The sequence below is a fragment of the Anabrus simplex genome, chromosome 2, assembly GCF_040414725.1.
Source record: "Anabrus simplex isolate iqAnaSimp1 chromosome 2, ASM4041472v1, whole genome shotgun sequence".
Taxonomy (NCBI): domain Eukaryota; kingdom Metazoa; phylum Arthropoda; class Insecta; order Orthoptera; family Tettigoniidae; genus Anabrus; species Anabrus simplex.
This window is the reverse complement of record NC_090266.1, coordinates 624,534,005-624,941,032: the sequence shown is the minus strand read 5'-3', so window position 1 is coordinate 624,941,032 and position 407,028 is coordinate 624,534,005. Positions and strand designations below refer to the sequence as shown.

The 407,028-nt window shown below is 38.9% G+C and overlaps 1 protein-coding gene across 1 annotated transcript; it reads left to right on the top strand.

The window, feature by feature from the left end:
* The first annotated feature begins 80,009 nt into the window (after positions 1–80,009).
* Pgant1 (Polypeptide N-Acetylgalactosaminyltransferase 1) lies at positions 80,010–325,314 on the top strand. The gene is made up of 10 exons (XM_067139267.2): positions 80,010–80,532; positions 171,618–171,784; positions 190,761–190,935; positions 220,833–221,048; positions 237,994–238,111; positions 261,598–261,783; positions 294,533–294,667; positions 319,008–319,115; positions 324,754–324,894; positions 324,974–325,314. The coding sequence occupies exons 1-10, from the start codon at positions 80,087–80,089 to the stop codon at positions 325,121–325,123; spliced, it is 1,842 nt and encodes a 613-aa protein (XP_066995368.2). The 5' UTR covers positions 80,010–80,086; the 3' UTR covers positions 325,124–325,314.
* The last annotated feature ends 81,714 nt before the right edge of the window (positions 325,315–407,028 follow it).

The window sequence follows — 407,028 nt, the reverse complement described above, 5'->3', positions numbered from 1 at the left end:
TGGTGGGAGAACTTTTTGGAGACTGACAAGACGAGAAATAAAAGCCGGACGAAAAGAATCATACATCGGGCATTGGAAAAATAAATGATTTATATCAGCAATCGGAGTACCGCGTATACAGTAGGAAAGGAGGGGGGAGAGGTTAAATCGATGTTTATACAGAGGAGAAAGGACATGATTAAAGCGAAGGCGAATAATGTTTGTAATGTGACGGCGAGTATAGTTACCCTTCAGATACCAAGGATAGGGAGGAATGCAAGGCTGGATATTGTAATTTATACGAGGCAGAACGAGTCCAATCTTCTTGCCACTGACGATAAGCAGAATGTTTAAGAAGAGGGTAAAAACCGGGTAAAGGAATGGCAAGTTGAAGTAGGGATTTCCCATCACGAGCAGCTCGCTTAGTGAACAAATCAGCTCGTTCATTCCCGTAGACACCCATATGGCTAGGGACCCAGACGAAGGTGTGAACAACCCCAGATTGATGCAAGGTATAAACGAGACTTTTAACATGATACAAATACCAGTCGAAAGAAAGATGAGAGGACATTAACGATTGGACGGCGCTGATAGAATCCGTATAAATAGCTGCTTTAGGTATAGAATGATGCTTGATGTACATGAGAGCTTGACGAATAGCAAAGAGTTCCGCAGTATAAATAGAAAATTCACTGCGTAAACGATAGAGTTCATCAACATTGGTATTGGCAATAAAGAACCCTGCTCCAATGCCGGGAGCGATTTTTGCGCCTTCTGTATATATATACTGAAGCCGGAATCGGTTAAAACAACGCGTACTTTTTTAAGAGGAGGGCCAATCAACGAGGAACTAGAAATAGAGGAAGAGAAACAAGATGTAGGGGATATAATGAAAGAAGTGACAAAAAATGAACAGTCAAAATGAACGTAATAAAATGGGGAAAAAGAGTGCGTAAGATATATGAGAGAAGAAATTGATACGCATACAAAAAGCAGACATCTTAAACAGAATTAAGGGCCGGTTCTACCACCTACTGGTAAAGTAGCGCGTAACTTGTCCTCCTCGTAAAAGGATGTTTCCGTCAAGTTTCCGTTCGACCACTCCCAGGTAGCGCTATCGGCAGCATAAATCGTCGTTACCCGGCGCGTAATTTATCGGCCACTTCGACGGCCCGATAAGACTTTACCTGACGGGCAAGTTTTGAGAGTTGAAACAGCGGTGACGACACACATCGACATTACTGTGAGAATAATAAAAGACAAAAACATCAGAATTGACTAGGAGTTCGAGGAATACAACATTGCTACAACATCCGATAAATACGAAAACAATCGCCAACGCCGGTTTTAACTCCATTTTAAAAGGTAATACTTGTACAGGTACAAAACTGAGTAGCCGAAGGTCACATCACTTGTCTCCCACAATTTGGTTAAGTCATTCTCCGAAGATAACACCTCCCGGCACTTCAAATCTTGGAACAATCATATTAATCGGTTACGTAATTCCACCATATACATCAGCTAATGGAGCAAGTCATTACGTGGCTTACTTTCCATGGTCTTTAACTTTATTAGCTGTATTTCTGGTGACATAGAACTTAAATTAGCTTAGTATACAGAAAAAGTATGATACTGTAACAGTGATCGATATTGTATTGCAGGATTTTGAACATTAATCCTTCCCTTGAGGGCCGGTTCTACCACCTACTGGTAAAGTAGCCCACCTCCGCATAAAAGATGTTTCGTTTCGACCATTCCCAGGTAGCGCTATCGGCAGCATTAATAGTAGTTACCCGGCGCGTAATGTATCGGCCACTTCGAGTGTCCGATAAGACTTTACCTGCCGGGAAAGTTTTGAGAGCTGAACATTATTAGCTCTACTTCTGGCGGCACACAATTTAAATTAGCTTAGTATACTGAAAAAAGCATGATACCGTAAGAGTGATCGGTACTGTATTGCAGGATTTTGAATATTAATGCTTTCCTTGAGTTACTATTTGCTTTACGTCGCACCGACACAGATATGTATTATGGCGACGATGGGATAGGAAAGGCCTAGGAATGGGAAGGAAGCGGCCGTGGCCTTAATTAAGGTACAGCCCCAGCATTTGCCTGGTGTGAAAATGGGAAACCACGGAAAACCATTTTCAGGGCTGCCGACAGTGGGGCTCGAACCCACGATCTCCCGATTACTGGATACTACCCTTGAGTTGCAACGGTCACACCAACCTCTCGCATCGGTAGCGTAGGGAACACATTTTATATGTCAAGCTTTCGCAAAGAAACTCTAAAGGGATATATAATCAAAACCTATTTGGAAATTATTTCAAATTGGCATTAATTTTGTACTTTTTCAGTTTTGAGACACCGGGTATAACTTATTGTATGTATCATCAATATCCCCCAAGCGTCTTCGTAGCGTAATGACTAACGCGGCCGCTGTGTAATACGAAGTGTGCTGGTTCGAGTCTCCGTTATGGCGAATCTTTCTTATTTTCATTATTAGCGTTGTACTGATCTGTATGCCTCTTTTCATACGTTCATTTGTTAATAATTTCATTGAAATGTTTAATCACAACGGACCTATTATGTCTAGTAGGAAAATGCTTTATATGTCTGCTACTTATAGAAAGTGATGTAATGACTAATATAGCACATGGGACTGTCGCCCAGTTAGCAGATTCCCTCAGTTGTTTACATAGTCTTCTCGTAAATTATTTCAAAGAAATTGGAAACTACAGTATTCCATTCTTGAATTCCTCTTTCCGATTAGTTCTTTACATTTACAGTACCTTCAAACTTTATTTTCATAAAGTTAAACATTAGAATGTCCGCCTCTGTGGTGTAGTGGTTAGCGTGATTAGCTGCCACCCCCGAAATTTGACAAGTGGTACGAGGGCTGGAACGGGGTCCACTCAGCCTCGGGAGGTCAACTGAGTAGAGGTGGGTTCGATTCCCACCTCAGCCATCCTGGAAGTGGTTTTCCGTGGTTTCCCACTTCTCCTCCAGGCGAATGCCGGGATGGTACCTAACTTAAGGCCACGGCCGTTTCCTTCCCTCTTCCTTGCCTATCCCTTCCAATCTTCCCATCCCTCCACAAGGCTCCTGTTCAGCATAGCAGGTGAGGCAGCCTGGGCGAGGTACTGGTCATTCTCCCCAGTTGTATCCCCCGACCAAGAGTCTGAAGCTCCGGGACACTGCCCTTGAGGCGGTAGAGGTGGGATCCCTCGCTGAGTCCGAGGGAAAAGCCGAACCTGGAGGGTAAACAGATGATGATGATGATGATGATAAACATTAGAATGAAATGCATTATCAATAAATGGAAGCATATGGAAACTAAACGAGGTCACAGAGCTAGTTGCAAATAGAGGATCGTGGAGATAATTAATCAATTCACAGAAGCCTGCAGATAGAATGCTTAAAGGCAATGAGTCCGCAAGGAAGATGTGTGTGTGTGTGTACGCATATGGAAGCGCGTAAAAGAGAGTTAAGAGCAACGGCAGGGAACGAAAATAAATTTTTAGATGTAAATTAAAAAGACGAAGAAAACCTGCGTATCTTCTATTAAGGAGCGAGCGACTTGACCAACCTACTACGAGAATAGTTTCCAAAAACGCAGCCTAACATGACAGGTTATAACTGATGTAAGAAAATATAATCTCAAGATTTTGTTGTTGTTGCTATTTGCTTTACGTCGCACCGACCCAGATAGGTCTTATGGCGACGATGGGATAGGAAAGGCCTAGGAATGGGAAAGAAGCGCCCGAGGCCTTAACTAAGGTACAGCCTGGTGTGAAAATGGAAAACCATGTTCAGGGCTGCAGACAGTAGGGTTCGAACCCACTATCTCGCGATTACTGGATACTAGCTGCACTAAGCGACTGCAGCGATCGAGCTCGGTACCTCTCGAGATTTTAATCCAAATTAGGTATTGAGCTTGTAGCTCATAGATTAAAATCAAGAAAGCTTGACATAAATCGTTGTCCATAACTCTTAAGGCTCCCCTCATTAGGCTTTTTCGTGATAATCAGCAGATGCAAGCACAGGAAAATAAGACAATCGAGATGAGCTTCATACATCTAACGTTAGATAGCACCACATCCGAAACGAGAAGTCGCTGAAAATCAGTCTTGCCAACTCCGTATATCGGTGTCTAGCTCCGGGTGGCTACCTGGCGCTTTCACGAGGTGGTTGCGCGCAAGTCAGAGTACCAGCTGATTTACACACCCTGGTAGTTTACCTCCCGGGCAGCTGCCAGCCACTTTACCAGCAGATGGTCGAACCGGCCCCGAGTTGCAACGGTCACACCAGTCTCTCGCATCGGTAACGTACGGAACGCATTTTATAGGTCAAGCTTTCGTAAAGAAACTTTAAAAGAATATGAAATCAAAATATATTTGGAAATCATTTCAAATGGACTTTAATTTTCTACTGTTTCAGTTTTCAGACACGAAGTATAACTTATTGTATGTATCCCAACTGCCGCAAGTGTCCTCGTAACGTTATGCCCAACACGCTCCCTTCGTAATACGAGGTATGCAGGTTCGAATCTTCATTGTTACGAATTTATTTGATTTCCTTTGTTAGCGTTGTGTTAATCTGTATGCCTCTTTTCATACGTTCTTTTGTTAATAATATATTTCATTGAAATGTTTAATCACAATATTATGTCCAGTAGGAAATTGCTTTATATGTGTGCTACTTATAGAAAGTGATGTTATGATTAATAGCATATAGGGCTGTCGCCCAGCTAGCTGACTCCCTATCAGTTGTTCACATAGTCTTCTTGTAAATGATTTCGAAGAAATTGGAAACTATATCATTTCCGAATTCCTCTTCCTATGAAGGTATATTTACCCCAATTACTCCTTTACATTTACAGTACCTTCAAACTTCATCTTCATATAGTTAAAAATTTGAATGAAATGCGGGTATCAATAAATGGAAGCATGTGGAACTTAACGAAGTCACAGAGCTAGTTGCAAATAGAGCTTCGTGGAGATACTTCATCAGTTCACAGAAACCTGCAGATAGAATGCTCAAAGGCAATAAGTCCTTAAGGAAGATGTGTGTGTATACGTATATGGAAGCGCGTAAAAGAGAGTTTAGAACAACGGCAGGGAACAAAAATAAATTTTTAATGTAAATTAGAAATACGATGAAAACCTGCGTACCTTCTATTACGGAGCGAGGGACTTGACCAATCTACTACGAGAATACTTCTCAAAAACGTGCTTTATATGACAGGTTATAACCGGCGTAAAAAATGTAATCTCGAGATTTTAATACCAATTAGTTATTGATATTGAAGCTCATAGATTAAAATCACGAAAGCTTGACACAAATCGTAGTCCATAACTCTTACGACTCCCCTTATTAGGCTTTTTGGTGATAATCAGTAGATGCAAGCACAGGAAAATAAGACAATCGAAATGAGTTACATACGTCTGACGATAGATAGCACCACACTCGAAAGCGAGAAGTCGCTGAAAATCAGTCTAGCCAACTTCGTATATCGCTGTCTAGCCCCGGGTAGCTACTTAGCGCTTGCGCGGAGGCGGTTGCACGCAAGCCGAAGCACCGGCTGATTTACACCCACAGGTAGTTTACCTCCCGGGCAGCTGCCAGCCACTTCACCAGCAGATGGCAGAACCGGCCCTTAGCGTTGTTAAAATGGTAGACAATTTCGCAAGTGGCTCTCCTAGTGCCGCGACCTGAAAATTCGCGCTAAATTCAAATATAAATGGAGATGTATATACGGATGGATAAATAAATAACGCCTAGAAAGAAAGTGTAGCTAAACTATTAATTTCAAAGTTGCCAAAGCAATTCCGGATTCATGAATGAAGAATTATTTAACAGGTTATTATTTAAAGACTGAAATTGGACATATAATCAAGATGTGAAATGGACTGCTGTGAAAGGGCTTGATCTTTCATTTATGCATTACATTTTAAGCTTTAGCATACCTGCCTGAACTTTCACGGCTAGATTTGTCTTTTTTCTCATTTAAAAGCATTGTACATCACATTAGGAGATTTGTCAATAAAAATATTGGCACACTCCTTACACACATGATTCAATGAATTTACATTGAATTGTGATGTCTGACTATTGCTATGTCCCAATGTCCCTAAATCAAGGTCGACCGTATTCATACCATCAATTTCCTATGCAGGATACTTCCCGTAAAAAGTGGTTGCATGCGATTCGTAAGCTCATCGTTGTCGTATGTACAACACTGGGTTGAGGTATAAAAAGAGAAGTGAGGGAAGTGTATCTAATGGAAAAAATAGGAAGAGCTCACTATAGAGTATTACATTGAAAGTCGGAGAGAGGGAAACCTACCTAGCCGAGTTTCTATAGACACAGGAAGAACACAAGGACACAGTGTGCAAATCTTCACGCTTGGGTGACCCTCCACGGGGAATTATTACTTGACAAACATGACCGGATAAACATTTAGGGGTAGTTGTTTGACTTCGTAATAAAGGCGGAAACACACCTCTGTCACTTCACGCGAATTCTTGTTCCTTTACTTCTGTAACGTGTGGTTGGCCCGAGTTGTTATCGTCCAATCACAAAATACACTTTACGTGAATTCTCGCTAAGCTGAGTCAGCGTCGAGGGGAGGTTGATTATGTCACTGCATGTAACGTGAGGACGGGAAACCAACGAGCTATAAAGAAGACTATAGAGCGGCTAACATGGCTGTTACAGCGCTCTTGGTGGTGCGAAGGCGAAATAGTGAAGCCATAATATAACCGTCATCCATATATTTTCCTCAGCTGAGAGTGCGTTACATTTCATAAATTAGATCGAACAAATTAACTGCATAAATTATGCTCTCTTCGTGTGTGGCTCGCAATTGCATAAACCGTAGAGAAAACACAAAGGATATATTGTATTTAAAATAAGTTTCTTCTTTAGTAAAATAGGCTTATACCGCTAGCGATTACCAGAATTACATAGCTTGTGCTTGTGACACAATCCAGCACGTGAACAGTAGGCATACTTTTATTTTCGTGTAGGAACAGACCAAATAGCGAAACACAATAAATGATTTCCTGCCTGACTGAGTGGCTCAGGCGGTAGAGCGCTGACTTTCTGTTCAGAAGTTGGCAGAGTTGGTATTTGAAGGTGCTCGACTACGTCACTCTTGTTTCAGTAGATTTACCGGCCCGTAAAGTAACACCGGAGGAACAATATTCCGGCACCTCAGCTTCTCCGAAAACCGTAAAAAGTAGTTGGTAGGGCGAACAACCAATAACCACGATTTACTATCAAATGGTATCCTAAGGAGCACAGTACGCGGCATTTTGAATATATAAATAATACTGAACAACGCTTGCTATCGAACGCCACACATACAACGTTTTGAATTTAGTAGTCACTTCATTCGCTCTGCCTACGTTACGGAGTAATGTGAGAACTTTCAGTCCTATATCACCACTACTGCTGAGAGAATCGGCTACGTTGTTCGCGGCGTATAGTTTACCTTGTGTTCGGAATATAGTGCGTTTAATCCCACTGTCGAAAGTCCTGATATCTGGTTTTACGTTGTTCCCATTTTCACATCAAGCATATGCGGGGCCTGCTGTGCCGCAAGGCCACTGCCACTTCCTTCGCACTCCTAGACTTGTCCTATCCCACACTAGACGTAAGACGTTGCTGAGTGGGTGCAACATAAGGCAAATAAAAAAATCGGCATTTCCAGGATCTTCATAAAAAATGTGGAAGTGAATTATCAGGTAAATGTTATAATTTAAGATCATTAACCTAATAAGGGCTGTCCCCATTTTAAACAATTGTTTTGCTATTGTTTTACGGCGCACCGACAGAGATAGGTCTTATGGCGACGATGGGATAAGAAAGGCCTAGGAATGGGAAGGAAGCGGCCGTGGCCTTAATTAAGATACAGCCGCAGCATTTTCCTGGTGTGGAAATGAGAAACCACGGAAAACCATCTGAAGGGCTGCCGACAGTGGGGTTCGAAACCACAATCTCTCGGATGCAAATTCACAACTGTACGCTCCTAGCCACATGGCCAACTCGCCCGGTTTTAAAATTATTTATCGTACAACTTCTTGTTCTGATGATTATTATTATTATTATTATTATTATTATTATTATTATTATTATTATTATTATTATTATTATTGTTGTTGTACTGGGAGGTACAACGCTACTCCGCTCATTCAAAATCAGCGCCTTAGTAACTCCTCTATCGATCAAAAGGTGAAACTGATACTACACGTACTTGGAAATTTAATCAGAAGATGTAACTACTAAAGTATTGAGGAATTGTGTTATTGTGAAATTTCCTAAACTGATTGAATTTCTCTTTGTTTTGTTTGCTATACATCGAGAAGTTTGGACATTTTTCCACAGATGTCACTACCCAAAAAAACTCTGATCATGCACTCTGGTGCAAGGTGGAAGAACTTATAACTTAAAGAATTTTCATATTCCTAGGTTTTCCATAACTGAATCTATGTTCATTTATTTTGGGGATGGCAACACTTTTTTTTCCATCAGTTTTGAATCTAGCCAATGAAAAATTTCTGTAAATAATTTTCAACCAATCACAGTCTTCTTGTACGATTTTGAGTGTAACTTTTGAACTTAACCAATAAAATTGAGAGGGTGTGTATGGATTAGCCCAGAATCCTCTCGAACCTTTCCTGAGGGTATGTAAACTGCGGCTTTTCATGTTTCCTTGCCAATTGATCGTCGTTTTTCTAAGTGTGTGTGTTAAGGCAGGATGCGGGGCGCCTCTTTCGTCGGCAGCCAGAACATCTACAAGGTAATGGCCACATAAATTCTCTTTTCTGTAGCTAACTCCGCAGCTTTTTTCGAGGGGAAGGCCAAAATCGTTAACTATGAAACATTATTTTCTAAAATGTAAATGTTCTTTCGGCTAATGTAAAACATAAAATTTCATAAAATCTTTAACTGGAAATCGGGGATAGAGAGTGAGTTACACTCTCGACCACCCCTTCATCTTGATTTGAGGTGTCTGCGATTTAGCAACCTTTTTTTTTGGTAATGTATTACAGTCTTGTGTCAAGATTGCTAATTGTACCTGTTATGTTGTTATTTGTTAAATTTTGAAATTCTAAAGAAATATAATCTCTGTTAAAATTTTAATTCAATTTTGATGTGGTAATTAGATCCATTCAACACCCGCACCTTCTTTAACATCTTTCTGCTCCACGGGTAACCCCGTAACAATTATTATTCTTATTCTTATTATTATTACTCACTGCTATTTTGTTTTACGTCGCACTGACACAGATAGGTCTTATGGCGACGATGCGATAGGAAAGGCCTAGGAATGGGAAGGAAGCGGCCGTGGCCTTAATTAAGGTACAGCCCCAGCATTGTCCTGGTGTGAAAATGGGAAACCACGGACAGGGCTGCAGACAGTGGGATTCGAACCCACTATCTCCCGATTACTGGATACTGGCCGCACTTAAGCGACTGCAGCTATCGAGCTCGGTCTTATTATTATTATTATTATTATTATTATTATTATTATTATTATTATTATTATTATTATTATTATGGGATACTTTATTAAACCATTGTTCACTTCAAACCTACGACTCTAGAATAGTAATTCTTCGTAAATTTTATTATTATTGGTTTTACATTCCACTGACTACTTTTTCGGTGACGGCGAGGTACTCGAATGTTGTCCCGCAGGAGTTCTCTTACGTGTCAGGAAATCTACCGACACAAGGCTGACGAATTTGAGAACCTTCAAATACCACAAATCGGAGTCGGATCGAACTTGCCAAGTTGGAGCGAGAAGACCAGGGCCTCAACCGTCTGAGCAACTCAACCCGTGATATTATTATTATTATTATTATTATTATTATTATTATTATTATTATTATTATTATTCAAGTGATAGGCTATGAATAATTTCTCTATGTTGTATGATTTTGTTCAAGGTTTCTGTTCTATATTTTCACTCTCAGTAAATAGGGCTAAATTAGTTTAATGGCAATGTATTGTTATTTCATTTGTAATTACTGGAAATGTGTTAATTTTCCTTCTATATACAATAAATCTAAGTATATAGTCTGTATTTTGTATTTTAATGCCCTTTACAAAAGGCATTATGCATCTTTGAGTGCTTTCCTAATTTAGAAAACTGTGAAACAGTATTCATTCCTGCAGCCTGTGTACTTGCTTTATCACCACGCCCACTTGTTTATATCGCTTAGAATATGGCTGACGTGGCGTTCAAGTAGATTCAAATATGGCGGTCTAATAGCCACACTATAGACCTCTTTCTAGCTCGTTACTTGGAAACACACTGTCTTCACGTTCACAGATCACAGTATACTTCGTCTGATGGCAAGCTATGACTATATGTCCAGTTCATCGGATTCTGATCTTTTGATTGCCTATGCTGTTTCTGTTGCCATGAGCACTGTCTGTGGCAAACGACAATGGATACATGAAACTAAATTGCGGAGGGAAGAAAAGGGTGAATACCACAATTTAGTAACCGAGCTAAATGGGCATCCCGAAAGATTTCACATGTACTTCAGGCTGAAAAAAATGAATCCAAGTACTTACATATTCTCATTAAGGAAGAAATTGCATTTGCAACTGAACTGGAGGAATCCTATACAGGAGGCTTTTCATATACGAGAAAATTTCAAAAATCATTTCAACTCACCTGAAGGCTCCGTGCCCTGGCAATTACCAATCGTTCGTCGTGGAAGAACAAATTGAACAAAATAGAAAAGTACTGTGCAGTAGTGAAAAGATCAAACAATAAACGCTTATTCACAGATCTCTAATCCAACAGGCTAATTAAATTATTATTTGTAATTTTTGTAGTATTTAAATTATTACTTTATTATTATTATTATTATTATTATTATTATTATTATTATTATTATTATTATTATTATTATTATTATTATTATTATTATTATTGCGATAATAATCACAAGTACAAGTAAGGACTGTTTTCTACGATTGAATTCCTATTAAAATCAGTACATTTTAGATCTCACTTGTGATTTTTAATTCCTTTCCTATTTCATCCTATGCCTCGTGCCGCATGTACCAGTTCCTATAGTTAATCGAACTATTATCATACAGAATCTCATGCATCCGCACCAATTCAATTAACATTTCTTCCATATCGCTAAGAGAAACTGCTTCTAATCACACCTCACGTCACCAGATATATGTTAGAGCAGAAAAAGTGTGCTCCGCGTGTGGAGAGGTGACACCAGGTTCTACGTCAAAATGACGTCGGCCGACGTGAACATCCGTGACATGAGTGCAGTGTGATCACTCTACATTTCGTACAGTGTGGAAAAGGCATATCACACCTTTCTTGACTAGTTCGATTACATCACGATAGGCACGAACTGAAGTGAAGTGACAGTAGTGGGTTTCCGCATTAAAACGCTACGTCCAGTCACAGGTTGACGGATTGAGTAGTATCAAATACAGTAGAGACAATACACGACACTTACGGATTTCACCTTGCTAAAATGGGAGACAATTCGACGGTGGCGCTCCTAGTGACTTGACCTGAACAAATCGCGCTAAATTCAAATATCAATGGAAATGTATATACGGAAATGGATACATAAATTACGTCTAGAAAGAAAGTGGTATTGAGATATTAACTTTGAAGTTGCTAAAGCAATTCTGGATAAATGAATGAGAATTATTTAAAAGGTTATTATTTAAAGACTGAAATTAGACATATAAACAAGGTGTGAAATGGACTGCTGTGAAATGGCTTGATCCTTCATTTATGCATTACTTCTTTTAGCTTTAGCATACCTGCCTGAAATCTTACGGTTGGATTTGTCTTTTTCCTCATTTAAAAACATTGTTTCATCACATTAAGACATTTGTCAATAAAAATATCGGCACATTCCTTACACACATGATGCAATGAATTAATATTTAATAGCAGGACAATTTTCCTCTTAACATGAAGCCTACTAACAGAAAGAAAATCTATAAAATCCCGGCTTTAATCTGAGAAGTGGGATAAAAGAAAGAAAAGTTTGAAAATGTTGTCGATAGTGATGCTTTGAGGAATATTTACGTACAATTAGAGTAAAAATGTAACATGCCCTTGGCTGTATAGTCGAGGATTTTTAAAGTCGCTGGCCTCGAAATGATCTGAACAGATCTTATAATTCTTATATAAGCGTAACGTCCCTTCTTTCTTGTACACCTTATCCAAATCGCTTCTGTGACATTTCAAAACCCACAGATCACACCTACAACAACACATCGGTATTGAAGGTTAACTGCTGCACTATACAATAAAATATGCATATTATATTTTAAGCCCGTTAAAACATGGGTCGAGCAGGTCAGAAGATTATGAAGTACTATAAAAATCTCTGTCAGTGGAAGAATATATATGCGAACACAATATTACTTACATGTTCTTGTCACGAGGGAACCTGAAGAACGAACGCGCATTTTTCTCTACTACGTAATTACTGCAGCCAAACACAGCACATACCTTTCCCCTCATGTTGAGAGGAGATATCAAGGAATGACACACGCTACTATTTAATTATGTCAACTCACTGAGAATGCATATATAACACCAAAAACTTCACACAAAAATGCACGTGCTCTTATGACAGAATCAGTACCGTTCAGGTCTATCCGCTAGAGTGAGCTCCAATAGCTGTCCCTCGATATCTCGCTCAGTGTCGTGTATTGTCTCTACTGTATTTGGTAGTATATGCTATTAGAGGTGCCAACTTAGATAAAATAGGTGCACAAAAAAGAGAAAGAGAGGCCTTTTAATGGGACTATTTCACATCGAGAAATGATTAAATTATTGACTTACTTTGTTAATAGGAATATCTTATCCGGACATGACACAAAACACTGGGACCCAAGGTTCTAAATTTTCACGTCTGTGTGATCCGTCACGACGGCTTACTACAAACGAACTAGACCGGACCACAACTAAGGAGTTAGGATGTTAATTTACATACTGGGGTGGAAGAAAAGTGTTATAATTGGATGTTACAGGCAATTAAAACATTGGTTATAAATTCTGCAATGTGAACTGTCGGATGGTATACCAAACACAAAACATTTAACGGCAGTTAGTAGCCCGCATTAAGAATGTTAGAGATGAACTCGTGTCGTTGATGTTGATATTTCTGACATTGAAAGAAGTTGTGATTTATGCAGCCGGGTACCTGTCCACATGGACATATATTACCTTTAAAAATATTGAGGCGATAGAAATGTTCAGGCGTACATACAGTACGCGCACCTTTTAGTGATACATGCACACCCTAGTGCTGAATCGGTCGATCTCGCTTATCTTCGAAATTCGTATGGGCAACCTTTGAAACAAAAACTATGAATCGCTTACGCATCGCTCTGCGACATCTGTCGTACACTTTACGCACTAGTACTATTGTTGTTTACACAGCAAAGCCAAACTATAGAATTCATGCTAGGATCAAGATTCGCGTCGAGAAATGTTATATAACTTTAAATAATGTATGTGTGACAGTTGTTGGCGTAAGATAATAAATGTTTAGAAAATTCGCATTGATCGATCATATTATCGATTCAATTCAGATTTCATTTCCATTCAGTTGGCAATATTACTGGAACCGGGAGATCTCTCTCCTTACTCCTCAACCCCGTACAAAGAAATATCGCTAAAAGGAGCGCAGACTATACATGATTCAAACGGATCCCGTATAATTGTAGTAATATGACGGCGATTGCATGTTCCAAAAGCAAACCATGGTTTGTTAAGAATGTTATTCGTAAGAGTGAATAGGTGTTTACATTTTCTCTGTGGCGGTGGACGCCATTCTGCATTCCAATGGTCTTCGAGGAATCGTCGACAGTGTTCCCATAAATCTGTGCGGAACTGCTATGTAATAGGATAATCCGGTACCCATCGCTGCATCGTTTGTTAGTGATCTACTTTGATGTTGTCCTGGATTCCAGAATGCCCTGGAATCAAAGTGAAGATTAACTTAACATTACGGAGGAGCAATTCATAGCTTAATTGGCTAAATTCTGAAAATAACCGTTATTTGTTTGTTCGGGGTTATCTAATAACACCAGAGTGCTTAATGAATCGGTGAATATTAGAGCTTTTAATATTCCGGAATATTTTATATACAATAAGAACTGACGGATTGCAAATATTTCGGCTTAAAGGAAGAAGCTAGGTGTGGTAGAGTGTATTTTATTCCACAGCTAGTTGTGGCGAGTAAAATGCTGCGCCGACGCCGGGTGGAGATAGGTGTTTTGAACCAACCGTGTAGAAAGTAATATACTGCTCGTGATTGCTTAAAACTAGCTGAATGAGGCTTGTAGTAACATGAATATTTTTTTTAGTAGTGAAGTACTGTCTTCGAAGATAGTGTGAAGAATGTCGCGTTTAAATCTACTAGCTCAGAAAGGTATAGATGGTATGGCATGGTTTAAGGGTTGGACCATACTAGTAAGAAAATGGCCAAATTGGTTAAATGCCCATAATAGAGCCGGTTGATGTTCTTCATTAACATTCGATTTTTATATTATTCGTGTAGAAGCTGTAATTTAGGGAGAATGGGATGGTGATATTTATTTAATTCGATTAGAAGCCATTTGATTGTGAATAGTCGTCGTCTAAACTTTAATGGCGGTTCCGTTGCTTCAGCTAAAAGCGCATTCGTTGGGATGAAGATAGAGTCCCCATAATGAAACGGATTGTTTTAAAATAAAATGTTTCTCGTTTGCGTATGTGGCTAGTACAGGGTGATTAATTTGAAAGTACAAAGCGGAGTGCCGAGGATTAGGCGCGCTGGGAAGCGGAGACAGCGAGCGCAGTGCCCGCCAGACAAGTCGGCTCAAAGAAGTGGCATGATTACGCCTATAGAAACTAAACGAAACTGAACTCGCCGGCTACACAGATGCTCTGGACAAATAAGTAAATGAATAAACAAATAAATCAACTAGGAAATTAAACTGAATTCGCCAGTAATAAATAAATAAATAAATAAATAAATAAATAAATAAATAAATAAATAAATAAATAAATAAATAAATAAATAAATCAACTAGGTAATTAAACTGAACTCACCAGTATTTACAGACGATGCTGAAAGTGATCTTCCTCAGCTGTAATGCAAGCTTCACATCTTGTAATGAGATTTCGAAACACAGTTTGTAGTTCATGGACACCGATAGAACTCACAATGTTCCTAATTTCAGTTTTTAATTCTTCTGCAGTTCGAGGATTATTCCTGTAAACTTTTCCTTTAAGATTTCCCCATAGATAAAAATCACATGTGCTTAAATCAGGCGAACGAGGGGGCCATAAGCCTTTACTGATGATCTGATCATCATCGATCATTTCCCGTAACCGTCGCATAGAGCTACGCGCCGTATGGCACCTTGCACTATCCTGCTGGAAATGGTTCCAGAATGTTGTGAATATAACGGTCAGAAGTAATCGTGTCCTGAAAAAATATCGGACCGATAATTCGTCGGGCACTGATAGCGCACCACACACCCACCTTCACATCGTGCAGAGGTCTCGGTTGTAAAATGTGCGGGTTGTCTGTATCCCAGATTCTATTGTTCTGTGAATTGACATATCCACTCAAATGAAATCAGGCTTCGTCGCTCATAAAAAGAAAGTTCGGAACCACAACACCGTCGTGGACACTATTCATTAGCCAATTGCAAAATCGTAATCTTGCATTGAAATCTGTAGGCAGTATGTTATGGACTGAATGAGTCCGATAAGATCGTAAACGTAACAATTTTGTTGTATTACGTGCTGAAGAAGGTGAAATACCACTTTCCTGAGCTAATCTCCGAAGCGACTTATGTGGACTGACCTGGCGTTTTGCCTGTATATCTTCTAACCTCTCTTGTGTGAGAGCTGTTCTCTTTCGCTTCTTTTTCTTATTGCTTACGGAACCAGTACTATGACACTTGTAAACGAGCTGATGCACGTAGCGTTTTGATGGTACTGTCGCACCGGGAAATTGTCTACGGAATTTTCGAAGGCACCTTTTTAACTGGTTTCTTCTTCTTGTGCACATAACACTCGACCAAAATATTCTTAGCTCTATAGTGTATTTAACCATCGTGATAATAACCTCACAACACACCATAAAAAGTCCAATATTTACTAACTGACTGAGGGACAGAGTGCTAAACAGCTGCGCATTGCAGTGAACACTTCTTATCTCGCCGTGTTGACAGAAGCCATATGGCGATCGTTCGGGACTTCCCACGGCATGCGAGAAGAAGTCGGAACACTTAAATTATTCTCCCTGTAGAAGCTACATCAAGAAAGTGGCAACCATATTCAAATACTGACTGGATTATACTTTATATACCGTAAGAAGTACATATGGATCCGATCCCTATGTGCGTTTAGTGAGAGTTTTAATAATATTATATTTAGTTTCTAATGTGGAAATAACAGACTCGATATGTTCATTCCAGAGTAATTTATTATCAATTTCAATTCCTAGATATTTGGTCGAAGTTTTTAGACTAATCTCATGGGGGCCTGATTTGATTGGAGTATTTTCATAATTACGAACCCGCGTAAAAATCATTACAATGGATTTTTACGTTCTATTTCTAAACCTTGATGTAGAATCTATCTATGGAGAATCATTAATGTAGTTTCAAGGTAGTGCGGGATTCTATTACCGATTCTTTAATGGAATAAATAACGATGTCGACGGCGCATTGTGTGATTCTAGCGTGTTGAGTGATCACCTGCTCTAATTCGAAGGTATGTAACAGACACAAGATCGGGGTAAAAATGTCGCCTTGTGGAAGTCCTTTAGAAGTGTATCTAGAATCGAAAAGCTGTCCGTTGTTCTTTACAAAAATGTGACGGTTAGTTAATAATTGACGATATTAATAAACTGGATATGAAATTGGCACTTATGTAATTTGACGAGGAGTACTCCGATATCCACATTATCATATGCTCCTTTGATATCAAGAAACAGAGCTGTCAAAACGCCACCTCGTTTTCTAGCGAGTAATTAGTCAGTAGAGAATATGTTAAGGGCGTCTGCCGTACTTCTGTCTTTCAAAAGAACAAACTGATAGATTGGAAGTATTGTTACATGTTGGCGAGGTAAATAAATGAGTACATAACATGGTAGGGTCCTATTTCTAAGATTTATTAACTAAGCACTACAATTACTCATTTACACAAGCACACATACGATTGCCGAGCTTACAACTTACACAAGTACACGGATACACATTTACTCACTTAGCGCTCTCTCTCTGAGTTTCTCATGTTCCATCTATAATGAGAGGCTTCGATTATTTACACTACACTCACTCAGACGCTAAGTCACACTCATTAGCGTTGTCACAGCCCACAGCCTACACGTCAGTCTCGCAGCTCGGGATAGTATCCGCTGTTCACTCAATCCGTCGAACTCCGTTCGCAGTCTGCACAAGTCGGCGCCCAGTGATCCATTCGCGCTGTTCCAGAACACCCAAGGTTCTTCTACAGCAGCCGGCCCCAAGAGAGTCAGGGAAACAGGAACGAGTCCTCGGCTCCAAGAGGCATATACTCCACCAGGATGACACCTCATCCCAGGTTATCACTGACTGCACTCTTCGCTAACTCACACCAGCAAACTCAATCTCACTCTCACTAACTCCACGCAAGTCATTCCTCTCTTATATACCAGCGCCAGCACTTCTAGATTAGTCTGGATGCCAGATGTATCCAGGAACCTCGCGAGATGGAAGACTCCAGATTAATCGTCTGGTTATTTCCATCGTCCCATGCCGAGCGACCACGGACAGAAGAGAGAAGGGTCCGGTCTAGCACTTAAGTCTTGTTAGTGATTGGCGCGGTCGAAGCGTAAGCGGATGGGCTGATAGGGTGACGAGCCCGGCCCATAGCAAGTTGGCATGGCGGACGCTATATCCATTACAGTATATTATAATATTCTAAACACCACATGAGACGGAGCAATAGAATTCGTTGTAATGTTTTACGAAGACAGGATCCCAACGCGATCCTTCTATACCCATTTGCATCTTGGGGCTTTACCTTTTTAAATATTGATAAGTTTTGAAAATCATTCCAATCTACAGGAATTGTATTGCTATCGAGTATGTCGCTAAATTTATTTCATAGCATATACATAGCGTGGGACTAGATTCTTCAACATTTTATAAGTTATGTAATCTCTACCCGGACTAGTATCTTTTCGATGGTCGAGTGCCATATCGAGTTCAGTTAGGGAGACGTTTTGAAAGAGGCTGGAGAATTTCGCTGAGGAGTGTATGAAACTATATTCGTAGGAGGGTTCCACGTAAGTCGGTGTCAGTTGGTGATAAAGTTGAGCAATTCCTATAGGGTCTGATTTGTTGATAAGATTTGTGTGACCATGACTTAGATGTTAGATGGTCGCCCATATATCGTGGATAGGAGTGTGTCTGTTGAGAGATGTGACAATAACCTTCCACGCATTTCCTCTTTTTCATTAAAAATGTACTGTACAGTATAGAAGCTACTATTTTTATACCGAATATTGTAATTTTATGTCCCATGTTGTCGATATGCGTATAAGGCGGCTTGTCATCGTTGGTCTGAGGAAGCGCATTCGGAATCCCATCATCGAATCGAAATGTTCTGCTTTTAAACAACTGCTTGTTTTCTATGAGCTGATAGTTATCTAAATAGGAATTAACGTAATAAAAGATTACAGTCGAGAATATGTTTATTTTGATGTGTAAAGCGTAGTTCATCTGATATAAATGTCGTGAATAAGTCATCAAAAGAACGGAGATAACGGGATGAAGTAAAATTACAGACATTCCTGTTAACTTGTGGGCCTATATCTACTATTATTGGGAAATGGTCACTTTGATGTCTGTACCGGGAGGTACACCTCAACGCCGCGCATTCAAAATTAGCGCCTAAATGAACTCCTCTATTGGTCAGACAGTGAAACTGATAACACGACAAGTTGGAATTTTCAATAAGATATCACCACTGAAAAATTTAGTAATTGTTTACTTATGAAGTTTCCTAAACAGACTGAAGTTCTCCTTCTTTTGTTTTGCTATGCATCAAGAGTTTGCACACTTTTCTACAGATGACACTACTAAAAACTATGATCATGCACTCTGGTGCAAAGTGAAGGAACTTATAAATTAAAGAAGTATTGTATTTCGAGGTTTCCCATAACTGATCTATGCTCATTTATTTTTCAGTTGGCAACCCTCCTTTTTTCTTTCCGCCAGTTTTGAATCTGGCCAATCAAAAATTTCTGTAATGAATTTTCAACCTATCACAGGCTTCTTGTTCGATTCTGAGTGTAACTTTGAGATTAACCAATTAAATTGAGAGGGTGTGGCTGGTTTAGTCTTGAATTCTCTCGAACCTCCCCTGAGGGTATATAAGTTGCGGCTTTTTGTGTTTCCTGGCCAATTGATCGTCGTCTTTCTGAGAGTGTGTGTTCAAGCAGGAGGCGGGCGGCCTCTCTCGTCGGCAGGTAGAACGTCTACAATGTAATGGCCACATAATTCCATCTTTCTCGCTGTATCCGCAAATTATTCCGAGGGGAAGGTCCGAATCTTTACCTATGTAACATACTTTTCTAAAATGTAACTTTTCTTTCGGCTAATGTAAACGAATTTCATAGCATCTTTAACTGTAAACCGGGGATAGAGAGTGAGTTACCCTCTCGAGTTCCCCTTCATCTTGGTTTGAGGTGACCTACGTTTTGTAACTTTCTTCTTCCCTACCGTAATGCATTAATTGAGCCTTTATTCGTGTCACCTCAGTAGCTTGGGATTAGCCCCTGTATCTCTGGGCCAAGAGCCCTGTTGATTCTTCATTATCTAGGAGTGCAAGTGTACGCCTCCATTCATTTTGTGTTCGGGCCGTTTATTTAACCTGTTCTTTTCTGTAAAGGCCCTATAGGTTGGGTACTAGATAACCGGGCGAGTTGGCCGTGCGCGTAGAGGCGCGCGGCTGTGAGCTTGCATCCGGGAGATAGTAGGTTCGAATCCCACTATCGGCAGCCCCGAAAATGGTTTTCCGTGGTTTCCCATTTTCACACGAGGCAAATGCTGGGGCTGTACTTTAATTAAGGCCACGGCCGCTTCCTTCCAACTCCTAAGCCTTTCCTATGCCATCGTCGCCATAAGACCTATCTGTGTCGGTGCGACGTAAAGCCCCTAGCAAGAAGGTACTAGATACCCCTGTATTAAACTTTGCTATTTGTAATTCTGAGAGTGTAACCTTTTGAGATAACACTGCCTTGAGCGGGCTGTAAGAAACGGAGAGCCTGTTTACTCTTTTCATAGTTTGTAATTATTAAGGGTGCCGCTGGAAGACTTGACATTTGTAATTGAGGGAGAAAGTGCTCTTGATTTAGGGTATTTCTGCCCTTGACTTAATGGTCCCAAATTTTTAACTTAAATTGTGTAAACGAGATCCGGTATCTCTGGAATTGTAAAACTACGGGCTTGAAGCCCATAATCTGTAAAAGTTCACTAATCTTGAATTTTCCTAGTCTTGTTTCAAGATTGCTTTTGTACCCGATGTTCCATTGTCATGTACATTCAGTGAAAAAGTTTGTTAAGTTTGTTTTCGGAAAATAAATATAACCTTTTAAAGTTTTAATTCAATTTTTGACGTTGTAGTTAGACCCATTCAAGCCCGCACCTTCTTTCACTATCTCTGCGTTCCACACAAACCCCGGAACAATGTGTATCGTGAATTACACTCCAATTTGTTTTATGTGCTAAATCATCAGTGCAAATCGTTAGGTCTACAGCAATTTTATTAATGTACGGGGCTGTTAGTCGAGTAGGAGAGCCGTTGTTTACGATAACCAGTTCCCGTTTGACGGTGATCTTTTCGATATTCCTCCCGTTTAGGCAGCTAGATATGCTCCCACCAATCTTTAATTTGAACTTCAATGGCTTGAATGCCGGATATAATATAATTTAATGGAATTTCCAGAAAATAGATGTCTTGTTTGATTAAAATGCATATTCCTCTGGAATGGTTGCATCATGCTTTATCGACGAAAAACCTTTCATATGAAAATGAAAATGATACTTGGGCCAAGTTTCACTCAATAAAATTAACTCGGGAGCAAAGTAATTTAACAGACTCCCTAATTCGTGTTTCTTATTTAGGATACTCCGACCGTTCCATTGCAATACCCGCATGTTTTACTTTGAGATAGCGGAATTTCCCAATAATAGAAGAACCTCGTCATGTAAAGCTTTTAAAAGAATTGTCCGTTGAAAGTGTTGTCCCATGTGGTCCAGTAACACTTCAAATTTCTTAGACGCGAGTCGACATTTGTCATTAGAATTAACTCTTGGATTACAATTTAGGGCCTCCGCAGAGGAGATGGGTGCTGAAACATGTGCACCCCGGTCTGAAGTTTGCCCCTGTTGACTGGGTCTCCATGAGATAAATGCCGCCTTGTTGGTATTAGCAGTTATCTATCTTACTACTGGAGTGCAAGCATTTTCTGTAACTACCTTAGGATTACATAAAAGATTAAGATACGCTGTCCTGCCATATCCTGGTTTGACGGGTGAGCGGGAAGGATTGCTAAACACCGTAGTCTATTTCCGCTTTCCAGGGAGGGTTACTTCAGATTGTTGTGAATTTCTGTTTGTTAACGAGGGGAAACGTTGAGGCATCATGAGTGGATTGGATATGGACTCTAACGGGGCAACATAATATTTTTCTTCTAAATATGATTAGTTTTCAACACTCATAATCTTCTTGATTTCTTTTTGTTGTTTGTGAATTTCACGTCGTGCAGCCCCCACTGGATGATTTCTTTCACGATTAGTGCATTTAAAGAGTTGTTGAGTGCAGTCTTCGGAAGTGTGATTGGGGGAACATTTACCGCACCTAGGCTCCCTTGAGCGACAATTTGTAGCAGTATGTCCATACCGGTGACAGCATTTTCATATTAGGTGGGTGGGATAAATGCCTGAAACTCTAAAATGCCATTAAAGATGGAAAAACTTTACGGGATATTTTGGCTTTCAAAGATGACATTCACGGTACCGGTAGTGAAATATTCAGTTTTGACAACTTTCGATGATCGTCTATTGAGACGTTGAACTTTCACAACAGGATATGGAGATTGTAAATAGGTTAGAATATCTGATTCTGAAGGAGTAGTATCTATCCCGTACTACCCCTACACGATGAATATTAGGGGACGGAATAAACGCTTTCAAGTTTTTTCCTTAAGAACAGGATGAGTAAGAAAAGCGTTTTCAGCCTTACTAGACAGGAAGGTAATCTGTATCCTGTTTCTTCCCTTTCTATGGGTGGACTTTACTTCACCTGTTTGACGCTGATAGCACAGCCGGCCCAGAGCCAACGGATGAATATGTCCTATTTTATTGTTAGATTCGTTCTATTCTACGTATACTATGTAGGGACCAAGATGAGTTATATAGTATTTAGGTAACGGAACTTGCTGACTTTTATCCTGGTTACGTACTGGATCTTGTGGAGTGTCTCTTTGAGAATCAATATTATGATCGTCCATTCGTAAGTCCTCAATCATGGAATCAGTTCCAAGATCGGGAGGTCTCCCTAAAGTGCCGCCTCCACTATCTATAGACATTATTCACCGAAAGGTTATGACACAAAGTTGTAGCCGTAACAACTACAAGGGAGTTATTACGAAGGTACAAACACAAAACACTCTACTTATCTACAGATGTAAACACCAAAATCCACTGCACCAGTGACCATGCAGAACAACAGCCTAACACCGAATGACTTCAAATACTCGACTTACCATAACATACCATGTCATGTTGTCGATTCATCGCGATTAACGAAGATAACTATCGATAGCAAAAGAACTCGCGGACAGAGAGAAATAAATAATTAAAGGAACATGACAATCTACAAAAATAATACTTTTTTGCTAGTTGCTCTACGTCGCACCGACACAGATAGGTCTTATGGCGACGATAGGACAGGAAAGGGCTAGGAGTTGGAAGGAAGTGGCCGTGGCCTTAATTAAGGTACAGCCCCAGCATTTGCCTGGTGTGAAAATGGGAAACCACGGAAAACCATTTTCAGGGCTGCCTACAGTGGGATTCGAACCTACTATTTCCCGAATACTGGATTCTGGCCGCACTTAAGCGACTGCAGCTATCGAGCTCGGTACAAAAATAATAGGGGAAACAATAAGGATGTACTGAAACACTACCGAAAGATGTCTCACCAGTGGTAAACGGTATGCGTTTGTCGATCGATATTTTTCGTCTATGTTGTTAATGGAAGTTGCCTAGTTAATTGATAAAGTTTAAGTGTTAATATATCGCAATGGCAGAAAACAAAACAATAAAACTCTTTTGCCTGACTATTGCACTATTTCAATGTTCAAAATCAAAGTCGATCGTATTCATACCATCCATTCCGTAAGGAGGAACCCTTCCGAAAAAAAGTGATTGCATACGCTTCGTAGAAAGGACTTAAGAAATAAAATTGTGATTCATAATATCAATATCTGCTAGAAGCATTTTGCAGCTGAAGCAGTGGCGGTTCGTGACACTTTACTCTGGCAGGGCTGTGCCGCTATTACTTCCCCTCCGCAATAGGTCGAGTTTCCACTGACCAGCACCACGATAGTGTTAGATGAATAATAATAATAATAATAATAATAATAATAATAATAATAATAATAATAATAATAATAATAATAATAATAATAATAATCCGATGGCACTAGCTGAATAGAAATCTGCTTGCATTACAACATTAATTAATTAACAATCTAGGGGGACACTACAATGGCATTTATACACACACTTTAACAGGCAAAGATCTAATGAAAGCCCGACTATTATGGAACTGCATTATTTCACTGATCACAATCACAAGTGATAATAACTTCATTCATGGAAACAAATAAACAGTGCACTCCCGAAGTTCTCCCTCCTTGCTCAAATTTCAAAGCATGACAATGCATTTAACAATTTGATCACACTACAAATAGTGCGGTCACTTCATGGTTACATTTTGAAATTTTTTTGCTTCTTTATAGAACTAAATTGTTTAAATAATTACTAAAATGGAATTCATTGTTTTGTAAAATTTTTTGGAATTAATCTCTAACAACAATTAATATAAGACGTGGGGTTAAAGACTAGGTACTTTTGTAAAGTGGTTGGCGATGTGCTGAGGGTTCCGCCATTCAGCACTTACACCTGCCGGAGCTCTAGCTTCAACTGACAAGCAGATATCATCCTTCCAGGCTCCTCCCGCATGCAGCACTCCGCGACATTGCTAAACTCTAGGAACCTACCAAGGGATCTGCCGGACAAAAATACGAACCTTGCAGACCATACACCCGCCTGCACTATTCATTTGCCTGAGAAGCCCACATCTTCTTTCCAGGCTCTTCCCGCACCCCGCACACTTGAAAAGTGTGAGAAATACTCAGGTCACTGCTGCCACAGTAAGAACACCTCACGACTAAAGAGAAAAGCAAACTATTTAAATATATAATAAATATAACATTGTATAACTGAACAGCACACAACTATAAATTCGACTACGCTACATTTCCCATCTCTTTATGTAATCAATTTCAGAGTGAAATAACATTAAATGTTTTGAAAAGGCGATGGAGCGGCGCCAAAAACCCTCCATGCACGAACCGCCACTGAGTTGAAGATGTTGTCATTACTGAAAGGAGTCAATGAGATAATTCATTCTATTTAAGAAATAATTTGATAAGAAGTTAGTGACGTCCTGATTAGTTAATATGACCTATTTCAATCATTTTAGTCGGGCTGAGTAGCTCGGGAGTAGTAGAGCAAGGGAGATTTAGAGCCACATCGTCAGCATTTTTTGTGCTGAGTCAGCACCAGCTAACCTCCCAGACGCCATCCTTGGGGGGCCTAACCTCACTTTTACGGCCAGTACCCTCCCGACTAGGATTTTGTTTAAGAGGGCAACGGGGATTCTCGCGACGCCATCCTGAGTAGTAGGGCAATGGGGATTCGCATAAGAGAGCACACCTAACCACATGGAGGGGTCGATCCTCACATTTACGGTTAGATGCACTACCCGACGCCATATTGAGTAGTACGCCAATGGGGATTCGCGGATTCCGCCGAAGCCGTCTTGAGTAGTAGACATGGGAATTCTTGAAACAATTATCACCACCACGACTAGTATTCAAAATATCCATATCACTATTTAAACGAACGTGTTATTCGTCGTTGTAGAAATAAACTGTATGCCAAATGACTTGGTTGGAAGGCTGTGTGGCTAGGAATCGAACCCGGCTCCAGAGAACTAGCTCATAGCAGCGGTCGCTCCTGTTCTCAAAGTTCATCACCAGAAAAAATTCACAAATACATGGAATCGAACACAGTTCTAACTGATTAATGATAGAATAAAAATACATCACTTCTTATATCGTAATTCGCTTGGTAGTCAAAGTCCTCCGTCGTTTCACATTTTTACTCTACCCAAATAGAAGCTAGGTATGATCTATCCGCAGCACACACCTTGGCTTTCGGCGAATTCACATTCTTAAAAAATCACCACCACTACTACTTTTCAAAATATCCTGATCACTAGTTAAACGAACGTGTTATTCGTCATTGTAGAAATAAACTGTACGAGAATGGCTTGGTTGGAGGGCTGTGTGGCTAGGAATCGAACCCGACCCCCATGAACTAGCCCATAGTATAAGTGCCAAACAAATGCTAAGACGGCATGCAACGTCATGGATATAAACTGTATGTCAAATGACTTCGTTGGTAAGCTGTGTGGCTAGGAATCGAACCCGGCCCGCGCGAAGTAGCCCATAATAAAAATACCAAGCAAATGCTAGGACTGTATAACACATCACCCTAACAATATTGTTTGCCGCACGGCCAACTCGCCCGGTACTACAAAATTAATAGTCAATCGGCGAGCAAGATATGCCGCGAGGTTTCGTAATGCGCACGGTGGGCAAAGTCCTCCGTGGTTTCACATTTTGCCTTACGCAAGTAGAAGCTAGAAATGATCTATCCGCAGCACACACAATGGTTTTCTGCGGTTATTGATAAAGAAAGATATGTTCAGTACTGACGATATCGCATGGGTTTTGATCATTTTATATGCATCAACACAGAGGTACAGTCACTATTTGATCAAAAACCATCATGATGTCAACACCAAGCAAAGAGGTTACAAAAAATATAATCCATGCTCGAAACAATATCACTAGCCAACATGATTTTGCGGTAAAATAGAAAATATGTAATTTTTATGGAAATCGCTGCCCTGATTCCGAAAATGATGCTATTTTTTCCTATCAGGTCTAGTTTTGACGCAATTCGGTGTTTTAGTATCTGCATGAATTCGTAAGACGTAATGTTGAGAGATGTTCTCGCGCAACGTTTTTTAGAATACAATTATGTGATTTGATTTATTATTGTTTGCATTTTATTATAGGTTTATTGGTGTCTAAATTTTCATTTTGTAATTGGGGATTTCCTGGTAAATTCATAACAAACTCCCCCAGATACGCAATAGACCTTGAGGTATGTAGGATTGAAGATAAGACAGTTGAGAGTTTGTCTTTCATCTTAGACCACTTGAATAATCAGACGTGTTAAAAGCCCCAGCCTTATGCAGTATTTATGATGGACTGATACAGCAGTTTCCTTTCAAAGATAACAGTCCGAAAGTATTATACTCAAGAAGATGAACTTGTATTTTGTACGGATGTTTCAAATCTTCTACGTCGATTGGGAGAGAAAGAGTATGATCCTAATAACTGGCGTGTTTTTATTGACTCTTCCAAAATAACTTTAAAGGCTGTTTTGCTTCATTATACAAATGTTCTGGCATCCGTCCACTTCCACACTCCACCAAAATGTCTGAAACATACGAGAACTTAAAGTTGGTGCTTGAAAAATTAATTATCATGCGTATGGGTGGCAAATTTGCGGTGATTTGAAGATCAATGGATTGTTGCTGGGACAACAAAAAGGCTATACACAATTTCCCTGTTTCCTATGCGAATAGGATAGGAGGGTACGGGATAAACACTGGAATACAGTGAATGAATGGCGTACGGCCTTTAGTGCCGGGAGTATCCGAAGACACGTTCGGCTCACCAGGTGCAGGTCTTTCGAGTTGACGCCCGTAGGCGACCTACGCGTCGTGATGAGGATGAAATGATGATGAAGACAACACATACACCCAGCCCCCGTGCCATTGGAATTAACCAATTAAGGTTAAAATCCCCGACCCGGCCGGGAATCGAACCCGGGACCCTCTGAACCGAAGACCAGTACGCTGACCGTTCAGCCAACGAGTCGGACAATACAGTGAATTGGACAGATAGAAAACAACTACAACCAGAATCCAAAAATGTCTTGAATGTAAATCTTATTGACCGTGAACAATTCTACTTCCACCCTTGCACATCAAATTTGGATTGATGAAACTGTATGTCGAGGCATTAGATAAAAGTAGCCTATGCTTCCAATATTTATCCACTAAATTTCCCTCATTATTAGCTGCAAAAATCAAAGAAGGCCTATTAGATGGACCACAAATTCGTAAACAGATGAAGGATAAAATTTTCACAGACATGGTGACCAAAATTGAGAAAGAAGCATGGAACACATCCAAAGATGTAGTGACTAAATTCTTTGGCAACATCAAGGACCCTCAATACAAAGAAATTGTAAGGAAAATGTTGGTAAAGTTTAAGGAACTCGATTGCAATATGAGCCTTAAGCTTCATTTCTTAGCTTCGCATCTGGATTATTTCCCTATAAATTTAGGAGCTGTCAGTGAAGAACAAAGTGAAAGGTTTCACCAGGATCTCAAAGATGCAGGACGACGCTATCAGGGACGTTGGGTTGTGAATATGATGGCCGATTACTGTTGGTCGATTGCAAGAGACGACCCTTCTAGAGATCATTCAAGAACTTCAAAAACTCGGAAATTCCACGGAAAACGGGAAAAGACGGAGGTGTGAATCTAACCTGCACATAATGTAATTAACAACACTATGTATGTTTAACCATTTAATTTTTATTCAAGGTACGGTTATATTAATTTAAAGCAACTGTACAGTCGAAACTGAATAGGCGCTTTATGCTTCAGTTTCACGAATTTCAATATACATTAAAAATATAATACATGCTATCTACTTGCTTACAAAGCAGCATTTATGTGTATTCAATGCATGAAAAATATGATTGCGTTATGCAAGCTGAAACTTACATTAATACATCAAATTTAATCAATACTAAGTATCAACAATTTTACGTAAGAACAAAATAATATTTTGTAAAATTGCCACCAAACCAGACGTGATTCGCCAAAACTATTTTTTTCTCGAATTCTGCGTTAAGAAATTCATAAAACCCACCTAGTTTCGTTTTTACCGCACAAAAATTGTTTTATTATGCAGGCTAGTGTATTCGACGGAAATTTTAAAAACTTAAATGTATTCAAGCAGCACTGATTTATTTTTGAAAACGCAACTAGGTACACCACTGAAAGAAATGTTTAATTCTACTTCATTGCCACAGTCTACTACAAGTTTTGTTTCTATGCAAACATCGTATGATAAAGAGGAGCATGAGCAAGAAAAGCATGAGGAAGACGAAGAAGGGAAGCACAAGCAAGAAAAGCATAAATAAGAAGGAAAGTAGGATGAGGAACTGGACAAGCAGAATAGGGATGAAGATGATGATGAGGAAGAAGAACTTAAAGATACTTCACCATCTAAGCGTGTTAAGTTTTTAACTAGAGTTGTTATTGCTGAAACACTTACTACATCAACGCAAGATCTACCTACTTTGTCTGAGGTTATGGTCACGCCAGAGTATCGTAATCAGTTTAGGACTTTCATTCGAAATACCTATGATTCTCTCTTTGCTCCTTATATAGAAAAATCTTTAGAGGTCAAAATGAAAGAGGCTACGGTATTCGCTATGAAGACGACTGTTTCTGGATAGGTAATACAAATGTTAAGATTAATAGCAACAGACTTATCATAAAAGGTATTAACTATAAACCAACTAAAGGTCTCTTAGAACATATTTTCCCACGAATACCTGACAAGGATCTAATTTTACATAATAATAATAATAATTATAATTTCGTGTGGCTATTTCTAGCCGAGTGCAGCCCTTGTAAGGCAGACCCTCCGATGAGGGTGGGCGGCATCTGCCATGTGTAGGTAACTGCGTGTTATTGTGGTGGAGGATAGTGTTATGTGTGGTGTGTGAGTTGCAGGTATGTTGGGAACAGCACAAACACCCAGCCCCCGGGCCGTTGGAATTAACCAATGAAGGTGAAAATCCCCGAACCATCCGGCAATCGAACCCGGGACCCTCTGAACCGAAGACCAGTACGCTGACCATTCGGCCAACGAGTCGGACATCTAATTTTACAAGATGATCTTAAAAATATGAAGCAATACGTTTGCTACTGACGCAACACGACGTAATAACAAGAGGGCAGAAGCTGTAGATGCAAATAAGAGACGCAAGTGTCGAGACTATTTCTAAGCTGTTTCCGTCACATCCACCAATTGCACGTGGTCCTAATGTGTTCTACAAGCCTCTGTTGCTGTATGAAAAAAGTAAGAAATTTTGAATGACCCTGAATTACTCGTTGAACGACTACAACTTCTAAGAGCTTCGCAAGATGCTGGTCACACAGGTCACGAATCAGAAATTCTAGAAATAGGGAGAGAAATACGACATGCGGGTATTATTCAGTAATGGCTCGTCAAGATAAGTTCTCACCTGTAAAAATAAGCATTGCAAACGACTTACATAAACCAGCACGTCGTTCCTTCTGTCGCAGACGCGTTATTACACGCGGAAAATATGATATCTGGGAAACAGCCTTTGTAGAAATGATTCCATATGCCTCTAGCGATAAGGGGTATAAGTATCTACTTACTGTCATCGATGTGTACACTAAGTTTGCTTTTGCTCAGCCTGTGCGTTCTAAGACAGCAGCTCAAGTCAAAACGCATTTAAACATATTGTTGAACAATCGAAATGCTGCCCAAGGCTTCTTTTGACCGATCAAGATAAAGAGTTTTAAACAATATTTTTTCTTCTTACCTCAAGTAATTTGGCATTCACCACTACACTACGTTCAGCAATCTCAAGGCAAGTCTTGTAGAACGCTTAAATCGTATACTCAAAACAATGATGTGGCGAGAATTTACAGCACAGTGTTCTTATCGTTGGTTTGATGTGCTATCTGGACTCGTGTCTACCTACAACGATACACCTCACCGCAATATCGGGAGAAAGCCACGTCTTGATACAAGGAGTACACAACGCTTAGATGCCATTCATCTTATAATAAAAACAGCGATACGCGCCGCCATCGCTTTAAATAAGGTGATTACGTTCGCATCAGCAAACACAAGTCAACCTTTGCAAATGGATATACCCCTAAATGGAGCACTATTTTTTTCAAATCAGGAGTGTTAATCTTACTAATTCAGTTACGTATTTATTTCACGATCTCAGAGGACAGCGTATTGAAGGTGGATTCTACATCGAAGAACTGCAGAAAACAAAATATCTTGATCAATATTTAGTCGAAAGTGTTATTCCACGTTGTGGAAATAAACTGTATGTCAAATTGCTTGGCTTTAATAACAACTTCAATTCATGGATTAATAAAGAGAATGTACTTTACATCTTGTGTTTTTCGTTCTCGAACCTCTACGTCACATTTCTTCTACGTCATAAGACAAGAATAAACTTGCAAGTCAACATTATTACTACTGAATAATTTAGGACATGTCGTAGGGTAGGATTAATATTAATAATTCCTGCAATATGTTTTACAATTCGTATTTATTTTAGAATATGTACATTTTCTTTCTTCATCCTAATCTGCTTTGCCCTTCCTTCTATAGATTATTTCACTGTCTCCTTCGTTTAATGCCACTACCTAGTTCCAGTTTTCCTTTTATTGGACCGGCAATGACAAGTGCTGCTATCTTTTTAGCAACTGAAGCATTAGGTTACGACACACTCTGCATAGCTTTACGAAACAGATTTTCATCAGCTAAACGTCTTAGTTCAGGATTGTTTTGTCGACAAGCAATGTCATACACTTTGCAGGCAGAATCTAACGTATTAATACCAGGATCACCACGTGCCAAGCGGACTGGTAAATAGGAAGATGAAGCTCAATGGGAAGAAGATCAATCACTTTATTCATGAGACCATGCCCAGCACGCTTCCTCACCTTTCTCCCAGCACGTTTCTTCACCTTTTCTGACAAAACTTGTTTACACTTTTCGCAGCCATGATAAGTGTTTATAAGCGAAGACAGCTCGTTAGTTGTAGGTCCGTAATACAGTTTAATTAGTTGACATGTACGGCACAGTCTCACTGAAAGTCTTGTAGCTAAACTCACTTGTTCATGATGTAAAGTACACGTTCGTAGCTCTGACTGAACAGGATCTTGAGTCCAGTCACGAATCACCTTATCTCTGATCTTCTTTTCAGCATTCGTAGCTTCATTAACCAAAAATGCCTTTGGTAATGTATTCAACTCTACTCCAGTAAAAGTGTTTAATCCTTTTTTGCATGCATAAAACTTCACGATTGCATTTTCAACTGAAATACACTTAGTATCAGATAGAAATGACATGATGTCTTTACTCTACAAAATTTTCTTTCACAATGACGTCATTTCGACACTGCAATTTACATATGTTGTTCATCTTCCGATATGCACTTCAACACAATCATTAAAAGAGCATGCACACATGTCGTAAAGACTGTTTAATTGTTTCTCCACTATGCTCCTTGTAAAGAGTTTTAAATGATGGAAATCCTAATCCATGCATGTCGATAATTTCACACGTTGGTTGTAGATACTCACCCAAGCATTCCCTCTTTTCACAACCCTTTAAAAAGATTTGCTCTTGGTAAATAAGCGTTCATGATCAAACATAGAAGCGATAAGGTATTCCTTTTCACTTTCACTGCAGACCTAAATTTTTTCTATCCATTGAGTCTGCTTTTTGTCTTCATCTGTTTGAAACAGGAAGGGAAAGTTGGGCTAAATAACAAACTGACGAGATTTGCGCCCACAACACAGTGCAATCAACACAGCTACGTCTTTGAACACAGATTTTTCGTTTGTTTTGAAGCCTTGTACATCAATTATTAATGTTCTTGTCACCATGGAATAAAGCGCTCTACACTCTATCACAGTACCTCAGAGACTAAAGAAAAATTCTCTCTCATATCATCTATAAAGGTTTGAGTTTACCAGAGAGTAACGTTGATAAGGAACAAGCTTAAACATGCATAACCATGTCGACGTCATCGCTGCATGCATGGCACGTGTTCAGTCAGCGTCGGAGACAGACTGTCGGATGGAGGAGTAAAGCCTTATGCATAAGATCACGTCGCCATAGTTATGCATGTTTAGACTTGTCCGTCAAAGTCGGATGGAGGAATAAAGCTATTTGACCCCTCTAGTAGGAGGATCAAAATGGCAACGGGAAGGTCATCTGACAGTAAAACAATGCCTTATGTGGTTAAACCCCTCCAAGATGAAGACAGGAAGGGCGTGTGACCATAAATCTAAGTTAGGTCATATGTGCCTCCTCTGGTGTGATGATCAAAATGGCGATGGGAAGGTCATCGTTCCGTAAAACTGTGCCCTGTGTAGTTAGGCTCCTCTAAAATGGCGAGAGGAAGGGAATCTGACCATAAAAATGGCTCTGTGTAGTTAGGCTTCTCCATGTGGTTGGCTGTCCTTTCTTATGCGAATCCCCATTGCTCTACTATACAAGATGGCGTCGGGAAGGGCATCTAGACGTAAATGTGAGGTTAGGCGTGCTCTCTTATGCGAATCCGCATTCCCCTACTACTCAAGATGGCGTCGCGAGAATCCCCATTGACCTACTACACAAGTTTGCATCGGAAAGGTCATCTGACCGTGAAACAAGGCTCTGCGCCGTTAGGCTCCTCCATGTGGTTAAGTGTGCTCTCTAATGCGAATCCCCGTTGCCCTGTGCTCAAGATATCGTCGTGCGAATCCCCATTGCCCTACTACACAAGATGGCGTCGGGAAGGGTAGGCGTAAAAGTGAGGTTAGGTTCCTCCATGAGGTTTGGCTTGATCTCTTCCACGAACCCATATTGCCCTACTACTTGAGATGCTGTGGCGAGAATACTCATTGCCCTACTAATCAGAATGGCGTCAGGAAGGGCATCTAGCCGTTATAGTAAGGTAAAGCCCATCCATGAGGTTAGTCCCCTCCATGGGATTAGGCTTCCACTCTTACGCGGGTCCAAATTGCCCTACTACTCAAAATGGCGTCGCAAGAATTGACGTCGGGAAGGGCTTCTATCCGTTAAAGTAATGTTAGGCCCATCCAGGATGGAGGCAGTTGACGTCGGGCTGGTCATCTGACCGTAAAACTTTACCCTGTGAGGTTAGGCCTCTCCAAGATGGTGACTGTCCATTTCGGGAAGGGCTTCATCCCGTAAAACTGAAGTTAGATCAGACCAAAACTGCGACTGTGAGGTTAGGCTTGCTTTCTTAAGCATAATCCGTGAAGGGAAGGGCAAATGGCCTTAGAAGCAAGTTTAGGCCCCTCCAAGGTGGCGTCTGTGTTTAGGCTCGATCTCTTATGCAAAATCCGTGAATCGCCATAGCCCAACTACTATACTAGGGGTCAATGACCTCGTGTCAGAACACGCATAGGTACACTACTAGGGGTCAATAACCCCGTGGGAAAATGCTGACGCAGCACTCATTGTCCTAAAATATATATTGTCTTACTTTTCTCAGGTGGTAGAGCTCTGGAGTTATATGACCAACTTGGCAGCTTCGATTCTGGCTCAGACCGGTTGTATTTGAAGTTGCTCAAGTAAGTCAGCCTATTACCATTAGTTTTACTGGCACGTATAAGATTTCCTGCGGGACAAAGTACTGGTAACTTGGTGTCTCCTTAACCGTAGAAGTCGTAAGTAGGACGTATAAACAATAACATTCTTCATTCAATAACATTCTTCATTATATTCGGTAAGCCTCCGTGGCATATACGGCAGCGCGCAGGCCTCTCACCGCAGGGTTCCAAGGTTGAAATCACAGTCACCATGTGAGATTAGTGCTGGAGAATGCGGTGGCGGGGCAGGTTTTTCTCCGAGTACTCGTGTTTTCCCTGCCATCGTTCATTCCACCAACACCCTTCAATTTCATATCAACTGCGAGCCATTAATCATTGCCCAGAGGAGTGTGACAGTCTTCGGCACTTGGCACAATGTCTATACTCACCGCTAGATGGGGGCTTTATTCATTATATTCCTGACCCGGTCTATTGACTAGAAACAGGCTCAGAATTTTCATTTTCAGTATTACTGAATAATTTTAGATGCAAGGCTAAGACTTAAGGAGAACGATGTAGTTTCGTTATTTTCATGGAGGGGCACCGGCACCTTGAAAATAATCCCGAGACCAAGAAGATTTAGAAGTAGGGAAGCAGCCATAACACCGTGTTCGGTGGTATACCCTGAATAACAGAGTGACCTATAATTTGACAGTGGAGCACCATCAATTCCGGACTGCCCGATCACGAAATAATTCATCAATTCCAAATTTGAAATATTTATATCTATCTTATGACCTGAAACAAGGTCTTGAAACTCGTGCATTGAAGGGAAATTCAATTCAGTAGTACTGGATGTACACTCTGGTACTATAGTCGTACATATATCGTGTTTATGAAAGCCTCTGACCGAATATATACAGTATTAGGCATGTTCCCAGAAGGCTATTTGCACTTACAGAATTCAACCTTAACATAAACACTAAAAGAAAAGGTTGCTACTTTTGGTCCTTCCCTTTCAGTCAACTCGCTGCTTTCCGGATAATTTTCCGTCCTTTTCCTTCAGTTCCGCTTTCAATTCCGCTATCGTCATTGCACCTACATCATTTCCAATCTCTTTCAAAACACCAACAGAATGTGGTAACTTCATTTTCATGCTTTTAAGGTAATAGTTTCTGTCCGATTATCATACATTTAGAAATACACCCTATTAAGTCTCACGTAAAAAAACCGAGAAGCGGAAAGCGCATACCGTGCATTACCATTAAGCTGCCTAGTGGACAAGTTTTGCGTCATACATCCCTATAGAAGTGATCCAGTTTACAGAAAAATGGAAAATGGCATACACGTATCCCTGTAAAAAAAGACACTTCCTTGAGTGTACTGAAAGAAAAGGAAGCAAATATCTAACTGATTGCGTTCATTATGATCCCAGATTAATAAACAGATAGAATCTTTAAACACAATGGAGGATGTTAATAATGGCACATAATACAGATGACACTACTTAAATAATATTTCACTTTTCAAATTTTGTACTTATTTATTGTATATCAAAATTAAGAGTTGTCAAACAAGGTAATGCTATACCCTATAAACAAAAACACATATTGTCTAATTTATATACAAAAGAAAAACACATATTCTGACTTGCAGTTCATTTATAGAATACAGGCACTTGTAAATATTAAGTAAAGTTGTACTGTAACGACATTTGAATTTTTTACCGGTCAGATTTGTGTAAACCTACCCAATTTTTTATAGAATACGTATCCTCCACCTATGGTTACCAGAGGTATTCTACAAGTTGAGGCAATTAGCCTGCTTCCATTTAAGATAATTAATGAATTCGAAGAGAAAATCACTCTACATGCCTATGAAGATGCCATGGTCCTTGGCTCTCTCAATGTAGATGATTTGAAGAAATGCTGAGTTATATTGGTATCATGGCAAAAAAATCTCGCCAACTTAACATGGACAAAACGGCTCACATAATATTCAGCGTGGGTGGTAGAGTTAGCGCAACAGACCAACCGACATATGAACAAGACTCCCTGAAAATTGCTAATGATTTCAACCAGCTTCGTGTAATCAAATACACTATACATAATACGTGACATTTTGCGACATATTGCAAGGCATTGAATGCAAAGGCACCTAGCGGAACGGCCTTGAAACTGAGTGTAGTAGTAATAACGATAAGATGATGCAGTGTGAAATTTATTTTGGATTTGCGTTAATTAAGAAGAATATTTTAACGAAAATTTAATTTTTCCGATGACAAAGGATTTTGGAATTACAATCATACAAGTACTGAAAAATGTTTCATGAGGTTTGTGCTGTTTATGACTGAAATTACCATGAACTTGTTCAACTATCGAAACATTTCTTCCGCTTTCCGCGATACAATCAGTGTAAGTAAATTCAAATATTTTAAAAAATTCTTGTTCACATCACATTAGGTGTAACATTTAGATGTCAACAAGTATTCTTATCTTAGATTAATTACGTGAGAAAATTAAAACATGATGAATAAAATTCAAATTCCTCTTTTTCTACGTCATCCGCTTTTACAACATCTTTGGGGCCGGGGGTGCGAGCTGTGTCACACATGAGAATTTGGCAATGTTTGACGACAGGATGCCCTTCCTGACGCCAACCTGACATAGTGGGATGTAATAACTGAACCTGGGATTGTAGGGAAAGGCATGTTTTATTCTGGAGAGAAAAATTAAAATTAAGTAGTATTTACACACGTAATGTATTTATAAATTTTAAACGGTGGTCCTATAGGCTTAGTGTGTATAGCAATGTGCTGCAGCCCGTGGTTACTACGACAGTTAATTAGAGGCATGTTCATCAACTGACAGGAGCTGGGGTACGTGCGATATTTAAACGCATTTATTCAAACTTTTTATAGTGCTATCTTCGAATTATTTTTTGTAATGCCATAACGTTCCAGCAGTACTTACGGTTGGCTGCATTAATAGATACTGCACTACAGAGCTTTCTTTTAGGATCTAGAGAAATTGATTTCAAAAGACAGTGGATTTTAGTAGTAAATCGCAATAAGTACCTCGGTTTTAATAACTTATTTTAATTAATACAAAATAACTCATTACGAAACTAATTTTAATGTTTTACAGATGTATTGTATTGAAATTAATAGAATTAAGTAATTTAATAGATATGTACTTACCGGATGTTATCAGAGGAGTTGATTCAAGGCTGAGAAATAATGGATGCAGAAATTTTCTCGCGGAAATGGAGTGTGTTTCGTACAGATAGGAGGGGGACTATTAATTCTGGCGAAAGAAGAATTTGTATGTTACTAAGAAGTTAAAGCTGACAAACATGAAATTCTAGGTGTAAGGCTCATTTCTAAAGATAACAGGCAACTTTATGTCATGGAGTTTGCAGACCAGGAAATGGTAGCTGTGATCCTGACTCAGAATTATTTGATAAGATAATCAGGTGTATGGGAAACGACATGGAAGGAAATGTGATTGCAGCGGGAGACCTGAATTTATCAAGTGTCAATTGGGAAGTAATACGAACTACAGGAAGCATGGTCAACAAATGGCAAATAAGCTAATATCGGAATGACAGCTCATTCAGAAAGTGATGGAACCAACTACAGGGAGAAATATCCCGGTAGTGTTGCGGATAAAAACAGATCAGCTCTATAGAGAATGCAAGATAACAGATAGTGTGAGTGATCATTAAGCTGTTTTTTTGGAAGTTAAAAATAAATGTGATAGAGAGGAAGGCGTTAAATGTAGGACTATTAGGCAGTACCATATGGCTGATAAAGCAGGCATGAGGGAGGTTTTGAAAAGTAACTATGATCGGTGGAAAACGGTAAATAAAAATATAAACAGACTCTGGGATGGTTTTAATGCTATTGTTGAGGAATATGAACTTGGGTTTGTATCTTTAAAGGTGGTAAGGAATGGTACAGGCTCGCGTTATTATAATAGAGAAATCTAGAGTCAAAGAAGGAGGTGCAGATTGGAAAGAAATAGAGGTAGGAATGGCTGTGGAAATAAAGAGATTTTGAAGGAACTTACTCGGAAATTGAATATAGCAAAGAATTCAGCTAAGGATAACATGATGGCAAGCATAATTGGCAGTCACACACTTTTTATTGAAAACTGGAAGGGTACTTTAAGGCAGAAACAGGTGCCAAGAAGGATATTCCAGAAATAATTAATGCACAAGTGTAGTGTGTACGTGAGGATCTTTAAAAAGCAGAAGTATTCAGTCAGCAGTATGTAAATATTGCTGTTTACAAGGATAATGTCCGGATAGAGGAGGTGACTAATGCTAAAGAAGTATTAAAATTGACATATGATGACAATGGCATTTACAATAAGATACAAAATTTGAAAACTAAAAAGCGGCTGGAATTGATAAGATTTATGATGATATACTAACATCTCAGCGTGGGACGAATTTCACTACCTGGCTACCCTGTTCTGACGGCGGATTATAGCACCAAGCTTGCTATGAGTGCAGGCTTTTAGTTAGTCGGGCGTAAATGACAAGCGAGTTCAATGGATTTTACCAGAATGTTCAGTTTGTTATTAGTCCATACACACAAACAGTATAACTTAAATGGAATTATCCAAGGTCTATGAAGTGCAGGAATCTTCTGAGCTTTATAATCCAACTAGACATATGGCTGAACCAAATATAGAAGTAGCTAGTACTCGGATTTTTTAGAAATATGATCTCACTACAGGTTTCTATACTATGCTCATTAACATACACCATGCAAAAACTACATACATTTCCACCAGAGTAACCGGTACACATTCATTTACCCTCGATAGGAACGGAAAAAGCATACCATGTGATCGCATGCGATGTTGAAGATAGATATCTGCCTATACTTCTATCATCTTTACGAACTCGGCAGTAGAAAACAACTGAACATTTGCACGCAGGATATAAGCAATTATTTGCAGCATACTGAGAACAATAATTTGCCGTAAATGTTTCCCTTTACCCTCTATAATTATCCATGTCTTCACACAAAATCATCATGAATAACATTAGGGCCGATATTTTCCCATGTATCAAAAGCAACATCAATGTCTCGATCATTACTTTCACCCTCAAATTCTATATCCTAGTCTTTGCTTAACGAAACTAAATTTTCCGTATCATCATTCGGTAACACGTAGTTAATTGTCGAATTCGCGGTCACAAGAAAACGTTTAGCTGCCATGATGTCAACAACATAACTTGTTGGTTTTTCAGACGTGATATATCGCATGTAATTGATAAAACTCGATAGATTTACGTATCAAATGGAAGATCGATGCTTCCTCCGTAGACATATCTTACTACATTTGTAACAGTTCAAATGCTAGATAGAAGCACAAATCACAAGCTGCTACGCGCGTGCAATGCACGTCACTCGGCGACAGAGAGCGTTGGGGAGTCGACGTGTAGTGTACGGCACTCCACGTTGATTGGCTAAAGATAATGGGTTGGGATATATTACCATATCTGAAGTGCCTAGTAGATTATTATTTGCATGAAGGAGCTATACCAAATGAATGGAGAGTTGCTATAGTAGTGTCTGTCCATAAAGGAAAGGGTGATACACATAAAGGTGAAAATTACAGGCCAGTAATTTTGACATGCCATTCATTTATGATTTGGGAAAGCATTCTTTCTGATTATATTAGACATGTTTGCGAAATTAATAATTGGTTCGATAGAAGGCAGTTCGGTTTTAGGAAATGTTCTTCCACTGAAGCTCAACTTGTAGGATTCCAGCAAGATAACCTGGATCAGGAGGCCAAATGGTCTGTATCACGATTGACCCGTCTAAAACATTTGATAAGGTGGATCATGGGAGGCCACTGGCAAAAATGAGTGCAGTTGGACTTGACAAAGGGTGACTGAATGGGTTGCTATATTTCTAGAGTAGATTAGGAAATGTATGTTCTGGTTCATCAATCAGCGTTTTTTCTGCAGTCAGCACATGAGGTCATTGACACCGGCCAAGATCATTGACCCCATGACGTCATGACCACGTGACCGACCACGTGATATTGTTTACAAACAATGTCACGTGTTTTTGACAGCTGTCGGAATGACAGCTGTCATCTTGACGGACCCTAACCTCACTATTTTGTCAAGTGATCGTCGCTAAACTCTCAGCTGCCATCTTAACAGGCCCTAAATTCACTGCTGCCAACTTAAGCATGTAGACTGAGCGGAATTTAAACAGCTGCCAAGATGACAGCTGCAAAATTGAGAGGTCCTAACCACGTGCACTTGTTGAACAAGTGAACATTACTAACCTCACAGCTGTCATCTTGACAGTTCCTAACTTCACTGCTGCCACCATAACGACGTAGGGGTGCGGAATTTAAAATCCACGCCCTTTTAACAGCTGCCATCTTGACAGATCCTAACCACGTGTAATTGTGAACAAGTAAACGCAGCTAAATTTACTGCTGCCATCTTAACCGGGGCTAACGTTACTGCTGCCGTATTAACCACGTAGTAGCGTGGAATTAAAAATGGAGAATTCTAAACTCATAGATGGGACAGCTGAGGCGCGCAAGAGTGCAAGTCTAACCTCAGAGAATTTTTATGCTTTGTTGAATTCGGGGGAGAGGTGTCCTCTTTTCCCAGTTCCCTTAACAAAATACGGGATGGGTGAGTGAGAGATGTGCTCTCTCCCTCTTTCTCTCTTTCTCGCTAGAGGATCACCGCCGTAGCGATGAGTCCTCTACAAAGAAAATTGCCTCGGCTAAGATGCCAGGGCACGGCCACCTCTCACGAGGCAAGCGAGCAAAAGTGCGACTTGTAGTTGAATTTATACCAACGCTGAGCAGGTGGGGGATGCGCAGGTATACATGAAGTGCGCGTGCATTATGAGGCGATTGTTTCGCACTCTGGTGAAAATAATTATAAACTATCTCGAAATTTGCGATTGTCGATGCATGCACAAAGACTGACGATAGTTGCGCACTGCGGTAAAAGAAAATATAAACTCATCTCGAATTTTTTCTGTCGTCGTGCATCAACTGACGATAGTTGGGTGCTCTGGTAAAAAAAGTTCGTCTCGAATTTTTTTCGGTTTTCGTACATCGACTAACGGTAGTTGCGCTCTCTGGTAAAAAAGAATGTAAGGTTATCTCGTATTTTTTTCGAATGTCGATGCGTACGCACCTTGACGGGACTTAGCCACTCATTACATGCTTTTAACAGGTATGTGACGCGGAATTTTGAAAAATGATTATTTATTCGTGTCAGAGGTACCAAATATACAAGAAAGAGATATAGAATATATGCACTGATTATGAAAAATATACATGACCAAGTTAATTGAATACAGTTATATTTGAATCACTTGAAAAAATGTGCATATGAAGTGTAACAAATGGAAGAACATACATAAAAATCAAAAAGGAGAAATCAGGTATTACATGAATTTTGAAAAAGAGAACGTATCTACCCTTACTGCTGTCATCCTGACGGGACTTTGCTACGTGCTTTATGTGGCGCGGAATTTTGAACGTTCCCTAACCTCACCGCTGTCATCTTGACGGGACTTAGGCACGTGCGGGCGCGGAATTTTGAACGTGGCTAACATCACTCCTGTTATCTTGACAGGTCCTACCCTAACTGCTGCCATCTTAACTGCGTAGGGGGCGCAGAATTTGAACAGCTGTGAAGACGACAGCTGCTATCTTGACAGGTCCTAACCACGTGCACATGTTGAACAAGAGAACGTGGTTAACCTCACTGCTGTTATCATAACTACGCAGGGGCGCGGAAATTCAAATTTAAAATTTGTCATATTCACGGGAGTTATCCACGTGCTTTTGACAAGCGGAATTTTTGAACGGCCTTAACCCCACAGCTGTTACCTTAACGGGGACTTTAACCATGTGCATCACCATCTTAGAGGGTCTAACTTCAGAGGAACTAGATTTAAGTCTAGCTGCCCTTCTCGACATGCCCTTCCCGATAATATCTTGGAGGGGTCTAACCTTAGCGGATTATAGTTTTAAGGCTAGCTGCCTTTACCGACATGCACCTTCCCGACGCTATCTTGGAGGGGTCTAACCTCACTGGGCCATATTTTAAGGCAAGATGCTCTTCTCAACACTATCATAGAATAGGGGCATAAGGACTCTAGTTTATGGCTAGCTGCCCTTCTCGACAGCGATACGTTGCAAGGTTGGCATAAGGCTTTACGCTCCCATCCGACAAACAAATGACTATGAACAGCGTCTTCTCGCTGCGGAGAGGATTCGTTTTACACATGATGGTATATAGTATACTTACCATGTTGCGCTGAATGGCTTCGAAGGCGCTGTCCTTCTTGTCGAAAAACTGGTTCAATCCTGTTTTCAGCTGTGTGGGTAGAGGGAGAGGTGGAAGTGGGACTGTCAATGTATTTATATTTTGTCTGTTGTTAACTTACCTTGTTTATAAAATGATTTTAGTAACTACTTAGGTCGGGCAGGGGGATACCGCATAAATACACCGTGTAGCCAATTCGCTCGGTATAGATGTGTTGCAATGGCATTATCACATAGTGATTCTAGAACTTAACAGTATAAAATTATGTTTATTAGTACACTAAATGAAAATCTTATAGCTGCACATCCCTAACGGTGTGGTCAATTCGCTCGGTATAGGTGTGTTGGAATGCCATTAACACATAACGCTACTAGAACTTTACAATATAAAATATGATTATTATTACTCTACAGCTACGCATCCCCCAACCACGTAGTCAATTCGTTCGGAATATGTGTGTTGGAATGGCATTAACACAAAATGCTTCTAGAAATTTACAGTATAAAATATGATTATTATTACTCTAATTGCAAAGCTTACAGCTACGCATCCCCTAACCGCGTGGTCAATTCGCTCGGTATAGGTGTGTTGGTATGGCATTAACACATAATGCTACTAGAACTTTACAGTATAATTTTTTTATCATTACTCTACACCTATGCATCCCTAATAGCGTAGCCAATTCGCTGGGTACAGTTGACTTGCTATGGCCTTAACGCATAATGCTACTATCACTTATACAGTAGAAAAATATTTGTATTACACTAAATGAAAAGCTTACAGCTGCACATCTCTAACCGCGTGGCCGATTCGCTCGGGGTACCATAAAAATCTCTGACCTGGCTGTAAATCGAAAATCACACACCATCTTTCGACTACACAATTTCAAAGCCGCTGAGCTTGAATAAAAATTCTCAATCACACAAAATTGAAGAAAACAACGGGTAACTATCTTACTGGATTTTTCTTTGTTTGCCGCTTCTGTGTCGCTTACACAATGAAAAAGCATTCTACTTACACAGCTTAGAACCGCGAGCTTTTACAACAATCACAGTCGTGTGAAATAAACAATGGGTCAGCATGTTCACCTTTATTCGTAGAAATCTTAGGTTTGATAGCGGATAGTGTCTAGATTCTAATCGGAGTTTAAATTGAAGAAAAATACATACACTTACATTTGTAGAAAACAATAATCACTACTAGTATTAATAGTGGATAGATGTAAGATCAAAGGATTTGCTTCCGGTAACCTGGCTAGGAATCGAATCCAGCGTCACGAGCTAGCTCATAGTAAATATCTCGGAGATGCTAAGACTGTATCCATTATTATTTTCGCCATTGCAATGTAGTAGTTAATGTGAATACCTATTATCGCTATCTATAGTACACACAACGGCTTTCTGCGGTTTTACAATCCTAAAACAATAATCACCACCACTACTAGTGGTCAGCGTACTGGCCTTCGGTTCAGAGGGCCCTGGGTTCGATTCCTGGCCGGGTCGGGGATTTTAACCTTCATTGGTTAATTCCAATGTCCCGGGGGCTGGGTGTTAGTGCTTTCCCAACATCCCTGCAACTCACACACCACACATAACACTATCCTCCACCACAATAACACGCATTTACCTACACATGGCAGATGCCGCCCACCCTCATGGGAGGGTCTGCCTTACAAGGGCTGCACTCGGCTACAAATAGCCACACGAAATTGTTACCACTACTAGTATTCAAAATATCCTGATCCCTACTTAAACGAACGTGTTATTCGTCGTTGTAGAAATAAACTGTATGCCAAATTGGTTGGTTGGAGGGCTGTGTGTCTAGGAATCGAACCCGGCCACCGAGGACTAGACCATAGAATAGGTCGCCCCAGTTTTCTTAGTTCATCGCCTGAAAAAATTCACAAATACATGGAATCGAACCCTGTTCTAACTGATTGATGATAGAATAAAATACATCACTCCATATTTCGTAAGTCGCTTGGTAGGCAAAGACCTCCGTGGTTTCACATTTTTACTCTACGCAAATTGAAGCTAGGAATGATATATCCACAGCACACCAATGGCTTTCTGCGGTTTCACAATGTTAAAACAATAATCACCACCACTACTACTCTTCAAAATATCCTGATCACTATTTTAACGAACGTGTTATTCAACGTTGTAGAAATAAACTGTATGAGAATTGCTTGGATGGAGGGCTATGTGGCTAGGAATCGAACCCCGCCATCGCGAACTAGCCCATAGTAAAAGTACCAAGCAAATGCTAGGACTGTATGCAACGTCTTGGAAATAAACTATGCCAAAGGACTTGGCTCGTAGGCTGTATGCCTAGGAATCGGATCCGGCCCCCGCGACCAGCCCATAGTAAAAATACCAGGAAATGCTAGGACTGAATAACACATCACCCCAACAATATTGTTCCCCGCACGGCCAACTCGCCCGCTACTACAAAATTAATAGTCAATCGGCAAGCAAGATGTCCCGTGCGGTTCCGTAAGTCGCATGGTAGGCAAAGTCCTCCGTGGAACCAAATTTTTACTCTACGCAAATAGAAGCTAGGAATGATCTATCCGCAGCACACACAATGGCTCTCTGCTGTTTTACGTTCTTAAAACATTAATCACCACCACTACTATTCAAAGTGTCCTGATCACTATTTAAACGAACGTGTTATTCGTCGCTGTAGAAATAAACTGTATGTCAAATGACTTGGTTGGTGGGTTGTGTTGCGAGGAATCGAACCCGGCCCTCCCCAGCACATGCAAAATTTTTCATCACTCTGCACAGTAACAACATAGATATTGTAATCACACAGACCCACACACATTATTTACATTTATTAGCTTACCTGAGATTATCAATACTTATATATAAAAAAAGGGAATTAAAATTGAATTGCATTCACTGCAAGACGGGGAGAGAGCTCTGCTCTTAGCGCGAGGTTCATCAGAAGTGGGCTGCTAGCAGGAAAAAGGAATGGAATAGAACAAAGACTGCTTTTTTTGCAGCGGGGACCGGATGTAGACTCAGCGTTTACATGTACAATGTCCTTCAATTACTTCTACTATATGCGTTAAATCTTGCAATTTGTTAATCATATAACATTCACTTTTATAATGTTGAAGTGGATTATAAAATTAAGTTATGATTTTAAAATGGTGCACCGGCTATGTAGTGTAGGGAATGAGATTTTTACCTAGAGCGCTCGGGGGTCGATTCTCGGTCAGGTTAGAATTTTTCAAAACTGCATCCAATGATTATTCGTAGTCGAGGGTCCGATTCCCCGATCAGGTTATGCATTTTTCTTAGTAGTCTTCTCCTCTAGGCAAATGCTCTGTTGTGGTTAGCTGGTGTAACTTCCTAGTACTAGGGGCCTAGATAGTGATTATACATAGTCTCTTATGAGGCGGCCTAGGGGCGATTGCGCAAGATGGCGTCTGTGTGGAACGTCTTACTGGTTATTAATTTTTCTGAGTAGTCTTTTCCTCTTGGCAAATGCTGTTAACAATTCCGTCTGCTAGGGCCTAGATACCGTCTATACATAGGCTCTTATTAGGCGGCATAGGGGCGATTGCGCAAGATAGCGTCTATATGCAACTTCCTATTGCTACGAACTTCGAGGCAAGATTGCGGCCATACATAGGCTCTTATGGAGAAAGCTGGCCCCCTAGGGGGAGACATAGGACTTAACGAGAGGGCCTAGAGGCAATTGCGCAAGATAGGGACCATATGCACCCGCGGTCGTAACCGCAAGGCTAACCCGCCCGGTGCGACATTATGTTATGTATAATATTATTGGGAGACATATTAAACGTTGAGAGAACCTCCGTGGCTCAGGCGGCAGCGCACCGCCCTCTTCCGTGGTTCAAATCCCGGCTACTCTATGTGAGATTTTTTAGTAAACAAAGCAAAGGAGGGAGAGGTTTTCTCCGGAAACAATAATCACCACCCCTACCATTTGATGAGATAGCACGACGTAGTTTGTGTAGACCTCAAACCAGCTTACAGATCAAAGAAAAATCCGTAAGCCTATCCGGGAATCGAACCTACGGATTTACATTGAAGTAACACCTGATTGGCATCATACAATTAGGTAACCACCTCTATATAACAATAATGAGAGAGAAAAAACGTAAGCTTTCATTCTGGAGGTTGTAAGTTTGTCGGCAGCCCCAGAATAATAGTTTCCTGTAGTTTCCTTCATGCATATGCTGTGTTCTTTGTTGTGCAATTTTTCAAGACATGACAATCTTCAACGACACCCAGCGACATAAAACTGTAAATCACAATTTCGGAATATTGTCATGCAAATAATGTACTGCTACATTTAACAGGCATAATAATCTCACACGACATGTAAATTCTAAACATATTAGTTTAAGTAATCTACCAGTAGAACCGTTAAAAACATTGAATTATATTTGATCATTTTTAGATACTACCGGACTGTGCCAGGATCGAACATGCTTAGGCCGCTCCAAGATAGTAGCAGGAAGGGACTTGCTGCTATGCGGTCCACTGACGTGTGCAACAAAAAATGTGTTAGAATGCTGACCTTTATTCATAGAAGTCCCAGGTTCAATTCCCGACAGTGTCTAGACTTTAATCGCAGATTATATTGAAGAAAATATACATACATTTACCTTCGAAGAAAGCAATAATCACTACTATTACTAATAGTGGATAGATGTAAGCTCGAAGGTTCCATTTCCGGTAACCTGGCTAGGAATCGAATCCAGCCTCACGAACTAGCACATAGTAAATATCAAGGAAATGATAGGACTATATCGATTATTATTTTCGCCACTTTATTGTAATAGTTAATGTGAATATCTATTATCGATCTCTACAGCTCCCATAATGGCTTTCTGCGGATTTACGTTCTTAAAACAGTAATCACCACCACTACTAGTATTCAAAAGAACATGCCTCATAAGAGACTATGTATAATCACTATCTAGGCCCCTAGTACTAGGAAGTTACACCAGCTAACCACAACACAGCATTTGCCTAGAGGAGAAGACTACTAAGAAAAATGCATAACCTGATCGGGGAATCGGACCCTCGACTACTACAATTTCTGTTACTATACTCACACCACTAGATAAGGAGCAGATGTATGAGAAAGGAGAAGAAGAAGAATTTACAATTTTTTTACGATCGGAGCTTTTTCATTCTATTTTATTTTCTAAGCCGACTACACGTTTCGTTGCTGTGCAAACAACTCCAGACGTAGAAGATAATGAAAAAGAAGAAGATTTTACCGCTTCTTTTCAGTCAAACCGTGTTAAGTATTTATCCACTGATAACATTGCAGAAAGCATATACTACATGAAAACAAGTTCTGCTGTTTCCTACGCATCAACTGTCTACACGTATTTACAATGTTGTTAGCAAAACTCTGTTACCCTATGAAGATGTTAGTTACTGTAAGACCTGCGTGACGTTACGCTGTCGGATACAGAACTGTAAGGAGGGGGAGGAGGAGACAATACCATAAATAATGATAGCCCTTTATTATGAGCATCAGTTGTGTGCTTCTACATCGTACACTACGGAATAAAAAGGAGAAAAAGGCTACACGGTTACAGACATTCGTGTTGATAACCAACAAAACTGTGAATGTACATGCTGTTCGCATGTTAATACGCAACATCTTATTTATCTCACACAAGTAAGTGGGGCTATTAAGATGTTCTATAAACATGGAACCTTATATCAGATGCCAAAACATCTGATTCAATGTATACTACCACGATTTTTATCTACGAACGGTGCTCCTTTCGTACATGAATTTTAGGATATCCTTACTCTTCACAGTAAGATGTCAATCGATGTAGCTTTATGCAGACCCTGTCGAAGTCATTACAAGCATCGAGGTAAAAATGGTCATGATGATTGGGAAAGACCTAATCCGAAGGTTGATAACTGTACACAGTGTACGGATGAACTTTTTCCCTTCACTGCAGTACCTGATAATAAGTCAGAAAAGAACAAAACACATGAATAACAACTAGGTAAGAACTACATTAATTCTTTGTAAAGAATAACAAACAGTGTATAATATATTTAAAAATAATAAATGCTTTGTTTAATTTGAATATTGCAGGGGGCATTTCAATTTTGGAAGCATGCTACCTTTTCGAATTAAGCTGTTAAGGAGTACAACAACCTTGTCGATAGCATAACCAAGACTGATGTATAACCGGTAGTGGTTTGTTAATTTTTTAAAATAATTATACAATAAATGTTTTATTAAATTTTTAAAGTCTGCTTATTCCATTCCCTTTGCCTCCTATTAACTATTAAATATATTTACAATCACACTATTTACAAAGGCGTGAGTTTACTACAGTCTAGCCATGATAACGAACAAATCTAAACATGCATAGCCACAACGACGACATCGCTGCATGATATAAACCGAACAATCTTAGTATAGCAAGTGCTCAGTCCCGTCGTAGACAGTATGTCGGATGTGGGCGTAAAGCCTTAAGCATAACATTACGTCGTCATAGTTATGCAAGTTTAGACTTGTTCGTTTCTGTTGGTAGAGACATCACGCGATGAGCTGACCTCTTAGACACCCTCCAAGATGGTGACGGGAAGGGGCATGTCGCGAAGAGCTGCTAGCCTTAAAAGTAGGGTCCTTAGGCCCCTCTAAGATGGGTCTGGGAAGTAGAGATGTCGAGAAGGACATCTAGCCTTAATATTCTTCTGTAGTTAAGTCCCTGGCTATAACCCGTCAAGATGAAAGCAGTAAGAGATGTTGTCCATTAAGCGGTATATCGAGAAGGGCAGCTAGCCTGAAAACTAGGCCCCTCTAATGTAGTGTCAGGAAGGGCACCTTGCCATAAACAAGGTTCTGTGTAGTTAGGCACCCTAGTCGTTCCACACTTGCACATGGTTAAGTCCTGTCAAAATTAAAAATCGTTCCCTTTTAAATAATCCGCGCCCCACGTACTTAAGATGGCAGCAGTGAGGTTAGGCCCTGTTAAAATGGTAGCAGTGTGGTACAGCCACGTTAACTTGTTCAACAAGTGCACGTGGTTTGGACCTCTAAAGATGACAGCTGTCATCTTAACAGCTGTTTGAATTCTGCGCACAGCACTTAGTTAAGATTGCAGCAGTGAGGTTATGGCATGTCAAGATGGTAGCACTGAGGTTAGCAACGTTCAGTTGTTCAAAATCCGCGCCCGTGTTGGTTAGGACCTGACAAGATGACAGCTGTCATCTTAACAGTTGTTATTTATTTCAAATTCCGCACCCACGTAGTTAGTTAAGATGGCAGCTGTGAGGTTTTAACCTGTTGGGATGGTAACAGTGAGGTTATCCGCGTTCACTTGTTCACAACCCGCGCCAAAACAAGTGCACGTGGTTAGGACGTGTCAAGATGGCAGCTGTCATCTTAACAACTGTTGCGTATTTCAAATTCCGCGCCCCTACGTCGTTAAGATGGCAGCAGTGAGGTTAGGCCCTATTAGGATGGTAGCAGGGAGTTTGTCCACGTTCACTCGTTCAAACTCCGTGCCAAAATATGTGCACGTGGTTAGAACTTGTCAAGATGGCAGCTGTCATCTTAACAGCTGTTACTTATTTCAAATACCGCGACCCTCCGTGGTTAAGACGGCAGCAGTGAGGTTAGGTCCTGTTAAAATGGTAGCAGTGATGTTGGCGACATTCATTTGTTCAAAAATCCCCGCCCACGTGGTTAGGACCTGTCAAAATTGATGCTGTCATCTTGAGAGCTGAGAAAAAAAGCACGCGAATTTTTAAATTCTGCGCCCTCTGCGTCGTTAAGTTATCAGTAGGAAGGTTAGGCGCTGTTAAGATAGCAGAAGTGAGGTTAGCGACGTTCAAATGTCGAAAAATTCCGGTTAGGTTTCGCCAAAAAGACAGCTGTCAAAAGCACATGGCCAAGCACGTGGCTTTGTTTACAAACAATAGCACGTGATCGTAACGTCGCGTTCACGTCGTCATGACGTCATGGGGTCAATGACCTTTGGCCGGGGTCAGTGACATTGGGTGCTGACCCAGCAGAATAGATGCTGACGACAGTGATTTATTACCCCCATACCTCTTACTAGTTTCTAGAAAGTAAATTTCAGAGAATTAGATTGGGCGAGGCTTTATCTGACACTGTAATAATTAAGAGGGTAATTCCTCAAAGCAGTATTATTGGACCTTTATCTTTTCCTATATATGTAAATGATATGCGTAAATGAATGGAATCAGAGGTAAGGCATTTTGCCGATGATGCTATTCTGTATAGAGTAGGAAATAAGTTACAAAATTGTGAGCAACTGCAAAATGACCTCGATAATGATGTTTACTGCAAGTTGTTTTACGTCGCACCGACACAGACGGGTTTTATGGCGACGGTGGTACTGGAAAAGCCTAGGAATGGGAAGGAAGCGGCAGTGGCCTTAATTAAAGTACAGCCCCAGCATTTGCCTGGTGTGAAAATGGGAAAGCACGGAAAGCCATCTTCAGGGCTGACGACAGTGGGGTTCGAACCCACTATCTCCCGGATGCGAGCGCACAACTGTGCGTTCCGAACCGCATGACCAACTTGCCCGGCCGTTGATGATGTGAGATGGACAGCAGGCAATGTTATGATGATAAACGGGGTTAAAAGTCAATTTGTGAGTTTCACAAACATGAAAATTCCTCTCAGTTTTAATTACCGCTTTGATGAGGTGAACGTTCTTTGTGGGGTTTATTGTAAGTGTTCCGGGGTTATCTGCGGAACGCACAGGTGAAAGAAGGTGCTGGTCGGAATGGGTGAGGGAAAAGAGCGTCACTACTCAATACAATTATACCCTCGGGGTACCTAGATACAACCCGCAATTTACAATACCATATGAATTACCTTTTAGTTTACACAGGGGTATATAGTACCCATTCTACTGGGCCTTCGTGAAAAAGAACCGGTTAAATTATTGGCCCAAACTCAAAAATGTATGGGGGCGTACACTTGCACTTCCAGAAAACCAAGGTTAAAATCCCTACTTGGGCTTGCAGCCCGATGATGCAGAGGCTAATCCCAAACTACTGAGTTGACTAGAAGGAGAAGTTAATTTACGATGTACAAGAAAAAAAGCAGTTACGAAGTCTTAGTCACCTCAAGATTAATTGAAGGTGGAATTCAAGATGTTAATACACTCTCTATCCCCGATTTACCGTTTAAGTCCTTAGGACTTCCAAGAAATTTTACATCAGAAGAAAAATTTACATTTTAGGAATTGGCTGTTACATAGTTATAGATTGGAACCTTCCCCTCGACTTAGACTTGCGGAGATAACTACAGAGAGAGAAAACTGGTGGCCCTTACCTGGGCCGTTGTTCTGCCTGTCGAAGAATGATTACCCCTCGTCTCTTCTCTTAGCACACACACTCAAAAACTTGACGATCAGCAAGACAAGTTAAGGCGGAAAAGCGACAGCTTTTATACCCGAGAGGAAGCTTCGAGGAGGCTCTGGACTAAATACGGACACACCCTCTCATTTTATAGGATAGACAAAAAGTTACAAGAAGCCTATGATTGGCTGAAAAATAAATACACAAAATTTCTGATTGGTCAGAAACCAAAGCCGGCGGTATGAGAATAAAGTGTTGCAAACCTTGAAGTATCAAAAATAATGAAAGCTAATTCAGTTGAGAAAACCTCTAAACACAAAACTTCTTTAAATATCTAGTTATTACACTTTGCACCAGAGTGCACGACCACAGTTAATAGAGGCACCTATGGAGAAATGTGCGAACTTCCTGTGATACACCAAAACAGAACAAAGAAATCCAGTCAGTTTAGGAAACATTGAACAATATATTACTCCAACATTTAGTAGTGACTTCATTTGAACAACTAGATGCAACTAGGTGTTTCAAATTTTGTATGTTAGACAGCGTTCTTCTAAGCACTTCATTTAAATGCACGGGGACGAGGTGTACCTCCCGGTACAGTAAGTATCTAGGTGTTAATATAAGGGAAGATCTTCATTGAGGCAATCACAAAAATGGGATTGTAAATAAAGTGTACAGATCTCTGCACATGGAAATGAGGGAGTTTAGGGGTTGTAGTAAGTATGTAAAGAAGCGGGCATATAAGTCTATGGTAAGAACCCAACTAGAGTATGGTTTCAGTGTATGGGACCGTCACCTTGATTCATGAACTGTAGAAAATACAAAGAAAACAACTTGATTCTTTGGGTTATATACGGCAAAACAATAACGTTACAAAAATGTTTTAAAGTTTGGGCGGCTAAGACTTGGAAGAATGAACACGTGCTGCACGACTAGGTGGTATGTTCAGAGCTGTCAGCGGAGAGATGGCTTGGAATTATATTAGTAGACGAATAAATTTGAGTGGTGTCTTTAAAAGTAGGAAAGATCACAATATGAAGATAAAGTTGGAATTCTAGAGGTCACATTGGGACAAATATTCGTGTATAGGAAGGGGAGTCAGGGGTTGGATTAACTTACCTTGCAAGATGTTCAATGAATTTCCAATTTCTTTGAAATTATTTAATAAAATGCTAGGAAACAACTGATAGTTAATCTGAAATCTGGGCGACTGCCCTAAATGCAGATGAGTATTGATTGATTGATTTTCTCCCAAATAAAGAGCACTGTTGACACATGTATATACATATAAGGAAAACATGAAAATTTAATAATACTGACTTGCGAGGTAACACTCTCAAACATTACAGCATTAAAAATGCTTCACCTACACTAATTTTCTACGGCCATGTAATATTAATAAAATATCTAACGTACTGTTGAGCGCTAATTGTAATATTCCACTAATTACTGCCGCACTGTTGGGTGGAAACTACAATAAGTATAAAATAACATATGAATAAGTAAAATGATCACCTCACCCGCAATCCGCCTCTCATTCACTTATCTCCTGATTACTCTCTTTTTATTCAGTTCTTCCATTCTAATAAGTAATAAGTTCTCCAAAACACGCAAAATGAGGTCTGATGGTGGCTGCAGTTTTGTTATGTATGAAGCCGTACTTTTCAAAGTCGACTTAGTTAATGTAACTTAAAAGCATCTTAGTCCGTCGAAAACACTACCGTACTTGATAATTATTTTCTGTAGCCTCTTGAATTGTTCCATTTCTCCTTCCAGCCCCTTCATTTCCCAGAGTTCTCCACGACCTTTTCTGTTATAATACTACGCTCTTATTTTACACATTCCTTAATTTTCCCTCATTTAATTTTTCTGCTCACGAATTAGCTCCCTCACGTATTCAGCCTAACAGGCCTCTCTAACTATTTCCATAATCATTTCCATGTCTTCCCAACTCATTGCTACAGCTGGTGCACACCTTATATTATCAGAAGAATTGCCACTAATGCTGCCACCGTCATAATTTCATCCAGGCCAGATTGTTGTAGTTGGACCATCCCGCTTGCCATTCACACACACTTCACTCGCCCGTACCACCGACCTATGGCCGCGTTATACTGTTCGACAGCAATATTCATTCTTTTCACTCATCACACATTATATAACACACACCTCTCGCTTCACTAGCTCGATTACAACTGTACAACCAATATTGTAGCCGCGATCCACTGGCTTCATCTCAAACAGCGTATTTCCCACTCTATGTTATTCTGTGCTCGTTGGTTTAACGATGACTTCTAACGGCGATAATATCAAGGATTGAAAGTGAGACTGTTCGAAGCGAGGGATGAAATGACTGTTTCAGCACCGGATTTCTTTGAAAGGGATAGGGGCTGTTTCCATTACTCTGCAGTAAGTGCTTACATTATTATGACGAGTTTAAATTCGGGTCAATTTTAGTGAATTCCATTAGGTCTGCATGTTTTATTAAACACTCAGCCTGTATTACGGGACAGTAGCGTAACTAAGAAAGGACGCTCTCTACTCGCAAAGTGCAATATTGGCCCCCTTTCCCAAATACTGACATAGTGCCAGAATCAGATTTGTCACAATACGTAACACTATTGTAACTGGTATCTGTTCAAGAATCCGCACTTCCACTTTTTAAAAACATCCATTTTTGCAACAATTTAACAGATTCTTCTTTTCTCAATTCTGCCTTCTAGTTTTGGAAATCACTTAAATACTGAACTTTCATGCTTCCTACATAAATCATACACACTAGAGATATATTATTGCCCGCACCGTGGTGTAGAGGTAGCGTGTCTGCCTCATAGGGATTTTTACCAGGATCTGAGGGCTGGTTCGAGATCCACTCAGCCTACGTGATTAGATTTGAGGGGCTATCTGACGGTGAGATAACGGCCCCTATCTAGAAAGCCAAGAATAACGGCTGAGAAGATTCGTCGTGCTGACCACACGACATCTCATATTCTGCAGGCCTTCGGGCGGAGCGGCGGTCGCTTGGTAGGCCAAGGACCTTCATGGGCTGTAGTGCCATGGGGGGAGATATATATTATAATTAACTAAAACTCACCGGAACTATCATGTATCAAAAATTTGCAGAAACTTCGTTGTATCAATCAATCAATCAATCAATCAATCAATCAATCAATCAATCAATCAATCAATCAATCAATCAATCAATCAATCAATCAATCAATCGATCAATCAATACTGAACTACATTTAGGGCAGTTGCCCCGGTGGCCACTTTTCTTTCCTTTTCTTAAATTATTGCAAAGAAATTGAAAATTTATTGAACATCTCCCTTGGTAAGTTATACCAATCTCTAATTCCCCTTCCTATAAACGAATATTTACCCCAATTTGTCCTCTTGAATTCCTTTGACACAACGTCGTTAACTCACTTTCCACATTAATACTGAGTAGAATCGTGGTTGAGAGAAGGTGTGGGTAATAGAGAAGTATTTCCAGAAGGGTATACAGTCTATCGTAGAGACCAAGGAGATAAAAAGGGAGGGGGATGTTTATTCTGGTGAAGGAAACTTATTGTTCACATGAATGGTTTACCGATGAAATGGATGAAATATTAGGGATAACATTAATTTGTGATAATATGAAGGAGGTGTGAATTATAGGAACATATAGGCCTGGAAGAAAGGAAAGTGACATGGGAATATTTGAGGAAATAATAGATTATACTCCTAAAAACAACAATAATGATATTGTAATAATTGGGGGAGATCTAAACTTGCCTGAAAATGAATGGAATGGAGCTGCAAGTGAAGACTATGAACAGAAACTTGAAAATAAGTTAATTTGGGAGGGAGGATTTACACAAGTAGTACAAGAACCGACTCTTCTCAATAACTTGCTAGATGTATTCTTGGTTAAACCATGGGAAATTGTTGGTAAAAGTGAGGTAATTGAAGGAATAAGTGACCATAAGGCTGCAATAATGGATGTAGGACTCGTACCAAAAATGCTTAATAAGAGGGTCACACAAGACAAGAAATTATACAGAAAAACAAAAGTTGATGAATTTGGGACTTACCTTAAATCAAAATTCAGTTGTTGGATAAGTGAAGGGAGTCATGTGGATACACTTTGTGCTATATTTAAAGGAATCATTTGGGAAGGAGAAAAGAGATTTGTACCTGTTAAGAAGGGTAAAATGACCTCAGACCCTGTTTATTATACAAGGAAAATAAGCCAAAATTAAAAAGAAAATGTAGAATAGTAAACAGGAAAATCAAGGGGGGTAGGGAGAATAGAGAAAGTAGAAAACAGATATTGAGGGAACTGAATAGAGTGAAAAAGGAAGCAAAAGAGAAATATATGAATGGCATACTTCAAGGGGGTAATGACCACAAAGGGAAATGGAAAATGTTGTATTCATACATCAGGAATCAAAAAGGAAAAGGTATCGAAATTCCTACTATGGTGGGAGAAGAGGGTGAACACTATTTAACAGATGCTGAGAAAGCAAATCTATTTAGTAGGGAATTCAGAGATTCAGTAGAACATTGTCAGGAGTTGGAAACCGTAACAGAAGATGGAGAGGGAGAGACACAGAGGGAAACAAGAAGCTTCTCATTCACAAATGAAGATATTTTAAGAGAAATCCAACTGCTTCAGCAAGGAAAAGCAGCAGGAAATGATCAAATTACTGGGGAGGTATTAAAGACAATGGGGTGGTACATAATGCCTTATTTAAGATTTCTCTTTGCCTATGTCATAAATAATAGTGTAATACCAAAAGAATGGAAGGAATCAATAATAATACCAATTTATAAAGGAAAGGGTGATAAAAGGAAACCAGAGAACTACAGGCCAATCAGCCTGGCCAGTATAGTTCGTAAAATACTGGATAGTTTAATATCAAAGTACATCAGAGGGATATGTGATGACAAAAATTGGTTTATGAGGAGCCAGTATGGATTTAGAAAGAAATTTTCTTGTGAGGCACAACTGGTGGAATTTCAGCGGGACATATCAGTTCAGTTGGATTCAGGAGGCCAGTTAGATTGCATAGCCATAGATCTGTCCAAAGCCTTTGATAGAGTGGAACAAGGAATATTATTAAAGAAATTGGAGGTAATAGGATTGGACGTAAGGGTTATACGTTGGATAAGAACATTTCTAAATCCAAGGGTTCAGAAAGTCAAAGTAGGGGATAATATATCACAGGAAGAGAAAGAGTGGAAGGGAATTTCACAGGGTAGTATAATTGGTCCGTTGCTTTTCTTAATATACACAAATGATTTAGGGAACAATATACTGTAATATCCAAAATAAGATTGTATGCAGTTGACATAATTGTTTATAGGGAAATAAAGAACATTGAGGATTGTTCAGAATTACAAAGGGACCTTGAGAGTATCCAACAATGGGTTGAGGAAAATAATATGAAGGTTAATGGAGGCAAAACAATTCTTACAACATTTACAAACAGAAGCTTTAAAACTGAATTTGAATATACTTTGGATGAGGTAATTATCCCAAAGGATGGCAAGTGCAAATACTTAGATGTGAGATTTGAAAGTAATTTGCACTGGAAGGGTCATGTTGATGACATTGTTGGGAAAGCATACAGATCGTTACATGTCATAATGAGGCTACTTAATGTATGCAACAAAGAATTAAAAGAGAAAAATTACTTAAGTATGGTTCGTCCATTATTGGAATATGCAAACAGTGTTTGGGATCCTCACCAAGAATACCTAATAAAAGAAATAGATGGTGTGCAGAGGAAAGCAGCAAGATTTGTAACAGGGGATTCCAGGAGAAAAAGTAGTGTATCAGAAATATTGCAGGAACTTGGGTGGGAAACTTTAAATAAGAGAAGGGAGAAAACTAGACTTATAGGTTTATATGGAGCCTATACAGGAGAAGAAGAATGCGGAGAAATCCGTGAGACGCTTCAGTTGGAAAATAATTATAACGGCAAAACTGACCACAAGTATAAAATTAGAAGGAATTTTAGCAGAAGCGATTGGGGTAAATTTTCATTCATTGGGAAGGGCCTGAAGGAGTGGAAAAGTTTACCAGGGGGTAGTGTTTGATCCCTTTCCAAAATCTGTACAGATATTCAAGAAGAGAATAAACAGCAACAGAGAAAATAAATGAAATGTTAGAGGGCATTCGACCAGGGCAGGCCATTGTAAATAAAAAATGTGTGTGAAAAAAATTAATTCCATCCCCTGGTCCATGGAGTTTGGACAGCCAAAGTAGGGGACTGCCTGTAGGGGTGAAGTACAGCGGGGACTTCGAGGGTCCTGAGATCGCTACGGTGCTGTGAAGGCCCTTCAGGAACTCTGAAAAGTGGTGGCAAAAGGGGCTCTGGTTAAGACGCAGCAGGTCGTTTTGCTACTTAGGTTCCAAAATGGGTAGAAATATAAAATAAAAATAAGTAAATAAATGCAATGTAAATTTTAATCTTATACCAGTTGTATAGTATTATTTGAAATAATTCCACATACTGTATATGAGTTGATTATGTTTGTGAGTATAGGAGATATTGTAAGTAGAATTTTGTAAACAATATAAATTCATTAAAGATGAGCTGTTTGTTTAATTGAAAAATTGTTAGGATAAATTGTATATTATTATAGTCTAGAAAAAAGTTCTTCTCCTCTTGTTAATTTAATATTTAGTGCTTGACAATAATGTATTTTAATGTACCATTTGCCACCGAGGTAGACACCTCATTTTCAAATAAATAGATTTTGATTTTTTGATTTAATCACTCCTAATGGAGGCAATGAGCATAACATCCTCTGTGACATGGTATTGCGCATGTATGTTTTCATACGTGTTAGTTTGCTGAACGATAGCTCGTCTGATGCTGCTTTGACCGGTAAAGTGAGATAAACTTGCAGCACTGTACACAAATCAGGGACACAGGACACTACTACCAATGGCCGAGTTTTCTCGTACCAGAAGTTCGGCCAGTTCTTTTAATGTTGACATGTCACAAACTTTTATTTCCAAATCTTTATCCAACTCACCACTGTACCGGCCACGATGTGTGTCAATTACATTTTTCTCTCCAGCAGTTTCAAAATCACTCTGTTGTGCTGAAATGTCACTAACATAAATTTCAAAATCGCTCCGTACTGAAATGTTACTAATGCAAACAATGCATTCCCTAGAGTTTTGTGCTGCATTCTCACTTACATTTTCAACCGGATCAGATTAGTTACAATACGTAACACTATCGTTACTGGAATATGTTCAAGAATCTTCACCTCCACTTTTAAAGAAATGATCAGTTTTTGCAACTTTTTGACAGTTTCTTCTTTTTCCAGTACTCTCTTACGGATTTAGAAACCACGTAAAGGCTTAATTGTACCGGTACGTACCTGATAATGTAAACTTGTACACATGTAACCAAGTGTCCAATTGAACTGTGAATATGAATGGCCATCCTGGTAGTTATGGGTCAGGAATTTCCCATCTAATGACGCAAAAAATGCAATATTATTTTCGACTTCTCCTGGAGGGGTGATGTAATCTTATCTGAGCCTTCAAGGTACACTGATTGCGGGGAAGTACCTCGGAAGTCCTGGCAACACTGACTGACAATCAGGTTGACGTACCTGAGCGTGCACGTCTCATCCCAGCCCAGCCCAACTGCCAGTTAATATACGACCCGGCGATTCACCAAACGTCATGTACCCCTTGTCGCATCAATATTGCAACGTTCTAACAGAGAGTTGCATTTTCATGTGAAACGTACATCACATCTTTACGTAGGCGATGTTTCATGTTAAACCAGTACAAAGAGGAAGAATATAATTTTTGCATGTCATAATTTAATTTAGCATGGAATACGCATGGAATACGTAGTTTCTGTTAAGCCCCATTCACAATGCAAACGTAACATAACGTAAACTTAAAATTAACGTTAACTTAGAAGTTAGCGGCCATCTTATCTAATGGATCCATTCACAATGCGCCGACGTAAACTTAACTGCGAGTCCGTAAAATTAAGGGAATGCAAACTCCAAGCTCTTGCGGTTAATTTTACGTTAACTTTAAGAACCAGCCAATCAGAGCAGAGGTAAACATTGTGTGTTGTGCACGATATAATGACTTCTTTCGACGAAACACTTGTAATTCTCTTTCAAAATAGTCTTTGTGTATAGGCTATGTATGATAGAAGGAAAAAGAATTACAAATACGCTGTACCGAAAAATAATAGGTGGAAATTAATATCCTGTAGTAATGAAATCTGACAATAAATGGCGGGGGACAAGCTCGCAGCGCTGGCAAACGGACGAGAGACAATCCCTGTCATAAATAAAACAGTGTCCCTGTAGTTGACGGACTACTAGTTTACGAAAACGATATCATCCAAACAAATAGATCCAAATAGACAGGGTCATAGATGTCGGTAAAGGAGGCCTTACATTTATTTTTATTACAAACGGGGAAGCAAATCGTAAGAAAGGCAAACACTTCAAGTTTCATCCGCATGTCCAAAGCGAACTGATGAGGGTCATTTCTTACAGTAGATTACCTAAATCGCCCTGAGTTAACCTTCTTTGATTCAAGGGATGAACCCATTTTCTGCACCGTTGTTTAGATCGCTTTTTCAGGTACCGTAGGCCTACACAGCTCCCAGGAGCAAAGCAATAGGTGTTTGAAGTAATAGGAATTTCACTACCACGTTGTTTGATTCCATCGAGGTATTGAAATATAAAACTGCGAGATAGCCCAAAACCTGACTTCCGTACTAAATAACATGGCAGTGTTTTGATTGGCTGTTGTGTACTCTTTACGTTAATGTTACGTTCCTCCATTGTGAATACCACAAATTTTACGTTAATTTTACGGTTACGTTACGTCGTTAAGTTTACGGTTACGTTTGCATTGTGAATGGGGCCTTATGCACGTAAATGAGCTAATTTAATGTTTTAATTTCGTGTGGCTATTTCTAGCCGAGTGCAGCCCTTGTAAGGCAGACCCACCGATGAGGGTGGGCGGCATCTGCCGTGTGTAGGTAACTGCGTGTTATTGTGGTGGAGGATAGTGTTATGCGTGGTGTGTGAGTTGCAATGATGTTGGGGACAGCACAAACACCCAGCCCTCGGGCCACTGGAATTAACCAATGAAGGTTAAATTCCCCGACCCGGCCGGGAATCGAACCCGGGACCCTCTGAACCGAAGGCCAGTACGCTGACCATTCAGCCAACGATTCGGACAATCAGCGAATGATGTGGGCAGATTTGTCAGTTGGAGGAATTAGGTCTAGAATTGTGTCCGTGTATTCACCATGTGAGGGTGCAGACGAGGATGAAGTTGACAAGTTTTATGAAGCATTGAGTGACATCGTGGTCAGGTTCAACAGCAAGGATAGAATAGTGCTAATGGGCGATTTCAATGCGAGAGTTGGGAATAGAACTGAAGGATACGAAAGGGTGATTGGTAAATGTGGGGAAGATATGGAAGCTAATAGGAAATGGGAATCGTTTGCTGGACTTCTGTGGTAGTATGTGTTTAGCTGTTACGAATACATTCTTCAAGCATAAGGCTATTCACCGCTACACATGGGAGGCTATTGGTACCAGATCCATAATAGACTATATCTTAACAGAGAAATTAAATAAACATGGAATCTGTGATGAGTGTGGGGTAATGTTACATCTAATGATGAAATGCAGGTGGTATGTGATAGGGACATACTTCTCAGAACTAAATCGAGGGGGGCTGAACTGTCCCACGCCTTTCTTGATTACCTTGTGTTCAAATATTTATGCACTGTTTCAAATTTCGATAAGCTGTGCATATGAACATGTATTTATAAAATTACGTAATCAGCACGATGCAGTTACAACATTAGATATTCAGATTTGTGAACTGAATATCAATCACCTGGAAAAACTATGCAGATGTGGTGTGCCTCTGAAAGTGATTGTTAAAAAGTGCGTGAACGTTTTAAGCAATATCTTCATTAACAATTACACTAAAGCGATAAATGAGAAGAACACCTCACTAGAATTAGCTAAAAAGTTCGCGGGGAAGAGAAATGACGGCATCTGTAGTCATGAACTTGGTGAGAAAGTGAGAACGCGTAAGCAGTTGAAACTCAGCAACTAACAGCTCCTTAGGTCATCTATCAAGTAGGCGTCTTGGGTATATAATTACTTGGTTTTTAATTTCTAGTTTTCTGTGTGTGTTTTTCAAAATAATGTAAACAGTTTAATAACACAGTATGTGCAACATTTAGTGGTTACAGTGTCCATTAAAGCAAGTACATTTTAGTTCATTACATTCTTTCGAGTATCATACTGTGATTTATATGTAAATGTTCTGTTTTACAGTTACAGTCCAAAGATGAAATGCAAGTAGTATGTAATAGAGACCTTTCTTCATACTTCTCAGAACTAAGTCGAGGGGTACCGGTATACAAGGAGAGCTGAGTAATAACACATACACTACTATGGCTCACACACTTAGTTCACTGGTCGATTTATGCAAATATCTGTTTGAAACATATAATTGGGCCGACGTTCTGACTGCTAAATTACAAACAGACTGTTTTGAAGCAAGGTTTGGTGCCTGAAGACAATTAAGTGGCTGTAGCTATAATGTGTCTGTGGAACACGTTCTGGAATCTGAAAGGAAACAAAGTATTAAGTGTGTTGAAGCTCCAGTCTGCTAAATATGGAGAATTGAACTTTAGTGATTTTACTATGACAGTTCAAAAAGGTAGTAAAGGAAGTGTACCTGATAATCTAGAATAACCGAAACCTGTAATAAATGAATTATCGCATGTTCCAATCTTCTCTGAAACACAGACAATTCTTATATGTGTTGCAAGTTACACTAGCAAGATAGTCATTGAGAAATTAAATAAACATGGAAACTGTGATGAGTGTCGGGTAATGTTACATCCAATGATGAAATGCAGGTGGTATGTGATAGGGACATACTTCTCAGAACTAAATCGAGGGGGACTGAAATGTCCCTCGCTTTTCTTGATTACCTTGTGTTCAAATGTCTGTGCACTGTTTCTAATTTTGATAAGCATTGCATATGAATCTGTACTTATAAAATTTACTAATCAGCAAAATGCAGTTACAACATAAGGGATTAAGATTTGTGAACTGAATATCAGTCACCTGGATAAACTGTGCAGGTGTGATGTGCCTCTGGAAGTGATTGTTAAAAAGTGTGTGAAAATTTAAAGCAATATTTTCATTAACATTTACACCAAAGCGATAAATGAGAAGAACATCTCACTTGAATTAGCTGAAAAGCTTGCGGGGAAGAGAAAGTGCAGCGTCTGTGATCATGAACTTGGTGAGAAAGTGAGAACGCGTAAGCAGTAGAATCTCAGCAACCAACAGCTCCTTCGGTCATTTATCAGGTAGGCCCCTTGGGAATATAATTACTTTTTTAAATTTTTTATGAATAAGCGTAACTAGTATTCTCGGTGTGTTTATCAAAATAATGTAATTTTTTATGTGCAACATTTAAAGGTAACGGTGTCCATTAAAGCAGGCAAATTTTAATTAATAACATTCGCTCGTGTATCATACTGTTATTATATGTGAATGTTCTGCTTTACAGTTAATGATGAATAAATGTTAACGTAATTAGCGCAAAAACATCGTGCTTGCATTCTAGGTTATGCACGTCGAAGTTTTATATTTAGTTATAAAAGCGCGTTAAATTTTCGTTTTACTTCCAGAAAGTTTTTAGTATTTCATTATTTTCATTGTAGAAAACATGCTTTGATTGAACATCATTCTGTGGAGCACAGTACTTACAGATCTTATACAAGATGCTGTGATAATACCACCGACCACAGAATAACATAGAGATGGCAATGCCTACCTCAACGCATTGGCTCGCTGAAGCCGAGTTTTGCGCGCATCGCCATGTTGGTATTACCCGCAGTGTTAGTTAATTCTTATCCGAGTCACGTTAATTCCTATCAGAGTCTGTCATTTTAAAAGATTTCTGTAACATTATTTCATTGGTTAACATATCTAACGCAGTAGAAAAGCGCCTTAGTCATAATTATAAGCACGGGACAATCCAGAACACTGTTTTAATCGCAGTAATGGTAGTTAAAAATTCGGAAATATGAGCACAAATAGCCTGTTATTATATCAGATTGTATTCAGCTCAAACGAATCGCCGATTTGCAAGGTGCAGCTAAAAATAATGGAACATTTTCATAAAGACCTATTTTAGAGATACTATATACAGTATACATCCACACATAATATCATACCCAATAAAAATATACACAGTCTGTAGGCCTATAAACAAAATAATACACGGTCAGTAATAAAGATATCCTGGAAGACCAGAAGTATGAGGTAAATAGGCCTAATCATTATAGAATTGCTGAGCCAAGTAAATCATATCAAAAACAGGGAAATATTTCTCATTAGTACACTTGATGAAATTAATTCATTCATCTCAAGGATTGAAATGGAATTGGCGTATGGCTTTTAGTACCAAGAGTGTCCGAGGACAAGTTCGGCTAGCCAGGTGCAGGTCTTTTGAATTGACTCCTATAGGCGACCTGCACGTCGTGATGAGGATGAAATTATGAAATTATGATGAAGACAGATACACCCATCTCCCGTGCCAGCGGAATTAACCAATTATGGTTAAAATTCCCGACCCTGCCGGGAATCGAACCCGGGACCCCTGTGACCAAAGGCCAGCACGCTAACCATTTAGCCATGGAGCCGGTCATCTCAAGGATTATTTTGTAATGTATACACACATACATTATCATTATAGACTTATGCCTTTCAGCGTTCAGTCTGCAAGCCTCTGTGAATGTACTAAACGTCGCGACAATCCTCTATTTGCAACTAGTACTGTGGCCTCGTTTAGTTCTATACCTCTTATCTTTAAATCGTTAGAAACCGAGTCTAACCATCGTCGTCTTGGTCTCCCTCTACTTCTCTTACCCTCCATACCAGAGTCCATTAATCTCCTAGGTAACCTATCCTCCTCCATTCGCCTCGCATGACCCCAACACCGAAGCCGGTTTATACGTACAGCTTCGAGTTCATTCCTAAATTAACCTTTATCTCCTCATTCCGAGTACCCTCCTGCCATTGTTCCCACCGGTTAGTACCAGCCATCATTCTCTCTACTTTCATGTCTGTTACGTCTAACTTATGAATAAGATATCCTGAGTCCACCCAGCTTTCGCTCCCGTAAAGGAAAGTTGGTCTGAAAACAGACCAATGTAAAGATAGTTTCATCTGGGAGCTGACTTCCTTCTTACAGAATACTATCGATCACAACTGCGAGCTCACTGCATTAGTTTTACTACACCTTGATTCAATCTCACTATATTACCATCCTGGGAGAAAACACAGTCTAAATATTTGAAATTATTGACCTGTTCTACTTTTGTATCACCAATCTGACATTCAATTCTGTTGAATTTCTTACCTACTGACATCAATTTAGTCAAGAAGTTAATATAAAGAACCACCTAATCGATATTCACTTCTTGATTATACTCATTGATACGGTCATGAAATGGACGACTTGTAAATCAATTTAGTCTTCGCAAGGATAATTTTCATACCATACTGGAGGCTTTCGGCACTATCTGCCATTAAGACCAAGTCATCAGCATAGGCTAGACTGCTTAGGCCTACTAAATTTCCACCTAACTGAATCCCTCCCTGCAATTTTATACCTTTCAGCAGATGATCCATGTAAACTACGAACAGCAAAGGTGAAAGATTACAGCCTTGTCTAACCCCTGTATGTACCCCGAACCAAGAACTAATTCTACCATCAATTCTCACTGAAGCCCAATTGTCAACATAAATGCCTTTGATTGATTTGAATAATCTACCTTTAATTCCATAGTCCTCCAGTATGGCGAACATCTTTTCACTCGGTACCCAGTCATGTGCTTTCTGTAGATCTATGAAATATAAACAAAACTGCCTATTCCTCTCGTAGCATTTTTCAAGTAACTGGCACATACTGAAAAACTGATCCTGACAGCCCATCTGTGGTCTGAAACCACACTGGTTTTCATCCAACTTCCTCTCAACAACTGATCGCACCCTCCCTTCCAAGATGCCAGTGAATACTTTGCCTGGTATACGAATCAATGAGATACCTCGATAGTTGTTTTGATGTAATGAAATAAAATAACCATACCTTAAATAACTATATAACTATATGGACTTCAAGTGAGATAAAATAAGGTACATACAACACTCACAAATATTACACTTTCAATGACATTTACATCATATAAAATAATGTACACATGACTAGGCCTAATATTTTACTGGTCAGAACATACAAAATACATTTAATTAAATATATTTCACTATGTGTGTCGCATACCAGTAGACAAAGAATTCATTTTTCCCTATTGTCCAGAAAACAATACCAGTTGGGTAAAATGTTGGCAAATTTGAGAGGGATGCATTTGATCATTGTAGTTTCTACAAAAGTTGTGAAACCTTATGGTCAAATATTTGTTGGCAATTGCTTCAATTAGCAATGGGAAATGATTAGTTTCAAGTTCCTGGTCAAGAAAATGGCTTTTAATATCCTCAAAAATGTCAGTTCCTATGCACTCTTGTAACACTTTACAAACCAGATGCTTAACCTTAAATGAACTCTGAGCAGAAGGAACTTTAACATCCCTAATACTCATACTTTGCCTGAATGCAATTTCACAAAATTTACAAATTTTGTAAAACTTTCTTGATGGTTTCACTAAACCATCCCTAAATTTGACTGAAATAAGGCCATTTAACTTGTCACTAGTGTCTATAAGGATGCTGAGACATTCTGGACATAGAATTTTACTTTCTAAACTCCTGACTACAAGCCCTTCAATGTACTCAGAGATGTCCCATCTTATGTCATTGTAGTTTGTTTTTCCAGGTAATACAATATAGTCATGATCCAGAAGGCAATGTTGAAGAGATGTTTGGGACAATACCTCAGATGAATACCCTAGCATTCTTGCTTTAGGGAATGATGCATTTTTCACATCCTCAGGTGACTTGCTCTGAGCAGTCAAAATACTGATTTTTGTCCAGTGGGAGAGCGTTGCATTTCTGGATTCATGTAACTCAGAACGAATTAATATTTTCTTCAATGCAGCAGTGAATTGCCTAACAGCGGGTTTATTATTATGTGCACCCTGAGATCTAAACTAAGCAGTCTCTCAAGATGGTCTTGACTTACTTTATACAAAGGAAAATTCTTCAGTGGAAAGTTTTCTGATGAGTACCCTACAAAGGTATCGTACATTGAATGGTGCTCTCAATATCAATTAGAAACCCCAAAAATCCTGTCTTTCTGGTAGATAAGTACACGGGCTTGTCACTGAATCCCTCCTGTAGCTGCATAATGTACTGTTTGGCCCTCAAAAGGAAATCTTTGATTTCAGAAATATTCTGTAAATTCAGAGCTTTCTTAAAGTATTTACCCCTTATACTCCTAGAATTTAGAACATCAAAGAGAATGTTAAATATCTGTATAAATTCTGCTGTAGCCTCACAACCCTGGAAACCTTCAATATGTTTACTTGAACAATACAGTACAGCATCACTAAGAGACTGACTTAAAACTTGTGCAGCTAATTTGACCTTCATTTTCATTTTCCTATAATGTATGTGTGAATTCCTGACTTTGTTCTCTAGATGCATACCTTCCTTTTGATGCAACTCGTCCATCTTAATAAAATTCCACTCTATTACCTCACCTGACCCATTACATAAGTATTTCCTGTCACCTAAAGTATTCCTAACCAATTTCAACATGTGGCAGTATCCAGAAAAAAATAAACTGGCTGTTTGGTAACTGGGTGGAGGAAATGAGTAACCATGTTACTTACATCTAAGTTGCAACCCAGGTTTTCAGCTGAAGCAATATTTGTTGCAGCACCATCACAAGTCAATGAAGTCACTGTCACACCAGAATCATGCAGCAATGTCAAACACTGTTCTGTAAGAGCACTTATTTGTGCAGCTTTTATGCCATGCACAAAGGATACTTTGGATAAAGTATGGATTAGGTGGTTTTTAAGTTAATTTGTTGATTGCAAGGTGCAGCTAAAAATAATGTAGCATTTTCATAAAGACCCATTTTAGAGAAAGAATATTTATATACCGTAGATACCATATACAGTACACATCCACAAAGAATATCACACACAATAAAAATATACAAAGTCTGTAGGCCTATAAATAAATACACAGTCAATAATAAAAATATCTTGGAAGAGCAGTATGAGGTAAATAGGCCTAATTATTACAGAATTGTTAAGCCAAGTAAATCATATCAAAAAATAGATAAATATTTTTACATTAGTACATTTGATGAAATTAATTCATCTCAAGGAGTAGGCTATTTTGTAATGTAATGGAATAACCATACCTTAAATAACTATATAGCTATATGGACAACAAGTGCGATAAAATAAGGTACATAAAACACCCACAAAAATAACACTTTGAATGACATTCACATTATATAAAATAATGTGCACATGACTAGGCCTAATCTTTTAGTAGTCAGAACACACAAAATACATTCTGATTAAGTATATTTCAGTATGTGTGTCGCATACCAGTAGACAAGGAATTCATTTTTTTCCTATTGTCCAGAAAACAATATCAGTTTCGTGAAATGTTGGCGAATTTGAGAGGGATGCATTTGATCATTGTAGTTTCTACAAAAGTGGTGAAACCTTATGGTCAAATATTTGTTGGCAATTGCTTCAATTAACAATGGGAAATGATTAGTTTCAAGTTCCTGGTCAAGAAAATGGCTTTTAATATCCTCAAAAATGTTAGTTCCTATGCACTCTTGTAACACTTTACAAACCAGATGCTTGACCTTAAATGAACTCTGAGCAGAAGGAACTTTAATATCCCTAATACTCATACTTTGCCTGAACGCAATTTCACAAAATTTACAAATTTTGCAAACATCTCGTGATGGTTTCATTAAACCACCCCTATCTTTGACTGAAATAAGGCCATTTAACTTGTCACTAGTGTCTATAAGGATGCTGAGACATTCTGGACATAGAATCTTACTTTCTAAACTCCTGACTACAAACCCTGCAATGTACTCAGAGATGTCCCATGTCATGTCATTGTAGTTTGTTTTTCCAGGTAACGCAATATAGTCATGATCCAGAAGGCAATGTTGAAGAGATGTTTGGGACAATACCTCAGATGAATACTCTAGCATTCTTGCTATAGGGAATGATGCATTTATCACATCCTCAGGTGACTTGTTCTGAGCAGTCAAAATACTGATTTTGTCCAGTGGGAGAGCGTTGCCATTTCTGGATTCATGTAACTCAGAACTAATTAATATTTTCTTCAATGCAGCAGTGAATTGCCTGGCAGTGGGGTTATTATTATGTCCACCCTGAGATCTAATATAACTAAACAGTCTCTCAAGATGGTCTTGACTTACTTTATACAAAGGAAAATACTTCAGTGGAAAGTTTTCTGATGAGTACCCTACAAAGAAATCATACATTGAAATGGTGCTCTCAATATCAATTAGAAACCCCAAAAATCCTGTCTTTCTGGTGGATAAGTACATGGGCTTGTTACTGAATCCCTCCTGTAGCTGCATAATATACTGTTTGGCCCTCAAAAGGAAATCTTTGATTTCAGAAATATTCTGTAAATTCAGAGCTTTCTTAAAGTATTTACCCCTTATACTCCTAGAATTTAGAACATCAAAGAGAATGTTAAATATCTGTACAAATTCTGCTGTAGCCTCACAACCCTTGAAACCTACAATGTGTTTACTTGAACAATACAGCAGAGCATCACAAACAGACTGACTTAAAACTTGTGCAGCTAATTTGACCTTCATTTTCATTTTCCTATAATGTATGTGTGAATTCCTGACTTTGTTCCCTAGATGCATACCTTCCTTTTGTTGCAACTCGTTCAACATCTCAATAAAATTCCACTCTATTACCTCACCTGACCCATTACCGGTACGTAAGTATTTCTTGTCACCTAAAGTATTCCTAACCAATTTCAACATGTGACAAGCATCCAGAAAGAAATAAACTGGCTGTTTGGTAACTGGGTGGAGGAAATGAGTAACCATGTTATTTACATCGAAGTTACAACCCAGGTGTTCAGCTGAAGCAATATTTGTTGCAGCACCATCACAAGTCAATGAAGTCACTGTCACACCAGAATCATGCAGCAATGTCAAACACTGTTCTGTAAGAGCACTTATTTGTGCAGCTTTTATGCCGTGCACAAAAAAGTATCCTAAAGGAATCTTCCAGGAATTGTTCACAAATACTAAGTGAAAAACTAAGGCTTCTGAAGCTAATGGTGCTGTGTCATCTTCATTATTAATCCCAACATTTACAGACCCATGAAATTTATTGCCATCCCATTCCAAATGTTTCCTTATAGCCATGGAATCAAATAAAAGGGCACAAATCTTAGTGCCTGTGTATGATTTAAGTACCTGAAAAGCTTCAGCACAGAACCCAGGATTAGCATCTACACTTTGATACCATCGAGATAATGTTCTAGGGTGTGGAAGACAAGTGTCAAAAGTGTTTCTCACAAATGAATATGCCTTTGGAGAAAGAAAGTGAAGAGTAATGGCAAATGCTTTTAACTTCTCATCATACAACTTTTGCACTTTGTTACATGAAGCCTTATTTTGTTGTCAGTCTAGCTTAAGCCAGTGAGGAGGACGGACGTGTCTTGTGGCGTGCGCCTGCTGAGTGGAGTGGATTAAGAGTGAGGAAGCGGTAAGGTCAAGCGGTCGGCAAGGAGATAGATACGATGAATTGGGTAGACGTAGAGGTTATGAGAAAAGTAGTAAGAGAAGTAATACAGGAGGTATGTCCGTTTGAACAATTAAAGAAAATGCTTCAAGAACAAGGCCAGGAGCAAGAAAAGACGAGACAGTGGATCCAGGATTATATGAAGAATACGAAGGCGATGATAGAAGGCAGCGAGAAAGAACTGGTGTCACTAAGAGAGAAAATAAAAAATATGGATGAAGAGATGGTAAACCTGAAGAAAGAAATCGAATTTTGCAGACAGGAGCGCAAGAAGAAATCCATATTTATTTATGGGGTGGAGGAAGACAAGGCAGAATCTAAAGTGGACATTATTTACAAAGTGGTAGATGTTATACAAAAAAAATGAAAATAAATTTCAGTGAGGTAGATATAGACAATGTGGAGAGAGTTGGCAAGGTGGGAGGGCACAGGCCCATAAAAGTGTCGCTGCTATCTTCATTGATGGCAGACATAGTGATAAGGAACGCTGGTAATCTACAGTGTGAGAACATTAGAATTAAGAGAGATTTCGGAAGAGAAGAGAGTAGAAATTTTAAAATTCTTAAAAAACATCTTGTGAAAGCAAAAATTCAGGGATTGAAAGCGTATATTAGTGGTCAGATACTCGTGGTGAGCGACAGGAATTGGACCCGTAAGTGGACAATATCGAAACTGAAATTAATGGATGAGAGTTTGAGGCAAGAAGAAACTAGCAGGGCTGACAGTTCGAGGCAAGAAGAAACTACCAGGGCTGATGTACATACTGTAAATGAAGGAACACTGAGTAGATGGGGTTCCTGGGAAGAGATCATGAAAAGAGCTGAAGAAAAAGTAAATGCAAGAAGGATGGAAGTAGTCAGGAATTTAATGGACGAATTAGTGTCGGAAGTCTGCGCGAGGGAAGAAAAAGAACCACAGGGGAAGACAAGCGGACAGAATCGGAGCGAGAATAATGGTTTGAGGGAGGAAGCAGAAGTAAGAAGTGCCGTGATCAAAGGGAGAAGCTTGAGTTTGAAGGACCTATGGGACAAAAAAGGAAAAATGGAAGGAATAATTACGAGAAGTAAAAAGTCAAGTAACAGTAGTAAGTAACATATTTTGCCTATGATGGAGGACAGAAGCGTAGTTATGGTGGTGTTTGTATGTGTGTATTTACTCAAGTAATGGTGCCTGTATGTGTAGTATAATTGTAATTGAAGTGATGGTGTCTTTAGGTAGAAGATGGATAGACCAAGTGTATGGTATTTATTCAAGTGATGGCATGACGGAGATCGTGTTGGTGAGTGATTTATTAGTTAATGATAAGAGGTATATATGTAAGGATATGTGGTATGGAATTGAAGAGAATGATTGTGGAGTGCGATGGATGGATGATAAGAGAGGTAGTGAAGCTTAGAGGGTATTTATTCAAGTGAAGAATGATAAGAGGTAGATATGTATTGATGTTTAGAAGTTGGATCAGAGTTTAGACGGATGGATGATAAGAGAGGTAGCGAAGTTTAGATGGTACTTACTCAAGTAATGATGTCTATATGTGTAGTGTAATTGTTACGAGTTTGGAGATATAAAGGAGGTTGGATGGTATCTACTGGAATTGAAGTGTTAAATATGAAAGGTGATGATAATAGATATATGATGGATGAATGATAAGAGAGGTAGCGAGGTGATAAGGTGTTTTTAAGTGTACTGTAATTGTATGGCACTTATTCATATAATGGTGTCTTGAGATATAAGATGGATGGATTGTTGAGTTCGAAGGGCATTGTAATGGTTAAAGTACGTATTAGCAGAATGTGAGTGTAACGGAAGTATGGAATCAGCAACCACGAGGGAGTCAAGTAGAGGAAATGTAGTAGGAATGGAATGTGCTAAGGTTAGCGTGTATGGGGTCTGTGACATTCATAATACCGCTGAAGCATGGAATCAGCAACCCTGAGAGAGACAAGTAGAGGAAATGTAGGAGGAATGGAATGTGCAAAGGTTTGTGTGTATGTTCAGCAGGGGCATGGTGGCGAATGGATGATAAGAAAGATAGCGAAGTTTAGTGGGTATTTATTCTAGTAAAGGTGTCTTTATGATAAGAGGTAGATATGTAATGATATGTGGCATGGAAATGAAGTGAATGATTGTTGAGTTCGATGGATGGATATTAAAAGAGATAGCGAAGTTTAGAGGGTATTTTTTCAAGTGAAGGTGTATTTATGGATATTAGGAAAGATAGCGAAGTTTAGAGGGTATTTATGCAAGTGAAGGTGTATTTATGTGTATTGAGACAGTATTGGTTTTGATTTATTAGTTAATGATAAGAGGTACTAGGATAGAATTAGTATAGATTTAATGTTTTAATTAGTTACAGGCTTAATTCAGATGTAGGGGGTGCCCTAGCATGTGAGCTGGTCATCCGTCCATGTTAGAGGCAGCTTAGGATAGATTAGTATAGATTTAGAACTAGTACAGATTTAATGTTGTAATTAGTTATAGGCTTAATTTAGACGTAGGGGGTGCCCTAGCATGTGAGCTGGTCATCCGTCCATGTTAGAGGCAGCTTAAGATAGATTAGTATAGATTTAATGTTGTAATTAGTTATAGGCTTAATTTAGAGATAGGGGGTGCCCTAGCATGTGAGCCGGTCATCCGTCCATGTTAGAGGCAGCTTAACAGATTTAGCTAGGGGTGGAACCTTGCATGGTTGCCCGGTATTCCGCCTGTGTAGGGTCCACCAAGTTAGTAGTATGTAATTTGGCTTAGGCTGGACATTGTTATTTTTCTTTATAACGGATCAAATGGGTATTACTACTGTAGATCTAAAGAAAAATAATAAATCTAAATCTAAATCTAAATCTTATTTTGTTGTCGTTTATACAAACACAATGAGGTATCTGACAAACCACTTAACATTTCACAGTACTCATTACCGTATCTATCAGAGCCTTCTTTTTAAGACTATCTACAACAGTACTTAATTCAGCCACCTTTTTCTTCATTCGCCTCTTTTTCTGGTACAATAATTTTATTTTCTTTCTGTACGCAATTTCTTTGGTTTTCATATGATCTATTTGAGCACTAAAACACGTTTCTGCACTTTTATTACAGATAGATTTTTCCACAACAGGTACTTCCTGGACAGCTGTAGAGGAGTCTAATGAAGGCATTTCCACAGTCTTTATGATTTTAAGGACCCTTCTCTCCTGTAAAATAAATTTAAGAAATAGTAGGCTTACTCTATAAATATGTATTTCGACATATTTCTCAATCAAATGCTAAAATGAAGAGAAACTAACCTTTGATTGTATTTGTAGGTACTTTGGGAAAGCAGCAAACACAGATGGCACTGCCCATTCCCTCAGTCTTACGACACACAATGAAGTACGATCAAAATCACGTTCAGTAAAGTGAGCTGAACATATAGTGCTGAAAGGTGTGGGGGACCAATTTTCCCTTCGTATAGCTCTTATCCATTTCTTCCGTCGTTCATTATCTTTAGGAAAACTGTAAATGATAAAGGGGATTCTTAACCTATACTGCATGTGCAAGGGGAAAACAATTCGGCACTGAATATTCGCAAAAACATATTGCTTACCTGTGAAAAGTTATCCCTGGTATTTTCTTTGAAGCTCTGTTTGCACATCCATACGCTACACAAGTCGGCATTTTAAAACTATAACACAAACTTCCTTTATTTACTTCACACGTGGTGCACTGTTCACTTAGTTACACTAACTGGTCTCCAATGTTTTGGTACAAACAACATGGCGGCCGCTTTTGTCCACTGACTTCAACTCAGACGTCACATTGCCATCTCTATGTTATTCTGTGCTCGGTGGATAATACAGCACAGATCTGTATACGTCTATCCGATACGGTGGCCATTTTTATTTTGCATTAAGGTCTGAGTATCGTAGTTATGTTGGTCAGACTGCAACTCTCGTTGTCAGAGTAGGTTAGTACCGTATAGAGTCCGTTCGTGTGTCTCGTACGGTGCGGATCGTTCTTTGGTTGCAGTCTGGTGTTTGCCTGCGGTGACAAGTAGTGTGTGACCGTTTGGCGAGTGTGTGTCTGTGTACGCTTTGGTGATGGATACTGATAGTGGAGGAGATGAGGCACCGGATCCCTCATCTAATGCCAATGTTGGTCGTGAAGAAACTGTGCCGATGCAAACCGATTTGATTAATCTCACTTCAAATACGACTTCATTACAGCAGCCTTTACAACCTCAACAGTCTAATGCCGCTCAGCCGCCTCCTCCACCTCCCCCACCTCCTGAAGAGTTGGAGGTTTATCAACAGGCTCATTTTGGCCCATTTATTGTATTTGTTGAATCAACTAAGTCGAAAAATATTGGTGGGCTACATCCCATGGCGCTTGGGCGCTTGTTTTACGATCATGATATTTTTGTGAAAGGTATAACGCCCAAAGGACGCAATAGATTATTGGTGGAATTTAGTTCCGCGATCCAAGCTAATTCCTTTCTACGTCATTCAATACTTGCAACTCACTCCTTGAAAGCATATATTCCCAGTTCTAATATCTTTCGTGTTGGACTTATACGCGGTGTGGAAAAGGATGTTTCTGATGCTGACATTCTTAAATACCTCAAATCTGATGTTCGGGTCAAATCGGTCAAGCGGCTTAACCGCAAGGTTGTGGAGCCCAGTGGAGTGAACTATGTTCCTACTGGCACAGTTAAGATTGTTTTTCGTTCTCAGACTCTTCCTCAATATGTCTCTTTGTTTCAAGTGCATTTAGAGGTTTCCCCTTTCATATTTTCCCCGATTATCTGTTCAAAATGTCAGCGATATGGACACACGATTAAAAACTGCCAGGCTAAGTCACCCCGATGTGGACATTGCGCGTTACATCACCTTACATCAGAGTGTCAGGAAAATATTCGCCGCTGTGTTCACTGTCATCAGGAACATTATACTGGCTCATCAAACTGCCCTACTCATCAACAGCAAACTGCCCTTAAAAAGCTTATGTGTGCCGAAAATCTATCCTTTTCCGAGGCGTCTGCTAGAATACCCTCGACCCAATTTGACATGTCCAATAATACCCATCTTTTTCCACCTCTTCCTTCTACTAGTTCCACTTCACCTGTGGAAACCCCGAGGAAACGTAAATTTACTCAGGTGGTTATGACAGAGCCCCGTCCCATTCCAACACCTGGTTTCGATAAGTCTGGGTATCTTAATCTCATCCGACCCCCTCCAGTGTCTTCACATACCTCGGTCCTTCCATCCACTTCATCTTCATCCTCCCCGTCCCCGATTCCGTCTACGTCCCGTAATTCTCAGTGTTTACCTTCAGCTCCTTCTCAATCATCTAGTTCCCCTGTACTACGCCAAAAGGCGTATCTCCAAAGTGGTATTCATCAACTATTTCTACAACTTATTCAATTATTAGGGGACCAGCCGCATGTCGCACATACACTTTATAAGCTTCGTGACTGTGTGCACACTATGTTCTCTTTAGATGCTACGTATCCTGCAGTGGAATGCTAGGAGTATTTCTTCTAAACGGTATGAGTTACAATTTTTGATAAATGAAATTTCCCCATTCATTATAGCATTACAGGAGACTTAGTTTTCCCCCTCCTCTGAGTTTTATTTAAATGGCTTTAATGTTGAACGCTGTGATGGTGTTGGTTACGGTGGTGTTGCTTTATTTATTCACCATAGTTTATCCTATCAACGTCTTCATATCTCGTATTGTCTACCCCATACATTTGTTATTGGTATCTCATATAATCGCTGTTCCATTATTAACCTTTATTGCCCTCCAGATCTTTCTATTTCTCACATTCAATGGTGTCGCTTCTTGCAGCAATTTTCTTCTCATAACGAGCTTCTCCTCTTAGGGGACTTCAATCTTCATCATTCTATGTGGGGAAGCAGTAGTGATACTTCTCTGGGTTCTTATTTCCTCACCGCCTCCCAATTGCATGACTTTGTCATTTTAAACGATGGTTCTCCCACGCGCCTCACTCCCCCTGGCTCTCCTCCCAGCGCTGTGGATTTATCATTATGTCGTCCTGCAATGGCTTCGATTGTAACTTGGCACCGTCTTACTGATACACATTCTAGCGACCATTTCCCTATTATTCTTACGTATGGTCTTGGTAGGTTTCCTAGTTCTTCTTCTGCTCCTACATGTCTCAGTAATGTTCGCTCCTTCCGTCACTTTGATAGAGTATCTTTTATTTCTTATGTTACCCATCGTATTGAGCTTATTTCGGATAATATTTTGTCCTTTTCTACTCTCTTTCAATTTATACAAGATTATCTCGATCTTTATCATCCCTATCAACCTATTTCTTCCCACTCTGCTCGCCCCTCTTCCTTTTTACGATGGTGGGACTCGGAGTGCCATAATCTGGTTCTTAAACGACGCCGTTTATTCCGGATATATAGGAAAACATTAGCCCCCCACCATTATTTCCGTCTTAAACAACATATTGCTCATACTAGACGAGTTTTTCTTTCTAAACGCCGTGCTGCATGGCGATCTTTTATTTCCTCCCTAAACGCTCATACTTCGTCTTCTCACTTATGGAGTGCAATTCGTTCCCTTACCCGAGCTTCTCAATACATTCCACCCTCTGTCACCCCTCCTCAGATTCTATCAATTTTTCTCAACTCCCTCACTCCTGATTATGTCGTGCCTGACTTTACTATCCCCCTGTCTCCATGCTCTTCCCGCTTTTCTGTATTACTCCAACCTATACACCTTTCTGAACTTGAGGCCACCTTGTGTAATGCAAAGAGTTCGTCTCCGGGCCCTGATTATATATCATATGATATGCTTCGGATTCTCCCTCTACGTGCTAAACAAGCTTTATTAGCTCTCTATAATAATATACTTCTCACTACTTCTGTCCCTACTTCTTGGAATGATTTTTTTTTAGTGCCTATCCCCAAACCTGGTCTCCTTCAAACTGACGCTAACGGCTTTCGAGGGATTGTCCTTGGTTCGTGTATCCGCAAGACGTTTTTAAAAATTCTCCTTCAACGAATCCTGTGGTCTCTTGAATATTATAATTTGGTTCCCAAATATCAATTCGCCTACTTTAAAGGTCGTTGTGCTCAAGATGCTATTAACATTTTACTTATCGATATTTTATTAGCGCAAATTCGTAAGGATTGTCTTATTGCTATTTTTTTGGACATACGAGGAGCTTTTGACTCCATACCACTTCATCTTCTCTGGACTAATCTTGCACAGAAAGGTTTTCCTGCTCATTTTCTCCACATCTTGAGTAATTTGTTTACGTATCGGAAACTTTCACTTAAATCTGCTTATTCTTCTCTTCCTTGTCGTCTGTCATCTGTCGGTGTTCCTCAGGGAGACATTTTAAGTGGTCTGCTTTTCGCCCTGTATATGAGTAATCTTGAACAATTGGTTACCCAAAAAGCTCGCATTCTCTTTTATGCTGATGATATAGTTCTTTATTACTCTCATAGTAATGTCGATGTGTGTCGTCACCATATATATCAGCTAATGGAGCAAGTCATTACATGGCTTACTTTCCATGGTCTTCAACTTTCTACCTCCAAATGCTGTGCAATGTTTTTTACCTCTAAGCGTAGGTTTAACTCTGAGCCACTTGTTTTCGATTCACATGTCATTCCTTTTTGTTCCTCCCATAAATACCTTGGTGTTATGCTAGACCGCTCATTATCTTGGAAACATCATATTACTCAGTTACGTCATTCTTCTGATATGTATATTAAAATTCTCCAAGTGGTTACTAGACGATCATGGGGTGCTGACCCTGGCACAGCTCAGTTGTTATATTCCGCTACTATTCGCTCTAGACTCGACTACTGTGCGCATGTTATAGATACTGCGTCGGATTCTGTTCTTAACCACTTAAATACTTTACAATTTAAAGCCCTGAGAACTTGTGTTGGAGCATTGTTGTCTACCCCTACTAATGCTCTCCTTGTCGAGACCGGTGAACTCCCTCTTCCCATTCGCCGTAAAATGATCACATCTAAATATTTACTTAAAAGATTTGCTCTGGCTCAACACCCATTGCTTCCTAAATTGCAGTTATTAGATGAATATTCTCTTCTTTCACAGGCCCGCCGTCGTAAGATGCCTGCTTTGTTGTATGCATATCAATTTCTCCTTTCCTATAAAAACACTATCTTACGCGCTGCTTCTTCCCCCGTTTATTCAGTAAATTTTGATTGTTTATTTTTTGTTCCTTCTATCATTATCTCCCCTACATCTTCTTTTTCCTCTTCTCTTCCTGGTTCTTCGTTGACGGGCCCTCCTTTTAAGAAGCTACGTTTTGCTCCAAGTGATTCTGGCGTCCACATATATACAGACGGCTCAAAAAACTCTTCTGGCGTTGGAGCAGCGTTCTATATTGTCAATACCAATGTTGCTGAACTCTATCGTTTACCCAGTGACTTTTCTATCTACACTGCGGAAATTTTTGCTATTCGTCAAGCTCTCATGTACATTAAGCATCATTCTATACCTAACGCAGCTATTTATACGGATTCCCTCAGTGCGGTTCAGTCGCTCAAGTCATCTCATCTTTCTTTTAACTGGTATTTGTATCATGTTAAAAGTCTCATTTATACTTTGCATCAATCTGGGGTGGTTCTCACTTTTGTCTGGGTCCCTAGTCATATAGGTATCTATGGGAATGAACAGGCAGATTTATTCGCTAAGCGAGCTGTTCGTGATGGCAAATCCCTACTTAAACTTGCAGTTCCTCTACCCGATTTTTATCCAATTCTTAAACATTATGCTTATGGTCAGTGGCAAGAAGATTGGACTAGATCAGCTTCTTATAAAGGTCGCTATTATTACAATATTCAGCCTTTTATTCCTCCCTATCCTTGGTATTTGAAGGGTAACTATTCTCGCCGTCACATTACCAACATTATTCGTCTTCGCTTTAACCATGCTCTTACTCCTCTGTATAAACATCGTTTTAACCTCTCCCCCCACTCCTCCTGTTTATGTGGTACTCTGAGTGCTGATGTAAATCATTTATTATTCCAATGCCCTGTGTATGATTCTTTTCGTCCGGCTTTTATTTCTCGTCTTCTCAGTCTTCAGAAAGCTCTCCCCACCAATGTCTCCTGCTTGCTTACCGATATGTCTCCTGCTCTAATACATGCTATCAATCAATATTTGGATGACTCTCATATTCATTTGTAAATTACTGTCTGTTTCTTGTTTGCACCGTTACATACTCCTGCTTCCACTGTTTTTTTTTTTTTTTTTTTTTTCTTCTACGCACTTCCTTTGTTCTGTTTCGCGTTACGTAAGATGTGCATATAGACCTGATGCTCAACTGTTCTTGAGACCTTCGTAGTGAAATTCATTGCGTGTGACCTTCGTTGTGGACTAATTGCGTGTGATTTCACATTATAAGTGTAATATCACGATAATAAGTGTAGTGGCTGGGTGAAATAATAGAGCCCATAACCTCTCTGACAACAACAACAACAAATAGTACCGTATCCCGCTATCGCTGAGCATCTTTCCGCCAGGGGCGTTCTGTTTCCTCATAGATTATCTTATACTCCCTATAAAACCCCTGGTGGAGATATATGAAACAAAGTTTGACATTTCGAGTGTATTTCCTATCTAAGATTTGTGTTAGTTTATCTTTGTCTTCATGTTGAGGGAGTTTTGTAATGGCTAGGTTAAAGTGTCCTTCTGGTCGGAAGAGGTGGATATGGAAGAGAATTATAATGTGCGGATTATTAGTGGGATTTTTTGTTACTATATGGAAGTATTATATTTCACGAAAATACAGTGGTATGCTTGTGGAAAAAAAATTTGAAAGTGGAGGTGTGCCAGTGCTGAACTTTCGAATTGACAAGACTGTTAACAGGACTGCATTTGTCTTGGCTAGATATTTTGAACACTCCGAAAGCGAGGGTGAGCGTAACTATGAAGCTCTGATTAAAGAAGACGAGGACTTTATGATCCCAGGCCTTGGTGACGATGGTGTGCCAAGTTTAGTGTCTTCTGACATTGGTGCTTACGCCAAGGCCCTAATCAAGAAAGAGGCCTTTAACATAATTTTAAGTGACATGATGCCGTATACGAGAAAACTTCATGATGCACGAAATCCCAAGTAAGAGTGATTTTCGTCCATGATTGTGTACATTTGGTTGTAGTATAATGGTTATTATACAGTGTTATTCACCTCAGATGTTACACGGAAATAACGTCTAAACCGTTAAAGATATCGGTATTCTGTTTTCATATTCGTAAATGATACCCAGGGGCTTGTAAAATAATGTGCTACTTGTTTTCATGGGGTGAGTAATAACTGAGATATTGATACTAACTCCGTATTTTAAAATGGGATGGCACAAATGCATACAGCTGGCCTAAAAGTTCAACTGCGTACAAGTTCAAATATGTAAGTATTTTCAAAATCGCATAGTTACATTTTGAGATATCAATAAGAACACCATGCGCGATTTTGCATGCCGCATCAGGCGGTGTGCAGTTGGTCAAGGATATATTGACACGCAAGCAGTTTCCTGGGTGTGATTCTAGCCATGAATAGATACTAGGCATGTAAGCGTATCGTATACAGGTGTCAGACGAACTCATGACAGGACAGGGAGGGTTGGTGTTTTTATTAGGAATAAAATAAATACTCTGATACCTTTGAGATAGGCCACAGCTGTCGTCCTTTCCAAATCCTTCGCATTCCCATCCATGGGAAAAAACGCCAAACTGAGCACAGCCTGTTGCACATGAATTTCAAAGCAAAACAAATAAAAACTTTAATCTCCCTTCCCCATTGTGTGTTCGCCAGTCATACAATAACGTTACATATCCAGGGTATGTGACGGTACATCACATTATGTGTATGATAGTTTTTACAATACATGCCTGGTATCCGTTCTCTGGCTGGAATCAATGCCAGGAAACAACTCGCGTGCCAATACATCCTTGGTCGATCATACACTGTCTGATGCGGCACGCAAAAGCCCAAATACGGTTTTTATTGAGATCTCAAAAAGTAACTGTCCGATTTTGAAAATACACATTTGAACTTGTACACGGTTGAACTTTTAGGTCAGCTGTATGTATTTATGCCCTTCCATTTAAAAATATGGAATTAGTATCAATATCTCGGTTATTAATCACTCCATGAGAATAAGTAGCACATTATTTTACAAGCCCCTGGGTATCATTTACGAATATGAAAACAGAATACTGATATCTTTAATTGTTAAGACGTTATTTCCGTGTAACATCTTAGGTGAATAACCCTATATGTCGAGACATGCATATTAATTTATCATGTAAATAGGTTTGGAAAAGTTGTTAACCTATATAGGTCTAATATTTAGTATGAAATATATCACGTGGGTAATATTTTTAATACTATTGAACTTTGAGTGGGAAAATCGTAAGGTTTTTTAATACCAGCTAGTCTCAGATGTTGCATTTTGACCATCTGATTTACATTGGTGGGTATGTGTACCTCATACTGGCAATATCATAATTGTAAACTATTTGCCTTTAATACTTAAATTTATCGTTGCATGGGAACAATAGATCCAGTTTTCGGTAAGTTTTGGTAATGGTAGTGAAAACAATTAGGCTAATACAGGGTTCTAAGGTAGATGTTTTTGAAATAATCTGGGCCTAGATTTTATTACTAATTGGCAGACATGTAGATTTAATTTCAATACTCAGTTTGATTTTCCTTTCACTATTGATCACTGTTTGTTATAAGTTAAAACTCTTGAATGGTGGGTGCCACTTGGATTTACCAGAAGCTTCCTATCTCGACCAGTGGTGAGTTTAAATGCATATAACCAAGCTCGATAGCTGCAGTCACTTAAGTGCGGCCAGTATCCAGTATTCGGGAGATAGTAGGTTCGAACCCCACTGTTGGCAGCCCTGAAAATGGTTTTCCGTGGTTTCCCATTTTCACTCCAGGCAAATGCTGGGGCTGTACCTTAATTAAGGCCACGGCCGCTTTCTTCCCACTCCTAGCCCTTTCCTGTCCCATCGTCGCCATAAGACCTATCTGTGTCGGTGCGACGTTAAGCAACTAGCAAAAAAAAAAAAAAATGCATATAGGCTACATACACCTGAATAAAATCTGAGCTCTTTTAATGATTGAATGGTAATTAATTATATTAATACACACACATATATTATCGGCCCACTTTTTAGCGACAGATTTACACCCTAGTGCTGAATCGGTAGACCTTGGCTATCTTCAAGATTCGTATTGGCAACCTTTGAACAAAACTATGCATCGCTGTGCGACATCTGGCGTACACTTTACGTACTAGTACTGTTGTTGTTTACACCGCAAAGCCAAACTGTAGAATTCATGCTAGGAACAAGATTCACATCGAGAAATGTTATATAACGTGTGTGTGACACAGTTGTTGGCTTGAGATAATAAAGGTTTAGAAAATTCATATCGATTGATCATATTATCTATTCAATTCAGATTTATTTTCCATTCAATTGGCAGTACTACCGGAACCGGGAGAGCTCCCTCCTTACTCCTTAACCCCGTACACAAATCTATCGCTAAAATGTGTGCCGATAACACACACACACACACCTAAACAAAGTCTAAGCACTATGCTTTGTTTCACTTGGCTTTCATACTGGAAAGAGGCTAGTAATTTGAAATTTCACTCCAATGGTTTTGATGGCTGCGTTACCCAGCAGTCATCACAACATATTGCATTCACACCCACTGACCTTTGTTACTGCTATAGGCCTCTCTCTAATTTTACATGATCAAAAATACGTTAAATTTAGATTTTGATTAACCTTACTCAAGTTGTGCTAATACTCTGACCCATTTGGTTGGTGCAGACTGTCACTCAACAAGAACAAACAAAGCTCATATCTAACAACATTTATGTTTAATTACAATACATTATTCAAATGCGATTAATTCTTCTTGATTATAGACAGATATTCATAATATATTACTTGAAATAATGTTTTCGACTCAAATTACATTAAATTAAAATTAAAGGACCATCTCATATTATGGTAGAGTAACTTATGATACAAGAAAATTTAATCATAATTCTCAAATAATAATAAATGTAATATTCAGGCTTCATCCTACAGTAAATATCACCTTGTAAACTGATAAATGCTATTGGAAAATCTCACTTTCTAACAAGAAGTCTCTGAGTGAGTTGGCTATGCTGTTTGAAGCGTAGGCCTATAGCTGTTAGCTTGCATTTGGAAGATAGTGCGCTCAAACCCCACTGTTGGGAGTCCGGAAGAGTTTTTTTCGGTGGTTTCCCATTTTCACACCAGTCAAATGCTGGGGCAGTGCACCTTAAGGCCATGAATACTTTTTACCCATTCCCAGCCCTTCATTATCCCATTGACGCCATCAGACTTATTTCAATCAGTGGAATGTAAAATAAACAACAAATGGTCCTTTCATATTTTATTACGGTACTTAGCAGCATTAATTCAGAATCACTGTTCTAAGAATTCTGTCATTTAGGCAAACTTCATTTCGCCCAAGATGCATCTTCATAACAGACTATGCAATTTTTGATCTGTTCTTTCTGTTGGACCTGCTTCATCTTCCTGTTTAATCATCGGATGTTTCACCTGTCTCTCCAAGGACTTCTGCTCGAAGAAACTTGTGAATGTGTTCTTTGTGGTTTGGGATATATTTCCTAATGCCGTCCTGCTTCTTAGGTTGTCTTATGTCAGTACATATGACAGCTCTTCGTGAAAATTTTTGGCAGTTTATATTCATACCGGGGTTTTTGGCATTAATAAATTAGTGTATTTGTCCAGTAAGTTCTTGGGTAGGGAATAATACACAACCATTGTCCGCCTTCACATGTTTCGGGCCAGCCTGAGTGGCTCAGATGGTTGAGGTGCTGGCCTTCTGACCCCAATTTGACAGGTTCGATCCTGGCTCAGTCCAGTAGTATATGATGGTGCTCAAATACATCAGCCGTGTGTTGATAGATTTACTGACACATAAAAGAACTCCTGTTGAACTAAATTTTGGCACCTCTGTGTCTCTGAAAACTGTAAAGGTGGTTAGTGGGACATAAAAACAAATAATATTATTATTATTATTATTATTATTATTATTATTATTATTATTAACATATTTTTGGTGTCCGACTCGTTGGCTGAATGGTCAGCGTACTGGCCTTCGGTTCAGAGGGTCCCGGGTTCGATTCCCGGCCGGGTCGGGGATTTTAATCGCTTCTGATTAATTCTTCTGGCTCGGGGACTGGGTGTATATGTCCGTCCCAACACTCTCCTCATCATATTCAGACAACACACTACACTACCAACCACTACAGAAACACGCAATAGTGCTTACATCCCTCCATAGAGGGTTGGCGTCAGGAAGGGCATCCGGCCGTAAAAACAGGGCCAAATCCACATGTGCGATGCAGTTCGCACCCGCGACCCCACAGGTGTGGGAAAAAGCGGCAGGAAAAGAAGAAGATTAACATATTTTTGGCACAGTCCTACACAAAGTTAAGTTTATCTACTGCTCCTTTTAGTTTATTTATATATTGTTATATTAGCTTTACGTACAGTAGTAGAACACTGTAATACTAGCCCTGCAAGAGCGCACTATGGCAGATTTATAGGATGATGCTCTGGGTGTTCAGTGTAAGTGGTTGGATTTTGTTTAGTTGTGTTTGCATTAATTTTTCACCATTGGTTTAGTTTTAGCTTTGCTCAGCATAAGGGGTTAAAAAACGTACCACAATTGGATTATCTTTAACATAAGTGGTTAGACAATTTTGACCGTTAGTTTATTTTCAGCATAAAGAATTAGGTATGTCTGTGTATATTGATTTATCACCAATGGTTAAGGAATTTTTGTTGCAGTGTAATTGGTAATGTCATCTGCCTATATGAGTATCTGTGTTAATTACAGGAGTGACGGGATCTTGAATGAAAATGAAAATCCACAGCCTGTTTCCAGTCATTCGACCGGGTCAGGAATGGAATGAATGAAGTTCCCATCTGGCGGCGAGGATAGGAATATTGCCAGCTGCCAATGCCTGTCGCACTCCTCTGGGGCAATGATTAATGAATGACAGATGAAATGGAATGATATTGGAGAGTGTTGCCGGAATTAAGGATAACAGGGAAAACTGGAGTACCCGGAGAAAAACCCTGTCCCGCCTCTGCATTGTCCAGCACAAATCTCATAGAGTAGACCACGGTACCCAGCGGTGAGAGGGAGGTGCGCTGTCACCTGAGCCATGCAGGCTACACATGGGATATGCATAATTTCATTCATTAACAAAATTCCTTCACGTGGGTACTTTGCAAAATGTCCTTTGTTTGGCGATGTTTTACCGTGAAGGTAATGATATTATTTACTATGAAGATATTAGGCGACAGGAATGCAAACCCAGCCAAGATCTGCCCCATCCCTCAGCTGTCCGATGTGTGGACGTATGTTCTACGCAAGAATTGGCCTGTACAGTCACCAGAAGTTTAAACACAAACTGATGTGAATTGAAGTGAGCTATTAGTCAGGAAATTTGTGAACTCGGAAACAAGTAACTGCCGCCGCCGACGCTGAATGATACTATTTAGGGTGGGTTGGTGTGTCCCCAGTAGTGGCATCAAACACTTCTATATTCCTACTTATAATGCGACGAAAGATTTATAAGATTCCACTTCTTAATTTATGTACTTATGTCTTGAACCATTACTGAAGTTATATCCATAATAGTCCTTCCTCTTCTCTGGGGAGAATATACAATAACAATGTACAGTTTTCCTGAAAAGGCAAGCACTGATGATTTTTTCAGGATATTTTGCTGATTTTATATATTCGTTGGGTAGAACTCAACAGGAAAACGCATGTAGCATGTATTGACTTGAAAAAAGCCTTTGATAATGTTGAGTGGAAATTGCTTTTCAAGTAATGAGGAATATGGGACTTGACTGGAAAGACGGGCGCCTTATTCCGAATCTATATAAAGCTGAAACCACAGAAGTTAATATTAATGGTACTACAAGAGAAGCAAAATTTAGAAGAGGATTGCGACAAGGCTGCCCACTGTCACCATATCTCTAACCTGTTTATAGAAAATGGAGTTAGAGAAATGAAATAGCACACACTAAAGGGGTGAATTTTAATGGTATTCAGGTGCACAGTATCTGCTTTACAGATGATATTGCTCTCTTAGCTAATTCTGAAAAGGACATGAGTAAGATGCTAAGCACATTCAACAAATCCTTGGAAAAATTTAAACTAAAAGTAAACACAAAGAAAACAAAATTCATGATAGTAGACAAAAAGAAGCCTACAAGCAGAAAAGACTTAAAATTAAATGACACACCGATAGAACAAGTCACAGAATCCTCCTATTTGGGTAGTGTAATTACCTCTGATAACAGATCCTTTCAGAAATCAAGAAAAGAATAGTGGTAGCAAAACAAGCCTTCCAAAATAAGAAAAAATTATTGCTAAACGACCATCTCAGTTTGGAGACCAGAAAATAATTTCTCAAGACATTTGTTTGGAGTGTGCTACTGTATGGGTGCAAAACCTGGACATTAGGGAACCAGGAAGAAACAAAACATGAGGCTGCTGAAGTGTGGTTTTGGAGATGAATTACAAAAACAAGTTGGACAGATAAAAAATAAGACTTTGTTTTAAAGAATGTAAAAGAGAATCGTTGTTTATTAAATACTAGCACAATGCCTGTGCTTCACTACGGCTTTAAAATGAAAGTTATCATTCAGAGTTTTACATTTTGGAGAGTCCACTGTCAGCTGAGCCTGTAAAATACGTCCTCAATTCATACGTCAAACGGTTTTGGGGAAAATGATTATTTATTTTACAATCTACCACTCATTTGAACCTCGGACGGAAGAATTTTAATGTTTTAAACCATATCTGATTTAACTTCTACTACATAAAAGCGACCAACCTGTGAATTTATTTTTTACGTCAAACAGTAATGAATACTTTTTTAAGGGTGAATGTTTTGAAGTATTTATTAACATTTAGGATATAGGAGACAATCCTTCACAGGAAAAAAAAAAAAAAAAAAAAATCTTGCCTGAAACGGTTTCGGAAGAATGGATATTGTGTTTTTGAGAGTCAACTACCATCTAAACCTCTTAGGGAGAGAAGTGTTTTGAAGTATAAAGTATTTTACACCTAGAACATAAAAGAAGACCATTCTCATAAAAATACAACTTTGTACGCCAAACGGTTTTGGAGGGATGAATAATTTAGTTTACACTTTAGCGGTGGAATGTTAAAAAATATTTCCTATTTCACACCTAGGACTTAAAATATATACCGCTATTTGGAATTTTGTCTTCGTACGTTAAACCATTTTGGAGGAAGGAATTAATATATTTGTTTTCGGATCTTAACCCCCATTTAACTCTCTGAGGGGTTAAATTTGCTTCAAACCTTCTGTTATTTAACACCTAAGATATCATTTGACATTTTAACTTCGTAATTCAAACAGTTTCATATAAATGTATATTTCTGTCATCATTCCTCATCCCCCAGTCAAAACCCCATAGTGGTGTATTGTTTTAAGTCCACTTCCTATTTACATCCTCATAAAAAGAACTCAACTCCTTTTACATCCCCTTAAGTTGATCTCCCCACCCCCACCAAAAGCGTGTATCTTTATTTTTAAAGGAGATTTCAAATGCCAATTTTCACGTCTGTAACATCCTTTGTTTTTGTGATATAAATATCCTCATACAAAGAATTAAACTCATTTTTCAATTCATTTACCCACCCTTAATTTGATTTTTCAGAAACAAAAGAATGCATGTTTCTTTATTTTTAAAGAAGATTCCAAATACAAATTTTCATGTCTGTAACATCTTCAGTTTTTGAGATATAAATATCCTCATAAAAAGAATTCAACCACTTAGCAGTCCTTTTTACACTCCCTTTAAGTGGATTTTACGAAAACAAAAAAATACGTGTTCCTTTATTTTTAAGGGGGATTCCAAATACCAATTTTCACATCTGTAATATCTTCAGATTTTCAGATACCAGTATTCTAATAAAGATTATTGAACTCCTTTTTCATTTCTTTCTACCCCCCTCCCAAGTGATTTTTCCAAAAACAAAGAAGTATGTGTTACTTTATATTTAAAAGAGATTAAAATATCAATTTTCTCATGTGTAACATGTTACGTTTTTGAGATATACTCATTTTAAAAATTCACCCACTTTGCCAATCCTGTTTACCCCCCCCCGTTAAGTAAATTTGCCAAAAACAAAATATGTGTTTCTTTATTTTAAAGGAGATTGCAAATAAAACTTTTCATGACTGTAAAATCTTTAATTTTTGAGGTATAAGTATCCTCAAAAAGGTATTCAACCACATTCTCTCTTTTTTTCACCCCTTTAAGAGGATATTCAACTAAGTTCTCTTCAAACACCTCACTCCATTAAGTGGATTTTCCGAAAGCTAAAAAGTACGTGTTTTTTTTTTTTTTTTTTGTTAGTGGCTTTACATCGCACGACACAGATAGGTTGACGATGGGATAGGAAAGGCCTAGGAGTTGGTTTCCCATTTTCACACCAGGCAAATGCTGGGGCTGTACCTTAATTAAGGCCACAGCCGCTTCCTTTCCTGTCCCATCGTCGCCATAAGACGTATCTGTGTCAGTGCGTTGTAAAGCAAATAGCAAACAAACTAAAACTATGTTTGTGGTATTACTTTTGGGGCTAAAACGGCCATGCGACATAGAAGTAACTGTACATGTGAGAAACGGTCTTCTCTCAGGTCGAAAAAATTAACACGTTTCTTTATTTTTAAAGGAGATTCCATATACCTGTTCCCACATCTGTAATATCTTCAATATTTGAGATACGTAAGTATCCCCATAAAAAGAATTCAACCCCTTGATCAGTCCTTCCCCTACCCCCATCTAAGTGTATTTTACAAAAACAAAAATACCCTTTTTCACGTCTGTAACATCTTCAGTTTTTAAGATATAAGTATCCTCATAAAAAATAATTCAACTATTTTTCAGTTCTTTTCACCCCCGTTAAGTGTCGTCTCCGAAAACAAAAAGGTACATGTTTCTGTATTTTTAAAGGACTTTCCAAATACTGCATTTCTTGTCTCTAACATGTTAAGTTTTTGACATATAATGTAGATATACCGGTACTCATTAAAAAAATTCACCCGCTTTTCCAATTCTTTTCAGCCCCTTAACTGGATTTTCCGAAAACAAAAAAAAGTGCATGTTTCATTATTTTTAAAGGAGATTCCAAATACCAGATTTCATGTCTGTATGTATTACCTTCAGTTTTTGAGATAAATGTATACTCATGAAAATATATTCTTCTTCTTCTTCTTCTTTACTTATTTTCACCCTTCTCCTGCCTTAAGTGGACTTTATAGATGTTGATTCCCATAGGCAACCTGAAATATTTGTCCCGAATGAGTAAATTTATAATACCAATATAAATGGTCTGTTATTGGACATTATAAATTTTCCAGGTAACTCATTCCTTGTTGCCAGCGTTTTTCCCTAGTGTGCTAAGTAGGGCTCATCAGTTGGTACATAGCACACCCACCAAGACGCATGGCTAGTGCATACCATGGAGGCCACTGCGTAGGCTACTTGGAGCTACTGGCTGTGCCAATGCAATATGAGAGGTTTTGTCTCATTACAAAAAATTGATGTCTGCCTGACCATCAGATGATATAGATGTTGATTCCCATAGGGAACCTGGAATATTTGTCCCGAATGAGTAAATTTATAATACCAATATAAATGATCCGTTATTGGACATTATAAGTTTTCCAGGTAACTCATTCCTTGTTGCCAGCGTTTCGCCCCAGTGTGCTAAGTTGGGCTCATGGCTAGTGCATACCGTGGAGGCTACTGCGTAGGCTACTTGGAGCCATCGGCAGTGCCAGTGCACTATGAAAGACTTTGTCTCATGACCCAAAATTAATGCCTGCCTAGCCATCAGATGATATTTGTCCAATAACAGACCATTTATATTGGTATTAAGTAGACTTTCCAAAAGCAAAAAATGCGTGTTTCTTTATTTTGAAAGGAAATTCAAAGTACCAACTTTCACGTCTGTAACAGCTTCAGTTTTTAAGAAAGTATCCTCATAAACATACTTCAACGCCTTATTTGCTTATTTTCAACACTAGACCCCTTACCTTGATTTTCTGAAAAAAAAACAAATGCATGTTAATTTATTTGAGGTGACCTACTTAGATAACGTCTGTAAGTTAGACCAAGTTGGGTTCGATAATTTGTGAATGTTTAATTGGATCTTTAATGTAAATTATTTTCTGATGTCTGGATTCAGAGATAATGATAATGAACTTATTCTGTCAAAATGTTTTTGTCAATGTCTTCCCTCGTTTGGCAATTCCTAGCTGAATTTGAAGGTTTAAATCTATCCTCCTTCCTTCTTTGACAAGTCTGTCTCCCTCTGTCTTGCGTGACTGGTGACTATACCCCCCCCTGCGCGAGGGCATGCAAATCCATTTTGGCTCTTAAACTGCCTCTCTAGTGAGCAGTCTGTTCGAATCCTGACTCTGTGGAAAAATGAAGAATTGGCCCAAAATCCCTAAAGTCCTGTGTTCATGCACCGGCCAGGTACAATACATACATACATGACACCAGTCACTTTCCAGGAATCCTCACCACGTTCCCTGATATTCCCTATTCCAAGTGTCTTGCCTCCATTACCTTGTTCATCAAAATTTTGAACACTGATGGATTAAGAACCATTCAGATCTTGCCCAACAGCAGAAAAATGCTACACTACAACATTTATTTAACTTGTATAATCTTCAGACACCAAGAAGTTCTGCACTCCATTTCCCAATCACTTGTGGAATATGAGATAGACTGCTGTATGCACAAAAGCATTCTCTTCAAGCTCATCTTTTCTAATTGAAATGTGCTGGGCGCACATTGTGTTGCAAGTCTACCATCACACAGATAGATAACGTCTCACTAAATTCACTAGACCACAGAAACTAGTATTGAAAAAATTGTGTTTATTATTTTCAGATACTAATGACTACACTACAAACGCAATTATCAGTCAATCAGTCATGGCTGAAAAATTATATAATGGATGCAGAAATTTTCTCACAGAACTGGAGTGTGTATCGTAGAGATAGGATAGAAATGGTGGGAGGGGGAGTATTCATTCTGGTGAAAGAAGAATTTGTAAGTTACGAAAAAGTTAAAGATGAGAAACATGAAATTCTAGGTGTAAGGCTCATTTCTAAAGATAATAGGCAACTTGGTGTCTTTGGAGTCTACAGACTGGGAAAGGGTAGCGCTGACACGGATTCAGATTTATTTTATAAGATAATCAACTATGTGGGAAACGACATGGAAAGGAATGTGATTGTAGCGGGAGATCTGAATTTACCAAATGTCAATTGGGAAGGAAATGCGAACGACAGAAAGCATGACCAACAAATGGCAAATAAGCTAATATGGGAAGGACAGCTGATTCATAAAGTGACTGAACCAACTGCAGGGAAAAATATCTTGGACGTGGTGCTGATAAAACCAAATGAGCTCTATAGAGAAACCAAAGTAATAGATGGTATTAGTAATCATAAAGCTGCTTTTGTCGTAGTTAAAAATATATGTGATAGAAAGGAAGGTTTTAAAAGTAGGAGGCATGAGGCAGTTTTTAAAAAGTAATTATGATCTGTGGAAAATGGTAAATAAGAATGTAAACAAACTCTTGGATGGGTTTAAAGAAATTGTTGAGGAATGTGAAAACAGGTTTGTACCTTTAAAGGTGGTAAGGAATGGTAAAGACCCACCTTATTACAACAGAGAAATAAGACTAAGAAGGAGGTGTAGATTGGAAAGAAAAGAGTTAGAAATGACTGTGGAAGTAAGGAGAAATTAAAGGAACTTACTAGGAAATTGAATCTAGCAAAGAAGGCAGCTAAGGACAACATGATGGCAAGCATAATTGGCTGTCATACAAATTTTATTGAAAAATAGAAGGGTATATATAGGTTACTTTAAGGCAGAAACAGGTTCTGAGAAGGTCATTCCAGGAATAATTAATGAATAAGGAGAGTATGTATGTGAGAATCTTCAAAAGGCAGAGGTATTCGGTCAGTAGTATGTAAAGATTGTTGGTTACAAGGATAATGTCCAGGTAGAGGAGGTGACTAATGCTAAAGAAGTATTAAAATTTACATATGAAAACTAGAAAAGCGGCTGGAATTGATAAGATTTCTGGGGATGTACTAAAGATAGTGGGTTGGGATATAGTACCATATCTGAAGTACTTATCTGATTATTGTTTGGTTGAAGGAGCTATACCAAATGTATAAAGGAAAAGGTGATAGACATAAAGCTGAAAATTACAGGCCAGTAAGTTTGACATGCATTGCATGTACGCTTTGGGAAGGCATTCTTTCTGATTATATTAGACATGTTTGCAAAATTAATAACTGGTTCGATAGAAGGCAGTTCGGTTTTAGGAAAGGTTATTCCACTGAAGCTCAACTTGTAGAATTCCAGCAAGATATAGCAGATATCTTGCAGTCAGGAGGTCAAATGGACTGTATCGCAATTGAGCTGTCTAAAGCATTTGATAGGGTGGATCATGGGAGACTACTGGCAAAAATGAGTGCAATTGGACTAGACAAGAGAGTGACTGAATGGGTTGCTATATTTCTAGAAAATAGATATCAGAGAATTAGAGTAGGTGAAGCTTTATCCGACCCTGTAATAATTAAGAGGGGAATTCCTCAAGGCAGTATTATTGGACCTTTATGTTTTCTTATATATATAAATTATATGAGTAAAGGAGTGGAATCAGAAGTAAGGATTTTTGCGGATGATGTTATTCTGTATAGAGTAATAAATAAGTTACAAGATTGTGAGCAACTGCAAAATGACCTCGATAATGTTGTGAGATGGACAGTAGGAAATGGTATGTTGATAAATGGGGTTAAAAGTCAGGTTGTGAGTTTCACAAATAGGAAAAGTCCTCTCACTTGTAATTACTGTGTTGATGGGGGTGAAAGTTCCTTTTGGGGATCATTGTAAGTATCTGGGTGTTAATATAAGGAAAGATCTTCATTGGGGTAATCACATAAATGGGATTGTAAATAAAGGATACATATCTCTGCACATGGTTATGAGGGTGTTTAGGGGTTGTAGTAAGAATGTAAAGGAGAGGGCATATAAGTCTCCGGTAAGACACAAACTAGAGTATGGTTCCATTGTATAGGACCCTCACCAGGATTACTTGATTCAAGAACTGGAAAAAATCTAAAGAAATGCAGCTAGATTTGTTCTGGGTGATTTCCGACAAAAGAGTAGCATTACAAAAATGTTGCAAAGTTTGGGCTGGGAAGAATTGGGAGAAAGAAGACGAGCTGCTCGACTAAGTTGTATGTTACAAGTCATTAATCTCATATTTGGTCCGTATTGACGACAGTGATTACATATAATTAAAAAAAAAAAAAAATTGTTTAATGTCAACCTAGTCAATACTTACAATTACCACTATTGTGGTTAAATGATCATAAATAATTGAAAAATCGTGAACATGTTTCGCCCTTCTTAACGGGCATCATCAGCACTATGAACAACTTTAAAAATAATAGTTACATTTAAGACTGTCTTACAATAATCAATCATATAAGATTGGAATAAAATGTGACATTAAAAGTTGTTTTTGATACCATTATTAAAAAGTAATAAGTAAATCTTATAAACAACAAGTTAAAACAATTGTAGGTCAATCACATAATCTAGTCTAAAAAATATATATGTTAATGTTGGTAGGAAGATTGTCAAACGGCATTCGTCTGAAATTGAAATGGATCCATTTTCTTTAACATTTGGTGAAGGTCCATATTAAGCTGTATTCACCAGCAAGTAGAAATTCGAAGAACAAAATATATACAAAACAAGGGCTCTAATTAATCATGTAGTAGAAGATTAGGTCAGGGATGATCATGGTAATTCTTCTTGAGTTAAATTGGTTATGTAACCAGTCGAATAAGAATACGTTGAATTAAAAATACACGTCGTAAAATCACGACAATGCACTGGAACATGCTACATCCTGGAACACAAAAACAGACATCTTTTTACAGCCTAATATATCGAGCCTTAAGAATCCCCTTATCTTCCAAAAATTTGAGAACTGAATTGAATTACATAAGAAACCTTGTAGTGACCAATGGATACAAAATTGAAATGATAAACCGTCTGATATATAAGATAAAAAACAAATTGTCCACTAACCTCAAACCGGATAAACCTAGCAAAAATAAATATGTCGTTTTCACTTATAATAGCCCAATGATCCACCAAATTACCAATAATTCCAACAAACATAATGTAAACATAGCTTACAGAACAACCAGTACTACGCAGAACATATTTTTAAATTATAATAAAATAAATAATAATAATAACAGCAAATATCAGAACTCAGGAGTTTATAGGTTGACTTGTTCACAGTGTGGTTATTCATACGTTGGTCAAACTGGGCGAAGTTTTATTACAAGGTATTTGGAACATTTCAATGCCGAAAAACATAACAAATATTCTGCTATGAGTACACACATGAAGGAAACAGGCCACCATTTTCCACAATAGAAAAAGATATAACAATAATAAAGAATACTAACAAGGGAAAACTGCTAAACGAATTTGAAAATATCTATATTTATTTGGACAAAACGTTTAATAAGGATTATAACCTTAATGACGACATGGAAATTAAGAGTCCTTTGTACACATTAATACCTAAGTTGTTGAAAACAGTTATCCCAAATCAAAAGAGAATCCCGCATATTTTAAAAATTACCAATACAACAACTCCAAACACGCCCCCAGATACCATACCTATAATTCCCCCTCCCATATCGACACCTGTATGTAACAATCCGCCCAGTTCCTCCCTCCCTCAACTCGTCCCCCTCCCTCCGCCACACCCATACAATACATGTAGTAGAAACGCCAGTCAGATTACCGCTAGCAACAGAACAAGTTAGACACTCTACGGCATTCGAGTAAGTACGCATTTTTACGTAACCCATAACCGTATACAACCACAAGTGTTATTTTTGTACATACACTTTAAATGCATTTTTTTATATATTTCTTTACAGTCTATCCAACATTCTAATCATTGAAAATTTACACAACGGAAGGGATACTACAATTATATTGATAAATATCTTCAATCCAGTGCATTGTCGTGATTTTACGACATGTATTTTTAATTCAACGTATTCTTATTCGACTGGTTACATAACCAATTTAACTCAAGAAGAATTACCATGATCATCCCTGACCTAATCTTCTACTACATGATTAATTAGAGCCCCTGTTTTGTATATATTTTGTTCTTCGAATTTCTACTTGCTGATGAATACAGCTTAATATGGACCTTCACCAAATGTTAAAGAAAATGGATCCATTTCAATTTCAGACGAATGCCGTTTGACAATCTTCCTACCAACATTAACATATATGTTTCTTAGACTAGATTATGAGATTGACCTACAATTGTTTTAACTTGTTGTTTATAAGATTTACTTATTACTTTTTAATAATGGTATCAAAAACAACTTTTAATGTCACATTTTATTCCAATCTTATATGATTGATTATTGTAAGACAGTCTTAAATGTAACTATTATTTTTAAAGTTGTTCATAGTGCTGATGATGCCCGTTAAGAAGGGCGAAACATGTTCACGGTTTTTCAATTATTTATGATCATTTAACCACAATAGTGGTAATTGTAAGTATTGACTAGGTTGACATTAAACAAATATTTTTTTTTAAATTGTATGTACACTGACTGACAGAGCAAATGCAACACCAAGAAGGAGTGGTTCGAAAGGGATGAATGTTGGGGAAAAAACAGAGACGGCACGGACGAATAATTGATGTTTATTTCAAACCGGTATGCAGGTTACACAATGCGCACGGCATCGACTCAGTAGGATGTAGGACCACCGCGAGCGGCGATGCACGCAGAAACACGTCGAGGTACAGAGTCAATAAGAGTGCGGATGGTGTCCTGAGGGATGGTTCTCCATTCTCTGTCAACCATTTGCCACAGTTGGTCGTCCGTACGAGGCTGGGGCAGAGTTTGCAAACGGCGTCCAATGAGATCCCACACGTGTTCGATTGGTGAGAGATCCGGAGAGTACGCTGGCCACGGAAGCATCTGTACACCTCGTAGAGCCTGTTGGGAGATGCGAGCAGTGTGTGGGCGGGCATTATCCTGCTGAAACAGAGCATTGGGCAGCCCCTGAAGGTACGGGAGTGCCACCGGCCGCAGCACATGCTGCACGTAGCGGTGGGCATTTAACGTGCCTTGAATATGCAGTAGAGGTGACTTGGAATCATACGCAATAGCGCCCCAAACCATGATGCCGCGTTGTCTAGCGGTAGGGCGCTCCACAGTTACTGCCGGATTTGACCTTTCTCCACGCTGACGCCACACTCGTCTGCGGTGACTATCACTGACAGAACAGAAGCGTGACTCATCGGAGAACACGACGTTCCGCCATTCCCTCATCCAAGTCGCTCTAGCCCGGCACCATGCCAGGCGTGCACGTCTATGCTGTGGTGTCAATGGTAGTCTTCTGAGCGGACGCCGGGAGTGCAGGCCTCCTTCAACCAATCGACGGGAAATTGTTCTGGTCGATATTGGAACAGCCAGGATGTCTTGCACATGCTGAAGAATGGCGGTTGACGTGGCGTGCGGGGCTGCCACCGCTTGGCGGCGGATGCGCCGATCCTCGCGTGCTGACGTCACTCGGGCTGCGCCTGGACCCCTCGCACGTGCCACATGTCCCTGCGCCAACCATCTTCGCCACAGGCGCTGCACCGTGGACACATCCCTATGGGTATCGGCTGCGATTTGACGAAGCGACCAACCTGCCCTTCTCAGCCCGATCACCATACCCCTCGTAAAGTCGTCTGTCTGCTGGAAATGCCTCCGTTGACGGCGGCCTGGCATTCTTAGCTATACACGTGTCCTGTGGCACACGACAACACGTTCTACAATGACTGTCGGCTGAGAAATCACGGTACGAAGTGGGCCATTCGCCAACGCCGTGTCCCATTTATCGTTCGCTACGTGCGCAGCACAGCGGTGCATTTCACATCATGAGCATACCTCAGTGACGTCAGTCTATCCTGCAATTGGCATAAAGTTCTGACCACTCCTTCTTGGTGTTGCATTTGCTCTGTCAGTCAGTGTAATAAGTTGTATGTTACAAACCATCACTCTCAAGTGGTATGTTCTGAGTTGTCAGCGGAGAGATGGCGTGGAGTGACATTAGTAGTTGAATAAATTTGACTGGCATCTTAAAAAGTAGGAAAGATCACAATATGACGATAAAGTTGGAATTCAAGAGGACAAATATGGGCAAATATTCATTTATAGCAAGGGGAGTTAGGGATTGGAATAACTTACCAAGAGAGATGTTCAATAAATTTCCGATGTCATTGAAAACATTTAAGAATAGGCTAGGAAAACAACAGATAGGGAATCTGCCACCTGGGTGACTGCTGTAAATGCAGTTCAGTATTGATTGATATTGATTGACTGATTTTTAAACGAGATTCCAAATACTAATGTTTACGTCTGTAACATCTTCAGTTTTTTAGATATAAGTATCCTCATAAAAAGAATTCAACTCCTTTTTGTCTGGCTCCATGTCTAAATGGTTAGCATTTGTTTAAATAAACAAAGTAAAAATATAAAGAAACACGCATCTTGTGGGGATCAACTTGGTAAGTGGGATGTTTATTTGTTCACAGGGGTCCCGGGTTTGATTCCCGGCAGGGTTGGGATTTTTAACCATAATTGGTTAATTCCCCTGGCACAGGGACTGGGTGTATGTGTCATCTTCATCATTATTTGTTCCTCACCACAACATGCAGGTCGCCTACGGGAGTCGAATCAAAAGATCTGCACCTGGCGAGCCGAAGTCATCGAACATATCCCGGCACTAAAAGCCATATGCCATTTCATTCAACTCCTTTTTCACCCCAGCCCGTTAAGTTGATCCTACCCCCCTCCCCCCCCCCCCCAAATTGTATTTTTCTTTATTTTTAAAGGAGATTCCAAATACAAATTTCCACGTCTGTAACCTTCAGTTTTGAGATATACAGATCTGTTCAAATTATTAGACTCAACAGATAAATTCATGCTATTTTGAAATACATTTAAGATACCTCTTGATAAAAGGGACTTTTCTTGTCAGATTGTTGGTGAACATGTGCAACATCAATTCCCACACAGTTTATGAATGCATCAAGCTGTTGGCAGCTCTGTTTTGACCTTCAGCAGTTTTGTTTTGGAGGGAGAGTCATTGCCTGCTCTATGACTGCAAGTAGCAGTTGGATTCTTGCTTCCGACAACAGTGAAAAAGTGTAGTTATGGCCATTGTTGGTGGATTGTACTGTTGCTAGGGCAGTGTAGCTATCTCTAACCATTAATTTTAAAGTGATCTCATGCAGTTTTATTCAGTCAGTTGTTTCTTTCCAACTTCTAGTGCTGTGTACCGTATAATCGGATTGTTTTCTGATAATGGGGAAAGGCAAAGACATTTCCCCACGTAAAATTGCAGTTGTCAATACTCTGCTGAGTGAAGGAAGGTATTCGCAGAGGCAAATTGCACGTAAAGTGTCTTTAAGTCAAAAATCAGTGAGTAGAATTAGTGCAGAATTGAGGCAGAATACAACTTATCATCAAAATAGAGTGGGAAAGTGTAGGCAAAAATCAAATCTTTCTCCCCGAGGCATTAGAACACTAAAAAATTTGGCTCTTCTCAATAGCAAATGCACTTCTAAGGACTTGAGCATTAAAATGGCAGGTTATAGAGCAGTTGTTCCTCCTGGAAGTGTCCGGAGGATCTTGTGTAGCGAGGGCATTAAATCGTGCAGACCAAGGAAGGAAGCATAGGGCACCCCATCAATGGCACATTCACGTTTGGAATGGGCAAACGAACTTCAGCACTGGTCTGATGAATGGGAGAAAGTGTGTTTTAGTGATGAGTCGTATTTCAGCATTTCTGAAGAATGTTCAAGATATGTACATCGTCGACGTGGAGAGGAATACAAGTTGGAGTGCATACAACAGACTGTGAAACACCCAACTGCAACGATGGTGTGGGGTGTGATGTCCATCTATGGGCCTGGATGAATTGAAATTTTGGAGGGGACAATGAAACAGGACAATTACAAACGGGTTCTTGAAGAACAACTCCTTCCTCAGGCCGAAGAATGGTTTGACAATGGTTCTTATTCATGCATGATAGTGCACCCTGTCATAAGGCCAAAAGTGTCACAAAATTTTTAAAGGAGAAGGATATCGGCGTTCTTCCATGGCCGGGCAACAGTCCGGACATGAATCCAATAGAAAATGTATGGACCTTCATGAAACACAAGATGATGAAAAAGAACATAACCAACAAACATCAGCTCATTGCAGAAATAAACAATCTGTGGTATACAGATGTGGAACTGAAGGATATGTGCGTAAATCTTGAGAAAAGCATGCCAAAATGGCTAAAGAGTGTCATTCAATACAAAGGGTACCACACAAAGTACTAAACTGTTCAGTTGTATTCAGGGATTTCACTGTAATGTTGTAGTAATTTTGCAGGTTGATTAAGTTTTAGTATGAAGTTAAGAAGTTGGTGTGATGAATGACAAAAGTGGGCTAGATTAACTGGAGATACCTCCAAACAGCAAACAACTTATGCAAGGGACTGATGTTATGCTAAAATACTAGTTTTGTTAATATAAATATGTTTCTCAACATGATTTTGCGAAGAGAATTAAAAAAGGGCTTGATCTGCCTGTTGAGTCTAATAATTTGAACAGATCTGTAAGTTTCTCGAGAAAAGACTTCATTTTTTTTCACTTCCTTTCACACTGCACGCTCAAGTGAATTTTCCAAAAACAAACAGTACCCATTTCTTTAAAAGAGCTTCCAAATACCAATTATAACCACTGTAAGGTCTTCAGTTTTTGAGATATATGTATCCTCGTAAAAGAAATTCTTTTCAATTTTCATCTCCCCTACCAAGTTGATCCTCACAAGATGTGTGTGTTTCTTTATTTTTAAATGAGATTTCAAATACCAGTTTTCACGTTTGTAACATTACTAAGTTTTCAGTTCTTCCCCTCCCCTGCCCCCCCCCCCCCCCAATTAGGTGTTTCTTCTGAAAACAAAAGAAAACGTGTTTCCTTATTTTTAAAGGAGATTCCAAATACCAATTTTCACATCTGCAACATGTTAAGTTTTTGAGATATACTGTAGATATGCTAATTTTAATAATTCACCCCCTTTTTCAGTTCCCCTTAATTGGATATGTTTCTTTACTTTTACAGAAAATTCCAAATACCAGTTTTCAAAATCTGTAATATGTTACATGTCTGAGATAATTTGCGGATTTGGTCTTTTTAAAAATTCACCCCGCATGTCACTCCTGTTCACCCCCTATTCATTGGATTTTCCACAAACACAAAAATAGGTGTTTCTTTATTTTCAAAGGAGATTCCAAATACCAATTTTCATGTCTGTAACATCTTCAGTTTTTGAGATATAAGTCTCCACATAAAAGGTGTTCAACCCCTTTTCCCCCTTTTTTACCTCCCTTAATGGGATTTTCCAAAAACAAAAAAATATGTGTTTCTTTATTTTTAAAGGAGATTCCAAATACCAATTTTACGTCTGCAAACTTTTAAGTTTTTGAGATATAGATATCCTCATTTTAAAAATTCACCCCTTTAGCGAATGAATATTCAAAAATCCTCCCTTAGTGAGCACTTACACCCTAATATAAATGTATCCCCAAAATTTCATTTCTTTACATCCAGTAGTTTTGCCTCGGCAGTGATGAATCAGTCAGTCAGGGCATGTTATTTTATATAGGTATATGCCAATTTTAAAAATTTACCCCCTTTAACACTTGCCTTTAAAAGGATTTCCAGAAAACAAATTATGCATGTTCCTTTACTTTTACAGGAGATTCCAAATACCAATATCAGTGTTACATCTGTAACATGTTACGTATATGAGATATTCCCCTTGTCACTCCTGTTCACCACCCCTTAAGTAGTTTTCCAAAAACAAAATAAACAAACACGTGTTTCTTTATTTTTAAAGGAGATTCCAAATACCAATTTTCATGACTGTAACATCTTCAGTTTCTGAGATGTAAGTATCCGTATAAAAAGAATTTAACCCCTTTTTCAGTCCTTTTTACACCCCTCTCCTCTGAAGTGTTTTTTTTCTTCTGAAAAACAAATATGTGTTATTTTTATTTTTAAAAGAGATTAAAATACCAATTTTCATGTCTGTAACATGTTAAGTTTTTGACATATACTGTATAAATGCTCATTTTAAAAATTTACCCCCTTTAACACTTTCCCTTAAGTGGATTTCCAGAAAATAAATTATGCACATTCCTTTACTTTTACAGGAGATTCACCGAGCTTGATAGCTGCAGTCGCTTAAGTGCGGCCAGTATTCAGTAATCGGGAGATAGTGGGTTCGAGCCCCACTGTCGGCAGCCCTGAAGATGGTTTTCTGTGGTTTCCCATTTTCACACCAGGCAAATGCCGGGGCTGTACCTTAATTAAGGCCACGACCGCTTCCTTCCACTGCCTAGGCCTTTCCTCTCCCATCGTCGCCATAAGACCTATCTGTGTCGGTGCGATGTAAAGCAAAATAGCAACAAAAAAATTACAGGAGATTCCAAATACCAGTTTTCACGTCTGTAACATGTTACTTTTTTGAGATATACTCATTTTAAGAATTCACCCCATTTTTCACTCATGTTCACCACCTCTTAAGTAGATTTTCCAAAAAAAAAAAAAAATATGCGTGTTTCCTTATTTTTAAATGAGATTCCAAATACCAAATTTCATGACTGTAACATCTTCAATTTTTGAGGTATAAGTATCTACATAAAAGGTATTCAACCTGCTTTTCACCTTTCTTCACCCTCCTTAACAGGATTTTTTGGAAACAAAAAAAATATGTTGTTTCTTTATTTTTAAACCAGATTCCAAATACCAATTTTCAGGTCTTTAAACTGTTCAGTTTTCAAAATATAGTTACTCTGATTTTAAAAATTCATCCCCCTTTTCACCCCCTTAGCGACGGAATATCCGAAAATCCTCCCTTAATATACACCTACATTGTAATATGAATGTATCCGCAAAATTAATTTCTTTATGTCCAGTAGTTTAGGCTTGGCAATGATGAATCAGTCAGGACAAATTATTTTATATACAGTATGTATATTATAAAGAAGAGGAAAACAAAGTTCCTTGGGCATGTAATGAGACATGACTCACTTCTCCAAACCAAAGTACTGGGAAAGGGACCCAGGGGGACAACCAAGGATGCCATACATCAAGAATTCCGTTGGTGAACTGGCATGTGGTTCATAAAGCAACATAAAGAGGCTAGCAGAAGATCGTCAGATGTGGCTAAAGCGACAAGGAATTGCCTTTAGTAGATAATGTGGTAATTATTTTTTTTTCTCTTGCTGTGGAACAGCAACTGAGAATCTTTTTCACTAAAACAGCCGTGACCCGAAGCAATTGTAATTTTCTGGGGTGTAGTGTATTTCATACTCTGATTGAACTAACGCGAATTTTCACAAGGGTTTACAAAAAGGTAATGATCCATTATCCAGTCTGTCTCAGATATCGTTCTAACACAATACCTCACCACCAACAGTCTGTCTATGAGCAAGTTGTAGCACTTGTAGAGGAGAATATTTCACCATAGTGATTTTCAGATCTTGTTTGTAAGTTTTTTCATGGCAGTCTTACTCCAATTGGTTGTTTGTACTCTTCCTCCTATGTTGAATGAATTATTTATTTATTGAATTGAATATCTTAACATTTGGAACCTCATTTTACTGGAGTACTGTATATTAGTTTAACAGTTGGTTAATAAATTACTTGTCCTTGACGTGAAAGTTAGGCAACCAAATTACTAAAGATGTGATGAATGAATTTTAGGAACTGTTTGTAATAGCAGGATTTTCTGAATAGATGGCGCATAGGTGGCACCATGGAGTGTGGCAAGTGTGCCTTTCAGTACCTTAATCAAAAAGAGAGAATGAAAGAGAGCAGTATGTGAGAAAAGAAAAGAGAGGAATTACGTTTCCAATAGCAAATGTTCCCATGGTTCCTGAAAATCAACAGCATCTTTGTTACCATGACAACAATGAGGAGGTTAGTTCCCTCCCACTATGTGCTTTTCATAGTCGCATGTGGTGTTCTGAATAAGTTTTGCTCTACAATATTTCTAATGAGAGATTTATGATTACCCTTCCATTCAGTAGTGATAATGCCTGTTCAGATGATCATTCTTATCTGAAATTTTATTCTTTTATAAATATTGTTTCTTCATAATTCATTCCCATAATTTTTGTAATTTGTACTTTAGTTTTTGATGTTTGCTGCTATTTTGATAGCTTTTCTTTTTGTAGCTGAATAGAAAATATGAAAGGACGAAAAATGGAACTGGGATATTAAGAAATTTCATCTTTACACTAAGAATGTACCACTAAAAAGGCTGTAGTTTGTTGATACTTAGTGATAAGTGGTAATGTCATGTGCAATGCTTTTGTTGTGTGTATCTAGTATGACAGTTTTTAAGACATGGTAGACATTTATTTATTATTTTATGTGTTTATCAGGAAGCTGCTTCTTTTTTTCTTTCTTGAACATTCAACTGCACAAAATATGACCACTACCTAGCAAAAATCTAAATCTGTCACATTAGAGATCCAATAATCAAGGTAAATCTGTACAGTACTGGCCATGAAATGGAAGCATACATAGTATCTAGCATATAGACATCACTGAGATACGATTTTTAGAACGGCTCAAAACACATAAACAGCAAATAGCAGAGGAAATTGTTTCTAGAAGGTAAAGGAACAACTTCCTCTCCGATAAACCTGTAAATAATATTCCTCATTGCTAAGTGGATGTTATGAGACCTGTTCTGACAGTGGGATGTAGTAGCTTTGGTTAGGCACTAGGGCAGTGCTCGCTACCTTTTTTTAAAAAATTGCTAACTGGAACACTATGGAAGCATGGTCTCGTTTTGGAATACACCTGGGAACCTGGCTCATTGCTAATAACATGTTAGTTCCTTGTTATGTTAAGCATAACATAAATGGCCTCGTCTTTGATTCCTGTGATTGAGGATTGTTGTATTTCATTAGGAGTACACTTAAGAAAATGGAAATTGCAACACCATGAAGGCATTGGTCGTTTGTGTTGATTTTCAAGATATGGAACGATGCCATGTAGGTATGTAAACGATCAAAGTTTCAGACCCATTGGATTGTTGCTAAAGTTCTCCCTACGTGATTGGTCGCGGAGGAATCAACTCCAGTATACGGATTCTGGTGCAGTGTAGTTGACTTGCAGTCTGTGCAGTGAAGTGTTCCCCGTCAAACATGCCTCGACGACAGAGAAGAGCACGCTGTCAACAACTGTCGCCGTTTGAGAGGGCTGTGTGAGGCTGGATTATCGCTAAGGACTGTTGCTGCACATGTTGGCCGACGGGCATCTACGGTACAACGTGTATGGCAGCAGTGGTCAAATGAAGGTACCCACACTCGTAGACCTGGCACAGGCCCAGCGCGACGGACAACTGTGAGAGAGGATCGCCGCATCATTCGGATGGCCCGGATGGAACCCCATGCAACAGCAGCGCAAATTCGAGCAGCTGTGGCACCCCACGTTACACAACAAACAGTTGGTAATCGCCTGCGTGCAGCTGGCTTACGAGCCCGTGTCCCTGCAGAAGGTGTTCCATTGACCCCACAACAGCGACGTGTAAGGCTGGCCTGGTGTCGAGAAAGATCGACGTGGGTCGATGAATGGCGTAGGGTCGTCTTTGGTGATGAATCGTGCTTCTGTCTTGCCTGCATTGATCGCCGGAATCGTGTGCGCCGACGTACCGGGAAGAGGGGCCGCCCAGATCTTATTGTCGAGAGGCACACAGGGCCAACACCAAGCATTATGGTCTGGGGAGCTATTGGCTTTATTGTGAAATGACAATTAGTGCCAGTTGAGGTCACTATGACTGCTCGACAGTACGTTGATAGGGTACTCAATTCAGTGGTTGTCCCTATAATGGCGAACATTGCTAATGGGATGTTTGAGCAGGACAATGCCCGGGTTCACACTTCACGCATCTCCAGAGAAGCTCTCCACGACATCACAATCTTAGAATGGCCTGCCAGATCCCCGGACCTCAGTCCTATTGAGCATGTGTGGGACATGATGGGTCGACAACTGGCCAACCGTCCTCAGCCATCCACAACTCTGGAACATCTGACCCATGCAGTGCAGCAAGCATGGGCCAGAATTTCTCAGGAAGTGATCCGGGGCCTTATTGACTCCATGCTTCGACGAATTCATCAATGTATTGCAGCTCGTGGTGGGCACATCCTGTATTGATTGTTGTCCAAACTTGCGGTCAGAGGGACCTGAAAGTGTAATCATCAAATCACAACCGAACACTCGTCCTGCATGTTCATTTGCAACAATGTAGCACCACTACTTCTGGGTATTGCAATTTCCATTTCCTTCAGTGTATCTTGATTTATCTGTGCGCTGGCCAGTGAATTAATAGCTGCACCTATAAAACTGTTGGATAGTGTTGGGTACTGTAGTTGACAGTTGATGTTCAAACCCAAGTCTTTACCCTTTTTGTGTGTTCAGCGAAATTGTTATATATCCCTTTCAGACCTAAAAGAAAACTGGGAGTGTGATTTTTTGTTTGTACATCAAAAACGAACTAAAATGCTCTTAAATACATATTTTTTTAGTTTATTCTACAAAATAAAAATTAACATCTGAGAAAAAACACCCACACAATTGTGCATGTCAGGACTTCATTCACTACTTACAAGAAATGAAAAATAAAAATTCAGCTCAGTACATGTGAATATACACATGTACATGATCAAGTGTTCTATTTTACAGTGTGGAACAATGTATTTTAAACAATTACAGTCTTATACATGTACATTACATTTCTCACGTGGTGTGCGAGTTCTGATTTCACAGTCCTTTTCGTGGCAGCACCCAGCACTCTTGCATGCATTGCCTGTAGGGAAACCTAGCCCGTACACTTGTACGTATCAACATTCAAAACCTCATGGTATTACGTACGATGTTGAAAGTTCACAATTTACGTTCGCTAAACAATTTATACACTTCATGATATTCAGTAGAGCTTCTAGATTAATATGAATGCAATAAATAAATACTTATTTTAGGCATTACTGCTTCCCGCCAACGTGCCGATTTACTGTATTTTTAAATTCTTCTTCCTGCCCCCTGGTGGTCAAGTGCTAAATAAAAAAACTGAAGTGCATGCTACGTATCCCGCACAAGCTCTAAGTTCAGACATAAATAAAATACGAACCCGCACAATTGTGTGTACACGGTCTGAAAGGGGTATGGCGTTACTAGCTATTGCCCGGTCCCATGGAGGAGGTGGCTATTTGACCCCTAGTGGAATAAGAATATCTCACCATAGTGAGTTAAGACTGCTGCTGATATTTTTAATACAGCCAGAACATATTTTTTCACATGGAATCTGAACCCCCCCCCATCACACAAGCTTGCCTAATAACCTGTATGGATTTTCTGTTTTAATTACCGTTTGAGGTCTCGAAGAATGGAAGTCGTTAGAGATATTGATTGCTCTCGGCAATCTCCTTCCAAGCATATGTAATGAATTATGAAGCAATATGTAATGACAGTTGCACTGTTTCACTCAAGTGCACAAAATTTGGCTGTCGATGAAGGTGATGGTTCAAGATAAGTATAGCAGTACCCAGAAACTGTAACTACAACATGGACAAGTTTTTTTTTAAACAGATCCAGGGTACTGTGGAACAGCAACTGAGAAAATCTTTTTCATGAAAACAGTCATGACCTGAAGCAGTTTGAATTTGCTGGGGTGTAGTGCATCTCACTACTCAAACGAAATAATTCTAATATTCACAAGGGTTTACAAAAGGGTACTGATCCAGTATTGAGTCGGTCTCAGATATCATTCTAACACAATGCCTCACCACCAACAGTCTGTCTACGAGCGAAATGTAGCACTTGTAGAGGAGGGTCAAAAGACTGCGACCGAGGTAGGTGAGTGCTCTTTCTATCCGGACATCTAGAAGATAGTCTTCAGTATCACAAAACAGGAAATTCCAGTAGATTGTGGTGTTTCAACACCAGCCCAGGATAATGAGCTGGTGAGTGCATCTCGTCAGAATCCGTTTCTGAATGTGGTGCAATTGAAGCACGATGCTGGGTTTTCTCAGTGTGCGGGGTACCATTCAGCGGCAACTCCGTTCCACTGCTGGCTTGCGAAGTGGAGGTGTAGAAGCACTGCTATTAAGCCGAAGCTCTCTGGCGAACATCGGATCTACCGTCTAGTATTTGCTGAGGAAAATATTGATTGCAAATGAGAAAATGTTTTTTTTCTTGAACGGTCTTTGATTTTCCTTAAACAATTGTTTGGTATGAGTTGTTCCAGTTACCAAAGAACGGTAGTGAGCACTGGGTGGATTCGAACTACTGTAATTTATACCCTGTCACTCATATACAGTGCCTCTACAAACTAAACCACTACATCCCACTGTGCTGTGAGCTTGCATTCGGGAGATGGTGGGTTCAAACCCCACTGTTGGCAACCATGAAGATGGTTTCCCATTTTCACACCAGGCAAATGCTGGGGCTGTACCTTACTTAAGGCCACGTTCGCTTCCTTCCTGCTCCTAGCCCTTTCTTGTTCCCCCCTGTGGGTGGGGTACTCAGACGAAGAATACACCCACGGTATCCCCTGCCTGTCGTAAGAAGCAACTAAAAGGGGTGACCAAGGGATGATTGTATTAGAACCATGAAACTACTTGTGATTAATACCACCACGTGGGGAACACCATGGGTCGCTTTTACTTGCACGTAGTACCACTATATTCGGTACCATATAGGTTTGTGATTAGTAGCAAAAGAGTACGTTGCCGGCTTTTACAGTACTTGTGATTGTTAGCACTATATGAGCGATACCATGGGATGAGCGACACCATGGTTCTGGCTTGCCTATGATTAGTACCCACTATATGAGGAACACCAAGGGATGGCGCGAGTCCCTGTGGTTAGTACACTTACGTGATGAACACTATAGGTTTGTGTTGCCTGTAAATGGCGCCGCAACGTGCGAAACCCCATAGGTCTGTATTACATGCGTGAATTTCATTACCTGTGAGTAGTACCATAATGTGAGGAATACCGCGAGTCTACACTACTTTTGATTAGTGCCACAGTATGACAAATACCATGGTTCCTAGCGATAAGTACCATTATGAGGGGCTGATGACTTGGATTTTGGACCCCTTTGGACTAAAAGCATCATCGATCAGTATTATGCTATAGATGCAGTCCCTTGATCAGTAATACTATTATTTCACGTCAGTTTCTGTGAAAAGGAGAACAATAAATCTTTGATTTCCACCTATTCAAAACCTTACTTAATGCCACGGCCGCTTCCTTCCCGCTCCTAGCCTTTTCCTATCCCCCCTCCCCTGTGGGTGGGGGACTCAGACGAAAAATACACCCACGGTATCCCCTGCCTGTCGTAAGAGGCGACAATGTAATGTATTGAATAGGTGGAAATCAAAGTTTTATTGTGCTCCTTTTAACAGACTTTCAATACGGAAAAAAATGAGGATAGCCTCTTGCAAAGTTTCTGTGAAATCGAGACATTGCGTGTCGGATCCACTGATTGTTTTAAATTCATATCCATTCATTCTTCATCCTCACGTTTGGAATTCTGGTCAGTGGAGGATTTTGGACTTTTAATTTGTCATTCCATTTCGTCTCATTTCGTACCATTTGGGGTCGATGACCTAGATGTTAGGCCCTTTTAAATAACAAGCATCATCATCTTTCCTGTCCCATGGTCGCCATAAGACCAATCTGTGTTGGGGCGACGTAAAGCCAATTGTAAAAAACAAAACGCATCCCACTGTCCACTTTGTAGATCTGGAGGGTTCTATTCAGAACGTGTTTCTCTGAAAACAGCATTTGATGGCTGTTTTCTTCTATTTAGAAAAGGGCTGTGACACCACATGGTGATATGGCATTCTTTCACTCCTGCATAATTGAAATCCCAAGGTTACTTGCCGGTTTATATTGCAAACTTTTTGTCCCTCTGTCTATTCTGTTTCCGAGTAGGGAGGGCATATTCACAGTATGATATTCAGGAATCTGGAGTCCCACAAGCATTGGTTCTCAGTGTCACTCTCTTCGTGATTGCCATAAACGGTGTTGTCCTGCTTCAGCAGTAGTACCGTTGCCATATGTGAATGATTTTGCCCACAAAATATGGCTTGGATAGCATTTACAGTTTGTTTGATGTACTGTACCTTCAGTTCCTTGTCCTGTCAGATGACCAGGTGAGATTCCTCAGTGGTTAATATGACGATGTGAAATTCTCCTGGATCTGCACACCGGCCCAAATGTGAACCCGGTCCCCTCCATTTATCGGAGGCTCTTTCTGTCTGTTGTTTACTGGTGCCCAGGTTCAGTAGATTTTTACTTGAATGGTTTGAGGAGAGAAGCAAAAGTAGGCTTTGTGGTCATTGTAGATGATAAGAGGTTTCTTTTTCCACTTCTGGAAACCTGTAGTGTGTACACAGCAGAGTTCTATGTTATCCTTGAAGCTGTACGATACATGGTGTACTGTAAACGTCCTCACTTTTTGCGGTATACTGAATCCTTGAGTTTGTTACAGTCTGTTGATGCATTATATCTTAATCTTTTAAAAAATAATTTTATAAGAAAGTAAGGCATTGCAAATTAGATCCACTGATTATTTTAATCATCATCATAATTCTGTTTCAAATCCTAGTCAGTGGGTACATTTTTTAATTTTTATTATTATTTCATTTTGTTTCATCTCGTACTGTTAAAGGCCAATGACCTAGATAATAGGCCCCTTTAAAACGCATCATCATTTCATCATCACATCCCTCTGTTGGAGCAGGTCACGTAACCTCCACTTAGCTATGAGGTATGTTCTTCTTATTCTTATTCTCTTTTCTTTTTTGGGCCTCTAAATATTAGTTCCTAATTAGCGTCGACCTCTAAGATCTTTTGCTACCATGCTTTTCCTTCATTCCCATCTACATATACCTGCTCCCTTCACAAAGCTGTAGGTTGATTCTTATTGGGTCTTCTTGGATTTTTTCTCTCTCTTCACCTGGTAGTCCTAGAGTGGAGAGTCTGATTGTACCCAGCGCCTCACATTCAAAAAGTATTTGTTCAGCTGATTCCTCTGCTTCATTGCATTTCCTACATATATTGTCTCTTATTACTCCAATTCTTTGTAGGTATTTTTTTCAGATGGCAGTGTCCTGTCAACAGTCCTACTACCTATCTTATATTTTTTCTGCTGAGTTTCAACAGCTCTTTAGTATGCTTCTTGTTCGGTCCTTTTATCAGTTCCTTTGCAAGCCTGCATCCTGGAGTATTTTTCTAATTCTCCACTTGTTTCTTTTATACCAATTTTCCTATGTAGTGTCCGGCTTGTCCATAGGAAATCCTGCTTACAGGTTCTGGGCCTACAAGATGTGTTTCTGCCCCTTTCCTCGCCAGTTTATCTGCCTTTTCATTCTTTCTATACCTGCATGTCCTGGTACCCATATTATTTTGAGAGCTTCAGGAGAAGTGAATGGCAATGCCAGACAATTCTGGATATTATCCGGACTGCTTCTAGTGCATTAATGGCCACTTGGCTGTCCGTTAAAATGAAAAGGTTCTTATTCCTATAGTTCATTTTCAGATTTTCTTCAAGACATGTTGTGATAGCTATCACTTCCGCTTGAAAGACTGTAGTGTGTTTGCCCAGGCTCATCTGGATTGATCTCTCAGGTCTTCCCCCGTTGATCCCTCCTGCTGTGCCATCCCCAGTCTTTGAGCCATCAGTCTTCTAATAGTTCTAATAGTTCCACTGCCTCATCCAATTCTTTCTGTCCTCTCTCCTTCAGACCATGATTTCGGCATGTACCCTAAAGCTAGACTAGCTCTGAAAAGGTTCGTCCGTCAGGGCATTGACTGCTCTTCGATACCAGTTTTCCACAAGGTTAAGTGATCTTTGCATGAGGTCCTGGGTAACACTCCTCACCTTACCTCATACCACAATCACTAGGTCATCTGCATATCCTTGTGTATATAAACCTTGTTCGTTGAGCATAGCTATGATTTTGTTCACCACGAGGTTCCACAGCAGAGGAGAAAGAACTCCTCCCTGAGCACAGCCTCGGGTGGCCCTAACTGTCAGCGTTTCTTCAAAAGGGTTACTTTTATCTTTCTTCCGTCTAACATGGATTTAATCCATTTGACGACAGTGTTACCCACCTTGCTCTTTTCCAGTGCTTTGATCCGAGAGGCACAGGTTGTATTGCTGAAGGCTCCTATATCTAGAAATGCACCAGTGCTATTTCTTTATATTCTAGGCTTTCCTCTAGTTTACAAACCAACTGGTGGAGTGCTACTTCAGTGGATCTGCCAGGTCTATATGCGAAGTGATTTTCATGTAACGTTGAGTTCACTTGCACTGTTCTACTGATATATTTATCCAGAATTTTCTCCATTGTTTTCAGCATGAAGGAGGTTAAACATAATAGTCTGTATGCTTTGGCATGGGCATAATTTGCCCTTCCAGGCTTAGGTATCAATACTGCTTTAGCTTCAGACCATACTTTCGGCACGTACCCTAAAGCTAGACTAGCTCTGAAAAGGTCCGTCCATCAGGGCATTGACGAGTATCTCCCGTACTTCCTGTAGGTGTATTGGAAGTATCTCATCTGACCCCGGAGCCTTTATAGGATGAGACATGTCGATTGCCCATTTTATATGGCTATGTTTTATTATTCTTTTGGCACAGTTCCAGTCTGCTCTTCGAGCTCCGGTCTCTGTTCCAACCGTTTCTTCTTCCGTCATCTCATCAGCCTCAGGTAAGTGAAACACCATTAGTATCTCCAGCGTGTCCCTCCCCGCCTGAGTAAATGACCCATCTGCTTTCTCTAGTGTCCCCACTTGATTTATATGGTTGCTTTCAGAACCTTCTGGAGCCTTGCTGTTTCAGTGTGAGATTCCACTTTCTCACAGAACAGTCCCCAAGATTTTCTTTTTGCTTTCCGTATCTCTAGGTTATACTCAATGAGTTTCCTATGATATACGTCCCACATACCATTTCTAGATGATATTCTATACAACATCCTAACCTCTTTTTTCATTTTGGCTAGTGTGTTGTTCCACCACCTTAATTTTTTGGTGTTTTTTCCTTCTTTGAGAGGACAGTTTTCATGGAATGAGTCTATAATGGCCTCTTCTAATAATTCCACTGCCTCATCCAATTCTTTCTGTCCTCTCACGTCAGTTGGAATTTTTTGTGCAGCCTTCCCTAGAACTTCTCTGTATCTGTCCCAGTTAGTTCTTTTTTGGGTCTCTGTATATCTCAATCCCACATAGTCTCACATCTTTTGCGAATTGGATGTGCTGGTGGTCTGCCAATGATGGTTCCTCTAGCACCTTCCAGTCTTTAATAAAGTTTGCAATATGCGTAGTGCTTAGTGTAATGTCTGTTACCTCCCTACGATTTTTATTTATAAATGTTGGCTTGTTTCCTAGGTTTAGTATCGTCAACTCAGTTCCAATAATAAACTCAAGTAAAGACTCACCTCTTGCATTGCAGTTTGTGCTGCCCCATGCCATGTGGTGTGAATTTGCATCTACTCCAAGGACTAGGTGTTTGCCTTTCCTCTTTGCGTTGCAAATTAGGTTCTCAGCTTCTTCTGAAGGGGGCATATTAGTTGAGTCATATGGGAGGTACGCAGGGCCTATGGTTATTTCTCTGGGTCCCTCCAAATTTCCAAGTATAATCTTGGCCACGGTTAAGTCCCATGAACAGTGTTCTTGCAACATAAGATATTTTAATTTCCTGGTCACAAGAAGCCATGTTCTGGGTATTTCCGATGTTGTATCATACATCAGCTTACCTCCAGATTCCGCCAGTCCTGCTACTCTGCCCTTGACTACCCGTGGCTTTTGAATAAGGGCCACGTCAGTAGCCTCGGACTTGAACTTCCTGGCGAAATTGGCTAGAGTTGCTTTTTTTTATGCTGAAGATTGGGCTGAAGGACCTTCAGCTCCATCTTTATCAACATTGGGTTTTGTTTTTCCCCTGATGACTTGAAACTTGATCTGCCCAAGTCTGAGCTTAGCCTTAAGGCTTCTCTTTTTGAGCTCTTCAAAGTCTCTTTCACCAAGGCTGAAACGACTGTCCTTCCTGTCTTGTCGATTGAAGTGGCATTCAGCACTCCCCACTCTTGTGTTAGAAGTTTGGTATAGTGCTAATTGATTCTGACAGCAGTCTGCTCTACTGGAGCTTCTGCTGCTATTTCTTGTTTTGAGTCGGAGACAGCCTGTCCAACTGGGACTTCTGTCTCCACATTTTCATCTTGGGCTTGTTCCCGGATCTGCCTACTGGAGCTTCCTTGGCTTCTCTTGATGTAGAAGTTTTTGAAATTGGTTCTTCATAAGCATCCATATTTCAATCAATCATAGGGTTTTTGCCCCTTCTAGGGTCCTGAGCGTCATTCTCACCATCCGTGGTGAGGCATACAGCCAGACATTGTCCTCCCGCAACTCAGCTCTCCATAGCAGAGACCACGCCCCTCAGTTGTCCATCCAGCGGTCCGCCCGTCCTGAACCTAGCCAGGTTTGTTCCCCCTTCAGTAGGCCTACTCACTTGGTCTCCACTTGGCATTGTCATGACTGAGTTCACAGCCATGACTTCCCCTCTAGGTTGGGATCACCCCTTTCCCAACCCGTGTCTCGTCCAGGCTACATAGAGCAAAGTGATGTGTTGGTTCGAGCACCCCGCAGTGAGCCTTCACCTCAATCACCAGCCCCACTTCACCTGAACCACCATATCACCCATTTGGAGGAATCGTGGATGCCTCTCTAGCATGTGTGGGCAAGGCCTCCACTTCCAAGCCTTGACTTGGGCTAGTAACAAATATGAGGTATGCTATTAATGGGCTTATTGGAAAGATAGCTGCTCCTTTACCTTCTAGAAACCGTTTCCTATGCTGTGTGTTGTTCATCTGTTTTGAGTCGCTCTAGAAATCGGAACTCGATGATGTCTACAAGCCAAAGCAGCGATTCCAGGACCTGCTGGCCGGGTGTTGGCGTGCTAGCAACAGAATCACGCTTTTATGGCTCCCAAGTCATATGGGTGTCGCAGGAAATGAGTTAGCTGGCTGCAAAAGGGGCGGTTACATTGCTCCCCATTGCCTTACAAGGTTCCATGCAGTGATATTCGTTCTCAACTGAAACTATTGGTCATGTCCCATTGGGAGATGGAGTGGCAGTGCATTCTTCTTTCAAATAAGCTGAGAACGATTAAAGGAACTACGAAGGTGTGGAAGACTTCCCCTCTGGTTTCTCGGAGAGAAGCAGTGGTATTATGTTGTCTGAATTGGCCGTGGTATAGCAACGCACTCCTATTTCCTGAAGGGAGAAGCCACCCGGTGTGTACTTGCAGCGTTCATCTGACCATAGTGCACGTAGTGCGTGGGCCTGGCTGATCTATGCTTTAGTCTAAAACTTCCGAGCACCCTCTCCCTCATTTTACGAGATGACGAGCAATCAGTAGACCTCGTCTTCTGTGTTATGAGGGATAGTGGCCTGTTTGACTGTCTTTAAAAGTGAATTTTTAATTTGTTTATTGCTATTTTATTGTTAACTGTGTTTTTATTCCATTGACTCTGTTTTAGTCCGTCTTTGTGTATTTTTAATGTTTTTAAAATTTTTAATTTTAATGAAATATATAATTTCACTTAAATGGCAATGCCTTATGCCATTTTATTACGTCTTAAAAAAATAATTTTATAAGAAAATAAGGCATTGCAGATTAGATCCACTGATTATTTTCATCATCATTCTTTTTTAATCCTAGTCTTTGGGTTAATTTTGAATTTGAATTTTTTCTTCATTTTGTTTTATCTCATACCATTAGGGGCGTATGGCCTAGATAATAGGCAACTTTAAAAGGGCATCATCATTTCATCATCACATCCCACTGTTGTAACAGGTCACCTAATATCCACTTAGCTATGAGGTATGTTATTAACAAGCTTATCGGAAAGATAGCTGCTCCTGTACTTTCTGGAAACTGTTTCCTGTGCTATTTGTTGTTCATGTGTTTGGAGTCTATCTAGAAATTGGAACTCAGTTATGTCTACAAGCCAGATACTAAGTATGCTTCAATTTCATGACCAGTACTGTACAGGTTTGCTGTGATTTTTGGGCCTCTAATGTGGCGGATTCTTCAGTTTTAGCTAGCAGCCAACTTCATGTAGTTCAGTACACATTGTGAAATGCTTTAATTCACTCCTGTGTATAATTAAATTGTCTCTCACAATCTTTATTAAACAATATCAACTTTCATTGTTGCTCTTAAGAATTTTTGTTTATTGCCTAATTGGTTAATCTGAAAGGGTTCTAGTTATATATTGGTTATACTAAATCAGACTGTTTATTTTCTGTTGTTCTTTAAGATGTGTTTTTGTATTATTTATCCTGTGCCATTATTAATAGGGTGAATGTTTAGTAAAAGTATGGAGCATCGACTGCAGTGTAAAAGATTGAGCCGATGCAATTACTTTGGAAACAGCTGTGGCTGTTTTTAAAAATTGATTCATTTAATATTTTTATTTGGACAGTGTGACAATGGATAGATTTGTAGTCTGAACTAAAAAGAAAATACCGAGAACATACTTCCTTCTAGCAGCTGTGCTGGGACATCAAATGAAGATTCCTCAGTTTACCCAGCTGACGAAATTTAGACTTTTTTTAAAGTAAATGAAAATCATGTGTCCATTTCAACTTGGTGTGAAGTCAAGAAAATAACCGAGGATACCAAATTAATCAAGTGACTAATTTTAGTGGAACCAGTGACTGCTCTGTTTACCAGCTCTGTAAATGTCATTCCTCTGATGTCCTCTCAATGAATTTCCAGTGAATAGACTGGAACAAAGAGAACAAATTCGAAAAGTACCGTACAGGGCTATAACTAATACTTTATCTCCGTAAGAAAATCAGTACCGAGCTCGATAGCTGCAGTCACTTAACTGCGGCCAGTATCCAGTAATCGGGAGATAGTGGGTTCGAGCCCCACTGTTAGCAGCCCTGAAGATGGTTTTCCGTGGTTTCCCATTTTCACACCAGGCAAATGCCGGGGCTGTACCTTAATTAAGGCCACGGCCGCTTCCTTCCACTTCCTAGGCCTTTCCTATCCCATCGTCGCCATAAGACATATCTGTGTCGGTGCGACATAAAGCAAATAGCAAATAAATAAAAAAGAAAATCAGTAATTAATTCAGATTGTTCAGTCTTTATGGTACAGTAAATTTAAATGGCTGGAATATAGTACTGCTGCAGATTCTGTGTTTTGTTTCTGTTGCCGATTCTTCAGTTCTGAGGGTTGCGAATAAATGTCACAATAATTGTCCATTCACGAAAACAAGCTCCAAGAACTGGCATAGAACAAATGAGTGCTTTGAAAACCACTGCTGGTCGTCATATGATGACATATTGTATTGAACTGAAGGATCAGTTGAACATTTATAGTATATAATTGAGACCATCAATGCAAAAGCTATGTAGCTAGTGTTTCTGCATGATTGGTATATCACATATGGATCCCCTTGATGAACAGCTGCTACTAGATGAATGGAGATAGGCTTTTGTATCCCAGTTAGAGAAACAAACACAGAGAAATCATGACATGAAAAGACTGATAAACATATTAACTAGTCTAACAAAACGAGTTACACGATATAAACTTCATTCCGTATTGACGGTTTCAATTATACAATGTTAATGTTTAATGGATCCTCTTGTTCAATACAATATGATGAGGTATGTTATTAACAAGCTTATCGGAAAGATAGCTGCTCCTGTACTTTCTGGAAACTGTTTCCTGTGCTATTTGTTGTTCATGTGTTTGGAGCCTATCTAGAAATTGTGCCATGCTCATCGGGTTAGTCAGCCTGTTAATAAAATAATACCATAATGAGAACAAAACTGTCCAGCTGCATAGCTGAATGGGTAAGCTAACTAGCCTTTCATCCTTGAGGTCCTGGGTTCGATTCCCGTCCGGGCCAGGAATTATTACATTAACAAGTGCATTCCTATTGTAACCATACAAGAGTATGAACCTCGAGATTTGACAAATATGAAGACTTCACTAATTAATTATTTCTGTGTAAATTTATATTAATTTAAGTTGTTATATAAGACTATGACATTTTGAGCATGTCATATTATTTAGAGTAAGGGATTTGTAAAAATATCATAATTTTGTAAAATATTGTGGAAGCCTGAATATATAAGTATTGCCCAAGATGTTGAAACTTGGAAAGTTGCGAGGTATATTTGGAACGGCCGTTGGCCAGGTTGGGTTTTTCATGGAGAGTGAGTCATTTTCCATAGCAACAACTGAAAATGTCCTAGTGTTGAGGTTACAGATGTGTATTCATCCATGTAAACCAAATGAATAATGCCTAGCGCATTCTATGTTGACGTCCTAGTAGCCAATCGGAGCGCTAGGGATTCAAAAGTTTAAACTCAACTTCATAGATTTTAAGATGCTGGTAGCGCTGAACATATAAATGCTATCTATCGCATGTGGTGTACTTGCTTCATAAGGCCTTGTGTCGTTATGATGTGGATATTATTGACAGGTTGACGGTTGAGTTGACTAGGATAATGTTTTTTATTATTTTTTATTGACAAGGAAGAATGACTGTGGATGTTGTGGGAGGCTTTCTATCATTGAAGGAATATTGGAAACATTATCAGTAAGTAAGGAACTTTGATGAAGAACATTGTCTTCTATGACTTAGGTGATGTAGTGATGTGAAGAGAATTTGTTCTAATTACTGCTATCCAGACTCTTGACTTGGACGCTTCTTAACTGTTACTTACGTCTATACATATTCATCTGTTTCATGGTGAGTGATGGTTTGTACTCAAATGTAAGAGTGACTTGTTTGCCGTGATATATTCAGCGGCACAGTGATAAGTGTTTTAAAACAATAATTTGTACATTCTTACATCTATATTGTCTTCTAACCTCTCATGATTGTGTTCTTGTGTATCAGCTCAAAGTTTGTGAATCTGTTTGAAACGAGTATTGTGATTGATAATTCCAAGATAGGCCTAAGTGGTCCGTTATTGGACATTAGAATTTTTCCACCTAACTCATTCTTGGTTGCCAGCGTTTCGCCCCAGCGTGCCATTTTGGCCTAATCAGTTGGTAACTAGCACGCCTACCAAGATTTATGGTTAGTGCATATAATTGAGGCCACTGTGTAGGCTACTTGGAGCCACAGGCAGTGCCAGTGCACTATGAGAGACTTGGTCTCTCTTACAAAAATTGATGCCTACTAGGCCATCAGATGATATAGATATTGATTCCCATAGGGAACCTGAAATGTTTGTCCTGAATGAGTAAATTCATAATTCCAACACAAATGGTAAAGGAAAAGTGCTGCCTTACCTCGGGATGAGGATACAAGTTTATTTTACCTTTAATTTTTAAAAAAAATCGACTTTTTGCTGTGGTTGCCTTATAAGTAGGGGCCTTATTTTTTGGTGAAATAAAACTGTTGATTTCGGTGTTAAAACTGACACTATTTCGGTAGGTATTTCGTGAAATAAATTGTTATACTTATCGATGTTTCCTGCGAAATCTTCCTTGTAGTAGCGTATGGAGTAAATGTAACTAACTTTGTGATAAGGTGTTTTAAAGTAAACTATTGTAATGTATCAGTGTTATTAAATCTTAGAAAAACCAACTGTGCAAATTGTTATAGAAATATATATATATATATATATATATATAAATCACTAATGCTTTGAAATGAAATTAGGTGTCACTGGTTTACTGGCATGTAAAAGAACTCCCGCGGGACAACATTCCAGTATCTCGGCGTCTCCGGAAAACGTAAAAGTGGTAGTGGGACATAAAAACAATAACATTATTACTACTCAAACAGGCGATTTATTTACAATAGGCCTACCAATACCGTCATATTTTACAGTAAAGACAGTATTATTTAGTCTTTCCTTTTATATTCATTCTCTTCCTCATGCCAGGATTATCCTATTTTTCTAGAGGAATGTTGGCTTGCGGGAATGCTTTTTTTGTGTCCATTACAAATTGCTCTCTATAATTTTTCAACACCTTTACGATCTGTAAAGTATCGCCGATTGTTATTTGTCGCTTAGAATTATATTAATTAGCTTCATTCTGATTCTCTGCAGTGTATATCGCACGTTTCAACTTTACGAATATTACCGGTACACTATTGATACATTAGAATCTTTGTTGCAGCATCAAATACATAGAACCCCTCACTGTTGTATTCTTCGGCCCTCGAAAAACCAGTTATGACTTCAGTTTTTGACATTTTTATACTTAAATGTTGCACATTTGCCGATAAATTCGTAAGTAACGAACTCTCATTGCGCACTGCTGTATCTACGACCGGTCTTGTATGTTGTTACGACCACAACGCTATTTGCTGTAATCGATAACATATTGATTTTTATCGACTGCCTTAGAGATCGCGGAACTGAACACACATACTTTTGATACACAGTGCGTACTGCTTTGTGTGCATTTGTGTGGAGAATATACAGCGCTATCAAGCAAATGAGAAGGAAACTACGATAGTCAAGTTCTCAGAAGCATTTAAACGTTTATTGGAGAGCTCTTCCGGTGCCATTTCGCATTTTTCACGCCAAGTGGTGCATATTTCGTGATTATTTGCGCAATTCATGCAATAAATCAAATTTCACGATATTTCGCGAGTTCATTTAGCTAAAATACGGTGTTTTTAGTACCTGGGAAGTCATATATAGACAAGAAAGAAGATGTCAAAAAAACTCATGCATATCGTTATTACCAAAAAATACGGCCCCTACTTATAAGCAATGAGAATAGGTTCCTTAGTTCAATTCTTATTAACAGCACATAAGCTGCCCATGCTTTATGTTGTAAGTACATCCTGCAATTTTTGTAGAACTCAGTATGTATTGATCAAGCAGTTTTCTTTTCCATGAACATAAAACCAGACTTTGTCATGAACAGTTGTATTTTAGGGATATATTTTCCCGTCATGAGTTTGGGATGACATCCGCTTGTATACTACCTACATTAATTTTATATGATTTCAGTTTTCAAACCTTTATCACTTTTCTTGCACTTTGCTCTTATGTTTATTAAGAGATGAGCCCAGATCGCCTAATTGCTTTTGTAGTGGAGTCATTAGTATCTGAAAATAATAAACACAATTTTTTCAATACTAGTTTCAGTGGTCTAGTGAATTCAGTGAGACGTTATCTGTCTTTGTGATGGTAGACTTGCAACTAAGGAACACAGTGTGTGCCCAGAACCTACTCAGACATTTCAATTAGAAAAGATGACCTTGAAGAGAATGCTTTTGTGCATACAGCAGTCTATCTCATATATTCCACAAGTGATTGGGGAATGGAGTGCAGAACTTCTTGGTGTCTGAAGATTATACAAGTTAAATAAATGTTGTAGTGTAGCATTTTTCTGCTGTTGGGCAAGATCTGAATGGTTCTTAATCCATCAGTGTTCAAAGTTTTGATGAACAAGATAATGGAGGCAAGACACTTGGAACAGGGAATATCAGGGAACATGGTGAGGATTCCTGGAAAGTGACTGGTGACATGTATGTATGTAATGTATGTATGTATGTATGTATGTATGTATGTATGTATGTATTATACCTGGCCGGTGCATGAACACAGGACTTTAGGGATTTTGGGCCAATTCTTCATTTTTCTGCAGAGCCAGGATTCGAACAGACTGCTCACTAGAGAGGCAGTTTAAGAGCCAAGATGGATTTGCACGCCCTTGTGCAGGGAGGTACAGTCACTAGTCATGCATGACAGAGGGAGACAGACTGGCAAGAGAAGGAAGGAGGATAGATTTAAACCTTCAAATTCAGCTAGGAATTGCCAAACGAAGGAAGGCAGTGACAATATTATGAACTTCAGAACAACATTTTGACAGAATAACTTCATTATCATTATCTCTGAATCCAGACATCAGAAATTTAAATTAAAGATCCAATTAAACATTCACAAATTATCGAACCCAACTTGGTCTAACTTACAGACGTTACCTAAGTAGGTCACCTCAGCAGCTACTGCGGTGAAAGTTAAACCGTCGTCCATACAAGGCACAGTGAGGAAGTCAGTGACCCCAGTAGAGAGAAGTAGTTGTGTTTCCAAACATATTTATAAATGAATTAATTGTAGAGAATTGTTTGATCGGATTTCAGGCACGACTGGATATCTAATCTTTGTAATCCAAGACCTAAGATTTGAGACACTCTGCATGACATTCAGACCACATAGAGAGGATCAACCCTTTGTAAGCAGCCCCACTTTGAGTCATCTGCGGCCATGGCATCAGGAATGAATAAATTGGCGGAAGATGATGCCACAACCTCCTATCTCAAGTTATTCTTTGGTCATAGAACTGCGTATTCAAGAATATTGCATGTCGACCAGTCGAGTTTGTAATTGAAGACTATGCGAAAGAATATCTATTTCGGTATCCGAAAGACTTGGTCAATGAAATAAATTTTTAAAGATGCAGAAATTATTATTATTGTTATCATTTTCTGTATTTGATTTCATGGACATTTAAAATGTCCGCCACTTGAGCTATGAATCAGGCTTAAATGAATTCATATATGGGAGAGGTACTGAACGGACTTTGTTGTATAGTAAACATTATACTAATAATCACACTAGACAAAATGGATATTTCAGGCTCTTCGAACAGCTTCGATGAACTAAAAGAGCTGAATAATTAGCATTCAACCTTAGAGTGGTAACGCCTGTGTTGCCAGTCAACTACCTTAGTGAGTATATAAAGGGGATGTCTAATCACTGTGTTCTAGCAGTGCCCACAGACTTTGCCACCGATTGTGGTCAGTCTTCCAATGTAACCAGTGATGCAGTTGTGTGCTAATTGGTATAATGCGGGACCCGTGATGGTAACATGTCATCGCCCTATCCCTTTTATACTTCAGCGTGTGATCACTGAAAAACTCGTTAATGTAAATAGTAGGAATACCCGCAGTGTTACTTAGGAATGGGACTAGTGTTTGCTTTCACATTTCTTTATTATAAGTTAAAAACTTCATTTTTCCGTATTCTTTACGAGTTTCATAATAAATTTAGTGCCTCATGATGGGAATGCCTTTATGGAATAGAATATCCCAAAAGGTTTATCTAGGGGGATACGATTTGTACTTGTGTGCCAATAGTGTCTTCAACAATGTGATAGATAGATAAAGAACGCGTGAGGTCTGTGAAGACCCTTTGTGTCCCTTAAACGGGTTTGCCTAGTCCAGCCCTAGTGCTCCTATTAAGGGTACCAGCGTCCGGATGTTGGCATTCTTGATGTCTTCCAAGATATCGATGTCTAGTGCTTGCAAGAGCCTCGCACTGACACAACACATGCGCGGAGGTCTCTTCCTCACTACCGCATCTTCTACACAACGGATCCTGACTGATTTTCATGATGTGTAGGTGTCTCTGTAAGGTATTGTGTCCCATCAGCAGTCCAACTTATAATTCAGATTAAAGCTAGGCTTCATCAGGTCCCCGATCATCATTGTCATAGGGCAGGTCTGGTGAAGCGTTGTAAGAATAGAAGCATGACCTCTATTCGGATTCTTGAAGGACCATCCTCCGAATGACCAGAGGCGGTAAGCACTCATTCCCACTATTTCCTTAACATGATGTACCAGGAAAGCCTATGTCCTGGCCCATATCAATCGAAAGAAACGTTATTCCAGCATAAAATATCCGTCCGACGTACGAACATTTAAATAAAGGAATGTTCCAGCAGGTACCAGACTTCACGAGTGCACTAGGCGAAGTCAAGTGACGTCACCTGTCGCTCGAAGCTCACCTCCCCTAGAGATATTTCTCGAAAAGAATTTTCTTTTCGCAAGTTTTCAACGCCTTAACCAATTTCAACGGGACAAACGCTGAATCGTAGCGGACGTCATAAAAGTTAATCCCTGTGAATTTCGAATTAATCCATCCCATGGTTGTTGAGTTATAATAATTTAAAGTCTAAGAGAATTATACACTCACGGTCACATGGCCAAGAAAAACCACCCCTCCCAGCGCCAGCATATATATGTCAAGGCTAACAAGCAGAGCAGCGCAGTACAAGGACGAGTACACAGATGTGTCGTACAGTATGTTCGTGCAGTCACGGTGAAAGTACTTGCCGTCGCGTTTCTGGAACACGAAGTTATATCGCCGACAAAATTATAAAAGACGTCGCACTGTATTTAGTACATCGCGTCGCGACTACAGTCTAATTCTAAAGACATTTGAGAATATAATACGAGTGAACTTATTGAAGTGCAAATACCAAATATTTAACATTCACAGAATATATCATTATGTGTAGACTTAGTTTACTTCACATGATATTGAACTTCTACAGAAACTGATGTGTAGAATCACCAGAACTCATTTCTTTTCAAGTATTGAACTGTATTTCTTTATTCACGCCATATTAGTATACGACTTACAGTAGTAATCTGGGTGAATACTAAGAACTTTTTCTGAGGTAATATGACGTTATAATAACAAGATAATCAGAAAATAATCCTTAGTGACTTAATGACCGTGTTCAAAGACTGTGATTATAGATTATGATTTGCCTTTTCAAGTGTGAACTGTGTAATTATGGACATTTCAGTAACGACTTTAAATAGTATTTCATACAGGAAGGACTGTGATTATTCATTTAACGTTTTAAAGTTCAATTACGCCATAAACTGTGTTCAACAGTAAATGACAGTGTCAGTGATAACTACTCGCACTAAGTGAATTTTTTGTGTGTGAAAAATCACCTTAACAAGCTGCAATTCTACACGATCCAGTTCCAGCCGTCATCACCTCATCGGGGGACGTCAACATGGTGTATAAAGGGAACACCGTCGATCCTGATTCTCCACGGAACATTTCAGATGTCCATCTTTCAACATTTGTAGCAACATTTCTTTCATTAAGTGAGTAGTAACAAACTGACTAAAATTTTCTCATTAATTTTGAACAGTGGAAACTTCAGTGCTGCGTGTGAACAAATATTTCAGAGTTCTCATAGTTTCTCAGAAGTGATTAATTTAATTTCAAATTTAATTTTCATATCTCATAGAAAGACTTTAGGCTTTTCAAGTGTGCTATACATCAAGGTTTACAAACTGAAAAACTGAAAACTTTTAACAGAAATTTAATTTCTCATGTCAATTTGCAATTACAAGTGTGTGCTCATATTTAGAAAGACTTTAGGTGGAAATCTAATACCTCGTCTTCTCACATATGAAAGACTTCGGAATCAGTGATATTCATTTAATTTTCATGAACAGAATTCAGGAAGATTACGTTCAAAATTTTAATTTCAATGCCAGATTTGAGTCCAATAATCATATTGCAGGGTGAAGAATTAATAAATTGTTAAGAAAATGTTTAACCATCTATTATTCGCTCTGCAAGTCTATCCTACTCTGTATCGGCTCCAAAACCAAGTTCCACTCCCTGAGGTCCTACTCATGCCCTTTCCCCAAAAACTTTTCCTGGTACAATATAAATGTAAGGGGGAAGACCTAGGATGGCCTCCATTGCACATAATGGTGTGGTATCCAGTGCCCCTGTTATTCCTAGATACGCAAGTCTTTGGACACTGTTTAAGTTGGTGGTCACAGTTTTACTCTCCGAACCTGGCCACCGGACTAAAGATGCAAAGGTGATCGTGGGCCGTACAATAGAAATATAGAGCCACAGTACCACCTTAGGTCCTAGGTCCCAAGTCTTTCCGACGGCCCTGCGACAGGCCCACACAATCTTGCGAGTCTTATCCACCTTATAGTCTATATGTTTCTTCCAACTCAGTCTTGCCTCAAGGATTATCCCAAGGTACTTAACTGAGGTTGTCTTAACTAATTTTTTCCCAAATAGGAAAGGCTCTGACAGTCCGTCTAGCCTCCTCCTCCTGGTAAATACCACGAGCTCCGTCTTGTGGGGATTAACCGACAAGTCCGTGTCGTGGCACCATCTTTCCACCCTACGTAGGGAGCTCTGTAAAAGCTCTGACACCGTACTGGGGAAATTTCCCACCGCCATCAGACTAATGTCATCTGCATAGCCTTGGGCTTAAATTCCTCCAACATTTAACCTGGTAAGTCGTTCATCCACTACCAGACACCATAATGTTGGTGATAATACTCCTCCCTGTGGACACCCACTGTCTATATTAGCTCTCAACATTACTGCGTTGAGGGTAAACAGAACTTGACAGCCCTGCAGTGAGGCTATAATCCATTTTATGAGCATCCTGCTCACTCCTCTTCTCTCTAGACTAAGTTATATGTTAGATGTGTAGTTGAAGGCCCCTTCTATATCTAGGAATACCACCATAGCAAGTTGTTGCTGATCCAAGGTGCTCTCCAGCCCAGAAACTAGCTGGTGTAGTGCCGTGTCAACCGATTTCCCTGGTTGGTATGCATGTTGATGAGGATGCAGGGGCAGTCTCGTAATACTTTCTCCCTGATATGTCTATCCACCAGTCTTTCCCAAGTCTTAAGAGGAAAAGACGTTAGACTAATGGGTCTATAATCCTTAGGTCTAGTATATGAAGACCTTCCGGGTTTAGGTATATACACTACCTTCGCCTGACGCCACAAGGAGTACACGTACCTCATAGTGAGACAGGCTCTAAAAATTCTGACCAGGTATGGTATAAGGACCGCGCCCGCTTCCTGGAGAAGTGCTGGGAGGATCCCATCCATTCCTGGGCTTTTATAAGGGGCAAAAGATTCTAATGCCCACTTCACCCTTCTTGGGGTACGGTAACAATCTCTGTGGCTTCCTTCCAGCCACTTCTATCGGGTCTGAAGGATCCGCTCGATTCTACTTCACGATTTGTGACTACTGAACCTGGAAAGTGGGCATCAAGCAATAAGCTCAGGGTCTCCCCCTCTGTGGATGTATATCCACCCGAAGGTGACTCCAATGAGCCCAACCTTGCCCTTCCATCCAAGGATAGAATTTTATGAAGCCTTGCCGCTTCATGTTGACTCTCGATGGAGTCACAAAACTGTCTCCAAGATTTCTTAGAAGCCTTTTTGACTTCTGACTTGTACTTTCTTTGTGATTCTTCATAAGAATCTAGACTTTCTTGATCCTGAAGTTCCCTGTATTTATTCCAGAGCCTTCGTGTGTTTCTCCTCAGGTGTTCAAGATAACTGTTCCACTTGAAGCTTCCTGTTACTCTTTTTGCCTTAACGACTGGGCAGTTTAATTCTTAAGAGGTAACTAGTGTCTGTGTGAGAAAGCTCACACTGAGCTCCAGCTCCTCTTTGTTCTTAACTATATTTGAGGGTCCACCTTCCAGTCCCCTCCTCACGTCCTCCCTAAAAGACGTCGAATTGGTTCGTCTAGGGTTTCTGTAAGATGGGATCTCGAAGGAGCCCTCTGTATAAAACACAATGTGTCTGTGATCTGACAAGGAAGGCTCCAACGAAACTTCCCAGTCTTTAAATTCCTGTATGATTCCCATGGAACCCAGGGTAAGATCTATGATCCCCTCACTCCTGTTATTGATGAAGGTAGGGGTATCACCTATGTTCATGATCTCAAGATCAGTTGTATATAGATATTCTATGAAATGCTCTCCTCTTCGGTTTGTGTATTTACTTCCCCAAATGCTGTAATGAGCATTGGTGTCACAACCTACTATGAGGTTAAGTCCTTGTTTCCTACAGTATATCACCAGTCTCTTGAACTCCTCCAGCGGGGATGGAGATTCAGAGTCTCCTGGGAAATATGCAGAACAGACAACCAGGTCTCTTGGCTGTCCGTCCTCTTCATATCTCACTAGAACTGCTACATGATCTCTAGTAATGAAGCCCGGTATAGCCCAGGCGTTATGATCCTTAACTAGTATGCATGCTCTAGGCTTCTCCTCTGCCACTCCACTGAATAGAGTGAAGCCTGCACATTTTAGTCCCATGATATGCCCCTGTCTAAGCCAGGGTTCTAATATCAGGGCGACAAAAACCTGCCTTTCTGGATACTTCTTATAAGTACCCTAGAGGCCGCTATACAATGTTGTATGTTTGCTTGTATGAAAGTAATCATTCCTTACTTTCATGCAATACTTTACCTTATGCGGTCTCCGGAACTTGCAGCTCCGTCTCCCGCGATGAATCCTGAGGCTTGGCTGGCCCCGGCTCCTGTCCAGGCTCCTGCTCTTCGCCCCTGCTGGTCTCAATGTTGTCTGTGGTGGGGTTGGTCCTCTGCTTGTCGTGTGTGCCCTCCACCAGGGTGAAGGTAGCAACATGCACCCTGCTGAAGATCTTCTTCCCCACCACTTTTTCCACACCTCTGGAGTCCATGCTGACCACAAGTCGGACACCTCTCTTCTCCTCCTTGGGGTCGTAGATTCTCCAGCTGTTGGGATTTAAGCCAGGGTTCTGGCGTGCCATTCTTCCCAAACGGACGTTGTTGTCCTGGTATCCAGACCATGACTCTCTTATAGGAAAGGAGTTTATCCATGCCCACAATTGTGATCCTGGCTCCTTCCCACGGTTGCATGTCTGTAACAAGATTAGAAAGCCATGCTACAGTCTCGTCGTTCTCTGCGATAATGATGGCCGCACTTCTCGACAGATAGCAATCCAGGAACTGAGGCTTAATGGGCCCCTGCTCTGGAAGCTCATCTGTCAGATTGATGATAGCCTCCTCCACAGACTCCACCTGTTTCTCAGTTAGCTGCTGGTCAGGATATCCTACAGGCACTATAGCCATCCTTATTCCAGCTTTAGCTATCCTGGCATACTCCACCTTGGGTTTTTTGTGGGCCTACCGATCTTCTTCTGGGATTCGGTTGCCCCCGACAGAAGTCGTTTCCCCACTGGCGTCTTAGTGGGTGGAGTCCTCTGTGCCCTAGAAGCAGAGCCCTTTTCAGGGTCCTGCCTCTTGTGCCCATTGAATTCCCCCACAGTCGTCGCTGTTGTGGCAGTAGAAGGCCTCTCAGCTCCAGGAGTTAAGCCCTCTTTTGCCTGCTCCCAGGCCTTTAAAGCCTTCTTATACCTCCTCTTCTCAGCGCCGGAGCGCTGTTTCTTCTTCTTCTTCTTCTTGACTAGAAGATTGCCCACCTCTAGAGTGAGCTCTCTTATTGTCGAGGTCATACTATCCGAGGGTATCTTCGAAGAGTCCCCATCGGTTATTGTTGAACTGGTGATTCTCTCGGAGGCCCCAAGGGAGATCTCTGGTTCTTGGGTGGCTATGGTACTCATGTAGGTCCCACGAGTAGGTAGGGAAATATAATGTCCACCCAGGCAGAGCCCCGCATACCCGGGTAAGGCTACTTACTTCGAGAGGGCGCCAAGTATCTCAAAGGCTCCGTTCAAGACACATCTCCCATGCACCCCATCGGCACGGGTCGTGTTACACCTTAGGGTTGGGTGGTGCTTTAGCTTCCTCGTCCTTGTATACCAAATGGTTACCCAATAGGGCTCCATTCGGCATCGCAAGAAAGGAGCTACTAGTCCCCCTCACCACGCAGAGAATCTTCAATTGAAGAGGGTAACCAAGGTTATCCCCCTACAATTGTAGAAGCACACACGAGGGGGTTCTACAATGTGATAAGGATAGGGAATTGAACCCAGGACAGTGTTAGTGAGGCACTCCAGTTATCTTTTTTTTAATCTCTTAATTAATGCATGCGCAAGTGTAGTGCAGTAGAAATAGTATTAGAGGTGAAACTAATTGCAACAAAGATGATTCTTGTTGTAAATGGTAGGTGATGCATTCCTAATCAATGTACTAAAAATATACATCCATACTGTCACACATAATGCGTGTTTTCACCGCCATTTTAAAGAACATCAAAAATGAAGGAAAAATGTAAAAATCATATGTGGTATCAGATTACAGGAAATTTCATGTTGAAAATGAATATGTTATTGGTTTTTAAAAGTAAAATTTTACAAAGATGAAGTAGGGCAAAAATTATGAAAAAAATACCTACATGACCCGGAGCAGTCAGGATATTTTGAAATGCACTTGCAGGCGATTGAGCATAAGCTGCCCTTTTTTTTTTTTTTTTTTTGTGAGTTCAGGTCTTTCTTCTTCATCCACTCCCTTTTCCAGATTCTTGCCTGGTAGGGTAGTGTACCAAAGCCCTCCACCTTACTCGATCTCTCCACCACTCGTCTTCTAGTACTGTATTGCTATAGACTCCTCTATTTGCAATACAGTCCATAACAGAGCTCCTCCATCTCATCTTAGGCCGTCTCCTAAGCCTCTTTGCAGTCTCTGTATCCATGAATGTTCTCTTTGGTATTCTTTCCCCTGGCATTCTCACTGCGTGTCCAAACCATTTCAGCTTTGCTATATCAATCTCTTCTTGAAGTTTACACACTCCCACACTTCTCCTTATTTCCTCATTTCATATTATATCTCGTCTTTCCCTGTATGCTCCTCAAGAACCTAATTTCGGCTGCTTGTATCTTACTTTGGTTCTGCTTAATCAACGTCCAGGCTGCGGAAGCATAGGTCAGTATAGGTTTATAATAGGACAAGTATACAATCTTCTTGCACTTCATTGGCACATCTTTGTTCCATACAATGTCTCTCACACCCTGGTGGAAACTTCCAGCCTGCTGTGTTCTTAAATCAATTTTTCCATCCAAATTTCCATCTTGTGACAACATGCTACCTAAATATTTAAAAATTTTCACTACTTCAAGAGGTTAATTTCGTATTCTTATCACTCCCCTGGATTTTCTGTTATCTCTCGTCATGTTCAAAGTCTTGCTTTTTGCAGTACTAATCTTCACATATAAAATAAATACAAAGCTTAATCCACCTACTTAATACTTTACATAAATTGCGATATTTACAAAAACATTACAATAAGTCACGAGGTACTAGTTTCGACCCTGTATGGGTCATCATCAGCCTAGCCAAGATACATATGTATATGCCAAAGTCTTAAAACAGAATTACTCGGTGGAATGAAATATAAAAGAATGAATTGAGTATATGATGGAATGATTCACATAAAATGGTGAATCTATGAACTGTTATAGATGTAACAATGTTATGTTTATCAGTGACAAATAAGATCTTTAGAGTTATATCACGTATAATTAAACTATATGAATATTTATCATACAATTATTGTAAAATTGAATAAAATGAGCTCTGTTGATGAATATTCTAAAATTGCACATTTAAAAACGTAATACGCCGGTTTCAAAGTGAAATCCAAATGCTTCTATTGAGTTCTAGAAGATATCAAGTTCAACATTGGCGCAGAGGGAGTCTTTCTTGCATGATGTCCAGTAAATCCACAACAGAGGTTAAATGTTGATAGAAATGTTCAACATTATTGTAATATAATAAAATCTTGCTGTGCTATACGGAGTACTCCCAATTCAAGTAGGACCCATTAGAACCTGATGAAGAATGTTGAACAGTTCTATCAGTATTTAACCTCTGTTGTGGATTTATTGGACATCATGCAAGAAAGATTCCCTCTGCACCAATGTTGAACTTGATATCTTCTAGAACTCAATAGAAGCATTTGGATTTCACTTTAAAACCGGCATATTACGTTTTTAAATGTGTAATTTTAGAATATTCGTCAACAGAGCTCATTTTATTCAATTTTACAATAATTGTGTGATAAATATTCATATAGTTTAATTATACGTGACATAACTCTAAAGATTTTATTTGTAACTGATAAACATAACATTGTTACATCTATAACAGTTCATAGATTCACCATTTTATGTGCATCATTCCATCATATACTCAATTCATTCTTTTATATTTCATTCCACAGTGTAATTCTGTTTTAAGACTTTGGCATATACATATGTATCTTGGCTAGGCTGATAATGACCCATACAGGGTCGAAACTAGTACCTCGTAACTTATTGTAATGTTTTTGTAAACATCGCAATGTATGTAAAGTATTGAGTAGGTGGATTAAACTTTGTATTTATTTTATATGTAATCTTAATTCAATACGGAACCAATAATGAAGTTTATAACCTTGAGTACCAATCTTCATTCCAAAATTTCTCGTCTCCTCATTCCATAAATCAACTTGTGTCTGTACTTCTTCATTATCTCCCCAAACTACAATGTCATCAGCAAAGAGCATAGACTTTACTTGCTCGCCCATCATCTTCTCCTTGACATTATGTAGAATTCTATCCATGATGATAATGAAGAGTAAGGGAGACAGTACACTTCCCTGTCGTAAATCTGTCTCAACTCTGAACCATTCAGTTTGACCCACTTTGGTTCTAACACAGCTTATGCAATTTTGATACAATGCTATTACCATCTGCATTGTTTTATTCCCAATTTCTGCTTCTTCAACGTTTTCCATACCAAATTCCTTGGGACACTCTCATATGCCTTTTCAATATCTAGAAACGTTACTACCATGTCCTTTCCATATTCCCAATACCTTTCCATCATTTGATGCAATGTAAATATTGGGTCAAATGTGGACCTGCCTCTTCTGAATCCATACTGGTGTTCTGCCAATTTTCCCTCCACTCTGCCTCTTAATCGTTTATCCAAGATTATTTCAAGGATCTTAGCTGTATGAGGTATCAGTGTCACTCCTCTGTAATTTTCACATTGCTTCCTGTGTCCTTTCTTGAAAATTGGTATAATGACCCCTTTCATCCACTCTTTTGGAACAGTCTTTTCTCTCTGTATCATTCTGAAGAGTCTATACAACCACTGTAGACCAATTGCTCCTGCTGCTATTATAATTTCTATGGTGACCTCATCAATTCCAGCTGCCTTGCCTCGTTTCATCCTTTTAGTGGCCCACTCAATCTCTGCTATGGACACCTCGTTTTCCTTACCTTCCATCTGCAGTAACTCTGGTTCTTCAATTTCTCCTTGTACCAAGGTATTTTGCATGTTGTAAAGCTGTTCAAAGTATTTTCCCCACCTCTGCAATATGTCCGCTTCTGTGCCATCACTTCTTCCTGTTCATTTTTAATGAAGTTAGCAACTTCTCCTGGGTTTTTCTTCTTTTTTACCCACTGGAATAAGATCTTTTTGCTTCCGGCTGTATCTACTTGCAGACATTCAGTGATTTTTTTTTTGCCAGCATTTCTTTTTCTCTTCTTGAACCACCTTGGAGCACTCCTTGCAGTGTCTGTATTCTATTTTGCATTCTGTTGTTCTGTTTCTCAGCCATTTTTCCAAGCTTGTTTCTTCCATTTAACTATATCTTTTACACTATCATTCCACCAGGGCATTTCTTGATCTTCCTTCCTTCCTGATACTCTTTCACAGGTGCTAAATGCACAAAAGTATACCTTCAACAAATGCAGGAACTAAAAACAACAAATGCAGAACTCTATAAAATGCTAAATAATGGCCATTTAAAGTCTGAAGAAAGGACAGCAAGTGGCCTGTTGTTTGGACTGATATGTACATTGAGCACATACTCATTAAATGCACTAAAAGTCGTTTTGGTATAATTCATGCAGGCAGAATGACTGAAAGTTGACCTGCAACTAGGATTTTGAGCCATTTTAAACGCAGGGAAGTAACCTGAGCAAAGAGTGTTTTGCGTATTCATACAATGCCTTTGCTGGCAGGATGTAGTGTTTGCAGTGCACTATGTCTTCTGGTATGGGCTAGAATAAATTTGTTACTCTCATTGACCTGTCTGTGTCATCTTTGGCTTTGACGATATGAAAGTGACCGAGGTATGAGCGATTCTAGTAATACCGATTCTTATGCAGCCAGTCCCTGTTATAAATGGTGTGAAAATATTGCTTATAGGGTCGGTTGGTGCAAGAATTTTAGTGGTCTTGGTAGACTGATATGTAATAGCAACTTCTGGCTCAGTGAGGAAAGCAACGGGAAACTACCTCAGTCCTCATTTCCCTAGTATGCCTCTTCAGTGACACCTAGGCTATCTATGACAGCTGTTGGTGGAGCTGTACAGGATCAAACCAGCCTTCGGGCTGAATATCCAACATGCACAACATACACCGAACAACATACTACGAGGGTTGGGGCAAAAGTCATGGCAACTATTATTTTTTTCTTGAAGATACCAGTCCAGTTGGAAAATGTGACATATACAGACGAAATGACAAGGTGTTAACTACATGTGTGGACAATGAATAGCACTGAAATATCGTAACACACTAATTTATTACGGTAGTATAGAGGGCAATGTGGCCTTCCCGGTGCAAAAGAATGACAACACAGTACACATAAAGTTGACATGACAAACCTGGGCCTACCAGGGGGAGAGGTGATACTCCCATGTGGCGCGTCCCAGGTGGCGGATAGTGGGGTCCTATGTAGGATGCTAAAAGAATTTAGGAATTTATTATTAATTCCATTCGAGACATGTTTTGCCCTTCATTGAGGGCATAATCAGTCAAATTACCTCCTCAAGGCAAAAATCAGGTACCTGATTAAAAATTAAATTGTAAAAGTTAAAATACATTACAATGGGAAAAAATTAAGCAATCAAGAAAAACTTGTTCACTGGTGATACTGTAGTTTATAGACATAGTAGTCGGCACCAATGCGTAAAATCACTGTATATTTTAGCTTGGCGGCGGACTTGAGAGAAATAAAATATTTCTCGCGGACCAAACACACAAACCCCTGTGGGTGGGGGACGCAGATGAAGAATACACCCACGGTATCCCCTGCCTGTCGTAAGAGGTGACTAAAAGGGGCAACCAAGGGATGATCCAATTAGAGCCATGAGACTGCCTGTAATTAGTACCATCACACAGGGAACACCATGGGTCGCATTTACTTGCACGTAGTACCACTATGTTAGGTACGCAATAGGTTTGTGATTAGTAACGGCAGTGTGTGAATCAGGAGGTGGGTCATACAGAACCTATGATTCGTACCCCTATATGAGTGACACCATGGGATTAGAGACACCATAATTCTGCCTTACCTATGCTCAGTTCCCACTATGTGAGGAATTCCATGGGATAGTATGAGTCCCTGTGGTTAGTCCACTTACGTGAGGAACGCCATAGGTTTGCGTTGCCTTTATAGGTTTGCATTGCCTGTAAAAAGCGCTGCAATGTGCGAAACACCATAGGTATGTGTTACATGTGCGCATTGCGGTACCTGTGAATAGTACCATAATGTGTGGAATATCGCGAGTCTCCACTACTTTTGATTAGTACTGCAACATTACACATAGCATGGTTCTACTTTCCTAGCGATTAGTACCATTGTGAGGGGCTGATGACCTGGATTTTGGACCCGTTTCGAATATAAGCATAATCAATTCATCATCGTGCTATAGAAGCAGTCCCTTGGTCAGTAATACTATTGTTTTTTGCCAGCTTCTGTACATGTGAGGCAGTGTGGGTCGGATCCAGTGATCATTTTAATTCATATCTGTCCATCCATTCATTCTTCATCCTCATGCTTTGAGTTCTGGTCAGTGGAGGATTTTGAACTTTTAAGTTGTCATTTCATTTCGTGTCATTTTGTACCATTAGGGGCCGATGACCTAGATGTTAGGCCCCTTTAAACAACAAAAATCAATCATCAATCAAACCTGGGCCTAAAGACCCTCAAAGTAGTCCCCTGCTACTGACGCCACTCGCTGCCAACAATGCGGGAGGCGCTGAATACCATCTGCCTCAGCATTTGCCACACCCTGTGTGAATCGGGTCACCTGTTGGCGCACAGCATTAGTAATGTCCTCTCGTGTTGCAAACCGCCTACCATGTAGTATTTCCTTAATCTTTCGAATGAGATCAAAGTCACAGGGCAAAATGTCGGGATGGTACGGTGGGTGCTTCAATTCTTCCCATCCCCAACGTCGCAGTAGCTGCCCTACACACTCTGCTTTATGTGGTTTTGCATTGTCGTGCAGGGTATTGCACTGTCCACAAGATCCGGACATTTCTCCCGAACGCCACGTCGTACCTCTCACACCAGGAAGTCCCTGTAGTACTGTGCGGTCACTGTTCTGCCATGTGGAACAAAGTGGTAAACAATGATACCCCTGACGTCATACGTGACGATCACCATCAATTTAACTGGGGAAGGATTCTGACGGACCTTCTGCCTCCTTGGTGATCCAGCATGTCGCCACTCCGCAGACTGACGTTTCAGTTCTGGTTCGTATGCCCTGGCCCAAAATTCATCGATGGCGATTATTCATGACAAGAATTGATCGCCGTCCTGTTGCCAGCGTGCAAGGTGGTCGGAGCATATTGCATAGCAAACCCACCTTTGAACATTCGTCATTGCATGCGGTACCCACCGCGATGTGATTTTGCGCAGTTGCAGCTCATTACGCAATATCCTGTGGACGGTGCGTTTCTCGATGCCACTTACCCTCCCTAACTCTAGTAGCGTCCATTGTTTGTCTTCATCCAGGAGCTGCTCAATGACAGCACGTGCCACGTCGGTTCCGCACACTGACAGGTCGTCCGGAACGTTGCTCATCACTGGTTGACACACGTCCTTGCTGAAACTTTCCCACCCACTGCGCTACTGTACGGTATGGTAGGCCATTATTCCCAAGGGCTTCCACTAATTCACTGTGACATTCCATCGCATTTCTCCCTCGGAGAATGGCTATTTTGATATAAGCGCACTGCTCAACGTGGGTTACTTCCATCTCGCATGACACTCACCAACTGACTGATTTCACAGCCCTCGCTGCGCTACTACCAGTTATCACAGAGCAATCTCTTGTTCTGTATACACACTATGCCTGCAGAACTTCCAAACGACACATATATGTTTGTGATCTTGCATGACACTCACCAACTGACTGATTTCACAGCCCTCGCTGCGCTACTACCAGCTATGAGCCATCTGTTGTTCTGCATACACACCACGCCTGCAGAACTTCCACACGACACATATACATTTGTGATCCGTTCATATATCTACAAGAAAAACAAAAGTTGCCATGACTTTTGCCCCAATCCTCGTATTTAACTGGCTGGGCTGAGTGTCTCAGATGGTTGAGGCGCTGGCCTTCTGACCCCAACTTGGCAGGTTCGATCCTGGCTCAGTCCGGTGGTATTTGAAGGTGCTTAAATATGTCAGCATTATGTCGGCAGATTTACTTGCATATAAAAGAACTCCTGCGGGACAAATTTCCGGCACCTCGGCATCTCTGAAAACCGTAAAAGTAGTTAGTGGGACATAAAGCTAATGACATTATTATTACTACTTAAGTGATGCAAGGATGACCAGAAATTTTGAAGATATGGAAAGGATAATGCAATTTTTTATAGTTCACAATCCATTTACTGCTTCATCAAGTTGTTATGGAATACTTTAAACTAATTATGGATAGTGAAATCAAAGTTACTGCAAAAAATGCTGACATTATTTGAAGAAACATCCACGATAAACTTATTGGCAAACTTTTTAAAGATTAAAATTTATTGAAATCAGACCAGGCAGTACCCATGAAAGTACTGAGGAAAGAGATTGTTATTGCTGTTGAGACTCACCATGTAGATGCGTGTCTTTTAACACAGAGGATGCTTTTCCTGTATTTCCTTGGATAATCATGCTCAAGATGCAAGGGAGTTTTTAAATTACGAGTTATTCACTCTACCAACATTATTTGATCATGGTACCCAGGAAATGAGAAAAACTGATAAATAATCATTGACAAACTCATTAAATAGCATGAATGTCAATGGAATACAATGGTCTCATTCCCAGCAAAGTGCTTCCTATATTCTTGATGGATGTGCATTAATTCACCAGTTACCATGGTCTGCTTCTGCAAGATTTGGCAATGTCGTAAGGCAACACGAACAACAGAAGGTCTGGAGAAGTGACAATAGTTTTTGATGTGTATGAAAAACCAAATATAAAAGATATGGAGCATAGATTGCACATCAAGCAGTCGTCCATTGCGGTAGTCGTTTATGTAAATTTGCCTATGATCTTCAAGGAAAACAAATTTCTTTATAATTCGACAAACAACTAATGCTTTATCAGTATACTGGGGAGTTATTTTCAAGGTAAGGATTATTCGGCCATTCAACACCAGGCACCTTAATTAAGGCCACGGCCGCCTCCTTCCAACGCCTAGGCCTTTCCTATCCCATCGTTGCCATAAGACCTATCTGTGTCGGTGCGACCCAAAGCCAGTAGCATTCCGCCATTCATGTAGAAGGTGATGTCTACTCACTAATCATCAAAGAAGCTTTAAGCACAGCCCAGGAAAAACATGTCACTGTAGTAGATAATAATACTGATATCATTTTTCTGAAAACATTTTAATGCAGTCTGCCACACAGATAGATGAATTTCATGACAGTAGCCAGTAAATCTACCGACACAAGGCTGACGTATTTGAGTGCCTTCAAATACCACCGGACTGAGCCAGGATCGAACTTGCAAAGTGGGGGTCAGAAGGCCAGCGCCTCTTACACACGCTCGCTGTGACAGTGCACTCATTGTTCTCTCTCACGTAACAATAAGAATTAGATATTCAAAGAAAAGGGCAGTACAGGACTGTAAAAATCTGCACTGCAAATACTTTTTTCACAGATTTCTGGTCATTGAAAAGAGGATATAATGTTGATTTATGACCAAAATTCTTGGTCATTGGTTGGGAAAACGAGTGATCTTAAGTTAATTGATCTTAAGAGGGCGAAAGTACATTGCTCATAGGAGAATATCATTCTGTGCCGGATAGAAGTGTTTGTGAGTAGAGACTGTTCACTTAAAGGTGTGGTCCAGGCAAATGTGGGGCTGTGCCTCAATTAAGGCCATGGCCGCTTCCTTCCCATTCCTAGGCCTTTCCTATCCCATTGTCGCCATAAGACCTGTCTGTGTCGGTGCAACGTAAAGCAAATAGTAAAAAAAAAAAAAAAAATGTGTGGTCATGTGGGAATTTTCACTTTATACGTATATATACTGCATGTATGAAAAAAGCAATGGGAAACTACTGCCTTAACTAACACCTGAGGACATGCAGCTCCCTCTGTATGAATGAATGACGTACTGATGATGGCTTCCTTCTGGGTAAGATATTCCGGAGATAAGTTATTTTATATATATAGATGATATGAGTAAACAAGTGGAATCAGAGGTAAGGCATTTTGCGGATGATGTTATTATGTATAGAGTAATCAATAAGTTACAAGACTGTGAGCAAATGCAACATGACCTCGATAAGGTTGTGAGACGGACAGTACGCAATGGTATGACGATAAACGGGGTTAAAAGTCAGGTTGTGAGTTTCACAAATAGGAAAAGTCCTCTCAGTTTTAATTACTGTGTTGCTGGGGTGAAAGTACCTTCTGAGGATCATTGTAAGTATCTGGGTGTTAATATAAGGAAAGATCTTCATTGGGGTAATCACATAAATGGGATTGTAAATAAAGGACACAGATCTCTGCACATGGTTATGAGGGTGTTTAGGGGTTGTAGTACGGATGTAAAGGAGAGGGCATATAAGTCTCTGGTAAGACCCCAACTAGAGTATGGTTCCAGTGTATGAGACCCTCACCGGGATTACTTGATTCAAAAACTGGAAAAAATCCAAAGAAAAGCAGCTTGATCAGAGGTGCCAACTATTACGGATTATCCGTAATTGTTACGGGTTTCTCCTCACGTTTACGGTATTACGGTCAAAGGGGAAATTATTACGGAAAAGCGACATTGTCACGAGAAAAGGAAACAAAGATCTTTTCAAGGATTACTGCTCAATCCTCCTCGTTTCAATGCTTGTGAGTTGGCAACAATACTTCAGTCATCACTGCAGTTTGCTACCCGTGAGCGTTTTGAAATTCATTGTAAATGAAAGAGCTGTACTCTGCTCTTCTCCACTATAAAATGTAATGTTGTATTATTGCAGTATTAAGTGTACTTGAAGCAACTCTCCCACAGAATGAGTTTTCGGTGTTAATAGGAAAAATCTAAAGGAATTCAGGCCTACATTAAGAACATCTACATTGAAATCACTTATTGTTCAGAAGACGAAAATATCATCACAAGGGGAAGGACGCATCTAGAAAATCCACATTGAAAAGTAGCTGCTGTTTGCAGAAAAAAAGCTGTAAAGAATGTTTTTTACAGAACTGACTGATAATGTGCAACTTTTATTGTGCAATATGATGTAATTTAGAATAGATTTCTGTCGGGACGGGAAGAAGGATTGTCATTATCGAGGAAATATTTGCATTTGACTCGGAAACTTTCTGATGGGAGGTGGGGATTACTGAAAAGCCACTTCAAATGTTGGCACCTCTGAGCTTGATTTGTTCTGAGTGTTTTTCGACAAGAGAGTAGCGTTATAAAAATGTTGCGAAATTTGGGCTTGGAAGAACTGGGAGAAAGAAGACTAAGTGGTATGTTCAAAAACAATGAAGGTATTTATTAAACCACCTGTTCAATACTTTACATCCAGTTATTGAACAGGTGGTTTAATAAATACCTTCATTTTTTTAACTATAAAAATTTTCAATACGGATCAATAATGAGGTTTATAACATGCAATATGTGGTATGTTACGAGCTGTCAGCGGAGAAATGGCGTGGAATGACATTAGTAGATGAATAAGTTTGTGTGGCGTCTTTAAAAGTAGGAAATATCACAATATAAAGGCAATGTTGGAATTCAAGAGGACAAATTGGGGCAAATATTAATTTATAGGAAGGGGAGTTAGGGATTGGAATAACTTACCAAGGGAGATGTTCAATAAATTTCCAATGTTATTGAAATCATTTAAAAGGGTGGGAAAACAACAGATAGGGAATCTGCCACTTGGGCGACTGCCCTAAATGCAGATCAATATGGATTGATTGAACTACATCTAATTTTAGTCAATCCATTTCAGTTTTTTTAGATTGCCTAACCTACCAAAATGATTCAAACTTTTAACATTCCATGCTCCGACTCGCAGAATTTCAGTATTCATCTTCCTGATGATTGCCCCCTTCCGTGTAGTCCCTACCCAGAGGATCCAAATGGGGGATTATTTCAATGATGATGATAATGCTTGTTGTTTAAAGGGGCTAACATCTAGGTCATCGGCCCCTAATGGTACGAAATGAGATGAAATATTATGACAGTTTAAAAATCCATAATCCTCCACTGATCAGAATTTGAAACGTGAGGACGAAGAATGAATGGATGTGAAGTTAAAACAACCAGTGGATCTGACCCGCAATGCCCCACATTCCCAGAAACTAGCGTTAAACAATAGTATTACCGACCAAGGGACTGCTTCTAAAGCACAATACTGAATCGATGATGCTTGTAGTCAAAACGGGTCCAAAATCCAGGTCATAGGCCCCTCATAATGGTACTTATTGCTAGAAAAATAGAACCATGCTATCTGTCATGTTGCGGTACTAATCAAAAGTAGCGTAGACTTGCGGTATTCTACACATTAAGATACTACTCACAGGTAATGAAATTCGCACATGTAACACAGACCTATGGTGTTTCGCACACTGTGGCGCTATTTACAGGCAACGCAAACCTATGGTGTTCCTCATATAAGTGGACTAACCACGGGCACCCGCACTATCCGGTGATGTTCTTCACATAGTGGGTACTAAGCATAGGCAAGGCAGAACCATGGTGTCGCTCATCCCATGATGTTGCTCATATAGGGGTACGAATCACAGGTACTGTAAAATGCATCGTGAGCCACACACTGTCGCTAGTAATCACAAACCTATTTTGTACCTAACATAGTGGTACTACACGCAAGTAAAAGCGACCCATGGTGTTCCCTGTATGATGGTACTAATTACAAATAGTCTCATGGTTCTATATTGATCATCCCTTGGTCGCCCCTTTTAGTCGCCTCATACAACAGGCAGGGGATACCGTGGGTGTATTCTTCGTCTGCGTCCCCCACCCACAGCGGGTTGTGTGTTTGGTCCGCGAGAGGTATTTATTTCCCTCAAGTCCGCCGGCAAGCAAGTTAGGACCCACTATCCGCTACCTGGGATACACCACGTGGGAGTATCACCTCTCCCCCTGCTACACCAGCATAATAGGTTCGTGGAGGGATTTTTAAAGTGAGTGTGTATATATCTCAAAAATTTTAAAGTGTACCGATGTAAAAATTGGTATTTAGAATCCCCTTTAAAAAGAAACACTTTTTTTTGGGAAAATCTCAATAGGAGGGGTGAAAAATTAGGATATGTATATCTCAGAAACAGAAGATATTACAGACCTAAAAATTGGAATTTGGGATCTCCTTTGAAAAGAAAGAAATGTGTAATTTTTGTTTTTAGAAAATCCAATTAATGGGGATTAAACAGGAGTGACAAATTGGGGTGAATTTTTAGAAAGACTATATCTACAGTATATCTCAGAAACTTGAAATGTTACAGACATAAAATTTGGTATTTGGAATCTCCTGTAACAGTAAAGAGGCATAGGTGCTTTGTTTTTGGAAACTCCACTTAAGGGGAACTAAAAAGGGGGTTAAATTTTAAAATGAGCATTTCTACAGTATATCTCAAAATATTAACGTTACTGAAGTGAAAAATAGTATTTTTATCTCTATTAAAAATAAAGAAACATGTACTTTTTGTTTTCTGCAAAACCACTTGGGTGGAGGGGTAGAAGTGACTGAAAATAGGGTTGAATTCTTTTAATTAGGATCTGATATCTCAAAAGCTGAAGATGTTACAGACGTGATATTTGGTATTTGGAATCTCCTTTAAAAATAAAGGAATAAGTATTTTTTGTTTTCGGAAATCCACCTAAAGGGGGGAGAGAAATTGAAAAATTAGCTGAATTATTTGTATGAGGATACAGTTATCTCGAAAACAAAAGATTTTGTAGACGTAAAAATTGGTGTTTGGAATCTGCTTTAAAATTAAAGAAATGAGTATTCTTGAAAAATCCAATGAACGGGGTAGGGGTGGGGGTGGGAGGGGAGGTGAAAGAATTGAAAAATGAATTGAATAATTGTATGAGGATACTTACATCTAATAAAAACTAAAGTTGTAACAGACGTAAAAATTGGTATTTGGACCTCCTTTAAAAACAAAGAAAAAAGAGTTTATGGGGGAATTTATCTTGGGGGACGGGGGTGAAAAGGAGTTGAATTCCTTTTATGCGGACACATATCACAAAAACTGAAGGTGTTAGAGTCGTGATAATTGGTATTTAGAAGATACTTTACTTTTAAAGAAACAAGTATTTTTAATGGGAAATTCACTGAAAGGTTGGGAGGGGGGGGGGAGATTGTGAAAGGAAGTGAAAGAAAAAGTGAATTCTTTTTATGGGGATACTTATATCTCAGAACTGAAGGTAGCAGACGTGAACATTGGTATTTGGAATCTCCTTTAAACATAAGGAAACACGCCTTCTTTTTTTTGGGAGGGGGGGTAAATCAACCAAATGGCGGTGGGATGAAAAAGGATTTGAGACTAATTGACTTTACTGTTCATAATGTACTTATTCTGATCATAAACTGATCATTTTTAATCTTTCCTGGGTTCCTTTTCAAGAACAATATTTTCCTTTGCAGAACATAAAGATAGATTACAGTAGATTTCAATCAATCAATACTGATCTGCATTTAGGGCAGTCGCCCAGGTGGCAGATTTCCTATCTGTTGCTTTCCTAGCCTTTTCCTAAATGATTTCAAAGAAATTGGAAATTTATTGAACATCTCCCTTGATAAGTTATTCCAATCCCTAACTCCCCTTCCTATAAATGAATATTTGCCCCAGTTTGTCCTCTTGAATTCCAACTTTATCTTCATATTGTGATCTTTCCTACTTTTATAAACGCCATTCAAACTTATTCGTCTACTAATGTCATTCCACGCCATCTCTCCGCTGACAGCTCGGAACATACCACTTATCTGATCAAAAATTAGATGTTGGCTTGTCAGGCGTTTGCTCTATTAACCAGCGTTTCGTCTTGGGTCTGACACTAGACTCGTCAGAGTGGGATGTGTCAGACCCTACCCACTAACGCTGGGGTGTATGCAGGTGAACTTATCAGAAGCCTATTTAAGAGGCACAGTCTGATAACTGCATACGGGAGATAAAACTTAATTACAAGTAACTATTCTCATTTTGGTTCCGTATTGAAGTTGACGTATGTCTCAAGTATTATTACAATATTATAAGTCCACCTGTTCAATACAATACAATATGATCCACTATTTCATATGGTCAAATATTTTTATACATAATACATAAAAGTCAAAGGTACATGTTTCACCCTCCTTATGGGCATCATCAGCCTATATCAATCTTAAAATAATACATATACTTATAAATTATAGGTTAAAATGTTGAAAAATGGTTTCGTAAAACATTATACAATAACATCTAAAACAACGATAATGCACCAAAGTATGTTAAAAGAGAGTGAAATTAACAGTTTTGAAGATTAAAACGTGATTAAACATGAAACTTTGAGAGTCTAAAACTAAAATGGATCCATATTTTTATAATATCATTAAGACTGTGAAGGCCTTGAGTATAAATACAATCATCAAAGGGGATGTTTCTTCAATTCCCAAGTTGAATCCAAGGTGGTAAAATCACTTTCAGTTATTTAAAACGGAAGTGTGAATGTAATAAACAAGTTTAAAATGTATATGATTGGGAGATCTGATATTGTAATAATACTTGAGACATACGTCAACTTCAATACGGAACCAAAATGAGAATAGTTACTTGTAACTTGGTAGCCAACCAGGCAAATTCCAAACTAAATAGGTTTATCAATCTTAATATTAAAATATCCAAGTTGTCTAAAGATATAACATTTTTAAAGCAATGTTTAAAACTAAAATTGATCCCAAAATTTTTGAAACCTACACAAAGAAAGAACTTAACCGTCCCAAGTATGAACAGAGTCCAAGATAAAGTAAATGTAATATGGTTAAGGAATGAAATTAAGTCACTATACAAGAAGAAATCCCAATTGAACTTACAACTATATAAAATTCATTTAACGGTAGCTCAGACATTAACCCCATTAGAATGGAATTCTTTCCAATTTCACGTAGACTACAAATTGATGGTTTTACTCGACAAGAAGCAGGCCACTTTAGACAAGAAATTATCACATTTAAAAGAATCTCAAACACTATCCATTGTACAGAATACAGATAAACAAAGAACAACTACTTCAAATGTTCACACACCCACAATTGTTAATTTAACCAACGTGCAGTTTTCTGGAACAGAAACGGAACTCCTGAATAAAGGTCCAAAGTATAACTGGCCTAGTGAAAAAAGGACTTAGATATTATTACCACAGTGGCTGAGGTAGAAGCTAATATCTCTAAACTCCCCTTTGAAGTTCAAAATGACATTAGATTTGACATAAAAAAGAAATTACCTACACTAGCTAAAGAACTTAATGCTAAATCCGACTCTAATCAAAAATCTTTACTATGTAACTTGAGAACGAAAATAGAAGACAACAACATCATAGTCACAATAGCTGACAAGGGAGGGTCTATGGTGTTAATGGATAAGGACCATTACATAAATAAAACTGAAGAATTTTTTAAGGATAAAATTTATACAATAGTTAGCAAAGATCCTATCGTAAGAATACAACGTAATTTAAAATCTCTAATTAAGAACTCCACATTCCTTCTCAATGAACAGGAACAACAGAGACTGATCAACATGAACCCCAGTATTCCAATAGCCAGAGCCCTACCTAAAATCCATAAAAACAACATTCCCGTACGTCCGATTATTAACTGCCGTAATAGCCCTACCTATAAAGTTTCCAAATATATCCACGGTTTTCTCAAACAACATTACAAGTTTAATAATAAACTTCCTTTAAAGAATTCAATCAAATTTTGCGATATTTTAAGTAAATTTGACTTACAACCTAACCATATAATGTGTTCCTATGATGTCATAAACATGTACCCAAATATACCTACTAAAGAAACAGTCAAAATTATCTATGACAATATTTCAAAACATAGCAGCCTGAGTAAGCTGGAAATTGATGAATTTATGAAGATCCTGAATTTTGTATTGAATAACAACTTTTTTTCCTTTAATGGTAAGATTTATCAACAGACTGGCTTAGCCATGGGTGACCCTTTGTCCGGCATCTTGGCTGATATTTACATGGACTCAATAGAATACACGAAAATTAAAGAACATATAAAAGGAATATGTTTATGGCTGAGATTTGTTGACGACACTTTTGTAGTTATTGACAAAAATGTTACTAACAGCGACGAAGTTTTAGAGATTTTAAATAAAATTGATCCTAATGTAAAATTCACTAAAGAAGACGAAGTTAAACAGTCCTTAAATTTTTTAGATATAACGATCACGCGCGCCAATAATACTTTCGATTTTCAAATCTACAGAAAACCTACACAGTCTCCTATAACCATAAATAATTCCTCTTTACATCCTAAATCTCAAAAACAAGCGTCATTCTATAATTTAATACACAGAGCCTTAAAAATCCCACTATCCCCTAACAACTTAAAAATAGAATTAAACTACATAAGGAACTTGGCCAAACTTAATGGGTTCAAGGTTGAAATGATTAACCAGTTAATCAGTAAAGTTAAATATAAACTATCCACGAATCTCATTCCGGATAAACCTAAAAAAACTAGTTTCGCTACGTTTACATACAATAACCCTGCCATCCACCAGATCGCCAACACACTGAAGAAATACGACACTAACATTGCTTTCAGAACAGTCAATACAAATCAAAGTATATTTTTTAATCATAATAAAGTCAATCATAAAGACAGCCGTTTTTCGAGATCTGGTATTTACAGACTCACTTGTGCTCAGTGTGGGTTTAGTTATGTTGGACAGACTGGGCGCAGCTTTCATACGAGATATATGGAGCATTATAATGCCTTAAAGCACAACAAATATTCAGCGATGAGCTCACACATGAGTGAAACAGGACATCAGTTCACATCAATTGATAAAGATCTCACTATTCTAAAATGCATAGGCAAAGGAAAACTTATGAATGAATTAGAAAATCTTTACATCTTTTCAGACCAAGCCTATAACAAAGACCATAATCTTAACGATATCACGGAAACAAAAAATCCTTTATATGAGCTAACTCCGAAGTTATTAGGCATGGTGAATTCAAAACATAATACAATCCCGCCAACTTTTAGAACTTCTTGTTCTAAAGCTTCCACCACCTCGTCAAATGATAGGCCCGCCCATCTTGCTCCTAACAGCCCGCCAATAACAACACATGCGCGCAAGGATCCACCCACCATTACCCCCCCACTCCATGTCCTTCACTGCCTCAGCCACACCGTTATAATACTAGAAGTCGAAAACCCAGTCAAGCTAGCGTTGCTGTAACAACCTGACGTACTTAATACGCTCCGCACGAGTAAGTACCGCATTAGCCATCTTTGACGTACGGGAAGTCTCTTGTACAGTACGGTATTATTAACAAACTTTCTTCTACATTTTGTTTCAGAAAATCCTGTACATTTCTTCCAACAAATGTTTCAACGGAATTATATATCAACTTGACTATCTTTTAGATCCATTCGACTACCATAATTTCCGAACTCCGCTAGCTTTGACATACGTTTTATCACAAGCAACGCCTCTATTGAAGTTCCATTTTCTTCTCGACTTTCAGATCTCCCTATCATATACATTTTAAACTTGTTTATTACATTCACACTTCCGTTTTAAATAACTGAAAGTGATTTTACCACCTTGGATTCAACTTGGGAATTGAAGAAACATCCCCCTTTGATGATTGTATTTATACTCAAGGCCTTCACAGTCTTAATGATATTATAAAAATATGGATCCATTTTAGTTTTAGACTCTCAAAGTTTCATGTTTAATCACGTTTTAATCTTCAAAACTGTTAATTTCACTCTCTTTTAACATACTTTGGTGCATTATCGTTGTTTTAGATGTTATTGTATAATGTTTTACGAAACCATTTTTCAACATTTTAACCTATAATTTATAAGTATATGTATTATTTTAAGATTGATATAGGCTGATGATGCCCATAAGGAGGGTGAAACATGTACCTTTGACTTTTATGTATTATGTATAAAAATATTTGACCATATGAAATAGTGGATCATATTGTATTGTATTGAACAGGTGGACTTATAATATTGTAATAATACTTGAGATAAAACTTAGTCGAGCAGCTCTTCTTCTTTCTCTCAGTTCTTCCCAACCCAAACATTGCAACATTTTTGTAACGCTACTCTTTTGTCGGAAATCGCCCAGAACAAATCGAGCTACTTTTCTGTGGATTTTTTCCAGTTCTTGAATCAGGTAATCCTGGTGAGGGTCCCATACACTGGAACCATACTCTAGTTGGGGTCTTACCAGAGACTTATATGCCCTCTCCTTTACATCCGTACTACAACCCCTAAACACCCTCATAACCATGTGCACAGATCTGTACCCTTTATTTACAATCCCATTTATGTGATTACCCCATTGAAGATATTTCCTTATATTAACACCTAGATACTTACAATGATCCCTAAAAGGAACTTTCACCCCATCAACGCAGTAATTAAAACTGAGAGGACTTTTCCTATTTGTGAAACTCACAACCTGACTTTTAACCCCGTTTATCAACATACCATTGCCTGCTGTCCATCTCACAACATTTTCGAGGTCACGTTGCAGTTGCTCACAATCTTGTAACTTATTTATTGCTCTATAGAGAATAACATCATCCGCAAAAAGTCTTACCTCCGATTCCACTCCTTTACTCATATCATTTATATATATAAGAAAACATAAAGGTCCGATAATACTGTCTTGAGGAATTCCCCTCTTAATTATTACAGGGTCAGATAAAGCTTCACCTACTCTAATTCTCTGAGATCTATTTTCTAGAAATATAGCAACCCATTCAGTCACTCTTTTGTCTAGTCCAATTGCACTCATTTTTGCCAGTAGTCTCCCATGATCCACCCTATCAAATGCTTTAGACAGGTCAATCGCGATACAGTCCATTTGACCTCCAGAATCCAAGATATCTGCTATATCTTGCTGGAATCCTACAAGTTGAGCTTCAGTGGAATAACCTTTCCGAAAACGGAATCGCCTTCTGTCGAACCAGTTATTAATTTCACAAGCACATTGTAATATAATCAGAAAGAATGGCTTCCCAAAGCTTACATAAAATGCATGTCAAATTTACTGGCCTGTAATTTTCAGCTTTATGTTTATCACCCTTTCCTTTATACACAGGGGCTACTATAGCAACTCTCCATTCATCTGGTATAGCTCCTCCGACCAAACAATAATCAAATAAGTACTTCAGATATGGTACTATATCCCAACCCATTGTTTTTAGTATATCCCCAGAAATCTGATCAATTCCAGCTGCTCTTCTAGTTTTCAACTTTTGTATCTTATTGTAAATGTCATTGTTATCATATGTAAATTTTATTACTTCTTTGGCCTTAGTCTCCTCCTCTATCTCGACATTATCCTTGTAACCAACAGTCTTTACATACTGCTGCCTGAATACTTCTGCCTTTTGAAGATCCTCACATACACACTCCCCTTGTTCATTAATTTTTCGTGGAATGTCCTTCTTGCCTTAAAATACCTATACATACCCTTCCATTTTTCACTAAAATTCGTATGACTGCCAATTATGCTTGCCATCATGTTATCCTTAGCTGTCTTCTCTGCTAGATTCAATTTTCTAGTAAGTTCCTTCAATTTCTCCTTACTTCCATAGCCATTTCTAACTCTATTTCTTTCCAGTCTGCACCTCCTTCTTAGTCTCTTTCTTTCTATATTATAATAAGTCTCTACCATTCCTTACCACTCTTAATGGTACAAACCTGTTTTCGCATTCCTCAACAATTTCTTTAAACCCATCCCAGAGTCTGTTTACGTTTTTATTTACCATTTTCCACCGATTAGTTACTTTTTAGAAACTGCCTCATGCCTGCTTTATCAGCCATATGGTACTGCCTAACAGTCCTACTTTTAAGACCTTCCTTTCTATCACATTTATTTTTAACTACCACAAAAACAGCTTCATGATCACTAATATCATCTATTACTTCATTTTCCCTATAGAGCTCATCTGGTTTTATCAGCACGACATCCAGGATATTTTTCCCTCTGGTTGGTTCCATCACTTTCTGAATCAGCTGTCCTTCCCATATTAACTTATTTGCCATTTGTTGGTCATGCTTCCTGTCGTTCGCATTTCCTTCCCAATTGACATCTGGCAAATTCAGATCTCCCGCTACAATCACATTTCTTTCCATGTCGTTTCCCACATAGCTGACTATCCTATCAAATAATTCCGAATCCGCGTCAGTGCTACCCTTTCCCGATCTGTACACTCCAAATATATCAAGTTGCCTATTATCTTTAGAAATGAGCCTTACACCTAGAATTTCATGTGTCTCATCTTTAACATTTTCGTAGCTTACAAATTCTTCTTTCACCAGAATGAACATTCCCCCTCCCTCCCACCCTTCCTATCCTATCAATACAATACACACTCCAGTGCCGTGAGAAAATTTCTGCATCCATTATATCATTTCTCAGCCATGATTCAACTCCTATTACAATATCTGGTAAATATATATCTATTAAATTACCTAATTTATTAACTTAATTCTATTCCTGTCTTTACAATACTTCTACAGTTCAACACTAACAATTTTATGTCATCCCTACTTGATTTCCAGTTCCCTGTTCCTTTATCACCACTCCCTAGGCCATCCCGTTTCCCTGAATGTACCTCCCTATTACCCTTCCAAACAAATTTCCTAACTCATACGTACCACTGCGGTTTAAATGAAGGCCATCTGAGCGCAGATCCCTATCTCCTACCCACCCATTAGGATCTAGATGGCCTTCATTTAGACCGCAGTGGTACGTATTTTCCTGGCATATAAATGAAAATTTAAACACATTTGAAATAAACAATAGGAATGAGCTTGACCGTGCAGTTGTTCACTTCTGTAATGAGGTCAATAATGCACGGAAGTAACATACCTACCAACTTTCCCGATTTAGGTGGGAGACTCCCGTTTTCCACAGTTTTTCCCGCCTCCCGATTATTCTATTATTTCTCCCGATTTTTGCTTATTTTTTGGTGAACTTCAAACATTTGTTTTCAAATCCCGCCATTTCAGCTTGTGGCCGGAAGTCCTTCACTCATTGGCCGCGTTCAAACGAAATATCGACGTTTATTAATGCGAGAAATGTGTGGGAATGTGCGATGATTATTGAAACCTGAATATCGCGACGCATATATCGATTGTCAATCTCTCGTTCTCGCGTGCTATGTTCGTGTTCGTTCACATCAGTCTAGTCGATTCTGGAGATTCAGATTCTAGTCGCTAGATATGGATTCTTTTTTAGTAATTCGGTGACAGAATTTCAATGATAACGACTAGTTACTTTTTTTAGAAATTTTTGGAGCCATTTCTGACTAATTTTAATTTATCTCAATATAAATAAGAGTGTCTGTACATTGCTCAGAATTTAAAATGAATGATATTTCTGTACCGGTCGTGATCACAGTAACAAGGAGAAATGCGCGTTTTAATTTTCCGTAATGTCTGTCTGTATATATGTACGCCCATCACGAGAAAACGGCTGAAGAGAATTTAACAAAATTCGGTATATAAAGTCGGGGAATAAGTCGCTACAATCTAGGCCATAAATAATTGTATTCACGCTGAATGAAATGGTATCATTTACGTCTTATACATTTTTACCGTACCGGATATGATAGATATATTCATGAATTTGGATTTTTGTTTCCAAATCCATATCAGCGCCGAAGTACGAGAAATGGGTGAACAGAATTTAATGAAAATCGGTATGTGAAGTTGGGAAGTAAGGAACTACAGTCTACGCTATAATTCATTTTGTTCGCCGTGTTCGAAATGGTAGTTTAGGGGAAGGTGCCAAAAATTTAATTTTTAATTACCTATCTTATTGGCCATATTGAAAACTACTACAGTACATAACAAAAGTTATAGAGAGTACAATGTCTGGTTATTTATGTCTTATTCAGTTTTACCACACCGACTATAATAATATTGGTGGTGATGGTGATTCAATTGTGAAGATGATTATAAGAATGACAAAAAAGTCATGAAGGGACAATTACTTAAATAATAGCACAAGAGGGAGTCGTGAAGAAAGGACTCACTTTACATAAGATGCTGTAATATCGCAGAGTCAGAAGAAAACTAAATGTGAAGGCCTGCAATACAGAAAGCTCATAGAATTGATCAACAATAACATTACATTGACCATTGTTTGTTATGATGTGCTGGCATTTATCTCCAATAGATGGGATTACTGCTGCGTATCGAGTATATCAGCCTGCCTGAATATTGGCAGGAAGTAGCTGGGGGGTTAGATCTCTCTCTTCTTAAGCATGCTATTTCTCTGGTTCATAAATTTTCTGATACTGCTGGTATGTAACACACTGGATCATCATAGTATTCCAGCTTTTTGATGCCTTCTCTGAGGCAGTGATTGGAATGAGCAGTGTGCACACTTCAATGGAATAATGACACAGGAGTATTTTGCGGCTGTCTGGGGTCTGGTCGTTCTAGCTCTAGAACTTTGAACTGTTAGATCGACACCATAGTACTTGATGTAGATGTTGATTCCCATAGGGAACTTAAAATATTTGTCCTGAATGAGTAAATTTATAATAACAATATAATGGCCCGTTATTGGACATTATAAATTTTCCAGCTAACTCATTCTTGGTTGCCTGCGTTTCGCCCTCGTGTGCTAAGTTGGGCTCGTCAGTTGGGACTTGGCACACCTCCCAAGACGCAAGGCTAGTGCATACCATGGAGGCCACTGCATAGGCTACTTGAAGCCACCAGCAGTACCAATGCACTATGGGAGCTATGTCTCATTTGCAAAAATTGATGCCTGCCTGGCTATCAGATGATGTAGATGTTGATTCCCATAGGGAACTTAAAATATTTGTCCTGAATGAGTAAATTTATAATACCAATATAATGGTCCGTTATTGGACAATATAAATTTTCCAGCCAACTCATTCTTGGTTGCCTACGTTTCGCCCTCGTGTGCTAAGTTGGGCTCGTCAGTTGGGACTTGGCACACCTCCCAAGACGCAAGGCTAGTGCATACCGTGGAGGCCACTGCATAGGCTACTTGAAGCCACCAGCAGTGCCAATGCACTATGAGAGCTATGTCTCATTTGCAAAAATTGATGCCTGCCTGGCTATCAGATGATGTAGATGTTGATTCCCATCGGGAACTTAAAATATTTGTCCTGAATGAGTAAATTTATAATACCAATATAATGGTCTGTTATTGGACATTATAAATTTTCCTAGCCTTGCGTCTTGGGAGGTGTGCCAAGTCCCAACTGACGAGCCCAACTTAGCACACGAGGGCGAAACACAGGCAATCAAGAATGAGTTAGCTGGAAAATTTATAATGTCCAATAATGGACCATTATATTGGTATTATAAATTTACTCATTCAGGACAAATATTTTAAGTTCCCTATGGGAATCAACATCTACATCATCTGATAGCCAGGCAGGCATCAATTTTTGGAAATGAGACATAGTTCTCATAGTGCATTGGCACTGCTGGTGGCTTCAAGTAGCCTATGCAGTGGCCTCCACGGTATGCACTAGCCTTGCGTCTTGGGAGGTGTGCCAAGTCCAAACTGACAAGCCCAACTTAGCACATGAGGGCGAAACGCAGGCAAGCAAGAATGAGTTAGCTGGAAAATTTATAATGTCCAATAACGGACCATTATATTGGTATTACTGTAGTACTTTTCGTTAAAAGTGAGAAAATGTGCTGTTTTCCATTTTATCGAATATTTCATATGACAGCATTACTTTTAATCGTGACATTCATACTGACGTTATTGTAATGACCTACGGTATGTTGACTTCAGTTGGGAAATCTATAAGGACAGTCTTTCTGAGAATTCTGTAGCGAAGCTTGGGTACAACAGCTAGTTATTTGATACAAATAGCATTGAGCTTCACATAATTGCGCAGGCACTTGATGCAATATATTACCGTAATCTATGCATTTACTAAGCAATGGCATCTGAGTTCATGACCGATTCACACGTGTGGAACATGAGTTCATACTATTTTCGGAAGGCTTATCAGAAGCCAATCATGTCACTCACATACTTTCTGTGAGGTAATGTAGATGTAGCCCTGTAGCCTCGTATAGCAGCAGTCGGGCTTTGAGACTATAAGTGTTATAAATATATCATAGTACTGTATTGCACAAGTCGTTTAGAATAAGCAGTTTCGACCAATTGTAGCTCCTGATTTTCCCCGATTTTTGCATCCAAATCTCCTGATTTTTGGTTTTGTAAAGTTGGCAGGTATGAGTATATCATTCGTGTCGCCAGAAATCTCGCGCACTTGCCTACGCGTGACGATAGTGCTAGTCACATTGTCAGCAATAACAATGGCAGCAGATGTAATTTACCACCAAGTAGCGGTCTTGCATCTTGCTGCGGGTTCCAGACCATCAATAATAATAATAATAATAATAATAATAATAATAATAATAATAACGTAAATTCGACTAATATCATCCACCCTAATAATAATAATAATAATAATAATGTTCTGGACCGTCGTCAAAATATGCGGACCGCGCTGGAAACGGGTACTGGCCAGGTAATGACTACGATTACAGTCCGGCTGCGGGTTCAGTACCCCCAATGCACCCAAGACGACACCACGCCGGTTCTCCTCAAGGATTTGATCCATATTAAAAATGCTTATAGGAAAAGATGGCAAAGATTTAGGGACCCAATTGACGAGGTGGAATACCTGGACCTAGCCTGGGAAGTTCGAAATCGATTGCTGGAAATAAGGATTGAAAATGGGAGGAACTTTACCGTAATCTTTCAGAAAATGAGTCACCATCATGAATTTTGGCGGATTCTCTCAGAAAATGAGTTAGATCGCGAATTTCAGCGGATTATATATGAAACGTTAAGCATTAATTATAAATTTCATTATAATACCGTAGCGAAGCATGGGTATCTTGCTAGTTTATATATATATATAAGAAAACATAAAGGTCCAGTAACACTGCCTTGAGGAATTCCCCTTTTAATTATTACAGGGTCAGATAAAGCTTTGCCTACTCTAATTCTCTGAGATCTGATTTCTGGAAATATAGCCACCCATTCAGTCACTCTTTTGTCTAGTCCATTTGCGCTCATTTCTGCCAGTCTCCCATGATCCACTCTATCAAATGCTTTAGACAGGTCAATCACGATACAGTCGATTTGACCTCCTGAATCCAAGATATCTGCTATATCTTGCTGGAATCCTACAAGTTGAGCTTCAGTGGAAAAATCTTTCCTAAAACCGAACTGCCTTCTGTTGAACCAGTTATTAATTTTGCAAACATGTCTAATATAATCAGAAAGAGTGCCTCTCCAAAGCTTACATGCAATGAATGTCAAACTTACTGGCCTGTAATTTTCAGCTTTTTGTCTCTCACCCTTTCCTTTATACACAGGGGCTACTGTAGCGACTATCCATTCATTTGGTATAGCTCCTTCAACCAAACAATAATCAAATAAGTACTTCAGATATGGTACTATATCCCAACCCATTGTCTTCAGTATATCCCCAGAAATCTCATCAATTCCAGCCGCTTTTCTAGTTTTCAACTTTTGTATCTTATTGTAAATGTCATTCTTATCATATGTAAATTTTAATACTTCGTTAGCATTAGTCACCTCCTCTATTTGGACATTACCATTGTAACCAACAACCTTTACATACTACTGACTGAATACTGCCTTTGAAGGTCCTCACATACACACACCCATTGTTCATTAATGATTCCTGCAGTGTCCTTCTTGGGACCTGTTTCTGCCTTAAAGTACCTATACATACCCTTGCATTTTTCACTGAAATTTGTATGACTGCCAATTATGCTCGCCATCATGTTATCCTTAGCTGACTTCTTTGCTAGATTTATTTTCCTAGTAAGTTCCTGCAATATCTCCTTACTTCCACAGCCATTTCTAACTCTTATTTCTTTCCAATCTGCTCCTCCTCCTTAGTCTATTTCTCTATTATAATACGGTGGTTCTTTACCATTCCTTACCACCTTTAAAGGTACAAACCTATTTTCACATTCCTCAACAATTGCTTTAAACCGATCCCAGAGTCTGTTTACATTTTTATTTACCGTTTTCCACCTATCATAATTACTTTTCAAAAACTGCCTCATGCCTGCTTTATCAGCCATATGGTACTGCCTAATAGTCCTATTTTTAAGACCTTCCCTTCTATCACATTTATTTTTAAGTACGACAAAAACAGCTGCATGATCACTAATACCATCTATTACTTTGGTTTCTCTATAGAGCTCATCTTGTTTTACCAGCACAACGTGCAGGATATTCTTCCCTCTAGTTGGTTCCATCACTTTCTGAAGCAGCTGTCCTTCCCATATTAACTCATTTGCCATTTGTTGGTCATGTTTCCTGTCGTTCGCATTTCCTTCCCAGTTGATATTTGGTAAATTCCGAACTCCCGCTACAGTCACATTCCTTTCCATGTCGTTTCTACATAGTTGATTATCTTATCAAGTAATTCTGAATCTGTGTTAGCGCTACCCTTTCCTGGTCTGTACACTCCAAAGACATCAAATTGCCTATTATTCTTAGAAATGAGCCTTACCCCTAGAATTTCATGTTTGTCATCTTTAACTTTTTCGTCGTGGAGGCGCGCGGCTGTGAGCTTGCATCCGGGAGATAGTGTGTTCGAATCCCACTGTCGACAGCCCTGAAGATGGTTTTCAGTTGTTTCCCATTTTCGCACCAGGCAAATGGTGGGGATGTTCGTTAACTAAGGCCAAGGCTGCTTCCTTCCATCTCCTAGGCATTTCCTATCCCATCGTCGCCATAAGACCTATCTGTATCGGTGCAACGTATAGCTCCTAGAAAAAAGAACCTTTTTCGTAGCTTAGGAATTCTTCTTTTATGAGAATGAATACTCCCCCTCCCACCATTCCTATCCTATCTCTGCGATACACACTCCAGTACCGTGAGAAAATTTCTGCATCCATTATATCATTTCTCAGCCATGATTCAACTCCTATTACAATGTCTGAAGTATATATCTATTAAATTACTTAATTCTGTTCCTTTCTTTACAATACTTCTACAGTTCTACACTAACATTTTTATGTCATCTCTACTTGACTTCCAGATCCCTGTACCCTTATCACCGGTCCCTACATCACCCCGTTTCCCTGAATGTACCTCCCTATTATGCTTCCAGACATATTTCCTAACTTATACGAACCACTGAAGTTTAAGTGAAGGCCATCTGAGCCCAGATCCCTATCTCCTACCCACCCATTTGGATCTAGAAATCTCACTCCTAGTTTCCCACATACCCACTCCATAGTCTGATTTAAATCCCCAATGACCCTCCACTTAGTATCTCTCCTACACAGTATTCCACTGATAATGATCTCCGCTTCCTTAAACTGCACCCGTGCTTCATTTACCAGATCCCACACATCCCCCACTATGTTGGTACTTATACCAGCTTGCAAGTGACTAATCTCACTAATGTATTGAACAGGTTGATTAGAATAAAAACTTTGTTATTACAAATTATACCAGCTTGCCGTACGTTGATGGTACCAATGTGAAACACTACCACCTTCTCCTTTCCCCCCTTCCTTCTCTTCTACTTTCCTCAACATCTGCCTCACCTAATTCCTGGATAACACTCTACCCTGGTTCCCATTCCTCCACACACTTTCCCCACATGTTTAACGATGGAATCCCCCATGACCAGAGCCTCAAACCTACCCACCTCATTTGATCCCCTCCCTTCCTGGTCAGCCCTATCTTTTGTGATTGCTGCAGAAGCTACTTCCTCCTCCATTTTCTCCCTCCCATGACCCTGTTCCACCTGTCTTTTCCTATCCTCTACTCTACATTTCCCTTTCCTACATTTTCCCTTCCTCTTACTTCCACACATCTCAGCAAGAGTTCTCTGTTCCTCATCTTCCCTCTGTTGTTCTATGTGGAGTGACTCATACTGATTTCTCACAAACACCTGTCCTGTATTCTGATCCTGAATAGAGCCCTTAGCCTGCAATCTCCTTCCCCATAGAACATTAGACCACCTGTCTTCTACAATTCCCCCCTTTCCTTCCCATCCCTCTTTTACACCTACTGTAACCTGTGCATTGTTTGAGGGAGGCCTACCTTCCTTACTGTCTTCTCTGAGAATCCTAATTATCTCCCTCAAACTCCCCAACTCCTCCCTCATACCCCTCAGTGCCTTGCCACACTGAGATTTCCTACACTTGCACTCGTTAGCAATTCTTTACGGAAAAAATTAAAAGAAAAGGGAAAAATAAAATAACTTAGTAATGTTTTGTTATGTGCAAAAAGAATTGATCAGAAAGAAATATTGTCTAGGATAATACTCAAAGATCACACAACAATAAGGCAGTTGATATACTATTACACTACAATGCTAGTTAGTCATACTCTATTTTTATCATACAACACCCTGACAGGATAAAAACTGCTGTTAATTACTGAATACCGAAAGGAGTACACAATAGTTATATAATTCTAAACTGCAGTTAAGCCTATCCTAATTACAACAACAGAATTCTGGTAAGAGTTTCTATATCCGGGAGATAGTAGGTTCGAATCCCACTATCGGCAGCCCTGAAAATGGTTTTCCGTGGTTTCCCATTTTCACACCAGGCAAATGCTGGGGCTGTACCTTAATTAAGGCCACGGCCGCTTCCTTCCAACTCCTAGGCCTTTCCCATCCCATCGTCGCCATAAGACCTATCTGTGTCGGTGCGACGTAAAGCCCCTAGCAAAAAAAAAAAAAAAAAAAAATGAGTTTCTATGGTTAACTCTACTATACTACACAAATATTTTACAATAATAAAATAAGCACGCTAATTTCTAATAAGATATTACTCATATACTACTGTACAATACGCCACAATAATTTTAAACTACGTTCAGACGTATCCTAATTACAATACCAATACCGTATGTCACTACTAATCACAAACAGAAATGAAAATTGCAAGTTTGAAATCTGCAAGAACTACTGTACTCAAAGATTACCAACAAAGCTAAATGATTAGACAGATTATTATTAGTGCTATGCTCCAATTAATACACATGAAAGATACACTATAAATGAAGTGCAAGGACAAGATGAGCCGTATTTTTGGTCAGGTAACTACAGAATTATCAACACAAAATCAAACTTGGTAGATGCAAGAGTAGGTTTAATAATGAATAAGAATATATGGCAACATAGTCAATGAGTTATTGTTGTCAAAATAGACACTAAGCCAATGCCTACCACAGTAGTGCAGTTCTATATGAAGAATTTGGACTGGGACGAAGAAGTCAAAACAGAAGTTGGCGAGTTGAATTCTACACTAATCATACCTTAGTCCATGCTAATGCTTGGTTCACACACCGCAAACGACGGCTTGGTGCAAGTGTAATAGACTAATATAAGTTTGAAACATTATTCTTTAACCCACGGGTAAATAATGCAAATATTAATTATTATTATTATTATTATTATTATTATTATTAGGACTACGCAAAGTACTTAGAGACAGGCATTTGCCTTTCTTTGTGCCCACACTTCCTTCATTCGTTTGCTGTGTGCTTCTTTTCTCTCTTGAGACCATGTTGTTCCGGTCTTCTTCTTTGGTTTTTCCTCCTGGTCAACTTGCCACTTATGAACTTTGGTTCTGAAGATAACCCGGCTTTGGATGTCTTCAGGTGTAATTCCTGCCAGTTTGAGATCTGTTTTAATTTCGCCAATCCATTTTATTGTGTCCGTTTTGGCTTTACTTCGGTTTTCATAAAATTCAACTATTTGCTTGGTAAGTCTATCTGGGTTCATTCTTTTTATATGTCCAAAGAATCTTAATCTGCGTTTTCTGATGTCACTGTGAATGTTAGAAAATTGTTTGATTTCCTGTTTCCCTCTAAGGCGGTACTGTTCATCTACGAGTTTTGGGCCTAAAATTTTTCTAATGATCTTGCGTTCCTTTTTCTGAATATTTTCTAGATCAGTTTTCCTGTTCAAAATTAGTGTCTCTGATCCATAGAGGCATTCTGGTTTTATAACTGTATTATAGTGTCTTAGTTTTGCATGCTTGGAGAGGCGCTTTTTGTTATAGATATTTTGGGTGAGTCTATACGCAGTTTCCATTTTTTGGCATCTAACTTCATTGGCTTTTGTTTCCATTCCATTCTCCTGAATTATTTCACCGAGATATTTGAATTGCTGGACCCGTTTTATTTTGCCATATTTTGTCTCCATGAATTTAGGGGCTTCTTTGTTGCAGGTCATGTATTCAGTTTTTTCAAACGATATTTGGAGGCCGACTTTTTCCGCTGTTTCCTTCAGGAGTTTGTTCTGGTTTACGGCTGTTGAAACGTCACGAGTTAAGATTGCCAGATCGTCTGCAAATGCTAGGCAGTCTACTGCTAATTTGCCCCTACCAAGAGTGATTGGTTGGTCAATCTTGAGGACAGACTTCTGTTTGCGCCATTCCTGTATTACCTTTTCAAGGACGCAGTTGAAGAGTAGTGGAGAGAGCCCATCTCCCTGTCTTACTCCTGTTTTGATCGGAAAAGGGTCTGAGATTTCCCCCAAGAATTTAACCTTAGATTTTGTGTCTGTCAATGTCTCTTTTACAATTGCGAGTGTTTTCCGGTCTAGACCCTGTTCTTTTAATATCTGAAACAGTGATTGACGATCAACTGAATCATAGGCCTTTTTGAAATCAACAAAAGTACAAACTACATTTTTGCTACAAATTCTCTGATGCCCTAGGATTAACTTTACAGTAGGTTCAAAATTTGCTCTGGACATGAACGGCCTGGTCTGAAACCTGCTTGATATTCTCCAATTTTTGGTTCTAGTTGCTGTTGGGCTCTATCGAGAAGGCACTGAGATAAAATTTTGTAGGCAACAGATACCAATGAGATTCCCCTGTAGTTATTTACGTCTGTTCTGTCTCCTTTCTTATGTAAAGGATGAATTAGTGCACTTTTCCAATCTTCTGGAATTTGTTCTGTTTCCCAAATCTCTTGGATGATACCGGTGAATTCTTTTATAGTATTTGGGCCTGCTGATTTGGGAATTTCTGCTATTATTATTATTATTATTATTATAACTTTGAGGTATGGCTATGAAGTGTTTACATCCATTTATTAGTATTGTTATTATTTACATAGTTATGTACGAACGATCCTATTATTTGTGAGGTTATGTCATGAAACATCTACTGTACATTAGGGTGTCCCTTATTTTTCAAAGTTTTAATTTTGCAATGCATAGGTTATTGTTTTATTCATTTGGGCCTAAAACACCCCAAAACAATTGGTTTCCTATTTGGAACAGTGCAGCCCGTGCCGACTCTCGCGCAAACATGTCCATACAAGTTGCGTCACAACAGTGGCGCGCTCTCATTGCTATTGTCACTTAGTTTTCGCTTATCGGGTAGCTAACATGGATTGTTTTATATTTCAAAGATGTCAGTGGAACTAAGGAGCAATAAAAAAAGTATTTTCTTGGTTGGTGAAGTAAATCACCAAATAGGAGGCGCAAAATTACCATGTTATCTTTAAGTTCTCGCAGTTGTATTTTTCAACATACGTGAGGTTAAGTTGACTGTTAGTGAAAGTGCAAAACATGTCATTCAGGAGAGCAATATATTCTGGAAAAAGGCTAGAATACATACTAGAGCTGTGCCTAATTGTGTTAAGAATTTAGTGGATCTTTATCAGGTCTGGCAAGAACTGCCAAAAAATAGCAAGAAGATTCAGGATTTACATAGGCGCTGCGAGGAGAACTTTCAACTTGAATCGATATCGCACATGCTGATGCTCATGCAAGAATAAAATTGGAAGAAGATAAAATATTTTTGCTTAGAAGGTGTGGACAAAATGTTGGCTGAAATTGAAGAATGGGCCAGGCTGAGAAAATTCACAGAAGATAAAAAGAGACTAAAGCAAATGCCTTCCATGAGCTCATTGGAATCTGCAACTTTACAGAACTTTGATACACATGAAGACATAGAAGAACAATCTACAAGCTCTGAAGAAAGTCTGGAAGAATCTCTGCCATCCACATCTCAATCTGTAAGCTCTTTAGCTGCGTCGACAAGAAGAGGAAGAAAAGATTTTATCACATCTAAATTATTTGCAACTTTAGACAGATGTCAACTAAGCTTCAGAGATTCTGTTTATATAATTCAGTCTGTAGTAGAAGCATTTGGTCTTAGTTCTGACAATTACCCGATCAACAAATCTTCTATTCAACACATTCGAACACAAATGAGAAAAAATAGAGCAGGATCCATTAAATGCGATTTTCAGAATAACATGCCCAAAATAGTTACTGTTCATTGGGATGGACGTAAGAAGTTCTAAAGAAGAACACCTGCCAATTATTATTTCATATGATGAGGAAGAGCAACTTCTTGCTGTGCCGAAGTTACACAACTCTTCCGGCAAAGAGCAAGCAAAAGCAGTATCAAATGCCCTTCAAGACTGGAACCTGGATGAAATGAAATGTCGTATGGCTTTTAGTGCTCGCCAGGTGCAGGTCTTTCTATTGGACGCCTGTAGGCGACCTGCGCGTCATGATGAGGATGAAATGATGATGAAGACAACACATACATCCAGCCCCCGTGGCATTGGAATTAACCAATTAAGGTTAAAATCCCCGACCCAGCCGGGAATCGAACCCGGGACCCTCTGAACCGAAGGCCAGTACGCTGACCGTTCAGCCAACGAAACTTGGATGATAAGGTACTTGTATGCTTTTAGAGCAAAAACTAGAAAGAGAGTTGTTACTCTTTCCTTGCTGCCATCATATTTACGAATTGGTGCTCAAAACTGTGTTTGAATCAAAGATCCAACAGATCACTAGCAGTCCTGATATTCCGCTGTTCAAAAAGTTTAGACAACTGGAAGAATATTAATCCTAGTGCCATCGAGCTGTGCACTGATTTTGTCCAACATCTCTGTGAGGCAAATATTATTGAATTGGTGACGTTTTTTAACAATGAGCTGGCAAAATCGACTGTACGAGATGATTATCATGGGCTCATTGAGCTCGCTATTGTTTTCCTGGGTGGAGACATTAAAAATAAAATAAAAATCAGACCTCCTGGTGCAGTGCATCAAGCACGATGGATGGCAAAAGCTATTTACTCCTTAAAAATGTGTTTAATACAGTCCCAGTTTAAAATGAGCGCTAAGGACAAACAAGCTTTACAAGATGTATATTGATTCATTGTGGCAGTTTACGTGAAGCACTGGCTTGGATGCAGTTTGGCGATAAAAGCGCTAAATCAAGATTTTTGTTTTTTAAAGATGTTAAAAGATTACGAGAAAGTTGACAAGTTGGTTTCCAATGCGGCTTTAAACAAGTTCAGTCAACACTTGTAGTACTTCTCAGAGGAAGTAGACATCCTTTCAATTTTTGATGATGATGGTGCTGAGCATACCAAGGAAACATTGTAGAAAACTTACAAAAAGAAAGCTTTGGTGATTCCAGAAGGTGATACGTTCCATCGAAAGAAGAGATGTCTGGCTCTTTATATGGTACGAAGTAGACTAGTAGTGTTTAATCTGGTATTTAATTTAGAACTTATTTCTTTTATTTGTAGGCACTACAAGTATTTTTTTATCTTGTTTTAGGGAAATCTTTGAGCGATTTTGTTTCTGTCAAGAGTAAAGATTTATTTTCACGACTGAAACTTGACAGTGATTTCCTTCAAGAAATTGTATCTTCATGGAAAGACAATGTGGCGTTTGTCAAAGCTAAAAAGAAGGTTTCTACCTGAAAAGCAGTTAATGACACAGCTGAAAGAGCTGTTAAACTAATGACAGACTTTCATGGTTTGATTACTACATATGAAGAACAGAAGCACTTCTTATTACATTGTGTGTACCGGGCGAGTTGGCCATGCGCGTAGAGGCGCGCGGCTGTGAGCTTGCATCCGGTAGATAGTGGGTTCAAGCCCCACTGTCGGCAGCCCTGAAGATGGTTTTCCGTGGTTTCCCATTTTCACACCAGGCAAATGCTGGTGCTGGACCTTAATTAAGGCCACGGCCGCTTCCTTCCAACTCCTGTGCCTTTCCTATCCCATCATCACCATAAGACCTATCTGTGTTGGTGCGACGTAAAGCCCCTAGCAAAAAAATACATTGTATGCAAGAACGTAGAAAAATTTACCCAGACTGTAAAAAAGAGACTTTGAAGAGGAAATATCCAAATGAATAACTATAAAAATTGTATCTTTGTTTTTTACTTACAGGAAGAGCATTATATACATTTCTGTTTTCATTTATATTTCACTAAAATAATTGTTTTGAGTGATCATCTACAACTACATTTAAGAGACACTTTAAGCAGCTATTTTCTAAAAGTTTTATGCCCCGTCAGCACGGGTTAAAATTAATGTAGTAAGTTGAAATTTTGTACTTGGGTAAATAATAGACTAATAAACACAATAACGGGGTATGCATTTCAAAAAAAAAGTCACCCCTTTTAAGGGACACACTACTGTACATATATTAATGAGTTTATTTAATGTAAGAACACATAATTAATAGTATATCATTTATTATTTCTTGTGTATATGATGTATAATCCAATGTAACATTGTGCAACACACTGTAATATCCAGAATAACATATCTTTGGCACTATGTAGTTGTAGAAACTTCTTTACATTGTAACTAGGCAATTGGAGACTCTCGAATAGTAGTAACGCTAAAGTACTGCATAATTCATCCTCAATTAATAGTTCCAGTTCTCATTCCAAATCGGGTGTATAAAGGTTTCTGTGTAATGACTGTGGCAGCACTCATCTGGGTCAAACAGGACGCAACTTTAAGATCAGATATAGAGAACATGTTAATGCCGTAAAGTATAACAAGTTTTCCACGGTAGGCCAGCATATACATGAACTAAAACACAAATTACCAACTATAGACCAAGACATTGAGATCCTGGAGATTTTAGGTAAAGGAACTTTGCTTGATGTTACAGAATGTTGCTATATACACTTAGATCAGTATTTCAATCTAAACCTTAATTGAGTTTTCCAAAAAATCTAAAGTTCTATTTGATTTTCTTATTGCATTTTTTTAAAAACGTACATGTCCCAGCCAATAGTTTGGTTTTTCATGCTATGCGTAATAGTTTTGCTCACTATTCCTTTCTTCCACAACGCCCCCCGGATCCCCCTTACACTACCGTTCCTCAGTCTCTCCTCCCACTTACCGCTATTCCTCCTCTCCAGTCCCGACCCACTGTGGGCACTTGAACTCAATCGGATTGTTGCTCATAGTGCTTCAATACGCTTCGCTCAGTCAACGACCTTTTGAGGTTAGTCATATAAACACTTACGTTATTGGACACGATATTATAACTATTATATTTTCTTATTATTCACAGGTTCCGCATTTGAACTGGGAAACTTAGTTCTTGTTAATAGCTTAAGGACTTCATTTATATGTTTCCACCTCATCAGGCTCATTTACTGCTGTTAAAAAGGACACTACATAACTTCTTGTAATCTGTTTATGTTGGCACTATATGCAGAATTATGAAGAGTATTTAGTTAAGCACAAAGAGTTTTATGAACAGAACTATTTTATAAATATGTGTGAATTTTAATTTGAGCTTACCGTAATGTCACAACAATTATAGCAAATCTGATCGTATACGGTTTCAGTAATTTGGTACAAGAGACCCGCAAGTCTTCGACTTGTTGAGAAATGAAAAACACTTTATCTGTTTAAATTCATTTAATTGTGTTCTAAGATCTTAACTTGTGATAAGGTTAATGTTGATAATATTTATATGGTTGCCAATTTTCCATTGCCTCTGTTCAGCTGATGACGCAGTATAGCGTCGAAACTGGTTCAGAATAAACGTAATATATTGTAATTTATATCTACACAACAAATTGTATAGTACTGAATAAGGTGGACCCTAAAACTTTTTAAAGGTTTGTAATCTCAGTTCATGGTTTTCCATGGTTTCCCATTTTCACACCAGGCAAAATGCTGGGGCTGTACCTTAATTAAGGCCACGGCTGCTTCTTTCCCATTCCTAGGCCTTTCCTATCCCATCGTCGCCATAAGACCTATCTGTGTCGGTGCGACATAAAACAAAATAGCAAAAAAAAGTAATCTCAGTTCAATACGGATAAAAATGAAGTTTATTTCTTAAAAGAAAAACAGAGCTTTAGGCTATGAGTCGCAGTTGAACGGCACAGTCGACACGTACATCACAACAGTGATATAGTGCTAGTAGTATTGATATAAATTAGTGCAATGGCAACCATAAACAAAGCAAACATTGCCTTATATCAACAGCAACATTTGCAGACTTTGACATTCCATCAGAAAGGAATGCAAAACATTTTGCAGAGTGAGTAGGAAGTGGCACATGACATATTAGTGTTCTTGCAAGATGTGTTAGTGGAATGTGTAGTGTCGTATACTGTTGACTATGTAGACACTGCATGTATGGATTGCACTGATGATGATACAGGTAAAATTGAAATAGAAATAGATGTCCAGGCATGTAATTTATCGTGCATGTCGGAGCCAAAATTCCTGGCTCCAGTGAAACGAAGTAAAGAACTGTCACTGTCCAGCAAGCGGATATTAGACATAATTACATGAATGACCACCCACAGTATAGTAAAAAAACAGTTACGGATTTTGAATAAGTCTGCAGCAATATGACCATGCGATGCATTAGAAGAACTATGGTGTTTCAAGGGAGAACAACGTCTTACAAAATTGTACAAAACTTTTATTCCAATCATTTGTAGTAAAAAACTGGAAGATTAGAACTCGCAATTATTACACTCTGTTTCAGTCACCTCCCCCATTATTCCGCACACTCCCATTCTCCCACAAGCCCCGCCCCGCCCCATTTCCCCAGTCCACTTCCTTGTAACAACACATTTTGCGTCTCGACTGTGGTAGCAAGTCAGTCGAGACCTGGACTCCATAGTCCGAGAACACGGATGATACAGCCGGGCCACGTAACGTAAGTTAATTTTCGTTCTTCATAACTTAATCTAAATGTTATTCCTGTTAGTCACCATTTTTCAACCTTAATACGATTTGTATTATCCATTTTGTAGACTAAAAATTAGACGGTTCAACTTCAATAATGCTTATGTAAATCAGCCCATGTCGGAACACAACATCTAAGCCTACGTTATTTACCAGTTGAACCACACCAAAGAAAAGCATTGAAACAGAAAGACCTCCAGCTCAAGACTTTTAACTCTCAATATTTAAGTTTTTTAAAACTTTCATCATGCTTTTTTTAAAAATATTTAAACTAACATTTAATTTTGTGTGTTTCCTATGTTTTTAATTCATTATACATGCCTTACTGAGGATGACCCAATGCCAGGTCGAAACATGTCTATTTATGTGTGAAGTTTTGTCTTAATTGGACATAAAATATATAGTATTGACTAGGAGGATCAAAATAGTTTGAAGTTCAACCATTGATACAGATTTGACATGAGATTCATAGTTTGTAAAGGGAGAATAAGGCAAACCTGTTTGAAAAGATTGTTGTTTGCAAAATTCAAGGATGCTCAAGACAAGTTATACGATATGCATTATAGTGACTTACTACATTATAGGCATCAAATCGCCCAGGACGTAGGTTACAGTGATTTCATGCAGTGTAGTGAATGGTTGCACAACTTCAGTCGGAGCTACAAAATTGGACGACTCAGAATAACGAGATTCCAAACAAAGCGGCAACTTGACATTTCCCAGCAAACTGCAGAATCAGCTCAAGCATTTGTAGATTTAGTGCAGAATTTGATTTCAGCACCGATCGGAAATACATACGAAAGGCACCCTGGCATTTAGGTACCAAGAGAGTTATAAACACGAGCAACGAACATCAGTGCCCTAATGCATTCGTATACCTGCTGTTAGTATGGATGGCAAATTGACTGGGAAGTTATTTATTATGCTGCAAACAGTTGGAGGTCGTTTGCCTCCAATGATTTTGTCGGATGTTAGGAATCTAGCAAGGGCAGTAGGGAATGTTTATGTCACACTAAGCACGAGTGGGAAAATATGCTTACCAGAACTAGAGCTATGGTATATGAACACTGGTTTGGCCCCTAACTTAGCTGGTGAAAATAACGTGCTGTTCCTTGACTGTTGGTCTGCCTATAAAAATCATACTGTGTTAGAGAAAACCATCCCTCCTGAAAAGTTGGGGCAGTTCATACCACCTGGAACCATGGGACAAATTCAACCTCTGGATGTCTCGTTTTTCTCGTGCCCACAAAACATACTATCACACCACGTGCAGCTATGCCATGAAGTATAGCCAGTTTCACAATAAACTGCTCGACAGATTGGTTCGCATTCAGTTGCATGCTATCACTGTCCATCAGTTCTCGTCACCACGTTGTATCAATATGATTAACTATGAATTCTGTAAGAGTGGATACCCCTCTGATCATCCTGAACTATTTATAACTCCTAGGGCGTTCACCTTTGAACTTTCTGGCGCTAACTTTTGAGATCACTGTGGCGCATTATTTTTCATTCAGTGCTCATGCTGCAAGTTAAAGGTTTATTTTGAACTTTCTGTGAACACATATGTAGGTGCTTTGAAAAGTTCTCGGAATGTACTAGAATTAAGTATCTTACCTCGGTGGAACTGCTTTTATTTTTCAACATAGTCTCCCTGTAGACTAATGCATTTGGTCCAGCGATGTTCCAATGCCTTGATCCCATCTCGGAAATAAGATTCCTCCAGGCCTGCAAAATACCTCTCCAATTCGGCTGTCAGTTCTTCCCTTGTAGAAAATCTCCGTCCACCGAGGAAAATTTTCAGCTTGGGGAATAGATGAAAGTCTGATGGTGCCAAATCAGGTGAATAAGGTGGATGTGGCAACAATTCGTACCCCAGTTCATGAAGTTTTGCCATGGCAATAACAGTTGTGTGCGGCGGAGCGTTGTCCTGATGAAAGATGACCTTTTTCCTTTCCAAACCAGGCCTTGTTTCACGTATCTTTTCCTGTAGTTGGTCTAGGAGGTTTGCATAGTATTGCCCTGTAATTGTTTGGCCAATAGGAAGATAATCTATCAGCAGAATGCCTTTTGCATCCCAGAAAACTGAGGCCATGACCTTTCCGGCCGAACGCACTGCCTTTGCTTTCTTTGGTGGTGGTGAATCAGCATGTTTCCACTGCTTTGACTGCTGTTTTGTCTCTGGGGTATAGTATTGGACCCAAGTTTCATCTGTAGTCACAAACCGGCACAAAAAATCTTGTTGGTTGCACTGAAAATGGCGATAAATTCTGGGGTCGTAACACTTTTTGGCCGTCCACTACGCGGATCATCACCCAAGCTCTTCCGACCAAATTTAAACTCGCTGGCCCACTTGGCAGCAGTTGAAAATGAAGGAGCAGAGTCCCCCAGTGTGTTCTGAAAGTCGGCATGAATTTCCTTTGCTTTCATACCTTTCTTTACAAAGTATTTAATCACTGCTCGAATCTCAGTTTTTTCCATTGTCACAAATCACTATGCGGGAACAACAACAAAGAGTCGTCACTACCACACTCCTGCAGCCAGAGCACTGACGCGCCACGTGTTCACTCACAAAGGAAAGGATGTGTGATTATTGCGCGGGAACCTCGTTGCTCTAGCACTGACATCTAGCGGTGATTCCGTGAACTTTTCAAACCGTCTTCATATATGAAGTCCGTTTTGTGAAGTGTAATACATACATTCTGTAGAAGGTTGATCTCTGCACCAAGCAGACATTCATTTGCTGTCACTCGCCTATGAACATGGTGTGTCATTAGCAGCTAATATTATTTCCTGTCTCGATTGTTACTGCAGCACATTCACCATGCCCCTTACTAGACATCGCACCTGCGGCCTTGCGCTCATGAGGGTTCCTTGTGAGATTTGCCAATGATATTGTTATTTTATCTGAGTGCAAAAATTTGGAGAAATTCCTGAAGGTTATGGACCCAGTCTTGAGAAGAAGTATGAGTTGAAAATAAGTAAATCCAAAACAGTGCACTGAAACAAAATCTGGTGATGCAGGAAATATTAGATTAGGAAATGAAGTCTTACAGGAAGTAGATGAATATTGTTACTTGGGTAGTAGAATAAATAATGATGGCAAAAATAAGGATGACATAATATGCAGACTAGCACAAGCATGGAAGGTCTTCCTTAAAAGAAATTAGTTCACTTTGAACATTGATTTAGGAATTAGAAAGATGTTTTTGAAGACTTTTGTCTGGAGTGTGGCATTGTATTGAAATGAAGCATGGACGATTACTAACTCAGAAAGAAAGAGAATGGAAGCTTTTGAAATGTGGTGTTACAGAAGAATGCTGAAGGTTGAATGGGTGTATGGAATCACAGGTGTAGAGATGCCGAATCAAATTGGTGAGATGAGAACGATTGGGCAAAATTTGACCAGAAGAAGAGATAGAATGATAGGACACCTCCTAAGACACCCAAAAGTTGTTCGATTAGGTTTTGAAGGAAGTGTAGGCAGTGAAAACAGCAGGGGTAGACGAATGTATGAATATGACAAAGAGATTAGTGTGTATGCAGAATGTAGCAGTTATGTAGAAATGAAAAGTTGAGCACAGGATAGGGTGGCATGGAAGCTGCACCAAACCATTATGATCTGATGATGCAAACAAAAACATGTATTAAATGCCCAAGACAGATTCCATGAAATGAACCTGTCTGGATACTTTGGGATATCCCTGGTCATTGGATTTATGGATCTCTGGAAGCATGCAGTTTTTGGGAATGTCAGACTGATCTGGAATAAAGAGGTCATTGGAGGTCTCAAATAGACCCCTGTGATGTTTACAGATGTTGATATATATGACAAGGTTGAGTTTTGTGAGAGGGGTCCTAGTTGGGAGAGACATGCGGTTTGACTTCAATGTTGAATCCTAATTATTTGTAACAACAGTTATCCACTGTTTATATGGGAGAAAGGTGATTGTCAACATCGTATTGCATTCCTTTGGGAGTATACATCTTATTATTAGAGTGACAGTTGTACATTAACTCCCAACACTGAGCTTCAGATCCTCATTCATATGTCAGCTCAGCAAAACATGGCTTCGCAGTTCATTTTGATAAACAATGCTTCTCCTTGAGGGACTCGGAAATTGGTCAACAGTTTGTGTTCAGATGCAGGGAAGTGTCCAAATTTTAACATAGGCAACGTCTCCTGTTTTCTTTTTTCCTTTCCATATGCGCTCCTCCGTGTCTCGAGTATCTCGGAATCTGACGAGCCATTCTGCTGCTTTTCTTCAATGTGTGTGCTACCTTTTTCTTCCTTACAAATTGCCGTTCTCTCTCTTTTTTTGGGTGCATAATTGTCCTTTGTAAATATTTTATTTGAATATTCTGAAACAGTGAAGTACTTGAAAGGTCAACACAGCAATGTGTATTCTTTTGGATATTTTATCATCACTACAAATCATCTTTTGTTTTTGTTGATAATAGTATTCCCAGAACTCTGAAAATATCATTTATTTGAAATCAGTATATTATTGATGACATATTGGTAACACTGTTTAAATGTTGTTTACCTGTAAAAATTTCTTAAAGTATGAATTTATAGACATAATATAGAATGTGAGTTGTACCTAAGCAGGTCTTTACCTTCTTGAAACATCTTTTATCCAAATGGGTGTCTGTATGTGTGTATCATGGTTCTGTTATTTATAAATTTCATTGTGGATCTCTGATTTATTAATTAATTTTTTAATGGTGACATTTCATATTTCTGTTCTAGGTGTAAGGAACAAAAGTTTGACAGAAACCTTCCAACTGCAAGTGTTGTAATAATTTTTAATAACGAAGCTTGGAGTCCACTGATAAGAACTATCCATAGTGTTCTGAATCGATCGCCAGATCACCTGTTAAAGGAAATTGTCCTTATTGATGACTTCAGTGATAGAGGTTAGTAAGCAGAATTCTTCCCATTCCAGAATTAGGTTGACATTGTACTTTAGCAACTAAAACAATCTAAATGTGTATATTTTCATTAATGTGTGGAGAGTGGTCAGCAAAACTTAGGATTTTGAAGAAAAAGTTACAAAATCTTTAGACTGATGCTTTCACAGCCCAGATTAATGGGCTTTTCCCTTGTGAAAAGAACATACTTCAAGGAAACTTTAGAAAACTCTACGGTGAGGATACTTTAAGAAGGCTTCTGAAATCACAAGGGAAGTATCAGGTAAGACAGGTAGAAACCTATCATGACTTTTTTTTGACACAATTGTTGTACTATAAGAAGGCAGTGTACAGAAAATCAACTTCCAAATGTAACTACAAGTCTCTGAAATCATGTGGCAAATCTCTGGTATAGATCAATGGGAGGTAAGGCAAGTATCGTACCTGTACCTGTTGGTTGGAGTGGACAGCCATGACGTCCCAGGTACTCAAGGCCAGTGATAACCTGAGTTGCACGTGCTGGTCAGCTGTAAGGTGTTTCACTTCATACAGCAATAACATAACAATTTTTGATGGTTGATTTAAAGAAAGCAAGACGGTGAAAATGAGTTCCTCAGAGGACAGCATTTTAAATCCTATTAACATAGTGGAGTTTGTAATGAGTTATTTATGTAAAAAAGGCCTTTTGTTTTCCAGAGAAATTAGCTCGAAAAAAAAAAGAAATGGGGCAATATCTGATTTGATGGAAAATAATCGTAGATGGGTGCAATGTATTGAGGTTTCTCTTGATATACACAATGGAGACAGTGAAGGCGACTAGAGTTATTCCACTCATCAAAATGTTGTACCAATCACAAGTAAAGTTCCGGGTCCGAGTTTGATACTAAAATATGACTCCCCGAAATACGGTGATTCTAAGAGTCCATTGCCATGCAAATCGTCCAGTTCTAGTTATGTTCCTAGTCCATAAAAAATATGCGAGAAAACATCAGTATGAGGTACAAGAAGAAGGCTGTAAAATTCTGGCTTAACGAAGGTGGCAAAGAGTGATTATCACATTCACACGTCCTCAAATACATTAGTGAAGTTGGAGCGATATCTTCAGTTGTGCAAGAAGCAGTTGGAAAATACTGGTATGTCAGCAAGTCCAAATGAACATAAACAAATTATGTACGAAAAACTCTATTCCCGTTTCGAGGAGGCAGGAAGGGGAAGGAGAAATTTAAGTGATGAAGATTTACGGCTCTGGGCTTTGGAAATTGCACGTGAACTATCCGTCAGAAAAAGTAATTTCTCTGCTTCTCATGCCTGGATCAGCTGTTTCAAGAAACAACACAGAATTGTGAGTAGGAAAATTACGAAAAGTGCCTCCCGTTCACATGTTCAGGAAGGAAAAAAAAAACAATAAGGCTGCAGAAGAATTTCTGGAAAGGGCTTGAGCGATTTCTCCATTACACCCCGTCCTCTGTTTAAAACACTAATATTCGCTGATGACCTTAGATGTTAGGCCCCTTTAAACAACAAGCATCATCATCATCATCATCATAAAACACTGATCAAAGCGGGTTCTTACCCGAAATGCAGTCGAAAAGTACTATCTTTTGTAGGTGAGAAACACACGTGTACAAGATAGCCCAGTCAGTTAGTTCACTCTTACATTCATACACCGTAATTCCAACAATCAGTATGGACAGTTCTTTGTTCCCTAAATTATTGTACTGCAGGAGCTGACTGGAACCTTTGGTCCTCTGTATTAAAAAAAAGTTTAAAGCTGATAACACCGTTATCATGGCCACAAAATCAGGAAAAATTAGGAAAACAACTGAAAATATGGTTTAGAGAAGCCTTTTTCCCGTTCTCTGAAGAAAACTGTGCCCTGCATTTTGATTCGTGTGCCACATACCGTGTTACAACTTGTCTTGAAGATATCCCTCCATGCAAAACAGTAGAACTGGTTGAAATTCCTCCAGACACAATGGGCATTATTCAACTGTTGGACAAATTCTCCTTCCGGCAGTGGAAAGCTTTTTACCACTGATTACGAGAAATTCTAACTTTACATGTAACTAATCTCATTATTAGACCTGTATTGAACTATGATATGATATACTAACAATTTGTTGGTTATTTTGATCCACCTTTTCAATACAAATTACAGTTTGTGTTGCTAAGTTGTAATGTTACAACACTAATTTACCGGGACATGTTTCGCTTTTATTCACAAGCATCATCAGCCTATACAATTGCCTCAAGGTTTGTCATATTTGGATTGTTGTTACAAATTTCATTACATTGAATGTAAATCTAATTGATATTTGTAGGATGTTAAAATAAATACAACATACTTTAATCACTGTCGTTGCTCTCAGACATTGGATGTACACCTTCTATCATTTCTGCAAGTCCTGATGTTCCCGCTTTGGATGAACCGGGTTCGGGAGATGAACTTGAGGATGATCCGGACGATGAAGAAAGTCGTATTAAAAATTGTTCATCGTGGACATCGTCCTGTAATTTGTCTGCTTTCCACAAATCTCTTTCATTTTTCTTTACTTCGTTCACGTAATTTGCCCAATTGTCCACCGTAATGTTCTTATACACAGCAGTTATTAAATTTTCCATATCATTCTTTTTAATGATACGTTATGATACCGGATGTAGTTTTTCACCTGGGACCACACCATCTCAATAGGGTTTAACTCGCAGTGATAAGGCGGGAGACGTAGAATCTGCTGACCTGCCGCTTTTGCCATTTCATCTATTCTCTGCTTATCATACAGGGCCCTATGCTGAGAAGCGAAGACAACAATTCTCGCTTGAGCATCCCGTCCTCAAAATAAATATATATATATATATTTTTTTTTTTTTATGTAACCACTGTACGATGTCATCTTTTTGCCAAGAAACCATCGGCAAAGTTTCCAACTTACGGGAATGACGCAGCATTATCCAGCACGATCACGGCACCTTCGGGAGTGTTCGGCAACAGTTGTTCTGAAAACCACTTCTCATAAATTTCACCAGTCATTTCCTCGTGGGCGTCCGCCGTGTTTTTATGGCATAAAAATGTTAGTTGAGCATTTGGAACAAAACCATGCTCATTACCCGCGTGGACTTAGGCGAAATGCGGTCCTCGGCTTTTCAGTGGCCTAAGTCTCAAACTCATCCCTTCAATGGCGGCCTGCCGTGCACTTTTCACTGTCATATCCTTCCATTCTTTTGTCACTGTCTGCCCAATATTTATCCACAATTCATCTGTGTAAATTATAGCTTTATTTTGTGCCCTCAAACGTTTTATCTCCCTGAGATATCTGTGCCTCCAATTTATAATTTCATCGGTTTCAATGAAAGCTGCTTTATTACCCCGTCTTAAATAACGGAAGCACATGTAAGAAGCGATACAACATAGTTTCGGAAAATCGTGGCAAAAAAATCTTCTCCATTTACCCGACTCAAAATCACGTTCAATGTCGGCGGTTTGTTAGCAAATAAAAGAGAGTGAACCACCCGATGCACTCCACTTTGCACAGTTTCATCATATTTAATTTTCCTTGCATTTTTCTGCCGTCCTTCTCTTTTTTTTTTTTTTTTTATTTGCGGGAGTTCGCAAAGGACCATATGTGTGTTCCTTTCTTATAGCATAGATTGTTCTTTCGGAACAACCTGTAGCATAAGCTGTTTCACTGATTGCGCTACTCACATTTATAGTCTTTAAAAATAATCCAGGACACTCATTATAATATTGCGTTCTTTCCCCCTGAGTTTACGTATGGAACGTTTCTTTTTAATTTGACGATCCATTGTACATCCTTCTGCACTTTTTCTTCTAACTAAGAACCCCCCGCACGAGCACGAACTCACAACTACACAGACTACACAAACACAACAAACACAATCCACTTGTCCTCAAGAACTATAAATTTATCACTGATCTTTATTTAATCAGTTTTATAATACTGATTAAATGAAGACCAATGCATATGACTGTATATTTAAATGCTCACTGTTTGGGAGATCCTTGCTGGCCAGCCAGCCGAATCGCTCGTGAAACGTAAACAAACGAGACGTTCTCCCTGTCATAAATTAAGAGATAAGCGAGATAAGGACTTGAGGTATGATTTAAAAATAACTTCCATATCTGAAGACCGTTTGTTTCGCTTTAACCACGTCATGCCAAGTCAATAGCAAAGACGGTGGCCAGTGACTGACTTCTTCGTGTAAACATTCCTGCCTTTGTTCTTTAAACTATGGAACATTTCTTTTTAATTTGACGATCCATTGTACATCCTTCTGCACTTTTTCTTTGAACTAAGATCCCCACGCACGAGCACGAACTCACGAAACACCCAAACGAAATACACTTGCCCTCAAGAATTGTGCATATGTCTCTGATATGTATTTAATCACTATTATACATACTACTGACAAAATGAGCACTGCACTGCAATGTTAAAAGCACATGTTTGGGAGATCACTACCGGTATTTCAGCCAGCCAGCCGAGTCATGCGCAAAACCAAAATTCAAGGAGAAATTCTTCCTGTCACAAATTAAGAACTAAGCAAGATAAGAACTTCAGGATTGTTTTAAAAATAACTTCCATATCTGAAGTCCATTTGCCTCACATTGACCCCCCATGCAAATTCAATAGGAAAGATGCTGGCCAGCGACTGACTTTTTCATGCCTGCACATAAAAATCCCTGAACATGACTGAAAATAAACGCACATACTGCATTTTGTTATCATTTAAATTTAAAAATAACAACACATTATGGCATTCCGAGTGGGGTAACTTGGAACACAACCAGCCACAAACATATGTGTATTTTCCTGAATTAAATCAAACCCACAGATCACACCTACAACAACACATCGGTATTTTAGGTTAACTGCTGCACTATACAATAAAATAAGCTTATTATATTTTAAGCTACTTAAAATATGGCTCGTGCAGGTCAGAAGTTTAGGAAGTAGGCCTTCTATAAAAATATCTTTGTAACTGGAAGAATATATATGCAAACACAGTATTTACTTACATTTTCTTGTCACGAGGGAAACGGAAGAAAGATCGCGAATCCTTCTGCACTTCATAGTTATTGCAGTCAAACATAGCACATATCTTTCCACTCATAGTGAGAGGAAATATAAAGGAATGTCAAACGCTACTATTTACTTATGTCAACTTAATGCAAATGCATAATTAATGCCAAAAACTTCACAAACAAATACACGTGCTCTTATGACAGAATCAGTAACTCTCAAGCCACTCCGCTAGATAGAGCTCTAATCGCTGTCCCTCGATATCTCGCAGAGTGTTGCGTATTGTCTCTACTGTATTTGATAGTAGCTGGTGATACGAGATGCAGTGTTTGAAATTTGACTGTTAAATGTATCGATAATCACCGTGCTTTTGTCACCTGTTCTACCTCAACTGCTACTTCATGAAGTGAGATGTTCCCAAACAAGTAGCAGGCTGCGATTTTGAAGAAAAGAAATCTGTGAAAAGTAACAGGCTGTGAATTTATATAAAACAACTTTAGTAACTGCGTCATGCTCCGTAGCAGCTGAAAGGCTTTGTCTGTGTGCGTGTCTAACATTAGCGGTAGTTCTGAAATTCATGGAATTGTGTGATGAATTTCTAAGCGGTTTAGTATTTTTAGTGGTGTTCGTAATGAGTTCAACTAAGAAACGATATTATCAGTTTTTGGGAGGCATATTCAGCTTAATTTCCTTGTTTTATACGATCACGGAAAGTATTCCCAGTGTTAAGTGAAAACAGATGAGCATTCATCAAGATGTAACTTTGTGTAAGTATTTAATTTCCGGGGTGATCGTAACATATACAGTAAAACTTCGATGCATAGTTTTTCCGGGGACATGGGGAAAATGACGACGGATGCGGGAAAACTATAAATGCGAGTAACATAAAAATACGGGAAAATCAAAATAATAAAATACAGGTACTGTATTGAAACATTTTTCGTTATGTAAATTTATTATTATTATTATTATTATTATTATTATTATTATTATTATTATAAAAACAACAACAATAATGGCGCGTGGCCTCCGGAGCCGGGTGCAGGTCTTTCGAGTTGTCGCATGATAGGCGATCTACGCGCATGTGAAAATGCGGCCCTTCCTAAGAAGAATTCTAATGTTTAAATCGGTAAACAGACAGCCAAGACTTACAGTAATTGAAAATCTTCCACCTTTTTGATACTTTTTATTTGCTTTTTAGCAAATTAATTAATTATAAACAGTACATGTTTCGTTCTCACTTGAGAACATCTTCAGCTGTTGTTAACCTGGATCCGCCCAGCGTGCCATATATGGCACGGCAAACGACACCGTTTTCTTGGACTCTTATTATTGAAACCGCGTGCACTGTCTTGTTTACTACAGCATTGTCATGTTCAGAGAAGTCCCGCCTAACATCTTATGTGATTTGTTTTAATATATCGTGCTCATTGGCACGGTATAGCTACATAAAAATTAAGTCTTGTTTTTGCGAGTGCCAGTAATGGCTGCACATTTGAAGTAAGTGATTCCTGCTTTACTTCTATAGTTATTTATACGGACCCTGTTGTGCTATATTTTTCTCTAAGGTGCTTTTATGTATGGGGATTTGCTAAGATATGTCTTGGTGATGACTGGTGTCCCTTCATCTGAAGTAGAAGTTTGGTGGTACTTATCTGGCACGCTGGGTGGATGTGCTGTCTTTCTGCCCGGCATAACTCAGCCTATAATTGTTATAGTTCTGATGTTCCTTTCCATTTATATCACTCTTCTTTATCAGCCTAGCAACGCATAATATTGTAGGCTGTAAGTGATATGTTGTAATTTAACCATTTTTAATCACGCAGAGTAAAATTTTCACATTAAATCGACACTACATTGCGGTTTTCTTGTTGAAATGTATCTTTCATCCCGTCTTTTCACATGCTTCACTTTCATGAGCTCATACCTTTTTCTAGGAGAATTTCATTACGATAAGTACTCCACTTGTTGGATAATGATGAACTTCCCGACGTAGAAAAGGTATTCATCGAGCCTCGAGACGCTGCAGTTTTGTCGGATAAAGATAGCGGGGATGAAGATGGAGGTGGCATTGCCAACGATTTACCTGGTAGCCAGATTCGAGCGAACGCAGAAAATAAGTGGTGGTGGCCAATATTTGCCTGGGTCATCGATGTATAAATGCACAATGCATGGCAGCTGAAACACATGTCTCGAGAAGGCATTATTCATCTGGATTTTCGATGAGCAATTGTCCAGACTTATCTCACACGCTACAAAGCTGCTCCCTGGTTCAGCAGATCTCATTGTTTTGGACATAATACAGTGCAGGAACTTCGGTATGATGGAATGCATCACTGACTTTCTACAAGTCTAGGAGCGAAGAGAAAATTGCCTTGCTAGGCCTAGAACCCAGTGTACCACGTGCAATGTAGGTTTATGTTTAGACTGTTTTACTGATTATCATACGCACAAAGGTAATAAGTAATGTTTACTTGCTTTTCAGGACATCACTGTTAGTGCAGTCCTCACATGAACAGGTGACATATCTGTATATACCGATGCTATAATTCCTCATACCGAATGTCTGATTGCTGCAAGATGTAATAAGTGATTTGGCTATCTTGTGAGATTTTAGCATTATTATTTAAAATATAAATTAATTTTCTCATACAATTAAAAACTCAGGTCATTTTCAACCCCTATAAAATCATCCCTAGCACCAAAAATCAAACATCTAGGTATTTTTAATAGTTCTGGAACAAGATTATTTTTGTAATATATGCTAATATTGAAGAAAAACGTCCATACTGTTGATTTACAAAAGAAAGTATTGAATAAAAGCATATCTGTAGGCCAAATGCGGAACGACATCCAAATTCCCGTATGTGAAACGAAAGACAGCACTACCGCCCAGCGTGCCGTATATGGCACGGGCCTTTTCTTGGAAGTTACATGTCGGTTGAATAAAATTAAAGCTTTTCCGGGATCTTCATATGCACATTATCCAACGCTAAAAGTTACAAGTTGATTCTCAAAAAATAAAATCTTGGGCGGATCCAGGTTAAGCTTACGTGAATCGCTAAGTTTCTGAGTACATTGTTTTCAGGAACATTGTTCCTCTTAAATAAAACTATTTGAATACAAATAAAATTAAAATGATGTTAAAACAGTGTGAGGGTTAACTGGTTGATGAAATGAGACAGGATGTATACATAGATAGCCTACTTAAAGAAAACTATATCTATTCATTGGAATAGTTGTTAAAAGTTTCAACTCTGTTGCACTAAAAATATCTGTTTGTCTTCCAGTTAAAAAGTTTTTTTTTTAATGATTGACTTCTTGACACTGTTCTAATTATTGTTGAATGTTCATTTCTTTCACTCCTTCCAGGTTGGCTGTTATTTATTTTGAGCTTGCTTAATGTGCCGTAAATTGAGGCTAATGCGGAACTATGAAGCTGATTGCCGTTCACTTTTTGAGAAGGGAGCTTTCGTCTCAATTTCTGAAATGAAATGAGGAAAATAGGGATTTGGTTTTATAATGAAAAATCTGTCTTTACATTATAACTTGATCTACAAAATGGTTCCATACCTTACTGTTGTTAAACTCCAATTCTACCGTAACCCTGGAGGGGCTGTGTTTGAAGCTGCTTTGCGTCTCGTGTAATAATGGTGTGGGTGTTCCATTTTTTTTGCTCCTCCTTCAGGGGAGGCAAGGCTGCGGAGAGGGGAGGAGGCGTGTCGCTTACTGTCACGGCTTCGGCTTTAGAAGGGGTGGGGGGAGTGGATGCACAAAATGGCGGAGGCTCGTTCTTATTCAGCCTTTTATTGTCTGTGTTGTTTCTTTTACCTAAAGTTTCAAGACTTGATGATATCCCTTCAGATATAGGGTTCCAATTGACAATTGTATTATTCAGGGATATCATCAAGTCTTGAAACTTTAGACAAAAGAAACAACACAGACAATAAAAGGATGAATAAGAACGAGCCTCCGCCATTTTGTGCATCCACTCCCCCCACCCCTTCTAAAGCCGAAGCCGTGACAGTAAGTGACACGCCTCCTCCCCTCTCCGCAGCCTTGCCTCCCCGGAAGGAGGAGCAAACAAAATGGAACACACACACCTTTATTATACAAGACACAAAGCAGCTTCAAACGTAGCCCCTCCAGGGTTACGGTAGAATTGGAGTTTAACAACAGTAAGGTATGGAACCGTTTTGTACATCAAGTTATTATGTAAAGACAGATTTTTCATTATAAAACCAAATTCCTATTTTCCTCATTTCATTTCAGAAATTGAGACGAAGCTCCCTTCTCAAAAGTGAACGCAATCAGCTTCATAGTTCCGCATTAGACTCAATTTAGGGCACATTAAGCAAACTCAAAATAAATAACAGCCAACCTGGAAGGAGTGAAAGAAATGAACATTCAACAATAATTAGAACAGTGTCAAGAAGTTAATCATTTTAAAAAAAAACTTTTAACTGGAAGACAAACAGATATTTTTAGTGCAACAGAATTGAAACTTTTAACAACTATTCCAATGAATAGATATAGTTTTTTAAGTAGGCTATCTATGTATACATCCTGTCTCATTTCATCAACCAATTAACCCTCACACTGTTTTAACATCATTTTAATTTAATTTGTATTCAAATAGTTTTTAAGAGGAACAATGTACCTGAAAACAATGTACTCAGAAACTTAGCGATTCACCTAAGCTTCTCAGAAACTTAGCGATTCACCTAAGCTTAACAACAGCTGAAGATATTCTCAAGTGAGAACGAAACATGTACTGTTTATAATTAATTACTTTGCTAAAAAGCATATAAAAAGTATCAAAAAGGTGGAAGATTTTCAATTACTGTAAATCTCTGTGATTAGAATTTGATACGGAAAATGATTACTTGCAAACAGACAGCCCCCGAACTGTTGGAATTAACAAAGGAAAGTTAAAATCCTCGACCCATTCGAAACCCGTTGAACCAAAGGCCATTTAGCTCATACTATACATACCAGTATCAAAATATTGCGACCATGATATAGGCCTAAGAGATGAAAATAAAAAGCGTGACTTTTACGCAGTTTCCTTTCACATGTCTGTACACATTTCGTAATAATTGAAAACATTTAAGTCCAGTTCTCTTATTGCAAATTTAAGATATACGTGGATATTACGGCGAAAACCTGTATTTAGGAAAAGATTCCGTAGACCCGTTGCAAACGATAGGTTAGATACACAATGCGACTCGTCTCAAACAATGTCACAGCGGCTTGGGTGAACCTGCAACTTAGGAACTAGTTACAAGACTAGGATATGAGAAAAGATTATTGGTCTGGCTTGGTTAGGTCCGGCTTGTAACAAGACTATTGGGCAGCCGGCAACAAAGCGGTCAACAGGCCTCTAGCGTCCCACACACTCCACAAGGTATGGTGCGATTACTCACCCTGTGACTAATTAAAACGTATCTGGCGCACTGCGTGATTTTCTCCTTTTTTCAACGAAGTTGGCAGCCCTAGCCAGCCTGTACTAACACAGAAAATGGTGGCAAATTTGAGTTTTACGCTGTCTACATTTTAATTCTTGTAAATAAGAATACTTCTAGGGGTTGGTTAGCGGGCCGAGGAGAACTGTTGGCACCAGGAGGGTCATAGTGAGGTTACGCGTGAATAACCTTTGCAAAGCACTCCAGCCCACAAGATCCTTGTTCAAGACTAGCAATTCTGAATCGCTCGTACATTCTCGCGTAACAGCTTGCCGCTATTATATGCTAAGAGTATTGAGCAGTCCCTCTAAATTCAAAAAACTTTTGCGTATTATTTTTCTTACGTACGATCAGTGCGAGAAAATTGTGACCGAGGACAAATAATTTTTTGACGATAGATGCGACAAAACGATAGTTCGAGAAACAATAGATGCGGGGAAATTTAACATTGGTTTATATGGAACATTTTTGGGACCGGATAAATTCATTGATGGATACGGGAAAACGACGGTTCTGGGAACGGTGCATCGGGGTTCTGCTGTATTTGACTTGTATTAGTATTGTTTATAATCCCCCCCCCCCTGCCTTCCTTTTTCATTATATCTCAAGACTGTTACGCATCCGCGTGTTGTTAGAAAATTTCCGCTTGAGGATCTTCTGGATTTTTTTTTTTGTAAGTTGGCAGGTATGCAGTTATCTTCACAATTTCGGGATATGATAAAATATTCATGGTTTGCAATAAATTACACAAGAGAGCGCCTTCCCGAGTTCATAGTGCCCGCTAAATATTGTTTGGAGAAGAAGAAAAACGTGTGAAGAACAGTGCGACAATGAAGTTCTAATTCGTTGTGCTTGGTGTACAAAAAACTTTTGTTGTCATGTAATTTATACCAGTCATTTCTGCTATACTTTTGTGAGTGACTGACAAGTGAGTGAAACAATACAGCTTCAGAGCGGGTCAAGAAACTGCATGCATATACAGCCTGACACACCACAACTCTGAGCTGACTCAGGAATGTCCAGCTGCACCACACGTCATACTTTCATACCAGGATTCGAGGTATGGTTTCGGAGCCTTGCAGATAAATCTGGAGGCCAATTCTCCGTACAGTATCCTCTTACAGTATAATGATTTGAGTTTTTTAAACATGAATTTGTTTACAATATTTATAAATTTTAAATTTGCAAAGTTAGCTATAGCCCAAATATATTTTGTTGACTATAACTGAAGTACATAATTCTTGCATTTGGCTATTGTTGGTGAAGAAGAGGGCCAGTTCACATGTTTTGACTCATTTATATTGTCATGTTCACTTCATACTTCAAGTCCACATGTTACAAATTCATTTTTCAAATAATGTGTAAATGAGGACAATTCCTTTTTTTTCTTCCCCCTTTGTAAGTACGAAATGTTTACTTTTGATGGTGTAGTAAGCAATAATTTTTTCATACAAATTTTGAGATTTAAGTGTAGGTATTGTGTATGTATGTTCTCTGGCAGACCTAGTCGGGGACAGTATGTGTATGTTAGTGTAGAAGGAACTTGGGTAAGAAAATATTAATAGTTCATCACTTGTGAATAAATGTACAGTATTTATATATATTATTATGCAGCACATTTAACTATTTTCCTAAAGTCTATTTGCATATCGTCCCTGGGAGGGCAAAGTATCGTAAGCGACATTTTTGTAAAAATCAAATTTACTATGTTTATACCTCAATCGGACTACACTGCACATCCTGGCAAAGTGCAAAAATGAACTTAGATGGTAAAAACAACTTAAAAAAGAAATTATCGTAACCACCATTAGTAATCTACGTAACACCAGGTTATCATAAGCATCAGTCATTAGATCCTAAGCACCTGATGTAGAATCTTGTAATTGTGTACAAATTATCATCAGCGACAAATTGTAATTCTGGAGGGAAAATGAGATGTGTCAATTTCATTGTTTGTGACTGTTGTTCGTCACTGCTGTAGTGCAGGTTTTACCGAGGAACATGTTGGGACATTTGTGCATTGCAGTTGCGATGGATAAGCATTCTAGAGCCTACAAACTGCTAAAATTTTGTACTGGTCAGACAGATACTGAAGAGGACATCCGGTTGATTCCTAGTGAAGCCAATGAAGACTGTAATATAGGTAATGATAGTTTATGAATTTACATTATTGAGTGTGGTGTATTGTGCAACATGGATTCTCAGGAATGCGCGTGATGTATTATTGCGTGAGGATTTGACAGATAATTTAATCAGTGGTGAGATTACTCTAGAATCTGCAGAGAGGACAGTGTGCAGCTTCAGTTCGAAGAGGAATTTCAAAATGAGGGTGATGAAATGAAATAAGTAATCTGGTTATCACCAGTTCTGTGACAAGTGACAAGAAAGATAATGACCTACCTTCGAATAATGACCTTCAGAATTTAGGACAAATCCTGTTAAACAGTGCAATCTACAGTGATCAGGAAACAATCATAAGCAACATTCATAACTTCAAAATAAGTTCCTTTTCGCTACGATTGAATAAATACGTAACCTAATACAACAATAATGTGAAAATATCATTTCTGGAGTAGAATAAAAACCGAAACAGCCTAAACTGTAAGTATTTGACTGGCTAATCCTTTTTATCGTCTCCTGTAAAATTTATATTTTATTACTTAAGATACTTTGCTTTTCTAGGGATGATATCTATAGTATTACATACAAATAGTGTTACCCCCACACTCCAATAAACTGCAATATAACGCTTCACACAAATAAATATAAATTATAATGTGTATTATAGCAATTTAAATAGTTGAAATTATGTTTCCATAAAACTTGCAGGTGTGTTATTATTTTGGAATAAGAAACTTGCAAGATCGCAATCAAACTATAACTACAGTATTAACAATTAATGAGTTAAATGGTAGTCAGAACAATAGTATGGTGAGACTTGTGATGTCCGAATATGATTTTACATTAACCTTGCTCCATTTATCCATTTATTTACTGAAAATATGACCTTTTTTGTGGGGTTATAAAAAATAACTAAAATGTCTATGTTAGGAAATAGATGTCGCACATCTATTGGGTGTTTCCTCCAATTTCTGTGGCTCTGAAATTGCACTATATCTGTTGAGTTTTCCCTACGCTAGACGTTCCCTTTGCTAGTATTTATTTTTGTGCTTCTGAGTCAGGGATTGGCATTTTGTTAAACGACTGACTCTGGTAACGGTTTCACGAATCCAGCCATTCTAAGAAAAATTATAAATTATGAACTTCCTTAGTGACCACCATGAACTGTTTAAAAATAATTATTTTTAAGCATGAATGGGTTACAATTATCGGGGACAAGTCTTGTAGGGCTCTGAAAAATTTGAGACTAAGAACTGAGTGTTGTGCTAAAGAAACAAATCAGTTGTTTGAATTCTCCACTGTAAAGTATAGAAAAATCTCTTCAGAATGTTTATTTCATGCTCTTAAATATATCTGAAAGTCTGGCTCCTAAGATGAATGGTCAGCATACTGAAATAGGGCCCAGGGTTCGTTTCAATACACGTCTTCACCTACGCACAAAACATCACACTGCTAACCACCACAGAAGCACGCAGCAGTGAATACATGTCTCTACATGAGTCTGATATCAGGAAGGGCATACGACATCCATTAAACAGGGATTAATCTACGTTAGGGCCGATCCCAGATAACTGGGAAAAAGACCTAGAAGCATCTATTGAGTACGTATATCTGAAATACGATCCATACAGATTGATAAATGTGTCAAAAACTGAAGACAGAATGTATTATAAGTCTAGGCTTATAACCATTCAGATATATACGTATTTCAACACTTATAATCAGAGACTAGAATTGTAGGCACCAAAAACAGTTAAAATAGGCAGGCATATAGGCTCTTAAATTAGCCAAAATAGGCATGTAAATAGGCACTAACATATAAAATAGGCATGAAAAAATACTTATAATTTAATAACACACTCAATTACTATTAAAGAAATTTACAACAAGCAACTTTTCAATGTTTTCCAGTAACAATCTTGTTCTCCTGTCAGGCAGATTATTTTGTACTGAGAGGAAGATCTCTCAACATCACAAGAAGTGATTGGACAAAACTTCAATGAAGCCACTTCATCTGATTTTAGTTCAACTGCTTCATCTACGTCACCTCATAGCACCCTGACTACTTTACCGTCGCTTTCCATCATGGATTCTGCTGCAGGACTCTTATGGAACTTTTTGCTGACAGCGGCTACCTTCCCAGAGGTTCGGTCAAAACTTCTCCTGACTTTTCCACAACTCTAGATGACACCACCAAGGGAAAGCCACTCTTCCCCAACTCTGTGATTGCTCCCGGCAGCTTGTTGAAGTTTGAAGATGCTCCAGTTTATGCAGGGAGATATTAGCTCCCAGCATTGCAGTGCACAGCTCTATAGAAAATTGTTGTTGGTCGCTGTTTACATTGGACAGGTAGAAAAGCTGCGATGGCACAGCTTTCAGTACTCGTGTCAAATGCATTGCAGTATTTCTTTGTTGATCAATATGGTATCTTTTCACATTTGATCTGAAAAATAATAAAATTGATTTAAATTACAATGTTCCTATATCTTAAATTTCACCAGGTGGGCTAATTGGCAATAATGCTTAGTATAATCATGCATTTGTTTCATCATAAGAAAAGAAAAAGACTATTAGAGGTGATGTTTCTAGAAGTACAAAACTTTAAAGTAGGAATTCGTAATTTACATGGAAATATGTCCTAAAAAATGTTTAGTTATAATTTGACAGTTTCCTGTCGAGTTCACCGGGTGAAAAAATAATAAAAATGACGTGAAACGATACCTGAGCAGCGTAGAGGAGAGATCCTTCCTATATGATTGCCAGGGACTCACCAAGCTGCCCCTAGCAGTATTTGTACTTACCCATAGAAGAATTAAAACGGAGGCACTATAAATCTCAGATTTGTGAACATTTTACATGTTGCTATTCGCCGGCTTTGGTCAGCCGGGTCAGCTATCATGAAGACTATTTTCTGCCTGCCTGCAATAGGTCCTGCATCATTTGTGCCCTTAAGGCTGCCACCCTCGTTGAAAATTAGAAAACTGCGTGATTTGAAACTGTCGTGGCATGCGCCCGTAATCTTACTTTTTGTCACAATTTAGCAAGACTCTACATGGGATGCTAGAGCTTACGCACCCCAGACTCTCTTTGCTTGCCCCCACCCCCCCAGCACAACGGTTACTAACCGGACCTCACCAATCCAGACCACCAGTCTTTTCACTGGCCTGATCTTGTAAAGATAGTCTTTGCAGCTTTGTAAAACATGCTGTTACATCGTCCAAGTCGTGCCATCCTGTATGTCTAGTCTCTGTGACATCGTCCCAACGGCACCACATTCGATCTTCACCCTGTGTTTCGCTAAGGCTTAGCGGAAGCGTAATAGAGCTCACTAGAGCCTACACATAGCGCTGGTGAAAGTTACTCAGGATTTAAAAAAATTAAATTTCAGTTGTAGTCCGCTTCTGTGGTGTAGTAGTTAGCGTAGGTTGGCACATAGGATGGAACGGGGTCCACTCGGCCTTGGGAGGTCAACTGTGTACAGGTGGGTTCGATTCCCACCTCAGCCACCCTCAAAGTGGTTTTCCGTGGTTTCCCACTTCTCCTCCCGAGAAATGCCGGGATGTTACCTACGATAACATAAGGACACGGTCACTTCCTTCTTTCTTCTTTGACCGAGCTCGATAGCTGCAGTCGCTTAAGTACGGCCAGTATCCAGTAATCGGGAGATAGTGGGTTCGAGCCCCACTGTCGGCAGCCCTGAAGATGGTTTTCCATGGTTTCCCATTTTCACACCAGGCAAATGCCGGGGCTGTACCTTAATTAAGGCCACGGCCGCTTCCGTCCACTTCCTAGACCTTTCCTATCCCATCGTCGCCATAAGACATATCTGCGTCGGTGCGACGTTAAACAAAATAGCTTTCTTCTTTGCCTGTCCAATCTTCCCATTCATTCACAAGGTCCCTGTTCAGCATAGGTGAGGCTGTCTGGGTGAGGTACTAGTCCTCCTCCCCAGTTTCATCCCCCACCCAAAGTCACACGCTCCAAGACACTACCCTTGAGACTAGAGGTGGGATCCATCACTGAGTTCGAGGGAAAACCTACCCTGGGGGATAAACAGATTAAGAAAGAAATAAAGAAAATATTTCAGTTGTAAATCTCTATTTTCACAGGAAATGAATCGGAGTTCAAAATACCGATTTTTAATTTTCATGCACTCTGTGACAAAAGACCGCCGACGTTCTAACTCCTAGTTCAGTCATTAAATTGTTATTTAAATTTTAGCAATATAAATTATTGAAAGTTCACGACTAATGTAGCATTGCAACAAAACAACTTTCTACAAAACGTAATTTAATAGGCCTATAAATGCTACAAGGAAATGCGATCGTAGTTCAGTCACAAAAAAGGATAAAAGGAACAAACGAACTTGCCTCCTTACAGCAAGCTTGGCAGAAGACTACCCTTTCATCCGTAGTGAAATTGGGATCACCTGTGGTCCACCGCTTCAGCCTGTAGGTCTTCAATGATTTTTCTCTGCAATTACAATTTTTTTGCGTCACGCCGACACAGATAGGTCTTATGGTGACAATGGGATAGGAAATGCGTAGGAGCGGGAAGGAAGCGACCATGCCATTAATTATGGTACAGCCCCTGCATTTGCCTGGTGTGAAAATGGGAAACCACAGAAAACCATCTTCAGGGCTGCCGACAGTGGGGCTCGGACCCACTATCTCCCGGATGCAAGCTCACAGCTGCGCTACCCTAACTCGCCCGGTGATATTTCTTTGGGCGTTGCCACAGACACACTTCTTCTTCACAGTAAATCACAACACATTCTGAAGATAAAGCGTACGCATACAACAGTTCACATCGAGAAGGAGGTATAAGGGATATGGGTCGTGCACCGTACTTCGACGTTGTCAAATTGTTCCTTGTTTCTCCTGACGGAAATTTTCCAAGAACTATTTCTGGTGACTTCCGAGAATTCCCATTTTTGTTCACGGGGTAAACAGATCTTGAGAAATGAGAAGATAATTCTGTTGAGCACATCAGTTACTGGAAGAAAATTGGCTTCTTTAAAATAGATTAAAAATGCATCAAATAGGCAAATATACTCAAAATAGGCACAAACCCCTGAAATAGGCATTTATAGGCACAATCAAACCAATGAAATCTAGCTTAAAGGACCCTAAAACGGATTTGTATATCAAAAGCCTACGTTTCTGAACACAGGAATAAAATAGGCAAATTCCTGTCTCTACTTATAATATTCACATAATATACTTCATGCTTTCCGTTTTCTGTATTTATACAATGCTAATAAAAGGCCCAAGCAAAACATTTTAGACAAGAATACCTTGGTCTGAGGTGTAACTAATTAAATGATGGTTGCAAATCTATTTTTAAAATTACAAACAAAAAAATCTCGCCAAAATTAAAATTTTATATTATTTTTTCAAGAGCCTCCGTGGCTCCGACGGCAGCACGTCGGCCTCTCACCGCTGGATACCGTGGTTCAAATCCCGGTCACTCCATGTGAGATTTGTGCTGGACAAAGCGGAGGCGGGACAGGTTTTTCTCCGGGTACTCCGGTTTTTCCTGTCATCATTCATTCCAGCAACACTCTCCATTCTCATTTCATTGCATCTATCAGTCATTAATAAATCACTTTGGGAGTGGCGACCCCATCGTACTAATAGCCTATATCTGCTTCATTCATTCCATCCCTGACCCGGTCAATGACTGGAAAACAGGTTGTAGGTTTACATTATTTTTTCAGTAGGCCTACCTAAATTTAACTATATTCATAGAGAAACATTCAAAGACTGCACAGTCTTACAGGTTAAATTCAATTGTTTTATTTTCCGAACTCCTAATTTCATAGTAGTGTGATTTAATGGATTGAATTCTTGAAAATCTGCATGTACTGTTTAAATTTGTCAAGTTCATTTTAGGGGTTGGGGATGTTTGAACCTCCTAACAAAAACATACCCTTCCCGGTATGACCTTGCACTGGGGCATGTGTTTGAATTATTTATAACAGAGTTTCCAAGCGATCTGTAATTGATGGTATTGGTCATTTCCTCTTTAAATAACTCATTTTAGAATTCATTTATCAGCTATTTTGTATTTGGTATGTATGGAATCTTATTTTGGTGGTTGCTTTCTTAGAATGTCTTCCTCTGAGCCATTTTGCTGCAAAGGCTTAAAATTCTCTGCTTCATACAAACTAAAATAAAGTACTGTCTCTAGTAAATGTTAATAATAAATGATCAAATAAATAATAAACTTTTTTTGCATTTATATTTCCTGCAGTATGTTATCTTGACTTATTTTATTGCTCTAGGACGAATAACTACATGCAAGTTTAGACTGTAACTTCCTCCTCTAATATCTGAAATTCTTTTTTTGTTTTAGAGGTCCTTCATGGAAAATTAGAATACTATTTGGAGACTAGGTTGCCAAAGAAAGTTCACCTTCACCGGTTGCCGGTGAGGTCGGGCCTGATCCGAGCAAGACTTGCTGGTGCAGATAGGGCCAGAGGAGATGTATTAGTATTTCTAGATTCCCATTGTGAGGTTACTGAGCAATGGTAAGTGTATACTTACAATGTGTGATTCATACTAGGATGTTGAATAGTGTAAGTTCAGGTGAGAGTGCTTACTTTTGTTTCTCAGTTTCTTTAGATGGATAAGGAACCTTAGTTTTCATTTTTCTGCGCTGCTGATTAATGCAGACGTGCCAAGTCTCCCGATTTGAGCGGGAGACTCCCGATTTTTCATCGTTCCTTCTGATCTCCCGATCGCCGGGCCCGATCTCCCGATTTTCAGAGCAGTAATTAAAAGAAATAAGTTTCATAATGATAGATCCGTATTGAACTGTGATTACAATAGAGTAAAATAATATATTATTATTGGTCCACCTTTTCAATACAAAATGAAAATTACATAGGGACTAGTTTCGACCTAGTAATAGGTCATCATCAGCCTGAAGTAAGTCAAAGATCGAAGAAAACATAAACAATGTAAACACAAGTACAGTCTCTTTAAAGGTACATACCAAGTGGGAAGTTGAGTAGAGATATATTAAAAATAATAACTCATCCAAATTGACGAAGCACTGAGCGGAATTTATGTAAAGTTCGGTGCGCCGTATATTATAAAAGACCACTGTGCACTAAATGATGCAATAGAGAAGAATAGTAGGTTGAATGCTGGCTTCTTCATAGCTGTTGTATAATCGAAGAAGATTACGTCGTGTTTTATAAGGTATTGATAGACGTCAAAATACATGGATGTTGGAAGGCTCTTCAGTTTTTTTGAACATGGCAATAGTTGCGTGTGGAGGCTTAGGAAACCAGAGAAGCGTTATATTATGTTAAAAAATAGAGATCCTTAAAAAAGTCCCGTGCGTTGTATAAATTGTGGAAATGGAAATCGAAAAAACTTGGTTCTTAAGCGATAATGTTGTTCATTCAGAGATCGATTGAAAATAAAGAATCGTAACATAGTCTTCTCAAGATGTTCATAAACCAGAATTAATAGACGATGCGAAGTATGATGCTAGGAGAAAGCTCTTCTGCTTCTGGAATCTTGAAGGACGATGGATGTTTCACGAGGTGGAGCAACATATAAGGGGAGAAATAAAGGTAGAAATAAATTCGCAGTTCAATGCGGACCATAAATTTGATTCTGAATAAAAGACAGTAAGATTTTTTTATATTTTTTTTTTATAAATATGTCAAAAGGAAAACTCAAGTGTGATGTGATGAGCTGAAGAGAGAAACGGAGGTAGGAAAGGATCAAAGGAAATTTTGAGGAGGTGAGGGAAGAAAAATGAAGGCAGGAGAAGAATATATAATTTTTTTTTTTTTTTTTTTTTTTTTAGCTGAAGAGAGAAACGGAGGTAGGTAAGGATCAAAGGAATTTTTTTTGAGGAGGTGAAGGAAGGAAAATAAGGGTCTGAGGTTTTTTTTTTTTTGTTTTTTTTTTTAGCTGAAGAGTGAAACGGAGGTAGGTAAGGATCAACGGATTTTTTTTTTTTTTTATCTGGAGAGAAACGAAGGTAGGTAAGGATCAAAGGATTTTTTTTATTTAGCTGAAGAAAGAAATGAAGGTAGGTAAGGATCAAAGGATTTTTTTTTTTTTTTAAGGTGGGGCTGAGGGATGTGGGAATATGGAAGAATGATTAAGAAAAGTGCTAAAAATAGAATGAACAATCGGACCTTTAATATTAGATTTTGATTGTCTGAAAAGTTGAATTAGCAGGTCAAAAAGAATGTTTGATTTTTCGGAAATGTCATTGAGATTGAAATTGGGATTGAAATATTGGTCTAAATTTATAAAGCAATTCTCTGTTATGTTAAGGAGGGGTCCTTTATTCATAATTTTGAGAATTGTCATATCTTGTTTAATGTCAGTAAATTTATGATTACAATCATTCATGTGCTGACCAACTGCAGAAAATTTATTGTGTTTTTGGGCACTGACATGTTCAAGGTATCGTATTTTAAAGTTTCTTCCTGTTTGTCCGATATAAGAAGAATTGCAGCTGTTGCATTTGAACCTATATACACCAGATTTTGAAAAAGGGTCAGTTCTATTAATAGATGATGAGTTGTGTAAGACATTAGCGTTATTATTGTTGGTTTTGAAGGAGATTTTAACATCATGTTTTTTAAAAACGTTAGTGACCTTGTAAATATCTTTATTGAACGTGAAGGTAGAAAAAGAAGAAATTTTTGGTTTTTCTTTTTTTTAGAGTGGTTAAAGGACGATGTTTGTATTTATTGATAATACTTTCAATGAAAGAACTATTGTAACCATTGAGTTTTGCGATCATACGGATATTGTTCAATTCTTTTTTAAGATCACATTCTGACATTGGGACCGTATAGGCTCGATGAACCATACTATTATAAGCAGCTCTTTTATGGATTTGTGGATGATAGGAAACTTGATGAATAGTGGAAGCTGTTTGGGTAGGCTTTCTGAAGATGTTGAATTTTAAGGAATATAGATGCCTAATGATGGTTAAGTCTAAAAAATTTATTCTTTGTTCAGATTCAGATTCGAGCGTAAATTTTATGTGTGGGTCGATATTATTAAGGCTGATAAGAGTAGAAGCTGCGTCTGTTGTGCTTTCATCTAGAATTACCAAAGTATCATCAACATATCTAGCCCAAAAAAGAATATTAATGAAGTTATTATTATTATCAATTTTAGTATGTTCTAAAAAATCTAAGTAGATTTCAGCTAGGATGCCCGAAGCCGGCGATCCCATGGCCAAACCTTCCTGCTGGTAGATAATACCGTCGAAAGTGAAATAGTTATTGTTTAAAACCAATTTCAGGATAGACATAAAGTCTTGTATTTCTAAAGCACTTAGGTGACTGTATTTGCCTAAATTGTTTTCAATAATAGGGTATAATTTAGAGGTTTGAATACTAGGATACATATTAACATATTAACAAATAACAAATTAACAAATATGTTAATATGTATCCTAGTATTCAAACCTCTAAATTATACCCTATTATTGAAAACAATTTAGGCAAATACAGTCACCTAAGTGCTTTAGAAATACAAGACTTTATGTCTATCCTGAAATTGGTTTTAAACAATAACTATTTCACTTTCGACGGTATTATCTACCAGCAGGAAGGTTTGGCCATGGGATCGCCGGCTTCGGGCATCCTAGCTGAAATCTACTTAGATTTTTTAGAACATACTAAAATTGATAATAATATTAACTTCATTAATATTCTTTTTTGGGCTAGATATGTTGATGATACTTTGGTAATTCTAGATGAAAGCACAACAGACGCAGCTTCTACTCTTATCAGCCTTAATAATATCGACCCACACATAAAATTTACGCTCGAATCTGAATCTGAACAAAGAATAAAATTTTTTAGACTTAACCATCATTAGGCATCTATATTCCTTAAAATTCAACATCTTCAGAAAGCCTACCCAAACATCTTCCACTATTCATCAAGTTTCCTATCATCCACAAATCCATAAAAGAGCTGCTTATAATAGTATGGTTCATCGAGCCTATACGGTCCCAATGTCAGAATGTGATCTTAAAAAAGAATTGAACAATATCCGTATGATCGCAAAACTCAATGGTTACAATAGTTCTTTCATTGAAAGTATTATCAATAAATACAAACATCGTCCTTTAACCACTCTAAAAAAGAAAAACCAAAAATTTCTTCTTTTTCTACCTTCACGTTCAATAAAGATATTTACAAGGTCACTAACGTTTTTAAAAAACATGATGTTAAAATCTCCTTCAAAACCAACAATAATAACGCTAATGTCTTACACAACTCATCATCTATTAATAGAACTGACCCTTTTTCAAAATCTGGTGTATATAGGTTCAAATGCAACAGCTGCAATTCTTCTTATATCGGACAAACAGGAAGAAACTTTAAAATACGATACCTTGAACATGTCAATGCCCAAAAACACAATAAATTTTCTGCAGTTGGTCAGCACATGAATGATTGTAATCATAAATTTACTGACATTAAACAAGATATGACAATTCTCAAAATTATGAATAAAGGACCCCTCCTTAACATAACAGAGAATTGCTTTATAAATTTAGACCAATATTTCAATCCCAATTTCAATCTCAATGACATTTCCGAAAAATCAAACATTCTTTTTGACCTGCTAATTCAACTTTTCAGACAATCAAAATCTAATATTAAAGGTCCGATTGTTCATTCTATTTTTAGCACTTTTCTTAATCATTCTTCCATATTCCCACATCCCTCAGCCCCACCTTAAAAAAAAAAAAAATCCTTTGATCCTTACCTACCTTCATTTCTTTCTTCAGCTAAATAAAAAAAAATCCTTTGATCCTTACCTACCTTCGTTTCTCTCCAGATAAAAAAAAAAAAATCCGTTGATCCTTACCTACCTCCGTTTCACTCTTCAGCTAAAAAAAAAACAAAAAAAAAAAACCTCAGACCCTTATTTTCCTTCCTTCACCTCCTCACAAAAAATTCCTTTGATCCTTACCTACCTCCGTTTCTCTCTTCAGCTAAAAAAAAAAAAAAAAAAAAAATTATATATTCTTCTCCTGCCTTCATTTTTCTTCCCTCACCTCCTCAAAATTTCCTTTGATCCTTTCCTACCTCCGTTTCTCTCTTCAGCTCATCACATCACACTTGAGTTTTCCTTTTGACATATTTATAAAAAAAAAAATAAAAAAAAATCTTACTGTCTTTTATTCAGAATCAAATTTATGGTCCGCATTGAACTGCGAATTTATTTCTACCTTTATTTAACTCCTTATATGTTGCTCCACCTCGTGAAACATCCATCGTCCTTCAAGATTCCAGAAGCAGAAGAGCTTTCTCCTAGCATCATACTTCGCATCGTCTATTAATTCTGGTTTATGAACATCTTGAGAAGACTATGTTACGATTCTTTATTTTCAATCGATCTCTGAATGAACAACATTATCGCTTAAGAACCAAGTTTTTTCGATTTCCATTTCCACAATTTATACAACGCACGGGACTTTTTTAAGGATCTCTATTTTTTAACATAATATAACGCTTCTCTGGTTTCCTAAGCCTCCACACGCAACTATTGCCATGTTCAAAAAAACTGAAGAGCCTTCCAACATCCATGTATTTTGACGTCTATCAATACCTTATAAAACACGACGTAATCTTCTTCGATTATACAACAGCTATGAAGAAGCCAGCATTCAACCTACTATTCTTCTCTATTGCATCATTTAGTGCACAGTGGTCTTTTATAATATACGGCGCACCGAACTTTACATAAATTCCGCTCAGTGCTTCGTCAATTTGGATGAGTTATTATTTTTAATATATCTCTACTCAACTTCCCACTTGGTATGTACCTTTAAAGAGACTGTACTTGTGTTTACATTGTTTATGTTTTCTTCGATCTTTGACTTACTTCAGGCTGATGATGACCTATTACTAGGTCGAAACTAGTCCCTATGTAATTTTCATTTTGTATTGAAAAGGTGGACCAATAATAATATATTATTTTACTCTATTGTAATTTCAGAGCAGTATCCGTAATTTTAGTATTATTTTGAACTCCCGCGGATTTCCTCCTCCTATCGATATATGGCTGAGTATGGCTGGTCGACAGTAGTTCTAATAATGATACCAGATGGCAGTACGGGGCACGGTGGCCAGACATGTGCTGCTCTTTGGTCTATAATACAGTCATTCTCTTTGCAAGCGAGTAACGTTCTCTTTGGAGTAACCTAACCTCAGAAGTAGCTCACCATAGTCGTTCTCCCCGGGGCAACACCTGCAGAAGTGCTCGTGTTGTGCCTTAATATTTGTTTTGGCCAAAATGTCAAAAAAAAAAAATGATGCAGTGTTTAAAAGTGCTTATAGGGAAGAGTTTCCGTGTTTGAGTGAATCCAGAAAGGGACCAACGTTCACATTCTGTACTATATGTAGGTTTGATTTTGCAGTTGCACATGGCGGGAAATGCGATATACTCAAGCACATGCAAATGAAGAAACATAAGGAGAGTGTCCAGTGTGTAGAAAGAAACCAGAAACTGAACTTTTCATGTAAAAACCAAAATGTAAATCCTGTGACGAATGCCGAGGCGTTATTTACGTCATTTATAGTAGAACATAACCTACCTGTAAATTGTGCCGATCACGCGCGTCCTTTGTCTCGCAAAATGTTTCATGATTCAGAAATCGCTAAACAATATGGGTGTGCTAGAACGAAAACAGCGGCTGTCATTACAGAAATGTGCATGGAAGAAAGGGTGAAAATTGTATCACATTTGCAGGTGAATGCATTTTCTGTTGCTACTAATGGTAGCAATAAAAGCGACTTAAAGATATATCCCATTGTTGTAACATTTTTTAGGCCTGAACTCAATGAAATTCAGAGTTGTCTACTCTCTGTGCCTAATTTAGAACGGGATGCTACTGGAGCTAACATTGCCAAAATTTTGCTCTCAACTTTTCAGGAATTCTGCATTCCATTAAAACTGCCTAGCTCTTGGTGCTGATAATGCTCCAGTAATGGTAGGATTAAAGAATGGTGTGGCAGGATGTTTGAAGCGGGAAAATAGTAACATAATCATCGTAGGCTGCTCTTGTCACCTAATTATTCTTGCTGCCGAGAAGGGTGCGGCATGCTTGCCCGTAAATGTAGATGAAAGTATAATTGATATATTTTATTATCTAGAAAGGTGCGCAAAGAGGAAAGAAAAGTTCAGAGAATTTCAGACTTTACACAACACAGGGATCAGGAAAATTCTGAAGCATGGGCCTACTCGATGGTTATCACTAAGGTGTTTAGATACGATTTTGCTTCAGTGGGTAGTTACATCATTCAGGAGCGAAATTGTGAGTAAGGATTCTCAGATGGGAACTTCGAAGACTTACAAAATTCCTAAGCACAGTTTAAGTGCAGATGTGTCTTGTTTGTCTGAAAACGTTAAGGATTGTCATAACATTTCACTTCACTCCTCAGTTAAAAGGAAAACCCAGTCATCAGTTACATTTAAAAAATTAAACTACTTATGACACTAAGAGCTATGCATTGTCACGTGAAGAACGACTTTTCATGTTCCTTTAATCAAATTTACATAACTCTTTTTGCTTTTTTCTCTCAAGTTTAATGGATATTTTTGAGAATCCAAACGTAGCTCTTCAGTCAAGTATGACGCACATCCACTTATTGAGGTCAGTTTTGGAGGAACTATTGAAGAATGTGATGACAAGGTTTGTGAAACCAGATGTTATTAAAAGATCCTCCTCTCTCCTTGATGTAGATTACCATTCTCCAGCAAATCAAAAGGATGATTGTGATCTGATGATAGGGAACTCTCCGTTTGTTTTAGTGAAGTCTGAGGAAAAGTTCATATTCTTTAAGTCTGTTAGAAAGTGTTTCTCTTCATTGTGTGACTACATGGTACACAAATTTTTATTCAAAGATGAAGTTTTAATTAATGCAGAATTTGCAAATATTTCTTCTATAAGTAAGGCATCATTTTCTAGCCTTAGATTTTTCATAAACAAGTGTCCAAACATTTTGACTAGTGAAACGGAACATTTGGATAAAGAAACTGATATTCTGCACTCCCAGTTCTGTAACTTTCACCTCGAAGAAAGAGACCTGGCAAAAGGAAGAATTGATGTTCAATGGGCATTGGTAGGTCAGATGAAATCAGCTGATGGTGTACTTAAATATGACAGATTCTCTAAGGTGATGCTTGCTATTTTATCAATTCCACATAGCAATGCAGAATGTGAAAGGATTTTCAGCAGAGTCACAAAGACAAAGACACAGTTCAGATCCTTGCTGTCTGAACAAACTTTGGAGAAACTTTTGACCTTGAAATCAGTTCAGCAAGGCAAGTGCTTTGAACAAAAATTTAGTTCCGAGTTTCTGAAGAAGGCTAAGTCAGCTACTGGTGTGCTGAACAACAATTAGTCGTAATGTGATGACGTGTTGAAGGATGAGAAGTCACATGTTCCTACAGTTCAGGTATGTCCAGTATTTAGTATTCACATGTAAATGATGGAAAAAATATATATGGGCAAATAGAATTGTTAATGTATTGAATTATAATGAATTTGTACATGTTCTGCCATCAGTGATGTGTCGTAATAAGTCGCGATTCGCTACGAAATTTCTCCTGATTTTTTACTTTTGAAAGTTGGCATGTCTGTTAATGGTTTTGAGATATTTATTAAATGACTGATTTTAAAATATCTTTCTGTTCTTTTATGCACTATATCATTTGAAGATGAACCAAATAACAAAAGAAGAAATAAATTGACTTCATTGAATAGAGGGACTAGCCTATCTTTAATTTAATGTGACATTTCTACAGAATGTGCAACTGGATTATGTACAGATTGCTCTATTCTTTTTATATTATGAATGCCTGTATTTCAAGATTTACAGTATAATCAGAGAGAGTACATTCAGGATAGGTCTGGCTCTGTGGATGAATGGTCATCGTACTGATCTTCAGTTCAAAAAGGGCCCTGGGTTTGATTCCTGACTGGGCCTAGGATTTTAACTGTGTATTGTTAATTCCTCTGGTTCGGGGACTGGGTGTTTGTGTTTATCTTAATACACTTCTCTTCATCTTCATTTCATTTTCATACACGGCGCACACCGCACACCACACTACTAACTCCCATCTTTGTTGAGCTGTGCTAGTGAGTAAGTGTGTTGTGGCAATGATCCAGAAGGGAAGGGATTACAGTATGAGCTTGTGAAATCCTTATGTCAAATATTCCACCTTTAAATACTGTAAAACGTCTGTATTGTTAAGATTGTTAAGACTACATTAAGCTATAAGAATGAGACATGTCTTGTACTGTTTTCAGGACGTCTTCAGTAAAATAAGAACAAGACCCATTTACAAAATATAGTAGGGACAAAGTTCAACTACACTTAAGAAAATGGAAATTGCAACACGATGAAGGCATTAGTTGTTTGTATTGATTTTCAAGATATGGAACAATGCCATGTAGGTATGTAAACGATCAAAGTTTCAGACCCATTGGATTGTTGTTACAGGTCTCCCCACGTGATTGGTCGCGGAGGAATCAACTCCAGTATACGGACTCTGGTGTAGTGTAGTTGACTTGCAGTCTGTGCAGTGAAATGTTCCCCGTCAAACATGCCTCGACGACAGAGAAGAACACGCTATCAACAACTGTCGCCGTTTGAGAGGGCTCAGATAATTTGGCTGTGTGAGGCTGGATTATCGCTAAGGAGTGCCGCTGCACGTGTTGGCCGACAGGCATCTACGGTACAACGTGTGTGGCAGCAGTGGTCAAACGAAGGTACCCACACTCATAGACCTGGCGCAGGCCCAGCGCGACAGACAACTGTGAGAGAGGATCGCCGCATCATTCGGATGGTGCGGATGGAATACCATGCAACAGCAGCGCAAATTCGAGCAGCTGTGGCACCCCACGTTATACAACAAACAGTTGGTAATCGCCTGAGTGCAGCTGGCTTACGAGCCCGTGTCCCTGCAGAAGGTGTTTCATTGACCCCACAACAGTGACATGTAAGGCTGGCCTGGTCTCGAGAAAGATCGACGTGGGTCGACGAATGGCATAGGGTCGTCTTTAGTGATGAATTATGCTTCTGTCTTGCCTGCAGTGATCGCCGGAATCGTATGCGCCGACGTACCGGGGAGAGGGGCCGCCTAGATCTTATTGTCGAGAGGCACACAGGGCCAACACCAAGCATTATGGTCTGGGGAGCTATTGGCTTTAATGTGAAATCACAATTAATGCTTGTTGGGGGCACTATGACTGCTCGGCAGTACGTTGATAGGGTACTCAATCCAGTGGTTGTCACTATGATGGCGAACATTGCTAATGGGATATTTCAGCAGGACAATGCCCGGGTTCACACTTCACGCATCTCCAGAGAAGCTCTCCACGACATCACAACCTTAGAATGGCCCGCCAGATCCCCTGACCTCAGTCCTATTGAGCATGTGTGGGACATGATAGGTCGACAACTGGCCAACCGTCCTCAGCCCCCCACAACTCTGGAACAACTGACCCGTGCAGTGCAGCAAGCATGGGCCGCAGTTCCTCAGGAAGTGATTCAGGGCCTTATTGACTCCATGCCTCGACAAATTCATGAATGTATTGCAGCTCGTGGTGGGCACATCCTGTATTGATTGTTGTCCAAACTTGTGGTCAGAGGGACCTGAAAGTGTAATCATCGAATCACAACCGAACACTCGTCCTGCATGTTCAATTGCAGCAATGTAGCACCACTCCTTCTGGGTGTTGCAATTTCCATTTTCTTCAGTGTATTTGATAACTGTCTTTGCACCCTTGTTGCAACGCGACATGTTGACGTCTTGTCATCAAATTTTTGGTTAAAAAAAAAGAAAAGAAAAAAAGAAAAAAGAAAAGAGTCTTAAAAATAACCTACACATGGGTGTAACATAGATCACAACAACCAAATATTGCACATGTTGTTTTAAATGTATCACTGTGTCTGTGGATTGCACAGATTTAATGCAACATAGCTTATAAAATAAATTGATCCTGTAAATTTAAAATTATTTATTTGAAATTATTGCAAACATTATGAATTGTATGCATAGACTATAAAAGTTTGATGCCACATAAAAGTAGTTTCATAAAATGAGTCAAAGAGAGTCGGACTTTTGATGAATTGCACAAGTTGGTCGTATTGATGTTATTGACAATGTAGACCTGAAAAAGGGGAGACAAAATGTAAGCAAAAATAGATAAGTGAAGTGTGTGAAGCGATAAGTATGGGCCCATTTGGCCACTCACCTCCTCGCCTGTCATGTGCCATCTGAATCGCCTTGAGTGTTGGAACTAAGTGCTGTGCTAGAAGGTCGTTGAGAGTTGACTTGGAGGGGAGATTGTATGGGGGTTTGAAGCAGGAGGAGGGATGTGAGGTTGTATTGCTTTACTTTGGGGCTTTGTAGTAAAGAATTTGTTGATTATGTTTTCAAGAAATATATTAACTTCCTCCAAGATGTCATTCAAATTATACATCGAGTTGCATTTTTTAATCAATATTTATAAAAATATTTTCAGAAATATTCAGTAGGCCATCTTTGTTACTTAATTCATACTTGCCAACCCTTCCGATTTTCCCGGAAACTTTCCGTTTTTAAACTTGTCTTCCAATTTTCCGATTTATTTTTACTTCTTTCTATTTTTGAGCAATATAATCTCCAGTACGGCGATACCCTTCCCCTAGGATAAATTATTGTGTGCTTGTGTCATTTACGCAACCTCATTTTCAAGCGTACTTATTGGATGCTTTATTTGGCAAGTGTATCGTCCGTTGCCTTCGTGTATCTTGTTTCCTACTCACTACAGCATCATGTGTGTTTTACAGCTGGGAATTTGGGACAGCAATCGTCCTACAAGTGAGAGAGGCTAGCGCGCGGTAGCGACTCCATTAATCGGGACGAAAGATTGAGTTTCTTATTGTGTAGTTCACACGATCTTAACATCGTTTCTATGCGTAGTTTCGTTAGAGTTCTAGGCCACGTGTGGTTTTCTTTACTTTCTTTGCAGTTCTGTGCTTTCCCCCCTGTCAAAGTCGCGTGTTAATAATGTATGACACATGGTCTATGTTGTATGTGGTAGTTTCATGTATTTCAGTGCATTTGTGTTCATTCTTAGTTCATAATTTTAATAAATTGAATGTATTTCAGAGAGTTGTGTTGGCGACAGTTTCTGCTATTTTCTGTTCACATTATGGCAACAAAACATAACACATGTTTTCTCCATGTGTTCAGAGATACCTATATAATTGAATTTTGAATATTCACGCTACAAATAATAAAGGAAACTAGTATGCATTTTGTTCCGTGTTTGTTGCATTTTCTTGTAACCATTTGTGTGTTTTCTCAGTATACGATTTTAAATTTAATGGTCAATTCGCCTTGTAACTGTAGATATGGATGCCTTTTATGTTGTCCTTTTTTCGAGATCGTGGCGCAGTATACGTGATGAAATCCAAGAATTAAAAAATCTTCTTATTTTTTATTTCTAAAATTTGGCAGGTATGTTAATTGGAGAATTTGACGTAAATACATAGGACGAACCTCTTATTACATAACACAGCGCAGGCAAGTCCCACTACCTGGCTGTGACACATAATGCCCAGAATTCTGACGAGACAGCCAGGGGCTTATGTCAGCCAGAGAGGGTAGGATAATACAGGGTTATTCACCTAAGATGTTACTCGGAAATAACGTCTAAACCATTGAAGATATCGGTATTCTGTTTTCATATTTGTGAATGATACCTAGGGGCTTGTAAACTAATGTGTTACTTATTCTCATGGGGTGATTAATAACCAAGATATTGATACTAACTCCATATTTTTTAATGGAACGGCACGAATTCATACAGCTGGCCCAAAAGTTCAACTGCGTACAAGTTCAAGTATGTAAGTATTTTCAAAATCGGACAGCTACTTTTTGAGATATCAATAAGAGCAGCATGCGCGGCTTTGCATGCCGCATCAGACGGCGTGCAGTTGGGCAAGGACATACTGACGCGCAAGCAGTTTCCTGGGTGTGATATCAGCCACAGAATTGATACCAGGCATGTAAGCATATCGTACTCATGTGTTGGGTTTGCAAAGTGTGTATGACAGGCGAACTCATGACAGGACTGGGAAGGTTGATGTTTTTATAAGGAATAAAATAAATACTTTGGTACCTTTGAGATAGGTCATGGCTGACGACCTTTTTAAATCCTTCCCGTTCCCATCTGTGGGGAAAAACGCCAAACTGACCGCAACCTGTTACACATGAATTTCAAAACGAAACCAAAAACTTTAAATCTCCCTTCGAACCCCACTGTCGGCAGCCCTGAAAATGGTTTTCCGTGGTTTCCCATTTTCACACCAGGCAAATGCTGGGGCTGTACCTTAATTAAGGCCACGGCCGCTTCCTTCCCTCTCCTAGCCCTTTCCTATCCCATCGTCGCCATAAGACCTACCTGTGTCGGTGCAACGTAAAGCAACTAGAAAAAAAAAATTCTCCCTTCCCCGTTGTGTGTTCGCCAGTCATACAATAACTTTGCATTGCCAGGGAATGTGATAAATCACATTAAGTTTACGATAGTTTACAGTACATGCCTGGTATCTGTGGAATAAACTTTGTAAAATTATATGCAATCTTAATTCAATACGGAACCAATAATGAAATTCTTAACCTTGAATCCCTATCCTGTGCTAAATTTTTGATTTCTATGTAACTACTACATCCTACATCTACTCTAATCTGTTTGTCATATTCACACCTGCATCTACTGCCGGTTTTACCACCTTTACCTCTCCCAAAAACTAACTGAACAAGTCTTGATTGTCTGAAAATGTCCTATCATTCTGTCCCTTCTTCTGATCAAATTTTGCCAAATTGTTCTCCTCTCACCAATTCGATTCAGTATCTCTTCATTTGTGATTCGATATACCCATCTCACCTTCAGCATTCTTCTGTAACACCACATTTCAATAGCTCCTATTCTCCTTATTTCTCAGCTAGTTATCATCAGTGTTTCACATCCATACAATGCCACGTATCTGACAAAAGTCTTCAAAAACTCCTTTCCAATCAACAATTTCCAAGCAAATTTCTTTTCTTAAGAAAGGCCTTCGATTTATTTATTTAGATCTTGTACTCCTTCTCCAAGACTGTGTGCATACCATTCACCAATTTCTCCAGATCCTCTGCAGACTCGGATAGAATAACGATATCATCATCATCAAATTACATACTTTTGATATCCTTTATCGCCTGTTCTCTTGTTAACATTGAAGAGGAGAGGGGACAAATGCAGTCTTGCCTCACCCCTTTAGGGATTGCTGCTTCTTTTTCATAGCCTTCGATTCTTATCACTGCAGATTGATTTTTGTTCAGATCGTAGATAATTCTTCTTACTCAGTATCTGATCCCAATCACCTTCAGAATCTCAAATAGCTTTGTCCAATCAACATTATGGAATGCCTTTTCTAGATCTGTGAATGCCATGCACATAGGCTTCTTTCATATTTTGATCCTCTAAGATCAGATGTAACGTCAGGATTGCTTCACATGTTCCTACATTTCTTCTGAAGCCAAAGTGATTTTCTCCCAACTCAGCTTCAACTTGTCTTTCCATTGTTCTGTAAATAATACGTGTTAAAATCTCGCAATTGTGAGATTATAAACTAATGGTGCAGTAGTTTTCACACTTGTCAGCATCTGATTTCTTGGGAATATTTATAACCACATTCTGTGTAAAATTGGATGGTACTTCTCCTCTATCATACATCTTACACACTAAATGGAATAATCTCCCCAAGCTGGTTTCGCCTAAGGCGGTCAGTACTTCTGAGGGTATGTCATAAGTTCCATGTGCCTTGTTCCTATTTGGGTCTCTCGATCTCAAGATCTGACGAATTTTTACCTCAAAATTGGGTCTCCCATTTCCTCAGCATCAACACCATCTTCTTGTTCCAAAATCTTATCATCTACTTCTTTTCTTTAATACAATTGTTTAATATGTTCCTGCCATGTTTTTGCCTTATCTTATTTCCCTTTTCCAATAGAGCTTTCTTTTCTCCAAAGGTTTCCTTGATTTTCCTTTATGCAGCATCTACCTTTCCTAAATATAACAACATTCAACATCCTTGCACTTCTCTTTCAGCCATTTTCCCTTAGCTGAGCAGACTATTAAATGCTCATTAAGAACACTTGCATAGTTTTTAAAAAGAATTGTAATATGAGAAATAATAATAACAATGACAACAATGATAATACTAAGTGAACACTAGGGGTAAAGCACCTGAAGGGGGAGTGCAGCATGTCATTCACCTGACCAGGGTTGGGGACATGACGTAATGAGGATCAGCTGACTGGCAGCTGGTTTGGATTTGAGCCAATGAAGGAGCAACATTTTTTTTTCAGCTGCCTTTCATTGTATGCTGGAGTGGAGATGAGGCAGGACTTTATTAAGATAAGTTCCAGATTTCAATTTCATAGGTGTTTGGATAAAAATAAACATAAATATTTTTAAATATTGGGTGTGACTTTGAATCTGATGATGTTCTTTTAAGAATGAAACAATGTAATTCTTTGATAGTGTGTATTTTGTTTCTTGTTCAATAGTGTGTGTTTTTACAGGTATGTTAAAGTGTAATATTTATATTGAACTTGTGTGTTTGACAGACATAAAAGCTTTTAAGTTACATGTATTCTTTTCTGCCCTCCTCATTTTTAGCTTTCTTGTATTTTTTCACCATTCATCAATAAGGTCTAATATCCTCTTTCAGCTTATCTAGATCCCGTCTTCTTACATTCCTTCCTTTCTTCTACTTCATATGACATTTCATGACCACCATGTTGTGGTCCAAGTCCATGTCTGCTCCTAGGAATGTCTTGCAATCCAACACCTGGTTTCTGAATCTCTGCCTAATCATAATGAAGTCTGTTTGATACCTTCATGTGTCTCCAAGTCTTGTCCACGTATACAGACGATGTTTGTGGTGTTTGAACTAAGTATTAGCAAGGACTAAATTATGATCAGTGCAGAATTCAACTAGCCGCCTTTCTCTTTTATTCCTTCGTCCTTTCTCTTACAGTATTACCTTGTCTTCCTTGGCCAACCACTGCATTCCAGTCTCCCATCACAATTAGATTCTCGTCTCCTTGTACATATTGTATTAAATCTTCTATCTCTTGATATATTATTTCAATGTCTTCATCATCTGCTGAACTTATAGGCATATAGAACTGCACTATTGTGGTGGGCATTGGCTCGGTGTCTATCTTGACAACAATAATTCGTCCACTATGCTGGTTGTAGTTGCACAATTGAATAATTGTGGTAGGTTAGAGAATCTAAAGAAGAAAATGCCCATACTTTCTTATTCTGCATTAAACCAACTCCTGCATTTCTCTTGTTTGATTTTGTTTCAATAAATCTGTAGATACCTGACAAAAAATCCTGCTCTTCCTGCTGATGTGCTTCACTTACGTTAAACATTGAAAAAATATCAGAAAAACAAGCCATAGCATATACAAAAAAAAAAGCGTAAGGACACCAGTATACGAAAGTTGGAGGTTGGTAAAGAAATTTGTAATTAAGAAGTCTGCTACCATTTATTGTGTATTGGGTAATATATATATCCTTCATAAGAATATGACCTATTCAGCGTGGAATGCAGCGTGAGACAAAGGCTGCCAAACCGATCAAGTCAGTCAAATAGTTGTCATAAATGTAAGAGGCCTTTTGTTTTCAAGTATTTTAAAGGAAGTCAGTAATAGCAATGGCAGAGCGGAGAAGAAGTGCTGGGAACCGAGAGTATTCTGTGGTAGGTACAAGGTAGTAAATAATTTTGTGAGAACCATCAAATAAAGAAAGTTCCAGAAGAAACAACCGAATTCTAACAAAATACATTACTATGCATATATTTTGATATGAGAAAACATATTCAACTCTTAGAAAACAGTAATACAATAACAGTGACTTGAGTGCATAATGAGGTTTTTTTACAAATTTGCCAACAAAGATTAAGAGATTAGGGCCACAATTAAATTACACCTCCAGAGTGTTTAAGAAACATTCTTCAAGTGAAAACACAGAATAAAAGAGACATCTATCCTCAAGACACCAACAGGAAAGGAAGGGGAGACTCTGGGAAAAGGAGATTGAATCCTGCATAGGAGTATAGCTGCATTTAAAATAAGAGAAACCACAAGAACACGGTGGACAGATTTAAATTAGGTGAATTTGAATAGAATGTAACTTTTTGACCACATCTTTTCGTAAAGTAGTGTTCCACAAAGTTAATTTTTAGTATAATTGGAGATGAAGTTCTCACACTGAGAAAGCAAACACAGATCAGCAAAAGAGGAAGATTGAAAGATTTTGTAGAAGCCTGAAGGGTGATAGGGATTTCAAAGTCCTCACGCATGATGAATTTTTCCAGTAGGACGGAAAAATAAAACAGTATGTGTATAGAACATGGATTTAAGGCGGAGTCCCTCCACACTGAACCACAATTGAAGCTGGACTAATTTGTCAAGGCAATATTCGGCCCATTTATAGGACAACGGAAGGAATGTCCTTGAACAGAAAGCAAGCATCAAGAAAGTTTGATGACGTCATAAGTGACGTGGCGAAGAATTAGCTGGAAACACAGCCAGCTCAGTGTGTAGTGGAAATATGATGATGGCGGTGTGCGAGGCAGACGAGCAGGTAGAAGACAATTTCATGCATATTTTTGTTGATTCGAAAGGGCACGTTACAAATTTTAATCTATCCATTTTCCTCTTCAGATTCTCTAACCTACCACAATTATTCAAACTTCTAACATTCCATGTTCCGACTTGCAGAATGTCAGTATTCATCTTCCTAATGATTGCCTCCTCCTGTGTATTCTCCACCTGGGGATCCAGACGGGGGACAATTTTACTTCTGGGGTATTTTACACAGGAGGAAGCCATCATCGGTACATCATTCATTCATACAGAGAGAGCTGCATGTCTTTGGAAGTTAGTTATGGCTGTAGTTTCCCTCACTTTCTGGCAAACCAGGACTGAGAGGGGAGTGTTCTGTTACTAATCACCTCTGAAACCTGCAGTAATGATACACCCGTCCACTTAGGGTTGGTATCAGGAATGGCATTCAGTCGTAAAACTGGGCTAAATGTCCGATGCCAGCCTGTATAAATTGGGAATAGGCCCAGGAATAAGAAAAGGTACATTTGGAATGAGATGAGATGGTTAGATTTGTAGCAATATCAGCTCCATTCTTGAGATTTCAGTTTATTTTCCTCCTGGCAAGGCTGATGTAAGATGTAGAATACCACCGACCACCACAAAGCCACAACAGAAACTACTTGGTGGAAAAAGATGTACAGAAAACTGAATAATGAACTGAAGAGAGAAATGGAATGGGAGAGACGAATATGGATGGAAGGTAAACGTGAAGAAATAGAGGGGCTGAAAAATGAGGGAAAGTAAGAAATGTATAGAATAGCTATAGAGTTAATGTTTGATGGGAAGAGGAGAAGATTTGAAATGGAACTACGAAGAAAGGATGACGTGATACTACTGTAAGTGAACCTCAAGATTATGTTGAAAAGGTGGCAAGAAAATTTAGAGAATATGTACTAATCTGGCAAAAGGCTGAATGATCTTGGGACTGATGAGGAAGTAAGAATACCAGAAGACAAGAAAGGATATTGTATTTTCTAAAGCAAGGTGGAGAGGACATTAGAAGACATGGTGAATCTCCAGGCAAGGTAAGCAGGATTGATGGATTACCTGTAGAAGAGTTATAATATGTTTGTGACAGGGGTGTGAAGGAGATATATAACAGAGGTAAATGGCCTGATGACTTTTTCTCAACAGTAATAATACCAATTGCAAAGAAGAGGAATTCCGAGAAATGTGAGGACTTCAATGTATATGTTATTATAACTGTTGTTACAAATTGTTTTCATTTGCTGTTTATGTGTGTTACACAGTGTTATTTGTAGTGAAGTGAAAATTCTGAATTCCATCAGATAAATTATGATAGTCATCTTAATTACTCAGGAAATTGAAATGGTATGGACACATGATGAGAATGGAAGAGGATAGAGTTCCAAAGTGAGTATTTATGGAGAAAATAATAGGAAGAAGACAATAGGGAAGGCCCAGAAAAAGGTGGACGGACACAGTGAAGGAGAGTGTAAAGAAGAGGGGAGTAAAAGTAGAAGAAATACTGGAGGCAGGAAGGGAGTGGTGGAGAGGTAGGAAACTGTAAGGTCCTTGATTCACAACGCAACCCAGAAGACTGGAAATGGGAAGTGAAGAAGATATTTATTATACGTACTGTACTGAATAAGTGATTGTCATTATTATATGAGGCGGTCCGTTCCAAAACTCGTCTTGTCCATCATAAGTGATTTTTCAGGAAAAGCAAAAAACCTGTAATTTTTGTAATATAAGTCTCACTTGTTTAAATGTATTACGACGCATTCAAGTCCAATGTCATAGTGTCTATTACTGAAGAATTATAAATATAATTAGTAGAACATCAGTAAATTACATTTGTATTTTGGATAAGACGAGTTTTGGAGCACTCAAAAAAATTCAAAATATATAACCTCACACAACTTATTTTTAAACAAGAAAAATGAAAGGATTGAGAATATAATGTAATAAAACTCACCAGTACACTCTTGCACCTTTTTGCTATCAGTATAATGATATTCACAAATAAATTAAACACAGCAGTGTGATTTATCATATTTACATCCTATCCATAGTATTTGGAGAGAATTCTTCCTTTATAGACTACACTGCACTCACAATAGAAGTAACTTGAACAATAAAACATCACTTTGTTGTTAAACTCTCAAATCTGTTCCCTCCTCTTGAGATCCATCACAAAGAACTTCTGTTTCTTCAACAAGATTGTTTTCGTCTACAGAAATTGAGGTGAACAGATTCTTATAAAAAGAAAGCAACTCATTCCTATCCCAATCCATTCCAAAATGCTTTTCAAGCAAACTTTTTACGTCCTTTACTTTGGCGGGATTCAAGTTTACTCCCGGCAATAATTCAGGTGGCATTAGCATATCTCGCAGGCGTTTTCCCTTTTTCATTACGGACTTTCCTAAACCGATGTCTGAGTTGTAATGAGGTTCTCCCCATAAGGGTGACATTTCCCAGTGAGTCTGCTAATAACAAATCGTTTCACTGAAGAAAATTCAAAGTGCCAAGATGCAGGCATTTTCATCATATTTTCAGAAACCATTTTCCAATTGATCACCGAGCAGTCTCTGCCAAACTTGAAGACTTCAGCATGTTTGCTAAAGATGTCTTCATATTCTGCTGGATTACAGATTATAGGGCATTTCCGTATCTCTCTCTCTCTCTCCCCCTCGACTTGAGCAAATACTACCCTGTCAGAGGGCAGAAATGAGTGGCCTGTCATAGGAAAGACCAATTCAACACTTTCTATATTAGGCGGAGCTGTGTGTGTCAAGAAATATGAGCACATTGCAATCATTGTAGATTTGAGGTTCTGTCCTCCGCAGCCATCCGCACGAATTCGTATAGTAGTGAAGTTTGACAAATCAGTTTGTGATAATCGATGGTAAACTGCAAATGACGTTTCATTAGACCCCTTGTTGAATTCATACTCCATCCATGTGTATGTAAAAACATTCTCCTTTGTCAACTTGGCATGTGAAGTACCCCTCACAATGGTAAAATTATAGGTGTACAATTGGCGACTGTAATAGGCAATTTGATCTGGAACTTTTGGATTCACAAGATTCTTTTGGCAGTCAAATGAAAATATTGCCATGCTGTCCCTTTCTTCTTGGAGCTTTTTGAAGAAAGCTGCAGCCCTTAGTTTGTGTACTCTAAGTTCCAAGATTAAATCATTCTTCAGTGATACGTTCGAACTTTCAAGTTTAATTTTCTCCTTGAGCTCTATGCACTTTGAGCAAGCATCAGTAACTGGTGTTCCGAATCCTATGTTGTAGCAACGCGTGAAAATTTCACGGAAGAACCACCGCTTCACCCTGAGTTCTTCAGGTGATTTCTTGTTATACATTTTGTAAAGCTTAGCTATGCTTAAATTTCCGGGTAGATACTGTCTGACCGGTGACTTTCCGCGGCAATAGTGACTTTCACAACACTGCAAACTTTCAATGAAACGTTTCATGGAGTGCCTCTTTTCAGTGTACTCTGGTTTGATCCTAGCTCCTCCCCTCTTTTCTGTTGGAAGTTTCCCTGTCGTGAAGTGATTTCTGGCAATCCTCTGAACCCGATCTTTGCTGACATGCAATACATTCAAGAATGTCTTTTGGCAGACCTGAATGTGAAACTGTTCTGTATTAGCAAGTTTTATTTACCTTCCACAACAAGAGCAATATTTTCGGTCATCTTAATACACTCTATTCACAGCACAAAACTGCATGAAAGACTAACACAGTTCAAGAACAACTCAAAGAGTGGAAAGACTGGCATAAAAACAGGTAAATTGTAGCACGAGTCACGTGGTGAAATTATCCATTCCTATTGGTTGATTGTATATGGCGAGTTTTGGAACGACAAGCGCCGCGGATAAGGCGAGTTATGGAACAATAGCCTAAGTTTGGTGACAGATTTCTATTGGAAAAGGCAAGTTTTGGTGCTTAATTTTGTGTTAGAACTATCACAAACATCACCAAGAAGGCAATGCTACCTCTAACTCTCTTTTTTTTTTTTTTAAATGGATAAGACGAGTTTTGGAACGGACTGCCTCATATACAACATTTGGAGAATAAAGCAATTAATGGCATTCAGTGATATTTCAGTACGATACCAGATGGACCAGACAAAAAATATTGTTGTAGAGGGAGTTACCATTATATCGAGGATTGAGCTGAAATTCATTCTCATTTCGACAGGTATGTAGGTAATTAAAAGTTTAAAACTTCATTTTGTTTTGTATTTAGTATTGAATAGGTGGAACCTTCATTCAAATTTTAACAGGTATGTAGGTAAACATCCTGCAGAAAAGGAACACATCTGCTGGTTGAATTTGTACCGTACATTTTCAGGGATTAGAGTTTTGTGAAAAGCGACACCTTCAGGAGTACAATCTGCATAAAACCTGTTTTCCATGAATTTGCTAAAAGCAGGACATTTGGCGTAAACACTTTATGCCATAATGTCTTGGGGTTGTCTTATTCATGTTTACTCTACGACCAGCAAGAGCTCTGATGTTCAGCAGTTTTATGTCCGTTGAACTTAGAAATTTCCCGTTTGTTTCCACATTATGCGCATACATCTTCAAAAATGGCACTATCGTATATGAATGGGTGGTGGCAGTGATGGAACCTATGGCTCTGTGTATGTGTTTAGTTGCAGTGAATTCCAACATTCACCTTGAATGCATCTTCTTGTCAGAGAGACTTTGATCAGTGTTAATGACTTGTGATGGTTTCAGTTGTAGATGCTGAATGAGCTGGTTTACCTTTTACACTTAGTTGGATTTCCACTTCATTCAACTCACTTTTGCTGCTTGAATGTGTCTTTGACTGACATTTTTGTCTTATTTTATGACTTACACAATCCAATGCAGATGTTTGAACTGTTCAAGCCACGATGCTGACACTTTAAACAAATGAAAGTTGTTTGGGTCAAACTGTCATATATGAATATCTCAATAAACAAAGTGTTCTATCATGAACAATACCACATCGAACTTGCACTTTACGAATTCGTAACACAAGTTGTGAGTCAGTTTATCATTGTATGGATATATTTTTCTGGTTTCATTCAGTTTTGACTCGCCTTCATGTCACTGAAGTGTTTTCTTTGTTTTTCGTTTCAGAGTTTGAACATTGGAAAACTTCACTCTTGTTAAGCCATGAATTGCAAGTTTTGGTGCCCACATTACAGGTGTCTCAAAATTGGCATTGTTTTCATGTGGCTGTTTCATCCATATTTTGTGTGTCTTGATTCTGCTGGTCTGTTTCATCACTCCCAAATGGTGTGATACCATCACTACTATCACTTTTGTGATCACCCATAATCGTTGCATGAAATAAATGCCATGGTTGAAAGCCCATATTGACTATGATTAATTATACCTTATATAGATTTTTTGATAGAATTCAACCCTTTTCAATACTAAAACTATGTATTCAGTTATGAAAATACAATTACGTCAAGTAGGACATATTTCATCCCTTCTTCTGGGACACCTTAAGCTACTTAATGAAGTCAGTACTATTAAAAAAACAGAAAGATACTGTGACCTTACACGTATTTCTGATTCAGGGTTCAATTTATTAATATTATGCTTTGGCTGGTGTCATGCGGAGATGCAAGGAACTTCACTCTAGGGACGTGCAAGTTTGCCGAGTCTGGTCACAGTGTCACACCGTTTAGACTTTCGAGATCTGACTGACGTATGAGAGCGCATATTCAACAATTACTTAAAACTCTACCATGTTATGATACTAAACTTATCCTATGAATGAGAATTCGGAGAATGATTCTTTTCTTTGGAAGGATATTCCGTTTTTATGAATATCATCTCATGGAACATAATTACAAATTAATTGAAACGGCAACATAAATGGATGTCTAGTTGAAATTGAATATAATGATTAATTGTAAATGTCCAAGTCCCTAACCTTTTGTTGGTTATAATATGTCACAATAGCAAACTTTCATAGTATAATTAAACATGTTGGCTTCATTATTAACCTTAAATTCCAACAAAATAAAAGAAACCTACATACAAGTTGCTGAAGGCTTAATTTAGGTTACAAATCCATTGTTCACATCATTTATTTTCTGGTTAATAAAATGAAATTAGAGAAATCTTATTCTTTGGCACTCGTATTCGTTGACCCCAAAAATTAATGTCTTTCAGTATTCCGTTACCTTTTAAAATCATCACCTAATTCAGTGAAATCTAATAAAACAACTTGGGTGCTTCAATAACATGCTCACAACATTGTCGCTTATTGCAACATACGATCAAGAAATTGGATTACGTTATGATCCCTCTCTAATTACTAAGGTTGCATAATAAATTAGAAATCAGCCTCCTTTGAAATTCTGCAACAGCTGCATCTAGACAACAAGTTACTGAAAATACGGTCATCACTAATAATAATTCAAAACTTCCGATGACTCTGCAACCTCTGGTATTCTCCATGAAAAATCCTTAAAATCTACATTCAGTGCTAATTACCAACTCTGTGATCTACCAGAAGACTATCATTTAGCAGGAAATCAAGCTACACACTGCTCAAAATAAGATCTACACATCTCATCTGCTACATGATTCACATCTGCATGATGTCATTTATTATTGAAGATTCTGTTTCATCCCTTCACATCTGCACGTAATTCCCTTACATCTTAGGTTATCGCATCTCTGACAACTCTTACATAAACAACTTTTCTTTGAAAACATCATCACAGAAAATTATGTCCATGCCTAAGTACTCGTCACTCATTACCACCATTAAATTCATATGCATGACGAACATAAATCCTTACCTCAATAACATATCACTGTGACTTTTCGAAGACTGCATCATATCATTCAGTGCATAACCCCATTGAATTATTCTTCACCAAACAACACATTAATTATTCATTTTATTTCGACGATCTTATTCCAAACTTCTCTCATTTCACATGTGCGTCATGCTCAATAAATTGTCAATTCATCTTCCAAATACTCAAGCATATTATTTCTCAAAGACTACCTTATCTTTACATACCCATAAAATCAATATCAGTGCGATAATACTATCATCTTACTCGCGAATGCTACGCATATGACCGTGAAAATATGATCTTAGATGACTCCAATTTACACACATGTTAATCATCTTATGGTCACCTTCAAATAAAATATACTTATGCAATAAATTACATACTGAGGTTCACTTACGACAACATTATCTTAATAAAATGCAACAACCATGTCTAAAAATCTCCTGCGTAATATCTACCATTAGTCGCTTGGATTCAAAATATCGCACACGACGATTATAATTTGTCTTCGATTATTCATGATGAAAATCACAACATTCCCTGTCCATTATGAAATAATGATCGATGACCATACGGTATCACTCAAGTTGTTTACCTATACATGTCACATTCTGACACCACAAATTGATTCTACACTACTTTAAGTAAGTACATAGCACAATAGACTAAAGACATTTATTTTTGGTCCTTATCGAACTGATGGCTTCGGGGAGGTGATATCTCCCATTTCTCGGGTCTTAATTTTATCATTTGGCATCCATCTTAACACTCTCCAGGTCCTTCAGGACCGCTTCCCTAGTTTAACTCATCATTATCTGGTAGTTAGGCATCATATAACAATCTTTCATCTTGTGTGGCGACATCGTAGTACCTGAAACTTGTAATATGAAATTAGCCCAATGTCATATACATAAATAACATTGACAATATACTGAGTTAACACTCGCCTTATTACTTGAGAGAATAAGATATATCTTTATCCCTTTACAATAAATAATCCGTACAATTTATACAATATTTATACAGTTAAAATCATCTTTTGATCTAGCTTCTTCCTAGCTGTGTACGATGCTTCTGATGTCCTCTAATATCATTTTTATTATCCGCATTGTTCTCTCAAAACAAAATCCAATTCTAAAATACAATAATAAAAGTCGGTTTGCATTTCATAAATCTTCTGAATTCTGTAGCCTGTAATCTCCCTTGACATTTAACGCATAACCTCTTTGATACAGAACGCTGTTGTAATCACTAATCTTGGCAAAGGAACATATTTAGCAATCTGTCACCTTCATAGCTTGACGTACCAATTGACTATCTTATAATGGGTCTTGATTCTCAAATTATATCGTAATAGACAATGTATGACTACCGTATGTGAATTGAACTTGGCCCCTTTGATCCAACCCATTCCATGGCCCCTGCTACACATTTTCGTCATTGAGATTTCATGCCATCTATCAATATTTGTTCATCTTCCGCTGAAGAAAATGCAATATTTATTCAATATTATCTCATCGTACTATACCGTTACTGACCGTAATTTAATAACTACCACGGGGTTCTGAGCTTGTGAATTCACTGGTACCTTCAATTCGTTATCTGTTATTTATTCAGCTGAGCAAGTTATTTCATTTACTGATGTACTTGGACATATGACAACTGGACGTATCCTCACGTGTGATTTGATTAATTTTATATTACCATAAACTTCCAATGTTCCTTTTAATTCTAATCCAGCAGCCATTGGAAGGTTATAATATATACTGAATACATTTATATCACACAAAATGATGCACTGTTTGTCCACTTGTAGTCCTATAAACATATCATTACAATAATATGGGTTATCTCACATTGAAAAGTCTTTAAAAACATGACTCTTGATGTCGAAGGAAAATAAAGTATGCCTAAGTAGGGCAAATGTGGTATTATTAACATAAATACACTAAGTAGAGAGTTTTTATATACATTTAATCCTACATAAGGAGAACACAACACAAAAACACATATATTTAGTTATTCATTGCTAAATATGTAATATGGAAATTTAATAACAGTGCCACTGGGCGAGTTGGCCATGCGATTAGGGGCGTGCAGCTGTGAGCTTGCATCCGGGAGATAGTGGGTTCGAACCCCACTGTCGGCAGCCCTGAAGATGGTTTTCTGCAGTTTCCCATTTTCACACCAGGCAAGTGCTGGGCTGTACCTTAATTAAGGCCATGGCCGCTTCCTTCCCATTCCCGGGGCTTTCCTACCCCATCGTCGCCATAAGACCTATCTGTCGGTGCGATATAAAGCAAAAAAATAAAAAATAACAGTGCCATTAATTCGGTGCCTCTACGTCCAGCTGTTCTCAAGTTACGTGCGGAAGTAGTAACTGTTCATGACATCCCTGCACTGTCTAGTCTACATGGCAGCCTTGAAGCTGTGCATAAACTTGAGCGGTCTTTTCCCGCACTCTATTTGCTGCTGCCACGTTCTTCTGTGTCCATTGTTAGTGGGCTTATTTTGACATATAATGGATGTAAATAACATTTGTCCATATCAATTTGAGCCAAAATGAGTGACGTTTGCTTATGTCCACTACAGACTGAGCTGGCATGCACATTTAGTGTAAATATAATGAGTATACCATCATGGATACAATAGAGGAAAGTGAATGCTGATGTGAATTAGACAACTTAAAAGCACTGAAATAGGAGGAATTCATGTGTATAACAAGATCCGTCATTTAAAAGCCTTATTTTAGACCGTGAAGTGTTGACAGTGACAAGGCATAATATGAGCTTTAAATCCATCATTTAGAACTTGGTGTTCTATTTGTTATGAACGGTTCACTTCTTGGGTAAATTGATGGACTGCAATTGGTAAAAAGAACAGAGTTGTCGTACCATCATGTGTTATCAACACCATAAGGAACACATTTCTGGAATCCGATGGCATCCTATGTGAGATTCAAGCTGTAAATTAAAACAGAATTAAGTAAGAGTTTCCTAAGATTGTTTAATGTATGATAAGTATAGTTAAAATATTGTTTCGATATATAGCACAATACCCCGTTTATTGTTGCAAGTGAAATCGTGAGAAGTGCTTCTTGATCAGGTCGTCCTTGTGAGGTCGAGGTATTGGAGTGATGCTTTTAGGCAGTGACATATCCATTGCTTGAGTTTCAGGTGAGACTCTACTGTTGTTAGTTTGTAAGAAATTTATGTTGTTCATAACTGCCATCTTCTATCCATCGCTTGATGCTTGATATTTCTGTTTTATCACCCAGGCTCCTGTTGATTTTGAGTACTGAGTTTTGGTACCAATTTTCAATTTATTGATGTTCCAATTATAGTCCAGTGCAGCAAAGGTTGACCTGAGCATTAAGCTACTATTCGAGAAATGAACTCTCTTAGGAACGTATTTCTGACGAAGATTGTGATGACTTTGTAGGCTTCCACTGTGAACATAATGTTTTATATTTTCCACAACTTAAAAGAAAAAGATTCATCTGTGAGACGGATCAGGAAATTCAAGGTAAGCAACAACAAACAATGTGTGAGAACAAACAGGTAAACACCATAGTTAGAATCCCACAAGAAAATACAGCACAACATAAACAACAATCTTTTCACTCACCTCTGCCTCAGTAGATAAAATTCAGTAAGTAAATTTGTGGAGCCCATAAAGAAAAGAATAAAGAGGAGTAAACACCCGTTCCCTACGCAACACTTGACAAGCCATTATTTAATTGATAAAGCCCCACATAAACAAGACCATGCAACGATGAAAGAAATAATATTTGAATGAAAGTAAAATTGTTGTTAAATATGTTAAACCCAAAAATAGTTGGTTAAAATGAACTCTAGGTAAAGTTAAAAAAAAAAAAAAAAATTGAAAAAATCAATTCTTCCTTGTTAGAAATTAAATTATGAAATACTTATCAGATGATTAGATAACTTAATATTAGGAAAAGATCATGATCTTGGAAAATGCTAAATACATATTTAATAGAAGAATGGAGTAATGTCTACAAGTCTATGATAGAAAGTTGAATACTAATTTTCAGCTAAGGTTTCTAAAAATCAATTAAATAAATGATTAAACATGATTAAATACCAACGAAGTTAAGCTGCCACAATAGGGATGTATTTTTTTTATGAAACACTTCAACAAGTAGAAGTAATGATGAGGATAATATATGGTCACAAGGTACTTGCTTTTTTGGTGTAAGTTATACAATACCAGCATCATGTGCATATATAGAGAAATATAGTGAAGAATACAGCATATTGCCATATTGAAATACTTAGCTCATCCCAATATAATCTCACAGTAAAATAATGAAGTAGAATATCCAGGGAATCATCCCGGATCAATATCTTCTCTAATCAGGGGCATAATACAAGCCTCTAACCAACTTGAAGAGAACACGCATGCACATACATCCATCGCCAACCATCGCTAGACTCGGAGTACCAGTTCATCCGAGCAGATAGCTGGGACGCATCATTTTATCATGCGCAGGCATAGTGAGCGCTCCCACTAGAGCCAATGAGGTTCAAGAAGTATGAGAAATCTAAGCGTCACAATGTCTCAGTATTTAAATGGTTTCACATAATCATGCATATGAATAGTTTGGAGGGGTAGATTAATAAATAACTTGATAAAGGAGATTGACACATATTTCCATGTACAGAGTAAACTACTGTCCAAAATTATTAATTAGTTCTTAATTTATGTCACAATCTGATATGATTTTCTTTAAGGTTTCATATATACTTGAATTTCCTTTAATCCACATTTTCTTTGTATCTTCCTCCTCTGTGAATATATTGTACTCACAGGTATATTCACTGTTTTATAACCACTTATGCTAATTTTTTACGTGGTGCGAAATTGACGTACATTTTTCAATTAACACAGAACTTTTTCCATTCAGTGATTGTGCTGCCCACCTTCATTGTTTATTTATATTAGCTTTCTGCACTGGAAATCCTGGATGTATTTTATTGAGAGCTTTCATTGTTTTTGTTAGACATTTTGATATGTGCTAAGCGTCAAATTCATGTTTGGTATCAGGATAATGTATTCTCTGTAAATACCTTACTCCTTTATATCTATCAGGAAGGAAGAGTTTTATATTGCAATTTTCTTCCTGTACAATTTTTTAACCGCAGTTTCACATGCAGCCCTTTGAAGATCACCTTTCACTATCTTAACAAGTTCCAAATGAGCTATATGTACTGTATTTATATCTGTGAGTGAATACACTAAATATTTGGCTGAAAAGTTGGGAGAATCACATTGGCCATCTCCGGCTAAACAAATGGGTTTGGCACTGCTTTTCAAACAATCAATAACCTTATTCCTATTTTGATCTCAAGCATCCTCCACTATCGGACCAGTTGCTCTATGAATAATTCTGTCATATACAGTTTGGGGCATCATAAATAAGTTAATGGACTTGCAGAATGATCAGAAATGCTCAGACCTAATGCCTGACAACTATAATGCTTATACTGTTAAGACATTTCCTTCCAGTTTAATTATTTCCATTCGTTGAGAATACCAGCCCATTTCATTACCACAATCGCAAATTGTTTTTACGCAGAACGTAGTCCCTTTAATGTAATGTGAAATACTTTTTCACTTTACTTTTTCAAATGTAATAAATTTCAAAGAGTGTGAGCAAACTTGTCCACGCAACAAAGAAGTATGAACCTGTAATAATGACATTGTCGTGAGTGTCTTTAACTTGGTGAAGTACTTGAGATTTTAATCTTTGGTAATTACCAGCTGATATGTACAGGTCTGTGTATGGCATACAGTCTCTAGTGAAGTCACCTCCATGTGCTGTATAGCTGCAGATATTATTTTTCTGTTGTTTAATTATTATTTTGTGTGTTCGATACAGGTTAGAGCCATTATTACAGCGAATCAAAGAAAAGCGCAGTACCATTGCTGTACCCATAATTGATGTTATTGATGATGAGACTCTTGAGTATTCATATAACAAACGTGCTCCAGAATTTTTCCAAGTTGGCGGATTTACATGGAGTGGTCATTTTACGTGGATTAACATACCTGCTGATGAAATGAAACTGCGGAACAGCTCTATAGCACCTGCAAGGTAACTATTCTGTATATTTAAATTGCACCTTAAAATTTTGTGATGGCTGATTTCTTTGAGTTCTTTCACCAAAATTTTGTCATTAATCAAGTCCATATACTGCCTAATTATGGGCATTCAAAATGATAAGTTCAGAACACATTAGTTTTAGAAGGTAAATAAGTTGAATGAAAGGTGACCACAAGGGGCCAAAAACTAACTATAGTCGGTAATTCATTTAAACATGCTGCAGAAAATTTAAAAGGATGACAAAAAGACAATGCTTTCTTTTGCAACCAAGACCTACTTTTTGACAGTTGCTTCCCTTGTGCAAACCTGGGTGACATACAGCCAATGTGACAAATTCTATTACTGTTAAGTAATCGAAAGGAAAGGAAAAAAAAAATCAAGTCACAAATCAAATTGTATATAGAAAGATAGAACATGAAAAGGAACATGTAGTGAGATACAGATCAATGTTGGAAGAGGAAAAAAATGTTGAGAATAAATATGAAGACATAAAAGTAGAAAGACAATCTTAATATCTTCATACACTACTGTCTTGAAAGTGGTAGGCTTTCTTGTCATCAATCCCATTCTTCTACATCCATTTCCTTGCAGCCCCTAATGAGCCCATTTCTGCTTCCAAGCTCCATGTTCTTATCTTTTTATATATGACTTGATTTGCCAATTATTGTTTGTTGCTTTTCAATACTTATATTGACTTGATGGGATCCTTTCTTTCTTTCTTTTGTGTTTGTCCTATATTTCTGGTCTCTTACCAGCTGTACTCATCTCTATTTTTTTTTTTTCTATTCCCTTTTCCTGTATTTATCCAGCTTTATTCTTATCGTACACTTCTCACATGAAGATTGAAGTTGTATCAGGATGGTCCCTCAGTGATTGTTGATACCCTCCCTTCTGATGAAGATGGAAAGCAGAAACAAGCGGGTCTGGGACTGAGAAGACGTGGATGTAGAAGAAATGGAATTAATGAAATGAGCACCCAACTATTTCAAGATGGCTGCAAATGAAATATGTGGAGATTACGCTTGTTTTTTCTTTTTTTCTTTCTTTTTTTTCATGTTTGTCCCCTTCTCCTTCTTTTTCTGTTACTCTAGTATACATAATGCCTCCCCACTTTAAGAATGAATGCAAACATCGAGAAGTAATAATTTTTTCAACTAGAGTGCCGCTACTGTGCAGTATTTAGAACGAGCGACATGCAATTACCACAGCTGTTACATTCAGATGATTTTCCTTTGATCGGCTTGCTGTTTAAATATGTATTTCACTCTCTCAGAACATTCAGTCATTTCCTCTCCGATGGTTTTTAAGATAATGGGAATAAGAATTTTGCAGATTACCTGACCTAATTTCTCAGCATGATTTGAACTGTCATTTGAGTCACAACTTAAAACCTTCGAACTCTTCAAAACGGGGAGAACTGCAGTAGTTGAAGTCATACAAGCTCCTGTATTAACAAATTTTTCAGCTTCACACACAAAGTCATTTACATTGTTTATAACCCACACCAACCGTTCTGCTGGATAGAAGAAGATATAACACAGATCTTGCTTAAAAAATAATGTCCATTAGTGGAGAACTGCATTTTTCTCATTGAATTAGACTACTGCATTGTTCACAAGTTACTTCCTTTCTTATTTTCTTCACAACAAAAGCACTGAGGAAAGCAAGCCTTGCCAGTTTTATAGACACTACCTCCAGAGCTGTAGAAGAAATAAGGGTATTAGTTTTACTCTATAATGGTTATTATTTATAACACCATTGTCTAACAACCAACAGTAAATACATTTTGTGAAGTGTTTATATGTACACTGGAGCTTGTGAAGATTTTACAAGATTTGTGTCACTGTTTCTGGAATCTTACAAGCTTGCCTGGGACTGAGAAGAAGTGGATGTAGAAGTCATTTCAATCAGCCTGTGGGAAGCAAGCGTGTGTTGTTGAAATTCACTGCCAAACAAGTAAAGATTTGGATGTTAAACACTCATCACAATCACATGTCTTGTGTAAGTTCTCAGTTTTCTTCCAATTTGAAGAATGCACTTCACACAAGACCAGTGAACCATGCTAATATAGCATGTTCATTGAGATGTTGTTTCCCGTATTACAAAGAACTTGTATCGGCCTCGCCTCAATTCACTTAAGTGCTTCCATGTTTGTATCAGAGAAGGCAGCTCCCTCGGTCGTGAGTACGGGAGATCATTCTTTCGGCGAGAGAGTAGTTTTATCTCTTTGCAGATCTTCTTTGCATTGTTACGTGTATGAAATATAAACATGGACCCTCATGCATATTGGAGTGGCGTTTTTGTGCCACAAATGGATCTTTAACAGATTTAAATTTCATCCGTACTACCTTTCTTCTTGATGTCTTGAGTATTGATATGGCAGGTATGGTAAATCTTGTATTTATATTATTACTATGCATAAATTGTGCCCTTCGCCTTTTAGTAATGATGACCGGTTGATATGCATCCTTGTGCTCTACTGCATGAATGGGCCATGTGTCTGTGGTTGATGTGATTGCGATGTATTAATAACTGGGTCTCTGATTTATTATTTTCGTGCACTTCATGGTATTGTGTGTAGCTGTCAATGAATGCACACCCTGCGTGTCAATGCGAGATCCATTCGTGTTGTACGCAGCACGTGAGATGATGGTTTTTATGTGTGACTACTGAGTCTGTATTATCCTGCTGGTAATTGTGCGCGTTATGGACGCTGCTCTGTCATACGGGAGACCCTGGTTTGTGACTGTATGAGTCATACTACTAGTGATTGAGTTCAACTTATTTATGAGAGCTAATGCTCAGATTTTTTGCCGTTCCGGCGATGTCTGAATGTTTGGGAGTGTGCTTGTGAGTGAATGGGGAGAAGGGATGACATATCGATCTGCTTATTTTATATTTTAACCTTGTTTCTGTGCCTCATGTTTGTTTCCAGCACGATAATATTTGTTTTGCCTTGGTTTATATCGCGCCCATTGTTTGCCTAGGAGGCCGCCATTTTCTTTTCTTATTCAGGCCTTGCTCATGCCTGTGATGCTCCTTGAGTTTAAACTTTACTTCCGTAGTCCAGAGATGTTTGTTTATTGTTATGTCGTGATCTCTCGCATTTTTTTTCTTCTCTCTGTACTTTTGCCCTCCATGCTGCATGGAAGCTTTAATCTGTGTTGTAATTGTTGTGGATGTGGAAGTTAGATGGGTTCATAATGAATTTTATCAATCTCACGGAAATAATGACTAAAATAAGCCGTACGTATTGTACTTGCATTACCAGATTATGCTGTGAGATTGAGAATATAACGGCGAGCCTGTGTTATGAATAATTTGAGGTTGGTATTTGATTAGTTTGTGCTCACGCATTAGCGTCATGACTTCAATTGGATGGGCTGTGTACAAGTATGTATCATTTATTAATTTTATTTAATTGCTGGCTTCATTTCTTTTTTCCACTTGATTTTAGTATTATAATAAACCCTCATTTAAATTTTCTTGGCATTTTATTGCTAGTAGCTTTGTGTTTTTCCTGTTATGATTTTGATATGAGCACCGTTTCCAGTTCAGGGCTGTGTTTGGGCTTTCCTAGTCGAGGTCCACGCCTCGAATCTCCGACGTGTGCGTTTTATGCATAGGTGTGTTGTCGGTAAGGGTAGGGGTGTGGCTCACCAGTAATTAAAATACTAGCACATGAAGAATCTTCTAGAATTCACTTCAGCTGAAACAAGTGTGAACAGAATGATGTTGATGGGAAAGTGTTAAGATGTTCATTTGTTTCCAGCATGGATCATTGAAAAAGTTGAAAGAGAAAAAAGAAGTTGAAAGAGCAAAAAAAAATAGAGTTGTAGATGGGAGGTATAGTGTAGCCTAAGGTGGGGCTGAGGGATGTGGAATGGTGGGTGATTGCTGCTGGCTTGCTTCATAAATTTTATCTGCAGTTCATCATCATCATCATCATCATCATCATCATCATCATCATCATCATCATCACCACCACCATCATAATTTCCCATTATCCAGCTGTAGCCAGGTAAGGGCAAATATGGTTCCTCTCCACTCCTCCTCCAACACTGTGTCCCAGTCCAGGTTTCTTTCTCTAATACTGCGTTGGATTTTGTCCTTCCATCTCAATCGTGGTCTTCTGCAGCCTCTCCTTCCTTGCATTTGCATTTCCATCACCTTTTTTAGGCATTCTTTCATCACTCATTCACTTTATGTGCCCAAACCATCTGAATCGCCTCTTCTCTATTCTATCATTCATTTTTTCCACTCCAATTTCTTCCTGGATTTTCTCATTCCTTATTTTGTTTCTTCTACTCTTCTGTATCATGATCCTCAAGAACTTCATTTCGGGTGCCTGTATTCGACTCTCATCCTTCTTTGTCATTGTCCAAGTTTCTACTCCGTAAGTTGGTATGGATACGTAATACATCTTGTACATATAGTAATTTCCTTTGCTTCCATTAGCACATCTTTGTCCCATAACATGTTTCTTACACTATGATAGAAACAGCTTCCAGCTTGAATCCTGTTATTAATTTTAGCATCCAGTCGAGCATTCTCCATTAATTCACTCACCAGGTATTTGAACGTCTCCATTACTTCCAGGGGCTCGTCTGCAAGTCTAATCTGACCTTTCCCTTCCTTTCCCCCTCTAGTCATAACAAGAGTTTTACTTTTTCCTACACTTATTTTCAATCCACATTCTTCGATCTTCCCGTTCACCACATCCAACTGTTCTTGAACCTTCACGTCGTCTTCTCCCCAAATCACAATATCATCTGCAAATAACAACATCTTCAACATTCCGCATCTCCGTCCTGGGTACCAAGGGTATTATTTCCCTTCGAAATTCTTGTTGTATGCTTTTCTCTTTCAACATCCATACTTTAATTCTTTTCTCTCTTCTTAATGGGGGTTTTTCAATCTTTCCCACTTTCAGTTTTCCTATCACAACTCTATGTCTCCACCAAAGGCTTCTTCAGGCATGGCTATAACATCTAAAAGGTTCTTCCGGTGTTCTTTCTCGATAATTATATAATCAATCATAGTCTTTGGTCGTCTGTCTCCCCAACCATATGTTATAATCTTCTGACTGTTCATCTTCTTAAACCAGGTGTTTCCAACAATCATTTGATTCCTCATGCAAAAATCCACCAACAACTTGCCTTCTGGATTTACATTTCCATATCCAAAGGGCCCTACATCATCTTCCTTTCCTTGTCTTTCCATTCCAACTTGTGCATTTAGATCTCCCACCAATAGCACTTCCTTTTCTTCTATCTGTCCCTCTCCACTTCCTCTAAAAAGTTCTCTAGACGTTCATCTATGCAACCCGTTTGTGAGGCATACAACTGGAATAGATCTTTCATGCCATTTTCAAACTGGAGTCTCATCACCATCATCCTATCGCTGATGCATTTTGTAGACTCCTCATATTCTTGGATTTCTTTTCTAAGTATGATGGCCACTCCATTTTTTGCGTCTGGTCCTCCGCTGTAATATAGCCTGTATCCTTCTTTCAGAGGAATCTCTCCCGTACCCCTCTTCTTGGTCTTACACAGTCCAAGTACAGCTATATCTTTTTTTTTTTTTTCATGAAGTCAACCAGTTCTTATGTCATTCCCGCCAGTGTCAGAACATTTACTGTCACAATCTTGATATGGTTTGGTGCTGGTTGCCCACTTCTCACAGTTCTCCCAGCACCCAAGAGCAGCGCGTCGCTTTTAGCAAGGGGCGCCCTAACCTTTTCCGAGGCACCATATCTGCTTTATCCATATAGGCTATTGTTACGATGGGCTCGCCACACCCAAAGGTATTTTATACCTACTGCCAGGTTCAAACTTAGGCTGCCTCCTCTGGAGTACAGTCGCTACGGGTTTTCCCCTTATGCCATTTCCACCATACTGAAGTTCACCTTCTCTGCTGTAGATGCCGTTGAGGACTTCACACATAACCCAGGGCAGGGGCCCTCCATATTTATGACCCCTGGAGAGAGGGTGTCCCAGTATTTTAAAGCCCCCAGGAATTGGGCTACCTGTTGGTCCGCGGGTTGCATTGGGTATTTCAACCAGCCCTATATACTGTAGGGGCCCCCTATCCACCACCTGGAGACGCGCTCTGTAGGGGTCAGGTTCTCCTGGTTACTTTTGGAAGTTAACCTCACCCACAAAGGCTTGCCTTGCATGTCTTGCCTTAACTTTTATTGATTTTGACTGATGATGGTCTCTAGCAAATCCAAAACTAGTTTCATCAAATATATGTAACTTTTTTTTAAGGTTACAATAAATAGTATTGAATAGATGGAAACCTTCAGCTTTTGTTTTACATTATATTGCTCTTCAGTATGGAATAATATGAAATTTATTTACCTATGACAGAATGAAAGCCCAAAGACCACAAGTATTGGTACAGAGGACTGTGGAACATGTAATCACACACACATAGCCTCATAAGTTTCACTGGTGAGAAAACTCACTCCTTACTCATGGCCATCAGAAATGCAGGCACCAAGATTGAGCTAGCTGGAAAATTTATATCCAATAATAAACCATTTATATTGGACTTGTGAATTTACTCATTCAGGACAAATATTTTAGGTTCCCTATAGGAATCAATATCTATATCATCTGATGGCCTAGCAGGCACCAATTTTTATAAGAGAGACTAAGTTTCTCATAGTGCATTGGCACTGCCTGTGGCTCCAAGTAGCCTACACGGTGGCCTCTGTTATATGCACTGGCCATGTGTCTTGGTAGGTGTGCTAGTTACCAACTGATGAACCCAAATTGGCACACGGGGGTGAAATACTGGCAACCAAGAATGAGTTAGCTGGAAAATTTATAATGTCCAATAATGGACCATTTATATTGGAATTATTACATACCTTCCAACGATGAAATAAATCTTCTGTACTTCCACTAAGATCATAACTCTACACGATCTCAGCAAACTACATAAAGAAACGATACTCAGCCCATTGTTTACTCCTCCATTTTTGTTGGTCCTAATGTGCCTCCAGTACGGGTCTATTGCACGCTGCTAGCGCCACAGCGGCCAGTGTGGTCCCAACGTGATGTTCGCAGAGAAGTACGCAAGCCGAGTGAAGTGGTGAGGCTGAGAGTTATACTAAAGGGCAGTGGTTACTCCCTCTTCCCACACTGACATCTAATTATGTTCATCTTATTGTGCATTCTTATTCATATTTCTGTCTTTCTATATATGACTTTATTTATTGCTGCTAAGATTCATTTCTTTTGACCTAGGTTGCTGTCTGTATCAGCTAACTTTCAGTTATCCTTATGAGACCAAATCAACTTCTTTCCAAGTAAGTTATTTAGAGGATAGAGGAAGGAATGGATGTTGGGACACTCGGGCAGCAATTAGTTATGCCAATCATTAGAGTAGAGCAGTTGTCACTGAGTCATCTGTTTAATTTAAGGCCTTAGAACATCAGTACCCTTGTGTACTTTCAAGTGTAAACGCTGCCTAATAACTCATTATTATGGTTGACTATGTAAGTATCTAATGTAGCATGCAAGTTAATATGAACACAGGAGTTTCTAAGACTTTTTATAACTAATGTTGGCAGAATTGTGTGGTCCTTCTAAATACTGTTCCTGTGACGGTTTTCATCTCCCTCCAATGGCACAACAACCCCGCTCCTAAGCCCAAAGGCCTATAGATTTGAAGGTGTCCTGTGGTCAGCATGCGAATCCTCTCGGCCATTATTCTTGACTTTCTAGACCGAGAATACATATTGTCAACCTGCTTTAATAATTCTGCATTCTAAGTTGTGTACCATTAGAGTACAACAAGGGAGGCAAATTTAAACATTAATTTGCATGCCACAGTAACTTTCAGTAGCTTTGAGCAAGTTTTTCCTGGTTTCTCTGTACCTACTGCAAGAAATGCTAGGATAGTGACTTTGCTAGTGTAAAGTACCGGAAATACTTAAGTTGTGTATGAAATTTTATACTAGTAGTATTTCTCGTAATATTTTTTTTCCGTGGAATTGCTTGTTGTACTCTAGTTGTTGTTGTTGTTGTTGTTGTTGTTGTTGTTGTTGGGTAGTTATGTTTTAAGTTTACTTTATCATCACTTGTAGCAGCCTCTGTGGATCAGTGGTAGAGTGTCGGTCTTCGGATCCCAAGATGGCGGGTTCAAACCCGGCAGAGGTGGTCGAATTTTTGAAGGGCGGAAAAATGTCCATTCGACACTCCATGTCATAGTATGTCAGCATGTAAAAGATCTCTGGCGACACATTTGGTGTTTACCGGACAAAATTCATTAAATCTCAGCCACAGATGCCCAAGAGAGTTTTGGTTTACTCGGTCTGGCATCTAGTAGGCCTAGAGTAAAATAAAACGTTGAAATTGACGAGCAGACAGCCAGATGGCATCAAATTGAAATGTCTGTACATGGTAGCTGAGGCCATATTATTATTATTATTATTATTATTATTATTATTATTATTATTATTATTATTATTATTATTATTATTATTATTAAATTGAATTTAGAATGTTGAACTAGCAGTATTTCTTGTAAAAAAATTCCCATGGAATTGCTTTTTGTACTCATGTTTGTTGGGTAGTTATGTTTTTAACTTTATTATTATTATTATTATTATTATTATTATTATTATTATTATTATTATTATTATTATTATTTCAAGTTCTAGGGAACCTATCCCAGCTATCAGGCTGAGTTCCTCTGTTTTTGCAGTACTGATTTTTAAAATGGAAGAGTTCAGTTTTATTCATAGCATAAGCACATAAAATGCTATGAATTTGCATGTGAGTCTGTATGTTGATAGATTTGCTAGCATGTAAAATAACTCTGCATGGACAACATTTTTATTTCCCAGTTTATCTGAAAATTAGCTGCTGTTAGTGGGATGCTTTGTATTTTTCATTACTAACTATCCCAGTGCTTAACTCAGGTAGGCGTACTTTCACTTATGGACACAGCTTAGATATCACAATGAACCAGGTTTTTTTGAAAAAAAAAAGCTATTTGTTTGGGCGTCGACCTATAGAGATCTTTTGCCCCTACTTGCACCATGTGATTTGAACCTGTGTTTAATTAGAATGGAGGAAGTGTAGAGTGTTGAATGTGAGGAAAGGATCGTTAAGGATGACACAAACACCCAGTCCCCAGGCCAGGGATATTAATCATTTACAATTAAAAACCCCTGATCCAGTCAGGAATCGAACCTGGGGCCACCAGGTAACAGGCGGACGCGTTGCCCCCTACACCGCGGGGCCAGACAACCAGATTATTAGGCAGAGTTTTGTTGTTGGTTTATTTTAAGGCCTTAGAACATCATTACCCTTGTGTGGTTTCAAGTGCAAAAGCTGCCTAATAACTCATTATTATGGGGGACTATAGAAGTATCTACTGTAGCGTGCAGGTTAATATGAATACAGGAGTTTCTAAGACTGTTTATAACTAATGTTGGCAGAATTGTGTGGTCCTTCTAAATACTGTTCCTGCTTTCAGCAGAGTTGCATTTTGGTGTATGGTAGCATTATTGATAACATTATTAGAAACACAGTCAGTGGTTGAATATCTCAGAGTTTGTTTGTTTGTTTGTTTGTTTGTTTGTTTGTTTGTTTGTTTGTTTGTTTGTTTGTTTGTTTGTTTGTTTATTTATTGTACTACAATATGGAAATGTTAAAATATTGTGACATTAGCTAAGCATACCTCTGTAATACAAAAACAAATTGCTTTTCAGTAGGGTGTTGGTGTGGCTACAGTAAATTTGATTTTGAAAAGATTCTGAGAAACTGAGTCCTCTTTATCACTGAAGGAAGAAACCATGGTCAGAAGTACTAGACTGAACCAAAAGAATACTATTGACTCATTAGGAAGGGTAGAATAAATCTGATGCTGTCTGTTGTTGACTTAAGCCAAGATTCATTGTTGGAGTGGATGCAATGTCCACGTTATATTACTTCACTGCAGACTGTTAGAGGCTGGATAAAAGTGTACAGACCAGCAGAGCAGCAGCTTCTGATGGATGTAACACTCATAAAGCAATGGATGTGGCCTAAAGTATAAACAGACTAGACTGTGGAAGAAAATATGAAAGTTGATTCTGCTAATTAAAGCCATTTCAAAATTTGTTGTCAGCACATTTCATTTGTGCATAAAGAGCAACCAAGAAATCACTGGCCCGTATTCAACAAGACATAAACATCTGCAAAAGAGAAGTTCTGGGTATGTTTTACCCACAAAGGGGCCAAGACTTTTTAGTCTTTATTAAGCAAAAGATGAAAATGGATTAGTATGTGGAAATCCTTCAGAGAAGAGTTGTGCCTGATTTTCACAAATACACACACTATAGGGTGGGCACAAAGCCCAATACCCACAGCCCCCCCCCCCAATTCCTCCCAGTATCTACAATATACATGTTGACATTGCTCTGTTGTCTGTGGTATGGTATATATTATGTAAGAATAAATATGTTGCAGGTATAAATAAAAAAATGGATGATACAGTTGCACCATCAAAGAATACATTATGGCAACCAGTTGGATTCATGACAGGGCACAAACAGGCAAAACGTTGGAAGAGGAGTATAGAGACTTCAGACAGCAATTTGGATATTGAGCTGCCCCAAAATGACACTTCTGCGAGGGGAACACAAACTCTTCACCACAGATAGCATAAAGGATATACCATGCAGTTGCAGACCTTTAGCCAGAGAGGAACAATGCAAGTAAGTCACAGATTCGGTGGAAAGATCTTCTAAGAAGTCAACACGGAAATGAGCTGCAGAATTTGATATACCCGCATCAGCACATGAAACTGCACCTGAAGTTATGTCCATTTCCACTTATGCGTGTGCAGGAATTATCAAACAGTGACTTGAGTCGGAGGAAGGAAGGAAGGAAGTATGCATATGCTGCTATTCAGCTGACGTTTGACACGATCCCAAAATGGGGTAAGGTTGATATTTAATGATGATTGCGCTGTATACCGCAGCTCCCAGTTACAAAATATGTTGTTTTGGTCAAAACAAAACCCACAACTCTCACATGGGCTGGTACAGATAGAAGGCAAGTTTATGGTTCGTATTTCTGTGATGGACCCGTTAATCAGCATCACTATCTTGACATACTGTAGACTTACTTCACATCCCTATTGGAATGTCTCAGGATCATAGAGGATCACTGGTTTCAGCAGATTGGGGCACCTACACATTATGACCTTTCCATTCGCGAATATCTTGGTGAGTTGTTCGGCTGTGGGTCATTCACCTTACCAGCTCCTTGCTGTCCTGACCTCACAGCCTATGTCAATGCACGGCAGGGGGTTTCGTCAAGAACATTGTTGTACACAGTTAGTGTAAATTGATTATTTTGTTTGCATCATGACAAAAATTAAATATAATAATAATAATATTAATGATTACAGGCACAAGAGCAGGTAAGGGAAAGAAACTGCAGAGCATAGGATTCTGGCCAAATGACCGCATAAAACATTTAAATTTTGAATGTATTTCATAAATAATTTTTTGTTCTTTATTTTCTGTTTCACTCTTTTCAATCAACAACAATAACAACAGTAATGACCATTAACAGCAGGAGTAAATATTTAGAATGGGACAGAACAAAAGTCAGCTTTAGGGCTTCATGAATGACTGGAAAGAAAGAACTCCCAGTCCACAATCGTTATTAGGCAAATCTTTGGTATACAGCACAAGCATTTGATACTCTCTAATTTACACTGCTTAGGAAGATCAAACTCCCAACCTTCTAGACCAGAGGTGTTCAGCTGGGTGCCCATTGAGGCTAGCATAGTGCAGCCAGGCTGACGTGACGTAAATGCGGGCAGTTTACATAGCAAGCATATGTCACATAGAAGTGAGATAGCGGCACACTTTGGAGGGATGGGAGCAATGATGTTCAATTGTGATTGCTAAGCTCTCCTCCACCACTCAGCGAAATGCTGATTGGGGTACAGTATTTAAAACAAACGCTATACTTAATTGCACAAAAAGCAATCTTTTCAAGTTATTCCGGTTTGATTTATGCTGTGCTAGATATAAAGAGTCAGTTTTATTTTCTTATATTCATAGAGAACTGACACGTTATAATTTTTAGGTACAGGTTTTAAGCATACAAGCCGTGATTTACAATTCCTTGGATGGTAATGACAGTATTTTGATTTTATATAAAAGTAAAACTCAGTACAATTCAGCAAAAAGTAATATATTCACATAATTCAACAAGTTTACTGCTTGATTTTGCACGTTGTTTTAGTGTTGTGTGACTTTCCCTGTTCACTGAGTTTCTGAAAATAGTATTTAAAATTTATCAGGCATCCGATGATAATAAATGGCGAGGGAGTTTCATAACAAGTCAGGACATAGATATTTACTATCCAAGAAGTACAACAACAGTGTAAATGTATGTCTGCCAAATAATAATATTAATAATAATAATAATAATAATAATAATAATAATAATAATAATAATAATAATAATAATGATGATATTGGCTTTATGTCCGACTAACTACTTTTTCGTATTTGGAGACTCCGAGGTGCCTGAATTTTGTCTCCGCAGGGGTTCTTTTACGTGCCAGTAAATCTACTGACACAAGGCTGGCGGATTTAAGCACCTTCAAATACCACCGGACTGAACCGGGATCGAACCTGCCAAGTTGGGGTCAGAAGGCCAGTGCCTCAACCATCTGAACCACTCAGCCTGACTCCAACCTTCAAATAAATAACCTAACAGATGTTATTTCCGGTAAGCATGATTGGATTGTCGGTAAGTTTATCAGACAATTTAAACCCAAGCATCCACAAGCCACAGCTTATCCACCTTAACTCTGTATTATTTTCTAAAGCATCTCTTAAAATTTAATAGTGAAAGTTGTACTTCATTATGTACATTACAAAATATTTGAGGTTGTAGGTCTAACTCTTTATTGTATCCGGTCAAAATATATAAACTGTAACGAAAACTTTTACAATATAAATTGAAAATGATGTGGACTTCCGCACTCTTTCTTTCATTATTTTGTGCCTCCATTTCAAACTCGAGTATTCCCGCAGCGATCGACAGTGACTGGGAGAATTTCGCCCAAAGTTCATGGCCTATTACATAACCACAGCGTCACTCTGGTTGAATAGCAAACGCACATCGCCTGCCTGGCTGCTCTCTTACAGTGCTATGTGCCCGCAGGATGAAATGCCCAGCGTGAGCACCTCTATTTTGGACAATAAGGGTCTGTTGCCAACTTCAAGGTACTTCTTTAACACATTCCCAGAGGGAAAAGATGAATCTCAAAAGCTTTACAGCTTTTACATTTTTTGACACTCAGTGTCCTTTTTTTAAAATAAGGAAGCAACAAAACAACATTTGGATCAGAACGATCCAGAAGAAACAGGAGCAGTAGCTCATAGTTTGAGCCCTGCACGCATATACAAAATAATATCCGCATCCGCACTTCTTTCATCCGCATCTGCGAATGGTTATCCGCATCTGCGAAATGGTTATCAGTGGATAATTTAAATATTTAACTACAGTATATTGCACCCAATATATTGAAACAGATAGATCTGTTAACATAATACAATAGGCCTGACACCTGTCAACAGAACCCCTACAGTCATAGGTTTATGAGGGATTTTCTCTTGCGACAACTACCGATGTAATGAACTTTGTTCCTTCCTTCCATTAATTGTGGGCAGGAGCCAGTTAGGCTTAGGTCAGATTTGTGGCTTTATGGTCTCAAGGCTCTTTATATATCACTATTCTCCTATACCAAAGTCAAGGATCACCTAACCACAAGGAAAAACAATAGTATATCGGAGTGAAAATCAATAAACGTCATTATTTAGAAATTATCACAAAAATTATCCGGACTGCCATACAGTTTGTATCTGCCAAGACACTAACTTAGCAGATATCCCCGGATATCTGCGTTTGTGCAGGGCTCTACTCATAGTACACCGTCAGGAATCACTTAAATATAATGTTTAACAGAAAAAGGCCAAGTGAAATTAAAATGGGTCGCTGAGTCCACTCAAGGAATGTCGTGACATGCAAACAATGAAACCTCGTCACCATAAGACCTATCTGTGTCGGTGCGACGTGAAGCCACTAGCAAAAAAAAAACAAAAAAAAAACCTAATGGGGCAGAAGGCCTGGTAACATAGAGGGTAAGCCATACTACATTGTGACTAAGACTGGAAAGTAGTAAGTTTGAAAAGAAAGAAGGAGAAAATTAAATTTTGAAAAGATTAGTCTCAATAACACAAAATGAATAAGGGAAACAGGGGTCCACACTCATAGTTCCACAAGACAAGTCAAATAGCCTAGAAACCTACATTTTATAAACTAAGTTAAATAAAGAAGACCCTACTTTAAAACAAGAACCATGGCACAACCTTAACTGTTACATGCTAGCCGCCTACCTTAGAAGTTGCCCCAGCACACCTGTAGCCTAGTGTGAGGAGAACCTCACCGGTCATCGCTCTGATCAAGATCGATGCATAAGGTCCAAGATTGCTATTTATAAAGGCGAGCTGGGCTACGATTGATTGAGTTAATTTAAAATTCCAGTTGCGGCGACTTAGAAACAGATGAAATAAGCTATCGAGTGCCAACCCCTAACAGTTACAATACACTGCTAAAGGGAATTCATTAGAAGTCCCTAGGTTGCACTCAAAACTGAAGTAGTGACTTCTGTTAACAAAATTGAAAATTATGTGGTTTTTCTGAAAGTTCAGGTTGTCTCCATTGGGTAGCCAATGGTTTACCTTAGCAAAGAGAGAAGAAATGCTAGCACTCAAGGAATCAGCTGATTTGCGATGTTCAGCATTTAACTTAGGGAAAATACGTCCCCAATACAATTGTCAAAGTGTGAAAGTCAGGCTTAAATACATTTCAACTTCTTAGCAGACGGCTCACCTCTCTCAAGGAAACTAGTTACTGATGTAAACTCAACAATATTAGATTTGATCATGGGCAGGGACTCTCCAACAAAGGCTATACTTAAGCGCGCAAAAACCACAACAAAGGCTATACTTAAGCGCGCAAAAACCAATCTTTTCAAGTTATTCCGGTTTGATTTATACCACAATGTCGCCTCTGTTTTAGACAATAAGGGCCTGTTGCCAACTTCAAGGTACCTCCTTAACACATTCCCAGAGGGAATGTTTAAAAGAACAGGACCAAAAAGAAATTAAATTAAGAGGAGGAGGAAATTACATTTGAAAAGATTAGTCACAATAATACAAAATTAATAAGGAAAACAAAGGTCCACGCTAATACTACCTCAAGACATTGTACCCGCTCAGGTGATTACACTGTAGTTAAAAAGCCTAGAAACATACATTTTTTAAACTAAGTTAAATAAAGAAGACTGTACACTAAAACGAGGTAACCGAGGCACAATCCTAACCGTTACATGCTAGAGGGGAATGCTGATATCTTCCCATCGCCACGTGCAAGTAAATTAACATGATACGATAAGTTCCTAGCCACCGACTTTAGATGTTGCCTCAGTGGACCTGTAGCCTAGTGTGAGGAGAACCTCACCAGTCGTTGCACTGATCAAGATATATACATAAGGTCCAAGATCGCTCTTATTTATAAGGGCGAGCTGGGCGACGATTGATTGACTTAATGTGAAATTCCATTTGTGGCAACTTGGAAACAGATGAAATCAGCTATTAAGTGCCTACCCTTAACAGTTACAATACACTGCTAAATGGGGTCCATTCAATGTCGGTAGGGGACACTCTAAACCAAAGTAGTGACATCTGTTAACAAACTTGAAAATTATGTGGTTTTATGAAAGTTTAGGTCGTCTCCGTGAAACGTCTCTATAATCACAGTGACTAAGATACAAGGATTCCACGTAATCAAGACGTATTTATTGTATGTGACTATTTACGTATATATATCACATGGTGGGACTGGTTTCAGTCATATAATGATCATCCTCAGCCACTTATAGCTAAAAATTGACAAAATATAAAACTCTGTTTATGTACACAAAAACAATGACAAAACTTATAAAATTATAATGTATGATGTATAACGTATGATCGTGAGTGTATAGATTTAATCACCATCATAGCTTAATTTGTTAGCAGATGCTGTAAGGTTCAGTTGTGCTCTTGTATATTGATGATTAAATCCATACAATGCTTTTAAGAAATTTATCCTTCATATAATTCAGATTTTCCAAAATATACCTAATTTATCAGTTGAGTTATTAGTCTCTATACTTGTTCCTTGCTTTATCTTCTCAAAACCCCTGCATTTTGCAACATATTTTCCATGCTTTTTAAAATGTTTATATTAAGCTGGTATGACTGAAAATGGCACAGGTAGTTATGCAGTATTAGTTTCTGAAATATCATATTTTTTGCCATCATCATATCTTTTGAAAACAGGAATGCCATACTGAGCAAATTACTCTGATACTAAAAATAAAGTATGATTGTGAACGTGCTTCACTTTTTATTATCAAGAGCATAGTGAATGTCATTCTTTGTATCGTGTTGGGCAGTGACTGTCCATAGGCAGTCATTCATCCTCTCTTTCAGCCTTGGTAGCACTGCAACAGTGAACAAAACAAGTGTGAGTTGACTGCTAATTTACATTCCGTTCATACCTGTAACATTGTGTTACTACTAAATACTAAAATTCCTGTTCTGTTTAGACTAAAGTTCTTTTGATCCATACTGATCATGTGAAGAAGGATTTTAGGGTTATTCAAGGCTGGATAAATACTGAGAACAATAGTCTCAAACATAATATACCAAAAATGTAATGGAAACAAAATTTTAGATAATTTGAATGAAATAAGTCAAATAATAGTAGTAATAGCAACATTTCATCATATCCCATGACTTGTTATAAGATCTATACCTTTGAGGCAGATGTTATGTCTGTATGTATAAATGTTTCAGGTCTCCAACTATTGCTGGTGGTCTTTTTGCGGTCGATACAAAATATTTTTGGGAAATTGGAGCATATGATGACCAAATGGATGTCTGGGGTGGTGAGAATTTGGAAATGTCATTTAGGGTAAGCTTCATATTCATCAGTGACTTAATGTTTTACTTTATGGAAATAAGCAATAAGTATGCTGTGTATGTTTTGTCACTCAAAACAGAATGAGCATGTAGTATAGTATGTTGCTCACATTTAATATTTTATTGCACTTAATAATTGTCAAAACATAATTCACCTCCCATGTAGATGCAAACCCTGTGGATACCCACAACAAATATTATGTCTATAGGACCAATTGTTCCTGACAAAAGTATACCTGTGAGGGACTTCTACTATTTTTTGCGCTATGGGTTTAATGTTGCACCGACACAGATAGATCTTATTGTAACGATGGGATAGGACAGGGCTAGGACTTGGAATGAAGCGACCGTGGCCTTAGTTAAGGTACAGCCCCAGCATTTGCCTGGTATGAAAATAGAAAACCATCTCCAGTGCTGCTGATAGTGGGGTTCGAACACACCATCTCCTAAATGCAAGCTCACTGCTATGTGACCCAAACCACATAGCCAACTTGTTCGGTGCTAGGAGCTTCCACAATACCATGCGCTCCTTCTCTTTTTGAGTGACTTTAAATTTGCTAGGATTAAAAAGCACTTCTGTTTCGTACAAGCGCCAGTTTCTTATCTAAATCAATAATTAAACTTCAGTTATTTTATACAGTTGGCAACATGCTGATTCGATTTGTAGTGTAAAAGATGAGTCAAAAGCACCTGACCAGTATAGCAATATCTTTAGACTTTGGAAAAAAAAAAATGGGCTTCAATATTCTGGCACTGGCCATTTCTGCTGTTTCCCCATTTTAGAATTCCTGGAAAATATTCGGTTGTTGTCTTTTTGATACTCAAGGACTCCATTCCTTCCTTCCTTCCTTCCTTCCTTCCTTTCGAGGTAGTACTGGAATCTCATAACTCATAAGATTCCTGTTTATTCCTCATATAGTTTCAACCACTTAAGACCACAGTTAACTCTTGTCAGCCATTCTGAATTTCCAGTATTCCTATATCTTGTGGAACATGCAATTTTTTGCTCTTTGAACCACTTTATGCCAATTCATTTTCTCACTCAGTCAATCAATCAATCACTCAACCAATCAATCACTCACTACTGTTCTTCATTTAGGGCAGTTGCCCAGGTGGCAGATGCCCTATCTGTTGTTTTCCTAGCCTTTTCTTAAGTGACTTCAGAGAAATTGTAAATTTATTGAACATCTCCCTTGGTAAGTTATTCCAATCCTCACTCCTCTTCCTATAAATGAATATTTGCCCCAATTTGTCCTCTTGAATTCCAACTTTATCTTTGTATTTTGATCTTTCTTACTTTTAAAGACACCACTCAAACTTATTTGCCTACTAATGTCATTCCACGCCATCTCTCCACTGATAGCTCGGAACATACCACGTATTGCAAGAAATCAGCTTCATTTCCTGTATCAAAACTTATTTACATTAAATCAATAAAAGTAAACATCCACCTTTTTGATACTTATATTTTTTAAGCAAATTAATTATTTATAAATAGGAATGAAAGATGTGCTATAAATAAATAACAAAACATGTACTATAAATACATAATGTATTTGCTTAAAGCAAATATAAGTATCAAAATTGTGGATATTTACTTTTATTGATTTAACATACCACTTAGTCGAGCAGCTTGCCTCCTTTCTCCAAAGTCTTCCCAGCCCAAATTTTGCAACATTTTTGTAACGCTATTTTTTTGTTGGAAATCGCCCAAAACAAATTGAGCTGCTTTTCTATGAATTTTTTGTAGTTCTTGAATCAAGTAATCCTAGTGAGGGTCCCATACACTGGAACCATACTCTATTTGGGGTCTTACCAGAGACTTATATGCCCTCTCATTTACATCCTTACTACAACCCCTAAACACCCTCATAACCACGTGCAGAGATCTGTACCCTTTATTTACAATCCCATTTATGTGATTACCCCAATGAAGATCTTTCCTTATATCAACACCTAGATACTTAATGTGATCCCCATAAGGAACTTTCACCTCATTAATGTCTGACTCGTTGGCTGAACGGTTGGCGTACTGACCTTTGGTTCAGAGGGTCCCGGGTTCGATTCCCGGCTGGGTCGGGGATTTTAACCTTAATTGGTTAATTCCACTGGCACGGGGGCTGGGTATATGTGTTGTCTTCATCATCATTTCATCCTCATCACGACGCGCAGGTCGCCTACGGGAGTCAAATAGAAAGTCCTGCACCTTGCGAGACGAACCCGTCCTGGGATATCCCGGCACCAAAAGCCATACGACATTTCATTTCATTTACCCCATCAATGCAGTAATTAAAACTGAGAGGACTTTTCCTATATGTGAAACTCACAACCTGACTTTTAACCAAGCTTATCATACCATTGCTTGCTGTCCACATAAAGGTCCAATAATACTGCCTTGAGGAATTCCTCCCTTAATTATTACAGGGTCAGATAAAGCTTTGCCTTCTCTAATTCTTTGAGATCTATTTTCTAGAAATATAGCAACCCATTCAGTCACTCTTTTGTCTAGTCCAATTGCACTCATTTTTGCCAGTGAAAAAATGAAATGGTGTATGGATTTTAGTGCCGGGAGTGTCCAAGGACAAGACGGCACATACACCCAGCCCCCGTGCCAGCGAAATTAACCAGTTAAGGTTAAAATTCCCGACCCTGCCGGGAATAGTCTCCCATGATCCACCCTATCAAATGCCTTAGACAGTTCAATTGCAGTACAGTCCATTTGACCTCTTGAATCCAAGATATCTGCTATGCCTTGCTGGAATCCTACAAGTTGAGCTTCAGTGGAATAAGTTTTCCTAAACCCAAACAGCCTTCTATGAAACCAGTTATTAATTTTGCAGACTTGTCTAATATAATCAGAAAGAATCCTTTCTCAAAATTTACATGCAATGCATGTCAAACTGACTGGCCTGTAATTTTCAGCTTTATGTCTATCACACCCTTCCTTTATACACAGGGGCTACTCTAGCAACTCTCCATTCATTTGGTATAGCTCCTTCATGCAAACAATAATCAAATAAGTACTTCCGATATGGTACTACATCCCAGCCCATTGTCTTTAGTATATCCCCCGAAACCTTATCAATTCCAGCTGCTTTTCTAGTTTTCAACTTTTGTATCTTACTGTAAATGTCATTGTTGTCATAGGTACATTTTAATACTTCTTTAGTATTAGTCACCTCCTCTCTCTGGACCTTACCTTTGTAACCGACAATCTTTACATACTTCTGACTGAATACTTCTGCCTTTTGAAGATCCTCGCATACATACTCCCCTTGTTAATTAATGATTCGTGGAATGCCCTTCTTGGAACCTGTTTCTGCCTTAAGGTACCTATACATACTCTACCATTTTTTACTAAAATTTCTATGACTGCCAGTTATGCTTGCCATCATGTTATCCTTGGCTGACTTCTTTGCTAGATTCAATTTCCTAGTAAGTTCCTTCAATTTCTCCTTACTTCCACAGCCATTTCTAACCGTATCTCTTTCCAGTCTGCACCTTCTTCTTAGTCTCTTTATTTCTCTGTTATAATTAAGTGAGTCTTTACCATTCCTTACCACCTTTAAAGGTACAGACCTGTTTTCATATTCCTCGTCAAGTTCTTTAAACCCATCCCAGAGTCTGCTTATATTTTTATTTACCATTTTCTGCCGATTATATTTACTTTTTTTAAACTTCCTCATGCCTGCTTTATCACCCATATGGTACTGCCTAATAGTCCTACTTTTAAGACATTTCTTTCTATAACATTTATTTTTAACTACAACAAAAACAGCTTCATGAACACTAATACCATCTCTTACTTTCGTTTCTCTATAGAGCTCATCTGGTTTTACTAGCACCACGTCCAGAATATTCTTCCCTCTAGTTGGTTCCATCACTTTCTGAATCAGCTGTTTTTCCCATATTAACTTATTTGCCATTTGTTGGTCATGCTTCCTGTCGTTCACATTTCCTTCCTATTTGAGATTTGGTAGATTGAGATCTCCCGCTTACAAACACATTCCCTTCCATGTCGTTTTCCACATAGCTGATTTTGTTATCAAATAATTCTGAATCAGCGTCAGCACTACACTTTCCCAGTCTGTACACTCCAAAGACATGAAGTTGCTTATTATCTTTAGAAATGAGCCTTACTCCTAGAATTTCATGTTTGTCATCTTTATCCTTTTCGTAGTTTACACATTCTTCTGTCACCAGAATGAATACTCCCCATCCTACCATTCCTATCTTATCTCTACGATACACACTCCAGTTCCGTGTGAACATTTTTGCATCCATTATATCATTTCTCAGCCATGATTCAACTCCTGTTACAATATCTGGTGTGTATATATCAGTTAAATTACTTAATTCTATTCCTTTCTTTACAATACTTCTACAGTTCAACACTAACATTTTTATGTCATCCCTAGTTGACTTCCAGATCCGTGTACCCTTATCACCGCTCTCTAGACCACCCCGTTTCCCTGAATGTATCTCCCTATAACCCTTCTAAACAAATTTCCTAACTTATACTACCACTGCTGCTTTAAGTGAAGGTGATGTGAGCGCAGATCGCTATCTCCTACCCACCCATTAGGATCTAGAAATCTCACTCCCAGTTTCCCACATACCCACTTCATAGTCTCATTTAAATTCCCAATCACCTTCCAGTCATCTACACAGTATTCCACTGTTAACAATCTCCACTTCCTTAAACTTCACCCGTGCTGCATTTACCAGATCCCACACATCCCCAACTATGTTTGTACTTATACCTGCTTGCCTTACATTGTTGGTACCAACGTGAAACACTACCACCTTCTCCTTTCCCTCCTCCTTATCTTCTACTTTCTTCAGCATCTGCCTCAACCTAATTCCTGAATAACACTCCACTCCGGTTCCCGTGCGGTTAGGAGTGCGCAGCTGTGAGCTCACATCCGGGAGATAGTGGGTTCGAACCCCACTCTATTGTAGAAATAACAACAGCTTGGTACACCATTATTTTCGTGCAGTTACTTAGATCTTTGTTCTGGAATACACGATATGAGAGACATCCAAAGGCCACGTGGGCAGCCTGTATTCTGTTTTCGACGTTCTTCTTAGAGGTACAGTGCATTGAGAGAATACTCCCAAGCTATGAGAAGTGCTCCATCCTTTCCAGAGCTGTGCCATATATCGCGGTACCAAAATCTGGCGGGGGGGGGTCCACGAGCAGGCTGAGTAAGTACTTTGGTCTTCTGAATGTTGACAGGCCAAAATGTTCATAAGCTCTGTTGAAGCAGATGGCAAGTTGTTGAAGCTATATCTGTAAATACATTTTCAGATTATTTTTCATCTAGATAAAAAACCATAGGTGTCATATTCAATAATTATGTATCTTAAATGTATTACCAAACTTCACAAAATTTGCTCTCATAAGAGACTTCGGTACCGTATGGTACCATGCTATTAATAACAACCCATAGAGGGAATTTACATGAAAATAGCTCTTCTTAGTGTTTGTTCAATGAATATCTGCAGATTTGCTTAAATTAACCAGTTAAGAGAATAGAAAAACTCTGTCCTTCAAGGGTTAACATGAATAGGACTAAGATATTAACAACAAGATTAACATCAAACATGAAAATCAATGATGATGCGGTGGATAGTTTCTATCTTTTGGGACCAACCATCAATAGCAATGGCTCTAATGGTCCAGAAATTCATACAAATTAACTTTTGGTAAGGCAGCATTCAGAAGTCTCAATAAGATCTTCAGATGCCATGTTGTGTCTGCACATTAAGATCACAATGATGAAGGCACTGGTCTTTCCCATAGCAACATATGGTTGTCAAAGTTGGACCATAAAAAAGAGGGATAGGAAGCACATTGATGTGTTTGAGTTATTGTGCTGGAGGAGACCTTTCCATATACCTTGGACTGCCAAGGAAACAAGTAAGTGGATTTTTCAGATCAAACCTGATGTGTCACTTGAAGCCTTTATTATGATGCTGAAGATGAGGTACTTTGGGCAAAAAACTTGGAGGCATTCCGTCCATGCAGTCACCTGTAGTTGACGCCAACTTGATGGCACATAGAGAGGAAGAACTAACTTTCTCTCTCTCGAGAAAGTGACAACTGTAGACTTTATGATATTAAATCAAGGACCCAGTCTCTGCTCCACTGGGCGAGTTGGCCGTGTGGTTAGGGGTGCGCAGCTGTGAGCTTGTATCCGTGAGATGGTGGGTTCGAACCCCACTGTCAGCAGCCTTGAAGATGATTTTCCGTGGTTTACCATTTTCACCTCCTCTGCGAACCATGTGACCTTGCCGTGGTGGGGAGGCTTGCGTGTCCCAATGATGCAGATAGCCGAGCCACAGGTGCAACCATTTCGGATGGGTATTTGTTGAGAGACCAGACTAATGAATGGTTCATCGCAAGGGGGGTAGCAGCCTTTCGGTAGTTGCAAGGGCGGCAGTCTAGATGATTGACTGATACGGCCTTGTAATAATACTCAACATGGCTTAGCTGTGTTGATACTGCTACATGGCTGAATGCAACGGGAAACTACAGCCGTAACTATCTCCCGAGGACATGCAGCTCTCTCTGTATGAATGATGTACTGATGATGGCTTCCTCCCGGGTAAAATATACCGGAGGTAAACTAGTCCCCCATTCGGATCTCCGGGTGAGGACTACACGAGAGGGGGCGATCATCAGGAAGATGGATACTGACATTCTGTGAGTCAGAGTGTGGAATGTTAGAAGTTTGATTCGTTGTGGTAGGTTAGAGAATCTGAAAAGGGAGATGGATAGGCTAAAGTTAGATGTAGTTGGTATAAGTGAAGTACGTTTGCAGGAAGAACAAGATTTTTGGTCAGGCGACTACCGAATTATCAACACCAAATCAAACAGGGGAAATGCAGGAGTTGGTTTAATAATGAATAAGAAAATAGGGCAGCTGGGAAGCTACTACTACGGGTTCGTATCCCACTATCGGCAGCCCTGAAAATGGTTTTCCGTGGTTTCCCATTTTCACACCAGGCAAATGCTGGGGCTGTACCTTAATTAAGGCCACGGCCGCTTCCTTCCAACTCCTAGGCCTTTCCTATCCCACAGTCGCCATAAGACCTATCTGTGTCGGTGCGACGTAAAGCCCATAGCAAAAAAAAAAAAAGCTACTACGACAGGCATAGTGAAAGAATTATTGTTGTCAAGATAGACACCAAACCAATGCCCACCACAATAGTGCAGGTCTATATGCCTACTAGTTCAGTGTATGATGAAGAAATCAAAAGAATATATGAGGAGATAGAAGATTTAATACAATATGTAACAGGTGATGAGAATATAATTGTGATGGGAGACTGGAATGCAGTAGTAGGCCAAGGAAGAGAAGGTGGTACAGTAGGAGAATTTGGATTGGGACAAAGGAACAAACGAGGAAGTCGGCTGGTTGAATTCTGCACTGATCATAATTTAGTCCTTGCCAATACTTGGTTCAAACACCACAAACGACGGCTGTATACGTGGATGAGACTTGGAGATACTGGAAGGTATCAAATAGACTTCATAATGATTAGGCAGAGATTCAGAAACCAGGTGTTGGATTGCAAAACTTTCCCAGGAGCAGACGTGGAGTCTGACCACAACTTGTTGGTCATGAAATGCCATCTGAAGTTGAAGAAATTGAAGAAAGGAAAGAATGCAAAAAGATGGGATCTAGACAAGTTGAAAGAAAAGAGTGTGCAGGATTGTTTCAAGGAACATGTTTCAAAAGGACTAAATGAAAAGGCTGAAGGAAACACTATAGAGGAAGGGTGGAGAGTCATGAAAAATTAAGTCAGTAGGGCTGCTGAGGAAATGTTAAGAAGGAAGAAAAGATCAACTAAGGATCAGTGGATAACTCAGGAGATACTAGACCTGATTGATGAATGACGAAAATACAAGAATGCTAGAAATGAAGAGGGAAGAAAAGAATACAGGCGATTAAAGAATCAAGTGGATAGAAAGTGCAAGGTAGCTAAGGAAGATTGGCTGAAGGGGAAGTGCAAGGATGTCGAAGGCTGTATGGTCCTGGGAAAGGTAGATGCTGCATACAGGAAAATCAAGGAAACCTTTGGAGAAAAGAAATCTAGGTGTATGAATATTAAGAGCTCAGATGGAAAGCCACTTCTAGGGAAAGAAGACAAAGCAGAAAAATGGCAGGAACATATCCAACAGTTGTATCGAGATAAAGATGTAGATAATTTGGTTCTGGAACATGAAGAGGCTGTTGATGCTGATGAAATGGGTGACCCAATTTTGAGGTCGGAGTTTGACAGATGCGTGAATGACCTGAATAAGAACAAGGCACCTGGAATTGATGACATTCCCTCTGAATTACTGACTGCCTTAGGAGAAACCAGCATGGCAAGGTTATTTCATTTAGTGTGCAAGATGTATGAGACAGGAGAAGTCCCATCCGATTTTCCGCAGAATGTTGTTATACCTATTCCCAAGAAAGTCGGTGCTGACAGGTGTGAAAACTACCGCACCATTAGTTTAGTATCTCATGCCTGCAAAATTTTAACACATATTATTTACAGAAGAATGGAAAAACAAGTTGAAGCTGAGTTGGGAGAAGATCAATTTGGCTTCAGAAGAAATGTAGGAACACGTGAAGCAATCCTGACTTTACGTCTGATCTTAGGGGATCGAATTAAGAAGGACAAGCCCACATGCATGGCATTCGTAGATCTAGAAAAGGCATTCGATAATGTTGATTGGACCAAGCTATTTGTGATTCTGAAGATGATAGGGATCAGATACCGAGAACGAAGAATTATCTACAATCTGTATAAAAATCAGTCTGCAGTGATAAGAATCGAGGGCTTTGAAAAAGAAGCAGCAATCCAGAAAGGAGTGAGGCAAGGCTGCAGTTTGTCCCCTCTCCTTTTCAATGTTTACATAGAACAGGCAGTAAAGGAAATCAAAGAGAAATTTGGAAAGGGAATCACAGTCCAAGGAGAGGAAATCAAAACCTTGAGATTTGCCGATGATATTGTTATTTTATCTGAGACTGCAGAAGATCTCGAGAAGTTGCTGAATGGTATGGATGAAGTCTTGGGTAAGGAGTACAAGATGAAAATAAATAAGTCCAAAACAAAAGTAATGGAGTGCAGTCGAACGAAGGCAGGTGATGTAGGAAATATTAGATTAGGAAATGAAGTCTTAAAGGAAGTAGATGAATATTGTTACTTGGGTAGTAAAATAACTAACGATGGCAGAAGTAAGGAGGACATAAAATACAGACTAGCACAAGCAAGGAAGAGCTTTCTTAAGAAAAGAAATTTGCTCACTTCAAACATTGATATAGGAATTACAAAGATGTTTTTGAAGACTTTCGTGTGGAGCGTGGCATTGTATGGAAGTGAAACATTGACGATAACTAGTTCAGAAAGAAAGAGAATAGAAGCTTTTGAAATGTGGTGTTACAGAAGAATGCTGAAGGTGAGATGGATAGATCGAATCACGAATGAAGAGATACTGAATCGAATTGGTGAGAGGAGATCGATTTGGCTAAATTTGACGAGAAGAAGAGATAGAATGATAGGACACATCTTAAGACACCCAGGACTTGTTCAGTTGGTTCTTGAAGGAAGTGTAGGTGGTAAGAACGGTAGGGGTAGGCCAAGGTATGAATATGACAAGCAGATTAGAGCAGATGTAGGATGCAATAGTTACGTAGAAATGAAAAGGTTAGCACAGGATAGGGTGGCATGGAGACCTGTATCAAGCCCGTCTATGGACTGATGACTCAAACAACAATACCATTTTCACACCAGGTAAATGCTGGGGCTATACCTTAATTAAGGCCACATCCGCTTCCTTCCCATTTCTAGGCCTTTCCTATCCCATTGTCGCCATAAGACCTATCTGTGTCGGTGCGACATAAAACAAATAGCAAAAAAAAAAAAAGTCTGCTCCAGTTATTGTGCAACTTTATGTCTGATTGGAGAGAATCTATATTCAACTCTCACACAATTGCTCAGAAGAGTCTTAAGTTATCAGTGTACTTATAGTAGTTGTTATTTTAAACAAGCAAAGACAAGCCGATATAAATAGGAAAGGATCTAGTAGAATCCTCCCCTCCGTGGACTCCTGATATAGAGAGGAAAGTCTTACCGAGCAAGTTGGCTGCGTTGTTCAGTTCACGTAGCTATGAGCTTGTATTTGAGAAGTGGTAGGTTTGAACCTCCATTGTTGGCAGCCCTGAATATGGTTTTCCGTGGTTTCCCATTATCACTGCAGGCAAATCAGCTATACTTTAATTAAGGCCATGGTTACTTTCTTCCCAGTCTTAGCCCTGACCTAACCCATTGTTGCGATAACACTTGTCACTCGGTGGTATGTATAAGCAATAGCAAAAAATACAATCTTAGAAATTGGCCCCTCAGATTTTAGAGTGCTTATTTCATACAACGATAATTTAGTTTTATCCTATTTTTTCTAAGTTGCGCTGACACAGATGGGTCTTCTGGTGACAGTGGGCTAGGAATGGGCTCTCGGTTACGTGATCCAAACAGCATGGCCAACTTACTCAGTGACAATTTAGTGTTCAGTTTCATGTTGTACAGAATCAAAGCTTTTAGAGAAATAAGTAAACACCTACCTGCTGACTCTTATATTTGACTATATTACAAGATTAAATACTGCACCCTACCACCTGTCCTAAAAGCACCTGGCTAGGCCCTTCATGGTGTAGACCATCTGAATAGGCCTTCAAAATCTAATTTATCTGTAATTAATCTGAGTGGTCAGGATCAGGAGGTCGTCGTCGACAGCGCCGGCCGATACTCATATCAGAGTTTTTGTTTCTTGCCTGCAGTTCTGTAATCCTTAGTCCACACGATGAAGGTGGCACTGATGGCTGATCAGAACAATTCTCGCATAAAACATGCGGTCACACATGTTGCATCCGATGAAGGTGGGGGACGTGGCAGTGTTTGACGTAGCTTCTTTCTGTGGCAAGTTTCCTCTTCCTGTCTTCGACGTTCCTGCTCAAACTGTACAACTGCAGCTGAGATGGTAGAACATCAGCGAGGGCGATCCAATGCAAGAGTATGCCTAGTATTTGGGTTTATATCTCTCTTCTCAGGGTCTGCTTAAAGTGGTCTCTCTATCGCTTCAGAGAAGCACTATGAGTCCTCTTGCCAGTGCTGAGTTCACCATACAGGATTTGCTGAGGGAGTCTGCTGTCATTGATACGATGGATATGGCCTACTCATCTAAGCCGATGACCAATGATGGTGGCTTTGATACTGTTTAGCTTTGCTTTCTCGAGAACTGCTATATTAGTTATATAAGTTTTTGTTGATGAAAGCGTTCCAGTTTCTTGATATTCTGGCGATATAGGGTCCAGGTTTCACATCCTTAGAGTAGTGTAGAAATAACAACAGCTTGTTACACCATTATTTTCGTGCGGATACTTATATCTTTGTTCTGAAATACACGATGTGAGAGACATCCAAAGGCCACATGGTCAGCCTGTATTCTGTTTTCCATGTCATTCTCAGAAGTACAGTGCATTGAGAGAATACTCCCAAGGTACGAGAAATGCTCCATCCTTTCCAGAGCTGTGCCAGATATGGCAATACCAAAATATGGGGGGGGGGTTCCAGGAGCAGGCTGAGTAAGTACTTCGGTCTTTTGAATGTTGAAGCAGATGGCAGATTATTGAAGCTCTTCTGGTATGTGGGCTGGAGAAGCATTGCCATCTGCATATTGCAATTCTGTGACAGGGGTGGAATAGGTTAATTTTCGCGAGCGAAGTCTGGCCTGGTTGAAAAGCCCCCTGCCATACCGATATTTAATTTCCACACCTGTGTTGTTTGCAGGCATTGTCTCATAAAGCAAAGCTGCCAGCTACAGGGCGAGAAGTGTAGGTGCGAGTACATATCCTTGCTTGAGTCCATTTTTGATTGGAAATTCTTCTGAGATATCATTCTGGTGCAGTACCTGACCGACCATACCATCATGGAGAGCTTGGATCAGACCAACAAAATGCTCGGAGCATCCAAAAGTGCCTCAAAACCACCCACATAGCGTTTCGAGGAACCGTATCAAAGGCCTTTTGAAGGTCATAGAACACTAAGAACAGATGTGTCATTTGTTCTCTGCACTTCTCCTGGAGTTGTCTTGCGCAGAAGATCATGTCAATTGTACCATGAGGGGCACGAAACCCATACTGAATTTCTGGTAGTAACCTCTCAGAAACATCCGGAAGTTGATTCAGTAAGATTCTAGCAAATATTTTTCCAGCTATGGAGGGCAGGGATATACCACGTTAGTTTCAACAGATACTGCGATCACCTTTCTTGAAGATTGTTACTATTCTGGAGATTTTTATGGCAGCAAGAACATATTTGGTTTCCCAGATTAGAAGAATCAGATGGAAAAGCCTGGTTTTTAGAGGTGAGCCTCCACTTTGAATGAGTTCAAGAGGAATGTTGTCTGATACTGGAGCCTTCCCTGTTTTCATTCTGCTGAGAGATTTGATAAACTCTTGGAAGGTTGATGGATTGTCCATCCAGGGTTGGGGAGTATGTTGAGGAATATGTTGAAGAAAATCTTCAGCAGCAGGAGAACTACAGTTCAAGAGTGAGCTGAAGTGTTCTTTCCATCGTTTCAAGATGTCGTGGCTGTCTGTAAGAATGGTGGTATTATCAACAGCTTTCAGAGTTCCTGATGATTAACGGACAGGACCATACAGCTCTTTCAGTCCTGCGTAAATGTTGCACAAGTGTCTGATATCTGAGAATTTCTGAAGCTTTTTGCTGCCACCAGTTGTTTTTTATTTCCCTGATTTCAGACTGACTCTTCTGTTTTAGTTCTTGAAAACGCATTTTCTTCTCTGTGGAGGATGGATCTTGATAAACGAATAGATAGACATCCCGTTTAGCCTTGATGAGTTTCAAGATTTCTTCATTGTTATTATCAAACCAGTCTTGTCTCTTCCTTTCCTCATAGCTATTGACCTTCTGTACAGACTCTGTAGTGATATTTTGAAGTGTGGTCCATTCACATTCTACATTCTTTGTGTTGATTGGATTGTGAGTTACGTAGGTGGTTTGAAAAGTTCTCAGAATGTACTAGAATTAAGTATCTTACCTCGGTGGAACTGCTTTTATTTTTCAACATAGTCTCCCTGTAGACTAATGCATTTGGTCCAGCGATGTTCCAATGCCTTGATCCCATCTCGAAAATAAGATTCCTCCAGGCCTGCAAAATACCCCTCAAATTCGGCTGTCAGTTCTTCCCTTGTAGGAAATCTCCGTCCACCGAGGAAAGTTTTCAGCTTGGGGAATAGATGAAAGTCTGATGGTGCCAAATCAGGTGAATAAGATGGATGTGGCAACAATTCGTACCCCAGTTCATGAAGTTTTGCCATGGCAATAACACTTGTGTGCGGCAGAGCGTTGTCCTGATGAAAGATGACCTTTTTCCTTGCCAAACCAGGCCTTGTTTCGTGTATCTTTTCCTGTAGTTGGTCTAGGAGGTTTGCATAGTATTGCCCTGTAATTGTTTGGCCAGTAGGAAGATAATCTATCAGCAGAATGCCTTTTGCATCCCAGAAAACTGAGGCCATGAACTTTCCGGCCGAACGCACTGCCTTTGCTTTCTTTGGTGGTGGTGAATCAGCATGTTCCACTGCTTTGACTGCTGTTTTGTCTCTAGGGTATAGCAGTGGACCCAAGTTTCATCTGTAGTCGCAAGCCGGCGCAAAAAATCTTGTTGGTTGATCTGAAAATGGGCCAGACGTTGTTCGGACATTTCCAGTCTGGTGCATTTATTGTCCAATGTCAAGAGCCGCGGCACCCATCTTGCGGATAATTTTTTCATACCCAATTCTTCGGTTAAAATATAATATACCCGTTCAGAAGACATCCCTACAGCTTCAGCAATCTCCCGCACTTTCAGTTGATGATCCTCCTTGACCATTTTATGCACTTTTGCGATAAATTCTGGGGTCGTAACACTTTTTGGCCGTCCACTACACGGATCATCATCCAAGCTCTCCCGACCAAATTTAAACTCGCTGGTCCACTTGGCAACAGTTGAAAATGAAGGAGCAGAGTCCCCTAGTGTGTTCTGAAAGTTGGCATGAATTTCCTTTGCTTTCATACCTTTCTTTACAAAGTATTTAATCACTGCTCGAATCTCAGTTTTTTCCATTGTCACAAATCACTACACGGGAATAACAACAAAGAGTCGTCACTACCACACTCCTGCAGCTAGAGCACTGACGCGCCAAGTGTTCACTCACAAAGGATGTGTAATTATTGGGCGGGAACCTCGTTGCTCTAGCACTGACATCTAGTGGTGATTCCGAGAACTTTTCAAACCGTCCTCGTAGTTGTTCTAAAACACAGTTTTGGTATTCTGTGGCAACACTATCAAGTTGAAGCTTAGAAGTGTTGATTATTCTTCATTGTTGGATTCGTGAAGTGGCTTTGTGGTTTTTTATGGATGGTAATCCTGAATCCACTAATAAGAAGTTTATGATCTATCCAGCAGTCATCAATATTCCGGGCTGTTTTCGTGATTAGGACATCATTCTTGTCGCACTGTTGGGTGATGACATAATCTGTTATATGACATTGTTTTGAGTGTGGGTCAGTCCAAGTGGTCTTGAAGCAATTTGGCAGTTGGAATTGGGTATTGGTGATAAAGAGCTCATGCTCAGCGCACAGGCCAAGAATAACAGATCATTAGCATTGCTGTTCCCAATTCCATGTTTACCCATGACTTTTCCCCATAAGAGGTTGTCTCTCCGCACTCTGGTGTTGAAATCTCCTAGTAGTGCAAGCTTGTCTGTAGCAAGCACCTTAGTGAGGACTGTGTTCAGTTGGTGGTAGAAGCGGTCCTTAGAATCCTTGTCATCCTTAAGAGTGGGGGCATATGAGGAGAAGAGAGTAATGAATCTGCCTCCTGCAAGAGGTATACGAAGGGTCACGAGTCTTTCTTTTACTGCGATGGGAACGAGTCGATCATTCACCAATTTTTTCTTTGCTACAAAATGCACACCATGGATGTGACGTTCATTTTCCTCCTTGTTAGGCCCCTTTAAACAAGAAGCATCATCATCATCATCATCATCATCATCATCATCATCATCATTTTTCTCCCTTCCTTTCCAGAAGATGGTGTAGCCTGATGAAGCTTCAATGATTTTTCCTTCTCCTGCGAATCTGGTTTCACTCAGGGCGATGACATCAATGTTGAGTCTCTTTAGCTCATGGCTGATGGGAGCTGTTCTTCTTTCTGGTCTGTTATCGTTGTCTAATAATGTTCTGATGTTCCATGAACCAATAGTGATGAACATAGATTTCTTTCTTTCATGATTTCGACCACAAGTTGGGGTAACCCTCTGAGTGCAATTTCACAGACAAGTTTTGAAAGTGACTACTGATGTTTAGCCCACGTTTTCTAGGGCCTTTCTCATTCAGGGTGAGTAGTGGTGGTCCTAAATAGGCCCATCCAGTCACAGATGCAGGACCGGATCCCAGAGTAGTCGCCGGGTCTCAGGAAGGCGACCATCACACATCTGCTACCAACGTGCAGGTGTAGACTAGAAGCTTTTAGTTTATCCAAACCTGCTTCCGTCATTCTTATCCCATCGCCATTGGGCTTTTAGAGGAACAGCAGGAGAGAATCCATAGGCAGGAGTTTATTTAAGGTGAATCACAACTTGCCAGGGAGTGACCCATACGCTATGGTCTTAGAGCCATTCACTGCAGCACATACAGCATGATACTTGCAGTTTCCAGCACCAGAACTGCAGTGGACTGCCGCAGACTCAGACCCTGGTATTTTACTTCTAAAACGGATCATGAGGACCAGGAAGCCGCGGAATCGTCTGAAGTACCGAGGCCAGCTTACCGAGGCCAGAATCCTCGCGTGGAGCAATAGGGCAAAAGCTGGCTTGATCCCGATGTTCAGTACGCATAGGGACTGCGAAAGCACGGCCTATCGATCCTTTTGGCTTGGAGAGTTTCCAGCAAGAGGTGTCAGAAAAGTTACCACAGGGATAACTGGCTTGTGGCGGCCAAGCGTTCATAGCAGCGTCGCTTTTTGATCCTTCGATGTTGGCTCTTCTTATCATTGCAAAGCCGAATTCGCCAAGCGTTGGATTGTTCGCCCACTAATAGGGAACATGAGCTGGGATTAGACTGTCGTGAGACAGGTTAGTTTTACCCTACTGATGACTGGTTGTTGTGATAGTAATGCTGCTCAGTACGAGAGGAACCGCAGATTCGGACATTTGGTTCATGCACTCGGTCGAGCGGCCGGTGGTGCGAAGCTACCATCCGTGGGATTAAGCCTGAACGCCTCTAAGGCCGAATCCCTTCTAGCCAATGTTGGCAACGATATCTCCCGGGAGTCCCGTGAGTCGAAAGGCTCCAAACAATGTGACTTTACTAGGCGCGCCTTTTCAGTGGGGCGCGCCTTACAGGCCCTGTGACTTTGCCGAATGGAGCAAATCTGGTGGTCGTGTCTGGATTTATCCCTTCCGTCCGCCTGCTCCTAGCGGTCGATCATGGGTATACCTCTGTTCGATGTCGGGACTCGGAATCGTCTGTAGACGACTTAAGTACCGGGCGGGGTGTTGTACTCGGTAGAGCAGTTGGCACGCTGTGATCTGTTGAGACTCAGCCCTAGCTTGGGGGATGAAGTACAATTGAGTTGCACCTTTATATCCTATCCATCTGGCATGACCTCTTCCACCTCCACAGCCACAGCCACACTGGATTTCAGTGGCATTTCCTCCACTGGGGGACCATCACCCAATCCTAAGGAGGCTCCTCCATCTGAAGCCATTGGGCTACCTTAGGAGGTCGAGTTATTTACCGCTGCTCAACACTCAGCATTAGCTGTTTTTATAAGCTGGTTTCCAACCCAGCTAACCCTCCTCCTTTCTCATTCTGGGCTTGGGACTGGACGAGGTGGAGTGGTGGAGTTATGAATCAGGTATATCTACTAGGAATGAGAACTGTAGTTTATGGCATAAAATCATATTTTATTAAGCCAAGCCAAAGTAAATAAATCAGAAAATATTGATATAATATTGCACATAATTTACATTATCAAGAAACATTACGGGGTCTCATGCTTCTTTATATTGACTCTGATAGATTATAGGAACATGGGATATGTTAATTAACGGACTGGATGAAACAAATTAGTCCTGTCATTTCTTGGTCCTAAAACCATTTGCCTATACTGCATTTTTATATAAGAGAAAATAAGTTTCCCGCTGAAAAAAACCTACCCCGACATATGTGGGTTCAACACATAGCACACACAAACAAAATACATGGATATAGGACCGGACCCTAATACTTCCAAAAATCACTGAATTTATGTTGTGGGCTTACCCACAATCACAAGAATGGGGTATACCCACAACCGTCTGCTCAACAAATAAGACGACGACAAAGAAAAACACTATATAAGAGACGCATGTAACACAAAAAGAACATACAATAGCAACACAGTCCCAGAAATCAATACACAGGAATCTGGAATAGATGACAAGTACATAATGGCACTCTTTCACAAATAGCACACACGGTTTGAACCCTCATCTAGATTAACCATCTCATAGGGCGGCTGAATCTCCGAACATCTCGAAGTAATCACCAGTCTGGTGGTAAAATAATCCCCATTCGCTTGTCTCCATCAGCTGCCAAACATGTATCATAATTGCACAGTACCGACTTCGTCGAGTGACACACTTCACTTTCATAACCCAGTTGGGGGTGTATCCTCTTTTGCAGATTGATAAATATACCTGGCTGGCCAACGAACTGTACACATTCTTTTCTCCATAAACAAAACTTACTGGGCTCCCAGTAAAATCTACGGGCCAACTTCTCCTTTATTTTATTCAGACATCTCTATAGCGGCCAGCAATTCTTTATTCGTTTTCCTCACATAATTACGTTCCGCAATTTGTACTCAGTAGCCACGACATTTTCCCCGCTCATCTCTGCGTCATGCCACTAAAACCACTCTGCCCTGTGCCACATTTAAAAAGACACACTCTATACATCAATTTTGAAGTAACCCTATGGGTCAAGTTAAGTAATTTGTGCATTGGAAACCACAGCTCAGCACAAACTGATGCCCTCTTCATCTGCCGTAAAGCTCATGCAAAAAAAAAAAAAAAGTGCATGCAAAATTTAATGGATGCCTCTTAACTCTCAGACTTCTGGTTCGATTCTAGTGTGAGCCGTGTGGTCCCACTTGCAATGATAACCACACAAAACTACACGATTGAAAAACACTACATACTCACAACTGAACATTCATAATTCTTACTCTATATCAAGCCTAGCTAACTAACACTTCTGCAGTCAATCCAGCGGAAGAATAATCCATAAATGAAATAAACCTAAATCCAGCCCTGCTACAGCTATCAAACAAAGAACTCACTGTGAAGTTGTACTAATTATTGATACTTTTCATATGTACAAGCTGGGTTCTCCTGCATAATTATAATTAAATAGGACTTATCTGTTATCCATCTTGTGACGAATATCGCCTTCGTCACAGGCCGTCTTGAGGTCGTTTAGCACATCATAGCACCAGTGTCAACTGCAGAGAAGATCTTGGGTTACAGCAATAAGTACAATACTAGTGCAGCCGTCTGCTCGAGGTGGACTGCTCCTTCACTGCGGCATAAAGTAACAGTTCATTTAATGACAATTCCCGAGACACGTCTTCTGCAATCGCGCCTCGCCCAAATGTTCGCGATTACCGCACGAAAATCAAACTTGTAGGCTTTTACTTTAATTGCCCTGATGAATTTAGTCTGTACACTCCTGTAAGATAAGCACTAATGCCGAGTGGAATGAATACAAGCCAGATATCATTTCGCACTGATTTCAAAGTAAGTTTGTTTCAGTGTCCCTGGAACTTGCTGTAAATAAGGCTTGTGCTATTATTAAAATGCACTAGTTCCACTCCTAACTCTTTCCACCGTAACTCACATACAGCAGTTTCTACTGCCACAATTGTGAAATGTTCCACTCTCAAAGATTCATAAAGACCTATTTTCCATGGTTCTGACTCGGATAATGATATGCACCTTCAGCAATTCGCCAGCACACAAGGTGCAGAACGCATCACCCTCTGGGGTTTTAAGGACTCTCACCCCACTCCTCGCCCAGGGTGATCCCCGACTATTAAATCTTGAGTCTTTGTTAGCGACCAAGCATTCTCTTCTAATAGCTTGACCTGACTTCCATCTCCTATTAAGCTGCCAAATTACCATATATTGTGATCAGGCATTACTCCATAAATTATATCTTAATTACTGCTTGTTTTTATTTCATCCAAATTGGCATTATGATTGAGGTATCAGCCGATCTGTGGGGATTTCCAGTTCTTGAATCGATCATATTTATTGGCAAGAGTAAATCCCCTAAAAAGTTGGCTAAGCATGGGTTTTTGAATTCTGTCCCCATCTTGCTCTGCACCTGGGGGTTCTTTCTCCCACACAAACGCCTGCCTTTGCTTCTCCCTTCCTTGTTGAGGCCTCCTGGTGAATGTATTCTGTACACCAAATGCTCTTAAATAGCTCCTGGGATCGCCGCCTGGTAGAGTTTAATACCATTGAATGCTCTTGCACAAAGCCATGCTGAGCTACATTAATATAATGGCTTGCTAATCTGTAATACATCATTGAATTTGTTACCTTTAATAAGACCATCATGTCATGTGTTTTGAAAACATATATTACATAACCCTTCTGCCACTCATGTGGAAAATGTCCAGGTGGAAGTGATTTATTTATGATGGCACTTAATGGAACAGCCAGCTAAAAAATTCATTCTTTGAGCACCAATCCAGGTGCTACTTTACCATCTAGTCTGAACTAATCATAAAAGGCAGGCAAACGAGAACGAGATGGGTCAGTGTGAGCTCAGTCAGCGGTCAAGAGCACGGAGTACTGTTCAGTGATAGCGCTGTGGAGTTAGTGCTTTGGAGCACTGGAGTGCTATGTGTAAATGGACAATGAAGGATTACGGGGCTGAGTGACGAGGAAGATCAGAACAGTGGACGATGAGGGATAACAGCACCTAGTGATGAGGGAGATCAGAACAGTGGACAATGAGGGATAACAGCACCGAGTGATGAGGGAGATCAGAACAGTGGACGATGAGGAATAACAACACCGCGTGATGAGGGAGATCAGAACAGCGGACGATGAGGGATAACAGCACCGAGTGATGAGGGAGATCAGAACAGTGGACGATGAGGAATAACAGCACCGAGTGATGAGGGAGATCAGAACAGTGGACGATGAGGAATAACAGCACCGAGTGATGAGGGAGATCAGAACAGTGGACGATGAGGGATATCAGCACCGAGTGACGAGGGAGATCAGAACAGTGGACAATGAGGGATAACAGCACCGAGTGATGAGGGAGATCAGAACAGTGGACGATGAGGAATAACAACACCGCGTGATGAGGGAGATCAGAACAGCGGACGATGAGGGACAGTGGTGAGGACTGTCGAGTGAGCATGAGCCTTGTACCAAGTACAGATTGAAAGACTGTGTGCACACTTAAATGGGGGAAGTGTGAGGCTACTAATAGTGTACTGTGAGTTTTATCATGAGCTGCTGTAGGGTGCAAGTGACAGTTACAGAAGTGACTGTAGTGGTTGATGTGTTAGCTCGTAAGTGGGTGAGTGAATACTTGTATGACCGAACAGTGAGAACACAGAGAGAGCATGATTGTGTGTACTGTGCTGTGTAAGTTGTGGTCTTGGTGTACCAGTGTGATTGTATAACAATTAGTGTTAATGAATAAATCTTAGAGTAGAAGATACCAGGCGAGTATTTATTTACTTACTACTTCTATCACGTTACAGTAATCATATGGTTAATAAAATTAAGAAAATAAAAATGTTCTCCCATAGCTGTTTTATAATGGGTACCGGGCGAGTTGGCCGTGCGGTTAGGAGCGCGCAGCTGTGAGCTCGCATCCGGGAGATAGTGGGTTCGAACCCCACTGTCGGCAGCCCTGAAGATGGTTTTCCGTGGTTTCCCATTTTCAAACCAGGCAAATGCTGGGGCTGTACCTTAAGGCCACGGCCGCTTCCTTCCCATTCCTAGGCCTTCCCTGTCCCATCGCCGCCATAAGACCTATCTTTGTCGGTGCGACGTAAAGCAACTAGCAAGCATTTATAACGGGTTTCGAATCCACAGTAGCTCAGCCGTGACGTTGGCTTGTATCTGATTGAAGTCCTTCATTCTGTTACCTCGTCTGCAGGCAGGTTGCAACACATTATGAACGTAGCTCCTTTTTGTTTGGAGGCTGTCCTTGACCATTAGACAATCCCAGATCCCTGCTAGCGTAGGCTGTGACTGGCTTTTACTGTCATGAACAAGATCCACTCTGACAAACTACACTCTACTCATGGGAGAGTACTCTGCTGTCACATTTTAATCCAATCACTTCTGGTTTAATGGTCCCGCATGCTCGCTTAGAAATCAGATTTAAATCTCTTCAACACAAGTAAGCCACCTGGTCAGAACTACCGCTCTGAAGTAAATGCCACAAATGGAACAGCAACCAGAATTTTCATGCAGTTTTTCCAGTGAAGCATTCAAAATAATTGTATTGAACAACAATTATGTTAGAACGAAGGTTTTGTGTGGTATTTGGGTATATGTAGAGGCACTTCAAACTGTACCGGGCGAGTTGGCCATGCGGTTAGAGGCGCGCAGCTGTGAGCTTAAATCCAGGCGATAGTGGGTTCGAATCCCACTGTCGGCAGCCCTGAAGATGGTTTTCTGTGGTTTCCCATTTTCACACCAGGCAAATGCTGGGGCTGTACCTTAATTAAGGCCACGGCCGCTTCCTTCCCACTCCTAGGCCTTTCCTATCTCATCGTCGCCATAAGACCTATCTTTGTCGGTGCGACGTAAAGCCACTAGCAAAAAAAAACTTCAAACTGTCTCAATATATTTATCTTTGCTCCAATACATGGATTTGATTATTGTTCTATAACGTAAATATTTGTTTCCTGCGCAATATGAGAAACGACGGGTTCATAAAATCAGAGAATATGGACAACTTCGGTACAGAATTTTCTAAATATTTGTCTCTCAGTTCTCCTGATACTTCTGGAGAGCTTGTAAAGTGATGAATAATTGGTTGGTTGTTATATTACTATTACTAAACCACACCCAGTCAATCGGTTTTGGTTTCACACAAGGGGCTTTAGGAACTATTTCACAGACACTCGTATCAGATGAACTGTCACTTTCACTTAAAAATCTCTTCTTCAGTGTTGTCATAATCGCCAGCACTGTCCTCCTAGTCTAAAACACTTTCAGTTAACTAAGCAGTAGCATTGCTGTTACTTGCCTATACTACGCCCGGAGCCATGGCTAGGTGAATGATTGACACTTGATGAAATATTTGTGCATTCACAGGTTACAATTACACAATAAATAATGGTGCAAGTTCTTAGGAGGCGAGCTGTAAACAAGCCACATTCCTGTTCTATTCATAGAAGTTTGCAAAAGGGAAGCCCTTGCAGGGGTGATAAAAATATAAGATAGTACATTTGACTCGGTGCAGCGTGGGAATGCCTCGCCATAATGCATAAAATTTTTTGCTCTGCATCACTAAATGCTGCATTGAGCATCCCCACATGGAAGATCATGATGTAGAAGATATGAACTAAATCAAGATAAGTTATCTGCAGCTAAAAATCTTGATTTTGCAACTTTCCAGCAACCTATGTAACATAAAAGTTTTAACTTCATTTTTCACATTCACGTTACTGCAGAATTGAAGAGATAATGTAACCGTACAAAATATTAAACAAAAGTTAAGTTGCAGGAAGATAAACTTTCAAATAAATATAAATTCAAAAATTAAATATAACGATTGAAGTCAATAGATCTCAGGTCGTCTGCGATGATTTGGTAATCCAGTTCCAATGGTAGGCCTTACCTCGCCCACACCTAAAAACATGGTCTTGAGGATAGGTAAATGCAATGGAAATATCTACTCTATAGATTGTACAACAAATAACTGCATAAACATAAACTACTCATTAAATAAATGTAGTTAATATGCCACTGGAATATCTTGTGATTACTTCCTGTGGTTTACTCTATGCAGAATTGAAGGTTCTGTCATTTAACACAACATTACATATTTATAAATGTGTGATGCATTAAAGTTATCTTAATCAACAAGAATATACTTACTTTAAATGAAAAAGAACTTGTCACACTACTTCCATTGATTTTCTGACTGTAAATTTCTTAAGCTACACAGCTTATTAATGATGTCAAGAAATCGCATAATCTGTGGTGATGTAAAATTGTCAGTCTCTTTAGGACAGGTTACTTGAACAACTGATGTAAACTACATTGTTCATTATTGTGGCTTTTTATCATCATAGTAAATAATTCTCTCCTCTATATGTGATAGGTGTGGCAGTGTGGAGGATCGATGGAAATAATCCCGTGTTCCAGAGTAGGACATATATTTAGAGATTTTCATCCTTATGCATTCCCTGGTGGAAAAGATACACATGGTATAAATACTGCACGACTTGCTGAAGTTTGGATGGACGGCTACAAAAGACTCTTCTATATGAACAGACCTGACTTGAAGGTGAGTTTTTCTGCTAGTCACCACCTTTTCTAATAGCCCATTTTTACTAATATTAGTGTATTTGTTTGTATGTATACTGTATGTTATGTGTAAGCATAACTGGGCAGAGTAGTTCGGGCATTTGTGGTTGTCTTCTGAGCTCAAGTGGGCAGGTTCTATCCCGGCTTAGTCCGGTGGTATTTGAAGGGGCTTAAATATGTCAGCCTCATGTTGATATTGCACCCGTCATGCCGGGCTCAGCTCGGCCGGTGAGCGAAGATCTCCAGGGTGTAGATCGTTCGCTTATCGGCTGTGCGAAAATTTTAAAGTGCAGGGATAGATGATGAACTACTGGCAAATGAGAGAAAGCTAAATAGGTTTTACACATTTATTATAACTACTGCTTTTCATAAACTTCACAATAATTTACAAAATCTAGGTATTTTGTTTATATGATTTGTCTTCTTTTATGTCGAAATCACATAGACACTTCATCGAAAAACGGAACAGCAAATGGCTGAATCTGCAAATAAAATATTTATATTTTTAGTGGAAAATTAATTAAATAATTAATAATAATTGATTTGAGATGATCTCTCCCATTGATAATTTAATAAATTGAAAATAAACTTCCTTCCTTCATAGATTTGATTTTAAACAAGTTTGAAAATGATCATTTTCATTCCTCTTTGAAAATTAAATAAAAATTTTTCTCTCATAAAATTATGGTTAAATCGTCTTCCTTGACCTTTAAATTAATTAATAAACTCAACTTTATAATTATTTAGTAGTTGCTTCTCACATAATAGCTTGGAACTTGACATTATGTCAATCTATGTTTATCCATTAATTGAAATAATTAATTAATTAACGCTTACAATTTTTGATTTTGTGAGTTCAATCCACTGACATGGCCTATACTTATTTATGTGTATTCGTTAAATAAGATCCTATTCTTCCTTAAAAACGAATAAAATTCACTAAAGGTTTAAATTCATTCAAATGGTGAACCACTAAAGTTGGCGTAAATTAGGCCAAAATTCCACGAAATAACGAAGAGCATCATCACAAATATGGATTGGAAACTTACATTAAGCAAAATACAGTCAAATCACACACACTACACTCACACAAAGATACACGGAAATATTATATACATATTTACACGAACGCTAGCCCTTGACTATTAATTTTCATGTTTAGACAAAGTTAGGAAAATTATTCTCATGATGACACTATCGTGGTGACCTCCTCTCATCAACTGGAAATGTGACAGAGCAATGATTGTCACTTTATTAAAGAACATAGTTATACGACGATGTTCAGAGAAAATTTACGAACACAAAATCATCCAAAAATCATCGATAAAATCGCTTAAACATAGGCCAGAATTAACATTCCGCGCACGCGGTTCATGAGCTACGATATTTATTTTTACTTCTCCACTATAATTGTGATTCTCGATTAATCTGCACTCACAACGAAGAAATTACATCAAGTAACATATTCTATTCTTAAATTGACTCTCAAATGGATGCACAGCTCGACTGCTGAATTCAATAATATCCATCTACCAGTCAACTAATCATCACAACACAGCAAATATATAAAAAATTGTATCGGTCAAATACTGCCATTTCCCAGGCCTAAATTACTATAAATGAGCGCACATCAACCATATTCAATAATAACCAATATTATGCTCATGACCTTAGGTGTTCTTTTACGCGATAATTTAGTTAAATTATTTTTATTATTATTATTATTATTATTATTATTATCCCTGGCCGCGCAAGATCATACGTGCGGAAGCTACTGCACAATAATATTTCAGATGACTCTATTGCACACAAAATTCAACCATACATCGCATAATTGAAGAATGAACTCTGACATAATAGAATCTACGAAATTACTGTCCCATTTGATCTCATTTTAAGTCTAAAAATATTCAAATAGTCTTAGTTTAACGTTGAGGTCGTTTTACATTTATTTCTCCTGCCACAATGAACTCGGGACAGTTGAAACACTTCTCGAAGACATCCACTCAAACAAACTAATAGGTTCAAATACTCACACATCCTCAATCTACCATCACCAAGAAAGAAGAGATGGAAAAATTCTAACTAATAGAAAGTTTCTAAACAAATAAGTAGAGGCTATGTCATTACAATTACATTACAAAAGGAAAGAAAGAATAACAAAGTTTAAATATTACTTGGTGGTGACTGTCGGTTGTAGAACTCGGGCTGATGACCTAGTGCATTATCACATTACGCACCATCGATCCTGGTCACGCCCGCCTGGACTGCCTCACATTTTACTCGTGCATTGGAGACATGCTGGCGCGCTGGAAATCACACCATTCACCAAGAAAGAAGACTGGCATCCTGACTTGAACTCGAACCGGTGATCTCTTCTGTGGAATTTCTTGTGAAGCTGAAACTGAAAATCACGTCTGAGACAAGGTCCAAAACTCACACCGATGTTTGATAAGATGGGAAAGAAACTTAACTTTTAAAATCTGTTGAATTATAGGTGGAATCCGTAAATATCTGAACTGCAGTTGCAACAAGTTGTAGTCTCTGAATGACGAAGTTCCCTCAGCAAGCGAAGTGCGTCTTCTTCCGTCCGTAGTTGAAGCTAGAGTAATTCTCCACACGACGTGTTCAGAGGTAGAAATTTCTGAGTAAATTTTCCTTAGGAAAATCCATTATTCACTGTCTTAAGACAGGGGTGCGTCTTTTCCTCATAAGCGATTGGTTAATTTATTAACTTCGCACCAAATTAATCGCTTGATTGGCTTCCATAGTCAGACGTCATGCACCTTCACTATTATCGATCGAGCACTTGACACACATTCTGCCTGGTCACGTGGCATTCACGGCTGATTTGAAGGTTATTTGGCTAGCTGTATCTGCGCTCTCCCTTCGTTTGCCCTTGAGTGGAATTCCCTGACACCTGGCGTATCTCGCTCAGCCGACTCGATGTGATAAAACTCCCTTCCTGGTTCACGAAATAATATTTTAACACACAGTAGAAATAAAATATTTTCCAATAAATGATTTTTACCAATTTTGAAGGGGACATTTTCTCCCTTGGTTGGTTAATGATTTAGTCGGAAGATGAAATCATTAATGCTGGAAATAGACCCTTAACATGTTCCCTGAAAAATTTGAGTGGTAAACATGTGTCACACTTCTAAGCCATATTTTCAGCTCTTGTTCCGGCACGTAGCCTCCTGTTGTCCGCTTCTAATGCTGCGCCCAGTAGTCGAAGTTGATTCATTATCGTGCTCTGCATTACTTGACATTACAAGGGCTAGAATTCAGGCTATCTCCCGTTAGTTCAGGGATTGTTGTTTTTTTTTTTTTTAATAGCGCCCTGACTCTGTTCTTCCCTTTCAGGACATTCCCTTTCTTCCTTTTCTTTGGCTCTCTGGTATTCTAGGCTCTCGGCGCCGACCATGTCCGGATTGACGTCTTGGTCGTGGATAGCACGGTGCCATTTGCGTCGTTCTTGGTTGGATTGTTGGAGCTCGCGGAGATATTTTTCACGCTCTTCTTGCCTCCAGTTCCTCTTCCGGTTTTCGAGTCTGCGGTCGTTGGGTTCTCTTCTCCAGCGATCTCTATTATTTTCATACGGCCTTCTTCGATTGTTCCGCCGGTAGTAATTCCATTCTCTTTCGTTCCTATAGCCTGGTCTTGGAGAACGATCCCTAGACGGTCTTTCTTCATTTTTGCGATTCCGGTTTCTCCCTTGGCTGGTAAGGTTCCTGTCGTCTGGTCGATTGACAGTTGCATGGAACACCTGTTGCTCTGGGTTTGTACTTCGCCTAGATGGCTCCCTGGATGTCATATCTAACTGTCTGAGAATAGCCTCTGCTTGAATTGCCATCTGAACGTTCGAGGCTATCATAATTCTTTGGATATCCGCAGGCAGCTGTCTTACAATGACCTTTATTAATTCAGTTTCTGTAGGTGGTGCGTCAAGCTCACGCAATTTGCGTAATTGACTTGAAAAAAATTCTGAGAAGCGCGTGGGTGTGGACTGAGCATATTTCTTAGCGTACAGTTCTGTCTTAAGCTGGTCCTGAATATCTGAGTTCCAGTACTTCTCTAAAAATGCCCTTTTAAAACCTTCAAAATCGTCAAACGAGTATCGGAAGGCTGTAAACCACGTCAACACTGAGTTTTCCAGGTATCTCTCGGTTACTCGTAGCTGACGTTCCACAGGAATTTTATTGTCTCGGAAGAACTCCTGCAATTCGTTAATAAAACTCTTGGGGGTTATTCCTTTCACATTATTAAATTTCTTTGGGTGATCCTTATGTAATCGTATTATATTCACGATTTGGGTTTGACCAGAAGTGTTCAGTTGACTCGTTTCCCCTCTAACAGGCTCTAAAAATGGGTTGGTGGTGTTTACGGGAACGTTTAGAATTACTCTTTCATCGGTCTTGGGAGTTGAGAATTGAGCTTCCCCGGACACACGTTTCTCCAGTTGTCCCTGCCGCTCTAACAGAGAATTAGCTACAATGTTATTACTCTCTCCTTGTAACTTGAGTAGCTTTAGTTCCTTGGTAAGCTCCTGTATTTCTCCCTGTAATTCCTGTTTGTAGACTTCCGAACTGGCTCTAACTTCACTTATTTCCTTGTCCATCGTTTTAAGACTCTGCTGGGTCTCCTCGATCGTCTCATAAAAGTATTCGAGTCGCTCCGAATTAGTGACTTGGGCTACCTTAATCTCGGCTATTACGCCCTTCTCCACCTGTTTTACCGTTTCATAGATTTCGGTGAACTTCCTGCTCCATGCGGTTTTAGTTGCAGACAAGTCCTCGGCATTGTCACTAATTTTCTCTTCAATGGTCCTAAAATTTCCCTTTACTTCGTCCTTGTATTGGTCTAGTCCATGCAGTATTCCTGTCTGTACTTTGGCTAGCCTTTCGCTAAACTCATTTGACATCGCTGACATGGAGCTATCGATTCCGGCCTGGATTTCCCCTTTCAGGTTAGAAAATTTTTGCTTAACGGACACCAACTCGCTTTGGACCGACGCTAATTTTCCGTTAAATAATTTAACGTCCATGTGCAGTTTCCCTAAGTTTTCATCCGTCCTAGCTTGAATTTCCTCTAGGGCACCCTTAAGATCTTGTTTGAGTTTGTCCTGTCCTGCATTCACATTCTCACTAATCTCACGCTTTAACTCCTGTTTCAGTAAATTATTGTTTTCATTTAATTCCTGTTTCAATAAGTTATTGTTTTCAGCTAACTCCTGTTTCAGTAAATTATTGTTTTCGTTTAACTCCTGTTTCAATAAATCACTATTTTCATTTAGCTCAACTTTTAGCTCCTGTTTCAGTAAGTTACTGTTTTCGTTTAATTCCTGTTTCAAACTGTCTTTCAAGTCCGCAGTCACTACCTCTAGGAGCCTACGAAGATCCTCCATAGTAACAGTACCCATTCTAATTTGAGACAACTAGCAGTTCAGACATCGGACGGACCAGGTTCGATGGTCTAATACCCGAGTTCCGATCGACAGTCACGTGTGGATTGAATTCACAGTCATAAAAGAAGATTATTATCGCATAAAGTAATATCTTATAATTTAAGTCCAAACTATGCGGAAATCTGCCGCAAAAGATAAATTTTGAAAATATCATCCAGATTTTGTTTATAATATAGCACCAAGGCCCTTCCTAACCTTTAACATGAGCGTAGTTCGCCACAAAAATTTGGGCTAATAAATGTCACAAAATAAACCTGAAATTTTTAATTTGCCACTGCATCTTGTTTGCATCCAAATTCTGGACTACAAGATCGAGTTCTTTTATTGGTACAGCCAATAAATCGGGCCTTAACACGTTGGCCGCCAAATCTATACCTGCACCCGTCATGCCGGGCTCAGCTCGGCCGGTGAGCGAAGATCTCCAGGGTGTAGATCGTTCGCTTATCGGCTGTGCGAAAATTTTAAAGTGCAGGGATAGATGATGAGCTAGTGGCAAATGAGAGAAATCTAAATAGGTTTTACACATTTATTATAACTACTGCTCTTCATAAACTTCACAATAATTTACAAAATCTAGGTATTTTGTTTATATGATTTGTCTTCTTTTATGTCGAAATCACATAGACACTTCATCGAAAAACGGAACAGCAAATGGCTGAATCTGCAAATATAATATTTATATTTTTAGTGGAAAATTAATTAAATAATTAATAATAATTGATTTGAGATGATCTCTCCCATTGATAATTTAATAAATTGAAAATAAACTTCCTTCCTTCATAGATTTGATTTTAAACAAGTTTGAAAATGATCATTTTCATTCCTCTTTGAAAATTAAATAAAAATTTTTCTCTCATAAAATTATGGTTAAATCGTCTTCCTTGACCTTTAAATTAATTAATAAACTCAACTTTATAATTATTTAGTAGTTGCTTCTCACATAATAGCTTGGAACTTGACATTATGTCAATCTATGTTTATCCATTAATTGAAATAATTAATTAATTAACGCTTAAAATTTTTGATTTTGTGAGTTCAATCCACTGACATGGCCTATACTTATTTATGTGTATTCGTTAAATAAGATCCTATTCTTCCTTAAAAACGAATAAAATTCACTAAAGGTTTAAATTCATTCAAATGGTGAACCACTAAAGTTGGCGTAAATTAGGCCAAAATTCCACGAAATAACGAAGAGCATCATCACAAATATGGATTGGAAACTTACATTAAGCAAAATACAGTCAAATCACACACACTACACTCACACAAAGATACACGGAAATATTATATACATATTTACACGAACGCTAGCCCTTGACTATTAATTTTCATGTTTAGACAAAGTTAGGAAAATTATTCTCATGATGACACTATCGTGGTGACCTCCTCTCATCAACTGGAAATGTGACAGAGCAATGATTGTCACTTTATTAAAGAACATAGTTATACGACGATGTTCAGAGAAAATTTACGAACACAAAATCATCCAAAAATCATCGATAAAATCGCTTAAACATAGGCCAGAATTAACATTCCGCGCACGCGGTTCATGAGCTACGATATTTATTTTTACTTCTCCACTATAATTGTGATTCTCGATTAATCTGCACTCACAACGAAGAAATTACATCAAGTAACATATTCTATTCTTAAATTGACTCACAAATGGATGCACAGCTCGACTGCTGAATTCAATAATATCCATCTACCAGTCAACTAATCATCACAACACAGCAAATATATAAAAAATTGTATCGGTCAGATACTGCCATTTCCCAGGCCTAAATTACTATAAATGAGCGCACATCAACCATATTCAATAATAACCAATATTATGCTCATGACCTTAGGTGTTCTTTTACGCGATAATTTAGTTAAATTATTTTTATTATTATTATTATTATTATTATCCCTGGCCGCGCAAGATCATACGTGTGGAAGCTACTGCACAATAATATTTCAGATGACTCTATTGCACACAAAATTCAACCATACGTCGCATAATTGAAGAATGAACTCTGACATAATAGAATATACGAAAATTACTGTCCCATTTGATCTCATTTTAAGTCTAAAAATATTCAAATAGTCTTAGTTTAACGTTGAGGTCGTTTTACATTTATTTCTCTTGCCACAATGAACTCGGGACAGTTGAAACACTTCTCGAAGACATCCACTCAAACAAACTAATAGGTTCAAATACTCACACATCCTCAATCTACCATCACCAAGAAAGAAGAGATGGAAAAATTCTAACTAATAGAAAGTTTCTAAACAAATAAGTAGAGGCTATGTCATTACAATTACATTACAAAAGGAAAGAAAGAATAACAAAGTTTAAATATTACTTGGTGGTGACTGTCGGTTGTAGAACTCGGGCTGATGACCTAGTGCATTATCACATTACGCACCATCGATCCTGGTCACGCCCGCCTGGACTGCCTCACATTTTACTCGTGCATAGGAGACATGCTGGCGCGCTGGAAATCACACCATTCACCAAGAAAGAAGACTGGCATCCTGACTTGAACTCGAACCGGTGATCTCTTCTGTGGAATTTCTTGTGAAGCTGAAACTGAAAATCACGTCTGAGACAAGGTCCAAAACTCACACCGATGTTTGATAAGATGGGAAAGAAACTTAACTTTTAAAATCTGTTGAATTATAGGTGAAATCCGTAAATATCTGAACTGCAGTTGCAACAAGTTGTAGTCTCTGAATGACGAAGTTCCCTCAGCAAGCGAAGTGCGTCTTCTTCCGTCCGTAGTTGAAGCTAGAGTAATTCTCCACACGACGTGTTCAGAGGTAGAAATTTCTGAGTAAATTTTCCTTAGGAAAATCCATTATTCACTGTCTTAAGACAGGGGTGCGTCTTTTCCTCATAAGCGATTGGTTAATTTATTAACTTCGCACCAAATTAATCGCTTGATTGGCTTCCATAGTCAGACGTCATGCACCTTCACTATTATCGATCGAGCACTTGACACACATTCTGCCTGGTCACGTGGCATTCACGGCTGATTTGAAGGTTATTTGGCTAGCTGTATCTGCGCTCTCCCCTCGTTTGCCCTTGAGTGGAATTCCCTGACACCTGGCGTATCTCGCTCAGCCGACTCGATGTGATAAAACTCCCTTCCTGGTTCACGAAATAATATTTTAACACACAGTAGAAATAAAATATTTTCCAATAAATGATTTTTACCAATTTTGAAGGGGACAATATATATACCAGCAAGTAAAAGAACTCCTGCGGTACTAAAATTCTGGCAGTTCGGGGTCTCTGAAAACTGTAAAAGTAGTTAGCGGGATGTAAAACCAGTAACATACCTGCCAACTTTTATGGTTTTTCCGTAAAATTTACGGTTTTACGGATGAACTATAATATTTTACGTGCCAAGATTTTCTTTTGAAAATTTGCGCCAGAACAAGCTTCCGCAAGCCACTTATACATGCTCTCTGACCAGCGTATATTTGATACATCGCTCTAATTCATATTCATCCACTTGTTAGTCTTCAACTGGAAATCCCAGTCGATCAATATCGATTTGTGTGTGTTGAAGGAGACTGACTTCTGGATAACTGTTTGCTTGTTCTTTGTACTTATTCTTTCGATAATATCCTTTACCGTCCTGTATAAAACATAGTTCTTTTGTTCTTCAGCACGAATTACAAAGCATAGGTCATGTAGTTATGAAAAACATGTGAATTATGTTCGTCGCTTAATTTGCTTCATATTTATTGCCACGAATCCGAAGTTGAGGTTTTGTAGTTGTGGAGTAACGTGAATTGTGTTGGTTGCTTATTTCGTCTTATGATCGTTGTTAATCGGTAATCATGAGTAAATCTACAAAGAACAGTATCATCGGGTGTTTAGGGAAACATATTTTTTGAGTTTCTCGTGTATACTGAAATAGAGAAAAGGTGACAAATTTGCTTTTTGTACAGTGTGCTGTTGTGATATTAACATAACACATGGTGGCGAAAACAACCTGACTAATCACGTAAAGTGTGTTAAACATCTTGGTAAAGTATTATAAGTACTGTTTTATCAGTACCAGTATTGGAAGGGGATTCAACAGGATGCAACGTAGGGAAGCTGCTATTGTTGCAGTTGGAATTAAATAAAGTGCCAATTAAGAACTTCTGGCATTCTGTTCTGACAATGCACCTGTTATGATTGGACAGAAAAATTGAGTTCTAGTAGTTTTGAATTAAGTTCATCAGGGTATTTTTGGTATTGGTTACAGCTGCCATCTAATTAACTTAGCTGCTGAAAAAGCTGCTGCAACTTTACCAGTTAGAACTGATGAGATTCTTGTTGATATTTTCTATTACTTGGAGAAGAATGCCAAAAGAAAAGAACGTCTTCAGAAATGTCAATGTATGCATGGACATAAGAAGAAACAAAGAAGTTGTTGAAGCAAGTGTGCACAAGATGGCTATCCGTAGCCGGGTGTTTAGACAGATTATTGATCAGTGGGATTCACTTCTTTTTTTTTTTTTTTTAATGATTAGGTGGTAGTGTGTGCTAAAATATTTCTACCAATTTGTCTTTAATTTTTACTATTCCCAAAGGACACAATGGACCTAAAGACAAAACAAATGAAGAGAGTTTGTGATCATCCTCCTCCTCCTCCTCATTTTCTGCCAAAAGAATGGCATGTTCTTCCAAACGTGACCCACCTGTTCTCAGAAATATGAATCCAACTACATCCATTGAAGAAAAGCTGTTTATGTTTCTTTCCTCTGACCTAAACAAGGCATTTTATACTTTTTTACATGTGTCTGTCCTCATTTGATAAGATCAAAACAGTCCTTCAGAGTACTGTTTGAATTAATGATGGATCTATTGAAACAGATGTCCACCAAATTAATGAAGCCAAGTGTAGTTAAACGGCCTGCATTTGTTTGATGTCCAGTATCACCCAGTCCAGAATCAGAAGGATGATGAAAAATCGGTAATTGGCATTCAAACCTCAAATTGGTTAATGCGCTACAAAATGAAGAAAAATCTCTGTTTTTTCTCGTCAATCAGAAACTATTTCTGTGCATCCTGTGACTACATGGTTAACAAGTTCCCTCTTAAGAAAAATGTGCTGAAACATGCACAGGTTGCTAAATTTGATGCCTTTGGAGAAGCACAGTTTTCCTCTGTTAATTTCTTTTTGGAGAAGTTTCTTGTTATTTTGTGTAAAAGAGAAAATTAAAGAAGAGATGATGCCGTGAATGAACTCCAAAGCCAGTTTGCGACTCTTCAGATAGACGACTTATCTAGTGTTGTAATAACCAAGCTACACTCATGTTCATAAAAACCAGAACATCTTGAAAGACTAGAGATAGGAAGTACAGATTCTCGGGGCATGTGAAATAATTAGCATTTCAACCATGTCAGCCCTCAGCTTCATGGTCCACATCGATATCTCTGCGCACCACCACTGACTGGTAAAATGTGCCTGCGGCTTTTGTTGTCGCTATAAACCATAAGTAATGGATCAGTGTGACTTGAGCAAATGTGCAAGATGCCTCGCAGGTGTATGCAAGAACCGTACCGTCGAATGAGTTTGAAAGAGAGCACATTATTGGCATGAGAGAATGTGATGCATCCATCCGGGAAATTGTTGCTCGTGTCGGACGAAGTGTGTCGTCAGTACAACAGGTGTGTACAGTGTGGTTCACAGAAGGGCGTAGAACATGACGAGATGGGTCTGGTCGCATCACCCAGACCACACCCTCCAAGAAGATCGACACCTCATTCGAATGGCATTGCAGGACAGATCTGCATCCTCCTCAGCTCTGGCGCAACAGTCGAACAGTGTAACACATCGTACACTGTCAGGAGTGACAGTCCGTTGCCATTTATTACGGTCTGGGTTACCGGCTCGTCGTCCACTTCTCCGCCTATGTTTGACTAATTGGCATAAACATGCTAGACTGCAATGGTGTATGAAACGACGTCACTGGGTACAGGAATGGCAGCAGATAGTGTTTTTGGACGAATCCATGTGTTTGTTTCTAAATGATGGCCTCATTTTGGTTCACCGTAGACAGGAGAGAGGCATCACATTGACTGCTTTCGCAGAAGGGATACAGCGCCATCTCAAGGCCTTATGGTATGGGGTGCTATTGGGTACAACCATAAACCACAGTTGGTGCATGTCTAGGGCACTGTGACCAGTTTGACCTACGTTAATGACATCCTGCGACCTGTAGCCATACCCTTTCTGCACAACACCCCAAACGCCATATTTTAGCAGGACAGTGTGCAATCAGATGTTGCTGCATGAACACGTGGCTTCTTGTTGTCACAGGATGTCAGACTGTTACCCTGGCCTGACCGATCACTGGACTTGTCGCCAGTGAAATGTGTGGAATATGGTGAAACGATGGGTGCGGCGCTGGGACCCAGTACCAATTACCAAAGATGAACTGTGGAACCAGGTGAATGCAGTACGGATGGCTGTACCTCAGGACGCCATTCGCGCCTTATATGTATCGATGCCATCACGCATGGAACAAGTTATCAGTGTCCATAGAAGACCCAGTGCCTACTAGGCAACAGGACACATGCTGAACCTGAACCTAGGTGACTGGAATGCTAATTGTTTCTGTTGAACATATTAATGAACATATCCTGAGAATATGAACTTCCTATCTCTAGTCTTTCAAGGTGTTCTGTTTTTTAATGAATATGACTGTACAAATGATTCAAAATGGGCCCTAGTTGTTGAATATCCATGGAGCTGATGGACATTATAAATATGGCAGGATCTTTAGATTCGTGTTGTCTGTTCTTACCATATTACATGGTAATGCAGAGTATGAACAAATTTTTAACCTGATTAAGAAGAACAGGACTCATTTCAGGTCATTGATCTCCAATGGAACTCTGGAAGCCATTTCCATTTTGAAGACCAGAATTTCTGAAGCATGTTATGCAAACAGATATTCTGTTGACCTTCTGGAGAAAGCAAAGCAGGCTTAGATTTTAAATCAGAATGCATACCTGCCAGCTTTCCCGTTTAAGGCAGGGACTCCCGATTGCATGTAATAATCTTCATGGTTGGTCCTTATTGAAAATTGTAAATAAATATGAAACAAGTAAGTATATTGAAGTGGTCAACCTATTCAATACAATGCATTCGTGTGAGTGTTTATAACTTATAGCATGACACTTAAATTGGCACATTTCTCGCACTTGTTGTGGGCATCGTCAGCCTATCTCTCAGCCTCAAAATCAATTGACATCGGGATCCCGATACATTCATATTAAACCAACATATAACTAAAACAGTAGTATGGGTTAAAAATACAATGTGATGGTCCTTTACTGACAGTTAAACAAGATTTGGTGGAGTTCTCGAAAGAGTCATTGAAATGTTGTAAGTTATGTGGTGTTGGCACTTATTGAAATAATGATCATGTGGTTAGGCACTCTCAATCTTATGAAACAATGTTTAATGTTCAAAGAGTACACTAACACTTGATATAAAATAAACACTATGTTAAGACACTATGTACAGTCACGGGGTTAAGATTTCAGATGTCTACAATGTTTGATGTCTGATAACATCTTTTTTAATCATCCTTGAGGGATGTTATAAAACCTCTTGATGTTTCTATAATCGTGGTCTTTTTTGCTAGTGGTTACGTCGCACCGACACAGATAAGTCTTATGGCGACGATGGGATAGGACAGGGCTAGGAGTTGAAAGGAAAAGCGGTCGTGGCCCTAATTGAAAAAGATGTTTTATAGAAACACGCAAAGTAGGAGAACTGTAACTGTCAGTCGAGCTGGCGACAAGACTGACACGAACTTGCCACATGCAACACAAGGAGGTAAGCAAAAAGCTCCAAAACTTAGCTCTTTATGTGATTAATAACACCATCTTTCTATAAAACATCTTTTTCAATTTTGTTACAGGCATTTCTAACAACTTCATTTCCTCAATGGATATCATTCTTCCGACTAAAAAGTTAGTATTTCGTGAGTCTCCCATTGAACCAACATCAAGACAGTGGCCGACACCACACCTCGAACACTTTGGAACCATCGTCGTTCTACCTATCCTTATTATTCGCTTATTCTCTAAACCATTACAGCGTGCAAATTAGGTTGTGCCAGTCAACAGTGACCGTTTTTTAAAATAGCATAAACCAAGGGCTTGACTACAACATAACTCACAGCTGTTTCAATTCCACAATCTGTTGATATGCTTTTTGTAAGAAGACTTCAACTTAAAATATGATCACGATTATAGAAACATCAAGAAGTTTTATAACATCCCTCGAGGATGATTAAAAGATGTTATCAGACATCAAACATTGTAATTAGTAACCAGACATCTGAAATCTTTACCCTGTGACTGTACATAGTGTCTTAACATAAATGTTAAACATTGTTTCATAAGACTGAGAGTGCCTAACCACATGATCATTATTTCAATAAGTGCCAACACCAAATATCTTACAATATTTCAAAGACTCTTTCAAGAACTCCACTAAATCTTGTTTACCTGTCAGTAAAGGACCGTCAAATTGTATTTTTACCCCATACTACTATTTTAGTTACATGTTGGTGTAATAAGAATGTATCAGGATCTCGATGTCAATTGATTTTGAGGCTGAGAGACAGGCTGACGATGCCCGCAACAAGGGCGAAACATGTCCCAATTTAAGTGTCATGCTTAAGTTATAAACACTCACACAAATGTATTGTATTGAATAGGTTGACCACTTCAATAAACTTACTTGTTTCATATTTATAGACTCCCGATTGTCGACAGTTTTTCCCGCCTCTTGATCATTCTATTATTTCTCCCGATTTTAGCTTATATTTTAGTGAACTTCAAACATTTGTTTTCAAATCCCGCCATTTCAGCTTTGTATGCCAGTGGCCAGAAGTCCTTCGCTCATTGACTGCTTTTAAATGAAATGTTGACGTTCATTAATACGAGAAATGCGCGCAAAGGTGCAAAGTTTATTTAAACCTGTATATTGCGACGCACATATCGATTGTAAATCTCTCGTTCTCGCAAGCTGTGTTTGTTCACATCAGTCTAGTCGATTCTAGAGACTGGTCGCGAGGTTTGGAGTCTTATTTTAGAAATTTAGTGACAGAATTTCAAAGATAGTGACTAGTGACTTTTGTAGAGAATTTAGGAGCCATTTGGAGACAATTCTGGCAAATTTTAATTATTACTTAATAAAAATAGCATTGCGCTTTGCATAATTGTGCGGGCACGTGATGCAAAATATTAATCTATGCATTTGCTAAGTAATGGCATCTAAATGCAAATATGATTTATAGTAATGTTGTTGAACTTGTAATTATCTGAAGTGAAGAAAATACATGAATTTTGTCGTGTTTTACCGCATTTTGGTACATTGGATTCCCCCGTATTTTGACGTATGGGATTTTTACTAAGTTGTTTAGAAAGTTGGCAAGTATGCAGTAACATAATTATTATTATTATTATTATTATTATTATTATTATTATTATTATTATTATTATTATTATTATTAACAATGTGAAAAATTATAACTGATTTGTTTACAAAGCATCACATGTTAAAGGTTTTATTAACAGTTGAATTTTTGTTTTACACAAACTACCGGGTGAGTTGGTCGTGCGCGTAGAGGCACGCGGCTGTGAGCTTGCATCCTGGAGATAGTGGGTTCGAATCCCACTGTCGGCAGCCCTGAAGATCGTTTTCCGTGGTTTCCCATTTTCTCACCAGGCAAATGCTGAGGCTGTACCTTAACTAAGGCCACGGCCGCTTCCTTCAAACTCCTAGCCCTTTCCTATCCCATTGTTGTCATAAAACCTATCTGTGTCGGTGGGATGTAAAGCCCCTAGCAAAAAAAAAAAAAAAAAAAACACAAACTGAAAACATAATTGTTATCCTGAAGGCAGAGATAAAATCTGAAAGCATTTAGGTACATCAGACATGATTGGTAGAATTATTAAAAATAATTCTAAATTATGTCTGGAAAGTATTATAATTAAGGTTTACATCATATGATAAAAATGCATCAATCTTGTAGAATAAGTAGTTCCGCCATTGTCTGGTCCCAGGTCCGGAATGAGAAAGGAGGAGGGTTTGCTGGTCTGGCACCCAGCTGTGAAACTGCCAACACCGAGTGTTGGGTGGCAGGAAATAACCTGACTCCCTAAGGGGGCTAATAGCTTCGGGCAAGTGAGCCCCTTTAGGTGGGATGATGGTCCCCACAGGGGAGGAAATGCCACTGGAATCCGTTATGCAGCATGTGTTCTCCAGGTTAGGGGTGGCTGCACAAGGCGTCTGTACTCCAGATGAGCGGCCTCATTATCCCTCACTGGATCACATCCCGAGTTGTAATTCGGGACCTAGTCCCACACAGGTGACATCTTGACAGTCAACCATGGAAGGTCTTTTAAGGAATACTCCACCGGCTGAAACAAGAGTTCATAGAAGGCAGCATTCAGATGCGGTGGGCTGCCACTTAAAAGACACCATGAAGTCTGAAGCATGGAAATACCCCAGTACTACATGCATAAAGGAGACAAAATCAAGAATCAAACCAAAGCAGATAACCTACTTCTCTACACACAATATATACACATTCATGCAAGCCAGTAAACTAAAAATGATCATCGACATAATGGACCAACATAAAATTCTTATCATGGGATTACAGGAAATTAGAAACACTGACCAGGATGCCTTGGAATCTCAAGGGTACAGACTTTATAAAGGTATACCCAGGAAGAGAGTGATGAAAAATGTCCCACAATTTGGAAAAGGATTTTTGGTCAGCCTTGAAATAATACACTCAGTTCAAGAAGTCAAATCACAGTTTCCACGACTCTCAAAGCTCACCTTAAATGCATCTAATAAAATCTATTCTAGAACAAATGCCCATGCTCCCACTAATGATAAAAACAACTCCTCAAAAGACCATGAGGAAACAGACAAATTTTGGGACCTGTAGGACCAGACCATAGATAACATCCCCAAACACCATGTAAAATTATTAATAGGCGACTTCAATGCTCAACTACGCAGAGAAAGAAAATATCATGACATTATCGGAAAATGGCCAGATGAGTTGACCTGTGTAGAAACCATAACTTAATCTCAAAATCTACATGTTTTAAGAGAAAACCTCAGAAACTCAGAACATGGAAACACCCTGACTACACTAAAGGAGAATGGCAACTGGATCACATCTGCATGGACAAATACCACAACAAGCAGATCTATAGCGCCATAGTCCTCTGAGGAATAGACACAGGTTCACATCACTACACAGTTATAATTAAACTTAAACTCACTCCCCAGAGTAGACAACGAAAGCAAGCCCCGAAACTAAAAGAAAAATAGATCCCACCCAGCTAATCAACAATGAAAATTACCATAAAACAACACACATAAACTTGAAGACTTAGTACACAAGCTTAAACAAATTGCAGAAGCCCTGGCTCCAATTAAACCATGTAAAAACCACCAATGGTGGAACAGCAAATGTGATAGAACAGTGGAGAAAAGACATCAGGCATGGCTATTACATCAGTCCCAAAAATCAGAAATATCCTATCAGAATCTAGTAAAACAGAGAAAAGAAACCACCCAAGTATTAAGAAGAATAAAAAGACAGCATCAGAAGGACACACTGCTATTAATTGAAGAAGAATTCAGTAAAACTCAATCAAGGGACTACTACAAAACCTTCACAAAACAGCTCCGAAAATATGAACTCCCCGACCCTACTGATGAAGGATGAAAATGGTAAGCTGGCTCATAACAATAAAGACAATGCAGAAATTCTGGCTAAATATTTCAACAAGCTTCTACATTGTGAGGAACCTATAGAACTTCTTCATTTGGACACCAACACCCCAATAAAAACACCACCAGAGAACATCAATCCCCCCCCCACAGTGAAGGAAGTCTACCAAGCACTGAATAAATTAAAAAACTACAAAGTGCCAGAAGAAGATCAGACCTTTGCAGAAATCTGGAAATATGCAGGAAGATCAGCAAAAGTTGCCCTCCATCAGCAACTTGTCTCTGTCTGGATTAAAGAACTACCAGAACACTGGACAACAGCCCTGATTACCCACTGCACAAAAAAGGAGACTAAACTGACCCCCAATAACTACAAGGGAATCTTGCTCCTAGACATAACATACAAAATCTTTTCAATAATCATCCTTAATAGGATAAGTTTACAACTTGAGAAAGAACTAGGAGAATATCAAGGAGGTTTCAGACCCTGGAGGAGCTCTATAGTGTTTTTTTTACAGATTTATTTGCCAAAAACCTGTAGTTGTTCTTTAAGAATTTCTGAATGTACTGAGAAAGTTTATAAAGCGGGCTAGGCCTATAATTAATAATTGGGCAGGTGGCGGCACTGGCCTTATGGATCTTAGGGGAATGCTTTAGTGGTGGGCAGACCTGGATTCATGTTGGAAAGTTTTGCTTTTTCCTAATCAGTAAAAAGAAACAAAGTGTTTTTTAGGATTTGTTTCAAACGGCGTTGGATTTGCTGGGTAAGATCTTTCTTCACTATAGAAAAGGAACTATTGTTTTAAAAAAATTTGTTTTATTTATGTACTAGTCTTTGTCCATAATGACGGTCGTATTCCCTCTGTCCGCTGATGAGGCTATTATCTTTGATTTTCTTTTTAAGCTTAAGGACATGTTCCCATTCAACGAATGAACTTCTATTATTATTATTATGATTAGGGGTAGTCGTTTTATTTTCAGAGGTATATATTTTACTCAATTTCCTTTTTACGTCTAGTCTTACTTCCCCTTGTAAATCTAAAGGCATTTTATTAATGGTACCTTTTCTATGACAAAGTTGGAAGCTGTGTTCACTTTATTAAAATTGAGCCAGTTGTATTTAGGGCCTTTTGCAAGGATTGTGTTTTCCTCATCATTTAATTGTGTTTCTGATAAGTTAACTACCGGGGGATGAAGTTCATCAATGAGGTTGTAAGGGATGGCGGGTTTTTTACTTACTCTTGCAATGTTGTTATTGAATGCTGAATTATTTTTGAATGTGTTAAGCTTCCTCTCAAGAGTAAGCTGTTTTTTAGAGAAGACCTAAATAATCTATTATTAACTTGGGTCTGAAACAAGTTCCATAGAGCGCCGGTAAGCAAGCAAGCAAGCAAGCTGCTTCAAGGTGAGTCTTGTAAAGTAGGTTGTTTAAAAAAGATTTCTTATACAAAAGCTTAATTTTGTTTTTTAGCCAAATTTTGTTGACTTTGATTTGAGTCTTCCAATGTTGGGGACTATTCCGATGTTTTTTTACATTAGTTTTGAGGAAATTAGGTGTTAAGCTGTGTATTATACATTGCTTAAGAAAATCTATACCTTTGCCCAGTTTTGCGACATCTTTCCCTTTACTTCCACCTAATCCGAAGGGCCTCAAGACTTCACAGTGCTCTAGTAGAAACAGAGGATAACTATATCCTTACTCTTTACAAATTCAGCCATTTCTTCATTCTACTTTATTGTTGTCTAAATATTATCTATGCCCATTTTGATGGGATTTGATCTTTGTCATCATCTTTTCACAGATCCTTCAGTAACAAAAGTGCTCTGCATTGCCTGCTGGTACTGCTGTTGAATTTTCACAGGTACCACAATCAAAATTGTAGTTTTTAGGTTATAATTACTATGAATTCATCACTCTGGGGTATTTTTATGACTACTATAGTGTGTTTCTACCTTAGACTGAAGTACAAAGTAAGTGGCGTACACGGTTACACTGTTGCCGGACTTTTATTACTACAAGGTGAGACTGAGGATTCTGGAGTTGGATTGAACTTCCTTGAATTATTGCATTATGTGGGCATAATGTAATATAATGTAAGGTGTATATTAGTGTACAGTATAATTATTTGTTAAAATTTTGATTTAATGGAATATATATAAAGTTCAAATTCCATTACATAAGTTTTAATCCCTGCAAAGAATAAGTCATTTTCAATGCATGAAGACATTTGATTTTATTACAACCATTAAAGAAAATTATATCATTAATTAGTTAATTAATGATATGGATAATTAAATAGTTAATTAAATAATACACCTAGCATACATAACCTAATACATCACATGAATTATTGTCCATTTCGAAGCCCATCACTGAAGCATACCCCACGCGAGCAGACAAGCTTGCTGGCGCAAAGTGCAAAATCTCTCGGTCAGCAATCCTGGTTTCAAACAGGCTGTTTCACAATCAACAGTCACTTCTATGAACAAGGTGGGCATTGTAAGTGGAGTTGGTGAGGTCACCTTGGTTTGCGTGGTTGTGGTGGTGGTGGTGATGATGATTAATTGAATGAGCAGATATTTAGTAAAAATATTCTTAGTCGTCTTGATAAAGCAAAGATATAAGAAACTGCTACCAAAACAAAATCAAGGTCAAACTAATTTGCAAGTTAATAAAGTTTTGTGATTTTAAAAAAAATTGCAAACCCTCTCTCTCTTGTGTGTGGTGTTTTTTTTCCTTACTCTTTTAATTTATAACAGTTAGGCTCATCAGTCTGGCAAAACTAATTTTGAGTAAATTTGTGAACTGCCTGAAAGAGAAAACATGGGGTAACAGTATTACACCTGAAAAAAAAAAAAAATTAATTCTTAATTCCTTTTCAGGTGTAGTACTGTTACAATATGATTTCTTTTTCAGGTAGTTTATAAATTTATTTATGGTATTCACAGTTAGTTTCAGCAGGCTGAAGATCCTAACAGTTATAAAATAAACTCACATTTATTAATCTTAAACAGAACACCTCTAATAACATTTGCATTTTAATGTCTGTAATAGCTTCATACAGAAATAAAACCACGTGGTCGGTTGAAAATTCACAAGGGTGCCTGAAAAGCTAAGTTATTCATTAAAAGAAAACTGAAAAATGCTTTAAACTATAAACAACGCCAAAAAATATATAACACTTGGAAACTGAAGGGGAGATTACATAGTTATAAAATTAGAAATGTTACCATCCTTCTTAGAATGTTTATTAAGCTATGCTAGCATGCATCAGCTTACTAATGTGTATATCTTGTTCAATGAAATATTATATGTTAGATAGAAAATCAAAAGTTCAAGAAACGTAGCCTGGAATTAATGTATAAACTTAACAAAATTTTAAAATAGGACATAAAATGCAAATTGTGAAACTTGTTCCCATGGAAATGGCATGCCCCCACATCAGTGGAGCCGAGGCCCACTCAGACAACACGTTCATTTTAAAGCCCATCGTAGTAGTATGTCTCACACGAGCAGACAAGCTTGCTGGCGCAAAGTTCAAAATCCTTGGGTCAGCAATCCTGGTTGAGGAACAATCAAATTACCCAGTTTCAAACTGGCTGTCTCACAACCAATTAAATCTTGAATTATCTTCCACAGTAACGTTCTTGAGAGTTCAGTATTGTCACCGGAAGAATTGCCGGGAATCCCACGAGGGAACATGGAGTCCCTAAATTAGCTACACTCTTAATCAATGTTACGCAAATATTCAAACCGGTACATCCTTCCCCACTTAAATTCCTGCCAAGGCTCAAATTAAAACAGAAAATATGGCAGGAAATTCCAGGCTACCTTGGTACATTGCCTTCAACATAAATTCAAAACTAATTGACCAAACAAATAATGCAGAAATAAAAATGAAAGGAAAATTCTATACAGTCAGCTCACTAACCCTTAAATTATGGCATGCCCCCTCACTAACATATTGCTATAATTTCTATATTTCATATTACATAACTGAAAATCCATTTAAGCTATAACAGACTTCCAATTCGTAAAATTCCGATCTTACTGACATTCAAAATTAATGCCTGACCTTCCAAATCCTTTTTTAAAATAAAACACTTTACTTTAAAGAAACTAAACTTGTGGGGATATCACACAACAATGACAACAACAACAACAGCAGCAGCAATAACAAAACTGAAAGAACCTTCAGGTACACCAATACATATAAAAAATAAAATACACAATGTTGCCAACTCATCCCAGAGATACATCACATTTTCCCTAAAATTCCATCTCCCTCCAGAGATAAAATAATTTGTAAAATAGGCATGAATAAGTCAATTATGAAAGATGATCAGAACCCTCCAGGTAAGTGACATTATTAAACTTAACCTTCATCCTTACCAAGGGATCACAACCCTCTCAACAAAATGACAAAATTAGCATGTAACCAAACATTCACTCGTACACATCAGTTAACCCAACCTTGTTATATTAAGTGTGATTTACCAAACATATATACCCATCAAGCTGCTTAACCAGAACTAACATTTACCCTAAACTGTGTGTACCCATTTAATTTCCATACATAATCCACAACACATGGAAAAACAAATTTAGACAGTGCATGTATTCCAAACTTGGGATAGACTTAAATTATTAAATTTAGCTTGCACCACTTTTTGCATATGTCAACCAGAAACAGGAAACAATTTACCATGATGAGAGAACAGACAAGAAAAGATAATACACATAGATGATCTGTCCAATAAAATACCAAAATAGAAAAGATTCGTAGCTTAACTCACTCAACGCCAAGCACATCGATCAACTTTTTTAAAGTAGGGCACCAGCAGTGCCAAACACATTGATTGACGTTTAAGTGCAGATTTGGGGGGATATACTAAAGACAATGGGTTGGGATATAGTACCATATCTGAAGTACTTATTTGATTATTATTGTTTGCATGATTGATTGATGTGTTGATTGTAGCTCCTACAAATGTCACCCAAATGCAGTCTAACTTTCACAGGTTCAAAATGAAGGATCAGTGTATCGATTGATAAACATGCGAAACAGATTCCTTAGTAAAGTAACTTCCTGTAGAAATCTGAACACGTGCTATCTTTACTTGTTGAGTAACTGCGTGTTTGTTCTCAGTTATTGTCTTTGCGCTCTTGAAAAATGGTCTGTAAATCATACAAAAGTGCAGATTACTTGCAGGAAGGCGATATATGGGATATGTTAGAAGAAGTGTGTGCTGATTGTGAATCGTAAAATCATTTAGTGCCTTGTGTGGAGGAAAGTGATAGAGATTCATCTGATGAAGTTGCGAGTGCTGAACCTTATGAGGTAGGTCCAGCAATATTAACGATTTATTTCTGAGGATATATCTGGTGTTGGTTCAGATGACTGGTCAGACACCGATTAACCTGGACACATGCCTAATTGTTCGAAGAACGCAGGTATGAGTAAATTACCTAGTGATGAATCTTGCATGGCATACTTCATGTTTTTCATGCTGGCATATCTGTCATGTCTCGTAACAGAAACTAACCGATACACGGAACAATTTTTGAGCACAGTAGCAAGACCCTTTACTAAATACTTCATGTATGATAATTGGAGGCCTGTTACTCTGGTTGAGATGACAATATTTTTAGGTGTCTGGATGATGACTGGTATCATAAAAAACTCTAGGGTAGAAATGTATTGGACAACAAACATGTTTGCTACTCCTGTATTCATGAGGTTATGCCTAGAAATCACTTTCAGCTCATTTTAAACATTATTGAGGGTAACTTGAAATTTTCATGCTATCATGTGTGCTACTTTTCTTTATATGCACTTTTATTTGTAACTATGTCAAACCAATTCACCTGCCTTAGAAATATCTGACACAGGGCATTTAAATCACCTCAGAATGCCTGGTAGTGAATGTGTTAAAATTTGCATAATCATACAGGAGTGCTAAAATCCCAAACTTGACTCACTGACAGAAAATAAAAAATGCACTGAGGAACCATCGGAACATCAGACCTTGGACAAACACACCACAAGCACAAATGTAAATTCATGACCTATCAAATGTGCTTATGAGCCAAAGGTTAAAACCTTCGCCTATAGTATGAGACTATTCCCAGAGATCAAGATGTATTGCAATAAAGAGAGAACGTAGCCCTCAGCACAACTTATCCCATTCACATGCCATGAAACCCTATACGAGTAGCAGAGTACATTTAGGAATCAGAGAGCAAATAATATGTATGACAGAATGACATGGATGGACAAACATGACAGAGCTCAATAAGAGGCCTAGGAAGTCTTCTTTACTCCATCCAGAAGCCCCATAATTTCCAGAGAGAGTAATTTAATTTAACAGACATGACAATCCAGAAAACCCATAAAAACCAGATTGAGTCAAAACTGAAAGGTGAGCTTTAAACGACCAGAGATAAACTAGAAAACCCCCATATTCAACTAGCATGAATCGGCAAATGTAGTGAACGGACAAGGCACGCTCTAAGATGATCCCATACTCAACCAGAATTGAACCAGAAAAGTTTCAAAAGACAAAACAAATAAAACAATATTTTGAATTCATTGTGAAACCAATGAAGGCAGATCTCAACTTCAAATTTACCAGCAGTACACAGTCAGCTCGCATTATAATGTGACTCTATATGAGCAAATGTAAAGAAGGGAATGACACACATTGGGGCTATATGGCATGAAACTGAAGGTAATGGATCAGTGTGACTTGAGCAGTTGTGCAGGATACCTCGCAGGCATATGCGAGAACCGTACCATCAAATGAGTGAGTTTGAAAGGAGGTATGTTATTGGCATGAGAGAACATGATACATCTATCCGGGAAATTGCTGCTCGTGTGGGATGAAGTGTGTCAGCAGTGCAATAGGTGTGTACAGAATGGTACATAGAAGGTCTTAGAACACGGCAAGATGGGTCTGGTCGCACCACCCAGACCCCCCCCCCCCGAGAAGATCGACACCTCATCCGAATGGCATTGCATTGCAGGACAGATCTGCGTCCTTCTCGGCTCTGGTGCGAGAGTGGAACAGTGTAACACATTGTACACTATCAGGAGTGACAGTCCGTTGCTTTTTATTACAGTGTGGGTTACCGGCGCGTCGTCCACTTCTCCGCCTACGTTTGACTAATGTGCATAAACATGCTTGACTGCAATGGTGTATGGAACGACATCACTGGGAACAGCAATGGCAGCAGATAGTGTTTTTTGGATGAATCCATGTTCTGTTTATTTGAAAATGTTGTACGCATTTTGGTTCGCCAAAGACATGGGGAGAGGCATAACATCGACTGCATTCGCACAAGACATACAGCACAAATTCAAGGCCTTATGGTGTGGGGTGCTATTGGGTACAACCACAAATCACAGTTGGTGCATGTCCAGGGCACTGTGACCAGTTTGACCTTTGTGAATGACATCCTGCAACCCCTAGCCATACCCTTTCTGCATGACACCCCAGACGCCATATTTCAGCAGGACAATGCACAACTACATGTTACTGCACGAACACGTGCCGTCTTGTTGTCAACAGGATGTCAGACTGTTGCCCTGGCCCACCCAATCACCAGACTTGCCGCCAATCGAAAATGTGTGGAATATGGTGAAGCGATGGGTGCGGTGCTGTGATTCGGTGCCAATCACCAAAGATGAACTGGAAGCAGGTGAATGCAGCATGGATGGCCATACTCCAGGACATCATTCGCACCTTATACGTGTCGATGCCATCATGCATGGAACAAGTTATCAGTGCCCATGGAGGACCCAGTGCGTACTAGACGACAGGACAAGTGCTGAACTAGGTGACTGAAATGGTAATCGTTTCTGCAGAACATACTAATGAACATGTCCTGTGAATATGAACCTCCTATCTAGTCTTTCAAGGTGTTCAGTTTTTTATGCCGGGCTGAGTGGTTCAGACGGTTGAGGCACTGGCCTTCTGACCCCAACTTGGCAGGTTCGATCCTGGCTCAGTCCGGTGATATTTGAAGGTGCTCAAATATGTCAGCCTCGTGTCGGTAGATTTACTGGCATGTAAAAGAACTCCTGCAGGACAAAATTCCGGCACCCTGACGTCTCCGAAAACCGTAAAAGTTGTTAGTGGTACATAAAGCAAGTAGCATTTAAAAAACATAATAATAATAATAATAAATTATTATTATTATTATTATTATTATTATTATTATTATTATTATTATTATTATTATCAGATTTTTATGAACATGCTTGTACTACTCACCCACAAATGACACAGCACTATGCGGCCAACTAAGCACAAAGCAAGCACAATGACTGACTGCACCTGCGTATACCATAGCAAGTCATGCAATTGGACAATGAAGTTTGAAAGGCTGAACAAACTGCAAAACATCATAAATATTGGCCGTAGCAGAATTTCAGTTATGAATATCAAAACACACGCACTTCTAGATCTGCAACATATCCACTAAACTAATACACACATGAGGGATTAGACGATACTAGAATTAAGACCAAATGACTAATAAAAATAAAGAGATGACAGAAAGCAACATTTAAAAAAACTTGTGGTATAAATTACTGGCACACTATTGACCAAAAGAAGTGTTATTTGAAAATATTATGATAAGAAATATCAAGATTTCACTCAAAAATTTCCACAGAACAGTTTACAATTAAAACATCTTGAAGATTCATACTTAAACTACTTGCTACACACAGTCACAAGGGCCAAAAATCATAATATTCAAATTCATGTAATCTAGAAGAAGAAGAAAATAAGAAAATGAGGAAGCAACATAAGATAAATTATAAGACAGAAGGTTGTGCATGCATAACTCAGAGTAAGTCAGCAAACTTGTAACCGTACAAGAGTATGAACCCCGGATTTGTCAGGTTAGGAAATTTTTGTAAATTTCTCTGTTATGTAAGGTAGTGAAAATCATGTAGTTTTTATTAAGTTAATATGTAAAAACATAGTATCATAACAAGGATTTATAGTTACTGTATTGAATATGGAACATGTGTATCATTATAATTTATGTAACTTGTAATTTTTGGCGAGAATCTGTCTGTATGGTATAGTGGTGAAGATCCCTCAAGATTGTGTACCATGGGAAATAATGGTTAAATCAAGAAAGACGGTTGTAGTCAGTTGAAAATGTTGCAACAAGTAGCCTGAGAACCCGGGCTGCAGTTGGGACATACAAGCTGAAGATCGTGATGCATCAGTGTAGAATGAACATGTGATAGAGCTAATATTACGTATTGGCTGCTCGACAGCCAATACGGTCATGGAGAAATGTTCATATCCTTGAACGAGACTTCGTTGACTGATAGATGCTTGGAGATATCTCAGGGAGAGCTTTGCTACCAGTCCATTTTTGGTGACGCTATCACCACATGGAGAGAGCCTATATAAAGTTACGCGAGCATGTAACAGGGTTCGTTTGTCATTCATTTATGGTTCATTGATAGTCCATTGACTCTACAGGATTTATTTTACATTGGTTTGTTGTTCTTTGTTCATTGTTCAGTGTGCATGGACTCAGTGTACGAGCAGTTACGTTTACATGTATTTGGCTTCACTTCTCTTTGCTCCACGTGACTTGATATGGTTATATGGTGAAGTTCTATTTGATATTTCACTTAGCATGTTGATGTGACTTAATTTTAGCTTGTACGGTGATAGTACTTGGTATTCACATTCTACGGTGATGCTGTTTTTTGTTCATGTACATGTGATGTTAAAATGGGACAGTGATGTCATACATTCAAAAAATTTTTTTTTTTTTGCTAGTGGCTTTACGTCGCACCGACACAGATAGGTCTTATGGCAACGATGGGATAGGAAAGGCCTGGGAGTATTTAAATTATTTCCTTAGTAAATAAAGGTATCCAAGTGTAAGGCAGGTTGTCACACCTTGTCCTTACGAGATAGTGAGTGGAATACAGTGATAGCATGCAGTGCCTGTTGTAATATTACCCCCTGATGTATGTAATGGAAATGTGTAAATGTGTTTAATAACTGATTGTGGTTCATTTGTTTGTGAGTTGCATAATATATTGTTTGTTAAATTTGGAGACATATGAGTTGGGTTATGAGGAAAAACTCATTGATATCATCAGATGATGATATTTGGTGAGGTGGTTTTGTTTTTGTAGTAAATTCATACAGTTAACTTCATAGTCAATTTTTATTAAGCTGGGCTGAGTGGCTCAGACGGTGGAGGCACTGGCCTTCTGACCCCAGCTTGGCGGGTTCGATTCTGGCTCAGTCCGGTGGTATTTGAAGGTGCTCAGATATGTTAGCCTCATGTCGGTAGATTTACTGGCATATAATAGAATTCCTGCGGGACTAAATTCTGGCACCTCAACATCTCCGAAAACCGTAAAAGAGTAGTGAGTGGGATGTAAAGAAAATATTATTGTTATTATGATTATTATTGTTATTATTATTATTATTATTATTATTATTATTATTATTATTATTATTATTATTATTATTATTATTATTATTATTATTATTATTATTATTATTATTATTATTATTATTATTATTATCAATTTTTATTGGTGGAGTGAAAATCTGGCATGCTACCTAGGTTCATTTTCAGGTTTTAAATAGTGTCAGGTAAGGTAGGGTAAGGGAGCAAATTTGGATCCTCATCAGTCTGTTACCATCTCCTTGAGAGAACAGTTCTTTCGTGCTCAACCTAGTTATTTATTTCTCTAAAGTACTTTGTAGATGGCACCCAATATCACCACGTTCGATTATTCATTCTTGTTTAAATTTGGCATAATGTTACAAATGTTGCCCAAACATGTGGTGAGTATTTATGAGCCATTTGTGTGAATTAGCATATTATAAACTATTATCCTTCAACAGGCATGTAAATACTTTACAGCAGGATGAAAAATAAAGGCAAGTAGTGAGATAAGGAAAAACACAATATACAAAATGTTCATTACACTACACCCAATCTAGTGCAAGTCATTGACGCAACCTTGACTGAACTACTAATTTCCACATGCGAGACATCAAACTAATGCAATATGGAACACAGAAGCTAAAGTTGCCTGACACTACCTAAATATCATCAGAAAACTTTAAAGATAACCCCACAGACTCAATTTAAATTATCAACAAAATTTTTAAATAAATGCAAGTGACACAACTCTTGTAAGATGACGACTTGATCAGAACACTTTCAGTTTCACTCACAGATTGCCGACCAACATAACAAAATTTAATAAGAACTGAAATAGAACAATGAAATTGAAATTGCTGGAACTGACTTATCTACAGCCTCCTCCACCCACACCTTGGTAACCACAGTTTCCAAATTTCAATTACTGATCACTCCAAATCATTAACCAACTTTTAGTTTGTCACGTGAAGCGATATGAAGAAGAAACCATAAACTGCGATTAATAGGGTGCACACACCAGGATTACAAATCCTCAGATGCTGTTCTCCATCTGTTTCTTACATGTATACATACCAGAATTACATTATAATTTAGGTAAATCTGACTACTTCACTCAGAATATTGATTTACAAACCATGTTCTTGCTAGCAAATGTACCACCCTACAGGGGTGCTGACGTAAAAAAAAAAAAAAAAAAAAAAAAAATTACATACCTACTGTATATAGCAAAAGACATAAGAAACTGCTACCAAAAACAAAATCAAGGATGTTGAAGAAAACAGGCTGGGGCTGTGGGGAAATAAACTTGTAGCCTAATGTGTTGTGCAAGGTAGTCAAGATTTATGATAACTCACATTTATTAAACCTAAACAGAACACTATTAGATAATGTCAAGAAACTGGGGTGTGTGTTCACACATAGCATCTGTTGTAGCTTTGAAAAAAATTGTTAAAAAATTGTTTGCTTAAAATTCACAAAGGCTCAGTTAATACACACAAAAATAAAAACAAAAATACTTCAAACTATTTACATCACAAAGAATATTAAACACTAGAAAACTGAAGGTGAGTTTACATATTTACAAAATTAGAACTACTACCATTCTTCTTAGAAAGTTTATTAGGCCATACCAACATGCATTGGCTTACCATTGTGTGTATCTGGTTTAGTGAAATATTACATGTTAAATAGAAAATCAAAAGATCAAGAAACATAGCCTGGAATAAACCTATAAACTTCATTCACAAAATTTTAAATTAGAACATAAAATCCAAATTTTGTAACTCTTACCTATGGAAATGGAATGCTCCCCCACCCAGTGGAGCCAGAACCCACCGGGACAACACATCTGATTCAACCGAAGCCCATTGTAGAAGTCCCACATGAGCAGACAAGCTTGCTGACACAACGTGGTAACCCTTGCGTCTGCAATCCTGGTTGAGGACCAATCAAATTATCCAATTTCAAACAGTCTGTTTCATAACAAATTAAATTGAATTCTTCCTCTGTAATGTTCTTGAGAGTTCAGTATTGTCACCCGAAAGATCACCAGGAATCCCATGTGGGAACATGGTGTCGCTAAATTATTCGTACTCTGAAGCAATATAATGCAATACACAGTACTTAAAACCAGTACATAAACGGACCACAGTTCCATTTGATTGCCTGTTGAGCACTTCTAATGGCTGTGTCCTTCCATTCTTTACTGGGGTGCAAGTCTTTCAAATTGATGCCCATGAGTGACCCGTGTATCTGTGAAGATGAGGCCCTACCTTAGATGAAATCTAATGTCGATGATGGCACAAACACCCAGTCCCCGAAACAGAGGAATTAACCAATGAAGATTTAAAATCCCCTAGTTGATTGGAAATCAAACCCAGGACCCCTTCAATGAAAGTCCAGCATTCTAACCAGTTAGCCAGAGGTTTAGGCTACCCGTGGCTCATCTGAATAGAAAATTGACTTTCCCAAATCCCTAAACCTTTTCACCTGTTGTGTTTAACAAAGAAGTATCTTATCTCCTGTATACATTTCTAGCAACTCAGGGACATCTACAGGCATAAACAAATTCCTACTGATATGAGAGCAATATTTAATGAACGGTCTTTTCTAAGCTGCGAGTGCCCATACTAATTCAGGGCTAAACAAGAGATCACTAAAGCCACTATGATAGGGTTTCTCCTAAAAGTAAATCCAACTCTTCCTTTATATTTTTCATGTTTTCATCCCCATCTTACATAAAAACACAAAAATTTGTAGCAGAGTGACTTTGGAGTGTAGATTTATTAAAAAAATGCATTTAGGGTACGAAATTTTGTTTTATTTATTAAACCATACAGACCTGAGCAACCACAGTTCTCTAGTAGTGTCCACATACTTTGTATTAGTTACCACAAAAGTTTCAACTGGATATGACAGCTATTTAGGTAGTTATGGCATAATATATATTAAGATATAAAAACAAAAATACATGCACAATTTTCTTATTTTAATGTTTGTCACCCCTTTAAACATTCTTTGAGGCTTAAAAATGAACTCGTCAGAAGTGTACCATGATATATTATTCTGAAGTACCATATCATATATCAGCTATTATTACAGTGGGTCACCACTCCCAGGGACATTTATACCTACTGGCAGGTTAACTTGTGGCCGCTCTTCAGGAATACAGACGTCTTTTGCAACCGCTTTTGCTGACATGAAAAAGTTCTTCCATTTTATCAGCCGTTGGGACTGGGGTCCTCTTCAGCCATCTAAACCGCTGTCCTTGTTCTACATTCTGGTGAATTTATGTGTGACTTGTTACACAACAGCTTCATCTGGCCTCCAAAGGGAGGGCTCCTCTGCCTATAGCCGTTGGTTCCCCTTTTGGATATCAAGTTTGATAATGGCCTCTTGACCATCGGTCAGACAGTCGCAGGTAGTACCATTTACCGTCACATACAGTAGCAGGATGATCCTGACCTGACGTTTAAGCATATGATAGTGTTCCCAGGGAGAAGGTGTGAGAAACCATTGTCAAAAATAAACTGGGTACACAAACTGTAGAAATGGTGCAAGCAATACAAAACTGTGTCAGCAGCAGACAGACTCCATTTGGAGTTTAGAAGTGAAACTGGTCTAAAACATTGGTGTGTGCTGTTGCCTCTTTTCTTTCTAATGGTTATGGGCAAAATTGTACAGGAGACAAGGGATGCATATGGGAATAGGGAGATGTTATTACAGTTTGCAGATGATATTGTGGTCTGGGGAACAAACAGCAAAGATGTACAAGAATACGTGATGCACTGAACAAGAAAATTGAAAAGTATCATATGAAAATCAGTACAGAGAAAAGCAAGACCATGGTTGATATCAAGAGGAGGAAGACAAGGGAAAGGCATTGTGAAAATTGGTGGTCAAAGCCTTGGAATTGTTGACATTTTCAAATACCTAGGAAGTGAATTAATGCAGAATACAAGGCTGGACATGGAGATTAGCAAGAGGGTGCGACACGGCAACGAATTCTACCAGAGTGTAAGAAACCTTGTCTGGAATAAGGAAATATCACGGAAGTGTAGAGAGACAATGTGCAAAATGTATTATGCACCCACACTGACCTATCCGGCTGAGACCTTGACAATGGCAAGCAGGGAGGAGAGTAGAATTCAAGCCAGTGAAATGAAATACCTAAGAAGTATGATAGGAAAGACAAGATAAAACAGACTGAGAAATGAAGTTGTAAGAAAGGAGGTTGGAATGAAAACCCTTAATGAGAAAGTTGATAGGAGTAAACTAAGATGGTTTGGATATGTAAAGAGGATGGAGGAGGAAAAATTACCAAAACAGAAGACTAAGATGAAGTTAGAGAGAGAGAGAATAAGGTGGCTCAATTTGATAAAGAGAAGTGCAAGAAGAAGAAACCTGCACTGGAATAAAATGATGAAAGAGGAATAAATGCCCTGACCTTGCAGAAGCTGGATAAGGGTAAAGGAGAATGATGATTGTGACTATGATATATTATTATTCACCTATATTTCAGTATTCAGTATTTATGAATATTTGGCAACAGAGCATGAAAAGACAAAGACAGTGCTATGTGTGTGTTGGAAAGAGAGACTAGATGCCCATTAATTTGCATACTGAAGTCTAAAGTGGAAACAATCTTTAGTAGGGTATTGTCACCTACTCCTGTCATATCATTCAAATCCTGTAACTGAATGAGGATGCTTTACAAGTACAGTAATTGATACATTTTTTGTAACAGAGTACATAGGTTGTCCTTTATGAAACTTATTGATGGAAACAATATATATATTTTCTTTTTTCCTTTTGGGCTTGTCTGGAAGTAGGAAAACTTGGAGTTTTACAGTTTTACCTGTATGCCAATACTTAAAATATAATTTTCGGAATCAACTGTGACTAGGTGCAGTATTTACAGAAAGTGGATTTGTTTAATTTTGAAGCAATTCTTTCTTAATATGTATATCATTGAGTATTTTAAAATATTGTCTGTTAATTCATCTTTTCAGTAAATGATCATAAATGCATATATTTGTTACAGAAAGTCAACATAGGTGATTTGACTCAAAGACTGGAACTTCGCAAGAATTTAAAATGCAAGAGCTTTAAATGGTATCTGAAGAATGTCTACCCTGAGAAATTCGTTTTAGATGAGGATGTACAGGCCTTTGGACGGGTATGGGCTGTTGAATATTTTCCTAACACTAGTTATATATGTAATGTTACTACATTTTTACCAAGAAAGTATAGTATCACTGTTATAACTAATCTTTATTGGGTATTTTTTTTTCTTACTGCGAGTGGTGAAGCCTCCACCTTTCAATACAAAATTAAATGGAATAACTAAAAGTGATACCATACATATGGAGACAAAACATAATCAGTACACAATTTTTCATTGAATAGTACTAGTTTCGGCTGATATGACCACCATCCTCAGCTATTCACAACAAAACATTGTTAGATAAGGACATGGAATAAGTAAAAATGACACCATACGTATGAAATGGTGTAATTTTTAGTTATTTCATTTAATTTTGTTTTGACAGGTGGGTAATTGCTCTTCTATTCTCCTGAATACTGTGTCAGTATGGATCAAATATGAAGTTTCTTACTTACGAGATTAGATAGACGTTTTACTTGAGACCTCCAAAGTTAAGCATATATGAGCATTTATGATTACTTGCACAAAATAGTGGAAATTTTGATAATGATGTTGCTTTCTTTTTGGGGTGTCAGCCATTGTGACCCACAGTTTCAAATGGAAAGGAGAAGTACCTTGTAGATATCATATTACTCTGGCTTAGCTAATCAGGAAGTGGCAGTGGTGACAATTGTTTTAAGAGGAAGTACAACTAGGCAACTATCATCTTAACTATAGATAAATGGAATGATTGAAACTGATAAAGTAGATGGAGCCTTCATTATATAAGTGCCATTTAGTTGAGTGAAAAGCAGTGTATTGTGTTATTGTGGTAAGGCAGTGATGAAATTGCCTCACAGTAATTTACATTGGATATGCGTTAAGTACTCTCTTATTGGATATATGCAGTAATCATACCAATATCGATGTAAGGATATAGAAAAGATACTCATCTATGATGAAACACTGTAAATTGCTTGTGCCAATTGATTCTAGTGCAATTTCTAAGTTTTACTTTTTCTGCTAAAAGCCTTTATTTAACCACGTAATCAATACACAGTTTTTCAGTTTTGGCCGTCTACCGAGCTCGATAGCTGCAGTCGCTTAATTGCGGCCAGTATCCAGTATTCGGGAGATAGTGGGTTCAAACCCCACTGTCGGCAGCCCTGAAGATGGTTTTCCGTGGTTTCCCATTTTCACACCAGGCAAATGCTGGGGCTGTACCTTAATTAAGGCCACGGCCGCTTCCTTCCCAGTCCTAGCCCTTTCCTGTCCCATCATCGCCATAAGGCCTATCTGTGTCGGTGCGACGTAAAGCCAATAGCAAAAAAAACTAAAAACAAACAAACAAAGTTTTGGCCGATATCATGACCATCCTCAGCTATTCATAACGAGACATTGTTAGATAAGGACATAGCAACATTCCAACAATCTTAATAAAACAAGTCGAATGGGGGGTTAAATCTCAAGAAGCTAGGACCATAGATGATTGCAAAAATACATAATATGTGTGCACATTCAAAATGTTCATTACAGTATGTATCTAATACTTAACACTTGTTCAGATAAAATGACAGTCTTATGGAGTTGGATCCCAATAAGTTAGGGACTATAAATGATCATAAAAACACACACATGTAACTTATAAACAGTTTTTAAAATATATTCCGTATAGTCTGTATCCAAAACTTAACACTTAATCGGATAAAAGGTGACATTAATACAATTGTCTGTTGGTACTCTAAAAGAGTGAGTTGAGAGAACATGCATATTAGGAACTGCACTGCTTTTTTATACATTTGTCATGAATGTTAAAATGTTTTTGTTAGAAAATCACAATGTTGAACTTGAATAGGTTACTATTCTGATTGTTGAAATACATGAAAACATGTCTGTTTTATATGCTTGAAAAGGTGGATTGATCTTCTTTAAGTTAAAAATGCTATTATATTAGCTGAGGGATATCCCGTTGTTTAAGAAAATTAAGTCACACCCGTCTGTAAGGGCGATAGTGGGGGATATCTACAAAAGACTTTAGATGGATCATAATAAATTTATGAGGTAGAGAATAGAAAACTGGAAAAAGAAGCGTACCCCTCGAGGTTCCAGTGGTGCACCTTATGTTGCTATTAGTGTTGTGACAGTAGTAGCTGGCTATGGTGTGGTGGAAAAGGGAATATCAATCAATCAATCAATCAATCAATCAATCAATCAATCAATCAATCAATCAATCAATCAATCAATCAATCAGTCAGTCAATCAGTCAGTCAATACTGATCTGCATTTAGGGCAGTCACCCAGGTGGCAGATTCCCTATCTGTTGTTTTCCTAGCCTTTTCCTAAATGATTTCAAAGAAATTAGAAATTTATTGAACATCTCCCTTGGTAAGTTATTCCAATCCCTAACTCCCCTTCCTATAAAAGAATATTTGCCCCAGTTTGTCCTCTTGAATTCCAACTTTATCTTCATATTGTGACCTTTCCTACTTTCATAAACGCCACTCAAACTTATTCATCTACTAATGTCATTCCACGCCATCTCTCCGCTGACAGCTCGGAACATACCACTGAATGGAAATTCTAAGTTCCCATGGAGGGAATTAGATATTTTTCCACCAATAGAGCATATCAAAAATCTGATCAAAAATGAATTATGATTAAACAAACTCTGACCAACACAGCATCAAAAGTTAAGTTCTTGGTAGAAATTTCTGAACCGTTCGAAATCAGAACTGGTGTCTGACAGAGAGATGGACTATCCCCACTACTATTCAATTTAGTTTTGGAAAAAGTGATTCGTGAATGGAGAAAAGAAACTAAAGGTATAAATATTGGCAAACTTCTTAAAGACAAAATTCACCTTGATTGCTTAGCTTTTGTAGATGACCTTGCGATCCTTTCGAACAACAGACGAGAAGCAATCCACTCCATAGAAAAATTGCGTGAAATAGCCTCAAAAACCGGACTTCAAATTTCATTTGAAAAGACGCAGTTTATGGAAGGAACTAAATCAAGATTCGACAATCAACCATTAATCACCAAATGTGGAATAATTTCCCACGTAGAAAAATTCAAGTATCTAGGTGAAATTATTCAGCCAGCAGGGTTAAATCAGGAAGCTAACAAAGAAAGAACTGCTAAACTGTAAAGGGCTTACAAAATCACATGGAACAGATACAACAAAATATGTATATCAAAAAATGCAAAATTACGACACTACAATACAGTCATCAAACCAGAGGCACTTTATGCATCTGAAACACTGATCATTGGCGGCAGGTCACAAATGAAAAGCATTGAGAAACAAGAGAGGAAAATTCTCAGAAAAATCCTAGAACCAAAGTTCAAAAATGGAATTTGGATGAAAAAGGAACCACACGGAATTTATCAATTCACAGAAATAATCACAGATACCATCAGAAAGATACGACTAAAATTCTATAGACACCTACACAGAATGGATAACAACAGGCTGACAAAGAAAATTTTAAATCAAGCTCTAATCCTGAAAATCCGCAACAATTGGTTAGGAGAAATTCATGAAGATCTACAAGGAATGGGTATTGAGGATGAAACCATTCAAGATAGAATGAAATTTAGAAGCTTAGTAAACAAACATAAATTTGCAGAGAAACCAACAAGAAAAAAATACAGGCTGGACAGAAACACGCAGAAAGGAACACAATGAAAAAATGAAGAGATATTGGGAAGAAAAGAAGAAGAAACATTGTGCAAAATAAGTTCAAACATGCTCCAGTTGGGCACAACAAATAAAATATTTTAAAAACTTGAAAAATCTCAGCATTATTTATTGTAAGAATATGGAATATTACTTGTTATTCACATCACAGCTAAAAAAAAAAATAGAATTATTGAATAAAGGAAAATCTATTTGTTTGCAGTACAGAGAGGCACATATGTAGTTTTTTTTCCTGTCAAAACAAAACTCTCACTGCAACAACAGAATAAAATCAAGAATAGGAAAATGGAGAACCAAAGAACTTCAGATGCAGTTATACACTAAAGAGTAACTACAATAGTCAGCATTTTTTGAGGCAGATAAAAACCTTCCCTCAATACTTGCGCATTAGGCACTGAGATAGAGAATGACAATCTTTTCCTATCTTCGTATCATCCTGTGTGTCCCAATAAGAGCACTTGGAGGGTAACTTATTGTATCCAGAAATGACAAATATGGTGATAGAGCAACAAATTTCATCATAAGTTATTTGTGGGACTGTACAATTTTAAAACACTGTATACTTTCTGGCCTCTTGAACTGAATGTTCAATCAGCTGGTTATCCACAAACAATTCAAAAATGTCAACAATATTTATGGATTTGTACGTGCTGTAATTAGGCTCAGGAAATGTCAGCAGCCACCCTATATCTAACCCCTTTGGTCTATCTTGGTTTGTAATTTGATTTATTATTTTCTCTACCAGTTATCCGCTCATTTGCAGCTTCATGTATTGAAACAGATCTTGCATCAGTAGACACAAAAGGCACTTCGTCCTCTAGTAACACACCTTCACCATAGTAAATAATTCTAATTCTTTCATTATTTACAAGCTTCATTTCATCACAATGTTGATGTTGCCATATGGCGTCACGAGCCGAATACTTACCCAGAAATGGGCCTAAAAGAATCAAATGATGGCGCTACAAGGAGAAGGAGGCCAACATTGTTACAAAAATTACAGTGCCACCAATCACCACGGTTGGAGAGAACTGGACGAAACTGAAAGACGCCGTTCATGAAGCTACATGCTCTATTCTTGGAACCACTAAACCAGGATGACGTAGGATTGACAAAGACACGTGGCTTTGGAATGATGATGTTAAAGATGCAGTGCGGAAGAAGAAACAGTTGTACCATGAGTTTTTTCCAGATAAAACACCATCTCGTTGGAATGCCTACAAATCACCCCGTAGTGAGGCGAAGAAGGTCATTGCTGTAACAAAAAGCAAACTGATATGCAGACCTACATGCAAAACTTGACACGCACGAAGGCGAGCGGCACATTAACCGGCTACTCAAATCGAGGCACCACAAAACATAAGATATCCAACGTTTTTACGGCATCAATGACGATAAAGGTGACCTGCTAGTCGACTGGAAGAAAGCGTGAGAACGCTGGCAGAGCTATTTTGAGAAACTTTCAACCGAAGAATTTCCCCACCCACCAATCCCAACCACCTCCGCTATTGAAGGCCCAGTGAAGGAAATTGACGTCACGGAACTTCAGGCTGTTCTGAAGGAGATGAAACCAGGGAAAGCCACTGGCCCCGATGATCTTCCGGCAGAGTTCTGGTGCTCTGAACGGTGGGATGCAACAATATAGCTAACACAGCTTTTCAATCAGATCATCAAAGAAGGTCAAATACCATCAGATTGGCGACAGAGCATTATCCTACCAATTTTCAGGAAGAAGGGAAGTCCTGCCGATTGTTCTAATTACCGTCCGATCAGACTTCTGAGCCACGCAGTAAAGATCTTCAAACATATTCTCGACAAAAGGATTCGCCGGATAGAGCCAAACTTACAATGAACCAAGCTGGATTCGTGAAAAATTGTGGCACGACAGATGCAATCCACGCTGCACGGCTGTTAGTTGAGAAACACCATGAAAAACATAAGCCTGTTCATCTCGCTTTTCTTGATCTTGAGAAGGCTTTTGATCGGGTGCCACATGACCTAATCTGGTTAGCGCTACAAGAACATAGCATTCCAGAGCACCTTGTTAAGTGGGTACAGATGCTCTACGTAGAACCAAGGAGTTATGTTCAAGCTGTCGCAGGAGTGTCTAATGATATCCGCATCACTGCAGGAGTACATCAAGGCTCTGCCTTATCACCACTGCTGTTCATTCTTGTGATGGACACTGTTACATCAGACCTGCACAAGCCAATAACATGTACACTTCTCAATGCTGATCATGTCATGTTGGCTGCTGAGAATAAGTCTGATCTCCAGTGCCAAACAGAAGAGTGGAACAACTGACTAGCGCAATACGGCCTGCGCCTCAACAAAAAGAAGACAGAGTACATGACATTAGATCCTCGAGAAGTTGGAACCATCCACGTTGATGGTGAAAATCTACCATGAGTAGAGAAATTTAAATATCTTGGCTCCACACTCTCTAACGATGGCAGACTTACTGATGAGGTCAAAAATGAGGTCAACACAAGGATACACGCAGCCTGGCTGAAGTGGCGAATGACAACGGGCGTCACTTGTGACCGTCGGATGAAAGACCATCTGAAATCTAAGATCTACCGGACTGTTATCCGCCCCTTCGCTCTCTATGGCACTGAGTGTTGGCCTGCTACGAAGGAGGTAGAACGTCGACTAAGCGTCATGGAGACAAAGATGCTTAGGTGGACAGCTGGCATCACTAGACTGGATCATATTTCAAACGACAATATTAGGAAACACTTTGGCATTGCACCGATCCAGAAGAAAATGCAGGAAAACCATCTATGCTGGTTTGGACACATGTTGCATGCAGAAGACAATACACTGGCAAAGTCAGCGTATACATTGGAAGTTGCTAGAAAGAGGCCCAAGGGACGACCAAGACAGTGATGGATCGATACAGTGCACAACACCCTGAAAGCTGTAAGACTACATCCTGACATGGCCCGTGACCAAATTAAATGGAGATAACGAATCCACACAGCAGACCCTGCTACCAGGTGGGACAAACACTAAAGAAGAAGAAGAAGAATATTTCAGCACTGGCACTTAACGGTCAAGAGCTGAGATTATCAATAAGTCCGCTATAATCTTCATCTCCAGGAGCCCTCGTCTGAACTGCATTTACATTGGGTGGTTCCACTAAAATATCACCATTGAGACCTTGTCAGTAGCATATCCAGTGTTTCTGAAAGGGATTTCCCTTCCTGCAAGGAAGATGTATGAATTAGGATAAAGTAACATGATCCAACATCTGCAGAAATTTCACTGAGTATAAATGCCTAGCGTTGCCATATGGCAATGCAAATGATTCAACAAGCACTACAACGGCATTGTGCGTCCGTACTATTTCAAATGCTTACAACTTATATAATTAAGTGTGCACAACACTATTTTAAACATAATTTAATGAAACAACTTCATTTATAAATTTTATATCCTTCTTATGTGAAGCTGGCAGCCATTTCGTAGGAATTTGAAAATAACCAACAGTCCATCACTCCTTGTGTCACAACAGTAGATTTTAAAATTAAATAAATGTGATTACTTGATTCTACAGACACTTCTCTAACTGTTGGATGACACTACAGTCTTCCAAATTCTTTCTTGTTGCCAACAGTACTAAAAGAAAAAGGTGCAAAGATCATTGCCATATGGCAACGCATGGCACTAATGGGTTAATACTGGTATTTTTCAGACTGATTTGTTTATGTGGCCCTGAAAAGGCCCGTTGGTATGGAGCTGGGTTGATAGAGGCTAGGAAACATGTGACAGGATTTCAGTTCTCCACGTCGTTTAATCCAACACCTGCTCGAACTGACGACCTCGGTGTTTGGTACAGAGCTGGGCGCGATGTTGTAAGGACCGTCTAGCCCGTTGCAACATCGCTGGCTGAACGGATCGGCATACCTCGGTGATAAGCTGTCTAAGGTGACAAGGACTGGCCGGCTCCTGTGCATACACCAGTTGTTTTACATGGACCCACAGAAAAAAAATCCAGGGATGTAGGATCGAGCGATCTGGCGAGCCAGAGGACAGGTCCTCCCGTTCCTATCCATTTATCAGGATACGTTGCATGAAGATGGTTCCAGATGACTTCCGCTCGTGCGGTGGAGCTCCGTCATGTCGAAACCACATCCTGCAGTGGTCAAGGAGTGGCATATTTTCCAAAAATGGTGGTAGTTCATCTTGGAGGAACCGCAGATAGCGTTGGCTGGTCAGATGGCCCTCAACCATACATTCATGCCCCACTGTACCTGAAAAGCTGTTTGTTGTACCCAATGGGGATTATCCAAATTCCAGTAATGCATATTAAGGTGATTAACAGTTGCATTATTGTGGAATCGTGCTTCGTTCGTAAATAAGAGAGTCGCTAGAAAAGCAGGATCAGTGTCCACATGCTGTAGGATCCATTGATAGAATGCCAGCTGGGCATCGAAATCATGACCTTGGAGCTCCTGGTATAAGTTCAGATGGTACAGGTGAAACTGGTGGGGATGCAATATCTGCATAACAGACGCTCGGCTGATGTTCGTCTCCTGTGCAATGGCCCGTGTGCTAGTATGAGGGTTATGCCAGCTAGCATCAAACATGACTTCTTCATTGTCAGCAGACGTCACAGGATGATCTCCAATAGGCCGTGTCCTTCCCAGGGATGCAATATCCCGCAGGCATCTTTCCACATGATATAGATATTGATTCCCATAGGGAACCTGAATTATTTGCCCCGAATGAGTAAATTTATAATACCAATATAAATGGTCATGGTTCATGTTTGTGGATTACTGTAATCACGTCCTAGTTCGTGAACCATGGGCAACGGCTGAGTGGCCTAGTAAGTGGTCCTGAGAGTCGGGATACCAGTTGCTATGGAATGGGAGTGGGCATCTCGGACATATTCTGAGTCGTGGCCCTCCTTGTGCTCAGGCGGCTAGGACTATACAATCCACCGGTGGTCCATAACCCGTTAGAGGAGAGATCCTCACTTGGACTATGTGTAAGTAGGGTAGCATCCTGCTTCATGAATTTACCGAGCTCAGAACACTTTAAGCAAGCCTCGGACCTATGGGAGTATCGGAGTCCCACTCCCATTTGACAAGCGAGGGACTCCTTGGAAACAACTTGGCGAACGAAATGGAATTCGATGGGGAGCTATCAATATTAATGGGGCTTATGGAAGAAAGAAAGTAGAACTGGCTGAGTCAGCAAAGAGGATGCATTTGGATGTGCTAGGAGTAAGTGATATTCGGGTAAGGGGAGATAACGAGGAAGAGATAGGAGATTATAAAGTGTACTTGACGGGTGTTAGAAAGGGAAGGGCAGAGTCTGGGGTAGGGCTCTTTATCAGGAATACCATTGCATGCAACATAGTTTCTGTTAGGCATGTAAATGAGCGAATGATGTGGGTAGATTTGTTAGTTGGAGGAATTAGGACTAGAATTGTGTCCGTGTATTCACCATGTGAGGGTGCAGATGAGGATGAAGTGGACAAGTTTTATGAAGCATTGAGTGACATCGTGGTCAGGGTCAACAGCAAGGATAGAATAGTGCTAATGGGCGATTTCAATGCGAGAGTTGGGAATAGAACTGAAGGATACGAAAGGGTGATTGGTAAATGTGGGGAAGATATGGAAGCTAATGGGAATGGAAAGCGTTTGCTGGACTTCTGTGCTAGTATGGGTTTAGCTGTTACGAATACATTCTTCAAGCATAAGGCTATTCACCGCTACACATGGGAGGCTAGGGGTACCAGATCCATAACAGACTATATCTTAACAGACTTCGAATTCAGGAAATCTGTTAGGAATGTACGAGTTTTCCGTGGATTTTTCGATGATACAGACCACTATCTGATCTGTAGTGAACTAAGTATCTCTAGGCCTAGGGTAGAGAAAGTGAAATCTGTCTGCAAACGAATAAGGGTAGAAAATCTCCAGGACGAGGAAATTAGACAGAAGTACATGGATATGATTAGTGAGAAGTTTCAAACAGTAGACAGTAAGGAGGTTCAGGATATAGAAAGTGAATGGGTGGCATACAGGAATGCTGTAGTAGAAACAGCAAGGGAATGCCTAGGAACAACTGTGTGTAAAGATGGGAAAAGGCAAACATCTTGGTGGAATGATGAAGTGAGAGCAGCTTGTAAACGTAAAAAGAAGGCTTATCAGAAATGGCTCTAAACAAGGGCCGAGGCAGACAGGGATTTGTACGTAGATAAAAGAAACAAAGCGAAACAAATAGTTGTTGAATCCAAAAAGAAGTCATGGGAAGATTTTGGTAAGAACCTGGAAAGGCTAGGTCAAGCAGCAGGGAAACCTTTCTGGACAGTAATAAAGAATCTTAGGAAGGGAGGGAAAAAGGAAATGAACAGTGTTTTGAGTAATTCAGGTGAACTCGTAATAGATCCCAGGGAATCACTGGAGAGGTGGAGGGAATATTTTGAACATCTTCTCAATGTAAAAGGAAATCATCCTTGTGGTGTGAACAGCCAAGCTCATGAGGAGGAGGAAAATGATGTTTGTGAAATTATGCTAGAGGAAGTGGAAAGGATGGTCAATAAACTCCATTGTCATAAAGCAGCAGGAATAGATGAAATTAGACCTGAAATGGTGAAGTATAGTGGGAAGGCAGGGATGAAATGGCTTCATAGAGTAGTAAAATTAGCATGGAGTGTTGGTAAGGTACCTTCAGATTGGACAAAAGCAGTAATTGCACCTATCTATAAGCAAGGGAACAGGAAGGATTGCAACAACTATCGAGGTATCTCATTGATTAGTATACCAGGCAAAGTATTCACTGGCATCTTGGAAGGGAGGGTGCGATCAGTCGTTGAGAGGAAGTTGGATGAAACCCAGTGTGGTTTCAGACCACAGAAAGGCTGTCAGGATCAGATTTTCAGTATGCGCCAGGTAATTGAAAAATGCTACGAGAGGAACTCCCAGGCAGTTGTGTTTATGTTTCGTAGATCTAGAGAAAGCATACGACAGGGTACCGAGGGAGATGATGTTCACTATACTGGGGGACTATGGAATTAAAGGTAGATTATTAAAATCAATCAAAGGTATTTATGTTGACAATTGGGCTTCAGCGAGAATTGATGGTAGAAAGAGTTCTTGGTTCAGGCTACTTACAGGGGTTAGACAAGGCTGTAATCTTTCACCTTTGTTGTTCATAGTTTACATGGATCATCTGCTGAAAGGTATAAAATGGCAGGGAGGGATTCAGTTAGGTGGAAATGTAATAAGCAGTCTGGCCTATGCTGACGACTTGGTCTTAATGGCAGATTGTGCCGAAAGCCTGCAGTGTAATATCTTGGAACTTGAAAATAGGTGCAATGAGTATGGTATGAAAATTAGCCTCTCGAAAACTAAATTGATGTCCGTAGGTAAGAAATTCAACAGAATTGAATGTCAGATTGGTGATACAAAGCTAGAGCTGGTCGATAATTTCAAGTATTTAGGTTGTGTGTTCTCCCAGGATGGTAATATCGTAAGTGAGATTGAATCAAGGTGTCGTAAAGCTAATGCAGTGAGCCTCGCAGTTGCGATCAACAGTATTCTGTAAGAAGGAAGTCAGCTCCCAGACGAAACTATCGTTACATCGGTCTGTTTCTAGACCAACTTTGCTTTACGGGAGCGAAAGCTGGGTGGACTCAGGATATCTTATTCATAAGTTAGAAGTAACAGACATGAAAGTAGCAAGAATGATTGCTGGTACAAACAGGTGGTAACAATGGCAGGATGGTACTCGGAATGAGGAGATAAAGGCTAATTTAGGAATGAACTCTATGGATGAAGCTGTACGCATAAACCGGCTTCGGTGGTGGGGTCATGTGAGGCGAATGGAGGAGGATAGGTTACCTAGGAGAATAATGGACTCTGCTATGGAGGGTAAGAGAAGTAGACGTAGACCAAGACGACGATGGTTAGACTCGGCTTCTAACGATTTAAAGATAAGAGGTATAGAACTAAATGAGGCCACAACACTAGTTGAAAATCGAGGATTGTGGCGACGTTTAGTAAATTCACAGAGGCTTGCAGACTGAACACTGAAAGGCATAATGATAATGTATGTATGTATATATGTATAAATGGTCCGTTGTTGGACATTATAAATTTTCCAGCTAACTCATTCCTATTTGCCGGGACTTATTCGGGCCAAATATTTCAGGTTCCCTATGGGAATCAACATCTATATCATCTGATGGCCAAGCATGCATCAATTTTTAGTAATGAGAGAAAGTCTCTCATAGTGCATTGGCACTGCTGGTGGCTCCAAGTAGCCTACACAGTGGCCTTCTTGGTATGCACTAGCCATACGTCTTGGTGGGTGTGCTATGTACCAACTGATGAGCCCAACTTAGCACACGGAGGCAAAATCGCTGGCAAACAGGAATGAGTTAGCTGGAAAATTTAATGTCCAATAACGGACCATTTATATTGGTATTATATCTTTCCACACTCCTAAATGTCATGCTCGGATTGTTGTCTATCCAGATAGCGTTCTTGGTACAGGCGTTGTGCCTTGTATGCATTCTGTCTAGCTTCTCCATAGATAAGTAACATATCCACATACTCGTCACTGGAATACATCTCGAGGCAGTGAATAAACTTTGTGTTGTTAATTGCTTCGAAAGAGGGGAGTTTGCACAGCTACATACTTACCTGCCATCGCATGTTGTTATTGTTCGAATGGGGCATACTTTGCCCTACCTGTGGTCTACGAATCTTGGAACATGTATGACATAGCTAACTGGCCACAGACCGTCATCTCCCCATCCATGTCCAACCCAGCACTATACCCAATGCAACGATACATACGGTCTTTTACAGGGTCAAATAAGCAAATCAGTCCTTGGAAGCTATCAAGTATGAAACCTTACCACATCCCAGGCAACTGGCTGTTGAAAAAAATTATTATGTGGAATTCGAACCTTCTACCTCGAGCTCTGTCGACTATCACATCTCCCCACCTGCTTGCCATGTGAGCTACTGTGACACTTGACCTATGGCGCCCACTTCCCAGCCTACACAGTACCATGCTCCCGGTCTGTGCGTCTACGCCTCCTGTTTAAAAGTACGTGTTCTGTGTATCTGTACTCCTTTTGCTGGTTCATTCGAGGTACCCATAATGAATTAATAGTGGCGCTCACAATTCCTGTTGTCTTCTAGCCCATAAACACACATCTCATTTATGAACCCGGTTTAGGGAGAGGGACCGATGTCTTTCAGAATTGTAGTAAATGTGAAAGGATGCATAAAACTGGATTGCAGGGGGCTGGTGGACCACCCAGTATATAACAGACAACATGTTTTCATCTGTTTCAACAATCAGGCCCGGTTTATTCAAATCTGTGTTAAATTTTACTTAACAAATGTTAACTAACAATTTTTATTAATTTTTAACACTTCGGTTAAAAGTACTCTGTTTCATAAACACATTTCCAACGTTTGTTACAAAACAATTGTTAAAAACAAATTAAGACATTTCGGTGAGATTTCTGAATATTTTTGGCAGTGAGCGTCTTTTGTTTCTTTACATCAAGCACTTCTAGTGGTGTGTTGAAATAGTATTTTGTCACACATGGTTGCATGGCCGGACTGCAGTTGACATAATTATAGGTTATGGTTAGCGGTGACCACTAAGATGTAAACATGTCAAGTAAGAGACAACAAAAGCGTTTATTATGATGAATGCGAGACAAATGTTGTTATAGTTTCAATTTAAAAGTATGCGAGTGTGCCTATCAAATGAAAGAACAGACTGTTATTTCACAACATTCGATATAGCCTATTCTTATATGAGTGTAATCTAAGGCTCAATCTAAGGCTCCTACATAACCAGGAAAATGTGATAATTGATATTTCTTGAATGATTTTCAGGCATTCTTTTATTGCGGCGAAAATAATGTAATGCCTTGTTCATGCTGCAATGGCAACAGGAATTCTTTGCAGAATTCTACACATTCTTGTCTTGCACTCATGAACATAGTCACCTACAATTACATGAAAAGTGTCTCAAGCATAATATCTACCAAGGAGAGGCCAGGCCAAACCCTGCAGCCAGCCGATTTCAACGAGTTGCAATGTACCTGGGAGGAAGGAACACTCAACAGTAATTTGTGTATAAGGGTTTAGGTCAGTACGCTTTTGTTTTGGGAAGGAAGAAGAAAAAGAAAAATTAAAAATGAGGTCATATATCATGACACTGGATCCGCTTCAGAAAAAGTGGAGGTGATAGATCATTAAAAGGCGAACAAATTTTACTTAAACTTGTCTGGTCCGTAATCTAATCATTTTTGAAGATTTGATGAATCCCTGATTCCAGTGCAATGCGTATATACTTAGAGTTACATCACAGTCATATGGAGTGGTGGCCTACTGGTCACTGTACTTGTTTGCGAACCCTGTAGACGTTAGTTTGAGTCTCGTCGCAGCTATAACAAATTGTAGTACACTTTATTTTCTACCTGAAATTAAGGTAGTCCGTTACTGCTGGAGATAAATCTTTGTGTGTGCGCGCGCGCGCGCACGTGCGTGCATGCGTGCGTGTGCGTGTGTGTGTGTGTGTGTGAATTTAAGTTCGAAAATAAAGTTCACTGCAGTTTGCCTAATATTTTTATTCGCATTTTTAAATTCACGTTCCCTCATTAATTTTGCAAGTTATAAACTTCATACCGGGGTCTGTATTGAACTACATATAAACTTATGAAAGAAGTGTCTCTTTGAAGTCCACCATTTCAGTACATTATTTTTTGATTTATTAGAAATCAAAAACGAAATTACATGCTAAAATATCGGGGCATGTTTTACCTATAATGTAGGCATCATCAGCCATACTGTCCTTAACATTAGTGTTTAAATTGAAGAGGTAGAAATGGCTTAAAACATTTTTTAAAAATCACGCTTATTAATATAAAATGAGCACTTGAGTGAAAATAACATGTGTTGAGTCATAAAAATGTCTTAGTGAGTAAAGTAACATTGATCGTATATGGCAGTTAATATTTGTGAGCACTCAGGTTCACTTGTATTTATGTTCTTAAAACTTGTTCCTTCCTGGAATTCCCGTTATTGTGGCTGTTTAAAATCAAAATAAGTGGGCTTGACTTGTATGGTTCCTGTAGACAGAGTAGAAGAGGGGACTTCAAGAGAAGGTTCTTCCTATGGCTGAATGTTACGTTTAGTACAAGAAATTCTGATTGTGGTAGGGAGTAGTCCACTTGTAGTCCACACTTTGCTGCTGACAGCCTAGGTGCCGGAGTATGTTGATGCTGCTGAGGCGAAGGCTGCGCGTCTAGTGACACTAGTAACTGCACTATCTTTAGTAATCATGTCTCAGATAAAAATAATTCTTTCTTTTATAATCTCTTTAAATTCCCCTTTCAGCAGCAGTCTTTCTTTCCGCATCCTTCAGCCCTGCCTTAGACACCCCTTCTCTCCTCCCCACTCCTTCTTTACCCCCCTCCTCTCCTTATCTACTCCTTTGTTTACATTGCCTGCTTCCTACAACGAGTCAGTGCTTGTTCTCTATCCACCCCTTTGTTTACATGGCCTTCCAGCTTCCTCCAGCAAGTCAGTGCTTGTTCTACATCAGACATTAGAGGTGAGTCTCATTAATAATTTTTCTCCTTTTTAATTTATTTTCTGTATGTTCATTTATTCCTAATTCTAGCTATCATTTCCAGATTTACCTCGTTTCCTGAGGGCCTGAGTTAACTTAAAGACATCATATTATGACAAGAAGATCATATCATAATTTTTGTTTTTTGTATATATTTTAATGTTATAATTATTCCTGCAACATTATCTTTGTCTGGTATACATATGTTTTAGTTATCACATAATCTGTTTAATTTTTATTTGGCTGAAGATGGCCACTAAGTGGCTGAAACTAGCCCCAAGACTGATGTAATATCTTTAGCTTGATATATTTTATTGAAAAGGTGTCACCACAGAGCAGTGACATTGCGCATTGTCCTGTTGAAACATGGCATCTCCATCAGTGCACTCTATGGCCAGAAAGGGATTTAGATGGTCTGAAAGAATGTCTACATAATGTGCACCTGTCAGCGCTCCCTGCACCCGGACAGTGGGGCCTAATTGCGACCACGAGAACACCGCCCAGACCAGAACTGAGCCACCTCCTGCCTGCACACAACCTTGTTGACATGCAGGATCCATAGCTTAACGAGGCATATGTCACACTCTCACGTGCCCATCAGCTCGATACTAGTGGAACTGGGATTATTTCGACCATACCACACGCCGCCACTGTTCCATGGTCCATTGCCGATGTTCACTGACCCATGCACGTTGTTGAGCTGAGTGTCGAAGTGTCAGCAAAGGGACACGAGGTGGTTGTCAGCTGGTGAAACCTAGCAACGTAGCAACGTAGCAAGAAGTCTACTGTTGCAAATACTTCTAACTCATAATATTACAAGCTATCTTTGTCACCGTCAAATGATTCCACTTGTATATGCTTTTTCAACTAGAATATCTACAAACTCACAATTTACAACATTTGAACATCACTTCAAATTTTGAGATGGTCCATAGTGATCCTATTTGAAACTGTTCTTCAACTTCTATTCACCAACTTCATATCCTCAACGTGTTCTACAACTTCACCATATGCATCTGACTTTCGTCTTTTATCTTCAAGATCATAATGAACTTCGGATCTCTCGACTAACTTTGACTTTTATTCTCTCCTCTTTACTTTGATTATATAAGATTTTTCGCCATCGTCTAATTATAACCGCCATGACTATCAACTTTACTTTTATGCAATCTTACTACTTGTTGTATAACAATCTGTTGTTTTATCCATTGTACTTATTTTAGCAGCCTTCTAATGTTAATTTTGTTAATACTTCCACTATTGTATCTCATCACATTGTATTTTTAAACCATCATTGTTATTTTTAATGTTATTTTACTTCAAATCTCTTCAAGATTTTAAAATTCATTTCATCACTACATGTTATTTAGACTCTTATTTTTAATTTAAGGTTAAGACTATGGCTGATGATGCCTTCAGGGAAGGCGAAACATGTCCCACTATTAGCTAACAAATTTATGTAAATCATCCAAGACGATTTTGTATTGATTAGGTGGTCTAATAAATAACTTAATGTTATTATTTCAATGGTGAAACCTATGCGGTGCAGTTGCCTCCTTGCAGTCCTGGTAGAAACGGGTTCCTGTCTCGCAACATTCAGCTGGGTGATCTGACTCATAGTAGCCCGTTGAGCTCCCGGTATGGTTCTATGGAGGCGAGGTGATGTCCGTTCGTTAAACACCTGTGGTCTTCCTGTACGGTGATTTGCGTGGGTGGTAACATTCTCTCTGGGATATTGAAGATCGACCCTCGACACTATTGACATTGGAAACCCCAATTCGCGTGTAATCTCCACAATGCAACGACCCATGCACTGTGCGCCGATGAGCATCCCACGTTTAAAGTCAGTTAACTTGTTATGTGTTGCCATCTTTGCGACACTGGTGTCTGTTACAGAATGCTCAGCTACGCCACAGCTAGCCACAATGCTCAGTGATCATTGACAGTACATTTTCTAATGGGACACCTCTTCCTGTGACTTTTGACAACTCTGTGTATTATGTATTTTTGCGATCATCTATGGTCCTAGCTTTCTGGGATTTAACCCCATTCGACTTGTTTTATCAACATATCTGGAATGTTACTATGTCTTGTTTGTGCATAGCTGAGGATGTCCTTCATATCTGCTGAAACTAGTACTATTTAGTGAAAAATTTAGTATTGATTAGGTGGTTAAATAAAGGCTTTTAGTAAGAAAAGTAAGTCGTATCCATCAATATGGGCCTAACGACGAAGTTCATTGCTTACACATCTAAGTTTACCGCGATTTCAGAAGTGGCATTGTGAACACAGCAGAAGAGAAATAGCCATCTGAAAATTGGCTTGAACAGTTCAGGTAATTTTTGTTGCCCAACTTATTTCTGCTTTGGTATCGATGTTTGAGAGATTGTGAAACACTACATATAATGCAGCACTGAAGTAGGTATGTATTGTATATTTCTATTTATTGTGTATAAAATAAAAGATGTATTATTTAAGTACAATGAAAGAATTTACTTAAGTTTCCATTACCATCTAGGGTTCAACGGTTCAAAACACGAAATAGACAACGAAGATGACAAGGATTAAATTAATTGATTCAAAATATTATTTGTAGAAGGTATAAACTGTGATCTATGGGAATAAACAAGAAATAATTCTCAACATGTTACCAGATGACATTAAACAAATGGTTAACAGATTGAGGTCCCAGTTCAGAATGAAAATACAAGAACAAAATAAGAGCAACAAAATCAGAAATTAGCAGAAAAGATAATTACTATGCAGAGAGGGAATGGAAGATGTATCTTTCATGGCCTCATTGTACTTAAAGTAAACTGAGTGAGTTGGCTATGCAGTTTGGGTTACGTAGCCGTCGATTTGCATTCAGGAGATGTGTGTTCAAACATTACCATTGGCAGCTCTATAGATGGCTTTCTCTGTTTTTCTGTTTTCATATTAGGTACCTTAATTAAGGCCACAGTTCTTCTTTCCCAGTCCTAGCCCTGCCCTATCTCATCCACGCCATAAGACCTGTCTGTGTTGGTGCAGCATAAAGCAAATTTAAAACATTGAATGTAAAAAATTGAAGTACATATATGGTGTTGTCACATAACTTTGTTACCTTTCAACTACTAATAACACCTGTGATAGCCGCTGCCCGCAGTGCAGGTGCAGCAGAGCAGTTTCTGTGGACGTAGCAAAACATGATACACAAGGTCATGCACACCAGAGAAAGGACATATACAAGACAATTGAATAATACACTGTAAACTTTACTTCACATGGTATACCCCATTGTTATCAATAATACATTGCCATTTTTCTGGAAGTTTATTCTTTCCACGTCTGCCACCACAGGCTGTCCTGTGTGTAGTTTGTCTTTTTGGGAGAAATTCCCTGATCGAAATTGCAAAAACCACTTTTGACATGCCTGAATCATCATTGTATCTTCTCTATGCAAAATGAGAACAGTAGAACAATTTCATAGGCAGCTCATTACCAAAAATTTTCATTTTGGTTTGTGAGGCAGTTTTACCCTCATGGTAAAAGATAACACAAGATGCTGAAAAATGTTCTGTTTTACTGTCCATTCTCGTACACACAGAAGACAAGTCCACACTGTTGCGACCAAGGTCAGTCACAAACACAAAATGATGTATTCCATAGTGGGTCTGGTTGTTGATCCTATGGCATAGAGCTGTTATGGCAACCTCCATTACATAGCTGTACAGTGGGTATTGTGTCGTCAGGCATTTCGCAACAGAACTTTCGATATCAGGAAACAAACTTCTGAGCCTACCCAACAGTACCTGCTGAAAAGAAATTAAGTATAGAAAAAAATCAAAGTCACTTCCTGACATTCGTAGAACAAATTTATAGGCAACTTGGAATTCCATATACAGCTCTTGCAGCAAATTATTAACAACTCCCTTACATTCATGACTTGAAGTCGTAACATTTCCTTTTTGTCCTTGAATGTTGTTCTCTTCTTTACTGGAATAAAGTAAGTTACAAGCAAGTTGAACTGGGCGAGTTGGCCGTGCGGTTAGGAGCGCGCAGCTGTGAGCTTGGATCCGGGAGATAGTGGGTTCGAACCCCACTGTCGGCAGCCCTGAAAAAGGTTTTCCGTGGTTTCCCATTTTCACACCAGGCAAATGCTGGAGCTGTACCTTAATTAAGGTCATGGCCACTTCCTTCCTATTCCTAGACCTTTCCTGTCCCATCATCACCGTAAGACCTATCTGTGTCAGTGCGACATAAAACAAATAGCGGAAGAAAATAAAAAAACCAACCAAGTTGATGATAGCGCTTCATTACCAGAAATCTGCTCACCAAGTCATACTTGACAGCTGATCAGAAAAGTTGCATGGACATAATAATTAGTCATAAAACTCGTGTAGTGAAATCGCTCCATGCAACATTTCTTTTCACAAGCTGCTTTTCGAGGGGGGAAACAAGGAAAAATGTAATGTAGCGTGTTGTGTTGTTGCGCACTGTGAAAGTTGTGTACAATTTAAATTGCATCTTGGACGAGTTCCTGTAAGAATTAAAACTGTTACAGATTTTTCGTGGCTCACAGAGGATTAGGAAGTGTCTGGGTTGAATGGCTGGACAAGAAATTACATAGAGCAACTTTTAATGTAACAAATTTGGAAATTTTATTTCTTTCCTTTTCTCTTTTCTAGTTTAAGATTGAGAGATAGAAAACGTCAATGAACAACAAACAGTAGCACAAATTATGAATGAGTTCATCGGCTCTAACAGTGCCTGGGACTTAGAAGTCCAGAATCAGGTACAAAACTTGAGATAACTAACAAGTTTGGAGGAGCATTATTGCTCTGTGCAGTTACAAATAAATGTTTTACAAGAGCACGGTTTGCTCCTAGCAGTTACATTACACAGCAGTTGCCCGGATGTGGGTTTATCCATTGCTCAGCAGTTGTATTAGTCACTGTTCTCAATGGGAACTAACACAAGAAAATATTTACACTCTGAAATGAATAAACAGGGGCATAATTGCCCTTACTACGTGGCCTTAATGGTAAAAGGAAAAGGTTGCATATAACAGGCCATAAATAGTAGGCAAGGAGGCGAAACACCAGCACTCCTGATATAAATCTCTAAAACCCTAAGTGTGCTTTTGGCCCGAAGATACAGAGGCTAATCCTATACTACACCAGGGTGGCTAAAGGAGAAATATTCAATGGCAAGGCAAGATTTACAAAATTTGGAGGTTGAAAGCGTTAGTCACCCAATGCAAGGTTGAATGGGAAATGACAGAGGGTCACCACTCTTCATTCCCTTACAGTACACATTTCCCATTAGAAAATAGAACTGAAAAACCTATATTTGAACCACCAGTTTACAAAGTTACATTAAAAGAAAAACAGCTGAAGCCTTCCCCTCAAACTATCCGCAGGCGCTATCACATGTCTAGGTAAATTCTGCCATTACCTTGTGTCGCCGGACCTTGTACAAGCAGGCTTTGCCCCTGCCTCCTGGGCTCGTGTCAAGTTGCACTCCCAACCACTGGAGCAGTTCAGACAAGTTGGCCCTAAAGTGCCCTGCTTTTATAGTGCTGTAAGGTGAAGCTTCCAGACCTCTTTACTGATTGGCTGGATTCCTGTACACACCCCCGGATTTAATTGGCTAGAGAACATACACTTATGTTCATAAAAACCAGAACACCTTGAAGGACTAAAGATAGGAAGGTCATATTCACAGGGCATGTGCATTAGTATGTTCTGATGAAACGATTAGCATTTGAACCATGTCGGCCCTCAGGTTCAAGTTCCACATCGATATCTCGGCGCACCACCACCGACTGGTAAAATGTGCCTGCAGCTCTCGTTGTCGCTATAAACCGAAGGTAGTGGGTCAATGTGACTTGAGCAGACGTGCAGTATGCCTCACAGACGTATGCGAGATCTATACCGTTAAATGAGTGCATTTGAAAGAGGGCGCATTATTGGCATGAGAGAACGTGATGCATCCATCTGGGAAATTATTGCTTGTGTCAGACAAAGTGTGTTGGCAGTGCAACGGGTGTGTACAGAATGGTTCACAGAAGGGCATAGAACACAATGAGATGGGTCTGGTCGCACCACCCAGACCCCCCCTCCCCGAGTAGATCGACACCTCATCCGAATGGCATTGCAGGACAGATCTGCGTCTTCCTCGGCTCTGGCACGACAGTGGAACAGTGTAACACATCGTAAACTATCAGGAGTGACAGTTTGTAGCTGTTTATTATGGTCTGGCTTACCGGCGCATCATCCACTTCTCCGCCTACCTCTGACTAATGTGCATAGACATGCTAGACTGCAATGAAGTATGGGACGCCGTTACTGCAGACAGGAATGGCAGCAGATAATGTTTTCAGATGAATACAGGTTCTGTTTGTTTGAAAATGATGTCCGCATTTTGGTTCACAGCAGACAGGGGGAGAGGCATCACATTGACTGCATTCGCACAAGACATACAGTGCCTTATGGTGTGGGGTGCTATTGGGTACAACCACAAATCACAGTTGGTGAATGTCCAGGGCACTGTGACCAGTTTGACCTACATGAATGACATCCTGCTATCCGTAGCTATACCCTTTCTGCACGACACCCCAGAAGCCATATATCAGCAGGACAATACGCGACCACATCATGTTGCTGCATGAACATATGCCTTCTTGTTTTCACATTCAGTGATTGTGGAGGGTTGAATGATTCTATTGTTCAGGGTAGTTTCAGGAGTTTCTTCTTTTGATGTTTCGCTTGAATTTGTGCATACATCATTTCTTGAACATTATTAATAGACAAGATGGAAATTTTTTACAACTTTTTAAAACTTGCTTTACGTTGTACTAACACAGATAGGTCTTATGGCGGCGATGGGATAGGAAAGGCCTAAGAGTGGGAAGGAAGCGGCCGTGACCTCAATTGAGGTACAGCCGCAGCATTTGCCTGGTGTGGAAATGGGAAACCGTGGAAAAGCATCTTCAGGGCTGCCGACAGTGGGGTTCGAACCCACTACCTCACGGATGCAAGCTCAGAGCTGTGCGCACCCCTATTTACATGGCAAGATGGACTTTAGTTTGGTGTAAATTGTGATAGTAGTTTGATTGTTCTGTGTTATATAGCATACTGTGCAATTTGCAGTCAAGTATTTACAGACTGGAAAACAGGTAATTTCATTTCATTTCATTTCATTTCATTTCGTAATGTGAATGTTGTAAGTAAAGAAGAGGGTAAGTAGATTGAATTATTGTATGGATATGAAGATGGGTTGTCAGTGATGTCATGGTTTGTTTTTTAATTTTTTATTTTTTCCCTGAGGGTCTACTGTGGACTGCGCTAAGCATAATTCATTTCTGGTTCTTCTTCTTTCGATCAGCCCAGTATTTCTTCATCCTTTCAGAATGGGCTTCTTTATATTCCTGCAACCAGTCCGTTTCACGAATTTGGTCGCAGTCAAAATTCTTGTCCCACTTTCCTAGGCCCTAGTATTTTCCTCAAGATTTTTCTCTTTTTTTTCTCAATGTTGTGTAGTAAGCCCTTTCTGTTCATTGAAATGCATTCGATCACATACACAGTTTCTGTTTTGTTTTTTAACAAGTTCCAAGTAAACATGTCGTAACTTAACCATTATAACATGATTTGTATTGAAAAGGTGGACCCTTTAATTTACCTCTCTTACAAAGTTTCTGGCATTATCACAGTGTTGTAATTAATATCTTGAGTTTTGCAGTGGTTGAGATTCGAACCTCCTACGAATGTGGAGTAACATCTACTATGTATTGGTTACTGCATGTTATTGTGGTTGAGGATAGTATTTTATGTGGTGTATGAGTTGCAGGAATGTTGGTAAAAGCACAAACATGCAGTACCTGAGTCAAGGGAATTGACATTTTTCTTTTTTTTTTTTTGCTAGTGGCTTTACGTCACACCGACACAGATAGGTCTTATGGCGACAATGGGACAGGAAAGGCCTTGAGCTTGCATCCGGGAGATAGTGGGTTTGAACCCCACTGTCAGCAGCCCTGAAGATGATTTTCTGTGGTTTCCCATTTTTACACCAGGAAAAATGCTGGCGCTGTACCTTAATTAAGGCCACGGCTGCTTCCTTCCCACTCCTACTCCTTTCCTATCCCATCATTGCCATAAGACCTATCTGTATCAGTGTGACGTAACGCAGCTCGTATAAAAAACCCACCCCTAAACAAAGCAATGTCTTGTTTTTGAGAATTATTCTTTTAAAAATTTAAGAGGAGGTAGGAAATCAAAACTACCTTCAAATAATAGAGATTTTATGTTGACCTCCATTCTGTGCTCTCACATGGAGAAATATTTTGTGCAATGGCTAAATTTAATTGTGGAGAATCCATTATGAAATATTTAGTGAAATAATGAGAAGTCTATTGGTTTAGATAGGTTAGCTTCTGGTATAAACTGTCTTTATATTTAAGCAGGTAGCTTGAACAGTAACAGATTTACTGCCTGTTTGAATTTTTCTATAGGCATATTATCAAAACTCCACATTTATAATAAGCAGAAGATCAATGAAAGTATTGAGTATCAGTTTACTTTAACCTAAATTGAATATGTTTATGATTGCCTCACTGCTGCCACTGCTACTAACCACACCAGCAAGTGATCAGCTGTTTTGCTTTTCATATGTCTGTTCACTCTTTTGTGATAATTGTCATTATTAATTGTACAGCAAGGGGCCTTGTCCAGTAATTTCAAATATCTGGCCCCTTAGGCTTTGGCAACGAGTATAGCTTGTAAGACTCTATAACAGCAGTTTCTTCATAAATATCCTAGTGTAGACGTACTAGGTTGTTCACAAACTCATTCAAACCAACTTTTCATTTCCATAGTAATTTTCATTTTCAATAAGTATATTCTAATTATGTAATATGTTTGTTATTTCTTAAATACAGTAAAGTAATTTCATTTTTTCTGTAAAGATGATGTTTACAATTTATTGCATTGTTACCAGTGGAAATCATCATCTATGCTCTTTACTTAAGTTGAGGATTCATATGTAATATGATGAACATATGTTTCTCTGTAGGTACGCTCCAACTTCACAAACCTCTGCCTGGACCACTTACAACGAGAGAAAGGATCACAGTACGATCTCGGTGTTTATGCTTGTCATAGTCCTGTTACAGCAAGCCAGGTATGTCACTGCTAAAGCACATGTTTTTGCACTGGAATACGAACACTACTGATTATGTACCAAATTATTTAGCATTATAATCTTCGACATTGTTATTGCACCCATATCAGATTTTTCAGCTGGATACATTTATGATTTTCTTTACTTCATTTTTTCCCATTTAACCAAAATCTATTGAATTAAATTGTATATGGGATTGAACCAAAGGCCTTCTTTGTCTTCTGGTAGAAGCAGTTTGGGGCTTTGAATGGTACAGTGATAATATTGAGATGCAACTTCCTTGAGTGTTATGTGCAATTGTTCTTAATTACCTTCTTCTCCGTTTATCTTTCATACATTACATTACCAAACTTTAGCATGCTTTCAGGAAACTTTACACAGTAGTTTCGAAAGGTACTGAGAACACCACTGAGTTGAAAATGATATCTATAGAGAGGTATCATGTAAAGATATTTCAATTAGAGAAAAGTCTATTACAATATCTTTGGATTTGTCCACATGTTAATGATATGTGGATCAGTGGTAGAGTGTCAGCCTTCAGATCCCAAGATTGCAGGTTCAAACCCGGTAGAGGTATTTGAATATTTGACGGGTGGAAAAAAGTCCAGTCAACATTCCATGTCGTACAATGTCAGTCTGCAAAAGTTCTCTGGTGACACATTTGGTGTTTACCAGGCAAAATTCATTAAAACTCAGCCATAGATGCCCAAGAAAGATTTGGTTTACTCTGCCATCTAGTAGGCTTAGAGATGGCATCAAATTAGAATACCTGCACATAGTAGCTGAGACCATATGATCATTATTTATTTATTTTTTAACATATTGTTTTGACCTATTCCGACCATGGTTAAGTCATCTTACTTTTTCCAGAAAATAATAATAATAATAATAATAATAATAATAATAATAATAATAATAATAATAATAAAGCATTGTGAAATATATAGAACTATTAACGATTTGACTGAAAATAATTGCAGTTGTCCTTAGTATTCAGCAAGAAGGAACCAAAATCATATTTAACTCTCTATTTTATACTGGGGCATTATCTTGGAATTGGAGTGGCGGCTGGGAGTTATTAAGCTTACAGCTGCATGGGAGGAAAGTAGGCAAGCCTGTGGGGGCTACTGGTTCTGGGTTTCTCTCGCAGCACAGTTTGTTTTGTGTTTCAGTGAGTGCAACACCTGTGTGCAAAGTGAACTGAGAATGAATGGAAAATTATAATAACAATAAGCTTAATTATTCTATTTCACATCAAGTGTTTATTTAAGATTTGCATGTCTGTACAGAATCCACTCATGCTGTTAGGAGATTATTTGAAGAGAAGTTCCCATGTGTTTGAATTTCAAGTCATGGGATGGTTCATAGATAGTTACTAAATTTCACAAAACAAGAAATATTAATGATAAGAAGTGAAGGAGGTGATGTACAATGCTAACAGAAGAAAATCTTCAAGAGATTTGGACAACACCTTAAAATTTCTCCTAAGAAATCTCTTAATCGTCTTTCTCAGTAAATGGAATTTTTTATTCCATACAAATGGCTACGAAGTTACTTAAGTTAAAACCCTTTAACAGTACGAACATAAACTGAGTGATCCTCTGTGAGGATTAGATTTAGTGAATGGCTTTTGAATAAAGTGCATGACTAAGAATTTCATCTCATTCTTTTCTCAGACGAAGCATGGTTTTACTTATGTGGGCACATAAATTCTCAAAACAGCAGATATAGGAATGCAAAAAACCTTCTCTGCTCCATGAGGAACCTCTTCATGCGAACAATATTTTGCAACAGACTTTTGCTGAATTAACTGATAAAGAATGACGTACTTTAATGATTTTACATCAGGACTCGGCAACGGCTCATACAGCCTATGTTTCTTTGCAGGAAATTCGACAAATGTTTGGCAATAGAGTTGTCAGCAACAACGTATGGCCCCGCACAATCCCTGATTTAAGGGCCTGTGATCATTAAAAGATAAAGTGTATAAAATGAATCCTCTCACTTTGGATGAACTGAGAAGAGTAATAGGAGTTTCATATGAAGATCCCGGAAATGTGTTGGAAACGAAAGCAGGCAGTTCCAGCATCTCCTTTAGTGATGTGGGTGGTTACTTTTAAAGTGGATTAGAATTTATGAGGCAATCTCTCTAGCTTACTCTCACATTGCCCGGCAATCGGGAAGCTTGCTGTCCTCAGCCTCGCCTCACACGTGGTTCTGCATTAATAGGGTGATGCTGTATATGACCTTAAGGTTTTCCAGTCTCTTGAAGCACGAAATACATTTCTTCAGAGCGAACCTCAGTTGAGTTGCCGGTTATTCCCTGTGTCTGGGGAAGAGGATGATCCAGTAGCTGCCTGACTCATATTGCTCACCCAGTGATGTCATGATCTCGGTTACAAATGCAGCGGGTATCGAACCCGAGATATTAAACTCACATCTTTTGTGTGACATGGAATATGTCTGAAATACATTTTTATTAAGTTATGTTGCTTGCCACGTTAAGTCCCCAGTTCTCTTCTTCAGTTTGACCCAAATGACTGTAGTAGTATAGCACCACTATCTTTTCTTCTTCTTCTTCTTCTTCTTCTTCTTCTTATTATTATTATTATTATTATTATTATTATTATTATTATTCTTCTTGGGGCCTCTTTACAGATACTAGACCTGATTGATGAACGACGAAAATACAAGAATGCTAGAAATGAAGAGGGCAGAAAAGAATACAGGCGATTAAAGAATGAAGTGGATAGAAAGTGCAAGGTAGCTAAGGAAGAATGGCTGAAGGAGAAGTGCAAGGATGTCGAAGGCTGTATGGTCCTGGGAAAGGTAGATGCTGCATACAGGAAAATCAAGGAAACCTTTGGAGAAAGGAAATCTAGGTGCATGAATATTAAGAGCTCAGATGGAAAGCCACTTCTAGGGAAAGAAGACAAAGCAGAAAAATGGCAGGAGCATATCCAACAGTTGTATCAAGGTAACGATGTAGATAATTTCGTTTTGGAACATGAAGAGGCTGTTGATGCTGATGAAATGGGAGACCCAATTTTGAGGTCAGAGTTTGACAGAGCTGTGAGTGACCTAAATAGGAACAAGGCACCTGGAATTGATGATATTCCCGCTGAATTACTGACTGCCTTAGGAGAAACCAGCATGGTAAGGTTATTTCATTTAGTGTACAAGATGTATGAGACAGGAGGAGTCCCATCCGATTTTCGGCAGAATGTTGTTATACCTATTCCCAAGAAAGCCGGTGCTGACAGGTGTGAAAACTACCGCACCGTTAGTTTAGTATCTCATGCCTGCAAAATTTTAACATGTATTATTTACAGAAGAATGGAAAAACAAGTTGAAGCTGAGTTGGGGGAAGATCAATTTGGCTTCAGAAGAAATGTAGGAACACGTGAAGCAATCCTGACTGTACGTCTGATCTTAGAGGATCGAATCAAGAAGGACAAGCCCACATACATGGCATTCGTAGATCTAGAAAAGGCATTCGATAATGTTGATTGGACCAGGCTATTTATGATTCTGAAGATGATAGGGATCAGATACCGAGAACGAAGAATTATCTACAACCTGTATAAAAATCAGTCTGCAGTGATAAGAATCGAGGGCTTTGAAAAAGAAGCAGCAATCCAGAAAGGAGTGAGGCAAGGCTGCAGTTTGTCCCCTCTCCTTTTCAATGTTTACATAGAACAGGCAGTAAAGGAAATCAAAGAGAAATTTGGAAAGGGAATCACAGTCCAAGGAGAGGAAATCAAAACCTTGAGATTTGCCGATGATATTGTTATTTTATCTGAGACTGCAGAAGATCTCGAAGTTGCTAGATGGTATGGATGAAGTCTTAGGTAAGGAGTACAAGATGAAAATAAATAAGTCCAAAACAAAAGTAATGGAGTGCAGTCGAACGAAGGCAGGTGATGTAGGAAATATTAGATTAGGAAACAAAGTCTTAAAGGAAGTAGATGAATATTGTTACTTGGGTAGTAAAATAACCAACGATGGCAGAAGTAAGGAGGACATAAAATGCAGACTAGCACAAGCAAGGAAGAGCTTTCTTAAGAAAAGAAATTTGCTCACTTCAAACATTGATATCGGAATTAGAAAGATGTTTTTGAAGACTTTTGTGTGGAGCGTGGCATTGTATGGAAGTGAAACATGGACGATAACTAGCTCAGAAAGAAAGAGAATAGAAGCTTTTGAAATGTGGTGTTACAGAAGAATGCTGAAGGTGAGATGGATAGATCGAATCACGAATGAAGAGATACTGAATCGAATTGGTGAGAGGAAATCGATTTGGCTAAATTTGACGAGAAGAAGAGATAGAATGATAGGACACATCTTAAGACACCCAGGACTTGTTCAGTTGGTTTTTGAAGAAAGTGTAGGTGGCAAGAACGGTAGGGGTAGACCAAGGTATGAATATGACAAACAGATTAGAGCAGATGTAGGATGCAATAGTTACGTAGAAATGAAAAGGTTAGCACAGGATAGGGTGGCATGGAGAGCTGCATCAATCCAGTCTATGGACTGATGACTCAAACAACAACAACATCCACATCCGCACTTCCTTCATCCGCATCTATGAATGGTACAGATATCGTAAATATTTAACTGCAGTATATTACACCCAAGGTGTTGAAATGGATAGATCTGTTAACATGATACCTGACACCAGAACGCCTACAGTCACAGGCCAATGGGGATTTTCTCTTGTGACAGCTACCGACTTATTAACATTTGTTCCTTCCATCCATTAATTGTGGGCAGGAGCCAGTTAGACTTAGGTGAGATTTACGGCTTTATTGTCTCAAGTCTCTTTATATATCAACATTCTCCCATACCACTGTCAAGGGTCACCTAACCAGAAGCAAAAATAAGAGTGTACCCGAGTGAAAATCAATAAACCTCAATATTCAGAAATTATCAGCAAAACTATCCGCACTGCCATACAGTTTGCATCCACCAAGACACTAACTTTGCGGATATCTGCTGTTATCAGCGTTTGTGCAGGGCTCTACCCATAGCATGTACTGAATAAGCAGCTACAGAACTGGTGAGCCAAATGTGTTTTTGGGCACTCTTGGCACTTTAAAAAAAAAAAAAAAAAAAAAATATATATATATATATACACACATACTAAAAACAATGGAAATTTAAAGAAAAGAACAATGATGGTATTTCTCAGTAAAATTAAACTAAAATGCAAAGATATTGCATATTACATAAAGTTACCATTTATCGTGAAATAGGTAAAGCAGCTACGTTCCTGTGTTTCCAGAAAGAAAAAAAAAATGAAATTTCATCAATATTCTAGCCTTAATGGTGTCAATGTTAGCAGTATTTGGTTTATTTCTTTGTTACACTCAATCCTGATAAAATACACCAATAGTTTTGTGAGTTACCTCCTGAATAGTTGCTATAAATGTAGTACTCTCCCTAACAAACCTATATCTGTTCAGTGTACCAGACTTGTGTTAAAATGTCCTAGGCACATTGCCTTACTATGGCATAATTAAATTTAACCTAATCTTGTTTCAGAAATACCTGGCAAAACTAGTCTTATAAGAAGCAAAGTATTAGAAGTTTAGATATCTGTCAATTTAATCAACTGTGTTGTGTTTATTTGCAACAGTATTTCTCATTGAGTAAGACTGGAGAACTGCGCAGGGAAGAATCGTGTGCAGAGGTGGAAGTTTTGGATGATGTTCCCAGGAAGGTCATCATGTACAAATGCCATGGACAACTGGGCAATCAACAATGGATATACACAAAGGTAGGAAATTAGTAGTAGTTCGTATACGACATGTTTGCAACAAGTTGATGAATTCAAACATTTTATTTTTGTGCTACAGATTGGTGAGCTCCAGAATGTCCTTACTGGACTTTGTGCCGACTCCTTTAACCTGACGTCGGGCAGCAATCTGCTTATGAACACTTGCTCAAGAACTTCTTCGCAACGATGGATTTGGGATCACATCTTGGCCAGTAAAAGTGGTGTTTGAGGATAATCCAGCATTGTGTGTACTAGTGTGTTCAAACATGGGACAGCTAGAGATGAAATGATGTATTGACTGTGTCAGATACTTTAACACATGATTTTATTTTAGTCATATTTTAGACTCAATTTTGGGTCTACAGGTTGACACTGAACATTTTGTACATGTACTCAGAGCTATTTTATTAAAGATGTTTTTCTTTACTTTTCGTTAATCATGTTTGAAGAAAAAAGTCCTTGGTTCTAGAGCCCTAAGGAAATAATGAGAGGCATTTGAAAGATTAGGTCTATCCGTTACAGATGGAGGAAAAAGGAAAATGAGCTGCATTCTAGAAAGTGAATTGAAATCAAAGGATCTTAAGTACTTAACAGATGGGTTTTATGGAGCATTATTTTAGCCACACAGAACATTTTTACCACACACATTATCTGCAAGGAAACAAAGTATTCACATTCTTAGTTCATTATCATGACGAGTGAAGTCAAACACATAGAAAAAGAAGATTTATTGTGGTACCATCGGCTTCCTGAATTTATACAGGTTACCACTGTGAATAAAGTGAACTAATAGAATATAGACCTACATTGCTGTAAGTTTATAGCCTGTGTAAATATATTGTATAGTGCTGAGCAAAGTTAGTCGTCGTCGACTGCAACTCGAATCCGAGTAAATATATTCTTCATCAGTTTACATTTTCACACTCGCAAAGCTTTGTGAATATGTATCATATGACTTAGTAGCCCAATCTTTGCATTTTGTTTCAGAAATACCTGGCAAAACTAGTCTTACAAGAAGCAAAGTCTTAGAAGTTTAGTTATCTGTCAACTTAATCAGCTGTGTTGTGTTTATTTGCAACATTATTTCTCATCGAGTAAGACCGGAAAACTGCGCAGGGAAGAATCATATGCAGAGGTGGAAGTTTCCAATAATGTTTCCAGGAAGGTCATCATGTACAAATGCCATGGAAAACTGGGCAATCAACAATGGATATACACAAAGGTCAACATAGATCACATGAAATGGTTGAGGGAGGGCAGAACTGAGCTTGACGGAGCTTCCGTGCTTGTTTATCCTCTTCACGTCGCGGTCATTCTTCTTCAAACACCGAAACTGATGTAGAAACAGTCTGGCGCCAAAGTGCACGATTCTCGGCAAATGTATCTCAGGATTGAGTGTTGATTCCAGCTCTTTTTATAGTATGCTTAACTGATCCTTGAAATGCCTCAAAGGGGCTCTGTGAGGTCTTTTGCCAGAACAGAGTTCACCATACGGAAGTTGACGAGGAAGTCTGGTTTAACTTGTGCGGTGGAGGTGCCCTATCCTTCTGAGACTGTGGCCAATGATAGTAACCTCAATGCTTATAGCATGAGCTTTCTCAACAACTGCAAGGTTGGTGACCCAGTTCTCCCATTTGATGTTCAAGATGGATCTAAGTTTCTGCAGATGGAAGCGCCGCTCTAAATTTTTAATATCCTGACAGTAGAGGGTCCACGTTTCACAATCGTACAGCAGTATTGATATGACAACAGCATCATAAACCATGATCTTGGTATGCATTGTTAGGTCATTACTCATGAAGACACGACGGGTTAAAAGTCCAAATGCTGAGCGGGCAGCACCAATTCTCCTATACCATCTTGCGAGCCGTTAGCAATTGTTGAGAGGATACCTCCTAGATATAAAAAGTGGTCGACCTGCTCCAGTTGAGTATCCGCAATGGAGATATTGCGAGGTGGTAGGTTTGAACCAGGTGCAGGCTCTGAGAGTACTTTGGTTCTCTAAACATTAATGGAGAGACCAAAATGATCACAAGCTCTCTTGAAACAACTGACTGACTGTTACACCTCCTCAGGTGTGAGAGCAGGTGTGACAGCGTCATCTGCATACTGCAATTCCGTAACAGAGGAAATCTTAAGCTTAAGCTTAACCTTTGTTGTCTGTGGACGTTCCATATAGCATGGCAGCTAGGTAAAGAGCGAAGAGTGTTGGAGCAAGCTCACATCCTTGTTTCAATCCATGAGCGACTGGAAGTTAATCAGAGATAATATTTTGATGAACGACTTGCCCAGACGTGTTATCATTGAAGAGCATTGACTAGATCTACAAAATGCTGTGGACAGGCAAAGTGTTTCAGTACTGTCCACATAGTTGGTCTTGGGGCTGAGTCAAAAGCCTTTTCCAGATCATAGAACACTACTGTACCGGGCGAGTTGGCCGTGCGCGTAGAGGCGCGCGGCTGTGAGCTCGCATCCGGGAGATAGTAGGTTCGAATCCCACTATCGGCAGCCTTGAAGATGGTTTTCCGTGGTTTCCCATTTTCACACCAGGCAAATGCTGGGGCTGTACCTTAATTAAGGCCACGGCCACTTCCTTCCAACTCCTAGGCCTTTCCTATCCCATCGTCGCCATAAGACCTATCTGTGTCGGTGAGACGTAAAGCCCCTAGCAAAAAAAAAGAACACTACTGTCGGTGCAGAAAGTATGTGCGGTCGAGTTTAAACGGTAATAAAATTTGAACCAGTCCACCAATCTAAAATATATTCACACCATCATAAAGCTTGTTTTATTCTACATTCTTTGCTGGTATTTGCATATTTTTATTATGTTTCTTGCGAATGTTATATTAGGCAGAATACAAAAAGTACCTATTTTCTTGACCGTTTTTTGTAAACAACAATTTTGTTGTACAATTACATGAAAACGCACTGTCCGATTTTCATGAAATTTAGGTGGATTATGGAATACACTATTATAAATATACTTCTAAAGTTTAATTAATTTACACACTTTGGTAAAAAAGTTATTATTTTTGTAACAGGCTGTCCGTTTGATATTGGGTGGTCTTCTGAAATCGAGATTGAGTTCATCTGAAAGGTCTGAAGTTTTTTTCAAATCTTTGTATACCAAAAATGTACAATGATTTCTGTATTTTATACAGATTTTTATTTGAAAGTGAGTGATAAGCGCTTCGACGTGAAATTGGCTTTCTTTTGCCAGGCATAGGCCTAGTATAACTTACAGATAAGGCCAGTTAGGGCAAGCCTGAATGTGTTCACTTATATTCTGGCGCTCACAGGTTACATTAGCGAAAGTTTCTAATAGACTTGTCGCATATTTACAGTTTTGATATTTCCCATCAACTTTTCACGTGAGGGCTTTGGACCCTCAACAGGAGCTTTAAAAATATTTTTATTTTATTTTTATAGATTTTGTTTGCATTTTTTAGATGTAGAATATTATGTACAATGTGTATACAGTACTGTATAATGGTTACTATTTACAGTATAAACATCTGTTTGCATAAGTCATTTATTCATCTACATCTGATAGGGCCTATTGAACTGGAAATTATCATCGTCACTTTTGGAATCTGAGTCCTCAAGATCATCATTAGAGGCTGTGTAGTTAACGTATTTTCTGAGTGATGATCTTTCTCCCAGTAATAATTCTCAATTTTCTGTACGTGCATTACACACTTTTCCCAAAGTTCAGGTGTCAGGGAATGGAAAATTTCCTCACATAGATCTCTGATTACATTTTCACAGTTCCCTTTTTCTTGTGCTTTTGCTTAACACTTGCTGTTTTATTTTTCACGTAAGCCCAAATGAGTTTTATGATATTTAACTTGCAATGCACAACAGGCAACCACACCAATTCAACAATAACAATAAAACAACATCTTGGCGCAATTATTTCGTTTTATTGTTTGGAAACAGTTTCTCCAGAAAGAGTGAATAGACCTGCGAATTACTCCAATAGTGAATTGATCCACTTGAATACTTGGCCGTCCGCTCGATATCCTCTTCCTCTTTGACAGGGTCGATAAATCAGCACACGAAATTATTCATGGCATTGGGTCCATCTTGAAGTTTAGATGTATCAGACTTCTGCTAGATGGCATTTGAAAATGCCTGGGTGGTTTATGGTGAAGACTGATTCTAAGAGTGATCCGTCCAGCAATCATCAACATTTCTAGCTGTCCTGCTGATAAGGACATCCTTCTTATCACATTGTTGAGTGATGACGTAATCAAGGATGTGCCAATACTTAGAGCGAGGGTGCATCCATGTGGTCTTGAAGCGATTAGGTAAGTGAAACTGCATATTAGTTATGAAACGTTCATGTTCGGTACATAGACCGAGAAGCAGAAATCCATTGGCATTCCAACTACTGATTCCTCATTTGCCCATTACATTTTTCCCATAGCAGATTATCCTTCCCAACTCTAGCACTGAAGTCACCTAGTAGGAAGAGATTATCTTCAGTTGGTACATTGGAGATGGTTGTGAAATGCAAGTTTTTAGCATCTTTATCAGCATCTAATGTAGGAGCATAAGCAGAGATGGAGTCATATAACTATCTCCGGAGAATGGTAAATGGAGAGTCACAAGTCTTCCACTAACTGCAGTTGGGACAAATTGGTGATTAACAATATTATATTTGTCTTGGCAAATCCAACACTATGAATACAATGCTCGCCATCCTCCTTACCCTGAACTGGATTCAGTAACTTTACCTTCACTGGATAATCTTGTTTCAGTCAAGACAGCCACATGAATATTCAATCTAGAAAGCTCGTGGGCAACAAGAGCTGTCCTCCTTTCAGGTTTGTCGCTCTGTTTCGTGTCAAGCAGTGTTCGGACATTCCATGTTGCAATTATAAATTGTTTTCCTTGATTATTTCGACTTCATATGGGGTAACCCACTGGATGCGGTCGCCCAGCCGGATAAAAGAATGACTTCCGATGTTTATCCCACCTTTTCTAGGGCCTTCCCCATTTAGGGTGGGCAGCGGTGATCTTAAGTAGGCCTGCCCAAACACAGGTGCAGGACCAAATTACCAAGTAGTCACAATTCTTAGAAAGACGACCATCACACATCTGCTACCAATGTGCAGGTCCAAACTGAAGGCTTCAAGTTTCACCCGAGAACCTGCCTCCACCGTCCTTATCCTATCGCTGTTGGACTTGGAGTGAAAAGTGACAGCTGAAAAAAGTGCCACTGGCATGGATTTGTTTAAGGTGGATAACAGCTTGCCAGGAAGTGACCCACACACTATGATTTTGGAATCCATCACTATGGCACATATGCGTGAGACGTGTAGTGTCAAACACCGAAACTGCAATGGACTGCTGCTGACTTGAGAAAAGCCAGTGGTGCCTTCATAGCCAGTCTGCCTGGCATTTTCTCTTCCGCTTCACTCGCCGTACTGGAGCTCATCTTCTCCGCCGAGTAAACCGTTGGGTAATGGTGTTTCAGAAGCATTTCCTCTACTGAGGGACCATCGGCCCTCTTAAGGAGCCTTATCTGCTCCAAGCCATTGGCCTCTATAGATTGTACTCTTACTTATCCCTGAGTCCAGGGCTGCCTCTTCCGCCATCTCCACCATACTGAAGTCCACCTTCTCCGCCGCAGATACCGTTGAGGTCTTCACTCATAACCCTAAGCTGGGACCCTTACCAGATGTTGCACACCGGGTCAATGTGTTCTGGGACTAATGTAGGCAGGGGCGCCACTCTCTGGGTAGGGCTGCCTCCGAAGAGGGTCCCTACCTGCTACCTGTTGGGCAAAGTTAGTACATAACAGGTTACCCACAATGGCTAACTTGCGGTAATTGGCTGTTCGAGCATGATGTCACACGAATACCTGCTCTCTGCAAGTCGTCCACTTCTGATCACAGGAGCGCTTCCCAAAGAAGTTTGGTGGTGATATGTTTTAAACAAACAATTATTAGCTTGTGTGTCTCCTGTACCTGTTCAAAATGACTTTGAAAATAGTGGATTTAACGAACACAATACAGCTAATCGTGTCACAAGACCGTGGTTGTTGCTAACAGGATTTTAGTGGACATACTACGCTACTGAAATTCAATAAGGAATTTGCATCTGAAGATGGACCTTGAAGAAGGAATAGACGGGCTTATCGTTTTGCATTGATGACACACAAAATCTTTTTGTTATTGTCATCAAACCAGTCTTGTCTTACAGTTTTCTTAAAACTTACCTTACTGGTAAGTTTATTCATTTCCTTGCCGGGCTGAGTGGCTCAGACGGTTGAGGCGCTGACCTTCTGACCCCAACTTGGCAGGTTCGATCCTGGCTCAGTCCGGTGGTATTTGAAGGTGCTCAAATATGTCAGCCTCGTGTTGGTAGCTTTACTGGCACATAAAAGAACTCCGGTGAGACTAAATTCTGGCACCTCGGCATCTCCGTAAACCGTAAAAGTAGTTAGTGGGGCGTTAAGCCAATAACATTATTATTACCCTTTATCTTCTTAACTTTCACCTCTATGACGTTGGCGTGTTTGCTTCCACTTTCTCTTTTTTTCCTCACGTTTGTTTAAAAAATGTATACGAGCATATGTCCTCATTTTCACAAACGTGGCAACCAGGTCACTACTTAAATTAGGATCACTTGCACATATTACAGAACTAAGTTCTGTTTTACTCCAGAACCTCTTTGGACTCTAAGTCCACATTAAGAATAGAAACATTTCTCCATATCTCATACAGTTTGTGACCACAGAGCTGTCGGCTCTGTAAGACCACCGTATGACATACTTCGAACCCAGGGCCCAAACAGTATGTACTCTCGTCTGTTTGGGAACTTATGTGTGGATGAGTGCTTTGGTGTTTTTTAGCCATCCAAACTGCAATGTAATTCAAGCCTTCGACATCCATTTCAGTGTCAGTTTCACTGGCAAATGTTGGAACAGTATCGTACTTGCATCCTTCGAAATAGCTTTCAACAGAAGAATATTCTAACTCATGGCACATTACTCTGCACTTCCACAGCACTTCTAATGAGAGAGATTCATCTGTGGTTTCTGTTTGCATGTTCTTATGTTTCTCTATTTTACCAGCATTATTTCATAGAATAATCATTCGAAGATGATAAAGAACATTCAGCGGGTAGGGTTGTCGTATAATCCTCAAGAACAGATGTGGGAAAACAAATTGTCGAGTGAATCTTGCTTTAGTCTATAGGTTAAAATGTACCTTATTCCTAGATTCTGAACTTCTGAGATCAGATACTTCAAGGAGGAGATAGTCACAAGAATAGATTTCTGGAACCTGGTGAGTTGGCCATGCAGTTAGGGGTGCGCAGCTGTGAGCTTGCATCTGGGAGATAATGAGTTTGAACCCCACTGTCGGCAGCCCTGAGATAATTTTCCATAGTTTTCCATTTTCACACCAGGCAAATGCTGGGGCTGTACCTTAATTAAGGCCACAGCCACTTTCTTCCCACTCCTAGGGCCTTTCCTATCCCATTGTCGCTGTAAGACCTATCTGTGTCAGTGTGACGTAAAGCAAATTGTAAACAAAGAAAAAAGAAGAAAAAGAGAAAGATTTCTGGAACACTTTCTTAACTTACCTAAAATTTTGTCTTGTTCTTTTAACTGAAGACCATACATATTTCTGTTCAAAAATTGCTCAAAAATTCATGAGATCGTACCAATTATTAACAGTTTCAATGAATTCACTCATGCTTTCAACAACAGCTGCATCATCTCCTAATTTGAAATGACGTCATGCTGTAGCTACAATGTGTGACATTAATTCTGCAGCTTTTCGTACATTCATAATTTCTGTGCCTTGACAGTTTAGATGACTGAAATCGATTTTATGGCATGCTTTAATTTCATGGCTGTCATTCTTAACCAGAGCTTCCACAGGTTCTTTTGAGACAACTTTACCATCAGAAAATACTATGCCAGTGAAGAAAAGTCAGTTCCTAATTAATTTCACCAGGTGGGGTGTATCTGCAAAGAAGTACATTTTTCTGATGCCCGTGGGTTCAAAGACCATGTTTTTATTTCATCAATTCCATGTGCTTTCCACAAGACTTGATTCACTGCGCCCATGTTGCAGACACATTCTATTTCTTTGTACTCTATTTCTGAAAGATGTGAAACCAAATACTGTAGTCTAGTATGGCTTTTGTCATCTTTTATCAAAATTAGCATAAATTACTTGCTTCCATTTCTTGAACAGTCCTCTCACCATCATAGCTTGTAACTGAGAACAGGGGCCTTTAATTTCATTCTTTAGTGGGTCATATTCGAAACCACTTTTGACTGCAATTTTCTCGTGGTCTTTATATGAGACAGCAGCAATCTTCATCATGCAAAGGATATCTTCTAGAATTCCACTTCCACTTTGCGTGTCAATTTTTGAAGCCCATTTTCCCAGTGCTGAAAGTCCAGGAAGAGGGTAATGCAGTTTTCGTCCTCTATAAATGTAAGTTTTCTTCCCTAGATACCTTAAAGTGAAAGCTACCAATATGTCTTCATCAGTCCAATTCAAGTGTTTTTGCTGATTTGTGAGTATCTTTATTTGATTTTCAGTAAAAATTCCCTTCAGACTAGTTTTGTATGGATGCCCTGAACAGAAATTTTTATCCTCCTATATTTAATTAACTCCTTACGTAAATTACTTAGAGATACACGGCTTTGATGTAATTTACTTTCTGCTGCCTCTAATTTCAGTTTAAGGACATCGTTCGTTTTTCTTTTGTCGTGTAACTGGTTTTTCAACCTTTCAAATTTTTCTATCTGGGCCATAGTGTTATCACAAACCAGGTAGGTGGAGTGGCTGGAGGAGGTGGTAAACTTGCAACAGTCGTGTTATGTTCTGAATCTTCTACAATTACAACAGGTTGAAGAAGAATGTCCACCTAATCAATATATATTTTATTTGTGATTATTAGAGACGGGAATTTACCTATTTGCCTATTTTATCCCTGTGTTCAGAAACGTAGGCTTTTGAGATATAAATCCGTTTTAGGGTCTTTTTAGCTATATTTCGTTGGTTTTATTGTGCCTATAAATTCAGGGGTCTGTGCCTATTTGATGCCTTTTGACTATATTTTAAAACAGCCGATTTTCTCCCACTGCATTATATTGTAGCTAGTGTGCTCGACAGAATTATCTTCTCTTTTTCAATATCTGTTTACCCCACGAACAAAAATGGGAATTCTCAGAAGTCACCAGAAATAGTTCCAGGGAAATTTCCATCAGGAGAAACAAGGAACAATTTGACCTCGAAGCCTTCAACCCCTCAGACATAAGCGAGAACCAGTCAACGGCGAACTATGTTTTATTTATTTGTTTATTTATTTATTTATTTATGACACATGTCTGTAACAGAGCTGCACTCCAATTACAACAGACATTACAAAATATAGTACAATAATATACATAGCAAAACAGAAAAGGATCACAAAAAATTAACATATTTTGAAAAATTATAATAAACAAATTTAGAAGAAAAAATCACAAAAACAACAATAGGTTATATACAGATCAGGATTAGGTAGTGCTGCAATTACTGGCTCCTGATTACATAAGCAGGAAGAGCTAAAACTTTATGTGCAAGCACACACATATGCGAACAGGTCAGGTGCATGATTAAGAGTGCAAAAGTAATATCTCGCAGTTTATAGACAGTTAAATTCTATTTGGGTTATTGACAAAGAGATAGTGTATTGAATTCAATTTTTTTTTATAAGATGCTATTAATTAAGGTTGTTTAAGTATATTCACTAAAGAAAATCACTAGACATTTTTTGACATCTGTTAGGGACATTGAGAGATCTATGTTATGGTTTCTGAATAAGTCACTAAACGTACTACACATCCTTACTAATGGCGAATTTTTATGAATTAATATGTTGGATAAGGGATTGTAAAAGTACATCCGGTTACGCAAGTTAGATTTGCTTACGTTAAAATTTATTCTGGCTAGTAGATCACCACTATCTAAAAATGCTATTTATAATGTTGTGAAGAAACGGTTGTTGGTATAATTCTCAGCGAGCGGTTAATGAATTGTAGCTAAATTCTTCTAATAAGTGACTATATGATATTCTCAACCTATATGGTGACTGATTATGCCTCTTGTAATAAATAAACCGTAAGAATCTCTTTTGAACCTTTTCAATTTTATTTATATAAGATTTGCAATTTGGCATCCATATAACGGATGCATATTCTAATTTTGACCTCACGAATGAGTCATAGAGAACACATAAAGTCTTAATGTTATTTATATCCTTCCCGTTTCGTATGATAAAACCTAGTTGTTTCAGTGCTGTATTTACTATTATTTCAATATGTGCACTGAATGATAAGTTACTACTCATTGTAACTCCTAAGTCATTTACAGACTCGACTCAGTTTAGATTCTGTCTGTTCATGAAGTATTCACACTGAAAAGGATAATTTGCCGTAGAACAAGTCATCACGAAGCATTTGCTAATATTAAATGTGATTTTATTCTTGACGCTCCACATGTAGATATTCTCAATGTCCCTGCTCAGAGAAATGCAGTCACTAACATGTGATATCTCCTTGTACAACTTAGGATCGTCAGCAAACATGAGGCATTTAGAATTTAGGACAACATCTGGCAAATCATTTATAAATAACATAAACAACAGTGGTCCTAAATTTGAACCTTGAGGTACACCTGAATTAACATTGAACACAAAAGATTTGGTCTGATGATAGGTGACACTTATGTCTGTTATGTAAGTAGGAGGAGATAAGTTTTAGCATAGGATTGTTAAATCCAAATCCAGATAGTTTTGTAAGAAGCACACTGTGATCAATCTTGTCAAACGCTTTCTCGAAGTCCATATAAATCACATCAACGGATTTATGACGATTTAAAGCATTAGCCACATCTTGAACTAGATTTGATAGGTTTTTGATAGTTGACCTACCAGGATAGAATCCATGCTGATAAGGTGAAATGTAGCTATTAACATGATTAAAAATCCGGAAATAAATAATTGTTTCAAAAACTTTTACGAAGGCACATATTATGGAAATGGATCTGTGATTTTGTACATCTGAATGATCTCCGGCTTTATATATTGGGCATACCCTTGACGTTTTCCACATTTCTGGGAACACACCTGTATCTATTATAAGATTAAATATGTAACATAATGGTTGCATTAATATATCCGAACAACCCTTTACTATGTAAGAAGGAATCCCATCTGCCCCACTTGATTTAGTAGATTTTTCTTTATAGCCTGAATATATTCCTTTTCACTTACATGTGACACTGGGAGTGAAGAGTTTGTTTTCATGGGAGATCCCACCTCATAATTACCCTTGCAACTATTACTTACGTGCACCTTGCTGAAATATGTGGCAAAGGCATCAGCTATTTGCTTAGCGCTCTGCAAAGGTTCACCATTTAAAGTCATAACGCCGGGGTTTGATGTATTTTTCTGTTTATTTTTAATAAAATTCCAAAATGATGATGGATGTATATTTATAAGTTCTTCGGAACTTCTTTTGAATGTATTGTATGCATTTTCTATCAATGATTTCGAAAGCTTTCTCGTCTCTTTAAACATGATCTTATTGTATTCCGAATTCTGCATACATTTCCAATAATATTCCTTTAATTTTATGGTTTCAATAATTTCCTTCGTAAACCAAGTAGGATACGTCTTCCCGGTTTTTATTTTCATTTTTGGAACAGTTTTTCCAATATCTTGTAAAAAACATTATAGAAGTATTTTAAAGCTTCATTAGGATTTTTAATGTTTCTTAGACAATCCCAGTTTTCTCTTTCTAGCATTTTGTAAAGACTGCTTTTGAGAAATTGTGCATAATTCTTTCAGGGTTATCAATTTTATTCGTTTTATAATGAGTTTCAAAATCTATAAAGAGGGAAGGATGATGTAAATCTTCACTAACCAACGGAAAATCATTTTTAGTAACGTTAACGTTAGTCATATTGGTCAATATCAAGTCAAGTGTCCTTCCGTTATGGTTTTTAATACAGTTCATTGATTTAAGGTCGTGATAGGAGAGGAAGTTTGCTAGAGCCCGGTAACAGGGATCTCTCTGCGTTAGGTCATATTATCATTTATTGCTGGTAGGTTAAAATCTCCAGCTATTATTATCCTATTAAATTGAATATCTGGACATTCATCAAATAGTTTGTAAAAAGACAAGTATGTGTCCAGTTTAGAATTAGGCGGAAAAATAAACTGTACTGATATAGTAAGAAAAGCCCCCTACGTACAATTTTATGACAATATATTCTATATTTTCTTTTATGAGTTCAATTCTATTAACGGTTAAAAAATCCTTCACGGCAATAAAACTCCACCTGCTCTAGCAAACTTTCGATCCCATCTGTACACATTATATCTGTTATCAAAAAGCTCACCATCGTATACATTCTCCTTCAACCAGGTTTCTGTGAGGACGACAATGTCATATTCAGCTGATAATATGCTGTTATAAAATATATTGGTTTTTGTGTTTAGACCTCGCACATTTTTATAGTAGATTGAAATATATTTGCTACTAGACATACTGAAAAATAATTAAAAATAATTAAAAAGTAAATTTGATAGACATCGTAAATTTTATGATAAAGTGGCCAGGTCTTCAACTGATTTTACTGTATAAACATATCTATCATCCACTTGCTTTTTCAACTTAATTGCACCTGACCTGTCAACCCACACATACGCATAATTTTTTTCTTTCTTGATTTTTCTAGCTTCGGAGAACAACTTCCTTCTGAGTACTGTTAAACTATGGTTTACGTAAATATGGTCTCTGAATGTGAATCCAATGTCTGCCGTATTCAAATTCCTCTTCACCTTTCGTCGTTCCATAAAATTGTCCTTACGTCTAACAAATTTTACTACTATTCCAGCATTTTTCTGGTGTTGAGACTCCTTCAGCTGATGACGAGTGTCGATCATTTGATCGTGGATGTCCAGATCCAGACTGCAATCCACCATTTTAACAATATCAACTATGTTTATATTTGCAACTTCTGGGATCCCATGAATTTCCACTGTGTTCCTTCTCCCATATTGTTCAAGATCATCGATCAGCATTGTTGCATCAGCTAACTGTTTTCTGAGAAGAGAATTTTCATTCTTGAGTTCCGTTGTTGTCTTCATGCAATTTTCCATCATTTGATATTGCTGTTTAATCAGAACAGCGTTCTTGTCTAGCTTCTCATGAGCTACATTTAATGATTTTCCCAAGTCACCTTCAATTATTTTTGTTTGTTGTAATTCCATCATAGTGTCCAGAACAGATGTCAAACACTTCACCTCACTGTTAATTTCCATGAGGAGATTGAACATTTGCTCCAAGTTGGGAGTATCATTTGTTACACTTTCTTTGTCTGTGCACTTCGTTGTTAAGCATTTTTTACAATACCATTTCTGTTTAACAATTTTTGAGAGTTCACGTTCATCCTTGAAGACTGCACAAGTACTATGGAACCAGTTGCTGCATAGCCCGCACTTTATTTTTCCAACTGTATCCTGACGTAAGATGCTCTTAGAACAGACAACGCACACACCCATAGTGCTGCCCTCTGTGGATGCCACGTATTCCTACTCTGATATCCTAGCGCTACTGGTGAAAGGCAGTGTTACTACGAGCGCACAGGCACACGGTGCAGGAGTTGGCAGTTCTGCACTCTAAAATCGTCTTTCACGGTAACAAACACTCAAAACGGCATTGACTGGTTCTTAACAACTGTTATAAATTAATACTCTGTTATAAACAACAAGTAACAAACCTTTGTAATTACGTACCTTGTCTTTGAAACTTATTTATAAGATTAAGACGAGTCACCCTCCACCGTAGCGCTTTCTTCACTGTTAAACTTTCACAAAATATGGAGTCGTACCAGTACACGTCCACTCACTCACCCATATCTTAGAGATAGGATAGGAATGGTGGGAGGGGGAGTATTCATTCTGATGAAAGAAGAATTTGTAAACTACAAAAAAGTTAAAGATGAGACACATGAAATTCTAGGTGTAAGGCTCATTTCTAAAGATAATAGGCAACTTGATATATGTGGAGTGTACAGACCGGGAAAGGGTAGCACTGACACGGATTCAGAATTATTCGATAAGATAATCAGCTATGTAGGAAACGACATGGAAAGAAATGTGATTGTAGTGGGAGATCTGAATTTACAAGATGTCAATTGGGAAGGAAATGCGAACGACAGGAAGCATGACCAACAAATGGCAAATAAGTTAATATGGGAAGGACAGCTGATTCAGAAAGTGATGGAATCAACCAGAGGAAAAAATATCCTGGATGTGGTGCTGATAAAACCAGATGAGCTCTATAGGGAAACTAAAATAATAGATGGTATTAGTGATCATGAAGCTGTTTTTGTCGTAGTTAAAAATGTGATAGAAAGGAAGGTCGTAAAAGTAAAACTATTAGGCAGAACCATATGGCTGATAAATCAGGCATGAGAGAGTATTTAAAAAGTAACTATGATCAGTGGAAAATGGTAAACAAAACTGTAAACAGACTCTGAGTTGGGTATAAAGCAACTGCTGAGGAATGTGAAAACAGGTTTGTACCTTTAAAGGTGGTAAGGAATGGTGAAGACCCACCCTATTATAACAGAAAGATAGAGAGACTAAGAAGGAGGTGCAGATTGGAAAGAAATAGAGTTAGAAATGGCTGTGGAAGTAAGGAGAAATTGAAGGAACTTACTAGAAAATTGAATCTAGCAAAGAAGGCAGCTAAGGATAACATGATGGCAAGCTTAATTGGCAGTCATACAAATTTTAGTGAAAAATGGAAATGTATGTAAGGTATTTTAAGGCAGAAACAGGTTCCAAGAAGGACATTCCAGGAATAATTAGTGAACAAGGGGAGTGTGTATGTGAGGATCTTCAAAAGGCAGAAGTATTCAGTCAGCAGAATGTAAAGATTGTTGGTTACAAGGATAATGTCGAGGTAGAGGAGGAGACTAATGCTAAAGAAGTATTAAAATTTACATATGATAACAATGACACTTACAATAAGGTACAAAAGTCGAAAACTAGAAAAGCGGCTGGAATTGATCAGATTTCTGGGGATATACTAAAGACAATGGGTTGGGATATAGTACCATATCTGAAGTACTTATTTGATTATTGTTTGGTCGGAGGAGCTATACCAGATGAATGGAGAGTTGCTATAGTAGCCCCTGTATATAAAGGAAAGGGTGATAGACATAAAGCTGAAAATTACAGGCCAGTGAGTTTGACATGCATTGTATGTAAGCTTTGGGAAGGCATTCTTTCTGATTATATTAGACATGTTTGTGAAATTAATAACTGGTTCGATAGAAGGCAGTTCAGTTTTAGGAAAGGTTATTCCACTAAAGCTCAACTTGTAGGATTCCAGCAAGATATAGCAGATATCTTGGATTCTGGAGGTCAAATGGACTGTATCACGATTGAGCTGTCTAAAGCATTTGATAGGGTGGATCATGGGAGACTACTGGCAAAAATGAGTGCAATTGGACTAGACAAAAGTGTGACTAAATGGGTTGCTATATTTCTAGAAAATAGATCTTAGAGAATTAGAGTAGGTGAAGCTTTATCTGACTCTGTAATAATTAAGAGGGGAATTCCTCAAGGCAGTATTATCAGACCTTTATGTTTTCTTATATATATATATAAATGATATGAGTAAAGGAGTCGAATTGGAGGTAAGGCTTTTTGCGTATGATGTTATTCTCTATAGAGTAATAAATAAGTTACTAGATTGTGAGCAACTGCAACATGACCTCGAAAATGTTGTGAGATGGACAGCAGGCAATGGTATGTTGATAAACGGGGTTAAAAGTCAGGTTGTGAGTTTCACAAATAGGAAAAGTCCTCTCAGTTTTAATTACTGCGTTGATGGGGTGAAAGTTCCTTTTGGGGATCATTGTAAGTATCTAGGTGTTAATATAAGGAAAGATCTTCATTGGGGTAATCACATAAATGGGATTGCAAATAAAGGGTACAGATCTCTGCACATGGTTATGAGGGTGTTTAGGGGTTGTAGTAAGGATGTAAAGGAGAGGGCATATAAGTCTCCGGTAAGACCCCAACTAGAGTATGGTTACAGTGTATGGGACCCTCACCAGGATTACCTGATTCAAGAACTGGAAAAAATCCAAAGAAAAGCAGCTCAATTTGTTCTGGGTGATTTAAGACAAAAGAGTAGCATTACAAAAATGTTGCAAAGTTTGGGCTGGGAAGAATTGAGAGAAAGAAGAAGAGCTGCTCAACAAAGTGGTATGTTCCAAGCTGTCAGCAGAGAGATGGCGTGGAATGACTTTAGTAGACGAATAAGTTTGAGTGGCGTTTATAAAAGTAGGAAAGATCACAATATGAAAATGAAGTTGGAATTCAAGAGAACAAACTGTGGCAAATATTCATTTATAGGAAGGGGAGTTAGGGATTGGAATAACTTACCAAGGGAGATGTTCAATAAATATCCAATTTCTTTGAAATCATTTAGGAAAAGGCTAGGAAAACAACAGATAGGGAATCTGCCACCTGGGCGACTGCCCTAAATGCAGATCAGTATTGATTGATTGATACCAACTGTTGCAAAACCCATATGCCCTGCACCTCCCTTTTCAATGCGAACTGTTGTACACGTATGCTTTATGTTCAGAATGTGTTGTGATTTATTGTGAAGTGCGAGAAGAAGAAAAAGAAGTGTGTTTGCGGCAATGCCCACAGAAAAATCGTTGGAAGTCCTACTTGCTGAAGCAGTGGATCGCAGGGGATCTCGGTTTCACAACGGATCAATCAAGCTTGCTGTAAGGAGGTACGTTCGTTTGTTCCTTTTATCTTCTTTGTGATTGAGAACTATGATCGCATTGCAGTGTAGTGTATATAGGCCTATTAATTTATATATTATGGCAAGTTGTTTTGTTGCAATGCTGTATTAGTTGTGAACTTTCAATAATTCATATTGCTAAAATGTAAATAATCATTAACTTACTGAACGAGGAGTTAGAACGCCGGTGGTCTCTTGTCACAGAATGGATGAAAATGAAATCGGTATTTTGAACTGTGATTCATTTCCTGTGAAAATAGATTTACAACTGAAATGCAATTTTTAATACGTCCTTTAAAAAATCTTGAATTCTATTACACTTCCACTAAGGCTTCGCGAAACACAGGTTGTAGATCCAATGTAGCCCGTCTAGGACGATGCCACGGCGTGTTTTACAAGGTTGTCAAGATGATATTTACAAGACCAGGCCAGTGGAAAGACTGTTGGTCTGGATTGATGATGTCCAGTTAGTAACCGCTGTTCTTGGAGGAGGGGGAAACAAATAGAGTCTGAGGGGCATAAGCTTCCAGGTTAACAAGCCTCTAGAGTCTTGCTAAATTATGACTAAAATAAGGTTATGGGTGCATGTCACGACAATTTCAAATTACGCGGTTTTTAATCTTCAACGAGGGTGGCGGCCTTGTGGGCACACATGATGCAGAATCTATTGCAGGCAACAGAAAATAGTCTTCATGACAGCTGACCTGGCTGACCAAAGCCGGCGAATAGAAAGAAATAAAATGTTCACAAATCTGAGATTTATAGTGCCTCTGTTTTCATTTTTCTGTATAAGTAAGAATTCTGCTGGGGCCAGCTTGGTGAGTCCTTGGCAAGCAAAAGGGACGGATCTCTCCTCTACGCTACTGCGGTATCTTTTCACGTCATTATATTTCTCACCCGGTGAACTCGACACGATACTACCAAATTATAACTGAAAATCCTTGAGGACATATTTCCATGTAAATTACTAATTCCCTTGTTCCTACTTTAAAGTTTTGTACTTCTAGAAACATCATCTCTAATAGTCTTTTTTTATGAAACAAATGCATGATATATTCTAAGCATTATTGCCAGTTAGCCCAACTGTAGAAATTTAAGATATAGAGACAATGTAATTTATGTAAATTGTATTATTTTTCAGATCAAATTTGAGAAAAATACCACATAGATCAACTTAGAAATACTGCAATGCATCTGATATGAGTACAGAAATCTGTATCAGCGCAGACTTTCTACCAATCCACTTTAGGCAGCGACCAACAACCATTTTCTTCAGATCTATGTACTCCAATGTTGGGAGGTAATATGCCCCTGCATATACCGGAGCATCTTCAAAATTCAACAAGCTGCTGGGAGCAATCACCAATTTGGAGAAGAGTGGCATGCCCCTAGTGGAGTCATTTAGGATTGTGGAAGAAGTCATGGGAAGTTTTGACCGAACCTCTGGGAAGGTAGCCGCTGTCACCGAGATAAAACCAGATTAAGTGACTTCATTGAAGTTTTGACCAATCACTTCATGTGATGTTGAGAGATCTTTCTCTCGGTACAAAAACATTATGCATGAGAGGAGAACAAGATTGTTACTGGAAAACATTGAAACATTGCTTTTATAGTAACTGAGTGTGTTATTAAATTATAAGTAATTTTTCCATGCCTATTTTGTAGCCTATTTTACACATTAGTGCCTATTTGAATGCCTATTTTGGCTAATTTAAGAGCCTATATGTCTGCTTATTTTAACTGTTTTTAGTGCCTATAATTCTTGTCTCTAGTGATTATGCAAACATCACATAGTGGTACTAGTTTCGACCATGTTCTAGGTCATCTTCAGCCATGCATAATTAAAACTGACAAATGTTTAACATTATTGTATCCATGAAACAATTATAAAACTTGTTGTTACAATCTAATGGTACACTACATTAAACCTTTATGGTGATATTGTGAGGAGCATTGGTTAAAGTTCAATTCTCAAAAAGTAAAATTACATCCAAATGACATCGCATTAAGTATAATAAGTTATGAGTTTTATTATGGTCCGTATTATAAGAATAAATTGACAATACAATATATCAAGTAAATGATGTTACATAAGTCTTGGGACTAGTTTCAGCCACTTAGTGGCCATCTTCAGCCAAATAACAGTTAAACAGATTATGTGATAACTAAAACATGTGTATAACAGACAAAGACAATGTTGCAGGAAAAATTATAACATTAAATTATATATAATAACAAAATTTATGGTTATGATGTTCTTGTAAAGTAATGATGTCTTGAAGTTCACTTAAGACCTCAGACAAAGAAGTAAATCTGGAAATGATAGCCAGAATTAGGAATGAATAAACATACAGAAAAGAAATTGAAAAGGAGGAAAATTATTTATGAGACTTGCCTCTAATGTCTGATGTAGAACAAGCACTGACTTGCTGGAGGAAGCAGGCAGGCCATGTAACAAAAGAGTGGGTAGGGAACAAGCACTGACTTGTTGTAGGAAGCAGGCAATGTAAACAAAGGAGTAAATAGGGTGAGGAGTGGAGGGGTAGGGAAGGGGAAGGAGGGGAGAAGGAGACAAGGGGTGTCTAAGGTGGGGCTGAAGGATGTGGAAAGAAAGACTGCTGCTGAGAGGGGAATTTAAAGAGATTATAAAAGAAAGAATTCTTTTTATGTGCCATGAACCTACTATGCTGGCGTAGCAGGGGGAGAGGTGATACTCCCACGTGGCATGTCCCGGTTAGGACCCCCCCTGGTCCTAACCGGCTTGCTGGCAGACTTGAGGGAAATAAAATACCTCTCGCAGACCAAACACACAACCGCCTGTGGGTGGGGGGCGCAGACGAAGAATATACCCATGGTATCCCCTGCCCGTCGTAAGAGGTGACAAGGGATGATTGAATTAGAACCTTGAAACTACTTGTGATTAGTACCACCACACGGGGAACACCATGGGTCACTTTTACTTGCGCATAGTACCACTATGTTAGGTACCAAATAGGTTTGTGATTAGTAGCAAAATAGTACGGTGCCGGTTTTTACAATACCTGTGATTAGTACCACTATATGAGCGATACCATGGTTCTGGCTTGCCTATAGTACGCACTGTATGAGGAACACCATGGGATAGCGCGAGTCCCTGTGTTTAGTACACTTATGTGATGAACACCATAGGTTTGCGTTGCCTGTAAGTGGTGCCATAATATGTGAAACACCGTAGGTCTGTATTACATGTGCAAATTTCATTACCTGTGATTAGTATCATACTGCGTGGAATACCGCGAGTCTGCGCTACTTTTGATTAGTACCGCACCATAACAAATTCCTACCGATAAGTACCATTATAAGGGACCAATGTCCGACTCGTTGGCTGAATGGTCAGCGTACTGACCTTCGATTCAGAGAGCCCGGATTCGATTCACGGCCGGGTCAGGGATTTTAACCTTCGTTGGTTAATTCCAATGGCCCGGGGGCTGGGTGTTTGTGCTGTCCCGAACATCCCTGTAACTCACACACCACACATAACATTATCCTCCACCACAATACCACGCAGTTACCTATACATGGTAGATGCAGTCCACCCTCATCGAAGGGTCTGCCATACAAGGGCTGCACTCGGCTAGAAATAGCCACACGAAATTAATTACGGGGCCGATGACTTGGATTTTGGACCTCTTTAGACTAAAAGCATCATCGATTCAGTATTATGTTATAGACGCAGTCCCTTGGTCAGTAATACTATTATTTCACGTCAGTTTCTGTGAATGCGAGACATTGCAGGTCAGATCCACTGATTATTTTTAATGCCTACGGCCTGGAACATTGTATTTTAATTTGCAATTCATTTGCGACATGAAGGCGTTAACGCTTGAAGACAGCATGCGAGGTGAATGTTTCTGACACAGCTGCAAGCTATGTATGTGAGAGGGAGAGCGCTACGTCACAGGCGGGGAGCATGCCGGATGACATAATCTCCACATGCAGCCAGCTCGCTAGTCCAGAAAGTACTAAAACATTTTTTTATATCTGCTAAACCCTTTTAGCTACAAAATAATAAAGTACATTACTGTAAAGCCCGTATTTTAAATGTAAACTGGCCAAAGTTTCAAGAAAATCGACCTACAGATTTTCAAGATATTGAGGTGGAAAGGAAACATATTTTTTCGCGGGAAGCAGAGAGCCAGCCTCGACGAGACAGTTATCATCAGTTGCAATCTACAACTCGACTATGACGGATTGTACGATCGCCGTGTGCAGGTGTCGAACCTGAAACTTTGTTGCGTTACGCGAAGTTAGTGATTGTACTTACAAAAATTTCTGCAGTGCTACGGACTTAGAAAAAATCCAGCATGTACTAAGACAGACTAATATTTTCGGTAACTTATAAAATTTCTGCCCCGTGTCGGTAGATTTACTGGCACGTAAAAGAACTCCTGCGGGACTAAATTCCGGCACCTCGGCGTCTCCGAAGACCTTAAAAAGTAGTTAGTGGGACGTAAAACAAATAACATTATTATTATTATTATTAAAATTTCTGCAGTGCTATGGACATAGAAAAATCCAGCATGTGCTAAGTTGAACTCTAATAACATATCTGAACTTAGTAAAATTTCAGTGTGTGGTAGAATAAGTGTTTAACATTGGACAGTGACATATCAGAACTTGCGATATTTCAAGAACTCAGAACTTAGTATTTGTCATAACCATGTGGGGACAATTTTTCCCAAATGTTACTTGTATTTGAACAGTAGTATCAAATAACTTAGTAAATTTTAAGGACATTTTATGAAAGTTCCATGAAATATTAACGCAAGTGAAGTGAAGCAACACATAATATCTCCTTAATATTTGTGTTAGCAATAATTAGAAACATTTGAATACATCTTACGTGTGTAGTACATGGACTGAACTAGCACTTGATATTCTGATAAGCTTTGAACTTCAGGTTTTATTTTGAACCAAGTACAACGTGTTCTGACTGACAGTAACATTATTCTTATGTGTAAATAGTATGAATCGTATGAACAGTGTTTCAGAAACTCGTATTACTTGAACTATGCTTAGAAATTGTGACTACCTAAAACTGTGGAAACTTTCAAACAGTGATGTGTGCTTCGAAACCATAAATGTTTCAGACTGTGCTTTCATTTCACTCAGAAGCCATAATTATATCAAAGTGTGATTATTACTTTGAATTTTACGTAACAGACTGTGATTCAAAGTGCAATTCTGAGTACTGTTTACCAGTGACTTGCTAATATTCACTTGATCAGATAGTGCTATTTTTTAACACTCACAATAAATCATCAATTGAACTTTCTTGTGTGTCTTCACAATTAAGTGACATCAGAAATCTTGACCGAGTGTTTAATCCTCGTATCAACCTAACACCTGACTCGACGTGGGAGATGGTACATGGTATGATGTGGGAGATGGTACGTGGTACAGCATGGCAGATGGAACGTGATATGACATGAGGTATGGTATATGGTACAACGTGGTGTTCACAACATCGAAGGAGTTCCAGATGCTGTTTGTAGAACCACATTCTCCAGTTCCAGCGTCATGAACATTTAGGTGATATGAGTACATTTAGCATTAAACTTTTGAACTGTTAAAAGCAGTGATTATTTTGAAACCATTCATAGCACTAGACATTTACGAACTTCCTGAAAAGGCACTTTATTCTTTTCAAGTTATTCTATTCAAATGCTAATCCAATTTCAAGTGCTAATATACTTTCAAGTGGTAATTAATTTAAAGTGATAAGTTAAACAGACTGTAGAAGATTTAAAGTAATTTCATCTTAGAGAGATTGTAGGTTATTCAAATAATATTGTGAAGTGCTTAACTTAAAAAGACTGTAGGCATTATCAGTGAATGATTTAGAGGGACTGTAGGTCTTACAAGAGAACAATCTAGAAAGACTACAAGTGTTTATTCCAGAAAATTCTAGAGGTGATATTTACTTTACAAATTCATAAAGTTAGTTCATTTTCAAATTTAATTTATTGCAAGAATTTTTCAGAATTCAAAATAATGAATGAAACATTCAAGAATAAACTTGACAGAAGATATTTCCAATTAATTTCTGCTTGTAAATGCGAGATAATAATGAAGTTATTTATGCGCCAAGTCATTTGAATAAATTTTAATTTTGCAAAATAACATCTATTATTTTACTCTGAGAACTCCTTTCTCTCTACCGGCTCCTAAGAACTGAACATTACCTAAGACCTTTCTCATGCTCCTTATTCCAACAGCTTTTCCAGGTACAATATCCATCCATTCATTTTTTGTCATCACGTTTTGAATTCTGGTCTGTGGAGGATTTTGGACTTTTAATTTGTCATTCCATTTCATCTCATTTCGTACCATTAGGGGCCAATGACCTAGAGTTAGGCCCCTTTAAACAACAAGCATCATCATCGTCATCTTTTTATGTGAGATATAATTATTAAAGATAGGAATTAAAAGTTCAAATAAAATGTTTGATTTCTCTGAAATTTCATTTAGATTGAAGTTAGGATTGAAAAACTGTTCCAGATGGATAAAACAATTTTCCATAATATTGAGTGGGGGTCTTTTTTTATAACTTTGAGAATTTTCTTGTCTTGGTTGATATTAATGAACTTATGGTTAGTATCACCCATGTGCTCTCCCATGGGCGAAAATCTGTTGTATTTCAGGACGTTAACATGCTTTAAGTATCTTGTATGGAAGCTCCTAACTGTTTGACCGACATAAGATGCGTTACAATTATTACAATTGAGTCTATAAACACCTGACTTGGTGAACTTATTGCTATGATTAATAGAATTGGTATTGTGTAAAATATCTGTGTTTGTGTTACAAGTTTTGAAGGCTACTTTGACGTCTTGCTTTTTAAATATGTTTGAAATTTGGTAGACATTTTTTATTATTAAATGTAAAAGTAGATAAAAAATTGTTGTGAGTTTTTTCTTTTGTTAAGGTCGTTGAAGATTGGTGTTTGTTTATTAATGATTTTCTCTATAAAGGAGCTGTTGTAGCCATTAAATTTAGCTATGCTACGAATGGTGTTTAATTCATTTTTAATTTTTTTTAGACAGCGTGATGCTAAAAGTGTGGTGTACCCTACTATGGTATGCTGCACATTTATGGGCATGTGGGTGTATGGAATCTTGATGGATTGTGTTAGCGGTTTTTGTTAGTTTTCTAAAAATCTTATAGCTCAATGAACCAGGTTGTCTGATGATCGTTAGATCTAAATAAATGAGTTTTTTAATGTTCTCTGATTCTAGTGTAAACTTGATATGTGAGTCAATGTGATTACAGTTGGATAGAGTGGTGATGGCATCAGTTGCACTTTCGTATATGATTACAAATGTGCCATCCACATATCTTGTCCAAAAAATAATATTACTAAAGGTGTTGTTATTATTAATTTTGTTGTGTTCTAAATGATCCAGATAGATTCCCTCTAGAATGCCAGATGCCAGCAATCCCATAGTTAACCCATTTTGCTGATAAATGATATTGTGAAATAATTGTTATTCAAAACCATTTTTAGAGTAGAAATGAAATCTTGAATTTCTGTTGGGCTCACACCACTGTATTTATTTAAATTGTTGTGAATAATGGGACAAATTTTTGAAATCAGAATGCTTGGGTACATTTTAACAATATTGAAGGAATGGGGAGAATAGTTGGGTTGAATAGTAACATGATTTAGTTTTTCAACCAATTCATTAGTGTTCTTAATGGAATTCCCAGATAAAAAATGGTAATTTCTTTTGAGGAAATGTTGGATGAATTGTGAAATTTTATATAAATGACTGGGTCTGTAATTAATGATGGGTCAGATAGGAACATCAGTTTTACGTATTTTGGGATGTGCTCTGGCAGTTGGCAGGCCCGGATTCATATTAATAAATTTCTTTCTTTCTTATATCTTAATAGACATGATGTATTTTTTAGCGTTTGTTTAAGCTGATGTTCAATTTTTAGTGTAGGATCTCTTTTGATTATAGCAAGTGAGCTGTCTGTGAAGAATTGTTTAGTTTTTTTCCCTATGTAATCTCACTTACTCATAATAACAGTGGAGTTGCTTTTATCGGCTTTTGTTATGATAAGATCATTGTCCGTGATTTTCTTCTTGAAACCTAATATTTGTTTTTGTGTTGGGAGTTTAGTTTGGCATATGTTATTACTATTGGCATTGATTATTGGTATGGAAAGGTTTCTGTTAGATATAGAGTTGAAGATGTTATTCAGTTTTTTTTTAGCTTCAAATCTCATTTCTTCTTGTTTATCTATCAGCATTTTACTAATGACTAACTCTTCTCCCACCATAGTGGTGATGACATCATTGAGAAGGTTGGAGGAGGGCCAGTTGTGTTTCAGACCCTTGTTGAATATGGATGTCTCAATATCATTTGATATCACTTTAGAGAGATTGATAACACGGGAGTAAAACTCAGCAAATCTGTCAGAGGGAGTTTGTGTTCTTTTGGCTGGAATGGTAGTGGATTTAGAGTCTTTTAAGAATTTTAACTTTTTCTCTAGAATCTGACTTTTTTATAATGTGGATTGTAGTCTATAACCAACATAAGATTGAAAAATATTCCAATGAGCAGACACCAATACAAAATTGACTGTTGGTTCAGTCTGGTATTTGAAGGTGCTCAAATACGTCAGCCTCGTGTTGGTAGATTTACTGGCATGTAAAACACCAGATTGACTGTTGGTGTCCGTATCAGATGCACGTAACTTATGAAGAACATAGGGATATTCACTTCAAACCAAATTAAACAATAGATCACTACATTTGATGAAAAGGAATACCTATTCAAATTACGAATGTTTCCCTTCAAGCTACATAAAAGTCATTACCCATATTACATTGAACAAACATAAATTATAAATCATGTTGCTCATCTATACAGATAGGGATGCCAGCTCCCAGATCTACTCAGGAACATTTGGCTGCTGTAGGAGCAACGACATAGTTCGGCATCAACCACAGCAGTTTTGACGTGTCATTTAGTTTCAAGTTTGGATGTGCTGTTTGGACTTCATCAGTGTTTTATTTTTATTTTATTATTATTATTATTTTTTTTTTGCTAGGGGCTTTACGTCGCACCGACACAGATAGGTCTTATGGCGACGATGGGATAGGAAAGGCCTAGGAGTTGGAAGGAAGCGGCCGTGGCCTTATTTAAGGTACAGCCCCAGCATTTGCCTGGTGTCAAAATGGGAAACCACGGAAAACCATCTTCAGGGCTGCCGATAGTGGGATTCGAACCTACTATCTCCCGGATGCAAGCTCACAGCCGCGCGCCTCTACGCGCACGGCCAACTCGCCCGGTCATCAATGTTTTAAATTAACATTGTAAATTGTAGCATACCAAAGTGTTTAATTTATTATTGGTTATATATGTGCACACATCTTCCAATTGTAGCATGGCTGAAGATGACCCAATATATATGGGGTCAAAACTAGTCCCAGTTTTATAAGACAATATATAAGCTTATGGTATTGAATGCACTTTGACAGTCACATTAAGTATTAAAATTTTGATGAATATTTGAATTCATCACATCTGGTGTCATTTAGGTTAAGTCTTGTTAAATTATAATTTAGAGTTTAAAATTTCTTTGAATTTAGTCTTGTTGGGCTAATGAGATGGCTGGAAGGAAGTTGCAGATGTGTTGTAATAAGATGTGTGTTCATGTGGTACATGGAAGAAGGTTTTAGTTGTTCCAACAGGAACTTGAATTGAGTTCAATATATCTGTATTAAAATGTGTCCGTCTGACATTTCATAAGACGTTAAAGTTGTAATGCCGGGCTGAGTGGCTGAAACAGTTGAAGCCCTGGCCTTTTGACCCAAACTTGGCAGTTTCGATCATGGCTCAGTCCGGTATTTCAAGGTCCTCAAATACGTCAACCTCGTGTTGGCAGATTTACTGGCATGTAAAAGAACTCCTGCGAGACAAAATTCCGACATGTCGATATCTCTGAAAACTGTCAGAAGTAGTTAATGGGATGTAAAAGCAATACCATTATTATTATTATTATTATTATTATTATTATTATTATTATTATTATTATTATTATTACAGTCTTAATGAGTATGGTTTATCTAATTAGATAACATTTGGTGGATCTCGAGAAATATTTTACATTAAAGGTGGTATTGTCAATATGGATCTTGTTAAGTGAATAGTCCGTCCGAAAGAAAGAAAAAGGAACTTGTCATATTAATGGGAGATTTGTGATTGATGTTGAGAATACAGATGTTTGATATCACGTCTAATAGTTCACAACAAAACATGCATATCGTCCTCAAGGTTAAGCAGTCTTATTTCTTGCTTTGGATTTGATTGTTGCCATAGCAGAGAAGGTTTGTTTGCACAAATAAGAAGTTAAAAATGGCAGAAGATCTGTTGCTTTCTTCACTAGAGTAGGGTACTTGTCTGCCAGTCCAAGCCAAAAATCTGCCACTGATGCCTCACTCTTGGTAAATTTGTGTTTTAGTGCAGATTCAGCATAGAGAATAATGAATTTGTCTCATTTCCAAGCTGTAAATTCTATTTCTTCAGCACTATCTGCCAAATCAAATGCTGATATAATCCAATCAAAATTTTCAGTGGAAATAGATGGAAAGTATTCTGCTATTGCATCTCGCAGTCTTGATAAGTGATCGAGAATAAGATCTTTCAGCTTTTCCAGGTTTTTGTCTTTTGCCAGATTAAGAAGAGATGGAAGGATTGACAGATCTCCTTTCTGAACTACAGACATCCAACAACCAAGCTTGCTCTTAAAATCTTTAATTTTATTGATTGAGGAAATTTTTTTTGTTTCCTGTGTCTCCTGCATTGAAAAATTATGTTCATTTAACTTATTAAATATATCTGTCAGATAGGACGGTTCTAATACCAAGTATCATTTTGCAACAGTTCATAAAATGTGTTCTGATTTCCTTCCATGGAAAAAAAAAAAAAAAAGCCTTTCATTTCTTCTCTCATTTGGAGAACTTGTTTGAGTTCACGACCTCGCGATAACCACCTTATTTCTGTGTGCAATATTAACGAGGTGTGAACTGCAGCCATATCCCGACATAACTGTTTAAAAATCCCGCATTTCAAAGGTCGAGACTTGGTATAGTTTACGATTTTCACAACCTAGTTATAAATTGCACCAAGCTCTTCACCACAAGATTTTGCAACTAACACCTCTCTGTGCAAAAAAAAAAAAAAAAAAAAAAAAAAAAAGTTGGTTACTACGATGGATGGATTTTCTTCCAAAACTCTGGCAACCATTAAATTTCCCACACATGGATGGAGCACCATCTATACATAAGTCTCAACAGTCTTTCCATTGAAGGTTGTAGTCATTTAGATAAGAATATACACAATAAAAAAGTATCGTGACCAGTGGTTCTAGTCTACAGTGTTCTACAGAACAGAAACTGTTCACTAATACCTTTATCATCAATAAATCTGATAAACCCAGTGAGTTGTGCTTTATCACTCGTGTCAGTACTCTCATCTACTTGCAAGGCAAATTTTCTATTACACTTTATTTTCTCTACTACTTGTTCGGTTATACTGGATGACATCTCAGATATCCTGAAGCTGATTGAACTGCTGGAGGGTGGGACTTTTGAAACTTGATTTCTAGTATCTTTATCAAGTATAGTTTCAACTATTATTTTATACTCAGTGCCAGTGATTTCTTTGTGTTATCAATTCTGCTATTTTATACAAGGCTGCAAGAGCTGTGTCTGCTATGGGAACTCTATTAACCATTCTCACAGCTGCTTTCTTCTGCCCTTCTACTTGAAGTGACTCACCAGGATGATGCTTGGTAGCAAGATGCTGCTTCAGCTTGCTAAGTACCGTGGACTGATTATTGAGTGTTTCACAACAAATTACATACATGGGATGAGGGTTTTCCAGGTCCTTGTTCCATGAAAATCCATACTTCAAGTAACCGTCCAAATATATAATTTTCTTTCCTTTGTCCTGACTTTCATTGTCTTTTGAAGATGGAGGTCCTTGAGGAACTTCAAAGTTCGCACTAACACAGGCAGTAGATGTTGACTGTTCACTTTCACCGTCCTTGAGTTATATTTCTTTACAACGAACTTATTCATAAAACAGTGAAAAGACATAATGAAAACATAAAACTTGAAGCGACTAGAGGCAAATGAAGCATGCTCTTATGGTGCCTTCTACTACAGAACTGCCTGTCTGCTTACGCATCGACTGTATTTAGACCTGAAACTGGTATGGCACACGGGAGAAGAGGTCAAGTTAGTGGAGGGGAGAGCAGCATGTGTCTCCTCGCCCGATATAATGTCCAACATAAGTACAACACTTACTAAAATTTGATGTACTCTACTCGGCTATGTGCAGGACTACGGTGGAATTTGACACTGTCTCTTCTTATTAATCTGTAAGTTAAAAACCTCCATCATCAATAGCAACAATTGATATACTGTAATTTGAATATATAAGTTTTATCCAGTCCCTACTATATTTTTGTGTATTCCCAAACCACACTGATCGGGAATCAGCTCTAACAGAACTTGGAATAATATTGTCCATGTCTTTCTAAAAATGCCAGGGTTAACTGGTGCGACTGTGCCACCTGTTAGTGGTATAACGGGTTAACGATATTTAGTTTCTGATCTGAACGAGCATTGGTGTTGATATCAGGTTCTCAAAGTCTTCTCTAAGTGATATTATAATCCCTTCTAGATGATGAAAATGGATTTCATCTTTAAACATTACTCCCAAACACTTAATGGTATCTTCAGTTCCCTTTGCATTTCCAGAATATTAGTGATTCAAAAAGAGGTCCTTCTCTAATAACTAGAGCCCAGATTATATGTAATTACATATTCTGTTCCCATATATGTAGGTACTAGAAAAGCTAAAATGTCGGGGAATCACAATGAAATGACTATTATTCCAGGGGTTTAGAGTTAGATATTTTTTACATATTTTGAGGCATAATAAATGTTTAGATAAATGTGACCTGTGCGTCATCAAGAGAGGACAGCGGAATTTTATTTTGGGTTCTAAAAATTATTGTATGTATTTTTCTTATGCATTTTGGAAAACCTCAAGGAAAGACTTGAAAAGTCAATTGTGTGTAATATTTAAAATTATCAATGTATAGGCCTACGAAGAAAATGGACTATGAAGGAGATTTATGTTCAAAGATATCTGGATATTTAAATTTCCTGTTTCAAATTGTATAGTGTTCTGTGAATTGTATAAAAGTTCATTTTGATACATAACTTGTGAGGCAGGCTGTGCTTCGTGTACGTGGCCTTTCCTGTCCTTTTGTAATATCCGCTAATATGCAGGTTCAGCAGAAAAGATGGTTCTAGATGCTCTCTGTTATTGGCTATTTGTAATCGTAAGCTTTCCTGTTTCGGGCTCCTCATGTGAGCTATGCTTGTTGTCCGCGTCTTTTCCATCCATCTGACCGACCTAGCGAACACATGATATAGATGTTGATTCCCATAGGGAACTGAAAATATTTGTCCTGAATGAGTAAATTTATAATACCAATACAATGGTCCGTTATTGGACATTATAAATTTTCCAGCTAACTCATTCTTGGTTGCCTGCGTTTCGCAGTTCCCTATGGGAATCAACATATATATCATCTGATGGCCAGGCAGGCATCAATTTTTGGAAATGAGACATAGTTCTCATAGTGCACTGGCACTGCTGGTGGCTTCAAGTGGCCTATGCAGTGGCCTCCACGGTATGCACTAGCCTTGCATCTTGGGAGGTGTGCTATGTCCCAACTGACGAGCCCAACTTAGCACACGAGGGCGAAACGCAGGCAACCAAGAATGAGTTAGCTGGAAAATTTATAATGTCCAATAACGGACCATTATATTGGTATTATAAATTTACTCATTCAGGACAAATATTTTAAGTTCCCTATGGGAATCAACATCTATATAATCTGATGGCCAGGCAGGCATCAATTTTTGGAAATGAGACCTAGTTCTCATAGTGCATTGGCACTGCTGGTGGCTTCAAGTGGCCTGTGCAGTGGCCTCCACAGTATGCACTAGCCTTGCGTCTTGGGAGGTGTGGTATGTCCCAAATGACGAGCCCAACTTAGCACATGAGGGCGAAACGCAGGCAACCAAGAATGAGTTAGCTGGAAAATTTATAATGTCCAATAACGGACCATTATATTGGTATTATACTAGCGAACACACACGCTCGGTGTCTGTTCCCCGCTGGGGACTCCTGCTTCTTACGGTAAGCGCTATGTTATTGCCTTTTACTTCAATTCATTCTTGTGTTTCAGCCTTTTCTCATTTAACGTTACTTCCTTGATAATGTAAAATTTTATTTTGTGTGCCGGAGTTTTCTCTAGATTTCCACATTTACCAAAATTGAGCATCAGTATGACTTAGCTGTTAAGCTAGTCTGCAACATGTTGTTTTCGGAGGCAAACCTTTTTTTTTTTTCCTGGCTCAGTATTTTGTAATTAAAAGTAAATGTAACACTCTTTCTTGAATAGCATATTGTACATCACATTAATTAATTTTGATTCTTTCGAGGATGCCTCCATTCACTCTGTGAACTTCTAAGTTAAATGTGAACTTCTAAATCAAAGTTAATTTCTTGACTGAAGAGCTTGATAAGATTAGGTGTTTTGTTTGTAAGTCTATTTAAATATCCTTCATTTTAGTGTGTAAATTGTTAGCCACTCTGCCATTTATTTGTTTTGTTTTATTTGAAATTGTATCTTTTCATTTTGTTAATAATTAATAGTTTGAGGGTTATTACCGTGAACCTTTTCTTCCCCATAACGCCATACTTTCCCACGGACCTCAGGAGGGCTCCTTTCACTTTCCACGTCCTTTCCATAGTTGTTGTTTGTTAGAGCTGTAAGTTTTAAAGTTGTTGCAATGCACAAATGGCGTTAAATATTTGTTTTTATTCCAATATTATTTTCCTTCCGTTTATTTCATTGTATTACTATTATTATTTTGTGTACGCACCACCAGTTGCTGCTACAATGGTAGCAGAGCATGGTTATGGAAGAAGGGGAGGTTGACGTTAATTGTTTTTGGCTAACGTTTGTAAAATTATTCTTAATATTTAATTTTTAATATTTTCCTCACTATTTATTGGTCTCAAGTCATTACGACCACAATGCTGTGGTTGTAAATGAAATGTTTCTTTTATAGGTTGTATTTTTAGGTGTGCATTCTTAATCCCTGTTTATTTGTTTTTCATGATTCTTGTTTGATCACGAGGGAGCTACCTATTATTTCCGGATGAGGCAGTCAAATATGTTATTCGTTTTGCAATGTGCATTTTGTGTTGCTGTGTTTCACCCTGTAATTAACAGTTGGAGGAAATGGTAAGTTACTATCTATAACATATTCTTTTTGTTTCATTGTCAATTTTCATTAAGTTTTCTTTGTGGTAAGCCTTCTGCTAAAAACGTGTTTCCTTTAAGTTATATTATCACATTGCGTGTGCCGTGTTTTAATTTAAGTCTTCAGTTATAAATTTCAATGTGTATTTATTAACTTAGTTCCTGCGATCCGTGTTCCGATCGTAACATCTGTGTGATCACCTGTTGCTTTGAACTATCGGTATGTCATGAAATTATGGTAAGTGCTGTACTCCTCGTGTGACTTTCCTTATCTTTTGAACTGTTGATGTACGTGTCTATGTTGAAGACAGCTGAGTGCTTGACCCACTGAGAGTTGTGCAAACCTTACATCCTAGAGTTATCTCGTGTCGCGTTCTGTTTGCTCTTCTTCAAGATGACGTAAGTTGTAGTGCTGATTGTCGTACTAATCATTGTGTTCGGGTTAAGTTTTAGCAACCCCCTGCGGGTGGGAGACACACATGTAGAATACACCTGCGGTATCCCCTGCCTGTCGTAAGAGGCGACTAAAAGTGGCGACCAGGGGATGATTGATTTAGAACCATGAAACTACTTGTGATTAATACCACCACGCGGAGAACATCATGGGTCGCTTAAAATTGAGCGTAGTACCACTATATTAGGTACCAAATAGGTTTGTAATTAGTAGCACACAGGAGCACCGTGCGGTCGGCTTTTGCAGTACCTGTGATTAGTACCACCATATGAGCAGGACCCTGGGATGATAGCTACCATGGTTCTACCTTGCCTATGATTAGTACCCACTATATGAGGAACACCACGGGATAGTGCAGGTGCCTGTGCTTAGTACTCTTATGTGATGAACACCATAGGTTTGCGTTGTCTGTAAATGGCGCCGCAAAGTAAGAAAAACCATAGGTCTGTATTATTATTATTATTATTATTATTGAATTTCATAACCTGTGAGTAGTACCATAATGTGTGGAATACCGCGAGTCTCTGCTACTTTTGATTAGTACCGCAACATGACAAATACCATGGTTCTACTTTCCTAGCGATAAGTACCATTATGAGGGGATTTTGGACCCCCCTTTGTACTGCAAGCATTATTGATTCAGTATTATGCTATAGCAGCAGTCCCTTGGTCAGTAATCCTATTGTTTTACGTCAGTTTCTGTGAATGTAAGGCATTACGGGTCACATCCACTGATTCTTTTAAGTTCATGTCCATCCATTCATTCTTCGTCCTCACGTTCTGAATTCTGGTCAGTGGAAACTTTTGGACTTTTAATCTGTCAATCCATTTTGTCTCATTTCGTACCATTAGGGGCCGATGACCTCGATGTTAGGCCCCTTTAAACAAGCATCATCATCATCATCATAAGTTTTAGCATGGAGTCTCATTAGATTTTTCTGAAACATCTTTTTCGTAAATTTTCAGCAATAATTTTGAGGTTAAAGTTCGTAAATTTTCGTCAGTCTTTTGAGTGTTTTGTGTTTCGTACATTTTGTGTTTTGGCAAATTATTTTTAAAAATTTATATCTTGTCGCCTGTTGTGTTTTATTTGGCATCATTTTTTGTGTGTGATTTAAAATTATCTGTTACGTCGTGTTTTTGGCTCAGTGAACACTCCCCTCCCATTATTTCGTTAAGTGTGCACACTGCTCATTACAATCAATGCCTCAGCGTAGGAGATGGAATAGCTGGAATACTATGATGAAACAGTGTGTTACGTACCAGTTATCAGCAATTTTATGAATCAGAGGAATGTCATGCTAAAGAGGAGATTTGTCTAACTCCCCAGCTACTTCCCACCAATATTCAAGCCGGAGGTTATACTTGGTACGCAGCAGTAATTCCATTTATCAAAGAGGAGTGGCAGTAGAAGACATCACATCACAACAAACAATGGTCAATGTAATGTTATTGTTGACCAATTTTAAGAAATTTTCATATTGTAAGCCTTCACATTTAGTTTTCTTCTGACTCTGTGATATTGGGCATCAAATGTAGTAAAGTAAGTCAATCTTTCTTTTGAAGTGTCAGACCCCTTCCATTGTTCCTCTCTGATTAGTGTTATATAGGGGATGGTTGCCTAGTTGTACTTCCTCTTAAAACAATAACCACCACCACCACCACCGAACGGTAAAACGAGGCATAAATTATCGAAAATTGTATTCTCTATGACTTACGTAGTACTTTTTAATAGGACCAATAACATTATTTATAGCATAGACTGGAATTCCGTATTTCCCGAATAATTTTACCCATTGATTTGGACTTAGCAACAAAAATCCAAATTCATGAATGTCTCTGTTATCATAGCCAGTTCATTAAAAATGTATATGATATAAATGATTGAAAATTTAATTCTATATAACTTCAGTTACGCACTATTTATCGATAGGACCACTAATACATATTTGAGAAATAAATTTTAGGCCTTCCCCTAAACTACCATTTCACTCAGCATGAATAAAATTGCTTATGGTCTATATTGTAGCGAGTTATTCCCCGACTTTACATACCACTTTTCATTAAATTCCCTTCAGCCGTTTTCTCGTGATGCCTGTACGTACATACATACAGACATTACGGAAAATTTTTAAAAATGCATTTTCTGGTTACTGTGGACACGACCAATACAGAAAATACCATTGTTTTTAATTCTGAGCAATGTACAGAAAAAACTCTTCTTTTATATATTGGGTCGATGCATAAGTTTGTGCGGTTCTTATATTTTATTGTATTTTACTGTCACTGTCACACACTCCAACTCACAGTCACTCAGTGATGTATTTACCTCCACACTCTATTATGACCTTCTGCCAATGATCAGGTAGCTGTTGAATGCCTCGCCTGTAGAACTGTTTTGGTTTTGACTGGAAGAAATCTGTTAGCCATTGGTCAAGAGAAGCTTCGTCAGGAAACACTTGCCCCTGAATGTGGTTAAAAAGAGAATGGAAAAGATGGAAATCTGAGGCGGCAAGGTCAAAAAGATGGAAATCTGAGGCGGCAAGGTCAGGGTAATACGGAGGATGAGGAAGAGGTTCCCAGTCAAGTTCAGCAATCACACCTTTGGTCAATTGCGTTGTATGTTATCATGGAGCAATAAGACGGGTTGTTGTCTTTGTCATCAATAGTGTTACGGAGTTTTGGTGGACCAGCAGAGGTGAAAGAAGGTGCTGGGTGGAATAGGTCTCAACTTACGAAATTAAAGTTAATTTAAAACTTTAACAAAGGTTACATTTTCTTTTCAAGATCAAGAAGTAACAAGTATGACAGGTACTCAGTAGCATATCAACAAATTAAGAATGTACAATTGCAATTTGTTAATGGATTTGGGCTTCGAACCCCCAGACATGCAATCCTTGAGCAATGAGCCCAACTTTACATACGAACAAAGTTCAAAAAAGGGGCAGAAAACCCCAATCATGCCAAGGAGCACTAGCTCCCAATTACCCAGTTAAGCCTGCTCGAGGCACACAGAAACCAAATTTAAGAAAGAGCAACCTGCTCACAAAGTTCAAGCCTATTCAAAGGCCACACCAAACTCAACCTTCAAGCTTCCCTCCAGGCACACAAGAACAGGGGTAAAAATACCCAACCTACTGAGGCCTATTCAGTAAAGAAACAGGACAATTACGTGGCCCCAAAATACCAACTTGAGTGGAGGCGTAACTTGCACTCCTAATACACCTTTTTGAAACCTATTTGGCACTGGGCCGCTTATGCGAGGGCTAATCCCATACTACGGAGGTGACACGATAGAAAAACTTTATTACATTACGAAGAGAAGGGAAACTGTTATGAAAACGTAGTCACCTCAAAACAATATGAGTGGGAGCTCGAGAGGGTTAGGCACTCTCTATCCCAATTTGTAATTAAAGAGACAGAATTTATACCAAGTGTCTTTTACATTTTAAAGGAAAGTTACATGATAAAAGTTTCGAACCTGCCCCGAGGGTTAAACTGCTGAGCTAGTGAGCAAAGAAGTTATTAAAAGGCCATTACCTGATGGATGAACTGCCGCCCGAAGAAAGAGGCGCTTCCCGCCCCCTGCTACATAATCACACTAGGATAGATGTTACTGAAGTGGCCCAGAGACCAGAAAATCAGCAGTTTAAATACCCTCGTGGAACATTCGAGACCTTTCAAGAATGAGAACCCACACCCCCCTCAATTTTATTGGGTAGCTTAAAGCAACATCTCCATATCGGAGAAGACATACGTTATTGGTCAAAATTTAATTAGAGAAATTCAGGATTGGCTAAATTCAAAACAGGCGGAAAGAGAAGGGTTATACTGCCAACCCAAAAAATAACTGAAAGAAATTTAACACAGAACAAACTTATGACTACAAAATTTCTTCAAAAAAGTTCCTTCACTTCGCACTAGGGTGCACAATTGTAGTTCTAAAGTAGTGCCATCTAGAAGAGAATGTTCACACTTCTTACTACAGAGCAAACAAATATAAATCGAAAAAGACACAGTTCAGAACTCTTCAAAATTTACAATAGCGACATCTTCTGAGAAACTTTAGAATTAACATGGTTGTTAAAGTTCAGGCTTCCTCCAGTAGAGGAGTTTCAACTGGCGCAATGTTTGAATTAGCGGCGCGGAGGTGTACCGCCCGGTACAGACCTATCCCCCCAAAAGTCCTTCCAAGGGGTAACACAGAAGAACACCAAATTTTGTTTTAAAACAAGGTCCAAGTTATGATGTTGATATAGAACTTAATTGCAGAAGGATTCACAAAAGGTTTTCTTAAGGTGGTTTAATCCAGTTTCAAAATTCTTTGTAGTAACGTTTGATTAAATGTCTTTATGCTGTAGTAGTTGAATTCAGAAAGAAAAACTTTTAATTCTTGAAAGGAAAAAAAAAAAAATTTCAAAGTCCACCAGATGTTGCAGTTGAATCCAAAAATGTAGTAATTGTAGATATGGAATGTCCGTGTAGCTGGATAAGTACATTAGTTGCCTATTACTTGATGGCGAGACCAGCCGCAGGAGCTTGTGTCCAGATGAGTCCGCTCAGACCCCTCAAGTACCCTGAGATACCGCTCTCCCGCACTATGAGAGAGGTAGTGGTGGTGAAGTACGCCGCACCCGCGACGATTGTTTACAGTCCGCGGGCAGTTGCCGGAAGAGCGCCGCACATCAGCCTTGGCCGGGAAGAGGGCTCCGGCTCGCCGTACACTGGTTGTCCTCACTGGAGTAGATCGGGCCCGTTCTCTACTACAGGAGCGGAACGGCGCCGCACGGCTGCGGGGGGCACTGAAACATTAAGATCTCGGCAGCAGAATTTTGTTGGATCATCATGATTTTAGGGTACAGTCTTTGTGGTGAGGCTGAGGGGCCAGCGGCGTGGATTTTTTATTTCATTTCAATTAGCCACTGGTGTGTTTGAGCAGGAGACGGGAGCATGGTAATGGCCGTGGCGAGGACAGGATAGCAGTTTAACTCGTCGGGGGAGGTTGTACAAAGAATATTCTAATACAAGAGACCTAATTCAAGGGGCAGAAGGCCTAAAAATGAAACCAAAAAAAAAAAAAAAATTAACCTCCCGAATTCTTTCAAAATGTAACAACAAAAAAAAAAATAATAACCAGCTAAGTTAGCGCGGAAGTTACACAGGTTTCACCTGCAACAGGTGAACCCTAAATATCCTCTCGGTGGCTGGATTGCTTAATAATAAAGTAACGGGTGTAAGGAAATCAAGAATAATACATGGCCCATGAAATCTGGGGGCAAGCTTGCCCGCGGGAACAAAATTCTTGACCATAACCTGGTCGCCTACCTTCAAATGGGTGGGTCTCCGTCCACAATCATATCTTTCCCTAACCTTTTCATGAGACACTTTAAGGTTGGCTTTAGCCTTCTTCCAAAGATCTTTAATATTATCAGGATCTATTGTCTCAGGTAGAATGTCACTCAGAGACCAAAGGTTAGAGAGCAGCGTGTTTGGAACAAACTTGAACATCAAAGAAGCTGGAGTAAATTTATGAGATTCATGAACCGCCGAATTCAAAGCAAAAGCTAACCAATGCAGGGACGTGTCCCACCTAGAATGATCGTCGTGACGATAGGCAATAAGGGCCGATCTCAGATTACGGTTGACCCGTTCTGCTAGAGATGGTTGAGGATAGTAAGCAGATGTTGTTACATGCGATATGGATAGATCAAAACAGAATTTACGAAAGAGATTGGATGTGAAAGCTTTAGCATTATCAGACACAATATATTGACACGGACCGAAAGAAGCAAAAATGGAATTTAAACAAGTAATGGTGGACTGGGCGGTAGCCAGCTTAGTTGGAAATAACCAAGAAAATCTTGTAAAACCATCTACACATACAAGGATGAACTTGTTGGCATTCTCCTTTGACTGGGGGAAGGGTCCTATGTAATCGATGTAGAGACGTTCCATGGGGCGCGACGCTTGATGAGAAGACAAAAGCCCTTGCTTTGTTGACATGGTAGGTTTACTAAGCCAACATGATTTACAAGATTTTACCAATTCATGGATTTCTCCGTCCATACCCTTCCAGATGAACATCTCACGAATCTTTTCTCGGGTTTTGAAGATGCCTAAATGCTCCCCTAATGGGGTCTCATGATAGTACTTGAAGATCATAGGTACAAGAACAGCTGGAACTACAACTTTCATTTTTTGATCATGCCTCGACGGGCAACATAAAACACCATTCCTCAATACATAAGGGACGACATGTTCCCCAGAAGAAAGGGTTTCCATAATGGGAGCCAGCACTGGATCTTCACGTTGATATTTTTCAATATCCCTAAACACATGGGAGCATCAGTCAGAATGGCATAAACCTCAGGTAGTATGGACTCGGGAGGTGACGAACTATCGACCAGTTCATGGGTCTCTACATCATTGGAAAACACACGGCTTAGTCCGTCTGCCACAACATTTTCAGTACCTCTGATATGCCTAACATCAAATTGGAAGGCAGAAATTCGGATGGCCCACCGGGCTATACGACCAGTACGACGCGGCCTACCTAAGACCCAGCTTAAGGCTTGGTTATCAGTTTCCAAGTCGAACTTGACATGTTCCAGATAAAGGCGGAACTTTTCTAGCGCAAATAAAACTGCCAAACCTTCGAGCTCATAGATGGAGTACTTGGCTTCTTGAGCCGATAGAGTCCTAGAGGCATAGGCGATGGGGCACCTCCCTAGTTTAGTCTCTTGAAGAAGGACTGCAGCTACCGCCGACGACGATGCGTCGGTTTGGACGATGAATTTCTTGGAGAAATCGGGCATAGTCAGAACAGGGGCATTACACAGAGCTAATTTGAGATCTTCAAAAGCGGCTTGTTGAGAAGGTCCCCACTCAAATTTGACGCCTTTCCTACGTAGTAAGTTCAAGGGCGCCGCTCTATTGGCGAAATTTGGAATAAATTTCCTGAAGAAATTCACCATACCAATGAATCTGGCAATACCTTTGATGTCCTTGGGAGGCTTGAAATCACGGATGGCCTGTGTTCTAGAGCGATCGACTGCAACACCATCGGGCGACACAATATGCCCTAGGAATGACATGGAAGGCTTAGCGAAGGTGACCTTGAACAACTTCACAGTTAACCCAGCCTTCGAAGGCGATGGAGAACTTCTTTCAGATGATCTAGATGTTCTTCGAAGGTCTCCGAAAATACGACGACATCATCGAGATAGTGGTACAAGTACTCAAATTTGATGTCGGAGAAGACCCCATCTAGCAGTCTCGTAAGTACAGCTGCTCCCGTGGGGAGCCCGAAAGGTACGCGGTTGTATTCGTACAAATTCCAATCCGTGGCAAACGCTGTAAGATGTTTAGATTCTTCGGACAGAGGAATTTGATTATAGGCCTGATTGAGGTCCAAGATGGTGAAGAACTTAGATTTATGAAACCATGAAAAACAAGAATGAAGGTCGGGAAGGGGCACAGATTGTAACACCACCTTCCGATTGAGAGCCCTATAATCAATCACAGGCCTGAAGCCACCTTGGGGTTTCGGGACTAGAAAAATAGGCGAAGAATACGCCGACTTAGAGGGCCAAATAATACCATCCTTTAACATTTGATCGATGATTTCTTTCAATGCCTTCATTTTAGGTGGAGATAGCCTATAAGGTGGAAAACGGACAGGAATCGAATCCGTGACCTCAATTTTGTATTCAATAAGTTCAGTAACACCAAGAGTATCAGAGAACACCTCTGGAAACGACTGACACAGCTTACGAATACTATCAGCCTGCTCCTCAGGTAGATGTCTAAGATCTAACAGCATCTCATCCTGGGTAGGCGAAATAGATGAACATGACACAGAATTACATTTCAATAAGGGGATTTTACAATTAGAAGCAAATTTGAATGTGCATGACTTACTTTGAAGATCGAGCACTAGACCAGTATGGGACATGAAGTCGGCTCCCAATATAATGGGGCAAGACAAGTGTTTTGCCACAAACAATTTAACTTTCCAAGTAAATTTAGAAATCCGAATTTTGGCATATAAAACACCTAAAATTTCTAATGGAGAAGAATTAGCCGAAACATATTGAACTGAAGATGAGCAATAGTCAGGAAGTTTACAAACAGTTTTCAATTTGGAGTACCATTCAGCCGAAATAATAGAACACACACTGCCTGAATCTAATAAAGCTGTTACAGGTTCATTATTTATTTCAATTTTGAGAAAAGGAACAGGTGCGGGGGTATCCACCGCTATCCTAAGACATTCTTTAGGGCCTTCAAAGGATGAATTCGAAAACTGAGTTTTCCTTGGGAATTCGGCAGTTGTACTTGGGGCTGAGCCTCGGAAGGTCGACCCAGCCGAAGCTACTAGTCACTTGTTATTATTGGCATTGGTGGAAGTTGCACCAGAAGTGGAGCAGGAGGGGGTGCTGTTCGAATTTGGGCAATTCTTGGCTATATGGGAAAACGCGCCGCATTTAAAACAGCCTTGAGATGACCGTGCTCCATTCCTTGTCCCACTAGACTTGATCAATGGACATGTATTGCGAAGATGGTCAGGCGACCCGCAAGCGTAACATTTGCGGGGTGTGACGGTTCGGCGAGGTGGAAGTCGAAAACTACTAGAGGATGGAGGGGGTTCTCTCGCGACACGCAAGGTATCGGCGTATCTAACTCCTTCGGCTGAGACAGCCATCGCCTCTAACTCGGCAAAAGTTTGCGGACGCGACGCGAAACACAAGTATGATCGGTATGATGGAGAAATACCTTCCACTAGGGCCTGAACAATTTGATCTTCGGGAAAATGAAGGGCAAATACCCTAGTATAGAATTTGATGTCTTGTATGAAGTCTGCCAGGTTTTCATCAAGGCGCTGTACTCTATAATAATACTTCTGAATTAGAGATGACCTAGCTCGTGCTGGAATAAAATTAGCTAACAGATGGGTGTGGAAGTCTTCTATGGATGACTGTTCGGCAATTGCCCTAACTATTTTGTCCGATAGAACACCAATAGAATACGGGTAAATAATCTGAAGGATTTGACACGGAGAAAGAGAACAAACAAGGGCATGATCTTGGAACTCAACTAAAAATCTTAGGAATGAAATAACGTCGCTTGTGGAATTAACGGAAAACTTAGAAATACCCCTGAGCAACATTGCTAATGGATGCGGCAAACTACTGAACCCGGGTGACATAGTAGGTAACGGCCTATGGGGTGTAGAAGCGGTGTCAGAGGGCGCATTATTTAACACAAAGGGTGAAATGGACGTGCGACGACCGGACTCCATTTCTAATGGGGCAGATGTTCGTTGGGTAGCCGCCGCAGTACTACTTCCTTCCTCTTTAGAGGAATCCTCCCCACTTACAATATTTACTACCATAGGCTGGTCGACTTTAGGAATAGCAGATCCAGATAACAAATGGCTAACTTTACTAGACATTTTAGACAAGTTTTCGGCAAGGACGCTAGCTTCCTTACCCTGAACGTCATTTAACTTCAGAGACAATAGATCACACACCCTATTATAAAAGTGGTACAACCTGGCCTGTACTCTTTTGAGTTGATTAGGAGATGGATCACTTACTTCAAAAAAACTAACTACAGATGCTAGTTCAGTAGTATTATCATTGATCGTGGAGAGAGCGTCGTCAATCTCTTTTTCTCCCAAAGTCGGGATGGTAAGTCCAGCAACAGAGAAAATTGTTAGAGTTCGAAAGCAAAGCAATGTTTAGCCGTCAAAAGGGGCTAAATTGAGACCCATTCAACCACGCTCTGCTACCACTTGTTACGGAGTTTTGGTGGACCAGCAGAGGTGAAAGAAGGTGCTGGGTGGAATAGGTCTCAACTTACGAAATTAAAGTTAATTTAAAACTTTAACAAAGGTTATATTTTCTTTTCAAGATCAGGAAATAACAAGTATGACAGGTACTCAGTAGCATATCAACAAATTAAGAATGTGCAATTGCAATTTGTTAATGGATTTGGGCTTCGAGCCCCCAGACATGCAATCCTTGAGCAATGAGCCCAACTTTACATATGAACAAAGTTCAAAAAAGGGGCAGAAAACCCCAATCATGCCAAGGAGCACTAGCTCCCAATTACCCAGTTAAGCCTGCTCAAGGCACACAGAAACCAAATTTAAGAAAGAGCAACCTGCTCACAAAGTTCAAGCCTATTCAAAGGCCACACCAAACTCAACCTTCAAGCTGCCCTCCAGGCACACAAGAACAGGGGTAAAAATACCCAACCTACTGAGGCCTATTCAGTAAAGAAACAGGACAATTACGTGGCCCCAAAATACCAACTTGAGTGGAGGCGTAACTTGCACTCCTAATACACCTTTTTAAAACCTATTTGGCACTGGGCCGCTTGTGCGAGGGCTAATCCCATACTATGGAGGTGACACGATAGAAAAACTTTATTACATTACGAAGAGAAGGGAAACTGTTATGAAAACGTAGTCACCTCAAAACAATATGAGTGGGAGCTCGAGAGGGTTAGGCACTCTCTATCCCAATTTGTAGTTAAAGAGACAGAATTTATACCAAGTGTCTTTTACGTTTTAAAGGAAAGTTACATGATAAAAGTTTCGAACCTGCCCCGAGGGTTAAACTGCTGAGCTAGCGAGCAAAGAAGTTATTGAAAGGCCATTACCTGATGGATGAACTGCCGCCCGAAGAAAGAGGCGCTTCCCGCCCCCTGCTACATAATCACACTAGGATAGATGTTTACTGAAGTGGCCCGGAGACCAGAAAATCAGCAGTTTAAATACCCTCGTGGAACACTCGAGACCTTTCAAGAATGAGAACCCACACCCCCCTCAATTTTATTGGGTAGCTTAAAGCAACATCTCCATATCGGAGAAGACATACGTTATTGGTCAAAATTTAATTAGAGAAATTCAGGATTGGCTAAATTCAAAACAGGCGGAAAGAGAAGGGTTATACTGCCAACCCAAAAAATAACTGAAAGAAATTTAACACAGAACAAACTTATGACTACAAAATTTCTTCAAAAAAGTTCCTTCACTTCGCACTAGGGTGCACAATTGTAGTTCTAAAGTAGTGCCATCTAGAAGAGAATGTTCACACTTCTTACTACAGAGCAAACAAATATAAATCGAAAAAGACACAGTTCAGAACTCTTCAAAATTTACAATAGCGACATCTTCTGAGAAACTTTAGAATTAACATGGTTGTTAAAATTCAGGCTTCCTCCAGTAGAGGAGTTTCAACTGGCGCAATGTTTGAAGTAGCGGCGCGGAAGTGTACCGCCCGGTACAAATAGTAACAGCAAGCTGTCTTAGCTGGTCACTATACACAGCAGAGGTAATCATTACATTTTTTCGGAAGAAGTTCATGGTGAAGAATGCCATCTTTGTTCCACCAAACACACACCATAATTTTCTTTGGATGGGCACTATCCTTGGCACGGGGAGTTGCGTTTTTTGATGGGCTCAGCCACTCTTTCCTCTTCTTCATGTTGACTTACAGGCACCATTTCTCGTCACCGGTGACAATGTTCGAAAGGAATGCTTCATGCCAATCACAAGCCAGGTTTAAGGACAGTCTCATAAAATGGGACATCATGCATGGTGGGTAGTCACTGTGTGAATGTGGAGAGGAACAGACTTCTAGGAATCTCTGGACTGTCGTCTGCGCACAGATTCATGTACAGGGTTGGAACTGGCACTGGCTGGAAACAATGCCATTGTTGTGGCTATGTACGGGTCACAACTTGTGTAAATATTGTATAATAGTATAGATATTTTGAATACTCGATTTCTTCTTTTTTGATATTTATGTATGTTCTTCCATGTGTTATACTTCATATGCAAATTTTTTCAAGTGTTTCATTTATAACTACATGTGATTAATTTGTTCATGCATATTTTCATATTCATTACATATAATCAGTATCTCTTGCTTGTATATATATTGGTACTTCTGACACAAAAAATAAATAATAGCATGATTGGCCAATGTATACCTTGCTGCAAGTACTAGGAATTTTGTACACCCCAGGATGGAATAGTGAGGGATAATCTGTTCGTGCTTTTACCTTATCTGTGACAGTGCCAAACACTGTGTTCATACTCTATTTGTGGGGGGGATCTTGGCTATTCAGTCTGTGGTATTATGGATATAAGGAAGGTGGCAGTTCCCTTCACTTCTTCATTCTGTGAGATTTGTTTATTCCTCCCTCTGGAATGCAGGCCTCTAACAATGTTACATTGTTGTAATGATTACCATTGAATGTGATTTTGAGAGTATGTAATTCCTTCTGAATAGTTGATGGCTCACAAGTTTGTTTTGCCATGAGAATACCCTTTTTTTCATGCTGGATGGTGGTAAGAATTTGCATGGGGATAGTGATGTGGGTAGGTTTGCCATTGACTGCGTCTCCTAAAGGAGCCGTCGGGTTTCTTTCTCTCTAGAACATCCCATGAAAGGAAGACATCTGTCCCGGCCATGAAAGCATTAGTCTAAACATATGGTTCTGCTTAATAGTCCTACTTCTACAACATTCCTTTCAATCACATTTATTTTTAATGATGACTAAAACAGCTTTGCAATCACTTACACCGAACAAGTTGGCCATGTGGTTAGGGGTGCACAGCTGAGAGCTTGCATTTGGGAGACAGTGGATTTGAACCCCATTGTCGACAGCCCTGAAGATGGTTTTCCGTGGTTTCCCATTTTCACACCGGGCGAATGCTGGGGCTGTACATTAATTGAGGCCATGGCTGCTACCTACCCACTCCTAGCCCTTTCCTATCCCATCACTGCCATAAGACCTGTCTGTGTCAGTACGATGTAAAGCAACTTGAAAAAAGAAAATCTCTTTTGTACCATCCATCACTTCAGTTTCCCTATACAGCTCATATGGTTTTATCAGCACCAAGTCCAGAATAATATTATTCCCTCAGGTTGGTTTCATTACTTTTGGAGTCAGGTGCAATTTCTGCATTTATAATATCACTTCTCAGCCATGATTCAACTCCTGTTACAATATCTGGTAAATATATATATCTATTAAATTACTTAATTCTATTCCTTTCTTTACAATAATTCTACAGTTTATTACTAACAACTTTATGTCACCATTAATGGAATGCCAGCTCCCTGTTCTTTCATCACTGCTCCCTAGTCCATTCCATTTCTCTGAATGTACATACCTATATATAACCTTTCTAAACAAACCACATAACTTACACGCAACTCTGCGATTCAAGCAAAGGTCATCAGAGAACAGATCCCTATCTCATACCCAATAATTAGGATCTACAGATCTTCTATAAGAACATGAAAAGAAACATATAATAGGATAAACACGACAGATCAGCATCGGAAGAGAAATAATCAAAGAGAAGGCAAGGACAAACATGTCTCCTCTTTCTGTTGCTCTCTCTTCTAAAACTGACAAGGACAAACATGGTTCCTCTTTTTATTGTTCCCTCTTCTGATACTGACAAGGACAAACAAACATGTCTCCTCTTTCTGTTACTCCTTCTTCCCATGCTGACCTTTTTTTTTTTTTGCTAGGGGCTTTACGTCGCACCGACACAGATAGGTCTTATGGCTACGATGGGATAGGAAAGGCTTAGGAGTTGGAAGGAAGAATTAAGGTACAGCCCCAGCATTTGCCTGGTGTGAAATGGGAAACCACGGAAAACCATTTTCAGGGCTGCCGATAGTGGGATTCGAACCTACTATCTCCCGGATGCAAGCTCACAGCCGCGCGCCTCTACGCCCACAGCCAACTCGCCTGGTAATGCTGACTTGTCATTGTGTTTATCCTTTTATGTGTTCCTGTCTTTCTGTACATCTTGTTTTGACATTTGTTTGTCCCTTTCCATTACTTATATTGTACTCGCTTCGGCAGACCCAATGGGATTCCTTTTGCCTTCCACACTAATCCTGCGTTCCTAATATTTTACCACCTGTATTCATCTTTAACTTATGTCTATTCCTTTTTTAAATCTTTATTTGGGTTTCTCCTAATCCTTCACTGCCAGCATCAAAAGTGAAGATCTGTTGAGATGGCCCGCAATGAGTGTTAACCTTTGTCCTTTTGATGAAGCTGGGAAGAGATGGATGTAGAAAGAACACAGATTGACAAGGGAGAGAGTCTTTCTATCTGAAGACTACAGTGTATGAAGATGTGGATTTGGCCCTTGTTCTTTTAATGTTTATCTCCTCTTTCAATTGCTTCCTGTCTCTTTAGGGCTGATGACCTTTAATGTTAGGCCCCTTAAAACAACAAGCAAGCAAGCTTCCTGTGTCATTGCTGCTCTGCAATTGTATTTATCCTATAATGTGTTCCTTTTCATATTCCTATCTTTCTATATAGGACTTGAATTGACACATGTTTGTTCCTTTCCATTACTTATATTGAATTAACTCAGAGTATACCAATATTTTAAATCTCATAGGGCCGGTTTCATCAAACTCTGTTAAGGATTTAACATCACGTTAAACTGCTTTAACGGGGTAGTTAACAGAATGGCTGTTTCATTGACCTTCGTTAACGCTAATGTGCCATTAAACTCTCTGTTAATTTAACGTAGCACTCTTGTCCCATTCAAGTCATGTTAAGATAAAAATGGCTGGAAGAGATTTTGTGTTTCATGCTCAGGTGCTCTATTTAAATTACCTCAAAAATGCTGAGAGACAAGAAGTTCCCTGGAGAAGAAATGACCTGCATGAACTATCGGAAATGCAGTTTTTGGAGCGGTACAGGTTATCTAAGCCCGTCATGAGAAAAGTGCTTGAAGAGATAGAAGAGAGTTTAGAATTCCCTACAGCGCCAAATTCACCTCTGTCTCCAAAGCAGCAACAGGGTTATTTCAAATCATTATGGGCGATAGGTGCTTCCAAAGCTACAGTCAATAGGGTTGTGGATAGAGTTTCTGCTGTAATTGCAGCATTACAGCCACTTTACATTGCTTTCCCGCAAGGTGATGAAGAAGCAAAAGTGAGAAGTGGACATTTTCCTTGTGTGGTGGGTGCTTTCGACTGTACACATATAGCAATTCAGTCTCCTGGCCATGCCAGGGATGAAATATATAGAAATAGAAAAATATATTTCTCATTAAGCATCCAGGCTGTCTGTGACTCAGATTTGTTAATAAGAGACCTTGTTGTACGTTGGCCAGGCTCTGTGCACGATAGCATTATATAGAATTAGAGCCTGCACGGATCAATAGTGGGGTTCCTTTAGGTGACAGTGGCTATCCTTTCGAGGACGTATCTACTGACATTCTGGGAACCATAGACATGAGCTCAAGAAAGATATAATATAGCTCATAAAAGGACCAGGAACTGTGTTGAGAGAATGTTTCTTCATAACATTGCTGTTCGAACCCGAGACAATGTTCCTCCAGAAGGTATCAGGCTTCAGCAGTTTTTTAGAGAAAGAAGAAATCAAGATGACCACCAAGATGATGTCTGTTTAAATTTGGGCCCAGAACATAGAACAGCTGTCACCTTTCGAAATGCTGTTGCAGAGCAGCATTTTGCTTAACATGTAAGTAGTTCTGACTCCTTACTTATGCTGTATACATTATTTCATATTATATCCTAGGTCGAGTCGTGTTGTCTAACTAATGGTTTATCTCTTCAGTCGTGTTTGTTTAATCTAACATGTCCCATAGAAGGTATTATTACTGATAAGACTTGTTTTCTTAATAAGAGAGTCTTTTTTTTCAAGTACAGTATTTAATATTTCCAAAGTCATTTAGATAATGTACGGTCCAGTATTCTTATAATAATGCTACATTCATGCAGCTTTTCACATTCTAATAATTGTATTTGACTGCTCTCCTCCAAATGTGCTAGCAAGTTAGTAAAGTGAAATGGCAAAGATAAGACATGAACTAGTTTCTTTGCAGAAAACTAGCAATTAAATCCTGAACAGCATTTTAGTAACAAATTGTTGTCACCTGAACTACACTTTGGACCGGTGAATATAAATTCCAACCAGTGCTTCATATAAAACAGGCTCAAAATGCTCTTTCTTTTTCTTTTTATGGAAATCTCAAATATACAGAAAGCTGCAAAATCATTCCTTTGGCTAGCATGTTAATTTAATCATTATAAAAAGAATCAACTGGAAAAGCAGTGCCATATTCAAGTGTAGAGCGAAGTTCAAACCCCTCCTTCAATACAAGCTAAATGTATTCCCAAATAAAAGGAATCCCTGGTATCTCTCAAACTCACACTAAGAAAAAGTGTTCTACTTGAGCCGATTTTTTCTCTTAGTAACATCCACATTGTAAAGCTATTAAGTTTGCATGATAATCAACACCTTCATTATGGATTTGAAATAACATTCACCACTATTTCCAGTTCTGTAATTCAAAAGTAAAAACAGGAACTTCATGCACTTCTGCAATATTCTTTGAATAGGGTACACTTAAGAAAATGGAAATTGCAACACCATGAAAGCATTGGTCGTTTGTGTTGATTTTCAAGATATGGAACGATGCCATGTAGGTATGTAAACGATCAAAGTTTCAGACCCATTGGAATGTTGCTACAGGTCTCCCCACCACGTGATTTGTCACGGAGGAATCAACTCCAGTATACGAACTCTGGTGTAGCGTAGTTGATTTGCAGTCAGTGCAGTGAAGTGTTCCCCGTCAAACATGCCTCGACGACAGAGAAAAGCACGCTATCAACAACTGTCGCCGTTTGAGAGGGCTCGGATAATTGGGCTGTGTGAGGCTGGATTATCGCTAAGGACTGTTGCTGCACGTGTTGGCCGACAGGCATCTACGGTACAACGTGTATGGCAGCAGTGGTCAAATGAAAGTACCCATACTCGTAGACCTGGCACAGGCCAAGCGCGACAGACAACTGTGAGAGAGGATCGCCGGATCATTCGGATGGCCCGGATGGACCCCCATGCAACAGCAGCGCAAATTCGAGCAGCTGTGGCACCCCACGTTACACAACAAACAGTTGGTAATCGCCTGCGTGCAGCTGGTGTCGAGAAAGATCGACGTGGGTCGACGAATGGCATAGGGTCGTCTTTAGTGATGAATCACGCTTCTGTCTTGCCCGCAGTGATTGCCAGAATCATGTGTGCCGACGTACCGGGGAGAGGGGCTGCCCAGATCTTATTGTCGAGAGGCACACAGGGCTAACACCAAGCATTATGGTCTGGGGAGCTATTGGCTTTAATGTGCTTGTTGAGGGCACTATGACTGCTCGACAGTACGTTGATAGGGTACTCAATCCAATGATGGCGAACATAGCTAATGGGATGTTTCAGCAGGACAATGCCCGCATCTCCAGAGAAGCTCTCCATGACATCACAACCTTAGAATGGCCCGCCAGATCCCCGGACCTCAGTCCTATTGAGCATGTGTCGGACATGATGGGTCGCCAACTGGCCAACTGTCCTCAGCCACCCACAACTCTGGAACAACTGACCCATGCAGTGCAGCAAGCATGGGCCACAATTCCTCAGGAAGCGATCCAGGGCCTTTTTGACTCCATGTCTCGATGAATTCATCAATGTATTGCAGCTCGTGGTGGGGACATCCTGTATTGATTATTGTCCAAACTTGCGGTCAGAGGGACCTGAAAGTGTAATCATCGAATCACAACCGAATACTCATCCTGTATGTTCAATTGCAGCAATGTAGCACCACTCCTTCTGGGTGTTGCAATTTCCATTTTCTTCAGTGTAAGTGACAATTTTACTTTGGGCAATTAATACTTTATTTGATCCAACCCCAACTTCCAATGCTCTTGCATGTATCTGTGGTGGTGCAGGCAGAGTATACAAATATAATTTCAGGTTCATTGTATAACATTTATTATATAATTGGCCAATTAATGTAGAGAGTTAATTAATAATGGGTATTACTCAGGGGCAGTCAGACAGGGAAAAGAAGAGATAATTAGCCCCTATTGTTATGGAAACCAAGGTGAGAAGGAGATTTGGTAATAGATTTTTGTAGAAGGAATGGATTAATTGTTGGCAATACATGGTTTAGAAAAAGGAACTCACAAAAAATAACTAGATATGGTTGGGGAGATAGAAAGACATGATTGATCTTATTCTGGTGGAGAAGGAGAAACGTAGACAACTGGAAGATGTGACAGCAATGCCAAGAGCAGATTTTGAAAGAGACCATAAAGTGGTGGTAGCCAAATTAAGATTTGGTAATATAACGATGTTAATAGAAAAAAGGGAAAGAAAAATAAAGGGATGGAAGTTAAAAGAGAAAGAAATAAGGGAAAAGTTTCAAGAGGATCTGAAGAAAGAAATTCCCAAAGACGACTGGAACAGTGTAGAAGAGGAATGGACATGTTTTAGAAATGGATTTGTAAAGTGTGCAGTAAACACCTATGGAAGACTATCAGGGAGGAAAAGGAGACTCCTTGGTGGAACAGTAGGGTGAAGGAAGCAGTTAAAGAGAAACAAATGGCTTGGAGGAAGTGGATAGGCAGCAATAGTCCAGAGAATTGGCAGAAATATAAAGAAGCCAAAAATGTATGTAAGAAAACAGTACAGGAAGAGAAACGGAAGAGCTGGGAAAGTTTCACAGAAACTCTACAGGAGGATATAAAGGGAAGTAAAAAGGTTTTGTATGGTTTGGTGAAGAATAGTTTACAAAATAGGGAAGATACAAAATTTGTAAAAACTGAAACAGGGCAGATATTGATGCAAAGAGATGACATACTGTAAAGATGGGAAGAATACTTCTCAGAATTGCTATATATTAAGTACAGTGAACTTGTAGATGAGAAAGAGCAAGAAGAAACAATGGAGAAAGAAGAAGAATAAGAAAAGGAGATATTGATGTTAGAAACAGAGGAAGCCATACAAAAGATGAAGAGCGGTAAAGCAGCAGGAGTGGATGCTGTAACTACGGAAATGATTTTTAAAAAATGTTAAAAGCAGTAGAACCAATAGGGCTACAGTGGCTGTATAGATTATTTAGAATAATCTGGAGGAAGAAAGAGATCACAGAAGAGTGGGAAAGGGTTTAATTATCCCGATATTTAAAAAAGGTGATAAAAAGGATTGCAATAACTCTTGGCCATGTAGCTAATATATTTGAGAGAGTATTGGAAGAAAGATTGAGGAGGAAGCTAGAAGGAGAAATGGAAGAAAAACAGTATGGATTTAGGAAAGACAGATCAACATTTGACCTGATCTTTACATTAAGATGGAGAAAAGATGGAAGTTTGGAAAAGACACAGTGATGACATTTATTGACATTGAGAAGGCTTATGACAGTGTGCCCAGACAATTGGTATGGAACACATTACGGAAAAAACAAGTTAACAGAGTGGAAGTGCAAATGATAAAAGCTATGTACAAAAATTGTGTTAGTAGTGTGAAGACTATTATAGGAAAAACAAGATGGTTTAAAGTTGAAACTGGTCTCCGAAAGAGAAATGTACTATCCCCCATACTATTCATCAGTCATGGATGAAATTCATAAGAACATTAAAGAGAGATTTGGAAGACAGGCAATAAAAGCCATGTTGTTTGCAGATGATATAGTGATATGGGGGTGAGGATGAAACGGAAGTGCAAAAACAAGTAAATGTATGGAATCAAGAGAGAGAAAAATTTGGGATGGAAGTATGCACAGAGAAAAGTAAAACAATAGTGATGACAAGGGGAAGGAAGGAAGGAAGAGGAAAGATAAAACTGAATGGTAAAATTCTGGAAGTGGTTAAAAGTTTCAAGTACTTGGGAAGTGTGATCACAGAAGATGGAAAGATTACTGAGGAAATTGGAAAAAGAATACAACAAGCAAACAGCTTCTGAGGGGTATTTTGTGGAAGCAAGATGTCCTGAAGAAATGTAAGAAAGTATTATATTCAACCTATTATGAACCCACACTAACCTATGCAGCTGGATCGTGGACTACAGCAAAACGAGAGTAAAGTAGAATACAGACCGCGGAGATGAAATTCCTAAGAGGTATCGAGGGCAAGACCAGAAACGATATAATTAGAAATGAAGAGATAAGGAAAAGGACAGGAATCTTGAAACTTCAAGACATGATAGAAACATCAAAGCTAAAGTGGTATGGGCATATGATGAGAATGGGAGAAGAGAGAGTGCTCCCCCCCCCCCCCAAAAAAAAAGCTTTTTCAGAGAAGTTAACAGGAAAGAGACCACAAGGAAGACCCTGAACAAGGTGGACAGATTCAGTGTGGAAATGCATAGAGAAGAGGGGAGTAAAACCAGAAGATGTACTTAAAAAAGGAGAGACAGGCAGCGATGGAGGTCCTTGATTCACAACCTGACCCAGGAAAGCTGGAAACAGGAAATGATGATGATGACTCAGGGGCAGTGCGTGGTTTGTTGCAGTGTTGCACAACTCCCAATAATTTTAAATTTCATTTGTCTCTTCTTCTAATTTTTTACTTTAATAAACCTATATTCTAAAATTTATTAAAATAAACCATCTTTGGGCATTCAATAAACTAATGCTTCATAATGAACCAAAATGCTGCCAGCTTAGAATCAAACTCAGGATTTTTTTTTTACCTACAGCAATTCCCAGGCAGTAAACCCAAGCCTGTATGTAGCTTCAGGTAACACGCTTGCTAGTATCGGTCCTTGGGTGTTGCACAAGACCAGCAAATTCTTTATCAAGAAACAACTCCAAATGTCCCCGTTAGATTGCACCACTCTGCAGAGATGACTTTCATGCCCGCTTTCCCTCCTCTCATAATGGTAATTTCTTTTCCACGCTACTAGGGTACATTATACCGATCCGCCCACAATATTACTAACATCTTGCATCAATGAAAAACAGGAGGGCAAATTTTTTATTCAAGTGAGGTAAGACTTACTGTAGTTATGCTGAGTAGCCTCTTATTTTCTGTATTTTACTTGCCGGATATCAGTTTTAATAGGGAATGTAGTTCATTACTTAACGTCAATAGGGTTTCTTGTTATTTCTGTAAGCTTCTCATATAAAAACGTAACATCGAAAATTTTGGTGCATCACCCAGCTTTAGATACCACCAGCTGTTAATGGTATTACTTTTAAAAATATCTTTTGTAAGTAGGCTACTTCAAAGATCAGTGACCACTATGTTTGTTATCACATCAGCTCAAATTTAGTACTGACTGGCAGGATAATAATGACTTGACTGTTGTAACTGACTAGAATGGGTGTCGTCAGAGCATCTTGACTATTAAAATATAAGGGGTATTCTTAGTATAAACTTGACAAAGCATCATTGCATTACAAATCACATGTTTAAAAATGGAACTGTGAAAATGTACATCCTCCTATGAAGTTTCCGAACATTTAAGTGGTTCCTGTACAAAAGCACTGTGTACAACCCACCAGTTTCATAATCAGTTGCTTAAAATGTAGGTATCAAACTTAGTATGTATGAAGGGGTAGGACATTAGGATAGGAAAAAAAAAAAAAAGTCATCTTCGTACAGGGCATGAAGGCCCTTGGAGGGGTGGAAGGTAAAGGCTTCCACCATTCCTAACCTTGGCACATGATGGGGCAGAGTGGTTAGCTCTACGCCTGGTCGCCTTTGCCCCCAGGAATTGACCTGGTACTCATTTTTCGTGCAGGCTGAGTGAACCTCAGGGCCATATGCACCTCCAGAAGTGGAAATCTCGTTTCTTAAATTTTACGACTTCCTGACGGGGATTCGAACCCACGTCCTTCTGGGTGAACAGAGAACACCTTTACCGCCTCGGCCAGGCAGCTCCTCACATTAGGATAGGATATACATAAATAAGCTACCACTGAATTACTTATTTAACATTTATTGGGAATTACACTTCTTGCTTCAACATTGCATTATCAATTTTTATGTCAAGCAATTGTTGTTCCTTTCTTAATATTTTCAACATTTGCTCCCTTTCTATTTGACACAGCGATAATGATCATTCTGCCCGATCAGCAATGTTTCTACAACATCGAGCAGCCTCAGTTCTTCTCTGCATGGATGCTGAAGTTGTCCCCAATTCCTGGAAGAAGAAATGTAGAAAATGTGTAGAATTCCATTACATGTAGGCCCATTAGTTGCAGTTTAAATGTAAAAAGTAAAGCATATATAAAATATAGCATTTATTCTGCAATGAACTGTAGTTATTTCAAGGTGGTCAGGAATTGTAACTGGCAATCTTTGTCGGGGTTTAACAAAAGAAATATTCAAATGCTAAATAATAATGAGATATACAAAGTAGCTTAGAACTTAACATTCAGGTGTACAATAGACCTCGACTGCCATACCATGCAATTCTAGGACAGAGCTCTTTTAATAGCCACAAACAGCTGGAACAATGAATGTTCTGAAGTTAATAATAATTGTAGGAATATTCTACGAAGAGCAGCTGCACCTCTTGTTTGTAGCTTTTTATCTCTTAAGGGGTTGCTACTTTTCACAAGATTGCCGTCCACAGTGTATTTACATTACAAGATTATTTTAGGATAAAACCAGCTATCTATTCTCCTAATTGTAGTGTGATAGGTAAGGCAGGGGAGAGAAGAACATATGAGGATCGAGATGACTTAATTCGGAGTTTAATATCAACAATACTTTAAATTGTTTGATAAACACCAAATGCATACTGAGGCACCGCAATATTTGCAAACAAATATGGCTAACAGTTTTCCATGAGGGACAGCTGAAATAATATACTCAATCACAGGCCTGTTGACAACAATGGAAGCAGTCCAATGGTTCATATTACGTGGCATGGAAAAATTTCTTTGCGAGCGATTTGCCATTCAGGTGCATCAATTTAGTGCCAGTTACACTAATCCTACTTTGGACTGGGACCAAGGGAAAAGGCTACTTAATGTTCATTGATAATATTTTCGAAAAGAAGAAATTTGTAGTTTATTATGATATGAATTCCACACCACATCCTGAAATTCAAATACATCTCTCATCCACACTATTTCAAGGCTTGTAACATTAATACAATAACACAGCATGCTCACTGGTAAAGCCACAGTTAGTGATAGGTTAGATTATGATAAAACAAGTAATGGCTCCACATGGGAGGTGAAAGTTGTTAATGGCTGCGCAGATAGGAAGCATTATTGACCAGGAATAAACTGTGCCCCTTCCAGGAAGAACTTTACAAGGTAGTTTGCAAAAGAGAGGTAAAGAGTCCAACTTAGCGCAGCTCGCACAACTACACAGCGCCTTACACAAGGCCCGGTAACAACAGAACAGAATGTGAGATACGTCTGGATTGGTTAAGTCTCGCTAGTGACAAGACCACTGGGCTTCAGGCAAGGAAAGTGGTTGTGGGGACATTAGCTTCCAGGTTAGAGCTGTGAAGTAGCCCACAGGCCTCAAGTATCCCTGTGGCATTATTGGGTAGAGACAGGCCCAATGGATAGTTATGCCGCAGATACTACACCTACATCCCACACACGCCATGACAAATCACTTTTAAATTCTGTAGTTTTGTTATTTTTATGGAATGTGGTACCAGTATGTAGCATATAAGTAAAATTCTTCTAGGGATGGATTGGTGGGTGCCTGGCTAGCATACAGGGAGGATCTCTCCTTATTTATGTATAGTTTCACATTTTGGCATGATTTTCACCTTCCTTAAAATGCAGACAAGCTAGTGAAGGGTAATCCACTTCAACTGTAAAACATTTTACAAATTGAAATGGATATTCACTCATGATTATAGCTATTTAATTTCCAAACAATTTGACAACTTTAGGTGCTGTGGAATTTGGAGAGATTATTTATTACTTATTCCTCATATTTTCAGTACTTTTCATACAACAAAACCTCATGTTCTTTTCAAAGCTAGACAACGTATTAAAAAAAAGCACCATAAGTGCCATATTCACTACTTCATAGTGATGGAAAATGAGTGCATGTCTCAAGAATGATAAAGATGTTGATTCCCATAGGGAACCTGAAGTATTTGTTCCGAATTAGTACATTTATAATGCCAATATAATTAGTCCATTATTGGACATTATAAATTTTCCAGCTAACTCATTCCTGGTTGCCAGCATTTCGCCCCAGTATGCTAAGTTGGGCTCATCAACTGGTAAATAGCACACCTACCAAGACGTATGGCTATTACATACCGTGGAGGCCTCTGCGTAGGCTACTTGGAGCCACCGGCAGTGCCAATGCACTATGAGAGACTTTGTCTCATTTTCAAAAATTGATGCCTGCCCGGTCATCAGATGATAAGATGTTGATTCCCATAGGGAACCGGAAGTATTTGATCCGAATGAGTAAATATATAATACCAATATAGTTGGTCCGTTATTGCTAGTTGCTTTACGTCGCGCGTCTTATGGCGATGATGGGACAGGAAAGGCCTAGGAATGGGAAGGAAGCGGCCGTGGCCTTAATTAAGGTACAGCCTCAGCATTTGCCTGGTGTGAAAATGGAAAACCACGGAAAAATATCTTCAGGGCTGCCGATAGTGGGGTTCGAACCCACTATCTCCCGGATGCGAGCTCACAGTTGCGCGCTCCTAACCGCACGGCCAACTCGCCCGGTGGTCCGTTATTGGACATTATAAATTTTCCAGCTAACTCATTCCTTATCCTTTATCTTATTAGAAATTAGTGTGTTTATTCTGTTACTGTGAAATATTTGTGTAGTATAGTACCTGTAGTATCTCTATTAACTCTCTTACTAGAATTCTGTTGTAGGAATTACGTTAGACTTAACTGCAGTTTAGAATTGAGTAGGCCTAATTCTTGTGTATTACTTTCAGTTTTCAGTAATTAACAGCAATTTTCAACCTGTTAGGGTGTTGCGGAAAAAAATTTGTACAACTAGTATTGCGGTGTAGTACTAGCCTATATTAATTACCTTACTGTCGTGTGATCTTTGTCAACTATCTTAGACAATATTTCTTTCCTTTCCTTTTTATTTTGCACAGAATAACTTATTTTATCTTTTCTTTTCTTCTCATTATTCTATAGAGTATGGCTAAGGAGTCCAAGTGTAGGAACTGTGGGTATGGCCAGGCATTAAGGAATATGAGGGGGATAATTAGGATTTTCTCAGAGGACAGGAAGAAAAGTAGGCCCTCACTCAAAAAATGTACAGGATACAGTGGGTGTAAAAGAGGGATAGGAAGGAAAGAGGGGAATTGTAGCAGACAGGTGGTCTAATGTTTTAAGGGGAAGGAGATTGCAGGCTTCAGGACAGGTGTCTGTGAGAAATTAGTATGAGTCACTGCAGGTAGAACAACAGACGGAAGATGAGGAACAGGAAACTGTTGCTGAGAAGTGTGGAAGTAGGAGGAAGGGAAAACTTAGGAAAGGTAAATGTGGTGTAGTGGATAGTTAAAGACAGGTGGAACAGGATCATGGGAGCGAGAAAAGGGTGGAGGAAGTAGTTTCTGCACCTGTCAGGAAAGATGGTGCTGACCAGGAGGGGAGGGGATCAAATGAGGTGGGTAGGCTTGAGGCTCTGGTCATGGATTCCATTGTTAGACATGTGGGGAAAGTGTGTTATCCAGGAATTAGGTTGATGCAAATGTTGAGGAAAGTAGAAGAGGAGAAGGAGGGAAAGTAGAGAGTGGTAGTGTTTCGAGTTGGTACTAACAACGTAAGACAAGCAGAAATAAGTACCAACATAGTTGGGGATGTGTGGGATCTGGTAAATGCAGTACAGGTGAAGTTTAAGGACGCAGAGATTATTATCAGTGGAATACTGTGTAGGAGGGATACTGACTGGAAAGTGATTGGGGGTTTAAATGAGACTATACCGAGCTTGACAGCTGCAGTCGCTTAAGTGCGGCCAGTGTCCAGTATTCGGGAGATAGTAGGTTCGAACCCCACTGTCGGCAGCCCTGAAAATGGTTTTCCGTGGTTTCCCATTTTCATACCAGGCAAATGCTGGGGCTGTACCTTAATTAAGGCCACGGCCGCTTCCTTCCCACTCCTAGCCCTCTCCTGTCCCATCGTCGCCATAAGACCTATCTGTGTCGGTGCGACGTAAAGCAAGTAGCAAAAAAAATGAGACTATGGAGTGGGTATGTGAGAAACTGGGAGTGAGATTTCTAGATCCTAATGGGTGGGTAGGAGGTAGGGATCTGGTTCAGATGGCCTTCGCTTAAACTGCAGTGGTACATATAAGTTAGGAAATTTGTTTAGAAGGGTTATAGGGAGGTATATTCAGGGAAACAGGGTGGCCTACGGAGTAGTGATAAGGGTACAGGAAACTGGATGTCAAGTAGGGATGATATAAAAATGTTTAAAGAAAGGAATTGAATTAAGTAACTTTATATATATATATATATACTTACCAGATATTGTAATAGGAGTTGAATCATGGCTGAGAAATGATACAGTGGATGCTGAAATATTCTCACAGAACTGGAGTGTGAATCATAGAGATAGGATAGGAATGGTAGGAGGGGGAGTATTCATTCTAGTGAAAGAAAAATTTGTAAGCTACGAAAAAGTTAAAGATGACAAACATGAAATTTTAGGTGCAAGGCTCACCTCTAAAGAGAATAGACAACTTGATGTCTTTGGAGTGTACAGACCGGGAAATGGTAGCGCTGATGCTGATTCAGAATTATTTGATAAGATAATCAGCTATGTTCGAAAAGATACGGAAAGTAATGTGATAGTAGCAGGTGATCTCAATTTACCAAATGTCAATTGGAAAGGTAATGCAAATGACAGGAAGCATGACCAATAAATGGCAAATAATGTAATATGGGAAGGGCAGCTGATTCAGAAAGTGATGGAACCAACTAGAGGGAAGAATATCCTGGATGTTGTGCTGGTAAAACCAGATGAGCTCTATAGAGAAACCGAAGTAATAGATGGTATTAGTGATCACAAAGCTGTTTTTGTGGTAGTTAAAAATCAATCTGAAAGAAAGGAAGGTATTAAAATTAGGACTAATAGGCAGTACCATATGGCTGATGAAATAAGCATGGGGGTGTTTTAAAAAGTAACTATGGTTGGTGTAAAACGGTAAATAGAAATGTAAACAGACTCTGGGATGGGTTTAAAGCAATTGTTGAGGAATGTGAAAATAGGTTTGTACCTTTAAAGGTGGTAAGGAATGGTAAAGATCCACTATATTATAAAAGAGAAGTGAAGAGACTAATAAGGAGGTGCAGGTTGGAACGCAATAGAGTTAGTAATGGCTGTGGAAGTAAGGAAAAATTGAAGGAACTTGCTAGGAAATTGAATCTAGCAAAGAAGTCAGCTAAGGATAACATGATGACAAGCATAATTGGTGGCCACACTAATTTTAGTGAAAAATGGAAGAGTATGTATAGGTACTTTAAGGCAGAAACAGGTTCCAAGAAGGACATTCCAGGAATCATTAATGAACAAGGGGAGTGTGTATGCGAGGATCTTCAAAAGGCAGAAGTATTCAGTCAGCAGTATGTAAAGATTGTTGGTTACAAGGATAATGTCCAGATATAGGAGGTGACTAATACTAAAGAAATATTAAAATTTACCTATGACAGCAATGACATTTACAGTAAGATACAAAAATTGAAAACTAGAAAAGCAGCTGGAATTGATAAGGTTTCAGAGGATATACTAAAGACAATGGGTTGGGATATAGTACCATATCTGAAGTACTTGTTTGATTATTGTTTGCATGAAGGAACTTTACCAAATGAATGGAGAGTTGCTATAGTAGCCCCTGTGTATAAAGGAAAGGGTGATAGACATAAAGCTGAAAATTACAGGCCAGTCAGTTTGACATGTGTTGTGTGTAAGCTTTGGAAAAGCATTCTTTCTGATTATATAAGACATGTTTGCAAAATTAATAACTGGTTTGATAGAAGGCAGTTTAGGTTTAGGAAAGTTTATTCCACTGAAGCTCAACTTGTAGAATTCCAGCAAGATAAGCAGATATCCTGGATTCAGGAGGTCAAATGGTCAGTATCACGGCATTTGATAGGGTAGATCATGGCAGACTACTGGCAAAAATGAGTGCAATTGGACTAGACAGAATAGTGACCGAATGGGTGGCTCTTATTAGAGAATTAGAGTAGGTGAAGCTTTATCTGTCCCTGTTAAAACTAAGAGGGGAATTCCTCAAGGCAGTATTATTGGACCTTTATGTTTTCTTATATATATCAATGATATGTGTAAAGAAGTGGAATCAGAGATAAGGCTGTTTGCAGATGATGATATTCTATACAGAGTAATAAAAAAGTTACATGATTGTAAGCAAAATGACCTCGATAATGTTGTGAAAAAGGACAGTATGTAATGGTATGATGATAAACGAGGTTAAAAGTCAGGTTGTGAGTTTCACAAATAGGAAAAGTCCTCTCATTTTTAATTACTGCGTTGATGGGGTGAAAGTTCCTTTTGGGGATCATTATCAGTACCTAGGTGTTAATATAAGGAAAGATCTTCATTGGGGTAATCACATAAATATGATTTAAATAAAGGGTAGAGATTTCTGTACATGGTTATGAGGGTATTGAGGGGTTGTAGTAATGATGTAAAGGAAGAAGGCGTATAAGTCTCAGGTAGGAATCCAACTAGAGTATGGTTCGAGCGTATGGGACCCTCACCAGGATTACTTGATTCAAGAACTGGAAAAAATCCAAAGAAAAGCAGTTCAATTTGTTCTGGGTGATTTCCGACAAAAGATTAGTGTTACAAAAATGTTGCAAAGTTTGGGCTGGGAAGACTTAGGAGAAAGGAGACGAGCTGCTCATCTTTGTGTTATGTTCCGAGCTGTCAGTGGAGAGATGGTGTGGAATGACATCAGTACACGAATAAGTTTGAGTGGTGTCTTTAAAAGTAGGATAGATCACAATGTGAAGATAAAGCTAGAATTCAAGAGGACAAATTGGGGCAAATATTCGTTTATAGAAAGGGGAGTTAGGTATTGAAATAACTTGCCAAGGGTGATGTTCAATAAATATCCAATTTCTTTGCAATCATTTAAGAAAACACTAGGAAAACAACAGATAGGGTATCTGCCACCCAGGCGACTGTCCTAAATGCAGATCAGTAGTGACTGATTGAATTTATAATGTCCAATAACGGACCAACTATATTGGTATTATAAATTTACTCATTCAGAACAAATACTTCAGGTTCCCTATGGGAATCAATATCTTCATCATCTGGTGGCCAGGCCAGGCATCAATTTTTGAAAATGAGACAAATTCTTTCATAGTGCACTGGCACCGCCGGTAGCTCCAAGTAGCCTACGCAGTGGCCTCCACGGTACGCACTAGCCATGCGTCTTAGTAGGTGTGCTATTTACCAACTGATGAGCCCAACTTAGCACTCTGGTGCAAAACGCTGGCAACCAGGAGTGAGTTAGCTGAAAAATTTACAATGTCCAATAACGGACCAACTGAACTGGTATTATGTCTCAAGAAGCTCAAGAATTTTTCGATGTCTTGCTGACAAGATGCCTCATGAGACTCTAAGTATGTAGGCCTATGCTTCTGATGTCACACGGTGAGATGCTCCACTGAACAAGTCAGAAGGTGGTTTGCCCTTCTTTTCACACTAAAGATGAATTAATATAATATTATTTATAGCAGACATTAATGGCTATCATAGGAAAATCTCATTATTCTGGAAGTATTTCACACAAGCCTGAGAAAATGAATTTCGGTGTATCATTTGATTTCCATGTATTAGTTCTGAAATGAGAAATACATTGTGGTTTGTCATTTGAAGAGTCACAAGACCCTTGAGGCCAGTGAAGCTTTACCTTCTACTTTGCAGGGTCAGTTCGTAGCTATAACCACAATACATTTTCTTGGAACACATTTTTGCGAATATGCAGTTATTATTTTACAGTTAAATATATTTCTTTTACAGACTGACAAAGTATACCGTACAATCCCAAATACCACCCGCACTTTTTTCCTGAAAATATTGGTTCTAAATCTTGGGTGCAGGTCGCATTCAAGCAGTTCATTCTCGTAAATATTTACTACGTTTACATGGAGTATTGAAATAGATTTGAATATGGTTACCGTACTCAATATACCACACATAAACGGGCATTCAGGTCTTACTGTGTTTTAGGGCAGAATTCATAGACAGCCCTTATACATAAGTGCCCCTTATAAGCCAGGTTTCATTTCATAGTACCTACTTAAGTTTCCCAATTATTGCTATAAGTGGACCTCCCACACACACTTAAGTGACTCACTTATGTTGCAGTAAGGTGGAGGATGATTTTGCTGAATATGTTGCATTTCATTAACAGAATACTTTCTGTGCATACAGTAGAGATGGAAAATCCTGTTGAAATGTAATGTGACCAACAATTTAAAGAAGGTTTCGTTTTAGTGAAGTAGAGTTATGAATATTCTTGTCCCTTTGATTGAAAGAATGAACATAAGTGCTGTCTATGAAATGTAAACTCATATAAGTGAATACTTATTGTAAGTGATCCCTTATTACTTAAGGGTTCCACTTATATATAAGTGCTGACTATGAATTCGGCCCTTAGTTGCGTTCTAGAAAACAAGATCAATTTTTTTCTCAATCCGGTTACAGTGGGGAAATACATTAAATTAAAGAATATGGGTAAATATGCGGTAAATATGAAAGCCACTGCTGTGGATGCTCGATCTTTATTTGTTTAACAAGGGTTACTGGCATGCTGAGAGTGCGAACACCTGATCTTGCAGGATATCATACTTTGCGAGAGTTGAGACTGTTTGTTACGGAAGCCTACGTCGCTCACATTCGAGTTCCGTATCTGTCCCGTGAAAGTGCTATCGCGATAGTAAGATTCAAAACGGCGTCTGCGGTCATTTACTGTGCGTGAGAAACTTAAAGTTGTAAGCGAAGCTGAAATATACGGAAATCGTGCCGTTGGCAGAAAGTAGGATATTGATGAATCGTGTATTTGTGATTGGCGGAAGAAGAAGGAAAAACTTCTAAAAAGTAACGGTGATCACAGAGCGTTCAGCAGGTGGAGTGCAGTGTTTCCAGAAATTGAAGAACGACCCCACAAATTTGTGATAGAAAAACGTGAGTTAGGATATGGTGTTTCAAGTGAAATGTGTCAGTTGAAAGCACTACAGATTCCAAAAGAACTCAAAACTCAGGGTTTTACTGCAAGCCGCGGATGGATCCAAAACTTTTATCGGAGAAAGGGATTGTGCATTCGGAGACGTACGTCTATTTCACATCGTCTCCCTGGGGCGTATGAAGATAAATTAACGTCCTTTCAGAGTCACATTATTCATTTGAGGAAGCAAAATTCCTATTTGCTGTCGCAAATTAGGAATGCTGACCAGACACCTGTCTATTTTAAAATGCCATGGGAAAATACAGTGTATACAAAGGGTTCTAAAAGTGTAGCCATCAGAACAGGTGGTAACGAAAAGCAATGATGCACGGTAATGCTGTGCATATTAGCGGATGGAACCAAACTCCTTCCTTATGTGGTTCTGAAAAGGAAAACACTTCCAAAAGGAAACTTGCCGTCCGGTGTTGTTAGAACACGTGTCCGGCTAGATGGACAGTGCGTTAGTTGAGGACTGGGTGAAGTGCATTTGGCAACGTCGCCCGGGAGCTTTGTTACAAAAATGAAACGTGCTTGTGTTGGACAGTTACCGCGGACATACAACTGATGCCGTAAAAGATATGATGAGGAAAGGAAAAACCGATCTTGCGATAATTCCCGGAGGACTCACTTCTATTCTACAGCTGTTAGATGTGTGCATGAACCGACCTTTCAAAACTGCAATGAAACAGTTGTACACCGAATGGATGTCTGATGGTGAACACGCGTTAACACCAACCGGAGGAGTGAAGAGGCCTGAAGTGAGACTAATATGAAGCTGGATCAAGACCGCATGAGTGCGCATTCCCAATGATCCAGTGTCCAAAAGCTTTAAGAAATAATGGGGAATTTCAAATTCAGTGGACGGTAGCGAGGACGACTATTTGTGGAAAGATGCCAGTGTTGAAAGTTCCTATGGTGAAACTTCAGATGATGACGGTGAATTGTGAATGATCTGAGTATTCGACTAATTTTATTAATTGTAAGCTGTTTGAATTTATATTTGTGGTATATTTGAAGAAAATTAAATAGGTATGGAAGTTATTTTATTTTTAATTTTTTTCCCCGTATTTTACCCTCTCAAATTTAGGGTGCGGGTCTTATTCGGTGGTGGGTGGTATTCGGGATTATATGGTAATTCTATTTAAATGCAAATAATAATATAAGCAGTTACGTTCATACTGTATTTACGAGGAAGATCCAGCCTACAGTACAGGACAAGAAATTAGAAAAGGATGTTGCACACGTTACAAAACTGTGATCCTCCTCCTTCATTGCACCTTCTTAGACATTACACAGCACAACGTCCAGATACAACCTGTTTCATTAAATGTACTGTATTATAGTATTTGTATTACTGGTAGATGGAAGTAATTTGTTAACAGTTTCTGAAAAGTGAAGTTACTGTCGGTTTCTAGACTTGGGAAGTATGACAATTTTGATGGAAGCAGCTCCAGTCCTGTGCTTCACAAGAGAAATGCTGACAAGACACTGTGATTTGCACACATACACATAAGAAAGCACAGCATCATTTTTTTTTTTAAATCAAGAGGTTGGCTCCCAACCTAGAGACCTTCGAGTGTGAAGAATTCCCATCCTTAGTTATTAAGTCCCACATCCAACCCATAAAGCTTTTCACAGTATGTCTTATGGTGTATGAGGCTTGCAGTAGAACAAAGCCTTCTGTCAAAGAACCCCAGAAAACAAATCAAAAGTTTAAAGACAAAGCATATGCTTGCTTACTTACTTACTTACTTACTTACTTACTTACTTACTTACAACCAATCACATTATAAAACTTAGCTCATACTGAATTTGCACAAAATCAAATTGTTCAGAAATTTAGACTAGCCTAACCTGCCACTTTATCAGCAAGTCTTGAATAGACATTCACATAATTACATTCATCCTTTCCAACAAACTATATAGTAGTGCTGAGACTCAGAAATTGTTAAACCACCTAGGCTAGTTAGTTTACAAGAAAATCCATACCAGTATGAGTCAAGAATGTGAACTGGAAAGTAACCCTCTTGACAGCAATCAAATTCTCTGGGGTAAAGGTAAGCTACTTACAGATCTGCCAGAGTCTAGATGCTCCTCTTCTCTGATAGCATTATTACTTTGATTATGGCTGTCCTCCTGTAGTTCACCTATGGATGTTGGAGGCAAAATCTCACCTGAAGGTGTGTTTATGACTGGACCAATATTTCCTGAAATTATAAATCATACCAACATTGTAATTACTAAGGAGGAAACATATGTATTGAAATCTACATTCAATCACATGTGACCTTCACCACCTATAACACTGTAAGCCTAATTTCTAGCATTGATTGCGTGAATTATTAATGATCTGTCTAGTTAATAAGGTTCAGCTTAAATACCCTCAATGGTAAGAGGAAAGAGATATCTCACCCAATAACAAAGATATAAACTCTAATAACTCATGCTAAACTAATTATGGTGGCTTACCGTGATATCCTGCATCACAGTGATATCATCGTGAAGAGCCTCAACTTGATCGCCGATTAAAGCGATGATCTTGGATGACGTTTCCGTGGGTACAGGAACAAATTTACCACCTCCAGTCTTGTACCGCTCCAACTTGTCCGTTGAATAATTTTTCTTCGCGCTCCTTTTTAAACTGTCGTACAAGTATTTGATCTGCTTCATTGACCATGTGGTCACATTCAAGTGGCTACTAAATTCATCCGCCAACTCATTCCCGTGCCTTTTCCTTTTCTTTCAGGGAGACTCCATTTGTCCTTTTACATTTTTTATGCTCCCATATTTCGAAAGTAAATTCACAATTATCTTCTTCTACAGCAAAGTAAAATTACTTCCCCGAACACGTTTCTTCTCATCACCTTCCAGATAGCCGAGCCGCAGGTGCAACCATATTGGATGGGTATCTGTTGAGAGACCAGACTAACGAATGGTTCATCGAAAGGGGGGTAGCAGCCTTTCGGTAGTTGCAAGGGCGGCAGTCTAGATGATTGACTGATACGGCCTTGTAGTAATACTCAACATGGCTTAGCTGTGTTGATACTGCTACACGGCTGAAAGCAACGGGGAAACTACAGCCGTAACTAACTCCCGAGGACATGCAGCTCTCTCTGTATGAATGATGTACTGATGATGGCTTCCTCCCGGGTAAAATATTCCGGAGGTAAACTAGTCCCCCATTCGGATCTCCGGGTGGGGACTACACGAGAGGGGGCGATCATCAGGAAGATGGATACTGACATTCTGCGAGTCGGAGCATGGAATGTTAGAAGTTTGAATCGTTGTGGTAGGTTAGAGAATCTGAAAAGGGAGATGGATAGGCTAAAGTTAGATGTAGTTGGTATAAGTGAAGTACGTTGGCAGGAAGAACAGGATTTTTGGTCAGGCGACTACCGAATTATCAACACGAAATCAAACAGGGGTAATGCAGGAGTTGGTTTAATAATGAATAAGAAAATAGGGCAGCGGATAAGCTACTACGACCAGCATAGTGAAAGAATTATTGTCGTCAAGATAGACACCAAACCAATGCCCACCACAATAGTGCAGGTCTATATGCCTACTAGTTCAGCAGGTGATGAAGAAATCGAAAGAATATATGAGGAGATAGAAGATTCAATACAATATGTAAAAGGTGACGAGAATCTAATTGTGATGGGAGACTGCAATGCTGTGGTAGGCCAAGGAAGAGAAGGTAGTACAGTAGGAGAATTTGGATTGGGACAAAGGAACGAAAGAGAAAGTCAGCTGGTTGAATTCTGCACTGATCATAATTTAGTCCTCACCAATACTTGGTTCAAACACCACAAACGACGGCTGTATACGTGGACGAGACCTGGAGACACTGGAAGGTATCAAATAGACTTCATTATGATTAGGCAGAGATTCAGAAACCAGGTGTTGGATTGCAAAACTTTCCCAGGAGCAGACGTGGACTCTGAGACCACAACTTGTTGGTCATGAAATGCCATCTGAAGGTGAAGATATTGAAGAAAGGAAAGACTGCAAAAAGATGGGATCTAGACAAGTTGAAAGAAAAGAGTGTGAGGGATTGTTTCAAGGAACATGTTGCACAAGGACTAAATGAAAAGGCTGAAGGACACACTATAGAGGAAGAGTGGAGAGTCATGAAAAATGAAGTCAGTAGGGCTGCTGAAGAAATGTTAGGAAGGAAGAAAAGATCAATTAAGAATCAGTGGATAACTCAGGAGATACTAGACCTGATTGATGAATGACGAAAATACAAGAATGCTAGAAATGAAGAGGGCAGAAAAGAATACAGACGATTAAAGAATGAAGTGTATAGAAAGTGCAAGGTAGCTAAGGAAGAATGGCTGAAGGAGAAGTGGAAGGATATCGAAGGCTGTATGGTCCTGGGAAAGGTAGATGCTGCATACAGGAAAATCAAGGAAACCTTTGGAGAAAGGAAATCTAGGTGTATGAATATCAAGAGCTCAGATGGAAAGCCACTTCTAGGGAAAGAAGACAAAGCAGAAAAATGGCAGGAGCATATCCAACAGTTGTATGAAGGTAAAGATGTAGGTAATATGGTTCTGGAACATGAAGAGGCTATTGATGCTGATGAAATGGGAGACCCAATTTTGAATTCGGAGTTTGACAGAGCTGTGAGTGACCTCAATAGGAACAAGGCACCTGAAATTGATGACATTCCCTCTGAATTACTGACTGCCTTAGGAGAAACCAGCATGGTAAGGTTATTTCATTTAGTGTGCAAGATGTATGAGACAGGAGAAGTCCCATCCGATTTTCGGAAGAATGTTGTTATACCTATTCTCAAGAAAGCTGGTGCTGACAGGTGTGAAAACTACCGCACCATTAGTTTAGTATCTCATGCCTGCAAAATTTTAACACGTATTATTTACAGAAAAATGGAGAAACAAGTTGAAGCCGAGTTGGGAGAAGATCAATTTGGCTTCAGAAGAAATGTAGGAACACGTGAAGCAATCCTGACTTTACGTCTGATCTTAGAGGATCGAATCAAGAAGGACAAGCCCACATACATGGCATTCGTAGATCTAGAAAAGGCATTCGATAATGTTGATTGGACCAAGCTATTTATGATTCTGAAGATGATAGGGATCAGATACCGAGAACGAAGAATTATCTACAATCTGTATAAAAATCAGTCTGCAGTGATAAGAATCGAGGGCTTTGAAAAAGAAGCAGCAATCCAGAAAGGAGTGAGGCAAGGCTGCAGTTTGTCCCCTCTCCTTTTCAATGTTTACATAGAACAGGGAGTAAAGGAAATCAAAGAGAAATTTGGAAAGGGAATCACAGTCCAAGGAGAGGAAATCAAAACCTTGAGATTTGCCGACGATATTGTTATTTTATCTGAGACTGCAGAAGATCTCGAGAAGTTGCTGAATGGTATGGGTGAAGTCTTGGGTAAGGAGTACAAGATGAAAATAAATAAGTCCAAAACAAAAGTAATGGAGTGCAGTCGAACGAAAGCAGGTGATGCAGGAAATATTAGATTAGGAAATGAAGTCTTAAAGGAAGTAGATGAATAATGTTACTTGGGTAGTAAAATAACTAACTATGGCAGAAGTAAGGAGGACATAAAGTGCAGATTACCACAAGCAAGGAAGAGCTTTCTTAAGAAAAGAAATTTGTTCACTTCAAACATTAATATCGGAATTAGAAAGATGTTTTTGAAGACTTTCGTGTGGAGCGTGGCATTGTATGGAAGTGAAACATGGACGATAACTAGCTCAGAAAGAAAGAGAATAGAAGCTTTTGAAATGTGGTGTTACAGAAGAATGCTGAAGGTGAGATGGATAGATCGAATCACGAATGAAGAGATACTGAATCGAATTGGTGAGAGGAGATCGATTTGGCTAAATTTGACGAGAAGAAGAGATAGAATGATAGTACACATCTTAAGACACCCAGGACTTGTTCATTTGGTTTTTGAAGGAAGTGTAGGTGGCAAGAACGGTAGGGGTAGACCAAGGTATGAATATGACAAGCAGATTAGAGCAGATGTAGGATGCAATAGTTACGTAGAAATGAAAAGGTTAGCACGGGATAGGGTGGCATGGAGGGCTGCATCAAACCAGTCTATGGACTGATGACTCAAACAACAACCGTCACCAAGCAAGTTCGATTTGAAATGGGACTTCTTATTCCATGCAAACAAGGGTAAACAGGAAGGTAACAAATGAATAACGCTGTTCCCAGCACCGTTCAGAAAAGCAAAATAAGGTTAATGATACACACTGCTGACTTGATAATTAATGGCAAGGTCTCCTAACATCACGTTTGTCAACGAGCGTGTTAAGAAGGTCTGTGAAATGTGATTTCCATAACGCAACGTTAAAATTTTAACAAGGTGCTAAGTAACGCGTTAGCGGATATTCAACCGGCCCCGTGTTCTCCCCAGAAATTTTCGTCAGCCAGGTGGCAGGAATGAGTAACCGGGCGGAGAATACTACGTAAAACATGAAAATGATAAAATTTCAATTTATTCCCATTAGGTCATTAAAAATATCAGACAAGTAATCATCAAATACAAAATTAAAACTATTGTTACGTGCTAGCTCCGTGGTAGCCCTTTTCAGTACTTCCAGAAAGGGGCTAGTGACTCACACGACCTGGGATCTCCCAGCCGGCTTGTGGGGTGGGGCCGGCTTACCTGTGAGTTTGATGATGATGATGATGCTTGTTGTTTAAAGGGGCCTAACACCAAGGTCATCGGTCCCTAATGGTACGGAATGAAATGACAACAAAAAATTCAAAATCGTCCACTGACCAAAATTAAAAAAATCGTCATGAAGAAGGAATGGATGGACATAAACAAAAAAAAACGAGCAAACAAAAAAAGTGGATCCAACTCAAAAAAAAGATCATAAATAATTTATTACTGACCAAGGGACCACTCATAAAGCACAATCCTGAATCGAGGATGCTTGATGTCTAAAGGGGTCCAAAATCCAGGTCTAAGGCCCCTCAGAATGGTACATGTCGCGAGTAAAGTAGAACCATGGTATTTGTCATCAAAAGTAGCGAAGACTCACGGTGTTCCACACATGATGTTACTACTCACAACTATTGCACTTCGAAGAGGGATCGCAGACCTATGGTGTTTCTCACACAATGGTGTCACTCACAGCCAACGCATACCGATAAGGTTGCTCACATAGGTGTACTAACCACAGGGACTCGTACTATCCCGTGGTATTCCTCACATAGTGGGAACTAATCACAGGCAACGCAGACCCACGGTGTCGCTCATATAGTGGTACAACTCACAGGCTACGCCCAGACCTGCGGTGTTGCTCACAGGGTACGACGCACGGGTACTGGAAACCCCCAGGCCAGCTTCTTTACTGCTACTAATCACAAACCTATTTCGTACCTAATATAGTGGTACTACTCGCAAGTACAGGCAACGCATGGTGTTCCCCGCGTGATGGCACGAATCAAAAGTAGTTTCATGGTTCTAATTCAATCATCCCTTGGTCGCCCCTTTTAGTTGCCTCTCACGACAGGCAGGGGATACCAAGGGTGTATTATTCGTCTGCGTCCCCCACCCACAGGGGGTAAAGAGAGAGAGAAAAGAAGAAAGAAGGGATCCGTCTCTTCGAAAGATGAAGGAACGGACGACGAAGGGCAAGGGCCATGAAGGGTGTGAAAATGAAAGACTCCCTAGGCCTCGAATGCTCTAATACCATCAGGGTCGGAAAAGAACAAGAGTTGACCAAGGGAGGTTGGAAAGGATAGACGAAAGTGAGGAACCTGGCACAAGTAAGTGGAAGCAATGCCAAGACTCAGCTAAGGGCCCCGTGGTCGCCAATCCACACTCCCAAGTTGAGAGCCCCTTGGGCCCCTGTTAGTCGCCTCTTACGACAGGCAGGGGATACCGCGGGTGTGTTCTACATGTGCGTCCCCCACCTGCAGGGGGTAGTGTGTTTGGTCCGCGAGAGGTATTTTATTTCCCTCAAGTCTGCCGGCAAGCCGGTTAGGACCCCCTATCCGCCACCTGGGACGTGCCACGTGGGAGTATCACCTCTCCCCCTGCTACGCCAGCATAGTAGGTTCATGAACCTGTGAGTTTCTTGGAGATTCAGCGGGAATGTTCTGCCTCTAGCCACCTCGCGAAAATTCTGTCTGAAATCACCCGAGCTATACAACGGGAGCCTAACCGCGGACAGTCAGTCACAGTAGGGCTCCGTGGTGGAGTCAGTGTGAGACTCAATGTAATGGGGTTCGGTGGCTGGGCTGAGGGCAACAGAGGTGTGGGCTGTAGCTAGTGTCCCACCAAAGTCTGAGGAGCTGTCGTCGTAGTGTTGGAGAGACCAGTGAGTGGGTGGACTGGAGACAACGGAACGGAAGACTGTACTGTGCGTTAGTGTATTTCTGCGTGACTCATCGAGGCAAACCGTTATCACGAGTGTGAAGGTAAATGGACCTGTGTTAATATTCGCTGTTGTGAGTATCGTCCTGCTGTGGAATACCGTTGAACTGTTTAGTTGTTCACTGCATGTGGCTGTGTGAATTACTGGACTGTCAGTGGAGTCTAGCCAACGAACAGTCATCGTGTGTCGAGTGGCCCGTAGCCCTGTGTTCAGATCGAGCGGTCTACACACAGCTGCTGTATGAGGTAACTGGACTTGGGGAAGTGAACGTAAGGATTAAGCGTCCACAGGTATAGCAACGGGCTGGACTGCCTATTGTGCCGTAAGGAAGAGGGACTTGTGAATAGACAGTAATTATTAAGTGTGGTCATTCATAACTGTTAAGAAGTGTGTGTGTGTTTGCATTTATTAGGTCATCCTGAAATAAATTACACTAATGAAACAGATGTAGTTTCATTCGTAACACTATATTAAGTGTTATTTTCAAGAACAAGATGTAAAAGAGTATTGTTGAACTTCTAGGTGTTCTACTGCTCATTCATAATCATGTAACACTGGGGCTTATCACTTGGTTGCTGTAGAGTGCCATACGGATTTGTGACAATATGGCCAAATCGAGTGCTCGTATGTGATTTCATAGCTGCCTCTGTGGATTAGTGGTAGGAGTGTCGGCCTCCAGATCCCAAGGTAGTGGGTTCAAACCCGGCAGGGCAGAGGTAGTCGGATGTCGGCATGTAGAAGATCTCTGGTGACATATTTGGTGTTCACCCGACAAAATTAATTCTCAGCCACAGACGCCCAAGAGAGTTTCGGTTTACTCGGTCATTCATCTAGTAGGCCTAGAGTAAAACAGAACATCGAAATTGACGAGCAGACAGCCAGATGGCGTCAAATTGAAATATCTACACATGGCAACCGAGGCCATACGATTATTATTATTATTATTATTATTATTATTATTCATCCATACATCATCATTATAGACCGTTATGCCTTTCAGCGTACAGTCTGCAAGACTCTGTGAATTTACTAAAAGTCGCCACAGTTCTCTATTTGCAACTATGCTGTGGCCTCAGTTAGTTCTAAACATCTTATCTTTAAATTGTTATAAACTGAGTCTAACCATTATCGTCTTGGTCTCCCTCTACTTCTCTTACCCTCCATAATAGAGTCCATTATTCTCCTAGGTAACCTAACTTCCTCCATTTGCCTCACCACCGAAGCAGGTTTATGCGTACAGCTTTATCCATCGAGTTCATTCCTAGCTTAGCCTTTATCTCCTCATTCCAAGTACCCTCCTGCCATTGTTCCCACCTGTTTGTACCAGCAATCATTTTCACTACTTTCATGTCTGCTACTTCTAACTTACAAGATATCCTGAGTCCACCCAACTTTCACGCCCGTAAAGCAAAGTTGGTCTGAAAACAGACCATAGTTTCGTCCGGGAGCTAACTTCCTTCTTACAGAATACTGTTGATCGCAACTGCGAGCTCACTGCATTAGCTTTGCTGCACTTTGATTCAATCTCACTTCCTGTATTACCATCCTGGGAGAATACACAACCTAAATACTTGAAATGATCGACCTGTTCTAGCTTTGTATCACCAATCTGACATTCAGTTCTGTTGAATTTCTTTTCTACTGACATCAATGTAGTCTTTGAAAGGCTAATTTTCATACCATACTCATTGCACCTATTTTCAAATTCCAAGATATTAGACTGCAGGCTTTAATCTTTAACTTAAAAAAAATTGGAATAGTCTAAAATTAATAAAGTATACATCACAGTAATTCAAGAAAAGATCTCTCATCAGTGGGACAGAGCGGAAAACAAAACTATTGCAGACTCTCTCCTCTAACAGTCAACGAGTCTACCAACTATAATTGCAGTGTAGTTCATAGCACTTATAATACATTCATTCATTTTATTCATTATCATTAAAGACTGTTATGCCTTTCAGCGTTCAGTCCGCAAGCCTCTGTGAATTTACTAAATGTCGCCACAATCCTCCATTTGCAACTAGTGCTGTGGCCTCATTTAGTCTATACCTCTTATCTTTAAATCGTTAGAAACTGAGTCTAACCATCATCATCTTGATCTCCCTCTACTTCTCTTACCCTCCATAACAGAGTCCATTATTATCCTAGGTAACCTATCCTCCTCCATTCACCTCACATTGACGCAAGTGTGAAAATAGGTATACAGTAACTTGAAAAACAATGTTCTCTCAAATAAATATGAAAGTTTATTTGTTCCACGTTTTCAATACATAAAAGGTGGAACAAGTAAACTTTCATACTTATTTGACTTTATTGAACATTGCAATATGGACCAAACTATGAGAATCATAACATGTAATGTTCTCTCACCCATGGGTAACTGATACAGATATCAAGCTCGAATTATTATGGTTATTATTATTTTACGATCGTGATTATTATTATTTTATGATTATTATTACTACTTGTATATATAGCTATGAAGTGTTACATCCATTTGGTATTAGTATTATTATTATTATTATTATTATTATCATCATTATTTTACGATTATTATTAGTATTATTACCTGTATATATGGCTGTGAAGTATTACATTATGATAGTATTATTATTATTTACGTAGTCGAATGATCGTATTATGTGTGAGGTTATGTCATGAACAGTGTTGTACATAGACATTGATATCAGTTCCATTAATGTAAATACCTATAAATTCATATTATGTAATTTATTCTTACCTATATAAATTGTAATCCGTAATTGTGAAACACACTGTAATTTCCAGAATGGTAATAGCTCGAGAACAAGGGAGAATATTCCATATATTATATTCCATGTATTACGCTCTCTAGAACTTTTACGAAGGCAGTCTTTTTTGTAATGTAACTTTCTAGAAATCTGGCCAGATATATATAAAGAGATCTTGACGGTGAAGTTAGTCATTGAGAGTTGTTGGTTTGACATGCGGGAAAACGCAGTCTCCATATTAAAGTGACTTGTACGCAATCAACTGTTTTAGTTGTGTTCCAAGGGTGTAACCTCTGTTTGTTGTGTTGGCAGTAGCTTTTAATCATGGCGGCTTGTTGATATTCTTGAAGTGAAGTGTTTTTGTTTTAACAACAGTGATTAAGGTTATGCGAGTGTGTAATTTGTAAATACATGTGAACAAAAATAATTGTACCAACTGACAGCATCTTGTATACGTTTATGTGGATACGTTAATATGACCCCACCACCAAAGACAGTTTATGCGTACGGCTTTATCCATTGAGTTCATTCCTAAATTAGCCTTTATCTCCTCATTCCAAGTACCCTCCTGCCATTGTTCCCTCCTGTTTGTATCAGCAATCATTCTCGCTACATTCATGTCTGTTACTTCTAACTTAAGAATAATATATCCTGAGTCCACCCAGTTTTTGTTCCCGTAAAGCAAAGTTGGTCTGAAAACAGACCAATGTAAAGGTAGTTTCGTCTGGGAGCTGACTTCCTTCTTACAGAATACTGTTGATCGCAACTGCGAACTCACTGCATTAGCTTTACTACACCTTGAAATGGCGTATGGCTTTTAGTGCCGGGAGTGTCCGAGGACAAGTTCGGCTCGCCAGGTGCAGGTCTTTTGATTTGACTCCCGTAGGCGACCTGCACGTCGTGATTAGGATGAAATGATGATGAAGACGACACATACACCCAGTCCCAGTGCCAGCAAAATTAACCAATTAAGGTTAAAATTCCCAACCCTGCCGGGAATCGAACCCGGGACCCCTGTGACCAAAGGCCAGCACGCTAACCATTTAGCCATTTACAGGAACAAAAACTGGATGGACATAGGATATATTATTCTTAAGTTAGAAGTAACTACACCTTGATTCAATCTCACTTGCTATATTACCATCCTGGGAGAAAACACAACCTAAATACTTGAAATTATCGACCTGTTCTAGCTTTGTATCACCAATCTGACATTCAATTCTGTTGAATTTGTTACCTACTGACATCAATTTAGTCTTCGAAAGGCTAATTTTCACACCATACTCATTGCACCTATTTTCAAGTTCCAAGATATTAGACTGCAGGCTTTCAGCACAATCTGCCATTAAGACCAAGTCATCAGCATAGGCCAAACTGCTTACTACATCTCCACCTAACTGAATCCCTCCCTGCCATTTTATACCTTTTCAGCAGATGATCTATGTAAACTACGAAAGCAAAGGTGAAAGATTACAGCCTTGTCTAACCCCTGTAAGTACCCCGAACCAGGAACTTATTCTACCATCAATTCTCACTGAAGCCCTGGGGCCAATGACCTTCAATGTTAGGTCCCTTAAAACAAGTATTATCATCATCATCATTGAAGCCCAATTGTCAACATAAATGCCTTTGATTGATTTTAATAATCTACCTTTGATTCCATAGTCTCCCAGTATGGCGAACATATTTTCCCTCTGTACCCTGTCATATGCTTTCTCTAGATCTACAAAACATAAATACAACTGCCTATTCCTCTCGTAGCATTTTGCAATTACCTGGCGCATACTGAAAATCTGATCCTGACAGCCCCTCTGTGGTCTGAAACCACACTGGTTTTCATCCAACTTCCTCTCAACTACTGATCATCACACCCTCCCTTCCAAGATGCCAGTGAATACTTTACCTGGTATACTAATTAATGAGATATCTCAATAGTTGTTGCAGTCCTTCCTGTTCCCTTGCTTATAGATGGGTGCATGCTAATCTTACTAATCTATGAAGCCATTTCGTCCCTGCCTTCCCACTATACTTCACCATTTCAGGTCTAATTTCATCTATTCCTGCTGCTTTATGACAATGGAGTTTATTTACCATTCTTTCCACTTCCACAAGCATAATTTCACCAACATCATTTTCCTCCTCTCCATGAGCTTGGCTGTTTGCAACACCACCAGGAAGAGTTCCTTTTACGTTGAGAAGATGTTCAAAATATTCCCCCCATCTCTCCAGTGATTCCCTGGGATCTATCACGAGTTCACGTGTATTACTCAAAACACAGTTCATTTCCTTTTTCCCTCCCTTCCGATTCTTTATTACTGTCCAGAAAGGTTTCCCTGCTGCTTGACTTAGCCTTTCCAGGTTATTACCAAAATCTTCCTACGACTTCTTTTTGGATTCAACAGCTATTTGTTTCGCTCTGTTTCTTTAATGTACGTACAAATCCCTGCCTGCCTCGGCCCTTGTTTGAAGCCGTTTCTGATAAGCCTTCTTTTTACTTTTACAAGCTGCTCTCACTTCATCATTCCACCAAGATGTTTGCCTATTCCCATCTTTACACAAAGTTGTTTCTTGGCATTCCCTTGCTGTTTCTGCTACAGCATCCCTGTATACCACCCATTTTATTATTATTATAACTATTATTATTATTATTAATATTATTATTAAGCGATTTCACGCTAATCCGGACACTGCTCGAGCATGACACTACGTGATAGTCGAGCTAAACATTTAAACTCCGATGTAATTGATGCAATTATGCTGACAATAATGATTTACTTTTTATATTAACAGTTTGACAGTATTTACACTTTAATTTGGAGCATCCAGTGACTTAAAAATGCATCAATATTACATAAATAGCACATATCTAGGTTATGTTAGCTGGGCGGTCTGTAAGAACGGCAGGGCGGTGCGCCCATAACAAAGGACCTAGGGAGAACACTGCGGCTCATAATTTGCATCTGCCATATCAAGATAGAAATTTCAAGTACTCGCATAAAGCTTAACTGGGCTGCTAATTATGTTGTTTTCCTCCCATAAAACAGCATTCACCACAATGCATAACTCACATACATACCTGCCAACTTTTACGGTTTATCCATAAAATTTATGGAAAGACAGTGTGTTTTTACAGTTTTACGCATGAACTAAAATATTTTACGACTTTACGTACTATGATCCTTATTTTTTTAAATTCGCGGCAGAACAAGCTTCCGCATGCCACCAATACATGCTGTATGACCAGCGAATATTCGTACATCACTCTGATTTATATTAATCCGATCATTATAGTCTTCGACTGGGAATATGAGATGTGTCCTGAATCCCAGTCAATTGATATCGATTTGTGTTGAAAGAGACTGACTCTTCGATAACCGTATGCAGGTACGCTTGTTCTTTGCATTGATTCGTTCAATAACAACATTTACAGTCTTGAATAAAAAATAGTTTGCTCTTCACCATTACAAAGCATAGGTTATGTTGTGGTTACGAAAAAACATGTGAAATATGTTAGTCGTTGAATTTGCTTTATATTTATTGCCACGTATTGCAAGGCTGAGGTTAAGTAGTTGCGGAGTAATGTGAATTGTGTTTGTTGCTTATTTTGTCTTATGATCGATTTTATCGGTAATCATGAGTAAATCTATGAAAAAACATCATCAGTTGTTTAGGGAAACCTCGTCTTTGAGTTTCCCATGTATACTGAAATCGAGAAAAGGTGACAAATTCACGTTTTGTACTGTGTGCTCTTGTGATATTAACATAGCACATGGCGGCAAAAACAACCTGACTAATCATTCAAAGTGTGTTAAAACATCTTGGTCATTTGAAATCTAAGGAAGAAAATGATAAACAGGTTTTTTTTTTTTTGTTGCCGAAGCTGGAGATAATGTTTATGATGTAATAAAGGCAGAGTGTTTGTTTACTTCTTTTTTAGTGGAACACAACATTCCATTGAGTGCAGCTGATCATGCAGGAGCTTTGTTCAGAAAGATGTTTCCTACATCGGAAATAGCAAAAAGTATGGTTGTGGTCGCACAAAACAAACCTTGTGTCCTAAACGAAATGGCATGTACTGCAACACAGGACATTGTTACTTGTTTACAGAATATCCATTTCCTTTGTCGACAGATGGAAGCAATTATACCGATTCCAAGTTGTATCCCAGTACTCTTTTATCGGTACCAACAATGGAAGGGGATTCGACCGGGTGCAACATAGGAAAGCTCCTATTGTCGCAGTTGGAATTATATAAAGTGCCAATTAAGAACTCTCTGGCATTCTGTTCTGACAATGCTCCTGTTATGATTGGACAGAAAAATGGAGTTCTAGCAGTTTTGAAAGAAGTTCATCATGATATTTTTGGTATTGGTTGCAGCTGCAATCTAATTAACTTAGCTGCTGCAACTTTACCAGTTAGTTGATGAGATTCTTGCTGACGTCTTCAGAAATTTCAAAGTATGCATGGAAAAGAAACGAAGTTATTGAAACATGTGTGCACAAGATGGTTATCTCTAGCCAGGTGTTTGGGCAGATTATTAGACCAGTGGGATCCACTTCTTTCATTTTTTAAGGATGAGATGGTAGTGTGTACTCCAAATGTTTCTGCCAATTTATCTGTTATTTTACTATTCCCAGAGGACAAAGTAAATCTGATGACAAACAAATGAGGAGAGTTTGTGATTCTCCCTCCTCCTCCTCCTCCTCCTCCTCCTCATCTTCTGCCATAAGATTGGCATGTTCTTCCAAACGTAACTCACCTGTTCTCAGAAACGTGAATCCCACCACATCTCATAAAGAAAAGCTGATTATGTTTCTCTCCTCTGACCTAAACAGAGCATTTTGTACTTGTTTACATGTGACTATCCCATCATTTGATAAGATCAATACTGTCCTTCAGAGTGTTTCCCCACATATCCATGTACTGTTTGAGTTATGATGGATCTATTGAAACAGATGCTTACCAAGTTTGTCAAGCCAAGTGCATTGCTTGACGTTCAGTATCACCCAATTCAGAATCAGAAGGATGATGAAGAACTGGTAATTGGCATTCAAACCACAAACTTGGTTACGGCACTACAAGATGAAAACAAATCTGTTTTTCTCATCAATCAGAAACTATTTCTGTGCAGCCTGTGACTACATGGTTAACAAGTTCCCTTTTTGAGAACAATGTGCTAAAACATGCGCAGTTTGCTAAACTTGATGCCATAGAAGAAGCACAGTTTTTTCTTCTGTTAACTTATTTTTGGAGAAGTTTCCTGTTATTTTGTGTAAAAGAGAAAATGAAAGAAGAGGTGATGCTGTGAATGAACTCCAAAGGCAGTTTGCGGCTCTTATCTAGTGTTGTAAATAACCAACCTACAAATTATTCTAAATGGGCACAGTTGTTGAATATCCATGGAGCTGATGGACATTATACATATGACAGGATCTCTAAGATTCATGCTGTCTGTTCCTACCATAACACATAGAAATGCAGAGTGTGAATGAATTTTTTAGCTTGATTAAGAAGAGCAGGATACACTTCAGGTCATCGATGTCCAATGGAACTCTGGAAGCCATTTCCATTTTGAAGACCAGAAGTTCTGGAGCATGTTAAACACATATTCTATTGACTTTCTCCCCAACTTTAGCTGTTAAATCAGAATGAAGTTGTGCATGTGATTGTGTAAGTAATGTAAATAACTTGGGTGCATTATTATGTACAGCAACATACTCTTTACTTCAAACTTTTAATTAGTCGTGTGAATAAACAAATTACATTGTGTAAGTCGATTTCATTGATGCATTTTTTAATTTCTTAATTTTTGGTATTGGCTTTACGTCACACCGACACAGATAGGTCTTATGGGAACGATGGGACAGGAAAGGGCTAGGACTGGGAAGGAAGTGGTCATGGCCTTAATTAAGGTACAGCCCCAGCATTTGCCTGGTGTGAAAATGGGAAACCACGGAAAACCATATTCAGGCCTGCCAACAGTGGGATTCGAACCCACTATCTCCCGAATACAGGATACTGCAGGTTATAAATTTCCTTTTTTTTTTTCCGTATTGAAGATCTACTTGTGATACAAATTCTTATAATTTTGTTAAATACCACCTATTCAATACAATAATAACGTAATAAAAACTTACATATTTATTAAGTTGTTGATATGGTACATGTTTCGCTCCTTTTTTGTGAGCATCATCAGCCAATTATCATTTACTTAAGGTTATATAAGATCATGAATCTATTCTATTGGATTAAATTATGCTTGTAAACCTGATTGACAAATCTTATAATATTTTACAAGTCATATAACAATAAAATTATGTCTTTAAGTTAAAACATATTTGTCTAAAAACTATCTAACATTTTATTGACAAAGCTCATCTGGTGAACATCCTTTAAAATTATTTTAAAAAACCTTTTGAGATCTGGCTAATTGTATTGATTCAATGTTGCTTGACTTGTATGATTGTCGTTGAAACTTCGTTAACTATATTAACAATTTTCTACAGTTGATAATTGCCTATGTTATGAACATTTAACTTGTTTTGGGTGTTGTTGGAGTAACATTTGTACAAAATGTATTGGTATTAATTTTATGTTGTCAATACGAGAATATTGCTTATGAACAAACTTGTTGAAAGCCCAATTTGGAACATACAAGAACCATTCAAATTCTACCTCACATTAGAAAGTTTAATTCACCAACAAGTTTGTTCATAAACAATATTCTCGTATTGACAACATAAAATTAATGCCAATACATTTTGTACAAATGTTACTCCAGCAACATCCAGAACAAGTTAAATGTTCATAACATAGGCAATTATCAACTGTAGAAAATTGTTAATATAGTTAACGAAGTTTCAACGACAATCATACAAGTCAAGCAACATTGAATCAATACAATTAGCCAGATCTCAAAAGGTTTTTTAAAATAATTTTAAAGGCTGTTCACCAGATGAGCTTTGTCAATAAAATGTTAAACTTAGATAGATTTTAAACAAATATGTTTTAACTTAAAGACATAATTTTATTGTTATATAACTTGTAAAATATTATAAGATTTGTCAATCAGGTTTACAAGCATATTTTAATCCAATAGAATAGATTCATGATCTTATATAACCTTAAGTAAATTATAATTGGCTGATGATGCTCATGAAAAAGGAGCAAAACATGTACCATAGCAACAACTTAATAAATATGTAAGTTTTTATTACGTTATTATTGCATTGAATAGGTGGTATTTAACAAAATTATAAGAAT

What these genes read in the sequence shown, in the direction of transcription:
- Pgant1 (XM_067139267.2), top strand. Translation starts at nt 80,087, where the DNA reads ATGGCTAGGTTAAAGTGTCCTTCTGGTCGGAAGAGGTGGATATGGAAG. An exon ending in ATTTGGAAATGTCATTTAGG is followed by an intron (nt 238,112 to 261,597) that starts GTAAGCTTCATA and finishes TATATGTGATAG; the next exon opens with GTGTGGCAGTGTGGAGGATC. An exon ending in GTCCTGTTACAGCAAGCCAG is followed by an intron (nt 319,116 to 324,753) that starts GTATGTCACTGC and finishes TATTTGCAACAG; the next exon opens with TATTTCTCATTGAGTAAGAC.